This window comes from Peromyscus maniculatus, chromosome X (assembly GCF_049852395.1).
Source record: "Peromyscus maniculatus bairdii isolate BWxNUB_F1_BW_parent chromosome X, HU_Pman_BW_mat_3.1, whole genome shotgun sequence".
Lineage (NCBI taxonomy): Eukaryota > Metazoa > Chordata > Mammalia > Rodentia > Cricetidae > Peromyscus > Peromyscus maniculatus.
This window is the reverse complement of record NC_134875.1, coordinates 22,308,553-22,797,085: the sequence shown is the minus strand read 5'-3', so window position 1 is coordinate 22,797,085 and position 488,533 is coordinate 22,308,553. Positions and strand designations below refer to the sequence as shown.

Sequence of the window (488,533 nt, the reverse complement as noted above, 5' to 3'; positions counted from 1 at the left end):
ATATAGAGCGAGAACCTGTCTCAAAAAGCCATGGCAGGGAATTAGATGTAGTCCAGGTGATGGAGTGCCTGCCCAGCACAAGTGAAGCTCTGGGCGCCATCCCCAGGACTTTGTAACTGGGCATGGTAGTGCTGGCCTACAATCCTAACACTCTAGTAGCAGAGGCAACGGGAATAGATGTCCAAGGCCAGCCTGTGCTATATAGCCAGTTGTCGGCCAGCCTGGGTTATACGAAACATTATTTTAAAAAGGAAAACAAAGACAGTTCCACACAACACCCACAGAGAACAATGATAAAAGTCATAAAACAAGGAATACCTCCTGGACAGCTCCTCTAAAATTGAAATTTAGAATAAAGTCACATATTGAGCATACATACTGAACAAAGAATAAGTCACAGTATGGGCCTTGTCCTCCGAGAGCATCCAGCCTTGGAAACGACCTAAACATTAACTCACAAGGCAGGCAGTGTGTGTTCGATCGAGATAGGCAATGTGTGGTGGGGTCACTGTGGACAGGTCCAGACCAGAGAAGGTATTTATGACACAGGGGCCTCAAAGGGCAGGTGGGGGAGTGAGGGCATCCCAGGAAAACAAAATGTCTTGAACCCCTCAGGTGTATCCAGTTGGAGGCCCACAAGCCAGCCACTCACGGCCAAGGATAGCTGGGAATACAACCCAACATGAAATCATAAACTTACTGAAAGCATTTTAAGGTTTGTGTGTGTGTGTGTGTGTGTGTGTGTGTGTGTGTGTGTGTGTGTGTGTGTGACAGAGTTCCTCTGTGTAGCCTTGTCTGCCCTGAAACCCACCCTGTAGACCAAGCTGGCCTCAAACTCACAGAGATCTGCCTGCCTCTGCCTCCTGAGTGCTGGGATTCAAGGCGTGCGTCAGCACCACCTGGCTGAGATACTGGTTTTGTAATGTCCCAGGGTTTGATTCCTCGGAGAAAGGATGATGGTTTGAGACGGCAGAGGGATGAGCGTGTGAGACATTACAGCTTGAAGGGAGAGGAGAAGGAAGAGGCAAATGAACTCTGAGCTCAACCCTGGGGTCAACGGCCTTGCTTTGTGTGGCCCGAAGGCAGGCTGCTTGGCGCAGTGGCCGAACCATCAGCACCCACCAGGTTACAGAGACTCCCTTCCTTCTCTTCCTGCCGGCCTTCTCCTCACCCCAAAAGGATTCGTGGCATATTTCCCACATGGATTGACAAGGAGAAGAGAAGCCCTGGGCAGAGCCCCGGTTCTGATTCATAGCACAACTGGGGCTTGTCAGCACTCTACACCGAGTTGGTGCAGTTTCAACTCTTCCACTGAAATTTGTCTGTTTTTTTCCTCCCACTCATGTTCTAGAATTTTATTTATAACACTTTTTGGCCTGCTCTTTAAAGTGTGTGTGCCTCTGTGTGTGAGAGACTGAGAAACTAAAGTACTCTATTAAGCTTGGAGCTTCTGGAAAGCAGGCCCCACATACATTCCAAGTATTATAATTATGATCCATTATGCATAAGGAGCAGCAATATAGACAGTGCTCCCCCACCCCACCCCGTTCTGGTAGCACCATCTTGCATCTGCCTCCTAAGCAGAATGTGAGTCTAGCCACAGCTCCTGGTCCTGATCCCAGGAAGGCTGCCTGATCCCAGAGGCTTTCTGGAACACTGTCACCCAGGCACTGGAAGGGGTTTCAGAGAGTCCCCAGGCTCAGTTCTTCGCTGTCAGCTAGGTCTAGCACATGACACCCCATGTATCAAAAGAGAAAGAGGTCACTAGTATCACCAGGCTTCAGACAAGCCTTTGGCCACATTGAGGCCAGAGGGACCCCAGCCGTGTTCCCTGGGGCAAGGCTGTATTTTGGGCACCAACCCAAACCCGAACAATCCCATGCCTTTTCATGGTGTAAGACTCATGGTGGGAGTGGTAGTCCTTCCTGGTACAGTGCAGGACTGCCAGTCCACAGGCTCTTCTCGGGTCCACTGGGAGGTAAAGAGCAGTTTAGACTGGCTTGGGACTGGAGAGGCAGCTGAGGGTAGATAGCAGCCTCCTGCTCAGAGTTTACTCAGTCACTGCTCCTATGAAATTCAATAGAGTACACCAGCAAGCTTGTCCGTGAACCACCGCTCTGCCCTTCCCTTCCTAAGTGACCTTGGGGACGTTAATCGCTAAGCATCATTTTACTTGGGTAGAAAACGGCAGTAAAAATAGTCCCTTTCAGGGCTAGTGAGACAGACAGCTCAGTGGGTAAAAGTGCTTGCAGCCAAACAAAACATACAAGAAGGAGCTGGCGACTGCTCTCCTGTAATCCAGCTCTCAGGAGGCTGAAGCAGAAAGACAGAGAGTTCAAGGCCAGCCTGAACTACACAGCCAATTAAACCAAGTCTGAGCTCTCGAGCAAGATTCTGTCTCACAACAGACAAAAAGCCATGATCGAGCTGTCTCAATATCTAGTAATGCAAACATTGGTTTAAATTCATGTCCCAACTGGGTAAACATTCTGCTATAGGAAGATGGGGTTGATCAGCAAATCTTACAAGATCTGACATGTACACTTAGAACTTCTCATGTTCTTGTTTGTCCTGAATCCCATTCAGATTCATTTTCACCAATCTGCAGACGAGCTCCCAGTTGGACAGAGAACTTTGGCAGTTTTCATTACTGCCAGCTTAAACGGAAAATGCCTTTTTAGTTTGGAAGATGAATGTTGCTAAACAAATAAAAACCAGAGAGTCTTTTTTGTTTGTTTTTGTTTTTTGAGACAGGGTTTCTCTGTGTTTGACAGTCTTGGCTGCCCTGGAACTCACTTTAGACCATGCTGTCCTCGAACTCAGAGATCTGCCTGCCTCTGCCTCCCACATGCCGTCACCACCACTGCCCGGCTAAACCAGAGTCTTAATTGTCTTCACGTACTTTGAAAGGCATCCTTTCCACTGGAATAGTTCATCTCAAATGTCAAGTGAATACTCAAGGTGAAATGGCAGACATTGAGCCCTATCCCTATATAGTAGCTGCAATAATTATTATTTCTGTTGCAATTACAGACAGGAAGTAAGAGGAAGCTGTCAGGGCCGGCAGTGTGGCTCAGGTGACAGAGTGCTTGCCTAGCATGCATATAACCCTGGGGTTTGGTCCTCAGCACCACATAAAACAGTCTTAAAGTGTGTGTGTTTATAATTCCACCTTAGAAGCAAGAGAAATTCAAGGAGAGTACAAGGGCTTCAGAAAAAAAAGGGGAAAAAGAGAAAGAAAAAAGAGGAGTCTTTGCCATTTTTTTCCTGGTCCACAAAGCTCAACTCTGAGTAGACACTTTGCTTCCAAAGCCTATTCAGTCAGCTCAGGAAGGTGTGGAAATTTCCCCCATGGGAAGCCACTCCAATGCTGGTATTTGCCAACCTGATCCTTGAGCCCTCTAGGGAAAGAACAGGAGGCCAGGGAGCCTAAAGTCTGTTGTAATTCTTCCTAGCCAAAAGTTAATGAGGCAGTGGAGAGGCCCTTCCTCCAGACACACAAAAGCAGGATTCTCCCCTCAAGGAACTTAGACTCTCTGCTGGGCTCTCGTTCCCTCCCCATCACACCCACTTGTGTGTTGTTTTTTAAGTATCCTTGAGTCTTTTCTTGACAGAATTGCTTGACAGTCCCTAATGAGGCCTGTAAACTCACTGGAGACAAGGGCCCCTGACTCCTTTGATTCCTTTGTCGCCGTCCCCTCTCACTGCCACCAGAGCAGGACTCAGCCATGGCAAGGCCTCTATAGAAGTTGCTGACTCTCTGACCTTGGGGACTTGGTCAACAGCTGAATTTGTGTTAAGTGGCATTCACTGGTGACTGCTCCTGGCTGGCTGGCTCACACAGAGCGCGAGAGCCCACAGTGTCTGAGTATGCCAAGGGCAGCTGAGTAGGGAGAGGCAGGCTGTGAGCAGATGGGGGTGGGGGAGGTGCCCGGGAGGGGGGTGCTCTGTCACCTCCCTCCATGGATTGGATGTAATTACCTCTCCAGCCTGTGCCCAGATTACTGTCTGTTCAAACTGACAGGAGCCGAAGGAGTGGGGGTGAGGCGGATGAGGCTCTATTTTGAAAAGCCTGACCTTTTCGGATAACCATTGAATATGGAAAACATCTTTGGGATGCTCCACCACCACCACAGCAGAGACACGAACTCTATGAGTGGTTTTAGATCACACTTGCTTCTGCAGGCTTCGGAATTGCTTTCCCACATTAGCTAAAGCACCGCATCCTGGCAATTCAGGGGAGGCTTTAAAAATACCCATTACATTTATTTGTGTGTGCGTGGGGAGCCCGGTTTCTTGTGTGCCACAGCACTTGTGTTGAAGTTGGAGGAAAAGGTGTGGGAGTCTGGTTCTCTCCTCCCACCTTGTGGGTCTCAGGAATCAAACTCAGATCCAGATGGCTTGCTGCCAAGCACCTTCAATGGACAAGCCTTCTCACCAGCCCCAAGGACAGCTTTTTGATATGCAGGAAGCAGAGGAGAGCATACTTGGAGTCAGGAGGCCTTCCTAGTGGGCCACTGGGAACTGTGAGCCTTAGAGACTGTCCTACTCCTAGGCAGCATGCATTTCCTCCGCTCACAGAATCATAGGAAGGAAGAGCATCTAACCACCTAAATCCCATCATAGCAAGCTGAATCTGACATGGAAAACAATATTCCTCAGGCCTGTTGGGCAGGAGGGAGCAGATTTATTTCACTTGATTCTTTTTTTTTTTTTTTTTTTGGTTTTTCGAGACAGGGTTTCTCTGTGTAGCTTTGCGCCTTTCCTGGGACTTACTCTGTAGCCCAGGCTGGCCTCGAACTCACAGAGATCCGCCTGCCTCTGCCTCCCAAGTGCTGGGATTAAAGGCGTGTGCCACCACTGCCCGGCTCACTTGATTCTTTTTTTTTTTTTTTTTTTTTTTCGAGACAGGGTTTCTCTGTGTAGTTTTGCCAACTGTCCTGGATCTCACTCTGTAGACCAGGCTAGCCTCGAACTCACAGAGATCCACCTGGCTCTGCCTCCCAAGTGCTGGGATTAAAGGCATGCACTACCACCACCTGGCTTCACTTGGTTCTTTTTTTAAATGGCTTTATTTGTGTGTGTGTGTGTGTGTGTGTGTGTGTGTGTGTGTGTGTGTGTGTCAGGAAGTATGTATGCACATGCTGTGATGCACAGGTGGAGGTCAGGGGACAATTTACGGGAGTCAGTTCTCTCCATGCGTGTTCATGTGTCTCTCAGGGCTAGAACTCGGATCTTCAGGCTTGGCGACAAGCGTATTTACCTGCTGAGCCATCTTGCTGCCCTCCCCACGCCCACAGTTGGTGCTTAACAAAGGAGCTGAGAGAGGTCACAAGAAGGCAGATTTTACCTCTGGATAAGGAAGAGCTTTTTGACCCCTTAGAGTTGCTGTAAAAATGTAAATAGGCTGCCTGCTAAAGGAATCAGTTCTGTTGGCAGAAAAGTGGTTATGTTTCAGACACAGCACTCCTGGCCTTGCTCAAATTTGCAAAATCCAAAGCCCTAAGTGCTCATGATTCAACGTGACTGACTGTGAGATGCTGCCGGAACAAGGGGGAGGAGGCTGTTAGTTTGCTTGTTTTCCACTATGTCTCATTATATAGCCCTGGCTGGCCTGGAACTCTCTACGTAGACCAGGCGAAATGCTGGGAATTAGAGGTGTGAGTCACCCCCTCAGGCTGGATTTCTTCCTCTAGAAAGTAAAGTAGAACAGGCCTCAGAGTTGGGTCTCCTAGAGACTAGAGATTCAGCACTTTTCTACAGTGAGTTGGAACGTTCTTGCTTTGACCCTGGAGGACTCACTCCAGGTGACAGCCCTTCCTTCTCCTGGAGGGCTGTCTTGTGTCAGGCAAGGCCTTCAGCCCACCTGTTTTAGCTACTCTGCAGAACCATTCCATTCCTCTGCCCCAAGGGAGAACAGCCACCAAGCAAGCTTGGCGAGGAAATACAAGATGTATGAACTCCAAACCATTTTTCACTAGTTTAGCAGTCCCCTAAAGGTATTTGATGAGCAAAAGACATGAAATTAGCATTCTTGACCTTTGCCCCCAACAAATCACCACTCCCCTGAAAGAGTGACTCGTCACAAAGCAGATTTCAGCCATTCCAGCCTCATAGACACAACCTGGAGCTGTGTGTTTTAAGAGACAGATTTCATGCCATCTTGAATTCCACCCCAGCTTTAAATGTATTTGGCTTTCTAGTGTGCATTTCTCACAGAGAAAGCTTACCATCCCATACCCTACATTCAATAATACTTCACACTGGCAGGGAGGGGTGACCTATTGATGATCTGCAAAGCAAAATTCCATGGACCTGTGCTTAAAGCGGTGGCTCAGTGCACTTCTGGAACACTTGTATTAGGTAAGTGTCAAAATTGGGGTTGGAGAGGTAACTCTGTTGGTAAAGTGTTTGCCTAGCATGCACTAAGCTCTGGATTCAACGCCCAACACCACATTAACTGGCCTTGTAGCACATGCCAGCCATTCCAACCATCTTACCACCGAGGGGGTGGGAGATGGAGGCAAGAGGCCAAGGAGTTCACATTCATCCTTGACTATAGCAAGTTCAAGGCCAGCCTGGGCTACCTGAGATCCTGTCTCTAAAAAGATGTCAGGACTCCTACAGAAATCTCAGATCCTGGTCGAAGGTGTTATTCAGTGTCTAGTAAATTGTGTGCCAAGTACACATAAGGCCCTGAGTTCCATCCACAGCACTGGAAAAATAAAACTGTAAACTCAGGTGTCATAGCTCCACTGGGCAGAACAGGTATTTATAGGTAAGGAAGCTGGGATCTACAGTAGTCTCCCTTCATCCGACCATCTTGAATCAAACAGAGGGTACCAAAGTCATAAAAACAATGTCACATAGGCATACAATGTTAGATGGCCAAGGGCAGCTTCACCCCAAAACCTCCTTTGGCTCCCATGCTCCCGGGTCATTAAGCCACACACATGTGGCTGTTCAGGAAGCTCAAGGCCTGAGATGTTTTCTTCTACCTGTAGATCTTTTCCCCGGGCTGTAGGAACAGGTGATTTCTGTGGTAACTCAATAATTCAGATTTTCCTGAGTGTTGCCTATGTGTGATTTCTGAAAGGTTTTGTGATAGTTGGATTCATTTGTTTGTTGTTTTAATTTTTGTTGTTTTGAGACAGGATTTTGCTGTGCACCCCAGGCTGGCCTTGAACTCACGATGCAGCTTATATTAACCTCATACTTGTATCAATCCTTGTGCTAAGTTTGCAGGCTGGACTGGGCCTAGTTTCAAAGGTTTCTCAATTTTCCTTCTTTTAAGGTTCCCTCCTCCTCTTCTCTGTCTTCTCCTTTAAAAGTAGAATACTTGTGGCTGGCAAGAAACTCAATGAGTAAAGGTACTGCTAAGCCTGATGACCAGAGTTCAAGCCCCAGGACCCACATGACAGAAAGAGACAATTCACTCCCACAAGTTGTCTTCTGACCTCTACACATGGACTGTGATGCTTCCATCAGAATAAATAAATGTAATTTAAAAAAAAGAGACAGATATGTGGTTGTGTTCATGCTCTCCAGTAATCCCGGCATTCAGGAAGTTGAGGAAGGAAGAATTCATTCAAGGCTACTTTGGGCTATAGAGTGAGACTGTGTCAGAGAGACAGAGATGGAGAGGGAGAGGAGGGAGAAACAAGACAGAGAGACACGTACAGAGAGAGACAGAGACAGACAGACTCAGGAAAGATAGAACAAAATAGAAAAAAATCACACAGGAATATTCTAACATTGGGCATATCCTAGCTTTTCTCTACCTTTTTAATGAAGCTTGTCACCTGGGTCCCTTGCTTCCTGTTTTGCTGGCCCAGGACCCATGCCAATGTACTTCCACAAGTGGGTGCAGAGCAGGAGTTGCTCTGTGGATTTCTCTCGGGCACCTTCCCTATGGCCCTTGAGGGCTTCTCCAGGAACCCTTAGATAGTAGCAGGACTCAGCCGATGACTGAATTTATGACAGCCATGTTCCAGAGCTGAGCCCTTGGAAGGAGAGCTGGGGTGGGGGGTGGCTATAGCAATACCTACTCTGCCTCCTATAATAATGGATATGCTCAAAATGACAAATCAAAGGTGATACTGAGCCAGGCGGTGGTGGTGGCACACTCCTTTAATCCCAGAACTCAGGAGGCGGAGCCAGGCTGATCTCTGTGAGTTCGAGGCCAGCCTGGCCTACAGAGCGAGATCCAGGACAGGCACCAAAACTACACAGAGAAACCCTGTCTCAAAAAGCAAAAAACAAACAAACAAAAAAAGATGATACCGAGAGGCAGAGGAGATATATCATGGGTGGAGTCCTACTAGTCTAGTGTGTACAAGGCCTGGGTTCTATCCCCACACTACAACAAAACAAAAAGATGAGATTCAGTGCAGAATTGATCATCTTGTGAGTGTGGATGACAGAGGGGGATATTTGAGGGTGATAAATACCATTTGTTGAGGGGCTGGCTGAGTGGTACTTATTTGTGTCTGGGTGTTCCCTTACATTACCTTGTGTACTCCTAAGAGCCTCCTGAGATACATGGTGCCTTATGGTGATGATGAAACAGAGGCTACCGAAGTGAGATGTGTAGGTATCCGTCCAACATCATATAACCGCTTGTCCATGGCTCCTACGCCCATCACTTCAGCACCTGTGCCAGATGGGCTTCACCAGAGCGTGCTCACTGGCCAGCACTGCCCTGTAGGGAAGAAGGAGATGCCAATAGATGCTTCAGTTTCCTGTGCTCTGGTCTGTTGCCATGGGAAGGGCTTGAGCTGCTGTGCTCATCTGATTGGTGTTTTATCCGACTCTTCCTGTGTTTCCCCCCTCCCCCAACACACACACACACACACACACACACACACATTCCCAGGAACACACAAAGTCTTTAGAAGGCATAGCTGCCCCCTTTGACTCCCCCCTCCCATCCAGGCTGGAACGCTTATCCGAGGATCCAACCCTCCCCGGAAGCAAGAATCTATGTGCTAATGTGTTAATCCTCCTATTCAAAAGGTCGTTACTTCCCTACTGTGGGGACCAGCAGCAGTCTATAACCCACCCCCTTACAGTATTTCTGTCCTGGGGTGAGCCTTGTTCCAGCCTAATTATAGCACAAAGGGGAGTTTAGACCCACTCAGGCAGTTGTTTAAATTTACTGGGAGCAAAAGGGGCTGGGGATTAGGAAGGTAGCATGAGGGTTCCAACTTCCAAATGACTGAAGACCATGTGATGGCCTGGGCTTTTAGAGAAGCCAGGAGGGCACAGAGAGTCGAGTCCTGCAGTGTGCTCTAGCCAGAGGGGTCACCCAGGAAACAGTGGGAGGAAGCCTCCTAGAGAATTGGTCCCTCCTGCGGACCCAGGGGTCCTTTGTTGTCGGAGGCTTTCCTGGCAGTGTCAGACAGGCTGGCTTCAGGTTTCCCACCTGAGCATTCGGGAAACACAGAAAGAAAGGAATGGGGACGCAAGTGGGCGGGACAGTCGTGGACTGCCTCTGATAGGTGTAGCGACGGGGCACTGGCTCCTCCCTAGCTGAGCAAATGGAAGAGGGAGAACTTGTGGGAGACAATAAGGCTTCACATCCTGCCCCTCTCTTGCCCCTCTCTTGCCCTGCCACCTCTCAGGAACTGTGGCATGGAAGCATCCAGGGAAGAAGTGGACCCTGGCCACCGGATTCTGTGGAGGAGCAAAAGGAACACTGGCCTGGGGAACAAGAGTCAGGATCTTATATAGCTCAGGCTGGCTTTGAACTCATTATTCCCTTGAAACTCCTAATCCTGATGCTTCTACTTCCCAGGTGCTGGAATAAGCCACCACATCCAGTTTATGCAGTGCTGGAGATCGAACCCAGAGCTGGGTAAGCACTCCAACAACTTATTTCAGTCTCCACCTCACCCTGTGTTTCATGGGTGCTCTGAATATGCTGGCCAAACTCATCTCTAGTGAACTTTCAAGTATCCCTATTCTAGAATTCACCTCGTGAGGAGAGTTTCTGGAAAGTAGAAGAAAGGGCGGGGCATGAGACTGAAACACAAAGAGGACCTGTCATCCCCCTACACCCCCCCACACACACAATGAAAAACTGGGAAGCAATGGTGGCTGCCCATTGCTCAGCCCTTCTGAAGTACTCTGTGAAGCCACAGATAACCAGCTCCAAGGGGCCCTGAAGCCCACCAAACTGCTTGTCTACTATTGTCTTATGAAGATGCTCTGACTGCCGAAAAGCCCAAGAGCCTACTGAGGAAATGGGAAAGAGAGGGCAAAACACACCAGTGCTTACAGTCTTGAGAGTAGGGGTCATCCCTGGTCCTACAGTTCACCAATGAGCAAGACCTAGTCCTTGCCCTCAAGGAATTCACATTGGCACATCTGTTTGTATAAACAATTTCTGTATTTTTCTCATTGCTGAGAATGGAACCCAGGACCTCAAATATGCTTTTTTTTTAACCACTGAGCTCTACTTGCAACCCTATAAGAAAGTCATTTCAAGGCAATGTGGTCAGAAGAAATATCCAGAGCAGAAGAGGGATAGTGCATTCTGGCTGCAGAAACTCGGGGAAGGTTCCTGCAGGACACTAAAGAGTAAATAAAAGGTAAAACAGAAAGCTGAGCATCATGACTCATGCCTGTAATTCCAGAACTTGGGGCAAGGCTGAGGCAGGAGGATCACTGTGAATTTGAGGCTAGTCTGTGACACATGGCGATTTTCAAGTCAGCATGGGCTTCTTAAGAGTAAAATCCTATCTCAAGAAAAAGAAAATGAGGCAGAAGGACCCCTGAGTTCAAGGCCAGCCTAGACCACAGAGTGAGTTCCAGGACAGCCAGCACTGTACAGAGAACCCTGTCTCGAACAACAACCAAACAAAAAAGTACCACCCCCAAAAGGAAACAAAAATGAAAAGAGACGGAGAGAAGTTGAGAGGTCACTAACCAAGAAGGACTGAGAACAGAGCAGGATGTTCCAAGAAGAGTCACAGGGTCATGCCACAGTGGTCCATGATCTTCAGTGGGAGCAGGATGGAGTTCAGGATTCCAAGTCCAGCTTCAATCAACTCTACTCCAGCATCTGGATGGTGGAGGCTCAGAGATTTAATGTCATCCTTGGCTACAGAGCAACTTTGAGGGCAGCCTGGGCTAGATAGGGCCCTATCAGTGCCCATGTACCAACAGACATCCCCATACTCACACACGTACTGGAAGTGTTAATTGGACTCAGTAGTTACGTTAAAAAAGTGGACATAAAGTTTGGAAGGGGTGTGTTTGGGGGACCCAGGAGTAGAGAGGAGTAAAAGGGCATAGAGGACTGATATGATCAAAACATATTGTACAGCTGTAAAAACGAAAAATAAATGGCACAAAAACTTAGAGGTTTTAAAACTCAAAAATTAGAAATAAATAATCATTCTAGAAGAATATTAGGGAGGGTTGACGCTAAGCTAAACAGTACCTAGTATGCTACTGAAGACACAAGACAACTAACATGCATGCCTTCCTGGGAAATAATATGTTTTAGGCAGAAATTGGTTCTACCAAGATTAAACTATGGTGTTTATTTATTATCTATCACCCCAGGGATAGAACTGGGCCCTGCAAACATTAGGCAAGGTACTCTACCGTTGAGTTACACTCCCCAGACCTAAGGTGATCTTTCAATCCAGCTGATCTTAAGAGGGGAGGAGGTAACCAGAAGTCCAAGCAAGCCAATTCTTCTATGGCCTTAGGCGCATACATTGCCATATAAAATGAAACAAACAAATGGAAATCAGGGACAGATCTAAAAGTGCTTCTGTAATGGTCAAGATGGCAAGGCTATGCCAGAAAATTACTATGTAGTTCCACTAGCTGTTTCAATGGTTTTGGAGTGTTTTTATTTATTTGTTTGTTTCATTTTGCTCTTTACAATTTTCCCTGGTCTATTTTCAGGAGAATTTGTTTCTCTTCTCCTCTATGATTTTCAGAACATTTCAAAAGTCTTCACATGAAAATACAGGAGTCACAACTTGTGGGTAGCATGTTAGCATTTGTGGGGACAGTGAAAGAGCAGGTAAACCCTAAGATCTGTCAACAATTCCCTTTCCTCTTGATTGGAAGGAAGGAAAAGAACATGTTATTTCTACAACATAAGGTTCCAGATTTTCAGCATATTGAGTCTGGTCTGTCTTGGAATCGTCTACAGTAGACGGATTTCTTTGTGCTGGGAAACATTAGGAAGGTCAATATTCTTTTCTGATTTTTTTCTCTTAAGAAAAGGGTTCATTGTCACACTCTAAAGTGGGGATATTAGATATCATCCAGATAATATGCTCAATGGTCGGGCAGACTTCAGTTTCAAACATAAAGCTCCAGGGCAAACAGCTTTTATGTATTCAGTTACATGGCCTTTATTTCAAAGATAATGTTTTTCAACAAATGCTTCTCAGCCTAGGAGGGAATACAGAAGTGAACAATCAAATGAACTAAAAATCATAATGAAACTAATAATGATAAATCCCCAAGGGTAAACAATCCCAAGAGGCATGGCTTTGGGCTTCCCAGTGAACCAGAATTGCCTCAGAAAGGCAACCTCTGGAATAGGTTAGGGAAAGGCCTCTTGCCAAAGATAGGTGGTTGGTGCCCAGGAGGAAGTGGGAAAAGCAGCCAGCTGAGTAATCAGAGGACTTCCCTACAAGTCCGGCCTGCCAGCTGATGAGCTATACAACAAGGTGTAATCACTTCCTGTCCCTGGCTTTCAGCTTCCTCAAATTCAAAAGCCAGGTCTAGGCCTTGACCTAGAGGAAAGTGCACAGGAACTGGAATCAGATGCTGAGTCAAGTAAGGATGCTGCCTTCTGCTTCTGCCACTAGCCAGCCTGTGTTGGTGGGGAGGTGTTCTCCAAGCCTCAGTTCCCTCCCGTAAGTCAATGCAAGACTACTTTTCTGTCGGAGGCACCCTAAAGAGGAAAAGGGAAACTGCTTTAAAGTGTCTGCCACGTACTAGGTAACACTGTTTGCTTGCCAACTTCTTTTCTAGTCCTACAGCACAAGGGACTCAATCCAATTCCTTTCTGTTGGAAATCCAGTCCATGCTTTAAAGGAAACCCCTAATTCCTAATCACTGCAAAATACACACACACACACACACACACACACACACACACACACACACACACACCCCTGAATCACCTCCCCTAATTCCTAATCACTGCAAAATACACACACACACACACACACACACACACACACACACCCTGAATCGCCTCTTTCAGTTTTCCTAATTGCCACTAAAACTTTCTTTCTGGGAGGTATTTGGCCAGTTCTCCATTTCAGAAAGAGTCTATGCACAGGGCCTTTTCCTCCCTAGCACTGCTTGAATGTCTCTTCCCCAAAGGAGCGCTGCAGTAAAGGGGAAAGGGGGCCTTTTCTTTCCCTTGCAAATCCCGAAAGGACACTGCCCAGAGGCAGAGCTCCCATCGGCCTCCGATTGCCTTCCTCCCAGGTGTTCCATAGCAAGCCTGTGATTTCACTAGGGCTTCCAGCCGCAGAGGTCCCGCAAGCGCAGACTGCACCTTCCAGTCTCTGGCTTGAGGGACTAGGCTATGCAATAACGGGGCCCTGAAATACAGAGCAAAGATGTTGGGGAATCTGGATGGCTTTGCTAACACAACAGTCGAGGGCCACTGCTTAATGGCCAAAGGGAAAGGAATTCCTTGCTCAGAATGCCTTGCTTCCAAGGATGTGTGTTTGTTAAAGGAATATACATGGAACCCCTCCCCTCACACACATATCTGTAACATATTTATGGAATATATATATATATATATGTATATATATATATATAATGTTCCGTCTATAAGTATATAAAAGTAGAATATAATCACATTCCAGAAACTTTAAAGAACAGAAAAACAAAAGAGAAAACCCTATTCATTCCTAATTACTGCTCTCAGACTGCAGTGATCATTTGTTGTTTTTAGACATTTCCCAACGTGCAGGGGTGAGTGCGCGTGCACTCGAACACACCCATACCTTGCTTTCCACAATTATAAGCTTTTCCAGGTTAGACTTCACAGTAATTTTTTTAGTAGCTGCAGATCATGCCTAGTGAATTCAGTGTCACTAGTTTAACTAAAAATATCCTGGTTTTAGAGGCCAGTGATTCTGTTAAAAACTAAAACCACAATGACTATGCATGAGCATAAAGTCTTCTCGCTAACACCGCTTACAATCCCTTGAAGTAATTCCTAGACGTTGAACTATAGGATTAAATGGCAGTATAGATGTTTATGGCCCTATAAGTCCAGCCTAAATGCTTTGCAAAGGGTTGGATCTCTTTTTCACAGTAAGTAAGAGGGTCTTTTATTTGCTTGTTTTTGTTCTTACAATTTGGGGGAACAACAGGGTCATAGACTGCTCCAGTTTGTTGAAAGTATCTTTCTACACAGACCAATATCTTCTTATAAATAGTCATTTAAGTGTTCAGAGTTAATATGCATGTATCCTATTTTCTTATGGTGTTGGGGGTGGGACCAGGGTCTCACATATGCCAAGCACACACTTTGCTACTGATCTATAACCCCAGCCCAACTTCATTTTGAGATGGGAGTCTGGCTATGTTGTTTAGGCCAGACTTGCATTCTTCGATTCTAGGGTTCCTCCTGTTTCGGCTTCCCAAGGAGCTAAAACTACAGGTGTGTTCCGCCACAGTGCTCTTTGGTTACAAAGTAGCAGTCGTCCCACCTTACCCCATACTTATCCATGAGCTGGATTGCTAGGTTTTTCCTGTTGTTGTTTGTTTATTATTTTCCGAGACAAGGTTTCTCTGTGTAGCCTGGCTGTCCTAGAACTCACTCTGTAGATTAGGCTGGCCACTGCCAACTCACAGAGAGCCACCTGCCTCTGCCTTCTGAGTGCTGGGATTAACCTGTTCTCTCTCTCTCTCTCTCTCTCTCTCTCTCTCTCTCTCTCTCTCTCTCTCTCTCTCTCTCTCTCTCTCTCTCTCTCCAAGGTTTCTCTGTGTATCTTTGGCTGTCCTAGAACTCACTCTGTAGACCAGGCTGGCCTTGAAACTCACCGGGATCTGCCTGCCTCTGCCTTCTCAGTGTTGGGATCAAAGGCGTGCTCCACCACACTCAGCTAAACTGTTGTTTCCTTAAGCCTCTTAACTGGTGGAGTTTGAATAAAGAAATTATGCTTAGTAAATGTAGTTTTGGTCCCAGAAGGATGTTGAAGGAGGAATGGCAACATTCGGGAAAGAAAAGCAAAGAGAAGGGTCAGAATAGTGGTCCTAGCTTCAGGGGAGAGAAACAGCCAGTAGCTAATTGGACAAATTGAAAGCAAAGAACCTGGGGTTTAGACATGGAATTAGCATCAAGGATTTGGTAAAGATATAAAAAAAATAGTTTTGATTTGTTAAAGAAATAAGAATCATGCCGGGCGGTGGTGGCGCACGCCTTTAATCCCAGCACTCGGGAGGCAGAGCCAGGCGGATCTCTGTGAGTTCGAGGCCAGCCTGGGCTACCAAGTGAGTTCCAGGAAAGGCGCAAAGCTACACAGAGAAACCCTGTCTCGAAAAACCAAAAAAAAAAAAAAAAAAAAAAGAATCTGAGGCAGGCATGGTACAAACTCCCGTCATGCCAGCAGCAGGAGACAGCCACTGGAGAATTGTAAGTTTGGGGCCAACCTGGGCAACATAATAAGACCTTGTCGTTAAAACAAAGTAAATAAAGAACAAGTTGGTTTCAGGTGCTGAAGGGTGAGGAGCATGCCACTGCCTCTGTCCCATTCTCTGTGTGCTGGAGATGGAAGTAGGATTTCTTGCATACCAAACACACACCCCACTGCTCAGTTACACCTCAGACACACTTCCTTTCAGTTATTGACCACCTACCTTATTTTACTTGTGTCCTAGCAGTTCTTGGGAACCATCTCAATGAATTTCCTCAATAATCCAAGAAGGGGACATTGTTCCTTTATCCTCATTTTACAGACTTGGAAACCAAGGATTAGAGGTGTTTCACGTCATAGCCAAGGTCACTTATATATTACAAATGGTAGAAGTGAGGATTTGGAACTAAGCCTTCATGCTTCAAACCCGGCATCATGTAGATCAAAACCAAGAATTGGATGAAGAAAGAGAAGTAATCTTTAACCAGACCATGATATTCTGGATTCAGGCCTGGGAAGAGAAAGGCCAGAGAGACCAGAGGTTCACAGCTCTACATTTTTGTAGGACTAGGATCAGGGCTCTGCCAGGATATCAGCTTCAGCCTGAAATGGGACATCTTTGAGGGCTGCTGAGCAAGGCAATAAAGATGATGATTTTGTTTACTTATCCCTCTTCCCCCATATACAAGACATCAAATTTAAGACTTGCTAAGCAAGCCTGTTACCCCTGAGTTATAGCCCCAGCCTTCTTTTTGTTATGTTTCAAGTTACAAGACAGGGTCTTGCCAAGGCCTTGAACACACTCTATAGTCCAGACTGGTTTTAACCTCCAGAGTGCAGGGATTACAGGTGTGTGCCACCATGCCCACCAATATTTTGATTTCAAGATCCTCAACCATGTCTTAAAGCTTTGCTACTGCCTCACTCAGGAGGCCAACTCGTGTGTGTGTGTGTGTGTGTGTGTGTGTGTGTGTTGTGTGCTAGAGATGAATCCCAGGGTCCTACACGTGCTAAGCATATGTTCTACCCCTGAGCTCCCCATGAGCCTCCAACTTCTTCAAGGACCAGCATATTGGATAGAGGTTGTGAGGATCTTGTTTACTTAAACAAGCTCTACTCTGCCTTAGATTGACAAAAATATATTGCTTGTGTTCAATTTCAAATGCCTCCTGTCTCCCCGTTAAAGGGGGGAATACAGAGGGCTAGACAGATGGCTCATCAGTTAAGAACATGTGTTGCTCTTGAAGAGGACCCAGGTTCAGTTCCTAGTACTTACATGGTAGCTCACAACTGTCTGTAGCCCCAATTTCCAGGGATCTGATACCCTTTTCTGGTTTCCTTGGGTACCAGGCATATATGTACTACTCATACATACATTCAGGCAAACACTAATACAATACAATAAATACATCTTTTTAAAAGTTTTTTTTTAAGCAGGAAATTGAAGCCATTTGTGGTGACATAAAACCTGTAATCTCCATACTTGGAAAGTGGGGACAGGAGGAGAAGGAGTTCATGGGCATCCATCCTCTACTCTGTGGGACTTAGAGACACTTAGTTTTCATGCCATTTTTTCAGTGCCTCATTGTTTTTTTTCTTTTAAAAAGGCATTGGGTTTGAAACAGAGACAGTATTCAACTGGCTACCAATTAAAATGTGTGCTGATATTACCACCCTCTATTCTGCATGGTTGTTGGGGTTCAAAATCAAAACCCAAACCCAAACAACACTCCAACGTGAGGGGCTCTGAAGCAGCCTGAGAAAACAAGTGTTGCTCTGCTTTTCCTGGGCTCCCCTTTCTCCCTCCCAATGCAGGCCATAGAAACTAGAATTCTTCTTCCCCGACAGGACATAGCAACAGGACCTCTCTCCCCTAAAGCCAGCCATAAAACTTGAAAATATGACTCTAGACTTCCCCTGTCTTTTTGTCTTGGATGGAGCTAGCCATAAAGAAATGTCCTGACCTATCTTGTCTGATAGTAGATCAGAAGACCCAACACCCCCTCCCCATTACAGAATGGCTCTATACCCAGAAGGAATGCTGCAGAGAGGCCAAAAAGAATCTGAACAGACAGGCTGTGCTGGGTCTCCCCCTTTGCTCTATTAGCATTTGCTTCTAAGCTTTTTGTTCAGTCTCATTTCTATAAGACTGTCTGTGCTTCATAAAACCTCAGTATAAAAGTGGATAGTTCACATAAAACTATGATCAAATCAATCTGCTATGCTTTTCCCTTGTTAATCTGTCTTTTGTTATTAGGGGTGTCTGCTGGGGCCCTTTATGACGGGCAGGAAGAGGGATTACTCCCTTTTCCTCTCCTACACAGTCTTTGAAAGCACCCTTCTACAACCTGTATCACCGGCATCACAGAGGCTGCTCCTGGAATGGGAAATAGCTCAGCTGGGCGGGTTAGAGACCTGGTGTTCAGAACCCCCACGCTCAGCACCTGGAAAGCAAGGAAGCTCAGCCGACTCCTTTTCTTTAGAGATCATCTGAGTAAAACAACAGTAGAGTTATACTAGCTAATTATTATGTGTATATGCATACATACTTAAGCACCTATAATAGCTAATTATGTGTACACATGTATATATGTACACACACAAATATACAAGGAAATAAATATTCCAAAACATTGCCATAAATATGTTATGTGCCTTGGTAGTTGCATTAGAACGAAAAGAGATTGGGGGACAAAAATCTCACTATGTAGTCCAGACTGGCCTTGAACTTTCAATCATCCTGTCTCAGCCTTCAAAGCACTGCCATTATAGACATATGCCACCATGTCTGGCTTTTGTAGCTTTAGGATATTTCACGGTACCTTCCTGGGCTTTCCAAAATGTTTCCATTAACAAGAAAGATTCCTTTGATATTTAGAAAAAAAGAGCAAGTCACTTATTAAAATGCATTGCATCTAGGACCATTAATTTGATCAATCACCTACTATACAGTCAATGAATTCCCAAGAAAAATGTGCTAGGCTGGAGGTAGGCGCTGGAGGAGGGGGGAGGTTGAAAGGGAAAGGGGGGCTGGTTTATTGAGTACTTAGAATTTTCTAGACATATTTTGGATGTTGACTTGTTTATCTTCAACAATCCTAAGAGGCTTTTTGTTTGTTTGTTTGTTTGTTTATTGCCATGGTAACACGGAAGAGGAAACTGAGGCTCAGAGAACTCACAAGGCCCAGCTAAGCCCAAATATTAAGTTAGTGGGAATACTGGGCCTAGAAGGCAAGTTTACTTACTTAAGACTTGTCTGTGCTCATTAATTACAGCCATTTTCCTCCTTATATGTGCGGTTTGAGTCTTGGCCTTTAACCTTAGGGTCTCCAAGGGAAGACAGCAGGGAATACAAACACAGTCACAGGTTTATGGATGCTTATCACAGAAGGTGGGGCTGTAAGAAACTTGAGCTTAGCCACACCAGTCTGGTCTTTTCCGCTCAGAGGTAAGCCTGCAATTACCATGGCTGTTGTATGACCTCGGACTACAAGTGGAGGATCATATCATTCCCTTCTGCCTTTCACAAATGCTTCTCAGACTTCACTGCCTATACTAATCACCTGGGGAGCTTATTAAAATGCAGATTCCGAAAGGCTGCCTATGGAGGAGGGGCTCAGTCTCTGCCTTTCCGACAAGTTCCCAAGCGATGCTGAAGCTGCTGGCTGGAGAATTGAGGACCGGCCACTAAGGAGTTAATGGAGTTATCCTACATCCCAATCTCATCAGCCCTCTCTCCAGCCCCAGACCGGTGCAGAGCTGTTCCTCACCTCCCTGAGGGCCTGAGGAAGAGCCCTGTACCGAACCACTTAGGAACGCCAGTTACCCCATGAAAGGGCATGGGGTTGTCTAGGCCCCATCCCCAGGAATCTGCTCTGGATGGCCTCAGCCTCTGCGTGGGCGAGAGGCATTTTTTCCTGTGGTTATCTGTGCAGCCCTCACCGTGGGAGCTGGGAAAACTCTTCTGCTTGGAAGGCTGGGTATTTCAGGTGTGTTGTCATGATGGGGATCCTAGACTCTACTGCTCGCCCAGAACCCAGAACTGCTGGGCCAACCTCCTTTTATGTGAGAAATGGGTGGGAAGCATGCCTAGAGAATATTTTTAATTGTTCGTTATGTGTACAATATAGTTGAGATGCACTTCACATAAAACCGGTTACAGGTTTCATTTTTTACACCTTTTTTCATGCTAAAGAAGAACTCCAGGCCTAAACATGCTAGGGAAACACTCTAACACTAAGCAACACCCCACCTCATCCCTCACTTTTTTTTGTAATTTTACAGACACTTAAGGATTTCGTTGTTGTACATTATTGGGGGCAGGGTGTCATGTAGACATGGCTGGCCTGAAACTAGCTCTGCAGCTGAGGATGCCCTGGAACTTCTGATCCTCCTGCCTTCTCCTCCAGACTGCTAAGGTTAGGTGTCCACCACAGCACTCTGTGTATGGCTTGTGCAGTGCTGAGGATAGAATGCCTGGCTTTCTGCATGGCAGGCAAGCACTCGACCAATTGAACTACATTCCCAGTGCCCTTATGAAAGAACATTTAACATAAGAAATGACCAACAGGGCCGGGTGGTGGCACATGCCTTTAATCCCAGCACTCAGGAGGCAGAGGCAGATCTCTGTGAGTTCGAAGCCAGTCTGGGCTACTGAGCAAGATCCAGGAAAGGCACAAAGCTACACAGAGAAACCCTGTCTTGAAAAACCAAAACAAAAAAAAAAAGAAATGATCAAGGGGGGGGACAGGAAGGGGAGGGTGTGAGGAAGGGGAAATATGCTCAAAAATACATTATGTACATGCATGAAAATGGCCTTATGTGACCAAACAAAAACCCCAAAATGCAAAAAGCACAAAAATACAGCGGGGGGGGGGGGGGGGGGGATGGCGGCAGCGGCGGCGGCGCACACCTTTAACCCTAACACTTGGGAGGCAGAGGCAGGCAGATCTCTGTGAGTTCAAGGCCAGCCTGGTCTACAGAGTGAGATCCGGGACAACCAGGGTGGTTGCACAGAGAAAAAAGCCTATCTCAAAAAACAAACAAACCAACAACAAACCTGCCCTCTCTACGCTGGTATGAATGATTCTCATCTTCATATTCTGTTTCCTTACTACCCACATATGTTTAATGTTAAGTCTTCATTGATTTCTTCAGCAGGCTCAGTGTTTCTTCTGACTTTCAAAAACATTGTGTGTTCCAACATCATGCAGTTTGCTTGCAAGACTGTCTTCCCCATAGGCTTAACCTTCCTGAGTGTGTGGGGCCATATCTTCACCTGTATAACTTCTTTAATTAGCACATTTGCTACGTAGGAAATGCTCAGTATGTTTTCTCAAATCAGTTAGTATGTGTATCTTCATAGTCATGCTATGCTAAACATGTGATTTTGTAATTCTGCTACTGAGCACCAGAATGAGCATGTCTGTAGTGTTACTTTTCACGTAATATATTTCAATGGCTTTCTAATGTTCCATTGCATTCATGGAAAGTGATTTTCTTAATCATTTCCCTCTTATTGTGACGGTTGTTTTCAACCTTTAGTATTTAGAGTAACGCTGAATCAAATGCCTCCGTACACAGAGCTTCTGATTATGTTTTTTAGTTAATAAAATTTACAAGAGTAATATTATCATTTTTGTTTATTTCTTCATAAAGTGATGCTTTTCAAGAAGGTTAAAGCATGGCCAGCCTTGGTGGTGTGTGTCTTTAATCCCAGCACTCAGGAGGTAGAAGCAGGCAGATCTCTGTGAGTTTGAAGTCAGTCTGATCTACATACAGAGTTCTGGGACAGTCATGAATACTTAATGAGGCCCTGTCTCAAAAGAGAGCAGGAGGAGGAAGAGGAGGAGGAAGAAGAGGAGGAGGAGGGAGAGGAGGAGGAGGAAGAGGAGGAGAAGGAGATTAACCCAAAAGCTGTTTGTGGTGATGTATACCTATAATCTGAGGATTGGGAGGCTGAGTCAGGATGATTGATTATAAGTTCAAGGCTGGCCTAGACTATAGAGCAAGACACCATGTCAAAGAAAATAAACCAATTTATATTGATGTTGTACAAACCCGACATTTTAACCGCAATTCTATCAGCAGCGTTGTGGCTTAAGTTCATTTCTGTAAGAAGTTGATGGTTTGCTCGGTGGTTACATGTTGGAGTGTTCGCATGTTGGAGGCTGAGGGCTCATGCCTCGGCAACACGAAAGACATTCTTATGGCTGGGAGCCAGCTCAGGCAGTAAAGGTAAAGGCACTTGCCACACAAACCTGATGCCCCGAGTCCACCTTCCTCTGTAATGCTAGCACTCCTACAGAGGTGGAGACAGAGGCAGAAGAACTGCCTGGAAGCTGTCAAACTAGCTAGTCTGGAGTAGACAGTGTGGCAGGAACACCAAGAGAGACTCTCCAAAAAGAAGGTGGAAGGCGAAAACGCTCCTTTTCCATTTTATGGATCGGGTCTACCTGTATTGCCCTAGCTGACCTGAAACTTGCTATGACGAACCTTGCTATGAAGACCAGACTAGCCTTGAACTCACGGGGATCTGTCAACCTCTGCATTCCCTGAGTATGCCAGCATGCCTGGCAAGAAAACCTATTCTTGAACGTTATCTTCTGATATCAATATGTGCAAATACCAACACATGCATGAACATACACAGTAATCATTTTTTCCTCAAAGATACAGCTTTGTTCTTAAAAATATGTTCTTTATACATTTATATTTATATTTATTTATTTATTCATTTTGGTTTATCAAGGCAGGGCTTTTCTTTCTTTTTCTTTTCTTTTCTTTTTTTATTAAGGAATTTTTAAAAATTCATTTTACATACCAATCACAGATCCCCCTCTCCCCCCTCCTCCTGCCCCTCTGAGGCAGGGCTTTTCTGTATAACATCTCTGGCTGTCCTGGAATTCATTTGTAGACCAGGCTGGCCTCGAACTCACAGAGATCCGCCTGTCTCTGCCTCCCCAGTGCTGGGATTAAAGGTGTGCGCCACCACTGTGTGGCTCCTTCACATTTTTAAAGACAGGGCTTCATTCCATAGATTCTGCTGGCCTGAAAATCACGAAATCACACAGATATGTCTGCTTCTGCCCCAAGAGTCCTGGGATTAAAAGTGGACACCACCACATCTAGCTTTTAAAAAATTCTTTAAAAAGGAAATTATTCTTGTATCAACTTTCAACTATTATCTTATTATCTTTCTATCTCTTCCATTCAAATGTAACAAAATGTAATGAGTATATTTAATTTGAAATCTATTTTAATCCACACTGTAAAACTTTGATATAGGAGCTGGAGAGATAGCTCAGCAGTTAAGATCACTGGCTGCTCTTCCAGAGGACCTAGGTTCAATTCCCAGCACCCACATGGCAGCTTACAACTGTCTGTAACTCCGGTTCCAGACAAACATGCAGGCAAAGCACCAACGCCCATAAAATAAGAATGAATAAGTCAGGTTAAAAATCCTTGCTTCGGGCCGGGCGTTGGTGGCGCATGCCTTTAATCCCAGCACTCGGGAGGCAGAGCCAGGCGGATCTCTGTGAGTTCGAGGCCAGCCTGGGCTACCAAGTGAGCTCCAGGAAAGGCGCAAAGCTACACAGAGAAACCCTGTCTCGAAAAACCAAAAAAAAAAAAAAAAAAAAAAAAAAATCCTTGCTTCGGTTAGAGGCTTCCTGGTGCCAAGGGATGCATGTACACTCACTCTATGTGGACAAGTATAAGAACAACATTTAATATGTGGTAGAAACTGGCCTCAGGAGAGATGCAGGACATCCCAACACAGACCAGAAATCATGAGGTATGGCCTCCCTCAGGTACTTATGAAAGGATCAATCTGGGCAAGCACAAAGACTGTACTGGTTAAAGCCTCCATTTATTTACAGAGAGGAAAGGGAGACTTTAGTCTTGTCTTCTACAATAGGAATGCATTTGTGATTTTACTGGCACTCTGTGATTTCTGAATTTTAATACATTGTTTTATAAGTCCTTGAAGCCACTTCCAACATTTTATATCTAGGTGGTTGATTAAACATTTCCTTTCCAACTACTGATTTTATATCTGGCCGTTCTTGCTGGTATCTTTTCTTCCTGAAAAATGCAACTATCCCCTTGATATTATTTGCCCTGTCTGAAGCTCTTAGTATTTATTATAGAGACAAAGTCACTGACTACTGATAAATTTTCCCTTCTTTTAAAAATTTTGAGCCGGGTGGTGGTGGTGGCGGCGGCGGCGGCGGCGGCGGCGGCGGCGGCGGCGGCGGCGGCGGCGGCGCACGCCTTTAATCCCAGCACTTGGGAGGCAGAGGCAGGCGGATCTCTGTGAGTTTGAGGCCAGCCTCGTCTATAAAGTGAGCTCCAGGAAAGGCACAAAGCTACACAGAGAAACCCTGTCTCAAAAAACCAAAAAAAAAAAAAATTTTTTTTTTAGACAGCATCTCATGTAGCTCAGGCTAGCCTTGAATTCTTTTTCCTACTTTTTTTTTGTGTGTAGCTCAGGCTGTCCTTGAACTTGTGATCCTCATGCTTCTGCCTCCTTCAGCAAATTCTACCAGCATTTACCACCATAACAGGCATAGCCTTGAACTCTTGATCCTGACCATGACTGGTCCTGAAAATGTCTTTAGTAGGACAGATTTTCAATGGCCCTTGCATCAACCTAGTTCCCTGTCCCTCCTCCCTTGGAGTTCTCAGGAAGACTGAATAAGCCAAATATGATGGCATACACCAATAATCCCAGCATTTGGTTGTACCAGGCTTTCTTTTGGGCCATCAACCAGCTCCCAGATCATGACACAGCGACATATTATTAGTGTTGAAAATGTGGCCTTATCTTAGCTCTTATTTTTTTAAGATTCGTTTATTTATTATGTACACAGTGTTCATGTATGCCTGCATGCTAGAAAAGGGCACCAGATCTCATTACAGATGGTTGTGAGCCACCATGTGGTTGCTAGGAATTGAACTCTGGACCTCTGGAAGAGCAACCAGTGCTCTTTACCTCTGAGCCATCTCTCCAGGCCCCTTAGCTCTTATTTTAACCTGTTTTTTTAAATCTACATTTTGCCTTGGGGCTTTTTACCTTCTTTCTCTATATCTTACTTTCCTGCTGTCTCCATGGCTGGCTGGTAACTGGCTGGCTTCTGGCCCCATGTGTCTCTCTCATTCTCCCCTCTCTTCTTCTCCTTCTCTTCTGGGGCCTAGATTTTTCCTCCTATTTATTCTCTCTGATCACCAGCTCCACCTATCCTTTCTCTGCCTAGCTAATGGCCGTTCAGCTTTTTATTAGACCAATCAGATGCCTTAGGCAGGCAAGGTGAAACAGCAACACATCTTTACATGAGTAAACAAATGCAGCAAAAACAAATGTAATACATCTTACATCATTAACAAAGGCAGTATAAACAAATGCAACATACCTTCACATAGTTAAAGTAATATTCTGCAGCATAAATATATATAGCACATTTTTGTCTAGTTAAAATAATATTCCACAACACCTGAAAAGTAGAAGTAGTAGGATCAGGAGTTCAAGGTCAGCCATAGCTACATATGGATTTTGAGGCAAGCCTGAGACCTTGTCTCAAAAACAGAACCAAACAACAACCACAATACCAATAGATCCCTCAAATAATGGTAGAACATGCTTGCTGTGGTATGGTCTGTATGTCAAATCTGTTGTTCTGATTGGTCAATAAATAAAACACTGATTGGCCAGTGGCTAGGCAGGAAGTATAGGCAGGACTAACAGAGAGGAGAAAAGAAAGAACAGGAAGGCAGAGGGAGTCACTGCCAGCCGCTGCTATGACAAACAGCATGTGAAGATGCTGGTAAGCCACGAGCCATGTGGCAAGGTATAGATTTATAGAAATGGATTAATTTAAGTTATAAGAAGAGTTAGCAAGAAGCCTGCCACAGCCATAAAGTTTGTAAGCAATATAAGTCTCTGTGTTTGCTTGGTTGGGTCTGAGCGGCTGTGGGACTGGCGGGTGACAAAGATTTGTCCTGACTGTGGGAAAGGCAGGAAAACTCTAGCTACACATGCTGAGGTTATAACAACCTGATATCAGAAGAATCTAAAGGGACTAGCCTAGGCTCTCTTTCAGGGCCCCTGGAAACCAACTGGTCATCAAAACTTTAGCTCCATGTCTCAGAGGAAATGGTAATAAGTATGAGTCTGCAGTGAAACAACCTGTTTCCATTCTCTCCCTCTTGCCCTTTCATACATATATACAACACTCTTTTTGTTTTGTTTTGCTTTCTCAAGACAGGGTTTCTCTGTGTAGCCATGACTGTTCTGGAACTCACTCTGTAGACTAGGCTGGCCTCGAACTCAGAGATCCACCTGCCTCTGTCTCCCAAATGCTGGGATTAAAAGCATGTGCCACCACTGCCTGGCTGTTTTTAGCTTTTTAAATAACCTCTATATTGATCTCTTTGATGTCTGAATTAATTCACATTCCCACTAACAGTTTGTAAGGGTTTCTATTTCTCCACATCCTGCCCAGGATTTGTTGTGACTCATTTTCTTAAGAACAGTCATCCATCATTCATTCTTACTGGGGAAGATAGAATGTCATTTAGTTTGAATTGTGTTACCTGATGGTTAAAAGATTAGATGTTAAAAGATTAGAAAGTTTTCATTTGTTTGTCTTCATATTTACTGATTGCTTTATTATTTATTTATTGCATTCTGCTAAGTCCATTCGGTATTCCTTTCATTTTTTTTTTTAAGTTTGAGCATTTGGTTGACCTTTTACAGTTCTGATTTCTTCTCTTGAGAGTCCGTTTTCACCATTCATCAAAAGTATATTTTCGCCAGGTGGGAGTGGCGCATGCCTTTAATCCCAGCACTCGTGAGGCTGAGCTGTGAGTTTGAGGCCAGCCTTGTCTACAAAGTGAGATTCAGGACAGGCACCAAAAAACTACACAGAGAAACCTGTCTCGGGGGAAAAGTGTATTTGCCTTTATCTCATTCATCATAGCTATACCAACGCCTTTAACCATCTTGTTTGGCAATTCTTTTATCTGGGTCATCTCAAGGTTGAACTGGACTGCTTTCTTTTTTTCTTTAAAGTGGTAGGTCACATGTTTAAATAATTTTTATCATATAAATTGGTGGCTTGTGGAAACTCTTGATTATGATATACTCTTCCAAAAAGTGTTGCTATTGTTAATTTTAAAGTAAGCTCAATCTTAGACTACAAATTTTGCTTCATTTACAGTGGACATAACGTACATATCAGTTAAGATGTTTAACCTTTAAGGAAACTGGAATGTACCCCGGGCATGCATGATTCATCATTCATGATTCATGGCACAGTTTAGGGGAAGGGTAACATCACTTCCTTGTTCTGCTTTTCTCCTTTCTGGATTCCCTCAGTATTGTTCCAATGGCTGTGCGTACCTAGACTTCTAATACCTTGTTCTTTAGGACAAAAGGATGGCAGGTTTCCTCTTAGAGTTTTAGGTTTCTGCTTGCAACAGTAGGCCTTATTTATATTAAAGCTGTTAAAAAAAAAAAAAAGAAAAGAAAAAGAAAAAAAAAGAGACTCATGCCTCACTTTCCAGTTTCAAAGTTGACTTGTTCCTTTCCTTTCATTCTCCAGAGACTTCAGGGTTCTTTAATTTTCCCCTAGAATTTTTCATTGTTATCTTAAGGGAAGGGAATCTGTTAACAACTTATTATTCAATACTGGAAGTGGAAACTTATTTCCCTGTAATATTAATTAATTGATTAATTACTGTGTGGTGTATGTGGGGGTGCACATGCCACATTTTAAGTGCAGAGGTCAGAGGACAACTTTGGGAAGCCTGTTCTCTCCTACCTTTGCTTGAGAACCAGGAATTGAACTCAGACTTCACCCTCTGAGGCTTTGTGAGAGCATTGAGAGCATGCCAAGTTTTTTTTTTAATAAAAAAGGAATTCAAGGGATTTACCGCTGGTATACTCATATACAGTTTTATGTAATAAAGAACACAAATCTACCTATAATGGTATAACTCACCTTTCTTCTTCTTTACTTTTTTGAAACAGGACCTCATGTGTCCTAGAGTGACCTGGAGATCACTATGTAGTTTGAACTTCTAGTCCCCCTGCCTCTACCTTTAACTGCTGGAACAGCAGGCATGAACTACCATGCTTGCTTTATGAGGTGCTGGGATCAAACGGAGCTTCCTGTATGCTAGGCAAGCACTATACCAACTGAGCTACATCCGGAGCCCTGAGACATATATTTCCAATTTTTTTTTGGTTTCTTTATTTTATGTGTATCAGTGTTTTTGCTTCTATCTCTGTCTCTCTGTCTCTCTGTCTTTCTATGTGTGTGTGCGTGCACACACCTGGTGCCACAAAGGTACTGGATCCCTTGGAACTGTAGTTACAGGTGGCTGTGAGCCACTATGTGGGTGCTGGGAACTGAAGAGCAACCAGTGCTCTTCACCTCTGAGCCAAATCTCCAGCCCCTGAGAAATATTTCGTATACTAAAACAGGAGCATAGTGTTAATACTATGTTGTCACTGCCTTCAATAACGATAGCCTGAAAAAGGAGATTCTGCATCGAAAGAAAGATGCTCCAGAGACATGGTGCCTTTGAGTGTGAGGCCCACAGAAGGGCCTTAGTTTCCTGCCCTTGCCACATAGCATAATAGAATAGAAGTTACAGTGTCCTATTTTTCTTGCTTCAGTAACTACATGGGGAGGAGCTCAGGGTGGAGACGTTTGTTTGTTTGTTCATTTGCTTGTTGTTGTTGTCCCCCCACCTCCTGTCTTTTAGAAACCATGATGGTAGGAATTCCCAGCACTAGAGTCCAAGGTGGACCAGACAGGTCAAACAGACAGCTCTCTGCAGGATGCTTCGAGTAACTATGACTCCTGGGTACCTTCTCAAGCTGCAGGTCCTGAGCAGTGCTAAATGTACATGTAGGAGAGAAGGCACAGCACATTGTAGCATAGCTGATAATTAAGACTTTTCAGGTCCTACCCACCATTGATGGCGTAACTTCCTTTAGAACCAGACTACCTGATGAGAACCCACCTCCCATTCTTTAGAGTCCATCTCCCTTTGGGGAGGTTTGAGATATTCACTCCTTATCCTTATCTATGTGTTTATTGGAAATGTTGAACATCTGATTAGGTATTTTGACCTGGATCCTCCACCCAGTTTGGTAATCACCAACCCCAGACTGTATTTGAGCTCATTATTTTCCTCCTAGGCTTGCTTGCATTTTCTTGCCCTTCAGACTTTTGTTGATGATATCACCACCCAACACTATTACCCAGTTACAAGAGTCCCTACTGTCCCAGTTCTCAGACTTTGTTTTCCAATCCATTGTGACTGTTGCTCTTTGAAGAAATACCACCAAAGTTTTCTGGGTGATGGAGAAAGGTGTGGTCAGATTTGGCTTTGATATGGCAAAGGAACTGAGTATTGAGGGAAAGAGGTAGATGTACTGCTGATCCAGTTTGGAGACCAGAGAGAGACCATGCAGGAATCAACAGTAATAACTGCAATAGAACAGAGGTGATGCACACACATAACACAGATTTTCAAAACCATAAGGGTTTTGTTTGAGACCTGAACTTGGATTCTCAGTACCTACACAAAAAGCCAAGTGTGGTAGTGTATGCCTGTCACCCCAGCTCTGAGGAGCACAAAAAGCTACATCTGGAACATCTGGGTGGCTGGTTGGGCATCCAGTCTAGCTGAAATGATGAATTTCAGGGTCTATAAGAGACCTTATCTCAAAAATAAGGCCTAGAAGTGATTGACAAAAGATATTCTGATGTCGGTACAGATAAGCACCTCCATGGCCACCATTCCACACACAGCAAACCAAGCTAGCTTCTAATTCACTAAGTAGCTCCGAGTGACCTTGAACTTAACATCCTCCTGCCTCAGCCTCTGAAATGTTGGAGTTAGAGTTGTAAGCTGTCATAACCAGCACAGGAGTCTTTAATTTGGTATGTGTATGTGGGGTCAAGACAGGGTTTCTATGTGTAACCCTGGCTGTCCTGGAACTCAGAGATCCCCCTGCCTCTGTCTCCCAAGAGCTGGGATTAAAAGTGTGTGCCACCACTGCCCATCACACCCCAGCCTGGCAACGGAAATTCTGCTGAACTTTTTTCGTTTTTTTTTTTTTTTTTTTTTTAGACAGGCAGAGATCCCTGCCCCTTCCTCCCTGGGATCTACCACCCAGCAAGAGTCAGAGAATTTTCTGTGTCTGAGTGTTTTTGACAGAATGTATGTCTGTGTTACAGGCATGCAGTGCTCTTGGAAACAGGAAGAGGGCATCATATTCAACGGAGCTTGAGTTACAGGCTCAAGTTTGTGAGGTGCCACGTAGGTGCCAGGTATCACACTCTGGTCCTCTGGAAGAACAACTGGTGCTCTTATCCACCAAGCATTGCTTTAGTCCCCAACAGAAGAAGTCTTGAAAGTTGAAAGGATGATTGATATTGTTCAAAGTACAGGTTTTTAAAGTCTTTAATGAGGCATAATAAAACATTGATGGATTCTCACATCTGAACACACCAATGCAACTATTATCCAGATCAAGAAACAGAACATAATGGACTGAGACTATCTCAGCTGACAGGGTGTTTGCCTAGAGTGTATAAGACCCTGGGTTCTACCTCCAGCACTACAAAACTGGATATGGCTGCACACAGCGATAATACCAGCACCCAAGTAGGAAGTGGAAGCAGAAGGACCAGAAGTTCAAAGCCAGCCTTGGTACATTGAGGCCTGGGAAGCCTGCATGAAACGCATAAGACCATCTCTTAAAGCAAGCAAACAAACAACAAGAATTATCCTAAACATCTCTTTCCCTGGTCAGTTGCTCCTCTCCAAAGATGGTCACTAACACCAAAGTTAACACCACAGCTTATTATTGTCACTCTTTTAACCACATGAGTGGCCTCCTATGCTCTATAGTTTTGTGTCTGGTTTCCATCACTCAGCATTATAATTGTGAGATTCATCCTTTTGTTGTTCTTGTTTGGTGGTTCTTCTCTGTGTAGAGACAGGGTTTCTCTGTGTAACAGCCCTGACTGTCCTGGAACTCACTCTGTAGACTAGGCTGGCCTTGAACTCACAGAGATTTGCCTGTCTCTTCCTCCTGAATGGTGAGACTAAAGGCGTGTGCAACCATGCTCAGCTTTTTGTGTGTGTTGTGTGTTTTGTTCTTTAATAGAAATAATTCTTCCCTTCTAAATGCTTTGTGGTAGTCATTCTATTGTTAATAGACATTTGGATCATTTCCACGTGGGAACTGTTGTGAATAATGCTGCATGAATATTCTCATATATATCTTTTTGGTTTACATGTGCATACTTTATATTGAGAATATAAGGACAATTTTTGCTGGCTTACAGGAGAAGTATATCTACACATCTCTATATATTGATGATAATGGTTTTTCAATGTGTGTCTATTTATTCTTTGTTTAGCATTGTAAGTAAATTCCAGTTGTTCCAACAATTGCTATTGTCTGCCTTTTCAAATTCTAGTCCATAGGCAGGGCACTGTGCTTTTGCAGCCCTTCTGTCAGAATAATATGCATTCACTTACTCTAAGTGAAAGGGGGGGTCAACTTTAAGGTGAGCAATATGGCTCACAGGTAGAGCACTTGCCCAGCCTATGGAGTCAGGCCTTGAAGGCCCTGAATCCATTCTCAAAAGTAGCGCCACCATCACCACCACAACCAAAAAAAAAAAAGAGTGCTTCTGTCCTCTAACAGCTCAAACTCCAATGGGAGACCCAGTGATCTAGGAATGATAGTTATAATGCATAATGCATAATACATATTAGAAGTATCGACTGATAGTGGAGGGAAGATAGACAGTGGTAGGTCAGTTCAGAGAAAGGAGTAGCCTGCTTTGGATAAAGTATGGAACACCGATTAAAGGGTGAAGAAGAAGCAAGTAGAACATTTAGGTGATTTTCAAGTAGTACCATTGGGAGGTAAATAAGGATCAAACTGATAAAATGTGACAATTCAGAGAGATGTCAGAGATGACTACCAGGTTTTGGATGCAAGTGCCTGGGTGGATGCTCATGAAGCAAAGGATTAGGTTGAGAACGGGAGGTGGGCAAGAACTCTTCTATTTGGACTTCCTGAGTTTGAAAGATATCTTAGTTTCTTTTTCTTTCTTTCTTTCTTTCTTTCTTTCTTTCTTTCTTTCTTTCTTTCTTTCTTTCTTTCTTCCTTCCTTCCTTCCTTCCTTCCTTCCTTCCTTCCTTCCTTCCTTCCTTTTTTTTTTTTGAGGCAGGGTTTCTCTGTGTAACAGCCCTGGCTGTCCTGGAACTCACTATGTAGACCAGGCTGGTCTCGAACTCAGAGATCTGCCTGCCTCTGCCTCTGAAATGCTGGAATTAAAGGTGTGCACCACCACCTTAGTTTCTTTTTCTATTGCTTTGATAAAAATACTCTGACAAAAGCAACTTCAGGGAGAAAGGGCTTATTCTGGCTCACAGTTCAAGGTACAGTCCATCATGACAGAAGTGAAAGCAGCAGGAGGTTGACGTTTCTGGTCATAGTGCATGAATAGTCAAAAAGCAGAGAGAGATGCTTGTTAGTGCTTAGGTTGCTTATTCTAGTTTCGAGAGTCCAGAATCCTGTCTAGGGAATGATCCCACCCATAATTAAATGGATCTTCCTACATTCATTAGCATAATTAATATAATCCCTCATAGACATACCTAGAGACCCATCTTCCAAGTGATTCTAGATTCTGTCAAGTTGACAGTTTACACTATCACAGTGGTAGATTGCTTCCATAACATGTGTGAGGTCCTGAGTTCCATCCCCAACACAACTAAGGAAATAAATCCACAAACGGTAAGCAGAAGAACAGGACATCCCCAAATCGACACATTGTAGTAAAGTCTCAGAAGAGGGAAACACTTGACACTAAGAGCATGAAAATAAGGCAGGGCATATTTTGCTGATGCTGGTGTGTGTGTGTGTGTGTGTGTGTGTGTGTGTGTGTGTGTATGTGTGTGTGTGTGTGTGTGTGTGTGTGTGCGCGCGCGCAAGCGTGCCTGTGTCTACGCATGTGGGAGAGGGGTGGGTGATGATAAGATATGTTTGGAAAGAATACACACCCTTAAGTTTGAGACGGAACAGGAAGTAAAAAGTCCATATGTATTTTCTTTGTAAGGACACTTGAAAAGCAAGCTTCTAGGGTGAGGGCAAGCTGCCCGGTGATTTGAGAAGTGGCACGGCTTGCATTGGTCACCGTGTCCAGCGTGAAGCACAGGTGACTGGGGAGAACTAAACAATGGCAAAGCAGCCTGACTGTGGAGCTGAGGTGAGCGCTAAGTCAGCGCTCCCACGGGGAGGGAGAACAACGCTAAAACCTGTCATGGAATGTTGCTTTAACTTGACGAAGCCGGGCTGCATTTCTTCCTGCTGCATTTGTTAGCTATGTAAAGATGTGTTGCATTCGCCTCAGTTAAATAACATTAACCTGGGCTCAGAGACGGGGTTAGCAACTGGTTGACAGGAAGTAGCAGGGAGGAGATTATTGTGGGCTTTTGTTTGTTTTTTGTTTTTTGTTGTTTTGGTTGGGGCGGTGTGGAAGGGAGAGGCTTCTGGGATGCTAGCAAAGAGAATGTTAGCCTGGGCTGACTTCAAATTCCATCTGTAGCCATGATGACCTTGAACGATCCTGCTGGCTCCACCTCCTGAGTACTGGGATTACCTGCATGCCCAACAATGCTTAGTTTTTATGGTGCTGCAGATGCAGCCCAAGGTATTGTGCATGCTAGGTGTGGTAGTTTGAATGTAATTGGCCCCCATAATCTCACAGGAAGTGGCACTATTAGGAGGTGTGGCTTTGTTGCTGTAGGTATGGTCTGTTGGAGGAAGTGTGTCACTGTGGGCACAGGCTTTGGGGTCTCTTTTGCTTACATTTTGCTCAGTGTCACAGTCCACTTCCTGTTGCCTTCTGATCAAGATGTAGCCAGCACCATATCTGCCTGTACACTGCCATGCTTCCCACCGTGATGATAATGGACTGAACCTCTGAACTGTAAGCCAGCCACCCCAATGAAATGTTTTCCTTATAAGAGTTGCCATGGTCATGGTGCCTCTTCACAACAACGGAAACCCTAACTAAGACACTAGGCAAGTACTCTACAAACTGAACTACATCCCCAATCCTTATTTTATTTTTGTGGGGGGCAGCATGTCATGTAGCTCAGGCTGGATTCCCACTTGCTATGTAGCCAAGGATGACCTCGTACTCCGAATCTCTTGAGGCACCTCCTGAGTGCTGAGATTACAGGCATGTGTGCCATCATGCCCAGTCAGTGGCAAAGTGAATATACTTTATAAATCCTAGCCTGTGCTTGAGAAATATGCCGACATGCATCACCTTTCCAATTAGATGGAAAGGCAGGGGAGGTTGGGAGCCAATGGGGTCTCCAGTGGAGATCTTATTACAGTGTAAAATCTTGGACGTTAACCAAAAACTGTCCATCAATGTTCAACTCCAGCAATTACAGCTTCCGCATGGGAATGTTACTCTATCTGGGCTGACATTTCATCCAGGGAGAGCTAGCTGATGGCTGTGAGTCAGGATGCAGGTGTGTTGGAGATGTTAAGTAGTTAATTTTTGATGAAATGCGTGGGGCCCTTCCAGCGAAAGCTGCTTTGGAAAGAGCACATTGCTGTCAGCATCACCTGGCTTAGACACTCCGGACGCCCATTTACTTCTTTTCACACATGTTACAGGACGGAAAGGTAAGGGACCTCCCGTGGTACCCCCTCCTGCAACTGCCCACGGAACCAGAGAGAATTAGGACACTGACTTTCAACAGAACCTTTCTGAAGGGTCCAGGACTTTCCAGCACCAATTATTCAAAGAAATTCTGAGCAAATTAGCACTTTGCCTAACTAAAATAAATAAATAAATAAATAAATAAATAAATAAATAAATAAATAAATAAATAAAATCAAAAGAGGAGAGGTATGTCGGTGAAAATGGCCAGTCACCCTGATAAATAGTCCACGTGTCTGAGGAACATCTCCAGTGTTAATTGAGGACTGGATGACTCAGTACCCCAGAAGCCAAAAAACCAGTCCTGAGAAACAGCAAAGAGAAGGTGCTCCCCAGGCCCTAGAGCCTAGGGTTTTTCACATCTGCAAGCAGCCTCCAGGCCAACCCTTCCCAACACCAGATGTTTATGCTCTACTTCCTGACCTCCCTTCCAAATGGCAGTTCTTGGAGTCCCACTGAAGGGCTTTACAGGCTGTTTATTTGTGGGGAATACTGTGGATTTGTGCGTGTGTGTGTGTGTGTGTGTGTGTGCGCGCGCCTGAAATGACTTCCGGACAGAATTGTTTCCCCAAATGACAACATTTCGCTAAGAAACAGTTTGAAAACAAGGACCCGAATGTGAACATGGCCTTCATTGTTTTGCACAGGGCTGAGACCCCAGTGCTGCCATGGGTGTGTGGGCAGGGGTAAAGGTAACCGTTCTTAGGGACTATGGACGATTTTCATTTGGAGACAAGGCATGTTTTAGAGCCCCTAGGGAGAAGCAAGCCCCAGAGACTTCTTTCTTCCCCAGGGTAGCGACCATGCCAAGGGTAATGAGAGAAGCAAACAGCAACGCTGAGCCTGGCAGCGAGAGGATTGAGCAAACCCGTAACTCGGTCATTTGCAAAGTGGCTGGAGAAATGGCATTCTTGCTGGCAGAGCTGTCCCCTGTAGGCGATGACATGTCAGTAATAAAGTGCCTGTCACTCCCACTTGCTCCAGGCTTTTTTGGTTCAGGATGCCACAAAGAAGAAGAAACTGCTTGACTTAAGGGGACAAACAGAGGAAATGACTGGACTGAGAGGCATGATGGAAGGCTTTCAGCTCTCTGAACAGCAGCTCTGTCTGCTGTGGCAATGCTGTGAACAAAGGAATTGTTTTCCTACACCTCACAGCCTGTCTCATGAGGCCTTCTCTCCACAGGGCCTGCTGGCAGAGGGCTCTAGTCCTAGCTACTCAAGAAGCCGAGGCAGGAGGATTGCAAGCTCGGGTCTACAAAGTGAATTCAAGACCCATCAAGGCAGCTTAACCTGACCCTATCCTGAAAGAAATAGTTAAGAGAAGTTAGGAATATAACGTAGTGATAAAGTGTGCGTGCGTGTGTGTGTGTGTGTATGTGTGTGTGTGTGTGTGTGTGTGTGTGTGTGTGTGTGTGTGTGTTTAGGTTCAACACTGAGCACTGCAAATAAATTCAAAATCTGGAAAGTTCTCCTGCGGACTGAGGAGTTGATTCAGTGGGTAGAGTGCTTGCTATGCAAACATTAGGACTGGAGTTTGGATCCCCAGCATCCATGTAGAATGGTGAGTACGGTGGGGCTTGGGGACTGGAAGGTCCCTGCAGGTTAATGGCTTGATTTGGCAAAACCAGCTGACCATGGAGCTCCAGATTCAGTGAGATATTTCATTTCAAAAAACAAAAACAAAACAAAACAAAAAACCAACACAAAAACCAAAAATAAATAAAAAAAAAAACTCCCAAAAAACCAAAGAGGTAATTGGGCCAGTGAAGAAGTGAGATGGCTCAGCAGATAAAAGTGCTCCTTGAGTAAGGCTGATGAGCTGACCTCAATCCCTGGAGACCATGGTGGAAGGAGGCAAGGGACTCCTGGAAAACTGTGCTCTGATCTCCACATTCCACTGTGGCACATGTGTGGCTGCATTCACACACACTCATCACACATGGATAATAACAGCAATGATATTTTTTTAAATAAGAAAGAGCCGGGTGGTGAGTGGCATACGTCTTTACTCCCAGCACTCGGGAGGCAGAGGCAGGTGGATCTCAGTGAGTTCGAGGCCAGTCTGCTCTACAAAGAGAGTTCCAGGACAGCCAGGGTTGTTACACAGAGAAACCCTGTCTCAAGAAAACAAAAATAAACAGATAAATAAATAAATAAATAAATAAATAAATAAATAAATAAATAAATAAGGAAGAAAGTGATAGAAGAAAACACCTCATGTTGACCTCTGATTTCGACATGTACATCTGTATGCATGCACGAACATGTACACAAACATACATCACACATACCACACGCGCGCGCGCGCACGCACACACACACACACACACACACACACACATATACACAGAGTAAGTGTGACATAGACACAGAGAGGAAGAGCTCTTAGGTATATTCCGTTAGTAAGGTGCTGTTTTGTATGTATATTTGTGTTTGTTTGCTTATTTAGTAAGCAGCTGAGGATGACCTTGAATTCCCAATCCAATCTACTCCTTTCACCTCCCTTCTGAGTGCTGGGATTAGAGGTATACGTCACCATGCCCAATTTTATGTGGTGCTAAGAATTAAACCCAGGACTCCTGCATACTAGGCAAGCACTCTATCAACTGCACTGCATTCCCGGGCTTAGCCAAGCACTTTATAGAGTCCAATAAAAACACTCTTGGAGCTATTGTAAACTGGGACTGGTCCTCTTGCTTTCTTCCTGGGAAAGTGGTCTTGATAATGGTGGCAGTGATGGTGGCGGTCAATGAAAGGTAGTATGTGCAAAGCCTATAGAAACTCCCACAACACGGCTGCTTCCACTATTTGTACTCAATCAGAGAAGCTCCTAGAAACAGAACCAAGGGCTTAACCCTGGGTACAACTAGAATTGTGGGAAGATGAGGGTGTCATGGGTGATTTCCAAGGTCCATGCTGGGAAAAACAGCAGCCCAACTGCTTGAGCCTAGGGCCCAAGCTGGGCCTGGGTGGAGCTGGGGCCAAGCCAAGTTCTGTTTCAGATGGTGTTTTCCAGGACAGAAGGAGTGGTGCCTCCTAGTCCTTTGTTTTATAGGGATGTTCATCTTGGCTGTGCCGAGGCTCCAAGAGGGTCTTGTTTAGAGAAACGGGCAGCAGTGCAGGCGAAGGTCTCTCTTACAGTGACGTGGCTAAAAATACTGCTTTCTCTCCTTGGCCCTTCGCAGCTGCAGATTCCCAGCCCCGAGCCTCACTGGGAGAAGTAATCAAATACATGTGTTTATAATAAAATTCATATTTCCCTCTTCCTGTGATGTCTCCCAGTTGTAGGTTCCCATCCGCTTGCTGTTTTACCTATCATTTAACAAATGTATTTTAAGCAAAGTAATCTTTTCCACTGACATGTCCCATAAACGTCACATCCTCAGCTTTGGTTCTCATTGAGAAGCAAAGAGGCATGCTTGGAATATTTCTGAAAATGCCTTTCACTCCATTCCCAGGCAAAGCTTTTCAAATGCTTCATCTGGGACTACATATACAGACCAGGAAGGATACAGAGACATGGGTCCCTTGGGAGTGACTATAGAGGGCAAGCTGAGAGTCTGGGTTCTGGGAAAATAAGCTACAGTGGGTGGCTCAATCTCAGTCTCCCTTCTTCATCACTCAGGTGTGCTCAGTGCAAACCACTCTGGGATGTCAAAGCTTGGGCCTGGCCCAGCCGGATGGCTCAGTGGGTAAAAGTACTTGCTGCACAAACCTGACCATCTGAGTTTGATTCCAAGAACGCACATAGAGGTAGGAGACAGCCGACTCCACTAAACTGTCTTCTGACCTCCACAGGTTTGCCACGGCATGTGTACCCACACATCTCATACATACACATGCATGCATACATATGCAAACATCAATTATAATAAAGTAAATATGAAGAATCTTGGATCTTCCACTGGGTGGAATAAGTTTGACTTTAAAGAGTCGTTAATGAAGGCAGTGAGGGGGGTTGTGGAAGGCAGGGGCAGCACAATACTTTTTGTACAAAGAACAGAGAAAGCACCCCATCTCTTAGGGACAGTTCCACTAGGATTCAGAGTACAGAATCTTCACTTTGGTCTCCTATGGCATGAAATAAAATGTCTACAGTACACCTAATATGGCATCTGGCTAGTAGTAGGCTAGTAGCAAGAAAGAAATGTTCCACTCGGAGCAAGAAAAAGTATGTCAAGGCCCCTGCTAGCTCTGCTGGATGTTCAGGAGGGACTTGACTTCATGGCTTAGAGAACAGAAATGATGTAGTATGAGTTTGAGAGACCCGAGGGAGCCAAGGTTGGGAGAAACAACAGGGTAAGAAAACAGGGGCAAGAAGGGCTGAGAATACAAGGTATGCAGGTATCCACTTCACCTCAATATATTTTCATTCATTCATTTATTCACACACTTATTATCCAGTCAATGGGTTCTTATTGGGCATCTACTATGTTCTGAACACTAACATAGGTATCAGGGATACAGTGATAAGCAAGACAGAGGGATATTCTCTAAACTTACAGACTTGTGGTGACAGGTAACAGGAGATTTGGCCTGCTAGCCAGTAGTGTTTATCGTTGGCCTGTGCAACCACACAGACCACTGAATGGGGCAGGGCAAATTTTTTTTTTATCCCAGTCTTTCTCAGATTTGATTTGTCCTGAACTGGCAGTAGTAAACCCTAGCAGTTCTCACAGGACATGGAGAAATAGAGTTGGTAATGCTCAGGAAGCTTCTTGCATGCTGGCTAGCATCCATAGCACCAGAAGATGCTGTGTAAGCCACTTGGCCCCGCTGTGAACCTGGTGAGCTGCAGTAACGTCTGGTGGGGCAGAATTTGTCCATGGGCATATTAGTGGCATGAAAGCTGTGGAAGAAACCAAACATTTTCTGATTGGCTTTAAGGCCTACTCGACAAGAGAAAACATGCCTGCTGCAGTAAGTCTAGCCAATAACCCACAGCTGGGGCACTCATAGACCCCAGAAGTGACCCTACTACTACTATATAGCAAATGGACATAATATCAAACTGTCTTCTGAATTGATATCTTTGTATCTATAGATTAGTGCAGTTCTCAGACCTCATCAGAGAAGTTTCTTTGAACAGTGGATGGTGGTTAATACAGAAACTCACAACTGATCAAAGTATAGAGAATAAATGGGACATTTGATGTCTCTTCCCACAAGGCTCAAAAGTCATCAAGGAAGAGGGAGAAGAAAGACTGTAAGATTCAGATGTCAGGAAGGACTGGAGCAAAACAGTTCTGGACATGGGTCTGCTGTACTCATGGACTCATAGCATCTGTGATTGCCTACAGAAGATAGAGCTAGTCAATATTTCAGCATGGAGGCAGGAAGGATTCATAAGCGATACCCCAACTGAGGAATTATTGACAGTTGGTGGTTTCTAAGGGAAGGAGAGGGAATTTTCTTCAAGGGTGTGGCCCATACTAGAACAACTATGCACCAGTAGATGGTCCTACACCCAGGAATATATGGACCGCACAAATTGTACTAAGTAGATTATAAAAAACAAAAAAAAAGAAATGAAGCTGGGAGGCGATGGAATGGTAGGAGGTAAATCTGAGAAGAGTTAGGAGAAGGGGTGGGGGGTGACTATGACCCAAATACATTGTATGCATGTATGAAATTCTCAAAGAATTAATACAAATATTATATATTCATCTGTTTTAAAGATTCATGTATTTTAATGTGTCTGAGTGTTCTGCCTGCATGTGTATCTGTGTATCACATGTGTTCAGTGCCCATGGAGGACCTTGGCTCTCCTGAGGTTACATTGTGAGCAGCCAGCTGTGTGCTGAGAATCAAACCCAGGTCCTCTGGAAGAGCAGCCAATGCTCTTAACCACTGAACCATCTCTCCAGCCCTGAAAAACTTGTATTTTTAGAAAATTCAAGAGAATTTCAACACAGGTAATAATAAAAATCACAGACATACATTTTTTTTAAAAAAAAAACTACAATGATTCAAGTTAAGATGTTTTATTTAATATAATCAAATTTCAGTTGATATTTTGTTATCAATTATTGTAAATAATCATTAAGATGTCTCCAGAACAACATTTTTACTCCTCCATTTAGTTTTAGGATTTTCTTTAAAAATTGCTTAATTACCAATTTTAAAGATATGTTTTTAGTTTATTAATTTTGGGGTTCATTTCTGACATCTATGTGGACAAGCTTAGTAGACAGTGTAGAGTGAGTGCAACTTTAATTGACCAAGAGCCCAGGCTGACCAGCTATGTGGCAGCAGGGCCTGTGAGCCTGTGAGCCTATTCTCTTTCAAGCCTGTCCCTTGGCTCACCTGTGGAATTCATTCTTAGTGGGTAAAAGCTAGGCTTCTTCTTCCCTTTGCTCTCTCCCTGGCTAGACTTCCTCAGATCCCAGCTCTCTGCATAACTTTGGCCAACTTTGGGTCCCTCTCCTTTTCTTTGTAGGAAGCTCTAGGCAATTAGCAGCAGAGACAAGAAACAGGCTGGATGCCTCTGCTGGGTGGAGGATGGTCACCCCAGAGCTCTCAGGGTCACTGTCTGTTGGCATCAGCTTCAGAAACAATTTACAGGAATAAAGTGCTAGGGACATGGCAATTAGAGTGTTCTTTGAACCAATATGTACAATTAACATCATCTTTGGAGGGTACATTTCGCATGTTTGCAGAAAGGATTTTTCCCCTGTGATGCTGTAGCAACATGTAGAAGTCAAGTCAAATCGTGTGTAAATACTGGAGGCTTTCTTGGATGCTTGCCTGCCTCGTCCTTTCTGATCCTGTTTTCTATCACAGTGCTTTGAGGTCCCACATGGCACTGACTGTTCTTAGCTCTTCCTGATGCAGAGTCCTTTGGTTTTTTTCATACCCACAAACATCTGAGTGACATAGGTTCGTAATTTCACAGCAGCCCAATGTGGTGCCTATGGGTTGAAGAATGGACTGCTGTTTCCCAGGTATATGGTACCATCACACGCACCCTTGTACCCAGGAGCTCATCACAGACAAAGGTAAATTTGGGTATCCTGGTGCGTGTGGAGATGCTCTAGCTGTTGGCCAGAATGAACTCTCTTCTTTCTTTGCCAACTAACACTATTCCTGGTCTACTCTTGGAGAGCACACATTCACGCACATGGATACACTTGCAGGAAGCATTGAGTTATTTATTTTCTCATCAATTTATTCTGACATAATTGCATAGAAACTTTATGGAGCTTTGGAAATCTTTTTATGAGTCACGAAATTAACTTTCTTTCTCTTCATGAACTCTCTCTCTCTCTCTCTCTCTCTCTCTCTCTCTCTGCCTGTTCTTTGAACTTAAGTTTCTTTTCTGTGACTCGCAGAAACCTGAACCTGGATATCTTTAGTCTTAGTCCTGTTCTGACTCTGAATTTACTTTGTTTAGCTTCTACACCAAAGGAAAGCACATGTCTCAACCTGGACCTCACCCATTGCAGAACCCAACTGCTTTCCTCCCTGTCCACATTTGTTTATGAAGACCCAAAGGGGTGCTTCAGGAATCCATAGGCCCCTACAACAAAATGGCCACTCAGGGTTTTATGAAAACCCGTTGAAACTGTGTGGTGGCTCATTTCTGTAATTTCAGAACTCAGGTAGCTAAGGATCAGCAGTTCAAGGTCAGCTTTGGCTACATAGTGAGGCCCTGTTTCAAAAACAAAATAAAACAAAGCCAAAACAGAGATCCTGGATAGGGAGGCGACTATGATGTTTTCTAACATTCTAAAAGTAAGATTAAATCCAGAACAAGTAAAACAGTATTAAACTGAAAATAAGTGTAAGGAAGCCCAACAAAGTTCCAGTTTCCCTGTAATGGCTGCTTCTATTGTATACTACTAATACTAATATTTTTGCAAGGCAGCAGGAGTGTAATGTAAGGGCTAGAAATAAAACATGTGAAATATTGGTTGTATGTAGTATTAAGGCAACTCTACGTAGTTAAAACGGAGGTTTATTTCGTGGGGTAACTTACAAGTAAAGGGATAGGTTACAGGATCCGGGAGAGGTGGAGCACAGTCCAGCGGTGTTCTCTGGAGAACTCTGCTTGGTCTATCTCCAGCGTCCAGGATCCAGGAACCAGGAACCAAGAGAGCTAGTACATCTGTATCTCAGGTCTTTTGTTGTTTTTCGAGACAGGGTTTCTCTGTGTAGCTTTGTGCCTTTCCTGGAACTCACTTGGTAGCCCAGGCTGGCCTCGAACTCACAGAGATCCACCTGGCTCTGCCTCCCGAGTGCTGGGATTAAAGGCGTGTGCCACCACTGCCCGGTTGCATCTCAGGTCTTAAGTGCTCCTGTCTTGGCCCTGCCTCGTAGGCGTGACAGTTACCGGAAGCCTCAATGGGGGTGGTACTTCCAGGACAAAGCTGGAACAGCTACTCACTACAGTAAAGCACACTATCACTGAGCTACTCTACCAGTCTCAGTTATAGTTTATATTTCGAGATTTAAAAATTTTAATTATATGTAGATGTATAAGTATATGTGCATATGTGCATTGCATGTGTGCGCTCATGTAAGTGCACATGCGTGCAGAGCCAGTGGAGGTCAGAAGAGGGCTCTGGATTTCCAGGAGCTGGAGTTGCTGGTGAGTGAGCATCTGATGTGGGTGTTGGAAACCATACTCAGGTCCTCTGTAAGAGCAGTGTCTATAGTCATAACCATTGAGTCATCTTTCCAGTCCCTCTGTTGTATTTTTGAAAAACTAAATTGCAAATGTTTTCAGCTACTTTTTGTGGTACCCTTTTTTTTTAAGCAGGAGTCTTCTGCATATATTGAATCTGTCAATTAGGCAACCCATTATCTAGTGAATACTTTGTGATCTGTTTAGCTTGAAAAGTAACTGGAAGGAAGGAATATTCTTGAGGGTGTTGGTCATCATTTTCATAATCTTCAGCTTTTTGGAACAATGATCAAGAATTCTCTTTTTCATTTAAGAAGAACAAGTTTGAATTTGATTTTTAAAGTGCTGCTAAAAATAAAAAGAGATCTGTTATCAGAGCCATGTTACAGACAACTGTTGATCGTGGGATGTGTTTGAGGAGATGAAACTTTCTGCTACATTGAGCTGTGATGCTGAGGTATAGTGAGAAAGAGGAAAGACACAGGGCAATGCATGCACATAAGGTACCGACTAGGGTGAAGCCCAACAGGCCTACATCAGAATCCCAACAAACCATGATGTGGGAGGAGGCAAGCTGAGACTGAAAACGCATGAGCATAGGAAACCATTTCCCAAATGTGAAAAGGGTGAGGTAAATGGAAAGTAACCTAACCCCCAACCCTGCTTCGACCACAATGTGGAATAAGGCCAAGGATGCAGAAGCACTCATGCATCTCAGCAAACACAAGACCCCAACCAGATGACCTAGAAAGCTTAGATCAAGTAGCAGGTATATTATCTCTGAGTTTGCTATACTCCCTGGCATTGTAGGAACCGGGCACAGAAGTTGAAGTGGCCAGTACGTGTGGATGTGAGTATCTCTTCATTGGGATATGAATAACAATGAGCAAACAGGCCTGGGGCAGGAACAGAGAGCAACTGGTTTCATGAGCCAAATGTAAGGCTGCACTTCCTCCAGGGGGCAAAAACAGATTAAAATGAAAAATTGTAAGTAATTGTATTCAACTGTAACTCTTATTTGCCCAGAGCACTGAGATGGTCCAGAACCTGAGTGATAAACAAGTTACAAAATACCTCCTAGCTGTGGGGAATGGCACTGGCTTATCTAATCCATTCTTAGGACATATGACTCAGAGGTTCACCCAATTTTTTGTTTTATTTTGAAGCCTGGGTCTCATGAAGATAAGGCTGGCCTATTCACTATGTACTTGAGGATGACCTTGAACTTCTGATCTTCCTACCTTTATCCCCCCCACTCCCAACCTGAGTGCTGTATCATTATTCCTGATTTTATTTTAAAAACATTTTTGTGTGTGCGTGCGTGTGTGTGTGTGTGTGTGTGTGTGTGTGTGTGTGTGTGTGTGTGTGTCTGGTATTGAACTTAGTTCATCAGGCTTGGTGGTAACCACCTTTACCCACTGAGACATCTCTCTCACTGGCCCCACGCTCAATTTTATGTGATGCTGGCGATTGAACCTAGGGCTACATGTGTGCTGGACAAGAACTCTACTATCTGGGATACAGCTCTAGCACACCCTACATTTGTTTTGAGAGGGTTTCCATATGTTGCCCAGGTTCTCCTGTACCCAAGCCTCCCAAGTCCCTGGGACTACAGGTATTCATCACTATCCCCAGCATTTCATGAATGCCTGAAGTCCAAGCTCTGAGCTTCTCCCTTTCCCATAGGAACTAGGTGGCTCCTGTTCCTCCCTGAAGGTGATGGCATCTGTATCCTCGGCAGAGCTGTTGTTTCACTTGATTTCCTGCCCAGTTTTTCTTGTACTGTCCCTGTGGTCACTTCCCTGGGCTGTGCTTGTTCTCAAGCGCATCGCTCTGGCCTTACAAATTTCATTTCAAGTTTAGGGATGCTCTACCAGTTAAACATTGAAGCTGTGGGATGTCTTTCTGTATGCTGTGAATATGTGTGGCTCCCATTGGATAATAGATACAGCTGTTTTGGTCTATGGCAAGAAAGCTTACAGCCAGGTGGGGAATCCAAGATAGGTACAGAGAGAAGAAGGGCGGGATCGGGAGAGATGCGAGCTGCTGCCCAAGGAGCAAAAAGATGTCAGTAGACCGGTAACGCCATGGCCACGTGGCACATGTAGATTAATAGAAATGGGTTAATTTAAGATGAAAGAGCTAGCTAGCAAGAAGCTGAAGCCATAGGCCATACAGTTTGTAATTAATATAAGCCTCTGTGTAATTATTTTATAAGTGGCCACAGGACCTCAGGTGGGAGAGATTTGTCCTGACTGTTGGGCAAGGCAAGACCGGAGAAATTTCCAGCTATACATTGATCTTCCTCTCTGTCAGAAGAATGTAGAATAAGGTCACCAGAGGCTGAAGTGAGAACACCTGAGGGACCCCTCGCTGTCTTTGTTGTATCTCATCCAGACTGCTCAGCAAGAGTCTTAGACAAGCCAAGCAGAGATCTTTGGTTCTCTTCTTCTATGGATGAAATTCTTGTTTTCCTAAAATATACTCATAATAAGCATCACCTCCCTCCCTATCATTTATTGGGATAAAAATATTGCCATCTTAAATACAATTCTATGACATTAATTGCATTTACAGTTACACATACAACAGTCATCAATATCCATTTCCAAAATATTTTCTTATCCCAGTCAGAAAGTGTGTACCTGTTAAGCAATAGGTACATGCTCTCTTCAACACCTGGTAACCTCTAACCTACTTTCATCTTCCTCGAATTGGCCTATTATAAATATTTTAGATAAATGGCTTCATGTAATAGCCTTTGGCATCAGCCTAGCTTCATTTAGCATAATATTTTGAAGGCTCGGCCCTCCTGTGGCATAATTCAAGTATCATTCTTTTTTTCAAGGCAATAGCGTTCCATTGTATGGACATACCACATTTGTTTATTTACTCATCTGTTGACAAACTTTCACAGATAATGCTGTGTTGTGTCACAGTTTCCTCTGAGATTGAAACATTCCATTTTTGCAGGGAAGCTCCTTAAACAGGAAGGTAAACAACACAAAATAGCTTCAGAAGTCCCTGAAATTGATCAGATCCCCTAGGCCTCTCCCTGCCAGAGTAAAGAAGCCAAGTAGCTGAGTCGCTCTCAGACAGGATGAGCTGCATCTTGAAGACTCTGAGACCAGGCCAGCTCCGCTGGAGGATTTAGCCTTCCCATTAGCACTGTGTGAGGGTTCAATTTTCTTCCTTTTCTTTTCTTTTATTTTCTGCCAATAATTCTTATCTTTTGCTAGTGGATATGCTATAATATCTCCTGGTTTGGGTTTGTATTTCTTTAATGGTTCATGATGTTGAACATCTTTTCATGTACTTGTCCCAGTCCTCACAAGAGCAGCAAGCATTATTAACTGCTGAGCCATCTCTCCAGCTTCCACATTCGTATTTTTTAAAAGAAAGGGTCACATATGTCTCAGGCTGGCCTCCAAATCTGTCCAGGTTGGGCAGTTTAACTTCTTGCCGAGCTTCAGAAGTTCTTTGTCTATACTGGACATTGGATTTGTATTCCATATATAATTGTGTGGTTTTTTTGTAGTCTCAGTGGATGAACCCAGAGTTTTGGTAGGTTTGACAAGTGCTCTACCACTGAAGTATATGCCCCAGTCCTCAAATATGGGATTGAGAAATATTGTCTCCCATTTGTTGGTTTTCTTTCATTCTTTAATATATATATTAAATAATTTATTTACTTTATGTGCATTGGTGTTTCACCTGCATATATGTCTGTGTGAAGGTGTCAGAGCCCCTGGAACTGGAGTTACAGATGGTTGTGAGCTGCCATGTAGGTGCTGGGAATTGAACCTGGGTCTTCTGGAAGAATAGCCAGTGCACTCAACTGCTGAGCCATCTCTCCAGCCCTTAATAAATAGATTTTCCTTTCTGTGGATGGGTGTTTTACCTGCATGTATGTCTGTATACTTCATGTGTGCCTGGTGCTTGCAGATTAGAGACAGAGTTCGATCTTTCGGAATGGGAGTTACAGATGGCTGTGAATCCTGATGTGGGTGCTTGGAATTGAACTCTAGTCCTCTAGTGGGGTGACCAGTGTTGCTAACTACTTAGCCGTCTCTTTCAGCTCCTTCTTTTGTTCTCTTGATAGTATCCACTGATAACAGAAAGGTTTATAAATTTCAATGTATCCATCCCCTTTATTTGCTGCTTCTGCTTTTACTTTACATTTTTAAAGAAACAGTGCCAAACCCAAGGTTATGCAGTTTTCCTCCAAGAGCAAAAGTGCCCTAAGACTTTTTAAACTTTATTTTTTACTCATTTTTTTTAAACACAGGGTCTAGCCAGAGATGATCTCAGACTTACAAAGCCACCAAAGATGACCTTGAACTCTTGATCCTCTCATCCACTTCCGAAATGCTGGCATTACAGGTGTGTACCACGGTGCCCCGTTTATGCATTCTTCTGGGTGGAACTCAGGGCTTTGTGTGCATGCTTGTAAAGTGGTCTATCAACTGAGCTCCATCCATCCCTAGTCTGATAGTTTCACATATGATCGAGTTTTGATCCACTTGAGTTCTTTTATGTATTTGGTATGTAAGGGTGCAAAACAACAACAAATGTGTGTGTGTGTGTGTGTGTGTGTGTGTGTATGTATATCACAACAGCAAATATATATGTGTATATATAAAACAACATATATTTTTATTTATCAAAGAAGTTGGAGTAACTGAAGGGAAAGCTAGCCTACTGTTTTGTTTTGTTTTCTTTTTTTTTTTTTTGGTTTTTGAAGACAGGTGTTCTCTTTGTAGCCTTGGCCGTCCTAGAACTCGCTCTGTAGACCACGCTGTCCTTGAACTCACAGAGATCCACCTGTCTCTACCTCCTGAGTGCTGGGATTAAAGGTGTGGGCCACTGCTGCCCAGCTGCTACTGTTTTCTTTCCCATTGGGTCTCAGAGAGAACAGAAACTAAATGGCTCCACGGATCTTCAGTGTGGGGACCCACACAAAGGCTTATCAGCTGGTTCTGCCACAGTGAGTCAGTGCTAACTGTCCCTTTCTCTTTTTGTCACTTGGAGTTTGTTAGGCATTTATTTCTTTGGAGAGAGACTGGCTCACTTTAGCTCAGTTCACTTCTGACTTGGAGAAAGATGAGAAGTCTCCATGGACAGTCCCACCAAGACAGCATTAAATGGAGCAAAAATGACCACCTCCTCTCTGGAAAAAAATACAGATTTTCTTACCAGAAAGAGTTCCTAGGAAGGTAGAACAAAAGCTGTTAATTCAAACCACTAATTTTGTTTTCCACTGGGATTGAGTGAACTATAGCCTGTGAGTCAAATCTATCTAGGGGCTGGGTTTTGAACACCTGTGCACTAAGGATGCTTTTTCCACTTTTAAAGGATTTCTTTCTCTACTTTGACATGATGTACTGATAAGCTATTCAGGCTGCTTTCAAATTCCTGAGCTCAAGGGATCCTCTGGAGTAGTTGCAGCTACAGGGAAGTGCCACTATGCCTGGCACTTTGAAAATACAGTGGCACAAAATATCTACAAAGCATATGTTTAGTAAGGAATTTTTACTGAGTATTTGAAAAACACAACTCAACAAACAGCAGCAGCAGCAGCAGCAGCAACAACAACAACAATAACAACAAAATACCCAACTTGGATTAGAGAGAGAGATAATTGGTTGAGCTCTTGCCTAGTACGCCTGAAGCCCTAGGTTTGATCCTTAGTGCTACATAAACCAGACATGGTGGTGCACGCCTGTAATTCCAACATTGGGGGCTTGAGGATCAGAAGTTCAAGGTCATCCTAATTTACGTAATGAATTGACACCAATCTGGGATACTTGAGACCCTGTTTCAAACAAATAAGACCAAATTAAAAACAACACATTTTATGGTTTCATCTATATGAAATGAACACAAGTAGCAAACCTAAGGCTGAGGCTGATAGATACTGAGTGATTGCCAATGGCTACAGGCTTATTTGGGGTGTATGTTGACAATTCTCAGAATAGTAGTACAACACAGTAAATACACAAACCAGTGAAACATACACTTTGCTGGATTGTATGCTATGCAAACCATAGCTTAATGAGATTTTGTTTTTTAAATGCATAGAAGCTTGTTTGGGCCAACAAGGTGGCTCAGTGGATAAAGGTTCCTGCCACCAAGCCTGACAACTTGAGTTCAATCCCCTGGCCCCACCTGGTAGAAGGAGAGAACTGACTGACCCTGGTTGTTCTCTGACCTCCACACAAGGACCTAGCACTGTGGTGCGCACGCACGCACGCACGCACGCACGCACACACACACACACACACACACACACACACACTCATGCACACTAAACAAAAAAAGTAACCACGTAATTATTTTAAAGATAGAAAGGAGAGTAAATATGCTGGAGAGCATTTGTGCGGCAGATCACCCCTATTATTTCCTACCTGGCAACTTGTAACTCTGTCTGAGACCAATGGGAAGGGGCAGAGAGTGGAGTCCTGCATCTGTGTCCTAGGCCTCCCAAGTCATTCTCTAACCCCAGCCCAAGCAGAAGGGGGCGGGGGACGGGGACCATTTTGTTCCCTAGAGGGTTTGGAGATGACCAAAGGTTTCCAATTCCAAGAAGCAAACTTTTGGGGACATTGGAAGATTTGAGCAACTTTCTCTTCCTGGAAGATGTTTCCAGTGGTTGCTAACTGCCTGCTACTTGGAATTTAACAGCACAATTTATTTTCTTCACGAAGGCCGGTTCATCTAACACCCTGCAACATTTACAAATTGCTTTGGGAGAAGAAATCCTTAGAAAGTGCACTAAGTAAGACCTTGTATCCCTCATCATAAAACATTTAAAGTAAATTTAAAGCACGGATTTGGACAGACACCGAAGGCTGTTTCATCTTGCTTCTTCAGGATTAAAGGTACAGCATGACCCTCTCAGAAAAACGCCGTCCGCTGGCTCTAGGGAATGTTACGAGGGCCTCTTTGTCTGCGGCTCTATTCTTTATCTTGTGTTGGATGCTTCTGGCATCCTGCCTTTCCCCAGGCCAAACTAATCTGGGATCTCTTTCTGGCGTTTTTCATGGGGGTGGGGTGTTTATTGAAGATGTAACTCAGAGTTCACACATGTTAGGGAAGGGCTCTACCACTGACCTACACCCCAGCCTTTCTAAATTTGTATTTTCAGAGAACTGCCTGTTTGTCCAGGCTGGCCTTGCACTTACAATTCCCTTGTCTCAGCCTCTAAAGTAGCTGGAAATAATGAATGGGCCCACTTAGTATAACACTATGGATGAATGGGACCTTGAAAGCAGAGTTCAGAGGGTTTCTTCAGCTCGACTTTTCTCATGTAATCTGTCCTCTACTGGGATTTACAGTGGGAGCTTGGATCTACCCTCCATATTTGGCTAATTTTTTTTGGTTCCCCTTTTTGTACCAGCTCCCACCTATTCCATGTGCTCAATTTGGCTTTGCCTGAAAGGTCTAGAACCTGGGTCAATCCCCAGAGCATCTGGAGAATTTGGAATATGGAATACTGGAGAATTTCCATACAGTTCTCACTTTTGTCTCCTGGTAACTTCTCACCCGGGAGCCCCTGTCTGTCCTGGCTCTCACTCTGTAGACCAGGCTGGTCTCGAACTCACAGAGATCTGTTTGCCTCTGCCTCCTGTGTGCTGGGATTAAAGGCATGCACCACCACCGCCTGCCATTGTGTGCATTTGAATCTCAGTCCTCCAGCACACAGAGGCAGAGGCCAATGGATCTCTGTGAGTTCCAGGCAAGCCAGAGTGACTTTCTCTCAAAAGAAGAAAGGGTCGGGGTGAGGGGGAGGCTGGGGAGGTGCCTAAGTGGCTAATGAGCACTATTGCTCTTGCAAAGAATATGGATGGGTTTGGTCTCCAGCACCTACATGGTGCCTCATATCCATCCATCCATAATTCCAGTTCCAGGTGGTCTGACACCTTCTGACTCTGAGGACACCAGGCGTTCAGGCAGGAGCTAGAAGTGACAATGCTGTGGGAATTCTCTAGTAAACAGACCAGGACTGACCATGATCTAGACCTTCCAGGCCATAGTTCTGTCTGATGGAGGCAATTCCTCAACTGAAGTTTCCTCTTCCCAGCTGACTCTAGTTTGTGTCAAGGCCACAAAACCTAACTAGATACTTCTCTTTAGACCGCCTCCTTCCTCTTCTTCACATAGTCCCTCTTCTACTTTCATATACATACACGTGGTTTTTTTTTTTAAGTGACTGGAAGATAACTTTATTATTTTGTGTTTTAAATATCTACACTATACTTGGACCTTGCCAACTATCAACTGACAAGTGCTGTGCCTGAGACACAGGATGTGAACAGGGCTCCAGGCCCTGTGGCAGGTTTGAGGACAGGTTGCAGGTGCACGTGGAGCAGTGTGCACTTGCAGCACAGAAGTACATGACAGAGTCTCCAGGCTGGGTGTCTGTGATGTGCAGGGAGAAGTGTTTGGCTTTCTTATCCTGTAAAATGATCAGTCTTTGCTCCTGCTTTCTTTCCACAGTTGAACGAATGTCAATAATGAGCTGAGGATGCTCTCCAGGTCCTTGCTTATACCAAGGGAAGTAGGACAAGGTACTGTCTGTGTAAGTGCAGTTGATGACGGCACTGGCTCCCTCCTGGACTCTCAGGGCGGAAGGATGCTGCTCCACCTGCTCACCATGGATCACCCCTCTGGTCCAGAAGGGAAGTTGGGGGCCTTGTTTTGTTTTTTTAATCCAGGTTCTACATACGAGAGAAACACAGGGTACTTGTCTGAGTCTAGCTTATTTAGCTTTATCTGATGGTCGTCAGTTCCATTTATTTTCCTGCAAGTGTGATTTCATTTTTCTTTACAGATGAATACAATCCCATTGTGTATACGGACCATGTTTGCATTAGTTATTCATCTGTTGGTGGGAATCTAGACTGATTCTGTTTCCTAACGATTGTGAATAGAGCAGTAATGAGCATGCACCCACGGGTATCTCTATCAAGAGCCCTTTGGGTATATATAGCTGGATCATATGGTAGTTCTATTTTTATTTTAATTTTTCCATTTTATCTTTTAGATTTATTTATTACTTTACGTGTATGAGTGTTTTGCCTGTAGTATGTATGTATGTATGTATGTATGTATGTATGTATGTATGTATATTACATGAGTGCCTGGTACCCTCAGAGGTTCGAAGAGGGCACCTGATTCAGATCCCCTGGGACTAGAGTTATAGAAGGTTGTGAATTACCACATTGGCGCTGGAAAATGAACATGGCTCGGTGCTTTTAACCACTGAGCCAACTCTCTAGCCTTGCATTTTAATTTTTATTCTTATTTTATGTGTCTGAGTATTTTTGCTGCATGCATGTCTGTACTCCAGTGCATTCGATGTCCACAGAGGCCAGAAGAGAGAATCAGATCCTATGGGACTGGAGTGAACCACCAAGTGGATGCTGGGAATTGAATCTGGGTCACCTGCAAGAGCAGCCTGTGCTTTGACCTGCTGAGCCCCGTCTTTAGCCCCTAATTTGAGTTTTCAAAGCTCGCTCCACGCTCATGCTGAAGTTGAACACTCCCACCAACGGAGAATGAAGTCCCTTTTAAAATCCTCTTCCCCAGCATTTGTTGTCATTTGTTTCCTTGGTGATAACCACTCTGCCGGGGATGAGATGGAATTGCAATGGAGATTTCTTTTGCCTGTCCCTAGTAGATAAAGGCGTTGAACTTTCTCATTTATTTATTGGCTATTTGCATTTCTCCTTGAGAGGACGATACAGTTCATTGGCCTGCTTATGAATGGAAAGTTTGGGCTTTGTTTTTGGATGTTGTATGTTATAGGTACCAGCCCCTTGTCTGGTGTAGAGTTGTCACTATGTTAGTTACTCATTTCATAAGGACTCACTTGTCAACTCTTGCTGTTACATCCTGAGCTATTGCACCTTTCAGAAAGTCCTTGCTCAGGCCTGTATCTTTGAAAAATAATTACTTTTTAATATTGTGTATGGCTAGTACCCACAGAGGGCAGAGGAGAGAATCCGGTCCCCTGGAACTGGAGTTACAAACAGTTGTGAGCTGCCATGTGGGTGCTGGGAATCAAACCCAGGTCCTCTGCAAGAGCAGCCATCGCTCTTAACCTCTGTGCCATCTCGCCAGCCCCAATTATGCCTGTATCTTGAAGTGTTTTCCATATATATATATATATATATATATATATATATATATATATATTTGTTTTCTCCAGTAGTTTGAAATATTCAGGTATTAAGGTATTTGACCTGTTTTGAATTATTTTTTGAGCATGATGAGAGATATTGCTCTAGTTTCATTTTTCTGTATTGGAATATCCAGTGTTCCCAGCAATATTTGTTGAAGAGGCTACAACTTTAACCATGTTTATTTTTGACACCTTTGTCAAAAATTGGGTGACTCTAGTTGTGTGACTTTCTGGATTCTTTATTTTAGTCCATTGGTGTATGCATACATGTTTGTGTAAGTACCTTGTCACTTTAAAAATTACATTTAGTGTGTGTGTAGGTCAGAGCACAAAAGTAAGAGTCCAGTCTCTCTTCCGCCATGTTGGTCCTGGGTACAAACTTAAGGCGGCCATGCTACTAGCCTCCATGTCTTTTTTTTTTTTTTGAGACAGAGGGAACAGGGTCTCACTGGGTAGCCCTGGCTAGCTTCCAACTCAGAAGCACTTTCGTGCCTCAGCATTCTGAGTGTTGGCATTCAAGGTATGTGATACCCTGCCTTGCCTGCCTTTGGGGGGTATGGTTTGGAAGTGCAGTTTGAGCTCAGGTGTTGTGGCACCTTCAGCATCATTCTTTCTCCCTAGGATTGCTTTAGTTATTTAGGATCTTTTGTAATTCCATATGAATTGTGGTAGTTTTTTCTCATTCTGTAAGAATATTAGAATTTTAGCCCGGCAGTGGTGGCTCACACCTTTGATTTCAGCACTCGGGAGGCAGAGACAGGTGGATTTCTTTGAGTTCGAGGCCAGCCTGGTCTACAGAGTGAGTTCCAGGACAGGCTTCAAAGCTACAGAGAGAAACCCTGTCTCAACTCCCCCACACACACACAAAAGAAGAAGAAGAATTTTGATAGATTTTGTTATCATTTACTTCTTCATTTAATTTTAGCAGTAGTGAGGCTTCCATTATTTACTTTTGTTGTGTGTAGATTAGGGGAGTAGTTGCCATGGCAACTGTGAAAGTTGGACAGCTTTGTAGAGTTGGTTCTCTCTGGTCGCCTTCTGTGGGCTCTGGGGATTAAACTGAGGTTGCTAAGACTGAGTGGTAAGTGCCTTTACAGACTTAGCCACCCCATCAGTCTCTTACTTATGTTTTTAAGTGTATGTGTGCATGTCTGTCAGTGGAAATGTGGCAGAAGGGGCCAGAAGCATTGGATCCCTCTGGAGCTGGAGTTACAGGTAGGTGGAGGTGCTGGGAATCAAACTTGGCTTCTTTTCAATAGCTGTATGGACTCTTAAACACTTAGCAATTTCCAGCCCCCTATGTTGTTTCACTTAATTAATTAATTAATTAATTAATTAATTAATTAATTAATTAATTTTGTTTTGTGCCTTTAGACAGGGTTTCTCTTTATAGCCCTAGCTGTCCTGGAACTCCCTCTACATGTAGAGCAGGCTAGCCTTGAACTCAGAGATCCACCTGCTGCTGCCACCTCCCAAACGGAGTGCTGGGATGAAAGGCTTTGGCCACCACGCCCAGCTCTTGTTTTACTTTTAAAGTGAAGATGTTCAAACCCATTCTTAGAAGACTGTGTAAAAATGCAGGTCCATATAGGGCTGGGGACAGCTGTCTTCCTCAGACAACAAATGCATGGTACTCCTGGAAATGTGAAGAGTAAGTGAACTGTGCCTGGAACACCCCAAACCACATTAGAAAGCCACAGACATCAGACTCGAAATATTCATTCTGTAACTCGATGTCACATTTTCCAGCCCGGTTCCGAGGCTGGGAAACACGGAGACAGTTGGACTGTTTGTTTGGAGATTCTTCAGTGAAGTTGACGAGCTTCTCTCTTTCCAGGAGTGCTTGGGTGTGCCAAGAAACTTCATGGATCATTTTGCTGTTCTTGATTGGCTCTCGGGTCATTGTTGGCCTCCATCCCAGTCCTCCTCTGGTAGCCAATTCGCTCATTCCAGTAATCATTTCTTTGCAGGAGTTGCTTCTAACCTTTCAACTTGTGTCCCAAATATTTAGTGATGGACTCAATCCAGTAGAATGCTTTTCCCCCCTGAAACTCATTTAAATCACTTAAGATAAATGAAAGCTGTAAGCTGAAAAAACATTGCATTTGCCTCAGCCCGGTTCTTCCTGGCTAGAGGCTCCTTGATCTAGCAGTTCCTGGGACCTCTTCCATTCTGCCTCTCACCTTCCTGAGTCACCCAAGGGCACTTGGACTTTAGCGATCCATCCGGTCCCATGGAGCATGCCAGTCAACAGAGCTCATTGATCAGTGAAACTAAGTTTTCTCTATGTTCTTGTTTCCTGCAGGTTTCATATGGGGTGTGATGTCTGCCACTGATGACCTGACCCTGTAGTCTGGCTTAGAAGTGAGGTCATGGAAAAAATCCTTTCCTTCTAGAGGGGTACAGGGCAGAGCTGCAGCAGGCACCCTGGCTCTGGTTATTGCTTGCTATTTTGAGATTCTCTTTTCATGGAAATGCCGCATGGTTCCAGGGCTAGAAGAAGCATGAGATGAGTTCCACAGGAGGAAACACTTTGAGGATATTCAGACATTACATTGCTCTTCCCAGGTTCTCTTAGATGCTGTCTGTCCATGCCAAGTGTGGAGACTGCAGGTCTATGGGAGCTAGATGACCGGACTCACTCAGTGCCCAACAAAGAAAAGAAGAAGGGAGGAAACCATTTGGTTTCTTATTTCTTCCAGGGTCTAAGGGAACATGTATGTAATTGATGTGTTGGAATGGCCCTGGTAAACCCATATTGACTTAATGATTAGTAATGTTGAGGCTTGGAGAAAACTAAGAGGAGACAGACAGACAGAATATATGGTTTCTAAGTGCTAGACTTACCTACTGCTTCTGAGAGGGGAAGCATAAATCTAGGATTTGCAGACGAATGCATATGCAGCAGCCTTGGAGGAAGGACAGGGAGTCATGGGTAATAAGCAAAAGTACTCAGAATGTCTCCCCTACCCCCTGCCTCTAGGAAAAATAGAAAGCATATTAAGAACAGGAAGAAACCATTTAGCCTAACTTTTCCATCTTTGCGGGATTTCCTTTAATCACGTCTTTCAGCTCTTTCGCCATCGCCGACACTTCCTGACTTCTCCTTGAATGGATCTAGGTGTCTCTGTCCAGAGCCTGTGCTGTTCTCACGCCGGCACTGGCTCCGTGGCCCAGCCTCTGATAAGCTATTCCATATGGTTGGGGCTCTTTGTTCTCGCAGTACTAGGTTTTTACAACTTCCCATTGACTCGGAGTTACAGAGTTTTTTCATCGGGCTCTTTAGGGATTTGCACCTCCTGCTAAGACACAAATTATTTTCTCAGTTGTGTCATGTCTTTTCCTAATTTTTCAAATCTCTAATACGGAGCTTTTCCATATAAGGACCAGCTGGAAGAACACAGGAAGAAATAACCTGTGTGGAATCTCAGTTCTCCAGGCAAATTCTCAGAGACTGTCTTATGCAGCGTGCTCAGAATGAACAACATCTCTAGGCTTTTGCTATAATGATTCAAAGGCACATGGGTCGGAATATTTCCAGTCCTCTTGTTATCTATTCACCCAGTGTAGAGTTCAGACCGATCCTTCTAAGGAAGCTAACCAGAGGAAAGAACATGGTTCAGGGACGTGACCTGTGGAAGCTTTCCTGGGGTGGTAATTGGAATGGCGTGGAGATGGCTGCTCTCCCTCCCCCATAGAACAGGTAGCAGCACGTGGAAGCTGCTCCATCACCATTTGTTGGCTGTTAGTGCTTTAAATAACTTTAGTGTTGCTTTTGAAAGCAACCAGTGCTAAAAATACAGAAAACCTAATAGCTGCATTCGCATCTGCCCAGACTAATGCACCTAGAAAATGGCATAGGATAAAACAGTGGTTTTACTGCCACAAATTAGAATCACCTGGGGAGCTTTTAAAACCTACTCGTCCCCAGGCTTTACCCCTAGGGACTCTGCTCTCACTGGCCTGGGGTGGAGCCTCACTGGTGGGAGATTTTAACAGTTCTCCAGGAGATTCTAATGTGCAGCCCAGGTTAAGAGCCGCTAGTGAGAAGGGAAGAACATGGCCCTTGGGTTACTCAGAACTAGATTCAAATCTTTGCTTGGCCTCTTAATAACAGTGGAATCTCTTGAGGCTCGGTTTTGTTGTTCATAAACCATGCCTAACAATACTACCTCTATTGAAGGAATGAGCTAATGCATATAAAACTTAATGCCTGGCATACAAGCTTCTCAACATATGCACGCTATCTTAAACTGTAAAGCTCCAGCAGTTTATAGAACCAATCCTTCTTTAAATTTTTGTCCAGCTCAGAATACATAAGATGGCAGAAGAAATTTTCTTTGGGAAAGCTCACAAGGAAGAGCACTTCACCTAAGGCTCAACACGTATATGTAGGCGTTTGGGGTCTGAAAGAGTTGGAAGATGTTGGATTTTGGTCATCAGCAGGTAGAAACGGAGACATACACAAAGCAGTCTGCCTAATGTACAAATGCTCAGATGAGGGAGACAGGGTTTGATTGCAGTTCCTATCAGAGACATTGGGAGCTGGAGCTGACCACAAGTTCAAAGAGGATGAGACTGCTAAAACATTCCAAGGAAGGGAAAGGAACTCTTTTTTCCCCCAATATTTTCTTTTCTTTTTTTATTAAGAAATTTTCTACTCACTCCTCATGCTATCCACAGACCCTCCTCCTCCCTCCCCCCGCAGCCCTATTTCCCAATTCACCCCGCATCCCTACCTCCCCCAAATGGAGGTCTCCCATGGGGAGTCAGCAGAGCCCAGCTCACTGAGCCTAGGCAGGTCCAAGCCCCTTCCCACTGCACCAAGGCTGTGCAAGGTGTCACACCACAGGCATCGGATTCCCAGAAGCCTGCCCATGCACCAGGGACAGATCCCGATCCCCCTGCCTGGGTGCCTCCCAAACAGTTCGAGCCAAACAACCATCTTCCGTATCCAGAGGGCCTAGTCCAGTCCCATGGGGGCTCCACAGCCACCAGTCCACAGTTCATGGGCTTCCACTAGTGTGGCCAGTCATCTCTGCACGTCCTCCCATCATGATCTCAACATCTCCAGCCTGCAGAATCCCTCCTCTCTCTCATCAATTGGATTCCCAGAGCTCAGCCTGGTGCCTGGCCATGGATCTCTGCATCTCCCTCCATCAGTCACTGGACAAAGGCTCTATGATGACAGCTAGGTTATTTGCTAGGCTGGTCACCAGTTCAGGCACCCTCTGGACCACTGCCAGCGGAAAAGGAACTCTTGAAGCCCCTGTGCGGCCAGGAGCAGGCCCCTGCTGAGTTCCCAGCTACCCTGAGTGTATGCCAGAGGGGCTGTGATGGTTACAAAGGCAGGAGGTAGCAAAGACAAAGTCTTTCACACAGAGATCTGAAGAGGGACCAACAGGGTTTTGGACAAGCTGTGTTCTCTGTCATTTACGTCTTATCAAGAAAAAGGACTTGCCTGCTTTTGTGTGATACCAGGGAGAAATCAAAGCCAGAGAGCCACAGTTATGAGCAGGTATGTTTCAGTTAATCATTGAGATCAGGTCCAGGAGCATTTATTTATTTGTTTGTTTGTTTATTATCTACTTACTTGCTTTAGAGACAGGCTCTCACTCTTTACCCAGGCTGACTTTGAATTCCTGAGAGCCAGCCTCCTGCTTGGGGCTAGTGTTAGTTACTTTAAGGTCACTGTGACCAAATACTTGATGGGAACCAGGAAGGGAAACGTCATTTTGGCAGGTTTCTGAGGCTTCAGGCCATGATTCTTGACCACCCCTGTGTTTGAGCACAACACCATGGGGGTGGGAGTGGGGGCCAGAGGTCACCTGTTCACATCCCATCAGAGAGGAAGCAGACAGCAACGGGAAGTAATCAAGGATGTGACATTGCCCCCTTCAAAGGCCTACCTGAAGGGTTACTTTCTACAGTTAGGCCCCACATCTCCAAGTTTCCAGAACCTCCCAAAGTAGTTCTAGTTAGAAACTAAGCATCTAAAACACAAGCCTGTCGGGGTATCTCAAACTCAAAATGTACCAGCTCTTGGATAACTGGGTGTGCAGGTAGATACAGTGTGCCTGGAAAAGTCACTATGGCAATTCTAAGAGACTGTGATTCTGGAAAGAATTTGTTTTAAGATCATTTTTTATGTATATGAGTACTCTATCTGCATGCATGCCTTTATGCCAGAAGAGAACATCAGATCCCACTGTAGATGGTTGTGAGCTGCCGTGTGGGTGCTGGGAATTGAACCCACGTCCTCTGGAAGAGCAACCAGTGCTCTTAACCTCTGAGCCATCTCTCCAGCTGCTTGTTCTGCTTCCTAATGTGTACTGCAGTGTTCACGCAGGTGTGTGCACTTACATGTGTTTTCAGATCAAAGGTCAATATCAGTCGTTTTCTTCTATTGCTTGCAATCTTAGTTTCAAAAAATAAAAAGTAGTTTTTAAACTACATTTCCAGGGGATGGATAGATGACTCAGTATGTGTCGCTCTTGCAGAGGACCTGGGTTCAGTTCCCAGCACCCACACGGTGACTGACAGCTATCTGTAACTCCAGTTCCAGAGGAGCTGATAGCCTCTTCTAGCTTTCTGGACACTGCAACACACAGTGTATGTACATACACCCATACACATAAAAGTAAAAATAAACAAACCTTTAAAAAACATCGTGTGTGCGTGTTTGTGCGTTTGTGTAGAGGGCTTTGGGGTGTGTGTGTGTGTGTGTGTGTGTGTGTGTGTGTGTGTGTGTGTGTGTTGGGAGGGGGGCATTGTTCCCTGGTGTACTTGTAGGGTCAGAGGAAAACTTGGTGGAGTGGGTTTTCTCCTTTCACCATGGGGTCCGTGGCTTGACATGACAGAAGGCACCTTCATCCACTGAATCATTTTGCTAGCCCCTCACTGAACCCTAATCTCTCACTGAACCTGGAGTCCACTGATGCAGCAGACTGGCCAATGATCCACATGTACCTGTGCCGCTCACAACACTGGAGTTACAGATGTACCACACTGTGCTTTTTTTTTTTTTTTTTTTTTTTTACATGGATGCTGGGGATCAGAACTCAGGTCCTTGTGCTTGCATGCCAGGCACTTAACCAACTAAGCCATCTTTCTGGTCTGAACTTTTTGTTTGTTTGTTTTTGTTTTTTTAACTCATTTACTTATTTATTAGTTTTTCGACATAGGGTTTCTTTGTGCAGCCCTGACTGTCCGGGAACTTGCTCTGTAGACCAGGCTGGCCTTGAACTCACAGAGATCGGCCTGCCTCTGCCTCCCGAGTACTGGGATTATAGGCGTGCGCCACCACCGCCCGGCTAACTCCTGGTTGATATGAACAGCCCCAATCTCAGTCACTGGCCAGCTGAATGATCATAGACAATGACTTGTTCTTTCAGGGCTTCAAGCAGAATACCATCAGGCTAATCCGTAACTAAGAGGTCTGGCAGCTCCCTGAGCTAATACTGCACATGTCCTATGCATTAGTCTCTAGAGCAGACTTACAACGGGGTAGTTCTGATAGGATATCTCAGTCCTTCCTAAGGGCACTTTCTTCTTTGTCATGTGACCTTTCAGCACGTTTGCCACTGTCTACCTGGATCTTTCTTTGGCCTTGAAGTCCAGGTGTAGGAACTGAACTAAAGCAAACCCCAATGGGTTCTTACAATAGGACAATAGAGACGGAGAAAACTTGCATATATAGTTTGATGAGGCTGAGTGAGAATTAAATCCAGATTTATCACTGAAGAAGATAAATTTTCCTTAGAAGAGGGCTTTTAAAGAACTCCCCCACCCCAAAGAAATTCCCCTTTAAGTAGCTCTTTTTTTTTGTATCAGCTTGGATCAAAAGTATTTTCACCATGTGTGTTTGGATATATGTGGAGGCATACGGCAGGCTTCTGGAACCTCAGGATGGTGCCTAATTATATCCAGCCTTGGCCAAGTTAAATCAGAAGGATTTTCAGTCAGCAAGAGGGACAGGTTAGGCTGGAACTTTTAGTGAGCTGTCAAGTATTCTGAGCACAGAATAGTTTCACAGCCATCAGGTTGGGCAGCCCTGACAGAATGAACGGCAAATCTCAGGTTGGCTTATCACTGGTTCTCAGCCTTCCTAATGCTGTGACCCTTGAATTACGGTTCCTCATGTTCTAGTGACCCCAACCATAAAATTATTTTTGTTGCTACTTTCTAACTGTAACTTTGCTACATAAATATCTGATATACAAGATATCTGACACGCACCACCCAAAGCGATTGTGACTCACGGGTTGAGAAGACAAAATGGAACACGGAAAGGTAAATGGGGACAGTAGAGCAACTGGAGACAGACAGATAAACGATTGAGAGAGAGTAAGGCCGGGGCTAGGGATGTAGCTCGCTTAGTGGAGTACTTACCTAGCATTTGTGAGGCTCTGGCTTCCCACGCCAGGCCCCCACTGTCTCAAATACTGAATGAAAGCAAGAAAGCAAGCTACTTATTGTCTCTCTTCTTCGATTTCTCAGTCATCTTTTTTTTTGTTTGTTTAATGTTTTTTCCAAGCCATGTTGCAGGCTGGACCCTTACTCCTATGTTCTTCCTCTCTTACATAACCGTCGGAAGGAATGAAGCATGTCGATGGCTCCAAGGGTTAAGGTTCACCTTTCACAAGACCGAGTGTGGGTTTCGGCGCGTGTCCAAGCAGGTTTCTGTCACCTTTCCTTTCTTACGAAGCAGAGACTGCTAATAGAAGTCACTTCTTCTTATCACTGTGTGTGACCTACACAGGGCATTTGTTTTATGGGTCAGCGGCCACACATAGGAGAGCTTCCCTGTCCTTGGCTGTGGTATCTGACCCACTCCGTGAGCACAGTCTGCAAGCAAGGCTTTGCTAAAAATAGAGAGCCTCTGTGGGGGCATCTTAGTCTTGCTTAGGGCTTGGTTGGTGAGTCTGTGAGGAGAGCAGAGACTGCCTCACTTGCTATATAAAGCACCGACCTTACACACTTTTCTGCTTGAAGGTTTTTTTTTTCTAAGAGAGTAACCCCGTGTAACATTCTAGCCAGCAGATCCTTCCTTGAATCCATTTGACCTGTTGGGAAGAATATTTGGACTTGGTGAAAAAGTCATATGGGTCTCACTAGGAGCTTCTCAGAATCTAGCTAGACCCGGAGCAGTGAAGGTATGCTGGGCTGAGCAGCAGCAGAAAGCTGGGTAGCCAAGGTTTACCACACTGTCTGGAGTGCTCACAGGCTGGAGACCTGCATCCTCCAGGACCTACCCCAAACTGACCCAGCCCTGTTTTACCCCCGGAGATGTCAAAGCTCAACTGATTTCCAGTGGGTATTTCAATTCTAGATTTAATGAAAAACTTGAGTCTCAGTCCGAATACCCCCACCCAACTTCCCTTCCTGGTCCTCAGTTAAGATTTGCTCTAATTATTCAGTGTTCTCTCCCTCTGCTGCAAAGGAAATTATCATCGCTTTTCCATTTCAGATTCTTTTCTGTTCAATGAGAGTCCTAATGCTTTCCTCCTCTGTTGTCTGTCACACTTACAATGTTCCTTTAGCACCCACTGGAAATCCATTAGCTCCCCAGTCGGGTGACCGAAGACTACAGTAAAGCAGATGAAGACCAGTGGTCTTTTTTTTTTTTTTTTTTTTTTTTTTTTTTTGGTGTTTTTTGAGGCAGGGTTTCTCCGTGTAGTTTTGGTGCCTGTCCTGGATCTCGCTTTGTAGCTGGCCTCGAGCTCAGAGAGATCTGCCTGACTCTGCCTCCCGAGTGCTGGGATTAAAGGCGTGCGCCACCACCGCCTGGCTAAACCAGTAGTCTTTAACCTTCCTGATGCTGCAGCCCTTTACTACAGTTCCTCATGCCGTGGTGACCCTCAACCATGAAAGTATTTTTGTTGCTACTTCATAACTGTAATTTTGCTACTGTTATGAATTGTAATGTAAATATCTGTGCTTTCCAATAATTTTAAGGACCCCCTGTGAAAGGGCCCTTCAAAACTCAAAGGGGTCATGACCCACAGGATGAGAACCACTACTCTAAAGGAAGGAGAAGAAATGTACACAAACTACCATAAAAAGAGTTTGTGCTATACAGGTTTGTATGCCCATCAAATGACCAGATCCTCAAATGATACAGTTAAGATGTGTGCATATCGGACTGGAGAGATGGCTCAGTGGTTAAGAGCACTAGCTGCTGTTGTAGAGGACCCAGGTTCAGTACCCCATATCCACAAGGTGTCTCACAGCCATCTATTTCTCCAGTTCCATGGGTCTGACACCCTCTTATGGCCTCTGTAGGCTACAGGCATGCACATGGTGCACATATGTACACACAAGCAAAATACTTATGTATAAAAAAATAAGAATAACATCTTTAAAAATTGTGCATGTGAGCCAGGTGGTAGTGGCACACACCTTTAATCCCAGCACTGGGGGGGGGGGTTGGGCAGAGGCAGGCAAATCTCTGAGTTTGAGGCCAGTCTGGTCGACAGAGCAAGTTCCAGGATAGCCAGGGCTACACAGAGAAACCCTATGTTGAAAACCCAAAAAATAAAAAAAATAAAATGACATACAGTGAGGTGGGGGCAGGGGAGAGAGAGGTCAAGAGAACATGAAGTTGGGAATGGTGTGGTGTAGATGGATCTGGGAGGAGTCAAGGGAAGAAATGAGCATGAAATATGATCCAAATACATTGTGCAAAATTCTCAAAGACTAATAAAAGCATATTAACATTTAAGGCTGACTCCATGAGATGGAACTCATGCTTGACTTTGTTTGGGTGGCCAAGAACTTGAGCCTGGATAGGTCATGGGCCAAGGGGAAAAGCAAACACTATGATTTCCCTACAGGGATGCAGTAAGATAATGACTCCTAGTGATATTCTGCTCTACTCACATCAGTACCTTGCTCAGCCATCCTCAGAGAAGCTTCCTCTTTCAGTGGATGGGAAATGACACAGAGACTCACAACTAGACAATGTGCAAAGAGTGAGAGGTTTTGGAACACTCAGACCTAAGTTGGATGTCTTCATCAAATACCCCCTTTCAGGGTTCAGAGAGCCATGTAGAAGAGGAGGCAGGAAGATTTTAGGAGCCAGAGGGGATGGAGAACACCAAGGAAAAGGGCTCTCCAGATACAACAGAGCTGATGCACATAGGAACTCACAGAAACCATGGCAGCATGCACGGGGCCTGCACAGGTTCAAGCCAGATGGGGTACCCTCTACAGAGATGGGGAAGTGGATATTCGCTCACATCTGTAACCAAGAAGCTATCTCCAACTGACAATTGCTCACAAAGGAAAAATGACTTCTCTCCGATGGAGTCTCATGGGGTACACTAGCCATGCTTTAGAGCAGGCCCAGTGCCTGGCAGTAGATGGCCAACCCAAAAGGAACTCAATGCTATTTTTGTAGACAGTTAGTCTCATGTTGCTTTGTTTGGGCATTTTTGTCTTACTGCCCTTATGCTTGTTTATTATGGTTTCTGATATTTTGTTTTTATGGGTTTTGGTTTCTTGCATGTGTCTCTCCATGTGTGTTTATTATGATTTTTCTTTCCCTTTTTATTATGGTTTGTTTGCCTGTTTATTCATTTTCTAAAAATAGAAAGGAAGAACATGGAGGTGGGGAGGATCTAGGAGGAACTGAGGGAGGGGAAATTGTTCTCAGAACATACTGGATGAAAAATTTTTTTTCAATAAAAATTGTACATGCCAGGCTGTGGGTGTTACTTAGCATGCACAAAAGTCTGGGTTCTGTCCCCAACACTGCACATCTGTAATTCCAGCACTGGGGACCTGGAAGGAGGAGGATCAGAAGTTCAAGGTCATCCTTGGCTACACAGGGAGTTTAAGGTACACACAACACTGTATCTCAAAATAAAAAGGATTTATGTGTGTCCACCATGCAAATCTTACCACAAAGAACGATCGGTCTCAAACACTGTGTTAATGATATGAATTTTAAAGTGTCTGGGAAGTAAAGCGTGCCTGTGTTTGTAGTGTATGATGGGATGACTTTTAACAAATGAAGTGGACTGACGGCTAGGCTGCGGGGTGGGTTAGTAGACAAGGCCTGAAAGTAAGCAAGCACTGACTGGAAAAACTCAGCTGCCGCGGATGTGGCATACCACATAGAAAGACCCCAGTGCTGGGAGCAAGACAGACACTCTTTGTCCCACGTCCTACTCTGTCACTCCTTCCCGGGTCCGTCCTGGTCCACTCCCGGTGTGCTTGCTGCCAGCACTGGTTCAGGGGGAGCTGGGACAAAGTGCCAACCTCAGCTGCTAGCCAACCTATTGGATGGGCACTGCTGCTTCTCTCCTTCCAGCAGTTTCCTTAACACCCATTCTGTGACTTCTTGAAGCACCAGAGAACCTGGACAGCACCTCTGGAAACAACCAGTACTGTGGCTGGCTTGCTTATCCCAGGCCTCCTCTCTTACGGTTGAAGTCCCTGGATACGAACCCACACAGCTCCGTTCACCTCAGTGACAGTTGTGCTGTCACTTAAATAGATATTGAGCGGCTACTCTATGCAGCGATTTGCTCTAGGCAGCAAATAGAGGGCTGAGGAGGATGGAGAAAGGAGAATGTGGGCAATACCAACCTTTGTCCTCAGTGTTGATCTCTAGGAAAAGAGGCTGCAAGGAGAGGTGGTCTGGGTTGAGAAGACTGTGATGTTAGCATCCTCCCTCAGGGTACTTTGCCAGGTCATCTCCCAGCCCCTTCCTGAGCTCTGGCTCCCAGTAGTGCCTCCTCAGCAGCAGGCGGACTTCCCACAGGCCACTGGAGTGCTGCAAGCTGGATTTAGGATTTAGATTTGCTTTCCAAAGTTTGTCTTCTTTCACAACTGCCATGTTTTTTTTGGACACACAGATTACATTTCATCCCTTCATTGAACGTTATTTTTCCGATGTCTCTTGGTATAATTTTCATTTTCCTTCCCCCTTCCTCCTCTTACTCCTCCTCTTCTACCATCTCATCCTTTTCTCCCCCTTCAATAGAATGTCATGTATCTGGTGGTAGCATGGAACTCATTAGATAGCTGAAAATGACCTGAACTTCTAGGCCCTCTGCCTCTTCACCCACGTGCTGCCTTTCCAGCTGTGCTAAGGGCAGAAACCCGACTTTCTATAGACCAGGCAAGCGCTCTACCAACTTAGCTACATGCCCAGCCCCTCCAGACAAATTTGTTGATCGCCTTTTAAGCATGTTCATTGTATTTTGCACAAATCCCCAACACAGCCCTTCCTATACTATCTTGTCATTTGTTTACCTTAGGCTGTCCTTCCCGAGTGTCTTGTGAGCTCCTTCAGGGCGGGACTTGTACAGTTGATCGTGGCTGTAACAGTCTACAGAATACTGCATGTCATTTCACAAGAGAAAAGCACATGCTGGCTGAACTAAATGCCTCGAAATGGCCACTCCATTCCATCAAGTTTCACAGAGGTTCTCATATTTATACAGGTTACTGGGGAAGAAAAGCTTATTGGTTTGGGGGAGCACAACAGGAAGAGAAGGGAAGGCTGCCTGGTTCCAGAGGGTATGAATGAAGGGCCAGAGGGTGATAAATTACAGTACGCCTTCAGCATGGCATGGTGCAGCTGGAGGGGTGAGGGAGGAACTAGAGGCTAGGGATGTGGCTCAGAGTGCTAAGTAGCATGTGAGAAGCCCTAGGTTCCATCCCTAATGCATGCTGCCCCCAAAAAAGAACAAAAGAGAGAAAGGACAAATAAAGAAGAATTACAGAAAAAGAAGAAAGGAGTTGGGAAGAATAGACATGGGCCAAATCATGAGGTGTCTTCAATATTCACCCAAGATTTTAGCACTTAACCTGTTGATATAGTCAGGAAGGAATCACTGTGTGTGTGTGTGTGTGGGGGGGTGTTGATATGTCTATGAACACAGGTATCTTTATCACTCTCCACCTTTTCCCCTTGAGCTAGGGTATCTAGCTGAGCCAGGAGTTCCCTGTTTTTTGGCTAGGCTGGCACTTGGCAAGTCTCAGCAACCCTCCTGTCTGCTTCTCCATCCACCCTATCCAGCACAGGGCTTACAGGCACGTGTGGATATGTCCAGCTTTTTACACGGGTGCTTGTTATCCCGACTCAGGTCCCTCTGCTTGGACAACAAATACTCTTACCCATGGAGTCATCTCCTCGGTGCTGAAGGGTTTTTAAAGATGAGTAAACATAATGAGCTGGAAGGCGTTCCTATTGTCAAGAGAAAGATTTCCGAAGTAGGGGTAAGTGGAGACGGGGACCAATGAGGAGACTCTTGCCATAGTTTAGATGAAAGATACTGAAGGCATGAAAGAGATACATCAGGCATGAAGAACAGTGAAACTGAACCCAGAAACTGAGTCCCTACCTTCCAAATTTAGGTACTAGATTTCAGGCAGGTTAAGTAGTTAGGGAAACTGAAAATATTTTATAAGCGTGATGCACTTGCGGATTCTATTACTTGGGATGCTAGGCCAGGGAACAATTCAGTGCTTTAACCCTTGTTAGGCTTGTGGTCTCTTGGCCAACATCCAAAACAGAATCCACAGGCTGTTGTGACTGATTAGAAATTTGGAATGAAGAACCAAAGGAGACTTCAAGGTTTGGGGCCTTTGTGACTGAGTAGGTCTGGACATGTGGAAGTAGTGTTTGGGCATGTTGAGTATGTGAGGTGCTGGGAGACACCCAAGTGGAGCCATCTGCAAGGCAAGTGGGTATATGGGCCTGGAGCCCAGGACAGATGTGGGCTGAAGATGGTGATCTGGGAGTTGCCAGCTTGGATACAGAGATGGAACCATCAGGCAGATGAGATCACCAGTGACAGTTTGTGAAGGAAGAACAAAAAAACCATTGAGGACAGAATCCTAAGGAAGATCACGTCAGAACTGTAGCACAGTGCAAAGAGCCCACATGAAGACGAAGGAGGAGAGGAGCCATAGGAGAACAAGGGAGAGAGACTATTCCAAAGAAGTTGTACAAACAGCCAACAAGCACCCAAAAAGATGTTCAACATCATTAGTCATTAAAGAAATGCAAATCAAACCCACAATGAGGCATTACTTCACACCCACTAGGATGGCTCTAATTAAAAAGATGGGAAACAACAAGTGTTGGCGGAGCGGCTGAGAAACTGGAACCTTCATACAATTGCTGGCGGGAGTATCAAAACTGTGTTGTCACCTTAGCAAACAGCGTGGTGGTTCCTCAGTAAGTTAACCTCAATTACCAAATGACCCTGCAAGTTCTTTCTGGCATATACCCTAGAGAATTTAGACATGTCCAAACAAAAACATGTGTACAAATATTCATAGCATCACTATTCACAACAGCCAGAAGGTGGGAACAATCCAATGCCCATCCGTGGATGAACAGGTAAACAACGTTTGTGTTTACACAATAAAATATTATTCAGTCATAAAAAGGAATGCATTATTTACACATGTTATGACATGAGTGAATTTTGGAGACTTTAAGCTAAGTCACAGGAGCCAGACACAAAAGGCTGTGTGCTGGGTAACTTTATATGGACGATTCAGAACACTCAAATTAATAGAGACAGAAATCAGACTAGTGCTCGTCAAGCATTCATGAAGCTCTAGGTTCTATGCCCAGCACCACATAACCTAGGTGTGGGGCCAAATGTCTGTAATTCTAGTGCTTGGGAGGCTGAGACAGGAGGATCAGAAATTCAAGGTCAGCTTTAGCTACATAGCAAGTTTGGAACCAGCCTATCTCAAAATAACAAAACTAAAGAGAAAGGAGGGGAGAGAGGTAGAGGAAGGACACGTGGGGGGTTGTAATAGAACAGAGAAGAGAGGAGAGAGAAGCAACAGAGAGAGAAAGGGAGAGGGGGCAGAAAATAGAGAAAGCTGAAAGAAGAGAGGAGTGAGGGGAGAAGGGAGAGGGGAGGAGAGGAGAAGGAAGAGGGAGGCGGAGGGAGGTTGAGATTGATTTAGAAGTCTGGGCTGCAGAATGAGACTCTGTCTCAAAACACTCAAACACTAAATCAAAGCAAATGCTCACATGAAACCAAAATATGGCCCAGAGAGTTTTTATAGTAGCAGACCGTTGTAGCAAGCATCCAAGGACATGAACTCAAAATTTCCACCTATTCAAGAAGTCTTTCCACCTGCCCCATGCAATTATAATTCTTCCATTCCCCCAAATATGCCCCCTGGAGTTATATATAGAGATGGGGAATTCCCATTTATGGAGTAATTACTTCCTGCCCATACATAGCAGACTTCTTGTGCTTTATCTTGTTGAACCCTCGCAACAGCACTATGAATTATATATCATGATTGGTTTCATCAAAGAAGTGAAAAACTAAACTTTAGAAAGATGTGGAACTTTGCCCATGGTAACACGGAGCAGAAGCCAGGGCTGTAACTGTGGTGTATCTGGTTTCCAGGACCCTACTTGCTCCTTCCGCCTCGTTCCATGTTGTTCCTCCCAGCTGAGCTCTGTGAATAACCTGAAAGCGAGAGGCTGTCCACGGCCTGTGTGCAGCCTGCCTACTGTTCCTGGCCTCACCAGCACAGAGGCTGCCTTCAAACTAAAAGCAATGGTCTCAGCCGAGAAATGATAAAGCTGGAGTCACTGATCATACCTGGCAAAGAAGCTATAGCATGCTGACTCTTGCTCTGTGGTCTGTTCCAAGCCTTTCTTGGACTCCTTAAAGAGAGGGGAAAACAACACCACACACACACACACACACACACACAGAGAGAGAGAGAGAGAGAGACAGACAGAGAGAGAGAGAGAGAGAGAGAGAGAGAGAGAGAGAGAGAGAGAGAGAGAAAGAGAGATCCCCAACACATTTGCAACTGTCCATAGTCTACATTCATTCTCTCCCTGTCATCTGATGCTAACATCTCCCCATTACCCAATGGGAAAATAAACAGTGTATGGCCACACCAGTTAAACTGTTTAGTTACGTACATTGGGAAGAATGACATTTGTGTACATTCCCAGAAGACATGGATTAAAGAACTGACCTTTCCCTTGGTGTGAAACTAATTTGTTTTGTATTGGAATTCTGATGGCTTCAGTTGAGCCAGGCATTTTGTTGCCCTGGTGTTTATGTCTAAGACTAGAGATCAGGCTGAATGAAGCTCCGTCTTCGCTTAGACTGATTTGTATATTAGTATTTTCTAAAATATTATCAAATGAAAAACATTTCTAAAAGTGTCTCCTCCTGGTTTTTTTGTGTGTAAATTTATTTAAATGTGTATGTGAAAATATCCAGAGAATAAGAAAAGTGACTTTAAGCTAGGGGATGTTTCATCAGGTAGAGCAAAGGGAACCTGAGTTTGATCCCTGGAATCTACTGTAAAAAGCTATAGTCTCAGAATTCCTATAGTGAAATGAAAGGCAGACCCAGAAACTCCAAAGCTGGAGTGCAAGCTGGCCTGCTGTACACAGCACAGACACAGAAACAAAAGAGATCCTGCCTCAAAAACAAGGTGGACGAAGAGAGCTGACTGCCCAAGCTCTTCTCTGACCTCCACCCATGCGCACATGAACACACACACACACACACACACACACACACACACACACACACACACACACACACATTTAGGAAAAAGGTGATCTTCATTCTAATAGAGCAGGAAAAAGTCAGACATAGTAGCACATGCCTTTAGGCGCTTAGGAGGCAGAGGCAGGTAGATTTCTTTGAGTTTGAGGCTATACTGGTCTACATAGCAAGTTTCAGGGCAGCCAGGGCTACATAGAGAGACCCTGTCTCCAAAAAAAGCAAAAGAAGAATGACAAAAAATACCCAGTGAACAATGATGACAATTTCAAAGACATAGGTAATCTCATTGTTGGTTCTCGTGTTCTTTTTATAATTAAAATAGAGTCTGGAACCAGACAAAAAGTCATAAAAGTAAATGCCAGGTGGCTCATAGTGAAAGCTTTATTAATTACTAATCAGTACACTTCATTAATTTTTAATTAACTTCACTCTAATGTTCTTCTGGAGAAGCATCACACCATTTCGTTTCACGGTTATTTTGAAATGTATCACAAGTATTTCCATTGTGAAAGTGCATGTAATACTGTCCAGTCCATGCCTAGCATGCACAAGGCTCCAGGTTCAATCCCAGGACTAAAATATGAAACTGGTCTTTATTTAGGTTCTGAGAATCTTCCTCTCTCTCTCTCTCTCTCTCTCTCTCTCTCTCTCTCTCTCTCTCTCTCTCTCTCTTTCTCTCTCTAATGCTTGAATTTATTTATTATTATTATTGTACATGTGTGGGTATGGAGTGTATGTGTGTGTGCAGGTGTGTACATGCCGTGGTGGTGTGTATGTAGAGGTCAGAGCACAGCTTTAGGGAGTCACTTCTGTCCTTCCACCTTGTCTTTGAGGCAGGGTCTCTCTTGTATCTATTGTGTTTTGCACTGAAAACTTCCTGGTGATTCTTCTGTGTGTGTCTCCCATCTGCCACTGCTCCTGTGATGCAACTGTATCCAGTTTTTCACATGGGTTCAAGGGCTTGAACATTTTCCTGCTAAGCCACCATAGACCTTGATGCCTTGATCTCTTGTTCTCTCTTTGTCTCTGTCTCTCTCTATGTATGTCCCTTCCTCCCTCTGTCCTTCCTTTCATTATTTTTGACAGCATCTGGAGTATCCTAGGCCACTTTTGAACTTCTGATCTTCCTTCCTCTATCTTCCTAGCACTGGAATTCTAGGCGTTTACCACTACATCTGATTTTATGTGGCCCTGGGGTTTGAACTCAGGGCTTCATATATGCTAGGCAAGTCCTCTACCGACTGAGCTACCTGCTGCTACCATGCACACTGTTGAATTACAAGTTCCCCAGCTGCATTACAAGAAATGGTGACAGTCAAACATGAAGTGTCTCTGAAGTCCCAGTGAGCTCTCCTGGCCACCGAAGACAGTAATTGGTTTGGGGTTGTGGTTTTAATTCCTTTTTTTCTACATTGCTTTTTCAGAGATAAAATATTACCTTAAAAATCTATAAGAAGTGTCATTTAATACATTCCCCCTAGGCCATGACATTATATCAGATGTTTATTTTCAAAAGGCTCGAACTCCCAATAAAATATCCTGATTCAACAAACAGAAACTTTCCTAGACGACAACATAGCTAGCTGAATAAACACGCCCAGAGCTACTCGTCTGCTTCTAACAGGAAGGAGGCGTCTTATCTCAGCACAGGGGAATGCGGTGAAGCTGTAACTAAACCCCAGACACTTCCTGGGCTCTCTTCCTTGCCTGCTTGCTGTCCCCAGCTCCTTCACTGTTGCTACCTCCCAAGACACAGGGCTGGCCTAAGGTGACTGACTCCACATGCCCACTGCCTGAGCAGCTGCCTGCTTCATCCTCAGAGTCCTGATGTCACCTCTCTGACAATGGGTCAGAGCCAACCTAAGGCCCTGCGGCCTGACTTCAGCTCCCTAGGAGAGTCTAGAAGCCACACCAAACCCGCTTCACTGTTTTGGCCCGGCTGTTCTTGGCTGGCTAAAGCAGACTCAAATCCACCTTCTCAGTATACTGGCTCCCACAACTCTCTTGTAGTTACATTTCCCACTACCGGCCAGTACCACTGGTCTTGTGAATTAGGGAGCTTTGCAAGCACACAAGGAAGGTGCAAATTTCGTTGTGTCTTGTTCAAATAGGTCTGCTCGAAATCTTGGGGTCCTCCCCTCTGGAGCTTCACTGATAGCTTTCCAAGTCATACGTTTCTCGGGAGCTGAATTCTGCTTTAAGTGTCTTAGGTTGCTCAACAAACTACAGTTGTCACTCAAGGGAGCCAAGAACTAGGAAGTACTTTCCTGACAGTGTTCCGACTCCAGGCCCATGATGATACTTGGACGAAGCAGCCAGGGATTACTAAATAGTTTAGTGCTGGAATCAAACTTCACAACATAGTTCATCAGATTTCTTTGAACAGACTGGTTCTACCTAGCACGATAACCAAGCATATATAATGGGTAGTTCATGTGAATGGTGGATACTAATTAGAACGCAAGTGGCTAACGGTCAGTGCAGTTATTTTAGAGAAGCTTCCGGAAGCAAGGGATGAAGGAAAGTTTGTTATCTTATATTGCTTACTTCTGAAGGTCAGTTATTCCTCTGATGACACGACACACTCATTTTTGATCAGGGTAAATGATGACAGAGCTGCCTCTGTCTGGTCTATAGGACATGTAGCTTAAATACCAAGTCATTCTGGGACTCTCAGGTCCTTTTAGCCCATGGGAGCCATTGATCCTAGCTGTGGAGTTTTCTGTAATGTCTGCCTTTACTTAGGGTCTTCAGAGTGGGTCTTATAAGACCGTGTTTCATTTGTCTTTGTCCCATTTTTCCTCCTTCCTGGCAAGGGTGTCCAACCTCTAGACACTGTGATATGATGCATACAAATATGTCAGGCTGCATTCATAGCTATTCCAGGATGCACATGGCCCACGGACTGAAGGTTAGACATGCCTGAGAAGAAAGGACTGAGAGATGGAAGTGTCGTTTCATGCAGACTTCCTAGGGTCCTGAATTAAGCCAAGTACAGAGACTGAAGCAGCCATTTCTCCAACTTGGCTGCATATCAGAATAGTTTGAGTGGGAGTCTTTAAAAAATACTATTATCTGGGTCTCATCTCCAGAGATTGGTCTAATTGATTCAGCTTGCAACTTGTATATCAGGAATTTGAAACACTCCCCCAAGTAATAACAGTCAAGGCCGAGAGAGAGAGAGAGAGAGAGAGAGAGAGAGAGAGAGAGAGAGAGAGAGAGAGAGAGAGAGAGAGAGAGAGAGAGAGTTTTCAGGTAAGAATTTTGAGCTGAGGCTATGGCTCAGGAGCAGAGCGCTTTCCTGTCTTGTGTTAGGTTCTGGGTTCCATCCCCAGCACTGCAGGGAGAACTGAAAGTTTCTGCAAAGCACTTTTAGTTTAGAACTCTCTGGAGCACCTGCCAAGAAGCTTTTCAACCACGTGCCCAGACCCACGTGGTTGTCCCTTGCCAGGGAGTCTTCTGGGAGGTACTCGTCCTGTCACAATTTTTCACCACTCCGGTGTCTTTTGTAAATTCAAAATTCCTATGATTTGACATCAAGTAACCAACTCTCCTCTCTGGGCTCCCCGGGCTTCTTGGGCTCCAAAGTCTGGCCCTAAGGAAACAGAGCTATGTGTTGGCCCTGTCCTTCTTCCTTTCTGGGTATGTCAGAATGGGAACAGACCTCACTGCAGGAGCCAGCTGTTGTTCACCCCCAGCGTAGGCCCTGGCCTGAACATGAGAAACAGTTCCCATGTATTTGATGCCTACAGCTGCTGGAAACAAACAAACAAACAAACAAACAAACAAACAAACAAACAATCCCACCAGTCTGATGGATTACAAAACACAGAAATTCAAACTCAAGTTTGGTGACACATGTCTGTAATTCTGACACTTGGGAAGTAGAGACAGGTAGATCAGGAGTTCAAGGATAGCCTTGGCCACCTAGTGAGTTAGAGACCAGTTTATGCTACAAGAAACCTTGTCTTAAAGACAAACACTCTGAGAAAGCAAACTAACTACAAAACAAAGAATTTTCTTTTCGCACTAGTCTGGAGGCAAGAAGTCCAGAATCTGTTACTGACCCAAAATCAAATGGTGACCACGCTGTGTTTCTGCAGGCAGTTGCTACCCTTCCTTGACCTGGGACCACATCAGTCTTCTTCCCCTTTCTATAGTCACAATGCCATCTCTCTATCTGTGCAATATTTCTCTTTATCTCCCCCTTATAAGAACATTTAGGATCCACCCAGATAATCCAGGATCATCTCTACATCTCAAGACCCTGAGTTTGATCACATTTTCAAAGATACTATTTCCATATATGGTAACAGACATTCCCGGGCTCTTGAGATTATAATATGACTATTTTGAGTCTGATTTCAGCCTTCTGGGTCACAGTGATCTTTTGAGTTTGTGGCTGCTGGGAATCCCTATTCAAGCCCTTCCCTGACACATGTACAAGGGAGCTGAGTCCCACAGACCAGGGATAGCATCTCCACAGATTCTGAGATCTGGCCTCAGCACAGAAGAGAGAGAGAGAGCAAGGACTTGGAGGGAGTGTTTAAACTGGGCTCTACCACTGAGCTGTTTGTATGAATTGCCTTCCTGGGTAAAACGGGACCAGAATCCAGGCAGAATGAAGGTGAGCCATGTGACTGCATCTAGCATAGGTGCTCACTATCTTCAATGGACCTGCTATCCTTTTTCCATTTCGGCCTTTGCAGATAGCCCTGGAAAAGAATGGATGCAATAAGATGTCAGAGAGATTGCCTAACCAGCCACTAGAGCTTCTCTTTAAAAAAAATTTAGGGGTGTGTGTGTGTGTGTGTGTGTATGTGTGTGTGTGTGTGTGTGTGTGTGTGTGTGTGTGTGTGAGTGTGTGTGTGTGTGCACACGCATACATGGGCATGTGTGCTTGCAGGTGCCTGCACAGCTCAGAGAGGACATTGGATCCCCTGGAGCTGGAATTATAGGAGCTTGTAAGCCTAATATAGATCCTGGTAACTGAACTAAGGTCCTCTGGAAAAGCAGAAAGCTGCTCCTAACTGTTGAGCCAGTTGCCAGGTTTTTCTTTTTACAGTTTTATTGAGATATCTTCCCTGTTTTATTTTACTTTTGCGGTTCTGGTGATAGAAATGCAGGCTGTTTATTCACTAGGCAAGTGCATAGAGCAATACCCACATCGCCACATTAGTCACTAAAAGTGCTTAACTCAGACTGAGGAGGTGGCTCAGTGGGTAGGAAAGTTTGCTGTGTGAGCATGAGGACCTGAGTGTGAATCCCCAGCACTCATACCAACAAGAAAAAGACAAAGAAAACAAAACTGTGGTGATATATTGTGCACCTCAGTATAGCTTACCTCGGGATCAGAGGACAGAGTCAGCCACTAAATCAGACATAGAGGTCAGGCAGTGGTGGCACACACCTTTAATCATATTACTCATTACTCGGGAGGCAGAGATCCATCTGGATCTCTGTGTGTGAGTTCAAGGCCACACTGGGCTGCATGAGAGAAACAGAGCCAGGCAGTGGTGACACATGTCTTTAATCTCAGGAAGTAATATGGCAGGACACAGAAAGGTCTATAAGGCGTGAGGAAACAGGAATTCACACTCTTGAGGCTGAGGATTTTGTAGAGGTAAGCTAGTGGCTGGCTGTTCTGCTTCTCTGTTCTTTTAGCTTTCACCCCAGTATCTGGCTCTGGGTTTTTTATTATAAGACCTTTTAAGATTCGTGTTACACAAAATAACAACAAAAGGCATGGGTGCATGCCTGTAAACCTGGCAGAGACAGACAGATCTGGAGAGTTCACTGGCCTGCCGACCTAGCCAAAATGAAGAGCTCCTCATCCAACGACAGGCCCTGTCTCAGTGTAATAAGGTAGAGAGGGACAGAAGAAGATGCTGATGTCTTGCTCCTGCCTCTACATCATGCACCACACAGTTCACATGCATGCACCACACCACACACACACACACACACACACACACACACACAAGTATCTAACTCAATGTTATAATGCATTGCTAACTTTTAAAAAATTTAAAATTATAGCACAATATATAGAATATAAAACTTGCTATCTTAACCGGTTTTGCATAGAAAATTCAGTGTCATTAATTAGAAAATGTTATATAACCATTGCCACTACCTATTTCTAAAATTGTTTCATCACTGTGTAAGGATTAAGCAATAATTCTCCATTTTTCCTTCCCCCAGCCTCTGGTAACCTCTAATCCACTTTCTGTCTTTGTTAATTTGCTCGTTGATATTTCATAAAAGTGGAGCATACAGTATTTGTGCCTGGCTTCTTTCAGTTAGTATCATGTTACATCATGTCTTAGCCACATGGAAGAATAAAGCTGTGCTTTCTTTCTTAATGCCTAAATGATATGCCATGGTATGCCTATTTTGTTTATTCATTCATCTATTTGGGTAACTTGAGTTGTTTCCACCTTTTGGTGTGTGTGTGTGTGTGTGTGTGTGTGTGTGTGTGTGTGTGTGTATGTGTGTGTGTGCCCTGTGTATGCTCATGTGTATGTGCATGCATATAGAGGCCAAGGTTGTTGATGTTAGGTGTCTTCCTCAATTATTCCCCAGCTTTTTTGTGAGACAGGATTTCTCTGTGTAGCCCTGGCTGCCCTGTAACTCATTCAGCAGACCAGGCTGGCCTCAAACTCAGAAATGCTCCTGCCTTTGCCTCCTGAGTGCTGAGATTAAAGGAGTGTGCTACCACACCTGGCTCCCCACCTTAGTTTTTGAGACAAGGTTTCTCACTGAACCTGAGGCTCAGCAAGTCCCAGAGATCTGCCTCTCTCCGTCTTTCCAGCTCTGAGATTATAGACATGTGGCACCATATCTGGCTTTTTAACATGGGAGCTAGGTATCCAAACTCAGGTAGGTCCTCATGTTTGCATAGACAGCATTGTCTCCACCGAGCCATCTCTTCAGCTCATGGGTATTGTGACTAGCCTTACAATGTACATTGGTGTGTAAGTGGATACGCAGCTGAGCCCCTGTGTTCAGTTCTTTGGGGGCATGTAGCTAGGACTTGAATTGCCATGTCATACGATAGCTCCGTATTTACCATTCTGAAAAACTGCGAGGCTATTTTCCAAGCAGCTGTGCAGTTAGTTTTCCATGCTCACCAGCAATTGGGGAGAATTATGATTTCTCCATTCTCTTATAATCACGTGGTATTTTCTGGTATTTTTGTTACAGCTGTCTGAGTGGGTGTGAAATAGTACCTCATTGTGGCTTTGATTTATATTTCCCAAATGATGATATGGAGCATCTTTGCACATGCTTATTGGTAATTTGCATTTTAATTTTCTTTTTTGAGACAAGTTCTTACTCTGTAAGCTCAAGTAGTTCTGGAGTCTCTGACCCTCCTGCCTCAGTTTCATGACTAACTGGGATTATACGGACTGCCATACCTGCTTCCATTCTCTCTGGGCTTTTTTAAGTGGGGCTTGAACCCAGAGCCTCTTGTATCAAGCAAATCTCTACCTCGAAGACACATCCATAGTTCATCTTCTCCCCATTCTTAATTGGTTGATTATTTTATTATTGAATTGTAACGACTTTAAAAATCTTTTTTTAATGATTTATTTATTTTAATTTTACATGCATTGGTGTTTTATCTGTGAGAGTATCAAATCTTCTGGAGTTGGAGTTACAGACAGTTGTGCGCTGCCATGTGGATCCTGAGAATTGAACCTGGGTCCTTTGGTAGAGCAGCCAGTGCTCTTAACTGCTGAGCCATCTCTCCAGCCCCACGATTCAAGTCTCTTATCATATGATTTTAAATGTATTTTCCCACTCTATGGGTCATCTTTCCCATAATACTATATTAAACCATTATTTAAAGAAATTTAAATGTGTGCATATGTGTGTGTCTATGGGAGTATATGCCATGTGTGTGTGCAGGTTCTCAAAGATGCCAGAAGAGGGTATTGGATTCCCTGGAGTTAGAGTTCCAGGTAGTTGTGAACTGCCTGACATGGGTTTGGAGAACCAAATTCAGGTCCTCTGGTACAGTAGTAAGTTCTCTTAATCACTGAGCTATCTCTCAGCTGTAATGCTACTTTTTGAAACATAAACTTCTATTTGTATCGTGTGACTTGTCAGTTTGATGTTATGTCTAAGTAAATATGATAAAAAACAGTATTATAAAAATATACCCATAAGGATATTATAGTTATAGTTCTCACACTTTAGTGTTTGATCCATTTGAGTTCATTTTTGTGTATTATGGGAGATAGAGGGGTCCAACAGAAAATCGGTTTGTCTCTGCACCCTTTGAGAGAGATTACTTTCCTCTCCTTGACTCACGTTGGGTCTTTTGTCAGAAACCAATTGACCATAAATACACAGGGTTGACTTTAGACTCTCGATTTTGTTTCATTGATCTGTTTTTCAATTTGATACCACTATGCTACTATCTTGAATCTCTTTGCTGCTGCTTTGGTGTATGTTTTGAACAAATAAAGATGATTTCTTTCACTTTGCTCTTCTTTTTCAGTATTGTTTGAGCTATTGTGTGTTCCTTGTGTTAGGCGATTGCTAGGTCCTGTAAATTGTAGAGTCATGATGTCAATTTCTGCCAAAGCCAAAACAAACAACAACAAAAGCTGAGATTTTGATAGAGATTTGAGGAGTATGATATCTTTACCCCCTTGAGATTGTTCAGTAGCCGTAGGCCAGGCTAGCTTCTGCATGACTACTAGGAATCTAGGGTGGCCAAAGAATCCAATCACTTGAGTTTTGTATTAGTCCTTGACTATACCGTCTACTTCAGATGACACTGTTCATGTACGGTAAATGAATATTTCAAATATGGCTAGTCTAAATCGAGATGAGCTATTCATTAACTTACAGGCCTGATTTCAAATGTTCAGTACAAAGCCCTAACTGGAAAGTGTCCAATTAATGTTTATATCCATCACATGTTGAAATAATATTTTAGATATGTTTGTACAAAATATATTTATTAAATGTATTTTCATTTCTTTTTTAAAATATAATTTATTTTTATTTCATGCACATTGCATATATGTCTGTGAGAGGGTGTCAGATCACCTGAAACTGGAGTTACAGGCAGTTATGAGCTGCCATGTGGGTGCTGGGAATTGAACCCCAGGTCCTCTAGGAAGAGAAGCAAGTGCTCTTAACCACTGAGCCATCTTTCCAGCCTCCGTACTTTCACTTTCTTCCCCCCTCCTCCTTTTCCTCCTCCTCCTCTTCTCCATCATCTTTCTCCTTTTCCTCGTTCCTTTATATTTTGGGGACAGGGTCTTGCTACACAGTCCAGGCTGGCCTTGGATTTACAACAGCCTTCCTGCCAGTCTCCCAAGTGCTGGTATTAAAAGCACAGGCTACCATGCCTGGCACTGTTTCTTGTTAATGTTTCTTTATAAAATTTGGTTACTAGAACATTTCAAATGGCCTCTGCAATGCACCATGTTTCTGTTGGCCAGCATGAGTCTAGGGATTTTTAACATAGAATTAACCTAGAAACAATGTGGCATGAGATTGAAGATGTTCACAGAGTTCCCTGAACATCTAGCAAAATCTTGTGTGTATGTTATCCCTTGTAGTATAACAAATTACTGCAACATATAGCAGCCTTAAAAATCATTTATTATGACTTGGTTCCTTTGGGAAGGAATCTGAGTATGGCTTAACTAGTGCCTCAGGCTTAGGGTCATTCCATGGCTGTAATCAAATATTGGCCAACTCTGTATTTATCTCAGGGTTTGACTGAAGATGGATCTGTTCCAATATTCACTCGTGTGGCTGTTGACAAGCCTCATTCCCTGAGAGCTAATGGACAGAGGCATTACTATTTTGCCACGCGGATCTTTGTACAGAGCAGCGCACAGTATGGCAGTGAGGAGATGTGAAAGCAAAAGACAGCAATGAAGATGGAAGGCAGTCTTTCTAAAAATTATGTGCAAATATTTGTGTGGAAGCCACATGTATAAATTTAAGCTAAACTCATCCCATGTGCTGCAACCTACTTATAAAAACAAGCCATCAGATCCACATTATATTCAAGGGGAAGAGATTATACAAAGGGATAAATACCAAAATATCATGAGTGGTCAAAGATGCTTCCTGTTACAGAGTATTTGTGATTGTTTTGTTTGATACAGAGCCTTGGCATGTAGCTCAGGAAGGCTTGGGACTCACTGTGTAGCTAAGGCTGACTGACCTTAAATCCACAATGATCGTTTGTCTTATGTAGCAGACTTTTTTAGACTGCCAGCTCCCAAATCATGACACAGAGACTTATTATTATGAATGCTCAGTCTTAGCTTAGGCTTGTTTCTATCTAGCTTATTTTTTTTAACTTAAACTAACCCTTTTCTATTAATCTATGTGCTGCCCTGAGGCTCATTCATTTACCTCATGTATGTATTGTCTATCCTGCTGTCCTGCTTCCTCTGTGTCTGGCTGGCTGGCCCCAGCTGGATGACCCCCTGATGGATGGATGGCTGCCCTCTTCTCTCTGCCTGCCAGCCCTCCCTCTCTCTCCTCTACCTAGCTATTGGCTGTTCAGCATTTTATTAGACTGATCAGGTGCCTTAGGTAGGCAAGGTAAAACAACAATACATCTTCACAGTTAAACAAATGCAGCATAAACAAATGAAACACATCTGTACATAATTATTCTGCAACACAAATCTAACACATCTTTACATAAAATGTATTCTATCCCACAACCATCTTAGCCTCACTAGTGCTGGTTATAAGTGGCTACATTTTGTTTCTGTAGAGCACAAAGGTTCCATCTGATTTTCAAAGATATCTTTGTACAACTCTTGAGAAAGTGGGGGGAGAGAAGCAAACCCTGAACATTTAAGAATTGACCTGACGGTGCTGAACAGATGGCTCAGTAGTTAAGAGCACTGGCTGCTCTTGCATCGGACTCCTGGGTTCAATTCCTAGCATCTAGAGAGCAGCTCCAAACCATCTGTAACTCCAATTCCAAGGGATCCAAAACTTCTTCTGACTTCCAAGAACACCAGGCACACAAGTGACACACATACATACAGGCAAAACACCCACACACATAAAATAACTAAATCTTTTAAAAAAACAACTGACTTGGAAAGAATTAATTAGGGAAGATAATTTCATGCAAAATCTCAATGCTAAACACAGTATATAACCATTTGGAGTGAGCTTTAAAATGTAAGGAATAGATTTTATAAAGTATAAGACATCAAATGTATACATAAGTGAAATAGATACTGTTTTGTCACAGTTTGTATGGTTTTCCACCAGGTCCATTGGCTTTTCTGAGCTGCTAATGTTCTGTGTTATCACCACGAATAACCTGTCAGAGAGGATTTTTGGTGACTAGATTTGAGATGCAGATAAGATTGCTCTAATCCAGATGGTTTTTACAGGTTCTGAGGCCTCCTCTATAGGATCTCAGTGCCATCCTATGAAGCAGAGACACAGAACCATCTCAGAGGAAATTACACAAATGCCTCAGGTTAGGTCAAGATTTTAAAAAAAATAATTAATTTTTTTCCATACAATATATTTTGATCATGTTTACCCCTCAATTCCTCAATTCCTCCCAGATTCTCCCTACCTACCTGCCCACCCAACTATATATTGTTTTTCTATCTTTTTCTTAAAAAAATCAAGAAACAAAAACAAGAAACACACACACACACACACACACACACACACACACACACAGCCCCCCACAAAAACACAAAAACTAAAATTAAAATTAAAACAAATGAGCAAAATAGGTCCAGTTTTCGTGTTTCTACCATACATTACTGAAGCTATAGTTCAAAACTAATTCCTACTGTAGGGAGTGTATTAGTTTCTCCTCACTTGTACTTCTTACTTGTGTCAACCTTTCTTCCTGGCTCTAAGAACCAAGTGTGTGAACCTTCCCTAGAGGTAAGAATTTTAGAAAAGGGCTTTGTCTAGAACTCAGTTGATGGGCGTGGATAAAACTTCCTTATTCTGCCAAGAAACAGAAGTGGAAAGCATAATACATTGGGCCAAATATGCTGTTGTTCTTGGAAAATGGTTTGTGAAGTTAGCAGCTCAATTCTGCTTCCTTATAATTAACAGCTGAGCATACATGTCAGAGGCAGGTCTCCAGATAAGTACATGGCCAAGTTAATTTCCAGGGTAAGGGGCAATAATCCGTGCATGAGTTCACTTCAGAAGAGACAATGTCAACCGAGCAAATGTATTTTTTTTTTCTTGGCCCTTTAAGTGAATCTCATTTCTCTCAGGAAAATCCAGTATTTTAGGACTTATTGGAAATGCCTGTCCAATGGGCTCTCCATTAAGTGCACTAACATCTATCTTCCAGGCAATTTAAAGATCCAGCCAAGGAATTTATTGGCCTAATACTGTCAGAAGGACTGGTGATAAGAGGAATTAGTGATAAGAATGCAATGATACTGAAATCGATATAGATCTAAATTCTAGCCTGTCAGATGTCTATCTTGTTTCTGATAAGCTGGAAGGAAGCCAAGAGGGTTCTTCCTGGATCTAAAACCATCCCAACATTCCTCACTTGCCCTGAGGTCTTTCTTATCATGTCAACCGAGGAGTCAGGGCTAGTTGACCTCAAGGGCCTACCTGCTCTGCCCTTGCATAATTTCTGTTTTTTCTTGCACGCAGTTTGCAGAGCAGGTCAGGCCTAGGAGGGAAGCCAGCCTCTGGGCCTTGGACTGACTGCAGCAGGGAGCTCTGCCCTCCCTCTCGTCAGTTTCCTGCTGGATCTCAGCACTGACTTTGGCCATCCCCTCGCCACTCCTGCCTCTGCTAACCCTAAATCTCACGACTGTCGCACTCAAGGCAGCCACCTTGATTAATAATAGAGAAACTATGTGAGGCTCAGGCTGGAATCAGCACTGTCCACAAGAGGCTACATGGGCCCATTAATCTCATTTCCCCTGGAAAGTCAGTCCCTGAGAGCCAATGTACCCTTTATCATTGAGCTGATCCTTCTTTTTTTTTTTTTTCCCACTTTCTTTCCCAAATCTCAGTTGTTGTAAGAATGTCGAGTGGTTTTGGAATGCATACAAATAGAAAGTGCCAGAAGATTTGTGGAGAAGAAGCACTACGCTCGGCAGCTTCAGCAGAGCTCTTGGGGCGGAAGAATGTGGAAGGCACTTGAAACTGCTCGTGGCTGTGCGCCTGTTCGGAAGCCCACAGCTTCATGTGGACTCACAGCAACCTTCTGGCTAGAGGCACGGCACTGACTTCTAGAGCTCCCAAACGGGGGAAGCTGGGACCAGCTGCTCTCGTTAGCCTTTTGCCGCCGAAGGCCCATGGGCTCAGGATGGAGCTCAGTTGGTAGAGTGCTAGCCTAGCCTCCACCAAGCACTGGGTTCAGTCCTCAGCACTGCATAAAACTGGCCATGGTGATGCTCCCCGCAATGCTAGTAATACTTGGGAGGTGGAAGAAGAAGAGTCCCGAGATCATGGTCATCCTACTAGGTAAGATCAAGGGCAGAAACTCAAGGTCATCCTCAGCTACATAGTGAGCTCAAGGGCACACAACAAACAGCTTCTCTGAGAAAAACAACACATACAACACAAACTGAAGGCCTTGAACACAATGGGAGACTCAGAAGGCGATAGGTCAAACTAAGTCTGCTTGATGGGCCATTTTACCTGGGAGGGCTTGAGCCAAATCATGTGAATAGTCACTGTGCATGCTACTCACACTATGAGCATACAGAAGACCTGAAGATGTTTTCACAAGCAACAAGAGCAAGACCTACAGGCTTGCACACTAGATGGATGACCCACAGAGCAACACGGGGAAGCCCCAAGGCACAGAGTGAGCAAGGCCTGCAAAGCAGGTCTATGGGAGTCTTAGGCTCCTGCTGAGTCAAGGAAGGGGGTGACTGTGGCTGTGGGCATATGAGCAGGCAGACTTCTTGCTCATTGCTTAAAGAAAGTCTCTGCAAACTGAAGCTTTCATCGGGATTAATTGAGTGGAGGGGCCCGGCCATCTCTTGGAGGGCATGAGTCCCTCCTTCATTAGACCTGTGGCTGGCTCCGCTCAGGCTTTGGCTGTTCTGGTCAGCTCTTGGGAAACCTAAGCTTTCTTCCAAGTTGGGCTACATATAACATGACCTCTTGCTAGACACTGCTCATTCTGCTCCCTATGTGCTGCTAGGCTATAACTGATGCTCATCTCTAAACTGTTGATGACCTTGCGATGAGCATACGCCCTCTGGAAAGCCCAGGTTATGACCATCAGTTGATGGCTGACTTAGTTGGTTTTGAATCTCTCCATGGAATGACTGGAATGGATGGCCATCCTACCGGCCTTACCTCCTGCCCTAGACAAGGGATGGAGCAAAAGTGACTAATAAAGGAGATGTTGGAAGGAATCCAAGGCAGCTGCTTGAGCCCCAAATACAGAAGATGGGGCACTAAACCCTTTTCCTTCTTAGAGTCAGACCACTGGTGAGGCTTTTGAAAGGCCATTTCAGGAAAGATCAATCAAGAGCTGAAGGAAGACAGCCTCCTAGCAGGTTTCTGCGTGGGTCAGGCAGGCTCTTGGCCTTGGCCACTTAGGAGGTTTCTGCAATGTTCCCTTCAAAAGGAACACTGATGATTCTCAGCACCAAATGTAACTGGAGTGCTCACTTCTAGCATCTGCCTGAGTATCATCTTTTTGAAGATGACGTCCTGTCCTTAAGAGTGAAATGCTTGGAAAGGGCAAGGTGGCAGACAGCACAGAAACTCTGATGCTTTTTCCTGTGAAGTGGAAGGACTGGGATTGCACTTTGTATCTGGGCTGCACAGACTGGCCTTCTCGGTGAATACATGTAAGAGTCTGTGCTACTGCTTGCTGGAGACAAACGGAGCGCTTTCAGCCCTATCTGACATAGTTCTGGACACTCCTTTTGATGCGCCCTCCATAAACATCCTATTTGTGATGCTGGTTGTAAGAGTGCCCTGTACTGTGAATGATCCCAAGTCACGTGACCTCATTGACTATTAGCTTAGAAGATATCTTCATATTTGGAATTTCCAATAGTCCAGAAGCATCTCTGATCATAGATGTGGTCTTGTGAAGGCTCTAGAGCATAACCTACCTAGTCAGGCCTCCCAGAAGGCCAAAACTTAGTTTCTGTCCATCATAGGTCTTTAGAATAAAAGCAAATAGCATCGATCATGTCAGTTGTGAAACCCACGTCACGATTCCTATATGATGACAGCACAAACCTGAGCAATGGGGCTGACAAGATTGCTCAGTGGGAGAAAGCACTCGCTTTGCAAGCCTAGCCATCTAAGTTCATCCCTGAGACCCACAGGGAAAGGAGAGAGCCGGCTCTTTATAGTTGTCCCCTGACTTCCGTATGAGTGCATGCGCGTGCGCATACACACACACACACACACACACACACACACACACACACACACACACACGCCCGCACATTCCCCACAAAACCCCAAACCAAGTTGCATCAAGAGATCAGATGACACTCACTGTAACGAAATTCAAATAGCCTGCGCCCTGTTGCATGCCCCACCCCCACCCCATTTCTTTCATCTTGCTCTACCCTCGCTTGTGCAGGCTGAAGAAAAATCCACAGCCCCTCGGATGTGGAAAGAAGTATGAAAGCAGTTTCAATGGGACCTGTGAAAAGATACTTTTCCTTTACTACCCTGGCTAAGACAAAAAGCATGGCCAACAATTTCATCTCAAGTGCCAAGCCCGGATGATGAGATGATGATGGGCCTGGCAGAATTTTCAGAGCCAGAACATGCCCTGCCTCCTGCAGGAAGTGATCCATCTCCTGATCTTCAGCAAGGACAGTTTGGCGTGGGGACCAGGTGCAGGTTAGTGGTCTCCAAGCCTTTGCTGATAGGCAGCCCAGAATGGGTTACCTCATTCCACAGTGGGAGTTTGCTCTGCCTCCTGGAAGGTTCCGGGTAGGTCCATGTCTAGACTGATTACAAAAGCAGCAACAAAACAAAACACATACCTAACATCTTAGCGAAGAGGCAGGAAAGCAAACAGTGCAGGGGAGGAGAACAATGCCTCTGTTGTGACAAGGAGTCTTTGGGAGGAGGATGGAATTCCCGCAGCCCAGGTTCTAATTTGGAAGGGCAACATTAAATGTCTCTAAGCAGGTCCTGGCTTGAATGCATTCATTTGGAAAGGCAATGTGTTTTGTTAGATAAGGGATTCAAAAAAAAAAAAAAAAAACCTGCCACTAGGATCAAAATGAAGATCACTATTCCCAAGGCTGTCTGCCTGAGTGCAGGTTTCAGGGAGCAGGCTCACCCCAGCTCACCAGTGGAGCCATTTGTTATTTCTGCTAGTACAAAGTGATGAGCTGTGGAATGCGCTTGCCAAGGCCCTGACTAAGTCAGCCGCCCCTTTGCACTCACCTTGCTGTGCCCCTGTAAGCAAGTCTCTTAATCTCCCTTGGCCTCACTTTCTACAGCAGGGAAAGAGCATGGGCATCGGAAACCTATCAGAGTTGAGACTTCCAACCAAGTAGAACACATATGATGATCTGACTGCCTTATGGTATTGAAAACTGGGGATTCTCACCCCAAAGGAAAGCAGCAATCATCATGCCGGAAGTAGCTCTTAAAAATGGTTTTATAAGCTGGGCAGTGGTGGCACATGCCTTTAATCCCTCAGGCAGAGGCAGGACAATCTCTGAGTTCAAGGCCAGCCTGGGCTACAGAGTGAGTTCCAGGAAAGGCTCCAAAGCTAGACCGATAAACCCTGTCTCAAAAAAACAAAAAAAAAAGTTTTTATGGGGGCTAGACAGATTGCTCAGTGGCTAAGAGCACTTGTTATTCTTGCAGAAGACCCAGGTTCGATCCCCAGCACCCACATGATGGCACAACCATCTGTAACTCCAATTCCAGGGTATCTGACACCATTTTCTGGCCTCTGAGGACACCACACATGCCCATGGTGAACAGATGTACATATAGGTAAAGCATCCATACAAATAAAATAAGAAAAATTAGTAATTAAAATGTTGTTATAGGGGCTGGCAAAGTAGTCCAGTTGATAGGGCACATGCCTAGCATGCACAGAGCTCTGAGTTTGGTCCCCAGCACCACATTGGTTTGCCTGCAATCCCATCACTTGGGAGCTGGAGGCAGGAGGATCTAGAACTCAAGGTCACCCTCACCTATATGTAGAATTCAAGGCTAGTCAGAGCTATATGAGACCTGCCTCAAAAAGAAAAGGAAACAAACCACCAAAAAAAAAAAAAACCCACAACCAAACACTTGTTACAAAACAGAGCTGCCATTTTGAGCAGTGGGGCACATTTCATATGCTGAAGTCAGTGCAGAACCAGGCAGTAAGAGGGTCAGGCAGCTGAAAGGTACATTTATTTATTTAGTCTGATGTGAACTGCTCATTTATTCGTTCTCTCAACATGCCCACTGAGCACTTACAATGTCTCAATCCCCAGAGATGAGACGCTGTTCCTGAAACCCATGCCTTCTTGTCTACCTCATCCTCTCTCCTCCTCCCTTTTCATTTTGGTTTTGTAAATTATGTTTTCAGACTTACTTGTTTGTGTGAGAAGGGGCACATGTCACAGCATGCATTTGGCGATCAGAGGACAAGTTGCAGGAGCCCATTCTCTCCTCCCATCATCTATGTTCTAGGGACTGGACTCAAGTCATTGATCTGGACGGCGAGCGCCCTTCCGCGCTGAGCCGTCTCACTGGCTCTGATTCTGCTTGGGTTCATGATCTGGGCTACAGAGGACTGAGTTGAAGTCACTGCTTAGTTCATGCTGTGTCATCATAGCTGATCTAGACAAAGTCCCTCCTTTGCTATCTGGAACCAGTTGTGATCTGGGTGAACATAACTGACTCTTTGGGTGCTATGGTACTTGGAATGTAATGGGCCCCCATCATCTCATAGGGAGTGGCACCATTAGGAGCTGTGGCTTTGTTGGAGTGGGTGTGGCCTTGTTGGAGGAAGTTGTCACGGTGGGGCCGGGCTTTGAGGTTTCCTATGCTCAGGATACTGCCAAGTGTGTCAGTTGACTTCCTGTTGCCTGCAAGATGTCGGACTCTCAGCTCCAGCACCATGTCTTCCTGCACACTGCCATGCTCCCCACCATGATGATAATGGACTGAACCTCTGACTGTAAGCTGCCACCACAATTAAATGTTTTCTTTTATTAGAGTTGCCATGGTCATAGTGTCTCTTCACAGCAATAGAAACCCTAAGACAGATGCCATGCCTTCTAGCAATGCTGTATTCTCAAGATTGATGCTGGACTTTGGTAGCAAGCTCTCTGTTACTGGCACTCGGCTTGGAGATCCTTTCCAATCACCATCCTTGGGCTCACCAACATTGTCTTTTGGGATGAGGAAGGCCTCTAGCTGCTTCTCCCATTGCTAGGTGACTCCTAGATTCTTGAGCTTCTGAAGGGCCATTCAGTCCAATTTTCTTTCCAGCTTCCACTGCTGGCAGAAGTATCTCCTGAGCAAGGTCAACTAAGTGTGCAGACACACTGGTTTATCTCTGAATCAGCAAGGTGGGCTGTACCAGCAGGTGGCAATGATGTTTCCAGCCGGGAACCACAGGAGAGAGCTGGTAGTGGGTTGTATCCTCTCAAGCCAGAGCTGTGCCTGTGGCCTAGGCCAGCACACCAGGGCGTTGCTGCAGATCTAGAACTAAGGCTGAAGAGCCTGTGCCACTGATGCCTGAGCAGAGCTGTTGCTATAACCAAAGCCTCGAAGCCACAGGAATTTTTGTATTGTTTTGGAGTGCCAGGATTTGAACTCAGGACCTTAATTCATAATAGCTAAGTACCTCTGAGTTATATCTCTCAGGGTATCGACTCTGTTTTATGGTGTTTTGAGGCAGGGTCTTACTATGCTATGCAGGCAGATCGCCAATGATCCTTCAGCCTCAGTACTTAGAATGCTGAGATTGTAGGCATGTGCCATCCTTTCTGGTCATATTATGGTTTTACATTTTTTTCCTGTGTGCACACACACAGGCTCACACATACACATGCATGTACACGTGCACACACTCAGAGATTAGAGGGTATGTGTTTCCTTTTTCCACCATGTGGGTCCTGTGGATCAAACTCCAATTGTCAGGCTTGGCAACAAGCACTTTTCAGCATCCCATATTGTTTTAACATCTCTTTATGCTTTGGGGTCTACACATGGTTCATTCCTTCTAACTGCTGCATAATACTTCATGTGTGCTCCACTGCATGTTGTAACTCTGCCTTATCCTAGGAAGGCACCTGGGGTCTGGCTTTGTCTCACCATGCCCAGGAATGCAGCCATGAACTACCTTGTGTATAGTTCCCTACCGACTTGTGAGATAATGTTTTGTCTAACTTGTTCATTTCCCTCTGCAAAGGACATTTTCTCCACTTCCTTTGTATTTTATAATCTGTACAACTTCTGTCCTTTCTTCTATAGTTTCTTTGAGGGTTGAACATTACATGTACTACATTCTGCTTTCCTTTGCATATCACAGTCGTATTACATATAGTGTTTAGATTTTGTTGCAATTCCCTATTTGAATCATACAGCAGATGTGAAATCTGAAGAAGGCAGGGACTAGGTCTGCCATAGTGTCTTTAGTATGTGATACAGCATATGCACAAAGCATTACTCAAAGTATTTGTAGCATGAATACTGGGGTCGTCAAATACTTACTAGGTAGCGACTTCATGCTAGCCCTTTGCTCTTTTAAAATAATTAAAATCACATTTATTTATTTATTGTATGCAGGGCATGTGTACCACAGGGTACAAGCAGAGATGGCAGATTGACTGTCAGGAGTGGCTTTTCTCCTTCCACCACGTGGGTCCTGGGGCTTGAATTCGGGCTGTCAGGCTTGGTGGCAGGTCCTTTACCCACTGAGCCACTGGCTGACCTCTTCTCTATTTTCAATGTGTGTCTTTCAAAGTTGCTCTACACGTGTGAATAAAAAGCAGTAGGATTATTTTGCCGGCCCTTTGGCAAACCAAGCAGATTAATTACATCTTAAATAGTACCATTTTTTTTTTCAAGCAGCCCCCTTGGGAGGGAATGATTGTGTCAGGGAAAGTATCCTCTAATTTTTTGGAACTTTTCTTTGGGGGAAAAAAACAGCCAAACTTCCTACTTCACAGCACATTCTTTGAATCTTCTGGGGGAGGGGTTGTTTCTTGAAGGCAGATTTGATTTTTGGAAACAACTGAAAGCCAGTTGGCAGCAAAGCTAGTGAATGAGGTGTGTGATCAAGCTGAAGAATATCACTATTGGCTCCAAGCCAGGTGTGAGCTTCAAGAACCAAGACTGATTGCTTGTATGGCACACAAGCAGCTCGGCAGTGCTTCCAGAAGAATTCCAAACACGTTGAGGCCTTGGCAAGAAAAAGTTTCTCTACTACTACTTCTAACTACCATCACCAGCCCTAACTCCAACACACACACACACACACACACACACACACACACACACACACACACACACACGAGGGGTGAAGAAGGAAGGAGAATACTGTCTGGTATATCATGTAGACAAAATAAAATATTTAGATTTTGGTTTTTGGAAACCAGTGGTGGGTCTAGTATGGTGGTGCACACCACATATCAGCACTAGGGAGGCAGAGGCAGGTGGATCTCTGTGAGTTCTTTGTTGGGATAATCTTTTTGTACACTGTGTGAAGATGTGTCTCTGTTTTACCTCGTCTGCCTAAAGTACCTTATGATTGGTTTAATAAAGAGCTGAACGGCCAATAGCTAGGCAGCAGAGGATAGGTAGGACTTCTGGTCAGAGATAGAAACTCTGAGAAAGAATCTGAGGTAGGAGATTCACCAGCCAGACACAGAGGAAGTCAGATGTTAAGTACTGAGGAGAGGTAATGAGCCACGTGGCAGAATGTAGATTAGTATAAATGGGTTAATTTAAGTTTTAAAAACTAGTTGGGAGCAAGCCTAAGCCAAGGCCAAGCTTTCATAATTAATAAAAAGTCTCTGTGTTGTTATTCAGGAACTGGCAGTTCAAAGACAGTCCTGTTACAGTTTTAGTATAGCCTGGTCTACATAGGCTCACCAAAGTTACATAGGGAGACAAATTTTCTCTCCAAAACAAGCAAGCAAGAAAGCAAAGGAATGTGGTGATATTTTATTTGTGCTTTAATAAATAAAGCATGCCTGGAGATCAGAGGGAAAAGCAAGCTATTTTAAGTAAACAAAGTCAGGCAGCATAGCACACACCCTTAATTCTATCACTTAGCAGGCAGGATCTCTGTGTGTTCAAGGCCACAGTAGGGAACAGAGCCAAGTGTGGTGACGCACGCCTTTAATCCCAGTACCAACCATAGAGTTCTGGAGAACTGTACAGACAGGAAGTGACATAGCTGGCCAGGAAGAGGAAGTGATGTAGCTAGATACAGAACAGAGAGGTATATAAGCCTGGGTAGATGGGAAGTTGCTCTCTTTGGAAGCTGCAGAGTTGGTGAGGTGAGGGTAGGTTGTGGTTTGTCCTATTCCTGATCTTTCTCTCAGGCTTTAACCCAAATTTCTGGCTCTGTGTTTTTTATTTATTAAGACCATTTAGAAATTCATCTACAAGGGAACAAACAAACAAACAAAATACACACCACTCATACAAGTTAGCAGACAGAAGAGACTTAGTTGGTAGCTATTTCTACAAAGCTATTTTGGTAGTTCAGTTGGCCACAGGTCATTTGTCCAGGGTGGTGTAAGGGACTAGGGACATCACTCAGTGGATAGAGTGCCTGGTATATATGAGGCCCAGCACTGCACAAAGCAGGCATAGGTCTGTAATCCCAGAACTCGGGAAGTGGGGGTAGCAGGAGAATTAGAAGTTTAAGGCTCTTGTCCTCTGAGTTTTAAGCTGACCTAAAAGAGATCTTGTCTTAAAATGAAAGTACATGGCTGCTAAGCAAGCCTCTGCATCCTGGAGCCCTGTGGAAACATAATGGCCTCTCTTCCACGTTCTCAGGCTATCCCTGCACCAGTGGTACAGCCATTGGCCTAACAGTCCAATGGAAGGAACTACTGACCCATTTCCGCATAGAACAGGAAGAAGTGCTTATGGGATTTACAAGACATGCTTAGAAAAGCAAAGAACTGAGAAGAGGCACAATTTAGAATTCTTGTTGAAGGACAATTGTGAAAAGTCATCATGTTATCCTTACTCTTGTGTTGCTCTTTATGGAAGAGCCAGATCAATGGGCTGACATAATAGGAAGGGATATTTAGATTCTACCTAATAAGGACTGGGTCACATTCTAGAGTTGTGTGTTAATATAATCTCAAGTGTGTGAATATACATCTTTAGCTAGAAAGGGGAGAGTGATTGACTGAAAAATCAAATGTTTAACACTAGGAGCTGAGGTTTACACTCAGTGGTACAACATTTGCCCGGCATGTGCAAGGTGCTGCATTAATCTCCAGCATATGCTCCATCCCCAATAACAGTGGACATCAATAGGTGTTTCACTCAGCTTTCCATTATTATAGCAAAATACCTGAGATAAAAATTATGAATAAAAAGACTCATTGCATTCATAGTTCAAGCCTGAGCTCCTTATTGGCCTTGTTGCTGAAATGGACAACTTCCTTTGCCTGGCTCTCAGGGTGGAGACATGGAACTTAAAACCACAATTTTCTGTTTGTGGGAGCAAAATGTGGTTTCTCAGCCACCAATTTATTATTATTATTATTATTATTATTATTATTATTATTGTTATTATTATTATTTATTATTAGCCACATTAAGTAAAGCCTTTTCGGTGGAACGACAGGGAGTTTTTAGACGGTAACTGGGTTTAAGGCCTTCTTCTGGTCTGGTATGACTAGCAAATCAGGCTTTAAGTCTAAAGAATGAACCTTTCCAGTATTTGGTTTTTGTAAATCCAAGACCAAAGGGTCTTACAAACCTCATTCAAATTTAGAAACAAGAATGGCTTTATCTTCAAAACAAAGATAGTTTCTTGATTTTTGCATCTCACCAACCACTATGAATCATGTAAGTTATGTTAGGAAATAAAACTCAAAACAACAACAGAACAAAAAATAAAACTTGTTTAGAAAAAGCTAAGTCCCAGATTTCCACTTTGTGTTTGTAGGCATTTCTGCAAGGGACCAAAAAAAGGGGGGGGGGGTGGATATTGGAAAGTTAAGCTCTTCAGGAGGCCGACAAGAGTGTTAGTGACGGCAGGGCTGAGGAGGTGGATGGGATGCTAAGCTGTGATGAGTTGTACCTTCTGCTTCCCCTGTGATGACCTCCTATTATTGGACTGAAGCGGGAGCTACTGCAGGGGACCATTGCCTAGACTCAAAGAGTTCTGACCATCTCCTCCCTGCACCTCACCCTGGCTTCTCTGTAGGAAGGCCAGGTATACAGAACATTACGTACATGAAAAAAATGGCAAATTGGTTATTCCTGGAGTTCCTTGGCAGCAGGGAGACAATCTAAATAAATAGTAAGTGCCATAAATGCTTGAGATGCTGTATGTGCACAAAATGGACTCAAAATACTGGGCCTATGGTTCTCAGAAGGTCAGTGTTAGAATTAGCATGAGAGCAGGGATCAAGGGCTGTTGCACTTGCCATTCTCTAGAATCTGGTGCCTCACCAGTCACTCAATAGGTTCACAAAAATCAAGGTTTAAGTAAGTGCTTGTTGGAGAAGCCAACTGAGGCAGAGGGTTAGAGAAGCTTCTAGTAAATCATAGGCTTGCTGATGACAACTCTTACAACAGGACTCAGGACATTTGTTCATCCTGCTATGCTGCAGTTCTTGAGGAGAGCCACGACAGAGAACAAGCCTAAAATGACAGGAGAGAGCTGGGAGAACTCTTTGTTTGCACTACTTGGGTCCACCTCTCGAGCTTAGAGAAAAGGGGAGTATTAATTTTATGACTTGTATATAACCTACACAGAAGCTTTTCTAGTTGAAATCTGTGTGTAGGTGTAGGTGTATACGCATGCTGATGTACATGTGTGTGCCAGTGCATGTGAAGGCCAGAGGTTAGCTTTAGACGCCTCAGATGCTTTCTACCTTGCTTTTTGAGACAGAATCTCTCACTGGCCTGGAGCTCGTTGAGTAGATTAGGCTGGCTGGCTTAGCAAACTCAGGGTTCTGCCTGTCTCTGCTTCCGCAGAGCTGGGATTGAGAGCACAAGCCACCACGCCTTGCTCTCTGCATGTGGTTTCTGGGGATGGAACTCAAGTCCTCATACTTGTGAGGCAAGCCTGTTATCAACGGAGGTATCTCTTCAGTTCAGAAGGGAAATCTGGAGAGAGGTCACGGCAGAACGCTTTTGAGCCACCTTCGGTCTCCTAGGCAGGGCAGTCCATGCTGGGGTTTCTCAATGGAGACCGGGCATGGACCACTGAGAGGGGGTGCTTTCATCAAGAGTGGTTAATGCTTGAGGTCAGCATTCCTACTTGCCTTGAAGGTAGAGGTAAAGAAGTGGTCGCAAGGACCTTTGGGATCCTAGTTGGATTACACTGACTAGAAAGCCAGATGAGAGCGAAAATAGGGAGGAAGGGAGAGGAAACATACGACCGCTTTATAAAAAAGGACCCAACATCATTTTATTTGAACTTTTATTTATTTTTTTTTTTTCAAAGAAATCCATGCAGAGAAAGAGAGAAGAGGGAAACATGACAACCATGTTGTAGCAGTCAAATGTAAGAAAATAATTTGGCACAACTTGAAGGGTTATTTTTTTTTGTTTTTTTTTTCAAAAAGACAATCTACCTTACTACTAAAAATTACCTTCCTCATAAAAATGCCATTTGATTTTCAGAAAGACAGTTAGCCTTCTAATGAATGGCGGGAGGAGGCATAGAAGGTAAAAAAAAATAGAAAAAAAAAAAAAAGAAGGTGGCCCCCTTTCTGTAGGAGGACCACAGGGTGCTGCAGGGCAGCACAGGCACTGGGCCACTAGCACGTCAGTGCACCAGGAAAAAGAAGCATGCCACATAGATGGCCATAATGATCAGGATCTTCAGTGGGGACGGCATGTTCCCCACGCTGTGAGAGGTGGTGATCTCGTTGTCCTTCTGGTTCACATGTTGCTTGTTCCCTGGAGCATCGTCCACATCCAGATCGTACGCCAGTTCTGTCAAAAGAGAAGGAGGATTTGAGTTGCAGGAGTATATACCCCATCAGGTCTACACTGTTCCCAGGCTCCAGCCCCTGGCTGGACGGGTGAGAAGCTCCCACTTGGATTTTTCTTGGGTTTGGGAAGGGAGGGCTTCCAGAGGCAGGAAGGAGAGGGTGTGGTATGTGAGGAGAAGGCCAGAAGTGCTCTTGGGCAGAGAGCACAGCGGTGGGGAGTGGGGAGCCAGTCAGTCAGTGCTTCCCTCTCTGCTCTGGCTCCACCAGCACAGCAGGATGCTTGCTGGTCCTTTGCAACATCTCCCAGGCAGATCTCTACCCTTGAAGGGAAGGTCATTTTCATCAGAACTTACATCAAAATGTGCTAGGCGGGTGAACATATCTGTCCTTGTGTGTTGGCGAGGGAAGGAGGGAGGGAGGGAGAGTGGGAAATATGTAATGGATTTTCTCTTAGCCCCATACAGCGTACTGATATTCTTATTCCAGGAAATTTGAGTTAATGTTGAAGGACAGGGTAATTTGCTGTTGAAAGCTTTATTTTTCCCCCAATATTTCCTCTTTTATATAATTTCCTCTCCCATAAAAGCAATCAAACCTCACCAAACAGTCCCATCTCTTGAGCAAGCATGTCCACCTTTTGACATTGTGATACAGCTTTGTTACCTACAAAGTTCACATTGAGAATACTCAATCAAGTTACCCTTCCAAAAAAGTCACCCCAAACTCTTCTAATGGTTTCAATAAGTTTATGATTTTGTCTTGGGCTGCATTCCTTGCTATCTTCAGGTGTATGAGGCTTCTGGTTGGAAGTGCCTGAAAACACAGGATATAATTTGATGCCAAGTGAATTAAGGTTAAGGAGAAGCCAGTGGGTAAAAAAAAAAAAAAGTCTTGCATTCTTTGCTTGTTATGTATGAGACATGTACATGATTCTGAAAATAAGCAGGATGTCTTTGATTTGGCCTGATACAAAAGTCCCCTCGAAGGCAAACCTAAGCAGACGGAGGTTCTATGTGAAATTCTAGATTCCCAGCCCAGGGGTCAGTTTCTTGCAAATTTGTGTCTCCAGATCCAATCCACTGCCTTGTTTTTTTCTTGACTCTATGTCAGTATTTTGTGAAGGTGATGTGAGTGAGTCACCACTCAGCCAACTCTCCCACAGCCAGGGGCCAGAGAGATCCCTTTGGGGCACTGAGAGGCATACCAACAGGCCCAGAGGAAATGACTGGGATTCTACCAAAGGAAGGCGAAGAGAGGAAGGAAGAGCTCCTATTACAGGCCATGGAAATATTCAGGAAGTCCCAGGAAGCAAGTGTGTGGATTCAACTGGTCCCAAATACGAACAGAACGGGGTCCAAGACCAGGACAGCTCTAAGGCTGGCATGGGTTAGTACAGGAAGCAAAATCAAGGAGCTCAAAGCCAAGGGCTCTGATTTCACAGGCTGTGACCCCACCTTCCAAAAAGGCTATTGCAATCTATAAAGCCACCAAGGATGATGGGAGAAACAATTTTAATGTGTCTCATCTGAAGAAACAAGACATTTTACCTCAAGGTTTCTTTAATTTGCATATATTTAATCACCAGTGTAGATCAAGTTTTTCTGTGCTTTGGCTTATTAATTATATTTCTCAATGGGTAATAGTTTATATTCTCTGCCTTTTAGTGCGATAGGTATTGATAGTTTTCCTATTAATTTGAATTCTACATATTCTATTGGATTATCTGCTTATATTAACCAAAACAAGTATTATTTGATCTTGTAATTTTTTTAAATTCTGTCATTGCATCCCAATGAGATGATGACCTAGCTTTTAATATCTATAAATCAGATTCTGTTTTACACCTGTAAAATTGAAGCACATTTCTTTTGCCTGAGTGCTGACAGTAATTCAAATTTGTTTTCTGGGGGAACTCTATTGCTCAGGAGAAGTAATTCAGCAGGCTGTAATCCAGATCCTCCTCAGTACATACATATAGACAGCCAGACGGACGAAATGAAAGGGGCAAAGAACAAAGAGCAACACTACTTGGAGACCAGCGCTCTTTCTCTGAAAGCTGACCTATGTGGGGTGCACAAGATGGCTGGGGTCAGCTGTCGGTTGGCAAGGCCAGCACAGGCTTAGGTCCTGATCGGCTTTCAGTAAAGCAGAGAACACATATGACTGAGCTCTTGAAAGCCAGGCCTTGAGTCCCACGGCGGCTTCGCCACTTAAGCGAAGAGGGGTATTTTTAGGGTTGACCTGAATGAGAGGGCTCTCAGCATTGCTTTCGCATTTTTTCTGGATGATACTCTTGCCCAACATCAAGATGAAACACTATCTATTAATGTTCCCACTTTGTTCCTCCTCTATTAGTTTGCCTCTTCAAATAATCCGCCAACACCAAACAGCCCTGATGACTGTAGCAGCCAGAGCAGGTGCAGCACTTCTGTTCAATCCAGTCGTTTTATCCTTTGAATGCAAGTTTTACTTTACATGTCTTTATTATGTGCTTAGGCTGTGTGACATGTGCGAGCTTAGATGTATAGCAGGAAGTCAGAAAGCAAGTCTCAGGAGTGGGTTCTTTTCTTTCTTCGGGTTCTGCGGATTGAATTCAATCTTGTGCAGCAAGCATGTCTTTGGCCCTCTAATCGTTTCCCTTGGACCTTATACTTGGAAATGATAACAATGATCTCGAATTAAATTACTGAATGCCCGTGTTTCCTAGATAGTGTGCTATAGTTATTCAGCTGTACCATCTCATTGACTTTAACCTTCCCTACAACCTTATGAAGTAGGTATTCCCATTTTACAAGTGAGGAAGCTCAAGTTCAGGGTAGTGGGTTTGGTCTATGTTTCCATGGTAACCAGTAGCTGTATTATCTGAATCCAGGCCCTGACCATGCTTCTTTTTTAAATTTTTTTTTTGTGTGTGTGTGTGTGTGTGTGTGTGTGTGTGTGTGTGTGTGTGTGTGTGGTTTTTGAGACAGGGTTTCTCTGTATAACAGCCTTGGCTGTTCTAGAACTTGCTTTGCAGACCAGGTTAGCCTCGAACTCAGAGATCATCCTGCCTCTGCCTCTTGTTCCTTAAAAATTATTTATTTATTTATGTTTGTTTTATAGGCATTGGTGTTTTGCCTCCATGTATGTGTGAGGGTGTCAGATCTTGGAGTGGCAGACAGATGTCATGTGGGTTCTGAGAACTGAACCTGGGTCCTCCAGAAGAGCAGCCAGTGCTCTTAACTGCTGAGTCATCTCTGCAGCCCCACCCTACTGCTTCTTGAAGAATTCTGTATACCAAATATGCTGCAGGACTAAGTAGTAATAGATTCCCATTAAAACAAACAAACCTCAGTTACTGAATGTATATCATAAAAGGGAACTTCCAAAGCATGAGAAAAAGGCATTGTTTCCACCTCAAGTTTATTACATACTCAGTTAAGAAACCCTGTTAAACTTTGTAGAATAGTGCAGAGTTCTTGATTTGGGGATCTGACATGGAAATTATCAGTTGTGTTTCCTAAGAAATGAGTGATGATGGCTAAGGCCATTAGATCCCAGGCATAAATCTAGGCCACCAAATGGCCTCTCAGAATATTCTTCTCTAAGTTATGGCTAGAGATTGCCCGAGGTTCTCCATTCAGAAGAGAGTCTTATCACTCAATCCCTCAGTTCCCTGCCTGTGGTGTACACTGACTGGAAGCCTAGCAAAGCCACATTCTGGGCCAAGGCCACCACCATGAGGATTAGAGCTGAAAGACGGAGCTGAGAACAATAAGAGAGTATTGCGGGAGATAGGGAAAAGAGGATTTTGGTCAAAGATAAATAGGGACATTCCTGGACGGAGGAAATAGAATCCAATTTCATTTAGCAAACAATTCTAGCCTATGGAAGATGTCCCAAAGAGTAAGCAGAAGGCTGAGGAAAGATTTAACCACTACTTCAAGGGATTGCACACTGTGGCAAGGGTACCACATCAACAGACAAACCAAGTTGACATCCCTCTGAAAGCAGAAAGGACTCATATAAAGGCATGGACAAATTACCAAGGGGAGAGATAAAAGCCCCAAAGAGAGCTATCCAGGAGGGTTACTTAGGCCAATTTGGCTTTTTCCATCAGGAATCATGATGATGACTACAGCAGGGCTCACTGAAGTGGCTTTTAAGGAAATAGTTCAAGACCTGAACATTGAAATAGAAGCAATCAAGAAAACACAAACTGAGGGAATTCAGGAAAAGGAAAATCTGAGTAAAAGAAAGACCACTAAGAACTGAGACTGTAGGTAGTGGATTTCCAATAGGAGCAAGGGACCTCTATGTTGTAAGGGGATGGAGTACACACTCTCCAGGTGTGTGTGTGTGTGTGTGCGTGTGTGTGTGCGTGTGTGTGTGCGTGTGTGTGTGTGTGTGTGTGCGCGCGCGCACACACACACACGCACGCACATTTGTGATGGGAGGTAATAGTGGTGAAAGGTAAGGCAAGAAGGACAAACTGGGGCCAAAATATGTGGGTTAGGAATGTTAAAATGATTGTAAAGATAGCGGGGGTGGGGGCTGTCTGGCAGTTTCTGAGACAGGGCATGCACAATCCGATCTCTGTATTATCTCTGTGAAGCACAACCCTAAGCCCAAGCCAGAGAGACTCAGGCATCCTGTCCTGAAGAAGCAAGAAGCCCGTGGGAACAGAAGCTGGGGACCAGTGAGTAGCACATATGAAAAAAAGTTAAATAACTCAGTTTTGCTATAAACTAGACATATGAGAAACACCACATATGATTTTATTTGAAATCACTCATATTTTTTTAATGATTTCCATACTATATTTTCATCACGTTAGATGTATATTTTGACAGGGACGTACATTGCTTCTATCTTAGAGTGACTCTTCTGTGAGAACCTTTAGGGCCAGCAAGGAGATTTTTTTTCCCAAGCTACATCTGAAAGTCTGTTTCTATTTGTAATCAGTTTAACTCTGCCCAGGGGGTAGACCCAACTATCTGTACTAATTACATACTCAGCCCAGACTCTCATTCCGCCGCCTTCGTGGCCTTTGTGTTGTAGATTAGATGATCCATTTAAAATAACAGTCAGTCATTAGGGGCTGCCTGTTGTTTGCGTTGGAAAGCTTTTCTGCACTGGGCAAAGCTCTGAGAGGAGAACCCTCCAGTCCTGGTTATTAAAAATCTCCTCCTGGAATCCCCAAGGAATCTTTAGCATCCCCAGGGGCCTGGAAGTCTAGATTGAAGGCCTGGCTTGGTCACAGCCTTCCTACTTCACCTCTGACAAGGCATTTCCTTCTGAGTGAGCTTCAGCTGCTCCATCTGGCGAGTCAGGGTGCTGAACTGATGACCCCTACACTTCCTTTGAGTTCTATTTCTCTCTGGGTTCAAGGCTCTTGGGACCTGGACATGGGGCAGAGTCTGTTGCAGGGTGTAATCATTCCTTTACTCACAATAGCCAAGGTGGCCTTTTCTAACAGAGTCTCCCCATACACGCAGGGTCAATCAGTTGTTTCCCTCAGGATATTTCCCTAGTCATCATTAGTTACTGAATTCTCTTGCGTCTTGACTTCCTAATCTTGGATGAGAGATCCTGGCAATAAATAGATCCATGATGCACTGCTTTGGTTTTGTTTCTAACCCATGGTTATTACCCCCACCAAAGCCACTGCCCACAAAACTTTGAGAGAGAAGTTGCTGTATCTGAGGGATGGTCCTCCAAGCAAGCCTGCACAGGCAGTGGAGGAGAAAGATTTGGCAGCCAATGTGATCAGTCTCGGGGGCCCTTTCAAAGCCTCTGAGGGCCTGAGTATATAACAACAAACAAATGCTCATTTGAGTAAATGGGCACCAAGAAGTTGCTGTAGGACCTTCACTTACACTGATGGCCTAGGGCATCTCTGGCTGCCCTCAAAATGGCAAGGGAGGGAGGCTACTGATGAGGCTCAGTTGTAACAATGTTCACCTCAAATGCACAAGGCGTTGGGTTCGATTTCCAGCTCTGTGTAAACTGGAGGTGGTGGCAGATGCCTGTAATATTGGCACTTGGAGGTGGAAGCAGGAAGATCAGAAGTTCAAGGTCATCCTTGGCAGAAGACTGTGTCTTAAAATTAAAAATGGCAGGGAAGAGGATGCTACTGCTAAGCCAAGCATGGGGGTTTCTTCCTTGCCAAGCCTGTTCCAGCAGATGGCTTCAATCTGGCCCTAATATAGCAACAGAACAGCACTGCCATCCATCCCTGTGTTTTCCATTTGCTGCGTACAGTTAAGACTTGGGTATGCGAAACCTCAGGCCATTGCCTGGCATACCCTAGAGGATAAAACTGGGGGCAATCTCCAAGGAAACGGCACTCATTGCAACACTGCTCATTTTGCTGCCCATTCACACGGATATCCTGGGGCTTTGCTATTGGTTTCTGATTCCCAAACAGATCTTGGTTTCCTTGTCTTCTGAACCACAACAAAAGCCCCCTTCCTGCCGCAGTAACCCCACCTCCTCTATGAACTTGTAGGAATGAAATGAGGACTTGGACTTGAAAGCAGAAGCCAGTGGCTCTGCAAATGAAGCTTTTCGTCTTCACAGTTCAGATGTGGGTAAACCGGCATACTTCAGGCCTTTGGCTTTTAATTCTTCTAATGGGATCCCTTTGAGAATAGGCCATTTCATAGTATGTCTTATTGACAAATCAGTGAGCTCTCGATTTTGCCGACTTGATAACTGACTGTAAAACCCGGGAGTGATCTCATGGCCCCTCCTGGAACAGGGCTAGGCAGTGAAATCGCCACTTCATTTTTTTAATTGCTAATTCCAGCCTGTAAACATCCTCAGTTACAACTGAGGATTATTTCTATTAGAAGAATAGAGTGCTGAGAGAATACAGTTGATTGTCCCCATTCAGGAGGAATGATCTTTCTCATAATAGGCCTGTTTTTCAAGCTGGGATACAATATCTTTAGGTTATACGGCACTGGGCTATGGGCATAGAAACCATGGCATACTTCCCAGAGATGTAGTAGAGGAAAAGTACACTGCTTTATAGAAAAATATTCCAGGCTGCCTCAGTGGTTAAGAAACTTGCTGCTCTTGCAGAGGACCTGGGTTTGATTCCCAGCACCCACTAACTCTCTAACTCTACTTCCAGGGTGATACAGATGCCCTCTTGAGGCCTCTTTGGGCTTCCATATGCACACTGTGCACCTATATACATTATACACACACACACACACACACACACACACACACACACACACACACACACACACACACTGCATTAATACATCTGAAAAATGTCTTTAAAAACCATGTAAGGTTGTATGATGGAGTAAGAGTACACTGCAAACTCAATGAAAACTTCAGAAAACATTTCTGATTGAGCTAGTCCTTCAAATTAATTTCCATATCCTTGGGGGAAAAATTTGATGGCAGTCTTTTCTGTACATAGGGTGGAAAGGTCTTAAAAGTACTGTTGGGCAACTTGGATCACCTGCTACCATATGTGACATTCCAGCTCTCAAATTCCAATTGGTGACTCAATATATTCTCTTCTATGATAACTTCCTTGTCAGGAGATAATGCCATCAGCCCTCAGCCATGGCTCTGGCTGCTTAGCCTTCTAATATAAAATTGAAGAATTTGAAACACTAACTACGCTATATTGTTGTTTGGCAGTTAAGAATCAATCAAGAGATCACTTAGTCTTTTAGAAAATAGCAAACGGTTTTATTATATAATCTTATCATAACATGGGCCACTATTGTACTTATTTGGATGTGTCATGAGTCAAGTTATATTCCCAAAAAGAGAATAGCTCTGTCCTGGAAGCCTGGGGAGTAAGAGTGGATGCTGGCCCCTCCGCTTCAGCCCAGGCCCTGAACCGAGTCCTCAGCGCCCCAGCTATAGAAGATACCTGTTTCTCTCCAACGCTCCGCTTTGTGTGTGTGTGTAGCGGGATTTCAGGAAGGAATGTTCTCTTTTGTGACAGCTAGAAACAAGACAGGATTCTATTCCTAAGAACACACGTGGGAGCACGTTTGCCCCTGCCTCGCAATTCTTTGATGGCTCACTACTGCCTATGGGAGAGAGTCCCAGGTCCTTAGCAGCTTTTCTGCTTCTTGTTTCCCTGCTTTCTAACTGGAAAACTGCCCATCTATTTTTTTCCAGACATCATATACTATAGTCCTAGCAATGTTGAAAATGCCAAGGACTTGAAGTATTTTCAAGCTGTTTCCTTAGATTAGGATGATGTCTGTATGCTCTTTCTCTCCCCTCTCTCCCTAGCTCTCCATCTTTTATTTTTTCCCCCAATCCATCTCTTCAACCCACAAATATATCTTCCAAGTTTCAACTTACACACAACACATCTTTCAGGAAGCCTACTCCCCTTGCCTTGGCCAAAACCAATAGCTTTTCTGTAGTAACTGGATTGGATTTCTACTGTAGCACCAACTTTAATCTGCATCATAGCAGAGTTAGTCATTACCAGGGTCTCCTCCTCAACTAGACTGACTTTGGTGAAGTAAGAAATGATTTTTATTGTGCTCCATAGCTCCCACACAGGATTTGGTCAATATAGAACTTAAACATATGCTTGTTGCCTGAATGAACAAATGCCCAAACAGATACCCATTCCCAGCCTAGTGAGAGTATGTAGATGAGGAGAAATCTCCTTGCAAGAATGACCATCCTTAAGGGGCTGATGCTTCTGATTTTATCAAGGGAGTCACCACTGACCCATTCTGAAGACAACACAAATGTAGGGCCAATGACAGGAAGCTCAGGAAGCAAACGGCCAGGTTCAAAGCCTGGCCTTTAGATGCCCAGGCAGCAGTTTTTGGTACTCCGTATGGATGGAATCCACGAAGATAGTTTTCGTATTTGCTTTTGTTGCCTGGAACCTGACACCTTGCTATGCCAAGCAGCTGACACATGCCAGCATTGTGTGTGACATGCAGAGCAGGAGACAGGCTTTCTAGTGAGTGGCTTCCATTCATTTCTTACTTGCAACCTTGATGACTGTGTCCCGATACCTTTGGCCTCTGTCCCTGTCTCACGATCTACCCCTCTCTGGCCACAGCCCATCCTTTCCCGCACCATTGATTCCCAAGTGTAGGCGCTGCTGTGATTGAAGTCTCAATGCCTGTCTCTGGAACATCAAAGTACAGCCTTGTTAATGAAGTCCACTGCTTAGCTGTGATCATACAAAGCAACAGGACTTCAATCCTCCCAGTAGCACCTGCCAGCCCCCTTGCTCATTGCAGAGGTCCATGGGATGAGTGCCAGTAAAATACATTTGCACACTGGCACAAGAACAAGTGCAATACCTTAACCTGGAAGTTCTGTGTTTTCATCTCCACCCCACTTTTCCATTTCCCAATTCACTTCTTTTTCTTTTTCCATTGCTCTCTAAGCAACTTTCCTGTATCCAATTATTTTTTTTTCTTTCTGGTCTAATCATAGCTTTCTCTAACAAACATTTCTCTCCTGTTTCCACAGCGCTCTTTTCCATAGCCTTAGGCAAAGGCAAGGTTGGAATCACTGGATAGATTTTGACTTTTAAAATGTTTTGGTAGTGAGACAGTGAGACTCTGTAGCTCAGGGCCAGCTCTGAATTTGCTTTGAATCACCTGCCTCGTTCTTCTGACTTCTGGGGCTATATGTGTGAACTATCGCACTCAGGTTTGGCTTTCAGGGAAACTGCAATCATCTTTTGTTTGTTTCCCCCTTGTCCCCTTTGAGTACTGAGGATTGAACCCGAGACCTCAAGAATGCTGTGTTAGAGTTCTACCAGTGAGCTGCATCCCCAGTTCTTGGCTCTGAATAATAAACATGTTTTTTTTTTGGTTCTTCCTCACTTGATGTAAATGTCTAAGCCAGGTTCTGTTTCTTGTGGCAGAGGTTCCAGTATTTCTTGCTTTTCTCCTAAGAGGAAAATAATTTGGACTTAAGAGATCACTATTGTAATCTGAAAACTGGGATGAAGGAGCAAAGGTCTTTCTGACAGAACACCCTGAGAGGTGTGCAGAGCTCCCCTAGGTGATCAGATCTCAGGAGGTGCTCCACAGGAGTTTGGACAGCCATGAGGTAGGGTGTTGGTGAAGGAACTCAAACATGGATGGAATCGGGGAGGGGAAGGTAAAGTAACTTCTTCCAGCACTGAGATTCTAGAATCTCATTCAGATCTTGAAAGATCTCATGATAGGGATGAAGGATGAAGGATGAAGGATGAAGGTATAAGGGTCAAAGTGACCTTCGCACACTTCCCACTGACACAGACACTGTTTGGAGGACAGTCTCTCTCAAAATGACGAGTGGCTTTTGGAGTCAGTGGCTCACATGGAGAGGAAGATGTTCAGTCGGCTCCAGAGTCATTGACCAAGACTTGATTGCAGGGGAGCAAATGGTGATTTGCTTAAGGTGGGGAGAAAGAAGCCTATGAGCTGTCAGTGTGCTGACTTAAATATCAAAAATAATGAAAACATGTATCAGGCAATATGAAATGTTGAGTGTGGGTAACCGTATGGAGGCGCTTGTGTGCAAGACTTGTTCACAATGAATCCCCCAGAAGAACACTTTGTAATTTCCAGGTGGTAGACTCTGCTCAGTGCAAGTGCACAAGGGTAGCTAGCTACCCCTCAGGACACGGAAGCAAAGAAGAGGCATTAGCTGGAGAAAAGTCCTTTGAGGACCATGCTTAGGACCGAGGTGGGAAGGACCCAATGGAAACACAGGCAAACTGAGCAGAAGAAGCCAGACGATCTGTCCACAGATAGCTCTGTGGGCTTTCGAACAAAGTAGGTGAGTGCAAAGTGAGGCTGGGAAAGGGAAAAAGGGTACCAAGTGGCCTGGACCCTCAGCTCCAAACATGTCAGTGGGAGAAAGAGAGATTCCACTATTAAGAGTAACAGCTTACTGAGGAGGATTAAAAAACCAGCAGGATGATAACACACCAAAATTAAAAGAAGATGCAGTTGGCATGAACACTGATTAAATCTTTATAAATGAAAAGGGAGACACGTTTTCCATTATGTTTTTACCTAACTACAGAACACATCCAAATGTCTGTCAGCTAGACAAATACACGTCATGATTGGTTAGTTAGAATTAAGAAAGCAAACAGCTGAGACAAAGCACCAGGCTGTAAGCACCACAAAGTGAGTGATGGTCACATACGAGGGACAATTTCAGTTATTGAAGGACCGAATACTAAGGAATCCATATTAAAGCACATTAAAACACGCAAAAAACAGAGGCCATGAATTTGAAAAAGAAGAAGAAGGGATGTATGGGAGAGCTTGGAGAGAGGATAGGAATGGGACAAAATGATGTAATTATAAATCTCAAAAGAGATTCAGTCACCAGTAGCTAAACCAGATCAAAATTGGGGCTTTGTAGCGGGCCACACTAGAACTCTGGAATTATATGTCAAAGATAAATAAAAACAAACACAGCAGTCAATCTGTAGCTATCCAAAAGAGGATGGGACCTAGGGTGGCAATATTCATGGCTTGGGAAAAACAAATCCAACATGGAAACGTGCCATTACTATTGCAACGGGAGGGTGATCAAAGTGTGGCACAGGACCCTCCTATCCTCCCATGACTTTCTTGCGTGGCGCTTTCTCCACACTAATTAAGAAGAGATCATACTGGAAAAATGCCCCTTGGAAACATGACTTTGCTCAAACTAAAGTTCAGTGTATTCTTTTTTTCTGGTTTGTATTATTACTAATTTTCAAGTAAGGATATCCTATCCTAAAATTCACTCGTTTCAAGTCGATTTCAAATGTTCAGTGAGTTTCCGTGCGTTTGCTGAGGTGTGCGGCTGTCACCAGACTGCGGCTGTGGAAGACCTTCCTCTGCCCAGCGAGTCCCTCAGACCAGTTACAATGGAGTCGCCTGAGCTTTTCATCTTGAGCCCTTTGCTGCATTCAACACGGCTGGCCACTGCCTGTTTGGAAACTTGCCACGGCCCCTGCTTCCTGACACTGCTCCCACCCTGTTCCTCTGCTATCTCTCTGATCACTCTAAGAGTCCCCCTTGGACTCTGTTCTTTCTTCTGCACTGTTCGTACAGATGGGTATTCCCTTCCTCCACTCTTCGCCGTTTCTACTTCATACATCTTCCTCAATCTGTTCACTGGTTTCCCCTCCCCCTGACCCCCGTTATCTCTAACAGAGGATCTCCACATCTGGGTCGATCTCAGACATCTTTCTGGAGATGTTTAAGTTCACTGGCTCTTCCCAGCTGGAGGTCTGTCAGGCAGTTCAGACTTAGCATATCTCCAGTGGAATGCGGCATTTCCCTTCCCTTAACTGCTCTCCTCCTCTTCCCCTGTCTCCCCTTTCAGTGAAGGTTTTTAGTCATCACCAGGTAGCCCAAGCCAGAAACCTACCAGTCTCCCTTTTTATCTTCCACGCTGACTTAATCGCCACTCTAAGTACTGTTTGTTCTCTTGATATTTGGAGAATCCATTTCCTTTCCATTGCCATTGTTTGCTACTGGGCTATTGCAGCAGCCCATTTTATCTGCCTATCTCCAAACCACTAGAGTCTTTTCATTTGATTGTTACCCACCCAACTACGAAACATGTAAATACATTCTTCCTCTCTTTCTTCCCCACCCACAACTTTTGAGACCAGGTTTTCTGTAGACCACAGTAGTCTTGAATTTTCTGTGTAGCCTTGAGGATGATCTTGACCTCTAACATTTTTATTTTACTTTATGTATGTTGGTGTTTTTTCTGCTTGTATGTCCATGGACCACATGCATGTTCCTGGTACCCTCAGGGCTAGAAGAGATCATTAGGTTCCCTGGGACTGGAAATAGAGATGGTTATGATTTGCCCTGTGGTTCCTCTGCAAGAGCAGCAAGTGCTCTTAACCACTGAGCCTCTCTCTAGTCCCAGCCTTGAGCTCTTGATTCTCCTACTCCCACCTCCCAAGCACAGGGATTACATTTGTACAATTCCTGTTTGCTGAAGATGGAACCCAGAGCTTTGCTACTGTTAGGAAAGTACTCTACCAACTAAGCTACACCATTAGCCCATAAATACACACTGTTTTCTGATGTTATTATGATGGTTGGCATAAGGCATTCCTCATGGAAGTATATAATGTACTTTGATTCTGTCTCCTATATCCCGTTACCTTCCCCTGTCTTGGCCTTCCTCACTCCATTAGTCTCCTCTGTTCCCCTAGATAGCTTCCTTCTACCTCTATGAAAACGCACTTTTCAGAAACATTAGGAGACAAATGAACAGGTTTCTTGGTAACATTTTCATCTGTATTTTGTTTTGATTGATTGCTCCTTGACAACCCCCCTGCCCATCTTCTGTACTCCCTTCTTGCTTGTACCTTTCCATCTCTGGTTTTTTCCTTTCATGTCACATGTGTTCTATTACCCTCCCCAGTTCCCTTCCTTAAAACGCCCTCTCCCCCTCTTCTGGTCCTCTTTTCTAGTTTTATGACCTGCATCCACATTCATTCTCACATAACTCACACATACTAAAGTTATAAGCTAGAGTCCATGTATGAGAATGAAAATGAGATATTTGTCTTTCTGGGCCTGAGTTTCCTCACTTAATATAGTCTTTTTCGGTTTGAACCATTTTCCTGAAATTTTCATAATTTCATTTTTCTCCACAGCTAAATAATTGCCATTGTATATATGTATCACATTTCTATCCATTCATCTATTTTTGAACATCTAGGCTGGTTCTCTTTCTTTGCTGTTTTTTTTGAGCACAGAAACAATAAACATGGATATGCAAATATCTGTGGTAGGATATAGTTTCTTTAGGGTTTATGTCTAGAAAGATTATAGCTGGGTCCTAGAGTTCTATTTTTAGCTTTTCTTTTTTTTTAATATTTCTATATGTGTGACTGATGTGTACATGTGTGTACATATGTATATATGTTCACAGGTACGAGTGCATGATTCACACTTGCTATGGTGCATATATGTTAGTCAAATGACAACCTTGGAGTCAGTTTTCACTTCCTATTATTTTACTACTGTACACGCCAGGTTAGTTGGCCTGCCAGACTCCAGAGACTCTCCTGTCTCCATCTCCTACCTCTTCAGAGGAACACTGAGATCACACACTACTTAGTCTGGCTTCACGTGGGTTCTGGGGACACACGTCTTCATGCTTGTGCAACATGAGCTTTACCCAGTGAGCCATCTTCTCAGCCTCTCTTTTATTTTTCCAAAAAACCTTCACATGGGATTTCCATGAATACATTTTTGAAATTAAAGGTTCAAACAATACCAACATATATATGGTCTAGACACAGACACTCAGATACCGACACACACACACACACACACACACACACACACACACACACACACACTTTCCATCTCACCATTTCCTCTGACAACTTCACAGTGATGATTACTGGTGAATGTGTTTTATATGCATACATGGACTCAGATTCTACCATCTTGTAAATCTTTGTGTGTTAATATTTGTAGAATGATCTCATTCTTTTAAACCATTGCAAGGAATTCCATAGAGTGAACATAAAAATGGGCTATTTCCCATGGCTAGGCATTTAGGTTGTTTCTGATTTCTCCTATATAAAAACAGCTTCAGGGAATACGCTTTGATATATGCCTTTGGCATGTGATGCATGTCTATGGGGTCCATTTCACCATAGTATGCAGGAATGACAGCCAAATATGGTCAAGCTTCAAGACAACAGGGCAGAGGGCAGGATGGACTGGTTGGAAAAAGGAATTTTGAGAAGGGGGGGGTTAATGTCTTTCTAAAAAAGATAATGTAACTAAACAGAGAAACTCTGTCTTGAAAGACAAACAAAAAGATCGTGTAGAATATGATATCAAGGAAGCATTACAATGTTAAGGAATTGGGATGGAAATCATCTTATAATAAGTACCATAATTCAACAAATATTTTTAAAAACCAGAGTCAGACACAGTGGTGTACAGCTGTACTCTCAGCTCCTTGGCAGGCTCAGACATGAATGAAGGTTGTGAAACTAGCCTGGGTAAATGAGTTAGACTGGCCCTTCTCTCAAAGAACCGAACCAACCAACCAACCAACCAACCAACCAACCAACCAACCAACCAAACTTCAATCACTTATTTAAAAACTGCAATTTCAAGATATGAAAAATCTATCCGTACAGAATTGTATGGAAGATAAACAGGGATTCACAGCCACACATTACTGAATATGGCTAGACAACAGAATGCTTGCATTAAGCAAACCAGCATGACTCTAGGCTATATAAATTGGACAGTGGCTCAAATCTTAGTATGTATACTACCTTCATGGCTATTGGTTGGACCCATGTACAATATCTCTTCTATCTTCACAATTTTAAGATGTTGAAAATACTTCATAGGAAAAATAATTCAAATCATTAACAAGGTAGAAAATGGGTCTTCTGAGGAAGGTGCTAAAGAAAATATATTTGCCCAGTGGTGGTGGCGCACGCCTTTAATGCCAGCACTCGGGAGGCAGAGGCAGGCGGATCTCTATGAGTTCATGGCCAGCCTGGACTACAGAGTGAGTTCCAGGATAGCCAGGACTGTTACACAGAGAAACCCTGTCTCACCACCACCACCCCCTAAAAAAAGAAGAAAAAAAAGAAAGAAAACCTATGTGTCTAGTGACCTTTGGTTTACTTCCAAAAATGGTGGCATTGCAGTCCTGCGACCTTTGGAGTTTTGGGTGACGAGGGTTTAATACTGGCACTTAGTCTGCTGCCCAGCCTGAAGACCCACAACTGCGCAAACAGCGAACAACATGTAAGGGGAAAATTAAAACGAGCACGCTCTAATTAGGTATGCAATGTCACCAGAAAAAGCAATTTACCAAAGGGATTACCGTGATTAAAGATGCAAGTCCCTTAAATAAAGATTCGTCTCTTCAATTGATTTGTCCCAATTGGTTCTCCCTACGCCATGTAGAATTCTGGTTGGATAACAATTTCTGGTTGTCCTTTTAATTTCTCCGCGAAGAGATTAGAGGAAGTAAATGGAGCCTCTTTAGTCACTATAATTTCCTCACAAATGCAAGAAGTATTAACAGAGGGTATAGAGACAGATTGCAGTTTAGGTCACCCAGGGGAGAAAGCTGAAGTCTCCCTTTGACTACCAACAAGGTAAGTAATCCTCAAGTCTTTTTTTCCTTACAATTAAGGCTAAGACCAAGTGTAAGAGGGCCCTTTTCTATTTAGCTTTTTTTTTTGGGGGGGGGGTGTTCATCTTTCTGATGCCCCAGCCAGGCAGACAACATAGAGGGTTCAGAGCCCTCAAAACAGACGGGTGGAGTCCTTCACCTACCAATCTTTCTCAGCCTGTCTTCGCTACCTTCCTGCTTTTTCTCTTTCCTCTCATAGCTCTGTTCCCTAAACTCATTTCCAACCTTGGCCACATTTTTGCAGGGAGAAGAGTGGTGAATATACACGGAGTATATGTGAAGATATGATTTCTGTTACAGTTACCTGAGTCCATATAAACACCTGTTTGTGGGTGTGAACATTCGCCATCTCTTGAAGTGGATGAGTGGGGGTGTGTATAGCAGCCATAGGTGAACAGAAGGGTGTATGATCAACATTTTTAATTGTTAAACATTTCCCGAGTGGTAGGAACATTTATCGATGTACTAGGAACCAGACAGCCAGGACCTGAGGACACTGGGTAAGCTATGGGTTCTACTCTCAAGGAGCTCTCTATCCAGCAGGAGGTGAAGATGCATATGATTTGTTTTTGGCATTAGTACCTTGAGACAGGGTCTCTGGATACATAGCCCAGGCTGTCTTTGAGCAGGTGTGAGATGAGGCAGCAGTGAGCAGGAATCAGGCCCTTGTCATTTGCTGGGCATTGTGCCAGGTGCTATGGCAGAAGAAAACTCAGTCTGGGCCTCCTGGAATTCTCTATCTTAGGAGGCAGATGATTTGAGTCCCAAAATAACTTGTCCTCCAAGCTAGAATGTGCTAAGTGCCACAAGAGAGGCATGAACAAAGAACCCTGGGGATCTGAGCAAGAGCAGAGAGTGCAGAGGGGCTAAGGGAAAAAACCTGGTGGAAACTGATCAATGGTCCATCCTGCTCTGCCTGTACTTGACAATGGCACAAGATATGGAAATGTTTGTCACCTTACCAGCCTACGATTCATTTTCTTGGCACTAGTACTTTGAGACAGGCTCTCTGGATATGTGGTCCAGGCTGTACGCATCCCCCTGCTTCAACTTCCCCAAGGTTGGGATTAACAAGTGTTCCCCACCATACCCAGCAAGATGTTACTTATACGGGCTAACTATGGATACTTCTTGAGGAACATTCTGGAACCTAAGAGCTAATGTTTTCCCATGCTCCTCTCCCCTCTTTTACATCCATCCTCTTTTGCTATTTCCCTCTGTTTTTAATCCTTATTGCTTAATGATCTGAAGCATTCAGACAAAGCCCTTGTGCTTTGGTTAGTCACTGACTGCGTAAGGAGAAAGCAAAGTCAATAACCTTGGGCCGGATGTGCAGAGGGCCTGGGTTGCTGACGTGCCTTGTCATCCAAGGCTCTTGCTATCACTGCACTTGGGGCCACTTCCAAGGTCTGCTTGGCTTGTTGGTGTTTGGTATATCTGACTACAAGCACAGTAGAGTGCAGCTGTTCTTCAGATGAAACCCTAAACCCTTTCAAACACTCAGCCATCTTCCTACTTTTTTAGCTTGAGAGGCTCTGAATATTTCCCTTTGTACATTTTGCCAGCATGATGTGAGATGCCGGTTAACTGAAAGATTTAAGAGACTGTTTTAAATGTGAAGTCTCCTTTCCCCTGAGTTGTTGTTTTCCCCCACTAGCTGTCTGTCAGGTTTTTTGTACATCTTATAAAATGAAGAGCAAATATGCATCCATCATTAAAAAAAAGATCCAATCACTGCCCATTATAAACATACAGGAAAACATCACATTGTATCCTATAAACATATGCATTATCTGTTAATTCAAGATAAAATGAAAAGGAAACCTTGGAAGGGTTTCTTTGCTTTTCCCAATTATTGAAAGGAACACAATTAAGAAGGCAGACAGAAATCCTCAAAGGGGTCAGAAGATGGAGCTGAGGGAGGGACAGATCTTGTCTGTCTCATACGCTCCTCCCTGCTCAGAGAGAGAAGAGTGAAGACAGACTGCCCTTGCTGAGGACAGCAAGGCATGGATTCTGAAGAGCCGCCTAAGATGTCCTTGTGCTGGCTACAGTCCCCCTCCATCACATGCTTTAAAATGCCAGCTCACCTTAGCAGAGGAACGCACCACAACGGTGCTGTGTGATGGGCTGCTTTCAACCCATAGCCCGGTAGAGAGAGACAGACTATCAGCTTGAATGACTGAAATTAGCAAGGCTAATGCCATGTCACTATTCAAAACCATGCCAATTTGGAATTTCTTAATGGCCTCAGGAGAGGGAGTCTTTATACATCCTACAATCTCTCTTCATTCTTACCTAAATTCCTTCTCCTGGATGTTGTGAATGGCCTGTTTTGTAGCCAACACAAACTTTGTCCTGGTAAAATAATGTAAGGAACTCAGAATGAAAAGAGATTAGCTGTTCCTGGCTCCTGTTATTTTAAAGCAGAAATAACTTTGGCTTCTACTGATTGATAGACAAAGCTTGAAATGCAAAGCATGCTCAAGTCTAGATTCAGCTTGAAAAGGACCTTAAAATATGCCCAAGTGCAAGTAATGGACTTATTAAAGGGAAGAAAAGAGGCACTTTTCACACACTCCCGAGCTCTTTAGTCCTGTCATATCAGTAATCTTGCTTAAGAATTTCATCCTATTTACATTGCGTCTCCCTTTAAATATCTTCAGGACTCATAGGGCTTCCAATATTTAGGCTCTTAAGATGTTAATTTCTTTATGTTAATTATGAGTGATAAAACTTGGAGCACTTGCAATGATTTCAATAGGAATTAAAAACAGGCTCTGTAGTTTTCATTGAACACCTGCTAACTTATCAGGACAGATATGTTAGGAACCAAGCTTCCAGTATCTTCTTTGGGCCATTTTTGGCCCAGTGCCAGAACAATTGCATTTTCCCCCTTGAGGACATTAGTTTATATTTGATGACAAAAGCATGAACTGCACCGTTTGGGCGATTATGAAAATATTTATTAAATCAAAATAACATGGAAGGTTTTCAAGACACAGCACATGAAGCACACAGTTCTAAAACACGTGCATGTGTACACATACAGGCCTTCTATTCTAACTCGAAGAGGACTAAAAAGATGAAAATAGTGTCTTCCAAATGTTCGAGGAGCTTGGAATATTTATGTGGAATATAAAAGGCGAAGGAGTCACGGGTCTTTTTCCAAGCAACATAAAAGGAAGGAGGCAGACTGGCCCTGTTTTCCTTAGAGGTACTAAGTTCTCCTAATTTTCCTGATGATGTTTGCCAAGATTAAGAATAAAAACCTGGGTGTGGTGGTATGTGCCTATAACCCCAGTATTTAAGAATATTAGGAGTTCAAGGCCAGCCTCAGCTACATAAGGAATTTGAAGCCAAACTGGGTTACATTAGACACCATGAAAAACAAAAAAACAGCATCATCCTTGTATACATGAAGACCTTGGTTTCATTCAAAGGACCAAAAAAAAAAAAAAAAAAAAAAGAATGAATGAATGAATGAATGCCCACCTCTTAGTCAGTCTCTAACCTTTGACACAGTTTTATTTTGGCAAGTTTTCTTTGTGCACAGTAAGACTCAGGTAGAATTCGACATGGGCATGTCCATGGTGATAAAATGCTAATCTGTTTCTATGGGGTTACTTAGAAACAGGAACCACTATCACAGAAGTACTAATAGAATCAGAGGGAACGACGGACACAAGGAGAAAGATTGTATATCTCATGTCACCTACTACCTATGTGACCACAGCCCTTCGAATGGATTTCTGCTTGCTAATCTGAAAACTAACAGCAATACAAAATTCCATGACAGGATTACAGAGGAAATGAAATCAGATACTATCTATATCCTACTTTATGGACCAAAGAGAAGGATAGGGTCATGAACAGGGAGAAAATAAAAGGCCAACTGAAATATGCTACTGTCTCAGAATAGGGCTTATGAGAGAATTATGCAAAGTTTAATTCAGATATATTTAAAATGTGTTTAGGAACCAATAAATGAAACTGGGTTATAAGTCCGCTTTGGGGACAAAGAAGCAAGTTAACTAATGTTATGTCTACAAGACAGAAAGAAGAATGTCTTGTTGAATTCAATTCTCCTGTGTGTGTGTGTGTGTGTGTGTGTGTGTGTTCACGAGTGCATGAGCAGTATGTGAACTCGTGTGTGCAGGTGTAGAGACCAGAGGTCAATGCCGAGTGTCTTCTTCTATCACTCTCTATCTTCTTTTCTTTTCCCTTTTTTTTCAGACAGGGTCTCATGATGTAGCCCTGGCTGGCCTGGAACTCTGACGAGCAGGCTGGCCTTGAACTCTGAGACATTTCCCTGCTTCTGCCTCCTTAATGCTGGGATTAAAAGTGTCACCATGCCCAGCTTAAATCTGGTGCTCACTAAAACCAGTATTTCTAGTCTGATGGGCAGGGCAAAACCCTGACACCCTCTTACCTTTGTCTGCAGCCACACATCTGGTGTCTGTGAATATACAACTCACTGAACTCTCTCCTCCTACCCTCATCTTTTTTTTTTAAAGAAAACCAATCCAACTGGCTTGTATCTAGATGGTTATATTGAGTTAGAATCTAATGTAGCTGTGTTAGTACTTTAAAATGTTAAAATAACCACAATCACAATTCTTTCCAAAGGAGCCAAAAAGAGATGGTTATAGGTAACAGCTAAATCTGAAGCCATGAAATATGGCATTTCGTTAAGTTACAACAACTATTTTAAAGTGCTAAATCCTAGATTTGCAAGCTAGAAATAAAATTATTGCTGCTTATAACCTCATGACTGATGGGCATGATGAAACTTTGAAGCAAGACTGTTCAAACACTGGCTCTTTCTTTCTGAGACAGTTCAGTCTACTTGGCTCTTACTTCCTAACAAGATCGGTCTCTCCATACACAGGCCACAGGCCCAGGCATTAGTGAATATTTGGCTTAATCAGGCACAGTGCTACTTTTCATTTCCAGTGGGGGAAGTGGCTGGGCTCTAGTAACCATGCACCAGGCCCTAGCTCTTATTCCAAAGCTGCATCTAGAATTAGTAGGGAGAGAATATGCTGGAAATGTTAGGACCACACCAAGTTACAAAGTCACAATTTCCAATGGTGATAAAACTTAAAGGGATCAAATCTGTAACCCAGGCCCACTCTGGAGTGACTTGCCACTGTTAGTTTTTTGGGGTCCATTTATCACCTAGAACCCTGACATCAACCAAAAAGCCTTTGAGGCAAAGTGGATCCATAGGTGTGACAGGGATCTGTCTCCACCACGAAATCTGATGGTCTTTTTGTAGTTACTTTTTAATATTTTATTTTATTATTTTAAATTATCTGTATATGGTGCATGTCTGTCTGGTTATGTGCCCATGGAGGTCAAAGGTATCACATCCCCCTGAAACTGGAATTACAGGCATTTGTGAGGAACCCAGTGTGCTTGCTGGGAACTGAACTCAGGTCCTCTGCAAGAGCAACATGTGTTCTTTACCTCTGAGGCACCTTTCCAGTATTGTCTTGCTTCATTCCTATTGGGGACAAAACATGGTAAAGTAAGGGAATAGGGATGTAGTTGTTGATAGAGGGCTTGCCTGGCATACAAAAGCTCTTGGGTATGCACATCTATAATCTTATTACTTGAGTAGGTAGAGGCAAGAGAATCAAGAATTTAAGGTCAATCTTGGCTATATAGTGAGTCAAAGGCCAGCTTGGGATTAACAAAATCCTGTCTTTAAATTTTGAAGAAGGACAAAGTATCTTGATTTCACATTTATTGTCATTTCTACTGTAGTTCCTCTTTGTCTTCTGGAGAGAGATTTGTTGACTTTGTGCTGTTTTGTAGCTGGCCAGGGCAATCTTACTGGTTTGGCATTACTAACTATCTGATTCTCTCAATATGTTGCCCTCCTACGTCAATTGCAGTCTGAGTCTCATTTCCACAGGGGCAGGTGTTTAGTTTAAGAGGCAATGGTGCCTATGAGCAAGCCAGAGACTCTGGTTCCTTCCTGGTGAGTCAGATAGCATATACCCTAGGAGTATGAGACACACCAGAGTGGGTGGTGTTGTGGTAGAATCCTAGACTTGGAGCCAAATAAATGCAGTTGTCAGTACTACATGCTCAATATTGACGTGAATATTCATATCATTTTTATGGATCATAGTTTCTTCACCTACAAACTGAAGATTGCTGTGAAGATATGTAAAGCATTTAGTATGTTGTTTGGCACATAATACATAAATAAATATAAGCATTCCATGAAAAGTCAACAGGGATGTGAGAGCCTCAAGATGGTCTTCAAGATGGATAGAACATTGTATGCTCTTAATTGTGCATGTCAGGGGCTTTAATTCCCTTGTAGATTTTCATCTCTCCAAAGTAACCATTTGCAGGTTCTTTTTGGAAGGATTCTTGTGGAATCAATACAAATATGCTAGTAACACAAATCATAAGAAAAATGGAAGATGAACAATTAATATAACCACTATGAGAGTACCAGGCAGATGCTCTCCTTTCAGCTGGTTCAAAGTTGCTAAGTCTTCATGCTGGTGTTTCCTTTTTAAACAAATATGTTGCTGCAGATGGTTGGTTTATATCCTTTTCATTAAACTGTGGGAGTTCACATGTACAGAAGGTGCTAGGCAGAGATGCAGACATTCTCCCAGCTTTAATACCCCCGTATAACATAGTAAGGATTTTCAGTAATCCCTGTCCATGCTCCTCCTGATCTCTCTTGACCCCCCCTCCCCCATGTAACAACTTGAAAATAAAGTCATACATTAGGAGAAGTTGCCACAACTGTGCTCATAGGCAATGAGTGCCTCATCATTGTAAATACAGAGTGAAGTTCAACCACTTTGGCCCTCTTGAGTTTACCTTCATTTTACAGAGGAAGTACTGTCATATTCTAACATTGTACCTAGCAGAATTAGGCATAAATGAGATGCTCAGTAAATCTACAAGTTCAACTCAATTGACTGACTGAACTGAATCAGTTCTCTTTGATAATTTCTTCCTTCCTTGTGCCTTCTCAACTCAACAGTGATCCCTGTGTCATTAGTGCGGTCATTTTCACTATGTACATGGCATTTACTAGTGTAGAACTTAGTAAATGTTGAGTGTCTCCTTTAAAAATGGTTACAGGGTATACTCCCCAAAAGGATGTTTATAACCAAGAAACCCTTAGAAGATCTATGTTATTTTGTAAATGTGAGCTATGAAATAATTTTGAATAATAAGGAAATAAAAATGACTACAATTTTTGACTATAATTAATTTTTTAAGAGACAGGAACTCATGTAGCTCAAGCCTCAAACCCCCTATGTATGCAAGAATGACTTTGAACTCCTGATCTTCCTGCCTCAACCTCCTGAATGCTGGGGTTACTAGTATGTACCACAACATCTGTGCTAAGTCTTGTGCTAAGTGCTGGAATGAAACTCATGGCCTCATACATGTTAGGCAAGGACTCTACTAAGTACAAACACTGCCCATTTTTGTGTGTATATGTGACTGTAATTTTTCTTAAAAAGCAGTCTGTTTCAGAGCTTGATTGGCTAGACAATTTTAAGTATAGTGGAGCTTTATACACAGATATTTTCATATTCTATCATACTCTGACACCCTTCCCACCACCAATGTGCAATGCCATATCATGTGTCTCTTCCAGAGACTACCATTTGTCTGGATGATGCTGTGTCTTCTAGCAAAATAGATAAACCATTTTCTGAGCTGTAGGAGGCATGAGGAGATAGTGAAGGATTTAGAAGTGCAGATCAGGAAATACCATTGAGGTTTCTGGAGTGCATGATGAAGCAGGAATGAAGCCCTGGGTTTCATACCCAGCACTTCATAAACCAGTATGATGTCTCATACTTGTAATTCCAGAATCCAGGATGTGGAGACAGAAGGATCAGAGAGAGGATATAGCAAACCTGATTAATATGGTAGTGCTCTATAATGGGCTAGGCAATAAGGACTTGTTTTGACTTTTCATATTTCATTTTGTGTTGCATCTCTTAGGAATTTCAGGAGCTACACTGTAAAGTCTCACCAACATGATGGCCTAAACAAGAGCTAAACAATTACAACAATAAATATTCTAAAGTGGATGGGATAGGCGAGAGACCACAGGGCCTCAATCTCACACAGAAATATAAGCAACCCAGGAATGCTAAGAATAGGAGAAACAGTCTTCCCCAGGGAAGAGCACACTGATTGGTTAGCTAATACCAAATGGATGGCTCTGAAAACATATATACTAACATTATATAGACTGAGCAGGGCGGACTTGGAGTGTGTGTGTGTGTGTGTGTGTGTGTGTGTGTGTGTGTGTGTGTGCGTGCCTGCAATGAAGGCTTTCTCATTGGGCATGAACTTTAACTTATTTAAATATTTAGTGTACTAGGCATCAGCATAGTGGTACATTTCCCAGGGGAACCATACCTTGGCCCAAGGTAAGAAAGATGTATATGTAAGTATACCACACTGCCACACATCCAGTCTGTCCCATCTCTATAGGCCCTTATTATGGGGTCTACAAAACCAGAAGCAACAGAACATGCTAAATATCCCATGCAATTAACAATTATGGCTAACTTTCTGAGGATAACCAGTCTTAATGCAATTAACAGAATTTTCCAATCCATGTTCCTGCAAAGTACCACACAATCAATCACATGATTCTTGGTAGACAAGACAATGGTCCATAGCATAGCTCCTCATTTTTTTTCCATTTGTGTTCTTTGATTTTTGAGTTTATCCTTATCTCCTGAAAATGTGGCTGAGTCCTATTGGCCAATGCCTTACTTGTGAAGTCCCTTTCCCTCTATCCCTCCGCTTTCTCCTAGGAGTCTTTTTAAAAAAGAAATGCAGAAATATTATTTACTTGAAAGTCAATGTGGACTTCAAAATATTCCACATTTACAAAAAAACAAAAGGATTATAGACAGGCTCAAATCTAACAAATAAAAACTATGGTTCATTACAATACATGATTTCCTTTTTCCTTTACCAGAAGAAAACTTAAGAAGTAACCAAAGAATTTCTCACTTGTTTATACATAAACTATTTAATGATCTTTTGAGAGTACCAGAAACTTAAAGGAAACTTTCAAAGAAACATTGAGGAGGGAAAACCATATTTTTCCCTAATACTAGAGAAATAAGCTACCAAACAAGTTAAAAAAAAAAGCTTTATAATCCATTCTCTCTTTTGAATAGATTCTGTTCTTGACAAATGGTGAGCTCTCAGGCCTACACAGGAGAGCCAAATCATCAGTGCCTAATCCCAGAACTGTGATGGAGCACTAAGCTCTCAACTCACACTGGGAAATCTCATTCCCAGAGAAGGAGGATCTGAAGCAATGTGCAAAGGGATGCTCCTTTTTGTAGGTTGACAAGAAAGCCACGGGAAGCCACTTCCAACTCTCCATACAATTTCCATCACTACAAATATTTCTTTCACTACAGCATTCAACCGACAACGCTAAGTGATCTGAACACAAAGTTGGGCCACACTGTGCCTGTCTTTAAGGTGCAGTATGTATAGTGCCATCTCAGTTATCCTTACAAGAAAGCCTAGATGATAGATAGTATCTCCAATTTACTAATTTGGGGTCTGAGATCAAAGATTATTGCCCAGAGCACTACAGTTCAGAACTGCTGTGTGTTCTCTTATCTATTGCTCTGTCTTGAGTTAGTATAGAAAACCAGAGGAAGTGGTTTAAAGGAGTGGGGGCGGGTTCCCTTCCAGATTGGGTAGGAGTATTCAGCATCAAGGAAGACTTGTACGGAGGAAGAAATTGTGGCTTTGTGCTGGACAGTATGGTTAGGACTTGGATATGTGGAGACTGAGTCAAAGGAAAGACACAACTGTTCCGGACAGAGAAAGAATGTGATAGAGGCACCATGGCCTGAAGAAATGGAAAATGCTCAGACAACAGTTGGGCTGGACTATGCGAGAAGAAGCCAAAGGTTACATTGAAAAGGTAGGCTAGGATGAAACTGTAGAGGGCCATGAATAAATGAATTACAAATGAGGATATGAATAAATATGCTTTCTAGCAGTTGCTCAATACAGATGAACTGCCAACCTCAGAACTGAAATCTTAGCACCTGGTTTTCCCTGCCCCTATCTCTGTCCCCAGACAAGGACAAAGAAGATTTCAGAATGAACTATGGCATGGTAGGGGTGCAATAGAGTGGTGGATACGTGGGAGACTGATTCAGAAACCATGGGCCATGTGCTTAGAAGCTGGGGCCAAGAGCTGCCTTTTTTTCAGAGAAGAGTTCACCACTGTGAGCTTGTTTTTTCTTCTTTTCATGTGTAGGGCTGCATATGCACATGTGTTCAAATGCACAAGGAAGCCCACAATTGATGTCAGAAATCATCTTCAGTCACTTTTCCACTTGGTTCTTTGAAGCTGGTTCTCTTGGTCCAATTCAGAACTCAACAGTATACTTTCTCTGTAGCCCTCTTGCTCTGGGGGTCTCCTGTCTCTCTGTCCTCTGAGGCTGGAACCACAGGTGGGCACTTGTGCTCACATGCCATTTTATGCAGATTCGGGGGATCTGAACTCTGCTTGTCAGACTTTTATGGCAAGTGCTTTAACCACTGAGCCATGTCTTCAACCCTGAACTCACTTTATCATCATTACTGTCCATGGGAACTTGAACTGAAGTAAAGATACAGCTTCACTTAACATTGCCTTAAAGCATCACTCCATGGCTTTTTGTTTTCCTCTAACCAGAAAAGCCATCTATTTTTGTGAGCAAAACTAACATTTGGCAATTAAATGTTGCATTTTAAATCTCTCCGTGCTGAATGGATGTTGGTATCTATTTTATGGTTAAATGTGAGACACATGTGGTAATAAACACCTATCCATGTAGTGTCCCTGTAGATATAAACAGCAAGCTCTTAAGAGCAATTTCCATATTGCATAATGAGCATCAGCAGATGGAATTCATTTCTAGATTATACAAATTTTGGTTACGCTAGAAACATCAGCCTTAACACATTTGTATTGGAAAAGAACATTTGAAAACAGAGGTATTAACAAATCGGAGATGAAATGGGCACATCTGGGGATGACTCATTCTGAGTTGAACAAAAGAATTCCCTTAAAAGCATCCACTCTCTAAACTCCCAGCAGAATCAGGGGCCTTTGACTTGGGGCTTCCTCTTCTCAGCATGAGATTCACTGCCTTCACTACCTTGATTTACTAAGTAGAATTAGATACACAATCCAGGTCTGAGAGTCTAGTGTTTAGTCCCATGACCAATTGCTTAAAGTGATTCACCAGTTCTTGTTGGTCCTTGGCCATCTCTATATTGCTATAGCCAGTGTACCCAATTTTATTACTTAGAGGCAGGGTACATTGTGGTTGGATTTTAAGAGTGCTTATATAAGAACTTTAAAAAAAATCATAGGAGATATAGTTCTCCTGTGCCTGAATCCTAAACCTACCTACTGCAAAAGTCTGTGATTTTATTGTTGTATAGCTTTATAAACTTACACATATGTGTATGGCATAAGTATCATGAGAATTTTGAAGCATGAAAAGGGATCAGACTTTTCTTTTTGTCTTTAAACCAACATCTTGGTTGAGCATAATATTTTTATTTCTTTGATGTGTATTTGCATTACCTTATAAATCTACAAGTGAGAATGGTTTCTCTGACAAAAGGCAATACCAAACACCATTGAAAATAGGAAACTAGTTCCAGAACTTATTTTTGAGGCACAGCTGTTTTAAAAAAAAATGCCATGAATGATACCAACAGAGTTTAAGCATCACAGCCACTCTCACTCAGCTTCTTTGCTCAGGTGTTGTAAGAGATGTTTTACAGAGCTAATTCGAGTAGGTCACCAAGAAGCCTAGCATCACTAGCCAGATCTGACTTCTAAATGGTAATTGTGAACTGCATGTTCTTTTCTAAGAGCCATGGAAAAGAATTATGGAAAAAAGCTTGATTTTAAATATGAAGTTAATACTGAAGGAAAAAAGTCACTTTACACTTTAACATTAATCCTAAAGAAAGATGGTACATTCTTTAGAATCCTAAAGAAAGAAGATACATTCTTGTTAAATGCATGTAGAATTTTCTCTAGAACCAACTGGATAGCCATAAAATGCTACAATACATTTAAAAACATGAATATCAAATAAAGTATATTATCTAAGCCTCAGGGAACTTGGTAGCAACACACAGCTGCAATTTAGTTACTTGGGAAGCTGAGGGCAAAGGATCCCAAGTTTGAGTCTAGCCCAGATTATTAGCGAGCTTCTATTTCAAAGTTTAGAAAGGGTTGGGGTGCAGCTTAGTGGTAGTTGTGTTTGCCTAGTGTGCTCCAGGCCCTGGGTTTAGTCCTCAGTACTGCAAAACTAAACAACAGCAACAACAAACCCAAAGAACTCCACAAAGCACCATGGAACAAAATTAGAAACCAGTAACAGAAAGCTGTTTGGCAAATTCACCAACAAAATTACCCAGCACAATCCTGAGTCGAAGAGGAAACCAGAGAGAGGACAGTGGAAAACATTTTGAGATCAATGAAAATGAAGATACAATGCAGAAAAATTGCCTGGACCCAGGGAAAGCAGTGACGAGAGGGCAGTTTATAGCTATAGTCAACAACTACATTAGTCAGAAAGCTCCCACATCCATACATGAATCTTACACCTGGCTGAGAGGCATGAAAACCCCGGGAGCTCAGCCCTTTAGCACAAGCCCCGTGCTCAGGCAATAGGGCATACATGTTTGCTCCCTCCTGACTATGGCAGCTGACTTCTGCAAGTGTTTGCCACTGCAACACTAACACAGCCCAGCCAGCAAGGGGACCAGATAGATGTGAAGCCAAGAGGAAAATCCAACACGTCAACTAGCTACCAGAACAGCCAGGTTTTGACAGACTGGGGCCCTGTAACATTCAAATGACCAAGAGAAAGTGCTTTGGAAAATATGAAGTTGTTTTACAAATGGAACAAGTATAAATATTTATATACACAGACACACATAGCATAATTATTGAAATGAGGAAAGATTAATCATTGGAAAAACCAGCACAACTTCATGTGGTGTATTTTTAAATTCAATATCCTTCCTAACCTTGTGCTTTTCCTTTGTTTTTTGGGATGGAAGTGATTTCATTATAACTTTGGTAACATAGGGTGCTGGGAGGCCATCTAGACCTCAATGTCTCTTCCTTTTAGTTTTCACAATAGGGCATGTATTTTATATCTGAAGATTCATTTGGAAGTCATTTAGGTCATCATTTGGATAGGCTTGTTTTAATTCTATTTCTATTGGTGTTTGCCTTTGAAAGTAGAACAGATGTGGACAGTAGGATGGATTCATGCACATTGAAACGGCCTTTTTCCAAGAACTGTAAATCCTCTGGTTTCTAAAACATTAGAGATGAACCGATAAACCCTCGCATGGCTGTCTGCTGACCTAGTTGGCTCCATCCATATTCATTGAAATGATGCAGTGATGCTTTTCAGCTTTTCTTTCTCTAAAGTGCTCTCTTTAGTGCCCCACATTGTGCTTGGTCTTCAATAGTCTACACTTCATTGTATAGTTTCAGCTGTAAGACTGAAAGAATAATAACATCTACCCTATAGCATTTTTGAGAGAGTAAAATGAGCTGATTTACATAAAATGCTTAAAATTGTGCAGTAAGCTTCTAAAATGTGAGCTACTGGGCTGGTAAGATAGCTCAGCGTGTAAAGATGCTTGCCACCAAGCCTGATGACTTGAGTTCAAACCCTTTGACCAGCAGTTCTCATGATCTCCAAACCTCTATCTCCAAAAATACTTACATTGCTATCCATAACAGTGGCAAGCTTACAGTTATGAAGTAGCAACAAAAATAATTTTATGGTTGAGGGTCACAGCATTAGGAAGGTTGAGAACCACTGCCCTAGGCTATATATAGTAGAAGGAGAGAGAAATGACTTCTGCAAATTGTCCTCTGACCTCCACATGTGTACACACACACACACATACACACACACACACACACACACACACACACTATGAATGAATGAATATATTAAAAAATTTAAAAACCCCTGTGAACTATTATTGCTATGCCTCCCCTAGCATTACCTCCTTCACACTCTGCCTTCTGACTGACTTTTATATCTGCTTCCCTGCCCAGATAGGAACACTAATTTTCTTCCGGCCTGTTATTTCTTCCCCACTTTGCCACACCTGAATAAGTAGACCCTGTTGGTACTTCCTACATCTTCATCTTTTCCCTAAAGTGGACTTTCCAATGTGGAATCCGGGCCACATCTTAGTTCTCTCATCACTTGGACTCTCTCACCACCTTCTCATCCTCCAGGTATACTCATACTTCAGTATTTTTACCAGCAAACCACAGAAGCACCTCCAGTCTCTTGGGAATGGTCCTTTGTAATGTTATGCTGCAAAGGATTAGAAGGTCCCATTTGCCCTCAGTGGAATGAGGTGCTAGTAGGTAGATGACACATCGATTGTAAATGGATAGGCCCTGCCAAAGGATCAAGACCAAATTCACTGACAAGCTGAGGTACTACTCTCCAACCAATCTTCCAGCCTTAATTCTCACTTCCTTCTACTCCAGCTACACCAGAGAAAACCCCTAAACTCTTGCTCAGCTCCACACCTTTACTTATACTTGTCTGCCAGCTTTTTCTCCCTTTCACATGATTCCTTATGTTCTTTCAAACTCAACTCAGTTTCTGATCACTCTAGTATGGGTTTGTAGCTTTTCCTTTGTGTTTATATAACTTCCCGTGCATACTACAATTAGTGCTTGAACAGCATTACAGTCTAATTTTCCAGCTAGATGTCTATGTCCTTTCTATTGTCTCCTTTTCTTCCCTCAATCCCAAGCATAGGAATACCAGCAGGTATTGTGCCCATTTGTTTTTGTATGGTCAGGGCCACGTAACAGACCCTAATTGAACACTAATTATGTACTGGGCACTGGGAGTTACCTGACTTCAAGTTGCCAGGAGGAATCCTAACAAAGCACCCTGCCTAGGGTGAAGCTTCACAGGAGGGGGAGGTACCTCTGAAGTGAATTTAAATGACAAAGAAAGGGAAATAATTATGGGCTCAGAGATCAGCATGTGCAGAATATTAACTGCTTATTGAAACCTATCAAAGAAAAGGCACTGGACTAAGTGCTTTATGTGTATTACAGAGGACTTTACAAAGTCCCAGACAGGCCTCAAAGACGAGAATGGTAGTTTGTGAGAACTGTAAAGTAGCTGGAATATAGGGTGCAGTAGCGGTTAATGGGAGCCAGGATCAGAGAAGGTTGGAGCCAGATGAGGAAAGGCTAGGTTAAAGTATTTGGCTTCACTGCTGCTCATTCCTCCCCAGAATCTAGGGGCACCAAGGAGGACGTCTTTCTGACTTTTGTCTGGATACTGAGAAGACTGTAACCTCTCCTTGAAGGAAGGCATACCACACTTCACTCCTTAAATTAAACCTGATTCCAAACTCCTTTTTAGCAATCTTAAGCTAAATTATAGCTTCTTCGTTTACATTTAAAAGGCCCTAGAATACAATATGCATGATTCCATAGGTGCTGCCTAAATCATCATCATTGCTTACCTCCCTGGTCTATCTTTCTGGCTCCAGCTGTCATTCCAAATGAAGTGGTATGTGGGGGATAAGTAAAGCCAGAACAGAAAAAAAATGGAGAGAGAAATTCATGGATCCACATTCTAAAAATCCCTGAAAGTAGGGTCTCAGATGTCGAGTAAGAGTGATCCAGAACTTAAAAATTCACAGTCTTGAAATCCCTGTGCTTCTCTCATTATGGATTTAGTGTTTCAGTGTTGTGTGTCTCAAACAGGTTCAGAAATTGGCAGGAGCAGAGTGTGGCCATTCTTAATGTACTACTGCATGCATATGTGGAAAAGAGCCAGTGGTTTGACCACATTTGGGGAGACGGTCATTTCTTAGTTTTCAAGGAGTTGGTGGGGTATGCGAGTCTGAGATTGGTGGGGTATGTGAGTGTGAGTAATACATTGTCTTCCTGCACAAACAAAAAAGAAATGTTGAACAGGAGAGTGGGGGTGTGTTCCAAATTTAGCTTTCTTTCCAACCTCTGCCCATATGGTTGGTGGTTTAAAAAAAATGATTACCAAGCCAACAAAGAGTAATCTGATATTAGGAGTTCCAGTCTCTGTGAAACCAGAGCTAATAGCAGCACACGGGATTCATTTGTCCCTAATGCCCTCTGATAGAGAAGCTGAACTCTCCAAGCGGTCCTCGCCTCTATGCCCCAGTGAGTTGGCCTATCAGACTCCTGTCCCCATTTGGGATGGGATTGATGAGATCTCCATTGGTTAAGTGAGACTTCAGAAGGAGCCTGTCAAACTTAATAAGGAACAAAGAGCTTTGAGAAAGAAAAAGTTAATGGATCTGGTTAGTAGTCTTAGAGTTAAGGAAGTTTCCGAGACTAGGATTCCTAGAAATCACAGTGACTAAAACTGAGCTCTTTCATTTGTTAGCATAACTTTGGAAGACAGGAACTTCTCTCCGTGGTAGAAAGAGCTACTGCTTTAAGCTGAGAGCCCTGAAGGATGAAGGAAGGATGAAGGAAAGAAAACAAATCTTCCCAATGTACCTCCTCACTGCAGTGGTATGCTAGTAAATATTTAACAATGGGCTCTCAAAACAAGAAGTATGCATGTCCTTTCATTTTAAGTTTTATTGGAATAAAGGATGTGCAACAACTGATTTATAGATAAAATATATGATATACTTTATAATAAATTTCATCTATGAATTGGTTTTTACAGCATGCTTTCACTGACCTTTTCTTTGCCAGGCTTGTATCTATGACTGAACTATACTGCAACTGGTAAACAAGTACAATTCCTACAGGAAGAGCAGTTGATATATTGGTCTACATTAAGGAACCTCATGAAAGTGAAGAAACAAAAGCATTAGCTGGGACTTCACTCCATCTGTGACCAGAGTGAGATATTTACTACTAGATAACAGTTTTCAGATTCTGGAAGAATATTTCCTCAAATGGTGTGCTACTCGCGATGAGATGGCTATATAGCTACAGCACAATTACAAGTGCAAGCTATACTACTAACATTTCCCCCATCACTCCCTTAAGTCTGGATTCTAGGCAATCAACACAACAATAACTGGAGCCCCGATTTACTGTGTTTGCTGACTTCTAAGGGAGTAACTACTTCCATCAGGGCAACATCAAGCTACAGACACGCTGGCACTTGATGCAGAGGGGGAAAGTATATAGTATTTCTGCCACACAGACACAACAGACAGTTATACCATGTGACACAGTAATTAGGATGGGATGAGCTTAGAGAATCACCCTTCTTTGAATAGAATTTATTTGATTACAAATTTATGAAGTTTAATTGTTACTAATAATGGCTATGTCTAACAACTGGCTCAGAGAAATTCTGAAAATGTTAACAACTGGCTTTTATGACACAATGCCACTCAACCTAAGTAGACCACTGCCCTCCTCCCATTTAGACTGCTTTGGGGCGGGTCCCACCAAAGTAAGGAGGGCTGCCAAGCAGACATACACAGAACAGGCTACTCCTCCCTGCTCCAAGTGTGCTCTGTTACTTTCTGCTTATTGCGGATCTGTAAGAAGATAACGGAAACTGAAAGGCAGCACTTAAACTTTTATAGCGTCTCCACAGATACTTTGCTTTGTTGAATCTTGTGATTAAAAACTGTGGTTTATTTTGGAGGGCCTTTCTGCTAGCTGCTTTTTTCCCTAGTAATGTCTCTTATTATACTGTACAAAAGTATTAGTCTATGATAGCTTTGATGGAGGGAGTTCTGGATCATAGATTACTTGAGATACACTAGTCTTTTCTGTGTGACCAAAAGCAGATCCAAGGTTAGTGTAGCTAGAGATGAGTGTGAACCTGATAACCCTGATCTTGATAATTCTGTCACTTAGGCTAATCACTTGAGGCTGGAAGAGAGGCTCTATCCCTAGTCTGCCTCTCTCACACAGGCACAGGAAGGCTACAGCCTGGAGATAATTGGAGAGAACTAAGATCTATTGTCTCACAGAAGCAAGACAACCCCAGAGGCTGTGAGTGACAGAGGATGCTGAAAAGACTCGCTCTCTGGTTAAAAAAAAAAATCTCTGCTGTTCTTAAGGATCCATTTGCTTAGAAAAAGTTATAGGAGATCAGAGTTGATGACATGTGCTCAAATATAAATGACCAGAGAGATTCTGCTCTCCATTTTTCTTTCTTTCCTCTAGGCTGAAAAGCTGCCATGGTTGTTTGTTCCCACCATCATTATTTTCTTTTGCTCTACTTCCGGACAACCATGACACCCTGAGCTTTTCAAAATCTTGGAACTCTAGAGTCCTTGCCAGAGCTATTAATCCACACTCACCTATGTCCATTGGATTAACCTTCCAAATATAGTTTCTTTAATGAATAGCCACATTCCTCTATAGTCAGGGAGCTGTCTCCTAGGACAAGTCACTCATTCCACTGAGGGATTGCTCAAAAAGTAGGCAAGTTCACTCTTCTGTCAGTCAAAGTCTGAGTCCTTAGACATTCCATGCATTGCTTCTAGTTCTCTCTTAGTCCAAGTGCAAGACGTCTAAACAAGGGACAACATCCATCTTTTCATTCTTACCTTGTGTAGGCTAACACTGGTACTTACTTTCCCTGTCTTCCCACTGTCACTGTTTCAATTCTTCTGGATGCTCTTTAGCTATAGACGCTCACTCAGTGCCTGTCCTGACTCCCCTGCTTGACTGAGTCCTACTCCTTTGTGGACTAGAACAGGGATCTCCTACCCCAGTTCTTACAAGTTCAGCTGTGGCAGGCTGCTGGGGGCTTGGAAGGAATCAGTTCGTAAGACAGTGAGAGTGGAATACTTTGCTCCCCTGCTAAATATGGGGTAAAAGCAAGCCAATATGAAAATCCAACACTGCACATAGGGGTTGTAGATGAAGCTCAGTGGTAGAGTGCTTAGTTAGCAATCATGACGCCCTAGGTTCCATCATCAGTACTGTGAAAACCAAACCAGCACTGCACATGGATAATTAGAATATCTATCTACTTACTTTGTGATACTGGGGATGGAACCCAGGGCTTCCCACATGGTAGATAAGCATTTTACCACTGAGCTTTCTGCCTCAGTCCTGAAATGGGTGTTGAAATGACAGCTACTAAACAGACTGGGGAGAGGAAAGGTTGGGGACTAATAGCTGAGTCCTTAAGGGAAAACTGGGAGCAGAGGACCCAGAACAAATATAGCCTCCTCATTTGTAGCTCATTGATGGACATGATCAGCAATATAATTACCAAGTAAATAAATGTGGAGTAGAGAGAGGCTTTCCTCCAAATTCTTGTGTCTGGGATAGTCTGAGAGCAGGAGGAAATCTCATTAGCACCTTCAGGATAAAAAGTGTAGATATAGGATGAAAAAGACATGCGGGAAACCCTCCCAGGAGCTCATGGGTACTTGGGCAAATCACTTTACTCTGAAAGCCATCCTGAAGGTGCTAATGAGATTTCCCCCTGCTTTCACACACAGACTGCCTGCAGATACCAGTATTTGTAGGGCAACCTCCACTCTGTTGTTATGTACTTGGTAATTATATCACTGCTTAAGTCCACCCACAAGTTACAAATTAAGAGAGTCTATGCTAGCACTCCTGTTCTTACCTTAAAGGCTTACTTGGTATCAGCCATGTACATTAGGACTTTTTTAAAATAAAAAGATAAAAATGAGAAAGTATATTTGGAAATTATCAGAACCGTAAATTAAAAAAAGCTGGACATAGTGGCTGTCATGTATAATCCTAGCACTTGAGAGCCTGAGGCAGGGAGGATTGTCATGGGTTTGAGGTAAACCTAGGCTACTTAGTAAGTTCTAGACAAGCCTGGGCTACAGTATGGGATCCTGTCCCAAACAAAAAAACAAACAAAAAACAAAATCACAACAAACAAACCAAAGTAAAAATTTAAGTTAAGCCAAACCCATGGATCATTTTGCCAGATCACCATTTTTCCCTCGGGGAAACTTCCAATCACAGCATTGATTTAAGTAGAAATCCCCATCGCTCTTTCTGTTCTGATACCTTATCTAGCAGGAGCGATCACCCCTTTTGATGGCACACGAATTCACTCTCCCAGACCCCTAAGGATGTTAGCCCAAAGGATTGCCCCATTTCTGCTTGCCGGCATGGATAGAGGTTTTGACCTTGCTACTTTCAGGCTGGTTCTTCCTCTACTTATTTCTTAGCTGAGGACTGCCCTGGGCTGTCCCCTTCCTTTCTATCTATACTTACAAAGTTTAATTGAGGCTGTCACTGAATTGGTCAGGATTGCTTCTTTCCAGAGAAAACCAACTGCAACTCAGGTAGCCAAATTCATAATTAATGTATTCTTTTTACTGTAAATATGATTACAAAATATAGTAATAAATACTATAAAAATATGTTAAAAACATTCATATTACCTATAATATTAACCTCATTCTTAGTTCTATGTGTAAAAAGAGCAGAAGGAGAACACATAAAGAATTACCCTAGATATAAAGGCATCATACCCCATGGTTCCTATAGCACAGTATCACAAGACCTAGAGAATCAAACCTAAGAATAATCTCATCCCAGATTAAAAAAACTCCTCAAAACACCTCAAATTGTGGCAACATTCTAAGACGATTTCTACTTTTCTTCCTCTCATCTATCACCAGCTTACCTAGGTTAACTCCCTAGTCAACACTAAGACGTTGGGAAGGCTCCTTTCTTGGTATCCGTCTCAATTGGCAGATAATATCACTGCTAAAGCTTACATCTAAGTCCTTCTTTGTAAGCCCAGGAGCTATACAAAGCTCTAGGGGGAGTAGAGATTGGCTGTCTTGTCAATCTATTAGCAAGAAGCACCTGCTCTCTGTGTGAAGAGTGTTATTATAGTGAGCTTTGCTTCCTCTGGCTTCCCCGCGGCATTAACTCCCTAAAAGCAAAGACCTAGACATGAAAGCAGGCTGCTTGTAGAATGGAAAGCATCAAGGGCCCTTTCTTGACCCTCCTCAACAAGTTGTCCACCCTTGCCCTCACTGCCCCACTCCCACCAAAGAAAACAAAATGTAACTAGCTGTGATTCTTTCAAGATGTAGGTACCTACTACTGTGGATACTCTGGTTATTTGCAGAACTTGGCAGACATAGTTGTCATTGTTCAAATACTTTCTCACTTTAGACCACCCTGGGCTAAAAACAAATTAATGAGTAACTGAATGCCCCCTTTTGAGGGGGATGGAGGAGAGAACACATGCATAATGAAATTTACTGGACAGAACATTTGGACCACATTTTTTAAATTTATTTTAGTTAAAGGCTTTGGCAAATAAAAATAATTTAGATCCCAATAGTACTAAATGACAGTCATGATATTTAAAATGGGCATGGTAGTTTATAATTTTATAAATCTGTTCTATCCACCACTCATGTGCTGCAACATCCACTGGGCTGGGCAGGCCTTTTATCAGCACTTTCAGAGATGCAGACACTAAAGCTTAGTGGAGCTCAGGGATCTAAAAGTCACAGCATTACAAAGAGGCAGAGACAGAACTGGGATCTAGTTTCCTTGACTTTGTGGACTCCACGATTTTTTTCTACTATCTCAAGTTTCAGTGCTCTACGTATTGAGAACATGCCAGTTGCTCATTAGACAGGATCCACTTCCTAGTAGATAGACTAGGTCCTTTAGCATTCAAGGAGCTGATATCCTAATAAATGTTTGGAGAGAGTCAGTACAAGACCTTGCCTGAGAGTTCCAAACATGGATTACTTAGCGAGAAGCAACCTACAACATACGTGCCAAAGAGTACAGGGGAAGTAAAACTGGGCTGCTCAGACTGCAGACTCCATCTTGGGAAGCTGTCACAGTTTTGACTGTATTTGTTGCTAACTGGTTAGTATAGATAGATAGATTACTGCTTCTAATGTATTTCAAGCTCTGCATTGGACTCGACACGTCTCCCATTAAAACAACCCAGGATGTTCATTCCTCCATAAGCTGCTCTCGATCTGAAGATGTCACCTGGGATAAAAGGCCTATCATAAAGTTCCTCCGCTGCTTTTATCCCTTTCACTAAACCAACCCATCAATGCATTTCTTAATACACAGTGCTTACCAGCTCACATTTATTAGGATTTGACTTGACAGTTTAGAAGAATACACCATTGAAATATCCATCCCCTTTGTTATACCACAAGCTTGCCGGGAGTACACATATAAGGTTGTACTTGATCATTTCAAAAATGTGGGGGCAAAGAGGTCAAATGTGGTGGCACAAGCATATAACCTACTATAATCTACTTAGGAAGCAGATACAGAAAAAAAATCAGCAAATTCAAGGTGATTCTAGGCTACATAGTGTGTTGGGATACCAACCTGAGGTACGTGATACCCTATTCCAAGAAAAAAAAAAACAGAAATAAAAAATAAAAGTACATGGCTTTAAAATAGTTCTTAATCAGTATTTATTTGAAGTTGTTATTTTACCTGTCAAGTATAAACTAACTGAAGAGAAAGAAGATCTGGTACAGAACTATTGAATCTGTGGTTGAGAAATCCTATAACCACTTCCACAAGACTGCTAGGAGGAGATGAGTGAACAGGAAAAGTCCAGTGCCTACCCCCCCAGAGAAGAATGGTAAAGGGACCTGGCACTGGCTATGGTTTCATCTTCAGACTTGTCTAGTTAATGAACAAAGGACAGGTTTTCATTCTCAGTCCCCACACGCATGTCTGAGGGACTAGAAGTATCTTCAGAGCAAGCATTTTTAGAAGAAATATTTGTGGACACAAAATACTCCATTGGTTTTAATACTGGTTTAGGCTTTGGACTCAAGTTGACTAGGAAGAGGTCAGGATATATAGCTGCAGGCTAGCTACTTGTTTTAAAAGGCCTGTCACATGTTTTGAATAAACCAAAAAGGACAGGTCTTTATTTTATTTTATTTTTTTTTTTTTTGGTTTTTCGAGACAGGGTTTCTCTGTGTAGCTTTGCGCCTTTCCTGGAACTCACTTGGTAGCCCAGACTGGCCTCGAACTCACAGAGATCCGCCTGGCTCTGCCTCCCGAGTGCTGGGATTAAAGGCGTGCGCCACCACCGCCCGGCCGAGGTCTTTATTTTGAGACAAGATCTCATGTGGCCCAGGCTGGTCTCAAACTCCCTATGTAGCCATATATTAGAAGATAACCTTGAATTTCTGATCCTGTCTCCATCTCCAAAGTGATAGGATGCCATGCATTTATCACAACAGTAGTTTTTTGTTTGTTTTTTTGTTTTTGTTTTGTTTTTTGAGACAGGGTTTCTCTATGTTGTTTTGATGCCTGTCCTGGATCTCGCTCTGTAGACCAGGCTGGCCTTGAACTGGTTCTGCCTCCCAAGAGCTGGGATTAAATGTGTGCACCGCCACTACCGCCCAGCGACAGTGAGTTTCTAAGATAGTGCTAGTTTACATTTATAGGCTCCTTGAGATCCTATCAGCATCATCAGAAACAAGAGAATACTGCCCTTCATAGCAGGCATCTGGTTTTGAGTGTTGGGGTACTGGGGACTGAGCTCTATGTTTTATATGGATCTTTTGTTTTAAATGTCCACAATTCTCTAAAAGAAGAAAGAGTGTTGCCCCCATTCTGCACACGTGGAAAAAGGAGGTGATGAAGTACATGACTGCTGTGATGTGAATACTCATGTGCCTTCCAAAATTCACTTGGAAACTTAATTCCCAGCACAACACTACTGTGGTGGAGACAGTGGGGTGTTAGGGGGTGATAAGGATGTGTGAGCTCTGCTCCCATGTAGCAGATTAGTCCCTTACAAAAGGACTAGAGAGTACCAGACATGCTCACTTTGTCCTTCCATCTCCTCTGCCAGGTGAGGAAAGAGCATTTGCATCTTCTACCATCTAAGAGTACAACAAGGATTTTGACAGATGCCAGATGCTGCTGCTTTGATGTTGGACTTCCTAGCTGCCAGAACTGTGAGAAATTAATTGCTGTTCTTTATAAATAACCCAGTCTAAAGTATTTGTTAATAGCAGCACAAGTGGACTAAGACACTCATGATGAGGAAAATGCACTACTCTTGGTAAGCCATTGTATAACAGCCATCTTACCAAAGTATTAAAGTCAACAACTAGAAAGGAATAGAAACCCTGAAGAATTCTATTTTCAACCTAGAAATCAGAATTGCAGTTCACTGGGCTTGGTGGTACATGTCTATAATCCCAGTTGAGACAGGAGGATTTGGGGCAGTTCAAGGCCACTCTGGGCTATATTGTAAAACTTTGTCTCAAAACATCCAAAAACCAAACAAGCCCTCAAAACATCAATAACAAGCCCATTCCTGAACAAAACAAAATCTGCAAAACACAAACAAAGGAAAAAGATGGAAGAAAAGAAGGAAGGGATGGAAGGACCATTAAAAAGAGAAGCACCTGGCAGACTTTAGGACGAGTTTTAAAAGTGACTATACCCCAGAAAGCGTGGACACATGAAATCTTCTTGGTAATACCCTGCTGTACAAGTGTGCCGAGGGCAAATGCAGGCAGTGCTTTGTAAGAAGGCTGAGTGGAAAAGTCAGAGTGGTTAGAATAGGGCAAATCAGGTCCATTCTAAGTGGAAGCATATCTCAGAAGAGAACAGAGAACCTGCAAGGTTAGGGGGAAATGCATAAAAAGGTATCCCCCAAAGACTCTTTTAAATGTTTGGCCAGGAACCACAGCCAAAGAAATGAGCACACAGGCTGTTGGCAGTAGACAAGTCTGTAAGAATTGTCCAGGCATTGTCTTTATGTTACAGATGGAGAAATTGACTCCTAAATAGTGGAAGGGACTTTGATTAGGACACAAGAGAGTTAGAAACAAAGCCCAAGAATAGAACCTGGTAGACTGTATTACACGCAGTGTATCAAAAGAAGGGAAGAAGTGAGCCAGGAAAGACAGCCAATAGCATCACTCACTGGTTATGATGTAAAAGGTCTGTTCAGGGACAAAAGAAAGACACAAGAGAATTGAACAGACTCTAAGCCATGCTCTTTATTCCCAAGTTGTCTTCTGGGGGAGGCAATTTGCAGTACTAAATGAAATGGTAAATGCACATCATGTTCCAAGTCAAGTTGACTAAATAAATGGATGATGATGAATCACCAGGACCACATGGCATCTACCCAGATTTTGGATGAAATTATATAACAGCTAACCAATGTGTATAGCCTGTCGTTCCAAATAGCTATTGTGCCATGAGTGTGACAGATTGGCAATGAGTTTCTTCTCTCCAAGAAGCTTTTTAAAGGAGACTCAATGAACCACAGGCTGGTAGAATCACTGATCATGTTAGGCACATGTAATACTTCAGAGGCAAGGCATAATTTCCCCTGTAAATTAAATGAACTACCTTCTGCATAGTGTTTTACACTTTACAAAGCCCTTAAGGTTAATCATGCCTAACAAACTGACTAGAATTCTTTGAAAGGGAAACCAAGGATGCAATAGAAGTACATTTTGACAAAGCCTTTGACAAGGTCCCATGCCAAACACTGCTTACAAAAGTTAGGTCACCTTGGAACTATAGAACTTTAAAAAATAGATAGGGACAAGTCTTAACAGTCAAGAAATCAAGAGTTAGAATAAGCAGAGAGACTTTTCTGGAGAAGCATGAATGGTGTTGTGTCCTGAGGGCCAGTGTTGGGATGAGAGAACATTTTGGTGAATCATCTAGGCAACCTTTATAATTCAGATGGCTACAAAAGTTGCCAGAAACAGGTTGGGGGCATTCCTAACCAAAAATGCTTAGGACCCAAAGTGCTTCGGGTTTTGAAGTTTTTTCTGATTATAGGATATTTGTGTGGTCTTTACTGGTTAAACATCTCTTATCTAAATATCTGACATTGTTTGAGTATTGTGTTGGCACTCAAAGGGTTTGAATTTCATGGTATTTTGGATTTTAGGATCTTAGATGAAGCATGTTCAATCTGTAGAATAATACAAAACTGACTTTCATATTTTCATGGCTACATTGAGGAGCAAATAAAACATTTGTGTAGACTTGTTCAAGAGTAGCCTCTGAAACTAGACTGCCTGGGTCTCAGTCCTAATTCTGCCCCATGGAACTAGGAATCGCTGTAGAGTAGGTCTTGAAAGCATTGGCAAAACTTACTTTAATAATTCAGAGAATTCTTTTTTTTTAAAAAAAAAAAACATAACCATTGGTTGTAAAAGATTTTAGGAGGGAAACAAAAATTATGGAGCACATAGTATACATTAGTACATGCCAAATATGATGGTAAATGCTTTGTCATAGAGTATGCCTTGAAAGCATTATCAGAACTCATTTCAATAATTCAGAGAATTCCTTTTTTATAAAATAACCATTTGTTTTAAAAGATTTGAGGAGGGAAACTAACAATCATGAAGCACCTAGTGCTAGTACATGCCAAATATGGTGGTACATGGTTTGTCAACTTTTCCCTTGACATATTCCTGCAATAGACCCACGAAGTTAGGTTATGATCCCCATTTGATGAAGAATTGGAGAATTAGAAAGGAGGTAATAAAACTAGAGTAAATTTGTTTTAAGTCATATTGATATGTAGGAAGAAGAAGCCAAATATATGCTTGCTCTGTACCGAAACTGGCTTTCTTAACCCTGAATCGTATGTGAAATGTATTGCGAGGGACAAGTATGATTTAAGAATAAATAAAAGAGGCTTATCGTTCTAGACATAAACATGGACAATGGTCTAAAGATAGAAACCAGTAGAGCTATGGGAGAAACAGGAAATGAAGCATCTTGGACAACAGAGTTTCAGGTAGAAGCAATGCATGGAGGAGGCAAGACATGGTAGTAAAAGTCCGTCTCTCCCATTAAAGACATTCCTTCTCTGAGCCCAGCTTTAGTAGGAAGAACTTGATAATGGAAGAATGCCTGCTGATATGAAAGGACTCAGGAACTCTGAGGCACACCAAATGCTTTTGCATTTCCTCATTGACTCCAGCATTCCTGGTATTGCCTTTTCTACTGCTGTTGTTTTTACATAGCTGTACAGTGAGGCCCTGTAGCCTATCTGCATCAGACTGCCGGGAGAAAAGAAAATGACAGACATGCTATTTGAAGACAGAAAGGTCAACATGTAACTCTTCCTTTAAAGTTATTCCATTGTTGATCTGCTTCCTTGTTTGTGATGTTGGGGATTAAACCTAGTACCTCATACACGAGATACAAGTACTCTACCCAACTACAGCCCCAGGCCTCACTGTAGGTTTGCACAAGACTCCCAAGGTAGAATCTCTGTATAACAAGAAGAACCAAGGACAACTCCAATGGGAAAACAGAGCCGACGGCTCAGCTCAATTTACTTTTAGACAACGAAAACAGGAAGACACTTTTCTGATCTACCCAGGGCCAGAGATGGGAAACAACCACTACCTGAGAACTTCTCTTTTTGAGAGCAGCATTTTTCCTAAAAGAGTTTGTAGCATTGTGTGCTGCAGGAATCTTCATGGAGGTCTAGAAAGCAATTGATTTTTGAACTCTGGGAGCATCACCATTTTCAGCCAGTTACCTGCAAGGAAGCGGAGTTGATTCTTCACTTTCATCATCCCGTCGCCAGAGCTTCCAATGCACTCATCTTCATCATCACCGCAGTCTCCACTTTCAAGTCCTTCCTCATCCAGGGTTTTATCCAGAACTTTACCCTTGGGCACAGACATGGTTCTCAGGAGCTGAAAGAAAAATAACAGGACTATAGAAGCGCTCCTTATTTTTTTCTCATAGGTCTAGAAGAATGTGTTACTAGTAAGAGGTATTACAAAGTACACAGCTTTTAACAACTGTTTTCTACTGGACATAGTAGCATACACTACTAGTTCCAGCTAAGAGGGAGGTTGAAGCCAGAAAATTGCTTGAGTCCAGAGTTCAACACTAGTTTGTGTAACATAGCAAGCCTGCATTTAAAAAAAATCATTTTTCAAATTTAACTATGTGTAAATTGCTTATACATTCTAGAGCTTCATACTTATAGACAATTCCACAGCATTTGACATGATTCTCCACCCTTCTACTCCACTTAAACCACATTGAAGCCAGGGAATACATTGTATTTTACATTTCTATAATATTATATCTAAGTTTCTGAGAGTCTCTGTGGTAGGAGAATACATATAGAGAATTTAAGACTTGACAGGTGAAGCATATGTATCGTCTAAGAGGACACCAAGATTAGAAAAAAAAATTCCTACAAAAGTGTCCTAGAATAGCATTTACTTCCATTATATGAGAACAATAACTGCTCCTAATGGAGTGAAGACAGGATGGTCTCGTAAGTGAATAGCACTCAGTTTTAATGATTACTTACAATTGCCACTTCCCATATTTTGATCAGTGGAAAAGACAAAACAAAGCTTATGAACAGTTCTCTCCTGCAGCTTCAGTAAGATGCTTTCAAATCAGTTTGCTTTATCATAGCTAATATGCTTAGCAAGAGACACATGTTGGTTGTGATCACTGGTGCAGAGCTTTTAGTATGTAGCCTAGTTTTATGGGACTCCTAGCATTCCAAAGTCTCTCCACTGACAGATCAAAGCTTGCTGTATGAATCATCTTTTAGGGTCCATTTGATTTTCCTTGTCATCTCTCTCCAAGGCTTGATGTTACTATCCTCAATTCCTGCTCCAATCGCTGTCTCATCACCCATTTTTGGTCCTCTCAGTCCCACACCGTGTTTTTCAATGAGAGCTGGTGATGGTTGAACTTGATTGTCGACCTGACCAGATTTGGAATGAGCATGGAAGAAAGCCTCTGGGCATGTATGTGAAGGATTTTCTAGATTAGGTTAGCAGAGATGGGAAGATCCACCTTAACTGTGGATGTCCATGCCATAGTTGGAGTCCCAGACTGTATGAAAAGGAGAGAGCAAGCTGAGAACTCCCATTGTACTTGAGGACTGTGGACACTGTGTGAGCAGCTGCCCCATGCTCTTGACAACTCTTAGTTTTCTCTTGAAAGCTAGAATTTATCATTAGCAACAAATAGCAATTTTCCTCATGTTGACAGCCTTTCTTTGTTCCTTTTCAAGACAATAATGGATAAATATTGAGTTCTTGAAATGGATATTGACGTATAGTTGAGGCATATATATGTTGTGTATTTCCTACTTCATAACCCAAAATATTAAGACATTCAAAACACAAATGATGAAAAGGGACTAAGTTTGGTTCACAACACAAATAATCACACAAGAATCTTTCCTTGAGGTATATATTGATATATAGTTGAGGCATAAATACGCTGTGTACTTCTCACTTCATAGCCCAAAATATTAAGAAATTTTACTTAAGGGTAGAGGTTTAATAAAATCAGTAATTTTCACAGCTTTAGTAACAGTATTATTCTTAGGTGACTGCCACTTATTTTCCTGCAAACATATGTAGTGACAATTATGATGACTACTATTGCATTTTAGTATTACTGCCTTGATTTATATAGTAGTGCTAACATTTGCCCTAGTCAGAGATTTGGCAAATACCAACATAGTAAAAACAACAAATAAATTTTTAGTATTGTTGTGAAAGTAGTTTCGATCTTGTGGCTCTCTGGAGTTCATGTACTTCCAGAGTCCATAAACCATTCTTTGAGAACTGTGAGTCCATGCTATAACAAATATCACTATAGTTAAACTAAAACCTCCAATTCATCCTTAACCATATTCCTTTGGGAAAAATGCTTTTGGCATAAGCATTTCATGTTAATTTCCAAGAATGCATCCTTTGTGTATAGAATGGACTGCTTGAATTAGAATTTTTTTACATGACGAGATTTTTGTGGTTAGGTATACATTAGTGAACTTGCTATTTTTTAAGCACATCTCACATTTGAGCTTTTTTATTAATACCTTCAGTAAACATTAACTGAGAACATACTATGAGCTGTTGTTCATTTCTGTCTATTGAAAGGTTTCCAGATTTTCAAGCCAAGTTCAAGTGCCATATCCTTTATAGAGTCTTCTTGGCAAATGATCATTACAATTCTCTCCCTCCATCTCCCACGAGTGTTTCTTTTATATCTACCCCCTAAATGGCACTTTCTATATGTGATCTGTTATTACTTATGAGTATTTATGATTTTTCCCCACTACTAGCCTGTGAGCTGCTAGGGATTTCATCTTATGTGTTTTTGAACCCCATAGCATTTAGCGAAGTATCTGGTATATAGTAGACACTCAATAAATGTGTTATTGAATTGAAGCAAAATGAAATGACATGGTAGATCTTTAAAGTTACTTCCATAACTGGATAGAGAAGAAAAAAAACCCTCAAAACCAGGATTAATTGTAGAAGAACTTAGAAATGGATATCAAAACCCCCCTTTAAAAATGATTTATTTTTATTACATATATGCATGTGCATATGTGTGTCATGTGCATGCTTGGTGCCTGAAGAGGCCAGTAGATGGTTTCTGATACCCTAGAATTGGAGTTACGAAGGTTGTGAGCCATTTTGTGGTCATTGAGAACTGAATCTGGGTCCTCTGGAAGAGTAGACCAGCTGAAACCCTTTTGGATGACCCTGGCTAAGACCAGTAGCATATTTCGAGAGGCTATTTTCTAACCCTTTGTACAATGTCCCCAATATTGTTGGGGAGCTCTGTTTAAATAAGGTGAAATAAAAAAAGGCTTTAAAATTTTGCCAAGGAGGATACTACTTTGGGTGTTCAGCTATGTTCATTTTGGAGTCAACTCCAACATGGAAGGGAGATTATGACATATTTTCTAATGATTTCACACAGATAGCTGCTGAAGAGTCTAGCCCTCACAAAGTAACAAAACAAATTCAAACCAAGAAAACTATTGTTGATACAAAATTCTTAAAGAAGAGATGGAAGAAGAGTGTTGGAAGAAGGACAATGGGTCTGAGGACAATTGCCAATAAATGACTATGGATTTAGCTCAGAAATCCAATCAGCTAATTCCATTTCACAATATTGACCTTTTTGTTCTCTTGCTATTTACAATGTCTTTCAGACTTAACATTCACTTTTTAAAAAGATTGGGAGAGACCAGGACATAAGCACAGGTAACACAAAGGGCTTAGTATTGTTGATGAACTGTTTGTCATTTGCAAAGGACAGTATCCTGTCAGCTTTTGAAAATAAGCCCTTGGCTCAGAACAGTGATTAGAAATGTCAAATATTATTAAAATATAAATCTGAATGTTGCATCCACTGTCCACACAGCCAGGCTCTAAATGTGAAGCATCTGCCACACATTGCTTCACATATAGCAAAATGAGCAAGGCAATTTACAACCCAGCATTCTCTCTAGCTGCTACCCTCTGTTATAGTTGGCTAAGAATAATAAGTATATATGTATGCATTGTTTATAAGATAAAGTCTTGCTATATATCCCAGGTTTGGCCTCAAACTTTGGATTCTCTTATCTTAATTTTCAGAGTACTGAGACAATAAGCATATGCCACCATATCTAGGTCTTGATTTTATTTTAGAATCTATTTTTTAAACGTGTAAGTATCATGTAATGGTTTTTGTCTCTTTTTTTTCTTTGTGTTCTAAGGCAGAATCTTACTATACAGTCCAGGTTGGCCTTGATCTCATAATCTTCTTGCTTCAGTCTTGCAAGTGTTGGGACAACTGCCATTTTCCACACTACTGGCAGAGTTTGAGTCGGAAATGTCCCACACATGCTCATATAGTAAAGATTTAACTCCCAAGAGATGGCCTTATTGGGAGGGGATAGAACCTTAAGGAAGTGGGTGGAGGCTAATTGAAAGAGTTAGGTCACTGGGCTTGTGCCTTTGAAGAGGACATTGGGTTCTTAGCTTGTCCATAACATCCTTCCTGGCTTCCAAGAAGTGGGTGAGGCAGTTCTTCTATAACGTACTCACTGCCATGGTGTTCTGCTTCTCCACAGACCCAAAAGCAATAGAGCCAATTGACCATGGGCTGGAACCTGTGAAACCATGAGTGAAAAGAAACCCTTCATCCTTAAGTTGATTATCTCGGGTATTTTGTCTTAGTAACAGAAAACTGATGAGTACAACATATGTATGGAAAAGTAAAGGGAAAGAGAAACAAGGGGGGAAGCTCTTTGTGTGTAAAACTCTAATATATAATGTTTATGGGTTTTTTAAAAAAGGCTTTAAATTGATGACTTTTATATAGTAAATCTTGAATTCTCTAATCACACATACTTGGGTTGTAATCCTGGTTTTTCTAGTAATTAAAATTTTATTTTCACACAAGCTGCCTAATATTCCTAAAACAAAATGTGAGAAGTAATGTTTGCCTCACAGAAGTTTTATAATAAGTAAATGAAATAACTATAGTATTTTAACCTTGGAAAAACATCTACCAATTCAGGAATATATCAAAATTTCCTTAACCATTGTCTCAGCATTGACTGTTTGCATTATGGCTACTTCTGATTTTTCAACAAAGCCATTCTCATCAGGTTGCTTCAAAAGTTGGATCATTTCTCTAGCAGGATTACTAGGTGTACACAGAGTGTGTACACAGAGTCCTTCAATACCATGGCCGTGAGTGTCAAATTTCTATAAAAGTCATCAATTTCTATAAAACATGCTAGCTGGAAGTGAGGCTCACTGGGCTGGGGCTGGAGCTCAGTGGTAAGAGTGTATGCTTGGCAGGCCTGAGGTCCTGAGTTGGATTCCTAATATCTCAAAGAGAAACAGACAAATAAGGACAAAACCAAAAGTAACACCAGGCTCACTAGCTCCGAAGCTCTGATCCCAGTGGAATGTACACATCTGCCAGACTCTTAATGTGGGTGAAGCATAGACAAGAGATTCTTGTTGTTTGTTGAGATGAAGTTTTATTATGTTCCCAGGCTGCTCTAACACTTAGGGTTCAAAGATATTCTCCTGCCTCAGCTTCCTACGTAACTGGGATTCCAGGTTTATGTCCCGCTTTAAGAAAGGTTTCTGCACTGCTACTCTGCTTCGTAGAGACTCTCTGGAAGTGCTTTGAAGATAAATTGTGTTAGCATGCTGGTATGTGATTATGTCTGTTAGAATCTTTGTATTCCTCTTCAAATCAATTTATGAAAAGAGGAAAACACAATAGCATTTTTCTTTTCCCTGAGGTATGGCCATCATGACCTTCTGCCCTCATAGTTAATAAAAATCCCCTTCTAAGGAGAATGGAAACCCTCTTCGACAAAGGTGATTGACTTCATTTCATTATGAAGGGAAACTTGAAAAGTTAGCCTAGACCCAGGTACTGAGGTTTATGCAATAGAGGGAAACAAAACCCTGACATAATTACCTAAGAAAATTAGAAACGCAGTGCAGGAGAGAATAGGCTGTCTAGAACATAGCAATCTCACAGTCTTAAATACATAACCAAGCTCACAAAAGGGCACTGCATCATGGGACAACCGAACGTGGTCAATGTTCTTTTCATGCTTGGTTGACAAGAGAACAAAGATCAGAATAATATACTTCTTGTTCCTATTGGGATCAAATATGCTGAAATGAGGCCCTTGGGAGCAACAAGTCTTCATCTGTCTATATGGTACAGACAATGTGCCTCTTGTTACTGTCTTGATTGTAAGGGCAAGGGTCTTATCAGCCTCACACTGTGCTGGGACTGAGCACATGTTCTCTCACATGGTCTTTGAATGCTGTGTGATGCGGAAGACTGCCATTCCCATTTTCTGCATCAAGGGAACACTCTGAACCTCAGAAAGTAGACAAGACTAAGTCACTGGATAGTTGATAAAGTTCTTAGTAAAAATAAAAATCCTTAAGTCCTCAAATCCAGACCTCTTCAAGAAAAATACTATTATATAAAGACATGTATAACTTAAGACTTTCAGTTTCCCTTTGTCAACTCGATTGCCTTAATTTCAGGTAACTTCCTATCCTATGGCATTTTTTTCAGAGGCTAGGTGTTAACTATAACTTGATGGGAAAGACTTTTACTATTGGGTGGGAAAATGAAGAAAGGGTAATAAAATCAGGTATGATGGTGCACGCCTTTAATTCTAGCAACTTAGGGCAGAGGTAGTTAGATCTCTATGAGTTCAAGGCTTGCCTGGTCTACATAGGAAGTTCCAGGGTACCCAAAGCTTCATAGTGAGACCTTTGCTTCAAAAACAAAAGAACAAAAAAGAAGGGGCAATTAGGTTGTATTCTTAATGACACTACATGTTTCAGCTTGCTTCCTATCCACTGTGTCTTAAATAACCTAACCATCCCATCATGAATGGGTTTGTTTTGAAAAGCTTTGGACAGCTGGATGGAATGAAAAATGCCATTCCTGCTGCTACACAGCTAAGAGTTTTCTTGGTTTTAAGCTTTTTAGCATTCACAAAATAATAAAGGGTAAGTAACCAAATAGATACATAGTTTGGGGATTTAGCTGGTGTCTCTTTGAGTTACTCACAGTCCCTCTTCTAGGCATTTTTTTTTATTGTGGGGAATCCAGGTTACATTTTAAAGCTATAAAGCTGGGCTTTCAAAACTGATTTGGAACTGTTTGGGTGCTTTGCTTTATACAACCTGCAAGGAATGTTTTGGGGGTCTGGCTTTCCATGTCCACAGTAATGTAAACACATGCTTTACTGTTTGTATTTGAGTAACATAAGCTAATGGGAAACAAATGTGGTGACTCCAATGAATCTTGGACTTTTTGGAATGCCAGTATGATTTACACATTGTGCACATCCACAAGGCCTAGCATGTGACCCCTGCTTTGCATGCACACTTTCTTTGAACAAATGCACCAAACCACAGCCACAAGTAATTGGAAACAATTGCAATTCCACACTTTTGAGATGAAGCCAGAACCCCAAATGCACAAGGTTAGAATTAATGGATATATATATGCACTTCCCACACTGAGAAGAAGGCCATGCTGTATAGCAGTTAAGAGTGCGAGCTTTGGCATATGACCAGCATGGATTTAAATCTCTACCCAGCCAATTCACTAGCTGTGAAACTCTAGAGAAGTCACTTAGCCTCACTGAGCTTTCTTCCCTGTAAAATGTGGCCCAGTTGATTCTTCAATAAATAAAAGTATCAGCATTTCCATTTTAGAGTTCTGTGGATGCTTCTTCTCACAGAATTTTTTTTTACAGTTTGTAATTATACATTTCCCTGTTGTATCTCTGATAGATTAAAGAAGTGATACAGTCTGCCTTGATAGTCTGTCTTGATTACCTGTGTCTAGCATGGCATTTGTCATGAAGTAAGGTAATATTCAATAAATGTTCATTAAATGGATGAATGGACATAGAAAAACAAACACATCTATCATGCTTAGTAAATTCCCTGGCAAGGTATTAAGATTTCTGACATCTGTACACTGCGGTTCAGGATGCTAATGCTCTCAAGAAGAGAGTGAGGAGGGACAGCAGGCCCCACCAGACCAGCAGATGTAAAAGTAATGCCACATAAAGTGTTGTGGCCACACACCAAGGTACCAGAACATCTTCTGGGTGGGATCTTTCCAAGTATGAGGAAACCCATCTGAATGTTCCCAGTAAGATAAGACAGGCCTGTGAACCAAGGAAGCACTCACGGATGTTTAGAAAAGGGAGTAGCTGTGCGACTGCTGGGAGACATGCTTCCATAGGGGCTCCTGGCTGAACTCTGCCACATCCACCTCTCGGCCTTTGCACCTACTCTCTCCACCCGCCACTCCTGGCTTCCGTGAGTCTCACTTCATCTTGGTAAGGAAACACTGAAATGTATGAGGATAAGTCTCTCCACTGAACAATGTCTGCATTCGAAGACAAACTTGGATGTGACAAAAGCACTGTGGATGGAATTCATGGAATTCAAACCATTTGAGATGATGGTTCTCTAGTTCTAGGAAGCAATTTACTACCTCCAGAATTTTTCCAATAACGGCCAATAATACAAGTTGAGTCTGCCTTAACTGAAATGTCTGGAAGCAGGGGCTTTAGAATATTTCTAAATACACAAGGAGGTATGTTAGGGATAGGACCCAAGTCTAAATACAAAATCCATTTGTATGCAATAGTTACCTTATGCACACTGCCCAAATGGGGTTTTCACCACTTCCGTGCACGGAACAAAGCATCATGCTGTAGAGTTTTGTACTTATGCTGTCATGTTGGGATTCAAAATGGTTTTGGATTTTGGAGCACTTCAAGTTTCAAAAGACCAGATCAAGGGTGTTCAGTTGGTATCTTAGAACCGTACAGCCTTTTAGTCTTTTTTAGAGAGGAAGCATACCACGGGGGCTAGAGGCTTATACTCTGGAGTCAGAAAACTTGCCTTGAAATCTGGACACTATCACCCACCACCCCGAGTACTGTAAACCAATTATTTAACTTCTTTAAGCTTTATGTTTCTTGTCTATGAGACAGACATGGTAATACCTCTACTTGTCTTTCACACTCTGTAACTGTGGGGATTGAATAAAGCCCTAAGCTTAGTGTGTGACACATAGCTCACACAATAAATCTATTACCATTACATATTAAAAACTACATACTTAAAAGCACAGAATCAATTCTGAAAATTTAGGTACAGGTTGCTATTCAGGTAGAGCTAATTATGGGAATCATGACTCTCTTAATGTTAATTATTTTGTTATTGCTACTAGCATTATTTTAATAATTAAAACCACTTTCTTATCTGTCTTCTCAGTTGATCCTCTCCAGAACCCTATGAGGCAACAGCAGAGACATCATTAGCTTTGTTTTACAAAAGTAGTAAGCTGGACTAGGGAGAGATATTAGGCAATATGTCTGTTTTTAGCCTAAATGCCTGTAAAAAGGCTGGACATGGTGGCACATACCCGGAATCCCAGTAATCAGGAGACTGAATCAGAAGAATGACAAGTTTGAGGCCAGGCTGGTATACATAGTGAGATTCTGTCTCTGAAAACAAAATAAAAACTTTATGAAGGGATATCTACAGTAAGGTTTAGCTAGGGTTTGGAATAGTGCCAAAAGAGAGGGACTTTATACTCCAGCACTGATTTGGGACAAGCCCAGGATCTGGACGATAATGGAAAAGAAAGGACGAACTAATGGGCTCACAAAATAACTGTATGCACTGAATTTTATGTATTCCAGCCGCTATCTCTTCCACTGTTATTGCCCTGGTATACTAATAGCTCATTCTCACCGGGGAGCCTTGGATGGAGAGGCCAGACAGCTAGGCCAGACACATACATAGGCTGAGTGACTGAGGGCCTGCCACCATTCACTTTATTGGGCTATCCTCTGAGGTGGATGCCATATTGCTCTCCAGATGCTGGATCCTCTCCCTCTGACAAAGTGAGGTAAAGTCGAAGAGGAGGGGAGACAATTGATATTCTTAAGTGAATGAGCCAAATAAACCCAAAAGGATATAGTTACCTTAAGACCTAAATGGCTTAATGAGGCTTCCATAGCCAACTAGTGAGCCTTTTCCAATCCATAGCCAAATACTTTCTTTGTTAGGTCAGTCTGCCAGTATGTTAATTATGGGCTCTGTAACTCCCTCCTCAAGGGTCTCCAGCTTTACTTGAGTAAGCCTCTGCTTTAGGAACCAAAAGCCCCACAGACTTGCAGTTATAAGAAAACTTGCACCAAGACGCTTATCACAATTAGGCTGACGGGCTAGGTTTAGCAGCAAAATGCAAGCCTAGGAAGGTAACAGAAAGGCAGGCCAGCAAGTCCAGCTTTCCTTTGGAGGCCTTTGACCCTGAGCACCCCCTTCACTGAAGATCACAGGCATGCTTGTCCCTGTATCAGTTTGAAACCACCGTGAAAAGATATAAGGATGAAATATCACTTTATTTTTGTGGAAGGAAAGCCTGCTTCAAAGGCATCTTTGAAACCCCATGCCACTGCTTGCTTTCCAGAGGAATCACCTCAGTGAGGTGAGTGCCACTGACAGACGGCAAAGGGTCCCAGGGTGAGAGTGTACCGAGATATTCTGTATTTCCTTGGGGAGCTGAGGTTACACCAGCATGATCTGAACATTTACTACTGTCTGAGTGCATAAATGTGATCCATTCCAAATAGACATCTTGTGGTTATACTTTTGGGAAATGAGAACTCTTGCTTCTAAAAATAGCTTCTATGCATGAACCATGTCATCAGGCATTGGGCTTGAAGAGTCAACCTCAACGGCTGAGGGGATGAAGCTTTACCATTCTTCCTGAAGGCCTCTGGCCCACTGACAGTTTCCCCACCAAAGATTCTTCCTTCCTTGCAAGACCAAATCTAGATCAGGCTTTACAGATAGTTTTATTTTCCAGTAAAAACTAGTTTTTCTCCTTGGCATACCATCTGAAAAATAGAAATTTTAAAAATATTTCCAATAATTAAGGTAGCACTGTAGTATTCTGAAGGAAAATAAATGGCACAAGGCATCTGGTACAAGTAAATGAGCCAGGACCTGAGGGGAAACCATACTGAGTTTTCAGTTTCCCTGGAGGTCAGAGAATTTCAGACATTTCTCTTTCTAACTTTGAGGCTATGGAATCTAGAGGGGAAATGGGCTGTCACAGGAAGTGGGGAACAGGAGCAGAATCATTACAATAGTCACATCTCACCATACATCTTTAAAGGCTAAAAGAGGAGAAACCAAAGACTAGTGTTCATACGTCTTTCAAGCTTCCTTAAGTAAAAGCTAACTTAAGAGACAGTTGAATAATTATTTTAAATAGAAAAAAAGTGCTTTGTTTGGTAAATGCAGCAATAAAGATACTGAAATGACTGCCTCTACAGAATTCGCCACCACGGTTTCATAGACTTTGATCACAGAACAACACTTAAGCACGGGACTCTTCAGTGTACCACTGGCAAGCTTAGCTGTGTATGGTATCTATCAAATGATTGACTACTGCCTTCTGGGGTAGTTTTTCTTGAATGGCAAGGTCAACCAGTGGATGAAGGAATGTGAAATGGAACTTCTGGTATTTTCCAATAGAGAAGGAATTTGAACTCTGCATTTGGTGACTACTTAGGACAACCCTCCCCCCTTTTTTTCAGAGTTAGAGGTCGAATTTAGAGTCCTATGCATGTACTCCACCACGGAGCTGTACCACCAGTCCTTGCTTATAAAAGTACATTGTAAGCAAAACACTTCAAATAAAGCCCACCCAATAAGATATAGAATGTATTCATTAGCTTGCTGGAATCCCTTACTGAACAGTCTTTTAATAAAGTCTAGTCGCTTTGCATCTATTATTTATTGACATTGGCAGTCATTGTCACTCTACTAAATTCCATATATACTTACAAAGGATTTTAAAGCAGTAATACTTTCTGCTTGGTTGATTGTAAGCCTATGAAATATTTTTGACTTAACATTTGCACAAACTAACCTTTACAAAAATATGCTATTTAGCACTTGCCTAAACCAACCTTCACATTCACCTTTGAGTCCCTAAGCTAAGAACTGGTTCATTTGGAGGATGTTGGCCTTGGGGTTAATTTTGCTCCTCTAAAGTATTTGGGTCTCTTTTATCATTTCTTCTTATTCTTTCATTCTAAACCACATCTACCATTTCTCCTACTGGCTCTGCCTAGGAGTCCATTCCTGAGATAGGCTCCTTGGTTTTCCTAAGAAGCTTATTAGAATTTAACCACAAGGTCTGGGAAAAGCATTATGTAGCCAAGGCCAGCCAATATATCCTCAGTGTTGGGGAGAGCTAGATCTTATGCTATTTGGCTATGTGCATGATAGTGGAGATGAAGGTAAATTCTTTGTTCCATTGGCTCTCTGATGAATATGGCACGCATATTTTACTTGTTTCTGAGACTTAAGTAATTGGATGGCTATCTTAGCTGGACTCTTTCCCCACCCCTCAAAATGATTTGGTGATGATGGTGGTGATAGAATGGCAGGAATAAGCGAATGTAAGTGTGGGAAGGGAAAAGGAAAACTCATAACAAATTACAGCCAACACACATCAATAGCTCCACCTTTCTTTGTTTCTCTTCACTGAGCTCAACATGGAGGAATGTCTTGACCAGTTCTGACAGGGGTTTCTCACCATACTCTGAGATTCCTGGCAGCTATACTCAATTAATGTCTCCCCTTCCCCTCTCCTATAACATTTAACCTTATAATGGGTAGCATTCACACATTCCAAGCATTGTGTTCACTTAATGATTCTGGATACTGCGATAATTTTGAACTTTGAAGACATAAATTGAGTGCCCTAGCTAGATGCGACAGGAAAGGAGGTGGGTAAAAAACAGAAACCTCACCTCTCAGAGGATGGTATTCAGTGTGGACAAAAAGGATTTATTAGCTGTTTTGAACACACAGAAGTGCTCAGTATTATATTCAATACCTTAGTAAGGGAATAAACAAAGAGTATTGACTTAGAAAGGATTTGAGTGATTACATAGTCTAAGTCCAATGCCCTGATTTTACAGATGAGGACAGCAAGTCCATACAGGCAACAGACAGAGTGTCTTCCAACCACACAACCAGATTTTTAGGCTTAGATTCTGAGGGATGCTAGATGTCTGCCTAATCCTTGGAGACTGCACAGGAGATTCAGTTCAGGTTGGTGAAAAAGAGGCGAAGGGACTTGAGAGCTACAAAATGAGTTTCAATCTGCTAAGAGGGAAGAGAAGTTCTCCTGCCATTAAAAAACATATGGTTCCCAAGAAGGTTCTGCCTAGTATGTGTGGAAATGTAGTGGACTAAAACTAGCTAAAAAAATCCTTTTTGTGGATATAACCACTGAGTTCAAATTTGAAAGAGATCTGGGAGCTGAAGAAGGAAAATCAAGTGTGTATATGACCATATTTGATTATACACAGGTATAAAAATCTCAAGAATAAAGACAAATCAATATAAAAATGAAATTCTTTTTTGTGTGTATGCCTTTTCAAACACACAACACATGCCAGTCTGGTCTACAGAGTGAGTTCCAGGACTGTTAGGGCTGTTAAACAGAGAAACCCTGTCTTGAAAAACCAAAACCAAACTAACAAAACAAAATAATAATGAAAAAAACCCACAACACACAGTGTACTAAGAGGACTTGTGATTTTCATATATGAGTCATTAACTCCTATAACCTTCCAAAGTCTTCATATTGATCCTTTCTTGATGAGCTGTCTAAACCAATCTGCCAACATATCTAGCCTTTTCCTTCCCCCTCCTATTCATCTTTTCAAACACTTTAGCAAGTCTTAATCATAACGAATCCTTGCATGTGAATTTAACTGAACACAATTACATTTTGTTTCCTACTTCCCTTACTTTATTTAAGGACTATTCTAACATTTCAGATGGCTGCTATTTAGCATTTTTGTTTCTGAAAAGAGGCAGGAACATAGATAGTGCAACCAATGGCAAAATTGTCTGTAGTGACTCTACACATTCAAACTACATTCTGACATTATCATCTGAAACAAGAGTACAGAGACCTTCTCTCACAAGCATACTCCCCATAACACCAGGGAGAGAATGGCCAGAAATTCATAAGCAGAAATATTCATGCCTATACAGATAGCTCGATTAGTGGAAAGAAAGTACTAAATGCTGTAACAAGTAATGTCAACCCTGGAGGGCCACGAGCGTTTAGAGAAGGCAAATGTCACTAACAAAGTTCTTCACCAACCTAAACCATGTCCCTGCTTCACCCTACCCCAGCTTGACATTGATTTCTTTTTCTTAGGCATTCAAGCCAGGAGTCAAATCTTGTTTCCATTAGTTCAACTGGGAAAACAGTTCCTTCACTTTAAGCATTTAGGCATTAGCACCTTTATATGGTCAAACCTGTGTATTTAGAAACATTACCATACTTTTGGAGAGCCGCACCTAAACACTGTATGGTTCTGTGAATTTCCCTTCTGAACTCTATGGAAAAGAGTTATACATGTTCCTTATTCCTCATGTCCCTATTTTACTATGCCCCTGTAATTCACAGCACATTTGTACTACTTTGGCTAGCTGACTGGGAAATAATAAGGAAACAATGCTTACAACTGGACATGGTTAATCTTCTCTCTAGAGGACCCAGTCTTTTCCAGTGGTTCCTTGAATATACACAATCTGTCAATGCACTCATCTAACTGTAGTGCCACATCCATATATCAGGTCTTCCACTCTGCCAAAGCCTATCTTTAAATGCACTCAAGATCTTGTTCATGATTTAAAATTTCCAAGTACTAGCTGTTACATTTACCAAATGAAGAGCATATCAACTGCCTTACATAGCCTATCACAAAGAAATAATTTGGTATAGTACCTGCAAATACAGACAACAGTAAATGCTACATTTCTTTGTTAACGGTGATTAATAACGGCTTTACAGATGGCTCCTCTCTGGTAAACTATGCCCTCAACACATGGCTTTGTGAGAATGGCTCACTGAAGACATGAAAGGAAACACAAGACGAAGAGATAGTTTGGTGTGGGTGAAATATCTTTGGATGTCCCTATATTTACTTCACATTGGCAGCTGCCTACTTCTGCTTTTAAAAATTAATTTAAGTTCCCTATGTGATAAGCAAAAAGCTTTTGCATTTTAAAAATAAAAACATAAAAACATCAGCTACAGTTAAGGAAGATGTAAAATAAAGCTGACTACAAATGAAGATGATTTTAAGGGTTAGAAGTATATCTCAACATGTACAGCTTTTGGTGAAGGGGGCTGCTGTCCTACTTAGTTTGCTTCACCAAAGAATTTAGGAAAAATGTTGCAAGAGATTTTACACACACACACACACACACACACACAATCTGGAACAAGGTCAAGTACAAAGTATGAAAGAAAATGAAACTGAGTTTGTACATAAAACAACAAAGGGGAATTATGAATGGTACCAAGCTATGTGAAAGACAGGGAAACACATAAAACATATGGTATCATGGAAAGAGCCATTGCAATAGGAACTGCAGTTTTCTCATCCATAAAATAGCAATAAAAATAGATTGCTTTGTCCTGGCAAAAGTATCAGGCTGCACATACGATTCAATGTAATAAACTTAGTAAGTGCTTTGGAAACTATAAGAGAGTGGGTTTTGTAAGTACAATAAATAGTTCTACAAATATCAATTAATTAAAAAAATCTCTCGTGTTTCTTCCTTATGGACAGAGAATTTAAGTAAGGGGGCTGGAGAGATGAGTAAGCAGTTAAGAGCACTTGATGCTCTTTTGGAGGACCAGAGTTCAGTTCCCCAGCACCCATGTATGATGGCTCACAATCATATGAGCTAGAGCTCAGGGAATCTGACACCCTCCTTGACTTCCTTGGGTACCCGTGTTTTTACACACAAACACAAATAAGATAAAATTAACTAAAAGTAATAAGTTGAAATTTGAATGTCTCATATTAAATATTAGAATCCTTAGAAGATTGATGGGGAGGAAATGACTTGAATAACATTAGTCACCAACTCTAACTAATAGACATCTATGAAAGGCTTCCATCAACAATAGCAGAATATATATGTTCTCAAATGCACATAGACCATTCTTCAGGACAGAACATCTTCCAGACCATAAAATTAGTCTCAACAATTAAGTATTTAGAGCCATATTGGTTTGCTCTCAGATCATAATGAAACAACACACACACACACACACACACACACACACACACACACACACAGTAATAGAAGATAATTTGAAAATTTCACAATGACTTGAAAATTGGCATTACTGTCTAATATGAACAAAAAGAGAAAAACAAGGGTAATTAGAAAATATTTGGAGAGAATGAGATTATAAATACAATATACTACTTGTGGGATACAGCAAAAGCAATGTTGAAAAAATTAGCTATTAAAATAAAAGGAGAAAGATCTGAAAGAAATAACCTACCCTTCTACCTTAAGTAACTAAAAAAGAACCAAATAACCTAAAACAAGATGAAAGAAAGTAAATAAGGATTTGAAGGGGTTGGTGATGTAACTTAGTGGTATACAATGTATACTTAGAACATACGAAGCCCTGGGCTCCACCTCTAGCACAAGAAAGATTAAAGCTAACAAAATGAAAGACAACAAAACAAACAAAAAACCCAGAGGAAATTCACAAGACCAAAGGTTGGTTCTTACACAGTATAGCATATTGTTATTGACTTTACAGAATTATGGAATGTATTGAGATTGGAATATGAACATCGTATGTCAACAGACTGAAAAGTTTATATGAATTAGACAACTCTCTACTAGTAAAACTATTGACTCAAGGTGGGAACAAAGGAAATATCTGAATACTAATACAAAATAAAAGATTGATTTTGTAACTGAAAAAAGTCTTCCTGCAAAGGGAAGCCCAGGAACATTTATTTTACCAGTCAATTATACCACTTGTTAAACAATAATTTATATTTATTTCCATATCAATAGAAGAGTAATTCCCATCTTATTCTATGGAGTCAGTATTGCCCATACTAAAACCAGGTAACTTATTACAGAAACACAAAAGATCAATCTCTTATGAATAGAGGTACAAACATCTTCAAATAGTTTTTAGATTTATTAATTTTATGTGTATATGTGTTTTGCCTGAATGTATACTTATGTGTACCATGTGTGTGCCTGCTGCCCAGGTAGGTCAGAAGAGAGTATCAGATCCCCTGGAACTGGAGTTATGGAGTTGTTAACCTCCATGTGGTTGCTAGGACTCAAACCTGGGTCTCTGGAAGAGCAACAAGTCCATTTTTTTTGTTTTGTTTTGTTTTGAGATAGGGTTTCTCTGCATACCCTTGGCTGTCCTGGAACTTGCTCTGTAGACCAGGCTGGCCCCGAACTCAGAAATCTGCCTGGTGGGATTAAAGGCATGCGCCACCACCTCCTGGCTAAGCAGCAAGTTCTCTTAACCCCTGAGCCAAGGCTTCAGCCCCTGCAGTTTTAAGTGTTGTAATGATAATTTAATTTGCTCTTTTTTTTGCAGTGATATATTTTTGTAACCTCTCCATATAGATACTACTGCTTAACTATCCTAAAAGTTATCTACTTACATCAGTGTTTGCACTTGCAAACCAGTAGTGTTGTTTACTTGGATAGTGGCTTCTTCCAAGTGACTATCAAAACTAGTACACTGCAATTTAAGTATGTCCATATCCCAAGAACCTCTGAAGAGAACTATAAAATGAGACTCTAGTTAGGTTCAGGTCTTTCACTCTAACTGATTGATTGCTAATGGATTTGAAGCTGGTAAATGGCATGCAGCCTTAACTATATGCACACCATATATTAATCAGCCAGTAGATAGCATGACTGCAGAGCCTTCTTTCTTCTTAGGCACCATGAATTTTATTTCCATTATATTCTAGACAACCTTTCTTATCAAGCCAGCTATTTTGTGATTTTCATTTAGCTTCATGGTATTTATAACACTCACAAATAGGATGTATCATACATAGTAAAGCCAGATAATTCCTAATCAAAATTCCCGTCAGAATCTGCTGTACCACCAATGCAAATCAAAACTACCAAGTAATTTCAATGGATACATGTGATCTAATTGTTATATGTTTGCACATAAAACAAAATGTTAGACTACAGTTTACTGTACATGCTTGCATGCTGTGAGCACTGATTTATTTCAGGTTTTAAATTTCACGCTCAGCTTACAAATTGTATTACCTATGAGAAATCATATTCTGACATTCAAATAAAACCCCTATTATTTGCTGGTCCAATAAACTATAAATAAACCTGACCTGGAGCCACAAACGTATCCAGCTCCTACTGATCATATTCTAATGAGGTAGCACAGTGTAGTAGCAGAGTGAGCGCCAGACAAGCAGTCATGTATTCTCAGCTCTATCAGCCTTTGTGTTGGTCAGAGTTTTTTAAAAAAAATCTCTGGGCCTTTGTTTCCCCTAATGTCCAGAGAGGAAGTTCGGCCACATGAACCCCAAGTCTTTTTTCAGCTCTGATAGTGTATTGAGAGTCCTAAGGAAAGGAAAGGGGGAATAATTTTGGATTTTTTTTCTTTTGAGACAGGGTTTGTCCATGTAGCCCTGGCTGTCCTAGAACTTGCTTTGTAGAACAGGCTGGCCCTGAACTCAGAGATTTGCCTGCCTCTGCCTTCCAAGTGATGGGATTAAATGTGTGAGCTGCTGAATGATTTTTTTCTCCATTGGAAGAAACACAGAGTTATTGGAGGATTTATTTGGGGGAGGGACAATATCAGGAAATCAGATTATAATTTTAGGATCAACACAGTAATAAGTAACTGCTAATCAAATGTTAATAAAATGCTTCTAAGCTGCAGGTCTGGAAAAGCCATTTGAAGCCCGTAGAAAAACAATTGAGAATGTCAGCTGTTTTGTTCACCTGCTTACGGGGGTATATTCTTGGCTTTTAACTGTGCTATTGTCCTTTAAGTCAACTACAGCACATGTAAGGCTACCAGCAATCTTCCGTTTTGAATTACACATGAAGACATTCAACCCAAGTTCCTCCCCTTTTCTTGATCTGAATTCTGTCCATCCACATGTTTCTGCACATCATTAAAGTTCATTCTTGGAAATGCTGGTTCTCTGTACTTAGAAGGGCTGAAAGGCTTAAGGAAGCCATGCGATTCTAGAATCACATACATAGTGAAGATGGGGTTCACTTAGGAGTAGCTACTAAATCTTATGGCCTACTCTCACATTGCCAAAATGCCAGGCTGACTTTGCAAATAGGCAGAAGAGTTTGGCTGTTGGCAAGCATAGATCTAAAAGATGCTAGGTGGCTGGGTGCCCTAAACCTTAGGCATTTTCAAGGATTAACATTCTATCTTTAGACACACATTCCTCTTGCATAAGCATTAATTAGTGCAGATATCTCTTTGAAATAAAATGTCTGGTAGATGGGTAAGACCTTAAATTACCACCAGTATATAGTAACATTTCATAAAGTGCTCTCATTGATTCATTGTGCTAGTTGCATAGTGCATTGGAAACATAGATCCATGGCCAAAGTTTGAGAAAATGTCCTATGCTATGTGTCTTCTTACAGAGTCATAGTGCACATTATGGTAAGGTTCTGAGAAGTCCCTCTATAAATGAATTAAGTTTGGCTTAGAGTACGGTTTTCTTATTTCAGAATATGGAACACATATAGAAGTTATTTGGGCTACATTGCACATAACATAAAATTCATTATTCTTTAAAAACATGTTACACTTAAATTTACTTGTGTTGGGGTGGGGCGTGTGCCATGGAACCTGAGAAGGGTTCAGAGGACAACTTTCAACCGTCAGTTCTCTACTTCCATCATGTGTGTCCCAGGCATTAAACATTAAACTTCGATTGTCAGGCTTGGAGGCAAGTGCTGTCTCACTGGCCGCAAACTGACAACCTAACTATCTTAACTGAATACTTCATTAGTGTTCATTATCTTCACATTTTTGTACAACCAATCTCAGGAACATTTTCATCTTGCAATCTCACTGCTATTGATTAAATGACAACTCAATATTTTCTTCTTCCTAAAGATCCTGCAAGTCACCATTTTCCTTTGTGTTTCTACAGCTTTGTCCATATAGCTCATGTAAGGTGGAGTAACAAAGTAGTTGACATTTTGTGATGGACTTAGTGTGATGTCTTCAAGGATCATCCATGTTCTAGCAATGTGAAAGAACCGCCTTCTTTTTAAGTTGAGTGTGTAAAGTACATTGTTGTCATCCATCTGCTGTGGGGTACGATGCTCCTATGAACACAGGTGTGCAAATATCACTAGCTTTTGATTCTTTTGGATGTAATAACCAGAAGCAAGATCCTTAGATCATATCAGAACTTCATTTTTAACATTATGAGGAACAACTGTCAGACTGGTTTCCATAATGGCTGTATCATTTTACATTCCTACCAACAGTGCACAAAGTTTATAGCCCCCACCCATTAACACTAAGACTTGCTATTTTGTGTATGTTGTTTTGATTTTTTGTTTGTTTAGTCTTTTAAGTAGACATCCTAAAAGGTATGAGGACCTATTTCATGTGGTTTTCTGATTAGTGATATATTTTTAGCATTTCTTCCTTATGCTTTTTGGAGGAATAATTTTACAAGTCAAAGGAATAAAAAGTTTGTGGATCATATTTAATACATAGCTCCAGGGCAAATGAATGATTATAAATCCCTCTTCAGGATAGAGGAGTTTTTGTTTAGTTTATGCATAGTTAAGATTTACTATTTTAGGGCCAGCAAGATGGCTCTGCAAGTGAAGGGACAGTTGATCAGTTTCCAGTGATGTCTTCCTTCTCACAATTTTGATTGTTTCTGTGTTTGATTTAGTTGGTGCTTAGGATCTCATTGTTTTCCTTTGGGTAATTCTGTACTGCTCCATAATATACAGAGTTTTAGGGGAAGGCAGTGATGCCTCATATTTCTCTTATATCTTCTAGTAATGATGTCCATACTTGCCAACCCTAAGCAAAGCATGCAGTATAACACACACACACACAGAGAGAGAAAGAGAGAGAGAGAGAGAGAGAGAGAGAGAGAGAGAGAGAGAGAGAGAGAGAGAGAGAGAGAGAGAGTTTATGCTGGGTTGAGTATGTAAGGTAATATGGAAGTTTCACATGGACATTAAATATTGAAACACATATATTCTAATGATTTATGAAGTTAAACAGACAAAATGTTTTAAAATGTACCCCTGAATGACACAACACTATTATTTCCTCACCTATTCCCGCAGATGAAATTTTCTTAAGACCTTAGGGGCAACTGAATACAATACATTTTAAATATATTAATATTCTCATTTATCCATTTAATTTTTAACAATATTTTGACCTATAACTTAGCACATTGTCAATTGAACATTGTTTTGTTGGTTTAAGTAAACTGTGTTGTTCCTAAAATAATCTCCAATCAGAATATGCCACCTCATCTATTAGATTTCCTTTTCTCAACAGATGTTCTGAGTATGTATTGTTTCCAGACTACAATCAGGTTGTCTATAATACAGAGACCCAGACATCTGGGCCAAGGGAAAATGGGCCAATCCATTTAAATCAGGTTAGGGAGGAAATGCTTCCTGAAAGCTTGCCTTAAAAATTCCCACTTTATATCCTAAAGTTGCTGGTCTGGGCTTGGTTGGAGTTCTGAAGCATGACAACTTCAAACGGACCTTCAACTGTGACCACTTGCCACGGTATTGGAAGGAATGGGGGATTTGAAGACTAAGTTACAGGGAGCTGGATGTGTACACCCACATAAACAAAAAGACTCAGGTGTACTATTTTGTCACCCAATTCCCTTTGAGCACATTACCTGATCAGAGCTTCATCTGTAAAAAGCAGACAATGGGGTATGTACGTCATGGGACACTACTGACTGTAATATCTCACCTAAAGCAGTGCAGTCCTACCCCACCTAAATGATTATCACTGTTCCTGAAGACACTGGACAGTGTTACAGTTCTATAGTTCAAGACAAAGCAAAGTCAAATAAGTAAATAAGTAAGTAAGTAAATAAATAAATAAATAAGCAAGCAAGCAAGCAAATACTCCCCAAAACAAATACAAAAAGAGCCATAAGCTGATGAGTACTTCACAGAAGGGAGGGTAAAATATTTCCTGGCATACTCACATTCTTTCATTTCTCTCCCCTATTGAAGATCCAAGATAGCCATAAAAACGATTTGAATGGGCATCTCATCCAAGAGATACATACAATGGCCAGTTATGTATGAAGAGATGTTCAACATCATCACTCACCAGGATACAGGAATTAAAACCCACAGTGAAATACCAATAAAAGCAGCTAGAAAGTCTAATCAATGAACGACACCACTAAATACAGAAAAGCATAGGGACAAATTAGACCTTGATAAATTGTTGGTGGGACAGCGAGATGGTACAATCATTTGGAAAACACTTGAGCAATACTTGAGTGTCTCAAGAAATTGAGTGTATATTTATCATATAGCCCTGTCATTATACTCCTAAGCAATCTACCCAAAAGAATTGAAAACATCTGTCTACACAAAGGTTTATATGTGAATGTTCTTAGCAGCATTATTCACACAAGTCCGAACTGGGAAATAATCCAAATGTCTATCAATTGGTGACTGAATAAACAAAATGTAGTAGAGCTATACAAAGAGTACCATTTAGTAATAAAAAAAGGAACAAAGGATGAATACATGTTACAGTACAGGTCAACACTCAAAACATTAGGCTAAGTGAAAGAAGCCAAACACACACACACACACACACACACACACACACACACACACACACACAAACTCCCACATCTTTTGTAAGATCATTTATGTGAAATACCCAGAAGAGGCGAATGTACAGGGACAGAAAGTAGATTAGTGGCTGCCCAAGACTGAGGTGGGAATAGAGAATGTCTGAAAATAGGTATGGTGAACTTGTTACGTTGATAGAAATATTTCAAAATATAGTGGGCTAATAATTGCCCAACTGTGCAGAATTTAGTCAAACTCTTTGGACTATACGTTTATAATGGGTGAATTTATAACAAGTAAGTTATACTTCAATCAAGTAATTAAAATATCTTTGCTAAAAGGGAGAGCTTATGCTAGTCAACGTGACAAGTGAAGAGCTCAAGCTTGGATTAAAATACCTGCCCTTGGAATCCAACTCAATAGGAAGCTAGCTTTCTTTTAGCCAGTGATGTCTTCTTTCCTGCTCCAACACTCAACCACCTGTAATTATCCCATTAGCCTGGAGACACATTAGCTACATGGAGCTCAAGTTGACACTTTTAAATAAAACTCAATTACTACCCTGTGAAATCTCTTTTCCATCTCTCTTCCATTTCCTAATATTTTTGTTATTTTCCCTTGTCCCTAAGAAAACATGCTTATATGGTTTTTTCCCTCTAATAGCATGTTCCAGCTTTTTTCTCTCTTGCCTAATTCCACCCCATGGATCCCACAGACAATATTTAATAACAGTGTATCTGAGCCAGAGAGATGGTTCAGCAGGTAAAGCTTATCATCATCAACTTGACAACCTGAGTTTTATCCCTGGGACCCACATGGTGGAAGGAGAAAATCGACTCTCAAAAGTTATCCTCTGACCTCCAAAGGTATGTCATGGAATGTGCAAGTGTGTACACACACATACACACACAACAGACACATACACACACACACACACACACACACACACACACATGAAAAAGAAATAAAAATTTTTATAAAGAACAAAGTATCTGTAGTGAAATAGACCTTATTTGATAAGTAAATTACTTGCTTTTGGGAATTAGTAATTTCCATTATTTTAGTTGAACAAAATATTACTATTTGTCTAAGAGCATAGAATTGAAAATAGAGCACTTATCTGAGTTATGGCATGGTGCCTGGAGGTATCTGGGAAAAAGCCAGACAACCGAAAATATCTAGAGAACAGTGCAGTTGTATGACAAGGTAAGAAGATGTGTATTTAAAAGCTTTCTAAATTTTAGAAATAGTAACCATTTTATAATTTTGGTCAACCTTTGATGTTAAAACTAAAGACCTCTGGGCTTTCCAGGATCCCCAAGAATTCTCGCTACTCAGTGTTTAGTATACACATCCGCACTTCATTCATCAAAGCCCAACCAACACACCACTCATCAGCTACAGTGTGCTCTAGAGTAAAGCAACCGGAGGCAACTGACCTGCTTCCAAATCTCCTTGTTTCTCACACTTGCTAGAAGTGAGACCTTAGGCAGATCCAGGAACCGAACTTGTTCCTATAGCATTAAGCTAACAGCTATGCCTACACCTCACCGAGTTGGGGAAATGAATTCGTATGTTTGGAAGCTGCAAAGCCATATAAAGAGTAGCTATCTCCCTCCCAGCAGACTCTAGAGTTCCTTGCATGCTATCCTGAAATTACAGGCCACCTTTCAGAATTACTACCAAAGAACCTCTCTGTTTTCACTTCCCTATCTCTAATGGGTCTTGTTGATCCTTGGCATACCTGGCCTTGCATATGACTACTGTTTATACTCTGCTGCACACATTGATATTCTGAACAATGTTTGAATCTGTTTCATACATTTCTACTTCCTGGCTTACAAAAGAAAAAAATGCTGTCAACTCAACATTTCTATAGCGTGTTACTCCCAAAGGCTTTCCACATTCATTCCTGCGGGGTGCAACATGATTGCTGTTTCATAGCACATAGTAACACTATCCAACAGTCAAGACAGGATGCAAGACAGGCAATATTGTATGCAGCTGAAAGGACAGGGGAAGTCAGTGTCAACAGATGCAATTACCAGATGTGAACTTTGGCCAAGAAGGTCAGAGGAAACACTCTCTTAAGAAGTGCTATAGGATCTTTAATGCCCCCAAAGTCATTGCAATCTTGGCATCACCTCTTACTAGAAATGGAACCTCTAGGGCCCTGATCATGTGTTATGGTATGGATTCAGTTTTACTATGAGGGAGAGTGCTGTATATGGCCTCATTAGTAGATCTCCCCGCTATTCAAAATGCAGGCTTTCTTGCAGATTTATTTCTGTATAAGAGCTTGCCATTATTTGAGGGCGATTGAAATGAATGACGGCTGGAGTGGATATGTACACAAGGCACAGTTTAACACTGGTTTCCAGGGAGGCTGCCTTGCCCTTCCCCTTCACACAGTGGGAAGAGTGATTATTTTCCAGTCCCACAGAGGCGTGGAAGGAGCCAATTGTTCTTATTCTGTTCTCACTTTGACACTTATTTCCTTTCCAATACAGGGCAGGTGCACTGGTCCTTGTGTTACAGCGTGATGGAAATGCAGTGGGGGGAAGGATGCTTTAAAAGGCAGCGGATGCCTCAGTCAACCAAATGCAAAGGGAGAGCTAGAAGTTCACTTCTAATCACCACCACCACCACCACCACCACCACTCCACCACCCCAATCCCCTTCCAAGACCACCTCTGGGATTTGCATAATGTTATCCAGAAGGGAACTCAGTGTCACTCAAGGATTATCATTTACATCTATGAAATTCTTAGAGGCAACAATAATGGCATGTAACCACCAGGCATTGAAAATGAGCCACCACTAAACTCTGAATTGAATGTCTTTTTCCAAGCAGCATAAAGTGTCAACCACCTTTGGGTGTTTGTACATGATGAGAAAGCTAGTCCCCTAGATTCCATGTGAAGGTAAGAAAAGCTTCCCTCTCTCACATGTGGTGGTGCATGCCTTTAATCCCAGCACTTGGGAGGCAGAGGCAAGCAGATCTCTGTGAGTTCGAGGCTAGCCTGATCTACAGAGTTCCAGGACAGTCAGGGCTACACAGAGAAACCCTGTCTCAAACAAACAAACAAACAAACAAACAAACAAACAAACAAAACAAACACAAAAAAGTAAAGAAGGAATGTGACCTGTCTGCTTATTCCATTCTATATCACTAGATGTTGCTTGCAAAATATGAAGAGGTCCTATATTCACAATAAAAGAGGAGAAAGCCAATTACCTAGAATTTATGATCAGTTAATTTTCTTATATTCCAAACTGAAAATGATTGTCCGTCAATCCTTTCTGCTCTATCACCTACCTCCACAGCCACTTGGTATTGACTCGTGAAGTATGGTTGTGGGTTTGTGGCAGATTTTGTTTAGGAAGGCTATGACATTTGAGGGGGAGGGGTGCCAGGGTTCCAAGTTGGCCTGGAAAGTGATAATTCACCAATATGTGCAACTCCTTGGTTGGTACCCATGTGCACTGCCATTCTGTTTTCTAAAGTAGAGGAGTGCCTTGCCTCTAACTGAGTTGTGCAACTCCAAAGAACAGATACTGATTCCAACACCATCCCCCAAGTACTCTGGCTGAATTACTCTGCGGATGTTTAAATAACGCTTCTACGTTGGAACTCTATACTTAGGCTCTTAATGCAAACGTCTGATGGATGGTACCTGGTGTGCTTGCCCTTGACCATCCCAACTTCACTCCCCACGCACCTTCTCACATCTGCGCTCTCCACATAAGCCATGCCATTTCACACCTGGAGGCGTGCTCCAGGCTGCTCTCTCAGCCTTGTGTGATTTTTCCCCGTTGACATGCTATTTATTCTCAAGGAATCATCCCAAATAGCATTTCCTCCACAAACTCTTTGTTGATTCCAGCCGCTGAATCTAACTGTTGCATCTGCACTCTCACAGCACTTTGTTTGGACTTGTCTTCGACTCTCAGTCACCTTCTGCCTACTACTGTAATTATTTCTGTTGTCTGTCGTCCCTATGAAGCCAAAGGGTTTTTGCGGGTGGAACTGTGTCTGACTCATCTTTGTGCTTCTCCAGATTTCCAGGGCCCAAAGAGTGCCTGGCACTCACTGGCCAAACAAACAATAAACATTTTGAGACAGAGCTCAAGCATTATGTGTTGATTTATTGAACTGTCTGTATGCGTTCTAGCTGTTAGTCAAGGAGCCTGGCATAGACCACAAACTCAATACAGAATGTACCACATCTGTGTCGGAATAACTTCCATCATTTCTGAATGTCAAATTTTTGGAGATTGGTTTGAATTCTTTTGCTTGCACGGAACCTTTGTAGGTCTAGCAGTTAGCAGGAAAATGAAATCCCAATCACTGACTTTCCTCCAAGACCTTCAGCCACAGAACATTTTGCAGACCATTAAGAATGAGGGCTTCTGTTGATTTCTAACACTGAAAGCTATTTCTGCTCATCGTTTCAGGAGACAGACTTGCTGCCCCTCCCCCTTTCTCAACATCATCAGAGAGTCTGCCTTTCTGGGAGTTCCGGCAATAGGAATTTCTACCACAGTGCAATCAGACAGCCTCCTGCCATTCCAGCCAGTCTACCACAAGCCAAATTTGGTGTTTCCCTGCCAGATGCCCTTTGTGTCTGCCATCAGAAACTCTAAAAGAATTACCTGGAATCCTTTTTCCAGAAAAAAAAAGGGGGGGGGGAGTGCCTTGGAACACTTGAGACAATGTTTCTCCTGTCAGACACAGTAAATCCACAGAATGCAAGGTGTTGATGTGTGGTGTGTGTGTGTGTGGGACATTTTTCTGAGTCCTACGCATCTTGGAATCCATGCCATTGATATTCCAACATGCAAGTTATTATCATGACCAACACAGACACAGGTACCTGCTGCTACATTCCAGGTATGTTTATGTATTTCCCTGTCTAATCTGCTTCCCTCCAGCTGTCGTCTTATGTGAGGGAAATGGGGATTTCTCTCCCCCTCTCTGCGTTTTCTCTAACAACTGTGATGTCAAATGCAATTATTTGTGGAGGAATCTGCTATATGCACGGATGAAAGGGACACATGCAAATCCTCAACAAGAAAGGGAAATACCAGCTATCTGGAACTATGTCCCCAAAGCATGCAGCTCTGGCAGCCTCTGCTTGAAGGCCCCCTGTGCAGATATTAACAAGCTGAACACAATATGACTTTAGGAATGCAAACGCAAAAAAAACTGTTTAACATTTGAAAAATCTCCTCCTCAATCTGAGGTCAAGTCAGCTAATAAAAAAGCTTCAAAAACTTCTTTAAAAAAAAAAAAACATGAATAAGCCCCAGATGTTCCCGTTCTCAGCTGAACTTTCCACCAAGTTATTTCATACCCTCTATTTTTCACAAGTACAGCTATTTCAACCTCTTGGGCTGGCCTATCTCTTTCCAAAGAAAATTGCCTCCAGCCAAATTCCTTCTCCTACCCACAGTAACTAATTGTCCCTACTGTTATTCATCTCCTTTTCTGAAGAAGAATTAAATTGGCAAGACCCCTTAGTACAAGGGTGGGGACCTTTTTTTCTTTCTAGGGCCACTGACCCACAGGGGAAAAAAATCAATTGGGGCCACACACAAGTAAAAAGCTGCTGGACTTTATTTTGTTTGTTTTGTGGAAGGAAAAAAAAGTGTCATTTATTTTAGGGTTAAAAAAATGAAAAGAACAGAGAATGGGGAACTCTATTCACAAGACACAAGGCATAATACAAAAAAAAAAAAGACTCCAAGTGCTATACCGCATTTAGGAATGATATGTTTCAAAGAAAAGGCATGTGTGTGACACAGAGAGATTGAAAAAGCTAAAACAAAGAGGGGACAGAGAGAAAGAGGCCCAGAAGTAGTGAAAAGCAGTGAAAGGCAACGAGTGGGGTAGATATGTAGAAAGACTTGGTAAGGCGCCACATTCACATGCTAGCTGTTGCACACTGCTTGTCTCTAACCGGGGTGCCCTGTCCTGTGCCCACTAGAATATAAGTTAGCGCTGCCCTTGGCAATCCTTATTAACTCTCTCACAGTTTAGGAACAGTCCTTTCTACACTGAGAAACAGCTGCCTTGCTTTCCTTTGCTTTGATTTTCAAACTTCAAAGCCATCTCTTTTTCTGAAAAAAAAAAATAAAGGTTATTTTCTCAAGACTGTCTGAAGATTTTACACGTATGTGAAAGAATGACTAACGTCCCTGACGTTGCAAAGCTGTCAGCTGGCCTTCTCTGTAGCCTTTGAGAGATTAGCACTGTCTTATCCCTTAGAGCTTGCACATTATAGTATGAAAGCATTTATTTCATTGATTTGAAGCTTTCCCCGGCCAAACCAAACTTACTTTGCATTCTGAGTTTGGCTCCTAGAATAGTAGAGAATGTAAGTGGAGAGCACATACACACATAGTTAAGAAAAGCAAGGTCCAACAAGCATAGCTCTTTGATTACTACTTTGTGGTCGGACGCTGAATGTCTGGATGCCTGCACCTAGTAGCCCATTGAGAGAGATGTTGCTTTCAGGCTGATGTACTGACCTGAGAGCTGTGCATATGTGCAACTGTACTTTGGTCCCAGAATATTCAGGGTTAATATACTGCTGGGCGTACAATCATAGGACAATAATGGAATAGGACAATGCCAGGAGAAGGGAAAATAAAAGAAAGAAGGATTAAAACAAGGTAACCCATGGAAGGATAGACCATTAGCCTGCTGGGTCTGAAAAGTTGAGTGCCGAAGGGGAAAATGTGAATGAGAACCACAATCTGGGAATGGCGGTGCATGCTTGTGTTGGAAAACAAAGACTAGTCTTGGCATGGCACAAAGGGACACAGGAACAAAGTAAATGTAGCTCGGCAAGGCATTTCTCTCTCCTTCTGTGAAAAAGATGCACCAGAACCTAAATGAGGCTACCAAGTACACTTGGCCAAAATGGATTCTGCCTTATTCTTGCCATAGGTGGTTACTGTACCTCCTCCCATTGGTGGGAGCTGAACTTCCCAGTCTGAAGTGATTTGGTAAACAGTGTAGAGAAGAAAGGAAATTCAGGAAATAGAAGCCTTTGCTGGGCTACCTTTGAGAGAAAAACAAAAACAAAAACAAAAACAAAAAAACAAAACAAAACCATTTCTCAAACCTGTAATTCTAGCTACTTGGGAGACTGTGACAGGAAGGTGGAAAGTTCAAGACTTGCCTGGGCTACACAGTGAATCAGAGGCCAGCCTGGGCAACTTACAGATACTTTCCCATAAAATGAAAAATGTGAAAGAATCGGGGGGCGGGGGGGCTATAGCTCCATAGAACAGTGCTGTCTAGAGTGTTTGTCTAGCACGTGTAAGACATTGACCTCAGTCTCCAGTACCACCCCCCCAGAAGACAACACAATGATGACACGTAGAATAATCACAAACATTAGTTCTAGAACACTAGAATTAAGAGGTTACTCCCTTTAATCTGAAAGAGATCATTTTAAGTTAAAAGAAAGGAAGTCCTACTTTTCATACCTAATACTAAACTTAAGGAATTCATTTCCTTAATGAGTGGTCCAGGATAAAAAATAGAAATAGACGCCAAAATGTGTGGACTGATTTGGGAATGACAGGTAATTCTGGGAAACTCAGACACCTAGGGTCACCTCCAGCTGTGAACATGTCTGTAAGCAGCGAGTCCTGTGTAGTGGGCATGAAGGGGCAGGCCCTTCGGATCATTTAAAGAATTTTGGTATTGTTATCATCAAAAGTAATAATACCTGGGCTCTGAGGGTAAAATACTAGAACAATATGTGTTTCTTTGCAAGCCACCAGGCCAGGAGAGCCTTCCTACTGCTTTCATTCAAACGCTAGGTAATTTCTGAGACAACCAATAGAGAGAGAGGCAACTTAGCTGTTGGATGGGAGACTTGAGGGTACTTTACTTTGGTCCAAAGTAGTTTTTTTTTGTTTTTGTTTTTGTTTTGAGACAGGGTCTCACTATACAGCTCTGGCTGTCCTTGAACTCACAGAGATCCACCTGCCTCTGCCTCCCAAGTGCTTAGATCAACAGTGTGCAATACTACACGTGGTGATCTAAGTTAGTTTTGGTCATATAATCGGTCTTAAATTTTTTTGTTTGTTTTAAATGTAAATAGGTTTATAGCTTTTTGTAATTTAAAAATAATTGTTATAAGTATTTGGGCACAGCATTGCCCAAAGGTATAAAAGTGAAAATGAAAACTGTAATGCTGCTAACATTTTGACACACATTCTTATAGACATATTCACCCATATTTTTATGACAAATGATGGTACTTCATAGTTGGTTTTTGAGGCAAGGTCTCAAATTCACTATGTAGCCATACCTGGTCTTGAATTCCTGATTCCCCTGCCTCAGCCTCTCAAATTCTGAGACTACAAATGTGTACCACCAAACTTGATTATCATCTCCTTTTATACTTAGCAATATGTGTAATAGGACGATAATGCTTTGAAAAAAATTTTGATGGCTGCATATTACTCCATTGTATAGGAGCAATATAGCTTACATAATGAGTCTCCATTTGATATTGTTGAGTGACTTTTACTTTTGTTGTTTTGTTTGTTTGTTTGTTTTTGCTATTCACCAACAATGCCAGTGACAGATCCTTGTATAGCTTTGTGGGTAGTCATAGACTTTCTTAGGGAGGAGTTGTTAGAAATGGAGCTGCTAGCTGTAGGCTATTTCAATTGGCTTCTTAGGCAACAGCATTACCTTAAATGGTTATTATTACTTCTTATCACCTTGGGAGGGTAAAAGAAAGATCATGGAATTCAGAGTAAAAAGACAGGGACTCAAGTCCAAATTTAATTTTTGAATCATTTACAATCTGAATTTCTCATCTGTAAAAGAGAACAGTAATACATTAATGATAGCTAAATCATGGGATAGAAGTAAATATGGTATTGGAAATATACATTTAACCACAGCAGTACATATATTTATTAACATCTATATATTAAGATTTCACAAGCCCCTAAGGATGGTGGTGCATGCCTGGAATTCCAGCACTTGAGAGGCAAAGACAGAGGAATTGCTATGAGATTAAGCTCAGCCTGAGCTATGTAGCACTCTCCATTACAATTTCCATAACAATAGGAATTACAAAGCAGCTTTAATGTGGCCATAATCACCTAGATGTCCACCTTTCCAGAGAAGGCTCTCCAACAGCATCCAGAGATTCAATAGTGCTGTTGCTACAAGTTGGTTTGGGTGGCTTTCAACCTAGTACGTGTCTGTCTGTCACATACTTGGATGGTATTTGGCCCCCCAAAGTTCTGTGCTGCATAGCATTCACCTGGTGATTATTTGTCATTGTTGCTGTGCTGGGGAGCAAAGCTGATCATGTTCTCTTCTTCCTCATTGGGCACTCTATAAATACACCCAGAGTGTGTGGGTCTGAATTGAACACTCTGGCGAGACACCAACTTTCTCAGGAAGAAAGAGATCAGTTGCATTATAACACAACTTGCAATTCCTTTCCAAACTTCTGGTGCTTTTGCTTTGAAAAAAAAAAAAAACTGCTGCTGCTCATCATTGCTAGCCAAAAGCATTTATAGATTATGGATTTTTAAAATAAAAAAATGAAGCATTCAACAAGCATGGCATGCTTTATTAGAGGTTGTGTGGCATAAACCAAATACACAGCATGTTTATAATACATACTATTAGGTTTTGACAGCTGCCTTTCTCTAGGTTACTTGTTTACTTTTTTATTTTTTACTATTTTCTATTAAATTTAGAGTCATTAAACACACACACACACACACACACACACACACACACACACACACACACACACACACCCCTTAACCTTGGCTGCGCATGGTAATGCATGCCTTTAATGCCAGCACTCAGGAAGCTGAGGCAGGTGAATCTCTGAGTTTGAGGCCAGGCCTACAAAAACAGTTCCAGGCTGGCCAGGATACCCTGTCTCAAAACAACAATGTTTTGACCTACATGAATAATTCCTATATAGAAGATGAGAGTGGGTGGATATGAGAGGAAGAAAAAACAACTGAGGAGTTATGGGAAAGCACTGTCTCTCGGCTAGAAAATGTAGGGATCAAGCAAATGTAAGGCTTCTAAGTCTTTTTGTACCCAAGAAAAAAGTTACACACACACACACACACACACACACACACACACACACACACACGCTGTTTTGGCATCAATGAAAGAAAATATATAAAGGAAACTAGGAATAGAAATCAGGTTGGCATTTATCGTGCTATAAGTAAACAAAGGAAAAAGACTAAAGGTTCCTAGAAGCCAAAGTTAGGTACTGACATGGATTTTTTTCTAGTCTTTGTGCCCAACATGGGACTTTTGGTTTAAAAAAAAAGGCAGGCCTGAATGAGCACAAATGGCACAGGACATAAAAGTATCCCAGAAAGACAATGTTGCAGTGAATAACCTGAAAGCATTTGGTGATTGGCTACAGAGAGCAGAGTACAGAGAAATGATAATTGAATGTGGTTGGGACATGGTTGGTTCCAGGCTGCAGGACTAATTAGAGGAGAAGCTGGCCTTCTTCATGGATACTATAGTCTGCAGGCAAGTGTGAGAAATCTGTGCAATAAGGGCAGCTGTGGCCAAGATTTTAGTCACGTGCAAATAAGGATGCGCTTCTCAACTTCCAGGTACCTACACATGAGACATGAGTCACCACAGGACTTCAGGACCCAGGAAGACCAGAGTCCTAGAAATCAAATGGGTGCATGAATTGCTGTTTCATCTGAGCTGTTCAAGCCTCAACAAGCTAAGCTTGGAGTGAAAAGGAACCAAGAAAATGAAAGTGCCTATTACTCAGGCTTTGACAGTGATAGAATAGACGGGAAAAGAAGGTGTAGGACATGGCTTGCTGTCTCCGTCAAAAATAACCAACACCCATTCTCCAAGTGAGAGTCAGAAAAGGGAGAGAAGATGGAAGACTGTGGGTTTCCCAGTTCCTATCAAGCTAAGGAGATTCTGAACAACTAGAACAAGGAACTCACACAGAGGACACGGTACTATTTTACAGTATTTCTCAAAAAGTGAACAAAGGACTACTCTAGACGACTTTATTGTTGTTGATAGAGACAGGGTCTGTGAAGTCCAGGCTGGCCTTGATCTCCCTGTATAACCAAGAATGAACTTGAACTTCTGACCCCCCTGCTTTCATCTCCAAAGTGCTGGGATCACAAGTGTGTGCTACCATACTTGTCTTTCTAGATGGCCTTTTGAAAAACCGAAAATATTCTGTACATAAACTTTAAAGGCAAACTCTCAGTGTAACAGCTCCTCATTTTCAATGGTGAAAAGGATTCTCTATACTTCCTCTATGAACATGTCTCTACATAGTCTTCCCCAAATTTATTATTTTCCCCCCCGAACAAAGTATATTCACCTCAATCTCAATAGCCCTATTTTTTTTTACTGCATCAACTCTAATCCCCCCCCCAAATCTCAAGTATCATGGCTCCCATCAGTCCCAAAGTGTATCATCTAACTCAAATGAGATTACATATATGACTTATCATAGGGCTAAGTTCCCTTCTGTCTGTGTACTTATGAAAGTAGACAACAGGATCGACTTTCAGAATGTGATGGCAGGGCAGGTATTTGACAGAAATATTCTCTCCAAACAGGGAAATAGGTGGGTCAAAAACTGGAACAGAATCATTCACTTATTCATACAAATATCAGTTACCCTACAATGTGCCAGGCTGTTTTAAGAGCACAAGGCACAGAGCTGAGTAGAATGGAGAAAACTCTACATTTATGGAAAGCTGCAAACTAGCTCCTGTGTTACCCATCCTAAATGGTCTATTGGCCTTTTAAGCATCAGATCTGATCAGCAAGGGCACAAGCGTGTGCTGAGGTGGGGAGAAGAAATGGCCAGAACGTCGGTGAAAGGTCAGGTCAGTGCACTGTCAGCACATGCTTGAATTAAACATATGGTGCTGTACATTAAGTGTATAATGTTCTCGTAAGATTGTTCTTGGGAAACAGCAAACTACAAGTAGCTGCTATAATTAGAAAAGGCACAGGAGTTTTTCTCAAATAAGGAAATTTGTTCTAAAAAGGTATAGAGAAGGCACACAGTCACTGCTTCCCTCTGGTCCCCCCACTCCTCTTTGTGAGGCTGTCACGAAACACAGTAGTCTCTCCAACACATCTAAGCTCCCACAGTGGCAGCTGAAGAAAAACACGATAATCTCTCTCGATCGTTCTCACAGTTTCAGTAATTTTTGAGACTTCAGTGAATGGATGGCACTCAACATTCAACACCCAAGGAGCCACTTTTAATTGGGATATTGACTAAAAAAAGTGTGTAACAAATTGATTAAAGAGTAATAGTTAACACATTCATCAGGGAATCTAAATACCTCACTGTGAGAACTTCTTAAGGTTCAATGAGGGATAAATCTTTTCAGGTACTAGATTTTTCTTTGAACTTTGTATGGGACCTGCAGCAGCTAGTGATCTGTTTTGAGTGGGTTATGACATATTGCATTCTTCTGAGACTCAAAGCACTGCTTATTACTGTCCTTCTTATGTCCTGGCTAACAGGTAAAAGGTGACCAGGCCAACATGAGGGACGAAGCAGTTCCTGTCCCTATGCTGTTCCATCAGGAAGTAGAAAGGAAGCAGTTCCCGCCCCCTATGCTGTTCCATCAGGTAGTAGAAAGGAAGCAGTTCCCGTCCCTATGCTGTTACATCAGGCAGTAGAAAGGAAGCCGTTCCCGTCCCTATCCTATTCCATCAGGAAGTAGAAAGGAAGCAGTTCCCGTCCCTATCCTATTCCATCAGGCAGTAGAAAGGAAGCAGTTCCCGTCCCTATCCTATTCCATCAGGCAGTAGAAAGGAAGCAGTTCCCGTCCCTATCCTATTCCATCAGGAAGTAGAAAGGAAGCAGTTCCCGCCCCTATGCTGTTCTATCAGGAAGTAGAAAGGAAGCAGTTCCCGCCCCCTATGCTGTTCCATCAGGAAGTAGAAAGGAAGCAGTTCCCGCCCCCTATGCTGTTCCATCAGGAAGTAGAAAGGAAGCAGTTCCCGCCCCCTATGCTGTTCCATCAGGCAGTAGAAAGGAAGGTTTAATGAATTTTAATGGCAGGCTTCACTGCTTTTTGGAAACTCTTGCAAGATTAGCTGGATTGCTTGCCTCCAATTTCTGACCTCTAACCCCTGTCTCTTCAAGCTACCCTTGGAGTGAACACTATAAAACACTGATCTCTGACCATATCCCTCTCATGTTCTTATCCCTTCAGCGGCTCTCACTGCCAAAGGCGTAAACCTTAGATTCCTAATTATGCCATCTAGAGCCCTTGGCATTTTCAGCACCTTGCAGTGTCATCTTTCACTCCCCAGCTCCTCTTCTTCTCCAGCCGCGGCCTCAGCTCTCCAGCCACATGTCTATTGATAGACTTTCATGTCTTTGAGGCCCTGCTCACACCACATTCCTCTGCCGGGAAGATCCTTTTTTGAAATCATTAGCTGCCAAAATTCTCCTCATCTTTCAAAGCCTGGCTTAAAGGCTGCCTATTTTTGAAGTCCTGTCTAATTCTCTCAGTAGGAATTAATCCTTCTTTTTCTGGGCTAGCAGGACTTCATTTACGCTTCTCTTATAACACTAATATAAGGCTAGAATAGTAGTAATGTAGGTATGTCTCATTAGCCACCTCAAAAGGGATCATGTTCAAGTGTTCTCCATGTGTACTTGTCCATAGTGCTGGGTAAATAGCTGCTCAGCATTGGATAAATGGATCCAAATGGCGATGATATATCCACATGTGGTAACAGATGTGTAGGTAGAGTGGATTCTCTATCTCCTTATCAACATACATACTTAGCCAATCAAACTTAGCCACATATAAAACACAAATGCCCAATAAATTAAATAACTCCTAATGTGAGGCCATATATGTACATATGACTATATTTTACTTGATGTTCTGCCTTAGGAGGTTGATTTTTAAAAGGTGTCACAGAAATGATTATTGCTTAAGTGACTTCCAAGAATGACAGACAAGAACAGAGGCCATGCACCCAAGGAGAAGCTCATTTCTGTGTTGAATTTCAGCTTCTTAGAGTGAAAACCTGTAGGTTCAACCATCATTTGCACTGGAAGTTACCAGATCACAAGTATTGATGGGCCAATTTGCAACACAATAGTCCAGAAACCAACATAAATAAAAAAGTAATCAGCAATAAGAGAATTGTATCCCATACACTTAATCCTCTCTCTACTTGTGTTTGGAGAACAAAAGCATGAACACCACTGGGTTCTGAGCTGGACATCTTTCAGCTCTCCACTGCCTTGAAGAATCCATATGCAACGATAACAAACTGCCTCTAGCTTGGCTTAATCTTTTGTATTAGCTCATTAATGAGTCTGGATTCCTTCACCATTTTCCATGGTATCCCAGGCAGGGACAAAGACTCAGGCAGCAGGGGGGCAGCTTTCCTTTTGCCTGACAACATGTGGTCACTAGTCTCTGTCTGTAGTTAACAAATTCCATAGTTCTTTGAAGGTAGAGCCCATGGAATGGGTCTGGCCTGCTCTAAGCTCTGCAATGCAAAACAGAACATCTCTGAAATTCAAAATAGAGCTCTGGGAATTTAGGCCTCAAGCAGTGTTCCCAGGATCTGTGACATCGCCCCAACAGCTGAGAGTGCTGGTGTCTTAAGAAAGCTCAGTAGGCCCAAGCCTTGTGAATTCTTTCTGCTCCCCTGGCATGTGAACTGCGCACATACTCATAGACATATTATATGCTTTTCCAAATCATTCTAAATACCTCCTGGAAGACATCTGCCAGTAAGGATCTCATGGCAGCCGCATTTTAAATATAGGACCTTCTCAACATCTCCCACCAGAGAACAAAATGCAAAAGGAATGCAGATTAACTCTCCATGAACTTTCTAGCTCTGAAGTCTTTCTACTTGATACCACCATTCCGTGAAAGGTCCTAATGGGCTGCAGATCAAAATGAGACTTCTGGATTATGTGCTAAGATCCCTAAGCTGCACTCCAAGGGCAGTTTGCCTATTAATAGAGCATCTAATTTAGGGCAGAGTTCAAACTTAGGGAACATCTAAAGAACTTGACCTAAACACACACACCACCACCACCACCACCACCACCACCACCACCACCACCACCACGACGTATATTTAATTTATCATCCTCATTTTCTATTCAAGCACTTTGAGCCAAACTAAATTTTCAACAGTTAAAAAAAATCTGTTGAAGTTTGGTTAGATACATTTCCCCAAGAATCTTTAGAATTCAAATTATTGTGTTTAGTATTTTAAGATCACGGAAATATTCCAAACTAGAAAAGACGTAGGCTTCCAATCGTGCACAAAGATTCAGACACTTAGTGGTGATCCTGCACTTTCCCTTCTGTTAACACTTCATACTATAATAAGAGGAAAGGAAAGAATAGCTATAATGTATGATGCCTATGACATGTGCACATTGTATCTCATGTTTATACTTTGAGCATTCAGGACAGATGATAGTATACCCATTTCTCAGGTACTAGGAAACATGAACAATGAAGTTAAATAATTTATCCAAGGACCTATCTGGTAATTGAGCACAGATCTATTTGGCTCCAAAGCCTGAATCTTTACTCCAAAGAATGCTAGTGCTATATTCTCAATTTTCTCACAGTATTTTAGCTTCTCATTTTTTTTTCATCTTGTCACAGACTCACCCATACTACACAATGTTTGGGGGGAAATAACAATCGAAAAATATGGGTTATGAGAAAGTATCTAGATCAATTTATTAAAAAGAAAAAGAGATTACACTTTAAAACTCTATTACCAACTGAAATCTAATGAATTAAACAATGCTTTAATTTTCACTTTGGATATTAGATGGGAGTCTGGTTGAGAAACTGCACTTTTCAGTTGCTATGCAAAATCACTGTGCTTGCTGCCTAAGAAGATCTTATAATTAGAGATACAGACTTGACTTTATCATCACTTTACCTACGCTAAATACCAACAATGAGCCCATATAGAATGTGGCTCCATTTCTGGTCATGTGTCAAATGCATCTAAAATTGAAGATTCAGACTCAAATAACCATGGGAAAGACCCTGACTCAAAAACTAAAAACAAAACAAGTCACTGTGGGCATGCTGACTACCTGACCATCTGACTACCGCCAGATATCCGGTTGGGACAATTAACATGGGACTGTCTCCAGGGTTGGGATTGTGTGCTCTCTGTGGAAAAGACAGTCCAAGACAAGAGGGCTCAGCACTCCTTTTCCATTGGATTTTGTCAGAATTCTAGTGGCATGGCAAGGAAATGTTGGAAGTGTTGGTCATCAGGTTCAAAGAAGATTCTTTAGCTCATTAGCACTAGAACATGGACATTCAGTTGGCATTGCCACTCCCATTCTCTTATATGCTCTCCATTTTTACCAGCAGTTAAGTTTAGGAGGTTGCTGAAAAGGATTGGTACACATTCAGTGACTATCTTGTGCATTGCACATATTCAGTATATTCAGGTAGTGTTCACATTGGATTAAACGTTCAAGAATTTCAAGAGCAGCCTGAGACTTTTTATCTTTCTATTCAGAAGACCAGTATCTAAGAAGAACTTTATAACTAGCATTTCTGTGGTTGAAATAACACCAGGAGGCTCCCACATTGACTAAGGACCAGCATCTGAATGCACTAGCCTAAAATAACTGAGTTATTTGACATTTAAACACACTGACTAATAGGATGTTAAGTTTGTCATTCTAGAAGGAGGAAAACCTTGAATTGTTAAAGTGCCGAGGAAGAAAGAGGAGTCGAGAGCCAAGGGATGAGAGTGTCAGGAGGACTGATTCTGGATGTGGCCTTGAGTCAGCCTCTGGGAGAGAGCACAAGGCCTGAGCTATAGGTCCTGCGGGCTCTGCCTGGTTTTGGTTCAGTGATCTCTGCAGAGACTGCCTCCACTCAGTATGGTAACTATTCCATGGGTTAATGAGTGAGGGTAATGGGTAATGAGGTGTACTTGCTATGAAGAAACCTAGTTAATGTCCATAAGAGATAATTAGCAAGTTCATGCCTTGTGCCACATTGCTTTTTGTTTCAAAGATGAACTGCTTAAGTAGGACCTCCTGCCATGACATACTGCACAAAAAATCATGCTTGTTTATGTGCATCCATATTTATACTGAATAAGACTTTGGAGCAAACTACAGTATACATACACAACAACAATAAATAAAATAAATTAAAATCTATAGAAAATGGAATACAGTAATATATAGTTGATAGGAATTCTAACCACACCTCCATGACCATGCATGCCCTGTTGAGACAACTAGTCATTTCTGGGGCTGTAAGTCCTAAGTAATCCGTATGCTACCTGGTCACATAATTTGCACGCAGCATGATCACGTAATCTATGAGCAGGCATGTGTGGCATGGCATAGCCACATGGGCCCATATGCGCATGCACGGGGGTAGTCCACAAAAGGCAGATCGCATGTACCCTCCCCTGTCTCTGCACATGTCTTTTAAACAGGACTGATCACATTCTTTTCTGCCCCATCCCTTCTCCTAATAAAACTCTTATAGTGGGATTTGTTGTGCCTCATGACTTTTCCTCGCAGGATAAAAGTGATGCATAAAACCAACAATAGTAATGAAAAAAATGTATATCCCTCCATTGCTCAATCAAGATTATCATGATAGTGATCCCAAAACTATGATGCACACCATTCATGCAAAGACTGAAATACATGACCCAATTTATGGTGTATATTCTAAATATAGAAAATAGTTCCTTTTCAAGAAATTCAATCGAAAATATTTGAGAATTATTCTTGGTGCAATGTTATTAAATTGTAAATAGTAATTAAGTTATTAAAAACACATGCTCCCCAAAAGCCACCAGACATTGTAATTATATTTCAAGCTATTAAGAAGAACGACAAAAGATTTTGTTAATGATAAATGTGCTTTGGAATGTATCAGCTAATTCCTCTTCCTTTGTGAAATAATGTTTAGCTCCACAGAGTCTAGGGGTTGATATTTAAAGACTAATTTACACTGTCCTTTTGTGGCTGAGAAGTCATTTCATTGGCTTTTGCAGATCTCTGTCTCTCCCTCCTCCCCCGCCCCTCTGGCTCTGTTTGGAAATTGAAGCTACCGTGGTTCTGAAACACTGTTCACAAGTAAAAAAGTATCCTAGACATTGGGACATAGCTCCATTTGGGGAAGGTCTTTTATTTAAATTTGATTTTCAAAAAACTTTTTCTTTAAAACCTAGAAACAGCCGGGCGGTGGTGGCGCACGCCTTTAATCCCAGCACTCGGGAGGCAGAGGCAGGCGGATCTCTGTGAGTTCAAGGCCAGCCTGGTCTACCAAGTGAGTTCCAGGAAAGGCGCAAAGCTACACAGAGAAACCCTGTCTCGAAAAAAACCAAAAAAAAAAAAAACCTAGAAACAATTAGTTTCAGAAAGGCTGGACCAGGTCAGTGTTTTACAGCATTCACTGGTTCTCATGAGAAGACTAAGAAAAAGTTACTTAGTGTGTGTGTTTCTACCATGACTAAGATCCAACTCAAAGATCTGAAAAAACTGCATGCTAATGAATGTACCATGTATCCTCTTTGTTACTCAACAACTTTACAGATTCACTTATTAAAATTTTAACATTCTATCTAGAAAACAAGTGTCTTCATTGTTCCATTGTCTGTCAAGCATCTGAAAAATAGTTTGCCACTGTTTCGAGAAAGAGATAGCAAGAGAGATATTTCATTGTCTACTGTACATTTTTACATTTTTATTTGGACATTTAACATTGTCTATGAATTAGAGATAGCTCACAAAAAACTAACTCAAATCCATGGTCCAAAGCACCTTTATTTGTACATCATGAATTTGGTAGGTGGTTTTCTAATGATTGTGCCAATTAGGATTCTGAAAAACATTCTTAGTCTTTCTTTGTTGAAGACTTTAAAGCCTTAGACTATAGAAATGACTATATTTGGTCCTTGAAAAGTGTTAAAACACAAATTAAGGGGCCTTAGATATCTGTATTCCTATACATCTTTTATACATGGATCCTAATAATATCTTGTTTTTCTTCTTCTCTTCATAAGAGAAGTAGAAGGAAAGAACAGAGAATGAACCCAGTAGCCTTGGAGTTTGGGTCTCATTAGAACATTACAATTTCTTCTTCTGGTAAACGTGAGTAACACTACCCATCTCGCTTTCCTCTCAGGGCCAATGTCATCAGTTTATCTAATGTTCATGAGAGAGTATCTACAAACTGATTTGTGCCATGCAAATGTATGGCTGAATTATCATTTAGATAGAGTTACATGGTTAGCTTGATTCAAAGACAGGTCAAATATCTGGCCCTGGGGAATGGATACGTAGTAGGAGCGATAAATGCCAAAATGGTTTTTACCATTGAATGTTTTATAGCCGGATAAAAAGAAGGCAGAAGAACAGACAACTGGATAGGGGAGGGCAAGTTGAAGTTCCATCTGCCTGGGTTGGAAAGCTGGTGGGAAGGGGACATGCTCTGAAAAGCTGAGAGGTTACAAAGTGGAAAGGGGTGACCTGGGAACAGGGTGTTATAAAAAGAGTGCAGAGCAGAGAATAAAGTCACAGGACTTGTTCACAAGAGGGTGCTGGGTTAAAGCCTGACCTTGAGTCACAAATCACAGAATCACACGGCTGGAAGGAATCTTAAGAGGCTATCTCGTCCACTCCCCCGCCATTCAGCAGGCATTTCAGCCCTCCTAAACAGATGAGACTTTATCCTACTTTGAATGAGAAACTCTTGACACCAAATGGGCAGGTATTGACTGCTCTGGCCTCAACTCTTTACAACAGGCAGGAAAACAATTTCTGGAATTTCATTTGAACCTTTACTGAAATGGGGAACACGATAAATGGCCAGTTTCTCCTTGGGGACAATAACTTCTATGGTAGTTTACAAACAGCAAAATTAGCTGTAACTAATAAATACACTTAAACAGAGAAAATGCTACCAACATAACTAAGTTAGAGGATAAGTGGCCCATAGCCTCATCTAAGTAGGTAGGTATTATGGTCATTCTTGGTATTTCTGGAGTCTTCTCTGCACACAAGAGCCTGGAGCAGATGAACACAAACAGAAACAAAAGTTGTTTTTTATTTTCTTTTTTTTTTTTTTTTTTTTTTTTTTTTTTTTTGGTTTTTCGAGACAGGGTTTCTCTTGTGTAGCTTTGCGCCTCTCCTGGAACTCACTTGGTAGACCAGGCTGGCCTCGAACTCACAGAGATCCGCCTGGCTCTGCCTCCCGAGTGCTGGGATTAAAGGCGTGCGCCACCACCGCCCGGCTATTTTCTTTTTTTAAAAAGCAATATGGTCTAGTAAATTCCAGAACTAACACTGAGAACCAAGAAGGGTTTAATTTCTCTCCTAACAGAAAACAATAAATCCTCACACAAATTAGAAACTGAAAAGGAAATAAAAAGGACCTCATTTTCCATCGTGGGAATGTTACACATGAACTGTGGCTTAGAAGGAGGGAACATATTACACACCTGCACAGCTTCCCCGGAAACAGGCCCGGGACTGACCCTGGACCCATCCCGGGACTGTCAATGTAGAAATAATGTTACTTTATTCCCCTAGTGGGTATATTATTTCCAGTGCTATCAACAGAAACCTGAAAGGAGGCAGCTGAGAATTTCTGGGGAAGAAAGTTGAGTTATTTTGGGATGTGCTCATAAATGGTGTAGTTCAAAGGATAGACACACAAGCACAGATAGGAAGATATGTCTGTATTTCTAGACACATATTATGGAAAGTAACATTACCTGGATTCGCCACTCACATGTGAACACAGGCAAGTTAACTTGATTCTGCCTCCCCACTGCCAAAAGTTTAGGCCAATTTAGTGAGGCATTCAGTGAATCCAGATGTTTGGCAGTATATAAGAAACAACATCTGGATAATTGATTGAATTTTCAAGTATACTCAATAGATATTTTGGCAGCATGCCTTCACAGCCTCTAATGGCTCCCTGCCTCAGTTTCTCTGCTATAAAAAAGGGATAAACATTTATCACTTCGTGACGATGATAAAATGTTTAAGGGTAATAAATTCTTGAAAAGAATGGTTCTGTGAGAGTATATCTCTCTCATACAATTCCAGGTTGGATTTCCATGCTAAACAACTAGTCTGGAGAATATGCAATGATTGAAATAAGGTTATATGCTATAGAAATCTAACACATAATCAGTATTATCATCCTTATCATCCTAATCAAAACTTTCTCCTTTGTCATTTCCTCAAAGAACCTCACTTTCACATGAACAATGGCCAAACAAAGGTGAGGTTTAGCCGTTCAAAAGATGTGGCGTTTTGTGCATGAAAAGTAACAAAGGTCAGAATAAAAGAAAGTTAGTGTGGGTGTCTGGAGGCAGCCCAAGGCTACCAGGCAAACCTGGTCTACCAAGGACCATCGATTGCTCAACGGTATTTGGACACAAACGGAAAATGTCCACACACTGATTTATGCGTAGAGGGAGAAGAAAGGCATGCCGACGGCGAACTCGCTCTTCCGACTGTGTTTACCTCTACCTCCCCACGGATTAGTGTGTGCTTTTGTGGCTGAAAGTTAGATGAAAGGAAAAAATGTGAGAGAGACAAGAAAGGAAGTAATAAAGGAATCTGCCCTCACATAAAACTCAGTGGCTGAAGTACTAAAGCTCCCTTTCAAAGTTAAGTCCTGCCTACAGGGAAAAGCCTGAACAGCATCTCCATAACTACCATTTAATAAGGGCCTGGTATACACATACAATTCTATATATGCATATGTGTATGTACATGTATGTGTGTTCTCTTATGTACACACATATGTGCTTTAGATAGCCATGTGCTTTAGATAGCCATCATTCTACTGATGGGAGAATGAAAGCACTGATTTGCCTAAGGTTATATATTATAAAATTATATATATATATATATATATATACACACACACACACACACACACATATATATTAATACACACACATACATACACACACACACACACACACACACACACACACACACACACACACATACATACATACACACGGTAAAGATCCACAACTAAATTCAGACCCGTGTGGATGCAAGTCCATATTCTTTAACTGTACCTGAAGCCTTTACAAAAAGGCTCGTTGTAAACACCTTTGGTGACTGCTAGATCATATTTAAGCCTGCATCTTTTCAACTTTTCCTTTTTTTCAGGTGGCTTCTATCCACAGGTCTTTGTCTGGTCTTCCTTATAACTATCCCTCTTTACTTCTTCCAACTTTACACATGAGTTCTGGTAGCTCTTAACATTTGTCCCCCCCAGGACTCTTCTCCCCAGTCTAGTTCACCCTACATTTTTCCCATGTCACTCCAAAACAATGAGCAGCATCTCTCTAGGCTCTTCATCACACTTTATCTTTCTTGAGATATTTCTGCTTGGGCTCCCTTCCCAGGGAGGCTGTAAAAACAGAATATTAACATTTCTTTTCCATCTCAGAAGTCCTTAGGACCTGGGTTAACACATACGATATAGTCCTTAAAGTCTGTTGACTCAGGATTAGAGGCACAGTGATGGTCCCTGAAATTTCGCTCTTACCAATGCAGGAATCCAAATGGTTGAGTGTTCTCACCCAGATACAGTTAGCTGGGATCAATATAGACAGTCCAAAAATCAATACTACCACTGCTCCTAGGTATCACATTGTCTTTGCCATGGGACCCTCTGAGACACATTTGTAAATAATCACACTGCTTCGGCAACGGGCTCAGCAGCAGTAGCAAGCGTTTATTAAGTGCTCACTGAGCTCAGAACCCTTTCGGAGGCTCTGGAGGAGTTCCACCCAAGTGTGCCCCCGGTGCCTCACAGTGCAATCCGAGTGAAACACGCCGCTAGTAGAAAGCCCTTGCAACACTGTTTTCAGAACGGCCTGAATTCACTAACTTTCACACCAAAAATAAAATCAGGCCAGCATCTTCCTGCAGAAACTTCTGCCCTTGCATAAACATTTTAGTCACATTCAATTCTTCCCAATCTACAAATAGTAGTAGCCAAGTGCCTGGGCCCTCCCATTCATGAAGCATGGCATGGCATAGGAACACTGTCACTGTGGCATATGGTAGCCTTTCTGGTGGCTTTTTGAAAAAAAAAAAAAACATGGCCACAAAGCAATCACAAGCAGATGGTATAACTAACTTCTATTTGTGTCTGGTTGCTAAACTCCTCACAAGAGGGGGGGAAAAAGCTATGTGTACAGGTGAAGAAAACGAGAAGAGAGAGTCAGAATTTGGCAAAGGTGCAGTGAAACTGGACCTCTGACATCTTGCTGGTGGAAATGAAGACTGATATATTCTCATTGGAAAGCAGTTTGGAGATAGCCATTGAAATATGCTCATCTCTTACTCCAACAGCACAGTATTTTAAGAAAATAATCTATGATCGAGAGATAGCACTATGGATAAAGAGACAGCTCAATGATGGAATGAAACTGCAATCAATTAGAATGTCTATCCATCACGGTGATTAGACAACAGGCTATTGCACAGCCACAGCAGATGATTAATAGGAACATGAGAATTCGTTGTCAGTATGGTATCATTTAAAAAATTATTTTATGAATTCAGGCATGGAGGCCATACCATTACAATTTCTCTCATACTGCAATAGCATAATAATTTAAAAATGGAGTGAAAGATGAGGACCAGAGAAAAATCATTGAAGAAAATGAATAATTGCTGCTTATCCAAATGCCTAAATATTTGTTTCAGCGGTGAAAATCATCTACCTCTTATTGATTTCTTGTGCATTTCCACTTTTGTTGGCTACACCACATACCTGGTTAATGTGCTTCAGCTTGTCAATGATCTGGCTAACCACTGGTTCAGGGCCCTTCATTTTCAGCTCATGGAGGTTAAACTGATTCTTCATCCCATTCCTTGCCGCCTTCTGGCTGTATCTGTAGAGAGGAAGGGAAAGAGAAAGTTTGTCAAAGAAAGTCCCAATCAAATAGAACACCGACTCCATTGGGGACCAGCAGTATGGCTGACTGTAGATTCTCTCTAGCCTTTCAGAACATAGTTTAAATCATCTCAACATTATTTGTAATACGTACTGTAATACAGTTTTTATGTTATTTAGGAAGTCATGACAAGAAAAATACCTGTATATATTCAATATATTCAGTACAATGCAGCCCCCATATTTATTTCTCCTCTCCTATATAGCCTATATAGGTCTCACTATATAGCCTTGGATGGCCTGGAACACACTGTGTAGACCAGGCTAGCCTTGAGCTCACTGAGATCCACCCGCCTTTGCCTGCAGGGTGCTGTGCTGGGATTAGAGGCATGGGCCACCACGGCCACCCCTCTCCTTTTTTTTTCCAGTGGTGGGCCTCATGCATACTAGGCAAGTGTTCTACCACTGACCAGCGCGTCCTTTCTTCCCCCGGTCCCGTCAAAGATCCAGCTCAGGACACGTGTGTTCGACCGCAGACCCACACCCCAGCCTTGTCCTCTACTTGTGTCTTCCGACTGTGTTTGGTTGACTCCTTGGATCTAGAGGGGTGACTATTTATGCAGGGCTCAGTGCTATCATTTGTTTAGGTAATAACTGGGGGTCTGGGATTGCATCACCCCCAAAGGAGAACTCCTGTACTCTATACATTCTATAACTGTTCAACTATGTAAAGAAAACAGTGAGAATAAGGAGATGCTAGGCATGACCTGCTTCTGTATTTTGTAACTTTCCTTCTCACGTTTATTTTATACCATAGACCACTGCTTCTCTGTGTGGAACCGACAACTAACCCTAGAGCCTTGCCCACATGAGGGGGTGTTTTGCTATGGTGTTCTATCCTCAGTCCCTACTGCGAGCTTTCTGAATCTTTGTAACTATTGATTGTTTAAAAATAAACCAGGTTGTACTTATAGTTAATTTTAAGATTTTCAGCATGTACAAGGCATAATTGACAAAATTTGAATGTGTTTACCATGTACCATGTGATGTTTAGACACACACATGTATTGTGAAATGATTGCCACAAGACAGTTGTTTAACCTATCCATTGTTTCACATCACCATCCCTTTTATAATAATACCTTTAAAGAGATTTACTATGTTTACTTAAGTGGATGTGCCTCCCTGCCTCTGTCAGCTTTGCCACAAAGGGGCGCAGATGATGTTTTCTCGGGGTGTTTTATGTGACATGTGTGCTCTGAGTGTCAAGCCCAAAGGGAATCAGTTAGGGGCGTCTCTGGAGTTTCCAGGTAATGAATTCATTCAGCATTTCACTTCCACGGGTTCCCTTGGTGCTGCTGATGCATGCAGTTCATGACAATCTTTGAATGAGGCTGGGCCATCACAGCCCCAATTCATCTGCTCCGCACACTGCCCAGAGCTTGGCAGGGACAGGAACACTCCATTAGCCTCGGGAGATTTGAACGGTGGGTTATCTGGTTAGTAATACTCATCTGCGACTTGATTAACTGTCCTCCTCCTTGCACAACTGCCTCTTCCCAGAAGTTTTAACAGGCCTCCGGCAATAAAGGAACAGAAATGCCTACCTCCCCAATTGAATGCTTTTTTGGACTGGGTATATTTAGCGGGGTGTTAGAGGTGTTACCTTTAAGCACGGCCTTGCAGTATCTTCTTCCCCCATCCTGTTTGGATCTATTCAGCACAAAAATGACTGCCGTGATACTAAGAAAACCCTATTTGTGCAGTGAAAAGGAGAACATGTTTCTCCCTTTCAGGCAGATTGGTTAAGGCCTGGAGGGGGAGGAGGAGGAAACCTGTGTAAAAGCCTTAAAGAGAAAAGGAACCTAATTAAAGCAGGCCATCTGGGCATGCTTGTCCTGGGACAGTTGAAGCAAAGAGAGCACTTGTAAAAGAGGAATAGAGTCAAACAAGCGTAAAATGGGTGAGCCTTTCTTCCTAAATCTGCACTGGCTTAGGCAGCAGCCGAGTAGTGGAAAGCAATCAGGGGATGCAAATGGAGAATGCTGGAGATGGAAGCGCCTTCGCAGATCAGAGGGTCCAACCCCTCGCCATGTACACCAAGAAACAGACTCAGCAAGTGACCTTTCTAACAGCGAATACGACAAGTTTCATACTCAGAAGAAAACTCTTTTCTTTAAAAGTTCCTCCAACGGGTCCTGTGCATTCCTCACACTGCTGGTTCTGATTTAAGGCAGGGGAGTGGCTAGAGACTTCACTTTCTTTCTTGCCCTAGGCATTAGATCGGTGGTAAGGGTTTGCAAGGAAGTCGCAGAAGGACTAACTCCCAGCTAAAAGGATTTGATTTCACAAAAGTTTACATTCAGTTGCTGCTCCGTTATGGCTGAGCGAAAACAAGCTATAGATCATATGTGCTCAGAGCGCCACCTTATGGACAGACTGTGGCATGACAACCAGTGGTTTGCCATCCTTTCCTTGGAAAATATTCTGGCCACAATAGGCACTTTGGGAAAATGAGATAATTTAAAGAGAATAAATAGCCTCAAAAACAAACTAGAACACAGAGTAGAAAAAAACTTAAGAGGCTCTCAGAAAAACTGTTTTCTGTTGGAGATGCAGCCTTAATTTGCATAAATACACAGCAAATTAAAAGTAAAGATGGAATTCACGGATTTTAAATGTATTTAATAAAGGGGCAATTTTCTTACTTATTTGTGCAAATTTCTTTGTTTACTTTGAGTGATAGTATGTACCCCTGGAACTTGCAATACGAACATCAGTCTGGTCCTAAACTAATGGTGTTAAAACCTCCTGCCTCTGCCTTCTGATACTAAGGATTGCAAGTGTGGACCATTAAACATAGATTTTTGTGGATATATTCCAAGAAAAAAAATGTTTCATTTGTTTTATTTTTTATAACTTTAGCACAACAGTTACAACTTTAGAGCACATTACAAGAAAACAGACTTATCCATGCTACTCCAAGAAATACCTGTGTTTTCACACAATTGTGCTGCCTTTTGGAAAATACAAAGAGATTTTAGTAGCAAGAAATAAGTGCTAGGGAAAGACTCAGAAGGGTGCAAACCCATTTACATCTCATTTTAGTGGACATTAATATGGTAAGAGAATAAGTGAGTCCCAATCCATTTCTCTCCTGTTTCAAATCTCACTTGAGAAAGGACTATGAATCACTTAAGTCCAGCAAAGTAGTGAATATGTTCCAGATGGTAAAGAAAATGGGAGAAGTTGATATCATTCACCAGAATCTGGGGCTGTGAGAAGTAGTTGCCCAGGAGAGAGGGGAAGATAGAATAGGTCTGGGACAGCAACGCCTGCATGTCAGTCTAAAAAAGCAAAGTGTACAGAGGACCCCGGAGGGGAGGGGAGAGAAAAGGAAGCCTACCGCCCAGGTGCTGGGATGAAGGGCGTGCATTGCCCAAGATCCATTCACACAGTGCTGGGGAATGAAGCAAAGATGTTGTGCACACGAAGCAAGCACTACACTAGTTGAGCTACATCCCTCACCCTATAATAACACCTTTACAAAAGGGCCGAGTCACGTGGTCGGGAGAGAACTGGGCTATCAGGCAAAGCTACAGATTCAAAGGTTGATTTGAGCTGGGCTTTATCATGTAGGTCTGAAATCCTGGATACCCTGAAGGCTGAGGCAGGAAGACTGTCGGTTCAAAGCCTGTCTGGAATTCAGAGGGAATTAAAGACCAGCCTGGGCACTTGCTTAGCATGCATGGTTCAGTCCCCAAATAAAAAATAAACCTGGCTCCCCTTCAAACAGGTAAGGCAGAATGTCAGTAGCATATTTTGGGGGAATTAGGTCAGACAATGAATGCCAGTAAGTTGAGGTAACACAAGCTATGTGCTTACAACAGTGCCTAGAACATAGAACATTCTGTACGAGAGCTCTTGTTATGTGGAAGGACTAACCACAGTGTCTGACACATAGTAGGCCTTCAACAAATGTTGTTTGCAAAGAACTTCCCAAGAGAGCCCAAAGGAACCATGAGAACAATCGTTAGGAGAAGCTTCACGTCCCTCACAGCCACACTTAGCTGTTTCTAGTCTGGCTCTAGGTAAAGTGTAAGTTAAGGCTGGGGTGGGGAATAGCAGAGGGCAAGAACATATTTTCAAGGTAAGGAACACCCAAGTTTTCCCTGTTGGCCTCTGCACTAGAACTCTGACGTCGAAGTGGCAGGCCCTGGGGAGGCCCAGCTGAGGAGGACTCTCAGGCAGAAAGACCTTCACAGAGCTTCCAAGGGACAGGGCCTGTCAGGGGAGAGCTTACAGGCCCGGGCTTCAAGTGGGTCAAAGGTCATTGTGTTGTTTTGAATGTCACCAGGAATTGCCAGAGGTCGGGAGCAAAGGGCAGACCGACTTCACAGCAAAGGGCACTGGGGAAAATCTGGAAAAGATAACCCTTCCTGCTATCATTCTGCCGGAAGCATCTCCCCCGCTTAGCTGTAGTCACCTGAAGGGCTAGGCATTCCGCGGGCCGGAGGAAACAGAGCTACTGCAGGGCTTTTTAGGTGACTCAGCAGGCAAGGCCAGGCTTGGGAATTAGCCTTGCTCTTCAAAGCCATTCTTTCCCACTCTTGGAGTGAGGCAGCCCCAGGCGTCCAGGCATGACCTCCTCTGGCCTTACAATGCTTCCTCGTTCCCTGGCCATATGACCTGAACTCTGACCCATTTCCCTCAGTTGTATTCCTCTTTGGGTCTACTGCCTTACTTGGTTTCTGGCACACACTAGGGCCTCACTAGATGTTGATGGGGCTGATGTGAGGTGGAAGGCCTCGCCTACAAAGCTCAGTTTATAGGGTAGAAACTCGAATGGACTTTTGCCTAGTTCTTATCATTCAGTCTAGCTGGGTCTATGCTCACTGACGGAGGACTACCTCCTTACACTAGGCTCCTGGTCTCCCTGTCAATCTATTCCACTCACCACGTCACCTTACTGTAGACATCAGCTGCTGTCTAGATGGCACAGGTACTTCTCTATGCCCCACTAAATGTTACCATTCAAGTGGGGTGGCACATACCACTTGGTCCAGCTAGCCAGACAGATGGCTTCTCACAGCTCACATCCCACTTCCAGCCTCAGGGCCATCCCTTCAGACTAGTCTCTAGGCTTGCAAACTGAACCCACTTGAGATGCACGCCTGCTGGCAGTATTCAGTGGTTGTATCACAGCCTCTTTTTTGAATGGCACAGACTTCCCAACGCTCTCTGAACTCAGGACGTTTTATGGTTGTGAACCAAATCTGACACCCGTTCTAGGCCTTCCACTGTCAACATGTGAAAGAGAGCACACCTCTACTTACCTCTTGTCTAAAATGCTCAGGACTAGAAGTGTTTGGATTTTCCCTCTGATCTGGGGATACTGATTTGTATATAATGAGATATCCCCCAGATGAGACTCACATGCAAACATGAAATTCCTTCCTGTTTCCTATATTCCTTATCCACATAATGAAAACCACCTAGAGATATGAAATATCTGCAATGTACCTACACTTTCACCGTGACCTATCATACGAGATGAGTCATGGGATTTTCCCAGCTGTGACATCATATCAACCTGCAGGAAGTTCTTGATCCTGAAGCATTGGGACTGTGGAATTTCAGTATTCACATTGTGAACTACTGAAAGTCAAACCCTTCTATATTGCAGCATCTAGTGGACTGGAATAGTGTGTTCCCCCCATGGTCTCATAGGGAGCGGCACTATTAGGAGGTGTGGCTTTGTTGGAATGGGTGTGGCCTTGTTGGAGGAAGTGGTGTAAATGTGAAGGTGGGCTTTGAGGTCTCTTTTGCTCAGGCTTCCCACAGTATGACTGTCAGTCGACTTCCTGTTGCCTGCAAGATGTGGCACTCTCAGCTCCAGCGCCATGTCTGTCTGCATGCCACCACGCTCTCTGTCACGGTAATAACAGGCTGAACCTCTGACACTGTAAGCCAGCCACCCCAATTAAACGTTTTACTTTGTAAGAGTTGCTGTGGTCACAGTGTTTCTTCAAAGCAATAGAAGAAGACACCCTAACTGAGACAGCGTGTCCCCAGAGGTGAGGAAGGAAGGGGCTAGCAAGGACAAGGGAAGGCAGTGTACACCTGGGTCCGGAACACTGAAGGAACTACTCGATCCTTGAAGCAAGGCTGCCATCCGGGTCCGGAAGCAGCAGGAAGGAAGAACATTCAGTGCGTCTTCGTCTGCTGAAGAGTGGCAGTGTGGAACACAGAGAGAGGGGATAACCAGTCCGGACAAAGAGCTTGTCACCACCGCAGGCTCCAGAGCAGACTAGCACCACCCTTAGCAGGCCTGGGCCCGGGGCTGGTACTTTCTAGTCACCAGCCATCAATTACAAACGAAAGAATAACAGAGGGAAGGGACCAGAACGCCAGTGTGAACCATGCCCACTCCTGCTCCGGTGGGTGCCCTCGGCAGTCGGTAGCTGCTGTGCCTCTCGAACAAGTCACCCCTTGTGTGAGGTTGTATGCATGGAGGCGCTAAGCAAACAACACCAAAATGTCTCTCCTGCGCATAAACAGATGGGAGTCCAGGAAAAGTTTACTAAGCCAAATAAAAGTGATTGTAAAGCACTTGGTAAAATATAAACTGCCACATAAATACTTAATAAAAGCTCACAGCAATCCACACAAGGACAACTGGGTCAAAAACTACACAAGCTCTCAAGCCTAGAGGTTCTTGGAAAGAGTGAAAATTGCCTTCCTCCCTCTGGTTGCTAGGCCACTTTGTATTCCTCAGCTCTTACCTGGCCTTCAGGCCTTGGCACCTTTCTAGATGTATCTCTGCCGTCACTGATCTATCTCTGTGGCTAGAGGGTGTCTAATTTCCATCCTGGGCAGTTGTGTCGAGCATTATTCGGAGCAACAGTCATTGAATTCCATTTCTTTGGCTCGGAAGCCCCGCCAGAGCTGTGTGATGCTCCGAGAGATACGTTTTTCTTTAAGATTTAATTACGCGAATCTCACCCCAAACTCTCCAGGATCAGAACCTGAGAATGACTCTGACTTCTCAGACAGCCAGCCTGTCCGCTCCCCTGTCAGCTGCAGGAAGACTGAAATGAAGAACTCACGGCTATCCTAATGAGAGTGATTCTACCTTGAGGCTCCATTTGAATCGCGTTCACTGTCGACTATTTGGGAAGCCATCAAGGACAGAAGTAGACATTCAAAGTCACTCAGGGGGCTGCATGTCTTCCTTCCTTTCAAATTTCTACTTTCCTCCCAAATCTTAGAATCTCAGAGCCTGACAGAAATGGAAAGAGTTTTAGGAGTAGTTTTGTCATATTTCTTTACTTTATAAATAAAAGGGCCACGACTTTTCAAAGATGATACACGCTCACCATAGAGCTGGGCTGCAAACTGGATTCTTAGTCTAGGGTTGAAGGGTCTCTTCTGCACAGCCTCCAAACCTCTACAGGGGATTCAGTGCTTTTATTTGAAGAGCCATGTGAGTTGTGTGTGGTGCCACATGCCGGCAATCCCAGTACTTGGGTGGCAGAGGCAGGAGAATCAGGAGTTCGAGATCATCCTGAGCTATGTAGAGAGTTCAAAACCCGCCTAGGCCCCGTCTCACAAAACAAAGGAACAAAGAAATAAAGGAAGCAAACCAAGTCACTTGTCTAGAAGAGATTGAATGGAGGGCTAGCCTCAGAGGCAAGCAAAGGGCGCCCTCTAGCTAGACACTGGGGTAACTCTAGGGCAAAGAGCTCTCAGGAAAGGAAGAAAGAAACATGACTGGAGAGATTGCAAAGGCCTGATGCCCTTGTTTGCATCTGAGGGTGGGGTGAGGGGCAAAGAAAGGACAAGATTTAGCAGCATTGAGCACTTATTCCAGGTAGCATGGACTAGCAACAAAAGCAAACGTAGGCTAGAGACTTGATCAAGAATAGAAAGGCCAATTCTGAACCCCAGGGAAGAGGAGCCAAGCATCTGTGGGCCAGAGCAGAATAGTGGATAAAGGCAGGGACCGGCTGGCTCTGAATTCCACCTGCCTTATTAGTGCCGTGGCCTCTGGTCCTCTGTCCTCAGTGTTATCAGAACAAGAGGGAGGATGATAAATGGGGGTAAAGGATGCAGTCCAGCAAAAAGGCTGTCGCGAGAATGAATGCCCACAAAGTGCCCAGCACAGTACCTGGCAAGCTCACTAGCAGAGTTAGCTATTATTTCCCTCTGTGACCACATTCACTGGCTGAGTCCTGCTTTGTGAAACTTGTGTCGAACTTGGCTAGGATGTAGGCACAAAGATAGCAGGACTGGGGGTACTTCAGGCAGAAGGTCAGGAATTAAAAGGGGAACGAGGAAGCTGCAAGTCCCCCGACTCCCTCATAGTTCCAAGGCAAAACCCCCATCGGAATGGCACCTTTCTTTTCATATCTGGAAGCTGCCAGAGACACAGGGGCCCAGAGGTGACCAGCTATTGGTAATTTGCACAAAACTGAGGGGATTTCTGGGACTTGGGAACTCCTATGTAAAAACTGCAAAGTCCCAGGTGAGCCAGACTAGCAAACTTATCATTGTTGGGACCAGAGACATTTGTTGTTCAGGGTGAAATTTTTTTGGTCCTGAGACAGGGTCTCACCATAGCCCAGGGTAGCCTCAAATGTGTTGTGTAGCCAAGGATGACCCTGATGTTTAACCTTCCTGGTTCTACCCCTACCCCCAGTGCCTAAAATCGAGGTGTGTGTTACCACACTCAATTTATACAGGGCTGAGGATCAAAATCAGCCCCCAAATTATTTTATTATTTTTATATTTTCATAATGAAAGCACAGAGCATTGCTGCCATGTGCTATCCACCGGCATTAGGAAAAGCTGGGCTATCAGTGTCCACGCATAAGGATTTTCAAATGGGAAATTTTTTGTATTTATGAAGGACAGAAGAGGATTTTGTTAAATAAATAGGCTTCCCAGGGGCATGATAATCAGTCTGGATATGATGGTCTTTAGAAACAGTAGCTTCATTATCAATGATTTTCATCTGTTTATTTCATTATCTCATACAGACTTCAAGTTCAGTCCCCAGCACTATTATTACATAAGTGCTTTTCCTTCAAAATGGTCTGTCACTCAGACTTTCTGTTCATTTAAAATGCTGCTTCCTGTCTCTCAAAGTAGCTCCTAATTCAGGGCCGACTGGTTTATTCAACACCATGGACTGGACTTGGTTAAAAATAAAATCTGTGAGGCCAGGTGGATTTTCTTAAAGAAAGAACTTTCTAGAGACATGCAGAGAGAGAGCTGCTCAGGAGGCTGCTAAAGAGGTCCGTGCTTGCACAGAGACTCTGGTAATGCTGTGTTCCTCATCTAGTATGCAGCTCCATTTATTCAGGGGAGCACTGGCCCTGTGTCTGACCTACTCTTCCACATGAAAATCTAATAAATGAAAGGTGCTTTCACCTGCCAAAGCTATTTCATGTGCACGATCTTAGTGGGCAGGCAGAGGAGGGGCTACTTCTACCATTTCTCTGAGAAAGTTCAAGAGACTTGCCCAAGGTACACAGTGTTCCCCAGGGGACACGAGGTATAGTCCTCAAGGCTGCTACTCACAAGTCTGTGTGTTGCTTCTGAAGTCAGCAAACCTGCATCAAGAGTCTACCCCGGGTCCAACGGGACACTGACACACATGGAGGAACACATGGCACTTCTCTTGAAGAAGATGGTGAGAAATTAGATGCAGACATGTAAAAGATCTCTGTACAGGACAACTGGGGACATGCTAGAAGGAACCCGAGATGCTGGGACACTAAGGCATGGGGCAGGAGGATTCAGAGTTCTCAGAAGAGGTGACATTAGTTCAAGATAAGTAGGGGTAGGCCGGCCCAACAGCTTTCTAGTTCTAACCCCTTCTGGGACACTCCTTGTCTTAGTCTTCCGTAATAGGTTTTGGAAGTTAGCATCTTAGTATGTATATTTACAGAGTATAACCTGATATATGCCACTCTAACCCCAAGCTGCTACTTCTCTATCTCAAATGGGAGCACATTAGTCTGGCTTCTGTGAACAGAGACTAGTCCAAGCTCTGTTCCCAGAACCAACCACACGTAGAAGCAAAGAGAGCGATGAGGAAGTACTCAAAACTAGAAGAGGGCTAAGGTTATAGCCTGCATAGTAGAGTGGTTGCTTAGTATGCAGTCCTGTGTTCAATCCCTGGTACCACATAAACCGAGTACAGTGGCACACACACTCTGAGCCTAGCACAGTGGTGGTAGAGGCAGGAGGATGATACTTTAAATGTCATCCCTCAGCTACATCGTAAGTTTTAAGCCAGCCTGGGCTATGCAAGACCCTGCCTCAAAACAAAATTAACAATAAACAAGAGGAGTTCATCGCTATTTTTAAAGTTCTGCATGGCTTACTAAGATTAGAGGGTAAACAGTTGAAAACCCCTCTGACACCTGAGCTACAAATGGAAATAAAATTCCCTTCACACAGAAATGAAACTACACTATAAAAGGAGACAAACCCAAGGATCGAAGCGGGCCTCATGTAAAAGAATCAAATTTACTGGTTTGAGAAATTGAGAAATCATGACTGATTTTCATCATGGGTTTCCTTTTCCACAAGGGTTAAGTGCAGGGTGACAAGAAGTTTAGTGTTAAGCAACTACACTGGACTGGCAACTAGCCTCATTCTCGTTTCTATCCTGGCTGAGGACTACAACCCAGGCCAAGGACAAGGGTTTTCATGTTTTGCAGAAGAGATAAGATAAAAGGAGTGGGGGCAGGCCATGCTATTCCTGAGAAATAGGCCATCAAGTGGAGCTGCTACGTTCAGGCCCAGTAAATGTCTTTAAGGGCTGTTTTTATGGATGTATTTCCTTTTTTGCTGTACTGAGGCCAGAATCCAGAGTCTTCCACGTGCTAGACAAATGCTGAGCTACACCCCTGGAATCAAAAGATGCCTTGACTAATTGCATCAATAGCAACAGTAGCTACCATTTTGGAGGGCCTACTGTGTTCCAGACATTATACTTTGCGTTGAACAGTATTGCTAAAGCTTATTAGCAGTCTCTGAAGTGAAGAATTGACTCCAGTTTCACATGGGGAAAATGGGGGCTTGGAAAAAAAAAAGAGCTAAAATGTAGAATAGAAATTCAACCCCCCAGGAATGCTGACCCCAAAATTGTATGCCTAAATAGTCTTGCTTCATGGTACCCTGTATCTTTAAAATCTGTCTCTGGGTTTTGTTTATTTGTTTTGTTTATGTTGTTAATTGTTAACAGCTGTGCCGATGTGCCAGAAGACACCTTTGGACTGGAGAGTAGGCATCAACATCTTACCTGCCAAGTAAGCTAGCAGAATTGGGTGTTAAGTGCCCTGCCCCAGCATACGGTTCACACCTGCATGACCGTTGAGAGCTCTATCTGGGTCATTCTCAAGACAGTACTCTTCTCAATATGCCTCCAGGACCCAGGTCATGTTTCCTACCCACTCAGGTTCTCATTCCCGGAACCCTCCGCCTGTGCCACTGACAATCGGCTGGCTGAGATGCAGCCCTCTGCACACTGCAGGGACCACTTGAAATGCTGCGGTGCTCTTTTCCAAGTTGAGGGGAGAAATTATTTGCAGGATGGGGGAGCAGCAATGAAATCAGTCTATAACCCACCAAGTTCCTGCTTTGCCCTTTGAAGGAGGCAAAGACACTCTAGAGATATAGAAGCTTGTACATGTTACTTTAATAATTTCTTTAAAAGTAGTTATTTCCCTTCATGGCTCCATTGCTTCACCTTTTCAGGTGCAGTGATGGTAAGAGAAGATTCTTTTCTTCCAATCTTGATAAAGAAGTGATATTTATTTGTGGAGGACACATATAATGATGGAGACCTACCTAGAAGGCCCTCAAATGCTCTCTGTATAACAAAATTATCTGAGCCCAGGAAATGCTGGCATTGTGTATTATGAGGACATACATACTCTGCTTAAAATAATAAGCCATCCAGCCTTCAACAGGTGGTCTACAAGCATAGCCACACACTGCATGAAGATGTCTCCTCCCAATATTTAAGACATGACAGCTGACGAAATGCAGCCCATTCTGAATGAGGCACATTGTATTAAGCCATTACTCAGAAGGATGAGCCATTTTTTTCTCATTCAATTTTGAAGGTAAAGCTACTGTGTATGGCACCACAATCTTAAGGGATAAATGTCACTATATCATCATGGAGTGGGTCCTGATAAATAGCTGTTGCTAAGGACAATTTTTAAGATAAATCTATGATGAAAAATATAGCAATCTAATCCCCTAGATGGATCATTACACATGGGTACACCCCAAACAGATCTGTCTTTCTCTACCAGGATTTTTTTAAAAATCCTTAGCAGTCATCAATAATATGTCATGCCATAGTGAATTAAGTAATTTTCTGTGTAATGCACCTGTCTTTCACAGCTTTTTCATAAACAGTGTTGACGTAGCTATCCAGGATGAAGTCAAACATGTAACTGCTACACTAGCAAACAGCTGGGGATGACAATGCTTTCATTCTAGGATATACACAGTAGTTCATCAAATTGGAATGAATGGAGTGTATTGATTCTGCTTCCTGAAGAATTCATGAAAATGAAGTCCAAGGATGTTTGAGAGAGACTAAGACTTGTGGCAAGAGCTAGCAATAAACCAAATCAAAAGGCCATGTTTGTTCCCCACCCCCATTCCAGCCTTTCATAAACAGCATCTGAAGACCAGATAGAAAAGGATGAAGTGGCAACGAGAAGACAGACAGTACTGGCGAGGAAACGGAAGGGTGTACCTGCATTCTAAGCCTCCGAGTATGGCGGGCTACCGAGTGAGCCTCAGCTACAGTGTGCTCTTGGCATGCCTTGCTGCTGAAGGAGCTTGAAGCAAACAGCTTGAAAACACACCTCAAGCCACTAAACGCCATTTCCGTCCTCCAGCATTTCCTTTTCCCCCGTCCTCCCTTCCTCTTGGCTCTATATCCCGTCATCTATATTTTCTTCCCTACTGTTCCCTTTTTCGGGGTACAGAGGATGGAAGTCAGGTTCTCCTACATGCTAGACAATGGCTTGCTTTCCCAGGGATTTGCATCCCAAGGTCCCCACACTGCTGCTTTCATCAGCAGTCCTGTATTTCAAACAGCTTGCATTCTGCCTTGGGTTCTTTGGACAAAAGCCACACTATAAACCTAAAAATAAGCCCAAACATCAAAAAATAAATAGTCTATTTTAAAACAAGAGCGTGGGAGCTATGTATAGTATCTGCTCCCTTCCATTGGTGTGTTCTCATGTAGCTGGAATGAGATGAACGTGTGTGTGTGTGTGTGAGAGGGGGAGAGGGATATACACATACTTTGGAATGGAAATCTTTCGTTAATTCCTTTGACAGAAGGCCATTTCCTCCTGCTATGTAAACCAATGAGAGACTTGACAGTTGACAGTTCTAGAAGTCTATCCCACCCCAAAGTCCTCAAAAGAGAGTGGTTTTAATATACCAGCAATATAAAAGCAGGGTAAAGCGTCCTCTCCAGCTTTTCCTCAATCACGGAAGAACATAAGCTATCTTATTAACCTATTTTTGAAAAGTACTGTCAGTATATGTCAGGAACTGGGTGTTCGAGTCTCATTCATTTTTACCTGTTGATATGCCACAGTTTACCCCTTTAATCTAGCAGAGAAGAAAATAAAAGGCCAGGGCTTGGGAGATGGCTCAGTAGGTAAGTATGCTTGCTCTGCGTAAGGATCTGAATTTAAATCCAGCACCCATGTCAAAAGACAAGGATGGCTACACATGCCTATAAGCCCAGCATTGGAGAACAGAGACAGGTAGGTCAGGAGAGCTCACTGGCCAGGCAGCCTACGTGAAGGGTGAGCTTCTGATTCACTGAGACATTCTGTCTTAAGGCAATAAGGTGGAAAGCAATAGAGGAAGATATCCAACATTTGCTGGCCTTCTCATGCATGTGCATGGGTGTTCAAGTACACACTCACGTGCATACACCACACATGAAGATACACTCATGAACTAAAATAAACTTTAAAACGGAAATTTTCTCCACTTTTTGAAGAACCCAGTAGGTTTCAAGACAAGAACACAAGTCTTTGAGAACTAAAGGTGTTGTTTTGCATATCCCCACTTCTGCCTTTCCAATTCTCAGAGAAATCTTGGCAAGACATTATAAACATATGAAGGTTTGGCTGATCACTGGAAATCAGAAAGAGAATTCATAGTGCATGTGTGTGTGTATATAATTTCTCTGGTGAAATGCAAGGTAAGATTGCAAACCACGGAGAAGAGGCATCCTTACTGTAATTTGCCCTCTGCAGATCTTAAGGATTTTGTTCTGTAATCAGGGATACCCCTAGTGAGAGTCCAAGTCATTCCAGGCACAAGAAGAATATAGATTCGGCACGGACAGAAGTAACTATGTTACACTGTCAGCCTGAAAAGACAACAGCTCCTTCTTGGAACTGACTTCTGGAGTGAGGACCATCTGGATCCCGCCCAGGTAGGTCACAAAAGGAGCCACAGGAGAAGCTAGGGAGGAATCAAAGTGAACTAAGGCATCAATTACAAATCCAAGTGCAAGTGCTTGCTTCCACACTACTGGCCATCCTCTGTGTTTCTAGGAAGCATGCTAAGTGTCAGAGAGGCAAACTGATTTTACACTGAGAGCTGAGAAGAAAAGACGCAGGAGAGACTGACTCCAATGAGATCTAGAGATGGGGTTGAGCAATGAAACTGTTACTACGTCTGTAGTATGAGAGTAAGCATACATGCTGAGGTCAGAGAACTATGTTTAGGAGCTGGCTCTCTGCTTCCACTGTGGACTCGCGAGTCGTAAGGCTTTACCAAGTGTTTTGACCCACTGAGCCATCTTGCTGTGCCCCTCCCCCCGTTACAATACATTAAAGATCAGTGCAATAAAACAGTAAAACTGGGCTTCCCTACTACAAACTATCCAGAAAAAGAAGGAAGGTATCAGTCAATTATCCAGACATTTGACTTAACAATCTACATGGGTATCTGAGAGCATAGTCACTACGGTGTTTGCTCTTCATCTAGGAATTATCGGGGCAGTGCAGTCAAACCCCATAGGTAACTCGTGCGAATTCCAGGGTTAATTTGGTCGCGCTGTTTGTTTTTCTCTTGGGCTTCATGACTCCCTAACTGAAACTTCGGTCTCACAAAGGCAAAAGCTGGAAGGAGTTCTGCCTTCTGCAACTGTAGGTAGGGTGGCCCAACTGGGCCAAGGCTGTTAATTTGAAGACTTCTCGGTTAAACCCTGAAATCTCATGCTATCTAAAACTAAGATGGGATGGTAGTGGGGAAGCGAGGAGAAGAAATGATAGGTGTAAGAGGCACTCACAGAGATGAGATCTGTGAAAACATTCCTTCAGTTGATTGCATTCAGGAGATAAAAATAGAAAGGAATTGAAATTGCCCTTATTTGCAGAGAAAATGGCTCCCTGAACTCTTTACAAGTGGAGAGGTGTATATGCCTGGATAGTAGGATCACTGCTTACCGAGGAGATGGGAATATTGCTCAGTATTTCCATCATCTATATTTTCATTTTGATAAGTATCTCCAATGATTAAGTCTCATTCTCTGTCAGGAGTTTTGAGTTTCAAAAGTAAAATATTTTCCAAGGAATCTAAACCTAATCTATAAAGATAACAGTGATATAGCCTGTATGATACCACACAGTAGAGAATACTATTGAAGGCTACATTAAATAAGAAACTCCGTGAAAGGTATTTCCACTGCAGATGAAAAGTGAGTGTAAAGCTAATCTGTATAAATGACATGAATAGAGGGCACCCCTGTCTTCGGGCTAAAGAACTTTATATCATTACGTGTACATTGCTGAGGACTTTTTTTTGAAAATAGAGTTTGGCACTACTCCCTAGTCTCATCATTGCGTTAGGTCACTAACACAAGTACAGGTTAATTATAACCTGAGGTTACCAAGCAAGGAGGAGTCAATTCCCGGTTTATATTAGCCTTATTCTGTCTGTAAATGTTACTTCTCTCCCCCCCTTCTTTTTTTTTTAATCTTTTGTTCTTGGATAGTATGTAACAACAACAAAAGCTGTCTCAAAATAAATACTTCAGATGTAAAAATAAGAATTTAGAGTGACTTTCCCCCATATTACAGTATTTATTTTATTCTGCTGTCTAATACATTATGGTATTAAAAGAAAGAAAACTCAATAAAAAATTCAACTAACAAAAGTTTGGTATTTAAATTCAGTGGTAAAATGCTTGCCTAACATACATGAAGATCTGGTTCCTATCCGACGGACTACAATTGTTTTTCAGTTTACAGATTTCTTGAAGTGGGCAGGTAGGGTGGCCTATGCCTTTAATCCTATCATACAGACGAAGGGCAGGCCTGATCTCTGCGAATTCAAGCCCAGCTTGATCTACATAGTGAGTGCCAGGCCAGCCAGCGCTATACAGTGAGACCCACAAGCGTGTTTTTGAACTGTCTACTGTAACCCTTGTTATTCTCGACTTTCTAAAATATTTATTGACTAATTGTCTTCAGAGGTACTTCCCACATTTGATCATTTCATATGAAGCTATAGCCCTCATTCCTACACTATACCTACCACCCTTCCAGTTACAGCTCTGGAAAGCCATCATCATTTAACATTACTTTACCATTCGGATGGTTAAATCTGATTGTCATCCTGACTGGATTAAGAAACAACTAGAGCATTGAGTGAAGTATAACTTTGGGTGTGTCGGAAGAGGATTAACTGATTAGTTAAGATCTTGCCTGAGTGTGAGTGGTACCACTGTTTAGGCAGGGGTCCCTAACTGAAACAAAAAGGGAAAAAAAAGAGAAAAAAAAGTATGTTTGACTAATTTTCACACTCATTGAAATACATCAGGATCTGGATCATACTATTTTCATTGTATCGCTCAAAATAAACATACAATAAAAGCAACAGAAGGCTAATGAAACATGTCCATGTTCAGAAACCCAACCTAAAGCCAGAAATAAAAACTATGGAATTGTTTATTTTCTTGGTTCCAAGGCAGTATCCTTGAAAAATGTCTACCAGCTATGAAGTAGTTAATATGAGCAGAACACAATAAAATATTCTGCTGATTCAAATACTTTCACTTGGGAAAGTATTTTTTTAAAGCATTAGAAGACATATCTGGTATGGTTACATGTACTTTAACAATTATAATGAAGAAAGCAATACAAGGGCTTGATACATAGGAGGTGTTTAAATATTAGAATAAAATGAATGAATGAGCACATTACTAAGTATATTGTAAATTAAAATGTCTGTTTTAATATGGGAGCATTGTTAGCTTATATGTTACTTTAATATTTAAGAATTGTTTTTCTTTCTTTTTACCATATTATCATAGCAGTGGGATAAGTCACTAGGGTGTTTGCTCATCAAGTTTATATAAGAGCTGTATTTGACTCGTGGGAGTTTTCTAAATACTATAGTGTGTGTGTGTGTGTGTGTGTGTGTGTGTGTGTGTGTGTGTGTGTGTGTATGTGTGTGTGTGTGTTTTAAAGTATAAGCTTTTTATAAAGCCAGTACCAACTGTCTTCTGACCACTAAAAATTATGCCATAACAGTTAAGTATATTTTCATGATTTTACTTAATACTCCTGACCATTCAGGATGACAAATATACATTATTTCTCCAGAGTGAGGAAGCTGCATGGAGCCATTAATCCCTCCAGCCTCATTCACATTTTCTCCAAGGGAGTCTATCTCCATACAAGTTCAGTCCATCATCCAGGGTGGCATGCAATCTCATTCTTGCGTCTCCTGTCAGTAAAATCACTTAGATGAGAAACAAGCTGTTTGGGGGCACGTATTTTATCTTGTATTGTAAAGAAAAGAGTTAGAGGGGAAAGGAAGACAAAGAGAGATGTGACAGGAATTGAGCTTCCCATATGTACCAGTCTTCTAGAAATTTTACATATCTGACCTCACTTAAGAGTCAAAGCAACCTTGTAAAATGTCCTTCCCTTACAGAAAAGGACCTGGAGACTTTCTGTGTTAAGTGACTCTCCCAAGGCAAGATGCAGAACTAAGATACAAACACAAGTTCACTTGACTCCAGAATATTCCTCTGTCCATTATACTATATTGCAAATTCTATTCACCATCTTATGTCTTAGGGTCAGAGCCCACTGGAATGTAAGCTCTTCAAAGAAAGTAGTATGAATTTTCTTTTACCTTGCACCCATAGCATCTAACTTTGTACCTAACATCATGTAGTATCTCTGAAACTCAGGGAGGTCTTGAACTTCCTATCTCAACTTCCAGAGTATGTACGATCATAGGCCTGTTGCACCAGATCAGCTTAACATATAGTTCTCTCTCTCTCTCTCTCTCTCTCTCTCTCTCTCTCTCTCTCTCTCTCTCTCTCTCTCCCTATCTACATATGTAACAATAATAACTAAAGAAGAAGGGGCTGGAGAGATGGCTCAGTGGTTAAGAGAACTTGTTGCTCTTGCAGAGGACCTAGCTTCAGTTCCCAGCACCCACATGGTGGCTCACAGCCATCTGTAACTCCAGTTCCAGGAGATCTGACTCCCTCTTCTGGCTTCTGCAGGTACCAGGCAAACATATGGTACACAGACATACATGCAGACCAAATATCCATGCACATAAAATAAAAATTAAGAAATCTAAACCAATAAATAAACTAATCAAAGAAGAAGTAAAAAAAATTAGGAGTAAAAGGGGGACACAGGAGGAGATGGCAGAGGAGGAGGAAGATAGGAATGGTATACAAAGTTCTCAAGAAAGTTATAAAATAAACAAAACCAAAGAAAAATATAAATGTTGAGGGCATAAAGGACTGAACAAAGAAAGACACGCAGAGCCAATGGTTCTCAAACTTCCTGATGCTGCGACCCTTTAATCCAGTTCCTTATGTTGTGCTGACCTCCAACCATAAAATGATTCCGTTGCTACTTCCTAACTGCAATTTTGCTACTGTTACAAATTGCAATGTAAATATCTGATGTGTGACCCTCGTGGGGATTGTGACCCACAGGTTGGGAACCACTGCTCTTGGGAGATTAGGCCACCTTCCATAAGCTAAGCAACTAGTCTGTGGAAAGGCTCAGGAGGCCATGTCTAGCCTCATCTATACTTTCTTTCCTCTTTACTATGCTTACAAAGCTTGTACATCTTGAAAAGCGTGTTGTAGGCTCCTAAGCATTCCACACTGTTGACCTCACCCTATAATTCCAAGCTGGTCCTCTTTGTGCAGTGCAGTGGAGACTGAGAACATTAGCCTGCTAGAACGAAACTCTGTGAGGACAGGGCCACTTGTCTATTTTGTTCAACTCAACATGCCTGGCACTTAAGATGCTCAATAAATATTTGTGGAATAAATGAATATATTCTTTTTGGGGTCAGTAATGAGTACATTCTTCATAAACATTGACATGACAGTTAGTATAGATTACACTAAAAATCCTCAAATGAGCAAACATTTCAGCAAACTTGTTCAGGGAAATGGTACTCCTCCCCTTTCTTCTTTTCTTCATCTTTAGTATTCATATCATAGGATTGTTGCAAAGTAAGAGAGTTAATATATACAAATTACTTAGCATGGTGTTTAATGCACAGTTAACTCTCAATAATTGAAAGCAGTTAGCATGAATATGATTGTTTCAAATAGAACGAATAATGGTCTGCATAGTGACAAGCTGAAAGACAAACAAATTCACCATATGCTTTATACTTTGCAAAATATGCCTGAATATGTAATTCTGCATGGGCTTCAAAGCTAGGAAATTCTCAGAGAGCTACAAGTTATACAAAACATTGGATCATCATAAATGTGTACAGTTGTGTTTTGTGGATAATTTTTTCTTATGAAGTTAATAAAGGAAGGGAATTTACTCAATCTTCAGGTATGATGATTAGTCCTCAAATGTTGCTATAACTAACTTTCACAAAAGATTACCTCTCCACAAGTTCTTGTCCGTTCCAGCACAGGGTATCATTTTCGGCCACGGGGCTATGGCTGCAGACGTAACCAGGCAAGGCACTATAGAAGTTGATGAAAGACTTCAGCTTCTGAATCAGTTCCCTGAAAGGAAAACAAAACATCTGTGCATCAGAGGCAAGTAAGCACAGTATGAGAAAAGTTTAATTTCCTTATCAGCATGACAGAAAAGCTCTGCCAGGCTGATTAGAGCAATAAATGATTTTTAAAAACATTCTTAGCTATGAGGCCACAATTTAGCATTTTAAAAAAAATCAATAAAATAATAGTGGGTAGGAGAAGGTTGCCTTCCATAGAAGGTGCTCTTCCTATCAGGAGGATGATTTAATTCCAACATCCATTTTCTCACACGTTCAGCAGCTTCCTTTTATTTTTTTTTTCAGAATGCTGTTACCTACATTCTCAAAGGTGCTGATTACGAGGCACACTGAAATACTACATATCTTATGGTTTCTGAGTGTAATTGAGTGCATTGATTGTAATTTACAATGCTATTACCCTAGAGATGGCCCCTTTCCACATAGGCTTTGGATAATGGCTGCAGATTCAAATGGTGGGGTGCTCAGAATACTATAAGCTCTATGAGATTCTCCTGATTATACAGTCAGGGAAACTCACATCTGCAAAGAGGAGGAAGGTGGTTTGGTTCTTTGTCTGGATATTGTTTTTCTTGTGAGGCGGAGCAAAGGGGAGAGTGATGGAGTAGTATATGTTATTATTAACCTGCTTTCATTTCTATGCTGTTTATGAATAGAAAAGAGAGCACATATACTATGCAGATGTGCATAAGCACACAGATATAAATTATAGCCAGACTCTTTGCCTATTTCTTGTTTCAGTTGTACATGCATTTACAGCATAAGTCAGACTGGATAAATGAATATGTTTATGAAACATTTAAATATTTCTCTAATAGATGTCCAATAATAAACAAAAATAAAATATACTTTATTTTCAAATGAGTGTCCTGATAGAAAGCAACACTGCTCTTCACATCCTATACTGGTCAGGGAATCTTCTGAAAGAAAAGCAATCACTCGAGTGTCTGCAGGCTAAGAATAGAGTGTCCTGATGCACAGGCCTTTGGTGGAGCCACAGGCGTGCCCACCATTTGAAGGGCAGTGGAGTCATGAGTCTAGCAATGCCTTCTAGGAGGGCTTCTCAGATCCAGCTGAAATTGGAAGGCTGGTGGAAATGATCTTGCAGTTCATGCCATTTTCTGTTTACCATAAAACTATTATTTCATTTACTCTGTGTGTCTGTGTGTGTGTTCAGAAGAAATAGTTTTCAGTACATGTTTACAAAAGCTTAGGTCACAAGAAAGCCAGGGTGATGGACAGAACAACCAGAAAAGGTTATTGCGACATATATAATGCCTGCTAGTCCAATACTTGCTTCCTGCTGTGTCCATGCTCACCTCCCAGCCTATGCCTGGCATGTGAGCACCGTCAATCTCCAAAGAGAAGAGGCTCAATACAGAGCTCTGAAAAGAAAAGTCAACATTACAGTTTCTCAAGAGGAGAAAGATGGGTTCAATTAACGGCTAATAGGAGAGATGTTCTGTTTTACAAGGTAATAATCCAGTTCCCAAGAGTAGAAGCTGAAAGACTAAGGGCTGAGGCTGAGTAATTCCCCTGCTCCACCAGGGAATGGAATGTGGGCATTAGTTTGGGGGAAATGATGGCCTTCTTTATAATGAAAGAGTTTCCCTTAGGCTTCCTCCTACCTCTACACACACTCTCAGGAACATGGAACAGGGCAAGAAAAATGGGACCCATACAGAGGCCTTCCACTTTGATATCCCTAGAAGTTGGAAACAAAGGGAACCTAAATTTCCCCTGCCTTTCAACCCTTGAAGCTTTCTTAGCTGATCATAAATTAGATAACTGACAAGTTGAGAAAGAACCAAATGAGGTTCCACCTAACATCAAAGGAACGAGGTACTGCAATAAACCTAAGACCTGCTGCTTCAGTGTAGTAGAATGCTGCCCAGAAGGGTCAAGATAAAAATCTAGGGAACCCGCAAAGAATCTGGATAATATAACATAGTCTGAAGCATCACATTCTAGAACTAAGGGAAATGTTTTGAAACTTAAAGTTTCATTAAAGCTTTCATTACCTCCTTCAACTAGGATGGGCATATGAGACTGAGGTTTTTAAAACTTACCTTGGAATTAGTCATCGTCAACTTAGAAAACAATTTCATTCAGCAACCATGTTATCATTGTGGTTGGGTTCTCAGAACAATCCCTTCAAATCTGCTATGAGTAGTAGCTGAGAACTCTGGGTTTGGAGTCTGACTCAGCTGAGTTTTAAATGCTAGCTCGCTCTCACGCAGCACTGCAACCTTAGGTAGACTCTAAACTTAGCTGAGTTTTGATTTCCTTTGTCAGAAAATGAAAAGTAATGAGCATCTACGGCACACGGTTGCTATGATGATTCACTGAGACAACGCATATGAGGTGTTTACCATGTTACTCCCACCACCACAGTAACCACACAAGTAATTGGTCATGTCTTCATGACAGAAGTGATGGCCCATCCTCCCATCCTCATGAATCTGAAGGATAAAATGTATTACATATGAAATATAGTCTACATAAATTTGTGTGTAGGATAATTTTTAAAATTCAACTTCTAGAAGAAAACAACATTTGTGTTTTAAGATTAAGATCTAACCATTTTTTGAGGTGGGTATTCATAAGTGCAAACAAGTTCACTCCAGAATTAGAAGAATTTTGGGGGTGGTCACTGGAGATTACATCTAGGGCCTTGCAAGTGTTTTACCACTGAGCTACATGCCTAACTTTCTTTTGACTTTTTGAGACAGAGTCTCACTAAGTTCTCTAGACAGGTCTTAAACTTGTGATCTGGCTGCCTTAGTTTCCTTAGCAGCTAAGATTACAGGCAAGAGCTTCAGCTTGAGCTCTGTCCATTTCTTCCTTATCTTTTAAAATAAAGTCATTTGGCTTTCATTATTATTGTAAAAGAACCACGTTTACCACGAGTAATTTAGACTATTAAAGAGGAGGGGAGGGGGGAGGAAGAGGGAAGTGGGGGGGGAGGAGGAGGAGGAGACCCATTCATAAACCCACTAGGCAGAGATAATGTGTTAATATTTGTGTATACTACCTTCTGTTCTTGGTAGGTGTTATCACTAGGTTCTTTCTGGTTCTTAGGGTATATTATCTTGATTCTGAGTAGAATCAAGACATATTTGTTATGAGATGAATCTCAGAATAATGGAATAAAAGCTGGGATGTGGTTCAGTGGCAGAGCATCTACCTAGAACATGCAAGGCCCCTAGTTCTTGATTTAGTACCACAAAACAGCTGACTGTGTAATAATCCCCTAGACTTGTGCGACAAAATGCTATCTGTCCTTCCCAGAACTAAGACCAGGTCTCTAGCACAAATAGGACACTGGCCAACCTCTCAGAGGCCCAAAAACCTGTCCGAGTACAGGATCATTACTTTATGCAAAATCTTCTGCACTACCACGGGAAAGTCATTCTTGGTTTCCAAGAAAAACTTTGAATCTTGAAAATAAATGCAGCCATACTTCTTTTGAAGGCAGAAAAAAAAGACTGTAAACTGCTGGAGAGTCAATGAGGTTTCAAAGGGCAGTGACAACAGGTGATAATGTCTTCTGACACCACAGCAGCAGAGTGTGACCAAAGTAGTTTACCTCCCATGGAGTTTGCTGGGCCTCTCTTTTTTCTCCTTTTTTTTTTGTCTTTGCCTATCATCTCTCTTCAAGTTTGTTCTAGCATGGGAGCTAGGCAGATTGTTTTCTTAAAGAAAGCTTTACAGCACCTTCATGCATGTCATTTTAAAAGACAGTAACTTGAATATTTCTATTTTTCCTTTAAAAGCAAGACACTTGAACCTAGGTGGTATGTTAATTTCTCAGATTTCTGTCTTTATGTTGGTACTCTATGACAGACAACAAGAGAATTTCTACCTGTGAACACTAAAGCAACCTGTAACTGGAGAAATCATTTGACTTGAAAGGAGTGTTTTTTGATGATTCTAACCACACCTTATTCATTCATATATATATAATTGACATAGAAACTAGTGCAGCTTATGGCTCTTGTGACAAAGCCAACATTTGTTTATGGCAGTCTGCTTAGGAAAGGATCTTTTCACAGAGGTTTCATTTAGTGTATAAAATGGGGAACTAAAGGGTGGAGTTCCTTTGTGTGCATGAGCCATTTGGAAGTACTGGAGTTGGGTACATGTCATTTTCCCAAGCGGGCATCTATCATTCCAGAGAGGGCATCCCCATTTTCAGATGTGGAGGAGGAGGAGGCTGCCTTCACTTTCTCACATTGATCTCCTTGGGCAGGCATCAAAGCAGTGCTAATTGGAAACCAGTGCAAGTAAAACACAGCCTTTCATCCCTGACTGCAGATCCTGAACTTTTCGATTGTGATTAAGGTTCCTTTTTTCTTAATGTAAACTAATGGAGCTCATTGTTTTGTTTTGTTTTAATTTGAAAAGAAAGAAAAGTAGAAAAAGCAAACTAACTCAAATTAGAATGGTGTGAGATCATGCCTAATTCTGATGGAAGGAGACTTCCCCCACTTTAACCTCAAACTACAACTTTCTCCTACTCCAGACACAAGCATCCTTCCTCTCTTCCCATCCCCTTTGTTTGGAACACTTTCCCACCTTTCTCTCCTTTATCTGTTGAATTCTTGCTCTTCTCTTAGTCTGAGTTCAAAAGCTACCTGATCCAAGTAGCCTTTCTTGATACTCCTAGGAAGGCTGCTAACTTTTCCATCTGTGATACTGCCACTCTTTTGTAAATAGCTCTGTCGGGGAAATAATGTCTATATAAGACATTATATATTTCGATGTCTGTCTCCTTGACTGGACTGGGTAGGGGTCTTCTTCTCATCAGAACCTAAGTCTGAGCATATAAATAGGTTTCACAACTCTTGATTGTAAAGTTCTGCATAGGGGCAAGATAACATCTACCTGACCTGAAACTCATTTTTGACACACTCAAGGTATATTTTGTTGCTTTCATCAGCATCCAGAAGATACTCCTGAACTTATAAGGCTGTCTAGCAAAACTTAAAGTGGTGTTCTGAGAGGGGGGGGCAAGAATTAGCCTTGATTTTGGAGAGATCAGCTTGTACTTTTTTTTCTTTATGTAACTTCTTAGTGTTACAGTGTTACCTAATCCATTGCCACTTCAGACTAAGTCAGAGGGGGAATTCCAGGAAGCAGGAGGCTACAATACTTAGAGGTAGTTCCACTAGGTGGAGGTTCAGTAACTTTATCATTGGTTAGAGGTTGGGCCAGAAGCTTGGTGTATAGGTGTTGGGTGGACTATTCAACTACCAGTTTTTAATTTGAAAAGGGAAAGATATAACTCATGTGCTCTACCAAACAGTATGTGGGATATGAAAAGGACAAGGTATATACAGTATCACAAGTGAAGTGATGGAGAACTTCAGAAGAGCAAAAGAGGGAGAGACAGACAACCCCAATGTTCTAAAAATACCAGAGGTAGAAAAGACTCTCATGACTGTTTTGTTTCTGCTTTGACGTAATCTGAGTGCCATCAGTGTTCTAAATTTCAACATGTGTTCCTTAAAGAAAACATGAATCCCATACACAGACCGCCGGTCAAGTATAAAATTGCCTTTAAATTGAGCTAAGCTATTTCTAAAACTAGTTGTGTGTTGCAAAGTACCCAGTTGGGGGCAGACAAAACAAACAGATGATTTCTGAATGCTTCCAAAGGAGTCCTGTGTTTCTTTGTGTGCTGTTACTTTCATAAAGCAAAGGGCTTTTCAATTTATAATCAGACGCAGACAGCTTGCTTGCAAGCTGAGTACTACATTGACTACTACACCAGTGTTCCTTTCCAAATTATGTTTTTAGCCATTGACAGATCTTCGGCACGGATGTTGAAGCTGATAGATGCACACATCCATTTTTCTTGAGAGTGTGAAATGCTGTACTGTGAAAAATGTATAAAGGTACTAACATTCTTTCAAAAGAAACCCTTCCAATAACATTCACCCAAAAAGATGCTGCCATTAATTCCAATCTACAGCTTTTGTCATTTTCTCTTACTATCATTTCATTTATTTGGAAGTTGCATACAGGTTCAAAACATGACTCTAAGCAAAATATCCTATCTGACTGCCCAGAGGGAAACACCTCCTTTATAAATGTCTTCTTTCCCTGGAAGATCAGTATCTAGATTAACAGTTATCCTCAGGAAAGTGAATGGGAATAGGTCACACAGAGCCCAAAATAGACAGAAGCCATACAGCAGAGGCTTCCAAAAACGTCCCATTTATAAATGCATCTGGATTGACAAGTTAATTTCATTTAATTTTTTTTATTTTTAACCTTTAACTGATACATAAAAATTATACATAGCAACAGGGCAATTTCAAGATTGGGCTGGTTGACTGTGTTTATTTTAAGAAAGCTCTATATGTGACTGCTGCCAATTACTAAACCATTTCTTCTGCCTTTCTGAAAACTATCTCTGTACTTTGAAAATTCTTCAGCTTTTGCTTATAGTTGAGTCTATTTCCACTAGATTGCCCTAGAGATTGTGTCTTTGTGTTTTCAGGGTCCAGCACACATTGTAGCACTACAGGGTGTTTGATAAGTTCCTGTTGAGCTGAATAGTGATAGACACATGCATATATAATTCACTTCAGTCAAACGTGGGAAAATTTCTACCAGTTAAAAACCAATGCCCTGCACAGACTGAAGTGAATTTCTCGAGTGGTTCAGAAGACCAAAAATGAAAACAAAGAACAGTGGACTGTGAAAACAGAAAGACACAATCGTTAGGTGTCTGCGCACAATGACTCAAGCTTTTAATCCCAGCACTCAAAGGGCAGAAGCAGGTAGAGTTCTGTGAGTTTGAGGCCAGCATGGTCTATACAATGAGGTCCAGGACAACAAGGAATATATAGAAAGACTCCATCTCAAACACCAAAACCAAAACCAAACTAAACCAAAACAAACAAAAAAATAGCCCACATCTGAGATGTTACTCATATTAATTTTCTACCAGTAGGCCAATCTCTCAAAACTCCCTAAAATTCAACAAGAACAACAAAAAGAAAACAACAAAAGACTAATACCTAACTATCCTTGAGTTGGGTTGGCTACATGTGTGATTCTTTGGGTAACACAGTTCTCATAAAATTCTCGTAAGAGTTGTGCTGGGCTTCTCATATGATTTCTACCTCTTAATTATAACCCAGAAGCTGTTGGAGGGAACCTGAGTAGGGGTGAAGGTTGGTGGGAATAAAGGGAATTAGAACCTGAATTTTGGATCCCCACTGCTGTTTTAAGAACTATGAAACATATACTTAGTTTTGTGTAAAATGAGTCATGTGAGCACAGTGAGAATGTCTTGCTACCTCTTTCTCTGGTGAACCCACTGTTATAATAATGAAAATAACTGCAAGCCAGTTCATTGAATTATAAGATCTCCTTGTAAGCAGAAAATATTTTATTTATTCAATAAGGAGTCCTGAATGGGGAAGTTCATTCTACCCTATGTTGCTGAACTAGATATTTATACCTGGAGAGCTTACACTTAAATATGGCATAGTTATAGTATCATTTCTCTTTAACACAGACAAATTATAGATATTAATTAAGCATTCTACTCAGAAGAACTAAATAACATGTATGTAAGAAACTTTGCTCCAGTGATTTTTGACCTGAAAACACAATGGCTAATTGTATGCTGAAACGGAGGGGAAAAATTCTCTCACCTTCTTCGGCTGGATAAGGTTTCTTCACGTTCAACATGAGCAACTTTTAATACCTTCTTGTCAATAAACAGATCTTCAGGATAATAAGCAGATCTATATTGGCGCTGCTGGGAGTGGGCGCACAACTTGCCAATCTGAAAAAAAGAAATGTAATATAATAGTACAATGCTTTCACAGATATGATGGCAAAAACAGATTTGAGATGCACTGCAATTTCCTCCCTTAGTTTCCCTTCAAAGAGCAGAACAGATTCATTAATAGAGTCAAAACAGGTAATAAGGTTTTAAGGCAAAGAAGCAGAAGTAGAAAGTAAGGCAGAAGACTGATGAGGAATTCAGTACCCATTCTAAGTACAGTCTACTCAGATCCTTAAGATGAAAGGGAAAAAACATTGGAGAGGCCTCTCTACACAAGCCTCACTGTACTGATATCTTTCAATGGCACTTGCTCGTTGTATGCAGGTAGAAGTTCACAAAAGGCAATTTAGAAAGTTGAGACAATCTGATATAGGAGATGAAGTGGTTTGAGGGGTGGCATTGAGTAGCCTCTTGATAGAAGAGCAGCCTTCCATACACAAAGTGCACCCCATTCCTAAGTGTGTCCTTGCTAGACTCAAGTTAAAGTATTTTGAAAAAATGTCAGTATAGTTGCTCATCTGGATTTCCTAAAAAGGCCTGAGGGAAGCAAGCATATCAACCAACCTATAGTCAGTGTCATCAGAGGAACAAACTAAATAATTGCAGGATTTTATGAAAAGAGTACAGGCACTTAAGACAGCTGGATTTTCTCCATCCTTTCTACTACTTCTCACACATCCACTCAAAAACACTTATCAGATACTTCTTTCACACCCATATGGCAAAGATTTTAAAAAATGATGCCAGCTTGCTTGCTTAGCTCCATTCTAACTTGTTTCTGTGGTTAAATTATTTGCTGACTATAATGTCTAAAACAACTTCCATATATATATATATATATATATATATATATATATATATATATATATATATATATATGACTATTAACTTTATTATATGGCTCCCTGTGCCAGACTGTATGTTAAATATTATCACCTCTACTTTATAAAGAAACTGAGGCTTGAGGAGGTTAAGAGTCTTGCCTAAAGCAAACAGGTCCAGATCCACTGGATTATCTTTGAACCCATTAGTCTGACTACAAATCTTAACACAATTCCACCTCCCTTGAACAATGATGCCCGCCTTTCAATTGCTTCCATATTGTTTTAGAAAGAAACAGAACCAAGCTTCAATAACAGATCGCCAACTGACATAGCTCAGGTGACTATACAGAGAGGACTTCTGTGAGTGCCACTTCTGTACCTTCACACAGTTTAGAGCAGGCCTTATACACTGCCAGGCAAATAAGTGAGTTGAAGGAATTTTATATTGCAGTTCCAGGCCCCAAATGCCAGTCTATCAATAAGCATTGAGTCTGTGGGGTCATCTGGCTTCTGGATGGTTTAAGATGGCCCAATAGCACTTACTGGGTTATCTATGCATACATAGAGGCATACATGTCCAGTTTGCATAACTTTGGCAGGCTTCCCATGTAAATTCTTGAGTTAGAAAACATCTTAAGTGAGCAGCAGAATTACCCCCATTTATGAAAGACAGAACCAATCATTTGATGTTCAAACTAGCCATTGTCAATCATTTACTCTATCATGGAAAAAAAAATAAAGACCCTGGAAAATATCCCATCTAACTTTGGAATGCAAGATACTGGAATTTTCACATGTGACTATGCCACACCGCATGACTTGGGCTAACTCTAACTTCACGTAAAGAATCTGTATTCTCTGAATCCATCCTATCTGGGCAGTTTGCTGGGCTATTTTATGCTAGGTAGAGGCTAGAAATAACTGGCAGACTACATTGTAACTTTACGTCAATAGGCTAATATATTGCATGGTTATTAGTATTATTTAAACTTCAGGTAAATTTCATTTATTATCGTTTTTTAAATTGCAGATACATTTCAGATATAAACATTACTTTTGTTCTTTAGGTGTCTATATATTATGACATGAGCATAGATCTATGTGAGGGTCTGTTTTACCAGGTTCAAAATATTATCACATTCAGGTGCACAGGCCACAGTCTCTTTACATATCTGTTCCACATACAATATCCAAATAAAACCTATCGCAATATGTTATCTAGGTAAAGAATAACATAGCTGTAAGATGACCCTCACCATGGAAAATGGACCCTTTGTATCAGTGAGTTCTTATTGGAGCATAACATGACTTTAAATATTTGCTCCCAACTCCTATTCCAGCCTACTAGAAAGTGGAGCAGCTGAAGCAAAATAGGAAAGTTAAGGACAAAGGACAAAGTAGCCAGGCAGTAGTCTGATCTTCCTTCCCAAGTTCCGAATGTGGCATTATCAAGAAGACTTTCCAAGGCACTGTGTGGGGTAAGAGACAAATGACAGTGTGTCTTGCCAACACCTCCAACTCCTATCTGAGATAAGCTGTGCCTTATCAGACAGGCTCGATTTTCTTCCACTAATCGACCAGGAATCCAGTTTTCTTTCACACAAAGTGTTCGTCAAAGGTAGCCTGCCCCCCACTTAGGATCCTCTCAACACATCTTTCACCTCCACACACAAATCTGGAAGCAAATATCATCAGCTTATTTTGAGACTAGATGCTAACAGAAAGCATAATTGACAGAGATGCGGTATTCCCACTGACGACACCTTTCAGCTTCTCACTTGATAAACCGCAAACTATGGTGTAGTACCTTAGTCACATTCTCCAGCTGCATTCACTAAAGAAGTCGGACTCTCAGGTGCTGTTTTTGAAATCAATAGCCTGCCTAGGAGTATTAAACTCTTAAATAAAAAATGCAATCCAATTTCCTCTCACTGAGTAATGTACCTGGTCAAGAATGCTGCTACCTTTAAATCTGGTTAGTTGGAGTAAATTTATTAAATATGTGGGTATCTCTATCAAAAGACTAGGAATTTAACCCCACACCCCATCCCTGGAACCATGATTCCTAATGGCGCCTTTATTTATGTGCCAGAACCCTAGCACAGGAGAAACATTAGCTCTCTCAAGTGTTACTAGGCCTGACAACTAAGAAGGCATTGCCTATGAGTGTACTCTCGGCACCAAGTTATTCTGGCCATCTTAGCACCATTTCTCGCCAACAGAGTCTTTAAGTATTGTCTTCATGTATACAGGAAACAAATGCATTATCTGAGTATCAGGAGACTCGGCCTACAAGCTGCTGCTTCTTTCTGTTTAAATGATCACAACTGTACACACTGATGTTTCAACATATGTTGTCCAGGCATCAAATCAAGGCACTTAGCACATCCATCATTTCAAATGTCTGTCTTTTTTATGTTTGAAACATTCAAGACCCTCTTTTCTTTTTACATTTATTTATCTGTTTGGTGAGGCAAGCACCTTTATTCACTTATGGGTTACATAAGGCTATTGATTTTGCAAGTATATTCTTTCATTCTTCACTAACCCTAAGGAATCTTTACATTTTCTTTCTTAAGAAATATATAATGTAGGAGCTAGAGAGATGGCTCAGTCATCAAAAGTGCCTGTGGTGTCAAGAACAAGGACCTGAGTATGATATCTAGCATGCATATAAAAGCTGTGTGTACCTCCATATCCCCAGGGCTACACCTCATGTACTCAAGCATGTCCCTGAAGCCTATTGGCCAGTCCACTGAACTGAATTGATAGAGCAGTATGCTCACCAAGAGATCCTGTCTTTAAAAATGAAAGTGGCAAGCTACTGAGGAGACATTTGACATTGACTTCTGCCCCCCAAAATATGCAATGTAAGACATATGTATGTGGGTTACATAAATGTATGTGTTTTAACTTAGATAGCCTGTAATAGAAAGAAAGAAGGGATGTGGGAGAGGAAGGAACAAAAGCAGAACTCAAAAAGTTCTCTTGTTTGGTTGTATGGTGCTAGAAGAGCCATGGACACATTATACTGCCCTCGGAAACCTTACTGTTTGCCCAGGGATGAACTCAGAGATCAGCACAACTCTCCTCTCAGGAGCTGCCCCTGAGGCCACCAAGACTCTTGAGCCTCTGGAGGGTATTTGCAGTTTTAGTGACTTATAGATTAGCTTTTCTGCTTGGCTCCTATCTAATAACTGTGCTCTCAAAGAATGTTTTCTGAGAAATGTTGCTAAATATTTGTTATAACTTTAGTCTCTGTTTATTAGCTGACTCATTAGAAGATCGAAGAGCTCAAAATAACTTTTCCTGTAGGATTATGCAAATTAAATATAAACTGGGCTCTTGGGAACTACTTTGAACAAATAATGCCCCTGAAATTCATTTGGGCCAAGGTGTGACAATTCTAAAAGTTTCCAGTTAAACTAAAACATTGAGCTTTGTTCTCTTAAACCACATACCATGTTGTTGTACAATTTTGTTTAATTAAATCTGAAAAGTTTTCAAACAAAATATACATTGAAATTATCAACTTTTTAATAGTAGTAACCATACCCATTTAACAATTCTACAGGTATAATAAAAATGCTAATGTATGTTAATGTTTAGTCTGTGGTTAATGTTTTGTCTTGTTAATTTCCCCAGGGCTTTTATTACTGATTTAAATCTGCCACACTACTCAACTGATTGCACTGCTTCCACAAACTGCATGGAAGTAGCTCAAATGAATACTGATGAAGAGAAAGGAACAAACATTTAGCTAAGCAAACCATTCTTATTATATGTGTGTAATTGTTACATACATTTTCATGCAATGAGATGGGAATGACAGGCACTTTCCTCTCATTTTCTGTGCAGAAAATATGCATATGAGTATTAAATTAATTTATAACCTTGCACTTGAAGAAGCACATCATTATTAATTAACTATTGATTGATCTGGATATAGAGCAGAGAGGATAATGAACAGACCTGGTGACAATGTGGTTTTTTTTTCTACCCCACAGACATTTTACTGTGACTCATTATTAATTGCCAGGCCATTAAAGTAAAAGCTCTCTAATAATTTGCAGTGTATTAGGAATCAAGCTATTTTAAGAAATCAGGTGGCATTACCCGATCATTTTATACAAGTCATCTCTTGAAATTGGAACCTAGGGGAAAAAAAAGAACTGAAAGCCGTACAGATCAGTTTGCCTTTAATTTGAAGTACATCACCGTATTAAAGTGAAAAGAATGATTTGGAATCAGGACACCTGGGTTTTGAGTGATAGCTCATCGCCTGACCATTTCAATACATCAGACAAGATACTTAATTTCCTTGAAGCTCTTAGTTTTAGCATCTTTAAAACTGAGACAAAAGCAATGCCTTCCAAGCCTGGCTAGAAGACGAGGATGAAGGAAGGCAGTGTCCCAAAGGGTAATGCCTCCCCTATCTGTACCAACTCATGTGTAGTGGAGCCTACATACTTTTGGCAGCCTGCCTCAGTGTGTCATAGTCCTGGCTTGGCTGGTCTGACATGCACAAAGCTATTGCTAATGCTGTGCAGACGTGCTCTTACATTTACAAACTATGTTTTGGTGGGCTGTTGTCCCTTTTAAATAGCTTCCAGGATAAATAGAAATCACTTAGTGATCTTAGTCACACTGATGCACGTTTAACAGGGTTAGGGCAAGGTCTAATATGACTAATAAGACCCATATCTAGAGACTCAAAAAGTTGGGGTCCTAAAACAAGTAGCATCAGCAGTCTATGTGAGCACTTGTGTGAAATGCAAATTTGGGGGCCAAAACTCTTCTCAGAAGCCCTGGGAGTGGGGTCCCATCATCTGTGTGTTCTAGGCTGGTCTTCAACCCATCATTTTCCTGCTTCAGCCTTACAAGTACTGGCATTATAGATATGTACATGCCTGGCTATCATCACTTGAAAATTATTTTTAAGTATATAACTTTCAGTCTGTCTGTGTGGAAGCATATACATTTGTAGTTTATTTTCCAAAAATACTTTTATTTTAAAAATTTCTCTATAACTCATTGTTATAGAGGTTCATGCCTTTAATCTTCAGCACTCAGGAGACAGAAGCAGGTGGATCTCTTTGAGTTCGAAGCCTGCTTGGTCTACATAGCAAATTCAAGGCCATCCATGGTTACATTCTGAGTTTCTTTATAAGAAAATAACTTCTCATGGACCATATGAATCTATAAGTTACAACTGTAATTAAGAAACAAAGTTATGGTGGTGAGTGATATAATCTCAGCAGTAGGCCACGGTTCTAGCATGAATAACTAGGTTTGATTATCAGAATATGGGAGGGGGAGGCAAAAGCTGTCTTCCCCTTGACCCTAGAGGTACAAATAATTTATTGGTTTTGCTTAAGAGACAGAAAAAAAATGTGAATTTGGGTGGGTAGGGAGGAAGGGGAGGACCTGGGAAGAGTTGTAGGAGGGGAAAGAATATGATCAAAATATACTATATGAAATTCTCAAAGAACAAATAAACATATTAAAAAGAAAAATAATTTGTTATTATGTTTGCCCTAGGAGAACATTTAAGAATAGCATTACCATTCAAGCTAGGTTATAGTGGTTTCTTGAATTCAACCATTCTCACTTTAAAGAAAATGAAATTCAATATTCAAAATAAATGTTATGAGTTCTTTAAAAGTCAAAACTGTTCATTGCAGCTTTTCAAAGTAGAAATGTAAAAGCCTCTGAAATATCCTAGGTGATAACTTACTGTGTTGTATTTGCCAGAACAGTGTACACAACAGTGGAAAAACTAATAAAACACTGGAGGGTTCACACTGCTGCATGCCAGCTAGGGGAAAAGTCAGTTAATGAAATCCTGCCACTTTTGAAGGAGAGAGAGAGACTAAAGTCTGAGCTGCAAACATAAAAATGAAGTGAATATATCCTCTACAGAATGTACTTCCTCCTTCCATACACATGGGCTGGAGTAACTATTTTGCTTATATTCAGTTGTTAGCAGCAGCAGTCATTAATCTTCCAGGCTCTATTATGTGAAAGCTTCGTGTGCATGTTGAGGGTGGGGGTGGGGGCACAGGGCATTAGTAGTATTGAAGTATCTAAAGCCATCGAAAAATTGTTTAAATACACACTGTTTCCTCAAATGAATCCAGTGGCATTTGCAATCATGGTGTACAAGCTATGGAGTGGGGGCGAGGCGGGGGGGCAGGTAAAACTGCTGGCACCGAATCATGTGTAGAAGCAGTGACACCAGACTGCAAGAGTCAGTGTGGTCTTCCTGCCAAGAACTCACACTTAAAACAGCCACTTTCACTTAAGAATATACGTGAAGAAACAGTAAAAAGCAATCGACCCTTGACTCTGTCTTTTTGGATATTACATGTATGGTGAAATGGGATGTACACTCAAAATACTCCCATTACATTACTGAAGTATGATACTCAACAAGAGTATGTATGTACTATGAGGTGAGTTATGCTATAAACTAAACATTCATGAAACGCTGTTTTGACCTGGAAGATTGGCACACAAACTGTCTTCCAACTTGAAGATTGGTAGGTATTTCCTCAGAACTAAAAGTGCAAGGCCCTTCCTTCAAGGAAAACAATTGCTAATGTTTCAAGCCAATGATGAAATTTTCACATGCAGGCAAAATTAATACTTTTGGGAGTACAGTCTTGTACCTGCCATTGGGACATCCACTTGACATTTTTTAAATGTAAAGGCTTTCCAATTCAAACAGTGGTAACACTTATGATCATGATTCTGTGATATGTGCTTCTATCTGGCATATGGGCATAGTTCAGACAAATAATTTTCAAATAACCAATGTATCCTAATATAAAAATCTCCATGGCAGGTAGAAAATCATGCAAAGAACAAAAAGGGAGTAAGTCATTGCAAGGAGCTCCTCAAAAAGGTTAATGGCTGAGGTACAGTTAAAGCCCTCAGAGCAGAAAGCTCACTCTTTATCTAGGAAGTCTATGTCCTTCAAAACTGTCTATCAGAACGATGGAGAAATCAAGACATTCCGAGGCAGAGGGAAGATCAGTTTGTTGCTGGCAAATATGGTCACTCTCAAGAAGCCCTCAGAAATACGATAGCACGGATCTATAGGTGGAATTGCTGGGAAGGTTGACCATGTAAGTTAATAGGAAAACAGAGTTAGTACAGTTTTATTTGTAACTCCCCCTATCTAGTTTAAAATACAAGTGTGAATAAGTACTAACTACAACTTTGTTGGTGTGGTTTTACAATATAGGCACAAAGAACATATGTAAGAAAACATTTTGAAAACTACCAAAATGAAGTTGGTATTAATCAAAATTAGTAATGTTAGGAAAAACACAGGAATAAGATGGTATGCTAGGAAACCGCTAACAAAAAGAAGGTAACAGTCAAAAACTAAAGAAAGAAATGAGATACAAGGCATTTAGAAAAAAAAATCACAAAATGAGAGCTCCAGATTCCATTTTATCAGTAATTCTATTAATGACACATGCCAAAAGTAAGAGATGAATCATCTCAATCCAAACAACATAGTACAGGTGTATGCTTTTACAAAGAGACAGAATCTGCATTGAAAGTGAAAAGACAGGAAGACACAAGCATTATCAACTGGGACCGAATGACAGCTGCACTAGGTGTGGTAATATAAGACAAGGTAGACTTCTAGACAGACAAACCTGTTAAGAGAGACAATGAAAGATTTTATAATGACAAAAGTGTCAACTCATCCAAAAGAGAACAATGTAAGTGTATATTTACTGAAACCAAGTTACACGAAGGGAAACTGTTACATTTTAAGGAAGAACCAGACAACAATAATATTTGGTTTTCACTTCTCTCCTTGAATCATGGATAATGTCATCAGGCAGAATAGCAACAAGGAAATGGAAGAGTGGAACAACCAAATTCTAAGGAAACCACACAGACATCTATAGCACACACAACACAACAACAAAACCTACTAGCAAGTGCATGGGAGCCATTCTTTAAATAGTTATCTATTTAATTTGCACGTTGTTTATCTGTATACATGTCTCTGGTGCCCAAGAAGACCAGAAGAGGACTTGGATCCCTCGGGACTGGGGTTACAGATGGTTGTGAGCCTCCATGTAGGTGCTGGGAGTTGAACCCACTAGCTACTACAGGTAACCACTCTCTTCCTAGCACCATGATGCAAGCTTCTCTACTCCATCAAACAATTTGGATGAGTAAAAACAAACAATTACTCCAAGTTGTTTTTTTTTCCCAAGTATTTGGTCACAGTGACGAAAAGCTAACTAACACATACTATATATAACAATTGACTCAAAGTCAATTATCAACCTACATTTAATTGCTAAAAGTATCTACAAAACTGTAGAAGGAAACATATATCTAAATTTTTGTGGTCCTAAATCTGGCAATATTTCCTTAGCCATGGCAACTAAGAAGGGGGTGGGGAGGAGATCAACTGGACTGTATAAAATTAAAGGCTTTTTTGTGCTTCAAATGGTTCAATTAAGAAAATGAAGCTGGGCGGTGGTGGCGCATGCCTTTAATCCCAGCACTCGGGAGGCAGAGGCAGGTGGATCTTTGTGAGTTCGAGGCCAGCCTGGTCTACAGAGCGAGATCCAGGAAAGGCGCAAAGCTACACAGAGAAACCCTGTCTCAAAAAAAAAAAAAAAAAAAAAAAGAAAGAAAGAAAGAAAAGAAAAAGAAAATGAAAAGACAAGCTGCAAGCACAATCTAAAACCATTTATCTGATAAGTGTTCTGACTATCTAGAGAACAACTATATAGATAAGGACAACAATAATGCATACATGGACACAGTTCAATGGATCCCTTTATTTTTTATCACTCATCTGGTACTGATCTATGCCTGTGCCTCACTTTTATACCTTTTTGCTTTTCATGCACTTATTCTTATTTAAATTACACATATGAAATATCACATAGAACCTTATCACCAAATCCCCAGTTACATTTCTGCCTTTCCAGACTATAGGAAGCACCACATAGTCCAGGATGTCAGGACTTTGAATCTTATTGTGTTCACTATAATTAAATACTTACTGGCTGAAGGGGTACTAGATGATGAGTTAAAAGGGAAAATGTTAAAATATACCTTAGATTATTTTGATAATCCATTTGTATGCAAATAATAAAAAACTCACTGTATTCAACCACACACCATTCCTAAAATTGTATGAGAAGCAGTGCACCTGGTAAGCAGTGGTGCTGTGGCAAGATTGTTCTGATTGTAACTTCATCAAAACTGATTAGCCACTGTCCATCTGAATGAAGACATCATCGCTGACCAATACCTCAGGGCTTTGCTGATTGCCCTCCACTGTAGACAGACCTTTGCTGATTGGTTTTAGCCAAAGTTATAATCAGAACCACTTCTGAGATACATTTTGAAAAGAACATGATTGAAAGGATTGAGAAAATCAGGTGAATTGAGAAGCGTTGTGACCTCTGAACAGAAATGGCACAAAGAGACTCATCTCATGCATATCCTTCTGCGTCATCTTGTGCATATCCCTCTGTGACAGCAATGCTGGACATTGCTATCACTTCAGCTCTTCTTCCCTACAGGTACTATTTTCCCTCTCCAATTTCTTCTTCTGCTCAGCCCCTTAAACGTCAGTCTTGATTCCTTACACCTAAGACTGAGTTCCCTCTTTGCCCAGTCTATCAATGCGGGGATACCATCTTGAAATCTCATGATTTTTTCCCCCAAAATATTTGCACAGCTTCAACTACACTGCATGAACTTCCAGATTGGGGATGGAAGAGCCATTTTTCTTCAGTGGTATAACTACTGGTAAGGTACACATGTTCCTGTAAACTAACATCCACCTATGCTCCTAAAAACAGTCTTAATGAAACTCATTGGGGTTTTATATATATACACATACAAAAACACATGGAAGTAGAAGGGGGACTAATTGAGGAGAAGTAAGGAATTAATGGAAGTAGGAAGGGCACAAGAGATGGGAACATGGATAGTGAACATGATCAAAATACATTATGCATATTTATAAAAAACACCACAGTGGAACCTGTCATTATATATAATTGATATAAGTTAACAGAACATTAATATAAAAAGTAGGGTCCAATTTTTATTTCTAGTGAAGAATGATGAGTCCTTTGTCTGAAATATATCTTAAGAGCCCCAAACTTGAACAAAGTCAATTATTATTCTTTTTGTACTACAGAATTAAGACCAGAGCTACAGTGTGAGATTACATACTTTTGGGAAGCTCCCATCTCCCTAGACCTCAGTAACATCAGCCATAGTAAAGGGGATTAGATCAGATAATCATTTCCAGTTGCAGCATCTTAAAATTCTATGGACCTCAGAGCAAAACTACAAAAACTGGAAAGTAATTTCAAGTTGCCTTTCCCCATATCCTGCCATTTTTGTCTGGAGATAATTCAGCAGCCATAATAAAGTGTGTGATGTCTGCTGTGGGATGTTCTGTATGGCAAATGTGTTGCTCTGATTGGTCAATAAATAAAACACTGATTGGCCAGTGGCTAGGCAGGAAGTATAAGCAGAACTAACAGAGAGGAGAAAAGAAAGAACAGGAAGGCAGAAGGAGTCACTGCCAGCCGCCGCCAGGACAAGCAGCATGTGAAGATGCCGGTAAGTCACGAGCCACGTGGCAAGGAATATATTTATGGAAATGGATTAATTTAAGCTATAAGAACAGTTAGCAAGAAGCCTGCCACGGCCATACAGTTTGTAAGCAAAATAAGTCTCTATGTTTACTTGGTTGGGTCTGAGCAGCTGTGGGACTGGCAGGTGACAAAGATTTGTCCTGACTGTGGGCAAGGCAGGAAAACTCTAGCTACAGATGTCCACATAACAACTTAGTTCTCTGTGTCATAGTCTTTAAAAAGGCTTCATACTTGAACATTTTGTCAAGAAAAATAATACTGTAAAATAAGCAACTTGGAGGCCATGCCTGGGGTGAGGGTGAGGGCAGGAGGAGGCAACATTGGATTGGATGGGCTACAATGTATTAGGGGAGCACATTACCTCAGGAAGTTGGATCTCAGAGCAAATGTGACTGTCAGGTCATACGGTTTTCTACTGCTTTCAAATGATGACCAGAATATGGCAACTAGAAATAATGTCAGTGTAGCTACTCACACAAATCATCTAGCTTCTCTATAACTTGGGAGGATTTCTAACCAAACCTTTCTTCCAGAGGAAAGGTACTTTCCGTTAAAAGGAAAAAAAATCCATCCTAAAACATCATGTAGGGGTTGCTTGCACCAAACACGTATCTTGGATTAGAAAAGGTTGATAGGCACAGTTAGGATGGTTTCATGGGTTATATTGATGACACAGTCCCATGACTTAGGGACACCTGAAACCCACTGTTCTACTTGAAGAAAAATCAAATTATTTCATTTTGGAGTCAATTTATAGGGAGTGACAGTGGGGCTTCAATGAGGCCTAGAGGAGGCCTAGAGGAGGACAAGTGTGAGAAAGAAATGAATTACTGTGAATATGACTAAAGAAGAGAGGGATGAAAAGTGATGCTTGGCTGCACATAGCTAGTGTTAATATTTTTCCAGCTTTTCCAAGGAGTCAGTCTCCAGTATTTTATAACAAGGAAGAGAAAGAAAATGAGATTCTCACCCTTTACACAAAGGGCACTGGTACTACTGTTGCTAATACTGCCATAGAGAACAGTCAACCCACACACCAGGAGTCCAACAGTCAGAAAAAGACAAGATGATGATTAGCTTCCTTTGTATTGACTTTTCTTTAGCAACTTTTGATTAACTGACAAACCAGCACACCTCTCTTGCTAGAATCATGAAATCACATACATCTGGCACCAAAGGAGGGGGAACAGGGCCAGACACATGAGTGTTCTATCCACTCAGTCTTATTAAAAACTCATTTGCATGGTGCTAAGAAATATCATAATAAAAGATTGCTTTTCTAATAAAGGCAATCTTCATTCTCTGCTTATCTAGGTTTCACTAATATATAAAACAGTATCTGCCTCATGTCTTGCCACTCAGCTGGAGCTAATAACATACATGAATCAGAAAATGGATGGTTTTGATTTGAACATTGCCAGTATGGTAACAAAAGAACACAGTAGCATTCAGGTTATTACTGCTCTGCAAAGGATGCTGGGTAAGGCCCCTCAGGACACTGCTTCAAATATCAACTCCAGGCTAGGGAATCCAAATTAATGAGTCATCATAAACATTCAAAAAGCAAATAATTCAATAATGATAATAAAGACATCCAAAGAAGCAATGCCTGCAAGGAGTTAGTATTCAGTCAGCTAGATCATGCCGTAAAAAATACCCCTCATACAAATGTCGAGAGAGCAGAGCAGGCTGGGAAGAATTCTCTGGAGTGTTTTTGCTGTATCACCTCCTCATTCACTTCCCTAAGTCACTCGTCTACCTGATATCCAGTTCCCCCATCCTCTTTTCAATAGGTCTCTCTCAGCAGGTTGCCACATGCCTGTCATCTCTCTACCTTCCGTCCTTTGATTACCTGTGTTCGAACGCGGCTTCTCCCGGTCTCCACCTCCCTGCTCATAGATTGTTCAGCTGGCTCCCATCTATCATCTATCCCAAGCACACCCTTTCACCTCGATGGGCTTGCACACTACCACTGTGTGCGGTAGCCAAGTGTTCTTCCTGTCAGGGACTCCCTCCAGACCTAGCATACTCACCTCCCGAAATTCTCTCCTAGGTTGCAAACTTGGAAATATTGACAGGCAGCAAGGTGTCTAACTTGAAAGATTGATGTATGATCTTAGTCCTCTTGCTTTTTCTCAAAGGTAAAGAATTACTTTATTCCTTCTGGTCTCTGCATCTCATCCATAAAATGGGGAAAAATGAGTTCTGCTTTATGAGGCTGGGGTGAGGGTTACATGAAGGGACAAATGAAGCCCTGTAACTTACTGCCAGCGTTAAAAGATGGCACAGGGTACATCTTAACATACTCTCTTTTTCAGCTCCTTTGGGTCATGGCTATCTCAAGATGCCTGTGCTCAACATTGACTTTCTCTCCCTTGACCTGCTTCTCAGTTTCCTTGTTGGTGAAAGAATGGCATTACTCACATTAATGATTTGGAAGGTTCTTGAAATCAATGTTATAACCAACAATCCGGGTTCCAGTGGTTCCCAGGCAACCAAGCGTTGAAACTGTTACCTTCTCTCAGAAACAGTACATCTTACAGAAATTTCTTCAGGCCATTTTACTTTGTACTTATTTGTTTTCTAATCAGGGGGAAGTGCATGAGAAATAGTTAAAGGAAAGACATTTGCCATTTCAATGAAAATCTCTAGAAAGCAAATACTTATTACCACAGCCTAGATGAAGCCTTGGCCTTTTGATTAAAAAATGAAAGTGCCTCCCCAGCTCCAGAGAAACACTCCTTCTAGGTTCTATTTATTTGCTTCTGAAGGTTTTCTTGAGTTTCTACTTTGATTCCTGCAACCTACCCTAAAGGCAAGGGAAAAGTGTGGAGTCGCCTCCAGTTATCCCTACACACAAACAGGGGCCCATGGGGCAATGTCGACCCCCTTGGCTTCACTGCCTGGACAAACAAACATCTGTTGCTGGAGACAAAACACTGTAGTGAATGGACAGAGGTGGGGGAGGAAGAGAGAAAAAGAAAAGAAGGAATGAAAGGAAGGAGGAGAAAAAGGAGGACTAGAAAGGGGAGATTTACATCGAAATATAACTAATTACTTTCTAGGATATACTACCCTGAGTGTAAACCAGAAGTCATTCCATGAATCTCTGAGATTGACAATGCGCTTATTCAAAGCCATGTCCAGGGCAGGGGATGTCCAGGGCAGGGGATGTGGCCCAGTGTTAGGGTGTTTGTCTAGTAAGTATAAGGTCCTGAGTTTGCCTCTTAGCACCCCATACATACCTCTATCCCCATTCAGTGAGTGTGTCCAAACCTATTCCAAATACTTTAAAGCCTATGAAACTGTCCAGTGGCCTCTCTGGATTAACATCCTTCTAAGCAGTGTTTATCAAAAATAAGAATTGGCTATAGCTTGATACTTAAAGCTATGAATGCAACCTGAGACAATAAGCACATTTTACTGTGGAAGCTAGCAATTAGCTATTTGTAGGCAATTTATGCTTAACTAGAACCTGAGCCTTGCAGGGCAATATGTTGAAAAGCTGCACATTAGCTTTTCTGCCAGGGTTTCATGGAAGCTTTTAAAGAAAACACTACTCATAAAACTCAAGTAGGAAAATTATTAATGATGTTAAGGTCTCTTAATTAGTTCTAAACTCCCCTAATAGCAGTCTAAAAGCAAGGATACATTTTTATAGAAGTAATTTCTTCAGAAAAAGGACCAGGCTTTTCCTTTTTGTTTTGATTTTCTATAACTAGTCTAGGCCCTACCAAATTCAAGTTCATTCCTGCTCCCCAAACTCCCTCTGTAAGTAGGAGGCAGGTCCAGGATGGGTAGCCAGATCTTTCCAGCCATAGTGGTGCCTGTTTGTTGCCAAAGACAGGTATAATAGAAGCTAAAGAAAAGACAATATAATAAAAGCCTTTCTTTTCAGGGACCATGTAAGGTCCCAAGACCTGGGTGACTTGGTACTGCTCAAGATAGATGTCTGGGTAATGAATGAGTCCTGAACCAGAGAAAAAAAAGCCTTCTTCCCTCTCTCAGCCCTATGCTTCTGTTGTCTCTCAGCCCTAGCAATCGATTTCTTGAGCTCTTTCCTTGTCGTCTCAGTGGTTACAAGATTGTCCCTTCATGGACAATTCCCTAGGATACCTTTTCTGACCTTTTCAAGTAGGGCTGGGTAATGCCCATTATTCTGGTTGCTGTAATGTTATGCATAGGCTGACCTCACTTTCAGTCACTGTATCCTTCACTAGATTATGAACTCTGTTCAGAGCAGGTGTTGACTTCTTCCACTTCTCTATCCATATCATATACTTGGTGCAGAATATATCAAAATACTCATTAAATATATACATACGTGCAGCTGTGACCTTGGTAACATTGGCTAGTTCCATTTAGCCAAGTATTTGCTACTGGTGAAAAAAAAAAAACCTTATCAAATGAAATCAGTTCTCTGAAATTAACTAGAGAACAAAAGAATCTTCATACACATTGTCAAACACTTAAGAAAACCACTTAAATGTTCATTTCTATCTATATTTTAAGCATTCATTTAATTAACACTGACATTTTGAAAGTCTTAGAAATAATCAGGATCATTAGTGTCAGCCTGACAAAGGTATGAAGAAAGTTTCTGTAATATCACCCAAACTGCTTTCACAAGGGTGTCTAGAAATAAATAGCTCACTGTGAAATTTATGTCATTCTTTATATATTAATCAATGGTACACTAGTACTCTAACAAGGTTAAAAGTATTCTCTGATTTCCATTATAAAGATAATTTCAATCAAGCAGCCTACCAGCCTACCAGCCTACCAGTGTGGGTCATTCAATAATTCCATTGCACTAATGACTATGGCATGCATGCAAACAAGAGAATGAAACAGGCTGAGACACCAAACCTGGAAAAAAGCTTTCTAAAAAACAACAACAGTGATTTGCATCATGCATTTTCAAAAGCCCTGCAGCATTCATCTGAAAATGAAATAGAATCTATTCCTCGTGACCCAACCCATACCTTTTGTTCTGGCGTATCCTTTTTGTGTAAATTACATGTGCTGACCTTTAATTGACTGTAACTGGAACATATTTTAAGCAACACTTTTCCATTGATATGCTTAGATCTGTGAAAGGGTCTGACGAATGAAAGACCAGACGGACTTTTTTTTTTCTCTGCTTCTATCGTGAGCCACATCTCTGAGTTGTCTTTGTCTAAATTGCATATTTATATATGATTCCTTCCTCAACAAAGCAACTTGTAAATACAGAGATGCAAAACTATTTTGGCATGGAACTTTATCCTCTATTTTGTTTCTGTTCTGCACAGGAAAAGCTGCTTATCATGGCCCCGTGAACTGAAATCTATAGTAATGATGTGTCTATTGGGATCTCTAGGAATTCTACAATCAGAACACAAAGCAAATCATGAAAAAACTTCAGATGATGATGTCCTCTTGACTATGTTTAGATAGAAGGAGACAGAGTCATTGTAAAGGCACATTTTAGAAGCAGACTTACTATATTATATGAAAGAAATGGGTAACACAGCACTGCCTGTTGGGCAGAAGGCAGGTTTTTGCCCTGGTTTGCCATTAACTGGTACATCTTTGGCAAACACCTTGCTTCTTATCATATGCTCCAGTGTCCTCATCTTAAAAGTGAGGAAACAAGGGTAGATCTTTAAAGATCTTTCCAAAATCATTCTCCAATTTAAATATAAGACAAAGAAGACATGACTTGAAAAAATAAGCCCCTTAACTCTTATACCATTTACAAACACAGGCTAGCAAAAAGAAAGACCAAGAGAACATAACAGTGTGCAGGACCAGAGATAGGAAAATGGAGTATATAGCATAAAGAAAAACAGAAACCAAGGTCCTAGCCCAAGATCAGCATTCCCCTCCAGACCTCATAAGAATACATCACTAAGGTGTCCTTGTGAATTAGGAGGATGCTTCCTGTAGCATCTTTGACAAAAAGAACTTTAGTTTACAAAAGTGCATGAGGCCAATTGGAAGAACAGAGTTCTGGGTTCTGTGACCAGTGTCTTATTTTATAGACACCTGTATGTATTTCGAGCTGGATTATTGTCTATATTTATATACTGAACTGTTTCACAATCTCCTGTATGTTGATTTCTCATTTGGCCAATTAGCCAAGCAGTACAAAGCAAACATCTTGAAGTATTTATGGATCTGTCCTTTGATCCCAGAACTCACAGATGCTATGAAAGTACCTATTTTGTATTTGATTTTCGAGTCTTTACAACAGGAACATAAAGTTTTGGACTCATTTTGCTTAGTTTTCCAGGTTTTAGCTCTCCCTTTCCTCGTTTGTTGGCTTGTTTCCCATTGTTAACCAATTAAATCTCCTTATTCTGCCTTGAAAAGATAAAACAAGGAAACGTCTTTCCTGCCTGAGTTAAGCCTCCCTGGCTGCTGGACTGATAGATTTGTTCTCTTTTTATCCACTAGCTGCTTTCTTTTGGCAGAGTAAAGCTCCCAAATAGACGTCTTCACTTGCAGCCTCTTGAAATTCAAATTTTGTTGTGAATATTACATTCAATGACTGTTTCTTTTTCTTCTTGCGTTATCCCTTCAAAATCCAAGATGAAGAACCAGGAGAGTTGGCTAGGAGGGGGTGGTGATTCTGGCTGCTACTTTGCACTGGGAAAGTCTAAGTGCTGTATCAAGAGAAGTTTGTGAAGGAAAGAAAGGAAAAATAGAGCCATAATATAGATTGAGGGAAGCCTGCAAGGCCCAGGGACCCAGACAAGGATTTATGAAACAAACCTAGACCAAGAATCTAACCACATAATCTGGGCAAGAAGGTGTTTCTGCAGTCCCTATGAGAGGCTGATGGAGGTATCAAATGGGAAGTTGAATCCTTAGTCACTGTGAAAGTCAGACAATAATAGGTGGGAATGGAATTTAGGGATGGATAACGAAGCCAAGAGCAAGACAACCTGACAAAAAGTCAAGAGATCTAGACTGGTACATGTGGGCTGTTCCAAACAGGGAAAACATGGAAGTGAGTGAATAAGAAAATGCAAAAATTAGACGAAAGAGCAAGTGACAATCCTTTAAATAGTGAAGACAGGCTATATTCAGGAATATATATGCGTGTGTGTGTGTGTGTATGTGTGTGTATGTGTGTGTGTGTACACATACACACACATATATATATATATATATTCAGGAATATATGTGCATATATGCATACATACATGTATATAATAACAATTAGTGCATTTGAGAGCAAGGAGGAAGTGTATAGGAGGACTTGCAGAGAGGAAAGGGGAGGAGGAAATGATGTAATTGCACTATAATCTCAAAAATAAAAGAAATTTTAAAGAGTAAGGGAAAGGCTAATGAATTTTCAAGTGATAAGAAATATTAAATCATCCTCATGATGAGTCCAATGAGGGAAATTAATAAAGAGAGATATCAGGGAACATATACAAATGACTGCACTGGTCTCACCATCTTCTAACATCCAGTGTGCCCCCCAAAAGAATGAAAAAAAAAGACCATTTAGGAGAAGGTGGTCTTTCCAGAGCCAGCATCACCCACAGTGGCTCAGCTCCGCTTATCTCTGCATCCTTCTCCTTGTCTCATCCCTTGCTTTCATTTTTTCTTAGACAGGGACCCATCTGAGATTTATGGTATCAAAACTTCACATTTCAATTGTAAGAGGCAGTTTTTCTTTCTATCCTATATTTCTCTGTGTCTACAAAAAAGGTCTTTTTTCTCTCTTTCTTTTCACTAGAGAATAGAACAGTAACCCAAAGTCCAAGAATCAGGCAATAGAAGCAGAAGAGTGAGTAGACAGAGAAGAGACAAACAGGAAAGAAACTTTAGAGATAGAATAAAAACTTAATATTAAAACCAAGAGGATATACATAAATTATTCCAGAGATATATAACAGACATCTATTCATTTTTATACCAACCTAAATTTAATCATCATTTAACAGTGGTACCCAGTGAAAGCAATTTCGCATTATAATGCACAAGTCACACTCCCCAAACAAAGGAGCCATAAACACAGTTTGAGTCCTCGCTCTACTCCTAGAGCTTTCAGCATTAAAACAGAGCAAAAGAAGATGGATGTTAAACAACAACAAACAATCCCTCCTGGGGATCAGAGACATCACACTGCCCTTTTCCCATGAGTCTTCTGGGAAGACCCCTGGAAGCGGCCAGCAAATTTGTAGATGGTTGCTCTGCTTGGTTGGGAATTGACTTTAAAATCTGGGGAAACACGGCTGGCTTTCCTGGTAGGAGTTGGGCAGGTAGAGGAAGAGTCCTTATCACTACACAGACTAAAGAAGTTTATTTTAAAGGTACTCCAAACTCTGAATGAGGTAACTAGTGAGAATTCAGGGCCTTAGGAAACATGTGGAGGACCTGGCCAAGCAGCCTTACCTGAAAGAGTAGTTCTAACATTAGAAAAAGAATCCAGAAATTCTTCTGCAGGCCAATTGGTTTACCTTCCTCAAAAAGATTCTTGGTATTTATATTGCTACCTCCCAGGATAGCACATTTTTCTTTGTAACTTAGTAAATATGGTCCTTCTGCTACTGTGAGGACCCCGAAGATGAGCACCCACCATGTGAAGGAAGACCTAGGGAGAAAAGATTAGCTTCACAGTAGGTAAAGTGAATCATACTACATTTAAGAGTTTTTCCATTGCCTTTAAGAGCTAGGCATTGTCAATTTTTTGTATTAGTTCTAGGAGGTTGACATTTTATCACACACACACACACACACACACACACACACACACACACACACACACATATATATATATATATATATCATGGAGATTAGACAACATATTCAGGGATGTGAAGTCAATTCACACTGTAACTCCTGAAGCTTGAGCTATTTCTCCCAAGCTACAGACCCTTTTCTTATACTATTCCTTGCAAGGACAAGCTAAGTGCATTCCTACATTGGGTCTAGCTTCATGTTGCTGTGAAGAAAGCTTTGCTTTTCAAAACCTGCATCCTACAGGCAATTACTGACTGCTGAAAGAAGGGATATTAGCCTCTCCTGTGGCTGAGCCCCCATATTGGTTGTCCAATGCTGAGTGTTCAGCCTCGAAACCATATACACACAAACAACAAAAAGATATTTGTGTGTGCATGTGTGCACACACATATGTGTACATAACAAATATAATCAAAGAAAAGAGGCTATCAACTCGAGAATAGGCAGCATGGGAGGAGTCCGACAGAGGGTAACTGGGAGAGGCTGGAGGGAAGAAAGAGAGGGGAAGTGATGTAATTCTACTTCAGCTAAAAACCTTAAAAATAAGAAATCAATTTTTAAAAAGTGAAGCTTTGTTGTAATTTCTCATCTCCGGTATCTAGCATAGTGTTTGGTCAATGATAACCAGAGCTGAGACAGTTCTGAATGGGGCCTTTCAGCAAAGAGCAGTTGAGTCATGCATTATTTTTTTAATCAGGGTATTACAAATTCAGGAGAAATGGTGAGGGAGGAAATAGCTTTTCCTGTTTGATAAACACAGTTGCATGTGGGAAAGATTTCCTCCAGTGTGTGTTCTTCTATCCTCTGAGATCCTTTTCAGATGCACAAGCTATCTAACATGAATTCTCTAGCTCCTGTCAGGTTTGATTATACCAATTTGTAACAATTATTGCTTTATTTTTAATCAGGGTGAAGACACCAGTTTAGTCTCCTAATTTTTGTCTAAAGTACTTGGATGTCTAGAAAACTTGTAAAGACTGCTCAAAGATGATTTAAAAATGCTCACAACTTAAAAAAAAAATCTCCTAGGAGGTCATTACAGTCAAGAAACCCATTCATTTTGCATTGAGGATTTGTGTTCAAGGGAATGAGTAGTTGAGTCACTCAGAAATTCACTTAATAGGGAACTCCCTCCATGTTTGGCAAAAGATCATTTCAAGGTTTAGTGCAAAATAAGAAAGCCACAGAGCTTGGTATTTCACCATGGATATTTGAGCTGGAAGGGAGAAAATATAGTTGCTATATAGTTTTAAAGCATCTTTTAAAACGAAGCTCATCAAGAACAGATTCTTTTTTTAAAGGTAAATTAAATAGACAACAATCCTGGGGGAAGTCTCAGCTCCAAGCAGACTTTGGAAAGCTAATTAGGATTAATTAATACAAGCATGAGGAAGAGAAGTGAGGCCCACTGGATGTTCCCATGCAATTCTCAAGGCCTTATGTAGAAAATAGGATGAATAATAACTGAGAGAGTTGGCAAGAAGGAAAGAGCCTGAACAATTTCTGGCTCCCCTTCCTACCTTCTTCCCACTAACTGAGTCAGCGTGGAACCAGGGCCTGGCCCTGACCACATACTCACAGACTGGGTCTTGCCAGAGGCAAGGGAAGCACCTCGGGGACTCGTGCTCTACATAGTGGCTGAAACAGCAATACAGCAAGCAGCTAGTTCTAAATCTCTCTGCCTCCGTTCTTTTACCAGGAAAAAGGCAATCACCATAACCTTATTCTCTTTAGGGTTATTCTAAGCCAAAGGAGCTTATCCATGGATACAGCCTAGAACTGCATAAGACACACAGCAAGTTCTACTAATTGCTGTCTCTTCCCACTTTGTTGAAAAGTTGCTTTTTTAAGACCATTAGCCTGTGGCATTAGAAAGCTGAGATCCCATATAAAAACTCTGATATCTGAACTGATTTCTCTCACAGCAGGTGATTTCATAAGGTTCACCTATACTCAGCTATTTCTCCCTACAACTGGATAACATTGGCTGAGAACCACTGGACTTCCCTTTAGAAGACTTTTCTGATAATAAAGAATTTCTCAAAGTGAAGTAGATTGTTTCTCAATAGAACAAATGAGGTGGTGTACTGTACTAGCAGAAGCAGAAATAGGTTCGCTGATGCTTGAACTATGATCAAACATCATCATGTTAAACACAGAACAGGGCCTGAATGAAAGAGATACTGAGTACTATATAATTCTGAAGGAGAGTGAGAAGGGCTTAGAACAGGGGTTAGCGATAGGGATGGGGCAAGGAGTGTGAATTAAAGGGCACAACCTTCCCCAAAGAACACACAGGAACCTCTTCTGAAATACTGTGTTCGTGGGATGGAACCTCTTAAATCTGATCACTCACAATCTTCTGTGAGAATAATAGGAGAAATTCACCTCTAGAACTGAGAAATGTGTATATGTTGACAAGTTGATTTCTGCACCAAGTCAAAGTCTCCTTCAGTTCTGCTACATGGAATTTGATTATAAATATGATTCATAGCAAGGCTTTGGGTTGAAAAAAGAGGGATCCATCTATTAACTATGAAAGAACAGCAAGAAGAACTTTCAAAATCACACACACACACACACACACACACACACACACACACACACACACACACACACACACGTATATTTCCTTTTGAGAAAAAAGATAGCACGTTAACTTCAAGCAGTGCTGGGCTGCATAGTTTATGGGGTTTATTTGTATTACACATCTTTGATGGGCTCTATTTGTGGCTGAAAGTACAAACATACTGATTACAATCATTCTTTCCTACATTTAGGAACAAAATTAATTATCTGCAAAAGGCAGAAAGGCTTAGATAGACTCTGAGTCAGTAAATGATAATAGACAGCACCCAAATATAATGACTCTGTTTCCTACTTTATCTGTTTCAGGCATTCTGAGTGGAATGAATAGGCAAACTTAATTCGTTTTCTGAATATTCTTCAGAAAGGATTTGAATTGAGTAATAAGGGGCAGCATCGGCTCTTCCCTTCCCCCACTCCAGACCCCATAGGAAGCAAGAAAACAGCATTACCGAGCTATACAGGTCCCAAAGGGACATGTTTGAAAGGATATGATGAAATCTGTATTTTCACAAAAACAAAAGTCACTTGTTTTACCCCATTAACAGCCCCCCCCCCAACACACACACAGACACACAACAAGGAAAGACACTGCAAACTGGGAGGCCCAGCGCAGTGCACAGAGCTCAGCATTCAGCCAGGTTTGGCTGCGAAGGATGGTAAGGCTTGTACTTGATCTTGTAAAGGCTGCAGCACACTGGCCGTTTGTGACTTTTTACTGAAGCAACTATTGCACCAGCTCGCTCCCTTAAGGAAATTACTGCTCTGTGTGCCACCTGTTTAAAAGCTGCTTCTGTGACATTCAAAATTGTTCTTTTCAGTTTTGAGGGTGAGAGTATGAGGCTTGTTTTTTTTTTTTTTTTTTTTTTTTTTTAAAACAAGCCAAGTTGGAAAGAACTTTGGCCTGAATACCTGAGCATGATCATGAAATGCATAGGCCTAAGAGGTTAATGAACCAAGGCACCTTGCAGGGGGTGGGGTATCATTAGTGAATGACTGGTACTGGTTTGCCAAGAGAGACTTTACTCCAGGCAGAGGAAAAGGCACGACAGAGGAACCACACTGTGGATGCCGAGGCCTTTCAGCTTTTGCAATGAATAAATATCCAGAGGCTATTCTGCCTTCATAAAGTAAAGGCTGCTTTCACTGTGTTCTGGCTCCCTGAGCAGCCAACAGTTGAGATAGGCATTTTGTACTCACTCACTGTCACCCTGGGAGCACATGGATCCTTAAAATATCAGGTCATGGGGATATCTTTCTAAACTTCTGCCCTCTTGGGCAAATTGCCCTGAATTATCTAACCTTTCTGAATATCCTTTGGGAAGAAATCACTTCTCCCTGTCACTACCAGCAGACATGGATAAGTGTCTGCGTACTACCCTGTGGTTATCACATCTGCCACCTTTTAAGTGCAATAAAAGAGATAACTTCCCCAGCCTGCTTGTGTAGCAATAGAAAAATGTAGAACTCTGTAGCCTCAAAAAGCAGGAAAGGAAAAGATTGCTGTTCAGAGATCAAAAGAGAGAGGCATGGAAGAATAGCTGGAAGACCAAAGCAACCGAGTTTTACTACTAATGGGAGGCAACAATATCAAGCGCTCCTTTGATAGGGTTTTTGTATTCTCTGAATGGCTGACACTACTGTCACTGCCACTGATTTTGGACTTGGTGTGTACCTTCTGCTTTGCTCCAACATGTGGGCTGCCTTGTGGCTAACCAGCCAAAGCTGAACTAATTGTTCTCCAGCTTGTCATTCCTTGGTTTGACCCTCCAAAGGCACTGAGAGCTTGAGAGGGTCTGCCACCATCCAAAGGTAGCAACTTGTAAGGCAATTCTTTACAGAGATCTTGTGCTTCTACGTGTCTTACAAATGGAAGCCCTGACTCCTGTTTGTTGCAAACCATCTCTTTCAAGTATCTTTATGGAGGATAGGTACAGTGCTGGAAGTTATAGTGCCTCCACTCAGAGAAATGAGCAGTGCCAGTGGTGAGGAATCCATTAGCCAGTTGCAATGGTGGGAATCTAGCCATTAGACCAAGAGATCTTTGCTTTGCTTGGTTTTTCTTCTTGTAGTGCTAAAGCTGGGTTTGAGTTCCCTAAGCTGAAAAGGCTCTTGTAATGCACCACACTGTGTGTGCAGGAGTCATTCAGCTCTCTTTGCCTTGTCCCATGGGAACTGAAGCTAGGGAGTGTCTGACCCAAATGCTGATACCCTGGCTGCTGCCATTGCTGTGAGAAATTAAAAGTTCTTCATCTCAAGTTCATGTCTTTAACTAGCATCCACAAATGGCAATAGACTGAAGTGTTAGCTTGCAGTTCTTGAGGACACATTCTCATCGTATCAGTTCACTGCCCATAGAAGAGAGGTTTAGAAACTATTGCTAGAGCCAGAACACACAAGCATCTAGGCATCATTATGCCCCATGCCTAGGTAAAGGAAAACAGTGCTAGATTTGGACAGAGCCCACCTGATTTCCTAAAATGACCTACAATACACACGTAACATTGGGATGAAACATTCAAAGGCTTTCTTCATATAGTTAGCTTTGTAAACTTGCTGTGAACTTAATACTCAATGGTGTCGATTCTTCCTTTGTAACTTTTCAATAATTAGGTCATCTATTTTTGAAAACTGCCTTTTGCAGGCTAAGGCAGTAGGACCATAAGTTCAATGCCAGTCTGTGCTATGAGTGAAACCCAGTCTCAAAACAGAACAAAAGACAAAACCATCACCTTCTTCCAATGGAAGTCACTAAAGATATTTTATTGTGAATGGTAAAAAAGGGAAGAAAAATGTGAATTTTGTGTCATTTCAGAAATGGCCTTCATTTGAATAATACTGCTTACTGCAGTTTCAGATGCTGGCCTGCATACACCGTACTGAGATATTTGCTGGATTTATCACCTCAGACTCCCTTTGGAACAGAAAACAGCTTCTATGAATTCAGAGAAGGGATCTCTATCTGAGACGAAAAAATGAAAGTGCAGTGATAGCACGGGGAGAAAACCACTGACAATTTGACATCTGAGAAATGACCTCGGCCTTCAAAAGTAGAAAAGAAAGAGAAGGCTAATCGTGGAAATTCTGATGAGTTACAGTCACTCACACAGACAGGAAAGTGCATGAATTTGATAGAGTGAATGATTATTACAGATCAACAGGAGAGCCTGCCTCAAAGCTTCCTACTATATATGAATAAATATTGACCACACTGCCTCCTCAAACATTCTAGCCAACGAACGAAATGCCTGTACCTGGATACTGGCATACGTTAGGTTCTCAGTAGGCAATGTTACTACCTAAGGAAATTCCAAAATCTGAATGGATTTTTGTTCTTTAAAATAAGTCCCAGGTACACTGGTTGTGGCTGGCTGGAGATGTAGCTCTGTGTTAGAGCATGAGCTTAGCATGCACAAGGGCCCAGGTTCCATCTCTGCAAAAACCAAGTCAAACAACTATCTGTTGTCCCAATGCGGGGGAAACTCAACACTGCCAGTGGAACTTAATAGATTTTCCACCATTTTCTTTTTTTTTTTTTTTTTTTTTTTTTGGTTTTTCGAGACAGGGTTTCTCTGTGTAGCTTTGCGCCTTTCCTGGAACTCACTTGGTAGCCCAGGCTGGCCTCGAACTCACAGAGATCCGACTGGCTCTGCCTCCCGAGTGCTGGGATTAAAGGCATGCGCCACCACCGCCCGGCTCCACCATTTTCAACACGCATATAGACTTAGGTAGTGCCTATATATATATTCTCTTAGAAACTATTCTGTTCCTTTAAGTGTTAGGAATATGAAAAAACACAAAAACAAAAAAACACCCTCGTGTCTTTTTATTTCTTCATTGGGAAATAGCAGAGCAAGAGTCTCCAAGGAGAGAGAATGAATTCAAAAACCGATTGTGCAGCTGGAAAAACAGTAGGGAGTAATACAGGATATTAAATAATATAATAAAAAACCTATTTAGGTTGCGTTTGGGGAGTGAAGATTCTAGTGAATAGAGAATGGAAGTGTTTGAGAGAGCAATATAAAGTCATGGTAATGAGCAAAAGCTTTGGAGTCTGACAGACGCAGTTCTGAATCTGAGTTCTGTGACCTGCCAGCTGAGTGACCTCTGAATGGAGCAAAAGAATGGTTCATGGTCATCTTCCCTACCCTCCTTCCGATGTGCTGCGCCCACCACAGTGCTTCCACAATGAAATGTTCAATAGACATTTCCAGGACCTCTTTCAGGGAGTGCTAAAGTCATAACGGGGAAAGAAAGGGAGAAATCGTGGTGAGAGAAAGGGCTGTAATTTGGCACAACTTCCAATGAAACGTCATGTGCCAAGGTAATGAAATTGTGGAGCAGAAATACTAACACTGGGACGAGCTGAGGAGAATCAATCAAAGTCCATGAGCACAACTGGAAAAAGGAAAGCACCAACAGGCAGGCAGGCAAGACAGAGTGCAAGAGCATGAATTTGAAGGAGAGCAGGGAGAAGTATGTGGGAGGATTTGGAGAGAGGAAGGGGAAGGGAGAAATGTTGTAATTCAATTACCATCTCAAAAATAAACAAAAAAGAGGATATGAACACTTACTTTGTGGAGTAAAGACAGTCAATGAGATTGGCTACAGAAAGTTTTTGGAAACTTTCCTGGGAGAGGGATCAACGCCCAACATTTAACAAATAAATGAATGATACATGAAATAAATGTAGGTATATGGTAATGACAATCAAAGTGATTTTGAGATTAAAAACAATAGAATTCTAAAAGATGTTCTATAGGGGCTGGACATACAGCTCACTGGTAGAGTGGTTGCCTAACATGTACACAAATCTGGGCTCTATCCTCTATACTGAAAGAAAAAGGCCATGATAATCAGCAATATTGAAAGTATATGTATGATAAACTGGACTTATCTACACTTTGCTTCAAGGTATAAAATATGGAATTCAATAATGTGCTGATCAATTTTTACAGCAAGATTTTCACCCAACTACTATCAAAGGCTCAATACTCGCTTGAAGGCAACATATGTATCCTTGATTCCAAATCCATTTGAAGATCAGAATGGCTCTATTATTATTAATACCTTTTCTTTGAACTTTTCAGTACAGATATTTCTCTCCCACACTTTCTCCTCCTACATATGCATACATATATCTTTTATACACTTATTAGTATTTGTATTCAATTTCTTTATACTAAAATAGCATTGATCAATCATACTTAAAAATAAGTGTAAGGAGCTGAGGTTATAGCTCAGTGACAGGACACTTTCTTGGTGCATGTGATTCTTTGGGTTTGTTCCTCAATACTAAAAAAAAGTGTAAATGGGCTGGAGAAATGGCTCAGAGGTTAAGAGCCCATGCTGATTTTCCAGAGGACCTTCGTTCTGTTCCCAGCACCCACATCAGGCAACTGTTCATAACAACCTAGCTCCAGCTCCAGGAGATCCATAACCTCTGGCTTCCAAGCGTACCTACACATACTCACATGCACTCAAACACACCTATACATATTTTAAAATAATAATAACTAATCTTTAAAAGGTGTTAAGAAAAAGCCATTGTCCACTAGGCACCTAGCAGTTTGGACTGAGGCTTGCAATTTCTAAACCTACCAATTCATTTAACATCCACATAGCAGCCCCATTTTAGAGATGTTATATCATTTTAGCTCTGTCAAAAGCAGGCTACAGTGTCTGTGCTATTCACTTTCAAATTCTCAATCTTTTATCTTTCAAGCAAGGTAGCCAGATGTTCCTAAGGAAACATCAGGATCAACTAGGACACTATTTAAATGACAAGTTCTCTAGCCTCTCCATAGAGTTGTGTTATCAGAATCCCTGGGTTTGTACTCCAGGATTATGTTAAACAAGTTCTCCCATTGACTGGGATGATGAGCCAAGTTTGGGAACTGAATATCTACTACATTCAGGGGTGCTGCCAGGAATAGGACCTCAATACTTTTCCACATGCACTCACCTGGTAGTCTACAGGATTGAGAACCACCCTTGAAGAAACGAAAGCACTAACAATCCATACTTACAAGAGTCCAAGAGAATCACATCCATGTAAAAAACCAAAACCATTTTCAGGATGTGAGATGGATTAGAGGCCCCCAACCCCAACAACTGGACAACATCCTGTGTAGACTCCTCATCCCATGACATAAATAGCTAGTCAAAAAAGCCATTCTGCCTCTGCAACTCAGGAATAGCATGATTTGAGAGAGCTCTTGGCATAACAGAACCTAAGAAAGGGTCGACTCTAGGATGGTCCCATTTTATCAACACAAAGAAGTAAGGATGCTTCAGCAGAATCTTATTAACACTTAATTTTAAACCAGCTTTTGCTCTGAGGGATTCTGTAGGTTTGTCAACATGAAGAGAATGCTTCAGTCTGTCAAGCCCATAGTTCTCTTCACCCTAAGAAATAGCCCTGCCTGCTTGGAGCCTATACAGAGTATGGGCTGGAACACACCCAGCCAATGATTCCCTAAGCCCCACCAGGTGATACAGATGACTTAGTCTTGGTGATCATATAACAGCAATGAGGCAGTATACATATGCTCTCTGGTTTAGTTCAGGCATTCCCAGGGGATGGCCGACTTCATGCTCTCATAATTAGATGGGAGCTGGGAGCAATCAGGCCCTTAATGGCCAAAACAGAAAGGGGCTGCATCACTGAGCACCTCTTGACAGCTAAGACCTTTCCTCCTGAATGATAATGACACAAAATGTACTCCCCCTACTGTATGTTAGGTATGTGCATGAGCACAGGCTTACATGTACATGTACCTAAAATGCAGCAGGTTTGAAAGCCTGAAATAGCTATGCAATTTAAGTTCAGTATGTCTTTGCAAGATCCTAATGGTGCTTTTAGAGTGAATGTCTGGAAGGGTCTGCTGGGGGACAAAGTGAAATGGCAGAAAGAATATTAGATGGCAGCAGAATACCTTGGATCCTGCTTCTGTCTCCTTTATTAGCTAAATGACTCTGGGTATGCCTCCTGAGAATTTATTTCTTCATTTGCAAATGAATGGGATTAGACTAGCTCAGTTCTCACACAGTCTTTCCAACATTCACATTATAGGAAAATGTTCACTATGGTGGAATTTATTCAGTTGCAGGTCCAGCTACCAGTGAAACTGTGACATGTCAAGGCTTCAGAACTATTGTCTTGGGAAGTTACAAATGCCTAACACCTGACAAAGTTCTATGCACAAAGCAGGCGTTCACGCAACAAACCTGCATGTTCAGACCTCATCAAAATAGCGTACTTTTTTGTTTTTTTTTTCTTCTTTTTGTTTGTTTTTGGAGACAGGGTCTTATATTAACCCTGGAAGTACTCTCAAACTCCAGATCCTTGTGACTCAGTCTCCTGAGTACTAGGGCTATGGGCATGGGGCACTTGTGCATGCCTACTTCATCTATTTTTGTGTTTAATAGCACTGGGGGAGGGAAACATGCTTTCCAGATCCATTATACTATAGTCAAAAAATTCACCTAGATTACCTTGAAATACTCACGCATCTTGCTCTTAGTCTTCTTACTTTCCTCTTACTGCAGACATCTCACACCCCAATGCCCTTGGTTGGTGTTGGACACACAGTGGGCCCTCAATCAATGTTAGTGAATGAGCATATGAATGCACTTACATTTCATTTTTCTAGTTCTGTGCAATTGACTTTTGCATAAGGCCCCAGAATCTGGCCTCAAATTATAAAGCAGTCAAGGGAATAATTAGCCATCGAAGAACACCATCGTTAGATAGGGCATTTCTGTTCATTTTACTATAAAATATTTTCTTAGTAAATGGGTTTTAAATGGCCAACACTGTGAATGGGGCAATTAGAGCAGCTCCATAAGTAGCCATGCCGAGGGTTGTATCATTTCTGTCCTCCTTCCTAGTTTAATTCACCAAAGAAACCAATTACCCCTATCACTTTGCACTTGCAGAGTTTAAAGACAAGGCTAACTAGCCCATGCTGCTCTCTACATTCTGCATAAGCAATGGCTCAGAGTACACAGCAATGCACGGGAGATAAGCTAAGAGCAGGAGTCAGGAGGCCAGCCAACCTGGGTTTGAATCCCAGCTCCTCCCATACAACAAGCTTAGAGATCTTGGAAAGTCCTTAAGGTCTCTAAGCTTCACCCCTCCTATGTGCAATGGGTACAATATTGAGACCCATCATATGGATGACTGTAATGTACTATGATGCATGCTGGCCAACAGAGCACCTGATATGTCGCAAGAGCTCAGGAATAGTAGTGTATTTTACTGCCCTGCCATATCCTCCTAGGAAGCTGGCAGCATTTAAGAATCAGTCATTGTCTTAAAATGACATAGCTGGAAGCTCTTGGCTGTGTGTTCTGCTCTACATGAGAAGTGGCTTTCTCTTATGGTTCTATGACAAACTCTCCTAGGAGTCAAGCAAGCTGCTACCTCACTTGCAGAACTCTCCCATCACAAATCCCCTAAGTCTTAGACGGGTATAATTAAGGCTGCAAACAGGAATGTTGGGTAGAATGGATGTTTTGCTTTCTTATGGCCCTGTTTGTGTTTGGTTAGCATGCACTAGTTTTCTTTAAAGTCACTCTTCAGAATGGTAATGTGGTATATGTAATGAAGACCACGGAGATAAATCAGAATGAAAGGTGATGACAACTGAATGAAAATTCTAGTTTCCGAATCATGCCTCGTCCACTAACTATGTAGCTGGGTATGTAACATGCAATTTCACTAAGCTTCAGTTGCCTTGTTTATAAGAGAGAAGAACTATCAGAGTATTATCATAAGGATCATGATAACAACAGTAACAGCTAACATTTAATAAAGGTTTACCATCTATCACACAGATGCTAAGTGTCTGAATACATGCTATTCCTCTTACATGAATTCAAAAAAATGAGACTCATAAAGATAAAATTAGTTCCCAATATTCCACAGCAAGGAAGTATGTGGAGCTAGAATTCAAAGCCTGGTATTATGACTCTGTAGCCTGCAGTTTTAACACGTGGCTTACCTCTGTGAGTTCATTCAGACCATCTGTCATCCTTGCTTGCTCGCTTTTCTTCCTCTATTCTTCTATCAGTATCTGCTGCTAGGGAGGTCACCCCACCCAACACCACAATGAAGGACAGCCCCCTTAGAAAACTGAAGAGAGATACTTACAGTGGTGGTCAGCTTGCCTCCGTTCTTCTGCACATACTGGATGGAATCATGGATCGTGGAAAAGAGTCCGAGCAGCACATTCTCCATGTCGTAGATTCTGTACATGCCGTTCACGAGTTCTTCAAGAGACAGAATGTATTCTCTCCAGTACTTGTCGATCTCCACCACACCTGCCATACAGCCTTGCATGACCACATTGCAATAGCCACCGCAAGGCTTGACCATCATCAGTCCCTGGCAGTAAGAGCAGTACCACATCCTGGTGAGCATACGGCCACAGTCCTTACTGAACTTGAGGTGATCGGTAGTGTTGATGACTTCAATTCCGAGGTTCAGGGCTTGAAGGAAGATTCTAGTGACTTGCAGTGACTTGGAAACCTGGGTCATGATGAGCTTGGGGAAGCTGCCAAATACCTTCAGGTCACGTCTTGCTCCTCGGAGGCACTCGTTGATGTCTAGTACTGACTCGGGCAGGCCGGGGTTCATCATCTGGGTATAGATGACTGGAAAGAGGCTGTCAAACAACTCATTGACCATATCATCTACATTGATATCAGAACCCAAGATGTAGAGAGACACATCTGTGAAAAATTCACCCACAAATTCAAAAGCTTGTGGAGTCAGGCTGGGGTAGTTGTTCTTGAACATGGCATTGGTGTAGTTCTTGGCATGGCGAACAACAATTTCAAAGGCCTCTGTAAAACAGGAGAAAAAAAGACATACCCACAAATTAAAGCATGAAATCCAGGGTATAAATGAATTTGCCATGTCTCTGTTGCTTTGGTCATTAAGGTCCATTTGCTTTCAATAATTGACTCACATTCATTACTGGCATTACCTATATTTCTGCAGTTGTTTGCTCCCATAAATCAATTTTTCTTTCTGAATGTGAAGTCCAAACTTGGATGTGCACATAAATTCTTAAACACACAAATTGTATTTCAAATGACAACAGCCAGGATTCAGTTAACATTTCAGCCTTTCATGACAATATTGATTAAAACTTGGCTAAATGAGAAGTTATTTCTCTTTCTCTCATTGATTCATTCAGTTAAAAAGAAATTGCATTTAAGGACATTTCATTTTTAGACAGAGATAAATATTTGACAACAGACCGTATACTGCATAAACTCATATCACAATTTGAGCCTGTTCAAACCCAGAGGAGAGGCAAGTTATTAGTTAAGAGCAAAAGATAACCCACATTCAATCATTTTGTGTAGAGGTTTCTCCAGATAACTTTAAAGTTATCTGACAGATTGCCAGCCATGGATCCACTGAATGGGTATCTAGGTGGGGTGGGAAAACAATCCAGGCACTCCTCTGTACATTTGGTAGTGACAATGATTGCAAGCCGAACATCTGGGAGGGCAGCCGCTGAGCTTCCTTGGTAAGCTCAGCTTCCACATGACTGGGAAGCCTCATCCAGTCCACAGAGACCACAAATTCAAGATCACATCTGCAGCTCCAGCCCCTTGGCATAAAGCCCAATTAGTGCCACTGCTTGGAGAGAGAAAGTAGTCATGTTGTGCTATCCCATTTTCCCAAAACCAAAATGTTCTAGACACAAAATATTCCAAATAACTAGAGTGTCACTTTTATATGTGAACAGAAAAAAAAACCTACAACAAAAGATTTTTTAAAAAGAAATAGAAGAGTTTAAAAAGAAAAACATGGCCAAGTTTCCTCATATTTTACGTTGGTACTTTCAGTTCCTTCTAAAATGCAAAGGTCCATGACAGATGCCCTCTAAATGATGCCAATTCATGAGCCTTGAAAAATCAAATGATTACTACCTTCAGACTACTAAAGAGACTGAATTCCTTGGGATCACTTAGCCCACCATTTCAGTCATCTGTGGCAGAAGTAAGCTCTAGGCTGAACAACTGCCATCTGCCCTAGACCCCTCACAAGGCAGAACTCACTGCCTAGATTCTTCCCTGGAGCTCCTCACATCCTCAGCAATGTTGGAGAGGTGCCAGTGTGATTCTAAAGAGTTTCCAAGCCCACTAGAGACCAAAAATGAATTTAAATTAGAACTTCCTAATGGACAGAAGTTTTTGAGACTGTGTGGACTGGCGATTGGTCTGAGGGCATGCTTCAGCACCACTGGGAGACCCAAGTGTTTGCTCTTTCCTTCCATTTTTCAACTCTGTGACCCCAGAGCAAATTCTTCCTTTCTGCCAATCATCACATGCTCACTTGTTTGTTTGTTTGTTTAGATCATTAAATGATTCTTAGAAACTTTATCTTACAACAGTCTTCTTAGCTACACTTGTTACTGTCTTCTCCATCTTTGAATCTAAATGCTGAATGAAGCTATGCGATCATCTAACCCAGTTCAAAGGGCCAATCACTCAATTGTTTACAAATCAGAAATTGATATTTTAAATTATTTATTCACTTTAACTTCAGGTAGAAATTTATTATATATTAGGCTATGTTAGGTGCTATGGATATATAAGCTAGATGGAGATTAGTGATATACCATCTTTGTCTCAGAAATATTCACAAGCGGCCAAGCACAGTGGCTCACTCTTAGAATCCCAACATTTGGAAAGCAGAGGTAGGAGAAGTTCAAGGCCAGTGTGATCTACACAGGGAATTCCAGGCTAGCCACAAGAGACCCTATCTCAGAAAGAAATATTTACAGGCTATATAGTTTGGAGATTACAAACCACGTAGAAGAATATTATGACACCTAGTTTTTACAAAAAACCTTCTGAATTTGGTATTATCAACCCTGATTTAACAGATGATGAAATTGAGTCTCAGTGGAATGGATATATTTCTCCAAGGTCACACAGTTGCACAGTAGAAGCAATCAATTCCAACCAGTGTCTCTAAGTGACAGTTACACCCTAGCTGCCCTCAAACTTGCAGTCTACACACATTCTCAAACATCCTGGTAGAAAGTTAAGTTCTATTTTAAACTCATCATTTTCCCATCGGCTTTCTCATCTCTGAATGAAAATGCACCAGAAGAAATTGAAACCCAAAGACCAATAAAGCAGAGCAGTACTTTCACCTTTGCCTTGGGGCAGCATGAAGTAAGAGAAGGGAGAAGACCGCTTCGCAGATGGGTTTACCCCTATAGGTCTCAATCATCCAGGCCACTCTAAAATGAATTCTCTGGGAAGCGAATTTTACCTGAATTGTGCTGTACTCATTCTCTAATATACAAGATACACGGCAGGAAAAGCCCACAGATCCTCCCGCCAATAACATTTCTTTTTCAAAGCTCTGTTGCTAGCACTGCTGGATCAATAGAAAAAGAAAATTACAAAAGATCATGAACTCGTCTACAGAAACAACAACAACAACACATATTGCAGGGGGAAAGGGCTGGGGCCCATATTGAACATCAAGCTCGGATGTGCTTTCTACAGCAGAGTCTACATCTCAGAATGAACTTGGCACCTCTCTGAATTTGGCCCAATTCCCTTGCTTCTGTATCATATGACAGCAGACCAAAGCACAAGGGCTCAGGTAAAGGTTTCACAGGGTCTCATAGGAAGCAACACTAGGTGAAAAGAGATGCTCAGCTTTCTTCAGTCGCTTGAGGGGTCATGAAATAAAGTCTAGGGCAGGAGTAAATGCAAGGAAGGGTAAGTCCACTGATAACACAGTCAGATAACCATGTATACTTTAACTAGACGTGATTTTCCTCTTTCTCTTCCCTTGGGTGAAGTGAAGAGTTATGTCCAGTCAACACTAGAGTAAATTTAGTGGAATCAGAGCTATCATGAAGAATGTGTATCGAAAATATCCACTGATTGTTATAATCTACAGATTAAAATAAATGGATTTAATAAGCCGAGACATGCCCAAATACAGAACCATTTTATCTTTATTGTTATTATATTTTTTATTGATGGATTGCGTGTGTGTGTGTGTGTGTGTGTGTGTGTGTGTGTGTGTGTGCCCACACATATGCCAAGCATGTTTGTGGCGGTCAGAGAACATCTTATGGGAATCAGTTCTCACATTCCACCACGTGACTTCTGGGGATCAGGATGGAACTTTGGTTGTCAAGCTTAGCAACAGGCTAAGGCATGTCACCAGCCCATTCTCTAGATTTCTGAATATTCCTATCACCATCCCAATCACCACGAATGCTAGTGTTGCCAATGTTCTCCCTCAAGTTTGATGCTCTATGACAGACACAGTTCTCCAGATATGGTTTCATGGGAGAAGTGTACAAATTCTCTTTAGATGGTTCAATAACTTCTACCCACCCCCACTCAGGATCTATGGTCTACCACTGTGGCAGAATGGCTAGTCTTAGTATATGGTGCTGTGCTTCTGTGTTCAGACTCACACTGGATGAAATGGGCTTTTATGTGCCGGCTTGGTAGTCAGCTGAGTATATTTTTTAAAAAGGAGAATATACTTGGGGTTGAAAGACAAGAAAAATAAATGAACCATGGAATCCGTTTCAAGGTCTGTAGAGTAAGCAGTTGTTATAGAAACCAGTTTTTTTTTTTTTTTGAGACAGTTTTTCCAGCACTGCAAGGATGGCAGCTACTTTATGAGAACTTTTTTTTAATGCTCCTAGGATGAATACTTCATAATGGCTTAGACTGAAAACAGGCTTTATTTTCAAGTACAGGTACTTGGATGGAAAAGGAAAACTAATCTTTCCTGGGCCACTGCAAGATGCATGCCAGAATCCATGACACACACGCTTCTATCTATCCTCTTCTGCACCTATGACATAACCACATGTGTTTGGAATCGTTTTTTAGTGAGGAAATTGAGGCTCAGAGGTTACATGAGCCACACAGGTAATATTTCTAGTTGGATTCCAGGGCCTCGATTTAAAAGTAGAGACATTGAATCTTGATTAATTGCTGTAGGCTGAATGTGGATTAGCTTCATAGCTAAAAACTCTTAGGGGATAGATAAGGAGACAGCTCAGTTGGTAAAGGGGGTTGCTGGGAAAGCATTAAAGATCTGAGTTCCATCCCCAGAACCTAGGTAAGAAATCTAGGCAGAGTGGCCTGAGTTACACTCCCAGCACTGGAGAGGTGCAGTCAGGAGGATCCTTGAGCTTGCTGGCTAGCCTGTCTATCCTACTTAGAGAGCTCTAGACCAGGAAGATCTAGTCTTCAGAAAAGCAACAAACAAAAACACAAGGCACAAGCAAGAAAGCAAGCAAGCAAAAATCCTCTAAAAGTAATGTGGATGATGTCTGAGAGATGACTCCCAAGGTTGAGCTCTGCTTCTACACACACACACACACACACACACACACACACACACGAGTTAAAACTCCTAAGGTCCCAGGCTTACAGATCTATTATTCTTCTCTGGATTTCACTCCAAGAAATGACACAAAGTTTTCACAATGGAGATCCAAGAAAAATAAAACTCACCTTTTGAGTAGAAGAGGGAAAATTAATTCATGTATTCTCCATAACAATCACCTGCCTTTCAAGGGATATATAACTTTACCAAAGTATCATGTAACTGAAGGAAATTGTTTAATAACTTAGCCTCCTGTAGCTTTCCTATTACACCTTAGGAGGAAAGGGGGGACAAGGAATAAACCTTCTGAAGGTCATTGCCCAAAGACTTAGGATGCAACAACATAATGCACTTGATCAGGAAATTGTAGACAATTTGCATATCCCTTATAACTTAGCACAGCATCAGTGTGCCTAATGTGGGGTAACAGTACACTACGATAAAGGAGGCTATAAGATACAAACAGTATTTGAGAAAGAATTCTTAGGGCCTGTGAGATGGCTTAATGGGTAAATGCATGTGCCATGTAGGCCCAACGACCTGAATTCAGTCCTTTGAACTCATAGTGGAAGAATAGTCCTCAAAGTTGTCCTCTGACCTAACCACACACCCTATGATACACACCCAGGTGCAAGTATGTCCATGCACACATCACACATGCTGTAACAATACTTAATAAAATACTTAGAATAGCAAAGAAAATGTTCTTGGAGAACCCTGAAACTAATGTGATTAAAAAAAAAATTAAAAGACAGTAGAAAAAAAATGAAGCCTCTAGCACCTACGGCTCTAGTCACAGTTACAACACGCTTTGAATATCTTAGCGCCTAGCCAGATTAACAAATAAAAAGGTGAGTGAAGAACAAAATGGCAATGCAGAGGCACACATTCAAACTCCAGAAAACCAGAGAGAAACTGAAAGCCTCCAAGGAAGCTATGGACTCAGTAAGGCTAAGAGTGCGTCAATCTCATGAGAAACCATGCAAGCAAAATAGTACAGTGGAACAGTTAAAAGGGTAGCATGAAAGAGAAGCCCGCTGATGTAGAGCTCTGAATCAGCAACATGCTCCTTCAAGAGTGAAACAGAAATAAGAACCTTCTCAGACAATACAGAGGGAGTTTGTCACTGGTAAGATGGGCAAGAAATATTAAAACAAATTAGAATTACGAATTCTGCAGGAAGGATGGAAAGGAAGATGGAGGAGAGGGAGGTGTCAATGGTGAATTAGGAAGATAAAAGTTTTTTTTCTGTTTCTTTTTCTTAATTGATCAATATCTCTCAGTGGTGGAACACTTTCCCTAGCATTAGTGAGACACTGGATTAAATCCAAAGTACCATTAAATGAATGAATGAATGAATGAATGAATGAATGAATGCATAAATAAAATATAACAGTAACAAAAACAACAACCCTTTTAGAAAATGGGCAAAATGTCTGAGGAGCCACCTCACCAAAGAAGATTCATTGATCCCAAACAATAGAGAAAAGATGCTCAATACCATACATCTTTAGGGAATTAAAAATTACAGTAATAATGAGATGCCATTGTGCAGGCATGAGAATGTTTAAAAGTCATACAACTGACAACATCAAATGCTGTAAGGGTGTAGAGCAGTGGTTCTTAGCCTTCCTAGGTTGTAACTCTTTAATACAGTTATGGTGACCCTAACTATATGTTGTGGTGAGCCCAGCCATAAAATCATCTTCATTGCTACTCCATAACTGTGATTTTGATACTGTCATAAATCGTAATGTAAATATCTGTATTTTCTGATGGTTTTGGGCAACCCCTAGATGGTTGTGACCCACAGGTTCAGAACCTCTGGTGTAGAGCAACAGCAGCAGACACTGGGATGTCTGGTGGGAATACAAGATGATATAACTACTTTAAATGACAGATATGAAACAAAAGATTTTGATCATGTTATGTTGGGGGAATATTATTTTAAGGTATGTTACTTTTGATTAACTCTGTGAAGCTGTGTTACTTTGCCTGTCTAAAACACCTGATGGTCTAATAAAGATCTGAACGGCCAATAACAAGGCAGGAGAAAGGATAGGCAGGACTGGCAGGCAGAGAGTATAAATAAAAGAAGAAAAGAGATGGGAGAGGAGAAAGAAGTAGCCAGAGAAGGAGGAAGGCTCCAGGGGCCAGCCACCCAGCTAAAAACCAAGTCACAGAATAAGAGTAAGATTTACAGAAGTAAGAGAATGGGAAAAGCCCAGAGGCAATAGGGAGATGGGATAATTTAAGTTAAGAAAAGCTGGCTAGAAACAAGTGAAGCTAAGGCCAGGCATTCATAAGTAAGAATAAGCCTCTATGTGTGATTTATTTGTGAGCTGGATGATGGGTCCCCCCAAAAAGAGCAAAAATAAACAATTTTATCCAGAGATTCCCTTATCACCTACTTGATTTTTCTTTCAAATTTAAAAGTTTTAAGTAAAATCTATTAATTTTTGACAGTGCCAGAACTTTAGAACTCAGTCTTTGATGGAACTAGTGATGAGAACCACTGAACACAGATAAGTCACTCCCTCTTTTTTCATTCAACCTGCTTGACATTTCGTTCATGAAAAAGGGAGTTTTAGTATACAATAGATGCCATATGACATCAATGTAATTTTAGTTGGAAAAACCACTGCAAAAATTTAATGGACCAAAACACCCAAACAGGTAACACATTCCAATGTTATTTTTTGAATACTGAATGGTTTTTTGAAAACCAGCCACAGAGAAACAAAAAGTTTAGGTTGAAAGTAAGAGTTTTAGTTTTGGAAATAGTTCATAGAGAAGACACTAAAAACATTAGTTCAATTTCTGTTGTATTTTCACATGCTTTACAATTCACATTAATTTAACAAGAACTTAATAAGCTTAGGAATAAATTGCTATTAAATATAAGTCATTTATTTATGAAGGACTATGACCAGCCTATAAACATAAATACTCTCAGTTTATTCCTTTTAGAAGTTTATTCCTTCTAAACACAAGGTACATCAAGAATATAATAAATGCATTTTCATGAGCTATTACATGTATCATTAGAGATAGGTGAGATGATAGATAGATAGATAGATAGATAGATAGATAGATAGATAGATAGATAGATAGGTGGATGGATATGGATGAATGGACAGACGGATGAATGGATAGACAGATAAATAGAAGAATGATAGAGTATGGATGGATGGATAGATAGATAGATGGATAGATAGAGAGATAGATAGACAGACATGTAAATAAATTTTCCTCCAAAGGCTATCACAGACTAGAGAAGACAATTAAAATGATTTATTATAAGGGTCCTCAGAAGCAAGAAGTGAAAATCTGTACTAGAAAATTTATGAGCCTGCAACAGTTGACCACACTTTTGCCCCATTAGCCCAATTAGTTCTTATCATTTACTGTCCATTAGTTTTCCTGAACAACTACTTTGCTTTCACCTTCTGGACTCTGTAAGTCATGTAACTCATAATTTTTCCCTCCTCACATTTATGACTAGAAAGCTTACAGCTAAATTTATAGCCTCCCACTATCAAGCATAATAAACTTCATGCCATGTGTTTTCTGTCATAACCTTCCTCCATCTTTCCTATCTGTATTTTTCTACTGGCTTGAGCGTTCCTGGGTATTTTAGTTATAGTGCACCTCATTGTTATTATCTACAGTCATAAAGAGAATTTAAAATTCTTTGGAGAATAAAGTAGAATGCAAATAAACAAGTAGGTAAATAAGGACATGGAAAAAGACAGACAAAATACTGTTGCAATAATGTAGTCTCATGGCTGGAGTAACAATTACAGAAGCCTTTCAAATTATAAATGGGTGGGGCCCTTTTGGGAACTCATTAGCAGAAGCTGTCCTCCCCAGCAGCTGCCTGAGTGCTCTCTTTATACTTCTTTCCACCACATATGAAAAACAGGAGTAAAAGCCGGGCAGTGATGGGCGCACGCCTTTAATCCCAACATTCGGGAGGCAGAGGCAGGCAGATATCAGTGAGTCTGAAGCTAGCCTGGTCTACAAAGAGTTCCAGGACAGCCAAGACTGTTATACAGAGAAATCCTGTCTTGAAAAAAGCAAACAAACAAAAACCAAAAACTGGAGTTAAATGTACCTAATGATTTTAAAATAAGGTAGGCCTTAGTATGACTGGTTTCAACAGAGCTAAAATGCTTGTGTTCACATGGATATAGGAATAGGACATCCCTGGGAAACCAGAGAGGTAGCTTGACAAAACAATGCAAGAGTTCTTCAGAGGAAAATCTTTTTTTTACATTGATATAGCTTGATTTCAATAACAATTTGTCCTGCAGAAGTCACAGTTAAGACACCCATTTGACTGTGGTTATACCAAGAATAGTCATAGTTGTTGTAAAAGAATATTTTAGCTAAGCATTTTTCACATTATCAATGTGATGAGCTTTTTCTAAGACATGATCCTTAGTCTTTTTGCATTCTCCTCTGTCTTCCAGGATTTCATTTGGTCTGGCCAGATCTCAACCCAATCATGATTATTCAAGATCTCCATGACTAAGAAGTGGCATCCACTAAAAGAGGCACCAGGGTCATAATCTCAGTACTCCAGTTCCTTCTTTACAAAAGAAAGTCTAATGCTATCCAAAGAAGTGAAGTTTTGCAGTTTCTTCAAGGATTCACACACTAAATGGTCATGGCCTGCTCACTGAACCATTACCTTAAAGACTCTAAAGAAACTAAGGAAAAGATCCTTCTCCAGAGACTATGGTAGGGCACAGGGACTACTAGATACAACTGTGAAAATAATGGCTTGTTGGAGCTGAACCAAAACACAACAACAAACACCCTATCATGTCATAGTCTGGGTCTGGTTCTTGTTTCATCAACTTGTGAAAATTTTGCTTTATAATCTATTATCATGATTCATGAACCACATGTAAGAGTTTTCTTCCTTTAGGTACTTGCTAACCTAAGCTTAGAAAAATAAAAATTAAAAATATGCCTTTTGGGGAAAGAAAGAAGATACTGAATGAAAGGTTCTGTTCCATTAAGAGGGTGTAGTGTCATTTAAAGGTTGGCATGCAAACCTTCCGGTAGTGACTTTCGCTAATGAGCATCTCTGTTTCTGCTCGATGTAACCTAAATTATTGACATAAAGAGCAAACTACCTAGAGGATCTTCTGTGTTGTTAGGCCAATTAACACGTGTGTTTTACACTGCCTTCCTTCTTTAATTGCTTAGACATTGAATTACTATCCTAAGGAAGGTCCATTGTCAATGGTTTATGCGACTCTTGTTCTGTTAAACCATTTTTTCACTTTTTAAAAAATTGTATGTGTAGGCTCTTTGCCTGCATGTATGTCTGTGCACTGCAAGGGCGCCTGATGCTCACAGAAGCCAGGAAAGGCCATGAGACCTACTGGGACTGCAGCTGTAGACAGTTGTAAGCTGCCATGTGGGTGCTGGGAATCAAACCCAGGACCTCTTCTGCAAAAGCAACAAGTGCTCTTAACCACCTAGCCATCTCTCAATGCCCCCAACCCTTGTTTGTAAAAGAGGCTTGTCTGTAACTTGCTAGTAAGGATTTCTACAGAAGCTTGCATTTCCAATAGTACTTCACAGCCCAAGCTGTAGTGACAACAAAGCACCAGATAGCATGCTCTTCCCAACAGTTACTCAAAAGACAGGTCCCCTCTTTACTCCCATCAGTAACAAGAAGTACCAGATCTGAGCTGCCTTAAAAGCTACACATGCATATTCTTCTGGAGGCATAATTCCTTCATTAACTCAACAGGTACCTCACTGAGCTCTCCATATATATAATACCTAGTTAGCTTTTATAGAGAGCCATGAGACTTCCATTCTGTCCTCCAAAGCAAGAAAAGACTGGTTTGGGGTATGTGACCCAAGGCCTAAACTTTGTTGAGACCCTTGTTTCACCTTCTGCCCCTTAAGACATATGACCAATTTAAATATCAACTGGTTAGGGACCTAAATAAATACAGGCCTCTGTCGTTTTGTGATGTCAGCAATATTAAACACTTGCTCAAAAACTAAAGTCCATTTATGTGCTATTGTAATTATCCCATTAGATTGATTACATTATTTGTATAAATATTTGTTTCATTTAATATTTACTTAATGCATACTATCTGCCAGACTGTGGATAGAGCACAAAACTGCTCAGTCCCTAAAGGCTTGTAATAGTCAGCTATGATAAAATACATGGCTTCTCCCTGTTGAAAAGCACAAAATACCATGTATATATGAAAAGTGCACTTTGTTCTAGGAATCATTCATAGCTTAAATATAAATAGTATATAGGTCACTAAGTCACCATATCTGTAAAGTAACTTGTATCACTTTAGATGTTGAAAATTGGTATTCTGTTTTAATTCTATCCCTCCTTCTCCATCGCTGAATGTCAGTGTGTGTATGTGCACTGGTGCATACATGTAGCTAAGGGAAACATTATTATCCCAATTTCACACATGAGCTAGCTAAAATTAAGCCTGGATCTAAGGGATAGAGCTATGTGGTTCATGGTAGCAGCAATGGAACACAGGACTCTTGGCTATGTGTACAATGCTGTTACCATTATGTCCATCTCCTTCCAGGATAAATACTAAATGGCACTTGAAGATAAGCTTCAGGAAAAATAAGGGACTAGCAACTTTGGATCACTTACTGTGTCAGATCATGTTTAAGTGTTTTATGTGAATTAATTCATATAATTATGTAAACCAACCTATAACAAATGTCTACTGCTTTATCCACTTTCTAGGTAAGAAAAGTGAGCCACAGAGAAACTGAATAAGTAGAAGAGCCAAGATGTGAATTCATGCAATCTCAAACCACAAAACCACTATACACCACTGCCTGAGAAAATACATATACCCATCTAATCTAGAGGGATGGCTCATGGATAAAGTGCTTGCCACTCAGACATAAGGACCTGAGTTCCTATTCCCTAGGACCCACATAAAGCCAGATGCAGCACACATCTGTAATTCCAGTGCTCTTACAGAAAGAGGGAAGGCAGGGATAGGAGAATCCCATGAAGTGCATGAGCCAACTGGTCTGGAGTGTGCAACATCAGCAAAGAAAGCTAATCTCAAACAAGGTAGAAAGAGACAACCAACATGCAAAATTGTTTGCTGACCTACACACATATGCCTTATCACACTTGTTTGCTCTCCTCCTACGCACAGATAAAAAGATGCATCTGTTTATCACTGTCTGTGTCCATTTCTTTTTTCTGTTGTGTTGGTTGAGCTCTACATAAGCTTAATGCTTCCATTGCTTGGCTACACTGAATCTACTGAATAGGTAAGAAATAATTCCATGACATGGGTAAAATGTGAGGAGTATGGCCAAGATGACTCATTGCAATTATTTATAAGAACAGTAATTTCTTTAGAAATATACTGCCTGTGGTGCCTTACAGTCACAATGAAATGGGAATTAGAAGAAAATCAGCAAAAGGGGGATATTGATAGGAGCATGGGACCTCAGAGCTCTTGTGTAGCCATGAAATTATGGTATTTAATTGAAAAGCTAGTCTTTGTTTTGTTTTTAAAGTCAGGCCTTCCATTGAATTATAGGTCCTTAAAGGGGCTACTGGCAGAGGAAGGGCAGAATGGCTAGAATCTCGGCAGTTTGTTAAACACTCAGTCTCCAGGAAGATATAGCACGAGACTTAAGGAAAATGAAGACTGGAGTATTTGTGAAGCCTGGAAGAGTTTGAAAGCCTATTCTGATTAACTCAGAGGGGAGAGAGCTACTTAGATGCATTCACTGAGCTCTGGCAGCAGGCAGTCTCAGCAGGAAGAGAAGTGCCACCCATAGGTGCTCCAGCCAAGTTTTAAGGGCAGGTAGGAAGTGCTGCCATCCAAAGGTCAATTGTATAACTTTCCTGTGAGCCTGTCAAAGGAGTGGAATCTGACCTTTAGTAAACTGCCCTTATAGTCTCTAAACATTACTGTTCTTGCGGAGGATCCAGATTTGGTTCCCGGTATGCATATGATGGCTCACTGAAGCCTGTAACTCTAGTTTAAGGGGATCTGATGCCCTCTTCTGGCCTCCTGGAGCATAAGGAACACACAATGTATTCTTATAAATAAATGCACAGGCAAGACACTCAAAGACATTAAAATAAAATAAATAAAATCTTTTTAAAAAGTTGTGTTTGTAGAACCTGAGAGTAGAATGGTGGATGTTATATTCTAGGTGAGAGCAAAAGAGAGGTATTAATTAAAGGGTATAAAGTTTCAATCATATAAGATGAAAAAAAAACCCTAAAAATATAACATATATTGCCTGTAGTAAATTTCACAAAGAGAGTAGAACTTATATTTTAATCATAAAATGACAACAAATCAAGAATGTCAAAGAAAAGTTTTGAAGGAATGAATATACTTATGGCATACATTTTGGTCATGGTTTTATGGCTGTGTACTTATAACCAAATTAACCTGCAAATGTATGCTTTTTGTATGTCAACTATGCACCCGTAAAGTGAAAAAATATATAGTACCATTGTGATCCAGAAGTTAGGATATCAAATCTTTGTAGGCCTGAATAACAGAGTAATTGGTACTTGTTCACACCTAATCAATGGAGGCGATGCTACCACCTGAATTATTGACGGCAGCAATTATTAGAGGCTTCACCACTACCTAAGTAGCCTAAGATGCAAGTGAAAATGGCAAATAAATTAGTTAAAGCCAGGCATAGTAGTTCATGCCTATAATCCCAACATTTGGGCGGTGAAGACAGGAGAAGCTTTGAGACTCAACTACACAGTGAGGCCAGCCTGGGTTACATGAGAGTAATAAAAAAAAAGACCGCCCCTGCAAGGAAAAATGTGTTAGAAAAATGTCTTTTATTAAATATTCAATTGTATTTGTTTTTAACAGGACCAACATTTCTTAAGATTCCAATATGTAACCCAAAGGCCAGCAGCATCCTCTGCAGTAAATGGAATGTGCCTTGGGTCCGGAAGCACACCGTCTTCCTCAGCAAGCAATGTCTTAGCTGCCTTACTGGACTGTGAAAACTGTAATAACATGTGAGGTTAGGAATTATAAACCAGGTGACCTGATGGAAGTTGATGCTATGAACGATCTTGAACAGCTGACAACAGTAACAAAAAGGTGGAAATGGGGTTAATAAAAGGTTAGAAAACAAGGAGGTGAAGGACAGGGATAACCTCAAACTATAACCCAGAAGTAGAGAAGTACAGTCAGTGATACAGACAGCCACTCTCACAAATATAAACACTTGATTCAGCTTCCTTGTTTTGTTTTATATTTTCTAAATATGCCCTAGCAACCATTATATGTGATGCCACAGTCTTGGAGAAAGCCCCAGGTTCTGAGTTAAAAACAGGACAGTGGATACCTAGTACTGCCTCTCATTTGTACGGTTATAGACAAGGACACATTTTGCTTCCATTTGTCTCCAAATTTCTAATAAACTCCAAGTTGTTATTTGCATAATACCACAGACCATGATTTCAGAACTGTCTGTGACAAGGCTCAAAATTGAGCTCAGCAGATCTTCCTGACAAGATGTTTTCTTTTTTCCCAAAATTCTACCCCCAGTAGATCCATCAGCTCGTCTGGTTTTAACTCATTAACGTTACAGTTCATGGTCTTTACAGTTCCATCCAGACCACAGAATCTCTGCTTAGTAGGGGGAGGCTGTGTGCTCTGATCTGCAGGGCAGAGTACATTTGTTCACAGAAGTATTGCATGACTTTTATATATTTGCAATCCTAAGAAGCTTTTGGAAGCAAATGTAACTGAGTGAGTAAACAAACCTGCATTTTTTTGGATAACTCATTTCTTAGAATTTTCTCTTGTTTTTAGGCTATTTTTGGTGGTGGCTGAAGCCTTCACAATTGCTGCAGACAAAAATTCAGCTGGTACTAAGCCTCAGAATTCAGTTGGTTTGGTGCTAAAATATGTACCAATGATTATATTATTCAGGCCTAATGAGATTACATCATATACCTCCCAGATCATAATGGTACCTGTACTTTTCACTTTATTGAGCTATACTTGCCATACAAAAAGCATATGCTTGTAACTTAATTTCCTCCCTCTTTACTACCTACCCCTCACCCCTATAAGACCAATTTAATATTTAAATCTGAAGGGAACAGGGAAAAGGATTAAATAAGGGGAAAAGAGTTCAAACCAGACAGATGGACAAGGGAAACTTTATACTCATCATTGAGAAAGGAAATCTAGCAACCGGCCCTGGCAGCACCATTTCTGAGTGTTCTCGGTGCACTGACATTTTCTGGGTTCAAAGGCAACAGCTCCTGAATTACCGAAAGGCCTGGACACTATTTTAAAATAATGCTTGGAGTGATCTGATGTGTAAAGTGGCTGTCCGCCAAAATGACCTTTGCCATGGTGCTGCGTTCAAGAGGGCTTATTTTAAATGGGCATTAAAATGGCCCGCTGCTGTAATTTGGCACTATGCCTGGAAAGGGGTGATTTTGAGAGTAGGTGTTTTAAACCAAATCACTACAATCCCGCTACAGTTGCCTTGACTAATGAAGTCTTTTGCTCCTGTTGCTTAGCACTTTTCTTAACCGTGCCTGGGGGGCCCACTTATGCAGGCTTGGGGGGAGGGTGCCCTGGATTCCAGCATAAAGGAAGACACAATTGACTGCTTCCTCTTCAGTGACAGCACCCTGCCAGACCCAAGCTATACCAAATCCTGGAGAACTGGGGCATCACTGATAATTCTGTGTAGATTGAAAAAAGAAAGCAGTCCCTTCAATATGTTATTGTGTTGTGATATCTTGTGTACCCTAATAAAATTTGCCTGAAGATCAGAGAACAGAACAAGCCACTAGATTAAAAACATAGAGACCAGACAGTGGTGGCACACACCTTTAGTCAGAGTACTGGGAAGCACACGTGTCTTTAATCCCAGGAAGTGATGGCTAGGCGGAGAAAGGTATACAAGGCACGAGGAGACAGGAACGGAAGGCTTTTCAACAGAAGTGTCCCTTCAGCTGGAGGCTTGTTTAGCTGAACCCTTTTCAGCTGAGGAAGCTCATTCAGCTAGAGGCTGGGCTTTTTGAGGCTGAGGAGTTGGTGAGGTAAGAAGTTGTGGCTGTGGCTTGCTCTGCTTTTCTGATCTTTTGGCTTTTACCCCAATATCTGGTTCCAGGTATTTTTTATTATAAGACCATTTTAGAATTTGGACAACATTATTGTTCAAGTCAGAGACCCAGAGATGAACTGAAATTCAAATTTTTCATTTCCTAAAATTTCCATCTGGGAGTCAATAAAGCCAGCATCTCCAGCTCAGAATGGCTAAAACCAGAGGGAAATAAGAAACAGTGGTGCTATACAATTCCAGTTCACCCTGACACCAATGCTTTATGGGAATTTTGATGTAAATGATGTTCAAAGCATCCATATAATGGGCTAATAATTAGCTTACCCTTTGCACTGTATCTTTGAACTTTTCCAGACTGTTCAGATCTGAGATTTTACTACAAATTCTAACATGCTTCTTTTCCATGTGCCCCTCTGCTCTCTGTATTGAACTTGTTCTCCCCCCCCCCCCCGTGTCTCAAAAGAATGCCAGACAGAAGGCACTGAATGTTTCCATATAAAAAAAAGAAATAAAGTTTACCTGTCAATTCTCAATGCTTGTTAAAGTGCAATGATATATAGTGCATAATTTTTAAGCCAAAGGGTTATGTGGGTCAGCTTACAAACTGGGTACCAAACTTGATTGGGCCGGGTGGAAATGTTAATTTATTTGAACATAGGTAAACCAAAACAAAGACTGCTGCATGGTATCAGTGCATACAAACATCCAGAAAGGCTGATAGATGGCAAGCAATCTGGAAGACTTAGCCCCTATCATTCTTCCCAACACAGTTGGATTCATGTTTCTCAGTTACTGTTTGGACTGATAGTATCGCCGTCCACCATCCACACTATGTGTCATTTTTTTTTCACCAGATTGAAATGAATATTCCTTTCATTCTAAGACTACCATGAAATCACTGGAGGCAGTGCTGATATGAGAATCCAGGCTACCATCAGCTAATGGGCATGAGCAGATAGGTTTCACAATGACGATTAAGTAACATCAACAATGACGATAATACCAACCCATTGTGTCTGCACTGTACACTCATTTGGACCAGGCACCACTACCACTCTAAGCCTCTTACTTACATTTTATCCTCACAACCCTCCAATAAGATGGTTTATGGTGATTATTCCACTTCATAGGTAGAACAATGAAGGCACAGGAAGCAAAACAAAGTTGCTCAAACCCTCACAATTCCTAAGTGGTACAGAGCTGGAAATCAATGTGAGCTATTCAGCATTCTTCTCTAACATTCAATATGAGAGGTCAGCCATTCTCCTCGGTGAAAGAGAGAAGGTAGCACCAATTGGCATATTCATTATTAATGAAATTGAAAATAATGTAAAAAGAGGGAATAGGATCCTTACTTTTATTAGGTACAAGGCTCTGGGGAGATGGCTCAACTCAGAAACGTGCTTTCCACACCAGCATGAGGACCTGAGTCTGATCTCAGTTCTCATGTACATGGTGGCATGCAATAGGAGCCTCAATGCTGGAGGAGTGGAGTCTTGTGGCGCCTTAGGCCTCACTGGCCAGCCAGTCTAGCCTTACCAGTGTTCCCCGGATGCCAGGCTAAAACATTTAAGTGGACAGCTCCCGAGGAACACCACCACAGGCTGATCTCTGGCTTCTCCACTCACGCATACACACATGCACATGCACCTTTCCACACACAAACACGCACAGCCTCCAACACACAGAATTAGTAATAAGGGCAGCGTCTAGATGTTCTGTGTACCGAATATGAAGAGCAGACGTAACTCACAAATGTAAAAGGGGGAAAGTCTCAACAAGTCCTCTACCTAAGCTCATCACCAGCGGTGGCGGCGGACATGTTAGTAAAATTAGAGAAGCACTCTATAGACAAAAGAAGTCGTCCTTCTAAAGAAAAGACTACAGAGCAGAGCAGCTGTTTGCCGGAGATGGACTGAGCAGAGCTATATTTTAATTAGACCCAGGACATAGTGTGGCAGCCTTCACATGCTAGCTCTAGTTATTGCTGTATTTTTTTTTAAAGCTAAACAAAGGAAAACTCAATAACTCAAAAAAAAACTCTAAAAAAAAAGAAAAGAAAAACTCAAAAGCCCCCAAACAGCATTATGAAGGAGTCTAGATAGAGAGTATTTTACATGTGACAGTAGAAAGGTCATGTGGATCCTCATCTCCAAGTTTCACTCATTTTCCAAGACATCCTTTTGGTCCATTATCTCTGTTTTGATGAGTAGTGCAGGGAAATTCATCTTGTTTTCATATGACACAGTGCCAGCTCAATAAGCCACCTTTCACTGTGGACAGGTCACTTTCTTTCTCTAGCCCTTAGGAAAATATGGCTAACTGTGAAAATTCCTTCAAGCTCTACAATTTCATAATTACGTGCTATTTCTTATCAGTTTTATGGTAGATGATATAGTATAATAACCACATAACAGTATACCTTAGTATTTTACTAACATATAAACTCATAAACACACACACACACACACACACACACACACACACACACACACACACACAATATCACAGACAAGCAGACACAAAAAAAAAGCAATAAGGTGATTTTGGTTTTACTCTGCAGGATCTTAAAAATAGAATCAAAGAAAATTAATTGGCTGTCACACTGTCTCTAGAAAATGCCATTAGGTACAGAGTTCGGCTCTTAGTAGAAGAGTACAGATTTCTCTGACAAGGAGATTCATATCAAGCATGCTCACAGAGGGCAATGTTTAGAATTTTCAAATGTCCTGGGTTTGGAGACTCAAAACTCAATTTCACTGTGCCCCATAAATATGTGCAATTACTCTATTTCAATCTAACATAAAACGTATTATAAAATCCTCAATTTTGACCATCTCCCAGTTGATTGAACCCACAGTATTAAGTTCTCCAAAAGCTGTTAGAAGTGTCATACCACGATGGTACCTGCAATTCCTGTGGGACAGACACTCATGGAGTCTCCCTCCTGACAAGCAACATGGAAAGGGTGCTCCATAAACATGGAATCAATGCTAATCCAGGTTATTGGATTTCAGTGTCTAATTATGGCATTATATTAAAGCAGACCTTTAAAATATGATATTCAAAATAAAACATTATATCAATAGGTAGCACAATCGAGAGGTTATTTATGTTTCAAGCACTACTCTTACAACCTTTTGTGTAGGCCCATTATTAAACTTCTCGTGTTAGACATACCCTGAGGCTTTGAAAAGTATTGTCATTTCCCCAAAGTCCTGCAGCCAGAAGTGAACCCAAATCAGTCTGGATTGAAAGTGGTTATTTCTGTTTTAATGATCACCTTGTCTGAGCCTTGCCTAGAAACTCAAGAAGGCCACCTCTCTCTCCCTGTCAGAGTGGGCTGCTCAGTGTAACTGTCTATCTCTGTGACTTTCCCCTTCTCATCTATATCATGACTAACAGCCAATGTCAACAAGTGAGTACAAGGAACAATGGTAAAAGACCATTCTGTCACATCTAAGACGCTTTTTTCTAACCATGGTACATTGTCTAGGGTCTAAGGTCACAGTTGTGGAGTTACTATTAGCTTATCTACTCTAAATATACATTTAACTCACATATATACTGTGTATGCCGTGTGTGTGTGTGTGTGTGTGTGTGTGTGTATGTATGTGTATGTGTGTGTGTAAATTGGGGTGATATTGTAAACATAATTCATTGATATTTGTGAAGAGAATGATTGGCACCCCCTCCTGGTCTTCTGAGTAATGACACAAAACATTCCTCTAATCGCACTCCCTCATAGAACCCTTCTCAGGCATGTGTGGTCCATTCCTGCTATGAGCAATCTCATGAGTCCTGATTAGTGACCATCAACTATATTTTGGGCTTTCAACTGATATAGCGTCATATATACATATAATCTATACACATACGCACGAATATATATGGTGTGGAAAATCATTAAGCAAAAAGCTTCTCCATAATATGTAGCCAATAATGCCCCCAAACCCTTCAATTTTATTCATTATTATCAGTTCACCTTTGGGGCTAAACATCTCAGGATCTTCCAGGTCTACCTCTATCTTCCTGTCTCTGTGTCCACATTATCTGGCCATTGTGATTCTCCACCAGAGTCGTTTCCCTAAGCCTTTCTAGTGACAGTCCACAAGGCATGTAAATTCTAAGTATGGTGCATTCCCAACAACGTAGGACCCAAGAGACATTTTTGTCCCAATCACAACCTAGCACTTTTCTCATCTTCTCACAGCAATGAGAATACTACAACATTAGTGTGGGGTCTGTGGGATTTATCCGTAGGTCAAAGCACTTACAGCTCTGTTTGACTTGCAGAAGGCATGTGAAGTTAGAGATAGAACTGACCTCACAGGACTGTCCCTGATCTTCACATGCTCACTATGGCATGTGCTTGCCCTTCATATATCATAAAAAATTTTAAAAATAGTGCAGAAAATGAACATAGTATTAAACTGACTCCCAGTGACTTATACCCATATATTCATTGTACAAAATTCTCAAAGAACTAACAATTGTTTTAAAGTGCAGAAAGTAGACAATTCTTTTAAGAATTGAGATCCTATTTTCATGTTCTCATCTCTTCTCTCTCTATCTTTTGATCCCCACCTTATTGATTTCCTTGTTGCTTAGATTCCAAGCTGTAAGTACATCTACAAACCTATGTGTGCAGCTTCCCCTGCCTACTGATGACCACACCAGCCCAAATGACCAAGCTACCACAACTACTTGATGAGTTTTGAATTTTTATTTAGTTAGTTGTAGTTTCTCAAGACTGGGTTTCTCTGTGTTGCCCTGGCTGTCCTGGAACTTGCTCTGTAGACCAGGCTGGCCTCAAACTCAGAGATCTGCCTACTGCCACCTCCTAAATCTGGGACTAAAGGTGTGCACTACCATGCCCAGCTTGATGAGTCTTATTTATGGAGACTATAGAGGGGGAACAAAAGGCCAAAGCAGAATGGGAAAAAAGCTCCCCCGTTTAGTTGTGCAGAGTTAACCTGTAAGTTGCCATCTGAATAGATTCTCATAAAGATGTTTTTAAATTACAGGCAAAATTTGGGAAATAAAATTAGTAATGGATCTACCTGATAACTGATATTAATTGAAAGAAAAATGGATTATTAGCTATAATGAGCAGCTAAGAATTTAAAATAGTTTCCATGTACTCTCTGATCTAAGCAAGAAGAATATTCAGTATATTCTAGTAGTAGCATAATCTCCATGACAAAAAAGAAAAAGAAAAAGGTCATTTGAGACATAGTTCAATATGGCAAGATACTCAGGAGATACTCAACCAGAAAGACTAGTTTGTCTTCTTGATCTGCTGATGTTACTTGGTGACTCTTGAGAGTTTGGTTTGAATATAGTAAGAGCAAAGGTCCCATGGATGATTAGAGGTGAGACTCTTAAGTCATATCGACATCACAAAGGCACTGGTTATACATAACACCAGACAGATATCAAAATATTTGCAAGACAGTTTAGCCATGTACAAATGTCTTGGGGCTCAGAAAGCATGGTTTGGCAGTAGCTCATAAAACCACAGTTTCTTAAAGCATAGGCATCTGTGCTGTATTTAAACATTCAATTTACTGAAAAGGAAATATAGTACTAGAAAATGGAAACTACTTTGGTCTTTACTTCTTATGTACTCTTATGTAGGATGTTTATAGTAAATTATACACACTGAAGCTTCATATTTACAGATCTGCCTCCTGAGCTACACTATAATGCTGTGAGAGCAAGGGCTATGTGTCTCCTTCACCTTAACTCCAGGGTCAAGACACATTAGGGGTATGCAGGAGGCTCTAGTCTATGTTAGGTAAGTTAATAGAAGAAGGGATGTCCTAATAGAATTGCTTAGTCAATTTCATTTTGCATAATTCTAGTTGAGTTTGTAGGAGATGGAAATTTACTAAAAAACAAAACAAAAAAACCAAAGTGGTTTGTACCTATCATTTTTGCTGAGAAAGATCAACAAAAAGTCAGAGGATGCTAAAGAGACATCATGAATGCTTCATATTAGACACAATTAAAGTTTAAGAATAAAACTTTTAGTTAATCTGTCAATTAGATTGCTTCCATGATATTAAACTAGCAATTTGTTTGTTTGTTTGTTCTTCTTCCTAAAAATCAAGATATTTTAAATTATGTTGCAACTCAACCAGATATGAAGACCATGAAATACCTTAGACTACTGCAGAAGACTTGGAAAGTCCACACACATTCTGCATTTAGCTTTCTAACTCCTAGAAATATGGTCTATAATTATGCTTGGTATTTTGAAAAGCGTGTTCCTTGTCAAAGAACATCACATGGAATTTAGTAACATTATTTCATTAATCATAAAAAGATAGCTGTAAGGTAAGAGAACTGTTTACTGATAAGGAAACAATTGCTAAGCAGGCTAAGGGAACTTACCTAAAGCTATTAGGTTAATTCCTGGTTCAGTTAACATTTGACACTGTTAACAGTCTCCTTCCTAATTTGCCTTGACCTCCATGCACTAGATTTATTTCCTTTTCCTCTTCTTGGGAATTTAAGCTTCTTCAGAGAAGTAGAAATCTAATTATTAAAACCCAATCATCTGCATCACAGTTAATTGTCTTTTAAAATGTATTTATATGTAGTTAGCTAAGTTCACACACATTTTGTTTTGTTTTGTTTTGTTTTCATACATAGAGACAGTTTTATAGCAAAGAGCAACTCTGGAACAAAATATATCCTTTCAAACTGTGACTCTACTATGTGCTAGATATGTAACTTTAGCTCTTAACCTTTCTGCTCTTTGGTTTGTCTACCTCTAACTCTGGTTCAAATAATGTACCTAACCATTACAGAGTTGATGTGATGGTTACATCTATATACATATACAAATATGCACATATATATACATATGTATTAATTCTTGGCACCTAATAAGCATTTAATAAATGTTAACTGTTACTACTGACATTATTTCACACACACCTTTCCATGTAATTATGTGATGTTCCATTGTGCTAATATATCACACACTGCTTAGCCAATTTCATTTTGAATGATTCTAGCTGAGTTTGTAGGAGATGGAAATTTACTGAAAAAACAAAACAAAACAAAAAAGTCAAAGTAGTTTGTACCTATCATTTTTGCTATTCAATGTCTTTCTTCCATCTCCCACCATATCTGGGTCCTATTCCCGCCCCATCAGGCCATTTCTACAATCATTGCCAGACACTCAGCACCTCATAATTTATTTTAATGGGGCCCAAGTAGGACCATGGGGAACTAATAAAGCCCCTACCAAAAGGGAGTAATGTGGCGTTAGATCACAATACACCTAGCAATGTCTTGCACATGGTGTCTCTCTATAAATGCCATATGGATGGATGAAATAAAATGGCTATGGAGACCATATGGAAGAGGAAGCTGGGGCCAGGTTGGGCAGGAACCTAGATATGATGCTAGGGAGTTCAGCCTTGATTTCATAAGCTGTGACGAGCCACTATATTTTACTAATCTTAAAAAGGTGGGATTGGAGAGAAAGTTATTTGGAGGTTAGGAAAGTCATTTATAGCTTTCTAACTATTCAAAAGCACAGTTCATTTCTCTTTAACTTTAAAAAATATTTTTAGTAATATTAGATTTTTAAACTATCCCTGCCCAACTATTTCTTGGCAACTCTTTCATTATTTGTCCCTCTCATGAGGAAACTTGTTTAAAAATAGTATTTGTTTTTGTGCTTTATTTTAATAACACATCCAAGATTTCTTTAGAAGACCCAGGTAAATCACATTCTAAATGCCTTTCTGTCTGTCTTACTATACATTTAAGAGAGACAATTGATACCCTGAATATTTACCTTGTAACAGGCCTTAGAAGCTGGTCTTGAACTAATTGTGAGTTTCAGGTAGGCAGGCTCCCAATATTTGCCCAATCTACCGACCTGCTTTCACAAGTCTGGGCCTACAGACTCAGGACAGTTGCCAATCAAAAGGTTCCGGGCCCTTGCTTAACAACAGAGCAGATTCTATTGTTTTCCCATCACCACCTGGATCCACCCTACCTATGCTTTGCACCTCAAAGGCGAAGAGAGCAACAGACCTGAGTACTGCAATTAAAACCTTCCAAAGGGAAGGCTCCAAAGGAGTTTTCGCTCAGTATGATTATAGCAGAGTCATAGTGAACAGCAACTCCTCAGAGACCTTTGCCCATTATGTCTTATCCCAAATATTAACTTTCTTTTTCTCATTATCTCAAGCTCTGCGGAATTGCACAGCACTCACTGACTTGTTGAAAAATATTTCGAAAACAATGTTCTTGATCTGCAAGATACTGTATTTTGTATCCCACTACAGCCTATGTTCTGTTTCTTTTTAAATTTGAATTTAAAAAAAAATATTTTTCTCTTTGAATCAATCCTCGGCTTCGATAGAAGACATATTGTCTCTGCCACAGTCTCACTAATGAAGACTTCTCTGGTCATTCAGGCAAGAAGGAAATTTCTCTTGATCTTATTCCTTTTCTCTCCAAAATAAACCTACTTTCCTGCCTCATCCATAATAATGTAATGGGAATGCTTTCTTGTCATAGCAGTCAATCCTGAAGCAAGGGAGAGTGAAAGGCTAAGCCAGATGATGACTGTCACAGCTGACTGGCAATACATCCAGGAGTACAGAGGCTAGGTCTGAGCCAGGTGTCAGAGCTTAAAATGAGGCAACTAGAGATTCCCTGAAATGACTTGAAGGCCAGGCCAACAGGAGACTGATAAAGCACTTTTCCTACAAACAAAGAGATAGCTTGCAATGTTGTATTTACTAATGGTATTTTCTGTTTGCAAACGGTATACTTTAGAATAGTTGGCAGAAATCATTCATTGGAACAGACTTCTTTTGCCACAATTGGACTAGGCTGAAGAAGTGGAAACCTGATGAAAAAGTATGGCTGCTGGGCAAGTTGGTAGTGGGTGCATTGGACAAGACCAGGGAAAGAGCCAAAGCTATTATTCACTCTTGTGCCCAGTGAATGCTGCTCTGGGCCATATACTATACTAAAGGTGCCAGGAGCTGAAAAATAATTTAGACACAATTCTTGTCTTGAAAGAACTCCTTGTCTTTTTTATTTTGAGATGGGATCTCACTAAGTTGCTGAGGCTGCCTTGACTTGACTTGCAATCTTCATTGTGCCCTCAACAGTTTTTATTTTCAGGATTCCTGCTAGCTTTAATCTTGCCAGCATTTCAGAGAAGACACATTCATAACTCCTTTAGGGTCAGAAGTACCACCATTTGCAAAGATCTTCATTAATCATGCAAACCTTAATAACTCATTGGAGAATCCATTCACAAACAAACAATTGCTCAATGAAGAGATAGCCCTAAATGCTAACAAGAGAGAGCCTGCATACTGAACATTCCAGCCATTCTCTTCTATCTCCTTTGTGGGAGACAAAACACAAGCCCTAATCCCCTGGTCTAGCACCAAACCCATTCCTTAGCTAATGACATATCCTGCAATCTCACATTCTCTTCTTGGGGCAGGGACCTTCACCAGGACTATTGCTACTACTCTTACTACTGCTAAATTCCATGTCTACAGAGAGCATAATAAAGGGGATCCTTTATGAGGAGCAATTCTTAGAATAATGGAAATAGAAATCAGATTTTATCATTTATTGTGGAGAACAAAAAAGAGAATGAAGACCCAACTAAGTGAGCCAGTAACCTGGTGTGAATGAAGCTGTGTGTGTGTGTGTGTGTGTGTGTGTGTGTGTGTGTGTGTGTGTGTGTTGGGGTATGTGTGGCAGACGTGTGTGTTTGTGTGTGTGTAACATTGCTCAGGATTAAGCCTAGAGTTTTAAGCATGCTAGACAAGCAGGCTGTCATTGAGTTACTCCTTCAGTCTTCTTAATGTATTATTTTTAGACAGGTCTTGCTATGCTTTCCAGTTGTCTGGAATCAGCTCACACGCTGCCTGCTTCAGTGCCCCAGTAGCTGGTATTCCAGGCTTCCCCGGACACCTGGCCCCTGTTTTAACTCACAGACACATTCGTCCTCTCAGTATGTCTCTTCAAATTTCCTAATCCACACTTCGGCCCGTCCCCGTCCCCCCTTCCTTCTCTTATGGTTTTCATTTCCTGCATTTCCCCTTCCTTATCCCCTCCTAGCACCTCACCATAAAACAAGTCAGGACCAGAGTCTGTGAAGGGTCTGGTTATATATGACTGCCTGATGGATTGCACATGTCTGCTCAAACTCTACCTCAAATGAAGTTTTTCTTTTTGGAGTCCCCCCCTCCCCCTCAGATTACTTGTACCCCTGCTTCCTTTGTTACACCCCAGGGACAATGAAGAAATAAATGACTGTGGAATTTAGATTGGTTAGCTATCACACAAACTTCTGTTTAGCTCTCACAGTTGCAGACAGAGATCTGCCACAAGGTTAGGTATCGTGCATATGCACACAGATTGCCAAAACTTTTCATTTAGGCAGCAAGGAGACAGATGAGTAGAGGCAAGTTCGGGGGAGTTCATTAGGCCAGAAAAGCTAAGCATGTATCGAAGGATCATAGGTAGAAGGTGACCAAAAAGGCCTGTGTGACTCCAACAGACATTAGCTTCATCCTCTCACCCTTGCCCAAAAAGGTGCCCCTTTTTGGTAGTCTAGGACTCAACATAGGTGAGAAAGCCCAAGCAGAAATCCAAACAACTCTAGGCATTGGGGCACTGGAAGCAGAGTGGCCTTAGGTGTCATAGTTTCAGGTGTAAGGTCCATTTTCTGATGTGAGCTCTCAGGCAGCATCTGTAAAAGTGATTTAATAGCTGCTGCTGTTCTCAACAACACGAGCTGCTCTTTAGGAAGCATCAAGCCGTTCTTTGCCCAGGAATAATTTGCAGAGCTCTTTGGGGAGGGTTCTTTAAGATGATGTGGAAAATACATTTTACAGCTCAAAAGACAGGCCAGCTTCTTGAGGGAATGATTTTGCTTTCAAGATCTGATCAGCAAAGTGAAGTAAAGTCGATGAGAGGACCCAGTGTCCAAGCACTCCGTTGCCTTGCTTTTCCTTTGTACTTCTCTCTGCAGCTCAGCAGAAGGCCCATTAGACATGAAAGCATTTGGTTCTCTATATCACACAAGCCCTCTCTGAGTGGACGGGGTGAAGCTATCATGGCCCAACATGCCCAAGAGTGAGGGGGATTTCTGAAGGGGCCTTCAAGGAAAAGATGCTGGATTTCTTTGTCTTCCTCTATCTTTCACTCTGATGCATCCCCAGAGCCAAATGTAGACCAGCACATTTCTCAAAGGCGAAGACTAACCTAAGAGGAGTCACACCATGAGCTGATTGCAAGCTGCCACACTCCATCCTTGGAAAACAAAAGCAAGTCTTATAAACACCTTCTTGGCCACTGTTTTAAGGGGAGAAAACCTGGTGTTGGTTTGCATGACACTGAGCCATGTTAGAGCTTTAGAACACATTAAACAGCGTCTCAAGCCAGAGCAGACTGGATTCATTAATGGAACTGGAGCACCCTTCTCAACATCAGAGCAAGTCTTTTAGTAACGAGAAACCTTACTTCCTCCACTTAGTTGAGCTGGAAAATTAATGTAGTGTGCTTCTGAAGAAACACATAATGAACATGATGAATTTTCATCATCCTGCTGGAAAGTGATTCTTTATGTTCTTATTCCAAATTTACAGCAAGTAAATTTAACGTTCCAAAGCTGCTGAGCCTTTTTAAGACCTCACTATCAATTTGTGGGGCGCTTTAACTGATTCTGACCTGGAATTGATTAGTGCTTTCTGAAAAACGCACGTGTAGCAAATTGCTGCACTTCAAGATAAATCAACTTGTTCAGGGGAAGTTACACTTCTAACTAGTCACATTTCTCATAAGGTAAAGAACAGCCATTCTCTTAGTATCCTGCAGAGAAGGAGAAACCCGAACTGGCCCTCACATTTTTTATAGGAAACTTGTAATCAGGGAGTAGAAAATCTGCACTGGAAGTTAGGAGCCCACACTGACCAGCTCCTGGGCAGAGCTGATTTCAAAGCTCTGTTCTTTAGTCAAGGGTCATAGGCCACGAATGGCATCCCAGAGCACTGTGAACCCCCAAGGATACGGATGCTTTAAGCAGACATTCCATTTGCAGGAGCTTTCTCCCTTAACAGCACTCTTCATAAGGCATGAACTTTAAGGAAATTGCTAGAAAAGGAGGTGGAAGGGGAAGGGGGGAAGGGCACACAGTCATTGCTGCTCTTTAAAAGCTGACATAAAATACACATACCACAAATGTTACTTCTTTCAAGTGTACAATTCACTATATATATATGTATATATACATATATGTATATATACATATATGTGTGTGTGTGTGTGTTCACAGATGTGCAGTACTGCCACTATTAGATTCCAGAACATATTCATCACCTCTAAAAGAAATCCTGTACACATCAGTGGTCACTTTACATTTCCTGCACTCCCTTTTCCAGCCCTAGACAATTACTACCCAATTTCGCTACTGATTTGTCTGTTATGGACAACTATGTCCTTTTTTCTTAAGAGCCTTGCTTCTGATTTTGTTTCGGAGCAACCACGGCTTCTTCCCTCTAGGAAACTAGTCAATAGGAACTGTTGAGGTGGTCCCATTTCAACTGCAGTTCTCTCAAGTATGGGGACTTACTCGGGGCGGAACCTTCCTCTGGGGGGCTTCACTTGTGGATATAGACAGGGACTGGGGTCAGTGCTTGAGCACAGACTTGATACCAGGCCTGGCGCTCTCTTCCACTGTTGGTTGGTTCCTCAGAGAGAGAGGAGAGCTGAGCACATGAAAAGTAGTTCCGGCCCTCCTGTGAGCAGCGCCATAGCCCATTACGGTGTTGCGCTAGGTAAAAACAGGGTCCCAAGTCCCAGCTCCACCGCTTTTTACAGGTCACTGGGGATGGGACTACTAAGGTAAAAAGGCCCCCCTGAGCCTCAGTTTATCGTCTGTGAACAGGAAATCACAGTATTTTCTTTCATGGGAATTAAAAAAAGTATTTCTTTCATTTTTTGAGATGATAACAAAATTATATTCATTTCTCCTCTCCCGTTCCTTTCTCCAAACCCTCCCACATGCCCCTCCTGGCTCTCTTTCAAATTCATGGCCTTTTAATTAATTTCATAAGTTTTTTGAGAGAAACAAATGAGATCAGGCAGACATATGGTTACTATATTAGGCACCAGTAAGCTCTCAGGAAATGATATAGCTAAATGCATCTTTTGTGTCAGATACCAGTTTGGACAGTACTCACTTCTTACTGACACTTAGACTTCCCTCCTCAAAAGGCAAGATGAGGTTCTGAATACAAGGTTTGGCAGGGCCTCTGAAGGATGACCATGTCACAAGATGACACGATGTCTGATCAAGTATGGGAGACTAATATTCCCTGAGTAAACACAAGCCCCAGATGAATGTCTTGACAGGCAAAGTAAGTTGACATTCTCAGGAAATTAAAATTCCAAGTTTTTTTTTTCTGCAAAGGCTACAGTTCATAAGAATCAATGACTATATGTCAGTCAATGTCTCCAGCAATATAGTAATACTTATGCCTACACAGTATAATATGAGTGCATGAATATCTTCCAGAGAACTCTCTCTGCTTTGACTTATTATATCTTGTTTGGTTATCAGAGAACAAACTGCTTCCAGGGTCATCAGAAAATACCTGTCATATCTATGGGCTTTGAGCTGAAAGCAAGTTTTCTGATCCTATGTCTGTTAGGATTTTAAATGACTCTGTCTCACTGGTTAGTCATCAAACAGGGACGATCTCATATCTCCCCTAGGGGTGTTGCAGGGAGAGATGGGGGAGCAGTAAGTGACCGGATGCTGCAGCTTCTCTGGAACCTCTAAGGCACATAGCCACCATATCCCCACTCCCCAACACACATAACCAGCTAGACCTAGAGAGCAAAGTCTCCAGTAAAGTCCCTCATAAGGGTGACTGCTAACTTCTATGCACAAAGAACTTTTCAGACACATAACTTACTATTAAGTCCACCAACAAGAGGGAACCCACTCTATTTCGTGTGTTTGTGTGTCTCCCTGCAGACCCATAGTTGAGCTGTCTGCCTGACAATATACAGAAGCAATTGAGTAGTGATTTTTTTCTTTACCTGGATCCATATCAGAGGTAAGAAGATTGGTTTTGGAATCAAGAAATACAAATTCTAACAGGATTTTTTTTTTTACTACAAAAATGCTGGGAGACTTTAGGCCTTTCCATTTTCCCAGCCTCTTTCCTCTCGACACTTGGAAAATCATTCTTCTCATCATTCCATCGTTACCATTCACGTCTCTCTTTAGCACCACTCTTCTTTAGTTTTTCTTCAGGGCCTTACCATAAGTTTAAGATTGCCATTATTATTTTCGGACTAGGGGTCTTCTTGCACGGGCCTCCTGATTGCCCCTATCCCTCACCCCATATAATTGGGGGCGGGGTTGTCATTCTTTTCCATTGCCATATACTTCACTTCAGGGCAGTGTGTATTTCACATGAGACTAATAAAAATCTTGAATTGAAATTTACATAGTAGATGCTCAATAAATGTGTGTGACATGAGACAATGAAGGTTTGGTATGGTGTTAGGATCCAAGGTCATACCGAGTACTGAGAGTGTACAGACTATCATTCACATCTCAGGAGCTTCTTCCATGGCAAGGCTCTGCCATTCAAAGAGGCTGTTCCCAAGGACCAAGAAGCCAATGCCAGCATTTTTCTCCCCCGAGTTCCTCGAGTGCAAAACTCCAGCTTCGGCAACTCCCTGAGCTGAACACTGGAGGGCAGTATACCCACACTTACTGCTTCCATCCAGTAGAGGGCCAGAGATAGGGGACTGCAAGTTCTGGCTACAGGGCAGTACTGAGTGTCAAATTGGCATGTCAGGCCCGGCGCCTAACTGCCCCCTGATGTGAAGAGCTGCAGACTGCAGGACAAAGGGGTCAGTAAAGACTTCATTCAAAATTTGTAACATGGAAATCAAATGTGAACAACAGAGCCCAAAACCATCTGTTCTTGCCAAAGCCAGGACGGACACCATGGCCAGCTGCCAGAATGGTCCTGGATTGTTCTACACACACTAGGGGAGGGAGGGAGCTATGTTTCCTTCCAACAAAAGACCATTATGCAAAGGACTTCCAAATGCATTTTCCTTTTGATGGCTTCTCTTTAACTAGAGCAATGTAATAAAACGATAATGATAATCTTTTGGTTTGTGATTAGCTTGAGTTCAAACATACACACCAGGAGTGGCACACACATACACACACACACACACACACACACACCCTCCCGGCATCAAAGTAAGCTGACTTTACATGGTGACTGTTTGCCTCTCCAAGAAATTTTTCATTATGACTTAGTGAAAATGCATTTTAATGAGAATATTGTACATATTATAAGTTGGGAAGGTTTTTAAAGAGTATAATTAAGTCCAAAAATTTAACACCTTGTTATATATTAAAGGTACACATGAAAATATATCAAGGAAAAGCTATTACAGTTAACATATATGAGCATATGTACATAATTTCTATTAAGAAATTTAAGGGCTTGATTGGTATCCAAAACTATTATTCAGTATGTGACCTTTTATTATGATGGCCTATTCCATTACTTTCAAATTTTTGGCTAAGATGATGAATACATATAAATTTAACAATACTTTCCTGTGGAATAAAAAGGTTCAATGCTTTTAGTAAATGTATTCCAACCCTTATAACCAAACAGATTTTTTTCTAAGTCACCACATTCAGAAATATCCCAACTCTGAACCCTGGATGATATCCTTTTATGAACTCCAATCTTGCAAACAAGCCCTCAGGCCACCACTGCCTGGCTGCTCACAACACAAATAGCTTATACGTTTGTGTATAAAACCAACAATGTCTAGCACCAGCACCAGATCACTGCCTTGGACCTCTGAGAGTTTTTTGTATGGTATTCCTTCTAGAAAGCTTCCTAGCTTCACTGTGAGCTTGTGATGAATTAAAGTGTTCATTTGGAACGAGATGAGCTTAGCAGGCTTGTCCTAGCAAGTTCCTGTTAATAAAGTTGAGAGTGTTTAAACCCTCGGGAGGTGGAAGGCAAGAGCTGGTCCATCTTGTGCTGTCTGAGCTGATCTTTTCAGTTGCCCCCTGATGGTGCTGGTGGATGTAACCCTTTTAGCATCACTTAAATGAAGCTAAGGCAGGAGGTTTCTTCTCTATCTGCCCAGGAGACATCAGAATGAAAGAAAAAGAATAAACAGCTCTAAACCTAACAGAAAAAAAAAAAACAAACAAACACTCCACTGAGCACTGGAAAAAGCAAATCCTCCAAAGCACTGCTTTCTTTCTTTGAACAAGACATTGCAGAAAGCTGGTCCCATTTAGGGGCTTCATCCCCAATGGCCCTGGATTCCCTTCACCTGGGCAGAGTGGTCACCAGGAAGCAATGTTGGGTGTCTGCTCCATTTTTAACTTGTCATTTCTACAGAGCTTTTTAGTTTTTAATCAAGAGAACAGGAAATAAGCTGAAAGCAATAAAACACACACCAGAGCAGGGTCTGTGAATTCCAGGGTAAAAACGTAAGTGCTTGAGAATGTCCCTAAGCACAAAGGAGGCCTCCTTTGTGTGTAAGTTGCTATGTAGAAATTCGAGGAGTTGACAACTCAATGTAGCTTAGTGAAAACACCCGAAATCTACCGGGGGCGGGGGGGGGGGATGGGATGGGATGGTGAGCTCTGCACTTTTTATCTTTGCCTTCTTCAAACGGAAGGGCTTCTGTAGGTCTCTCTCATTCTTTTTCCTCCTCCAGTGTTCACTCTCTGACAGACCAGAAGTAACTACTGTGAACTGGTGTCATAAACCTGCCTCCCACGATGGCCTCAGGCATCCCAGAACCTAAATGTGTCCAGATCTCAACAGAAACCCCACTGTAAATGTTCTCCCCCGCCCCCCCCCACCCCCACATAATAGGTTGACTACTGAGTGGCTGAATATGCTAATGGCTCAAGAAGAATAGATTAGAAGAGGTAGGCATAATGTTTTGTGTTCGCTCCCAACAGCACGTTTTTACATACTTTAATCTGAGTTAATCACAATATATTGAAAATACCTTTTCAATATATTTGTCTTGAAATATATCATCTGCCTTCCCCACTAGCCTGTAGACTCCCATCTTCAAGTCTTGGTATTTACCTCACACCCTGACACTTTAGAGGACATTTAATAAGCATTTGGTGGACTGAGCCAATCTCTGTATCAATATCCAATAAAATTGTGGCTTCAGCTGAACACATGCCAATTGAAAAGCATCTGCTATGTGAATCATGGAGAGTTTAAAATAAAATTTAAAAAACTTAGTAGCTCCAACACACGTGGCAAACACAACCAGAAAACAACTGATATAATCAAAAGAAGCAAGAAACATAAAAGCCATTATATTCTTCAGGAACAATGTCCTTTGGAAAAACTATTCTTTATCTGCTTGTCAGGGAGCATGTCCTCCCCTTGTGGTAATTCACATAAAGTGGTCATAGCCATGAAAAACTACAAAGGCAGAGAGTCTGCTTATGGTTTGCTAGGATTAGATATTAAATAAATGGAGAAGGGTCACACATGGTCCCAATTCCAGATTCATGTTGCAATGCCTGGTCAAGGTGGGGTGAGACAAGAGAACATTTCCAACTTCTACTCTGAATAGCATGGCTTAGGGCCAATAAGATAGATGGTTACAAAAACCATCCAGCAATGTGCCATTTTTCATTCAGAGCTTCAAAAGGAAAGAAGGAAAAAAAAACAGTTAAACAAGTTTACTATCTTGCGGGTGTATCTAAATACTTATGGACTTAAAATATGTTTTCAAAAGGTTATATTGCAAGTACTATAAATTACATTGAGGCTTTTGCAAAGCACGTTATGTACTGAAAGACTACTCTATCTCCCTGGACAGCTACAATATGAAAGACAGCGGGCCAGCCCTTTCCTAAGTGCCTCCAAGTAAACAACCGTTATCAATATAATCCATGGACTCCAGCACATTCCACAGAGCAAAAGTCCTCCTGGGCAGCGACTAGAGCCATTTTTCACGATTTACTATTTCCATAATTCAGATTTTCTTTTTAAACTTTAAACAATGCACAAGTCATTTCCAACATACCCCAGTGAAGTTTCATTCCTGTATGCTGCAATGTAAGTTTGAGCTAAGTTTCTACAATTAGAAAGGCCAGTATTTTTTTGTTTTTGAAAGTCCCCTGCCACATGATAAGCCAAAAAAAATGTGCACAGAGAAATGGGCTAACAAGTTAGACCTGGGATTATAAAACTGCCAGGATTGGGGTGAACTGAGAGGGGACAGTCTATTTTAAACTAATATAAAATAACTAGAAACACACACCTGTGTGTGTGTGTGTGTGTGTGTGTGTGTGTGTGTGTGTGTGTGTGTGTGTGTGTGAAGGCCAGAGGACAGCTTTGTGGAGTCAGCTGTCTCCCTTGCACATTTCCATGCATTCTGGGTACTGAACTCAGGTCGTCAGTGCTTTTCACACTCACTGAGCCATCTTAATCAAAGGAGAAATTACTTCAAAAGCAGCTTTCTCTAAGTCTGAAACATTATCTATTTCTATGCATCATTTTAATTTAACTGAGATAAAATTTAGCACTCACTGTCTTGATAATTTGGGAGAGGTGCCACTCAGGAATTCTAGAGGACCAATTGTTTCAAAATAACCAATAACTTACATACAACAGCAGTGTATACACTATCAGACATAACTTTTTTCTCTTTATTTCTTTACTTAGGTTTTTATACAAGCGTATATTTATGTTGAACACCCAATATTCTCCCTCCCCTTCTTTTGTACCTCTAGACAGTTTTGCTTCTGTTTACACATACACACACACACAAATACACACACAAAGAGAACCACAAGTGATAGAAAATATAATATTTCTCTTTTTTATGCTCACTTAATAAACTTAATATGATTGTCTATTTTCCTGAGAATGACATAACTTTATTCTTAATAGCTACAAAAAGCTGTTGTGTCTATACACATTTTTCTTATTATCTGTTGTTGGAAACATATGGAACATTTTTCTTTAGTGTTCTGTCATTTGTAACACCTTTCATTTTTGTCTTCAGAGTTAAGCTAGCAAAAATTCATCACCTAATATTTCCTTGAGTGACTAAAAATTGAGATGCCTTTATATCTCCCCTTGGGAAACTCAGCCAGACTTCATGGTAGCCTTGGAAACCAGAGAAGTCTGGTACTCAGGATCAACTTTCTGGGCTTCTAGTTTTGCTCTGATACATTACCCAGCTGCAACATTAAGGCTGGTGGCAGTTAGCTTGTCTCCTTGTGATTTCTATACCACAGCCAGTTATGACAATCCTACCAATCTTGACATTCTATCTTGTCTTACTGTGTCCCTGTCTCAGTTGCCTGGAGAGAACTCTGGATTGTGTGGACTCCCTTGCTAAAGGTTAGTAGGGGCCTTCCTCTGAGCCTTGGATTAGGAATTAAAGTTCTCAGCTCTAGTTAGATGTCCTCAGCCACAAATAGATATCCTTACTGGATAGTTGTCTACCCCTGCACTCATACTTGGAGTTCATTACAGTTGTCCCTCAGTGTTAGAGGAAGAGTCTGTTCCAGGACTCCTGTGGACACCCAAATCAACTCTTTCATATAAAGTGTAATGACACTTTTCTGGGACCAATAATATATAACATAAAATCTCTGTCCCATAAATGTTATTATTTACTTTAAAATTTTGTTGCATGTGTGTGTGTATCTATGTAAATGGAGACAATGGGACAACTTGTGAGAGTTGGTTTTCTCCTTCTACCATGTGGGTCCTGGGGATTGAATTTAGGTTATCAGGCATGGGGGCACACACCTATACCTACTCATATGCTTCTGTGTTCCAAATGGCCATCTTAATTTATGTTGGCTGGAAAGAAAAGAATTCTATATTCTTCCCCTAGGTAGCAACGCGACTACTAGGCATTTCACACAAGCACAGGGGATCACAGGTTTAACATTCTGATTTCAGAAAATCTGACCCATTCATCTAGCTCATTTATTTACTTTTATAAAGGAATGCAGAAAATACCAGACTACTTTTGATTTGTGAATGGGATGGTACATAAGAATGGGCTTGGTAACCAGCACAGTTCAAACGTCACCACTGTTTCTGTAAAATCACAAATGCCTTATTTTTTTTTATTCTACCTTAAAATGCATTCCTCTAAACATTACCTGCCACACTAGTTTTGCCTGCTATTCTCTTTTAGAAGGTAATTGGTACTTGAAAGGAAAATCCATTAAGTACTCTAAACTTGGACCAGGACGAATTTTATCTGAAGCTTCCTTCTCTGGAACACAGCTGGAGTGGCATGTAAAGAATGACAAGGTATAAGAAAGGTGTGCTGGCTAGTTTTATGTCAACTTGACACAAACAAGAGTCATTTAAGAGGAGGAAACTTCACTGAAAAAAAATGCTCCCACAATATCGGCCTGTGAGCAAGCCTGTGACGTCTTCTCTTAATTAGTGATTGCTGTGGGGGGGGCCAGCCCATTGTGAGTGGTGCCATCCTTGGGCTGGTGGTTCAGGAGCTATAAGAAAGTAGGCTGAGCAAGCCATGATGAGCAAACCAGTAAGCAGCACTCCTCTGTGGCCTCTGCATCAGCTCCTACCTCGAGGTTCCTTCCATGAGTTCCTGCCTCACTTCCCTCTGATGTGGCACTGTAAGCTGAAATAACCCTTTCCTCCCTAAGCTTCTTTTGGTAATGGTGTTTTATCACATCATCACAGAAGTCATAACTAACACAAAAGGGCAGTGGGCATTTTGTTTTATCTTAGGGTGATACTTGTTAAAGTAGAATGAGACAAAAACATATCATCCCATCTCAGGCCCAGTATAAAAGAAAATTTAGTTCCTTCTTGCATAATATGAAGAAATTTGAGGTGACAAGTACAGAATATTTGAAAGCAAGTTTTAAATCCTCTGAGTTGCAAGACCCTGTGGGACAGCACTATACATTCTGACACTAGTCCTGGGCAGAAGTCTTGAAGTTGAATGCAAGACAAAGTCATCTTCATTACTGAGAAAATGAATCAGAAGTATCCTACTGGCTGGCCCTTCTACAAGCCAGGGCCTAGACCACACTCACCTTTCCAAGTTTGATCGCTAATGCCAAATAGCGTTTGTAATGCTATTTATTTTTATGCTTGAATTGCCTTGTTTTCATTTCCATATCTTTTTTTACGTGCTAAATCAGTTTAGCCATTTCCTCTCCTGGCAAGTTCCTTGTCCCCTTCCCCTTTCCTCCCATGGAATGCTATTATGACCCATTTTTATAGGATCGAGACAACCATCTCTCCTGTATGGAGATATATGTTTTCTGCAGAATGGGATTTCACATAGGTGGAACTTTTCTGGAGCCCCAAAGACCAAAAGTCTGAAACTACAGAAAGGCAAAGTTTTTTATTGTCTCCTACATAACCTACCGTCCATAAGAAGAAGTGGTTATCTCATGTTCCTTGTGTCTGATGAAGTATATCAACACGAAGAAGCACAAGACAATTATGTAGAGAACTCCTTGCTTTCTTGTTGGTGTAGTAGAAACCGCCTAGCATGGTAGCAATCTTGTTATCAAAGACAGCCAAGTAACCTACTCTTTCTTTGGAGTGTGGTACTACTAATTTCTCAAAGATTAAGTACCTCAGAGAGAGGGATGGAGGGAGGGAGGGAGGGAGGGAGGGAGGGAGGGAGGGAGGGAGGGAGGGAGGGAGGGAAGAAGGAGAGAAGGAGAGAAGGAAAGAATGAAGAAGAAGGAAGGCAAGCAGGAAGGCAGCCAAGCCCAAATAGACTATACATTTAGATCAAGTAAGAATAATTATGCTGTTGTGTGTTCAGAAGACTATGTTGGCTTCATCAAACCTCACTCACCATCTGTGCATTCTCAAGAGATAAGGAGCTTTACTAAACATTCTACAGATATCTGTTTCTTCAACACAGGGAACGGGCAATAGTTTGTTAATTCTAGACCAGCCTTTTAGATTCTGGAGATTACAAACCAGGCATTAGGGTTTCTGTGGAGTTAAGTAAAGAAGTCCAGGCCTCCCTCTGAGTCTGATTTCTTTGAGTGTTTTGTAAAAATCAAACACGCACAACTTAGAAGCATGGTTGTTTTGATGTCAGGAGACAGACAGTAAGTTGATGAATACTGTCAATCTAACATATTTTGGCTCATTTTGTTCAGAAATCACCTTTGTTGATCATTTGAAGAAGAAACAAAATGGAAAAGAGTGTGTAAATGACTTTGCAGATTATAAAGTAGGCTGCAGATTCAAAAACTAAAGTAGGAAATTTCCTAAGAGCATTCTGGAAACATTGCATAGAAAGGTCTATTAGAATTTAGTGCAGGAAGTAGGTCCTGTTTGATAGGAAACTGGCCAGCACACTGCTTAGAATTCCACTAAGTTAGAGAGCATCCGGTGGTCGTGGTGGTGGTGGTGGTGGTGGTGGTGGTGATGGTGGTGGTGGTGGTGGTGGTGGTGACCCACCATCATCTGAAAAGGACTCCCATATCAAATTGTTCTCTTGCTTAGGGAAATATGAAATGAACATTTAATGATGGAGGTAGGCACTTTACTTGAACAAATCAAATCCATTACAAATAGGCCAAGCTGTGACGATGTCATGCCTGCTTTCATTTGAAATCTACTCATGGATGACATGCTTCCTCGCAAGCCAACTAATTGAATAAACAAGAATCCTTTCAGCAACTGAACTAGGAAAACCAAACAGCAGTAATCAAGGTTAGTAGGAAAAGCAGAATTGATCATTGAATTTTGAAACTTTCTTATAAGCAAGGTTACACATACACACACACAGCAGCGAAGTTAAAAAAAAAAATAGGTGGCTTTATTCAAAGAGAAATGTTCGGAGGGGCCGGGGAGCTAGCATGGCAGGTAAAATGCTAGCTGGAAGACCCTGATGAGTCCAAGTCAGTCCCCAGAACCCACATAACAGGCCAGATGCCATAGCCTGCATATGTAATCACAGCACTCCTAGGGCAAGATGGGAGGCAAGAACAAGAGAACCACAGGAAAGCTTGTGGACCAGCTATCCTGGAATACACAGTGCAGAAGCAGAAATAACAAGAGATTCTCTGCCTCAGCAAGGTGGAAAGCCAGAAGCAATTTGCTAAAGTGGACCTGTCCGCCACACATGCACTATAGCACATGTGAACCTACACTCATACATGGGGGTGGGGGAAGAGAAGAGAAACATGTTTGCCACCAAGAACTTTACAACTACACCAGCCACAGACATTGGGTAGGTATATCTAATGTAATCAGCCCATCTGGTTACATTTTCTGGTTGTTTTTCCTCAGGTTTGGTTGAGAGGATGCTAAGCAATGTAACTGTTGCTTTCTTCCTTCCTACTCCTATAAATGGAAGATCCCAGGTCTTTTATCAGTGTGATTGTATGTACTTCGTTTTGCTTTGGAACCTAATAAGGCCATTTAAAGCCTAATGTAATTTAATACAATTGTACAGGAAACCTAATGGAACAACAATAAAACCCATTTCTTCTTCCCACTTTAGGGAAAGAAATAGCAAGTGGAGTTTGGGGGTTTTGTTTAAATAAAGTGCCAGCAAAACTGGTATTGCCCTTAACAAATATCAATTGTTGGAAACCAACAAAATCTGTCATCTCTTGAAACCTTCCTTTCAAGAGATTTTAATTAAAAGGCCAAGAACACTAATATACAACATAACATGTATTAGCACATTGCGGTTAAACAAAGAACACTTAAAGATACATTTTGTCAAGGCTGTAAAGATTCTTTATACCTCAGGCATTCAAATGAACTTCACTAATAGGTCTCTTAAGCTTTTGTTTTTTTATGTGTTGTCTCCATGAAGTCTGCATTCTAAGTTTAATTGCACATGAATGAATTAATTATCTAGAGGTATGTGTGTGTGTGTGTGTATGTTTAAAGATACTGAGAAAATGTGACCACGAAACAGAAAATGGGTCTGGAAAGGGGAAAGAAATTCTTACTAAGAATCCCAATGCATTTTTGGCTATTCCCAAAAGAATTTATTATAAATTCTAACAATCATAAATCTCCAGCTTATAACTCTTCAATGTGACTATTAATACCAATAGAACATGTGGATGAATAATTACTGTATTAAAGTTCTAGGCATGAAGAGCATTTCATGCGACAGTGTACTCTACATTTCTAAGGGCCAAAGCTCTCTATGAATTAGAGAAACGTCAAGGTCCTCTCATTTACATACACTCTTACACTGGTACAACATAACACACTGATCCAACGCTGACTCCATCCAGCCTCCCGACAGTCTTAAATGAACTGTGTGGATCTTAAGACTGTGCTCTGTAATTCCCGCTATGAGAAAACTCATAATGATGGTGATCATCTGCCTGCAGACTTGCAAAAGTGCTGGAAAGCCTGCACATATACATTCTCTGCTCTGTCCCTCTTCCTACACCTCATTAAAAAACAACAACAACAAACCTGAATGTAAAGGACCTTGTACCAATATCAATTCAAGTCTTAGTTTCATGCTTACAAAATGGTGGTATTAACCTCTCATCTTACTCTCACCAATCTCATAGGGATAATATAAAGAATAGACAATGTGCAACATATGTGAATAACATTTTATCCATATAAACAAATTATAACATACAATTTAGAAATTAATGATCAATAACTTGGAAAATCATTCCCAGTTTCCCATCCAATAATAATTCCTACACAAAGAAGAGGCAACATACCCATCTCTACTGAACACACCTGTCTAGACAGGCAGGAGGAGGGGACAGGACTTGAAAATGTGTAAAAGATGTGCTAGTACAGTAGAAGAGATTGAAAAAGTAAAATATGACTCTACTAGTGGCAAGCCAAAGCAAAATGATGCACTGATGTGATAACCAACACAGATATCATTTGTTTTAATTACACAGCCAGGAATTCAAACCCAACTTACGTTTTGAAATTCCCTATCCCAATCCAAAACTGTCCTTCCTATACTAAGCATATGGGTCAACTGAAAAAGCAAATACAGTTCACAGGCATTGGCAAGGGTCCTGACCATTTCTCTTACTATCATTCAAATGGACTGTCTGGATTAGCCTAAAAAGTACCCGAAAAGAATGGCTCCCACTCCTCCCCAAAAGATAGTTAAGTGAAGAAAATGCACCATGGCTTTATCTGTCTCAAATGAGTAATAGATCTGATTCAGGAAGCCTGGAGTGTTGTGGGTTTATCCTCACATCTGTAGACAACCCTTACAGGAAAATATTCAAAAGTTGATCTCAAATAAGGCTTAGCACTGGTACCTCATTCAGGCTACCCAAACAAGAACTATCATTTATTAATATTACTATCCAAAGGCAAGATTTTTTCAAAGCTCAGATACAATTTTTCTTGTCTATAAGCTCATATTATTGAAATCAAACATTTTTTTCAGCGTGGAAGATACAAAAATTGCCAAGTATATTCTATTTGTGTACAACTAAAATGAAACAATTAAAATTTTCCTCATGTGATGTTGGAAAATGTGCAACAATTATCCAATCCTGTGTGCGAGCTAAATTCTCCCCCCCCTACACACACACACACACACACACACACACACACACACACACACACACACACACACACACTGTTCCCTTTTCTATAAACGGATAAGCCAAAGCAAAGACTACAATGGAAATGGCTCCATTGCTTCTCGAGTCTTCATAAATATTTCCTTAAAATATATCTTTAAAACTTGCTTTGTTTTGGAAACTACTCTCTTTTGAAAGGACAAGAGAAGAATCTTTCACATTTTATGATCCCCTTTGGAGGCAACAAAGCAACAGCCAAGTGCTGAGTTGATGGATGAGCCAATGAACTAACCTGGCTGAAAATCGGAACAGCCTGGGGAGCTTGTTAAATAGAGGGGGCTGGCCGTGTCCCAGATGTGCTCAATCAGAACTTCCAAAGGCAAGAGCAAGGAATCTGTATTTGGAAATCGCCTCAAAACATCTGCACTAAGTCATCTCATCCCCAGGTATTATCTCTTCTCTCTTTTGAGGATTCTCAAATCTCTTTCTAGCCCTGACCTTGCCCTTGCATTCCAGACCATTTAACGGTCATCTCAGGGATGCCTCAACTGTACCAAAGCCAAAAGAATGAACTCATCCCTTTTCTTCTCCAATCTGTTTCTTCTTTAAGTCTGATTTCAGATTGTTTTTCTAAATGGAATATTTTAAAAAATTAGACCCTGTGTCAAGCTGTCTTGCATTTCTATGAACTAGAATGCCAAGTGCTCCTAATTTCCTATGTCCCAGTCTTCCTTTAAAATATTTTTAAACTTACTAAAAAGTTTATATATATTACCACTCTGCACGTCTAACTTTTTCAGCCTGTATATTTTTTAAAGCAATGTGCCCTACCAAGCACCTTTTCTGTTTACAAAAAAAAACTATAGGTACATTGTATCCTCTCATATATATATGGAGAGAGAGAGACGGACAGAGAAAGAGGGACTATTACCATTAGATACTATCCAGTGTCCATGAGACTAGGTCCTGCCTAACGTATCAGTCGAGTCACCAAGAGAGACCGCTCATTCACCAGATTACATAGAAACAGGTATATCTGGGTCAAAAGCGGCCCTGGAGTTGTGGTGAGCATAAAAGCAAAGAATTTAAGCTGCAGCCTTTAATTATGTTGATGTTTTATTTGGTATTGCAAATCAAAGGAAAATACAAAGAGGATAAAAATTTTAAAGCACAGGTTATGGGAGTGTCACAAAATGGGCCATTTATGGGGATTCCAACTGGCCTACTCTCATCTCCCTCACATACAATGCAAAAATAAAAGGTCAGTGGCCGTCCTACAATTTAGTCTCCCAAAATATCTCAGGAAGATCATGGAACTGGTAAAAGAGAACAGAAGCAGTCTATGAACTGGTAACCATAGAGTATGAGCCAATATATAGGGCAAAGACTCAAGACTGCTTCTATCTTTGAATGTGGCCATTAGTGAATTCTGCCTTCTCTGCCTCACAATACACAATTAGAATGTTATAATAATGACAGAGTTGAAGAAGGCACAAGTTTGGAAATAACCAGATCTAAGATGAAATCTAGCTTCATTAATTAATGTATATGACTTTATGTGAGTTGCCTAACTTCTTTAACACTCAGCTTCTCCTTTACAGAGGATGCTGGGAGAAAGCAACAGCAATAGAACCAAGATGGTGATCCACAAGAAACTAATGGTAGAGCTTGGAGAGCTCCACAGACATGGAATGAAAAGCTATCAGTCTAACAAAGTTAGGAAAAGCTATTGTTATTGATGCGTCCTCAATATATAAGTGGGCCTTCTGATTGGAAACTGACTGTGCAACAGAGTATGTATTCAAACCACTGAAAGCCTTTTAAAGAAAAGGAAGGGGCACCTTTATCTGTTGGTAGTTAGCACTGAAAATAGAAAAATAGCTAAAGCCTGCCCCATCATCCAGTCCTTCATAGCACTGATGGCTGATCCCAGCCTCAGCTCCTGTTCTGGAATGACCTAGCTGAAAAATATAATCAATGAAAAGAGGCCATGAATTTGAAAAAAGAACAATGAGGGTAAGTGGGTAGATTTGGAAGGAAGAAAGGAAAGGGAGAAATGATGTGATGATGTTATAATCTCAAAAATAAAAGAATCAAAAAATGTTTTAAAAGGCCTGCCCAAATGCAGAAGAATTTACAAAGAGACATGGTAAACAGTGACCTGTGGACTAAGACACACTGAGAAGGAGCCAAGAGAACGGGAGCAGAGACCCTGAGGAATACATTCAGATATCCTCCAAATAAGACCGTAGAAAACTGACAAGTGCCAGAGCCTGGCATTGGCTAGTGGCAGCTGGGCAACTTGTGCAAGGAAAGCACATGGGAAATATTAAAAATGTCAGATGATGCAGAAAAGAGACAGAGAGAAAGACACACAGAAAACAACTTGAATTGTATTAATGAATAGTTCACAAAGTGGTGGAGAGGAAATAGTGAAAAACCTCATGTTAAATAAAGGGCACATAGCAGGATCTACCAAAAATGGTTGCTATTATCCTTATTATCATTTTATTATGATCACCATTGTAAAACTTCCTGAAGAAACATGTTATATTTCAATTTTAAACTGTATTGCCCAAAAGTATCAGGTTGAATTGTATCAAGTGGCCATTTCTGCGCACTTAAAAAGTCAAACAGAGGCAATATTATGTAGAGTAGCATAAGATTTTAAGAAGTATGCCCGTGAAAAGAGTGTACTGTGCTTAATACCCGGTTAGATGTAGCAGTGCCACAATTCTATCCACTTGAGTCTAAGGAGAGTAACAGGGGCTCCATGCGGTACGAGACTGGATGTTCTAGCACTTAATGCACATGAGTAAAGCGCCTATGGTGCTCTGAGTCGGAGGGAACGACAGAGCATGGCGAGTTTCCTCCCCCGCGTTCACGTTTTACTGCAGTGGTTCCACAGGGAGCTCGAACAATGTGGCTTCTTCTCTGGGTTTGCAACTAGACAAACATGGGAGAATCGCTACACTGGCTGGGAGGACTAAGCAGGAGGGATAAGCTCACCAGAAAAATTACAATTGTATCTCTAAGTTAGACGTTTTGGGGTCCAGACTTAGAGAAAAGATAAAGCTGTGGTAATAGAATAATCACAAAGGCACTGCTCATTTAAGGTGCTTCTCAGGGTCAGTCATCAAGGTCAACTAGAAATGGTGGTATCCAGCAATGCTATAAGGTCAATAAATGATTATTGACCTATACATAAAAGGGAAGTGAAATATTGATCATAATGTTAAGGGCCTTGTATCATTCACATCCATATTTCCATTAGGTTTTGATAATGTTTTTTTCCATAACTCATTGTTTCCATGTCCTCAAAGTCAATATGTTTTGTATCATTTCTACTATGTAATGAAGTATCTCATGACAAACAGAGTTTGCCGTTGCAGCCCATTTTCTTCATTAATTAGGGTGTCACTGTGCTGCTGTCTATCACTAGGCCATAGGGATCTGGTGCATGAGCAGGAATAAAGGAAAATGCGCATGGTAACAGCAATGGAAGAAAGTGAGCATTACATTTACAAACCGATTCCTAGTCTCTGGCCCATTTTCTTTTGGCTATATTTTCTTCCATTTCAAAAACATAAAGCAGGTAACAACTGAGAGTTACACTCATTTTCACCTCTTACCTGCTCATTATCTCAGGAGATAACCTTACCTTGTTGGTTATCAGGTAAATTACTCAAGTATAGCTTGTCAGAAAAGTGTGTCTCAAAAATCAATGAAAGAGTCCCTTTCTTCCAATTTCAAAAAAGAAAATTATACTTGAATTTCAATTATCTGAATGTTTCTATGGTTGCCTTTGGGCTTCACATTTTGTGAGTGTCCCATCCCTCCTAAACTACAGAGTGACAGGAGAAGAAAATGATTTTGTAGTCTGGCTTCAACCAGCACCACTGGACTTGCATAAGTATAAAGCACTGATTGACAAGATAGAGGGAGTGGCTAATCTAATTACTGAAAAGTTCCATATCTAAAAACTATTCATCAGATGGGGGTCAAAACTAAAAGATTAGGTGACTTCATGCTTGATGTAATTCTGTGCTGCTCAGTGGTGAGGCCAAGTATGTAGTTAAAAGATAACTGGGCTCCAAGTTAGAAGGCCTGGGTCAGCACCCGGGAGTGCTGGTGTGTTCTCAGCTTCTTCTACTAGACTCAGACTGATAATCTCATAAGCCTTTTATACTAGACATCCTAGCATCTTTGTGGATAGGGTACCATGCATGTAGATTAGTATCCTAAAGGCTCAGTTTATACCTTTTAGAACAAATAATCTACTCATTATTTTTAGTACTTCCTTCCCTCTCAAAATTGCCCTGGTTTGGACACTAAGTTATACTGTCAATCTCTTGGTGAGTCATCAAAAAATGGGAACTTTGTACTTTGATATGCAGCTCTGTCCAATTAGAGCTGTCTGGGTGGCATACACTAAGTAACAGAGCTTCATTTCTAAGGGATAACAGGAAAAGAGGGAGCAAGTAAAGGAAGGAAGTGGGAAAAAAAGATAAAAAGAAACAGGACTGAGTAAAAAAAAAAGTTGAGATTCATATATAAAAACTGAAAATACTGAGTTACTTTTCCTTGTTTTCTGTTTAGTGCAGCATAATTATACAGGAAACACTCCTGTGCGTTTATCTCCTATGATATGATTTGCATATCTAGAGATTGTTATTTATATTCTGCTTAATGGACAGACTCACCCCTGTTCTAGCATCAAACATCATTTATATGCAGTATAGATCAAACTGCCTAACTTAAGCTGAGAGAAGAAGTTCAAATGGGGAAACCTAGTCATTTTAAAGGAACATAATCAACACAGCTGCTCATGAGGCTGAGATCTGCCCTCAGGTAGCCACAAACAATTCCCGACAGACTAATCGCAGATTGTAGGTAGCTAGTTTAAACTGGTCTTGAGCATTTTTCTGGCTTAAGTGACTGCTCTTATTTTGAGGCTACTTAAAAGAAATTCTTAGACAAGTGTACAGATTTCTTTATAGTTGATAACCCTTACAGCAGTGCATTAGTTAAAATAAGTAAGAAGAGATTTTGGTAAAAATAGTGATGTACGATTTCAATCTTCCTCTTCTAAGATTTCAAATGGTTATAACAAGCTATTGTGATGACCCCAAACCATATTTAAATTAATGACACAGTCCAGGATCTGAAGAAACATTCATATTACACGGATAAAATCATGCTAAAATTTTATTGAACTTTACATACAGTATTTCCATTTTTTTCAAGCCAAAGAAAGATATTACATGTAAAAAGTGTTTAGATACTCTGGCAACAGATCTAGTTCCCAAATCATTTACCATTCTAGCTAGAAGGACCTACTTCATTCATTTCAAAGCCATCTGGGAAACAATATGCTGTTAATATTTAAATTCAAATGAGTTTGGATCTCACTGTAGTTGACTCAGGCTATGTATACAGATGTGTGTGGAAATCAGTGGGCATGATTTGCATAAGCCTTATGGAAAACATGGGCAATGGGCATGGGGAAGGGGTGGCAGGACAAGTGAGGAGATGAAGAGACCTCAGTTCAGATCTCCTCGGCTTGATATTACATTGATCTTGCTGTCTGGGACTAGTCCCAGGTTTTTTCAGCAGATTGTCTTGCCCCACCCCAACCCCATCCCCTTCTCTCAGGGCCTTCTATAGCCCAGGCCAGCCATGAACTTGCTTATATACCTGAGGATGACCTTGAGTTCTTGATCCTCCTGCCTGTACCTTTGGAGTTCATGTGGCTCAATGCCTGACTTTATTAGATCCTCGGGACAGAATCCAGGGCTTCACGCACGCTAGGTAGCCAACTGAAATCCATGCCCAGCCCAATAGACCATGCCTCTTACAGCTGGACTCCTGCTCTTGGCTTTGTGCCTGCCTGGCAATGTAGTCTCTATCCTCTAACCTCTCTGTTCCCATTAGCTAAATAACTAAATCTACTGCCTTTGAATAGTTGAGACTCAGTGGTCTTAAGGATGAAATTCTCAAAAAAAAATTTTTTTAAATAATCCTTCTGTGGGAAACCAAAGGGGGAAAGACTTCCAATGAAATCAACACAGAGTGACCTGGACCCACTTGAGCTTTGCTGTCTTAGCAAGCCCACGTTGTTCGAGTCTAGGAATTTTACAGTGTCAACTGAGGAAATGATCTTTCCCAGTGCCAGATTCTCTAGAACTTCAGGGATTAACCTCCCTCTTCAAGTTTCCATATGATCATCAAAGGCATCTGCTTAAAGATCTCTCCAGCCAGGAGCCATTACCTGCCCTACTCTGAGGCTTAGCAAAGGAAGTCTCCTGAGGATGGATCTATGTTAAACATCTGACCTCAGAAATACTCCTTCAGTTATACACTTGTCAACTTCAACGGCAAGCTAGCCCTGGTGGAGGCGTTGACTTTGCGAAACTTGTCCCATGGCCCAAATCTATTTAAGTTTAAGACTTTCCCATTCTTGGTACAACCAGTGCCTCCTCATTTTGGACTCTTATACCAAGTCTATAAAAAGATGCTTTGAACTCCTTCTGATCTCCTGGTAGCTGCTTAGCAATGCCTCTGTTAGGGCAAAGAATGTTCAAGAAACAAGAGCTGTCCCAGTTCCTTAGCTAAAATGAATATCCACCTCTTACTTTTAAAGTTGATCACCATTACGATAACACTGACTGTAGCCAAGATCAATGGACCTAATTACCCTGTCCTATATACTCTGAGGACAGATCTCTGGGGAGCACATTACTGGTGGAAAGACTATATGCAGCATTAAGTATTAATGACACACTTGGGTTTTCTGAAAGGATAGGTAAAGTCAGGAAATTAAAAAACAAACAAACAAACAAACAAACTTTGATTCTCTGGCTAGCATTACAAAGCCAGCCCGCCTGTCAATGTCAATATCTCATCAATAATTCTGATGCAGAATAGAAGAAGCAGGGTGCAGAGCCCTCCAATACATAGACTATCATGTGATGTTCCCAGTGAGTTTGGGTTATGAACGAGGGTTTAAGGATAGCAGCCACCAGCACACAGCTCTCTGATTAAAATTTTTGAAGGACGCCACATTGTTTTTTCATCCCACTCCACTTATCTGACTACCCTGCCAGAGCTAACTGCAGTTTGATATCCGCCCTAACTGGGCACCTGGTGGCAGTGGTGGGTGGGTGACCAGCATCAAGAGGCTGCTTCCCAGTACAAAGGCTTCTCAGAGCATGAATAGTCCGGGCTGTATAAAAAGTGGCTCCTGAGCTCCAGGAGGTGAGTCAGTCATTAAAGTGTCAGAAATGGAAAGGAACCTAATATACCCTCATGGAAAGGAACATCTGCAGAATGGTATCACGCAGGGGGTTGGGGAAAATAGTGAGGGGCGAAGTATGGAGAACAGACAGCTGTGCTTTTAGGGGACATTTTCAGATGTAGAGGTCACTGGAGAAATATGTCAGTTGGCGTGGTGAGTTACCTCATGCTAAGAGAAAGCGGATTAAATTTTTGGCTGGTTACCCAAGACACTCCAGGATACCTCTTCTATAATATGACTTCCAAGTCTCATCCTCCTTCAGCAAAGGGAGTATTTGTTTACTCACTTTTCCCTTTTCTCTGAAGCATGCATACTTTGCTGGGCTTCTTGTCAGAAACAGTTCCCCACCCTGGAATTAAATCTGCTGATGTGCCTTCCTAACACTCGAGCCTTGTCTGCTCACTATGAGAGACAAATAGTTTCGATTAAGGCTTGCACATAAGCCTTGCTTGAGAAACTACATTCTGTCAAAACCTAAGCAAGCCAGGGCAAAGGCAGATAGTCAAGTCGAGTGTTACTTTCATCAGAGCTTTAGAGTCTGAAGAGGTCAGCGTTGAAAAAGGCTCTTCGAGTTCATCTAGCCTGACTTGCCTGTTTAGCAAAATATTTCTGAGAAGGAGCTACACAAGGGACGAAGAAGAAGTGAATGCTGTTTCCCAAGTCTCTACAGAAAGCATGTTACAGCAGCAGCAGCAGCAGCAGCTTTTTAATAGCACAGCTTCTGCTCCAAACTTTCACACTTCAATAAATTAGCCATATAAATAAACAAATCTATCACGATGTTATATAGTTACCACAAAGTCTTATAAGTAAAAGTTTTTGTTTTCAAAGTCTTATAAGTAAAAGTTTTTGTTTTGTTTGCAATGGTGCTTTGATTGAATAGAAAAATACAAGATAATATGCCAAGAACAGTAGATAGAAGAGCTTCCCATTTTGCAACACTAAAAAATCGTAAGTAAAGTACAAACTATGCAGGATACTATGTAAGGCACTAATTGAGCATTAGACAGTAAGAAAACACCCTACCTGGGGAATGGTAAGATCCATTGTGCCTACAACCACTAAGGAAAAGATAGGAGCTGGGGTTGAAGGAAAGCAGAAGGGACTGAGTGAGACAATCCAAGATGAGATAACATAAGAAAAAATGCAGACATGGGCCTGAGGCATGTGCTGTGAGATATCATCCAAGAGATAAGGACTGGAGACATATTCCTTGCTAGGAGCAAGGTAAAAATGGTGATGTTAACAGCAGGGTCCTGTTTCGGGAAAGCCTGAAAGTTCAGAAAGATTTTAGGTTCTGTAAGGGAAGCATTGGGAAGACATTTTACGTTCTTGAGAGGATCACTCTGGCCTGAAAGCTTACAATGTGCCAGGACTGTGCTAAGCTCCTTATCTGTGCTCTCACACTCAATCTTCCCAATAAGCCTTTGAGGCAGAACTATGATTACCCATATGCCCAAATGGGGAAAAGAAGGACCAGAAATATCAATCAACTTCACTAGGCTGAAGCACATATGGAAAAGGACATCAAAATTATAATCCAGGTATGTGTGATTTTCATTGCCCACAGATACTATGTTCTTAAATACCCTGCTGTGTGTACCGAAGGTAATGGCTAAAACCTACATTTGGCAGTATTAACAACAAAAGATGGTTAGTAATCTCAAAAATATCAAGCACTAGGAGAAAAAGGTCCTAAGGGAAGGAAGTGGAAGTAGGAATAGAGGAGGGGTGATCTTAGAGCCACTAGTGAGGTACTGGAGGTACGAAGGAAAGGAATAGACAGCCTGAAGATGAATACCCGGCTGTTGGGTGGTGAACAGAATCAGCAATTTACACAGAGATGATATGAAGGAAGGGAGAGAATTAATTTTTTGACATGTTGCCATCAAGAGGATAATGGAAAATGTACAGTGGAAAGTTTAAGCTATGAGCCTAAAGATAAAGTACACGTATACTTTGCCTCTAGTTAAACCTAAGAACCTATTGCCTAGAAAATGAACATGTGTGATTATATGATATTTTGCATCAAACTTCAAAGAGCCAGGGGCTCTTTGATACATAATCTGAACAGTAAATAAAGAATGGAGGAATGCAGGTTAGAGATTCATGTTCATAGTAGTTATCACAAGGACTTTGCTTGACATTCAGAGTCATACAGCCTCCCTTCCTTTATAACTGTTGCATTTCTTTTACTTTTTGTCTTTGAGACAGGGTCTTACTACATAACCCTAGGCTAACCTTGAACTTGCAGTCCTCCTGCCTCAGATTCTTAGTAGCTGTGAATGCAGGCAGGCATTCACAATCTACCTATCACCTTTCCATTTCATCTGATGGCTCTAACTCTTGTCACTTCACAGGAGGAAAAAAAAAAAGGACGTTGGCCCAGAACCTAGAATATTCCTGACTTTGCTTACCCTCCATAGACTCAGTTGATTAACTTTTATAAATATTCATAAGGATCAAATGAAAAAATGTAGTAGTTTCTTCCTATCTACTCTGTGATGTGATAAAAATTTGTCCCACCCAGTTCTGTCCCACCCAGGACATGAATGCGCCAGGTGTATGCACGTTGTATATGCCACTTGCCAATTACTCGCTTAATGCCATCATCACTTATCAGACCAACTATTGCTGGTGCTCCACTAACCCTTGTTTTATTTGAAAATGGCCTTAGAGCATGAGAATAGTGATGCTGACAATTTGGATATACTAAAGAGAAGCTGTAAAGTGAATAGTTTATGTAAAAAGGTGAAAGTTCTCAGTCTAATAAGGAATGAGGAAAAAATCATCTAAGATATTTTTGAGAGCAATCATATCCACATACCATTCATTATAATATATTGCTGCATTTGTTACAGTTAATTAGTATTGTGCCCAGTTAATACACTACATATTTTATGTATGTATACACACTAGCTATTTTTCTTGTTTCTGTTACAAAACAGTTTAAGGAGCTGGGTAGTGGTGGTACACCCCTTTAATCCCAGCACTTAGGAGGCAGAGGCACGTGGGTCCTGTGAGTTGGAGGCCAGCCTGATATACAGAGCAAGTTCCAGGACAGGCTCTAAAGCTACACAGAGAAACCTTGTCTCAAAGCAAAACAAGCACAAACAAACAAAAAAAGCTTAAGGAAGAATATGTTGACCCGAGACTTGGGAAGCGATGAATTTCAGGGAAGGCATGGCAAGAGTGTAAGGCCACAGTCAGAAAGCAGAGAGAGATCAATTCTGGTACTCAGCTCACCACCACCCCCTTTCGATTCACTTTGGGAGCCTGGCTCATTGAATGGTATCACTCAAAAATATTCCAACAGGTTCAGAATGTAGCTTTCAAGTGGAAAACGCTGAAGCTTAGCATTTCTCAGAAGCTAATTCTCTCCTAATCGGGTTCCATGCATTTAGAACAACTACTGAGGCAAGAACTTCATGCAAAGGAGGCTTTAAATGAAAGCGCATTCTCTTATCAGTTCCCAGCCTGGCCTCTCCCTCTGGGACTTCAAATGCATCTCAACATACAAGTAAGTGTTTGCAAATGAACAAATGAGGTCTCCTGAAAAACTGGCAGGATTTCTTCACGTTCCCAGGAGCACGGTCTTTTCTGTTTTCCTCAACTGCGTGGGCCAGATACCAAGAGAGATGTATCTCTCTGAGAAACTTTTACAGCTTCCTATTTATCATTTTTCTCTTTTCCAAAACACGTCTGACTACTTTTAGAGATGGATTAAGTGAAACTAAAGCTCTCCTGATTGACTTGAAGAATGCAGGGTCAGTACTATCAGATCTGTTCCCGAGCCATCTATTAGATGTCAGCAGGACGCCTAGGCAGGGATATGTTTATTTTTCCTTCAGTAACTGGGTATTATCACTAAAAAATATGTGCATGGAAGAGGTAGAGTATTTGAACCATTTCTGTAAATAAACAACTCCATGAGTATGATGCATAATTCCTAAAATTTACATCTGCAAATTTGCATTTCAGATTTCACGAAAATTATAATGCAAGATAAGTGGCTTTCATTGCTGGGTCCTCTCCTTCTGTGATCATCCCCAATTCTAGCCATTACTCACTAAATATTTTCCCATTGGAAATTATAAAATGATATCCTAGCTCATTGTTTCATTTTCTATTGAGCTTCATTGGGTTTTCAGACATTTACACTGTCAGCTCTCCTTCCCTTACTGTAAAATCTTTTTTATTGACAATTCAATCATGTCAAGTTTGGAACAGGAGAGGCACTGATTTGATCAGCTATCATTGGATTTGCAATATATAAATGACAGCACCATATCTGGCCCTCGTCTAAAGCAGCTGCCTTTTATCGATTTATATTCCACTAGCAAGGAAGAAAAATTGCAGCACAATGTAGTGGTATGGTCCAAGATCAATACCAATTTTATTCTTAATGACACAAAGGCCAAGATAAGGACAGCATAAGTCAAAGCCAGACAGATCAAATTTGCCCGATATCCCTTTCAATTGCGGAACAACATGCACAGGGATGTATAACATTAAAGCAAAGGAGAATATTATTCCAAGTGGTTTAAAATGACAACCCCCAACAAGATCGCCTAACATCCTCCCTGAGATATGGAGTTGAAATGAGCTGAGAATGGAGGCCCAACCACCCCAACCCCTCAGCCTAAAACCAGCTGGCTGTTTCTAGAGTTAGTCTAACTACCACAAGTGAGAGTACCACCTCAGCTGTATACCAAACAATGAGAGTTTAAACCAGTACTCCAGCATCACACATCCTGGCCTTAAATAACAAGTTAAAAAGACTGAAGTATACCTGTTATTCCAATGAAGAAGTAGGAATTGGAGGAAACTAAAATACAGAGTGATTAACTTACACACACCGATAGTCCAATAGAAGGAAGATTCCTACACTCTGGGCAACTTGTAAAGTTATAGCTGTCTCCGTATGACAATGATAATCTTTGCAATCTCCAGAGGAATCTGGAAAGCTTACTATTTCAGAAAAATGGGGCAGGGGGCTTGGGTCAAAACAGGGCATTCTAAAGTTAATATGCTTTTAACCTAAATAGTCTGAAATGTTTGTCCTAATGTGGCAGGTTATGATAAAATAAGGTAAAAGGAACCCTCCTCCTGCACAGGAGACATTTCTGGTGAAAAAGACTCTTTCTCTCTCCCTCTCTCTCTTCCCCTCTCTCTTCCTCACTCATTCTGGCTTTCATGCATTCTCTCTCTCTCTCTCTCTCTCTCTCTCTCTCTCTCTCTCTCTCTCTCTCTCTCTCTCGTGTGTGTGTGTGTGTGTGTGTGTGTGTGTGTGTGTATCCTGTGATCACAGCTTAGGGAGTCAGGGCTTCTCTTTAAAGAACTCCCCTAGGCTGCTTGCATATCTGTCTTGATAGTCCCTTCTCCTACATTGTTATCATCTCCAACATAACACAAACATGTCAGGCACTTTAAATGACAGCAGCGTTACTTCACCTTAGAGTCCAATCTCAATACAGATTAGGTCAATTATAGATAAACTAAGGTGTTCAAGAGACGTATTGTGAAATCTTGGCACAGCTCTTGTTGAGATAAGTTGTGAATGGAATTCAAATAGCTCATCAGTAGCATAATAGATAGCATTGAAGTTCCTTCCAGCCCTGAACATCTGTATTTCCAAGTAGTAACAGATCAAATGTTTTATTTAAAAAGAAAAAAAAAAACAGAACAGAAAGAACTTTGGAGTCAAGCCAACTTGAGTTCTAGATTGCACTTTGTCACATACTAGCAGTGTGATTAATTTCTATCAAGATATTAACTTCTATATGTGTAACTTACTCCAATATCTGACATCTCATTTGATTCTCACAATAACCTTATTAGGTTGATATCTCTGGTTTGAAGATTTTAAAACTGAGACTGAATGAGTTAAAGTCAGTTTGCTCCTAGTCGAGATTCAAACCATAATCTATGCCATTTCCAAAGTTACTCTTACCATTATTAGCACCATGCTACCCTAGCCCTAGCCCTGAACTACCCTCAGATGTCTCTCTTGTCAGCTTTATGTCACTGTATGGATGTCTTGCTCATCTCCACCTCCAAAAAGTCCACCACTTCCCAATATTATCATCCTGTGGAGATCTTGAGCAGAAATTATACATATTTAAACTATAGCACATAAATCAAGTTAGGGACATAAATATACCCACAAAAGGACTGTAGAATCCCATCAGTGTTGTGAGCAGCCACTGCACAACTTTGAAGACTAGGCAGGAAATGCTTTGAAATTAAAAATGGATTATAACAAAACTCATTATTTTGTATAAGTAATATATGCTAATATAATGTTAAGAAATCAAAAGAGGAAAGAAATCAAGTATAGAAACCTCACTTCTTCATGTTATGATTATTACCAACATCACCATGATAATGTATTTAACTGAAGAAAAGCATCACAACCCCAAGGACAAAATGGAAGTGGTAACAATAATGCTGAGGGCAACATAAGACATACATCTTACACAGTCAATTCTGCCTTGATTTTCTAGTAGTGCTGCTAATGCATTCTTATCTTGCAAATTAGTGCAACATTTAGCAATCACCACATCAGATGATGTGTTTTAACTATGGGCAACAGAAAGTCAGTTCAATGTCACATGAAGGGATCTGAAATGCAGGCTGAGATTTTGAAGGACCTTGAAACTTAGGTTGCTGAATGGGTTGTAAGACTGGAGAAATTGGTAAGACCATACAAGTGCATCAGTCTGCCTCTGTTAGGATATCAGGATGCCAAGGGGAAAAGAGAAAGCAATGTACAGACAGCGGAAGTCAAAGCAGTAAAGTTGGGTCATGTGTTGGGGTGTATCAAGAGCAAATCCATAAATAAATATTCATTGGGGTACTAGGTTGAATCTTCTACTCTCATTTACTTTCTTTCCCAGAAATGATATACTATCTCTGCTCAGTGAGCAGCAAAGAAGGCAATGATGTATGGTTGACACATGCTCTTGAAACTACAGGGAAGCCTGAAAACTGTGGAGTAAAAAAGATAGAGAAGCAAGGAGCTGGTGATTGGGAGACAGCACAGGAATGTGATTAGGTACTCTGGGACCAGTCTGAAGCTGACTGCATCCAAAGGTGTGACTGAGAAAATACATGCTTACATCAGTCCAATGAGCAGCACAAAGTAACAACTCAACACAGTTTCATTTCAGATGTTTGGGTGTTTTGCCTGCAAATGTGTTCTTGGTGATGGTGGATGAGCCAATTCTATAGTCTCATTGATACATTTCTTAGAATATCACAAGAAAGGCTGGGATTAAATACCAAAGGATGTTAATTTTCAAGTGTACACAAAATTATGTCTGTATACTTATACCTATATGTGAACAGTTTGGGCATAATATTTTTCCTACACACAATAATTGAAAAAGTGACCGTAAGTTAATGGTTGAAGGAAACTTCGAAACAGCTGATTTGGAAAACATAAATGAACTATAATTGGATTACAAAGGTCACCAGCTAGCAATATGTGTATTCCATTAACAAGCTTTTAAAGTGTTAGAATGAACAGATAATTTTGGTTAACACTATAGCCAATTATTAACATTTCAAATTTCTGTACAGTCCTGACACATCCTTAACTGGACTTTAAGTAAAGAGCAACAGTGTCACAATATTTACATAGTCAATTATGACTATCACTTGGGAATATGAGCACACTGAAACTTCAGTCCAAAGTGTAGTGGAATGGACAAGGGTCTTACCCCTCTGTTTAAACATTTATTTCCATTTGTCTCAAATTAGATACTTGATGGAGATGTCTGCAGGCTAACAGTCAGGAGCCCTGCTTCTACCACTTACTGCACAGCGAGCTCTCTGAACCTCAACTCCCTCATCTATATAAGCAAAGTACGAAGACTTGCCCTTTCCAGTATGGATAGTATAGACATTTTTCTCTATTAGGAGCTACAAAATTGTGATAGACAAATAGCATACAAATGACCAAGGAATGTTTGTTGGTCATGATAAAATATTTCAAGAAAACATATTACCTTTGACACCAGAGTTTTGTGTTTATCAGAAAGGTATTCATAAAATATCAGTTTTTTAAAGTTTTTATGTGCACAAGTGTTTTGCTTGCATGCATGTAAGTGCATGATGTGCATGCCTGATGCTTGAGGAAGCCAGAAAAGGGCACTGGATCCCCTGGAAACAGAGTTACAATTGTTTGTGAGCCACCATGTGGGTGCTGGGAACAAAACATGGCTCCTCTTTTATCTTTTTTGGTTTTTTGAGACAGGGTTTCACTGTATAGCCCTGGCTGTCCTGGAACTCATTCTGTAGACCAGGCCGGACTCGAACTCAGAGATTAGCCTGCCTCTGCATAACCATCACTCAGCCTGAACACGGGTCCTCTTAAAGAGCAGCAAATGCCCTTAATCTCTGAGCCATCTCTCTAGCCTCCACATCAAATATTTTAGTAAATGCTACAATTGTCACTCGTGTTCAAAATCACTTGTTTGAAGTAGCTTGCTTTGGCATGATTTAAGGATCATCTTTGAATTCACTTCAGCTGACTCACGAAGGAGGTAATTACATACTGCAGAGTCTATGCACTTTTACCTTTGGAAAGGACGCTGCATGTGCCTAACATTTCCACATCTTAATTATTAGAGACTATAAATAAATATGCCTATAAACAACATAAGATCAAAATATTTAGGATATGATCCAAAATTACTTGGATGTATGAACAAGTCAAATGAGAAACCTGAACTCACATGGACAAATAGAATCAGGAGTTCCTAACACTGAGAGGGTCCCCGTGATAGAGAAAGCAGATATAGTTTTTATTGAAGTGGTTACTATAATTCTCCAAGTAAAAGCAAACAATCTTAAAAGGAACAGAAAGATGGGCTGTCTAAACAAAGAAATCAAGCTATAAGTAAGGACAAAATGGAGGCTCTACTATTGATTGACAGTGGCATCAAAACTAAGGTTGTGCAATCTCACTAGATTGGTGCACTAGTAGAATTAAGACGACAGGGAAAGAATCCAAAAGCTTGAAGATAAAGCAGTGGAAATTCTCTGATCTGAATAACAGACAGATAAAAAATATTGAATATAGAGAAAAATCCGAGTCTTTGTGATCTGAGCTACAATAAGAACAACAAAGTGTTGTACTTGTGTCATTAGAAAAGAAAAGGGGCATGATATAGAAAAACGTATTTGAAGATATAGATGCTAAAAATTCCCCAAATTTGGCAAAGTCTTTAAATGTATATACTTAGCAAGCTTTGCAAACTTGAAGTAGGATAAACTCAAAAGACATCCATACTCAGATACAACTCATTAAAAAAAAAAACAGCTAAAAAATGAAGGGAAAGGAGAAAAATGTCCCTGAAAGTGGCTGAACAAAATGATATACTGCTTCCAGAAGATAACAATTTGAGTGACTGTGAAGTTTTCATCAGAAATTATGGGGACTGGGCTATCCCATCCCTAATGGTCAGCCTTAAACACACACACACACACACACACACACACACACACACACACACACACACACAACATTGAATAGACTCAGGTGTGTGTGTGTGAGTGTGTGTGACTCTATTCTTGGAAAGGCTGTGGTTGGCTCAGGAAAGACACTTAGAGCTTACAGTTTAACTGGACATTCTAGATAAGTTAAGTGGTGTCCATGTCAACTCCCAGGGTAAGTACTAGAGAGATGCCTGAACATCAAGCACAGGAAGATGTCTTAGTTTCAGACATTTATGGAAGTCTCTGTCTGGTCATAACTCCTAACCAGAGAATTTAGTGGTCACACACAGACATTACAAAATAGTTCCAAAACTCACTAAGCAAACACATCAAAAAAAAAGTCAGCAACAACAATGTAGGGGAGGGGATTCTGGCTTTCAGAGTTGTTCCATTATATTGTTTTAAGTGTATAGTTTTGAACAAAAAAAAAAGATAAATGTAAAGTAGTCACTTATTCTAGGAGAAGAAAGCAATCACTAGAAAGTGTTCCTATAGAAGCACAGATAACAGATTTTTCTAGGCAAAGACTTCAAATTATTATTTTAAATATGGTCACAAAACTAAATCAAATTGTGTCTAAAAACTAAAGATAAGAATGGAAACGTATTATACTATGTTGAGAATATAAATTGAATTACATTTCAAAAAGAACTAAGCAAATGATTGGGTTACATGGTTTAAAAAAAAAAAAACCTGGAAGGGCTCAAGAGAAGATTTGGGTGAGCAAAAGAGAGAATCAGCAAACATGAAGATGCACGAATTAAGACAAGGCTTGGAAGCAACTAGTGAAGAAGAATGAGCAGAGTCGCCGAGACCTGGAGGGTATCAGCAAGCATACTGACATGTATGTAATAGTGCTCCAAACAGCAAGCATACTGACATGTATGTAATAGTGCTCCAAACAGCAAGCATACTGACATACACGTGCCTCAGAATAGGACAAAAAAGAGAAATAGGCAAAAAGGATATGTGAAGAGAGAATGAAGTTCTCCCTAACATCAGAACTTGTTCATAAATTAATTAAAACATAAAGATCATTGGAAAATACATAGTTTTTTAAATCTAGATTTAAACAAAAACAATTTTATATGACATCAGAAGGACAATTCATACCCAAAACTTATCACTTGGAGGATCACGTAAACCTTTTGCTTTAAGAGAATTAGAAAACAAGCTATAGACTATAAGAATATATTTGCAGATCACATATTCCACAAAGGACTTATATCTATAATATATTAAACAACTTTCATATAATGGATCTCCAAGGGTATTAGGCTGAGTGCAAAAAGGCAATCTTGAAAGGCTACTGTATAATTCCATTTACATAATATCTTCATAGTAAAAACCATTAAGCTGATAGAAGAGAAACCAGCAGTTTACATAAACTAGGGATTATGGCCGAGTGAAGAGTGTGGCCATTAAGGGATCACATGAGGGAGTTTATTTGTGGGGTTGGGATAGTACTATATCCTCACTTTGATGATGTAGACTCAGATCTAGACATGTAATAGAATCATACATGAAAAATGACACATAAAGTCAAGGTTATTGCAACAATGTCAATCTCCTGTTTTTGACAAAGTATTGTGGTTGAGGAAGACATTATCATTGGGGGAAGCTAGGTGAAGGGCACATAGGAAATCTGTGTATTGTTTTTGAAATTTCTAGTCTTAAAGTAACTACAGTTTTTAAAATGTTCCATTAAAAGAACCTGAACAGTAAAAAAAAAAAAAATAGTTTCAAAAGAGTCTTAAACAGATACTTCCTAAAAGAAAACACATAGATGGCTGATAAACATAGCAAAAAATGTTCAATGTCATTAGCCATTGGGGGAATCCAAGGTAAAATCTGTGAGTTATCCATCTGTCTGTGACAGGATCTCACTTGGGTCACAAGCTGGCCTTGAACTCTCAATTCTCTGCTGTAGCGTCCCAAATTCTGGGCTTACAAGTGTGTGCTACCATGCTTAAGTTAATAAACCTACTTGGAGTATTTCTTAACTGCTATTTGCTAGAGACGTTTCTTGGAAATTTGTAAGATGAATTCCTACATGCAAGTAGTCAGAAGAAGACAGAGAAAGTGAAATAGCTGTTGTTACCTGCACCTTGCTTTTCCACTGTCACTACTGATCAGCCTCGGATGCTGGCTCCTCTCCACTTCTTTGTTTGACCACTGCCACCTAAGTCCTTACTCTCATCACATACACACAAGCAAAAGTGAGCTTTCACCCTTCACAAATTGCCAAAGGAGATCCTTAATCTTACCACGTACACACAAGCAAAAGTGAGCTTTTACCCTTCACAAATTGCCAAAGGAAATTTGATCTTCTCATGGTAGCTAGAGGAGGAGGAGTTTCTGAATTTGTTTAAAATTAATTTCTAAAAGAATGCAGGACACTATTAATGGCACAAGCAAGGATTATTAATTTACGTGGCCTTAATTTCTGTTTGTTCCTACCATGTCACTTTTGCCTACATCTAGAAATGTTAATGAAAACTCACACACACCAATGTGCTGAGCAAAGACAAAAAAGAAGCAATACAAATATCTCCTTGGGGAAAAGAAAGACTAGATGTTATAGAGAACCAGGCTTAATTATTGTTTTTGAAGTAAAATTGACCATAAAAAAATAATTAGGTGGTACTCTCTAAATCTTGTGATCTCTGCAAAGTCTGGATTCATTTTAGGAGGAAAAAAGAGCCAGATATGTTTTCTTAGAAGGGAAATGGATCTTGTGGATTTTTGTTTATTTAGGATATATTTGGATTATGTCTTTTGATGTGCTCAAAGTAGTCCTAAAATGAAGGGGTGCTTTCATGAAGTAGGTGGGGAACGATAGTGATTAGAGGTTAAGAGACGTATAAGGGTAAGAACATATATAAATGTCGTGTTAAACAATCCTGGACACGCTCAATGACTAGCTCCAGTCCATGTTAACATACCACAGCCAGCTGTATGCTGTAAGGTCCATCATTTGAGAATTAAACTACCTCTTTCTATTTCAAATACATGATTTTGGCAGTGATTTGAAAGCGAGAGGGCAGAAGTGCAGTAGTGAGTAGGAAAGAGCTGAGAGGTTCTGATTAAAATGAACGAAGTATTATACACTGGCCATTCCTTCAGGAAACAGGTACTGAGAAGGTGCCAAGTGCCAGACACTGCACTAAGTACAAAAGATGCATATATGGCTACAACCCTGCCACAAGGAGCTCACACTGGGGAAATTCCAGTGGCCTTGTATGGCTAGAGTTCACAATGTGTGTAAGAAGGGATGGGAAGCTATCTGAACAGAAACCAAGGGAGAATGAAGTGGCTACATACCGAAGGACTTTGTTTCCCATGCCAAGGTGTTTCATATTTTATGTCTCATGTTTAAACATGAACAATCTATGTTTAGTATAAAAATTTAAATAACAGAAGATCTACTAACATTGCCTCCCACTAAAGCTGTATGCTTATTTTACATGTCCACCTACCTAGGTCTTTGTCTCTTGGTAAGCAGATAGATGAATTAGATGAATGGAGATAGAAAACAAACAGACAGATACATACATACAAACAAACACACACACACACACACACACACACACACATACAAACATACATACATAGACAGATGAAGAATAGACAAATGAACATCTATCAGTCATACACCTATGCACACATGCACATATGTTTTTCTCCCACTTACAGTTTATCATGGATATTTACACATGCAATTAAATCTTCAACAATATCTTTAGCAGATGCATTGGATTCTCTTATTGCTCTTTCATAATTTAATCATTCCTTATTAATGGCTGTTTTCTAGGTTTGTAAAGATAGGAGTTAATTCTTGACATGCAATTGTATTTGCATTCCACTAATAGCTGTTTTCCAGAAATATGGTAAATGCAGACTGTACAAGGGAAGGCAGATAAATAAAAGAAATTTGCAGTACATTAAAAAAACAACAACGTAGATTTGGGGCTGGCAAGATAGACTTCAGGTAAAGGTGCTTGCCGCCAAGCTGGACAATCTGAACTCCATCTCCAGGACTTAGAAAATCGACTCCTGCAATTTTTCGTCTACAAGTACCATGACACATGCACACCCACATACAAACACACAAAATCAAGAAAAATACATTCATGGATGATGGGTCCTAGTACAAAGAGTATCACTCAGAAGGTGGAAAGAGCCAGCAAATTATTTGCTCAGTATAAGTTTACTGAATGCCTAATCACAACATACAGAGGGCTGGGTTTGTAGCTTGGTGATAGAGAACTTGCCTCAGAGGTTCAATACCTTGGGCTCCATCTCTGGTACTCCATATATACAGATAAACCTAGACTCTTGGTCCTAGAGTTACTAAACCAAGGTTTCCACAATACAATTCCCATGCAAGCAATAATCCTTCGCTATTACCTTTCAGCCATTTGACATTCAAGAGAGAATCAAGCGGACAAGGTAGTTAGATTATTACCCACATTTTCAAGCACTAGTCTGTGTCAAGCTATCATCAGAAACGTAAATACTATGAACACATAATCACAGACTCTAAGAAACATCAACCATGAATTACAGTTTAATATCACACTCTAGCCCTTAATGTATAAGGTCAAGATAGGAATTCTCTACTTCAGTATGTCTGGTGTTCCTTTACAAAGCTGTAGTTGAAGATGTCTGATATAACCTATTATTCCTCACATAAGGAACATATAATAAATTTTAAGATAAAATTTGTTTTGGGGGAAGCAAACATATTTTCTTCAGCAACAATAAAAGCTATGTAAGCCAATGTAATTTCCTGTTTACTTTTGCTGCTAGGAAACAGACATGGATGGGCTTGTCCAGATACTTCATGGCAGTCATCCTGTCTACTCCCTTTAGTTGGTCTCCTTGGTTCTTAAATTTTAAAGTCCCTATATTTTGCAGTGTTGAACTATACATTACTTTGAGTTTATATGGAATGAAATAATCTTAAATAAAGATGACAATATAAGCTATTTTGTTGCAATTACCTACCTACTACTAAAAATTGGCTCATAGGCTGCCAATATCTGAGTTGACTGTTCTGAGATTTGACATGTATAGTTGATCATTTTGATTAGGAAGCCATTAAATACTTTCCATATGATTAATTCTTTTCCATACGCCATTTCAATTTGTTTTCATGGCAGATAAAGGTACACACATAAGTGCTATTAATACAGCGGTTCACAATATCTATACTTCTAAAACCATCATTAATTCATGCCTTTAGTGAGGCTCCATAAACATCTATTGGGAGATGGGCAATAACAATTGAACCCAAGACCTCATGAATGGTAGATAATGCTGCTCTACCACTGAGCCATATAACTAATCCCTTTTAGCTTTATTTTAATATAGGATCTCCTATGTCAACATTTTTATATCAGGTCAAGCTTGCCTCAAATTTGAAATCCCTCTGTCCCAGCCTCCAGAATCATTGGTGTTGCAGGTAGGAAACACCATTCCAAGCTATGGATTATTGTTTGTGTGTGTGCCGAAACAGTAGAGTGAGATGAGTTCAACTCAAACTCTTTTGGGAGCTCTTCTCTTTTCTCTATCTCTTATGTGATGAGAGATAACTGCTTGAAACAGTCATCTTCAGTGGCTCTCCATTAGATTCAGGATAAACTTCAACTGCTACCATAAGATGTAAATTCTCCTTTGTTAAGTAAAAGGCATCTTATGGAATAATGCAATCCAAATTTTACTTAATGCACATATGAAATTAAATATGCATGAAAAGTAATAACAGTATTGGAAATCACTCTTTAAAAAATCTTTATTCCTTTATTTATAAATAAGTATGTTACTTCTTTTGTCAAGAAAACAAAATGAATCACTGTTTCAAAAAGTGCAAATACTGGGCTGGAGAGATGGCTCAGTGATTGGGAGCACTGGCTGTTCTGAGGTCCTGAGTTCAATTCCCAGCAACCACATGGTGGCTCACAACCATCCGTAATGAGATTTAGTGCCCTCTTCTGGCTTGCAGGCATACATGCAGGCAGAACACTGTATACATAATAATTAAATAAATCTTCTTTTAAAAAGTTCAAATACTTATATTCCAGAATTTAGAGATCAATGGAGTCATGTCAGGGCTAATAGAATACTAAATATCATCAGATGGAGAAGACACGTGACTGCTACAAAGTCTCATAACCATTCCACGATTGCATCTAGGGCATTACCTGCCCCAAATTTCTAATGCTCGTGCTACCTCTGTGAGTAGAATAACAATGTCCTTCTAGCTAGCACCCCAGAAGCTCTGAAGTCTTAAGTTCTTTGTAACCTGAAAAACCTATGAAATGTAATCTGGCAATAAAGGCTTGTTTCAAGTTGGATTTCTAAATCATACAAGAGATGAAGAAAATGAAATTGCTTCTGGCACAAAAGCCTTTTTTAAGAAATATTTTTTGGATATTTCTGACCGACACAACACTACAACTTTAATCCTTTTGGGTTAAGTTCAGATTGTGTGCTTTAGTTACTTTAAAATAGCATTTGTTCCTATATGAGGAAAATGTGGCATATAGACAGAGATCCTTTGGCTGGCCTCCTGGCCCTTAGTCCAGAATCTTATTAAAGGCTGGGTCAGAAGACTGATTTTTGCACAGGAACTAAGAGTTGGCCTGAACTTCCAAATTCCATACCTCTCCTTCCAAAAGAATGGTCTTTCTTTTCCTACAAAGATTTGAGCTTTCTAGTTTGGAACTACACAACGCTTAAGTCGAGATGAGTGTCTTTTGTTTTGTTTCATTAAGGGGGAATGGTCATAAATCAAAATAGCATGATAACTTTTGGACTCCTGGGACCCCAACCTCAGGTCACAGGTAAATGATGCCAACTAAACAATATCCTTCCTAATTCCCCTACACCCGGAATAGGTGTGGAGTCCAGACTTTTGCTTTCAGGGAGATGAGGTAGCTTCGGGACTAAACTCTTACCGGAAAGAGTGATAGCAAAGACGATAAGGCTATGGTGGGTGCTTTGTTCTGGTAGCAAGTCCTAGTTGTGCTGGCAAACAATTCTCCAGGGACCTTCCTTCTGTCATTATCTTGTAAACAAAAGGCACTGAATGACTTAGTTCTGGGATACTTCTTCAAGAAAATGTGTACTGTGTATCACCGCTAGGCTTGGATGACAGACACAGAACCTCACTCTGTAGTAAAGAACAGGTCTGCTCACACAGCCCTGAAAAGCAGTGCTGACTACTACTACTCAGCATACTGTCTCTTCCCCGGAGTTGAAGGCTGATGCACTTACTGCTGGTGATAAAAGAGTTCATGTCCTGAAACAGAGTTCCCCTAGGACATAATCCATGAGTGTAACAGCATAGTCTGACCCTCTTCACGCCATTGTGATCAGTTTGTGGGTAAGCAGGCTCAGAGAACCAGGAAAAAATGCTACCGCTACTATCCTAATAACTGTTTCTTCATCTCTCCTCCAAGAGTCTTGTGCCTCTTCCTAGCACTCAAGAAACTGTCTCAAGCTAAGTTTCTGGCTTATAAGAAAGGCAAAAATCCCAGACCCTTCATATTTCTTAACAATCTGCACTTCCCGACTTGACTACTACAAAATACATGGAAAGAATCAGAAAGGAAGGAGCCTTTGGCACAAAGGTTAAAGGGTTGCCATGGCAATAATAATCACTATTATCTAACTGCATCTGTTTTTGACAATTACTATTCAATGTGCTAGTGACAAATAGGGCCTCCAGGTCACATACCCTCATCCTTGACTGATTTGGGGTGACAGTGATCAAAGGACAGGTTTATACTTAACCCAACATGTCTTTGAGGGCAGGTTGAGACAGAACCTCAATTGTCTTCAAGGGCAGGTTTAAACATAAGCCAAACTACTCTGTAAAGACCGCCTTGGATAAATCCAAAAGTCTGTGTTACTTACCTGGTCTAGACCTGGGAAAGCTTTGCTTTAACTGTCAAGGTAAGTAACAACAACTTTTGGTTGTTTAACTTTCATTCAATTTTCATGGTATCACTGTCAGATCAATAAAATATTCAAAACAACTAATTCATTGTTGAAGGTTTCTGGCATGTTTACATTCCCCCCTCCCCAGCTCATTATAAAGCACACACTATGCCAACGTATTCTTTTAGTGCAATTATACAGAAGAAATATGATGCACCACTGGAACCCTTCATTCAGCAATGGCCGTGTTCCAAAAACTAACTGCAAAAGATGTTACTTCCACTCTGAAAAACAAACAGTAATTCTCAAATGCCTACAGAAAGCTGAGTGGATTTTTAGAACTACTAGATTATGGCTTTTCTGTTTTTAAAAATTCAGTAATTACATCTTAGCTAGGGGAGGCAACATTATTCAAAAATACGTCAGTTTAACTACCTCTCCTCTACATCCTAAAAAGTAATTCGGCTTTTCACTTATAAATATTGTTATTTCTGCAACTAATATGACTTCTAATTTATTTTCTGATGAAGCAACAGCTTGTTCTGAGATATCTTCATTTCCAGTTTTAAAGCTGAAGCAGGGGAGGGGTGTTCCCATCTTCACCTCCATGTCTTGCAAATAACTTAAGGTCCCCCACCGTCTTTGCTTCAAAGGCTCCCTAAAGCATTTGTGGAAACAGATGTGATGTGAGTCTCATACTGAGTACTTGAATCTTCTTGCTCCCTGAACACATTAACTTGACATTTGAAAATATTGTGTTTCAAAGTTATTATCACATACACATTTCTTAAATATTTCTGTTAAAGAAAAGATCTGCAGGGTGTCAATTAAAATAATGGTTTAATTAATTTTTACATAGAGAGAGAGCTTGAATCTCTCCACCCATTATATACACTCCTGGTGGTTAGCCAAATTTATTTTTCCAACATGGATTTTGAAATTTATCTGTCAAAGCCACACCAGTCTTCTTCATCCTGGCCTAACTGAAATACGGTTTTATTAAAATTAAAACAGTGCTAACGGGCCTAATCCTGTGGGAACTTTCCCCTAGCATCTACCTGTGTTCTGTAAGTAACAAAGTAGAAACCTTTATACTTGGTTCTCTTTAACTCCCTAAGTAGAAGGTGGTAGAAACAGCTTCAGCAGGCTGATGAGGCAAAATTGCTGGTCCAGTGCTAACGGAACAGATATCAACCTACAGCTAATCCAGTTCCCACACACAGTGGTGAAAGAGCAGCTTTACTGGGCAAAATTGTAGCAGAAAAAGAAATGGGTGATGAGACTACAAGGCCCGATTGCTGGGAAGAGCTTTATCTCCCAAAGTCAAGTTTCTTTAGAACCACCCCTAACCCATATCCACATACAAAGACACTACCATCAGCATCAACACCATCTGCTTCTCCCTTCTTGAGACTGTGCTGGGAGGACCTTGGTATACAAACAGACCAGAAAGGAAATCAGTTTAAAACCCTGTATTCTACTGTTCTCCCTTTCTGACTGACCCCTGAAACATTTTTGGCGCCCCCTTGTGGATACAAATGTATTGTTTGCAAGAGACCCCAGACCAATCTCAGAAGTTAAACTAGATTTATTTTTTCCACGTTTAATTTCTATTTTTTAAAATTTTATTTATTTTCACTTTATGTGCATTGGTGTTTTGCCTGCATGTATATCTGTGGGAGAGTGTTAGATAGCCTGGAACAGGAGATGCCATGTGGGTGCTAGGAATTGAACCTCGGTCCTCTGGAAGGGCAGCCAGTACTCTTAACTGCTGAGCTATCTGCTGAGCTATCTCTCCAGGCCTAATGTCTATTTTTGTATCCGTCCTCCCTTCAAACCCTCCCATATACTATTCCTTTGTCTCTTTCAAAACCATGGCCTCTTATTAATTGTTGTTACGTACCTATATTTGTATATGTATGCGCACATATATTCCTAAATATATAAACCTGCTCATTCTGTATTACATTACTTGTATGTATGTTGTCAGGGATGACCACTTGCTACTGGATGACCAATTGGTGTGCTCTTCCCTGAGGAAGACTATTTCTCCCATTCTCAACTTGATTCTGATTATCGTTTCACAGTAAATATATACATACATCAAATCAACATGCTCTATGCCTTAAACACACATCATTTCCCAAGTGTACCTTAATAAAGCTAAATTTGAAAAAGCTAGCTAAAAGACTCAAAAGGGGTATTTAGGTGAAGGCAAAAAAGCCATCAACACTTGGGGGTAATTCTCAAGCACAGGACCATCCCTGCCCTTTGTTCTCCCAGTCGAAAAGCTGATACAATTTGTGATGGCTCCCAACAGCCATGTGTTTCTACTAGCTAATGATGATTAGAAATGTGGCTCAGCACTCATAACTCTCTGCATTAAAAGAGAAGAGAAACAATGAATTGGGTATTAAGAGACCTCAATTCTAATCCCAGCCCTGTCACAAACTTGCTGGATGATCTTCCGAGAGCCTCTTAGCTGCTCGAGTTCTTATTTCCTTATCATTGGTGATAATGGCTGTTGTAGACACTTCACAGAACTGTTGAGAGTTTCAAATGAGAAAACCACCAGAAACTATAGAAACCTATATCTAGCATACATATATTTGTAGGCTCCTTGTATGAGCTTTATAGAGTTCCTTCTGAACTAATGATTCAAGGCAGTGTCATTTGCAGTGGCCATTGAGATAAATGAAAGGAGAAGTGAACGGTGGGGATGCGGCTACAAAGAGGTCTTGAGTCAGATGTCAGTCTCAACCCATATACAACTCTTATTCACTGTGTAATCCTGGAAGCCTCAGTTTCTTGTCTCTAAAACCGAGGCTAAAATTAGGATCACATACCCTAAGGGGTTACTGTGAACGCTAAAGAAGATAATGCATACAGATCATTTAGCATGTTACCTTACATACAGAAAACTTGGTGTAGATGCTAACTATCATCACCACAAACACTACCACCTCTGGCCATCACAACCTTCAGCAGCAGCAGCAGCAGCAGCAGCAGCAGTCTGTCTTTTCCTGTCTTTTGACCCTGAAGGGTTTAGTGTAAGCATCTCAGGACCAGGGTACTACACGCACAGGAAAAAGCTACGGTTCTACTGGGATTGCAGCGAAGGTGAGTTCCAAAAGGCCACATCTGTGGGGTACCAGGCAAAAGCCTTTCTGAAAACTCACTGTATTTGCTTTCATCCTAGTAACACCCAGGATGATGAGCCTCTTTGGATAGCATTGCATACTGAGACATCAAAAAATACTTGGCAATGACTTTCAGACATGAGTTGCAAATTATATAGATATTGGTGATTATTTTATCCCATCTAATCCTAATACACTAACTATACTTTTAAAATTTTTCTATCAAAATTTTCTTATAATTTAATTTTGCTAGCTTGACATTCCCTGAAAAGTGAAGGTGCTTAGAAATGGAGATTTCACTCAAACACTCCAATATCAACTCTGTGTCAGACATCAGGCTACTCACAGAGATTAAAAAGATGAGAAACTGGTCCTACTCTCAGTGGGATCACAGGCATATCACTCATCTATAAATTGTATACATGAAGAGTGGGCTTCAAGAGAATGATCAGGTAGGTTTATGTCATAAAAACATGATGAGTTATAGTATCTGCCAGCTACATATTACATCTATCTTAAGATATAGCATCTTATATCTATCTATTTGCAATGCCTTTGGAGACAGGTGCCTGTAATGGAAGCTGGGGATGCATACTTGAAAGCTCAGTACTAAGGACCATTAGTGTACATAGTGAGAATGGAGAGAAACCAAAGATGAGTCCTTGAGAAAAAGGCACACTGAAGAAAGAGATCAATGGAAGTGATGGACAAAATAGAGGCAATGAGAACCAGGAGAGAATTCCAGATCCAAATCTACATAAGGAGTCTCTACACAAAAATCAATAAAACATAAAAGTAGTGGTTACTGTTATTGTCACTCTTCCTACATTTAGTACTTGAAAGAGTTTTCCTCATTTACATAGATGATGTGGTAGCCAGTCTCCAAAGATGGCCTCCAATGATGCATACCTCCTGGTATTCACACCCTTGGGTGGTCCCCTTCTACAATGATTCTACAATGAATCAGGCTTGGCCAGTATGACCAAGAAAAGACAACAGTGATTATGTGTGATTTCTCAGCTTAAGTCAAAAAAGGCAATTTCATCTTGTTCTCTCAGATTGTTTGTTTTTTGAAAAGCCAACTGCCATTGTGTAAGACTATTCTAGCTGAACTAGAGAGATGCACACATAGACAGAAACTGAGACTCCCACATATAGTTAGCACCAAGTTGCTAGCCATGTGTATGAGCCAACTGGAAGCAGATCTACCAGCCCCAACCTACATCTGACTACAATCCCATTAGAGACCCCAGCCAGAATCACTCAACCTAGGCATGACAAATTCATGATCCAAAGACACCATAAGACAATAAATTATTATTACTGTTTAGTTTGGAGATAATTTACCAGGCAACAGCAGATGACAATACAAGTGGTTCCCTCATATAAATTAGACAATAATTTAAAAACTACTTTGGTGGCAACTCTGCACTTCATAGTGTGAAAGGCGTCTCCTACAAAGACACGTCACGTTTCCCTGTATCCTTCACATCAGCTAACATCTCCATACTGTCTGAGCTGCATTGCCAGAAATCTTCCCTGGGTTTGGATGCCCTGTTAGCAGATGAAGCTTGGGATACTAGATCTCACAGACTACAAGTGCAGTGACACAGCTAAAGAATAATCCACAGTCTTCCAAAAGAGAGGGTCTGTGGCTGGCAAACTAGACCTGGGAAGAAAAGGCAACAGACTGTGGCGCTGGAGGACTCTGGTAAAGCCTTCCAAACATGCCTGGTGGTGGGCGGAAGGGAAGCTCTGCAGAAGAGAGGATGTTGCTGGAAGGGGGTACCAACTTTCACTTAAGACATAAGCTGTGGGGGCTTAATATACATCACAGAGACTACAGTCACTAATACTGCATCATATAATAAAAAGGTGCTAAGAAAGGAGATCTTCAGAACTCCATTCATGAGGCAAGAGGAAATAGTATGTGAGGTAATGGCTTATGAACTTCACTATGGGAAGCATCTCACAACATATGTGTATAACACACTGTCATACTGTGTCCTTGAAATATGTATACTTTTATTTCAATTATACTTCAATAAAGCAGGAAAGAGAACCCATGACTGGATATTCTCTGGTGAAGATGGTTGCATCTATTCTCCCTAAAAAAAAGCATGAAGAGGTTACTCGCCACCCAAATAGGGGGATGTTTGTAAATGGCATCTGGACAAATGTATGGCTGGACATAAGGCTCTGTGAAACTTAGTCTGACAAATATATTTTGTTCAGAGAGAGAGAGACAGAGACAGAGACAGAGACAGAGACAGAGAAGTAATTTATTCTTACCAAAGAGAAGCAAACACATTTCACACAGCCTCTGGTTCTCACCAGTTTCTTTGAACCTCATGTTTATGGAAAGTGGGGAAAAGATATGGATGGCTGAGTTACAAGAGCAACAGCACATAGGGAATAGCCCCGATTTTCAATATGTGCTCCCAGTTGTACATCGCACTCCCCCACCATGTTTAGCTCACCAATCTGTAGATAAGGGAAAGGCAGTCTGTGGCCTGCAGCTGGAAGGACTATTTTAATTGACTAATCTAGAGCCAAGGCCTGGGGGTTACACTTCAGAAAGCAGGAGGCTGTAGGTAACCACAGAAGAAGCAGAAACACAAATTTCCCTCTTTATACTCTTCTCACATCCCTCCTGGGGTGGGGCAGGATACTGCCTTCCAGGTTTGGATAAATGATTTTGCTTATATATGCTAATTTGGAATAGATAAGGTACCGGTCCAGAGGAACACAAGCTAAGACTTACTAATCTATCAGATGAAGTGAAGCAGGAACTCAGGCCTGGAAGGAGCTAAAAACCAGGAGGAAAGGAATCAAATGAGCAAAATGAAGTATGAGGAATATCTAGGTGCAAACTACTTGAGCCCTAACGATTCAGTATAATGAGAATTAGTCATGAAGCAACACTGGGCAGAAAGTGAGGTTCTGATGAAATATTTCTCTTTTATCAAATAAAAGAAAAACTTCAGGAAACGTCAGCCCTGCACAAGAACAATAGACCTAGAAGGAGAAAGATCACTTCTGAGACACCCAGGGAAAGAAGATGTCAGGCAAAGGACAGTGGCTCTCAGCAGCCAACCATAAATGCCTAGGACCTTGCGCTTCATCAGTATTTTCTCTTCAGCTGAACAGTGTCATCCTCTCTAGAGCTCAGGAGACCAGATAGAAGTAACTGTAAAAGAACTCATACATGTTTGCTAATGCTCATTACAATAAAATTGAAACAGTGCATTAAGCAAGAAGAAAAATATCAACTATGTTTGGTAAATAAGCTCTAAAGAAGGCTGTACAATTAACTTTCATTCCCCGTTATCTGCTGACTACAAACTTTCTAGGTTCTTCCCCCCTCATTGTTTTAATGAGATTCTTGTAAATTCACTTTTCCACTGTACAAATAAAACATTAAGAGGCACTTTTCCCTTTAACCCTCCAAGAAAGCATTTGACTTGAGGTGACTTCACAACACTCCCTACGTGAAAATGTGAAAGGGTAGAGATTTGTATAATCTTGATCCAAAATTTTTGACATGGTGGGAAAAGTACATATGTGCAAGTCTGCATGGGCTATAATTTTGATGAAGGGATTTCAGATTTGGAGAAGAATTACTGTACATGCCAAAGGAAGAATTAACTGAACAAAACGTTGCCCAGCAAGAATTTTTGTTTCACATGCAAATAGCTGTTTGAAATTAGTACACCAGGAGCTAGGTCTAAAGTGTTTCAAAAGTTTATTCTCTTAAGTGGTTTAAAAGCTCCCCCAGGCGATCTTGTTTACAAATTAACAGAATTTCGAATTAATGAGGTCCAACCGCGTTCTTTTTAGAGAACTTCAAATACCAGCTAACGCTGACACATATGGAAATAATCCCCCTCTCCCCCAGTGATATGCTGGACCCCCAAACCATAACTTTTCTTTGAGAGGTTCATTTTCCAATGAAGTCGATGATGAATACTCTAATATCCCCTCCTTTGTACATGACAGGGCTAAGGAAAGTACATATTTGTTCTCTCCACTCCTCGTCCACATTTCTCTCCAAAGGGACGGTTTGCTTTCACAGTCATCATAAATTTATTATGCTGAACTTCTGACCCAGTCAAGATGAGAACCAGAGCGATATCCAACAAAAAAAGACAGAATTCACTCAGTTGTGCAAAGCTGCCTTCTTTCTGACATCCTGAAAAAAATAGCTCCTTCTCAGTGTTTTCTCGATCTCCAACTACCAGCAGACTACTTGGTTTTTATAGTTTAACCATCACTAATAAATGTGCATTGTTATTGTGCCTATGAGTTGCAGATCAAGCGTTCAAGCATTCAATATCACCAGCTTTGAATTCATTTTGTCAAACAAAACTTTGTTGTCATACCAGTTTTGCCCATAAAGCTCACTCAGAATCTTTGATGGCCCAAATTGCTCCTTTGGAAAATGAATAGATTGAATACTCTTTATTTTGAAACCTCTGGTACGTGATCCCTTCTAGTCACACAGAAAAGACAAGGCCAACATAGTTACTTTAAGTGGAATTAGAGTATAAAATAATATGTACTCATGTGTTTATACTGGGTACATGCATGTGATAAAAAAAAAATAAGAGATGATAGAAATAAAGAATGGCAACCTCCTAAAATGGTTTAAAATTCTATGATTATATATGATACCATACAGGCTAATTGTCTACAATTCTCAAGCTGTACTAAGATGTGTTTTTCTTTCTCTCATCAATGAGTCTATGTTATCCTCTTTAGAGTGGATATAGATGTGAATATTTCTGTCTCCACCATTTTTTTAATTATTTTAATTATTCAGGAAGAACATCTTATCACATGGATTATGACTTAATGTACTATTAATTTCAGGTGCCACTGTGCATGCACATATGAATGCAGAAACCAAATCATCTCTGTGGTAGTTTTATAGGTGGAAAGATTTCACATTGTTTATTTTCTGCAACAGCTCTCCAATTCAGAGCCTGCAAATCTGAAAGAAAGATATTATACAACAATACCGATCATGGTACATATCTACAAACAGAAAAATAACTTTCATAACTTATGTTCAAAATGAGAAACAATCATTTTCCCAATTAGAATAAGCTAATCCTCTGGGTTTTGCCCATTCACAGAGAAAAGCACAATGCAGAATCAGACATGTTGAATGGGAAGCAGAATCAAGACTAATATTGGGAGCTTCTTCTTTTGGTGCCTGCTTCTATGAATGTATTAATGAAGTTGCCCATAAGAAAGGGCATTTGTATTAAAAAAATGTTCTTCTGAAAAGACAGAAGTGACAGCTACTTGCAGAATCATGAATCTGCTTGCTTTTCTGGAACTGGAAGGAAGCCAAGGCTGCCAACTTCACTAAAGGAAGCGAGGAGTGCCATTTCACGTGAGGTGCTGCAAAGAGCAAAGGAACGCACTTTGATATTTCTTACAGAAGTTCAGTCAGTGTTAATAAAAACAAAGGTGGGAAGAGATGATGCCAAGAATTATTACGAAAACATTCAGGACAGCCAAGAATTCAGAATGAGTTCATATTCAAATCTAAAGCAAAGCCGAATGGTGCTTCACCATCACTGACTCTATGCTTACATACAGGGATAAAAAATATGGCACAGGCATTAGAGAAGAGTCTGGAGTCAGCAAGATGCTGGACTAGGAAGAAACACAGAAAGACTTCATTATCTTTTAAGAAGGACATTAGGAGGTGCAGAGAGATATCTCAGGGGCTAAGAATACCAGCTGTTCTTCCAGAGGACCCAAGTTCAATTCTGTCTGTAACTCTAGTCACAGGGGATCTAACAAGCCTCTTCTGGCCTCTTTGGGTCCCAGACACTCACATGGTACACAGACATACATGCAGGCAAAACACCTATACACATCAAATAAAGCGAAATAAAAAGTAAAACTCCATTATATTCCTCCTTCCTAAAAGATTCTATTTCCATCCATGGAGCACGCAGAAAAAAATGATGGACTGGACGATGAACTAGAAGATACACAATTTTCATATCATCTAATTGAAATGGTCATACTGAAGAAAAGCAATATTAAGACATCTATGCTGATAATCTGTAGAACTATCAATGTGGATCACCTCCCCACAGAAAGCAGGAGTCTAACATTCCCAATAACACTGGTGATTTTTTTTCATGAAAGTAATTAAACGTGTAAAGTTCAGATTATCTTCCTCTGCGGTATATAGTCCCTGAAAGGGTCGTGTGATGCTAGAAATAGGCCAGCAAATTACATGTTACTATTGTGAAGGGAAGGAAGGTTGATACATTGCAGAATTTTGTGTAGTGGCTGACACACTGAATATATGCAAGAGGGTAAGAGAGAGGGAGAGAATATGTATAGAACAAGCAGGCTCAGTAAAGGTAACATAAATGGAACCATTAAAGGTAAGATAAAAGAGGAAAAATTTCACAGCTTCCAGGATATTATACGCATATCTGACCTCCATCTTCACCAAAACAAGAACAAAATGAAATGCTACTTATAAAAACTAGGGTAAATGTAAAATCTTTTTCTATAAACTTCTTGCAAAATATTTGAACGGATTACTAAGGATAACTAATGATGTTTTTAAAAATAAAACTCATCCTTGGCCTACCACAATAAACTAGGCTGCATAATAGATTCCATGACTCCAGTGACGTTTCATAAGGCTAAGATAACTTTTTGATCCATTATAATAAGAACTCTAAAATTCAAATGCAAATTTCAGAGAGACCATAGAAATATACTCGTCCTGATCTATCAACATCCAACAATAATGTGTTTATAATTCACCATAATATCAGTATTCAGCTGAAAGAGGTGCCCATTTTTAGTTCATCAGCCCCCCTTCAACTGCTCTCAAATCTTTTCCATCTGGCAAGAAAAAGAAACAGAAAAATCTCATTTCCTGTGCCGTGCCTGCCTGATCCCTGCTGGAGACAAGGCCCGCTTAACTGTCACCCGATCCTCTGGCCCAGGCCTCCCTCACCTGATTGCTCTACCCCCACTCAAGTGCAATCACACTCACTACTAACTGCACAGAGGGCTGCGTTTACTTCTCTCACTCTATTTGACACATTCCACCAGGCATTATTACCGGGCTCAGTCTTTGACCCTCCAGACAAGAAGTCCCTTGAGGGTAGAAATCATGGCTGACTCATTCTGGATCACTATGAGAGAAAACTGCCTGGGTACCACTTGTAAATGAAGTGAACCACAGTCATCTCCTACTTTTAAAGATGCTACTGTCTAACCAGCATTTCGGTACTCAAAATTTCCATGCTACTTTTTTATTTCAAGTCTGGATTAGTGTACATACATACTACTTTTATTTTCATTTTTTAGAGTCTGAAATTTCATTTTACGTGCCTGTATGTGCCTGGGTCCCCACAGAAGCCAAAAGAGACTATTGGATCCCCCTTGAAACTGGAGTTACAGATGGTTGTGAGCTGCCATGTGGGTGATGGGAATCTTAACTCAGCTGGAAGAGCAGCCAGTGCTATTACTGCTGAACCATCTCTCCAGCCCCCCAAAATATTATGGGGGTAAAATAATAACCCTAGATTAAAGCCCCAAAATAATAACTTTAAACCCCAACACTAAAATTCTGTTCACAAGATACACTCATCATTACTGTTTTTTTTTTAAATAAATCTAGCAGAGCTCTTCCTTACAAGCTAAGATGAAAAAGAACAGTTCAAACCTACTGTTCAAATCCAGTAAATTCACAGGATTCTCATTAGCTTCTCCCCAGTACCTTGTAAAATGATTTGAAGAGCAAAGGTTTAGAACTTCACACAATTATCAGAACCTCCAAAGCCTGAGAAGAATGGGAGGAGATCACTGCTGTCAGATGGCCCAGGGGGGTAGGGATCAATAATTAATATCCCTCTACTGAACAGGGCAGCAGTATTTGCTTGGTAATCCTTCCTAAAACAGCTGTCAGCCTCAGCCACAAACTTCCGAAATTAGTACAAAAAATGTTGACTAAAGCAGTAGGCTCAGAATCGTGTGAGTTCTATTAAATGAATACCGCAATGATCATGCAATTTCAAGTCTACACAAGACATGTCTATTTAGTAAGTTTACCACTCCTCATTCGAGTTATAGTTTGGGTACAGATAGTCTTCACCTACCCCCAATTTTCCCTTTATTTAGGCAGAATATCCAATTAGGAGCTAAAAAAAAAATACTATTCAAGATTGAACATGTACCTTCATTTATCTTCGTGAGGTATTTCAAAGTTAGTCCGCAAAGATTCTACTTGCTGTTTATAGTCAGCCATTCTCTAGGAAGCCCTTTGTTGTCTATGTGGATATTCATTGAAAATAAACTCTTCTCAGTCCCCAAAGCCTTGCAAAGGAACATCAGTCCAATAAGGATATCCCTTGAATTGTCCTTCAATTGTGCTTTCAAATTAGTGCATTACTTATCTCTCGAGATACCAGAGCACCATTACACTCTCCTGGCAAATCAGTTAGTATTTCCCTGTATCTGCTTCTCTAGCTCATCTCCCTAGGTCACTCGTCATAGTGGGTATCCCGTAAGTATTGTACAGTCAATCTTGTTCTCTCAATTTTAAGCCTATTCCTTCACATCTCTGTAACTGGGCTCCTATCTCTTCCGTTTATTTCACATTATTACTCTGAAATCTTTCTCCCCTATTGACTCATTTCCAAAGTTCTACTTTCCCTTGCTGCTGCCTCACTCTCCCCACACACTGCTTACTCCTTATTTGCATGCAAATCCATGAGGAAATCGGCTATACATTTTCCTATTCTGCCTACATCCTTACAGGCTGGCACGATTCCTCATTGTTTCTACTGCAATCCAAGTCAGAGTACTTTTCAGCAAATTTCAATGTCATGCGTCTCCCTAAGACTTCTAAATTGCTCATATCAATTGGGCTTAAAAGCATAGCTAGAAAGGAATTCAAGCATTAAGAACTTTGTGACCACCGAAGACACATATTTAAACACTGGTACAGACTACTGACAAAGAAAACCCCACAAAATATCTATCTCTTGAATTCTTTTAAAATGGAATGCAAAAGCCATTGCTTATTTGAGATTTAGGTGTTAAGGGTCCTAAGTAGAAGGATGAACCAAACGGCTTATTCATATCCCTTTCAGGTCTTCTATTCCACAATATACTTAACCTAATTACATTTCTCAAATTTTGCTAAGAAAGCTTTTGAATCTTATAGGATGATGATACAATGCATTAAGACAAAACCAAGTCATGATATTCGACTAAATGACCCAATATTTCATTCAATTGGAGCTCTCTTGGGAGCAGATGGAATTTGTAACTTAATAAAGCCTTTGAAGGGTAGAAGGTTGAGAGAGACCCATCTTCCTGTGTTCCCTTAAAGCTGGTGCCAGACTGCCTCAAGAAAGGAGGACAGAAATAATTATGTAATCTTCATTGGGTCTGGAATATTGTTTTGTCAACTAGGTGCAATCAATTGCTATGGATATTAACCTTAATTTAATATCCACAGGAGAACACATTAGCTAAAAATGGGATTTTTGAAGATCTAAGCTAGATTTCCTCATTCTTTGGGAACTAAGAATATTCTGAAGTTTTAAAATCTTGGAAAGCAACAACTCACTTCTAATGAGCTGCAATTTGCTTGTAAAAGAATACAAAATGGCGACTTTGTCAGCAGAGATGAACAGTGATCACAGGGCTCATGGGAAGTTCAAGAGAGCCAAAAAAGGGTCCCTCTCATCTTCTCCGTGCTGTCTAGGACTTCTACTTTGGCCCACAGAGTGCTTCACAGGCAGTCCTGAAGAAATGCACTAATCCAATAGGCCAATGATCCTCAGGGAGCTTAGGGAAAACTAAAAGAACAAACCGTGACAATATAATACTACAATGTGTCGCATAGTTTTATTTATTTAAAAAAAATACATACATAAATGAAAAGCTTTCTTCTGTTTTATTCCCTTCAATACTGGTGACATCTTCCTGTGTGCTGAGAAGCTATGTGGAGTCCTAGATGTAGGGTTAATAAATATGGGGTTTGGTGTTGGACAGATTTGAATCTGGATTCCAGTTCTGCTGCTTCTTAACTGTAGGAGCCTGGATATGGCAGCCAACATTTCTCAGTTGTCTTTGTAGAATTAATGGAACTACACAAGTAATTACTGTGACTTGTAAAATGGCACATTTTCTTGTAAAATGGCACAGCCTAGCTGCACAAATTAACGATAACAGTTAATACCTTTCAAGATTACCTAAGACCTCCCTCCTCCAGTCTCCTCAGTTCTCCCCAATCTTCTGTTTCCTTCATGTTCTCTTTCCTCAGCCTGTTATCGTTTCTCTACAATAGTTATTCCTCCTCCTTACAGATACAGCCTCACTTATGAGCTCACCTTAACAATTACTGTGATAACTAAATGACTTACAAACTGATATGACTAGAAAAAAAGGATACTTAGCATCACACGTTTGATAATCAATATGATCTCTTTTAAGAATTAATGCTAAGCATGTGGATACATTATCCTAGATATTGGAGCTATGGAGATGAGTATCAAGGTCATGAAATCAGTGTTTTGAGCGGGGGGGGGGGGGAACGACACCACAGGCAAAAAGAACAAAATGTTCCAGAGGATAAGAAATACAGACAACAGGGCTGGAGAGATGGCTCAGCAGTTGATAGCACCTGTTGATCTTCCAGAAGACCCGAGATGGGTTCCCAGCACCCTATCACTTCCTATTACTCCGGCTCCAGTGAATCTGATGCCCTCTTCTGAGAGCCTCAAGCACCCTCACACATGAAGCACACACACACACACACACACACACACACACACCAAAAACAGAGTGATGTGTAAAGCCAGCAAGGAGAATGAAGAAATCTGAGGTGCTTTATTACATTGCTGTGAGGAGTGGGGTGTGGTAGTCAAAAATATTCCAGAGAAAAAGATACTCATCTTAGTCCTAGCCATGTTCTTCTGTGATTTATATTGCCTTGGCCAAGTCAGTTTACCTCCCAGTACCACAGTTTCCCTATCAGAAAAAAATGAACAAACAATTCAGTAATCTGTGCTAGTGTTTATAGCCTCAATGCTTTGTTTCCTACGTAAGAATGGGAAAAGAAAATAACCAATTCTTGTTTTTTTCCTGCATTTCTTCATGAACAATTCACATTCCCGTTATGCTACTTGGTCATTTGTAGTAGTTTTACTTTTGATTCTCGTCCATCATGATAGTCCTGTTTGTGGGTTTGGTATAATGGTCACAGACAGAGTTCTTTGGCCAATTCAAACTTCCTGGCATGGGAGGATCTGTTTCCTCATTACTCCTTGTAAAATGACATAAGAAGTCAAGTCCCAAGCAATGGTTTTAAGTTTAACTCTAGGGATTATTTTTTCACATGACAAGGCTTCAAAATCTATTTTAGTAACTTACCATTGACCCTCACAAAAGCTCCACCTCCTTATCCATTTAACAAACATATATTAAAGCTTTCAACATGTCAAACATTAGGCTAAGGGCTTTGGGGGATGCAGAAATGATTAAGATATGGGCCCAGTTGTCAGGGCCCTAATGATTTATTTAGCAGCTGTGGCACTGAGCCCAGTCCTATATTAAAACATATTAGCAGGCAATCTTTGTACTGTCAGAACTGGAGCCATGAGGCCTAATCGTGTATATGCACTGTTGCCTAGAAGCTGTGCATTCAGTAGGTGTTGAAAGCCACATGTCAAAAAACAAGTGTTTCATTTTAGTTTTTTAAGGGTCAACCCCATTAGCAAAGAAAGGAAAGTTCAAACAATGAAGTTGCATCATTCTTCTAGCAAATTGGCAACAATAGCAACAGATAAAATGAAATGGCAAGGAACACGTGGTGACATGTGCCCACTGATACACTGCTAGTAGAAATACTAAATGAATTAGAGAGCATCCACAATAAATTGTAACAAGTCCACAAAAGTAACTGCTATAAAGACATTTAAAATAATGATTTTAGATATACATAATGATATGGTAAGGGACTTTTGATATTGTGAAATTAAATTAGCAAGCATCAAACTATATGTACATCATGGTAACATTATCATAAAACAATATATTTCCTTTTGGAAATCCATAAGAAAACGAAGGACAATATACCAAATTGCTGACAGTAAATATGATGTCTTGGCCTGATTACAGGTAATTTTAGTGCTCCCTTCCATATACTTTAAGTATTGATTTATTTGTGTCTATGCATATATATGCATATGCCATGCACGTGTGTAGCGTTCAAAGGACAATTTGCATGAGTCCGCTGTCTCCTTCCACCAGCTGGGCTTCCGAGATTGAACTCAAAGTCCCAGGCCTAACAGCAAGCCTTTTTACACACTGAGCCCTCTCCATCAGCCCTTAATAGATTTTTCTTATATCATGTGTGTGGTGTCTATCCACGTCTGTTTATCTGTGTGTGGGTACGCACAGAGGCTGAAACAGGGTGTCTGATAATCTAGAGTTGATGTTATATGTTCTTGATCTCTTGTGAGCTGCCTGACCTGGGAGCTGTGAGCCTTGCTCAGGTCTTTTGTCTCTAGCCCTTTTAATACATTTTTTAATATGCCAAATTCTCTATATCTTCCAATAATTCAAAACCATTAAAATGCATAGAAAAAAGAAAAAAATACACCCTAACTTGTTAATAACAGTTTTCCTCAGATAGTAAGAAGATGGTAGGAGTTTTATTTTCTCTATATTTTTCATATTTAAATTTTTTTCTCCAGTGAATATGCGGCAACTTAACACAAATGAAAACTAGAACTCAATTTGAGAAACTGGGCTTCCAGGTGAAGTAGCACAGACTAACATGAACAGGCATACATTATTTCAATTAGTCAGTTCTACTGCCACTGAGCCTTGAAATACTTTTAGGCAGTCTCTCCACGGCTTCTGGTTTGGAGCTGGTCATTTGTGTGTGCTTTAGAGAATCAATAATGACTATGTGCTTCTAAGGAATAGTATGGTAGCAACTGCTAGCACTGGTGGCATGCTTTGAACCTGGGAAAGAGAGACAGACAGCAAGCAGTAATGGATACTTTAATTACATGCTGTGGAATGACTCTGTTTGGATTGCCCTGAGCAACTTCATCCACTCTCCTTTCTTCAACCATCACTTCTTAAAGAGTGACTCGGAAAACTATCCACTCCTCTTAGTACATACAATACTGCTTTCCTCTGAATTCCCTTCTCTCTGCCCCATTCTTCTTGCCCCCAGCTCCTTTTTTCTTTAGGATCTTGCTTGTACCACAGATAGTTTCAGATCAAGTTAAATTGATTATGAATGAATCATGAACTTCATTAACTACTTTCTCTTAAATCAATACAAATTTTCTTAATTAACTTGGATTTCAGTTTATAGAACTATTTTAAATTTATTATTCTTTGGTTCCTGCTACACATAGCTATCTGTATAAATTTTACGTGTTCATAAACATCAAATGTAAATGTAATCTTCATTTTTATCCTATAAGGTCAGCTTGTAAATTTATTGGCTCAAGAGTCCTGGCCTCAGAGCTGGGAGATCTGGATTCTTCTTATCTGGACCTGATCAATCCACCCATAGTGTGATCATGGGTTAGTCACATGTCCTTTCTGGGACTGTTTCGTCACCTTTAAGATAAAGGGAGTAGACTGGATTGCTTCAAAGGTTCAAATGATGGATACAAAGGCATCTCAGTAAGTGGGGATTTGGGAAGCATCACTGTACGAATGAGCTGTCTGCACTACTCGCATTACCACTCCCTACACAGGCGTCAGGCACAAACCTCAGTGTATGACACCATAATTGCAATGACACGCTACAGCAGAAGAATCCACATCCCAAGACAGCAAATAACCTTTTACTGGCATGTACAGTCCACTAAGCCTTTTGGCAATTATTCCTGAACAATAAAGCTGTCAGGCCTTGTTTTTAAAAGTACTTATAGATGAAGGGATATAAGAGAGGAGGGGAGCTAGTCTTGTTCTAAGAGGAGGTTCGCAGAGCTGGAGAGATATGTTAATCTGCCAGACAATGTTCTGAGATAGCCTGGTAAATGGAAGATCAGATCGTTATCAGAATGAATAGATATCTAGGTACATGAGAGCCAGTCATATGTACAATGTAACAACTGGAACAGCAGGTAATGCAGGAAAGGGGGTTGTTGAGGGGAAGCCTTATCAAGACCTGAAATAACTTCTATCACTCATCTTCACTTGACCCATGCTATCTACTATCCGAATTATGTTGCTTTGACTCCCTCTCCCACGACTAGGTTGTGGACTGTCAACTTTCCTATCTCCTACTCTTTCTTTCCCTCTTTCTCCTTCCTTCTCACTACCTCTCCTAGTCCCAGAGTCCAGAGCCCAAACCCTGCTAAGTGCTGTCCACACCTATGTGCCTGTCTTACCTGTTCCATTGCGCCTATCATACTGAACATAATGTAGCTTCCCCTAGAGGAGGAAAAACTGTTTCCATCAGTTATCTTAATGAAAAAGATATCGTAATGAAAGTTGGGGAAAAGAACAGTTCTCATAACGTTGGGGATGGTGGTGCTATTTCCAAGGCAGATTCAGTGTTACCAGTTTTTCTCATGAAATACTCCATAGGAAATAAGGGTCCTTGGGTCTAGAAAGTTTAATGACATCTCTCTTGGATATCAGAAGTACACATCAGAGAACTAAGGCTATATTTGACCCACTATTTAACAAGCCAGGGGACCGTACTTAGAGGCCCTCGTTTTCCATTCCTGGGAACCTTCCTCACAGTACAGGGCCTCAGAGGGGTAGAGATAAAAAGAAAATTCTGTTTGTTTCCGATGGTGGTGAAGTACTCAGCAAATAGAGTCTGGGGCTTCAGAGAGAAAAGCTAGCACACATCTGTGCAAGCCTCGGGTTCCTGACAAAGAGAAATTTGTGAAAGAGATTTATAGATATCTTCCCCACTATCACCCACACTCACGACAAGATTTGTATTTTGACTAAGAGTACAGGAACATGCCTGTAATCTTCAGTACTATTGAGGCTGAGACAAGAAGATAATGACAAAGTCCAGCTAAGGCTATATAAACAAGATTATGTCTCAAAAGCAAGGAAAATGAATTTGAGTTTGCAAAGGGCTCCTAGAATTGTCTCATTAAGTCCTTGGCAATTCTGTGAATTATGAGAGAGGAAGGTAAAGTACATACAGAATACTAAGTATGTGTGAATCAGGAAGACTTTCATCCGTGTTATTCTAGCAAATAGTTTAAATACTCTGAATATCCCAGGGAGGATGGTGTGATTATTCCCTTTCTCTTGATTGGGGGAGGTGCTGGGACTACAATAGGGAATGAGAAAGCCCAATCCCTTTCGACAAATTATTCACAACCTATTGAGAAAGGCCAGCAACTAAGAGGCTCTTAAAAAACACTGAAAAACTGAGACAATTTCAAATAATGATTAAGAATCAGAACTTAAAGAGTTCTTCCTCTCTGCTAAACACATTGAACATTTTATACTATTTAATCCAAACAGTGCTGCTATAAGGAAAGTTCCATCGTTAGAGGAAATTTCTATCATTAGTCCCATTCTGTAGATGTACAAAATTAAGTCTGATACAGAGGACCTAACTATTACAAAGTGAACTAAAATTCCTTATTAAAGATTGCATTTTGTGTGCATGTGCATGTCTGTACATAAAATGAACTAAAAATGATTTTTAAAGTCTCTGTGTGTGTGTGTGTGTGTGTGTGTGTGTGTGTGTGTGTGTATGTGTACACAAAATGGACCAGACAAAGGAGCTATGATTGGGAACACTGAATTTAACTCATAGGGATAAAACCAACTTAGACATAGCTATAATTTGTATTATGGTCCCCAGAAGGTGAACAGCTTTAAAGCTTGTCTGGCTGGAGTTTGGGGGAATGGATCATAGATGACACTAAACATATTTAGATATGCTTAAACAAGAAGCTGCAGTGTTTGAGAAGCTCAAGTTCATAACAAACTTTTCATCTCTTTAAAGAAAACTCATGGGAATCTGAGGTTTTATTTCCTTCTTATTCAGTGCAGTCTTGGTATTTGAGGAAGACATTTGTGCTTCCCCTCATTAAATGAAGAGTTTTTGCTTACTTTTCTATCTTTGAAGACTAGAGCACCTATTTAATAGTTCATCTCTGACTTTCTATCTCATTAATACATGCCAAAAATCATTTACAAAGCTCTTCTCACTGCAGAAATAGGAGCTGGGAAGAAGGTTCAGTGAATAAAGGCCTTGCTGCAGAAGTATAAGGATCTAAGTTCCTATGTCTAGAAGGCATGTAAAAAGCAGGTAGGAGTGGCATGTGCCTGTAATCTCAGTGCTGGGACCTAAACACAGGAAGATCCCTGGTACTTGTTGGCCAGACAGTCTAGCTGAATGATTCAACTAAGGCTTCCATACACACACACACACACACACACACACACTCATTTCTAGGTGTTAATCTACAGATATATCAACATGTGGTTAATGCTCACAACTAATGGACCATACAACAAAGATAAAACAGGATACCTTTATAATAAAGTGCCATATTATAAATTATGGCTATCCCATGGCCATACAATTTTTAAAAAGTTCTTGACTACATTCATCTTGACAGCGAAGTTTTCTGACTGTCTGATAGATTCCAAATATGGTTGTATCTTGCACAGATTTTTAATGGCTTTCACATGGACCAAACTGTGAATGTGACAAGCAAAACCTGCATGATTGCACATTGCAGCCTACTACCTCTACACACCTTTCAATCCCCTAAACATCACCTGGGTGGTTTTGTTTTTATTATAGATATACACCCTCTTGGGACTGAACTTTGGCTCTGCTAAGCAACACTAGGAAAGTACATGAATGCTTCCTCATTTCTTAGTGATTCTAAGAACACTCAACATTTTCATTGTTTACAAGACATTAATGAAAACAATAAGCAAAGCTGAGTCAATAGTAATTGGTCTCATGTAGAAAATGACAGCTAGTCAATTATTTTTGATAAGCCCCCAGAAACAGCAAATGAAACATCTATGCAATAACTTCTTGTCAATACTAGTCATAAATCTTGGCCTCAGTACTCTGATTAATGCTCCCAGGGAAAAAAACATTTTCTTTAAGCATAGTAACAGAAGAATTTTTTACAAACGATGTCATTTCTCTCTAAATAAGAACAAACATTTTGATAATCTTCAAAGTTTCTCCTTTGCTCCAACTGGGCAACAAGAACATTGTTAAACTGTGTTTCTGGCAGACAGGAAATAAATGGATGTAAATATCTTCTATTCAGGGCTGGCCTTTGCAGACAGAGAAGAGGGGCACAAGTGGTGAGATTTGAAGAGTTCTGAGAAGGCCACTGAAGTAACAAAGGCTATAATTTATGTTGCATTCCTTTGTACTAAAGGCACTATGCAACCAAACTACCATTACCACACTTAGACACATTTCCACATACCCCTAGTTAACACCAAAGCATTCCATTCCTAGGACAGATAACACATTAACCCTGTATTGAATATTAGCACACTGCTCTTCCCATGGAGAGTGACTGTATGAATAGGAATACCCAACCAACTTTAAGTAGAGGAAGAGGAGGGTAGAGCACCAGATCCCAAACCTTGACTACAAGGTATTATCTAGGAAAAGTGCAGCAGGATGGTGCCATGGAAAAGAGGAAGACAGACTACAAAAAAGGGCAGTCAGGGCAGTATTTTAAAGACTAGGCTAATGGGCCCCTGAGGAGGAGAGAGGAGAAAGGAAGACAGATGCAGGGGAAGGTTAAAGGCCATGAAACCCAAATTGTACTCACTTCACGGTTTAGACTCAAACCATTCCTGATCTCATTTCACAGGGATTGACTTCGAAAAATTTTCCCATAACAGAATTAGGAAAGCAGGCTATTATTTGGTATATGTTCCTGGAAGGCTCACATTAACCACCAGTAGCTCCCGGGAATTTAGACCAAATTTGTTCCCCAGCTGTTGGCATACCATGATGGTGGGTACACACAGGCAGCTGCACTTCCTTTCCACCTGACCCCATCACTGCTCAGCCCTAGCCTTAATCTCAGTGAAGACGTAATGCTCACATCAGCAGCAGCCTTGTACCCAGAACTCAAGCGTAACTGAAAAATTGGCTGTTTCCTGATTTTTCCCCCTCCTAGGAAGTACAATTCTGAAATTTCATTGAAATTTTATGGGAGAAGGTTACATTTACTCACACTCAGTCTGATGATCTTGTTACTCAAAGCATATATTTACGAAGCCAGGAGTCTCTTATTAAAATTCAAGTGTGAAGCACAGCTCTTTTGTGTTGCTGTGGGTTTTCTGTTTTGTTTTCCCTTTTCTATTGTTTTGAGACAGGGTTTCACTCTGCAGCCCAGGCTGGCCTCACACTCAAAGAAATCCTCTAGCGTTGGCCTCCCAAATGCTGGAAATATAGGTGTGAGGCACCATACTCGGCAAAGCACACTCTCAAACTACAAAGGAAATGGAACTAAATGGCAAGCGTTATTTTGGTTCTTCTTTTGTTCTGAATATTTCTCATATTGAAACAGAGTCTGGAAACTAACTTGGCACTTTAAACACATGAAAATTTCCCAATTGAGAAAATGATATCTTGCTTCTCCCTGAACTGAATTAATGTGATGTATGCAATCTGAAGTTCCTCCGAGACACTCGTGCTTGAAATGTGGTATTGTTTTGTGGGTTTCTTAAGTTTAACATGTCCAGCTGTTGGCCTATTCATAAGTTCTCTTCCTTCAATAAAATTCAATTACAGTTATCTGTGGGATGTCTTTTTATTTATGTTCCCCACAAAATTAAAAGAAAATAATATTAATGTCTTCTCTCTCCCTATGTTTCAAACTCAATCCTATCATGGCAACCGTAACTTCTCAAGGAGATAACATCACACTATGTGACTTTTAGATTTGAATGCAGTATCCATCTTACTTTTTTATGTATAAGCCACAAACAATTTAATTAAAAATGTTATTTTGCAAAATAATTTACCTTTACAAATTTTTATAAATAGATGCATATAGACATATTGGAAAGTCACAAGCAAGCTCCTCCATAGGGAAGCTACTCCATAATTCTTTATAATGGAGCAGGAAAAGAAATGTAGTGACAGAAAAGGAAACCAGCTCAAATTCCAGTTGGTGCAACAAAAACATCTGTATGAAGTTTGCTTACATAACAATGTATAGGCTGCTGCAAATCGGTCGATTCTGTGGGCGCAGTAAAATGGAGTTCCTTTTCATCTCTTCTTACAGGGAGTAATTGGTAAGCAACGAAGCTGAGAGTTACAAAACCCTGCAGCCCACAGCTAATTAAGCCCCAGCCCCAGTTTGGCATTGCGTCTTAAGCACAATTATGGAGGGCCAGGCAATTCATAGAATTGTATACCAACAAGGTCAACCAGGCCACTTCCCATGGGTAAGCCCACTGGGCCTCACTGGTCTTTAGTAGACAATGCTGTAGGGATAGTTTGGGCATTTTAGACCCACTTAAGCAGCTTTGTAAAGTAACTATTAATTGCCTTGAACCTTTTTACTTTTAAGCACTAGCAAACTACTGAAATCACTAAGGTATAAAGACAATGTAAGTATGAGAGACTGAAATAAAAAAGACCACTACATGTAGTATTTTTCAGAAACAACCATCTGAAGCTATTTTTCTGCCCTCCTTATGTGGCCACTAAGGAGAGAAGGAAAACAATGTTTAAATCAAGAGAAACAAAAGAAAAATGACCTCATCTTTCATTAACCAAAATAAATACCTTATATATGTAAATATGAGTTTCAACAGTGAAACCACATGCAAATTATAAATATAAAGCAGCATCCCGTTAGTCCCTAGTTGAACATTAAGTGGCAATTTATTTAGGAGATTTTCAGTAAATGCATGTCTTACTCTCTGTGTTATGGGAAGTGGTCTCCTTCACCTAGTTCAGCAGTTACCTATAGCAGCTATTGATGCCCAGAAGCAATGCTGTGACCCTGGAAGTGCATAATTCCACATTGAATATTTAATTTTGAAAGTGAAAAATGAGGCCCACTCCCCTTATAACACTTTCTTTTATGATTGCCGTAGCGCTTTGAAATTTATTATTTTTACTAAAAGCACCCCGAAGGTAATTGAAATAGATTTTCCAGATATATTTCTCGGTTATCTTAACCTACAGCAACATATCAACTCATTCATAACATTCTTAGCAAAAGAAAGAAATAGAACTTCACTGGAAAAAAAAAAACCCAACCAACCTACTATTCCATTAGTACTAGAAAGGAATCATTTTCAAGGAACATGTGTGCTTCTGCAAAGATCAAACTATGGCAGCCAAACCTCTGGAGTCAATCTTTAATACTAGAAAAGAAAATACATAAAGAAGATTTGGACGTTGGCCTCCGAGGGTGACTCTACTAAGGAAAAAAAATTCTACTCCTTAGTGCCGGAATAAGAGCAGTTACTCGAGGATTCCCTTGTGGCTTGCAATGGCTGAGGAGTGCTGAGAAAAGAATTTTGTTACTGTCAGGGTTAGGTTCAGCAATGAGTCTTCACTGAACTAGATATTGAATTATTGGGTTACTGGGCCTAGGAAATAAATGACTGAAGAAGAATTGATAACAGTTTTCAGAACAAAGTAGTTAAAACTACAACATGGAGAAATGAGAAAACACAGGAAGAAGTTACCTTCTAGCACAGAACTGAAGTCCTTGGTATCGCCTTAGAAAAACAATGGCTGGAGGATCTGCTCCCATTTCAAATATCCCCAGTTTCCCCCAAATAATAGCATTCCAAATATACTTGTGTCAACATTAGGGGGAATGATGTGTGCTGCTGCATTTGCTGTTTATGCAGTCAGTTCCACACTGGGATAGATGGCACAGCACAAAGCATCCTCCCCTTAAGGAGTTCACAATCTAACTGGGAAGACTAGGTATGTTTACAGAAGCTTAGTGGTGGGCTAGGGTCCAAGAATTATCCCATTTGGCAATTTTGTTGTAAGAACATCATGGAATATACTTGCCCAAACAATGACAGCTATGATGACATTAGGCAATGTAATCATGTATGTGGTCCACTATTAACCAAAACACTGTTATGTAGAACATGACTGTAACTGCTAAAATACAAGATAACAACAAGAGATACAAAGATACAGAAGACAAGAACCCTTTAAAGGGATACAGACAGAATGCAGTGAAATAAAGTGAGTACTAGCAGGAGGGAAGGAAGACCGCATGAAGGCGCCCTCTGAAAAGGCTATTCTGTCCTGAGACTTTTCCCCAGTCCCTTGAGTTGACCTCTTGAATAGGCCCTAGGTGCGGGCTTCCTCCCCCCCCCCGCCCCCCTCTGCTGACAACACTTGCTCTTTGACTGGGGCTTTCTCTTGGGCCACTTGCCAAGCAGAACACAGCTATCGAGTTTCCATCCTCCCCATCTGTGTCTACTTAAGCCCAGAAACCTTTTTGAGGTTTTGTAAAGGGTTTTACAGCTAATAACTAAGGGGGAACAGACAAGGTTTAATAACACAGAGAGAGAGAGAGAGGTGGGAAGAAATCTAAAAAGCCTCTGGAATTAGGTATCCCAGAACCTCAGTGTATGGAGGTGAAGTTGGGCCTAATTTTCCTAGTGACTTTCACTGAGCTTAAATTTTCTTCTAGAATCCACTACCACCTAGCTCTTTGTCCCTGTTCCCATTGCTTCCCCACGCCTACCCCACCCCACTAACATCCTGAAAGCTTAAAGAGGAAATGCAACAGTAGGAAGCTGTGTGCCCCTAGCAGTAAATATGATAGCCCTATGTATCTCAGAAAGTATAGACTATGTGGAATAGTTTTTTGTATTACTCATGAAACTAGCCATCTTATGTGTGAAGCTGCATGGTGCCCAGGAAGAGTTAAGACAGAGTTCTGGAAAGATCATTTTGTAAAATCAACCTTAGTAAAAAACTAACAAACATCCCAAGTCTAAATTGACTCAAAGTCCACACAGAATCTAGTGCTAACAAATGTTTTCATACATTTTTCCCCTTAGGGTACGCACTAAGTCATACCTGTTGGAGTTCAGTGAACACCAACAACTGTTAGCACAGTGGGACAGAATATTGACACAAACTATGACAATACAAACACATTTCAAGCTTGAATGGCACAGCTTACTTTTGTAGCAAGCACAGAATAAGAACTTGCACTTTCAAAAAGGTGGCAAGGGGGTGTTACATGGTCTTTCTTCTTTGTTCTGAGTCCTGGGCTACGAATCAGCACTTTCTGTTCCATATGTCTCCAATGACTCTCACACATGGAGATCCAACTCCTGACTTTTCAGTGATGATGGATCAATCATCACTCTAACAATAAGTTAGGGGGTGGAGGCAACACTTTTCAAAGCCACATGTAGAAGGATAATGCATTCCTTGCAAAGGGAATGGATGGTGAGAAAATGTATCAGTTAAGCAATCAATTCTTTTTTCCCAATATTGATGGTCTCCCCTTTGTATAATTCCTCACTGTGATTTTTCTTTAATATAGTGAGTTCCCTAATCATTTACATTCTCTGCTCCACATTTTCATGACTATTGTCGCCAAGTGATACTTGAAGAAGTCATGGATTTTTGCCATTTGGGGTAGGGTAAACAAGTAACACAGCTCAACTTTTCCTGAGTCCTAGCTGATATCTAACAATGTCTTTATTCATACTTTGCCACTTCATTCATTTACTTATACTTTCCCTCAGTTTAAATTCTTCCTAAATATCCCAAGTTCCAAACCCAATCCTGGCCTCCCCAATCTTAGCAAATGGGAATTCTCTGATAAAACAGAAGATTTTAAGCAAGTGTTTCCTGGGATTCTCAGCCTCTTTCTTTCCCCATTTCCCCTACCCAACTGTGTTAAAAATACCAGGCAAGGGGGATGGAGAGTTGGCTCTGTAGTTAAGAGCCCTTGTTGCATTGCAAAGAATGTGAGTTCCGTTCCCAGGACCCAAATCAGGTGGCTCACAACTACCTGTAGCTCTTGCTAATGCCCCCTGCTGACCACCAAGAACACTTGCATACACACACACACACACACACACACACACACACACACACACACACACACACACACACATCTTTTAAAAATGCCAGACAAGGGGCTGGAGAGATGGCTCAGAAGTTAAGAGCACTGACTGCTCTTTCAGAGGTCCTGAGTTCAATTCCCAGCAACCACATGGTGGCTCACAACCATCTGTAATGAGATCTGGTGCCCTCTTCTGGCCTGTAGTCATACATGCTGTATACATAATAAATAAATAAATCTTTTTAAAAAATGCCAGACAAGAAATCATACACTTTTAAACAGAAATAATAAAATATAGTTGAAGGAATGAACAGATGGTATCTGATGACAGTCCCCCATCCTAGAGTCCAGTGACTGTTATCAGTACATAATATTTCATATGAGAATAGAAATACAAATACATCACATGACATCCAAAAGAGATTGACGACAGTGGCAAAAAAGACAAATGTATTAAGCGAACTTCAAATCTGTTTAAGACCTAAGGAATTGGAAGATGATAGGAAATTACTTTGTACATTAGTGTCTCTAAGCATATCATACTTTTTCCTCATTTTACAAAACATGACAGTAAGATAAAGCACAGCTTCCTATTTCCAGTACTTATAAATCTCACATATTTTTGCCTGTGAGATTTAGATGTTTCTGTTGCTATATAAATGCCAAGGGACTGTTAAAGGAAGCTAATGTCACTTCTTTCAGAACAAAGCTAGCTGTATGTTTGCCTGCCTAACTTCCTTTGGGGGCATTTTGATGTCCCTAAATAATTGAAGATTATTTAAAGACATGCTTATTTTTGCAAATATAATTTATGGTCCTTTTGACTATAAACTATTAGTGCAACAATAATGTTAAGGTAAAGATATGGAAGAAAGTAAGTAAAATATTAGAATGATTGCCTCTTCCACCAACCATCTTTTCCTCATTCCTGTATCGCTTTGATTTTGGTGGGGTGGGAACGTAGGATGGATGGAAATTAAGAGAAATACAGGGGACAAGAAAGGAAGGATACAAGTGTTGTTTCCAAGTCTTAACTTAAGTGAGCCTGCCTAATCCAACTGAACATTTATCAACTGACTTCTTTTTTATCCATATCGTCTATTTTCACTGTGCAGGTTTAAGAGCTCTTGGTACCACTGATTCCTACAGCATCATGCAGGAATAGCATTAATGCTAGAATAAACATGCCTGGCATAACTGCCCAGGGGCTAGGGCATTTATTACGGCATTGCCTAACTTAATGTCCTCAATCACAAATGTTTAATGATAGCTGCCTCCCCCACTTAGTGTAACCTGCCAAGATGGCTAACATATTTAAAAGCACCTACATAGAGAACTGAGACGTCTTCCCTTTCCTATATACTTCTTGGTACAGTTTTCCTGAAATAAGGTCTACACCATACCTAATAAAAGGTGAATTTGCTAAGAAGTTTTTATACCCTCATAAAATATCCCTAGCGAAGTCATCTAACTGGCAGGAACTGTACAGGTAACAGACAGCTGAAACCCCTACCACATATTTTTCTAAACTTTACATAATGGCTCTTGGAAGGCTGCCATCTCAGAGGTTTACTACAAAAGTAAAATGCAAGTCTAATGAACTAAAAATGGTGCCAGGCATAAACACCAGTCTTTAACATGCTTCTGCCACTGAACAAACGCCACAGACAATGCTGTAGGCTCCCAGACAGGTCAGCCAACAAAAGTGAAGGCAGTGCTGTGTGAGTCTCAATGGGTGTATCCTCCCCCTCCAGTCCTAAAGAATGCCGCAAAGCTGTAAACCACCCATAAAGCACCAAGACAAAGAAAGCGGGGCCAGGCTTCTAAGTGAAGTGCTTTAGCATCCTGAATTAAAACCTACTATTCTGCGACCCCAAGTGACAAGACAGAATGCAGCTTGGGAAAGTTTGTAATCTTCTGGGGCTTAGAGAAGCCTGCTATGTAAGGGCAGGTTATAAAACGAGGCACTCTAGTCCCAACAGAGAAAGACTGGGAAGGATGTTATCAGTTTGTCAAACAATAATGAATACTGACTAGGAACACAGAGCTTACCAAATCCTAATATAGTTGAGATAAGGAAGATTTTTGAAACTAAACAAAGATAAGCTTACAGATAAGCTAAGAACAGATGAAAGTGGGTAGTGGTATGGGAAGCTGATTAAAATACATGGAAATCACATGACACCATGGCACAAATCTTTATACTCAGGAGGCTGAGGCAGGAGGACAAAAAGTTCCAGATTAACCCACATTGTAAATCTGAGGCTGTCCTGGGCCACATAATTAAAGCTAGTTTCAAATAAACAAAAAAGCCAATATTACTCAAAATAAGAAATGATAGTGATTTAAAATAGTTTTCCCCCCAAGCAAGGTAAATCACATTCATGAGATTTAAATTCACAGTGGGTGGGAGCTGGAGAGATGGCCTAGTGGTTAAGGGTACTTGTTGCTCTTAAAGAGGACTGGGGTTTGTTTCCCAGTGTATACAGTGCAGCTCACAACTGTCTGAAACTCCAGTTCTTTTCTTTGTCAACTTTTTTCCCTCCAGTCCTCTGAATAGGATCCTTTCCATATTTATGGAGGACAAACGGAGAGGAATAGCTGCCAGCCACAGAATAAAATACTTGTGTTAGGCACATCAGGAGCATTTAGCACAATGCTGTGTAAGTAATAGGCTGGACAAGAAGCAATGTTTCTACTCTCTACCCGGCATGGAACAGATTGTAGGAAATTAGGCCAACATCTCACAAGCTTAAGTCAGACCTTTACATTATGACTTCATTTGAAAATTATTTTCAAAAGCAGACTCACCCATAGTCAAATGAAAGTATAAATGACCTTCCAAGTCACATATAAATAATTTATTCTCCATCTGCATTTGCAATCACCCAGACTTCTGGTTGTCTGCCATTAGTCATAACATCCCAAAATGCACCTAAGAGTATAGATTTGAAGAGTAAAATTCCAGAGTATCGCTTTAAAAAAACATGACGGATGAAGGCAGGAGTCAAGATGGAATAAGAGAAAGATACATAATGGGCCATTTCTGGACAGAGGAGTGTCTTGGGTAAAGGGCTTGCACATGAGATCATTTGATCAATGACTTTTACTTCCAAACACCCCAAAATGCATACTCTTTTCACTTCACTAAAAAGCAGTGCACTTGAAATCACACAGCTGCTCAGCCTGGTCCAATGAGATCTTAACTACTCTGGCAAAATGTCCTAATCCCAGCCTCTCATTTCCAGCAGAGCTCATTGGGTGGCCCAAATGATATATGCAGAGACTAAAGGGAGGATGTTGAAGGCAGGACAGTCTGAAGGATTGTTTTACAGTACCACATGTTGTACAGATTAACTTGAGATTTTGCTCCTTGGGTGTTGCTCTCAATTAGAGAAGTCCTTAAAATTTATTCATATTCAGTAAGGTTTTTTTCATATAGCCCCAGAAAACAGCTGGAAAATGGAAAGAAGTGTACTCTGTCATTTTCCTTCCTTTTCAACTCTTTCCCATCATACTATTTCCTTTATACAAACCTTGATTCCAGCCCAGACGGATTTTGACATCTATCAACCTCATTTTCTTTGCCTCAAGGAATTTGCTCAGCCTATTATTTCTGCTCACCATGGGGGTCCCTGTCGTGTGTGTGTGTGTGTGTGTGTGTGTGTGTGTGCTAGAAATTGAACACAGGGTCTCATATATGTCAATGGTATATTCTATCCCCGAGATTCACATCTTTTTTTCAGTAACATGCATACAGCCTCCATCACCCAAACTATAAAGTCCTTCAAAGCAAAAATTGGATTTTCTGTATCACCCACACACAATACCAGGTTAGTGCTTGACACTTTGTAGATGCTCAAAAATACTTGTCGGTTGAATGAACCCATCATTCAGTTTCTATCTCAAGGTACTTAGTGTAACAGGAGCATCCTCAAAAATCTAATTTCAGGAGATACACTTATTCAAAATATAGTTCTTGCTATCTGAAAACACTGAAAAAATAAAGATCTGCACTATTATCCTCTTTGAATTCAATATAAGCACCTTGATTAAAAAAATGTCATTTTGTGGAACACTGAAGAACTACTACATTCAGAAACATTATTAGGCGATTTAAATCTTTATTACTAATGGCATTGAGATTTACCAGCTACTCCAAAGGTTGTTCAATCAACACAAAACAATTGAAGTGAGAAACATTAACACCACATTTTAGGCAATTACTGTAACATGATCATAATTCCTAGACATCCTTAATCTTTTGTCAAACACAACAGAATTCATATTCCATAGACTCCTATTTCATTAAGATAATGTGATTTGAAATAGCAATGGCAAGAAGCAAAAAACAGAATCGAGATCCTGCTAACACTTAAAGGCCTTTCTTTCCCCCAAAGGCGGATGAGGATACAATAAGAAGGCTTCAGGCAATGCACTTCTAACCCCAGAAGCAATGGTACCTATTAAACACTTATGGGATGGGGGGGGGGGGGGGTAGGGGAACTACCTGAGAAAAGTGATAACTAAAGAAAACACAGCCTCAAATAAGATTCAGTGTTATCTTGGTTTTCAGAATCTGGATGTTTTAGTTCCAATTTGCTTGCTATCTACTCAGGAATCCAGGGCAAAACAGTGTTATCCCGTTGATTCTCTAAGTCAAAGAGCAAAAGGCCAGAGTGCAGCTATGGCTCCTTATTGACGCGAAAATTTTGAAAAGACTACCCCCAAACAAAGACCACCGTTCCTAGCGTCTTTAAAAAATGGAGTATATGGAATGAGAGAAAAACTGAAGGCTACTGATGAGGTTTGTCTGTTGGCAATACTGTCTTCCTTTTGTTTGGGGACATGAGATTAGTTTTTTGTTTTTGAACTTTCTATACTGACTTTGGTTGGTTGGGCTTCATTTAACAAAACCACCTTTAATAACTAGGTTATATCTTATTTTGGAGCTTTGACATATACATGCCTTTTTCTTCCTTCTTCCACATCCAAGAGTCCACAAAAGTTTCAGTGCTTTTTGTAGGTGCTAAAGGGTCACTTACAATAGTTTGAGAGCACATTCAATCCTGACAGGGTAATCTTCTCGATGTCTTAACGCTTAGCTGGAAGGACTATTATTTAACAAAGAATAATGCTATAACCCATCTTTTAGTGACTAAAAAGGAACAACAAAATCACTTTAGGCTATCATTTCTCAGTTAAACATAACCCTTATAGTGGATATTTTAGGAGCAAGTCAGAAAATATATTGACAATATAAAAGAATGCCTTCGGGAAGTGAATCCTCACTGTCTATCAAACTATATCTATTAGAGTTTATGATACTAATGATAATGATAATAATAAACAGAAGTGAGTTTATTTTAAAGACAAAGCTAAATCACTACACATCGCTGTGGCTTCCTGTAACATGTGGTAGAGCAGAAAGACTGCAGAACATATTCAATGAGTCCAGAGTCAAGGAGCATCATCTATCATGTGACCTTGGCGAGTCTTGGATCTCTCTACCTGAGCTTCTGCATCTCCAAACCATAAATAACAACAACTGCAAAAGGTGGAGACATTGTAATAGAGAACTAAAGCAATTCTATATATACACATTGGAGACATACAGAGGAAGATTTTTAAAAATATTTAACGAACTACTACCATGTTCATAGTAGACAGTGGGAAAGCAATGCATATAGAATAATGTAAAATGTGTGTGTGTGTGTGTGTGTGTGTGTGTGTGAGAGAGAGAGAGAGAGAGAGAGACAGAGACAGAGACAGAGACAGAGACAGAGACAGAGAGACAGAGAGAGACTGAAGGTAAATAAACTAATAACTATAAAAGCATTGTTATCTTTGGGTAAGATTGTAAATTTTTGTCTTCTTATATTCAAATTTTATTAAAAGCTGTTGTATAGAGATTATACTCAGAAAAAAATGAAAATGATATTTCTCCATTAATTTCAGTTTGAAAATTACATGAGATATTTGGGAAAGTAAAGTCTAAGATTAAAATTACCGAGTAATTTCTCATTATGATTGTTAGCGTTGCCCAAGTTTTCACTGCCAAGAGACTTAAATGATTCAGCTGTGGAGGACAGTCCAAAACTGCGAGATCTCTAATAAGAACTATATTGAGAAAATTAAATTCTTATGATCTCAACTGGCAATTTGAACTAGAAAATGTGTATACGGTGTTTTCTTTTCTTACAAGTATTTCTGTACCTGATAGCATGGATGGGAGTCTGCTATAAAACCTCCTCATTCATGTTAGCTGAGGAAAATCTTGAATGTAAAAGGTGAGAAAGAATATACACCTTTTCTCCAGCTAGAGACACAGCTGCTACACCCACATGACCATTACACTCAAAGGAGAGCCCAGACAAAACCCACAAAGTTGTAGGTAGGTCAAAAACAGTCGTAAAAATAAATACAAAGAGAGATGTACTGAATTTATCTCTTATCACTGAGATGGCTCCCATGCCATAAAACAGATTTAAAATCTATAAAATCCTGGAGAAGTGGACTGCTCTAGTCAAATCTGGAATTCTGCCTAAGTCAAAGGATACTGGGGAAACTACAGAGATATTGGGATAGATAAGTAAAATGTAGAAAACAGAGACACAAAAGTCACAATTGCAAGACTAAACATGGGAGTAGATACCTACGGTCCAAGCAATTAGGGAACTGGGAGCTGCGGCCAGCCTCAGCCACATAGCAAGTGCAAGGCCAGCGCAGGCTACAGGAGACCACACATCCTGTGTATGTGTATGTATGTGTATATTATATATTATTTTAACATTATAAAGTTTTACCCATAAAAAAGAGAGTCTCCAACTGCGTTTGATGAACCACTATGGTTTTGTAGCACGAAATTAGCCTCAGAGAGAAAGAGTCAGAGTGCACCCAAAGAGAGGTTTTTAAAACAGAGGCAGCCAAGGAATATCAACAAATCTCATATTTACATAGGATTAAGACCTTTGCCTCCCAGTTAGAGCCCCCATTCGAAGAGATAAGGAAATTCATTCCATCCACAGCCTTTAATGTTTCATTTTATGTATAGAATCAAAGCTTCTATGGTACAATTGGATGATGCCTAACATTTTCAAGGGATGAACATTATTTCTGTAAATGGAAATGGAAATTTAAAAAATAATGGTATTGAGAAGTCAAATGCTCAGCTGAGTAAATTGATGAATGGAAATGATAGAGACAACCCAGTCAATAGATCTCTAGTATTTACTCCCCCAGAAAGAATGTTAGCTTTATTAGTATCTATTTAGAACCTTCATTAGTCTTAACTACTCCTGCCTTGATTCCCTTAAATACTCTTTCTTTTTTAATACCTCAAGCTGTTTAAAGGAAAAAATACCAAGCATTTCCTTTTTATGAGGATCTTTCTATACTATTTCCTAAGTCTGAATGTAATGGGAAAGATTTTTTTAAAAGTCTCCTAAGGAAGAGAAAAGTCCAATGATGTTTCTGTCTCAATGTTTATGACCACATATCTGAGAGAGAGAATAAATACAACTCTTTATCAGCACAGTGGCTTACTTGGAGGGAAATGGTAACCTGTCCCTCATGTGCTAGAAAAGTAGGTCTGGTCCTCCCAGAGAAATCAGATAACCTGACAGAAAGCAACAGGGAATGACTTCCTCATACTTACCAGACACTCTTAAATCATTTTCACTTGCTCAACCTCAACAACATCACTTGAACTTTCAACCGCCTACGACTATAAATTCAAAGGAAAATACTATGGTTGCTAAAGGACTACCACCACTTTTTCAGATGTCAAGCCTGTCCTGACAAGTCACTGAACACAATGGGCCCCACATCCCCTCCCACCATTCCATGGTAAAGATGGAGGACTTGCAGGCAGCACCGTTTGGCTTTCACTTACACACACATCAAACAGCTTAGAAAGTCCTTGCATGTTTGCGGAAAAGCCCATTCCACAACAATGTCTGCCTTGCCTACCTGCTCAGCTTTGCTAATTCAGTTTTCTCTTTGATAAAGGGTGGAAGGAAATTATGTAATGTCCCATTGTGATTGTTTCTCTAAAATAATGTGAACAAGGTCTATCCAAAGATCTGAAACAAAGCTAAAATGACATTGCAAATAACCGCAAGTGCAATGGGAACATGTTGCAACTTTCCAATCACTGCGAGAAATGCTAAAAGGGTGTTATTTAAAATAAAGGGAGATAGTAGTCATTGAAGTATCATCTGGACTAAAAATCTTATTTTGAGATTCTTTAATAGTCACATTAGCTTTCCAGCTCAATGTATTTCAATGTGGTATATAATTCTATCCTCTAAACACACACAGCTATTTAGGGAAATCCTGCAAAGTTACTTGTTTACAGAAGTAACATGTTTTTCTTAAGCCATTAACCAATTTGCAATCATGTGAGAACCTCTGTGCCCTGAGATATTTCAAGAAAGGCACGTTTGTTAATCATTTGGTCATGCTGCAATTCAATATCAACAGCGGACTCAGCCTTAAGCCCCTCCGAATTCTAAAATACCTTCCTGAATCCCTCACAGTATTGCAGAGGACTTTCCCTGCTCTCGTGGGGTGCACACATTATGTGCACAGGCACCAGTTGTTGCTGCCACTCATCTGGTAACACAGACAGACATGCCCCACGGAAGGACTGACTTCCAGAGAGAAGAGCTACTTGAAAGGAGAAAGGCCATCTATCCTGCACACTCCAATTGTCTGTCTACTGTATACAATTTGGAAGAAAAGAGGTGGAAGTGGATAGGAGAGGAGAGCAAATGGATTTTATTCCATACAGTTAAATTTAATACAGACAGTATTGTATTTTCAAACTTAAATCATTCCCATTACATTTAATTTCCCTAATTGTTAATGAATTAGCAAATGCATTTAGCAATCAAATCACCTACTAATTGGATACTAATGAAAACTACTTAGCTGTTGTTTTCATGTTGATCATCATGCATGTTTACCAGAGTGAACTAACTGCCCACCACAGGCTGCTGGCTAGCAGGTCACTACTTTTTCTATCTCCCTCTGTTTGGTGAATCTTAACAGGATAAAGAGGAGAACCAATTCCTTTCTCTTCCCCCTTCAGAGTCATAGATAGTATTTGCTGCAAGCTATAAAGTACCACAGAATGGTTCTGTCAAAGAACAAGATTACCCAGTTCTAAAACAACAAATGCGCACACACACACACACACACACACACACACACACACACACACACACACACACACACCCAGGCCCGGAGAAACTGCATATGCCACTGCACGCTGATGTGCAAAAGCAACTTCCCCCCAAGTTGTTTGCTGAGGCTTCTCAAGTACTGTTTGTTTTCAACGCAGAGTTGTGAAATTGAGGCTGGAAAATCTGGAGACACTTTAGAAAGGTCTTCACAGAATGCCAAATGCTCCCCTCTGTCCCTCCTCCCCCTTCCATTTCTTCAAGGCAGAGTGATGTAGCCAGGGGCAAGGCTTCTTCCTGTGGAATGTATGGCCAATTATGTGTGAGTCTTTAAAGCACTCTGGGCTCCTTTAGTCTGGGGGCCTGGGCTTCAAATGAGGGTCTCCCCCTCCTCCACAATGATTCCAGTGATAACAATCTGGCAATCCATTCTCTATAAACACAACCCAATGACCTGCTTCCTTTTGTAACTGGTGCCAGACCCTAAGTTGATTTCATCTGCCACCTTTCTCTAATCTCTAGCTTGACCTGAGTAAAAATGGCTTAAACTGGGACCTTGACTAAAATTGGTTCTAGGCGCTGGGATGCAAAACAGCCTTTATTTTTTCATTGTGTCTGTCTTATTTGTTTGTGTGTGACTGTGTGTGTGTGTGCGCGCGCACACACATGCACACATGCATGGGAGCAAGTGTGCCATGCTTACAGAAGTTACAGGACAACTTAATGGAGTTAGTTCTCTCCTTCTACATTGTGGCTGCTAAGTATTGAATTCAGGTTGTCAGGCTTGGTAGACAGTGCCTTTGCCCACTAAGCCATCTCCCCTGCTACAGAACAGCCTTTAGACAGTATTTGCAAAGCCTGTAAGGCACTGGACTAGAGATGTGGTCTTCAGAAAGAACTGATTAGATCCACCACCAGTTGTCCCTCTAGAACAAAAGATAAATGATTTGGCTTGAATTCCATGGAAATAGCCACAAGATATTTTCTGAAGCTCTATGGCTCAGGTGCCAACTGAATTAACACGGAGTTTCCCCTATGGTATCAATCAGTGCTTACTGGGAACTTGACAAGTACCCTAGCAACTGTGTCCCTAATCACAGGAAGACTCACAAAGTCTTAGCCTGCAAAGAATAACATGGATGTGAATCTGCCATTAACTCCTAATGTGATCTTCAGCAAGTTCTGCAAAGAGGAAGGGACCAATTGAAGAGGCCTGATCAAAATGAGAAAATGTCTGAGAGGCAGGAAGTGTGATGGAGGAAGACTTATTCTTATCTCTTGAGAAACTTATTAATAATCTAATAGTAAGTCAGCAAATCCCAAATAGTTTGGCCACATTCCCATCCACAGATGGTTTATGACCTCAACCATCCTCTTCTCAAATAAGTACCCCAGAGCCCTAAAAGATGGCTCAAACAAAGACGCTATTTACTTATTGGTATGTTCTGTGGACACAAAGTCAAAGCTCTCACCTCAAAAGGAAGTAGAGACAGTATTGTGGAACCAAGTATATGTAACTACAGCCCAGGAACACAGACTCAAGTTACTCCAAACACTGTGTTCCAGTGTGGTAACGGTTTCATGAAGTTTTTTTTATAGGTATAGAACAGAAGAAAGTCACTAAGGCCCTTCTTAAATCCATTGGTGGGACCATATAAGTAGGTAGTTAGAGCAAAGCCGGGAAATCTCTGCTGTAGATCTCAGATGCTATCTGATGACATCTTTAGCTTTTCTATTAGTGGTCTGCTAATGCATTCTAAAAGGTTTCCCCGGATGATCACAGGGTGGTAATCAGACACAAAAGGGAAAGAGTGAATGAAGCAGCTAAACAGAGTCCAAAGTAATGTGCCTCTAAACCTGAAATATTCCAACTCTCCATAACCAGTCAATTAGCATGGGAGACTCTAACATATGTGCAGGGTTGTTTTATTTTCTTTCTGAGAACATCAGTTCATAGTTCTGAGCTTTACCCCCTTCAAAGACTATAGTCTAAATTCAGTATTGGTGTGGATATTTACATGTTTCTAAACCTATCTCTAACATTTTTCAACTAACTTAAATCCTACAAAAGACTAACGATACCTTTGTTTTGACTGTCCATTGTCCTGGACCTCTCAACATTTATTTGGCATTAAATATTTCATTGTTCAAAAAACTGTCATTTGCCCTAATTTCAAAGTCCCCCACTTGCCAAAGCATTTCATTTCACATCACCGATGCCTCTTGTAGTAAACTAGTTTCTGATGAGTGTTGTAATATTTATGCCAATGCAACAATTTACTATAGAGCCCAAAGTTATTTGTCAACCATTACATGTAGATAGACTCCTTTCTTTCAGTCAGTGGAAGACCATCCCTTCATATTTAACCACATCACAAATTCTGCCAAAATCATTATTTGGGTTTCCTGTAGTGGGTTCTTCATGTATCCAGAATATAGAACAATCAGAAACTAAACACTTTTGCTTTGACCCAGAATCCAAGGAAACTCTGAAAACAAGTTTTCAAGCTGTCAACAGATTAAAAGCAGCAAGGCAAAAGGAGGATGGTGGTATTCAGGTGAGAATTATAGAAAAAGTAGCAAAGACTTTATATTTTACAGTCTAAATCTTCTGAGTTCTAGATGTGTTGATCATTATAAAAGGCCAATGGTCAGGAAGCAAAAAAGCACAAATTTGAAATAAGGAGGTTTCCATGGCTGCTGAGCACAGGCTGGATGTACCTTCACATTTTGTTTAGCACTTAAATTGGCTATTCTCTGACATTTAGATTCCTTCCAATGCATCCTATGCCAGTTCTTCATTACATTACTGTATTTTCAAAGCTTACATTCAAAGTTTGACTTTTCTCAATTTTAACAATTCATTGCAGACAGGGCATAAAGAAAAGGCAATTCCAAATGTAGAAGGAAAACAAAAATACAAAAATAATAGTAACTATGCCCCCACACCTTGTGAAATAATTATGTCCATATCCATTTTGATGATAAGAAAATTGTGGCTCAGGGAGTCTCAATCTAATCAGAGATTAGAATTCACCTTTGTTCAATGCCAGATAGCTTTCCTTTAAAATTTTGCTAGCCATTGAGCACTTGTAGTTGGAAGTATTTGAGGTACACGTGTGATGCTCTATGCATATATAATGTAAAATGGTATTTGAGCTAATTAGTATGTCCACTCTTTAAAATTCTTGTCATTCATTCCTCCTAACTAAAATGATACCCTTTCACCCAATCCCAAACCCCTCCTAAGCCTCTTATACCCACCATTTTCCACTTTGTTCCTTTGAGTTCAATTGTTTTAGATTCCATACATATGTGAGAACACATGACACTAGTCTGCCTGTACCTGCTTTAATTCACTTAGCTTAATGATCACCAGATTCATGCATTTTATCACAAATGTCATAGTCATCGCATTTTAAATGCTGGACCACATTCCATAATGGATATATGATATATTATTATTATTATTATTATTATTATTATTATTATTATTATTATCCATTTGTCCATTGATGGAAATCAAGATTGAATCTATATCTTATACTTGTCAATGATACCAAAATAAAGTTTAAAAAAAACTCCTTTATAAAACTACTTCCTTAGACTATCTAATCTCAAAGTTGGAACACTGGACCAGCGAATAGTCCTAATTTTAGTTTCCTTTGCTGTACAGAACCTTTTTAGTTTGCCATCCAGAATTCCCCCCCCCTTATATTCAGTTTCTCTTATATTTTTAGTTACCAGCCATCAAACACATCCCAACAATACTGAAGTTGGCTGGGGATATAACTCAGCAATAGAGTGCTTGCCTAACATGATTGATGCCCTCGATTTAATACTAAGTGCCAAAAATAAGTAAACAATTTTTTTTAATTTAAATGAAAAATTATAGCCATGAAAACTATACTTAGTTTTTAATTGCAGTATATTTTGGTAGTTGCTTTTATTTTATTGATTATTGTCATTAATCTCTTACTGTGCCTAATTTAAAGTTAAACTTTATCATAAATATATACATATATGTAATATACATATACATACATATACATATGTATGTATAATATACATACATATACATATATATACATATATACATATATATATATAAACAAAACCTCTGATTTCGGGCACCCATGAGAAATCTTAGATTTACATCTTGTGGCTAATGGAGTTCAAATGTAATTATTTTCTTCTGTTTTTAGTTTATGTGTTTGTTTAGTTTAGCTTGAGCTTTTGGGATATAATACAAAGAATCATTGTCCAAATTCTTAAACTTAACCCCACATTGTCTCTGGTCGACAAAACAAATTCATAGTGTTCCTAAACGAACTATTTATATTCTTGCTAGGCCAAACTGACTTCAGCTCCAGATTTGCAATCAGAAAATAGTTGCCCATCAACACACACACCAGCTTAACTCTGTGACTGACTCCTGGTGACAGGCTTGATATGGTGTGCATCTCCCATCAAACAAATCTATTTAAACAACTGAACTAAGTTTGTAGTTCTGATGTAGCCAAAGGCAAAACTAGACTGTTATTATAATACACAAATCTCATTTTTTATGTAAATGGACTACACATTTAAATTTCCTTCACACGACAATGCCATAGATTGTAGTAACACTTTTTGAAAGGCTTTATACCATGCTGATAATCAATGCTTAATGAGGTCCTTTTCTTGAGACTGAAGACCTTTATGTTACTGTCATCCTGTTAACCATCTCATTTTTCCCAGCTTGAATAGTTCTGTCCTCTTACAAAGCCCCATCACTATGTGAAAGTGACAATATAATTAATTTTTTTTCAGTAAAAGCCAAGTTGTTTGCTCTAAAGCATCCTGCAGCTCAGGAAATGTCAAAATGTCAGACCATGTAAGCAGAAATAAACTCTCCATTCTACTTCCAATCACTTCCTGTAGAAAAAGACTAGCTAGAGAGTTCATTGTCAAGCCAGAGGTACACACAGACAGGCTGACAAACACGGCCTTCGTGGATCTTACCGTGTTCGAGGTTAAAATATAACACCCTATTGCTCTACATAAGAACCTGTCACAGCTCCAAAAGTTGGAAGACGTGTCTGTATGTCCACAATACATAAGCTCACAGAGTCCATAATCCTACAGAGTAAAGAAAGAAGCTTCTTTTTGCAGCAGATGGAGATCACTAGCAGTCCACAACTGGTCAAACCATGGAGAAGAGATGAGAGCAAGGTGCATAACCCCAATGAATCCATCTCCAGTGCAATCCCTACACTTACGGCTCAGGGAACATTGCAGAAGAGGGCATGGAAAGATTCTGAGAGCCAGAGGACCAGAAAATCTACTCAGAGATAGTCTCTCAAAAGAAAAAAAAGAAGGGGATACAAAGTGGAGGACGGGGTGAATCTGGGAAGAGTTGGGGGGAGGAATAAGTAGAGATGAATATAATCAATATACATTGTGTGAAACTCTCAAAAATAAAATTTTATATATTTTTTTAAAGATGGGTCAGTAGTTAGTAACACTTGTTTCTCTTGCAGAGAACCTAAGTTCTATTTCCAGCACCCACATGGTGACTAACAACTGTCTGTAACTCTAGTTCCAGAGGACCGGATGCCCTCTTCTGACTGCTAAGATCACCAGGCATGAATGTAGTGCACAAACAAATTCAGGCAAAACATATGTACATATAATTGTTTAAAATCCTCATTCTGTCAAGAATATACTATACAATACTGGTACTATTAAATATGTTAGCTAACTTCAAAAAAGAAAAAACTACTGCTTCCTGCTACCTGTGATTGTAGCCTGCCATGTATATACATTATTTTTATAATATGGAATCACATCCTATATACTATTTCATCACAACAATTTGTTAGCATTTTTCTATGTTCTGATGAATTTTCTTACTGCACCATTTTAAGAGCTGTACAGTACTCCATCATATAGATGCCCTATAACTGAACCAATCACTTAGTGTTGGAGACATATTATTTTCAAGGTATTTTTAACTTTTATAATATGATAAAATTATAATACACTCTTAATGTGTTATTTTGGTTATTTCCTTAGAAAAATGCTGAGTATGCAAAAAATGTAAAACAGCCCAAATGTCCTTGAGTGGATAAATGGATGAATAAAGTGTATATATGTACATGTGTATGTATGCACATGTGCATATATGTGTATATACAAAAATGAAGTTCTACAACATGGAAGAAACTTAAAGATGTTACACTAGATTAAAGAAGCCAAATACTATGATTTTGTTTTATATGAAATGTTCCAACCAGGAAATCTATGGATGGTAGTTGGGTAAATGAGACAATAATAGCTGAAGTGCACATGGTTTCTTCTTGAAATAATAAAAAGATTTTGGAGTTGGTTAAATTGATGCCTGCAAAACTCTGAACATCCTAAAAAGTAATGAATTATATATGTTAAAAGGGTAGATTTCAAGGATGTGAATTAGATCTCAATAAAGTTGAGAAAAATTTAAAGTTTAAATATTCCCAAAGCATATTACTATTTGTTCAAAGGTTATGCCAAATGTTAACCCTTGGTATGAATTACTTGGATTCATTTTCAGACTATTCTGGAAGAAATGCAACACCCAGTGAGATCACCTGAACTAAAAATTTTACCTTGGCCTCAGAAGCTTATTACCACTGGGTGTGGGCTTATGCCTGTGAGCACATCACTCAGGAGGCTGAGAGAAGAGGAGTGTGTATTCAAGACCCAACTGGAATACACAGTAAGTTCATAGTCAGACTCTGTTTCAAAAACTGTTAATATCACGAACACCTGTTGGTTTACTGTGAATTGCAAAAGTTCAAAAAGGAATGAATGCTTTCTTGGAGAGAAAAAATATATTACATATATGCATACATACATATACAGTAATATATTGCCTAATGAGAGGATATGTTCTGAGAAATGCATTAATTTCATGGCTGTACAAACATTGTGGAGCATATTTACAGTTAGATGACTGTGATTTCACTAGGCAATAAAATCTTATGGAACCATGGATATATATGTGGTCTGTTATTAATCAAAAATGCTATCATGTAGCACATACACATACACAGAAACATATTTTAGATATGAAAGAACCTGCCGTGCCATCACATCTGATGTCAGATACTGAAGCAAGATAGAAAGAACAGATAGGGTGAGAAGATGGCATCCAAGTGCCCCAAAAATTTTTAGGTGCCAAGTATGTGTCAGTCACTTGACTAACAGCACCTCGGGCACTACAAGTGAGTTCCAGAGTCTCAGTGCACCTCTACTTTCCTGTGGGAAAATGGTGAGCCCCCTTCCTCTCTCACCAGCCTTGGGCACTGCACAGACACTTGCCAACCAGCTCCTCATAAGGCATCGCTGTGTTAGTTGTGGCAGCGCAGCAGACCAACTACGTTTGAAGTCAAGTGTGGGCATACAATCCTAGCACTCTGGAAGCTGAGGCAGGAGGATTACAAGGACTACATAGAAAGACCCTGTGTCAAACAAAGAAAAAAAGAAAGAGCTTCATTCAAACCCAAGGTTTTTCTTTAGGTGGCTGGTCTACATAAACCCTTTTAAACATTAGAAGCTTTAATATTTGATCTAGAAAATGGGCCCGACCTCTCCAGGTTGTTGAGAGAATCACATGAGATCATGGGATCTGATGTGCCTTACACACAGACACTCCATATTCTTGGATGAATAAATGCATGTAGATTATTTTTGCAGTGCCTCTGTGCACAAAGCCCTTCTGTGCGAGCAGCATGAAGCCGACTCCCAGCTCCAGAGGATCTTAGCAAAAGCAAATTACACTACTTTTTAACTTCTCTTTACTGTCTCCAAAGAACAGAGCACCATTTTGCTTCCTGAGCGGAGCTTGCAAAACACAAAACTACCAACAAAGACTTCTGGTGTACATTCTACTCTCCTGTGGGTGACCTCTTCATCTCAAACATGTAACAAACTCTCCCTCCCCTCCCCGCTCCCCCTTTCCAGCCCTCTCTGGTATGCTGCTCCCAAGGGCGCCTCCTAAGTGGTTCAAGAAAAAGACCCATCATTGCTCAGCAGCCAGGGCAAGTCAGAGCCACAAGTCAAATACCTTCCTGAGACCTTTAACCTTGCTGAACGGGCTGGGAGAGTGATGAAAGCCATTCTGCATACCAGAAAGGTCTAATGTCACAGCTTACAACCTGTCCAAACAGGATGCTTGGGTTTTTTTTTCTAAATAGTGATCAGGGTGACTCAAAAATAGTACTCCTATAGTGACACCCTTCCAGCTACTCCGTACCAACAAGGAAGAAAGGTCACGCTGGCAGAAGGGAGACGCACTTAGGCTAACAGAACAAGCTACAGAGCTGCCTGTATGAATCCCTGTGGCCCAAAGTTCTGGAAGTCCTCATGAGGAACCTTGTCTACCTCAGAGAGGACTAAAAAGGTTGAAGAGGGGAAATGTTAGTTAACAGGGTGCGAGTTAACATAAGTGAAAGCCATGCTTGTACGACACTGGGCAGAAGAAATAAGCAATTTATATGGATCTTCATTTACTTTCCTCAGTAAGAGCAAACACAATTCTCAGTCTGAAATTTGTCCAAAAGCCATGTGCATGCTCTTAAGCTCACAATAAATATGTACTTTTTCAGTGTCTGTCCTTCCTCAATGGTTTATAAGGCCAATATAACACCTAATTGAGAAGGAAAGATTTGCATATTTGGAGAAAGAGACTGCAATTTCCCACCACATTTACCCTACTTAAGTCCTCAATATCTTCACTTTATGTTATAAAGAAGGCCTCACTCAAAGAGCTCACTCTAAAAATATACTTTATTCTAAAAGAGGCAGGTTTCCAACACGTATGTGGTGGCATCCTCGTAGGGAAGATGTTTTACTTTACAAATGTCTAATCCCCAAGTTGTTTAAGGGACTCATGAATACCCACCATCCCATTGTGCCAGAAGATGTAAGAGTACAATGATAAATTTTTTTCCAGGAAGTAATTCCCTCCTTAGCCAATTTCCCTTTCTATTTTGAAAAAATGCAAAGTTCTTTATTTTTTAATTAAATCTTTAGTTAGTAGACAAAGTAATGTCCATTATAGTATTTTCATGCGTACATAGTACATCTTGCTTATATACTGCCTTTCCCCATCCCTGTCTGTTGATCATCTTCCTATAAATAGTGCCCGTTCTTCTGTCAAGTCACATGTGTTATATTTAAACCTAGATTCTACATATAAAAGAAATACAATACTGTCTTTCTTTACTCCGTTATCCTCCCTTGTTCCTATTTCCTTTAGATTTCTTGCTCCTACTTCATAATTTTATGTCAGATAGATAGATAGATAGATAGATGAATGAGAGAGAGAGATAGTACACAGATACTAGATTGCTCATATTAGAGAAAGCAATTTGTCCTCTTGAGTCGTTTATATTATTAATATAGTGATTTCCAGTTCCACTGCTTTTCTTGCAAAATTTTTTGTGAATGAATGAAACTCTAGTTTACCACATTTTCTTTATTCATTCATCTGCTAATGGCTATCTAGGCTGATTGTTTGACTTGCCTCTAATGAATGTTGCAGCAATAAACATGGTGTGCAGATATCTCTGTGGTGTGCTGATTAAATTCCTTCAGGTATATACCCAAAAGTGTTATAGCTAGGCCCTGTCTTTAGATGTCATGAGAATGTAATAGACCCATCAAATGCCTTGACCTTTTTGGTCTTACAACACAAGTTCTTGGGCCTCTGACCTTTGGAACTGTAGATACTTAACTCTGGAATTCACTCAAGGGTCTCTAACAAGGTATATTTTAATAGTCACAGTGTGCCTTTCCTTGTCTCTTAGGAACATGGAAAAAGTTGCAAATTGTTCTATTCTTCTCTAAAAATGTATGTAAAATTATTTCCAGATTCTAAAGTCAGTTTATGCTACTTTGTGTGCATGTAACTCTCATTCTCTATATTGGTGTGAAAGGTCTTTTTGGAAAGAACTGTTAGAATGCTCTCTCAATGACAAACTATTAATGGGTGGGCTGTTGCGATGGAACACGCGGCCAAAGTCCTGAAGAAACAAGACACCACAGAGTGATGCTGAAGCTTATTTATCTATTTTATTTCTGCAGGGCTTAGAAAGGAAACATGACTTCTAAGTAAATAAGTGGCATTCTCTCACACACATACTCTTCTTTCTCTGTTTCCCTCCCTTACTCTCCTTCTTTCCCGTCTCCCATATATCATGCCAAATATGAACTCCAAGGCCTTGTGCATGTTAGACAAATGCTCTACCATCTACTTTTTCCCTCTTTTCCTTCCATCAAAGTACCACTAAGGGTTTTTTAAGTTGCCAGGCTAGGGACTGTGTATGGCATACACCTCTAACCTCAGCACTTTGGAGGCCAAGGTAAAAGGTAATTACTACAAGTTCAAGGCAAGACCGGGCTACATTGTGAGTTCTGGAACAACCTATTCTAATGTACCAAGAAAAAAAAAGGGGCAAAGCAAAACAAAAAATTTGTTAAAAAAAAAAAAAAAAGTCAAGTGGCACCTTATGAATAATGGTAGTTCACAACCATCCATAACTCTACTTCCTGGGGATTTGACACCCTCTTCTGGCCTCCATGGGCACCAGGCACAGACATATGTACAAAGCAAAACACTCATACACATAAAAGAAAATAAGTCTAAAACAAGTTACCAAGTTGAAATTCCTTCATTCAAATCAATCAATAAATAAATATTAGAAGGCCCAAATTTGGGCAGCCCACTAATCTATCAGGTAACCATAGTGCCCTGTTTGTACCAGTAGTTAAGAAAGCACAATTTTTCTACCAGGTTTTGACAGACCGAAGGAAACTCCTATCACGAAAGATGAAGTGGTTTCTCTAAACATGCTCTTCTTGATGGTGCCAGGAAGCCCATAGGCAAGTGCAGGAGGTGGGTGCTTCTTTGGAAGCCTCAGATCATTTTAGCCTCAAATAAACCATGACACCCAAGGAGTGGTATCAGGCAAGCACACATGCAATTTAACCCTCCAGGTTGCTGTGAAAGGGAAGAAGTGAGTCTCCTAACCCGGAAACTGAAACGCTAAGTAGTAGCCTCCTGCTTGTAACCAATGAGTATTCACAAGGACAGGTGGGGTGTAGAGGATGAACATTCCCTCGAAGCCTTTTTAATTAACTGCTTGTTGGATTTATTGGTCAGCTCGGTGGGAAATCAGAACCTACTACCTAGGGGCTATTTTTATAGCCTTCTGGAGTTGGGTTGCCTTAGTACAGACACCTGGCACCATTCCTAGACGTGGTCAGATCTGCTCCCCCCCTTTTAAACAGAGACATCTGGCAGTAATCTGATCTAATAAAGGTGCCCCTCTCCCTTCTCACTTTGGTAACATAGCATATGCACCACCAGTTTGTGGCATCGGATCCAGCAGCAGGTCAGAGGTGAGAGGAGTGTAGTTAAAACGCAAAATAAAGCCCTGTAAATCCTTAGATGTAAGGGGGCGGTATCTATCATCAATACTTTTATAAGCTATAAACTCTGAATAACTGGTCTCTGAATGAATGAGCAAAATAAGATCTTATCAATTCTAAATTCCTCGAATCCAAGTTTCAGCTCATTTTCCCTTTCTTTCCTCCTTCAGATGAAGTAGTGTTTAGGAAAAATGAGAGCCCTTTGACATCAGAGATCTTTTTACAACATACATGAACAATTTCTGTACAGATACTTGGGTGGCAAATTGCAACCCAACACCCTTTTCTTTGCAATAAAATTACCACAGCATTAAATTGACATAATAGAGACAGGAATATTCCATACAGCTGAGTTTTAGTAATGTAGGTACACTTTAATATGAGAGATGAATTAGTTCATCCTTGGGAAATCCAAGGGTAATGACCGAAACACAGGGTGGTTGAGCTAATTACTGACCAGGTGTGCTTTGAGGAGGCGATGGTTGGATGTATTACTGTTAAATGCACAGTAAGTTTGGGAGAGGAGTTTAGAAGAGGCAGGCCAGACACTACAATTTCCCAGAGGACAAAGGACATTTCTGCTGATCTGGAAATATGTTGGGCCCACCTAAATCCTGCTCAACCTCCTAAACCCACTCAAGAATCTGGAAACTTTTCGAACTGACTGAAGACCCCAGGGAGCTCCTCACCCCTTGAAGTCCATAACAGTCTATAAGCAACTGGCTCAGACTGCCTGGTACTGACTCAATGTTTCATTTGTATATGTCTAGTCTTCTCAGCTAAATAAACTTTCCAGAGGCACACACATGGTTTTTTGTATCCATGTCAATGTCTGACCTTGTTAAGTATTTGCAGATTAAGGTCTTCTGCATAAAAATGTAACTGTTAAAATACTTACACATTGCTGTAGGGATATTTCTTCCATTTGTTTGTCTCTGTAGATGAAGTACTGTATATGAAACATAAACTGTTTAATAACTCTGGTTCATTATAATGAGCACCAGTCTCGCATGGTATGGAACACAGAGCTGGTTGTATATTGATCTCATGATATCCCTAACCAGTCTTGGCACAAATGGTTGAACAGATCCCTGCTTCTCTGTGACCACATTTCCTCATTCTACAAAAAAGAATGATTACTAATTACTACTTCCTCCATGCACTACTCATCTCCTTTTTATCCCATTGTGCCAGCACCTCAGAAGCCCTGCATGCACAGCCACTACCAAAAACTCAGCACTCATTTCTCCTGTTTGTTAAAGTATGCCCCCCCCAAAGTATCATGATCAGGAAACCCCCATCTTCTAGACAGTTAGGATGCAGTGAACAAATCTGAACTATTATTATATGCATGTAAAATCAACCTCCATCCTTCCAAGTCTATTTCGAGAAAAGATTAATAAATAATCAGCTTAAGTTCATTCCAAGATTCCGGGTTGCCTGCTTGCTTTTGGAAGATCCTGGTGCTCTAGGTAATTTCTGAATAAGATGACTAATGGCCTAGTGGTTATTAAATTCCACATAAACTCAAATACAGAAGCAGAAAACACACATGCCAATTGTCTCATAGGAATGTGTACCAGGTGTATTCAAGCATGCGTTCTCCTAACAGAGACCTTTTTGGGGTGGGGCACTGGGAGACTTCCATATTTGAATGTTAAATGTTGAATTTGCACTTAGAAGATAACAATCAATCAAGTATTCATTGATTACTTGGCACACAGAGAGCCCTCTGCAAGAACAGTGAGAAACTAGATGTTGTTCAATAAAGAAACAAGCGGCAATAACAAGAACATAGTGTCAACTGTAGGTAGATTTTTCTTGAAAGTCAGAAGCCATTCAGACAGAATAGCTGTGCTGCCTCAGAAAATACCATATAGATCTTACTACACATGGAAGGTCTAAAGATTAGACAAAAGATATGTGGCTTTGTCATCTTTAAACACTTTATTGGCTTACATCTTCCTGATCAACTAAAAATCAATATCCTTCTCAGATGCTTTTCCAACACAATGATGAGAGGGAAAAGTAATCCTAGAACATGAGTTCTCACTGGAACCTTTTCAAAAATTCTCCGAGGGCTCCTATTTCCTTTGCCAAAACGTTCTCTCAGGGTGACCCCTCCATTCTGTTAAAGGCTGTAGCCTCTTGGTGGTAAGTCACGATACTGAGGAAAAACAAGCTCTAGGTCTAGCAGAGCTGATGAATATAAGCAACTAATACCAAAAGACTTACCAATCGCCTCCCAGAAGGAACTTTTGCCCAAAGGAGTACTCATTTTTAAAAGCAAAGGCTAAGGACTTAGCTCAGTTAGTAGAGTGTTCATCTAGCATGCACAGTGCCCTGGTACTGCATAAAACAGGTGTAGCGGTGCATTCCTAGAATCCCAGCACTCCTAGAGGTAGGGACAGGAGGATTACAAGTTCAAGACCATCCACGGCTACATAGTGAGTCTGAGAGGCTATCCAGGTAAAAATGAGACCTTTTTCTTTAAAAACAAAAAAAAGGGTATATAAATTGTGACTTGTGTGGTCTCTATCTTTCATGGTAAAATATGTCCTTCAATTGCTCAAAAAAAAACTAATTACATGGGTTATCCAGGAATTGATTTAAATCAGACCTATTTCTGCTTCTGAAGCAAATCAAACAAAAAAAATCCATTTTTTATTAATCCAGTAATATACTATCAAAAGCGACTTAAAGCACCATTTCTGTAATACATAGTCATTGGCATATGAAATTCAACCATTTGATTTAGAAATTAGCTTTAAGTCCAATAATTATAATTTTCTACAAAACAAATAACAGATTAACAGGCATTAACCTAAGTGAAATTTTACTGTATATATTAAACTTATTCTTCAATAGAAAAATGCCTTTCCTCACTAGAAGTAGAATTCACAGAGCAACTGGGTACTACCAGGTTTCTATGAATAGCCATGTGACCTAACTCTTCTGACCCCCATACATGTTGGAACTTTTGTCTATTACAGAACTCTGTCAACCCCTCCTGTTGAACCTTGCCCTTTCTTCCCCTGCCAATTGCGTGCTACAAATGAGACCCAAGTCTCTGTCTAGTAAAAGGGCTGCAGAAAAATCTTTATTTATAAGGGGGTTCATTGTGGTACTATTTAGAGCAACAAAACTGGAAAATAAATGTCAAAACGTAGGTTAATGGCTAGGTGGTGCACACTGGGGTAAGACCATTAAAATAGGTTTTCTGGGCTAGTGATGTAGTTCAATAGTAGAGTGGGTGCTAAATAGACCAAAAAGTCCTGAGTTCCATCCTCAGCACCAGAAAAAATAACAAGCACTGTGGCCACATGAACAAGAACACCCAACAACCTGAGCCACAGGACTGCCTGTTCCCATCCTAGCTTTGAGGACAAGATTTCTGCCTAGGTAGCTCCTGAGCCCTGGGCAACTGTATGAACACTGAATTGCAGTCTCCCAGTGCCATCTACAAGACTTCATTCCTCAGTTCCCTGGAGATCCATACAGGATGTTGAAGACCTGGATTAGAAAACCAATGCCCACACCAGTTATGGTGCCACATGCCTGTAAATCCCAGCCTTTAGGAGGCTGAAGCAGAAGGATCCTGAATTAGAGCCCAGCCTATACTACAGAGTGAGTTCAAGATCACACTGAGCTATGGTGCCATGTCTGAAAAAGAAAGAAAGGAAGAAGGGAGAGTGGGAGAAAAGAAAACAAATCCAAACCTTAACAACTCCATGTGTATATTTGATAAGGCACACTTTGAAGCTGATCATATTCAGAAAGAATTTTTAGAAAATGCGAAAAGAGTTGATGATCTCACTACTGAAACGCAGCCCCTGGTAACACTGTGGTATAAGAATTTGCAGAACTTTTTCTAATGTATGTGTGTAGATACCTTTGCATTCACACAGTCATATTATACCACACACAGAGCTTTACATTCTGCAGAAAATACAAGGTTTATAGCATTCTACCAGATGCGCATCTGACAGTTTATAAAACTACACACTCCTCTATTATTAACCATTTTATTGTTTCCATTTTTGTTATCATAAAACAAAAAGTTCATAAGACTTTTGTTTCTGTATTCAGAATGATATTTCTTAGGAGAAAGTCCCTAATGTAGAATTATTGGATCAAACAATGAATATTTTTCAAACCCTTGATAATACACATTGCCAAATGACTGTTCCAAAAAGGCTGTACGAGTGTGTCCATTTGACTAAATCCTCATTGGCAATGAAGACTATTTTTTCATATATTCTTTTCCTAATTTGGGAGTAAAAAATGGTATCTCATTTCCTTTGCATCTCTTCACACTGGTGCCAAAATTTCCTCTCATTTTGAAAAATGCTCCTTTTGGAGACAAGCCTTTCTGAGGAGTCTGGCTAGCAGAAATGTGTGTCTACTAACAAATCCTATTAGACACAAAATAAAATCCAATGAAGAGGTCAAGAAAAATTTTTAACTGTTTAAGAATTCTTTTTAAAGGGGTCCCTGTGTTTGTTTCTTTATTTAATGACAATAGAAGCAAGTAAGATAATTATTCATCAGTTTCCCTGGCTATATTCAAGGCTGCTACCATGGGAAATTTCAGTAACTTGCTTGTTTAGCGCTGAAAACCCACTCATGTTCGTGTGTGGAACTGGGTCCCATGGATGGAGCATGAGCATAGAGGCTCTATTGTGCTTAAAAGCAATCCTAGTCTACTGGAGAAAGTGAGATTGTCGTGCAGAAAAATGTGAGATACACAGCAAGGGGACCTGACTGGGACTTGAAGCATCTAAACTAAATAAACAGAAAGGCTTAAAAAAATAAGAAGCTGAATATCCCAAGTTCTTTCTTTCAACTATTTCTCACTTGACATGATTGACATGATTTTCAGACCCATCCTGGTCACTGTTTTCTGGATACACTCAACTTTGTCAAAGTTCGTAAAATGTGGTGACTATACTTGAACATAATACTCCAGATGTGGTCTGAGCAGCACACATGCTTCTAATACAGCCTAAAATTGTTTTTGCTTGAAAAAATAAGCTACACCACATTGTTGGCTCATATTAAACTTGTGATCAACTAAATCCCCAAGAACTTTTGACATAAACTGCTGCCAAGTCACATCTCTCATATCCTGTGCATATGCAATTTTTTTCAGCCTAAATTCAAGACTCCACATCTATCATTGTTAAATTTCATCTTGTAGGTTTTGACCTAGAGTTCCTACAGGTTGAGATCATTTTCAATCTGGATTCTGTCATCCTGGATATTAAACTACACCACCCAGCTTTGTGTTATCTGCATCGTGGAAAGCCTGGTTTTGTGATCAGTTACAACCCATTGCAGCAGGAGCCAAATCTGGACCCCCTTTTGTTCCTCACACTGATTAACAGGGTGCCTTGGACATGGTAGGTGCCCAGCATTTGCTAAATGAATGAATACCTGACCAGAGCTAAATCACCAGTCCTGTGACCCTTCCTGAAAAACATCTTCCCCCAGGTTGACATTGAATCAGTTGTTCAACCAGCTGTGAATTTGCCTAATTGCTAGTTATGCAGTCAAATTTCACAATCTTATGCACAAGGATATTAAAGAGGCCTCCCAAATGTTTTGCTGAAATCAAGACATCCTATATTTATATTTGACATTCTGGCCTGGATGATCTAATGTAGCCATCTTGATGCATTCATGACAAAAACAAACTATGAGGATTGCTTTTCCTCTGCTTTCTTGACACTTTGCCCTTAATTCTTACCAAAATGATGTGGGGGGGGCGCTTTTCTTTTCTACTTTCTTCAATATTAGTATTCTTAGCTAACATTTCTGTTTGCCTTTAGAATCTTTATATTTTAGGAGTAATTTTTTTATTTGACTGATTTTGTTTTTTTGAGACAGGGTCTTACAATGTAATCTAGGCTGACCTTGAGTTCAATAACCCACTTACCTAGTCTTCTGGCTTTGGAAATAAATTTAAAGAATAATTTTGCACTTAAAACTACAGTGTAAGAGGAAAAAATCATTTTTGAAATACAAAAATATGTATTTTTATTTTTTTTGAAAACTAATAAGCATCTAAAGAGCCTACCAGTAAGAGTCCATCAAACTACTATATCATTGTTTTTACGATCTTAAAAACAGTAGATATGTACAACTTATTCATAGTATTTTATGGGAAACAGTAATAAGAACCAACAGACATTGGCTCAAGCATTCCCAGTGAAGCCTGGATATGGGATTATGGGACCATGTTGTTACCTGAATACGAATACTCTCCCCTACACCACTCCTGCCCCTTGAAGGCTTGGAATCAGAAATGTCAAGAAACAGAACATTCGAGACACAGGAAAATCCTAAGAGAATGAGCATATACTATAACCAAAATGATTAATAGCCTTTCAAAGATGAGCATGTATGGAGAACACGTGACTCCTGATGATAATGCGTTTCACGTGCCAGATGGTGCCTGACCCCCAACACTATTCCTCACCTTTACTGGGAGATTCATCCCCCTCACAATGCCCATCTCATCTTTGACCCCTGCTTCCACCTTACTCCTGCTCTCTACCCTCTAGGTTAAGGTATGAGGTGAAACTGACAGGTAGGGTAAGGCTGCCTCCCTTGCACATTATATGCTAGTTTAAAAAAAGCAAATGTTCTCATAGTTTGTTTTTGTCGTCTTTTTGCAGAAATGCCCCCATTCAAAATCGAGTCATTAAAAATTTTCCAGCATCAAATTAGCTGATCAAGGCATGCATGTTAAAATGGTGCATAACCAGCTGTATGTTCCAATGAAAACAGTAATGAGGGAGAGAAGGATGAGGGCTAGCTCCAACTTCTAACAACTGGGTTACAAACCCTGCAGAGTTCTTAGTTTACCCCTATCTTCTTTTAAATGGAAAGTTTGTTCTTAATGATCCTTATTAGCCCATCTTTGTTATTTAACTATTTTATTTGTGACTAACTTGCCTTGAAGTATGTCTGAGACAAGAATGACATCTTACATTTCCACAGCAGAGATCACACAATCTGAAGACCAAGTAAGCACTGCAATCATTTTCAATTGAGTTGATTAGCAAAGTATGAGCTAAACTAGCTGTAATTAGCCTTCTATTCAATTGCTTCCCTCTGAGGAGCACTAGCCATTACAGGAAACCTTCGCTACTGGTCAGACTCTAACCAACGTCAGGCCAAATTCTTTCTAGAACACAAGGACTGAGTCCCCAACTGAATCAGAGGCAGGGGCCTCCATGACCCATTGTTGCCAGAGTGAAAGTGAAGTAGTTAGTCACATGCATAGTGGAGAGAGAATGAATGTATAAATGCTGTTAGAACCAAGGCTTGAGCATGATCATTGTGACAACTGGTTTTAGTCATCAACTTGTCAAATCTAGAATACCTGCATGTCACAGGCAAGTTAATGACTAAAACTTGTCATCACAACCAACATGCACAAGCCCTCGGTTCTAGCCACAGCACTATAAACAGACAAAAAAGGAACATTTATGAAAGGCTAATGTGAGTACCTTTCTCTTTTGACTCAATGCAGCCATTCTGGCAAAAGCACTTCAGGACACACATACTTCATTAATAGAAAAAAGTAATACGCCAAGCAAAACTCCTAAATTTCTCAATGAATCTATACATTCCTTTTCCCCCAACTTCACAAGAATAGTATCTAACTTAACTTTCAACCTTCTATACTGCTCCCACTGAACATGATGGCATCTATAGCAGATATCTGTTCCATCAAAATAAAATGGTCACAGGTGTTAGCAGCATAAAAACAGCAACAAGTAAAGCATTTGGTTTGGCACGTGGAGAATTCTTAATGAGCAATGCGGCATGGTGATTCTGTCACGGGCATCAGAAAAGTATGGAGCTCCTCAGATCTTTTATAGTATCAAGTTTTAAATGTTGTAGCATTAGGCAAATAAGTCACACAGATGAAATACTATCTTCACCAATGGGCATTTGGGCTTTTCCTAATAATCTGTTAAAGTGGTTTGCAAAGTCATTGTCTTAGCATATTGGTATGTGTAGATCAGCTGTGAATATACTTTATGTCAGCTGTTGCTAATTCTAAATTAACAACCTTCATAAGTAATTTTCTTTTAAAATTATGACTGAATTGAAAGGTCTGTCTATTATAGAAATACTATGGCTAAATCACTCACATTCTAATAGACTTTCTAGTCCAACGGAGGAGAAAGGGGAAGGGATACAACTGGTATAGGGAGAACAAAGAGAACCCTAGGGAGGTCCCCCTATGGGATGAGTCTGCTAGGAGACAGAATCTGGAGAATGAAGTACAGCTAAATCCTGAGAATCATGCTTAGTCCTAGAAAGACCATAACATGTAGCATGTGAATGTTACCAGAGTTAGCAATCATAATAGTCAAGAATTGTTCATCCATATGAAAGCTTGGATTTCAATTTTCAAGATTTGGTGTTGCAGTGAATTATGCTTAGCAGATTTTGAAGCAGTTGTTTGCTCTTTTTTTTAATTTTGTTTTAGGAAAGAAGTGTTATTTTGGGGCTGGAGAGAGAGCTCAGCACTTGGTTGCTCTTCCAGAGGACCTGGGTTCAGTCCCCAGCACCGACATGGTGGTTCACAGTCATATATAATTCCAGTTCCAGGGAATATAGTGTGCCCTATTCTGGCCTCCATGGGCACCAGGCACGCATGTGGTGCACAAACATACATGCAGGTGAAACATTCATACATGTAAAATAAAAATAAATATTTAAAAATAATCGACTGTCAGTCTGATTTTTCAACTCTCTCATCCTGCAAGCAACAAAACAGTAGATATGGCACTGCCTTCCAGTGAAGAGTAGCAGGATGTTCACAAAGGGCAAACCCACCTTTCTGACTGCCTGGGTTTCAGCTGATAGCACACACCTAACTGGACAAAATCTAAACAGATATAGCATGTCTCCTCATCTCTAGAATACATTTCTACCCATTTCTTGAGTGTTGGATCGGAAACGATGGGTAGAATGTACATAATACAATGTGTGACACATAAAAGCTGATTCCCGTTGTTTTTATGCAATGAGAAATACAGCATGGGGCGTGGGTAAGAAGTCAGAACTGAAGAACTAGTTACATCAAGGGAACAGCTAGAATCGGGAAACTGGATGAAATGGCCATCAGAGTACTGAAGGCACTTCTTTAGAGAATAACAGTCACAGTTTGACAGACAGGGCAGCAGTCAAAAGATCTGTAGTCCCAAAGAAAAGAGGTAAAGTCAGAGGGAGAAGGAAAGTGAAATTCATGTAGTGTCAGAAAGCAGAGGAAGAGGACCATTCAAGGGTGAGAAAGAAGTGAAGAAAAATAAACCGCACCGAATTCAGCCAAAAAGTCAGTTATTGGAAACCTTCAAGGGTGCAATTTTAGTACAGAGGCAGTAGAAGTCAGCTTACAAGGTGTTTCAGAATTAGTGGTAAAGAAACGGAGCCAGCAGATGTAAACCTCTCACTTGAGAAGAAAAAGTCAATAATATCTGGGTCTGACAGCTGGACCTGATCCAGACACACAAGAACAGACTTCAGCCATAAAGACTTAAATGTGGGATTTTACTATGGAATTTCTGATGGCTGCAGGTATAGAGGGGCCTCCCAAGGGAAAAACACATTCCTCAGAAGACTAAATATGGCTTTCATAAGCTCAACAAAGAGAGGCCAAACTTGCTTGTTTCTTAAATCTCCATGGCTTCAAGATAATGGCACTCTATTCTAGGGACTGAAGAGAAGACAAAACTCGAGTGAAAAATTGAAGAGCACACAAAGGTTGGTGGAGAGCCTGCTCTCTTCGGTGGCCGCCCTGCAGAGCTTTTGTTCTCTCAATTCCCAGACTCTCCAAGAGTCTTAAAGGAGTGTACCTCAATCAAGTCTTCTCGGGTTTTTTTTTTTTTAAAGACGTGCCTATTAGCTCCAAACCAATCATGTCTTGCTTTCCTTGTAGCACACAAAGTCCCCATTTTCAATGAGTAAATAAATACCACCACCACCACCACCACCCAAAAAAAGCACAGAGGTTTTCTGAACAAGCTGGTAGGTTCACAAAGCTGATTAGGGCTTGTTTATTTGAAAGGTTCAAATAAAAGGCATTTGAATGGTCAGGAATGTTTGAGGACTATTAAGATGTGACAGGATTCACTAGGGTAAACATGTCCTGCCTCAGGCTTCTTGAAGCCTCTAATCCCTATAACAAGCAAAGTCCTAAATATAATACTAGCTACCATTTATTGAGCAAGTCTGTACCATGTGCCCTTTACATGAATTGTCTCATTTAATCCTCACAATAGCACTATGAGGTTAGATATTATTAACCCCAGGGATCTAGAGCCCCTAGGCTAACCCCTGGCGCCAAAGGACCTCCCAGGTTTCACCAGCACAAATGCCCTGTACCCTGCCCCTCCCTTGTATTTTCATGTCCCAGCGCTGCTTTGACTGCTTAGTTTTCTAACCACTTAGGACAAAATGTAAAAACAAACCTCCCTGTATGTTGAGCCAAGTATATCTTATCTCACACAGGCTTTAGAAATATAACACCCAAGTTCAAATCTCCCCTATGAACCGACCAATCTGTGTGGTCTTGGACAATAATAATACCTTCATCACAGTGTTGTCAAATGTTAACTTTTTACTTTGAAAAACTGTGACCATCACATACTGAATCGCTGTCTCCCTCGCTCAATATGATTATTTTAATAGCATAGATATATGTGCATATGTTGCTATAAATTTTGGAGAAATTCAGAAAAGAATAAAGAGAAAAGACAATTGTTATTCCATCATCCTAAAGGCACCAAAAACAAAAAATAGGCTCAGGAAGCAACATAAATGTATATGTATGTTTATTTATAGAAAGTACCTATATGTGTGTATATCAATATATAATTTTCCATGTTATTTCTAAAACTTTAGCATTTGTGCTATTTTTAATATCATAAAATCTCCTTTGAAAACCTAACTACTAACAGCTTCATGAAATTATATTGAGTAGAGGAATTCATTTCATAGACACAACACTGATACAACAGAAACAATTACCTTTCTACTTAGACTCTAAAGCCTCAGCATAGAAGGCATTGCCAATGAAAGTTCAAGGGAAAAGATGGATGCTTTTCCCCTTAACTTTAAAAGTTAGGGTTTTGGGTCATGTCTCTGGAAACTACTACTTTGTAAAAATTAAAAAAATTAAAAAGGGCACTACATTATGTACATTTCACCATAGCTACCTAATAATGAAACGCTTATTCTAAGCATATTGACCAGATATTTTGTGACATCAGAGGGACATTCTCAAATCGGCCGTCTGGTTCTGATTAAGATGGAATGGTAAAATATATTACTTGTACGCCTGAACAACAGAATAGTGAATAGCCATTAAACGAATGTTGACATCTGTATAATAAAATTGGGAAATGTTCACAACGTATTGCTGGGTTGTGTAAAAAGCAGGGTATTAGCTGGGGCTGTATCCCAGTGGTACAGCATATGTTTAACATGCTCAAGATTTTAGACTCAATCTGTAGTGCATCAAAAGACAAAGAGTAGTTGTCTCTAGTCCAACCACTGGCAAATTATTTTCTTAGTCATTCTTTCTTCAGTTTTTTTAAACTTACTGGATATCACGCCAATAAATTGTTCTTAATTTAAAAAGACCTCCATTTGTTTCATTTGTTTTATTTCATGTGCTTCATTTGCCCAAAACTTTTCTAAATCCCTACTATGGCATATGCAACCATTCCTTAAGCAACCTGGACTTGACTAAAGCAATGATGAAGAATCAGATGTAGAACACCACAATTAAGTAAAAATCCTTAAATTGGACACTAAACTCTATCATTTCCTAACATTCCACCTTTGGCAAATTCCTTAATCTCTGTGAACCAAGATCCTCATCTGTGAAGCACAGAACATCCTCACCCTTCTTACAGGGTTGTTTTGAGCTTAAATGTAGATTAGATGTAGGCGCAAGTGCCTGCATCTATACCTAGTGCTGAGAAAGTGCATTAAATTTAGGTGTGATGGCACACTTTTGTAATCCCAGCATACTGGAGGCAGAGGCAGGAGGACCACCATAAGTTCAAGGCCAACTGGGTCTACACAGTGAAACTTTGTCTCCAATAAAGCCAGTTTAATCTGGTTCTGATACTTTTTTCTCAGAAAAATTGCAAGTACAAAGTACTGTTCCTTTTAATTCTTCAATTCCCAGTCTGTGTTTCTCTTTTCCTTCAGTGTGTTTCAGTTGATCGGACTAAAATCTAAAAAAGAATTTACAAATAGGAAAGATTCCAACATAAATGGGACAGTGGAGATAGAAAAATGTCTGAGTAGCATACGGCCCTTGCATGATGTGCAAATTAGAAATACAAAATTATAAAATGAGTGTAAATTAATAGAGTAGTTAAGCCATATGACCTCTGTCAACCATGACTTAAAAACAAAAATAGAAAAGAACTTGGAGTTTACATCTCAAGTTTAAATGGTCTAGTGTTAATGCAGCCACAGTTGCCAGGGGCACACAACTGATTTAAGCTTTGGGGGCAAATGCATTTACAAGTATGATTAATAGCCATGAGGGAGGGTTAAAGGAAACCCCATTGAGTTCATAACAGAAGAAAAAGGCTATACGGCCAATGTTAATTATGCTCTTGTTTGCTGTATGAGTTTATGAGAACAGATCTACCCTCTACTGTGCTAATGAGCACCTAAAACAAAGGATCTGTCATGTGTGTTTTATTACTGCCATTGGTTTTTCCAAAAGCAGTGTCATGTTTGTCCTAGAGAAAGGGAGAAAGGATTTCCAAAGGAAACTCATAATAAGAACAGTACAAAGCCTCCAAGCCTTCCTTTACCTCCTTCCCTGGCCCTCTTTCAAATACTGCTGATTTAGCATTCTACAACTCACAGCTTCCCCAAACCAAACTGAAAACTGTGATGGCATTAAATATGAATAACCATCTGCTCGTTCGCTCGTTCGCTCGCTCGCTCGCTCGCTCTTTTTCTGAGAAGAGCTGGAATGCCAAACTCCAAACATAGGACACTAAAAATGTTAACCCTTGCTGTTTGGCATGGTGGCACACACCTTTAATCCCAGCAGAGTTTGAGGACAGCCTAGTCTACATAGTAAGTGCCAGGCCAGTCAATGCTACATAGTGAGGCCCTGTCTCTAAAGCCCATCTTATATGTGGTACATTTACAAAGGTAAATGTGAGTGTGAGTGTGAGTGTGCCTGCGCGCGTGTGTGTGCCTGCGTGCGCATGTGTGTGTGTGTGTGTGTGTGTGTGTGTGTGTGTGTGTGTGTGTGTGTGTGTGTGTGAAAGAGAGAAAGAGAGGGTAAACTTGTCAGGCAAAATTCTCGCTTTTTAATGTCCACAATTTCATTCAACGCTCAGATTTGCAACCAGGGTTAGAGATTGTTACATCTTTGTACATCTTTTCTTTAATCATGTAAATGAAAAACCATCTAGAAGTCTCAAAATATCAGCTAACACGATTTTGGTTTTATTCCTTTCTGACTACTTGAGCAGAAGATGAGTGAATGGGCTTCAGAAATCTCTTCTTTTCCCAGAAGCCTTCTTGCAGAATAATATACTTTCATAATGAAATGTAAGATTATAAATTGCCAAATTGATTTTGCATCAGTGGTAAAAAAAATCATAAGGACTAAGTATCCTGAGGTGACCTAGTGTGTTATAGAAAATATGAAACCATAGTATACTGACAGTTTAATTGGTTTAGCAAGAGTTCATATCACTTGGCTGAAATGCATCATTGGCCTTTTTATCGTTACATCTTATTGCAGCTTTAAAAATAAAGTAGATGACAATCTAGTGAAATGTTTCCTTTACAGAATCAGGTTCCTGTCCTTGACTTTATTGCTATGCCTAGCTTTCCAAAGCAATGTTTACAAACTGCCTCTGCCTTTTAGCATGTTTTGAATAGTAGATTTATTTTCCAAGTTGATCCTTTCATGCCAGGAGATAGAGAAACAGTAGTGTATGGTCTGTGTGAAGAACCCCAAAACAGATGGCATCAAGGAGTTAAATACCAGAGTGGATGGCACCTTGACATTTATTGCTGTCTAGTGCAAAGCAGAATATATAATTTGACTCTTTTACAGCATTAGGAGGGCAATTTAAATGCGTTAGGACTTGAACTATCAAAAGATGCTGTCTCCTGTCTCCAGATTTAATTACAAGACAAGACTATTAAAGCAGCCTTACAAATCCGAGAGGAACTAAGACTGTGAAGGGCAACAAAAGCAGGAAGAACTACCTCCAGAGCAGCAGCATAACAGGAAACGAGCACACTACTGTGATACTATCCTCTAGAACCACTGGTGTCAAGTGAGGTCCCTGTGTTCAAAATAGACCCAGAAGAGTGAGCCAGGAGCAGAAATGTCATTCCTATGATGAAACGCATTCTACAACTTTTTACTTCCATTACTCTAATGCAGGTTGAGTGGGTAGGTTTCATTCATTACTGCTGTTTATTGAGAAGCTACTTACTCTATCTGTGGAGTACCCAATGCTAGGAGATGGTGAATTTTATTAAATCAAGACTACTTCAAGTTGGTACTCTCCCATCTCCTGTGGGTGGTGATTCCAAACACTCCAACTTTCATAGGCCCCTCTCTTTGGTGGTATGAAAGTATCTGTGTATATATGCATAAAATATCTGTCTAGAAATTCCACACAATCTTCTGAAGTAAAGGTAAAGAGAAAGAATCTCAAAGATGAGTGTGATGGCACAGAAGGAACCCCAGCACTTCAGGAGAGTCTCAAGTTAGATACCAAGTGGGGAAGGAAGGAAGGAAGGAAGGAAGGAAGGAAGGAAGGAAGGAAGGAAGGAAGGAAGGAAGGAAGGAAGGAAGGAAGAAAAGACAAATGCGTGTATTGTGTGTGTGTGTGTATGTGTGTGTGTGTGTGTGTGTGTGAGAGAGAGAGAGAGAGAGAGAGAGAGAGAGAGAGAGAGAGAGAGAGAGAGAGGAGAATTGTGAAAGAGATCTAGAAAGGTATTTTTAAAATGAATCAGTAAAGTATTCCATTTAAAAGAAATAATGTGCCAGGCACTACTATCTTCCATCTTGAAAAATTGCATTGAAGAGATGGTACAAGACAGAGAAGAGGGAACTAAGCCCAGCTGGAAACAAAAGAGGTGGGGATCCTGGGAAAGTGGAGGGGATAAACATGAAGAGGAAGGCACAGCAGGGAAAGGGTGATAAAAAGGAGGGTGAATAAGAGCCAAAGTATAAGGACATGTTTGAAAACACTGTCATGAAACCCATTACTAATTAAAAAGTACAAATTGACAAAACTATCTTATATTATTATATTTTAATTCAAAATTTTAAGTCAGGGTATAGTAGCTTTTAATCCCAGCGCTCAAGAGGCAGACGCCAGCCTGGTCTACAAAGCACATTCCAGGACAGCCAGGGCTGCTACACTGAGAAACCCTGTCTTGAAAAACAAAACAAAACAAAGAAATGTATTTTAAAAAAAACAAACCTCTAATTCAGAAAACCATTGTAGAACTAAAATTGAGATCTTAGGGAGCTGAATGCTCCCTAAGCAAGTGCCCTCTGTTAGTCAGGCTGTGTGGATTAGGGAGCAGTGAGATAGATAGGCTCAGGCACCCTACTCATGGCTTCCAAGATCCAACTCACCCTTCTGGAGAGTGCTGTAATGATGGGCATCGGGATCTTTGAAGAGTTTCTGTGCTTGACACAGTTATTTCACTTCTAGAGCTCAAGCCTCCAAGAAATAGAGCTCTGTGTATACAGGTGGACTGCAGCTTTATACTAGCATAAAATCAGAAACCATCTAAAATGCCTAGCACTGAGGGGCTGGTTAAACGTGCTGTACATATTCATAATCACATGTAGGTGAACTTTGGAGAGCATGTAAAAATATACAAGTATATTGCTAAGAGGGGAAAAGGCAGAGCTCAAAATGTATATGCAGTGGGAAAGCCCCTTATGTATTTTCAAAACTGTCTTTAGATACACAGCAATGAAATGAACAGCTGTTAAAATGGAAAGAGTTTGCTCTCTTATTTTTTTAAAAAAAAATAGCTTATTTTGAAATAATTTTAGATTTACAGAAGACTTACAAAATTTGTTTCATCCAAGTTCCCCTAATATGAACATTTTATATATTCAAACTATTTGCCAAAGTTTCAAAAATAACATTGCTACACTACTACAAACTGAATCACCACGTGCGTTTGGGTTTCTGCAGATTGGCCACTGATGTCGTCACTCTGTCCCACACTTGGGATTCTGCACTGAGTTTTCTTGGTCACTGAAGTTTAACAGTACCATTCACACTTTAGCCTCTCTCAAAACTCATACACTGCCTTTTCATTCCAGCAGCTTTTCGTCCAGCTTCACTGTTCCTAATGTCAAGAGTCATGAAAACGGAAGGAAAGATGCCCCTTTCAATAAGTAAAAGTGTTTCCTGCTTTTTCACAAGTTTGTTTATCTCAGAGTCCTCCCCCAGTGCCTTTGTACTGTTCTTTTCCCCTGGTCCCTAGCCTCCAGTCCCTTTCAGTGGTCCACACGCTGGACCAAGGCAGCACCAGGTCACCTCTCTAATCATTTTAGACAAAAGACAAAAACAAGTACTGAAGCAAATGGATTAGAACTCTGAGGCAGGAAGCTACTATCAGCAACCCAAATCCTGTTGGAAACAACCACTAGACAGAGATGTGATTTCAGAGGAACACAGAAAGGCTAAGAGAACTTAGTAGAAAGTTATTAGACAAGACAGGCCAGAGCAGGGATTCCAACCCCAGGTCCGGCCTAACTCCACTGTCCGTAATCTTTATTACTCTAGCCTTAGGAGTTTCTTGAAAGATAATGAATGAGTGACTAAGCTGAGTTGTTTTAATCTTAGCTCTCGAAACTTGAGTGTACTGACCTTGATTTAAATTCTGATTCTAGGCCTGGTTCTGACTTCATCTTCATGTCAAATGATCTTTTATCTCCTCTTACTAAGCCTATGTACCCAGATACACTGCATTGTGTTCCCACCCAGCAGACCCATCTTTGAGGTGTTTTAGCCATGTTCTGTTAGCAATTCCCGGCTGTGCATGCTTCATCATCTACGTAGGGACCACACTACCTTTCTTCCAGAAACTGTTACCTTTTGTTTTGTCTACTAGCCTGGATGTTAGTCAGCCATTGAGCAGTATCAGATCCACTCTTGGTCTTCTCCAGCCCCCTGGTAGTTACCATCCTCTCTGTCCCACATTGAACACAAAACTAACTTTAGTGTTGAGTCCTCCCGTCCAGCTTAAGGACCTTACTGGTAGGAAAAGGGAAATGTGGCTGGAAAAATATAGATGCCTTGGGAGAATGATATTTGGAAGCAAGTAGGTCAAAGGAAATGACTTCCTCTTCTTCCTTCTTAAGAGAAGGAAGGAAGAACATCTAGTCCTGCTCCTTTTCCTCGCACTGAGAATTTCTCAAGGGATATAGCTCCCAAAATAACCACAGATCTAGTGTGTCCCACTTAGAAAGTGTGTTTGTACTAGCTGTAGCCCAGCTCACCAAGGCAATCTCATGCTCTAAGGATGGAGGGTGGAGGCAAAACGAAGTCCTTGGGCTTTTGTGCAATGTATGGATCAGTGTCTTGGACCAGTGAATACCCCCTAAACTGCTCTAGTCACTCTAAGGGTGACCCGAGGAACCCCCAACTGTGCACAGGGAGCTGAAGCCTAGGATGGCCAGTTTCCTCTTCCCTAGTGTCCTTTAACAGCGGGAGGGACTGTGGGGTGGAAGGAACAGCTGTTTATTCTCAGGACACTTCACACTACTGAAGAAAGCTCTTTGACTGATACCCCACCCCCACCCCCTTCAGAAGATGTAACTTGCTCTCTAGGGACAGAAAGAGTTTGAGGTTGGGTAAGTTGCGCGATTTCCTCTAGGTCAAACGCTGGATCCTTACAAGGACAAAACCTTTACTTTCCCTAGTTTGGTCTGCTCCTGGGAGCCAAATGGGATGCTTAAAAAGTCCTACCGCCACTATTCTCTTCCTACCTTTTCTGGGCTTATTCACTTGTCCTAAATTTGGGGTGGACCTAGTTTAAAAGGGAAGCCTTGCACTCAGCTGGTAAGGAAGGATACCAAGTTCGGATACCAAGTTCAAGACTAGCCTGAACTATGTAAAACCTTGTCTGACATTAATTTTTCAGGTAAAAATAAAGAAACAGCTTCTAAGGGGATCATTTTCATGCTCAAGACCACCAATATAGAGCCAGGATTTGATTCCAGCCTTACTATTGAGAGGACCACAAGAATTAACAACATACTTCAGGAAGGAACTTTACATTCTCCACCTAAGATCCTCCAACACACACACACACACACACACACACACACACACACACACACACACACACACACACACACACACACACACCTGTGACAGCAACTATTTGTCTTTCTAGCAAGGAGTAATTTAATCTACTTTTAGAAAACACCATCATTCCAGCTAAGTCATGGATAATCAAGAGACAAGAATAGAAAAACAAGTGAAACTAAAACTTAAAACTTGCTGAAAACAAGAAGTTGAGAAGACAGGTTAGAAGCTCTGGGGGCTGATAGGCACCGCTCTCCTTTTTATAAGAGGCCCTAAAGTTAGAATTCAAGAGATAAGCACCTAAAACGTTTCCTGTCCATAAGCCCATCCACCAGCACCTACAAAACAGAGGACAGAATACCTCTCAACACTGGGAAGACAAGAGAGAGAAGAATTATCACCACGCTCCTCTAACTTTGCCTGGATTCTGCCATTAGCCAAGCCTATTAACCTAAGATACAAAGAAGCAATGCTAGACAATCCCTAAGATGAAGTCTGTACACTCGAGTCAGCGGGTCAAAGAAGACCACCCTGAATAGCATGGGAACAACTGGAATGCAACAGCTGGTTGAGCCAAGACTCCCCAGCCCTGTGCTCGGCAGTGGCCCAAGCCTACTGTTTATTTGCAATGCAAAAGCGTATCATCCTCAAGCCGGTTCATCCAAATATGATAACATCAGCTCCCATTTCATTATGAACGAGGAACAGTCAAAATAAGCAGATGCTCTGAGAGGCCTTCCTTTTTCTGGCACAGGTAGAATTTGAGCGCTGACTGACACTAACTAATGCCAGGTTTGTGAGAGAAATGGAAGAATCCCAAGATGCTCTGCTCAGCCATTTTCTGTCCTGCAAATCTCTAATAATTTTTTTCTAAGATTCATATTTCATCGTGTGTGTGTGTGTGTGTGTGTGTGTGTCTGTCTGTCTGTCTGTCTGTCTGTCTCTGTCTGTGTGTGGGGGGGGTATGTTTGTGCATGGGAAGAGAGTATCAGATCTCCCTGGAGCTGAAGTCATACGTAGTTGTAAGCTGCCCAGTATGGGTGCTAGGAACTGCACTCAGGTCTTCTACAAAGGCAATTCTTGCTCTAAACTACTGAGCCATTCTCTCCAGTCCCTGTAAACATGACTTTTTAATGGGGAAATCACCTTGGTGATCTGATGACTCTACATGTAGGAGTCACTGCTAGAGACATCAGTGTTAAACGATTTTTTTAAATGGAAAATGAATTCTACACTTTTTAGTATCACACTTAGCTGCAAAATATCCCACTATGTGTTGGTACAGGGCTACAGTCGAAATTTCAGTCACTTTTTAGGACATGTTCAACACTTTTGAAGCTTTTTCCTACTAAGTGAATTTATCACACAATATATAGAAAACAACTGACCATTTTAAATGACTCTAGAATCCAACTGCATAACAAACTCCTCCATAATGGATTTTTTTTAATTGTTAAAGAAACTCATCAATCCTCAGTAACCATTTAAAAACAAGTGAATCACTCATAACTAGAAGCTCCCACTGCAAAAGCCATGACTGTGAATAACTCCAATTCATGAACCCCCCTACCCAATTCTGGAAGTGCTAATTACCTCCAGGGGTGTTACAGGGGCAGTTGAAAAACCAGATGACCACAAGCAATTAGCCCATCAATTTGGCTTGAAATCGCCCCCAACACAATTGGCAGAAAGCCATGCATGGAGTGTAAATGGGCAGCCACCTATTTGAAAGGAAACAAAAGGTTTTAGCCACCCACACTACATTAATAACCTGCCATGGTGCCCGAAATTACCACCGTTCTAATCACATGTTGGGATTTCAGCAGTGCTCAAAAAGGAAATAGATGACTCACTGTCAAAAGCATGGCGGCCTATTAGCACCCATTACCACACTAAGTAGCCCTCACCTAAGAAAGAGAGGGGCATTGTAAGTAAATGGAAAGAAAAAGAAATAGCAGGAAGAAAGCTGAAAAAAAAAAGTCTGTGTGGAAAGAGAGGGGTGGGGAATGTGAAGAAGATGAGTTAAAAAAAAAAAACTCATCTAGTTGCCATATTCCTTAAAGGGAAAAAGAAGACGAATGTCATGTATAATAATCTCAGTGATCTAACATCAGTCTCAAGCAAGATTTCCCAACACATCATTGAGCAGAGGATTTGGAGATTTTTGCAAATTTGTAGGGGGTGGGGGTAGAGGTGATTGCAGGAGAGAGCATAGTTTTATTTAAAAAACAAGTCATGCCAGGCTAACTGCATTTCCTCTTACGATAAGAATAGCAGACTGAAAAGCAGAGTGATCCATGGACAAATTTCTAGGTTTCAAGAAGACTTACCAGGGAGATCTAATCATTTGACATTGCTATATGGCACTGTCATCCTACATCATGTCAGGCTGAATTCATAGATATCCTGGAACACACACACAGCCTATAGACCTCTGGTTGGATTTACTTGGATATACCTGATCCTAGGGCAAAGGGAACCATCACGTTCAAGCTAGGCTTCTGTGGGCTACTGAGAACTGCTTTGTTCTTCCACTGATTTTTTAATCATGGGTACTAACTAGTTAATAGGTTAATGAAAACTTCTAGAAGGAAGCTTTTAAGTCATGATGCTAACGGACCTGCTCTATTCAACATTTCTACTACAACAGCTTAGAAGCTATGCTGGTCAGACTTACAAATTACATGAAGCAAAAGAAACACTTTACCCATTTCTAAACTCTAGTGTTTAAGGTCCAATTTCATAAGATCTCATTTTAATAGATTCTCAAAACCCAAAACATAAGGCAAATTTTGCTTGAATGTAAATTCAGCACTAAAAGATATCAACCATGAGTGGCCTTCAGACTGCCTGCCTGAATAAGTACAGTATGTAGGCCACAAGAGGTGCTGGTCATCCTGTGCTCCACTCTGGGTGAGCCCAGGCACCACCATCCAGGAGTAACCTGTATGGTGAAGAAAGAGTTTCGGCTACCTAAGGGCTTCCTCAGAATATGGTTCACAGAGGAAACACACAGAGGTAGGATGCTTCTAAAGGTCCTTGTCAAACTTGAGATGTTGTGACATTATGGAGCTACCTCCCTAACTTACAGAACTGAAAATGGGCACCAAAGTAGAACCAAACCTCTGGTGGGGGAATTACCAAATGAAAACCAGCGCTCTGAACCCAGAGAGTGGGGAAGTAGCAGACAATCCTGGTCTTTTCTTCCTCTGAGCTCCTTAGCCATGGGGGTCTTATTTGCATGGCTGGCTGGGGAGTTTAAATAAACTTCACTTGGGTGGCTGGGATGTTTGTAGAGTGAGGAGGGGGTTGCAGGCAGTCAAATGGTGATGTGTCAACTACTCTTTCCCAGAACTCTGCAAAAACAGAATTTGGTGTTTTTCTATAGAGAGTGATTTATATGGATAGGAAGAACACATGAACCTACTTTAAGAGGATTATTTGGGAGATAGAATCAGAACAAAATCTAAATCAAAGGAAAGCATTTCTTCTAAAATTAAAAGAAATCTTCACCTTAATTAGGACATAAAAATAACAGAGAGAGAGAGAGAGAGAGAGAGAGAGAGAGAGAGAGAGAGAGAGAGAGAGAGAGATCACATCCAGAGACAGACTAGCCTAAGTTCTAAGGAATACAGCTGAATACTACCATATGCTTGCCTAAATGTACCCAACAGTGCTTGGAATACACTAAGCACTTACTAACTAGTTACTGACTGCCTGGGAGCATTTTTGAGGCATCTAACCAAAAGCATCTCCCAATATAAGCATATAGTATGACAACAGAATTCAGGCAAGGTCTCTTCCTTTTAAAGGCTCAATTATATTTCTTTAGCCATTCAGCCATCACCGGGCACTACAGTAGCTGGATATAGCTAGTCCTCGAAGATTTTTGTGTTGGAAGCTTGATACCAAATGACTGGGATATCACCCTCAGAAGGCACTTTTCATAGAACCCTAGGTAGTTCTTCCAAGAGTGTTGTTACAAAGCAAGTTTGGCTCCATGGCAGCCTCACTGTGGCTTCCTGCCGCACCATGTGATACTTTCTTCTCCTGTCTGCTTGTGACATGCTGTGGTGGAGAAAAGTGACCCTTCAGGGCTGTGATCATGTTATTTGGGCTTTCAAATCTGGAAGTTAAATAAGGATATTTGCTTTCTAAAGTAGCTGGCTTAAACTATTTCATTATAGTAACAGAAAAAGGCGAATGCACTTAGATTGTTTCTACATCTCAGCTTCTTGGAATAGTGCCATGATAATGTACAATGCACGTGTCTTTATAAGGTGGTGGTTTTACTTCCTTCAGCTATATAACCAGAAGGGTGATTACTGGAGCTTATGGTATGAGATGGTTATCAAGTCAATAAATTGAGAAACACCTAGGAAATTGGTAAAGCACACTACTCTTTAGATCTATGAGAGTCTTTCAAGATGACTAGAGTGTGAGGACTCTAATTTCATCACTAGTTAATCCATTGATAGATTCAGAGTGTCTGTCACTTTTTCTCCAAGCCCTCCCAAGTTTGCCTGCGTGCGTGCGTGCGTGCGTGCATGCATGTGTGTCCAGATACACACTTTCATCCAGCCCCCTGGTAATCAGTACAGGACCATGGTGAAAGAGACAAAGCAGCTCTAACCAAGGACTCTCCAACATGAAAGACTTTTGAGAAAATCTTTTTGTCCACTTAGGACTGAATTATCTCTCAGTTCTCACCCCTCAAATCAAAGAGAGATTAGAGATTCCTTGAGCACAGTTTCAGTAAAAATGCAATTTCAAAAATATTTTTGAGCCACAGTTGGTAGAATATGTGGGTGTGAACCCATGGATAAAAAGAGTTAATTATACTTGACATTGTCAAGGGACTATATTCAATGCAGACAATCTGACACTTGAAAACGAACAGAAACTCAGTTAAATGAAAGCACTGAATCACATGAGCCTAAAGGCCACATAAACCTTGATAGACATTCTTTTTGATCAAATCCACCCATATAACGTGTACATCCAAAACTGTTTAGAACTAAAAAAAATCAGACAACATCAAATAAATAGATTGAATCAACAAAGTCTCCCAGTAAACCACTTGTAAGCTGCAAAAAGAAAGGTTAGGTTAGCTCGTATTAGTATCTATCTCATGGGCCACAGTTTTCCTCATGAGAATAAGAACTAGACTATAGCTAGAATCAGAGTTAAAAGGCCAGTTTTCAAACATGAGATTTCAGGCCAGAGGTTTTCAACGGAAGGTGAAGTTGCCCTCTCCCGCACAGGACATTTAACACTGTCTAGTGACATTTGTAGTATTCCCGGAATCTAGAGGGTAGAAGCCAGGGATTCTGCTGAACACCTTCTGAACTACATACAGGCTGGCCTCACAACAAACAAGTATCCAAGACCATGTATCAGCAATGCATGTTTTAAGGCAAGTCACTACACTTCATTTCCTTCTTAATTTTCCTATCTGTGTGTTTCGCCACAGCATGTATGTTGTTGGAAAGTACTTAATTTCACATAAATGTGATCACTTTGTGATTGTAAACAACTTTACGAGCATGTATAGAATAGAGTACAAATACTAGTTACTTCATAGTGCTGTTGAGAGAACTTATTGAGTTCATGTACAGCACCAGCTTAGAAACAGAACTCGCTCTGCAGTAGGCACTTATCAAATGTTGTCTATTATTACTCTGGATGAAGCAAACCAGAGATGTTCAAAGGACTGTGGACCAGCCAAGAGTGAAAGCTGCCCAGTGGAGCAGGTGGTTAAGGAAGGTGTCCTGGGGAAAGTGGTATGTCAGCTACATATTAGAACTTATGGGTAGTACAAGAAAGGTTCAAAACAAGAGGCAAGGATGTCAATTGGGAAGTGATTGAAGTGCAGCTACAACTGAGGGCAGAAAGCAGGGCAGAAGCTGCAGTAATGAGGAAGGAGGACTGTCAGTAAGATGTAATGACCACTGGCTATAGGGGACAAAAAAGCCAGGAAGGAGTTGGTAGTAGTGCCACTTTCAAAGTGTGCTGAACTTGGCTGAACTGCCACTCTCTCTACCCATAAAATGAAGAATGTATCACCTATCTAAAGGATTAAAGAACATCTAGTGGACAATGTATAGAAATTCTCACCACTGTTGGAATAGTATTAACAATGATTACAGCAGCCCTGGAAGAGGCCCCTAGATGACAATTAGCAAGAGTCTCAGTATCAAGAGAAGTCTTAATGTTGCTCCTTCATAGAATATAAATGCTATCTTCGGCTTCCTACTCAGCTTTTCCCAAACACTGTACTGTTCTAAGTGAATGGCTGGAAGATGTTCCCCTTCCAAAGATCAAGATGAGCCCACCCACAGTGTCAACAGTCTGTTCCTAATGTCAGCAATGGATAGGATCTTAAACAGACTTGAAAGACAGTTCCCTCTTTCTTCTACTCACTGTAAACAGAGCCCATACTTTTAGTCTAATGGTTCTATTCCACCTCTCATTATTAAAATACAAAGCTCAGTGTGCACTGCTGAATGAATGAGCTTGCTGCTAAGGATGTTAAGATTTTAGCTGTATCACCTCCCAAGAGAAATAAATGGTGTACAGTATCCTCATTCTGTAAGGAACACACACAGTGAATTTCTAAATGGTGTAACTCCCCTGACTCATCTGTGCTAGGCTAGAGCTTCAACGGTGCGGTTTGATTTCCTTAAGGGGTATTTATTATACTGAGTTGACAAACATTTATACTAAGCTAATTCTGCAGGCCCCAAACCATTCATTCCTAAAAGCCACACAGGTGAGGGCAGAATAACTACATTTGAGAAAAGGAGACGGGAGGAAGCACCCAAAATAACGGTTGTTCCCTCAAGCCAAGTAGCAGTCTAGGAGTAGTGGCCGAGCATGCCAGCAATCAGTACTCAAATGGATATTATTAAATCTGAGGATCCTGCATTTAGTGCTGTTAAAATAACTGAGACTACTTATTTGAGTCCATTAAATAATCATAAATTTAAATCCATTTCTTTAGACTAAGATTTTCATAGAATCAAATTAAACTTGAAGGGAATTTTAGAGATCAGCTAGCCCGGTGATAGTTAACCATTTGGGGTACATACATTTTTTTATGAGCCAGGTTTCAACTACGTACATTCATTCTGTCTCTGTCTCTATCTCTCCCCTCATCCCCTCCAGGAAAAAAAATAACATATACAAAACTTTACATATAATTTCGAGGGCTTCAAGAACTGTTACCCATTAATGGACTCCAGTTAATCCAGTTATCCTTTTAAACAAAGAAAACTGAACCTTTGAAATGTTGTTTTGCCTAACCTCCCAGTCAGAAGATCTCCTTATATTTTCAAATATAAGGACAGGGATGTAGATCAGTTAGTGGAGTATTTACCTAGCATTTGTACACACCTTGAAGTTCAGCATTTGGAGTGTAGAGGAAGGAAATTCAACAAGTCCAAAGTCATCCTCTGCTACATGATCTAGACCAGATTGAGCTATATAAGACTCTGTCTCCAAAAATGAAAATCTTATGTGGGTTCTCATAGAGTGCCATTTGCTTTCATGTATGATTTCATACACATAGTTTCATATTCTCAGAATTAATATATACTGGGCATATAGTAGTTCCATTGTATAGATGTATACTCCAAGATTACAGAACTAAAGTTCCAGAGACTTCTACAGAAAGATAACCATGTTCCTCCTCTGAGCAAGACAGATTGAAGGGGCAGAGAGATAGAGAGAGGAACTCAGAAGAGACCCTCAACTTGTTTCCAATATCCCCTAGCCTATTTGCATTATTGCTAGTTTGCTAAATACTAACAAAAAGGAAGGAATGATGGAGCTGGAGGCAAGAAGGCTGGGGCAAGTACCAAGCAGATCTAGCTTAACTCACAAATTAGGAAAAGGACCCCACACTCCCCAAGTTCTTCAGGCACCTGTGTGGGTTCCCAGAGCCAGGACATGACCACATGGCACCTGGAATTTATTATGTATTGAGGTATAGTTTCAAGGCTTGTCTGTACGCTGAGCTCCTCTTAACTCACAGCCATGGGGGGGGGGAGAGAGGGCTGAAAAAATCACCCTAGGGGCACAGCTTTAGCCACATCAGGGACAGAAAATGCTCAGCTCTTCAGTTTCCAATAAATACCAGTTTCAGTTGGTACATTCTCCATATATGCAAATTGGCTTAAGCACATGCAAGGGAATTAGCCATGCTTGACTCAGCTTAAACATGAGCTGATTCAATAGGTAAACCTGAAGGGCTTCCTTCCCACTAGCAGCCATGTTACCGGGCTGAAATGCTCTCCCTCCATAGCAGTCATGTTACTGTGCTCAAATGCTCTCCCTCCACACGTCTCAATTTTCTAATCTGCCTTCCTTTGTGTTTTGCTGTGGTGCTAGGTATTTATCTCTTTTCATTCCTGTTGTACTGGTAATCAGAGCCTCTGAATGGCTCAGTGGAAAAAAAAAGAAAACAAAAGTGATGCTTAGAAAGGCCACCCAACTTTCTTGTGAGTACAAAGGCACATTTCTACTACAATTTCACCGTCTATATTAAAGATGTCTGGGCAAAGAATAACAAGTGTGCGGTGGGGGTTGGAAGTAGCGACATGGGGTGGCACAGAAAGAGCTGTGTAGAATAGCTATATTTCAAATGTCGTTTTCTTATCTTCTCATCCTGACCACCCACTGCCAGCAACCCACTCCCCTTCTCTATCCTACCTCCAAAACTGCCACCGCGCCTTTGAAGCAAGATAAATTACTTCCCTTTCCTGAGTTTCTGGAGCTATATATATATGTTTAGCCTTTACCTAATGATTTGCAACACCCATGTTTTATTTGAAAATTGTTTATTTTTCAGTTGAATATGATTGCTTTGTTCTTTAGTATTTTCACACCTGAATACAATGTATTCAGATCATAACCACCCCCTACAGGCCCTGGTAGGCTGCTCATGCTCCAGGGGCTGGTCCTACACCCACTCACATACAGAGAGCAGTCATTGGATTCAGTGGGTGATGATGAGGAGGAGCAGGAGGAGGAGGAGCAAGAGGAAGAAGAAGATGGAATATGACTTCTTTATTATATCACTGAATCCCTTTACAGTTTTTTATGCCCTTGGAGGACAAATTTTTCTGTGGCAATATATGGAAGACTCATGGGAAGCAAAGGTACATGCTGATCTACAAAAGTAAATTGTACTTAACCTTTCAAGAACATCTATTTTTCAGGAAAGTCTAACATTCCAAGTCAAATCTACCAAACCCACAAAAGGCCTAAAGACTGGGCTGAATGACAATATTAAAGCCTCACATTGGTCACAACTAAACGACATCATTGTTATCTAATGATAAAACACCTTAGCATTATCTACCTGAGCCTCAAAACTTGACATTTCAACAAGATTGGGATTCATTCCATTTTATAGATGAAGAAAATGAGGCTTGTGCAACTGAGGTTGTTTGCTCAAGGTCACACAGTTTCCCCATGACAAAACCAGGACAAGAAATCAAAGGTAAAAGTTTTCCCCACGTTTAAACCCCTAGGATAAAAAATATCGCAGCTCTCTCACCTTGACTTAAAAGAGCTAACAACTTGGCTTGTGAAAAATGAAAAGCCTTAAAGGAAGGTGGAATAAAAATCTGAAAGACAATCACTGATCTTTTATCTTCTAGACTTCAAGCTGAATCAAGTTCTTCAAAGAAAACCCAATAAAGCCCAGACATTTTCATCATAACAAAATAAATAATTCAGTCAGGCTTTAGAGGACTCCTGCATTATGATTGGCTAGTTGATATATTTGTGACTTAGCCGTCACTAAACTGATTACAGCTAGCCTGATTGACACAGTGATGTCGACAAAGCCTTTGACACTGGCAGTTATGAATGGAAAGTATAAATACTGATAAATAACGTGCAGCTCCTGCATTTACTCCTAATGGAGAATTTAGCACTTTCAAAAGTCAAACACCTGATAGGCTAAAAATTATAGCCTATGGTCTATCTGGCAGCGAAGACACTGTTGAGATTCATCACCTCTCCTCATGCTAGGAAGATATCAACAGAGCCTCAGGTTCTTCCAGCCAGACAGGCATCTTTGATTTTTCAAAATGCAGACTCTTTGAGCTATAAGGTGCTGTAGAAATTATCCACTCTAACATTACACTTTATATATGGGAAAACGAAAGCACAGAAAAATGACATTATTGCCCAAGGTCATCCAGTGAGTCATGATGGAGTCAGAGCATAAGCCTTATCTTCTTAGTCCCAGTCCAATGCTCTTGTCACTAGACCACACAACAGGGAAAAATCTCCACCCAGCACATACAAGGGCATGCTAATGCGCGCGCACGCGCACACACACACACACACACACACACACACACACACACAGCCCCACACACAGACTTTCTGAATTATAATGGCTCTGCAAAGATAATTGAGGCCATATTCTCTATGCTGCATTTCTATTGGCCTCAGTAGAAATAGATCTGAAGAGGACACACAGATAAAATTATACACAATTTTCAAGTTAAAGTCCATTTCATGGCTACAAGTTAATGTTATCTCAATATACCTGAAAATAACTGAAGGAAACATGCACACTCTGATTTATCATCAGGATTCTAATGTCTACAGTATAAATTCTCTCTGTCTCTCTCTTTCTCTGTCTCTCTCTCTATCTCTCTTTGTCTCTCTCTCTGTCTCTCTGTCTCTGTCTCTCTCTCATGTTTTATGCAGAGAAAATGGTTTAACAACATCAACAACAAAAACCCTATAACCATGGTCACCTCTGAATAGTAGGACTCTGGGTGATTCTATTTTGTACTTTTCTTCTCAGTGTTGGGACTCTAACACAGGGACTTGAGAATGGCAGGAGTTCCAACACAGAACCTCATGCCCAGACTTCTGGGTGATTCCAGTTGGTTTGTATTTCTCAGAATGTTATAGCTTCTAAAATAAAGTCTCTTGTTTATATAATATTTTTGTAATAAAGTATCCTTATTGACAGGTTAACAGACCAATAACATAACTGCCAAATATATATCCTAGGGTATTTTCAGGTTCCATAATAACTTCAATCACCTCATAGTCAACTCAGATTATACAATCTGCTCAATTAGAAGTTCTCTCTTGAGAAAATGAAAAGTCTTTAGAACTTAGCATTTTGTGTCAGGTAGGAAAATTTAGTTATTGTCTACAGGTGGCATCCCATTCACATTAAAGAACAGTCAATTCAATAAATAGGATGTTAAGACTAGCATGGTGCAGCTCAGTGGTACATACTTGCCTAGCATGGACAACGTCCTGGATTCCATCTGCTGCAGGAAGGAAGGAAGGGAAGAAAAAGATTGCCAGTAGGATATTTTCTGTAACTCTTCAGTAATCTGTCGGTCAATGAAGAAAGCCTAACCAGTGGATTGTAATTTCCAATAATTTTCTAATAATAAGCAACAGCTAACATTGATTGAGTACTAACTACACTAGACACCCTTCTAAGTTAGGTTTTCAATGAATCCTCTCATTTACTTCTCACAATGGCCACATAGTCATATTATTGTCCCCATTTTAGAGATAAGGGAATTGAGGATTGGCAAGATTAAAGACATAACATGATTTGAGACTAAGTCAATTTATTCCAGAATCCACTATCTATTTTTATTATTTTTCCATACCTAAAGTAACTCAAATACATGGCTAATAAAAGTGTTTCTGAGTTGAAATTCTATAAGGTTCACTTTGGTAAGCAAGATTTTGCAATTAGCAGCCCCAATTAATGGGTTTGCTCAAGTCCTTCAAGCAAGTTAAACATGCTATTAATGTGTTTAGCAGATGCTTTCTTCATAAATGCGATGAAAGTTAACTTCAGTCCAGTCAAATTACCACAGTATTCAAATGAACAAAGCCTGAGTTAATGAGAGTTCACTCTACATCATTAATTTTTACAAAATATTTACCTCCTGTTTGGAGTTGACTTGTGCTACCTCAGCATTTATTAACTATATATTTAATGTACAGACATATGTTTGCTCTCCTCTAGTTTTCATATAAAAGATTCTGACCACCTTTAAAAATAAGAAATAGAGGCCTAAATATGGCAGGCTTAATTGGGGGGCATTTCTAACATCGTCTCAGGAGTACTGAACTTTAACAATGTGCCCAGACCTAGTCAGACACCAAGTAAACAGACAAATGAGAGAAACGGCTCAGTTTGGCACAGGGAATGAACCCTGCCATCCCACTTCTCAAAATAGCCCTCTCTCCTCTCTCCAAAGTTACCTGTTCCAGAACTTGGGGCACTAAATGAGCAGCTCCCCAATCCCTACCCAAACAAGGGCAAATGCACCTATTTTCTTCTGGTTCCACTCTCCTACGTGCATTCTATTAGCTAGCTCAATTTCCAGTTCAGTCACTGGCTCTGAATATGAACTAGGTCAGGCCACCATCTCAACCCTCCCATGTCCACACTCAGCCAGTGAAGAAAACAGCAATAGCATCACCAACTTTCTATTGGCAGCGATTGCATGCAAAGCACACTGAAATCCCTGGAGGAAAGCTGCGATGTCTATAAATCATAATTGATAATACCCTAGACTCATTGAACCTTTCTATTACTGCCTTCTTTATATGTCTAGTTTAATGTATACGGGGGGGGGGGGGGGGGAAGCAGCATTTAAAGAAGCTAGTGAAGTGTTGAGTCAAAGTAGACTTCATGAGCAAGGGAATGAGAGAACCATGCACTCCTCTGTCAATGGAGGGCCTAGGTTTTAACTAGGCCATGAAATGGAGGCCCTGTGTGATACGACTAACTACTTGTGGGAGTCATTTCTCCACAGGACTTTAGCAAATTCCTTTCAGTTCCACATATCACTTTCCCCATTAAGGCCCAGGCCCAAAGCAGCATAACCACTCTCCTTTCATCCCTGTCAAAGTCAGCAAGTTTCTCAGGAAGCAAATGCTAGTTAAATCATTTTCATAATTCTAAAATGCCTGTAAGACAAGTTCAGGGTCTAATTATCCCACTTAAATTTGTTGAAGATGTTTGGGTTTTCTTTCTTTCTTTCTTTTTATTTCAATAACGAAAGAGCCCAAGGGTTTAAAGTCCTAATAATCTAATAAACTTTGCTAAGTGAACATTGTAACAGATACGCCTGGATGGGATTTTGTAAATACCAGACAATTTCCCCTGATCTTTATCAGGGGGAAAAAGAAGTCTAAATCTTTGGCAGGAAGAAATTAAATGTAGTGCAAAATAATAACATCTGGCCAGATTGTGTTTGTCAGGGTAGCAGCCCCTTTAGATGTCAGGCTGAAAAGTACTAAAATGAACTCTGAAGGGTGTGTGCACGATGCTTTATGAGGCAATAGGAAAGGCTGCCATGCTGCCATAGAATACTCAGGGTACAATTAACTCACCCTAGTAGGTCCCTACAGAGAACTGTTTCACGTCAATGGAATTTGATGCCTTCTGCCAAATAAGTTTGGGGCTATTCTTGGGGTATTTTGTTTATTTCACTCTTACTGTACAATTTCCTAACAGCATTTTCTATTTCTCAAAAGCCTACAAGATCATCTGAATGACTTGGAATCTTGTTTGTATCTTGTAATTCCAAGGGAGACACTGTAGCTCAATGAAGAGGTCAATGACTTGGAAGTTCCCCACCTGATGCTGCCACTTACTGATAATGTAGCCTTGGCCCAGTTTCCACATCTTTAGAATGGGAAAACCAATACCTAGTGTAGTGGTAAGATTACTGTTATGAAGATTACTCAAGTGTAGTATATGGTAGATTGTTAGCAAGCTTATTTCACTTTCTTTCTCTTTCAATTAAGAGACCAGATAGGTTCAAATGCCTAATCTCATCCCAGAGGCCTATGACCTTCAGAGGCTTAATTTCTTCAGAAATTAAGACACACACACTATCTTCTCTTCTACTCAAAACCCAAACCCTCACAGCTACATTTGAAATGCTATATGCATCATTTAAGTTCTTCATCTTAACCATCTGGTAGACATGGCAAGAAAGAATATATTTGGTTTCTCCACTAACGATTAGTTTGATACACAAGCTACTTAATTATTTTGCTGCCTCTGTGATATTTTTTAGATCTGTCATTTAGACAGGGAGACCTGTGGTCATCTCACAATAAAAAGAAAAAGATGTTTTCCCTAATAAACAACTCTTCCCAGACAGAGTTTGGACCACAAAACGATGTAAAGTCACTGATTTATCTGACAGGCTGTCTGTCCTTTTCAAATGTTAGTTGCTAGAAAGTGTACTGTTAATCCAGTTTCCAGAGAGTAGGTAGGAGTCTAGACAGAAGGCTTTGGGATTTTTTTCCTCACCTAGTGCTGTTAAACAAGAACAGCTGCCTATGAGGGACAAAGACATGTAGGAGTAAACACATAGAGACATCAAGGAGTGGCTTCAGGGTCTGTATTACCAGGTAGGGATGTAGGAAGGGTGCTTAGAGTCACACTAGACCAGGAGACTGATAGCAAGGGATATTTGACTAGCCACCAAGCACCAGTCCACCTCCCAGGACACAGGCTGCAGTATATTTATTTACATACCAAAAGTACTTCCTATTACAATGGCCAGAAAGATTTGAGATCCAGGGAAAGACAGGTAAATGCTGTTGTCAACAGAGTGGGTATGGGCTCATTCAGACTGACAACCAGCATCAGGAAACAATCAAATAACTACAATAATATTTTCAATTGTTTTTATTGAGATAGGTTCTTATATAGCTCAGACTTTCCTGCACCTTACTATGTAACCCAAGCTGGCCTCCAAATTGTGATCCTCCTTCCTTGGTTTCCCAAGTGCTGGGATTTCAGGCAGGTACCACCACACCAGGCTAAATACAAGTTTTTAAGACATTTTCATATACATTACCTCTTTTGATCCTCAAAAGCTCAGGCAGGTTGGCAGGTCAGATGCTATCATCTTCATATTTTAAAAAAAGAATGTTAAATTACTTACCCATAGCTGGTAGGAAAAAGAGTATTTATTTGATTCATGCAAAGGCTAATATTGTTAAGGAAAGAACACATTGGAAAACAAGGGAAGACATTGTTGTATTTAACTGAAAGAATTTGACATATTCACAAAGAATAAAAAAATTGAATTATCAAATCAGCAAAAAAATTATAATATGTAAAATGGGTTGACATCCTGCATATATAAATAGCTTTTGAAAATAGACAGGAAAATAAAATGGCATGTAACAATAAATACCTAATTTTAAATGTTGAAACAATAAAAAGTACAGAGTAAGAGGACAAATGACCCATAAGTTTCCCAAATGAGCAAAGGGTATTATTTTTTTCACCCTAACTGAGGTTACTATAAAGTGACAAGAGACATATAGTTGGGAAAATGGACACTTATACAGTGATATTGTAAGTGAAAATATTAATCAACTTTATATAATAGATGTAATAAACTTTAAAAAAATATAGTCTCTGTTCTAAAATTTCTAGTTCCAGGAATTTATCCTGAATTTAGTTAGATGGTAGATGGGCATTATTTATCTTATTCATGTTAACTGAATGCAAACTCAATTTCCATTATGTATTATAAAATATATTATTGATATGAAAAAATGCTATTAATATACTACATAGAAAGCAACATAATCCATTTGGAAATATATCTCATATATTAATATTATCTATATGTTCATTATTGTATTAATTACTGCTACTATATGTAATTTTTGTATTAATATGCTATCTAAGTAAACATGTGCATATATACATATATATATATACATATATATATCCCTGTAACACAGACTAAAGATATGTAAGATATCAAAACATTACTAGTGGTTAACCTCCAACCGATAGAATCTGGGTCCTTTTATTTTTAGTTTTTTGTTTCTTTGTGGGTTTTTATTTACATAATAAAACATATAGTACCTGTTTTTATAATAAAAAGAATGTTTTCATTTTTGTTTTTTGAAACAAGGCTTCTCTGTATAGCTCTGGCTGTCCTGGAGCTTACTTTGTAGACCAGGCTGGCCTCGAACTCAGAGATCCGCCTGCCTCTGCCTCCCAAGTGCTGGGATTAAAGGCGTGCGCCACCACCGCCTGGCAGAAATGTTTTTTTTTTTTCTTTAAAGGCTGTCTGGTGATATGTTGACTCTGCATCTTCTGGGTAAATACCCCAAGAAGATAAAAATCACTCAAACAAATTGAGTTGGTCTCATAAAAACAAGTATCTTGTTTTTTCTCTCATGTGTGGGCCATAGATTTTATACAGACATATAAAATCGCGCGCGTGCATGCGTGTGTGCGTGCGTGCGTGCGTGCGTGCGTGCGTGCGTGCGTGTGTGTGTGTAGCTATGAAAATAGAAGCACAACTGCATAAGGGAGCAAAGGGAATTGACTGATAATAGGAAGGGCATAAAAGTGGAGGGTAGAATGGTCTGCAGGAAATATGCTCAGATGCATGATATATGTGCATGGAAACAGCCTTATACAGGACAGTGCAATAATCTTTTTTTAAAAATCAAGTACCTTGAATAAACTTTACTCTAATATTTTCAAGGCATCACTGTCATAAGCAACAGTAAATAACCCACCGGCTTCTGGAAATCTGTCTTCAGAAGTAGATACAAATACTTTCAACTGAAATTATTGTTGATTTCTTTATGAACAGTGACATTTCATTTAAAGATAATTTATTGAATTCATTAATGACTCAGTACAATTTTGTTCACTATTCATTTATCTACTGCATCCTTTCTTCTACTTGAATCAGCCATTATCTCCTCTATATTTGGTCCATTCTTATACCTAAGTAAGACTCCCTTTTATTAGACTGATCAAGGAAGTACTATGCAAACAGCTGTGATACAGAATGCGACCACTTTTCTTCATCAGTGGCTTCCATTGATTAAGGAAGGATATATCAAGCAAAACAGTAGCTGCCCTTGACATCATTTGTGCTCCATTTTCACAGTTCTATGGGGCCACAATCATTATACTTGTTTTGTGAAACTCAGTTGTGTAATGAACAAATGGTGTAGGAATGTATGAATTTATGAGTGCTTTAACTGTAAAGCCCGCACATTCTGCCATCTTGCTTTCTACCCTAATATGAAACCTAAAATTCAATCTAAGCAAAGGGAAGGTCATGTTCACAGTCTTACCTTGTTGAGAGAGAGAACACTGTAATGTAGAAAAATAACCGGAAATCGAAAATTCAGCATGAAATTACCTTGCCTAAGTGACCACACTCTCTGGGTTTCTTTTCTTCATAGGGCTAATCATGCCTTTGTGAAGGGATACTGAGAAGGTTCAGTTACATGCAAATATGTCTACTTGATACACAAGAAGACATTTAAAAAAGGTTAGTTTCTTTTCCCTTATGTGGTAGGACACAAAAGAGCATATTTGGGTAAGCTGGCACATGTCACCATTCTCATAGATTTTTCAGTCTTAAGGCACACACCTGTGGCATGGAGTTTGTTCACAGTGATCTGTAAAGTGAGAGTAGGTCACTCTACAAGAAAATCTAACAAGCAAACCTGGGAGTGGGGAGGTCAGAAGTAGAGACAGGAGCTCAGAGGAGCCTAAGATATTCCATGTTGTTGAGAAACATCAACCCACTATTTAGACTTTTAGGATGTTAGGTGTGAGTGTCTTGAAAACCTAGAAGTAAATGTTTTTGACCACAGTTTCTAACTTTTCTGTTTGGTGATAGTGGTATTTGTTTCCAGGGAAGGGGAAGCATCAGAAATCTGTTTCTGTTAATACTGTGTAATTTTGCACGTGTCCGTGTACTTAGATTCATTCACACAATCCGTACCTCACCTAAAGGTACAGTGTTTCAGAGAGCAGATGCATGCCCTCCTCACAGAGTACTCATTTTCTACTAAAGAAAATGTGAATTCATCCAATAACCATACATATGCCTTGAACTTGAAAAGTTCTGTACTATGAAGGAAATCTACTAATTACTAGAAGGGGAATGGTTTGAGTGGACCTTGGTCTCATCCAATGATTACACTCCACTCACTTAGAACCAGAGCTTCCGCTAAAGAGGAATATGATAATCATACTATTTTTCTTCTCCTAACACAACCTAATAGAAGTCAGAGTATTTATTCCCCTTGCTGGTTAGATCCAGAGGCTATGTGATACTCATTCAGACCACTAGGGGACCATCTGAAAATTGTAACTGTACAGTCTTAAATACGTGAACACACACACACACACACACAGAGAGAGAGAGAGAGAGAGAGAGAGAGAGACAGAGAGACAGAGAGACAGAGAGAGACAGAGACAGAGACAGAGAGACAGAGAGAGAGGGTGGGGAGAGAGAGAGATTGACAAAATTTTACAAGAAGCCATCTTTAAATGAACATAAAATACTCTAAAATACCAACCTACAATTCTCTGTTCATTATAATTGTATCAAAGCTTTAAATGCATTAAAATGTGTATTGCCAGATATATGCCATTCAATGTCGTGAAATTAGGGTGTTCCACATAGAATTGTGTTTATAAATGTCAACATACAAGATAGAGTAAGAAAACAACAGCTATCATCAGGCTCACTGAAACCTAGTTAAAGTGAGTGAGTTGGTAATCACTAGGATCTGTAGCAGCGGCTAGCACAGGGCTGAGCTCCTAACAGCTTTAACCTCACAGCCCTTTTTCTTTAATGGCTCAGAGGGCAGAGACCCTCCCTTGGTCACATAGCAGAGCTGGACTTAGACTACCTAAAGCAAGAGCACATCCTTGGCACACTAGCCCTATCCCCACCCCCAAGAGAGAAGGACCATTGACAGATGACAAGTGAGCCAGTGAGGCTAGGAAGAACAATATCTAAGAGATGGTTGACAATGTGGATTTAATTGAGAAAAAGGTGCTATTGATTTATCTAACTCCTTCATTTGCCTCGTCTTGAATTAAAAGCCCCATCTGTGGAGAGAATTCACACTGACAATCTTCCTCCCCAACCCCAATCAAGAATATCCAGCCACTAGTTGAAATCATTTTTTTCTAATCCCTATGGAGGCAGATTTCCTATGAAGCTAATGAGCTATAAGAACCCACCTTGGAACACCCACTTCCAGAAGAGCCACAAGTTTTTGGTTTTTTCTGAGGGTTTCTCTGTGTAGCCCTGGCTGTCCTGGATCTCGCTCTGTAGACCAGGCTGGCCTCAAACTCACAGAGATCCACTTGCTTCTGCCTCCCAAGTGCTGGGATCAAAGGTATGAGTCACTGCCTTAATGTCCTTTTCTTATGACAAGAGTCCCTAAAACTGTAGAAACTTTGAGCCTCAGCAAACGTGGATCCGCTCCAACTTGTTATAAAAATTGTGAATGTATTTCATGCAGCATTTCTCTAAGAGTACTGTATAGCCACATTAGCCATGTACAAATGTCTTGCTTTGGAAGTTTTGAACTATCTGAAGGAAGGTATGTGGTCATTTTAATCTCTGACTCCCTCTTGATACTTGCCTTTGGACATGCTGGATACTTCCAGTTTTCTACCAAAATTGAATAGATTTCCCTTGAAAGAAAGAAAATTAGACTCACAGTGACCACCCATAACCATGGAGCAAAATACAGGGAGGCTGGCTAAAACACAGTACTTAAGGATGTGGTCTCTGGAGCTGTCCTTCCTGGGTCGGATTCCTCTTCACCATGTGGTACTTTGGACTCGTAATTTCTCTAAGCCTCCACTTTCTTAGAAGGAAAATGAAACTAACAAGCTACCAATTTCAAGGGCTTGATATAAGGTTTCAATGAGATAAATACCAATGAATCCATTTACAGCAGGGAAGTTTTCCTTCTTCTCTCACAGACTCACTCAGTGCATATTTATAAAGGAAGAAGTTCCTGGAGACCCTCAAACTCGCTGCTGTTTCTTCCCCACATCAGCTTGTTTATCCACACCTAGAATAATCTGGGCCCAGCTGCCCTGGCCCCAAGGCTGCAGAAGCAGGGAGCAGAGGAGAAGAGGAGCAGGGAGAAGAGGAGAAGAGGACTGCTGCCACTCCACCTGTGAACTCACAGAGCCTGGAACTGAAACACAAGGCTGCCAGATGAGGAGGACATAACTGAACGTAGGTGAGGAATGCATGGGTACGGCAAGAGACGGCAGAAGATAAGGTGGGCTGAGGGGGAAAGGCAGAGTACCTGAGCCCTGGATGCACCTCACAGTCCACAGGAAAAGTGTTTTTAATTTTGACGTTACCACTTCCAGCTTGGAAGAAAATTGTTTCTACCTCCCTTCAACTGTCAGGAGGATTGAAATCTCTCAAACATATGCTTCATTACTCTCATATCAGGTACAGCAACGCAGTGAGACAGAAAACGGAGGAGGAGAACATATGTTTTAAGAAAGTAAGCAAAGCCCAGTGGGGGGAAGGGTGGGGAGCAATCACTCGGGGCAAAGTAAGAGCCTTCCTGGAAGCTTCTAGAGGGCAGGAAAAGTGTCCTTGATTTGCTTTGTGGGGCATGCTAGTGATGAAGGTAGGCATGGGTGACAGAGTGAGAGGTGCCCCTAAATGGAGGGCCCTGACTGGTAGAAGTTCATCTGCATAATCCCCTCACCTCAGGGTGGCTGCAGAACAGTCTCTGCGTGCACACTGAGTCATTTTCCTAAGCTCTTTTTATTAAACAGTTTTCAGCCTAATGACTGACTTTTCTCAATCAATACGAGGCCATAGGAAAGGTTTGCAACTCCCCAGCTTCGGCTCAGCTAAAACCACAGCAATTTAAAAACCAAATGGCGTCCAAAAGTTCTTAGACCAAAACTGAACGACTTCAAACCCTCAGTTTCCAGTTGTTTGTCCAATAGGCCTAATAATTAAAAGAACTGCATTTAAAAAAACAACAAAACTTTGTAACCAAAATACCTCTTGGAGCCAGTGCTGTAAAAGTCCTGTAATTAAAGGCAGCACCATCAGTGCCCTGACGAGAAATTTCCCTGTTATAATGGGATTAGCAGAGCTTTGCTGCACAGATGAGTGGGCTGATTAATAATTGACATTTTTGAGGATATATAACCTCACTCATGGTCATGGTTTGTGTTCCTAAAATTCTTCTATTCAATCGAATGTTATTCTATTTAGCGCCAACAAATGAATTAAGTTCCGATTAGACATCAATGTAATTATTCTCTCAGGCACACTGTTTTCAACAAAGAAAGGGCTATGACAGGGTGGCCCACAGTTAAGAGCTTCAGACTCAGTGGGGCTCAGCCTAAGCAGGGCAAGTCGTGGGGGAGGAATTGTGAAATGAAGAAAAATTGCTCAGTCCTCACTTAAAATCCCCACCACATTACCAAAAGCTAAATTAACAAACGCTTGAATCACAAAAACATGTTTATCAACATTCAAGCAATTATTTAGCCACATATTAACTGTGAAGTAGAAAATACATAAATCAAATATCTGCTTAACTAACATCCCCCGAACAGTTATCTCCAGCAGAAATGACTGGAGAAATTGCTCAGAGTTGATGGGAAAGAGTGTTCTAAGGAAGGTCAGTTTTATTTAGGAGGAGCAGGAGAGACAGATTCTGACAGGAAGAGTACAGGAAGTGCCAACAGCAGATGGAAACAGAAAGCCTGGCAGAAAGCAACAGAAACAGCAAAGCAACCCTGCCCTCCTCCCTTTCAAGGCATCTTTTTCTAGCTAGTAGCTCCATAGTAAACAGGTAGAAGAAAGCAAACCTTCCTGGTGACAATTAACTACTAGCCTTGAGACTTACATCTTCCTTTGCTTCCTCCGCCATAATAAAGAATGCAATTCAAGTGGGGCCTGGGGGTGGGGAGATGGCTCCCTGGTGCAGTGCTTACAGGAGGACCTGAGTTCGGATCTCCAGCACCCCATAAAAGCCTGGAGCGGCAGAGCATGTTTGTAACCTCAGCACGAGTATGGATGGAGGCAGGTGGATCCCACAACCTAGATGGACGTATATGTGTGTGCATGTTTGGGTGCACATGCATGTGTGTAGGTCAGAGAACAACTTTCAGGAATTGGTTTTCGCCTTCTACCAAGTGTGTTCCATGGATCGAACTCAGGACACAAGGCTTGGTGAGAAGCACCCACTGCAGCTGAGCCACCTCACTGATCTGAACTCAGCCTTCTTTCAGTACTGTTAAGTAAAAAATATTAATTTAAAACTTTTGAGATGTAAATATTAAGAAAAGGAGGATGAGAACTGGGCAGTGGTGGCGCACTCCGTTAATCCCAGCACTCTGGAGGCAGAGGCAGGAGGATCTCTGAGTTCGAGGCCAGCCTGGTCTACAGAGTGAGTTCCAGGACAGCCAGGGATACACAGTGAAACCCTGACTCAGAAAGAAGAAAGAAAGAAAGAAAGAAAGAAAGAAAGAAAGAAAGAAAGGAAGGAAGGAAGGAAGGAAGGAAGGAAGGAAGGAAGGAAGGAAGGAAGGAAGGAAGGAAGGAAGGAAGGAAGGAAGGAAGGAAGGAAGGAAGGAAGGAAGGAAGGAAGGAAGAAAGAAAGGAAGGGGAAAAGGAGAGTGAACATATCTAATCTTCTCATATTGCTTCCCAATCATCAATATGAACACTAACTCTAGGACCCACTATATGATTGGGGCTACTGAAGCAACTAGGTACACACCCATCTATAAATGCCCTTAACTGCCATTTCGTGAGTTACTGAGTGCATGTCTATGGCCCCCACCTCTTCCCATTACCTGTCGCCTCACATTGTGCATATGCACCTCCCCATAGCACGCTTCCACGTGCCCATCCAGTTGCTTCTCTACTTCTACCTAGAAAGTCAGGCAATCAAGCTAGCAAAGACTGGACATTAATTAGAACAGTCCACTCCAAGCAAGGACCCTGGGAGCTCTCAGGTGAGCTAGCTGCATAAAGAGAAGCTAGCTCCAAGGCATTTTACACAGGGATGTTTGCAGCTTAACCACAGTTTTCTCTCTGATCAAGAGTTCCAGTTGTCGGGGAGCCAACTTCCAGTAAAAGCAAAATACTGCTGCATTCTGAAGAGCCTGTTCTCTCTGTCAGTGGCACCTTGGGAAAGACCAGAGTTATTCAATGTTGAGAAAACCCCTGAACATATGCCCAAATGTTTCCTGATAGGGTAAAGCTGGACGTCACAGTGAAGTTCCACCAATGAAATGGAACTCTAAACGTGAAGATGAGGAGGTGTTAGGGGTGAAATTTCAGGCTTCAGTCTCATTTTCCTTCATGAGGACTATAAATCCCACCACTTCTTAATTTTGTTTTGCCTCAAGAGAACTAAAAACAAGGAGAACCATGTCATGGGACAGACAGCTTGGGAGACACTATGGTACCATAGAGTTTCCTTATCTATAAACTAGTAATGATTACAGTACAGGCCCCATAGGGTTGCTAGGATTATTAAATGAGGTAATTATGTAAAAGTAAGCATCATACAGTAGGCACTTACTAAATCTTCACTATTATTTTTATCCTCATTATTATAAAGTAGGGGAGAGGAAAGAGAAAAGAAAAGGGAAAATGTACTTTCAGTGGAGTTTCTCCAAAAGAATTAATTAAGCAGAAACAAAAAACGATTGTGCTGCCCCATTTTCCTAAGCACATCTAAGTAAATTAAATTTAGGAAACGAGGCAATGCAAAGATTGAGGATCAAGAACAACTTTTTTTAATGCTTCAATCATTATCAAAACAGCATTAGCATTAGAGCACTGCAATCACTGTAGCAAAGGGCCCCAGGCTCATTTATGAGGGCAAAGGCTTCCTGCAATCGAAGACATAAAATCCCAATTGAGGCAGTAAGGACTGCTCATGGAACTGTGCACATATTTGCAGAGAGCTCTCACTGCTGACATGTCCCCAATGAGGGCTACTGAAGGAATCCTAAAGAGATTGTGAATCTCAGCCAAGATGAAGACAAGCTCTCTCCAACTTCACGTGGTGAAGAAAATAGCTCACAAAAGCTACCACATCAAATTTCACACAAACAAAGTAGTAAGGCAATTTTCTCAATAATTTGGTCTACTGGGATCTTGGGGGAAGGATGTTGAGTTTAGAGCAAAAACAATTGTGCCCTTCAATTCCGATTCATGGGAATAATAAGTAGTTATAAGAAAAAGGAAATAGATGTCCAGCTTTCATAGCAATTGTCTTCTACTGATCCCTTGTTTGAAGCCTTCTCTCTTCAAAATGTTTGTTATGGAAAGGATCTGTGGTCAATGCTTCTCCAAGCATAACATCAATGCCTTGAGCTCTATGATTGTGGTTAATTTTCTCTTGTGGGTATTTTTTAAGTGAGGCATGCTAAAAACAAAAATAAGACCAGAATGAAAAGAGATAAAGAAGGAGCAGATAGGATGACAAGGTTGAAAGCTCAATGAAGTTGGCATCAGTTAACTGTCTCCATGCTCTCTTGCTACAGTTCTCCTTCTGCCTGTCCCTGAAATTCTAGAACTAAATTTGTGTGTGTACACACATGCACGTCTATGTAGGTGTGTGTGCATGTGAGAGAGACAGAGAGGACATCAGTAGCAGCTGTTGCCTCCACTTCCTACTCCCTGCTCATTTGACTGATGTTCACCTTCCATACTATAGCAGCCATATCTACTCTAGTCCAATCAGAACACTGTCAGAACTTCTTTTTGTCCGTAGTCTCTTGCTGTTCCAGCCCCATAAAACACAATATGCAAAGTGCAAGGCTGGACAGGCCCATGGACTCCAACAACAAAGACGCTCAGATGGAAAGCAGTAAGTGCAGCTCTGCGACTGGGATTCCAGTGTTAGCATTCTACCATCCCTTCTCAGCAGGCAAGGCTTGAAAGGTGACATACAGGGCCTTGGCTGTTCTAGGAATTCCGTAAGTCACTGACGTTCCATTCTAAGCAAGTGCCTTCATGCCGCCAAGACTAAGCTTCACCTGTCCACTTCACCCCAGTCCTCTAGTTCTATCACTTCTCACCTCACGGCCAGTCAGTATAGCAACTCCAAAACCAATCTAAGAGGTACATGAACAGTGCATGTATTTTTCAAACTGGCCTGAATTATTCATCCTGTCACTAAATTGTTAGTCTCAACAAATGCTTCACAAGAGTCTCACTGCATAAATAGGTTAACAAAGATTTCATGCTTTCATATTGTACTTCATATAATGAACCTAACATCAATATCCCCTGAGGCTTAGACACAAGAAACTGTTGTGAGTGTATGCTTTATTAGCTAATTTGAACAACATTTTAGCTAATACTGATGATTTCATTTTAATACCTAAACTAAGGTCTAATTGTCCCACCTTATAATTCAAAGACGTTGATTTTTGTAAAGGTGCCATCAATCTGAAGCTTTAGAATGCCAAGTAGTCAGAAGTATTAGATCTGACCCAAAGGCTACCTTTACAGGAAGGTGGCAGCTGATTCAGTATGCTTAATTAAGATGGGACAGAAGGGAGTCAAGGAGCTAGCTCGGATGGTAAAATAAGGAGTCAGGATGCCCAGCAGCCACATAAAAAGTCAGGTGTAGCAGTGTGGGCCTGAAACTCCATCACTGGAGATGGAGACTAGCCAAGGAACTCACTGGCTGGCTAGCCTAGCCAAACTGGTGAGTTCCCATTAAGTGAGAGACCCTCCTTCAAAAACTAAAAGTGGAGAGTAATAGAAGAGGATGCACAGCATTGACCTCTGGCCTCCACACATGCATATCCATGTGTATACACCCACACTGCCAAGTGTCTACCCACACGCAGCACTCCCCACACACACTCTTTAAAGAAGGGGTAGAAAAAAGTCTCCATATCTACAAGTAATTTTCCTAGTCACAAGAGGTGGCCTAAGTCAGGGGATAAAATCATGGAATTTAAAAAAGCAGACAATCTGCATTCAAATCTTGCCTTCACCATGTATTTTAGTTGTGTGGCCTCGGCAAATTAACTAACCATTCTGGTCTTGGGTCTTCATCTATCAAATGGCGGTAACTCAGAGGCATACCGTGAGGATTCAAATGAACTGACTCATGTCAGTTACTTCAAGCCACACGGTATCATGTAAAGGCTTCTTGTTAGCACTACTACCGCCATTGTCTACGGTTGCTCTTCAATCTGAAGAGTCAACCCCGTGCTGCTGGAGTTTCCCTGGAAACTCCCATCGTTTGCCGCCTGTCCTCTCACAGTCCACAGAGGAGCACAGTAAGAACCGACACTCACCAGGACAGGAGACGTAACCACTCACTCACACACACAAACTGGAAAATGGCTGGCCAACAAGCCAGGGTCTCCCTTTTAAATGGAGATGGTCTTAGTGGTCAGAAGGAGTTCATGGATGTTCCTCAGGGATCTGACTCACCCCTGAAGAAAGCTGGCCTTGGAATTTATGAGGAGGGTACTGGTGGTGGTGGTGGTGGTGGTGGTGGTGGTGGTGGTGGTGGTGGTGGTGGTGGTGGTCATGGTGGTGGTCGTGGTGGTCATGACAGTTGGAAACAAGTCTTACGGACTAACAGAGAAAATTATCACTGACTTTTTCAGCAGTGATTTATGCCTTTTACATGCAGGGAAACAGAATGTCCTTGGACAATGATTTTTAATATTATCCACTTTTTCAAAGATTAAAATGAAGTTTGTTTTAAAACTGTGTGTTTCCTTATCCAGGATCTCTCACTGGGAGGTTTTTATATCAAGCATACATACTGGAATGGTAATTTATAAATTATATTTAGCATTTGAAAGCCCTGTGCCCAAATAATGATGCCATTGAGCAGTACACTGAAAATGATCCCCCAAACTCACCTTGGAAAACCGCAGCATTCTGAATAATTAAGAACTTGAGCTCCATACTCGCAGACTGGAGTAGTTGTTCCATGTTCAGCCGTGCTGTTAGCTGGTATTTTTCTTCCATCTTTCTTGAGCAGCATGTTGGGCCCTTGGGGAGACATACTTGCAAATCTGATCCTGAAACAAACAAGGTATTCATGTTTCAGTAAGCAGAAAATCTCTCTCTCTCTCTCTCTCTCTCTCTCTCTCTCTCTCTCTCTCTCTCAAACACACACACGCATACCCACACACATGCATGTGTGTGCATAAGCACAAAAATAAACAGGACAAAACAACACATTTCCACATTTCTCTTTAAATACAGTAGGACTTGAGTATATTGTTTATCTCAATTCATCCAATTGCCCTCATAGCTAATTCCTTTTGAATAACTCAGTTAATTGCTGGGGTCTGACTCATAAATTCTACACAAAATAATTTATAGCAGCACCAAATACACACCATTGAACACCAACATTTAATTTTTTTAAATATCAATCTTCATTCTTCTAATTTATTTTTCCTGATTGTTATTTATGAATATAAACACAACCAAAGACAATTTTTTAATCCCAGTTATGATTCCAAATGAAATACGTGTCTGGCCAGACTAATAGTGCTGTTCGGAAAAAAACAATCAAAACATCAATACCATATCAAAGCTTTGTTGTAGTTTTAACTTAAAGTCTACCAAGAGTCAACAAATATTTGGTTGCTACTAAATGCCATTCACAATGAGTGTAGAGAACACAAAATGATGGGCCTGTCCTCATGGTGTTTATAGTCTTGAGGACAATAGCCCAGTGAAAATAGAAACAAACGTCATGTTGGGTGAAGATAAGTGCTATATAAAAAATACAAATATGAGCCGAGCAGTGGTGCCACACGCCTTTAATCCCAGCTCTCAGGAGATAGACAGGTGTATCTCTGTGAGTTCGAGGACAGCCTGGTCTACAGAGTGAGATCCAGGACAGGCACCAGAACTACACAGAGAAACCCTGTCTTGAAAAACCAAAAAAAAAAAAAAAAGAAAGGAAAAACAAACCATGGCATACCTACACAATGAAATTACAGTTAGCCAGGAACAGGAATGAAGTATTGGCACATGTTAACACATGGTCAAACCCAGAAACAATATGCTAAGTAAAAAAAAAAAAAAATCAGATCCAAAAAGTACAGACTCTATGATTTCATTTATAAGGCACTATCAAATGGAAACTAATCTATAGACAGAACAATTTAGTGATGTATAAGGACGGAAGGCAGGAAGAGGGGAGAAAGAGGGCTCACAAAGATCAGTGAGGGCATTTCTCCAAGCGATGGACACCTTCACCATTTTGACATGTACAGCACAATCAAAACTGTTAGTATGTACTCTTTAAGAACGTGGTGCTTACTACATAGCAGTTAATACCTCAACGAAGCCATGGATTTTTCTAATTTTTACAAAGCAAAGCAAGCAAGATACGGAATATGGTGGCAACAAGGACCATTCTCATTTATAACCAATATTCATGAAGCCTTGTTTCCAGAAGGCAACATTTGAAGTGTGAGAAAGGAAGGAAGGGAGGGAAGGAGGGAGGGAAGGGAGAAGGGAGGGAGGGAGGGAGGGAGGGAGGGAGGGAGGGAGGGAGAACCTCATGACTTTGGGTCCTCCACAACACTGGCAAATATCAAGGCTTAATGAGCATTGAGTCCACTCCTCTTCCTCTGTGCAACTCCTGCTTTGCTTTCTGGTTCTGCCTTTTTGTGGGAAGGAGGTTACTGGGGACTAAACCCCTAATCTCACACAGGCTTAAGCACGCGTTCTACTGTGCAATTCCTCAAACTCTCTCTCCCGTACGCATTTAGCGAACACCTTCCATGTGGCCGGGAAAGTGCTCATCTGAGCACTCCTCCTGTGGGGAGCACTTGACTAGTAGCCTAGCTGCCACTTTCTGATTCACCACCATGTGTTCAGAGGCCACAATCCTTAGGGGTGCCTCCCAACTAGCGACTGCACATGGCAAAGACATGCGATGCTGCAAATCATGGGACTTGGCTCACAGGGGACCTTGGGTTAAAGACTCCCCATTGATTTTGAAAACTTTCTTAATGTTGCACTACAGGCTCTGATTTTTCCTATACAACCTTTCCTTTTTCCCCTCCTGCACAGGGCTCGGACCTGCACTCTGCTCCGATGACTCTTGGTCCTCCTTCGGCATCCTCCTTCAACACCCTCCCTCCTTTCCTTCACAAGTGTTTATCTTAATAAACCTATTGAGCATCCAATTCTACACTGCCTTAGGTGCTTGTCCACTTAATTGGTACCTGCTTTTCCAATGACCCAATCTAATATACTGTTTATGTGCCAGGCATTGTACCACAAGTTGGAGGTACAACGTTGTCCCTGCCCACAAGGACCTCATCATCTAAATGGATTAAGAGAGAGAAATCCCGAGTCGTAGCAAATAACTGTAATAAAGCAACATTATTAGGATGATAAAATATATGTACAGATCGTAACTTCTGCCCAAGTCCAACAAGGTCCTAGGGAAAGTAAGGTTCAATAAATCTTAGTGACATTATAAAGCATTATCAGATATTTTAAGCATCTTTTTAAACTTAATAAAGGGAGGGAGACTAGTTAGTCCTAAGTTAGGAGAAAGGTGACTTTTTAGTACACCAGGTTACTTCACAATAATTATAGTTGAATGTAGCCTTAGTGCATGTGTCTACGTTTTCTTAATTTAAGAATGAAACTCATTCTTCTGTGTCTCTCATGCCATCAGTGTTGAACCCAAGGTATTGACTCCAAGCTCTTCACTTCCCTTTACCCAAGGGAGCAGCTGACAAACATATTAAAGGAGAGAGCAGATACTATGGACCAGCAAACCTAATCCAGCACCACAATTTATAATACTAGAAGGAAAGGGGTCTGGAGACACGGGGTTCAGATTTATCTCCTATAAACGTCAATCTCATATACAAGCCTTAAACCAATTTTAAATAAGCTCTAAGCTTAAAGGCTTTATGGCTCTAGTCAGAAAAAAGGAAAGAAAGCAGGGCTAGTTGTAGCTATGTTCTTTCCACATGAAATTACAAAATATTATGCTATTCTAGGAGTAGAAACTGATGCAGTCTACTGGACCAAGGAGGGAAAGAGCCCCCTTGGGGAAGAGTAGCTAATCTAAATTTAAACAAGGCTGTTGGGACACACACATAGATATGAGGGGAAAAGAACTCTATATAGTGAATCTTTCCATATACCAAGTCCCTGATCATTTCACAAGGTTTAATTTACGTTCTTGGTAAAGCAATGTCTATATCATGTGTGCTTAAACTCTCTGTACTTAAATAAGTTCATAAAACTAATTGTTATATACACAGCCCTGCATTTTTCTACATTTGCCTTGGGGATCCCTTCTGGTTTTGCAGGACGGCTGAGACTTTTCCACAGGGTGGCTGGCTGTTGGTATTGTATCCATTTCCACCAGCACTTGATCTGTTGCTATGTTGCTAATATCTTATAAGGTTAAAAAAATGTTGTTCAATGTTCCTGTAGAAGTTCAAGAATGATTCTAAGCTATGATAACAATAGCTTGTTTAGGTGTTGCTATGCTCATCATTACAGGTATTTAGGACTGCTACACTGTACCATTGGCCAAGTCCCACCATTTGGAAACCCTCATCATCTCATCAGGTCGCTAAAACTCTGTAAAGGAATAAAATCTCAAATGAAAACCTTTCAGGGAAGATGCCAAATGTCATGAAGATGTTAAGTATATATTATATCCAAATATAAATAGATCTATATAGCAAAATTTACCTCCTGTCTCAATTATTACTGCCTGGTTAATCAATAAACCAGAACAACTGATCTTAGGGGCTAAGAGTTGGATATAGACTTAAAAAAGTAAAAACACTCATAAATGATAAGAATTCAGGATTTCCTAACAAAGGAAATGGATTTCCTAACAAAGGAAATGCATACCAGATGGAAAAATAATTTGTTGTAAATAAATTCCCTATAACTCATAGACAAGCTTCAAAAACTCCTCATGACAAATTCAACATAGGAGCACTCCGCATGCCTAAATGAACTAACAGTACTGAACGCCATGAGCATTTGCTGGGAAGTAACAAAACAGAACGGAATAGAGAAGAAATGTAGAGGGAATCCTCACCAACTAAGAAAGAAAGTTACCCTAGGAACTGAATCCTAAGTGGAATGAATACAAAGTAAATCCTAGGGCAAATGAAGGAGATATGCGGAGAAATCTACATACTTGTAAGGGCAAAAATCAAAAGATCAGCTGAAGAAATAAGTGGCAACCAACAAAAGACATAGTAAAGGTGCTGGAGAGATGGCTCGGCGGTTCAGAGCACTGACTGCCCTGCCAGAAGCCCGAGCTGCGATTGCCAGCACCCACATGGAGCCTCACAACTGTCTGATAACTCCAGTTTCAGAGGCTCCAATGTCCTCTTCTGGCCATCATGGGTACTACATGCGTGTGGTACACAGACATGCAGGCAAAAATACCCATGCACACAAAATAAATAACTTTTTTGTTGTTTTTTCAAGACAGGGTTTCTCTGTGTGGCTCTGGCTGTCCTTGAACTTGCTCTACAGACAAAGTTGCGCTCGTCTGTCTCCCAAGTGCTAGGATTAAAGGTGTGCGCCACTGCCGCCTGGCTGAATAAACTTTTTAAAACAAAGAATAAAAAGACAGTATATAGGGAAGCATTCTTTAAGCATATGAGGAACAAAAGGTGGAAGGGAAAGAATCCCATTAAACAGAGAAAACACTAACTGGACTACACTTTCTAAGTGATCCCCACATGCCTTTCATGTGAAGAGTGAAATTCAGCTGGGAAGGGAAAGAATGACAAGACACATCCTGGCAAGGCCATAAACAGAAGGCTCAGCACTTCACTACTCAAATAAGCCAGCGCGCTCCATTTGGGGAGATTTCATACCCTTCATTCTCAAATGCGAAAAATAAATAAATAATGACTAAAGTCATTACAGGGTTACTAATTTCCATTTGTTTTGAAGGATTAAAAAACACCTTCATACTATAACTCTACTCTCCTGCATTATAAATTCTTAAAGAGCTGAGAACAACTTCCATTTCCTTTGGAATGTCTCAGTGACATCATTCAACTATTGAATTAATGAGAGTTGTAGACTGAGAGAACTACCACGAACTACAGGTCTACCTCTATTTAAAACTCAGGGTAGTGGAGATGACCCTGACAGCTTTATATCTGTATAATTAACTTTGATCTTGGAAAAATACCATAAAATCAATTTCCAAGCATTTTGACTATAAACAAGTACACGTTTCATTTGAAGGAGTGATATAGCATATATTTCTAATTATTTTTACATTACGTATTTCTTGCACATGGGATCCAGTTTGGGATCCTACAACTTAAAAGGGCTATTTGAAGCATAGCAAGTTTATCTTTGGGGAGGGGGTCATACTCGTGTGTGCTCAATTTCTGCATCATTACATGGTACTCCTTTCCCAGAAGCTAAGTGCAGATAGTGCCCCTGGAAGCTCTTTTTTTTTGTTTTGTTTGGTTTGGTTTGGTTTGGTTTTTCGAGACAGGGTTTCTCTGTGTAGTTTTGGAGCCTGTCCTGGATCTCGCTCTCTAGACCAGGCTGGCCTCGAACTCACAGACATCAGCTTGGGTCTGCCTCCCAAGTGCTGGGATTCAAGGCGTGCGCCACCACCGCCCGGCTCCTGGAAGCTCTCTTTAGCTGCAGCTCTCTTTACACACTTACAGCTGCTGATGTCTCCAGGCATGGATGCCTGTGGCCCAACCTTCTCGACTCTCATCACATGCTCTTCCCATTGGGCCCATCTCTTGCTCTCTGTTGCCTCCATGTAAAGACCTGACATTTTAGACTGGCTCCACTTTCCCTTCTCCAACTCCACCAGGGCTGTGATGTAGTCCTGTGCTTACCACACCCAGAAAATCTACTCCAGACTGAAAAGCAGAGAGTTGACAGTGTGTATGAGGTTGTTTAAATGTGTGTGTTCTATTGGATTTTATTCCAAGACAGGAAGCCAGCAGCATAGAAAGCAGTAAGAAGAGGTAAAGCAAAAGTACTTACTGTCCCGCAGGTCAAGCTGCGTCAAGTCTAGTCACTGCCATCTGCCAGCTGTGCAAGAGCAGCTCACACAAACAACCTTGACATGCGCTTTTGCCCTTACCTGGAAAATGGGATTGCCAATACTCTCCACTTTATAGAATAAATATCTCAGCCTTCTCGCTACAGAGTAAACCTCCAATAAGTGTGAATTCAAATTAAACAAATAAAAAAGAAACTAAATTCATGTGTTCATGTGGAGACCAGACTTTCACACCCCAAAATAACCAGAGAACAGTTAAATTGGTCCATGGTTATGTGAGAAAATATGCAGCACATTTTCTGAAGTGATGAAAATAATCTATATTTTAATTGAAGCAGTGGTTAGAAGTGTTTATACATATTTGTCAAAACTCGTTACTTAAAATGGGCACACGTTATTGTTTATAAATTATACATCAATAATGGTGGTTTTTAAAATATGTAATATGATAATATTTTCTAGATGAGGGAATATTCATCAGACACTCTGTGGGGAGGAGTCAAAGGAAATTCCTGAAGACACAGGGCTTGAGTTAGAGCATAAAGGACAGAAAGGATTTGGAGTGGCCGACGGGTGATATGTGTTTGGTACTAGGAGTACACGGGCCAACTTGTTCAGAGACAGACTGCAATCTAGGAAAGACAAGCCCAAATTTGAAGGGCCTTGAATGCAGGCCAAGACCTATGGGCTTAACCCCAGAGGCAATAATGGACAACTGGAAGTTTTCGAGCAGGGACATAATATGATGAAGAGTGCTGTTTAGGAAGATTAGTCATACAGCCTGAAATTGAGAAATGGATGGAGTAACCCCTCAAGGTCACTTCCATTCCCCCGATTCTCTAATTACCTTTATTATGTTCTATATGTTGGTTATTTGACTAGACTACAATTTTAACTAATGACAAAAAATTGTCAAAATCCTATTAGAAAACACAGAGAACAGAAGAAATATTTATGGAGACCTTGATCCTTATACTTCTCTGAGAGCAGAAGCAGCATATTCAAACAGCAACAGGAAAAAAAATGAAGCGTCAGGGCTCAGTAACAATGAAAATTGAAATCTTTTCCATATATATGTGAGTATGTGTGATGATTTGACACATTTCATTGTCAAGGTCTGCTTTATGAACAGTGGGTTTTTTCCTAACAAAAGTACACTGTGCTGAAAATTAAAAAAAGCAGTATTATCATTGAGGTAATATTAGACAAAAGAATTTAATGATATAAAAACCCAGTTACTTCATGACTTGTAGGGAAAATAACACATATTTATTAAGATTACAAAAAAATGTCAGGCATTTTAAAAGGTTGTTTTTTAACAAAGGACAAGTCAATTTGCCATCCAAAAATATTAACTCATTTCCTTAGCATATAATAGTGACTTGCTATTAGAATGGCACCTTTTCCCCTAATTAATCATTATCTAAATCAAATCTTACATGCTCATTAATTTCTCACTAATCAAGCCAGGAATACAGATGAAAGAAATGGCTGCATTTGAAACCAGTGGGGAAAGTGATCATTGCTGATAAAGAAATGATCTTAGGGAATCCAGCAGAAGGTTATTTAGCCTGAAAGAACATGACCTTGTAGAGGGTGCACCTGGATATCAGGAGCTCAGACTTTAAATCAAAGACTCTGCCTGGGGCTGCCATAGACTCGGCTTCCATAAAAGGCAGGCCAAAATGTCGCTACTACACTGGAGTACTGGGGGTTTAAAGCAACCCTAGAGATAAGCCATTCTCTAGGCTTCAGAATTAAAGGATGAATTACCTTTATCTGTACTGCCAACTGCCAACTAACTGCCTGTCATTTCATGCCCAGTAAAAGTTAAATCCCCAGATCTCTGCACATACACACACCCTTTGCACAAAGTGGTTCTTTCTGGACCACATCTCCAAGCAGCAGTAGACATGCGCTCTGGAAATACAAATTCATTGATTATATTCAGCCCACCAACCTGTTGAGCAATTCATTTACCCAGTCTTCATAGAGTGCCAACTCTGTGCCAAGGACCTTGCCTAATACAAGGAATACTATGATGTGCAAAACATGGTCTCTACCCTAGAGTTCATAGATTGTTCTAAGGATTCCTAATTAGACCTCTGATCACTATAAGATATCTTAGTACATCTTCATCTGCAATAGCCAAACATGATATTCTACAGATTGTGCTTTGTAGAATTTCATTACATATTATATGTGGCAGAGGGAGGTTGTATGAGTGCAGTGCCCACGAAGGCCAGAAGAGGGCGTCAGATACCCCTGGAGCTGGCGTTAACAGTTGGCTGTCAGCCATTTTAACATATTCTGGGAACTGAACTCCAGTCCTCTTCCAGAGCAGCTGTGCTCTCAACCACTGAGCCATTTCTCCAGGTCCCACTTCTGCTTTTTCAAAATGTCTGATTCTCCCCTTCCCATTGCTGCCTCATCACTTTTCATCTTTTAACTTCGAAGATGACACCCTCCATAGTGGGCTTTCTGAGTCTAGATCCTTCTTGACCTAATTGTCAAAAAAAATTCTACAGTCCGTTTCTGGTCAAGTCATTCTATTTCTTTCAAATTTTCCAAGAAAATGGAGCACGGGTATGGGGACTTATAAGTAGGTGGAATGTTCTGCACTGCAAGGAACCTGGCAAGACTAGAAAGGCAAGGCAAGGTGAGGAGTTACATGCGCCCTGCTGCGCAAATCGCCCCAGCTGCCTTTCCATTGGTTCCCACAGTAGAGAATGTTCTTGTGAACAGAAAGAGACAGACTCCAAAAGTTTTCAGACCTTTGAAGTTTCATGACATGCTCCATCTTTTATTGATACGTCTCACATTCTAACTTGACTCACAGTTATATTTGTCTGCCTTCTCTGGACCTAAGTTCCTTGAGGGAAGGACCTTTGTCTGACTCATCTTTTTATTTCAAGGGACTGATTGTGGTTTGGGCTTGAAGGCCCTCACTTTCACTTGTAGGCAATGCTAGAACTTCAAGAGACTTCGTTGTACAGAAATAGGTCAGATTCATTGATAACATTAGGATGAATTTAAAAATAATGGAAGGACACACACACACATACACACACATCCTTGGTAGGAAACCCCCTAGTAAAATGAAAACTGAATTGGAGAGTAAAGCCAGGGTTGAACTGGAACAGAGCGGCAGCCACTCTGGAGTTGGGCTGCAGAATATTCTTTCAGTTTAGATTTCTTCCAGAGGGACTAAGCTAAGGTAATTTCACTATCTCCCCTAGTGATTCCCTAATTATTATTCTACACAGATAAGTAGCTGAGATCCTGTCTTTCAGAAGATGGATAATTTTTCTTTTAATTTTTGAGATGCAATCTTCAAATATGAAAACCAGAGTGACAGTGAGGAATTTCAATATCCTAGTCTCAACCTAAGGACCCAGCCCTTCCTTGTGTATGAAATCTCACCGTGGGGAGGGGATTCTTTCGCAACAAGGATCAGGTGCTATCATCTGCTCGGTTATGAAATCACCTGTGACTTAGGCAAGCTGTCCTTCCACGGCAAGGGATCGTGGGATCATGACCCAAATGTGGAGAACCCCTTGCATGGAGCCTGGTATATGGTACACTCAAGTGCTGAATATTGGATTTATGAACAGTCAGTGATGAAACTCCTGTCTCTTGGCACATTCAAACATAATTTGAATGGCAATATGAGAAACTGCAGAAGCAACTCTGCAGTGGAAACAATCAAGTGATCTTTCAAGGCTCTTCCTTCGCTTTAGACTTCCATGAAGGCCATACTCTTCCTCGCTACTCCCTTGACACACCAAAGTTTCCCCATCAGAAGAGAGACGTTCCACAGCCAGGAATGGTAGAACTGGTCCTTTCATCGTGAGCAAGCGCGAAAGCATTTCTACAGAGAAGATCTCATCTGCACAAACTACATTAACCACTTTGTATGCAAGCCAAAGCTAGAATTTTGAACGTCAACCTAAAAAGGCAGGTCTTTTGTTTCACAGATGTTTCTGGCTCCCAAGTCTCCCTGTTGCTAGCATTTCAGCAAATAACAAAGAAGAGGTGGAAAGCTGCAGCACACTGAAAGTCCACCATCACCTTGGTCCCACAGATCCCATGAAAAGGCCTTTCAGGTGGGTAATAAGCAATAATTGCTTTCCTGTGGCTAAAATGTTTAGGAAAGAAAATAGACTTTTCAAGGGGAAAAAATCCAGTCATAAGACAAAAATCTATGCTGAATAAACATGGTAGCCTATTGTATTTCAAAACTCTTTTCTTCTGATCCAGAAACTTTTTTTTTTACTCCCCATGTCCTCAGTTTAATTGTGTGGAAAAATGGGTTAACAGCAGGTACTATCTACATCCCTCTTGGGAAACCTGTGACATTTGACAACCCACTTTAAGCATTCCTTGAACAAATTCCCTTTGAGTAGAGGAGTCTCATAAGATGGAGTCATTCAGGAAGCCCCAGAGAGTTCACACCTACAGACAGTTGAATGCTATTTCTTAAAAAGATATGTCTATGCCTAACTCCCAGAATGTGTCACTGTGACCTTATCTGAAAAAGAGGTCTTTGAAGGCATAATTAAGAATCGGGAGATGAGGTCATTCTAAATTATCTGAGTAGAGACTAAATCCAAATGACAGGTATCTATGCAAGGACATATAAAAGAAAGACATAGCAAGAGAAGGACATGGGAAGGTGGAGGCAGAGAAGGAAGGGATATAGTCACAGAAAAGGAGCCACCAAAAGCTCAAGGAGGCAAGGAAGGATTCCTTCTCCAGGATCTTTAGAAAGGCAACTCGTGATAGCCTTCTTTTGGATTTCTAACCTCCAGAACTGTCAGGGGGAAAAGCCCAAGGTTTTAAACCACCAAATTTTAGGCAACATGTGGCAGCCTTAGGACACATTTGCCATCTCCCCTTCTATTTCATGCAGGAGCATCACCCTAATGTTGTCGAGATGTTTCATCCTGAGTATACTCTGCTGTGGGTGAGCCGCTTATTTCATCGAGTGCTGTCTGTACATGCAATACTCCTGAAATATGACCTTCATATATGCTGGAAGACAAAGGATTTTCTTTGGACCTTCCTCCAGCAATGAAAAGAGGTAGGGAGAGGGAGTATCTGAGGAACAGGGAAGAGGGTATATCAAAAAGAAGAAGAAGAAGAAGAAGAAGAAGAAGAAGAAGAAGAAGAAGAAGAAGAAGAAGAAGAAGAAGAAGAAGAAGTAAAGATCAAGTAAAAGATGAACATGAACACAGACCAAAACAAAATTTTATTTAAGGTCACCCCTAAGATAAACAATACTAATATAACCCATATTGTCTTTAGCTGCAATACTTACATACTCTAAGGATTTAAAAGCCTTGCAGAATTGAAACAACAACAACAACATCTCAGTTGTTGGCCCATATTCCAGAAAATCTGATAGGAGGCTGTTGAGACCAATTCAAATGCCCCCTTCTCACTGCTCAAAGGCATTTGTTATCTTATGCGTACCAAATTAGGCTTGTTTTGGATACATGAAAAAAAAAAAACTCTTTCAAAAGATTAGCAATTAAATAATCAGAAAGGAAGCCGTGCAGTAATGAAAGCTGCCTGTGAGTCTGGACCTGAGCCCAACACTGAGTTTGTGTTTTTCTTCACATTACCCCTGCCCTACTCCTTAGCTTTTCTGGAGATGCTATTTCACGAGCTCCCAGGCAAATCTTTCCGATGCCCAATTGTCCTTACTGTGATGATGCTTCTCCCAGCTCTAATGGCTAACCTACATTTCAGTTTCAAGCCATTGCACCTTGTAATTACATTCTCAGCCACTGTAAATAATCTGCACCCTCTATTATATCTTTCCTCTTTCCCTAGGATAGAAATTGGTGGGGACGGGAGTCAGTTGCCTTGTTAGTACAGCACGCACACTGCACCTAAGCAAAATGCAACCGAAAGAAAACCAAACGCTCGCTCTCGATCCCTGATCGAGAAGTGCTGCTATCAATCATTTCCTTTTTCTCATCCTTCAGCTTATCGGAATAGCTACACGGACGTGTTCCAGTGCTGTGGCATTTATACCCTCTTGGGGACCATCTTGGGGGCTAGCTGTGTAAATGTGCCAGTGATGTTAGCCATCTTCAATATAGTGTTACAGTGTTAGAAGTCAAAAGGGCTGAAAGGGACAGATTTTCTACCTCCTCACACCCACCACATAGTATGAATCAAAATCCTCATCCATTGACCATCCTCCTGCACGTCATTGAAGTCTAGACCTGGTAACTTCTTTCTGTGGAAGAGATTTAATGGAGGAGAAAGTGCTTGAGAAGTGTGTTGACAAGCAAAACACTGTAGACCATCTACAAGAAGATTGGAGACACAGGAAGTTTTGATGGGTTTGTAGCTAAAGGATTTTCTCTCTCTCTCTCTCTCTCTCTCTCTCTCTCTCTCTCTCTCTCTCTCTCTCTCACACACACACACACACACACACACACACACACACACACACACACACGGTGCTGAATTCATTTTTCCCTGAACCAAATATTTTCTAAAACTGAGGAAAATGTAAGAGTCTTTTCATGCTCAGTCGTAACTTTTTTCTTCATTGCTTTCTTTAGAAGCTATGAAAACAAAATAAATTACCCAAACAGATGATTTGGGGATTTCCCTTCCATTGCCACTGGGGGAAAAAAAAAAGGAAGTTCATTCTCTTATCGAACTGTGGGGGAGCTCTCTAGAGCTCACAGCCAGTTCTGAGACACAATACCAGGAGGGGTCCAGATCTATTTGAATGCACTGTCTGGATCCACAGTCTCCTTGTGGATTGCCACTCTTAGGACTTGCCTCCAGCTCTTGAGACACAGTGATCTGGCTCAGGAATATCTGCCTCATTTAATTTGAGACTTTCTTGCAAAGAAATTGAGATAAAGGAGAAATAGTGGCATGGGAAATATGGGACCGATTATCCAAAACCCTCCTGACCATGCATGTCTGAGGAGCGGTGGTTTCAAGATAGCTAACACTCCAATGAGGCCAAGGCAGTGATGGAAAGTTGGCACAAGTAGCCAGAGAGTTCGATTGGAAGAACGACCTTCAGTAAGCAAGAAAGATGCCCGTGACCACAGGCTTCTAGACTGTATTCAGGAGACAGCATTCCAACTAGTTCAAGCCACTGGTTTTTCTATACACCCCTCCTTCCCTACAACAGGTATAAGGAGCTTTGTCTTTCTACACATCTCCCCCTGACTCCAAGACCAGAGATAACAGAGTTTTGATGTTGGATCCTTAGCATCTCATACACACTCAACTTTCAAAACTAGTTTCCTAGAAATTCTCAGCCTATCATGAAAATAAAGGAAGGGATGGGATTCTGGAATGAAAGAAACTGGGTTGAATTCACTTTGTGCCTACTTGACCATAGACAAGTCACTAGACTTCTGAGAGCCTCGGTTTCCTTGTCTGTGAAATGGAAGGAAAGATTCCCACCTGGTAGTGCTGTTGTGAAGACTAAGTGAGATTATGCTCATAAAAGGCTTAACACAGTGCCTGGCTCCATGGATGCTAATGATTATTAGCAGCACCCCGCCACAGGTGCTCCATAAAACCCGCTGAATTGAAGTCACACCAGTCCGATGGGAAGGACCAGCAGACAAAGGTGAGTGACCTGAGCCTTTCCTTTCCTTTCCTTTTCTTTCTTTCTTTCTTTCTTTCTTTCTTTCTTTCTTTCTTTCTTTCTTTCTTTCTTTCTTTCTTTCTTTCTTTTCTTCAGTTTTTCTCACCTAGCTATGCACCAGATGACTTCTGAGGGTTTTTAGTTGGATGGCTGGTTAGGGAATTTGGGGTTTTGTTTTTACTTATTTATTTTTATTTATTTAGTGTGTGTGTGTGTGTGTGTGTGTGTGTGTGTGTGTGTGTGTGTGTTTAAAGGATCGAATAAGGATACGAGGATACTTAGGCTTCACTTTAGTTAACATTCATTTTTTTTTCTCTCATTCAAAGCAGATACCCCAGTCTGGAAAAATCAGGCATATGATTTTCTAAGAAATATGGCAAGGCTATTAGAGATTTTAAATAAAAGTTGTGTAATGAGCATGAATCTGAATACGTTTAAATTTCCTCTAGATCTAGTATTTCCAGCGGGATTCTTAGATGGTTTCTAAAGTATGCTTTTGCACTGTGAGGAAACCGGGCCCTAAAAGATAGCAGAATTTCCTCAAGAGTGGGGGTAGGGAGCCGACATGCAATTGTAATGAAAATTAACCCCTGAAAATGCACAGGATTTTATTACCAAATGGATGCCTGAGGAGATTACTAGATTTTTAGGGTCTTTACTATAAAGGGAGCAACCTGCATGCCTGAAATAATTAAGAAGAGACTCAATTATCTAGTAAACTGAGATTTCAAACTACCCTGCTTACCTAAATGAGAAAAGCTGCTTAGACGAAAGCGTCATTACTTCTATTTAGACAACCCTTAGCAAAGATATACAAGGAGCTGAAGAATGGGACCCCACATTCTTCCCCAAGCCACAACAATGCCTGTTTATGTAAATAGGATTTCCAATAACACAACGGAATCTTAAAAAAAAAATGTTTTCAGTATTGTCTCTGAAAAAACTGCAAACACAGAAGATGAAAGTCAGGGGGCTTTCTCTATGATGGGTAGGGAATATCCTAAAATATTTCTTCTGTGGGAGTCTGAGCCAGGATTCCAAGCAGAGCTTAGAAACAGACTCTTTCTCTCCTTTTCTCAAAAGTCAGTACAATATGAGGAGGCACAAAGACTTCTCTGATTTCATGGCAAGTTGACTCCACAGCCATTCAAAATTCCAGTTCAGAAAAAAAAAACAAAGGCAGAAAGTGGTCGAGGTCTACTTGCCTTCATCTGGCAGCTCCTTCCAAAATCTGAGCCAAAAATATAAATATCCCCACCTTCATCATCATCACCCTCTGACAATCAAACACTCCCATGTGACTGTAACAACCTCCAGGCACACACTGAAAGCTCATTAAAAAATATATGAAGGCTATTTATAGAAGAACTAAACAAAGAAGGAAAGAAGTATTAGCAAAATTAATTCGACTGTTCATGGGTTGGGCAACGATTACTATCGGTTTGAACTCAAGTGTCTACCTCCTTTACTTGACAGGTACTGATGACTCTAGAGGTACCGCATTTCTGGAGTTTAACTGACCTTGTAGTTTTTCAGTTCAAGAGCTCAAGTTTTGACCGAAACTGTGTATATCAGCCTTGCTGTTGCTGTTTAGGCAGCTGATAAGAGGCAGAAATCCTTCTTGCTCATTAGGCCATTAGCTGCTGTTAAGCAAAGGGCTGGGGAGGGGCGTGCTCAGTGGCCCAGAGGAATGTGCTGGAGTCCACATATAAAGCCAGCCCTGATTTGGGGTTAAGAATTTAACCTTAAAAGGCTGACAAGTCATAAATTTGCCTGAGGTTCATATATATGTGTGACTTTCACAGTTTATATTTCCTAGCCAGAACCCAGAGTCAAAACATGCTCCCTGATTAATGAATGGTACTAATTGTTCTTCCTGACTTGAGAACATTAGTCTTTATCCATAATATTTTCTTAAAAAACACACAATCTCATACCTCAAACCTTCTGGCTTAGGGGAATTTAGGGAACCAGTTAGAAAAAAAATAGGACAAGGGACTAATGTTATCTGTGACATGGAGCTACCATTTTGGTAGTCTTGACTGACTCGAAAAGCTTCCATTCCATTGTGTCCATCAAGCAAAGCGCAAAAGAATATCCTCCAAACCTACACACACACACACACACACACAGGGAGAGAGAGAGAGACAGACAGAGAGAGAGAGAGAGAGAGAGAGAGAGAGAGAGAGAGAGAGAGAGATTCAGGGAGAGAGTAGGAGAAAGATTGAAATGTCTTCAAGCACATTTTGTCGAACTTATTAAATATTTCTACATAAGGGCATAACCTCATAACCTTGGCCAAGTTTGGAAGAGATAACAGATACAAGACACACAAAAGATCCCCATAAGTATAAAGACAAAGAAACAGTATCACATAGCAGTAAGATTGGAACACAATCTCAAACCTGAAGTCAAGATTGAGACTGGAACAATAAAACCCTACAAGTGAAACAAGGTCGCTGAAATGTGATGATGTCATCAGGGAGAAGCAGACTGTAATTTGGTTAACCTACAAGGTAGGTGTCAGTTCTAACACATGTTAGCAGGATTTCAAATGGACTCCCTTATCTCTAGATAAAAAAGAAAAAGCATTCAGTGGAGGGGAGAGAGAGGCAAACAGAGACAGAGGCAGACAGAGACAGGAAGAGAGAGGAGGGGGTGGATTTCTTAACCAGTGAGCCACCTTTCCAGCCCTGAACGAGATTTCTAGGAACAAAGATGCAAACTGCCTTCATTGAGAATTAAGATAAAGAGTGAACGTCAACTGTGCAAAAAGTCATTTGAGATAGTCAAATATTCTTAACTATGTTCTGTCTCTACAAAAAGCATTTTAAATTCTCATGATTCTTAGAAAGAGGGCACATTGGAGCTCTTCATTTCCAAACTAAATAAGGAAAAGTATTTCATAATATCCCAAGAGAAGTAGCCAGGTACCCAAACCAAACATGTGGCAGAAAAGGAAACCTGTTTTCTCTCCCAGAATCACTGGGTGCAGGCCGATGGAGAGGGCAAGAGGAGAGGGAACGAGGAGGGAGGAAAATCAGGAGCTATAGGAAAAGGAAATACAATTGAAAACCACACCAAAATGCAGAGGAAAGTATAAAACATTACACTCATCTATTTTTTTAGGAGAAGAAGAAACACAAAACCATTCAATAAATATAACAAGCCATAAAACACCTTCTGTTTTCAATTACAACCAGTTGAGGGAGTGTGTGAGGATGGAGGGGAAGCAGAGGGAAGGAGACATGAAGGAGGGCCCTTGTGATCTAGAGGTGTGTAAAGCCATGAGGGTGCAAAAAAATGCCCCTTGTTTCCCTTAGCTGTGGGGTGTTAGCTAAGTAACCTGGGCTGCTCATTAGCACTGATCTATGAAGTGTTGGTGAGCTTTGCAGGGATTTTACCCCTGAGTGACAGCTGGTAGTCACTGCTATTAGGACTAAATTTGAAAACAGAACTGGGTGATGTTGAGGGAATGTTTGGGTTCCAACATCACCTTCAGGTTTTGTTAATGAGGCGAACTTACTTCCTCAAAGAACAAAGAAACACCCATCTGAAGGCTTTTGAAGCCCCTGCCCCCCCAAAAAAAAAACCCTTTAGGCAACGTTATTAAATTGACCCACGGCACTGAAATTTCAAAGGCAAGAAATGACTTAGGTTTGAGAAATTAACATTTGTAGGAAACCTTCAGAATGCAGTGGGGAAACTAAACCTTTATTTCAGAAATAAACTTTGAAGTTTGAAAACAAAGCATAAAACCTGGTTCTGAAAATAGAAGGCTCTGTTGGAAACACTAAGTACAGTTCTTCCATGGCTCTCTGAAACCTTTCAAGGTGTACAGTGACTGCCGGGAACGACCAGAGAAGACAGACCTCAGAATGCCAGCAAAAGAAAAAGCGGGAAACCATTCCACCATTCATCCCCTAGAGAAGCAGCAAAATGATGAGTGGAGATATTTGCCCCTGGCTACACTGAATTAAGAGGCCTAGACTGTAGCTTTTACCTATGCACGGACACAAAGCAGATGTTTCCCAAACTAGTCACTAAGTTATTAACTACTTAACAGAGATCTGGAGTGCTCCTGCAAGCGCATGAGCGCTCACTAGCTCTCTCTCTCTCTCTCTCTCTCTCTCTCTCTCTCTCTCTCTCTCTCTCTCTCTCTCTCTCTCTCTCTCTCTCTCTCTCTCTCTCTCCCTCTCTCTGGTTGGTTCATTATCCCATTCTCATTTATCCCCCAGCCTTTCTCCCACCTTCTCTCCTTCCTTCATTCCCTCTCCTCCAATCTGTCATTCCCCTCCCTCTCTCCTTCCTCCTCTCTTTTCTTTCCCTACTTCTCATATATACATTTCTTGTATATAGGTCCCTAAGGCCACTTCAGTGGATGAATGGGCAAAGCACAGATGTGAAAACTGACAAAGATGTTAATTTATGTTTAAGATGTTCTAGCAAGTACTGAACAGCTCTTACCCTCATCTAACTTTCACTTGGGAAGCTTTTTTCAAACTTAAACACACATACAATTCACAGGAAGACCTTGCTGGAAATACAGATTCAGATCCAGTGGGTCTGGATGGGACAACATGGTTCAAACAAGGAACAATCCCATCTAATCGTGAGGCATGGCAGGAGGGGTTCATGAAAAAGATGGCACTGCACTGAGACTCTGGAGGGTAGCTAATGATGGGCAGAGAGGCAGATGATCCATAAGATTTAGCCAACAGACAACTGAAGCATCCTTTCAGTAATAGTCCAGAATCCTGTCATCTATGAATAGAAGGCACTTACGGCAAAAGGATGAGAGTAAGAGACATTTTGTAGATTTGCAGGACTTGGATAATTAAATATAAACATGAGAAATCAAAGATAATGTCAAGGTTTCAAATCTCTGTATCAGGAAGGGAAGCCATCACCAGAAAGGTAGAAGGTTGAAAAAAGGCTAGTGAAGATGGGGAAAGAAAATGATGGAGTGATAAATTCTTGGTTCTGTTTAAGGTGATATACTAAGGACTTTCTGATGGAGATATTCAGCAGGCAACTGTGAGATTCTAAATTGGACAGCAAGGGGGAGGTCAGATTGAAAGGAGATGTGGAAATCATTCAAATATGATAAGGAAGTCATGGGAATGAGTGTGTGTGGAAGGGCAAAGGACACATAATAGCCAACACCTATATCTAATAAAGGTTAGAAGGAACATACTAGACAAGCAAAGGCAAAATGCAATAGAAGACCCCAGAATATAGAATATCTCATAAGCAAAGGAATATGACAATCCAGGTCAAAATTTTATATGTGCACTGTATTATTTCCTCTTGTACTCCAAAGAGTACAGTGGAAATAGCGTTAGAGATGGAGTAAGACAAATCTAGATTTAAATCTAGCTCCACCATTTACAAAAACAGGAAAGTAAACCTTTCCGGGTCTCAGTTTTTCCAACTATAAAATGGACACGCACGGGGGCTGGAGAGATGGCTCAGAGGTTAACAGCACTGACTGTTCTTCCAGAGGTCCTGAGTTCAATTCCCAGCAACCACATGGTGGCTCACAACCATCTGTAATGAGATCTGGTGCCCTCTTCTGGCATGCAGGAATACATGCAAACAGAGCAATGTAAACATAATAAATAAGTAAATCTTAAAAAATAAAATAAAATAAATGGACACGAACTACCTCTCTTTCAGGTTTGCTTTCTGTATTGTGATAAATCACATAGATAGCAAGTGGCATACAGTAAGTACTGGGTAAATGTTATTTTATATGACCTTCTAATGTAGGGAAACTATCCATCCAACCTGAAAATGATCACAAAAAAATCTACTAGAAACAAAGGAGTTTGGGGTGCGTGTTAAGAAAGTAGAAAACCTGTAGCTCAGCACAGTCAAGAGAACTTGGTGTTTTCGCCAGGAACTGGAGTTCAATTCCCAGCACCCATATCAGGTGGCTCATGACTGTCTGTAACTTCAGCTCCAGGGGCTCTTGGTGCCCTCTTGTGGCCTCTGAGGGCAGGTGTACATATAACACACAAATGCAGACATACACTTGTACAAGTTAATAAAATATAAATCTTTAAAAATAAATGTAGAAACCCTGATAAGGACAACCTCTTAAACAATGGAAAATTTAAAGACATCAGATTTATTTTACAACTTTCTCCTAACTCAGAAACAAAAGTGGGAGAGCTCCCCCATGTTGGAGGAGCAGAATGTCATTTACTGGAACAAGGCACCAATTGCAGGCCCTTCATGAGTGCTTGCATGTGTGCACATGAGAGACATGAAAGCAAGACTTGAAAACTCAAAAGGGCAAGGTGTGGCTATGAAAGACCACCCACTGCTAAAAGTAACAACTAACAACCTCCACTTTAAATATCATTCATAGTTATTGCCCTGAAAAATCAATAGACATCTTTATAACACTTTTACTCAACTGCATTTTCCAGTGTTTGTTCCCTCCTCTCCCCACCTGCCCTTCTCTCCACCCCTGAGTGTGTGCTTGTTTGAGTGCACGTGTGTGTGTGTGTGTGTGTGTGTGTGTGTGTGTGTGTGTGTGTATACAATTGGGTGTTTGGTCCAAGCTGCAAAGTCTTAGACTATGACAACATAGACTCATACTTTTTCTTAATCAAGAAAGTTCTTGAAAGATTTGGCATATTTTTTTTTAAATCACCAGATGTTGGCAAAATACATTTTAAGACATGTCCCATGTAAAAGACTGGAAAATATCATCCACACCCATGACTTCTCCTTGAGCCTATATACTGATGAGTCCCAACTGTGCTTCATCTGAACTCCACTTTCCCTGTGATTTCATCAAGTCCCAGGACTTTAATTACCATCTATATACTGATAATTCCTAAATATGTTCCCCCCGCCCCAATTTCTCTCTGTTCTGTGATTCAAATCACAACTTCAACTGCCTAGCAGACATTTTCTACCTCCATGATAAAAGTGCTCCACAAACTCAATCTGTTCAACAAACTCCTTATTTCTTCTTTTAAAAATATACTCTTCTAAACCAGGCATGGTACCATATCTGCAGTCCCAGTTCCTCGGAGAGGATAATAATAATGATAATAATAATAATAATAATAATAATAATAATTTAGATGATTTACAGGCCACTAGGAACAATAGCTGTAGCCTAGCCCACCTCGTTACTATGTGTACATACATGTGTCACGGCCCATGTCTAGAGGACATGCTTTGTGCAGTTGGTTCTCGCCTATCTTTTTGTGGGTATTATGGATTGAACTCAGGGAAGTGTGAGTGAAGGCCTGTGGGTGGCAGTCAGAGGACAACCTCCTTCTTTTTCCTCTACCTCAGTTTGTGACAGGGTATCTGTTGATCACAGCCTCATGTGCTACCAGGGAATCAATCACATGACTCCATCTCCCATATTGCCACAGGAGCACTGGTATTGCATGTGCACACTATCATGATGGCTGTACATGAGTCGTAAGGATTTGAACTCAAGCTCCCATCTCTCCAGACCTTCACTTGAACTCTCTCCTTCTCACATGCCTTGCAAACAGAACTATTTTTTAAGATTTTTTAAAAAGATCTGTTTATTTTCATTTGTATGTATATGCATGAAATGCATACCTTATGCCTCTGGAGGCCAGAAGAGGGTGTCAAATCATCTGGAACTTGGGTTACAGATGGTTATGAGCTGCCATGGTGGTGCGAGGAAGCAAACCCAGGTCTTCGGCCAACAGCAGCCAGTGCTTCTAAGCACTGAGTCATCTTCCTAGTCCCTGACAACAGCACTCTTGTTTGGTTGGTTGGTTTTTCAAGACAGGGTTTCTCTGTGCAACATTCCTGGCTATCCTGAAACTCCCTTTGTAGACCAGGCTGGCATCGAACTCAATGAGACCCACCTGCCTTGCCTCCCAAGTGCGGGGGTTAAAGGCAAGCACCACCACACCACCTGGCTTGACAACAGCACTTTTAAGGCAACTAAGCATGCCTCCCCATTTCCCAGGGCCCTACCTCATTACAGTAGCCTTCATCGGGCTGCCTTGATATTCAGAGTTCTCCTTATCTGACTCCCTCACTAGGTAGGGAACTCCTTGTTAGCAATAATTTTATTTTATTCATCAACTCCTATGTCCTGGCCTAGAATCTGTGCTCAATAACTGTGGGTTGAAGCAATGCCTAAATGAATAACAAGTAAATATTAATATAAAGTTCACTATTAGTAAGTTTCTTTTTGGTGAGTTCCTATCTCTTTTGGATTTTTGTTTGTTTGTTTTTTGTTTTTTTGTTTTTGGGTTTTTGGATTTTTGAGACAGTTTTTCCTGAGTATCTTTGGCTAGCCTCTAAGTCACAGAGATCGGCCTGGCTCTGCCTCCTGAGTGCTGGGATTAAAGGTGCCCAGCCCCTTCTGTTTTCTAAAACAGGTATGTATCTTCCCCAGTGCAAACATTCTCAGAAATACAGCTTGGGAAGTGCCTTTGGGGCCACACTCACATATAATACTACCAATGCTAGAAGTAGTCCTCCAGAATGGGCCCAATTCATAGTACAGGTTGACTGTAGCTACTTAATAAGGATCACATCTTCACACTTGGGGAAATGATGAAACTTGATAAATAAGTAGTTGATCTATGATATCAGTGGGAACCAGTGCAGCAACAACTTGGGGCCAATCCAAGTAAAAAATCATTTGACTTGATCTATGGAAAGCTATATTCCTTAGTTCTCCCCACTGAGGCTATGGCTTATCTTCCATCAGACATATCCAACCTTTTGACATTGTGACAAGATGTCATCATCCATGAAGCTCATGCTCAAGACTCATGATCAAGTTACAAAAAAAAAATCTCATAATGTTTTGAGTCATTTTGCAATTTTTTGTTTAGCTGCATTCATAGCCAAAGTAGGCCACAGGTGCGCGTGACCCACAAGCTCCAGGTTGGACACACCCTGCTTGAGTTAAAGCTATATCATCTGTATGTATGCAGAATACAAATGGAGCACGTGCACATACATGCATGTTGGAGCCAGGCCAATCCTTGGAACTGAGAAGTTGCAGATACTTTATAAGTAGTTGTGTTGTGCAGACATGAGTTATAGTAAAGCACAGCTTTCAAAACATAAATGTAAGCTAAAGCTGTGAAAGTCTACACACTGCTGAGAGTAACAAGAAATTTCACCTGAAACAATATGCATAATTAAATATGCCTATCAAAATAACAATGTATAGGGCTGGAGAGATGGCTCAGTGGTTAAGAGCACCAGCTGCTCTTCCAAAGGTCCTGAGTTCAATTCCCAGCCACCACATGGTGGCTCACAACCACCTACAGTGAGATCTGGTGCCCTCTTCTGGCCTGCAGGGAGACATGCAGGCAGAATACTGTATACGTAATAAATAAATCTTTAAAAAAAAATAATGTACAGATATCTATGTATAATCTATGAATATATATACATATGCAAATACCACATTTAGGTAACACCATAGCTAAAATATCTTTGTCACATCCTCTTCAATCTTCTTGGGCCAACAGGACTCCCAGGGTCAGAGAGAATAGGTGTGTTGCAACTCCATCATCCTTTCTTCATTCTCTACTGCAAAGCAGTTTAAACAACCATGCACTCAGAGACTCATTCTACAGTCACATGAAATCCTAAGTTTGCAATGGACAACAGTCAAGTGCTCAAAACTCCGTCTTCAAATGTGTATTTTTATATTCACTCCTGTTGGTTAACTATGTAATTAATTACAATAATAATTCTGTACGAGGCACTCTACTCACCAGTGTAGAGGATATCTTGATTCAAATATGGCCCCTGCATTCAGTGAACATTAGATTTCAATGAAGTCATGAATTAGTTATATACTTCAAAATCATGGATGCAAAGTAAGAAGTACTGGTAAAATACTCTGGACAACAAATGCACTTGTGGTGTCTCTCTGTATTATCCCTGAATACATGCAAAATTCCATGTTCAAATGTTTTCCAGTCCTTTCTGTCTGTTACATGCTAGTTAATATTCTGCTATGTACCATAATGTCAGCTTTTAATCTCCTCACTGTGTCTGTCACTCTAACTCTTCCTCTCTTCACCGTTTTTCCCCTCAGCTTCAATTATGCAAAGTCTGATAAAGAGCGCTGGAGAGTCTCAGGGTGTCATGTTACACAGCATCAATACTAAACATGCAGTGCTTGGAGAGAGGGGACACAACTGGAAATAAGGAAGGGGCTATGCAAATTAGTTTATTCTACCAAATAAAAATTTTCATCCTGAAAACACATTTTGGAATACGTCCTTTTAAATACAATTTCATCAATCTTTACGCCATAGGTAAGAAATAGTATCCACTGAGGACCAACTTGGTTACAATCAGTTTGTCTTGAGAAGCACAACTTATTGAGTATGCTGCCAAAAAGGCAATAGGTTGAACAGTAACTAGAGTACTGCCTACCGATATGTGCTTCTTTAACTGATAACCTTGTCGTCATCTTTTCACAAATCAAAATTCAACAGATCTATATAGTAAAGAGAAATACAGGAATTTATATATGTGTATAACTCGATCTTTAAACTACTTAGAATTGCCTTGGAGACAAGAAGAAAATACTCACCTCTTGTAAGATCTGGCTAGTCTACTTCTTCCAGAGAATTACAGTGCAAGCCACTGAATTAAACCAACAGCCTTTTTACTTACCTATAGGCAACAGATGGATTTTTTTTAACCTGAAAAAGTCGTTCCTTTTTAGAAAACCCAGTTAAATTAAATCAATACTTAAATGTTGACTTTATTGAAATTTTGTATTTCTAATATATTCTAACTGCATTCAGTAAATATGTACTAGTACCTACTGTTCACACTCAGTGCAGACACAAAGATGAATACCATATAATCCTAACCTAAAGGAGATCATGGGCTCATGATAGGAATACTTGTAACCAGGATTTCTAGTTATTTTCAAAAGGAAGACTCTAAAGGATCAATGAAAGTTTTACCCGAAAACTGTCCATCTTCTCAATTCATAACAGACACATGCTTCATAGTAGAAAATTTGAAAGATAATATTTTAAACACTCTAACTTTTTTGAGAAATGAATAACTTTCATCTGGCAGTACATGAATGGATTTGATGGGTAGATGTTTCTTTTATAATGGGTTTGACTTTCCTGTCCCTTCTTATCACCGCTTTCACTTATATTTTATCTTCCTTTCTATCAATTATTTATCAATATAAGCCTATTAAGTACACTTCAAAGAGCTTAGTAGATTTCCTAATCTGGCATATAAATACAATTCCAGCTACCAGAAGTAATTAACTGTTTAGAACACTAGCAATTCATTAACTTCCTTTTTATTCATGAGGAAAAATACAAATTCTCAAATGCAGCTTTGTCCATCTCTACACAAAGAGAATCCAAAGTGAAAAATGTCTTTTTTGATAATCACTTTGGATTTATTTTTGTTGTCGTTTTTTAAAAATGACAAGAATTTCTGATAATTAGCACTTGTATATGTGATATTTAGTTGGCCTAATTTGCAGTAGAGGAGTAAAGCTTCTTTACTTTGTATATTCCAAAGGATTTTCACGTGGGCCCATGGTGTTCCAGCGGGCGGGGCGCCTCGCTCCTCACACACAGAATTTCAAAATGCACTTTTTCTCTGCTGATGTGCCCGCTATCACCCTGCTTTCTGAACCATGTTCTCTCTACTGTTATAGTTCAGGAGGTAAATTCCCATTACTTGATGCTGTCTAAAGCTAGTCTGGGGAACTATGGCTTGGATTCTATTTTCTGATGTTCATTTCTTAATGGACTGCTAGAGATACTGTTTCAAGGCAGACACACTGCTAAATATGGGCGAATGACTAGGGGATTTTTCTGCCCATACTTCTCCTTAGCCCCTAGATTACCAGAAACATCAAACTCATTTACAAGGTCGGCTAGGGCTCAACAGATGTTGGCTCTTGGAATAGTCTCTTGAGTTGAGCCTGTACACGAATTCTGATCCCAGGTTACAGAAACCCGTGAGGTGCTTCAACAGGTCTGTGCATGTCTCCTAGCTCAACTTCCAAATATGGTAATACCAACATTAGCAAGAAGGTCTAGCTGACATTAAATCAAAGAGGACTTGATTTAAGAGAGGTCCTGCGATTTATGTGTTATAATAATTGTTGATCTTTAACTATACTAATCCAGGCATAACAATGCTGCTGACTTCAATTTGTTCTTTGGGTATTCAACATTAATAAGCCCTACCAGTTATTAAGAGTCAGCAGATAGCTGAAATAAGCCTGGATCTGTCTACAGCCAAAATACATAAAGACTAAAAAGTTTATCTACACACCCTAATAATGTGCTACAACACTGGGTTTAAGCTTTTAAAATAAGCCTGAGAAAGTATGTGGGAGTTCATATAAAATACTTAATGATCTAGAGACTCTATTTTTGTTAATTATCAATCAAATGCTGTATGGTGCTTAGCATTGTGCTCAACACCGCTCAAATCAAGAGCTTTCTCTTTAAGAAGCTTATAATCTAAAACATACAAATAACCATATGCAGAAAAAAGCTAGAGATCAGAGTAAAAGGAAGCATTCACAAAAATGTACAAATTCAGCACGCCAGAACTTTTCAGTTGAGCAACATGATCCCCAGTGAAATTCTTTCCAAATGATGTATCGTGTGCACAAGTTATAAGTGATTATCTTCAATTTTCTTAGAAATGAGTAATAAGATCCCTCTTAAGACCCATGCTTTTGTATATGCATCAAACACTAAAGTTGGCATGGCCATTGATAGCTGCCATTTAAAGAGAAAACATATTTTCTGTCTTGTCTCATAGGAGACAAATCCAGGACTCTTTTTTCTCCCAGGTTGGTAATAAGCAGTCTTTTCCTAGGCTACAGTGAACAGCAAACATTGCAACTCTAAAGATGGAAGCAACAGAATGCTCAAAAATATTGCATCAAAATATTGGATACAATCTACCAGCCCATAAGAAAAAAACACATTGCACAACTGACACCATCTGTGTCATCTAGCATCCATCAAAACCCGTCTTCTGTCTCTTTTTAAGATGGAGGCTCTATTAAGAGACTTCTCCCTATCTCCCACTTCATCTCTTCAGTTCTTTTCCCTTGCCCAGGCTGCCTATTGTGACCATTTCAGCCAATTTCCTGGAGGTATTTTCTAGCCCCTTTCACCCTCTTTAATCCTACAAGTTTCCTGGGAAGCCTGTTTACTTGTGTGCTCCCCCACTACACTGCAAACCCTCTGACAAAAGGGCCTGCATCTTACTCCTCTCTGCACCCCCACCCCAGCACCTAACATGGAGCCTGCCAAGGTGCCTCGCCAATTAGCAGCCATCTTCATCGGATCGATGGCTCTTTCTAAGCACTTCTCAGTCAGGATTTATGCAATAAATATATTCAGAGCACATCTGAAAGAATTCTCTAAACTCCACTAAGTTAGCACACAGCAGGACAACTTTGTAAAAGTTTTGACGAGTCACCTGCTCACCCAAATGTCTAGCGCAATCTCAGCGGAGAGAAAACCCTCCCCCGCCCCAATTCTCATTCTCGCTCCCAACATTAGGGCTGTTAATTGTTTCAAAATAATTGGGGAACCACAGCTGGCAACACAGATATGGTTGCTAGTTCTCATAGTAAACACACACACAAGCACTCACCCGCACATTTAAAAACAAACTCTTTGTTTCGAGAATTTTACTTTGTATTTTTCTATTTCCTCAGTTTCAAGAAACTCCAAGTGGATCTTGGCTCTTGGAAGCTGCCTTTTACCCATAGGTGCATTTGGCCTTCTGGATCAGTTCTAGCACTTTCCAAGGCCCTCTCCAAGGCAAGATCTCTCCATCTTAGGGGAGTTGCAACACTATCATGATTTGTTTGATTTTCTCATTGCCATCTGCCCCCTGCGACTCCCACCCCCCACAAAAGTGGTATATGGCATTCATAAAGTGAATTACACTTGATTTTTGTTTAGAGGATTTTTTTTTTCAGACTTCTGTAACATTCCCTTGAGACAATTGGAAACATCATTGTCTGATTACTAGCTCACTTCCCTTGCCTAAAATTGTATCCATTCTTGATTGCGCCTGTGGGTAGGTTAAGCAAAACAAAATAAACATCTAGACTTATGAGCTCATTGGCTTTTTTTCTGAATTTTTCTAAATTAAATAAGGGCAAAAGAGCCGCACTGAAAGTCAGTTATATGGATTTCCCTGCCAAATGCTAACTCTGTGTGCCTGGTTTCCATCTGTAGTGCTTTCCAAGTTACAAATCCTTAAAAAAAAAATGGGGTCTGAAGAGATTCCTGGATTTGGGGAACATGCTATTTAGAATGGCTATCCAGTGCCTTTGAATGCTCTAAAAGAAATGGGAACATGAGATTGGAAGGGTTTAGGCCAGCTTTGTAGAAGTCTGGGGTAGTTCTTCAGCACCAGTGATTTATTTTTTAGGCTGGCTGATTTCAAATGCCATTTAGTCTCATCCATATTAGCATAAGAAATGTACCTTATCCACTCTAACCCAATTCTACTAATGGCCAAAGTTAGCAGTCAATCCCAAATGTGCCCCTTACGTGAAACAGGACATTCTTGAGGATTTCTCTTTAGTGGGACCGAATCTCATTTTATCTGGGACAAAGAAAGCTTTAATGCAGTTAAGACAGTGCAGCAGATAAACTGAACATGGCTTAAACCATAGATGGGGGGGGTGAGTCAAGTGGTCATCGCGATGGTTCATAACTATCAAATAATTTGCAGCTCTCTTTCAATTTCTAACCAGTGAACGACAGCAGCAAATTACACATTTATTCGCTTTGAAATTACGTACTTGCCATTGTATTCAGTCTGCCATTATCATCTCTTCTCTGAAATACTGATGAGCTATTTCCACACATGAACATTAGGATTTTCACCATATTTTCTATATCTGCACACCATCCATATTTGCCTAACTATAATTCAGGACAAATGGTTTTGTACCAGGCCTGAGAATCTGAAAGCTGTTCTGCCATAGTAAAAAAAAAAAAAAAAAAAGGTACAGGATAGCTGTATAAATATCGCTGTATTTGAAATTTGGACTTGTTTCTATGCCTGCCATGTAGAAAGTGCTGGCCACCATTTAATTTTATTAAGTAACTGAAGTGAGTTGTGGTGGTTTTATACCGGGGAGGGGGGGGGGGACTGGAAAAGTGCTTTCTCCCAGAGTTTTGGGAAATAATAGAGGAAAAAAAATCTCTATTACAAATAAGTCTCTCTAAGTATGATCATCCTTAGGCTGGAAGCATGAAAGGCAGGAAGCAAGTCCTGGCCAACTCTCATTGACACAGTGTGTGGGCCCTCCCAATACTTTTATACAGATGCAGCAAAGAGGCAGGCAGCCAGAAAGCTGGGGGAAGAGGGAGAAAGGCAGGCACGCGCTCCTCTGTGTGCGTGCATGCGTGTGTGTGTGTGTGTGTGTGTGTGTGTGTGTGTGTATGAGTATCTGGATGGACTTTTCTGTTTTCCCCCCTTCTTAAGCACCATTTTTTACCTCACCACTTCGCATCGGCCAAATGCTGCCCAACCCCAACCCCGGGCCAGTTCATCTTGTGGGGGGCTCAGCCTGTAAGGACCAATTTTTACATTATCAACAAAAGCGTGTTCTCTAGCCTTAGCAATCTAATTACCATGGCACTTCCAGGGGAGAGAGATTCGCCTGTTGTTTCAGCTCTGTAGAACTGATTCATAGGTTGCCCCTTACAGCTCTTGCACACGCCCACGTGGTACGTTATTAAGACTTAACAGTGGAAGAGGTAGTTTTACCCTCCCTTAGAGCGATATCCTGCAAGGCAATATTTAACATATGCGCAAGTGCATTTCAGTCACCAAAAAAGGGTGACCAATTACCTTTGCAACTAAACAGCAGGCTCGCTAGGCTCTTTTCATCAACCTAAAGAAAAGGCTGAGGGCGCGCTGGCTGCCTAGGTAACCTCCTGCCAGTGAACGCTCCCTGGCAGCGCCCACAAGGCGCGCATCCGCATTCACAACTTGGTCCAACGATCCGGCCCGCCTCCCTGACTTGTTGAGAGCCACCAGCCAAGTTGTGGCTAGGCTTGCTCCCAATCTCTCCCAAGCGCGGGACGCGCGCTTGGCTGGATGCATGCGTCCTCCTCGGAAAGAGACCCTGGAGGCCACAAACGACTCGCCGTGTTCGAATATGGTTGGCCGGTTTCTTCTGAGCGCACCTCTGAAAAATTAATCTTTTTGAAACCTATTCTTCCTGCCCATATTGTTAGTGTAGCAACTTGTCCTGATTGGATTCTAAGGCAGGCGTTAAGACCCCAACCTCTGGATAGTCAATCACAGAAGGCCATTAATATTCATCTGTTGACAGCGGCAGCCCTCAGCTAAGGTTAAAATATGCCCTTACAGAACGATCTGATCGTGCAGAACAAAAGGCAGGCGCCCAGAAACTTTCCTCTGCCTAAAATCTTCTCCTCTTCAGGGTCCAGCCTGTCAAGGCAGATGAATTTGGGAGGGGGAGGAGTTAAATCGTCTTTGGACTCGTGCTCCGCAGGCCAGCACCGCCGATTTTTAAAGAGATTTTGCCAACCTAAATAAGGGAAGCTGTTTTGAAGGAAAAGGCTCAGTCTTCACATTTTGGGGGATCGTCTTACTCAAAAGTTTCCTTCGGTGTGTCTTTACTAGCCCCTGTGGATTCAAAGATTTGTGCTTAACTTTGCCCGCACTTGGGCCCGGCCAGCCTCGGGAACCCAGACTAGGGAAGAGAAGGCATGGGGGACACACGGTGGAGAAAGTATGGCCAGAGCTGTGGGTCCAGCTAAGGCAGAACGTGTGAGTAAGGGTGATAAATTCCCGAATCACCATCTCCACGTTGTGGAGCCGGTTTGCTAGAACCGTAGGGGAGCCAGCTCCCACCTTCCCGCCCTCCCCAAAAATGGGCGCTAGAAAGGCGATCTCCGCCGTTCTTGGTCGGGCTTGCACATTCCCTGACAGCAGCGTGAGCCTGGGGCATGTGGACTGAGTCCATACGTACTCTACTTCCCTCCCTCAGTAGACTGGGCCAGGCCCCAGGCACAGCGACCATTCCCAGGTACCCGGCAGCAGAGAGCACGGCCGCGGCCCCTCTCGGCTAGCGCAGCGCGCTCTGGGAAGAGCCACCACGCGCGCCTTGGCTTCCCAATATGCGCGGGGAACGCTCAAGGGACCCCTACTCACCTGGCACAGGGGTTTCCGGAACCCATTTGAGTCCGGGCTGCAGTCTCTGGAAGAAAGAGCGGACCTGGTGACAGGTGGCGTCTGGAGGCGGCGGGGGCTGCGCCTGTCCCAGGCAGCCCAAGCCGAGCAGCATCGCCACCAGCAAGCACGCGGAACGCACGGTCCCGGCCATCCTGCTTCTCGGGGGAGCGAGGAGAGCACGAGAGAGTGGCAATAAGAGCTGGAGCGGTCCCGCGACTCAGCAAGTCTGGCAGTGGCCCTGCAGAGCGAGAGACAAGCCGCTACACAGCCGCTGCAAAAGTTTCCTCGCAGCTACCTGGGCGCTGGGCGAGGGCGGGAACCGCTTGGCGGCGCAGGGCGGCCCGGGGCGGAGCCTTGTGGGCGTGGCGAGGAGGGACGGGGCGGGGCGAGGAGAGCCGCGCCGCCTGGGGGACGGCGGCAGGGTCGTGTGACTGCTGGCCTGCGGGATGCGGGGTGTGGCGGGAAGCGTAGCTGGGAGACTGGGTTTACCACCGCGGGCAAACCTGGCGGGAGAGGCGCGGGGGGAGGGTGCGGAGCGTGTGCGGTGGCTCCTGGCAGCCCTGCCCTGCCACTCGCTCGCCGCTGCTCTACACTGGGCGCTCTGGCATAACTACTGCAGAGGGGCTGCAGGCTCGGGCACGCTGATTGGCTTCCCAGCAGCCGTCCCCTCTGACTGGCTCTGGGAGAAGTTCCCCAGCCTCACTCCTCCTTCCTGCCTCCCATCGGCCTGCAGCCCGGAGGGCTTTTCCTTTTCGGCTTTTTGCAAGCTCTCCATCCTTCCTTGGAGTGGCGTGGAGGTCTGCGGTCTAGGTACACATACACACACCCGCTTCGACCCTAGGCCTTCCCCCACCCTGATCCGGCTTCTTCTGGCCACCAGAGCCCACACAAGGCTTTCTAAGCACAAAATCCATCTCCTTGTTCTGCTTTCTGAGGAGGCTTCCTGGTAACCCTTTTCCCAAACAGCTCTGGCCGAGCTCTCAATGCAAACCCACAAATAGTCACGTTCAGGAGCAGCTGGAGACCTCTGGATCTCACAGCCTGGCCCATCTTTGTACCTAAAAGATCTGGAAGCCCTTGTAGCTTGCTGGGTTTGATTCAATAGAACCACACAAAGTAAAATATATTTATATAGATTTTAGGGCACTTGATCCCAGTGCCCAGGTGGATCCTATCGCCTGCAGGATAGTCATGGGCGACCCTCATAAAGCAAAGTACAGCTGCTGAGAGGAACTCATTAGGAAATTATTTTACATATTAAATTCTTTAGGCCATAGATGGTCTGCTTCATGCCCGGAGTAGAGCCCTATTTGGAAGGTTTCCTGGATGCCAGTCCCCATTTCTCTCACTTAATTCTCACCAGTAGAAACACATTTCTTTGAGAATCAGATACCTTTTTGAGAAGGAATAGCATATAGTTGTTACCTACGTGCAGCGAAGAAGGGATCATTTCATTGGATTGACTGATTCTCTTTGTGACTCCAGTCATGTGCACACACAGAGAACAACCTTAGCCCAGTGTCTTGTACATAGTGGGAACTCAGTATTTCCATGATGAAAAGACTTTAATATCTCAGTGTGAACTAGCTTGTTGTCTGATTGTATTCTTTTTTTTTTTTTTTTTTTTTTTTTTTACTAGCCAGAAGTATGCTTGCAGAAATTGAAAGATAAACTAGACAGGAGAGAAAAAAGCCTGTGTCTTGAATATGTGGGCTGAGAAGACAAAGCAATATGAGGTCACTGAGGAATTCATTCATTCAGGTCTTCATTTGTACATTCAGTAAAAAAAACATTGGCACTCCTACTATGTGCCAGACTTTGTGAGATGCGAACAGAAAACAGAGACACAAAAGTTATCCTGTAGTACCTGACCTCAGAGAGTTACAAACCTAATGGGGAGCCAAGGAAGCAAAATGTTAACACGTTATGTGTTAAGTGGGAAGATGGAGTTCTAAGGGTTGAGCGGATGGATCAGAGAAAGTGTCCCAGAAGAGCTGATAGCCTAAACTCGGACTTGAAAGCCCAGTAGGAGCTAAGGTGAGAAAAGATTGGGGGAAGGGTGCCCAGGCAAGGAAGCAGGCTGAACAAAGAGGAGAGGCCCTGGCATGGCCCATTTGGAGAGTGGGAGGTGCGAGTAATGATTTCAGGCTGAGGAGTTAAAAGAGCAAAGGCAGGAGGGAGAGGCAAGCAAGGGCCAGATTATGCAGTCTGGAAGGCTGCACGGGAGTCTGGGGAACCACTTAAGGAAATTGTAAGCATAGGGGTGACATGATCGTATTTGTCTTATTAAAAGATCTCTGCAACAGTGTTTCAAAGAATGGTTTGAAAAGGGGGAAAGACTGGAAGCAAGACCAGTTAAGAGACGGTGAAGCCAATACCAGCAAAAAATGATAAAGGCCTGTGACAGAGAAGTTTTGGAAGGGGAAAAATGTCCTGGAGATATTTAGGAGATAGAATTAAAAGTGCATGTTGATCTAGTGCCTGTGGGGGTGGGGGAGAAGGAGTCAAGGACGGAGGGCTTATTGACCCCCCTTTTTTTTCAACAAACATTGAGTGGTGCCTATGTTTCTGGCATTCTTCTCCTACTTCATAATTTTGCCTGGGGCTAGGCCTGCGCCTGCATTGAACATTTGACAAATGACATATCCACTTTAAAAGAAACACCAATTAAGAGTCCTAATTTGGCTGGTGAGTTTGATATGTTCCACCTGTGGAGCCCTGTGACCAAAGGGCAGATTGGAAGGCAAGCATTGATTGAATTTCATGACCTCGCAGAGGAAGACATGACCTCCCATAAATTCATGATCTTCCAGAGCTCATGCAAGGAACTACAAAGGCAACAGTTGTTTTCAACTACTGGGTATTGAGTACCTGGAAAAAAAAGTGACTGTGCCTCCTTTTTAATATGTGCTTTTTACACATAGCACGCTTTGTATAAACTAAAGCAGTGCTTCCCGAGCGAAGTGTGGCTCCCTGGAGTCAAGGCAGTGGACCTATGAACTTGGGTTTCTTGTCAAATACTTTATTTCAGTGGGTTACAAACTAGACATACAATCAGTGCATTTGTCTCATGAATTTTGTCAAGATAAAGCTAGGTGCCCAATTCAGTCAAATATGAGCTAGTTTGAAGAAAACATTAAATAGTGCTGGAAATATGAAGACTGAGTAGGGTTGTATGTGGATGCCTAGGATTTGAGCTAAGGCAGGGGACAGACTGCCCCTGAGGTTGGAGAACTATTTCTTTAGCCTAGAAGTTTCTGATCCCACTCCAAGCACCTACTTCAGAGCTTTTAGCCAAGCTAAGGGAAGAGTTTTGTTTAAAAAAAAAAAAAAAAAAAACCTTCCTCGATAAAGGAGCGCTTCCATTTTTATAAGTGCCTCTCAAAGGCTTCTCACCTTCCAGTCCCCCAAGTGATGACTCGCACAGTGGAATTTCAGGCACTGAAATGGACGTTGTGGGATAGGCTTCTTTGTCAGAAACACTTCCAGAAATGTCACAGGCAGCGGTCCCCACTGCTTAGTCAGTGTTGAAAAAGTTTACTCCGGATAATCTTTAGCCAGGGGCTGGGGAATGTGAATGGTGGTAAAACACTGGCCTAGCTTGCACAAGGTCTTGCTTTACGAAACAAGAAAAAAAAAGGACATTAATATACTAATGTTTAGAATCCCTTACATTATTATATTTATTATACGGCATGCTACAGAGACAGGCAATTATTAAGGTAGAGTTTCCTAGTAAGGAAAGGCAGAGCATGTGTGTTTATAGTCCCAGCCTCTCCACAGGCTGAAGTGGAAGTATGGATTGAGCCCAGGTGTTCAGGACCAGTCAGGGAAACACAGTAAGACCTTGTCTCAAAAACAATAAACAGAAAACTTGTGCATGTGGTGGGGGGGGGCGACAAAAACACTGTTTTCTCTTTTACATAAGCAACTGTCTTACCTCATGCAAGACAAGCTCCCTTCTCCATGTTCGTCTTTGTCAGCGATTCCTCTGAACTCTTCAGCGAGAGAAGCAGAGAGATAGATAATCAGTGTGACGATACAAAAGAACATGCCGATTGAAACAGTGTTCACTCTTGACAATAATGGCTCTGTGCTCGCAGGCCCAGTTGAAAGTGTTTAGATAGCATGGCTGGACCTCCTTCCCCCTCCTTTGGACCCTGGGGGAAGGCTATCTAGCATAGCAAGCCCAGAAGAACTTTTCTTCACCTTTTGCTCCTGGACTCCAGTTTGAAAGAATTCGAGAATTCCCAGCTGTAGCCGGCAGCTATTATCTTGCAGGGAGGAGAGTCTGGTTCCATGGCTCCACAAGCAGCATAAATCAAGTTCTCTGGGAGAGGGTTAGGAAAGGGTGTCCAACAGCTGCCGCCATGGGAGGAGTACACGCACAGCCACGCACACACGCACAGCCATGCACACACGCACAGCCATGCACATGGCCACACGCACACATTATTTGTCTTGGGCCCCGTTCCTTTGCACCCCCCAGGTGAAGTTCCCTTCCAGTCCCTCTCAGGTATGCATTCACTCCCAAACTCGCTATCAGAGAAGAAACTTGAAAGCTCTTCGGATCTCAGTGTATCTGGCTGATAGGATATAATGGGGCTGCCCACCCAGGGGTACAAGTATTTCAACAGGGATCAAAGCTTTAAACCAAAGGAACAGAGCTCTAAAAAACTCTGGAATTCCAGGCATCCGCCAGTAGGAAGGGAGTGTTTAAACTGAGGGGCAATGAGGCCTTTTTTGGTGCACCTGAAATCACATCATGTAGACAGTTGCTTATATGTCAGGCTGCTTGCTGCTCACAGTCAACACCTCCTGAGCCACACCTCTGAGCTAGATGGCACACAGCCACTTTGTCTCCTCTTCTCCTGCAGTGTATGAGTCCTTTGTGGGGCAGAGGGAAGGGGAGGCGCCAGGCACACTGATCCCAATTCTCCCAAATGTATAAGCTATGATCAGAGGATGAATTATAGTCCTTTGGGAAAGAGTGTTCATTCATCCATCCCAGCCAGCAGGCCAGTGCAATGTAAATGGTAACTTTGTAAGTTGAAAGACTTAAAGTCATTCTGAAAATTGCATAATAATCTCTGGCAGAATTGGGCTCCGTGTGGATGGAAAATTAACACATGTGACTGAGATCCTTGCATTGTGAGTTGTGGATGGATAGCCTCTCCTCAGACTGGGGACTATGCTCTGCCCTCACTAAATCCACAAAATATACTGAGCTTCTTATAAGTTAGCATCTAAGTCTTGAAAATAAAACTGAAATTTCTATTTGCGGTATCACGTTGATTACTACAACTAAAATGTTTCTATTCTGTCTTTGTTTGCATAAAGGAATATTGATCTTGATTCCTAACCTATCTCTTCATGCCTTTAGTCTATTGATTTTTTTTTAATTAGACAGCTATACTGTATGAATTTCTAGCATTTTGTGGCTTCTACATAGGAGTGGTGTGTGTGTGTGTGTGTGTGTGTGTGTGTGTGTGTGTGTGTGTGTGTGTGTGAAAATTTGAGTGGTTTGTAGTTTGGCAATTGAAAGCATGGTAGCAGTAAGTTCAAATACTAGTATTGCCCAAGGCATAGCTTTATATGCCACGTGGCAATTCCTACATGCTTTATTTTGCTTTAAATTACTATGGGGCAAAATTTACAATGGTTCAGGCATGCAATATATGTATCTTAATGCTTGTTTCATAGATTTGTCAAGTAATTTCAGTGTATTTTTTCCCTGGGTCTTTAGTCTCTAAAATCTGGTTCTCCAAAAAGCCACCTGGCATTTAAAAGTTTAATATCTTAACAAGTTTGCTCCCTCCCATGTCCTTTTCTTAGTCCCTGACACATAGAGGAAGACATCAAGAACTACCACCATAGACAGCAACAAGTATCTTTAATAATGTTTCCCATCCCACATCCCAAGTCACATTCACAATATTAAGTCTGGGGGGAGATTTCCAAAGTAGCATATCATGAGTCCAGAAAAATGGTTCAGCAGGTAAAGGCAGTTGCCTCCAAGCCTGGTAATCTAAGTTTGTTCCCTGAGACCAACATGATGCTAAGAGTGAACCAACTCTCACAAGTTGTCCTCTGACCTTCATGTATGTGCTGAGATGCACAGATGCCCCCACACATAAAAGTATACAGACACAAAAATAAATAAATGTTTCTTTAAAGCAGCATATTATAGGACATGGCATTTTCAGCACCACACCTAACTCCAGTTTTCATGAAGGTTATCCATTAGAAACTGTGTTATTTGGAGCTAAAGGAGGTCCCATACTCTCCCAAGCAGGCCCAGGCTCCACTTGCTGCCAATACTTGAAGGAAACTCTCTGCTTGCCACACAGTGAAGCAAACACATGCTTACTTTGTATCTTCAATATAACTTGAGCCCTTTAGATGAACTGAAGTTCATCCAATTCTTCTCTGTTTTTCCTCTAATCCAGTGCTACTCAAAGTAAACTCTAAGTACTTGTACTGGTTTTGTACACGGTTACTGCTAGTCTGTAATGCATTTAGGTACAAAAGTTTAGAGTCCACGGTGAAAAACTTCATTTTATTTGATTTTACTTTTGAGTCTAGGCTGACCTCAAACTCGGTATGTAGTCGAGGCTGACTTCACACTCCTGATCCTTCTGCCTCAACCTCCCAAGTTCTGGTACTACAGCTGTGCACCACCACACCCAGATCAATGTTGAATAGTATGTTGATATTGCTGCCACTTATAAGCACATGACAAGTCAGCTCTACTGATGAGTCTACTAATTGTTTGAAATGCCCGTATGCTTTGGATTACTTTTTGTTTTACTTTCCCAAACTACTTGTTCACCTCAGGTAGAAAAGTAATAAGGATGAAGTGATCCTTCAGTACAGGGACTGCAAAGTACTGTGTATTGCTCCAGCATGCACAATACTTGGGCCCATGGTCATCATTTCATAAATATTTTTCAATGAAGCCCTGTGCTGTTTTCCTTTACAAAAGAAGACCACATCCCTTCTTATGGAGGATTCCTGTTGATATCCCAACACAGGAAACTTTCCCTATAATAGGTAGTTCTACTTGAAGATATATTTCTAAAAGATCTTTCTTCTAAATTATCACATAAGAATAATGCCCTTTGGCTCACTTCAAGAAATTCTAGGAAGAAGGGAAATATGGGTTGTGTGAGATCTTGCTTTTCAGAAGATCTTGCTGTAAATTATGAACTCCTTTGCCTTCACATTTTATTTTTATCAATTATTTCTCCCATAATTTATATCACAAATTCTGTTATAAATGAAGGAGATGCTAGCCTCTGTACCAAAAAGCAACTCCTTAAAGCAAGATGATAAGATCCAGAGGGAAGGGCTGCTTCCCTGGAATGCCTTCATCTCATTCATCCTCACTACTTGTCAGAAGCGTAGCAAGTCCCCTTCCATAAATAAATTGCATGTCATTCCTCACAAGATTTACACTCCTTTGGATGTCTCTAGTCCTTCTCTAACTCCTGGTAAACTGGCGGTTAACACCAGATGGTGGTTTGTCAGCAGCTTTTTGTCTGGTACTGTTTGAAGTAGGTTAATAAGAACATAGCCTGTTTTCCCAAACACACTGGAGGAATTCAAAGAGCAGAAGCGAACAGACTTGGTTTCTAGTCCATGTTCTGTCCCTCTAAACATGGTAACCTGGGAGTCAGGAACTGTATCCTCCTTAACTGGAAATTGAAGCTTGTAGGCTGCATGCTCTCTGGGGTTCTTTCTACCTCCAACCATCTGTGTTCCCATGCCTGGGAACTCCTTCAGGGAGAGAATAGTACACATCTGTATCCAGCATCTGAAACAGTATCCAGAGTATAGTAGGACCTCAGTACATATTGTTGAATGTGTGACTAAATGTATCCCTCATAACACAAACTCAGCAATAACTCCACAGGGAATCCTCAGGAAATATTTGTCAGTGGATCAGTGTTTTCCTTAATTGAAGGACTACATAACAACATTAAAAATCTCAATAATTTCCTAATGAGCAGGAGAGGAGGTTTGTTGTAAACAGTCTTGAAAGAATGGGGTTATAAACAGACATACTTCCATTGCATTTTCTCGTACCAGAAATCTAAATCAGAGATTTTTATTTTTAGACATAGACTCACTATGTAGCTCCAGCTGGTTTCAAACTCATTACAAAGCCCAGGGTAGCCCAGAGCAAGGTATCCTCCTGCCTCTGCCTACCAAGTGCTAGGCTTATAGGCATGCTCTATCATGCCTCCTGGCCCAAATCAGAGATTTTTTAAATTAACTTATTAAAGTGTTTAAACAACTGAGGCTTTGATATTTGCTCTTTAAGATTGTAAAGCACTAAAGGTAATAGATCATGTTTATCTAAAACTCACTGTGTGGAGGTCTGATTATTAAAGTGTTTGGAAATGAAGATAGTAAACTCTTCAGAAGGTTCATTATTAGTTTTGCTTATTGAGAAACCTATGTCAATCCCTTATATGGAAATATTTCATGAATGAATTGCATGTTTCTGTGCTTCTGTAAACACAGTACATGAAATCTAATCTAACCTGTCCTTGATGCTCTGTTATATCATATTCAGTCTTTGAATGATGTTGTAAATATATAGTATTGAGGAGACATTGAGCTGGAGCTATACTGAGCATGCTACACATTATAAAATTGGATTTCTTTTTAAAAAACTCAATCCTACATACTGATATTCCTCTTCCTCTTTAATGTGTGATGTGTAATGTACAGATTCACTTGCTGCTGTCTGTGTTTACTTTTACCGACTGCAATTCTGGAATCAAAGACTACCATAGTTCCTCCTCTGTTGTCCCTTTCCTTTCAACTTCAACCTCCTAGTTAATTTCAACTTACCCTCCAGTTGACTTGCTTTAACTTATGGTGCAACACATTGATCCAAAAAGGCATGACAATGTTATGGAATGGGACTAAGTCTCAGGAGCAGGGAGTCCCGGGTCCTAATTCCAGCTCTGTTACTCTCTAGTTGGGTGACCTTGGCCAGCTACACCTTATCTGGCTCAGCCTTAACTTTACAAAATAAAGATTAAAACAACTTAAATTTCTAAGGATAGCAGGAGTTAGAAGTTGGAAACATGCACCCTGCTGTTGGTGCAGCAGCTATGAAAAACAGTATGGAAGTTCTTGGAGCAACTAAAAATAGAGTTAGAGCCTTCACCCATATGTGGTTGTTTATCCAAAAGAATTCTCCAGGCCTCGTGGAATGCATTTATAATCCCAATACCTGGAAGCCTGAAGTCAGAGGCTTCCATCTGAGCTGCAGTTACACACACACACACACACACACACACACACACACACACACACACACACACACTGATAGGCAGATATCCACACATAAAAATGTGCATTTTATTTTTCAAAAAAGCTGGATTCTAAAGAGATATATGCACTCCCATGTTTATTAGAGCATTGTTCTTAGTGGAAAAGTTAGGGAAATGACGTAGAGTAACATCTGCTGATGAATGTATAAAGAATAATATGTATGTGATAAAGAAAAAAGAAATAGATGAACCCTAAGGACATTGTGCTATTTAAAATAAAGAAGACACCGGGAGAAATAGCACATGATTCCACTTGCATGACACATCTAAAATAGTCAAATATGCACAGACTCATAGAGCAGAACCAGAGTTGCCAAGGGCTAAGAAGAAAGGACAACAAGGTAGTTTCAGTCAAACAAGATAAACAAGCTCTGGAGATCTGTTATACAACATTGTACATATATTTAGCACTAGTATATTGTACACTTACAGTTCTGTTAAGAGAGCAGTGCTTGTATCAAGTGTTGTTAGCACAATAAAGAAAATGTAACCTTGATCACTGAATGGAAGACACACAGGTTCATGTGATAGCTCAACACAGCACAAATGATACACTCACTATAGGTGGCAAGTATACTTGTGTTCACTAGAAAATTCTTTCCATTTCTTTATAAGCTATACAAATATAACCTTTCAAGAGCTTTAAAGTAGGAGTAGTGAAGGGCAGTGGGAAGGGGGAATGAATAAGTACAAAGCATAATAACATGTATTACGAATATGCCACAGTGAAATCCATTACTTATTGCTAACCCTAAAAACTGATTTTTAACAATTTTATATATTTTTTTTTGAAATTGCAACATAATTACATCATTTTCCCCCTTCCCTTTCCACCTTCCAAACTATCCTATGTTATCACCCTTTTTCTCTTTCAAATTCATGGCCTCTTTTTCTTTAATTGTTGTTACACATGTTATGCACGCACGCACGCACGCACGCATGCACACTGCTGAATACACAAATATAACATACTCAGTTTTTGTTTGTATAATATTACATGTCTGTGTACATTTTTAGGGCTGACCATTTGGCACTAGACAACCAATTGGTGCGCTCTTCCCTGGGGAAGACTATTTTTTCCTTCTCTTAGCATTCCTTAGTTGCTATAGTTCTTTGTACAGGCTTAAGAGAAAAAATTATTTTAAGGAGCAGGAGAGATGGCTCAGCAGTTAAGAGCAACACATACTGCTCTAGCGAGGACCAGAGTTCAGTTCCCAGCACTCACATTGGGTGGTTCACAACCTCTTGTAATTTCAGTTCCAGAGGATCCAATGTCCTCTTGTTAATCCCAGAGGTTTAATCAAAACAGGAATGAAGCTTGTTTGTCTTTACTATAAGATGACTTTTCAGCCTAAGATAGAGGCAAGCTGGTTCTTTACTTTGTGGGCACTGCTCTCACATGCACAAACACACACACACACACACACACACACACACACACACACACACACACATAATTAAAAATAAACTAAACTTCTTTAAAGACTTTAAGAAGACTGAAGATAAGTAGGTAATGTGTGTAGCACAGTTTAGCTCTTCACATTAAGGTTTAAGGCTAGAACTTTGAAAAGCCATCCAATCTAGGTTTGTTTTCACAAACATTGCTACCCCTATTATTTTTTTATTATTCATTTGTTACCCACAGTTATTAAGCAGTCATCATGTAGTAAGCCTTGGTGGTACAGAGATGAGGGCCAGATTCATGTCCTCGTGTTCCTCAGCCATATGTGCTTTTAGCCGCCAGGGTAATAACTCATAACTAGGATCTTGCATTTTTACTTGGGAGTTCATTGCCAGATTTGCCTCAGTGGCAGTTTTAGGGAGTATCAAATCGGTAAGAGTTTTCAGACTTATAATGTTGAAGCAGTATATTCTCAGAGGGTCTCCTCTAACTGTCCAGTCTGGCCAGTAACTTCAGCTTCCCTTCAGCTTCCCTTTCGAAATAGATCTGTGGAGGGCATGAGAGCGGGCTAAGCTGTGTTCAGCAAGAGAGCTGCCACAGACGCAGGGATTCTCAGACACTGATTTGCCTTTCCATTTCCCAGGGTTGAACTTCTGCTGTTTGGCCTCCCCAATTACAATTACATTTCCAGCCCATATTTTGGCCTTATTCTCAATTCCCAGCCTTAGTAATGGCTCGTGTTTCCTGGATGTAACTACAGGAGCTCAAATTCACTTCTGGGAGGGGGGGAGCTTCAATCTTGAACTTGCAGCCAGATTTAGCTCAGTTTTAAACTTCACAGTCGTATTTGCGTGTTCTCAGAGCATTTCTAATTTACTGCTTTATGGAAATATCATGTCATGTTTACTTTCCTTTTCTTCTGCTTAAGGCTAGGCAGTGCGGTGACTCTTCTTCAGAGGAAAAAGGCCAGTGAGGTTTTTTTTTTTTTTTTTTTTTTTTGACAACTGGAAACAATGCCAGGCTTTCAGTTAATATTCTATGTGTGGAGGGATAATATTTATTCCACATATGGATGGAAAAGTTCACCTTCCTCGGCGTAACTGCTCCTATGGCAAAAAAAAAAAAAAAAAAAAAAAAAAGAGGTCATTTAATCACATGCAAGCAGCCAGACAAGATGATAATGCAAAGCAGGATTCGGTGTGCTTGTAAACCATATGGGGCTTATCAAATGCCCTATATCACTCAAGGAGGGAGAACGCTGGGCCCGTTGAAGAGAAAGATCAAAGAAGGAAGGATGGAATTGCCTATTGTCCTTTGGTGGATTTTCACAGAAATGTGCAGTTCTTGACCCCAAGGTGAAAAGATCAGTAGAGTATATTTCTGTGAACACAACAGTTCTTATACCTGAAGCCTAGCCACAATTCAGAAGCTTAGAGAAAGGATCTCTATTTCTCACCTCAGAATGTAAAATGTGATGGTTACACTTTAACACATTCACCATATTACAGGCATTAAAAAAAAATCAACCCTGCCAGGATTTCTTTGCTTTATACTAATAATATAGTATCACTTTTTGATTCTCAAAACTAATGCAAGAGCTGGGAATGTAACTCAATGATAGGGAACTCACCTACTGGGCATGGAGCCCTGGATTCAATTCCCACTACAGCAAAGAAAAAAACATATTCATTCATAGTGTGTGATTTGAACGCCTAACACGAAACTTAGATCTGACAATGAAGGACGAAGTTTTCAGGACTACCTCACTATACCAGTTAAACTGTCTCCTATTTAAGACTCCAAACTCCTCACAAAGAGCTCCCTTAGAATTATTCACATTGCCCTTTCCAACAGCCCAATGAGACAGACCATATAGGCACGGATTATTGCCCAATAATATTGATGAAAAAGCATGTGCGATTCAGAGAAATAAAGCAATGATCCCAAGGTGACTTAGCAGGTCAGTGGTGAAGACCAAACTATACCTTCAGTCTGAAATAAAAGCGAGAGAAAGAAAGAATCCCAACCAGCCCATGTGGCAGTGCTTTAAAACTTAAATGTCATAGGCAAAAACATTTGAATGTTATCCAGATGTGGAAAGCTTGAGGGAATCAATACTCACCTTACAGAGGCAGGCAGGAAAAATGACATGTTATGAAAAACATGCCAATTTGAGATTTACTAGATGAGAGGAAAAAGCTGAGGCAGTATAAGAAAGAATATTTCTTGTGCTATTTGCTTCACCCCAAATAATGACCTTTGCACAGACAGAAAGGGTACAACATGGACAATAGAGTTTGGGTCTGACACTTCAGTCAGAATTTGTTGAGGGTAAAAAAGTGGCAGACATTTTGGAAATTGCCCTCCTCACAGTTTACATTATAATATTTACAGAATTCTTTCTTCTTTGTTAGTAAAAAAACCTAAGTGTAAGTGGTTCAGGGAGGAGGCAGACTCTGTTCTCACTCTACCAGACTCTGTTCTGCCTCCTCCTTATTCTCATCCTGAAAGGTAAAATGAAGAAATTGAATGATAAGTCCACAAGAAGCAGCCTTTGAAAGCATCTGGCCCGCAGAATTTGACAGCTAATTATGAGGACTCCTGATGCTACAAAACTTGCAATGTCTTAAAACCTAGCAGTCATGTCTGGGTAGGGAGAGCTAGGCATGTCCATTCCAGGAAATCCCCGGTTGTGCTCTAGGTGGTTCTGGGGGTCAGAGTCCAGCCTCATGCTTGAAATTAAGGGGTACAGGTCTGACTGCAACCTTCTTCTTCCCGCCTGAGTCCCTCAAAGGAGCACTCCCCACAGGAAGGAAAAGTCAGCCTGAGAGGGAGCTAAAGCAATGTGGCCCAGTTGCCAGAATCCCTCCGTAGGCCACCCAAGCAGTGAAGAAATTCATGAAGAGAAAGAAAGAAAAGACCCACAGCCGTGAGCAGAGCCAGCTGGGAGGGGCGTTATTACTTTATTTCTGTTTTCTTAACTATGTGTATGTGCATGTGTGTGTGTGTGTGTGTGTGTGTGTGTGTGTGTGTGTGTGTGTGTGTGTGCAAGCATGCATGAGTTTTTGAGGGGGAGAGAGGATTGATTGCAGAAAATGTCTGCAATCCACAGCACTCAAGATGGAAACTTTTGTTGATATAATTTCTCCTAACTTTCCTACACCTTCCTTCCCTTCTACCCCATTTCCCCAGTGGCTATCAAGAGCTGTATATATCTGACCACAAAACATCCAGTCAGTTCAAGTCAAAAATGCAGCCAGCCATCTGGATTGACTCAAACTCTGTCTACACACACCAATTGGCTTGGGGGTAAAAAAATGTAATTCAGTGGAACAACTGGTTATTTTTAAAACAACGAGTTGAATTCAGACAACCATCCAATTAGTTGATTTCAAAATGCCTGTTTGGCGACATGAAAAGGGTTCTTTTCAAAGGGCCTTGTGTGTGCATAAACAACCTGAATGCTATTAAATTGATGAGCTATTTTCGAATCAAGTAGATAAGGCCAAAGCGGCTGGACTCTGTTTATAAAGAGGAAAAACCTGTTAGAGCAGCACTCCAGAGAGTGACACCTTCTGCCATAAGGATGGAGTCTCTGAGTTGACAGGACATCATCATTCCGCTCTTTGTACAGACAAGCAACCCAGTCCTTCCTTAAAGAAACCTCTAATGTGTCTTTTCCCTGGACGTGCCACACCAACCCAAACAAACCAAAGATTTAGAATGTAACATGTAAAAAAAAAATGTGCTAGCTTTCCCCACCTAACATTTCCTAAAGGCATACAGTGGTGCTAACCTGATGCTCACCTTTTCTGGGTTTCACTTGCTATGCATACACCAAGGAAGTCTCCTTGGATGTGTTGGAGTGGTGTAAACTGCACAGTGTTGTCTCCTTCAGTTTACTCTCCTCATCCCTACTTCCCAAATGGAAGTGTTCTTTTCTTGGATTCTATTACTAAGGGATGATTTACGGGAAAAAATGGCTGAGGGGTCCTCCTCCTAAAGAGATTTGTATTTGTACTCTCAATGCTTTGTCATAAAGGGTATTAGACCATGTTAATCACCTAGGTTTTCACATTAGGCTTTGGTGCTGAAGGCTCCCCTAGAAAAGATTTTTCGGGGGTTGGGGATTTAGCACAGTGGTAGAGCACTTGTCTAGCAAGTGCGGGGCTCTGAGTTCGGTCCTCAGCTCTGAAAAGAAAAAGAAAAAGAAACAGAAAGAAAGAAAAGATTTCTTTGACATCCGAGGCACAAAGGACTTTAGCAACGGCTCCTAGTTAAAATGAGTGGTGCCTAAGTGATGACTCTCCATCCCCAAGTGACAGGCATTTACTAAGAGCAACTTTTGTTTCTGGGAATGTCTTTCTTGGGTGTGTCTTAATCTCAAATGTTGTGGACCTTTAATTTTATTGTGCATGTGTGTGTTTTTCAAACATTTATTTTATCAGAAAGGATTCCTACAATGAAAGTATTCATGGCCATGCTGTGGCTAAATCTTTAGGTTTAAGACTGGTTAAGCTGCCCCAGGTAGAAGTGTTTGCACAGCTCAGAAGTATAGAATCACAGCCCCAGAGCTGGAAGGGGCCCCCTTAAGCCAGTTCTTGCGTACAGACATCCAAGCCCTCTAAAGGGATAGCCATTCTTTTCTTTAAGAGCTCAAAAAAACAGAAACTCTAAAAACTAGGGCTTTTTAAAAAAAAAATGATTGTTTTAAAAGTGCAAACTTCAAAACATATGTACAAGAGAATAATATTATAATCCATGTTTAAGTGATTTTCTTTTTAAAACATTTGCTTTCTCATTTTTAAAACAAAATAGTAAACAGTGAAGTCTTTTGGAAAAAAAAACTTTCGATTTTAATGATCCACAAGAGACATCTGTCTAAACAAATTCTACCAGAAATTATTGCTTTGCCTAAAAAGAGGTTTTGCTTTTATCATATGGTTCCCTGAATCCAACAGATTATCTTTTTTGCTTTTGCTGTGGAAAGCTGAAACAAATTTGTGACTCCTTTCTTAAATTGTGTGTGTGTGTGTGTGTGTGTGTGTGTGTGTGTGTGTGTGTGTGTGTGTGTGTGTAATGCTGGGGATATAATGCAGAGCCTCGGCCTCATGCTTGTTACAGTCCCCAGCCTGCACTCCACATATATTTTCTCACATATTTGTTTGAACAGAAAAAAAATTACAGATGGCTTCCCAAATTTGCATGTCCTTCTCCAACAGGGGCTAATCTCCTCCTCATTCCACTTTAAGTGTGTGCTCTGCAGAAGCGAGCACGGGGGCCCACTTGAAAACAAGGAACGGGACTTCATTCCAGCTCAGCATTTGCTTCCTTTGCTCTCCGTTCTCAAAATGTCTTCCTTGAGTTGCACGTTTTTTGTCGTTTCTCTGGTTATTGTTTTAGTTTGTAGTGTTTGTGAGCAGTACAGTGAAACAACAGTCTTGGATATACTTGGATTTCAGATCTATCTTTTCCTAGCTTAACTAATGTGACCATCAGTTCCATCATCTGTAAAGTGGAGGCAACAACAATAGTTTCTACGCCATGTGATCATTGTGTTAAATGAGTAAACATGCATATGTATGCATGGGTGTGTATACATTTCTAAGCAGACATTAAGCACTCAATGTATTTTGTATTTTAACTACAGTATCTTAAATGATTTGAGATATAATTCACTCTTAAATTCAAATTTTCAGTGTTTTCACTTATTCCTCCTTTCTTCTGTAGGAATTGTCTTGCAAGCAAAACTATTTTGTGCTGTTTCTGTACCAAAAGCAAAAGTCATCCTACTTCACAGGAAAGCACTTTCTAAGACAGCTTGATTGTAAGAATCCAGAGAGGTACTTGTTGAAAATACAGAGTCCTCCTTTTGAAAATAGTTATTAATTGAACTTTTTTTAAATAAGAAACAGAGATTCAGTGTGCAGCCCAGGTTAGCCTGAAATTCCTAAATTTAAGCATTCCCCTATCTCTCAAATTCCTGAGTAGCCAGGACTTCATGTATATACTACCACCAAGCCTAGCGCCTAAAATTCTTTTATAAATGAGCAATCTGATATTAAGTGGTTCTGGAACTGAAGGGTTTTTTTTTTTTGATTTTTTTATTGGGTGGGGGTGGTTGAGATAAGGTTTTTTTGTGTAACAGTCATGGCTGTCCTGGAACTCACTCCATAGACCAGCCTGGCCTCGAACTCACAGAGATCTGCCTGCCTCTTCCTCCGGAGTGCTGGGATTAAAGTTGTACACCACCATCACGCAACTTGGGCCTGAAGTATTTTATGCCACCTTTTCTGCGGCTTTCTCCAGGAAAAATGAGAGGTCACCCATGTCTACACTTGCTTCCTGCATAGTTGCTTTTTCCTCAAGGCTCGTTTTCCCTTCAGCGACTTTTACTACTTCTTTTTGTTCTTTTACCCCCGTCCTTCCACGTGTGAGCTACTGGGCCCCTCCCCGCCCCTCACCCCTGCATTCCTTTGGGTGAAGCACATCTGAGCTAAGCTGTCAGCCTGTTTGTGTCTTCTTGCAGCTGAAGATACATCCACATTAACAGAAAAACAGTCACTCAGTAACTGCTCCAATCCTTTCTTCACAAGGAAAAACATCTGCAGCCTTTTTAAAATCTGTGACTGGCCTCCTTGATGGCTCTACAACACACTGAAAGAGCCCCACCCACCACAAGGCTGGTGGTTGTCCTGGTAGGGGAGAGTTAAGAAACCAAAAAGTGCAAAGAAAGAGCGCAAGAGAGAGAAAGAGAGAGAATGTATTTATCCACTTTCCTCTGTTTTATATGGATCAATGCCAAATCGCTCATACTTAAACTTTCCCTCCCCCTTTCTCAGTTTGCCTTTGAATGAATGAATAAATTGTCTACCTCTCCAAATTTTCTCAATAATCTCCCCCTGTAGCAGATTCCGGTGTTTAATCACCTTGACAGAAGAAGGAAGGGGGGAGGGGTGGGCAATAGAGAGGAGGGGGAGGGGAGAAAGGGAGAGGGAAAGAGACAGAGAAGAAGAGGGACGGAGAGAGGGAGGGAGGGAAAGAAAGAAAGAGAGGAGAGAGAAAAAGAGATAGAGACAGGGAGAGAGAGAGACAGAGAGAGAGAGAAAAGGAGACAGAGACCTGCTTAAGATCCTAAAAATCTTTCCTTCTTTCATCTTAAGCCCGTTTTGGCTCCTTCCCCTTGTTACACGTGTGTTGCTAGGCTAGTGCAAGTATTTTTGAGATGCTAAGAGATCTTGCCATTGAGTCATCTCATCCTCATCTTTTTAAAAAACATGAGCAAGTCTCAGCAACACTTCATTCACATTAGTAAATATTACCTAGAGAAAGAAATAACAGGCTTCAAGAACATGACATCATTAAAAATAAATGTTTGCTGAATACCTACTGAGTGCATGGCACTATGTAAAGCTAAGAGATGTAAAGAACTGTCTGACTCTAGGCACACATGCACACACATGTACCTTTATGTTTTAAATCCAGAGAAGTGGCTGCAGACTAGAAGGATTATTGAAATTCCGAGGAAGGGAGCAATTCTGCTCCAAGGGCCTGGGGTGGTCACAAAAGGTAAGACTCCAAGCTCCAAAGAAAGGGTAGAGAGCCTGAGGGAATTAATGTGAACAAAGACCAGGAAACAAGAACGAAAATAGTTTTTGGGGGGAGGAACAATTAGCAGACAATTTGACGGGAGCAGACAGTTTGTGTAGACTGGAAAACGAGTGGGAGATAATAATGGAGCGGTAGACCTTAGTCTGCTTATAGAGGGCCTTGAATGCTAGGCTAATTAGTGTAGCCTTATCCTATAAGCAAGGAGTGCCACCCTCACAGATAAAAGAGAACAGGAAACCTCTGGGGCTTCTGGGTACCTTCAAGGAAAAGCGAGGACATTGATTACAAGAAGTTTGTGAAGTGTATAGCTGTTCTCCACAGTTGTGACTTTATCCCTTTGTGGTCTCAGTGTTGTTTGGGGAGAGAGCAAGAGAATAGCTGCAGAGGCGCCGCTCAAGGTGAAAGACACCCCGAGAAGCAGAAGAAGTAGTGACGGTTTTAAAGTAGAAAGACAAGCAGATCTCTGGGCTTGCAAAAGGCAGAAGAAACATGGCATACTGGGAACCAGCAAGGGACTGTAAATTGCCTTTGAGGGTTTAACTAGAAGGCACCCTAGAGAGTTCCCTGCCAGACCCCTAGCCTGCCAAATTTCTTCAATAGCATATCTCATGGTAGTTTAAAAGAGGTGGCTTATGTGAGTGTTGTTAAAGGAATGTGCAAGTTTGAGAAGCCCAGACAGCTCTGAGACTCTTCTGTAAATATAATGCTGCTTTGTTGAATTGAGATCAACTGGGTTCTGGGAAATACTTAAATTAGTTTCTTGCGTCCCCTCATCTGCAGGCACTACTTGGGAATAGCATCCTGTCCTCCCTTCTCACGGAGTTTTCAGGCAAATAAAAAATAAAGTGAAAAAGCAAAATTAAAAAAAAAAAAGTTTTCAGGCAAGATTTGATTGCAGCCTGTTAAGATAAGCAGTTGATTTCGATAATCAGGCACTGCTTTCTGCCCTCTTAATTAAAAATGACTGCAGTATTACTGAGCAGTTTTTTATCCAAGATCCCTCTGAGAAAACGTCCGCCTATACTGATCTCTCCCAGGCCGAAATTTACCCCTGTGCCCTTTCCAAGCAAAGGGGCCACCAATGTTTAGCTGATAAGACACACAATGATTGAGAAAGACCTGATTGCTTCCTTTTGTCAACTCAGTCTGTGAACCAAACAGACAGAAAACAGGGCTTTCTTAACTGACTTCCTGGATCGTTTGCATGGTCAGTTTATACCTGCTTCTCAGTAGGTACTCGATAATGATTTGCTAAACAAGGGAATGAATGAATGCCAGACGCTATCCTAGGAGCTTCTGGGAATCCCAAAGCAAAGACAAGTAACAGACAAAGTCTCCATCTCAGCAGATGCCACATTCTAGTGAGAAGAAAACAGGACATGCAGGGTCTGAAGTCCTATCAGATACAAGCATTTGTGAGATAGTTGCGGAAATGGGAGTTTCTTCCACAATCAGTAACACATCTGGTGGGTTTCTCATTCTCAGGCTCATTTGTGAAAACATTCAATCATTAAAAACAGAATTAACATGTCAGCAACTCCACTCTGTACATATAGAGAACTAAAAGCAGAAAGCAGAACAGGTATTTGAAGGCCAATGTTTTAACACCACTATTCACAAAAGCCACAACGTATAAGAAACCCAACAGTCCATCGGCAGAGAAATAGAAAAGCAAACTGAAATACGTGCAATGTAATATTTACTCAGTTTTTAAAATGAAGAAAATTTGGGGGCTAGCAAAGTGGCTGAGTAGGGAAAGGTACTTGCCACCAAGCCTGATGATCTGAAGTGCAGCCCCAGAACCCATGGTAGAAGGAGAAAACTGACTCCTACAAGTCATTCTCTCACCTTCTTCACACAGCTGTCATGGTATATGCAGGTATGAGGGATACACACACACACACACACACACACACACACACACACACACACAAATAGATTTTGAGGACTATTCTAAGATCTGCTCTCTCTCTCTCTCTCTCTCTCTCACACACACACACACACACATACACACACACACACACACACACACACACACACACAAATAGATTTTGAGGACTATTCTAAGATCTGCTCTAGCATCAATGGACCTGGAGGATGGAATGCTAGATGAAACAAGCTAGATTGCAGGATTCCATTTCCCTGATGGACGTAGAGTAGTCAAATTCACAGAGAGAGTAAAATGGAGGTACTAGTGACTGGAAAGAAGAAAGAATGGGAGTTAAAATGTAATAGAGTGCTTCATTTTTGCAAGATTGAGCTATTGGTTGCAAAACACTGGTGCCTGGACTTGAAAGGCTCACCACTATACCACCAAAGCAGAACTTAATACAAATGTGCTCTGTTGTACCCTCACAAATGATTAGGATGAATTTGTAAATCTGACATTGTATTTTGCTACTGTTAAAATTTTAAGTGTTTCTTAAATACTTTCTTGTGAGAATTACACAAAGATGAGAGAACACAAAGCATTTGCCAGAGTTTACATTGTAATGCAGCCCCTTCGTGATGTGGCCAGGCATGTCAAGGCCATAAAGACAAGAGAACACAAACATTCCACCTAGATCTGGAGAGTCGGCTGGCTATTGACATTCCCTAACAGAACAAAGGTCAATGTGTTTGGGGGTGGAGGGAGAGGACAGTGGAGAGGACTGGGAGCCACATATCCCAACATTTTAATTTTGTTTTGTGTCTTGAAGGACTGGGACCTTTTTTTGCTTTTGGATATATGACTGTTTTTTAATTAAGATTTATCTATGCATGAGGGTATCTTTGCCTACATGCTTGTCCATGCAGTGCATGCATGTCTGGTGCCCAGGAAGTTCAAAAAAAGGGAGTCAGATTCCTAGAATTGGAGTTACAGATGGTTTTGAGCCACCATGCAGGTGCTGGGAACCAAAGCCAGGTCTTTTGCAAGAGCAACAAAGTGCTCTTAACCAGTGATCCAACTCTCCAGCCCCAAGGACTAGGATCCTTCACATTTCTGCAGAAACAGGCAATTGGTCCTGAAAGGGGCAAGATCCTTCTCTACTCAACTTTCTTATTATCTTGATGGGCTCCAAGATGAGAGAAAAAGCAATGAAAGAGGAGAGAAGACAGGCAAAACAACCAAGATAAACTTCCTGCATCCATACCCAAGTGAAAGAAGTTGGAGAGGTGGACACATACACACACCAAACACACGAGTATATATCTTTTGAGACAGAGTCTCATCATATGTCCTAGTTGGCATGGAACTTACTGTGTAGACCAAATGGGTCTTAGACCTACCTCATGGTGATCCCCTGTATCTGTCTCTGCAGTGCTGGGATTATAGACATGAGCCACAAAGCCCAGCTTTTGAGTCAAAGGATATTGATGGATAAATCCATGCTTAGATGCTAGAGGAGTGGTCTACCCATCAAGTAAAGCAGAGTGAAGGAAAACCATTCTCTACATTATCGCTAACTGGCCTCTGTAGGTGATGTCCTCCATATTTGTAGCTAAAAGGCTGAGTGAGACCAGAACTATTTCTCCTATTTCCACATGTATGCATTTCTTTTCTTTTTCTTTCTTTTTTATAGTTTGTTTTTGTTTTCTTTTTTGAAACAGGGTTTGTCTGTGCCGCCTTGTCTGTCCCAGAACTTACTCTGTAGACCAGGCTGGCCTCGAACTCAGAGATCTGCCTGCCTCTGCCCCCCCTCCCCGAGTGCTGGAATTAAAGGCATGCGCCGCCGCCACCACCACCCCCACCACCCAGCCCCATGTATGCACTTCTTAACAGACAGCTGGGAGAACTCCTTTTGCTTTGCCTTACCTGTGCAGTCATACTTCAACCCCTGAGGTGCCCCCTACTGTGTGAAATTCTGGAGAAAGCTCTCTTTGTACTCTCCATGAAGAGTTTTCCTGGACAGAATTCTTTAAACCACATCACAAATGCATTTCTGTCTTAACAGAGCAAACTGTTTCTAAGGATTTTAGCACATTGTTTATGAGTCAATGGATACTGCTAATAACAAATGGGTCTTATCTATTCATGAAAGCAAGTCTCTAAGGATCTCTCTTGGGAACCACTGTGAGCAGTTAGTGTGAATTATGGTACACATAGACTCCAACTAATAAAAGGGCATGTTTTAAAACATTCCAGAATTCCAACCTGTCACTAATTCAGAGTGGGCTGCCTGCCCCCATCCTCCATTAATCCAAGTTGATGGGAGTTTGCTGGTGTCGATTTTTAAGTAGCAAATGGTAAAGACAAAAGGGGATCCCTTCTTCCTTTCCTCTCCTTTCTCTGACATCTTTTACTGTTAGGATAAATAGGTGACAATTTCTCTGGACTTATAATTTACCTTGGCCCTCACTAGGAAGTTGCATTGAAAGAATATACAATGACTTCTGGTTTAGTGCCCAACAGCTTTACTATTTTTTTCTTAGACTAACTCTTTTAGTTTCATGAAAGTCATTATTAAGCTAATGTTAAATTTAATTTGCTTGCATTGATTTGTTGAACCTGCAGCATAAATACTCATGAATGGGATAATTTGAAAGTATCTTGTAAATGAAATCAGTATCTCAAAAAAGGTGTCTGCTCCCCTGTGTTCATTGCAGCATTATTCATAACAGCCAAGATACAAAAATGACTAAGTAGCCATCAGTGAGTGAATAGATAAGAAAATACGAAGTCTCTAGAAATAATGGAATATTATTCAGCTATAAAAAAGAGAAGCCCTTCCATTTGCAACAGCATAGATAAGCCTGGAAAAGCTTGTGCTAAGTGAAATAAAAAGATAAATATTGTATAATCTTGCTTATGCGTGTGATCTAAAAGGGTCTAACTTTAAGAAACAGAATAATAATTACTAGGAGCTGAGAGGGAAAAAATAGAAAGACAATGATCAAAGAATAAAAATATTCAGATATGGCATTAATAACTTGTGAGGATGTAATGTACAGAGCAGTGATTATAGTTAATACTTCATTCTTTAGTTGATATGAAACTTTTCAATATTACTTTCCAAGATCATGAAACTATATTCCACATGCTCACATGCTATTTGAGGTACATATGGAAGGAGAACATTTAAATGACAGTATAATTTTTCCAATTAGGTAAAGAGCACATCAGCTATAAAGCTCCATGGAAGCCCATCATCCAGGGATTCTATCATATGTGCAGCAGATAGAGTGTTCCGGGAAAGCAAGTCTAGAGGCTATGAGTAAGTCTCTAGCTTCATGTACATATGTTGATCCATCTATGTACAAACGCATACTCAACACACCAAGTGATAGTTATTCTTGCTGTCCTCATTATAGGAATCATCTCTTGCTGTCAAGAGGGATCTTGAGAGACTCGGGAATAAAAGACAGAACAGACGTGCTGCTCGGCTTCTGATTCTCATCAATAGAAGCGTGTCAAGGCAATCATTATATGGGCTTGCTCGGATCACAACAGAGGAGAAATAGAAAAGGGGTCTCAAGCAGTTTGATGCTGAGAGGAAACTGTTGTGAACTGAGTTTTGGAGACAAATGTTTTCTTCCCCCCTAGCATGGGCCTCATGAAGTAAGCTTTACAAGCTTGCGAGAGGGCTGAAGATGTAACTGAGCTACAGAACACTTGTATAGCATGTGTAAATGGCTGCGATCTGTTCCCAGCACTGCAAAAGGAACAACAAAAGGAAAGCCTAGTTAGAAGCTTCTATTCTGAGATGATACAGAAATCATAACTAACAGATATGTTTCATTGTTCAAGCAACCAAATATAAATATTAACTGAGGGAGAGACAAGCAGAAACCCTTCAGCTACCAAGGCAAACTCAGTGAATTTGATATGAGTGCTCCTTTTTTAAAACTAGTATATATTGCCGGGCGTGGTGGCGCACGCCTTTAATCCCAGCACTCGGGAGGCAGAGCCAGGCGGATCTTTGTGAGTTCGAGGCCAGCCTGGGCTACCAAGTGAGCTCCAGGAAAGGCGCAAAGCTACACAGAGAAACCCTGTCTCGAAAAAAAACCAAAAAAAAAAAAAAAAAAAAAAAACTAGTATATATTAATTGTAAAAAGTGATGGGCTTCATGATGACATTTTCTATTTTCTACTTTTCATGTCTTTTAAGAAACATTTAGATTTCACACATGAAAGAAAATATGATATTTGTCTGAGTCTTCCTTATTTCCCTATCTAACAAGAGGATTTCCAGCTCTGTCCCTTTTCCTGTAAAGGACATAATTTCATTGCCTTCACCCATTCACCCCACAGTGGATGCCTAGGCTATTTCTAGAACTTGCCTATTGTGACTAGTGTTACAATAAACAATTTGTTCCTATACTTCAACGACCTTAAATAATCCACCAGGAAACTCTTAGATCTGACCCATCCATGAAGACCACAAAGCAGAAATTCAAAGTACAATTACATACAAGTAGGAGCAGAAGTCCATAGGAAATGCAGATGCCACGATGCTGTGCCAATGGAAGTGTGAATGAATCTGAGAAGGCTACTTGCCCTGCTCAAGGAAATTCTTTTGTTTATACAAATGAAACAGGTCGTCTTAATTGTGAAAACTTTTCTCCTGGCTACTGCAGGTAACTCCTTCCTCCAAAGTTTCTCTGTGCCCTGTGCATATTATCTGGGTCAGCCTAACCACTTAGCCCATTTCTCCATCGTCAGGTCAGCATCCTCCCTCCGATGGGCTGTAAGGGCTCCAGGGCAGTCTTACTCATGGTTGTGTCTTAGTCCCCCTTGCTCACAACCTGCACACAGTTAAGTACTCAATAACGCTCCCCCCCCCCCCCCCCCCCCCCCCGCTTTGAATAGATGATATCCCATAATTCTCTGTGGCCAAAAGAGCAACAGCTAAACAAATGTCAAGCCAATTTAGAGCCCTGCAGAAGAAAGAGAACTGTAAATTCCCAGCTCCTAAATCACAGGTTGAAAGCTCGCTCCTCCCTAGCCATAGCTCCTTGATATGGCTCCTGATTAATAATCTGTTACATCCTCAAAGGGGGTCATTTCAAGGTAACCCAGTGGAACTCCCATGACCTATTGACCTTGTTATATCACTACAACGGAACTAACTTTGGGTCAAAGGATGGCAGAATACTTTGCTACAATTCACATATTGTCCAGAAAACTTGGCTTCCTGGAATTCATAATAAAGATTCCAAATCCCTAGCAATAACTTTCAGACCTCACAATTCTTGCTAACACAGCAGAGTCACACTTGGATTCTATGCCAGGCCTCCTGACCTTTTGTTAATTGCAAAATAAACAGATCTCCAATTTAGAAGGACCTTCTCCTTTTATGGGCTCCCTGCAGCGTAGGCGCTGTTTGAATGGTATTTATTTCTGCCATATTTGCTTTTGAACACTTGTTCAGAGCAGGAGGCAGGTGTCCAGGAATGGAAGGAATAAGGACTGGGACCAGACGAGAAACACAGGTGCTCTAACATCCTGAATGAAGTGACCAATTTATTCTTCAGAAGACACTGAGGTCCTGGGTGGGTATGTGCAAATTGAAAGAAAAAATGTCAACAAGCATTTCTGAGCACTCTGTTCTTGTGCTCTGGTCTGAGTGCTGCATCCTCCAGTAGGAGAAATAGACACATGCTGATGCAAAAGAATGGGCCAAAGGCTAAAACAGCCCAGAGGCGAGAGAACTGTTCTCCCTTGGCAACACTAATGTTCAGCTCAGAAATGAGGGAGGTAATGCCTGTGGTAGAGGCACGCAGATGTTGCCACTGGTGTATATCCTTAATTTTGCAGATTTAGAGACTTCTTTTACATGTTTCTCTAGGGCTAATCACACTCCAGGAGGATTAATCTGTGATGAATCTGAAATATAAGTACTATATATGCAGTAAACTAAAATATGTTTATTGTACATTTACTACATGGCAAGACATGGTCTAAGTACTTTATATAAATCATCTCATTTTAACACTCATAGCAACAAGGTATCATAACCACTTTCTTTTTTAAAAAGCAAGGTTATGATTTAACCAAACTAGTCAAATCTAGATCTCTTTCTTTCTTTTGTCCTTCCTTCCTTTCTAGGAATGGTTCCCTTTTTGGTTGTTTGTTTGGGGTTTTTTGGTCTTTTGTTTTGTTTTGTTGGCTGTTTTTGTTTGTTTGTTTTTTGAGACAAGGTCTCATGTTGGCAAGTCTGGCCTTGAACTCACTTTGTAGTCAAGAATGTCTTTGGACTTCTGATCCTTGTGCCTCCACCTCCCAGGTTCTGGGATTATAGGTGTATACCAACCCAACTAGTTTATGTGGTGCTGGGGATAAAACACAGTACTCTATGAATGCTAGGGATGCACTTTACCACACAAGCTTGCTGCATCCCAGGTACTCTATTGTTTTGTTTTCTTTGAAACAGGGTCTCATATAATCCAGACTGGCCTCAAACTCACTATGTAGTCAAGGCTGGCCTTGAACTCCCTGTCCTCCTGCTTCTTCCTTCCAAGTGCTGGGATTACAGATGTACCATACCACACCCAGCTCAAGTCAGGATTTTCATAATAGTCCATTTGATTCTAATGGCCCTGTTCTTAATGCCTCATTCTGTGAACACTAAGTCTCGGTTTTATGTTGAAAATAATAGCTCTTGCCAGGCGGTGTGATGCACACCTTTAATCCCAGCACTCAGGAGGCAGAGGCAGGCAGATACTCTGAGTGTGAGGCTAGCCTGGTCTACAGAGCAAGTTCCAGGACAGCCAAGGCTACACAGAAAAACCCTGTGTTTAAAAAAAAAACCCTAACTAACTAACTAATAAATAAAAACAAAAACAAAATAGAAAATTACAGCTTTTAATCACTTTATTTATTCTCCAGATAAAGATGGAAAATGGTAGAAACTGAGTTAGGTCCTAAAGATTGTTTGGTGAGTGTCAAAATCAGAATCAATGGCTAAATAGCAATATTACACAAATGAATCCTTAAGAATTCTGAAACAGCTGGGTGGTGGTGGCATATGCCTTTAATCCCAGCACTGGGAGGCAGAGGCAGGCGGATCTTTGTGAGTTCGAGGCCAGCCTGGTCTACAGAGTGAGTTCCAGGAAAGGCGCAAAGCTACACAGAGAAACCCTGTCTCAAGAAACTAAAAAAGAAGAAGAAGAGGAGGAGGAGGAGGAGGAGGAGGAGGAGGAGGAGGAGGAGGAGGAGGAGGAAGAAGAAGAAGAAGAAGAAGAAGAAGAAGAAGAAGAAGAAGAAGAAGAAGAAGAATCCTGAAACTATGCAAGCCAATTTATAGAGTCCTTCATCCCTGTTCAATAGATCCCAGACCTCAGGTTAACAGATACTCTTTCCCACTCAGAATTCCATTGATCAAGGTGAACTCCCCATTTGAGCTTTCGTCCAGCCTTAAATACTTCTACCCAGGCCCTCCCTTGAACCTAGTCACTGACTAGTCAAGGGTTTAGTTACCATCTTCATTCGGTTTTGTCAGCCTTTTTCTGAAGATCAGAGCCTCTTGTCCCCAAATCCTGCCCTGCTCCTCCAGCACTGTCCCATCCACCACAACTTCCAGATGGTCCAACTTCTACCGCTTCACCTATGTAATTTGGATCACCCTCTTAATCTAAACTGAACAATGTATTCACTTCAATCATGTTTGCTTGGTACCTACCATGTGCCAGGCTTTGTGCTCCACTCCAGCTTTGTAAGCTGCAAAGGATTTCATACAGGAGCCATTCATTTAAATGGGGGTAAAGTGTAGGAACACCACAAGAGGTAAGGTAACACTCTGGCCACGGTTAAGCAGCGAGTTAGTGTGCTCTAAGGCTTGAGGGGCAAGCGAGTGGAACAGCATGAAGAGTGGGCTTTGTAAGACCTGTGGGCGTCAGTCAAGGGGCACAGCTGCTACCAATCCTCAGCCTATCATTAGACAGCCTGGGGAATAAGTAAATACTCAAGCTTGACTCCCCTCCCGCCCTCCCATCTACAGTTGGTGCCAAACACAAGCAGAAGTCAGGAGGCAAGGGAGCTCATTAATACAATCCATAAAGGTCAGCCGCCAGTGTCACAGCTCAGTGAAGAGTGGATCTGAATATCCAGTAACACTATGCAGCAGAATTAGTCCCATCTTAGCTCCAATTTGCTTTACTCATGATTCCTTCCTCCCCTCCTCCAGAAGCCATAGCACCAAAACCTAAGTTTGTTAAGCCATAGCACCAAAACCTGTTTGTTATCATTCTGTGAGTTATCTAAGTCTTAACAATAAATGAGTGTCCCCCAAAGCCTATGACTAATTAGTGACATAACCAGATTACATACCTAACCCCTGAACTCTTGCTTATAATACCTCACACCCCAAAACCAAGTTACTAACATCACAATGATGATGATGGCGATGATGATGATGATGATGATGATGATGATGATGGTAGCTGTCCTGTATGAACTCTCAGGTTACACCAGGAACTGTGGTAAATGTTTTACATGTAATGCCTCTCTCTGAGAGTATCTCGGTTACCATAGGTATCCAATGCCCAGGAAGAAAATATTCTGATTTCCAGTGGGCAAAAGAGAAGCGAGACCAACGTCTCACCTTTACAGACAGAAGACCATTTTTTAAGGATCCCATTTCCATTCCTCCTCTGTCACCCTGGAATTGCTGTGTACCAGATGCAAAGAGGATGTAGTTAACACATTCTAATTATGAGCTCGAGGAATAGAGCTGCTTTTATGGAATGCACTCCTGCTGCCACTTTGGCTTCTGTTCCAGAGGCTGCTGAGTGGGCTAAATGCTCTCCAAATGCCCAAGGGGCACCCTCAAGATCTGAACATGCAAACAGAGGAGCTTAATTATGGACCCCAGGAGCCAGAATGACTCTATTTATAGCCTTAAAATCCTGAAAGGCAAAAAAATAGATATTTAGGGGAAAACTCAAACAGCACCTAAGGGTCAGAATGGTTTCTTCAATGATGTGCTATATCCATCTATTACACACCCCCATCGAAGTTACAGAATCTGTAAAGGAACCTCACATCTCTACTCATCAGACCTTCCTCAGAGAGCAGAGCACAAGCACAGTAGACACCCTTGCACCTATGAGTGTTCACCCAAGAGTGTTTCATCTCCATTGGGTATTTCCATTAGATTGGGACCATGTCTCAGCGAAGCCGCTCTACGGCTGTATCTCTAAAACCTACATAACCGGTGCACAGTAGATGCTCAATGAAATGAATGGAATCCTCTGCTACTGGAAAAGTCTACATCCATTCCGAAGGTTATCTTAGCTGTACATTTCTCTGGGCATCTGAGGAACACTCTCTCTCCCCCATTATCTCCCTGTATTAGAGTTTAATAATTTATGTGTCCTGGAGCATTATGACAATTATGGTCAAAATAAGCCTTTTCCTGGTATTAGTTCAATCTAAAGCTACTTGGATAGGTTGTATAAATAATATTGGATCACTGTTACAAAATGCAGAGATTTACCCGTTTGCATTTGGAATTCCAGAAAGTCTTGGGCAGGGGAAGATAACAGGTTCAAGCTTTGCTTGACATATAGTTAATGTTAACTGTCTGTAAATGTTGACTCTGCAGTAGTGCTTTTCATTCTTCAACTGCTGCCCCAGCTCTGGCGACGTGAGGCAACTGTTGAAATAGGGAATCCGATTTTTTTTTTCTTTTCTGAGACAGGGTTTCTCTGTGTTAACAGCCCCGGCTGCCCTAGAACTCACTCTGTAGACCAGCTGGCCTCGAACTCACAGAGATCTGCCTGCCTCTGCCTCCAGAGTGCTGGGATTAATGGCATTGCACCCCCACTGCCCGGGTCCTGTTTTTATTTATCCAAAGTCAATTAAGGAACGCAGTGGCGACTTGGTTTGTTGCTTATTAGGTCAGTAGCCTTCTTTCTAACTTCTACTAACTTTCTAACTTCTTTCTAACTTGCAGTTAGAGTCTTATGGCTGGAGAGTAAAGGCCAGAAATAGAGTCCACTTAAACCACCTTGTATTGTTCAAGGGGAGGACATGCCTGTTACTCCAAGGATTTGCAAGCTGGTCAATTTACTGCAAGCAAGTCAAATCAGACAAGGGAGCCATCTAACTTGCTAATAGGTTTTCTTTCCAGACTCTTAACTGAGATCCCAAGACGAGCTACTTACACTAACTGGATTTCAGTGCAGAGAGTAGAACTTGCTACCCTTCTAAATATGCCTGCTTACTCAGGGCTGATTTCTTGCCGTTCTCCTTAATGCCTGGAACATAGTAGATAAACAATAAAATATTGTAGATCAACTTCAGATTCATCGAGTGGCCTAGCATTACAAAAATGGTTGAGGGACCTCCCTAAAGAAAGGTCCACGGTAAGAATAATGGTAAGCAACTTCCACTCCCCTTTGGGTCTAAGGAGTGGGACATGTAATGAATATTTATGAAGCAGGTACCATGTGTCAAGTACAAGGAATACAATGCAGAATTCAGTGTCTCTGATGTTGATGAGACCAGCCAGGCTCTACAAGAAACAGACAACAAAATAATTGCAGTGCCATCGGATAAGTGATATGAAAGCAGAAGTCCTGAAAGCCATATAGGGACATCTAATTTAGACAGAGTGTCATGGAAGGCTTCACAGAAGAGGTAAGAATTCAATAGAGTTTTAAAGGGCAACTGGGAGTCAGCCAGATGAAGAAAAAAAAAGGAGGAAAAAGACATTCCAAACATATTTTAGGCACAGACAGGTAAAACTAACATAAGGCTTTTAAGAACTATTAGACAGTTGATATAGATACTGCTGGCATTTTAGTCTGGATAATAATTTGTTGTTGGAGGCTGTATTGTAGTATATTTTGCAGCAGTATCCCTGAATTCGACTCAGCAAATGCCAGCAGACTTTCCTCTCCAGAGGTGTAGCAATCAGAAATGTCTACAGACATTGCCAGACATTTTCCAGAGGCAGGGGGTGGGAGGGGGCATCAATTCCAGTTGAGAAATACTTAAGAGTCAAAGGTATGTGTAAGTGAAGGGAAATGAGATTGGAAAGGCAAGCAAGCTCCAGGTTATGAAAGTCATGTGTGCATTGATAAGAAGTTTGGACTTTATCAAGAGGATCACCAGAAATCCTTGAAGGATTTGAAGTCAAAGGCTAATGTCATTGAATGTATGTTAGGAATTTCACAACGCCAGCAGTCAGAGTGTAAACCTGAAAGGACTGTGGGGCAAGGTCCGAAACAGGGTGTTCCTGTAGGAGACTCGCACCAAAAGTGATGGGAGCTGGTGTCAGGACGACGGCCGTGTGGCCGAGGAGGAGAGCTGGGAAGGTATTAGGGCAAGTTTAATCTTTGGGTGTCAGTGGTTCAAAGATGTTGGAGGCAAAAAGCACAGGATGCCAGGTTTTCTAGTTTCAACTGGATAAACTACAAGACACGGACACAGGACCACAAAAAGAAAATCGGATTCGGGGAAGACATGTATTTTAACACGGACGTGTTGAATCGGAGCCACTAAGGGGCTTTCAAGTATAAATATCTGGGAAGAATTTACTCTGCAGGTAGATGTTAAGCAGAGGGGTATGGAAAAGCCCTAGGGCAGATAATTCTGAAGGAGGCAGGCAATAGCCTGTCATCCACTCACACTGGTTACTAAATTTCCTCACGAGCCTCCTCCACCTTCACTCACTTAATCAACATTAAGTGCCAGTTTCTAAAATCGGTCCAAGTGTCACCAAAAAGAGTCAGGCATAACTGCCATCTTCAAGTTTCTAAACATCAATACAGGGGCACAGGCAAGTTCACATACACTACTAATACAGTAGGGTAAGTGCTATAATGGACTGACCTGAAAGAATAGGAAAGCAGGAGAGGAGGGGCCTCTAATGGAAGACACACAGGGGAGAGAAGCCGGAAGCAGGGGAGGCTTACTGGCAGAAGGTGCTAAGAAAAAGGGAGAGCCTGAAGCAGCTGCAGGAAGGCATCTTGTAGGCCTCCAACTCCAGCAGGGGGCCTGTACCTCAGCAGTTTAGATTTTGGGGGCCCCATCTCTCTGTGATGCAGAGACTGTCCTGCACAGAGCAGGATGTCTGGCAGCGTCTTCTGGCCCCTCCGTGCTGATTTCAGGAGCACATTTCCTGTGTTTGCACATGCTGCGCTGCCTGGATACAGCTTCTAGCCAAGGACTGAGCACAGCAGGGAACTAAGGCAGGCCTGCTGTGAGGAGATGCGGACTCTGGCCCGAGGACTTGGCCTTCCAAAACTTTTCTGAGACTACATGACAGTCTAACATGGTCTCACCCAAACTCTTTTTCTTTCTGCTTTCCTGAGTGTCAGATTTCCATCCCAGAGCCCTCTCTGGCTTCCTCTCCATTTTCTTTCACACTGTTGATCCTGTATTGAATCCCATCTTGAGTTCTTATTCTCAGAGCACCCAAACAAACATTAGTGGCTACACTCTAGAATCAGAAATATTTGATTTAAATACCAAGTCCTCTTTCCTGTATTCCAGATCACGAATGTGTAAAATGAGGGTAACAGTAGCTACCCCAGAACATCAAATCAAGGATTAAAAGAGGTACCACATTTAAAATGTTTAACTTAGTTTCAGATACCAAGTAAGAGCTCCATAGATTCTGAAGGATATGTGCAAATTAGGCATTCTGAGTGAAGTGGACAGCATGCTACATTGTCGTGGTGGTGAGAAATGTCACAGAAAGGTGGGAGGGACATGAAATGTCTGTCATAAGCATTTCAGGATTGCTTGAAAGGAAGCACTAAACAAAGAGTGACCAGGACCGAGGAGGAGGGAAGCAGGCTGCGAAGAGAACCTCTGGCTGCCACCTTTGGGATGCATGGCGCTTTTTGTCACTGTTTTCCACCGCCTCCTTGGAGCCTGCTTAAGCCAGAGAAGCAAACCTTCTCCCGAGTGCCTTCCACATTCTCTAATTCAAAGAGTCTGACTAGTTTGGAGAGAGACAGGGTTTGTTGCTTCACAGTTCCTCCCCCTCCGGATTCCAATTTATGCAGCCTTGAATGGGGATTACTTGGAAGGAAAAAGATCTAATCACTACTTGGCCCTTGCCCTGAAAACTCTTTCATTCAATCCAAAAACATTAACAGAGCCCATTTTCCCCCTAAGGAGAGTTAATCATTACCCCAACCTCCTCTTGTCTGCTCTTCTCTCCCCCATATCCCCATACAAGAATAATCCAGACATGTTCATGAGCATAAGAATCAAAAACACAGCAATTATGTGGCAATGTGTAGATGTTCTGCTGGCTAAAGCCTCGAATTCAAATCCCAGACCAACCATTAAGCAGAGATGCAATCTTCAGCAAGTCAGCCTCTGAGCCTCAATTTCCTTTTCCATGTAATGGGGGCAATAAATCAAGCCACAGGATGAGACTGTATTTTGAAAACTGCAAACCTAGACAAGATATTCTTTTCCAACCTGTGTCATTTTAAGGATCTAAAACTACCTTTCTTATGCACGTTAGAATATTCTTCCCTTTTCCTGAGATCCTCACCCAGAGAATACAGAAGAAATCCGATTGGTCTTATAAACACACAGAGAAACATCTGTCCAAAACTTCTGTGCAAACAAAAAGATCTGGTGATGGGTTGGGGAGTTGGGTTGGCAAATAAAGGTGCTTACCACAAAGTCTGATGACCTGAGTTCATCCCTGGGCTCCACATGATAGAAGGGAGATCCAACTCTCAAAAGTGGTCCTCTGACCTTTCCATATGCTCTATGTCACATGAACAATCCATATGAACATGAACCTATGTCTGCACATGAATACACACACACATACTACATAAATACATGTAATACTGCAGAGATGCTCTTGTAGAGGACCAGCATTTGGTTCCCAACACCCATGTCAGATGGCTCACAACAGCCTGCAACTCTAGTTTCAGAGGACCTTGATGTCCTCTACTGGTCTTTGAGAACAACTGTACACACATGGCATACACACACTGACACACATGCACATAAACAAAAAATATATTAAAAAACAGAGGCAGTGGTGGAAAATTCTAGACTGGGTTTCTCCTTCAGCTTGGTAAAACTTGAGTTTCCTTTCCTATTCTTAAGCCTGTTTCTGGGGGTTAGCTATTCAATTGCTTCCTCCACCTTATTTAGTTTAAGAGGGTTGTTTTAAAGATAGGGTCTCATATAGCTCCAGCTGGCCTCAAACTTGTTATGTAGCTGAGGATGACTTTGATCTACTCCTCCTCCCGCCTCCACCTCCCAAGTTCTGAGATTTGAACCCAAGGCTTCATGCATGTTTGGCAAGTGGTCCACCATCCCTAGCCAAAATCACTTTGTACTATATTATTGTCTATTTGTTTATTGTCTGGCATTCATTAGTGAGCATGTGTATGTGTTGCTGTGAAACTCACTAATGTCCTACCAGTATTTTGCACAGTATTTAGCACATAGGAGCCATCCAATAATCCCTGGGTGAATGGATGGGTGGCTGGATAAATGACTAAGTCCGGATCGATGTAATGGCTTCCTAGCTGGGCTTTCATCCTCCGGTTCATTCCTGTGTGCACCTCCACATCAGAAAGTCGGGAAGAGGAAGGTGGTGTAGGATTTGAAGAGGTGCTGAAGGCACATGAACTTCACCCACAGAAATGAATTAATAGTGAGGAGCATAACTATGTTAGGACCCTCTGAAAGGCGTGCTGGCCACTATGAATATGGGTAGATGGGTCTGGTGTTTTCTATGGAAAACTGGTCCCATACATGCTTCTCAATAAAAGGGCTCCATGGTCAAGTAAGTCTGATTTACTCTATACTCAGTGCACCCAAAGATGCATTAGCAGTGTACATTAGCATATTAAAGGCTACAGGACATCAGATGGTAATGAGACCTGTTTAATTATTGAATCCTCCTGTCATATAATACTTGCAGAAAATAGTTAATGAAGTACAGGCTATGAAATAGTCACAATGAGAAAATGTATTATCAGATTTCTAGAAGTGTTAAATCACTCATCTGTTCTGATTGTGTGTGTGTGTGTGTGTGTGTGTGTGTGTGTGTGTGTGTGTGTGTGTGTGTGTGTGTGGTTTTTCGAGACAGGGTTTCTCTGTGTAGTTTTGGAGTCTGTCCTGGCATTTGCTTTGTAGACCAGGCTGGCCTCAAACTCACAGAGATCCTCCTGCCTCTGCTTCCTGAGTACTGGGATTAAAGGTGTACACCACTACTGCCTGGCCATCTGCTCTTATTTTTAAAATTGTCTTTTTTCCCACTTAGTCATCATAGGCAAAAAATAAAGACCCTTAAAACAAAACACAGCTTTATCGAGAAAGGATGTAAGTGTGCAAGACTGAAATTGGAGCTGAGTAAAGGCTTGAGAAAGTGACTGCCTTAGGCAGAGAGGAACTCAAGTAGAGATTTCAGGTAGTGACAGAGATGCAAAAGGAAAAGAGCAACTTCTTATGACTCATTTCTCTCCGTGACTACATTCCACCTTTCTCTCTCTGGGCCCCGTTGTAATCACACCCACAGGATGACCCCTTACCTCATGATTCCAGTGCGCACTTACTCCCACATATATCCCATAACTGAGCATTTTCAATACAAATCTGGTCTCATCACGTCTGTTTAAAACACTTCAAAAGTGTTAAAGGGGGAAAAAATTCTCACGAGATCTCCAAAGGCCTTCGGATCAAATCTTGCTTTCCCACTGGACTGTAATAGTAAGAGTCAAAGGAGACCGGCTGGCCTCTATGTCCCAGCTCTACCGGTTAGTGGCTGTGTAACTTTGAGCACATGAACTTCCTTGTGCCTGGGTTTTTACGAAACTTACAATACTTATTTTGTAGGGTCATTTTGAAAATGGAGTTAGTTCTCCTATTAGTCAGAACAGTGCTCTATAAACATTGGCTTTTAGTAGTAGTATTATCTCTAACCTTAATCCTTCCTCCCCTAGCCCTTCTATCTTACAGTTTATATGTTGTACCATATTTTCTTTTTAACGGCACAGTCCAATAGTGTTCAGTATACTGGAAGAAGCTTCGTACCCTCTAGCCCCAGGTAGCCACTGATCTATTTTCCATTTTCGTGGAATTTTCAGATGAATGGAGTCATATTCTGTGGTCTTTTGTGTCTTTCATCCTGTATTTAAAGTTCTTCCATGCTGTGGTATGTATTTTTCCTTTTTATGGCCGTATCACGTTCTCTTTCACTGACTGGCCTTTGTACGTGGCATCTCTTCTGTCTGTCCTAAGTCTCCTCCACCCCCACATGCAGGCTGGCCTTCTACTCCTGATTCAACTCTCTAGTTTTGATGGATGAGTAAGGTTTCCTCCCACAAGCCTTTGATGACTACCCTCTCCCAGGTTTCATCCCACCCACTCGAGGGTCAGCAACTTCCTAGGTGCTCCCTCAATAGCCTGAACTTCTCTCCGTGCTTTAAAAAAAAAAAAATGTCGGTTTTTCTCCTAGACTTCCAGTGGATAAACGTGGGGGAGCATGTGTGCACACTGAGCAAATCCAGCACCTAGCAGAGCGGGTGCATGAGCAGGGACTCGATTACTTTGTTGAATTAATGAAATGGGAACACGAGGAGCCTAGGAAAGTGCAGGCTTGATTGGGAGCAGACCAGGCAGCTTGGCTGTTAGACTCAAACTTCGTAAATACTGCTTCCTTCAAGCCATATGTCCTGCAGCAAAATGAGAGGTCTGTTTCTTCTCTGCAAAATGAAGGGTTCACGGGAGTAATCCCTACGATCCCTTTCAGCTCTGACACTGATTGCTTACAAGTATATGTTTAATTAGTACCGTAATTATGAAGGCAAGCCGAGACCATGACAAATGCATTAAAAATACACTTCTCTCAAATTAACACAAAATGGCACCATACGAACTAGGACTTTTTTCCCTTAAAACATTACCAACATGGCATTAGCTGGGGTCAAATAAACAAAAAATTAAAATGATCTCTTACATTAGAAGGAATGAGGAACACAGCTTCCATCAGCTAGAAGTTTCTGAATTTTCTGTTAATCAGTTCTGTCTTGACACTTGATTGAAATATTAGCAGTAAGTACCTCTGCATTTATCAGCATTTAAAGGCCTGAATTAATTTGCCTCAACTGCCCTGGTTTAGTAAGTTGGAACAGAAAAGTAAAAGGCAGCATCCTATTTAGAAAAATACTTTCCGGCTCCATCAGCCAGGCCTGAGCTATCTGAGTTGGCTTCCTTTTAACAAATCTTGCTGCAGATGCTTCTAGGCATGAGCTGCTCTCCGTCAGAGCAGCCTCAGCAGAAGAGGCAGGAACAAACCAGTTTAGAATTGCAGCATACTCCACAGCACCAAGGACTCAGGAAGAGGAAGCATTTCCCGCACATGCTGCCCCCCTTTATACGGGCTATCTCACATGTTTACTATGCTCCCGTGAATTGATTAACGTTCTTCTTCTTTTACAAGGAGGAAACTGAGCCACCACCGAGAGGCAGAGCAATCACCTAAACACATGCAACTCGTGAACGGCAGAGCTAGGGTTTCAAACAAGTCCTGTGGGAATATCACGACAGCGTCTGTAGTGAGACAGTCATCTATCTTTCACTCTCACAGAACTAGGAGCTTCCGGTGAGTCTGTACCACAAGCACCCACCACAATGATTGTCCTATTTATTCATTCATTCTTTCCGAACAGTATTCTTGAGTGTATGCTCTGTGATAAGCACTGTTTTAGGCACCTAAGCATAAAGTAGTGAACAAGGCAATAAAAAAAAAAAACCTAGACTAGCATAGTTTACATCTGGGTAAAGGAGACATATAAGTAAAACACACATTTTCTATATTTTCTATGGGGGGAAAAGTTAAAAGAGAGAGAGAGAGAGAGAGAGAGAGAGAGAGAGAGAGAGAGAGAGAGAGAGAGAGAGAGAGATCAGATCACAAGGGGCTGGTGAGATGGCTCAATGGGTAAAGCAAGCCACCAAGCCTGATGTGTTTAGTCCTGGGACCCACATGGTGGAAGGAGAGAGCCTATTACCTCGTTGTCCCCTGACCTCCACAAATGCACTGTAGGGTATCCACCATTACTACTCATGCACCATTTTTTTGTCTTTGTGTGTATGTGTGTGTGTTGTTTTGAGACTAGATCTCTCAGTGTCGCCTTGGCCATCCTGGAACTGGCTATATAGACCAGGCTGGCCTCACATTCACAGAGATCCACTTGCCTCTGCCTCCTCAGTGCTGGGATCAAAGTCGAGTTCAACTATGCTCAGTTACATGCACAAATTTTTAAAAACAGAAAAAAATTAATTTAAAAGTAATGCAAAAAAGAAAATGAAATCAAGACTGGTTCATGAGGTCGGGGGCCACAGATCCGTAGTAGAGTGTGTGCAGTTGCATGAGACCCTGGACACACACACTCGTAAAAAGAACAGCAAATTACCTTGGAGTCCGGAGGAGCAGTGCTTTGTTAGGCAGGCGTGATCAGGCAAGATTTCAGAGACCAAAGTCGTGGAAAAGATAGTAAGAACAACATGATGAGAAGGCCAACCATGAGAAAACTCAAAAGAAGTTATGTTCCAGGCAGGGGGGCCAGGGAGTACAAAGGTGGGGGAGGGTCTGTCAGGAAGTGAAGGATAGTCTGAGATGCCTGTCAGAACACAAAGGGCCTCACCAAATGTACCTACACTGAGGACCGGGACTTCTGCCCCCTATTGATTTATGAGAAAGAGCCAGTGTGGAGGGAAATACATTTTCCAGAGGGAATGCTCAGAAGCAGGGCTTTGTGGGGAGAGAAGCATGGGTCTTCCAGGCATCTGCTTCCTCTCCTCTTGGGAGTCCTTTCCTTTGCAGCCGCCCCTCATATTTTACCATTCCCCCCTTCTTTCCTCCCTCGCCTTCCTCCCCACACAGCTCGGAAACAGTTTCAGTATGCAAGCCCCCTCCATCAACTCCTGCTGGGGCCATGAGACAATCTGTGCCTCACATCCCCAAACTTGTGAGTCTGACGAGACAATGGCAACACTGCCTTCCCGGCTTGGGGTGAAAATTCAGTTTCAGCCCTGGAAGGACTCGGGCAAATTTAGCTTAGCTAAAATCGTACTCTGTGTAGTTGGATTTGCTAAACTATGGCGAACAGGACGAAAAGCAAGCCTCAGAAAAACCAAACACAGGAGAGTAAGAGTTCCAGGCCGCAAAGCAGCAGCTTCCAAGAGGAGGCCCAGCTTAAAAGGCGCGCACGTTTCCGAGCACTTCTGACTCCCTACTGCCCCTCTGTGGAGAAACACTCTGGAAAAAGGCTGTCTCCAGGGGCTTCTTGTGGAGGAACATTCTAGGCCATACTCTGCCTGCCTTTGGACTACCTTCCACTTTCTCCAATATCTGAGTAGCTCAGAAAAAAAGGGGGGGCTTTTCACAATGGTATGGTCTTTACTCTCCTTATTAAAATTTAAGGCCGGCCGGTAAACGAAGCTCCACATTGAGCTTAGCAGTTCTTCGAAAAGAGCAAAAAAAACAAAAAAAAAAAAAAAAAAGCACAGTAAAGTAGGAGAAAGGAAATAATAAAGATAAAAGCAAAAGTAAATAAACTGGAGGATGTAAAAACAGTAGAATTAATAAATAAATTCAAGAGCTGGTTGTTTGAAAGGGCTAATAAAATAGATTAAACTCCAGAAAACCGATGTAAGAAAAACACACATAAAATTAGAAATGAGAAAGAAGATGTAGCAGCCAGTATAAACAAAAATTTTAATAGGAAGGAAATGCTATTCACAATTGTATGCTAATAAATTTTTAAAATACACTGCAGTGGATGCTTTATTTTACAAAACAGAAAATTTATGCTGCAAGTAGAAAATCTTAATAAATTAATATCTGAGGAATAAATTTGAGGAACTTGTCTCACAAGGTCCCTAAAACTAAGGATAAGTAATTTCAAACCTTCAAAGAAGGAATCAGAGAAAAACATAGGATGCACCTGGTTCATTCCATGAAATAAATATGGTCATGGCTTCAAAACCTGAGGAAGGTAAAACAAATCAAAAGAAAAAAATGAAAAACCAAAGGACAAAATCAAGTAATGATAGTTTATACATCAAAACTGTAGCTCAAATGGCCTAGCAGGAAAAGACACGTGCTCCCTGAGAACTTAATTTCAATCTCCAGATCCCATTTGGTCGAAGGAAAGAATTTTTTCCTGCGAGCTGTCCTTTGACCTCCACATGTTCCTGTACACACACACACACAAATAAATATGTGTTGTTTTTTTTTTTTTTTTGGTTTTTTGAGACAGGGTTTCTCTGTGTAGTTTTTTGGTGCCTGTTCTGGAACTCACTCTGTAGACCAGGCTGGCCACGAACTCACAGGGATCTGTTTAGCTCTGCCTCCCGAGTGCTGGGATTAAAGGAGTGTGCCACCGCTGCCTGGCGTAAATATGGTTAATTTTTAAATTAGCACAAAGTTCCTTGAAGCCAAGGAACAAACATCACAATAAAATAAAGTAAAGCAACTAGATCCCCAACACAGCAATGCTTTGGCCTGAAGGCAATCTATTAGCATAATACTAAGTGGAGGTTCAATAGGTGCTTTGGCCCATCTACAACTAGGGATGTGATTCCAAGGAAAGGCATAGGAACTATTAGAAAAGGACAGGCTCTGGAATAGAATTCAGTTGGCAGAGTACCTGCTTAGCATGCTTTAAGGCCTGGGTTTGATCCCTAGTACCACATAAACTGGATATAATAACACATAATTGTAATCCCAGTGTTCAGACTGTAGAGGTGGAAAGGTAAGAAGCTCATGGTCATCACTGGCTACATAGTGAATTGAGGCTAGCCTAGGACTCAAGAGGCCTTATCTCAAAGAAAAAGAAAAGAAAATGGAAAATGAAAAAAAAATGAAACTAAAAACTACTGGAAGATGTTACCAAAAGCCTCTTCCTTACCAAAACTGTGTTTTACACGATTATGGTGTTGTGTTATTTTCTAATATTATTCTCAAATTATGGCTACAGATAAATGATGGGGTAAAGCATGGCTAGAGTCTCCTTGGAAACCAGATTATCAGCTACTTGGTCACAAAATCAGGTAAATAAAACCAAGAAGGCAGGTCTTAGACGAGCAAGACAACAAACGATTGTATTCTTGAAGTCTGGCTGACTAACGATGCAGAACTCCTTGTCTTAGGCAGTGGTGGGTTGTTGATGAGAATAGTATTCTGTGGAAATAGGTGGGAGCCTACATTGGGCCTTGAAAAGCAAGCATTAGGTAAACCTTTTAGTTTCCTTTTGTTCTGTGTTTACTTATTTGCCTTTGTGCTCCAGGTTTTAGAACACTTATTCACTCTTTGCATCTTACCTCATCTGGTCTAGAAGATACCATGGAATGGTTGATGGATTTAAACCCAAGAAGCCCTTTCTTCACAGGCAGACGCTCCTTAAATCATCCTCCGTTATCTCCCCCTGCACTCCCTGGGCTTCTGCAAGGTTAATAGGTGCTGAGAAGGAAAACACAGAGAGCACCAAAGTATGCACTTGCCTAGTAATCAGGGCTGAACTGGAAAATTAGCTCGGGAACACAGAGATAACAATTGTTCTCCACTGAACAGTCTTAAAAAAAAAAAAAAGCAAAATTAGCATCTGGTCAAGGAAGAATTCCAAGTACATCAGAAAATACATTTTTGTGTATGAAACACAGAATAACAGAATAATGGTAACTACAGAAAAGAATGTGGTCTCTGTACTCATGGCCAAATGCTGCTTGAACGCTGGGCGGTGGTGGTGCACACCTTTAATCCTAGCACTCCAGAGGCAGAGGCAGGCGGATCTTTGTGAGCTGGAGACCAGCCTGGGCTACAGAGTGAGTTCCAGGACGGCTGCAACACAGAGAAACTCTGTCTGGGGGGGGGGGGGACGACACACAACTGAATAAGTGAAAACAAGGGGAGGGGAGCTCTCCCCAAAGCTGCTTGAAAAGATGGCACAGGATAGTGGTTGAGAGTGTGAATACAACCTCAAACCTTCTAGACTTGAGTTTTGACTCACGAACTGGGTAACTTATTCCTTCCGCTCTGTGCCTCGCTTTACTTATCTGTAAAATGAGTTACCTCACACACCTGCTGTGGCAATTAAAGGAGGCAGCTGATCTACTGCCAGCCATTCTTTCCTGTCATTAAGCCTAGCTTCCTTTACCAGAATACTGAGGTGGCTTTTTCTTTTCTGCACCAATCTGTTTGCTTATCCTGTTGTCACAGGCAGTGACAGGCTGCTGATAGCCTCCCCTCTTCCCTCCTTCTTTGACTCTTCCTACAGCCTCTTCAAACACCCCCTCCCTACAGAATGCCCTTTCGCAAGCTGCTTGAAAGCATCTACCCGTCAAGGCTCAATACCCTTCTCCATCCCAGCGCCGGTGACCGCTTGCTCTTCCAGGAAGCCCAGCTTTGCTGAGGAAAACTAGCCAGGGCTGGGGCGCAGGGTTAGTTCTGTAGAGAGTCTCAGATGGAAAGGAACAGCTGTTCTGCCACAACTGTTGTTTGTGAGAAATCCAAACTGCTCAGCTTAGAGCCACGCCAAAAGGAATTCTTTCAGATCACTGACTATGCCCTAATTAATTTTTTGGCTGAGTCCAACTTCATCAATGACCTCTAGGTTTGTTAAAAAAAAAACTTCATTTACCTTTTTTTGACATCCTTGACCAGACTTCCTAGTAACCATTACTACATACCAGTGGCCTTCAAGTCTCATCCGTGAAGTCTTTTAATAGTTGTATTTTGCTTCTGGATTGTGTTTTGTTTTGAGACAAGGTCTTAATCTGTAACCCTGGCTGGCCTGCAACTGGCTATATAGGCCAGGGTAGACTTGAACTCACAAAGATCTGTCTCTATTTCCCTAGTGCTGGGATTTAGAAGTGTGCCACCAAAACCAGCCTTCTAAATGGCGATATTTTGCCTTTGTTTTCAGCTCCCTTCCCTACTCTCCATCAAGTTCCTAAGCAGACAAACATACCCAGTCAAAAATCTCAGCGTCAGGGCTGGAGATGTAGATCAATGGGAGAGCGTTGGCCTCACATGCACAAGAACTCGCATTCAGTCGCCAGCACTGTAAAAGATTAAGGAAAGTCTGCAGGTTACTCTGTGCATGCTTGTAATCCCAGTACTCAGTAGGCAGAGACAGGAGAATCACTGCAAGTTCACGGTTAGTCTGGGCTAATGGTAAGCTCTAGACCATCTAGGGCTACATATAAAGAATTTTTCTCAAAACAACAATGACAGCAAAGAGTATCAGACAAAAGAACCAAATCATATATCAAAGTCCATTAGGGAAAACATACCAAGAAGATGACATTAAAAATTTCCATAGGCTAGGGGCTCGAGAGATGGCTCAACAGTTAAGAGCACTGACTGCTCTTACAAAGGACCCAGGTTCAATTCCCAGCACTCACATGGCAGCTCACAACTGTCTGCAATTCCAGTCACAGGGGATCTGATGCCTTCTGCTGACCTCTGTGGGCACTCGGTTTGCATGTGATACACACACACATGCAGGCAAAACCTTCATACACATAAAAAAATTAATAAATCTTAAAAAATAACTTAAAATTTCCATAAGCCAAATACAACTTTCACAAAATTGTCTGGCAAATTCCATAAGCCAAATACAACTTTCACAAAATTGTCTGGCAAATTCCATAAGCCAAATACAACTTTCACAAAATTGTCTGGCAAATTCCATAAGCCAAATACAACTTTCACAAAATTGTCTGGCAAACTCCATAAGCCAAATACAACTTTCAAAACTTGCCTGGCTCAGTGAGCATGTCATCACAGAACTTGTCTTCTGAGGCTTCAGAACCGGCCCATTCGGGGCCAGTGAGATGGCTCAGCAGGTATACTGGCACGCCTGAGACTCTGGGTTGAATCTCTGGAGCCCACATGGTGGAAGGAAAGAACCAACTCGCACAAGTTGTCTTCTGATTCCCACACATGTGCTGTGGCATGCACTCCCTCCCACCTCACAATTAACGAAAACAAATGTAGTTTTTTAACAACTAGATGGATTTTTAAAAAGAGGCCCATTCCTCTCATACTAAAGAACATGGGGACAGCCAGAAGTGTAGGGACAGCTTCAGGTGTAGCAGCAAATTTCCATGACAGTTGTGTGTTCACACTACATCCTGAATATTAGCTACCAGATACCATTACAAGTCGTGGTATCCCAGCCACCCTTGGCATAACTTCAGAAGCAGAAAATACAGGGAATTATGGACAAGCAATCTTCAGGCATTTCTCAGGAGAATTCACTGAAGCCTAGGCACAAGTACTTCAGGACTCAGAACCCCATGAGGAGACTATGAGCTTCAGGAGTGTGAAGATTTGCATCTACCTTCTTCTCTTTTGTATGCCCAGTATCTAGCAACAGAGCTGGGGCATTCATTATATATTTGCTGAGTGAACAAATGACTGAATCTGAAATTTTAATTATTTATTTGAGATAGGGTCTCATCTATCCCAGACTGCCTTTGAACTTGCTATGAAGCCTAGGATAACTTCTGATTTTTCTGTCTCTATCACCTGAGTGATGGGATTACATGTGTGTACTATAACATCTAATTTATGTGGTGATGAAGATAGAACCCAGGGTTTCATGTATGCCAGGCAAGCACTCTACCAACTAAGGCATGTACTCAGCCCTTACATCCTTAATTTTACACTCCAGAATATTATGTTCTCCCATGCCAATAACTCCCACAGAAAATCTGATAAAATACTTAGTATGTATTTTAAAACTTAAATCTGGAGCTGAAGAGATGGCTCTATGTTTAAGGGCACTTGTTACTCTTGCAGAGGACCTAGGTCTGATTTCTAGCACCCACATGTCAACTTACAACTATCTGCAAGTTCAGTTCCAGGGAGTTATTATGGCCTCTATGGGTACCAGGCATGCACATGGTGCACATACATACATTCAGAGAAAACACTCAGACACATAAAATAAAATATGTTTTGGTTTTTCGAGACAGGGTTTCTCTGTGTAGTCTTAGCTGTCCTGGAAAGCAGAGATCCACCTGCCTCTGCCTCCTGAGTGCCGAGATTAAAGATGTGTACCACCACACCACCTGGCAAAATAAATATATTTTTAAAAGTTTGAATCCTTAAATTTCAATGAAGTTAACTGATAGTGACTTATTCCCACAAAAATCAAAACCACTGTTTGAACAAACCCTTACACCAAAGCAGCCATATATACATTAACATATAGCAAACTATAGTTCCCACTGTAACAAACCATTCCTCAATCATAACATCAAATCTGGTGAATTTCTAATCTATTCTAATTCCAAAGCCTGCTATGGCATTTGTTGTGGTTTAAATATAGGGACAGATCTGAGGTTCCTGTTCTCTGCTTCCTGGCTGCATATACAATGTAACTACCAGCCTCATGCTCCTGCACCCACAACTTCCTCCTTTAATAGACTATATCCCGTTAACTATGAGCCAAAATGAACTACTTCTCCCTTGAGCTGTGCTTTTTCTGTACAGAGCCTAACCAACTTGGCTTCAAACTGTCTATGTAAAACTTGACCAACTGAGCCACATCCTTCCCCAACTTAGTTAATTCTTATAAGTGAGTTGCTTCATTTTTTTGCTCTTGACTTCCCTTTCTTTTATCAATGCCAACCTTTTGACTACTGGTATTTTATGATTTAATCTATTAATTGGTAAAGTTAGTAGCTTCTCCTTTCTCCTCCTTTGAAATATTCTTTCTGGATCTCTTCCACACATGCAGGCAATTTTGTTCTGCAAATCCCTCCATGACCACCTCCCCCCGTGGTAATTTGCATCACCAGGGGCCCAGAAACAATGATGCTAAGTGACTATAGCCTGAAATTGAGACTGTGAAGGAAAAATAAATCTTTCATTCTTTCAAGTTGTTTTCTTGGGTATTTTTTTTCACAGTGATGAAAAGTCTAATATAGCATACTTCGGATTGTAACAGAATGCCTAATTCAAACTGAATTAAGCAAAAGGGATTTTTTTTTCTTTTTCAAGACAGGGTTTCCTGTGTAGCCCTGGCTGTCCTAGAACTCACTCTGTAGATCAGGCTGGCCTCAAACTCACAGAGATCCACCTAACTCTGCCTCCTGAGTGCTAGGATTAAAGGTGTGTGCCACCATACCTGGCTTAAACAAAGGGGATTTTCAAACAATGTAAATAAGGGTTAGTGGATAAGGAAGGTTCAGAGCACCATCTAAGCAAGCCTGCAGCTCTGTTTCTACGTAATATGTTCAGCTCTGTCTGCCATTCGTACTGGATTCATCTGCAGGCTGCCATCCCTCATTATTGTAAAATGGTTGCCAAAGCAACAAGGCTATCTATTTCCTCTTGTACATCCTAGGAAAAAAGATCATGCTGCTTTCTATCACCATGGAAAAGAAGTCCCAGGCTTCAACTAACTGAGGTATCACTGATTCAGTTTTTGTTATCAACACATGCTGAATAGCTTAAGTCTGACAAAGGGATAGGTTGTCTAGATTGGTGAACATTAATTATAGTGGACATGGAATTGGTGATGGAAACTATTCCAAATGTCAAATGACAACTTCGAGAGATGTTCACTGCATGAAACAATAGTATAGGGTTAGCGCTGAAGGCCAATGGAAGAGTGTTTGCTTACTGTGTGCAAGGCCCTAGAGTCTATTCTATTTAGCACCATCAAATTGGGGAGAAAGGTAGAATTAAAAGGAGGCTGGAGATATGTTTCCATCAGTAAACTGTTTGCTGTACAGGCATTCAAGTACACTTTAGATCCACACACAACATCCATGTCAAAAAACTAGGTATAGCCTAGCTAAATTGGTGCTCTCTATTTTCAGTAAGAGACACTCTCAAAAACTGAGTGACAGAGGTTAAGGAAGGCACTTAACATTAATCCCTGTCCTCCACATGTGCATTTACATATACATAGGAATGTGTATAATCACATAAATCACATAAAAGAAAACTAACCAACAGTATATACAGTAAATACAGTCTCCATCTTATTAACCAAATATTCTTGATAATTTATGCTAAAGAATAAGTTTTTCAAAAGTTATATGCATTAATGTTTATTTTTATCTCTGCAGTGTATGAAAAACTATTACATGTAATAGCAGATACTGTAGGGCTGGCAAGCTGGCTCAGCAGTTAAGAGCACATACTGCTCTTCCAGAGGACTGAGGTTTGGTTCCCAGCACCCACATGGTGGCTCCCAACCGGTTCAGGGAATCCAATGCCTTCTCCTGGACTTGTGGATCCTGAATGCACATGGTACACTTACATACATGCAGACAAAAATACCCATACATATAAGATATAAAAAAATACATTTTTAAAAATAGCAAACACTATAAAACTTAAATGCACAACTATTGCCAGGCGGTGATGACACACACCTTTTAATCCTAGCACTCGGGAGGTAGAGACAGGCGGATCTCTGTGAATTTGAGGCCAGCCTGGTCTACAGAGTGAGTTCCAGGACAGCCAGGGCTACACAGAGAAACCCTGTCTTCAAAAATAAAAAAAAAATGTACAACTATTTTTAAAAAATGTTATCTGCCAGGCAGTGGTAGCACACGCCTTTAATCCCAGCACTCAGGAGGCAGAGCCAGGTGGATCTCTGTGAGTTGGAGCTAGCGCCTGGTCTACAGAGTGAGATCCAGGAAAGGCGCAAAGCTACACAGAGAAACCCTCTCGGGGGGCGGGGGGGGGGGGGGGGGCGGGGGGGGAATGTTATCTATGTAACTCAATACTCTATGGATTATCATATAACTAATAAGAAAGGTCCATAATGGCATGAGGATACATACATTAACTTTATATTTTAATGTAAAATGTAATAAAAACTAAATATAAAATTCTGTGAGTACTAATCCTATACTGGAACATGGAAAGATTAAAAGAGTTCTATTGAGCAAGGAAACTAAGAGTATTTTTCCTCTCCAGCATTGCACCAGCTGCTTCATAGGGAGGTCTTGCAGAGGGGAGAGGAGTGGGGTGGCAACCCTTCACTTCAAGAGTAAGTAGATGACAGCAGGCTGTTTCAGTCTGTTTCGGTCTTGAAGGTAGAAAAGGTACAGCCAGTGCCACTTTGGAAACAGAAGGGAAGAACACTTCTGGTACCTGCCGTGGAGTTAATACTACCTAAATCTTATTTTCGGAAAGAAACCAAGCTTTTTACTGCACTGCAAAAGAGAGAAGTGGGCATGGCAGAAACAGAAGCACCCCCTGCCCCAATATTTAATTACTAAAGGCAATTCATTGTGACAGATATGAGTGAATAAAAACATTACAGACTAGAAAATGGAATAAGGCATATATGCAAAGAAATTCACAAAAATAACAAGCAGCATCCATGGAATTAAATCATATAGAAATTCAAAGTGAGATTATTAGGACAGATTCCACAGAGAGGTGATAGAGAGGGCCAGGGGTGGTGCTACCTAAGGAGACCCTGTCTCAAATGGGACCTTATCCCCTCCAGCTGAACTACTGAGTACTATGGATTGGGCGGGGGTGGGGGTGAAGCAGAGACAGCCATTGTCTCCAGTTATGTACTCAACATCAAGCCCACCAGGCTCCAATGGCTAGTTCTAAACCCATGGTCACACAAATGACTCTGGTTAAACCCAGAGAATCGTCAGACAAAAAATACATGAATGTGGGAAGTGGACTTTTTGAGAGGAGATGGGAATGAGGGAGGGGGGAAGGAGGGAAGAGAGGGGTGTGAGAATAATTTGATTGCATTTTATATATATATATATATATATATATACATATGTATGTATATGAAAATTTCAAATGGCATATTTAATCAATAAAAATAAAACAAAACAAAAAGACAGGAAACGTTTTAGTATTCATAGAAAATAGAAAGAGCAGGGACTGAACAGCAAAATGCACTGTGATCTTCCATAAAAATACCAAATACAAAGTTCCAGGGACTCTGAGACCGTTTTACTTATTCTGCAAATCTTCGTTCTTGATCCTCCCAAGAGATCCAAGAAAATGTCTTCCTCAGTTCACCCATAGATACATAGTGACAACCTCATCATGAAAGCATCACAGCTCATCCCAAGACGTTAAACATGAGGAAACAGACATGAATCAATGAAATGCACAAGTTTAAGGAGTGGAGGACTCTTTGTGATCTATGACAACAGGAAGTTACATTTCTCTAACTCATAGTACCCAGAGCGAATGTTCTAAAGAACACAACTTTGATTACATCAATCTACTGATCAACTGCCATAGCTTCTACCTGCCTCCACCAGCAACCTCTTGAAACTTGTCTTAAAGGTCCTTGTGTTAGTTACTTTTCTATTGCTGTGACAAAATACCATGGCCAAGGTAACTTATGAAAGACGAGAATTAATTGGGCTTACAGTTTCAGAGGGTCAGAGTCCACGAGGGTGGAGCAAAGGTATGGCAGCGGGAACAGCTGAGAGTTCATCTAAAGTAGGAGGCAGAAACCCATTTGGCAGATACAGTGTGAATCTCCTCAAAACTCAAAGCTCATGCCCAGTGACACACCTCACTTCTAACAAGGCCATGCCACCCAGTTCTTCCCAAACAGTTTCACCAACGGAGGACCAAATATTCAAACCTACGAGCCTGTGGGGGGCGTTCTCAGTTAGTCCTCTGCAGCCTACTTATAATCACCTCACTCTCCTTATACTCCATAAATCATAACCTGAATACAGCAAAAGGTAAATAACTATTGTAATAGATTTGGAAGACATATGGAAAGGAAGGGAAGAAAACATACTTGAAAATATTTTTATAAATTAAAAGATGGAAGTTTGGAAGGACAAAACAGATTTGAAAAAGAATCATACAGAACATAACAGATGATAAAAAATAAAAAGCCAGGCATGGTGGCACAGATCTGTCCTGCCAGCTACTTAGGAAACAAAGGCATCATAATTTCAAGGTATGTCTGGATTACAGAGTAAATTCAAGATCAGCCTGGGCAATTCAGTGAGGCCCTGTCTCAAAATAGAGGGCCATGTAGTTCAGTGGTAGAGCACTTGTGTAGCATGTATCAGTCTATGACTCCCTATGTTCAATCGGCAGTGTTTCAGGAAAAAGAAAAAAAGAACAGTCAAAACTAAGACCCCAAATGTTAGTTAGCCAGAAGATTATAGAAAAGAATTGATACTTTGGGCCTGGGCCTTGAAACCTGACAAGAGCATTCCCTTTACAGGAGATAACTGAAGCAGTATTCCTTTGGGTGCTTGAAGTCTTGGGCCAATACAAGGGGTAACAGTTGAACCTGGAACTCTTCAATTTAGCTGCCATCTGATGGGATGAGTTTTTTCTGAGAAACCAATGTCCCATGGCTACGTGCAGATGTAGAGGCACAGCCTCTTAAGAGAAAAGCTTTTCAAATTTAAGCTCTGGGGGCTCCCACAGTCAGGGATCAGTCGATGAAGTGACCATGAAAGTTATGTAGAAACACACAAACCTTGTTAATGAAGGGTGCCTAGAGTACACTACAAATCACCCACATCCTCTTTCTGCCACAGTGACTTGGGAAGGAAATGAGCACAGGTTCTGGCCCACTTGGCAATTATTAATGGCCAGATGCTCACACTTGAGAGAGTCTGCAATTGCACTGCAAAATAAAATCCCTGGCAATTGAGAAAACTCAAGAAGCCATTTTATCATCCAAATGGGTATCTAAAAGATGTGATATTGCTTTGAGAAGGCAAGGAGAGAATTATCTGGATTTTGCAAAATGCATATATTAGTGATAGCTCCAAATGTCCTCAGGGTTGGTAACATGCTCTCCAAATAAATGTAACAGTCTTACCAAATATTGCTCAAATTAATGTACCTAGCCATTTTATTTTACAAAACTGGTCAGTATTTTTATTTTAATGTTTACATAAATGAATGAGCAATCCCATAAAAGCAATTTTATGCAATTTAACAAGGTCACAGCAATGCTTTAAAAGCATACACTTTTTTTTTGTTGTTTTTCGAGACAAGGTTTCTCTGTGTAACAGCTCTGGCTGTCCTGGAACTTGCTTTGTAGACCAGGTTGGCCTTGAACCCACAGGCCTACCTCTGCCTCCTGAGGGCTAGGATTAAAGGCACCACTGCCCAGCTGAAAGCATACAGCTTTTAAGTGAGTAGTGCAACTTACCTATTTGGCACACTAAACAAGTAATACATTAAATAGGTTTCTTTACAACTGAGTTCAACTTAAAAATTCAAGATTATCTTTGTCCTCACCCTTTTAAAATTCCAAGCAGAGTGCATCTTCTGTAAATGAATAAAAACATTGTTCACAATCACAACAAACTTTCACCACAATATTATCACTGAAAAGAATGTGCTACAGTATTTTACAAAAGGCTATGGAAAGTAATTGATTAAAACAAGAGCAGAAATTATATTAAAATAGGCTCACTTTCACTTTTAAAGACTTGGATTATGTCTACAATGACTCTATATAGAGAATATTCAGCATAATACAATATTAAATATGCTACCACCACCTTACCTACAGACTGATTAAAGGGCAAATTAAAGTGTCATGAAGTCATCTTGCTAACCTTCAGGCTAGTGCTTCTCACGCTGTAATGTGCATGCCAAACACCTGCGAATCTTGTTAAAATGTAGATTGTGATTCCGTGCTTCGTGGTGGAACTCGTGATTCTGCATTTCCAACAAGTTCCCAGGAGGTGCTCATGCTACAGTTTGAATAGTAAAGTTTTAGGCTACAAGAAACTCTATATTCTGGAGGAAATTTTATCCAAACGCATCTTTTATCCCTCCTTCTTTCATCCACACTCATAAAATATCAACAAAAATGCAAGGCATTTCCTCTGGATGGGAATTGTCTCCCTCTATTCACATTGCTACATGTTAGGTAATGACTTTAGGGACACTTGCCCTATATCAAACACAGAGGAGTTAATAATTATGTCTTGGTTGATTGATATTTTAAAATAACAGGCCTATTGAAATATAATCCACATATCATAAAATTCACCCTTTTAAATTATATAATTCAGTGGTTTTAGTATATTCACCGAGCTGTGAGACCATCATTACTTTCTAATTTTACAATATATATCACCAGTACTCATGACTGGTCACCTTTCATCCCCCATGACCTCTCCCATTCTAGATAACCACCAGCCTTTATTTCTCATCTCTAGGTATTAGCGTATTTGCCATCCGATCTTTTGAGGTTAGCTTCTTTCACATCACACCATGTGTTTAAGGTTCATGTATGTTGAAGTATCAATACTTCATGCCTTCCTGTGATTAAATATGTTCCACTGTGTGGCTATTTGATTTAGTCATTCGTCAGTTAGTGGACACTGAGTTGCTTCAATTTGGGGGTCATTGTGAGTCATTCCACAAAGCTTTGTTAAAATGTTTTGAAAGGACAAAGTGGTCTAGAGCTCTTGTCTGG

At 41.1% G+C, this 488,533-nt stretch overlaps 1 protein-coding gene across 1 annotated transcript; it reads right to left on the bottom strand.

Moving 5' to 3' along the window:
- Positions 1–95,343: 95,343 nt before the first annotated feature.
- Gpc3 (glypican 3) lies at positions 95,344–436,435 on the bottom strand. The gene is made up of 8 exons (XM_006996641.4): positions 435,798–436,435; positions 404,799–404,960; positions 246,055–246,749; positions 213,942–214,075; positions 206,129–206,254; positions 186,040–186,160; positions 139,623–139,782; positions 95,344–95,875 (listed from the first exon to the last, which is right to left on the bottom strand). The coding sequence occupies exons 1-8, from the start codon at positions 435,967–435,969 to the stop codon at positions 95,706–95,708; spliced, it is 1,740 nt and encodes a 579-aa protein (XP_006996703.1). The 5' UTR covers positions 435,970–436,435; the 3' UTR covers positions 95,344–95,705.
- Positions 436,436–488,533: the final 52,098 nt, after the last annotated feature.

Excerpts from the sequence above, each read along its gene's own strand:
- Gpc3 (XM_006996641.4), bottom strand. The coding sequence starts at position 435,969 with ATGGCCGGGACCGTGCGTTCCGCGTGCTTGCTGGTGGCGATGCTGCTC. Across the intron at positions 214,076-246,054 it reads GAGGCAAGCTGACCACCACT|ATTGGCAAGTTGTGCGCCCA; the intron begins GTAAGTATCTCT and ends TCTTTTTTTCAG. Across the intron at positions 139,783-186,039 it reads AGCTGAAGCACATTAACCAG|CTCCTGAGAACCATGTCTGT; the intron begins GTATGTGGTGTA and ends TTTTTCTTTCAG.